Source organism: Phyllostomus discolor, chromosome 14 (assembly GCF_004126475.2).
Source record: "Phyllostomus discolor isolate MPI-MPIP mPhyDis1 chromosome 14, mPhyDis1.pri.v3, whole genome shotgun sequence".
NCBI lineage: Eukaryota > Metazoa > Chordata > Mammalia > Chiroptera > Phyllostomidae > Phyllostomus > Phyllostomus discolor.
In genome coordinates this window covers 38,455,861-38,988,378 of record NC_040916.2, presented here as the reverse complement: position 1 = coordinate 38,988,378, position 532,518 = coordinate 38,455,861, and the positions used below count along the sequence as shown (strand labels likewise).

The 532,518-nt window shown below is 45.6% G+C and overlaps 7 protein-coding genes, 1 long non-coding RNA gene, 1 other non-coding gene and 1 pseudogene across 13 annotated transcripts; 6 read left to right on the top strand and 4 right to left on the bottom strand.

Annotated features, from left to right (window-relative positions):
- Positions 1-11,521: 11,521 nt before the first annotated feature.
- Positions 11,522-20,507, bottom strand: DCLRE1B (DNA cross-link repair 1B). The gene is made up of 4 exons (XM_028502713.2): positions 19,777-20,507; positions 18,943-19,108; positions 18,444-18,626; positions 11,522-14,327 (listed from the first exon to the last, which is right to left on the bottom strand). The coding sequence occupies exons 1-4, from the start codon at positions 19,963-19,965 to the stop codon at positions 13,243-13,245; spliced, it is 1,623 nt and encodes a 540-aa protein (XP_028358514.1). The 5' UTR covers positions 19,966-20,507; the 3' UTR covers positions 11,522-13,242.
- Positions 20,508-20,688: 181 nt separating this feature from the next.
- Positions 20,689-31,221, top strand: AP4B1 (adaptor related protein complex 4 subunit beta 1). Its single transcript, XM_028503065.2, is given in 11 exon segments — positions 20,689-20,943; positions 22,311-22,535; positions 24,077-24,111; positions 24,114-24,206; positions 24,581-24,728; positions 25,270-25,766; positions 27,068-27,151; positions 27,927-28,030; positions 29,498-29,705; positions 29,924-30,205; positions 30,459-31,221. Coding segments are annotated over 11 exon segments (2,217 nt in total). The 5' UTR covers positions 20,689-20,830; the 3' UTR covers positions 30,887-31,221.
- An 883-nt stretch (positions 31,222-32,104) lies between these two features.
- On the bottom strand, positions 32,105-33,703 carry LOC114489150 (annotated as a pseudogene).
- A 2,986-nt stretch (positions 33,704-36,689) lies between these two features.
- Positions 36,690-43,419, top strand: BCL2L15 (BCL2 like 15). 2 transcript variants are annotated; one of them, XM_028503170.2, is made up of 5 exons: positions 36,690-37,475; positions 38,483-38,685; positions 39,003-39,124; positions 42,413-42,637; positions 43,273-43,419. In XM_028503170.2, exons 2-5 carry the CDS (start codon positions 38,547-38,549, stop codon positions 43,288-43,290), a joined length of 504 nt encoding a protein of 167 aa, XP_028358971.1. In that variant the 5' UTR covers positions 36,690-37,475; positions 38,483-38,546; the 3' UTR covers positions 43,291-43,419. The 2 variants fall into 2 exon arrangements, with proteins under 2 accessions (XP_028358971.1, XP_035871130.1); XM_036015237.1 differs by lacking the exon at positions 36,690-37,475 and adding an exon at positions 37,508-37,895.
- Positions 43,420-56,853: 13,434 nt separating this feature from the next.
- On the top strand, positions 56,854-106,817 carry PTPN22 (protein tyrosine phosphatase non-receptor type 22). Its single transcript, XM_036015414.1, has 21 exons — positions 56,854-57,102; positions 66,953-67,061; positions 67,338-67,414; positions 67,575-67,670; positions 68,104-68,142; positions 69,517-69,588; positions 69,702-69,761; positions 70,344-70,486; positions 70,992-71,058; positions 72,075-72,152; positions 74,874-74,960; positions 86,734-86,810; positions 86,945-87,753; positions 90,007-90,090; positions 90,243-90,373; positions 91,510-91,537; positions 95,259-95,339; positions 95,586-95,701; positions 98,381-98,411; positions 101,372-101,449; positions 106,203-106,817. Exons 1-21 carry the CDS (start codon positions 57,016-57,018, stop codon positions 106,265-106,267), a joined length of 2,415 nt encoding a protein of 804 aa, XP_035871307.1. The 5' UTR covers positions 56,854-57,015; the 3' UTR covers positions 106,268-106,817.
- Positions 106,818-108,037: 1,220 nt separating this feature from the next.
- RSBN1 (round spermatid basic protein 1) lies at positions 108,038-150,041 on the top strand. The gene is made up of 7 exons (XM_028502554.2): positions 108,038-108,988; positions 120,684-121,357; positions 139,946-140,083; positions 140,426-140,568; positions 143,302-143,469; positions 144,695-144,803; positions 145,414-150,041. The coding sequence occupies exons 1-7, from the start codon at positions 108,283-108,285 to the stop codon at positions 145,885-145,887; spliced, it is 2,412 nt and encodes an 803-aa protein (XP_028358355.1). The 5' UTR covers positions 108,038-108,282; the 3' UTR covers positions 145,888-150,041.
- Positions 150,042-151,909: 1,868 nt separating this feature from the next.
- On the top strand, positions 151,910-196,360 carry PHTF1 (putative homeodomain transcription factor 1). 4 transcript variants are annotated; one of them, XM_028502729.2, is made up of 19 exons: positions 151,917-152,498; positions 152,824-152,898; positions 153,418-153,474; positions 177,265-177,334; positions 177,782-177,940; positions 180,505-180,661; positions 181,590-181,724; positions 183,454-183,610; positions 184,448-184,627; positions 184,737-184,826; positions 186,140-186,361; positions 188,809-188,937; positions 189,965-190,237; positions 190,988-191,119; positions 191,626-191,712; positions 193,647-193,802; positions 194,772-194,867; positions 195,303-195,428; positions 195,838-196,360. In XM_028502729.2, the coding sequence occupies exons 2-19, from the start codon at positions 152,854-152,856 to the stop codon at positions 195,856-195,858; spliced, it is 2,292 nt and encodes a 763-aa protein (XP_028358530.1). In that variant the 5' UTR covers positions 151,917-152,498; positions 152,824-152,853; the 3' UTR covers positions 195,859-196,360. The 4 variants fall into 4 exon arrangements, with proteins under 4 accessions (XP_035870859.1, XP_028358530.1, XP_035870860.1 ...); XM_036014966.1 differs by lacking the exons at positions 193,647-193,802; positions 194,772-194,867 and having other exon boundaries at positions 151,910-152,498; XM_036014967.1 differs by lacking the exons at positions 151,917-152,498; positions 152,824-152,898; positions 153,418-153,474; positions 177,265-177,334 and having other exon boundaries at positions 177,780-177,897.
- A 10,339-nt stretch (positions 196,361-206,699) lies between these two features.
- MAGI3 (membrane associated guanylate kinase, WW and PDZ domain containing 3) lies at positions 206,700-383,057 on the bottom strand. Its single transcript, XM_028503132.2, is given in 22 exon segments — positions 206,700-207,758; positions 209,143-209,281; positions 211,918-212,061; positions 212,654-212,780; positions 213,434-213,536; positions 221,738-221,923; positions 227,882-228,070; positions 230,115-230,307; positions 232,159-232,250; positions 234,280-234,436; positions 236,652-236,683; positions 237,904-237,984; positions 237,987-238,513; positions 241,060-241,243; positions 243,846-243,940; positions 247,949-248,006; positions 256,351-256,430; positions 259,612-259,786; positions 262,542-262,751; positions 268,292-268,412; positions 279,202-279,329; positions 382,013-383,057. Coding segments are annotated over 22 exon segments (4,347 nt in total). The 5' UTR covers positions 382,332-383,057; the 3' UTR covers positions 206,700-206,751.
- On the bottom strand, positions 314,142-314,191 carry LOC114489293. Its single transcript, XR_003683859.1, has one exon. It is a non-coding gene; the product is annotated as a small nucleolar RNA sR17 (small nucleolar RNA).
- Positions 361,897-365,240, top strand: LOC118498120. Its single transcript, XR_004900642.1, has 2 exons — positions 361,897-362,588; positions 362,761-365,240. It is a non-coding gene; the product is annotated as an uncharacterized LOC118498120 (long non-coding RNA).
- Positions 383,058-532,518: the final 149,461 nt, after the last annotated feature.

Here is a 532,518-nt window from a genome sequence, read left to right as displayed (position 1 = left end):
CCCGCCCCCTCCGCCCCCTCCCCGCCGGCCGGCAGCGATCCCTGGGCACTTGGTGGTCGCGGGGAGGGCTCCGGCCGTGAGACGTCAGCCTGGCCTGTGTGACATCACGGCGAGCCGGTGTGCGCCGCCCCGGAGCTGAGCGGTGCGCGGAGGCTGTGCCCGCCGGGAAGCCCCTCCGCCTCCGAGGACGCCCGCGACGCAGGCCTGGAAGCTCGGCCGGCCCTGCGCTCTGACAGCGCGACCTGCGACCTGCCTGCGCGCGGGGGCGCCGGTGAGAAGGAGCAGCGGTACCCTGAACCCACCCCTCAAAACACACGTTGCGCGATGGCGACCCCAGTTTTCCTGCCTCCACGGGAGATCAGAAGGCTGGGTATCCAGGAAACAGAGTGTGGCGAGCACCCAATATTGGGGTGAGGGGAGATGGACCCTGAGTGAAAAGTAGGGTCCCCTAGCATGAGGACAGATGCCATCTCCCAGAGTCAAGAGCTTCCGTGGGGCTTCACATGGACCTCCCGCTGTACAAAATGTTCTGATTCCTACAGTGGGGAACATTTTTAGGAAGTAGAATAGTCTGTGTTTTCCATTCCACAAGTGCTACAGGCTGCGATGATCTGAGCCTTAGGAGGTAGCTGTCCAGCCGCCCCCCCCCCGCCCCCCCGGCACCTGCACATATACGAAGAGGGGACAGATGTGGCTATAAGATTTTGCTGTCAAGCTCTCTTCCTCAGAGCTCAGACATCCTTGAGCTGCTCTTGGGATCCCCATCTACCCCCACCCCCCACATGCACACACAAAGATAATTTTTGTGAGGATGTGCTAAAGTGCTTAATACTGCCTTTGGGATTCTCTCCTGACTTAACACCACTGGGAGCAGTTCTATTTTATTAGGAACAGGAAAGTTATTTCCCTAGAGAACTAGGGTTAGCAAAACAGGACAGTTCTGTTTGCTTATTCTTCCAGAAACCGAGAGAACATACAGTCCTACATTGGGCCGACCTAGGAAACATCAAAACATAGAGAGTGGGTGAGCATGCCTGTGTGGTGAGCCAGGACAAAGGCAGGACTTGAGTTCTGGGCCAGAAGAGATCCTGCTCAGAAAGCAGGCTGCACACACGGTGCTCACCACGCCTGGGTTCAGCCCAGCTCCGTGATGTGTTTCTCAGCTCCTGCTTGCCCAAGTTATGTCCCTCTCCTCTTTTCAAACACATCTCAAAATTCACTCCTAGGGATCTTTTTGGATTGATTGACAGCCCCCCCCAACACGCGCACACACTCACACTTTTTACGAATTATGCAGTTCTACTTTACCATCTGACTACTTAATTATGTATCCTTATTGATCTCTGTTTTCACTATTCTTAGGTCATTTCTTCAGTCTGTCTCACTACACGGAAACCTTCATGTCTAGTATTTTGCCCTCTAGTACCTTCCATTCACCTGTCCAACAAACTGCCAATAGGCCTGCTCTGCACCAGACACTCTTCGCAACACTGGATCAGGTGCAAGATGAGTAAGGTGTGCTCTTTTCCTTAAAGGGCTTACAGTCTAATGGGGGGGGGGGTGCATGGAGACATATATAACACTTGAATGACAGAGTCAGGGAACACTTTCAGAGAAAGTGATACTTGAGCATTGGCTATAAGAAGAAATTTCGGAGTTCAATGTAGCTGGAGTTCATGTGTCCATTCAGCAAATATCTATTGAGGATCTTCTTTGTGCAAGGCAGTATGTTAGAAAGTAAAGATACGAAGAAGAAAAGGCGTGCTCCATACCCAGAAGGAGCTTACAGTTCAGCAGAGGAGTGGCAGAATAGGGAATTACTGATAGCAAGGCAGGCTGAATCAGACTGTGAAAGGCAACAAAAAGCTATTAGAGGTTCAGTAAGACAGGCACTGTGAAGGAACCTGTGCATTAAAGAGGAGACTGGCGGTGAGGAGGGTGGCTGGCTGGAGTGGCTGAAGACTAGAGGGCGTAGCCCTGGACAGGTGGCTCAGTGGGTTGGAGCATCATCCTGTGCACCAGAAGGACTGTGGGTTCCATTACTGGTCAGGGCACATCCCTTGGTTTCGGGTTATGTCCCTGGTGGAGGCCCCTGCCTGAGGCAACTGACTCAGTGTCTCTCTTCCACAGAGATGTTTCTCTCTCCCTTGTTCCCTTACTCTCTCTCTAAAAAAAAAAAAGAAAAAAAAGTCAATGAATCTATCCTAGGGTGAGGATTGGGGAAGAGATAAAAGGAAGAAAACTATGATGAGGGTTTGGTCAAGCAGGGAACACGGAGAGAAGGGGGCAGACATGTGAACCGCTCCTCCCAGAAGTCAGGGCAGCTCAAGAGGGAGACGACTGCCAGCTGGAAGCACTGAAGTCTCCTCTAGGGCCTAGGTTCAAGGTCACAGGCGGGAAGCCTCTTGCTCAGGAGCTGCAGTGCCTAAGACAGAGTAGAAGAATCTGGTCAAAGGCTGTGTCTTGAGAGAAACTGATGCAGAAAGCTGGGAAAATTATCCGAACAGGTCACGAATCCAAGGGGCCAGGGAGAAAACAAGAATTCAGGTAGAAGCCAGCAGCTGTCCTACCAGGAAAGCCAGATAAGAGCGGTGGTCTGAAGTCGAGGAGAGGGGGCAGAATGTGGAGAAACCCTTGGAGCCAACAGAGGAGAAAGGAAGGCACGCGCCAGTGTCATCTTGTGACCATCGATGTGACAGCAAACAGAGATGAAGACAACACACAGTGGAGCTTCTGAGTGAACCTGGAATCGCCCACTTCCCGACTTCTTAAGTAAACGCATGTTCGTGTGTTTTAAGGACACTACTAGACAAGTTTTCTATTATTTGCAACCCGAATCAGTCTTAACCGATACAGCAGAGATTTTCTAGAAGATGGAGATGGTACACGGCGTCCACATGTTCTAAAAGAGAAAGGGGACCAAAGACTGGCCAGTGGGTTTGGCAGTTAGAAAGTCACTGTTGATCTCAGTAACAGCAGTTTTAGAAACACAGTGGGAACAGAAGTGCTGTGGCTTCTATGTGGGATTTTTTCATAGTGTGAGTGGTGACTCACAAACCAGGAAGGACGGTTTGGCCCAACTGCGTGGCAGACGCTATTCTGGTCAGTTCCCGTGTTCTGCTCGCAGTACCCCGGGAAGCTGCCTGGGCCTGCGCCGTCCGGGAGATCAGAACTGGTTTGCTCTGACGGCTCTGTTTCGGTTCTCAGGAAGAAGCCAGGAAAAGTTCTGTTCCCTTAACTGGTCCCATGGAGGGTGAGCCCAGCATGCACATGATGGAGGTTAGAATAGAACCCTTTTCTTCTTCCAGGATTTCTTGATTGTGTATAATAAATACCAGGCACTGAGTTAGAATTAAAAAAATGAATAAAGCATATTCCTTGCCCTCGAGGGTCTCACAATATAGTTAAGGTGAGCAGCTAGGAACAGTTACCACAAGTCTGTGATACTGGTCTTCAAAGCGGTATTTAAAATGCTGAGGACTATAGCAGTTCACTGTGTCTGGAGCTCATGGTAGAAGCTTCTAGAAGTCTTGCTGTTGGCTGAGCAGGGACTCAAAAAAGATGGCACTACTGCTGGGCCATCAGTGACGTGTTACTTGTTTTTGGTAATGATCTTAAGTGCATTTCTAATGCAAATTGTGAACAGACAAGTAAATATGCAATTATATTATCATGTACACAGGCATGACAAGTGCGGTCCTGGAAAGAAGAGGTGGTCCGTCTGCTGCCCTAGGCTGCTACAGAGCCGAGGGTTAGAAACCAAAAGCAGGGCAGAGGTGAGCGTGGTACGTACCAAGCTGAGACGTGAAGCACCCACCTGCATTAGGGACCCGCCCAGGATAGTCAGGGGAGTGAGTCCTCTCCATTTCTTCACAAAGGTGCCTTGCCTACATTGGGAGAAGGCCTTGTCTCCTCACCACCCCCACGCTCCCCACTTCCCCAGCATCGCCCACTGAAGCTGGGCTGGTTGCTGGGCTGAGCAGTGTGATGGCAGGCAGGGATGTGCCCCGTCTGCCGTCAAGTCTAAGTCCTGCTAGTCTTTGTTTTCCTTTTGCATCTGAAGAGGACATTCTGGGGACTGAGTCCCAGCAGAAAGGATGGCTTTGGTGCAATAGGAGGTCGGGTAAAAGCAAAAGTCAAATGCCAGTAATGAAAAGAAAGGGAAGGCAGAACTAGGGAGATGGGTGGTCACCGACATGTGAAGCCACTAAACGCCACCGAGTTGTACACTTTACAGTGGCCATTTGTACATTATGTGAATTTCACCCCCAGTTTAAAAAAAAAAAAGATGGAAGATTTGTAGGAATAAAAGATAGCAGGCAAGAGATTTTACCCTTAATTTCTCCTAATTTTCAAGGGTCAACCCAGAGATCGTTCTGGGGGAAGAGAACATGCCTAGATGCTCACACACCATGTTTACTCCTCCTCAGACCCCCTCCTGTGTGTCTAACTCCTTCCCCGTCTAGACATCACCTAGCTATAACCGTCTTACTCCCCAGTTCTTCACACACCAGCCCTTCATTGAGTAAAACTCAGTGATGGGGCCCTTCTCTCCCTTCCCCTGGGTTGTCATTGTTTCCCATGCCTCTGCCATTCTGTAGCTTCTCACCTTTTTGACCAACTATTATACAAGCTTTTCGCACCTGCATTTCGTGTGTCTTAACCTCTCATGAATTCTAAGCAAAACCAAAGCCCACATAAATGCTCTGGGAAGGCACACAGAGACCCACAGGGTAGAGGGTGATGAATCAGGATGGGAATTTGAAATTTCATAATTGAGTATTATTTGTGCTAAGTCACTTTGCACTTTAGAAATCCAAAGGGCCTCAATGTTGTATCCTTTACCTGACACAATTCCTGATGTGTGATTGGTACTAATAACTATTTTGCTGAGTAAACTGCAGCTCATTCACAGTGTGCAAAGCATCCTGCAATCCAAAAGGCTGCCAGTTCAATTCCCAGGCAGGGCACATGCATGGGTTGGGAGCCAGGTCCCCAGTTCGGCGTGTGCAAGAGGCAACTAATCTGTGTTTCTCTCATACATGGATGTTTCTCTTTCCCTTCCTTCTCTCTAAAAATAAAAAATTAAATAAAGTTGGTTAACTGTCATCAAGTGGTTCTCTGGGGGTGGGGTAGGAAGTGCCCTATCAAAATCCTAGAGGCAAAATTCCCTAATGTGAAATAGACTTCCGCCTGACCAACCTCCATGCTCCTCGGATGTCCTGTACAGAAGAAAAACGTGGACTTCAGAGTCTGCTGTCTGTAGGAATCCTGATGGATCTAGTTTCCTAGGGTGTGAGGAGGCATGCTCCATTTCCTCATCTTAAAAGTGGATATCATACCTTTTCCTCATCTCCCTCGTTCCATCCATCAGAAAACTTCTTGCTCTGGCTGGTGTGGTTCAGTGGATTGAGTGCCAGCCTGCGAACCAAAGGGTCGCCGGTTCGATTCCCGTTCTGGGCACATGCGTGGGTCATGGGCCAGGTCCCCAGCAGAGGACACACAAGAAACAACCACACATCAATGTTTCTCTTCCTGTCTTTCTCCCGGTCTTTCCCTCTCTCTATAAACAAATAAAATCTTTATTAAAAAAAGAAAATTTCTTTAACGTTACTCCAAAATAATTCTGAATCCATCACTATTCAACTATTCGTCTCTACTGATACTGTCTGTGCAACCAGAAAATCTTTGAGAAGTGAAATATGGAATAATAGCTATAGAATTTTCACCCCTTTTTTTAAGATTTAATTTCTTTTTTAGAGGAGAAGGGAGGGAGGAAGAGTGGGAGAAAGAAACATCAATCCGTTGCCTCTTGCATGCCACACAAACCAGAGAACCCGGCCTGCAGCCCAGGCATGTGCCCTGAAAGCAAACGGGAGACCTTTCGGTTTGTGGGATGTTGCTCAACCCAGAGCCACACCAGTCAGGGCTTCACTCCTGCCTTGATTAAGAGGGACTGCCCGTTTTAATTATGTCTAGACTGATTCGAAGCCTCAAAGAGAGAGGATGCACTCTCATCAACGAAAAGTTACCTTGTGAATTCCGTGCTCTTCTGTAGGGATCAGAACACTGCAACTTCTGAATTAAAAAGGCTCAGTTCAGACTGAGGCGACTATGCTCTGGTCTCCATTATATCTTACAGATCTCTCCTCACAGACACAACTATTCAGAGATCAGGACTAATGTTATTCTCTATGAACCTTTATGGTTAAAACATCATAATTTAAACAATTTCAAAAGTATTCTCTGATAAGCGAAATGTTTTGTTGAAGAGTCTTAGTCTCTCAGGGAATGTGACCTCTAACCCTAAGGCTTGCATTGATTCCAAAGCAAGTAAACCATGTTTTCCCCCGAAGTATATAGTTATGAAACATGTCTATTATAGGAGAGAGTATTAATTCATAAAATGTTCTAGATATTTCTGTTGTAAATAAAGTCATTCTTTTCTTCTTCATTCCCTTCAAATACGTGTATAAATATATCTGTGGCTCTACACGTGGTTATATATACACATCTCCTTTGTGAAGCTTTGGTGGAGGAAAAGGTTTATCTTTGCCCCTGTGCATGCTTATGCTAAAGAGGTAAGGCTCACACACACACTCCTAGATCTGAGCACCACGCACAGCCCCGTTCTCCCACAAATCCCAGTCCAGCTCACCACCACCTCTCACTGCTGCAAGGGCCTCCTAACTGGTGCTCATGCTTTCATTCCAGCCCCATTCTCTACTTGCTGATTTTCAAAATACGTATCAGATTGTATCACTCCCCTTCGGTGAAGCACTGTAATAGCCGCCCATTATACGAGATGAAAACCCAAACTCCTGGACTTCTGGTCAACGTGGTGGCATAGGCAGACAGGGCTCACTCCTTCACACAGCCACATCATAATTACAATGAAAATACAGAACAACCATCACTCAGGAACAAGAGAAGTTGAGTTGAATGGAAGTCTGACAACTACAAAATTAAGAAACCTCATCTATCCAAACTGGTAGGAGCGGCGCAGATGTGGAATGGGCTGGTCCCACATCCACCTGGATAAAAATTCAGGAGGAGCATCTTGGGAACGAGAAGTCCCAGACCCACACCAGGCCCCCCAGCCCAGGGTTCCAGTGCCAGGAAGATAAGTCCCCATAAATTCTGGCTGTAAAAACCAGCAGGGATTCAGTTGGTGGAAGAAACTCCTGGAGCCCCAAGCAGTTCCTCTTAAAGAACCCACACACAGACTCACCTACTCAGACTGACTCTCTCTGAGCTCCAGCACCAGGGTGGCAGCTTGAAGGGCACCTGTGGTGTACAGGGAGAGACTGAAGTGTCTGGCATTGGGCGAGCAGGGGCCATAGCCCTTTGGCTAAACCTTCACCCTGCAGAGCAGGTAGGCTGGTGCCACATCTGAGACTCCATTGAACTGGCTAACGCTGTGTGACCCACCTTGGAGATCCACAGAGGCTGTACCTCACCCAAGTTACAGGCCCACCCAAGCTGCTTTTCTGTAAGAATGGCTGGTCTTGGCTCCTAAATCCTATTAAACAAGCAACAGCTGGCTTCAGTGAACCTTAGCAGCAGCCAGATTAGATTCACAGTTTGGCCTCACCTGAGAATCTCCAAGACCAGCACAAGTAGCAGCCATCTCAGATTGCTTTACAGCTCAGGCAGAGTACCCCGGGCACAACACAGGTGGGGGCTGACCTTGGCCTGCACCCCCTGGGAAACTCCAAGGCCAGCACACCCAATGGACAGCTACAGACCACATCGGAGCACCTCCACCCTGCCCCTGCACAGCTGATCCTCCACAGAGAGCAGAGGTTGGTGGTCGGTGGTCGGTGGTCAGTGGTCACAGCCAGTCTTTGCAGGTGACTGGCCTGGGACAGATCCCTCCCATTGATCTGCCAACAGCAACTGAAACTCAACTACAAGAGGAGGGTGTACTCAGCCCACATGAAGGGCGCACCTCAAGTACACAGCTTGGGTGATAGGGGAGGCTGTGCCACTGGACCCTACAGGACACCTACTACATTGGGCCACACAGTCAAGACACGCAGGCAAAGCAGCTCTACCTCACACATAGAAACAAACACAGGGAGGCTGCCAAAATGAGGTGACAAAGAAACATGGTCCAAATGAAAGAACAGATCAAAACTCCAGTAAAAGAGCTAAAAAATAAATGGAGACAAGCGATCTATCAGAGGCAGAGTTCAAAACACTTTATAAGGATGCTCAAGGAACTTAGTGAGGACCTCAGCAGCATAAAAAAGACCCAGTCAGAAACGAAGGATACACTCATTGAAATAAAGAATGATGTGCAGGGAAACAACAGTAGAGTGGATGAAGCCAAGAACCAAACCAGTGATTTGGAACATAAGGAAGCAAAAAGCAACCATGCAGAACAACGAGAAGAAAAAAGAATAAAAAAAATGAGGATAGTAAAAACAGCCTCAAGAGGCCCAATATTTGTATATAGGGGTGCCAGAAGGAGAGGAGAAAGAGCAAGAAATTGGAAATCTATCTGAAAAAATAGTGACAGAAAACTTCCCTAATTTGGTGAAGGCAATAAACATGCAAGTCCAGGAAGCACAGAGAGTCTCGATTATGATGGATGCAAAAAGGTCTATTCCAAGACACGTCATAATTAAAAGGCCAAAGTTTAAAGATAAAGAATGACTCTTAAAAGTAGCAAGAGAAAAGAAGTTAGTACCAGAAGGTTGCCAGATAGGAGGGGGGAGGGGAGAACCAGCGAAGAGGTGAGAGGATTAAGAAGTACAAATAGGTAGTTACAGAATATCCATGGGGATGTGCAGTACAGTATCGGAAATGGACGAGCCAAAGAACTTATACACGTGACCCATGGACATGAACAATGGTGGGAGGATTGCCTGAGGGTGTAGGGGGTGCTGGGTGGAGGTGGGCAAAGGGGGAAAAATCAGGACAACTGTAATAGCATAATCAATAAAATATAATAAAACAATTTAATTAAAAAATGTAAGAACCCCCCCAATTTCTTATTTTTATTACGTCACTCCTGATCCCACCTCTCTAAGCTCCTTTTCTCCTCCTCTCTGGCCGCGTACTCTTCTTTATGTTCCTGGGGCTCAGAGTTCCTGCCCAGCACACGATCTTTGCGCTGATGCTCCGTCCAGCTCTTCCCCCGTTGGCTCCTTTTCATCACCCAGGGTGCAGCTTAGGTGTCAACCCCACGGACACCCTCCTCAACCCGTGTCTGTCTTCCCCCAACACGATCAGCCAGCTTTATTTTCTTCTTAGCACTTCTCACTTCCTGGTAGTTGTTTATACCGTCTCCTTTAGAATGTAAATTCCACGTGGGTAGGGAGGGCAGTTTCTGTCTTGTTCACAATTTTATAATTATAAAGGCAAGCAGAATCATTCTGTATTGATGTCGGTGGGGTGTCCCAGGGAACAGAGAGTGGGAAGCACTAGGAACCCAAGACAAAATAGCTTGTGGTGGTGGTGGTGGCAGCCAGGGAGGGTGAAGGGTGGGAGGCAGGTAACAGACTGCCCCCTGCTCACCAGTGGTAGCATCAACATATGGGCACATAGACCCCCGGACAGGGTTTCTCCCGCTTAAGAACCTCCTGAAGAATGCAGAGTGAACTGCCTCCCTGGGAGTGGAGTGGAGATGGAGAACCTAGGTCCACATCTCTCCTTTTTTTAATGTATTAATTTTAAGAGAGAGACAGGAGGGAGGGAGGGGGGAGAGAGAGAGAGGGAGGGAGGGAGAGGCATTGATTGGTTGTTCTACTCATTCGTACACTCATTGGTGGACTCTTGTCTGTGCCCTGACCTGGGATCAAACTCAATGTTGGCATATCAGGACCACACTCTGACCGACGAAGCTACCCAGCCAGGGCCCAAACCCCTCCACTTGAAGGAGCGCACTCACGTCTCCTGTTTCCCACCCCAACGGGGAGCCTGCCTGGGTCCGGAGGGAGAGAGAGCCCTGCAAAGCCAGCTAAGCAGATTTTCTTCTCCAAAGGGACTTAAGTCGCTGTCAGTGTCCTTGTGGAAAAGTACAAGTTTGTCCACAGGCCCTGAGACAAATAACTTAAGTCATCTCTAGGGAACTTCCGTTCTCCTAGTACCTTCGGGACTAATGCAAGACCTTCATAGGCCTACGGGGGTGCTGCTTAGATTCTACAAATAAAGTGGCTACTTAGATATACGCCATGCAGCATTTCAGTGTGAGAGAGTATTGAGAAACCAAAACCAATAAGGCAATTGCCAACCCCTATTAGAAGCCAGACAAATTTACTTTAGGGGAATAGTATGGCATTTTCCCATCACTGATACATAAACTTGCCACCAACACCCAAGTTTCTCAAAGTGCTTTGCTTCTACTCCTCCACTGGAATTCCTTCAGATCCCACTTCAAGGAAAATGGGTGACACAGCATGTCACAAGAGTGGACACGCCCCCTTGTTGCTAGGAGATAAAACCACCCCGGGGGCCCTCCTACTGAAGACTACCTTATCTCTCCCAGACACCTTTGGGTAGTGTAGAAGTGAGACAGCGAGAAGCTCCTAGAGGAAGCCCAGCTAAGCCTTGCCCACACAGCTTAGAGAATCTTCCTTCACACAGATGACGGCTTTCCGAGGGTTTACACGTACCATGCTCATAACAGCATTTGAACTTAGTGAGCCTTCAAGGTATTTGAATGCTTTCCTCCTCTGCAGAGGGATGGTAAGAAAACCCTTCTGGAGGTTAAGGGCACAACATACGTCAAGAACTTTAAACATAATCCCACTTCCAGTAATTTTTTTTTAAGATTTTATTTATTTTTAGAGAGAGAAGGGAGGGAGATAGAGAGAGGGAAAAACATCAATGTGCGGTCGCTGGGGGTTATGGCCTGCAACCCAGGCATGTACCCTGGCTGGGAATCAAACCTGCGACACTCCACTTCCAGTAATTTAATAAACAGAAGTACCATGAGCCCTGGCCGGATAGCTTCGTGGTTAGAGCATCTTCCTGCTATGCTAAGGTTGTGGGTTTGATCCCTGGTCAGGACACATACAGGAATCAATTGATGAATGCATCAATAAGTGGGACAATAACAAATCGATGTTTCTTTCTCTCCCTCCCTCTCTTTCTAAAAATCAATAAAATTAAAAAAACATTTTTTTTAAAATACCATGATGTATACACAAGGGTGGTCACTGTACTATGTATAGTTGTGGAAAAGGACAGAGAAAATTGTGAATATTATGGAAATGCTTTAAGATACACCCGTATGATAGGGCATCATACTATTAAAATATTTAATATACTATTAAAACACATTTTGAATATTTAATAATACAAGGAAATGCTTAAGATACTATGTAACCTGCAGAATATAAAACTATATATAGTATTACCCCAATCAAAAAAAAATTGTATATTTAATACACTTACATATGCAGAAAAGGGCTAAAACAATTGCCCTACCTGAAGGAATTTTAGTTTTTTATATTTCCATAGGATTCCTCAAGTTTCTCATTTTAGATATAAAATTTTTAAAGGACCAGAGGCTCAGAGACCCAGTGCTTCAAACCCATTATGTATGCGGTGGGCAGTGAGCTAGGCATTTCCCCAGTCATCTGCCCTCCGCAGCCACCAGCAGAGGGGGCATCTCCGTCTGCTCTGGGCCGGGGACAGAGGCTCTGCTGTCTCACGTGGTCTGTGGCCCCGGGCGCCCTGGACTCCAGCCCAGGACAAGGCCCGTTTCCTGCGGCTGCACAGGCCCACCGGCTGCGGCTCCCAGCGGGCCCCCGGGAGGCTTCCAGGGACGGTCACTGCCAACACACAGCTGTGGACAGGTCGCCCACGAGCAGGGCCCTGGACTGGTTCCTAAACTCTTCATATCTTCCTCCCGAAGGAGACAACTGTTTTTCCCGGGGAAGAGACAGAGGCTTCACCACGAAGGCTTGCGGAGCCTTTCTGAGCAGTGCTTATCCACGTGCCCAGCTCTGCACGCCGGCGGGCGCCCTCTGCGAGCCTGTGATATCTGCTGTCCTGCTCAGTGGCTTGGCATTTTGCCAGGCTGGGAGCAGAAGGACAGGGCAGGGCTGCTCGCCCCCACCCCCTCCACCAGCTGGCTCCTCGGTCTCTGCCCTGGATACTGAGACAAACAGACTGTGTGCTCTGGCGCCCTACTCAACCGGAGGGTGTGGGGGCGGGGGGGGGGGCAGTCAGTAAATATCCCAGCTATGTGCACAATCAGGAATATCTGGCAGCCCATTTGATCTTTTGCAACTTTATTTCAAAGTCAGGGCCTACAGGCAGCTGGGAGGCCCATCGTACTGAAGCCTGGTCCCAGGTGCTGCCTTGGTGAGGGGTGCCCACTCCCCCAGCTGGCCCTGTTCCAGGTAGGTCGCCAGTGACACCAACTGCAAACTCTCATGGAGGCAAAGATGGAATTTTTCTCCACTGTTCCAGGGCTCATCATCACTTCCTGTTCCCTCCCAGAGGCAGAGACAGGAAGTCACTTGGATGGGGTCACAGCAAGTCAGTGACATTCAGGACTGGAACGTGCTGCCTGGATCACCACTTTATCCTCCAGCACAGTTCCTAATGAAAAAAAAAAACAACAAAAAAAACACAACTACCTAGGGACCTTTGTCTAGGAAAAGGAAGGAAGGGACAAGGAGAATGGCATAATGCACACAAAATAACAATGGGAGTAACTTGGGCTTTTTTTAAAGAAAGATTTTAATTTATTTTTAGAGAGAGGAGAAGGGAAGGAGAAAGAAAGTGAGAGAAACATCAATGTGTGGTTGCCTCTTGCATGCCCCCACCAGGGACCTGACCTGCAACCTGGGCATGTGCCCTGACTGGGAATTGAACTAGCAACGCTTTGCTTCACAGTCTAACATTCAATCCACTGAGCCACACCAGGCAGAGCAACCTGGGCCTCTTTGACTCAGACTCTTTAACTCTTTCTGCAGCCACCTAAGAGGACTGAATGTTCTAAAATGTTGGAGAAATACTGTATTAAAGAAATGTAAACAGATGGTCATGCAGGCCTCCTTAGAACCTAACATGGACTTATACTGTGAAGGGGTTTTAATGAAAACAGTTTTCAAACAATCAACCATAAACTCAAGAGTCTGTAAGCGTTAGGCTTCCAGTGAACACACTTGAATTAGTGTCACTCCAGGGTGAGCCCAAAAGGATCCCGGGAAGACAGGAAAGGCCCTAGACGAACCCCCGCCAGCTGTCATCCACTATCTCTCAAACTGGAGTGCAGGATCAAACAAGGTCATACTCTCCTCTATATGGACTTAGCAAGGATTTGTGGTATTCTTCCACTTGCTGGTCGAAGCCGCTGGAAGAGAACCTCGCCTGGAAAAAGGTCACGGGAGTCAGGAGGTATTTTAGTGTCAGGCTGCTGAACTCAGAAGCCGGAAGAGGGAGAGCCTCGCTGCTGTGACACGGGGGTGAATCCTCGTGCCGCCTCACGTGCTGGGTCCTAGGGGCTGCTGAGCCGTCGCTGCCTCCCCTGGGGCCCAAGTGGGGCCCCACACTGATTTCCTCCCCGGTTTCCGGAGAGATAAATTCCTCATCTGTGGACCTTAAATGAACTGAAAAACCCAAGGGGGCAGTCAGTGCAGTCACTCTCTGCTGGGACTCAGAGAAAGGGACTGCCCCACCCCACTCTTTGCTGCAGAGGTCTGGGAACAACTGCTTCTTAATCTGCAAAGGATGGTGGGAGGGCGGCTTCTCCAGGTTCCCAGAAAGGTTCTTGTTCTTGGCCTCCTCTGAGTCCCTGTCAGCTTGAAATTGATCAGCCTTCTCCTCAAGAGATTCAAACATGACACCCTGGGTTCTTGGCCTCTTGAGCCTCCTTCCTAACAGGCACAGAACATTTGGTTTTCTAGAGGAGGAACTCATGTATTGCCGTACAGAGTCTGGGATAGGGGGCGCGGAGAGCCTGGGGCTCAGGCTGTCCCTAAAGTAGTCCCTGTAGGGCTGTCGCCTGACAATGGGCACCACCTGGCAAGGCCTCAGCGCTGCGACGAAGGCACGGAGCTCCGAGTAGGAGGAATGGTCGGAGTAAGGGATGACGTGGATATTGGGGTGGGCGCGGTGGATTTTCCGGCTCGTGGGAAGGACCGCAATAGTAGGGTGGGTCTGGTTCCAGCGCAGCATGGCGGAACGGCAGATCTCCGTGTGGTCCACGGCATGGATGCGGCCGGCCTTCTCCTCCACTGTGAACACGTCTGCCAGGCCCAACAGCTGCACCAACTCCAGGCGCCGAGGACTCAGCACCACCCAGGTCTGGAACTCCAGGGCCAGCTGCTCCAGCAGGGACTCTTTGCCCAGGTTATAGAGTCCTGAAGAGTGGCAATGGGGTTGGGGAAAGGAAGAGGAGGAAGAGAATGAAGCTTTCGGGAATGCTACTAAATCAACCAAATGTTCAACAGAAACACACAACATGAACAGAGCAATCAGAACACCTCAGGGATGGGAAGGCATGTGAGCTGAGGTGTATGGAAAATGGGGTAAACAGAGAAGTTAACACAGAATTCACTCGGTCATTCAGTTTAACAAAGGAAAGCACCTACTAAGGGACAGACACTGACAACAGAAAGTGTTAATCCTCTAGGAACGTAATCTCCGTAGGAACCCATAAACCATGTGGTACAGGGCAATGCTAGAGGCACGCACACAGGAAGTATCCCGGAAATGACAGCTGAGCTGAGTGTTAAAGGATGGGTCCAAGTAAACCTGGCGAGGGAAGGGAATGGCAGAGAACACTTTAAGAGGGGCTGGTGTTCATAAAGCACAAAGACGGAACTGGTAGGAAATGACACTAGACGTTCAATGGATGAGTAGATGAAGATGTGGTACATTTATACAATGGAACACTACTTAACCATAAAGCCAGGCGAAATACAGCCACATGCGACAACATGGATGGATCCGGAGGATAACATGCTAAGGGGAAGAAGTCAGAGGGGAAAAAAACACTCATAGATGGGATATAAAACAGAAAACAATGAATGAACAAACAAAACAAATGAACTCATAGATGCAGACAACAGAAAGGGGGCTACCAGAAAGGTGGGGTGCATGGGGGAGGATGAAGAGGGTAAAGGGTATCAAACACAGGGGTGGAAAAAAGTAGGTTTACAGTTGCAGTACAAATAAATACAATAGTAAATAAATAAGCAATGCGTACTCACAACTGTAAACCTACTTTTGCCCACCCCTGAACTGGTCAATGGAGGGAGACTAGACTTGGGTGGTGAGCACACGATGCGCCATACAGATGACGTACTACAGAATTCTACACCTGAAACTTGCATGTTATTAACTATGTCACCCCAATACATTTACTTTTAAAAAGTGACACACCCTGATCAGTGTGGCTTGGTCGGACATCATCCCGCAAAGTGAAAGGTGGCTGGTTCAGTTCACAGTCAGGGTGCAGGCCTGGGTCGCTGACTCGTCCCCTGGTCAGGGCGTGTGCGAAGGGGCAACCAGTTGATGTTTCTCTCCCTCACTTTCTCCCTCCCATCCCCTCTCTCTAGAAAACAAATAAACATTGAAATAAATACATAAATAAGAGGCGACCCTAGAGAGGGAAACGGGCCACACCAGGGCCCTGTAGGTACCACCGAGGAGCTCATGCTTCCTTGTGCAAGCGAAGGGAAGCCCCTGCGGAGTGTGAGGAGGGAAGACGGCTCATTCTAACTGCAGGAGCAATATGATCAGAGCAGGCTGGGCTTTCCTTAAAATCACCCCTCAGTGTGACTCAGTGGCCGGGAGGGGACGCTGAAAGCAGGAGTCCCGGTGAGAAGGCCCAAGCAGCATTGACACGGGAGAAACGGAGGCCCGAGTTTTAGCGGTGGCTGCGGGGACAGATGCGGGAGACGTGTGCAGTGGCTGTCCTCAGACCCTCTCTGGAGGGGGGGTTTCAGATCCACAACCAGAGTCCATGTGAGCTCCTTTAAAGAACTTACATTTTCATATCCACACTATTCCTACCTATGGTTCCAATCTTCACTATTGAGGCACAGATGTAGCTGATTTTCTTTTCTCTCTCCCTATCCTCCCAACTTTTTTAAACCTCTTCTAGGTCCTTTACTACTAGACTGTAAGCCCTAATATTATTCATCTTTCCATCCCACTGCTTATCTGGCACATAGTAGGGGCTTATTATATATTTGCAAAATGAACCCAGCCCTCCTACAGACCCCCCCAGTGAGCTGTGCTCCTCTGGGAAAACTGCAGTGAAAACTCCGAGGACAGAAGGACCGACAGTTTGTGAGCAGTCACGCAATCCTGCGAGAAAGGGCTATTCCTCCGCACATTTGGGGGTCACCCTGGCAGGTCCGCAATGTTTCCCACGCCCTTGTCTGACTCTACCCTGAAACTCCTTTCAAAGTTGGGGCACATCCTTTTATAGCATTCGTCACGGTGGCAAATTTTTTCCCTTTTGTGGATTTATTATAATTTTGGAAACAGTCAAAAAAGTCATTTAGAACTAAACCTATCACCTTATTTATTAATTTGTTTATTTTAAAATATTTTCTTTTTATTTACTTATTTTTAGAGAGAGGGGGAGGTAGAAAGAGAGGGAAGAGAAACATCAGTGTGTGGTTGCCTCTCCCATGGCCCACAATGGGGACCTGGCCTGCAACTCAGGCATGTGCCCTGACTGGGAATCGAACTAGTGACCCTTTGCTTCGCAGTCCAGCGCTCAATCCACTGAGCTACACCAGCCAGGGCAACCTATTATCTTTTTTAAAACAAAAATTGACTTTCATAAACTATCTCAAAAGGCAATTCCAAAAGAAGAGTCCCCACAATATGTTGTGCTCTTGTGGAAAACATTAGAACAAGGATACAGGTGGCTGCTCACTGTATCTAATTTTCAGCACAACACTCACTGGAACATCTGCATACTGATACATTGCATTTACTCATACAACAGATACTTATGAAATGCCTCATCAGGTATTAGGGGCATGTTGGGAACCGCCCTGCCTGGTTTCAGAAGCTGTAACCCCCACAAGGCTAAGGCTGAGGGAGCGACCTTCAGCCCATAAGCCATAAGCTATTAAAGAGGCGAAGCTTATCTCCCTGGCAGGATGCCCGCTTCTGCTCCTTTTACTTCATCCATAACTGGCCCCCAATGCTTGGACAGTTAGCCAATGATGGGTGAGATTCCCAAAAGGGGGGAACAACCTAAGACAGGCATGATCATGTTGGAGGCCCCCAAGGAAGGACTTGTGGGACTACAGCAAAAGGGGGTGATGGACCCTCGCCCCTGGCCTTTGACAAAGCCTGAGTCCTCATTCTGTCTACAGAAGTCTCCTAATCTCTTGGCTGCCTTACTTCCCCTGCCTGACTTAAGCCTGAAACAATGACAGAGGGTGGTGCAGCCCTGTGCTGGAAAGGGTGGGTTCCCTAGGGCAATCAGGCCTAAGAAAGAATATGTAAAATCCTGTGAAACCTGCTTTGTTTAGAATGTTCTCAATTAAATGATAAGGATCCAAGCAAGAAGGTAGTTTGTTCCTCACAGTTTTATAGCTCTTAGCTATCTGACCCTGACTTAGAATAGGCTCTCAGAGTTGTTATCTATTGTTTGATCTTTACTGCCTGACAATGATTAATGAGCTTTACCTGTATTCTTGTGCAAATGAACCTAATAAAAGCCCATTGCGGAAAAGGCTCTAGGCCCTTCTCCTTTGAGAGACTGGACACCTTTCCTCCCCGAGCAGGTCATGTCTTGGTAGACTTATTCTCGTCTGTGGCGGAGGGCAAGGCCCTGCGGGCAGAACCCCCCCCCCCCCACAGGGGCATATCCATAATTAAAATAAACAGCCCTGCCATTCTGGAACTTATAGTCTAGCAAGAGGAGACAGATAATAAATAGCAAGTACATATATTCTGGAACCCACTGTAAGGTGACGATTATAATATTGTTCTTCTCCTACTTGAAACAAAGTTTTTTGTCCTTAGAGCAATGGTTGCCTTTAGCATAAGGTTCAAAACATCTTTTACAAGCACTTCAGCCCCTCCTGCCTCGCCAGTCTCCTCCCCCACTGTGTGCCTGTCACACTGGCTGCTGCTTCTCGTCCCACAAACACATGAGACTTCTTCCCACTGTCATCCATGCTCTCAAGGGGTTTATGTGGGGTAGGGGCAAAGGGAGGGGAGGACAGACAATAAACAAAAAGTAAGAGCATATTAAAACACAGGTACAGTGGAAGGTAGTGAGAGCTATGAAAAAACAAAACAGTCGAATCGGTAGGAGATCAAGAGTTGGTGATGTGGGAATAGAGATGGTGGGCAGACAGTAATTTTAAATAAGACGGTCAGGGCAGGCTTCATGGAGAAGGGGAGGTCTGTTGCACGAAGACTTCAAAGCCGTGAGACACCCAAGAAGAACCTAGTTGCACTACCTATGGGTGAGAGAAAAAGTAAAGGAAACCGCTCACCGATCTTGACGTTGTGTTGTGGGTGCTTTCGAATGAGCTCCACAATCTGGCGGGTGGCTTCTTGTTGGGAAGGAAGAGCCAGCTCTGGGTTACAGTTGGTGTTGTCGAGGTACAAGGTATGGATCTGTTTCCCCACGCTCAGGGCTGGCTCCTTCAGCATGGATGGTGTATACCGAAAGTCACCTAGGGGCAAAGAGAAACAAAAGGAGGAGCCCAGTCTCCCACCTGCAACAACAAATGGGCATTTGCTTACTGGCCCATGGAAAACTGTCCTGGAGTCTGGCACTGAACTAATCGGCATAGTAGAGCTTCCTTGTGGGAACGCCTCTATCCTGCTCCAGTACAAAGCTTGGACCTTTAAAGCGTGAGAAATCAGTTAAGAAAGGGTCAGTGCTCATATGAGAAGAAGCTAGGAAGCCTCCAGACTTCTGCTATATGTTAAGGCTGCTCAAGAAAGTGTCTAGGCTGAAAGGTAGGAGGGGCCCCTGGGGAGGCCCACCTGTGTAGAGGATGGTTCCAAAGTATCCTTCAAAGAGAAACATGACAGAGCCAGGGCAGTGATTGGCATCCATCAAGGTTACAGTCATGGTCTCTCTCCCAATTTCATCTAGAGGCAGGACATGGCTCTCACCAACCTCCAGGGCTCGGATCCACTGCTTAGACACCTGAGGAAACAGTTGGTCACACCCGTGAACACAGACTCCGCTCCCTGGACCGGAAGCTATTCCTTTCACAAAGCAAGGAAAGGTGACCAAGTGCTGAGCCACCCTGAAGCAGAAGCTGTAATGTGGATCCCTAAACCATGTCCTCTTCCTTCTCCCACTCGTCACCCCATCTGCTCTGAACAATTCTAAATTAAGAGCCTGGAAAACAGTCTAGTCAGTGGTGCCCAAACTTTCCTGATCATAATCCCCTGGGGGCACCTGTTAAAAAAAACCCACCAGATTTCCAGGACCTGTCCCGGCTGTATCTACTGAATCAGATGGGGGTGGGGAAGAAGTGGTGGAGAATGTGTGTATCTACCCGGCACATTATGATGAGGCAAGTTTGGGGAGCATTAGCCTAGCTTTTGTGAAAAGGCAGGAAGTTTCCTTGGTTGGACTAAAAGGTCTCCCAAACTTAGAGCTGATACACTCTCAAGTCCGCCAGGTGGAAGCCACACTCCTGTTTCGGCTCAAGATGCATTTCTGGGTTCAAACAACTCCCGCGCTTGTAGCAACCAGTCCTCCTGGCCTCTACGCTGTGACTCCAAGGCTGCGATAGACCTTAAGTCCCACCCAGACGCCAGGACCAGCGAGACCAGCGCTCGGAGCCCGACTCCAGCTCCCAGTACCTGCAGGTGTCGGTGCAGGAGGAAAGCGGTGACTGGGGAGCAGTAGAGGGGCCGCGCCCAGGTGCTAGACAGACCCACGGTGTGGTCCGAGTGCATGTGGGACAGGAAAAAGAGCCGTGCGGAACCAGCCCGGCGCAGGCTCCAGAAGTCCACAGCGATGGGCGTGTGGGGGATCAGGGCCCCGTTCATGGTGGCGGGCTGGAGTCACCAATGGGATCCTCATGGACTCGGAGCTCCGGCGTGAGCCTCCTGCAGCGGCCTCGGAAAAAGGAACGCCGGGGCAAGGACAGGGCCAAAAAAGCCAGCCCCAAAGCGGAATGAGTTACTAGAGCGGGCAGAAAAAAGGAAGGAAATGACGGTGCTCAGGGAGTCGAGGTGGAATCGCACACCAAGGAAACCGCCCTGCAGGACGTCGCTTGCACCCGCGCGCGGAGCGTCAATTCCCACCCGCGCGCGGGAGCCCTCCACTCAAAGCGCGCGCTACTGGGCGGAGACAGGCCGAAGCAGCCGATTTCCGATTCCCCGCCGCGGCTCCGCCGGACAGAGCGGCGGGCAGCGCTCGGAGGTGAGAGGGTGGGGGAAGGGCGCCCTGAGGTCGGGGCCCGGGCGGCGCTCGGCGCTCACTAGGAGAGCGTGAGTGGCAGCTGCTCTGCGTGGGCTCTGGAGGAGGAGGCGGGACTTCCGCAGAAAGCGTGATCGGGCCTATCGGGGACCGCAACCGCGGGGAGGCGCCAGACGGGCGGCTCCTGAGAGAGAGGGTGGGGTCTGCGGACCGGGGGCCTGCGGGGCTGGACATCCCGCGGGGGGCCTGAAGGTAGAGGGAAGAGCGGTGGGCGGAGTGAACCGGCCCGCGAGTCCAGGGGAGGAACCCGAGGGCCCGCGGTGGTGGGGGTGCGGGCCGGCCGGGGGCGGAGCCGGTCGAAGCTTGAGTGTGCCAGGCCCAGGGGAGGCCACGGCCGCGGCGGGATCCCGCTTCCTGTAGTCTCACTGGCACTTGCTTTACCCAGGTGCCCACGTCGGGGCCGTGGGGACCGCCCCGGGAGCGTTCGGGAAGATGCCGTACCTCGGCTCGGAGGACGTGGTGAAGGAGCTGAAGCGGGCTCTGTGTAACCCTCACATTCAGGCCGACAGGCTGCGCTACCGGAATGTGATCCAGCGAGTGATTAGGTATCAGCCTCCGCCCTCGCTCCCCCGCCCCGGGCCCCACGGGCCGGCTGCCCCGCGAAGGGGTGACTGAACCAGGCCGTGCTGGGGTTTGGGCGTCTTGCTTCTCTGGAGTGCCTTCTCGGTCTTCTCCCGGGAGGCTTATTTTTTACCTCGTTTATTCAGCTGGCTGGTTTCATCCATATCTTGAAACTACCGATTCCCAGACCTGTATCATACCTAGTACAGGCCGTTCTTATCTTCAGACCCACATGCTCCGCCTGCGTGGCGTTTCCCCCAGGATGCTTCTTCAAAGACGTGCAAAATTGCACCTACGTCCTTTCCCCTCCCTAGACTGGCTCTTCCACATATCTGTGTGTTGAAGAATGTCTCTGCCCCGCTGCCCAAGCCAGGGAACCAATGTTGACGCTCGGTCTTCGCTTCTCAAGTCAGATGAATTCAGAGTTGTAAATAGCCATCCTTCAGAAAAAAAAAAAAAAAGTGGCATTGCTGTTCTGGTTTCGTTCCCAAAGCAATCACAGGAGCATACAAGCGGGTCCCCTTGCCCCCTCATTTCAGGCAGAATGATTTTTCCAACATATGAATTTGAACATACGCATCTTGCCTGCAGCTGGGGATCACAAACTTTAGTATGAACAAAAGTCCCTTGGGGTGCTTTAAAAAAATGTAGATTTTTTTTCCCTTCAATCCAGTCATTGTGATTTCACTGGGGTGGAATGGAACCCAGGAATCTGCATTTTAAACAAATTTTCCATCTGATTCCTGTAGGAGACCATAGATGGAGAAATGGTTTACAGAATAAAAATCAAACTCTTTTTTTTTTTTGAATCATAGCACCCAAGGAACACTGGGCTCACTCTACCTGTAGATTCCAAAGAATGTGCTGTTCTTGCTCATGTCCACCTGCCATGTGGCGTGTGTCATTATCTGTCTGCACACCTGCCTGGTGAGCCCTGCTCGTTCAGCTGTTACTTCCTCTGTGGAACCTTCTGTGTTTTCCTGGCACAAGGGGTAGACCTCTGTCTACTGTACTGCAGTTAGTTAGTGGTGTTCTTGCCAGGTTCCTCAGTAGTCTCTGAGTTGTTAAAGATATGAGACTGTACCTTCTTCAAGATTGTGTCCCCAGAGCATCTCCCTGACGTGTAAAAGCTGAATTTCACTGGAATGTACCAGGAGTTCAGTAAGTGTTGGTTGAATGAATAGAATACTTATTGCAGGCCCCTGGTGTGACATGATAGACAGGGGGATCCGGTTGCTTCCCTCACAGAGATCACAGTCTAGTTGGATAACCAGTTCAGGTATACAACACCGCCCATGGTGGGTTGGGATTATGCGTTTTTACTTCTTCCTGCTCTGTGTGTTGGTTTCAGGCACATGACTCAAGGTGTGGACATGTCTGGTGTTTTCATGGAAATGGTAAAGGCCAGTGCCACCGTCGATATTGTTCAGAAGAAGCTGGTGTATCACTACATGTGCACATACGCCCCGCTGAAGCCTGATCTGGCTCTCCTGGCCATCAACACGCTGTGCAAGGACTGTTCGGACCCCAACCCAATGGTGCGAGGGCTGGCCCTACGGAGCATGTGTAGCCTCAGGTGAGCACGCTCTTCCCTGCCTGTTTCTCAGTGGCTGATGAATTCAGGAGGTCAAAGGGCCAGGCTTTCAATGATCATTTATTGAGCTCCTTCATCCTGGGGAAAACAATGTTGTGAGCTGAAAACACAGGTTTTCAGACATCGTTTTGGCTTGCAGACCCATATCACATAGGTTCATCAGAGGGGGTTTTCCATCCTCACTCTAGGTGAAATAGTTGTGGGGGTGCTCCACCTGCAGGGCCCCCACCCAGCCACCACAGATGAGAGTAAGTCTACCAAGACATAATCTGCTCGGGGAATAAGGTGGCCAGTCTCTCAAAGGAGAAGGGCCAAGAGCCCTTTACTCCAATGGGCTTTTATTGGGTTCATTTTGCACAGAAATACAGGTAGAGTTCATAATCATTATCAGGCAGTAAGAATCAAACAATAGATAACATACAAAGAACTCTGAGGGTCTCTTTTGAGTCAGGGTCTCTTAGCTAAAGGGCCATAAAAACTTGGAGGATCAGCCCTGGCTGGTGTGGCTCAGTGGATTGAGCGCCAGACTGTGAAGCAAGGGTCACTGGTTCAAATCCAGTCAGAACACATTGCCTGGGTGGCAGGCCAGGTCCCTGGTGGGGGCATGTGAGAGGCAAACCACACATTGATGTTTTTTTTCTTCCTGTCTTTCTCCTTCCCTTCCCCTTTGTCTAAAAAATAAATAAATAAAACCTTAAAAAAAACCTTAAAATATTTGAGGAACAAACTTCTTGCTTGGACCCTTATCATTTAATTGAGAACATCTAGGACAAAGCAAGTTTCACCGGATTTTACATATCTTTCTTAGGCCTCATTGCCCTAGGGAACCGCCTTTCCAGCCCAGGGCTGCACCACCCTCTGTCTTTGTTTCAGACTTAAGTCATGCCGGGGCAGGACGTAAGGCAGCCAAGAGATTAGGAGACTCCTCTTAGACAGAATGAGGACTCAGGCTTTGTCAAAGCTGAGGGGCGAGGGTCCATCACCCCCTTTTTGCTGTAGCCCCCAAGTCCTTCCTTGGGGCCTCCCCGTGATTTTGCCTGTCTTAGATGTGTTCCCCTCTTTTGGGAATCTTACCCGTCATTGGCTAACCAATCAAGCATTGGGGACCAGGGAGGGTGAAGAAAAAGGAGCAGAAGCAGTGCCCCTGCCAGGGAGATAAGCTTTGTCTCCTTTAGTGGCTTATGGTTGGTCTGAAGGTCGCTCCCTCAGCCTTAGCTATGGTGTGGCGGGGCGGGGTGGTTACAGCTCTGAAACCCAGGCAGGCGGTTCCCAACAATAGTTCTTGTTCAGGTTAAAGATTTCTGAACAGTTGTCGCATGTGTGTGTGTATTTTTTGCTTCCTGTGCAGCATTATTCCAAATGAAAAGTCAAATAGGCCTTTTAAGTTGGCAGCAGCTTTCTCCAGTTCATGATCTGATTGGTGCACATTCAGACCCCCCTGAATCCTCTGTGAAGTTATTAGGGGCCAGCCTGTCCACACCAGGCTTCCGGGATCTGGCTGACTCCAGGGGTGTGTTGCTTAGGATGCCCGGCGTGCAGGAGTACATCCAGCAGCCTGTCTCCACGGTCTGCGGGACAAGGCTTCGTACGTCAGGCGGGTGGCGGTCCTTGGCTGTGCCAAGATGCATAATCTTCACGGGGACTCTGAAGTGGGTAAGTGTCCGTGTAACCTGTCCTACTCAGTATGTATTTGTGCCTGCGCTGTATGTATAACCCTGTGAAAGATCATGTAGCCTTGGTAGGAGGGAAGAATGTGGCCCCGTTTCTGTGCATGTCCCTTTAAGTAGGAGGCTTGATGTTTTCTGAAATTAGAGGACCCCTTCCTTTCGGGCCCAGGTGAGATCCTTTGCCTTAGCTACTTAGAATGGAGTGGAGATGGCAAGTTTTTGGCCTTGACTTTGTGTTGCCTTTGTGATTTTTAGAGCAGAGAAGCTCAGCTTTGTCCGCTTGGAGCTCCTGCTGCGGCTCTATCGCTGTGACTCTGAAGCTTTATCTTCTTTATCTGAAATCTGCGTTCTCTTTTGTAGATGGTGCCCTGGTAAATGAACTATACAGTTTGCTGCGTGACCAGGACCCAATTGTGGTGGTAAACTGCCTGAGGTCTCTAGAGGAAATTCTGAAACAGGAAGGAGGTGTTGTCATCAATAAGCCCATCGCCCACCATCTCTTAAATCGGTTCGGATGCCTCGCCGCGGTGCTCTTTTTATTACGATGAGATCTGCATCTTAGGGGGATCTTATCAGTGGGTTGAGTTAAGGAGAGATTGAAACACCTTCTTTAGGGTAGTAAAGAAAGTTACTCCCACAACTATTAACTTCCTCATATTGCCTGGAGAGAATTTCTTTCACTTGCCTTAGGTCCTTTTGGTGCTAATGGCAGAAACAACCTGTAGGGGTAGGTCCTGCCCTCCTCTGCAGTCATTACGCCCCCAAACTAAGCTGTGTGTGCTGTGTTGAAATGTAGGAGATCTGGATCTGGGGCGAAGTGATCACTATCGTGGCTTTGGCCTTAGATGAGTGTGCATTTGTACTGTAAACTCGTCTTAGAATTTAAAGTATTTTGTGTACACCTTAAAGAGCACACAAAAAGAGTAGTTTGATTATGGCACGGCCTATTTTTAGGAAGTCTCCCTTTGTTATGAAAACAGATGACAGTAGAATGGAGATGGTCCTAATTTTGTTGCTAAAATAGCACTTTTGTTTTCTTTTTTGGACAGAATGCCCAAACTGGACCAGTGGGGTCAGGCCGAAGTACTGAACTTCCTGCTGCGCTACCAACCCCGCAGTGAGGAGGAACTGTTTGACATTCTCAATCTCTTGGACGGCTTCCTCAAGAGCAGTAGCCCAAGCGTGGTGATGGGGGCCACCAAACTCTTTCTGATCCTGGCAAAGCAGTTCCCCCACGTGCAAACGGATGTGCTCGTGCGAGTCAAGGGACCGTTGCTGGCGGCCTGCTCGTCAGAGAGCCGCGAGCTCTGTTTCGTGGCCCTCTGTCACGTGCGCCAGATCCTGCACAGTTTGCCGGGCCACTTTAGCGGCCACTACAAGAAGTTTTTCTGCTCCTACTCGGAGCCGCACTACATCAAGCTGAAGAAGGTGGAGGTGCTGTGTGAGCTGGTGAACGACGAGAACGTGCAGCAGGTGCTGGAGGAGCTTCGAGGGTACTGCACTGACGTGTCTGCTGACTTCGCGCAGGCTGCCATCTCCGCCATAGGTAGGTGTCCGCTGCTGCTCCCTCCTGAGTGCCTACACCACCCAGCTAGAGCTCTGTGGAGCCAGAGGGAACAAAAGGGAAGGAATCTTACCTCAGATACAGAGCACCTTGCACCAAAGGATTGGGGCAGTGATGACAAATGAGAGGAGGAAGGTTTTCTAGTCAACCCCTGGTGTTGCCATATCGTTCAGGATAGAGAGCGCAGGAAACTCAAATTATAATACTTAAAGTTTGAATTCCCTTTTGTTGTCTACTATCCAAATTGCTTTCCTGGTCATCGTCTTACCACCGTCTTATGAGGTGGTCAGGAAAAGTGGAGAGAGTGTAATGAACCTCATTTTAAAGACGAAGAAACTCAGACATCTAAAGGTTATTGAATGGCCACAAGGTCATCAGGCTCCTGAACTGAGGCCGGACCCCAGCTTCCCGGACTCAAAGTCCTGTGTGAAGTCACCCTCGTTTATGGAGCAGCTCCTGTGGGCTACGGATAGTGCTGAGTACAGACCAACACCGAATACGTCCTAACCTTACAGACCTTTTCATACTCCTCTGTCTGGAATCGAAAAGCTAGAGTAACCCACAGAATGAAAGCAGCCGGGGAGCTAAGTGTTGGAGGGCTTCCCGTGGAGGAGGAGGAGGAGCAGGAGCGCTCCTGTGTGGAATAAGGTGTGGCTGTCTTTAGGCCCAGGCGGAGAGTGGAAATCCTGGGGCCAGGAGGCCGCAGCTGAGGCTTCCCAGCAGTAACGTTTCCGTGCAGGTGTGTCGGAGCCCACACTGCTGCCTCTCACCGGCTTGCCAGACAGACTTCTTTGCTGCTGAGAGTTTTCAGCCTTGGTCTGTGGGAAATTCTTTTTTCCATGAACGTTGGGTTTTCAACTGGTCTGTGAAAAACGAACAAAAAACGGATACATTTTTACCAAATTTTCTTTATAGCAAACTGATTCAGATTTCATCAGGCAAGGGGTGATGTTTTTAGACACTTCTGGTTGTCTTTGTCTCTGTTTATTTTTTAAGATTTGATTTACTTGTTTTTAGAGAGAGGGAAGGGGAGAGAGAGAGAAACATTAATGTGTGGTTGCCTCTCATACGTTCCCTACTGGAGACCTGGCCCACAACCCAGGCATGTGCCTTGACCGGGAATCAAACCTGTGACCCTTTGGTTCGCAGGCCAGCACTCAATCCACTGAGCCACACCAGCCAGGGCTGGTTGTCTTTATCTTTGGCTGGTGGGAAGTTCTTTTAGAATGAGGTGCCAGTATGTGACTGAATAGTTTTCTCAGCTTTCCCCTCCTCGTCCCCAGGGGGCGTCGCCAGGACCTACACGGACCAGTGTGTGCAGATCCTAACCGAGCTGCTGGGGCTTCGGCAGGAGCACCTCACCACAGGTACCAGCGACCCTTCTAGAGCTTTATCGTTGCTTGCCTGGCCTAGAGTAGGTGCTCAGAAAATACTTATTGTTGAAGAACATAGATGTTTAAAACTTTTTTTTTTTTTTTGCACCATCACCTGTTGCCCTTAGGGAAGCATGGTCTCTAGGGATCTAACAGGCCAGAGTCTTCAGGTGGCCGTGGGCCACAGGCTGTACTGTCAATGATGGAGGGTGCTTGGGACGGCCTGGCCTCTTGTGTCCCCACCCTGACTTCCCTTTTCGTGATGGCCTCACAATGAAAGCAGTGGCTCCTAGGGCTGGGGCTGGGGTGAGGCGGGCCAAGTGCCGCGGAGACACACGTTTAGAGGGGCACTTGTTCTCGGTTCGCCCGAGTGCTGACCCTGCGTGTCTTTCTAAACCACACACCCTCGGCCCCTGGCTTGGCCCCCTGTGGTCCCAGCCCTGGCCGCTCCATTTGTACTGTCTTCAGAGTGTCATTCAAGGACAACCCCCCCCCCCCCCCCCCCGCCATGTCTGCATACAGCTTCACCTTCGTACCGAGGGCTTTCACATCGGTTTGCTCCTTTTCCCCGTGGTGCTCTGATAAGAGCGACATTCACTTAAGAAAGCATGGCCCATGTCAGACATGTCCCAGATAGTCACTGACCACCCTCCAACACCCGCTTAAAGAAATTCACCTAGGGTCCGGTCTGAACAGAGGACTTGTCACAAGGCTACTCCCTGCGTGACGGCCCTAACGCTGTGCTCTTGTGCCCCTGGCTGTGCTGTAGTGGTGGTGCAGACCTTCCGAGACCTGGTGTGGCTGTGTCCTCAGTGCACGGACGCCGTGTGTCAGGCCCTGCCCGGCTGCGAGGACACCATTCAGGACAGCGAGGTAGCAATTCTCCTGGGCTTCGAGGCCGAGGGACTCTGTGTGGGATGCTGCCCTCTGCCATGAATCTATGTGTTCTCTCTACCCAGTGTCTGAAGTGGAGATTCTTAGAATTGATTGCCACCTCAGAGTCTCTTTTAGGTATAGACGGGATACGGAGTATAAAAACATTAGGCTCTCTCTGTGGTTTTTATTACAAATACTTTGAAATCATTGTTCTCTTGAATAGCTTTGAGTCAAATTTAGATCTTGGAGTTCTCGGCTAGAATGAAAGTCAAAGTCATTTGTGGAATTTTTACAAATATCCACAAATATCCAGGCTTCACTCCAGTTCCACTGACTTAAATATGCAAGAGTGAGGGACCTAGACACACACACAGACACACCTATATATTTTTAAGATTTTATTTATTTATTATTTAGAGAGGGGAAGGGAGAAAAGAGGGAGAGAACATCATGTGGTTGCCTCTTGCACGCCCCCTACTGGTGACCTGGTCTGCAACCCAGGCATGTGCCCTGACTGGGAATCAGACCGGTGGCCCTTTGGTTAACAGGCTGGCGCTCAACCACTGAGCCACACCAGCCAGGACAGACACATATATTTTTAAGAATCCTTACAGATGACTCTGATTTACACTGCAGGTTATCCACCATGACTACTTTGTAAGCACGAAGTGATTTAGGGAAATCTTTCAGTAGCTCTCACTGAAACGTTAAACCTCAGATTGGGGTGGAAGCCCTGTTGCCACATCAGCATAGACCGTAAGAGTCTTGAGTCTCCTTTGACGCAGGAGAATTTCATTTCTATTTGATGTAGAAAGTGCAGGAGGTGGGATCAACACAGTGCAAGATTTTTTAAAATATAGTTTATTGATTATGCTATTACAGTTGTCCCATTTTCCCCCTCCCCTCTACCCTGCACACCCTCTCCCACCCACCTTCCCCTGCTTTAGTTCATGTCCATGTGTCATACTTATCAGTTCTTTAGTTTCTACATTTCCCATACTATTCTTGCCCTCCCCCTGTCTGTTTTCTACCTACCATCTATGCTACTTATCCTCTGTACCTTCCCCCCCTTCCTCTCTCTCTCCCCCCTCTCTCCCTCCCACTCCCGTGTTGATAACCCTCCATGTGATCTCCATTTCTGTGATTCTGTTCCTGTTCTAGTTGTTTGCTTAGTTAGTCTTTGTTTTTGTTTTAGGTGTGGTTAATAATTGTGAGTTTGCTGTCATTTTACTGTACATGTTTTCTATCTTCTTTTTCTTACATAAGTCCCTTTAACATTTCATATAATAAGGGCTTGGTGATGATGAACTCCTTTAACTTGACCTTGTCTGAAAAGCACTTCATCTGCCCTCCCATTCTAAGTGGCAGCTTTGCTGGTTAGAGCAAAACCTGTAACCGTGTCCTATCTCCTGTGTTTTGGACAACCAAAGGTTGAGCACTCGCTCTTGTTCCTTCATTCCCCAGGGGAAGCAGGCACTCATTTGGCTACTTGGTGTCCATGGAGAAAGGATTCCCAATGCTCCTTATGTGCTGGAAGACTTTGCAGAGAACGTGAAGTCGGAGACGTTTCCCGCTGTGAAGATGGAGCTCCTCACGGCACTGCTGCGCCTGTTCCTCTCGCGCCCCGCCGAGTGCCAGGACGCGCTGGGGCGCCTGTTGTGTTACTGCATAGGTAGGTTCTCCCGACGGGACGGGCGCTTGCTGCAACCGCAGTAAAAATCCCACGGCCTTCCCTGTTCTGTGAATCACGTCTGGGACCCAAGACGAAAATGCTAATGTTTCCTAGGGCTCCCTCTATCCTCCTTCATTTTCCCTCCTATTTTGGCTGGCACAGGGGTAGGAGGAGACTGTTTTTGGTTTTCATTAACTCCGTCTGTTGTCTTGCCCCAGAGGAAGAAAAGGACATGGCAGTACGGGACCGAGGTCTCTTCTATTATCGCCTCCTCTTAGCCGGCGTCGATGAAGCTAAGCGGGTCCTGTGTAGCCCTAAATCTGACCCTTCTCTGGGACTTTTGGAGGATCAGGCAGAAAGACCTGTGAATAGCTGGGCCTCAGACTTCAACACGCTGGTGCCAGTATATGGCAAAGCCCGCTGGGCCACCATCTCCAAATGCCAGGGGACGGAGCGTCGTGGCCCAGAGCTGCCCAGCACTGCAGCCTTTGCCGCATCAGGTAACATAGTCCTTGCTTTGTATCTTGTCACAAAAAATTGTTATCTTTTGCAATGACTGGTAGGAAGCAGAATGCCCTAGCTAAATCTCAGGCTGTTGCCTGAGCTTGTAAGCAAGGAAGAAGTTCATCATAGGCCATCTGAGCCATTTATGCAAAGATAAAGGTCACATTGTGTACTTTGGGAAATCTAGATAGAAAATGTAGTTTCCGCAAATTAAGAACGTCTCTGACACCAGCGTCCTGACTCTTGCAGGACCCCTGATTCCTGAAGAGAACAAGGAGAAGGTGGAAGAACTGCCCGACTCCGGAGCCCTCGTGCTAGTCCCCAACCACCACCTCGCTGCTGAGACTTTTGAGAAAGCTTGGCTCAGCCTCGAAGTCGCCCATCGGCAGGTGCTCCCTTGGCAGGGAGCAGTCCACCCCGACACGCTCCAGATGGCCCTGCAAGTCGTGAACATCCAGACCATCGCAGTGAGCAGGGCGGGGGCCCAGCCCTGGAAAGCCTACCTCAGTGCTCAGGATGACACCGGCTGTCTGTTCTTAACGGAGCTGCTGTGGGAGCCCGAGACCTTGGCCATGCAGGTCTCCGTGAAGCAAAGCGAGGCGAGGGCCGACACCCTGGGCAGCTTCACCTCTGTGCTCGGAACTGTGCTCGGAACCGTTGGAGACATCAAATCCTAGCCGCGTCGTGCCGCCTGTCCGGAGTAAGGTGAACAGCTGGCGGAGTTTCTCAGTCTTTCTGGTTGGAGCTGCTTGTAAGTCCAGATAATACCAAACGCAAAGGAGATTGGGAAATCTGGGACTCAGGATTCTTATGTTTTTGTCCGAAAACCATTGACTTACTCCTCTCAGACCTACTGGTGAATGACTGCATCTTTCCAGGTGATGTCATGGAGGTCAATGGTGGCGAGGGGATGGGAATGGGGTCAGGAGAGGGTGTGCGCTCTTTTCTGATCAGTTCAGGGAGTTTCACTAATTAAAGGCGCTCGATGTGTGTAGATGCCGATGGAGTCATCGTTCGTGGGCGCCATGTTTTCTCCCCGGACCACCGCAGAAACCCCTGACTGTCCCCATGCGTCTGAGGCCAGAGTTCTCAGTGTGCCATGCCACGGCTCGCCAGTCCCTCCGACACCCTCTGTTCTGGCAAAAGCAAACCAGTTGTAGGTCCCTGAATACACCGGGTTCTCTCTCACCTCTGGGCCTTGACACCTGCTTTTCTTTCTGGCCTAGAACATTTTCTCGCCCTCGAATCTTTATTTAAGTAACGCCTAGTCTTATCTTTCAGTGTTCTCAGTTGTGAGCTCTTTCAGGAAGTTTCCTGTGACCCTCACTGCCTTCACTGAGGGTTCCCTGCAAACTGTGAGAGCAGTTAATATCTAGCAGTACTACAGTCACTGTTTTTTCATCACTTTTTTTTTGAGTGGTTGGAAGCTGTCAAAAATGTGCTGTCCAGTGGAGAGCCAGCACCCAGGGCCCCCTTGCCCACCTGCCTCCTCCCATCTCTCCACAGGCCCACGCCAGCCCCTTCTGTGTCTTTCTAGGCTGTAACAGAAGGGTCAAGTGGAGTCTCCGGGAGGTAAGGGGGAGTGTCAGAGTCTAGGTGGCAGCTGTGGGGTTGGCAGCCTCAAGGCCGTGGGGACGACAGGGTGTGGGAGGCAGCCTGGGGAGGACACAGGCTGGAGTGGGGGATCTGTAGAGGTGCAGGTAACCCACATCCCAGACGTCCTCAACTCCCACAGTGCCTAAGGAAATGGGGTGGCATGAGGGCTGGGCACCAGGGGCCGGTGGGAGGTGGGGCATGTGGGAAGTTTGGTACAAGGAGGGTGGAGGAAGGTAGAAGGGACTGAAGCCCCACCCAGGGCACTGTCATCAGTAGTGGGGGGTAGGTGGAGGAGGCGGGAGGTCCACAGCAGGTCAGGAGGACTGGGGAAGGGGCAGGTGCCCCTCGGCCTTCCCGGTCACTTCAGCAAGCCTGCTAACAGCCCGATAGTCCACATGCAGGGTGACTCGGTGGTGCCAGGCTGTGGGCAAGGTGCACACAAAGTGAGCCAGGAAGGGCTTCTCAAATGCGTTCTTCTCGTGGGAAGCACTGTCCGTGTTGTCTGGGAAGACCTTGCTGTCCCCGGCTCCCTGTACGGGGTCCCGTTCATGCCCTCGTCACTGTGGGCTGCTTTGTAAGGCTGCCACATACCAGATGTGGCCAGAGTCTCAGACCTCCTGCATGGGGATGCTGGTCACTGGCTTCTGGGAGCCGAAATCGATCTGCAGCCACTTGGACACAGAGTTTCTCTCAGCAGCCCAGGCGTTGAGCTTGCTCTGTGCACCGAGCCACACATAGAAAGGACACCAGCTGAAGGAACTCAGGCCCCAGGTCCTGTAGATGTGGAGGCTGTAATGTGCCTCTTGGGGACAGCACTGTCCTTCTGGCCCAGGGGTTGGGCACCTCCATTCAACTCACAGCCCACGAGCTTAAAGTGCAGGGTGCAGCCTCCGTGATGCACAATGGGCACCAGCCTTACATACTGCACCTCTAGAGGGAAGTCAAAGACGTTGGCCTTCAGGCCGTTGTCCAAATTACCCATAAATACCTTGTCTCCTGAGTCCCCTTCCTGGATGAACTGGAACTTTTCCCCAATGAGGCTGTAAGCCACCTAGAAAGTCTTCACTACTCGGCGTCACCACATCTGTCACCTGCATATTGCACGTCACTTTCTGTGGATCCAGGGGTCTTAACCATAGTTGCTTGCTGTCCAGGCATTGACAATGCCTGTGCAGTGCAGGTGGGCCGGCTCCGGGGCTCGGCGCTGCACACCCACAAAGCCCAAGTGCACGGACGAGACAGATCTGCCAGTCGACCGTGGCATTGGTCTCCATGCCCAGCAGCGTGGCGCAGGTGGCCTCACAGCAGGTGCCTGTGTAGCCTTGGGGACACTTGCAGGTATACTGGGTGAAGAGTCCCAGCGGTGTGAGTCATCGATCCCCTGGTGGGGACTCATCATTGTGGCAGGGGTTTGGGAAAGGATCTTTCTCAGTCTCATTGCAAATGAGGGCCACGAAGCCTTCAGGGCAGAGGCAGTAGAAGGGGAGGCTGTCCTGGCCCAACAAGCAGGTCCCACCGTTCGGGCCCTCACTGGAGTCACAGAAATCACCAGAGACGGCTCGGTGGAGGGGGCAGCATGCCAGGGGACATGGGGTGGGGGATGCGGCTGTGCAGACCATGGGGCTCTCACTCCTGCTCCTGCCCCGTGACCTCTGCCACGCTGCTAGTCAGGTACCTTTACTTCCTTCATTCCAAGTTTGTCTCCCCACTTCCCAGGGGTTCCTGGCATTGAGGGCAGTTGCACTAGCCCAGACTGGTTCCAGAAGCCTGCATCGGCCTTTTTACCTCGGTGGGCACAGGGTAGTGAATAACTCACGGTTATAGCACAAGGGATGGTGTGCAGGGAACAAGCCGACAGCGAGGGGTTCCGTGGTCTTGTGCTGTGGTTGTGGTTGTGCCCGGAGGGGTCACCCTCTCTGTGTCTCCTCACGTGCCTTCCTGCAGCAGCTCCACCCAGTGCCTTTCGGTGCTGGGGTCTCAGCACATCTTCCGTCCACCCAGAAGGGTCTCTGATCTCTGATCTTGCAGCTTTCTCTCACTGTTAATTCTCTTTATTCCTGACCACACTTTATGTATCAATTGAGACAACTTAAGGCAAGAACATTTATTTATTTTTTTGAGACAACTTAAGGCAAGAACAGATTTATTTTTTTAAAGATCTTTTTAGAGAGAGGGGAAGGGAGGCAGAAAGAGAGGGAGAGAAACATCAGTGCGTGGTTGCCTTTCTCACACCCCCTACTGGGGACCTGGTCAGCAACCCAGGCATGTGCCCTGACTGGGAATTGAACCAGTGACCCTTTGGTTCACACCCGCACTCAATCCACTGAGCTACAGCAGCCAGGGTACAGGAACAGATTTAATAAAATGATGGTAAGGTAGAAATAACTAGAGAATCCAGAACAGGAAAAATGAAAATACTAGTTAGGACCAGCTGGGCTGGAGATGGGGACATACACTGTGGTGAGGTCCCACACAGTTGATACAGTTGAGCTGCAGATTTAGCTCTGTAAGTGGTCGGGCTGTCAGAGTGGAGACAAATAGTTACACAGTTGTCATCAGGGAGGAAGGAACATTCCGATTCTGATTGACAGGTAGTTTCATATACTCAGAACCTTGTACTGAGTGGCATGTATAAGGTTCCCATGGGAAGTTAGTAATGGGTTTCACATGACTGCTGGACCCCATATCCTCCAAATAACTTTTCACCCATTTCTTCTCCCAGCTAGGCTCTTAATAGGCGTAGATAACAGGCAGTATCGAATTTAGGGTCAGGGCTCCGGTTTTGCAAGCTGTTCCTACTGTACAATTTCTAAGGGCAGCAATGGTCTTTGTTTCCTTTACAGTGTCTGCCACCTAGTGATCACTCAAGTATTTATTGAAGGAATGGTCTAAGAAGTCAGATTCTGATGGTGTTTTGGGATTGGTGCTTGAAGTATGTTTTGTTATATTGTATCAACTACAAAGAAAATAATGGGATTCCATCTTGACTAGGGCTTCTCAAAATTGGCACTAATGATATTTGGGGCAAAATCATTCTTTGTTGTGGGAGACTTTATTATAGGATGATTATTGGCAGCATCTCTGGCATCTACCCACTAGATGTCAATAGAACCCCCAGTTGTGACAACTGAAAGTATCTCCAGATGTTGCCAGAGGTGCTCTGGCAGGTAACATGGCCCCCAGTTGGGAACACTTGATCTCTAGACAGTGGATTCACAGGGACTGGAAATACCAGGATCAGAACCTCTGCAGAACTGCTTTTCCATATTTCGACTTGTTCTGTTCAACAAAAGTGAAGCTCAGGATGCTGCCCATTTGAAGTGCTGCAAGGGAACAGGATGTAGGTGGTAGAAATTAAGCAAACGGATTGACTTTTTTTTAAAATTAAAGACTATAATTAAAAGTTTGACCTAAAGAAAATTAGGTATGGCTCAGCAATTGAATAAATGTTACTGAAAGAATCCCAGCTTTTGGAGTTCTTAGAAGATTAAGTTGTTCTACTTGGTCCATTTTCTGTCATGTAAGGGGCATAGCACAATATGGAATTATTGCTGTTGGAAGTGTAATTTTAAGAGGATCTCAGTGAAGAACTGATTTCTCTTAACCGTAGCCTAGTTTTACTAATTTATAAGCAAAATGACTAAACTATGTATATGTGTGTGTATATTCTCACACACACATATTATAAATAGCTACATTTATATGTATATGCACATATTATATATATATGTACACACACACATAAAATATAGTTATTTAATATCTCTTGCCTCTTGGAGCTTTTTTTAGCCTCTGCAGACATGTGGTCTGATGATGTAACATGTTGATGTTGGGTATTTATTTTTTAAATCTATGAGGGTAGGTGATACTGTACTTTTGAGAAAAATGGCCTTTGAATGTCTCTTAGTTGGTAGATAGAATGTAATACATCTAATGACAGTGGAGCTTTGGAACATTGCAAAGGAGATCATTTGCATAGTTCCTGACCACAATTTTATTGTTACCTGCCCCTCTTCCCCTCCCACCTCTTTTGAATGGGAGTTGTGTTACATTTTTTTCTATCCCTTTCTCATATATTGGGTGTTTGGGGAGACAAAGAACTTATTGGATTGGCCAAAAAGTAACATTTGTTTTTTTCTGTAAGATGGCACTAGTGGCACTTAGTTTTCTTTAACTTCATTCAAAACTATTTTGTTAGAGTGCATTGTTACAGCTGTCATATCAATGTGCATTTTAAAAAATCCATCAAAATTGGCGAATTTTTGTGTAGCTATTTTAATGTGGACATGGAAGAAAATAAGCAACAGTTTTGGCATAATATGCTTTGTTGTTTCAAGAAAGGAAACAATGCAATGAAAAGGCAAGAAAAGCTTTGTGCAGTGTCTGGAGAAGGTGCCATGACTGACTGAATGTGTCAAAAATAGTTTGTGAAGTTTCATGCTGGAGTTTTCTCACTGGACAATGTTTCACGATTGGATAGACTAATTGAAGTTGATAGAGAGCAAATTAAGACATTAATGAGAACAGTCAACATTATACCATGTGGGAGACAGCCGACATACTCAAAACAGCCAAATCAATGGAGCTGTTGGTGAAAATGAAAAACATGTCTTTTAGTTTACGGAAAAAAACGCCCGGACTTTTTGGGCAACCCAGTATTTCCATAGTTTCAGGTCTCCACATTAAGAGGAAGTGTCCCTGAGAGCTCTCACCCACGTGCAGACCTGGTACACACACCGAGGTCCTGGACTTCGAGCCAATGACACAGTGAGATGAGGCTTTGGGAGAGGGATGTACATTGTGGCCCGAATGGCAAAAGAAGCAAGTGGCAGTGAAAAAAGTCTGTCCTCGTTTTTTCAGTAATAATTAGGAGCACAATATCAGAAAAGCAAGAGTAAAGGGGATTTGGGCTAGTGGGGATGGTTTGGGAGGCCCAAAGAAAAATAAACAAAGAAGGAAAATTGACTCCAGAGTGCCTGGGAGAGTGCACACTCAGGGTCTGTAGCCTTGCAATACCAGGCATACAAGATCCGAGACCACAGGTAGCTGTGTCCATAAGCACATCAGTGGTGAAATGAGGAAGGTGGTTTATTATTGTGGGAAAGGTTTACTGTTTGAAGTAGGACAGACTTGGTTTTAAATTTCTGTTCTGCCACTTACCTTGGGCAGGCTATTTTACACCAGTTGGACGGTCTCTTATAGATGTGTTTCCCTTTTGTGTATTATTTTGGGTTTATGTCAATGTATTTGTTGGAACCCTTAGATTGTCAATGATTCGCTCTAATGTGACAGGCAGTTGGCCTAGAATTATCTCTGAGGAACCTTCTGACCTTCAAGGTCTGAAGCCTACTCAGTAATAACCAAAGTTTCAACCCTAGTGACAGATAATGACAAATGAAAATGGCCCTTTGGCGACTAAGTCCTGTTCCTAGACCAAAGCAGTTTATAATCATTTATTTTTATAAAATAAAATAGAAAACAGAAGATTGGCTCTGATTATTTTGCATGATAGAAATTGCATTCTGAGCAGCTGACTTAGCATTTATGCTTGCATCTCTTACTCACTCACCAGGTTAGAATACTCCGGAAAAGCTGATATATTTGTGTGCTGCTTCTGGCACCCAAACTCGATATCCAGATGCAGCTACACTAAGAAGGAAGCCATTGTGGGTGAGTGTCCAATCCTGAGATCTTGTAAAACAGGGGTAGGTAGAGTCTAGCTCTTTTAGGAAAATCCTAATTTATCCTGTTAGAGAGTATATCCCAGATCCTCTTCATCCTGGTCATTAGGTCTTGGGCTGAAAAGAAGAAATTTAACATTTACTGTACATGGGTCAGATGCTGCTGGGTCATTCCACATTATCTTATTTAACCCCTGAGAAATACTTTGTATTATCTGCATTTCAATTGCTCAAATGCCCAAGGTTTTGTTTGTTTGTTTGTTTGTTTTTTAACTTTCTCAGCTTTTGTATATCACATTCCCTCTACTTGGAATGGCCTTCTTCCTCCTCTCTGCCTAACAAACGGCCACTTGGCCTCTGGAGCTCATCTTGGGTGTTCTACTTCAAGGAAGCCTTCCTCGCCCCCTGGGTTTGTTCCCTTTTTACACACTCGTCACACACTCTATCTCAGTAAGCACAGCAGTTGTGTATAGTTGTTTAATGTGTCATTCATGCCGAAGTACACTTTAGCGCCATGGGGGTGGGGACTGTGTCTAGGTCGTTTTTCTGTGTTATTTGTAGTGCCAGGTAGAGCTCCTTAGACATAGCTACTCAATAAATATTGACTGATTATGGCGAACATGACTGATTATTGCAATCATCCGGACCTGAATGCCTATTATTCAACTGTAAACCCTTCCTTTTTGAAGTTATACCACAATTGAACCACACAAGAAGTATTTCTCAATAAAATTACCCAAGAGGTTCTTCCTCAACTCTATTTCAGTTTTAAATTGGCAACCTATCTATAAAAGTTATTCATTAATCTTAGATGCTGGCTAGGGTGTGGTTTTGAGACGAGGAACTGAAAGTCTTCAGCCAAGTTCCCAGTTCTGTGCCAGTGTGCCCTCCGGAGCAGCCCCACGTATCTGAGCAGCTGATTTTGAAGGAAGGTGGCTGGGAGGGCTCTAGGATTTTATGACCCATCGGGAACACTGACTCTGTGCTGGTTTACAGCGTTTCTGACTTCCTGCTGAGTTCCAAATTGCTTGTTTGGCGGAAAAGCAAAACTTGGCAGCAAATGTCTAAAATGAAGACCCCCCAGACTTTTGAGGAGCAAACGGAATGCATTGTGAACTTTCTCCTCGAAGACTTCTTAGGCATACCACCACAGGCTACTGCCACCCGGAACCTGTGTGATACAAATGAAGTGGATTCAGGTAAGGCTGCTGGCCCAGGCGGCGATTGCCGGTTGACAGGAGAATCTGAGTATGGTCTCTAATTTCCATTGAAGTTTCTAAAGGGAAACCTGGGAAGCGTTCAGCAATGCCCGGAGTCTTTATGGAAGGGAAAGAGGTTCTCCATGAAGGGAGACTTTCTGACTGTTGGCTTTGACAGAACATTGAAGATGTTCTCGGCAGGGAGGGATGCCAAGAGTGTTTACGTGCCTGCAGAACTTGCTCCAATGCCCAGATCCCTGGGACTTGCCTTCCCTTCAAACTTGGTGACAATCGGGACTGTGTTCTCTCTGTTTTAGGAGAGGTTAGCTCCTTTGACGTGGCCATCATTGCCGGTCGCCTTCGGATGTTGGGGGACCAGCTCAATAAAGAACTGGAAGAATCTGCCGAAAGCGTCATCAAAGCAACCACTCAGGGACAGGTCAGGTTTCTGCTACTTTCTATTTACTGCTTTTCTTGTCTATTTCAGATACCCTTTTCTTACTACTCCTATAGGGGGGTGGCCCGAAATGTTCTGTGAAAGTTTTGGAGACTGACTTTTACTCAAGGAGACGTGGCAGGAGTTCTCTGGTGGCCACTTCCTTATGGCTTCAGCAAGCCTTAGTGGCGCTGAGGTGGGAAGCTTTTGGCATAGGCTGGACACCGTTCACGTTGCTTTGTTTGTTTTTTGTTTGTTTTTTTAAGATTTTATTTATTTATTTTTAGAGAGGGAAGGGAGGGAGATAGAGAGAGAAAAAGAGAAACATCAATGTGCAGTTGCTAGGGGCTGTGGCCTGCAACCCAGGCATTTACCCTGGCTGGGAATCGAACCTGCGACACTTTGGTTTGGTTCGCAACCTGCGCTCAATCCACTGAGCTATGCCAGCCAGGGCTTGCTTTATTTGTTTTTTGTCCAAGCTGTGCTTGGTGGCACAGAACATATTTATAGCATTTTATTCTTTTATGCACCTGTTTCAGTACCTATTCTGGATGTGGGCATCTCTCCCCACCCAAGGTTCAGCAGTGACATTGTGTACAGGAGGCATAAACAGTTGACAAGTTCGATGCAATGAGGGATGAGGTACAGGAGCCTACTAGGGCACACCTGGCCCTTCAACAGAATGCTGGTTACTAGTGATAGCACTGGGACTCTGTATTGGCTATAAAGACCACAGACAATGTTCTAGAAGACATTACTCATTAGTATCAATAATGGTAGTTAATAGGAATTTTTCACTTACCGGGGGAAGCTCCCAATGCTTTACAGTTGTTTTCTGATTTGATCCCTGCCCTACTCTGTGAGGTACTAGAGAAACTGTCACCCGCAGCACAGCCTCTCCCTGTCTATAGATAACGCTGTGAGAGCCCACGTCCAGCCGGTTTTGCTCACTGCTCTGGCCACCCAACCTGGAACAGTGCCTAATGCATAATAGACTCTTGATAAGTATTTCCTGACTTGATATACATTTAAGAGGGAAGAAAACTGAGAACTAGGGAAATGAATAATTAGGTTACGCAGTATTTTTTTTCTTTTTCCTTTTATTTATTTTTTTAATTTAGTTTTCCATTACAGTTTACACTCAGTATTATTTTGTAATAGTTTCAGGTATATAGTATAGTGGTTAGAAAATCATATATTTTCCAAAATGTTCCCCCTCTCCTCACCACCCCCCTGGAGTTTCCAGTACCCACCTGGTATTATACATAGTTATTACAATGTTATTGACCATATTTCCTTTACTGTACTTCACACCCCCACACAGTAAGTATGGCCATTAGGGCCTGGACCCAGACTGGTCCCAGAACCATTATGCTTTATTCTTCCTGCTTAATACAGCTTGGGTGGTGTGCCTCCTCAACACTCTGGCAGGACTAGCTTGGTAACACCCGACTGCTTGCACGGATGCTTTTCCTAGGTAGCTGAGAGCTGAATCTACTTTTCATTTTTTTAATTAGAAATGTTTCTTCAAACTCACAGAAAAGCTGCATATATTGTACAAAGAATTTCCCACTCGAATCATTTGATAGTAAGTGGCGAACATGATATTTCATCACCCCCATAATCCTGTTATATTTCCTTGAAGCAAGGACATTCAGTTATGTAACCACAATCTAACCATCAGCACCAGGAAATTAATTATCAAGGATACATTTTCATCCCATCCTAAGATCCCACTGACTTTTGCCAATTGTTCCAATGAAGTCATTTACAACAAAAAGATACAGGCCAGAATCAGATATTGCAGTTAAGTTATGCCCTTCGAGTCTCCTTTAATCCGTAGTAATCTCTTAGTCTTTCATTGATTTCCACGGCCACGATGCTTGAAGGTTATATGATTCAATTATTTTGTAGAATGCCCCTTAACTTGGGTGTGTTTGGCGTTTTCTCGTAAGCAGATTTGGGAGACACAGCTCTGGTAGGAGAATCACAGAAGTGTTGCTGCATCACTCTCGTGCCATCGAGCGGCGCTCGTTTCAGTTTGTCCCATTGCTTGTGGTGATGTCAGTCCCTGAAAACGGAGTCTGCGAGCGTTCTCCGCTGTAAACCTGCTCTTTCCACTTTCGTAATTACGTGTTTAGTAGGGAGGGACTTTGAAACCATGTAAATATCCCACAGCCCATCACAATTTCAGTCTGTTCATTTATTTTATACATCAACTCATGAATTCCTACCTCATTCAGTGGGTTATAATGTGTTACTATCATTATTTTTTAAAGACTTTTTTTTTTTATTTTTAGACAGGGGAAGGGAAGGAGAAAGAGAGAGAGAGAATCATCAGTGTGAGGTTGCCTCTCACACACCCCTACTGGGGACTTTGGCCTGCAACCGGGGCATGTGCCCTGACTGGGAATCGAACAGACAACCTTTGATTCTCAGGCCAGTACTCAATCCACTGAGCCACACCAGCCAGGGCTACTATCATTAGTTATTTGAATGCTCACATTGCCCCGGCTCTGGCCAGTGGGGGTTCTTTCAGTCTGAACTGTGCCTTTTCAGCACGTCCCTGTCATTCTCCGAGTACTTCCTTCATTTCTGACAGGAAACCTGTCTTTTGCAGTCCCAATCCGGAAGTCAGCCATCCTCCAGGGAGGTCTGGTTTCTTTTAATGGGAAACCATATTTGGGTGCGAAGATCTAGGTACTCTTACGTGGATGCCCTTCTCAGCTTGTTTGGGCTCTGGCAGCCTGCTCTGACTGCCGTGGGTCGCCCCTACGCTACGCTGCAATAAGATCTTGCTTGGCCCTACCTATTGGCTTTTGAACCAGATTTTTTGGGAAGGACAAAGGAAAAGCAAATCTATATATATATAGATATATAGATATATAGATAGATATAGATGTTTACTTTAGAGATTCCCAGACTTCAGTCATTCAAGCAATACCTGCACAGTTTTATCAGTTGTATTACTGTATCAGTTGTATTATCAGTTGTACTTCATAATTTTCTCTTGAATCATTTTGTTGTTTTTTTTTTTTCAATCATTTGGTGCATCTGAGGCAATGCTATCTGAAATCGTGGGTCTGCTTCTGGCTTTTCAGAAAGCTATTACAGTCAATACAAAACTAAAATGAGAAAAGTCAATCCATTTACTCCCTAAGATGACCTAGCTACAACCAGTGGTACACTGGCCACTCTCTGGGAAACACTTGTTTTCCTGGGTTCCTGTACTTGCAGCCTCCTGCACCTTCTTGTGATATTGCATTGATCCTGTCCCGTGTCTCTCCCCAGGTAGGAGCTGTTCTTCAGAACACAGTAGACACTCTCATCAATACCTGGCGTGCTCAGGATTCTACCTTAGATTATGTGAAAGCATTTTTGGCAGTGTCAGTGAACCTCCTTAAATGTGTGGCCCGTGTGGCTCCTGAAATGGCAAGACAGGTGGTGAGCCCCATAACAAATATGATCAATGGGAATGATGCTGTCCGGACGTTCGTCCAGGGCCAGGGAGGTTGGGTAAGTATGTCGGGGCCCCTGGCTTTGCTAGGCATTTGCTACTGATGCCTAGGACTGGTACCTGGGACTCCAATTTATGATTCTTCCTGTAAGTTGGAAGCCGGGCAGGAAAACATGCCTCCCTACTTTGCTAAAAATGCCAGGATGGTTTTTGCCATGAGCATGCAGAAGCTCAGCCTGTGGACATTGGACTCCGGAGTCATGCCATGTGACATACCGACCGCTAAGTGTATAAAGCAAATTTCCAAGCCCTACACATCTGTAAAGGGTATTTGTGGTTGAGCTCTAGTCTCAGCCTGGCCTCACCCTGTCCCCTGGTGAATTCCTGGGTCTTCTTTGCCTAACATCTTCGGGGGTGTGTTGAGGCGGTTCAGAATCATCTTAGTATTTGCTATCTAAGAAAAAACAACTAGTGTTGCCTGCTGGGGTGAGAACTGCAGCAGGCCCTCTAAGCCCACGTCTTAGTTATCATCGGAGCCTCTGCTCTCATAGAGCACTCCCCTTCATCGCCGCGGTCAGCAGAAGCCCTAGTGCGAGCTGCGTTCCCTGTGGGTACCTGTAGGTCATCCCTGGTTTCCTTAGGAAGTTCCCGATGACCGCCTCTTTGACTCTTGGGTACTCCTTGTCCTTCCCAGGAAAATGTGGAGAGCTGAAGAGGAGACGGAACTGTTTCCCAGCCTGAACATCTCTTTCTCTTTGACTGATCAGGTGGTGGATTTCTGGCAATTAAAACGGATGAACAACCAAATAAAAAAAACAAATAAACACTTACTGAACTTGGCTGTATAATTTATTTTTCTATTGATACAGTTGGGAGCAGCTTCCAGAGGCCCACAGAGATTTTACACTTTCCGTTTTTATGTGAGTGCTAATGAGGTTCTGTTGAAGCAAAGACCTCTAGACACAAAGCAATGACTTGTTAATAGTGGAATTCCAGGCAACCCGGGCAGGCCTTTGCTGGGGGCATTCTGGGGAAGAGAGAGCACACGGTCAACTATTCCTCCAGATTTAGCCCTGTCTTTGGTTAAGAATCCTTTCTATTAATTTTGTAGTCCAAAGGATTTCAGGGAGGTTTTTGGTGGGGAAATCTTGTTACTTTAAGTTGAAGATTTTCTTTTAAATTCATAACCTAAATTTCATGTTCATTTCCCCTGAGCAGAATTACTTTATGCTTTCTCAAGGTTGGAAGTAAGAAAAATAGCAGTTCGTTCATGTGCTTTTCCATTAGAAAGGTCAGAGAAAGATAAAACAACTGTCTTTTTACTGCCACAGAGTGCAGGAAGTGCTGGGCCACATCTAGGACAGCAGGGCCATCTCACATACCACAGCGACTTTCAAAGCGTGGCCCACATGTCACTTGTGGACCTTATAAATTGCTGATGTCCGGGCCCCATCCCTAGAGAATCTGATGCTGTAGCAGTGGGCTGGGGCCTAGGCTCCTACCTTTCCAACCAGTTCCACGGGCGATTCCGATGTATAGCTGGTGTTTGAGAACCATCGCTTTACAGCAGGGGTTGGCAAGTTGTAGCCCACAGGCCAATGCGCCAGCTCCTTATGTGTGTGTGTGTGTAAATAAAGTTTTATTAGAATGCAGCTACACCCACTTGTGTGCATGTGAGTGTTTTGGGACTGCTGTGCAGAGTCGAGTAGGTATGGCAGACACCCTATGGCCCCTTCAAGCTTAAAATACTTACTCTCTGGCCATTTAAGTTTGCACACCCCTTCTCTAAAGGTTGGAAGGGGTGTGCAAAGGGGTGTTAATGAACATTTCTCCATGAGTTAATTAAACCCTGTTGCAATTCTGATGATTCCTGGCAAACACAACTGTGGACAAGATAACACTTTTTTTCAGAATTTAGTCCAAGGGGGTTTGCACAGTCTGTGACTCCTGGCTTGTCCCCCAGGGTGTTCGTACCCCAGGCTCTACCACGAGTGATTGGAGGTAATGGGAAGGAAGGCATATGGTTTGTATGGTCTGTGTATCTCATTGTAGTTTTTGATAATCTCATAGATTAGTAAGCAGTGATCAAGTAGACACGCCATCCAAAACCCCCAAACTAGATTACTTACCTCCACTCAGGAAGGAAAACATTGTTCTATTTTAAAGAGGTGTTAGTGTCTTAGGCTAAAGTTTACAGAGCTAACCACATCCCTTCCCTTCAGCCAGCCAGCTACCTGGCTCCCCTAAATGCGTAAAAATAAAGACACGGTGCTGCTAATTATTTTGACCTTTCTTTTTTAAATTATATTTTACCGGTTATGCTACTATAGTTGTCCTGATTTTTTCCCCCTTTGCCCACCTCCACCCAGTGCCCCCTCCTCCCTCAGGCAATACCTCCATCATTGTTCCGGTCCATGGATCACGTGTATAAATTCTTTGTCTACTCCATTTCCTATACGGTACTTTACATACCACGGCTATACTGTAACAACCTATTTGTACTTCTTAATCCCCTCACCTCTTCACCCATTCTCCCCCTTCCCCTTCCATTTGGCAACCTTCTGGTACTAACTTCTCTTGCTTTTAAGAGTCTTTCTTTATCTTTAACCTTTGGCCTTTTAATTATGATGTGTCTTGGAGTGGGCCTCTTTGTATCTGTCATAATTGGTACTATCTGTGCTTCCTGGACTTGTATGTCTTTCCTTCACCAAATTAGGGAAGTTTTCTTTCACTATTTTTTTCAGATAGATTTCCAATTTCTTGCTCTTTCTCCTCTCCTTCTGGCACCCCTATATACAAATATTGGGCCTCTTGAAGTTGTCCCAGAGGCTGTTTTTACTATCCTCATTTTTTGGGGGGGGATTCTTTTTTCTTGTTGTTCTGCACGGTTGCTTTTTGCTTCCTTATGTTCCAAATCACTGGTTTGGTTCTTGGCTTCATCCATTCTACTGTTGTTTCCCTGCACATCATTCTTTATTTCAATGAGTATATCCTTCATTTCTGACTGGGTCTTTTTTATGCTGCTGAGGTCCTCACTAAGTTTCTTGAGCATCCTTATAAACAGTGTTTTGAACTCTGCCTCTGACAGATCACTTATCTCCATTTTCGTTAGCCTTTTACTGGAGTTTTGATCTGTTCTTTCATTTGGGCCATGTTTCTTCATCTCCTTGTTTTGGCAGCCTCCCTGTGTTTGCTTCTGTGTATTAGAGCTGCTTTGCCTCCATGTCTTGATTGTGTGGCCCAATGTAGTAGGTGTCCTGTAGGGTCCAGTGGCACAGCCTCCCTTACCACCCAAGCTGTGTACTTGAGGTGTGCTCTTCATGTGGGCTGAGTACACCCTCCTCTTTTAGCTGAGCTTTGGTTGCCATTGACAGGTCAAGGGGAGGGATTTACCCAGGCTACTCACCTGCAAGGACTAGCTGTGGCCACTGACCACCAACCTCTGCCCTCTGTGGAGGATCAGCTGTGCAGGGGCAGGGTGGTGGTGCTCCAGTGTGGTCTGTAGTTGTCCACTTCTTGGGGTTTCCCAAGAGAAAGTGGTCCTGGGGTTTCCCAGGTGGTGCAGGCCAAGGTCAGCCTCCACCTGTGTTTTTCCTGGAGCCCACATTGCTGAACTATAAAGTAGTCTGAGATGGCTGCTATTCGTGCTGGGCTTGGAGATTCCCAGGCGAATCCAAGCTGTGACTCTAATCTGGCTGCTGCTAGGGTTCACTAAAGCTGGCTGTTGCTTGTTTGGTAGGATTTAGGAGCCAAGACCAGCCATTCTTACAGAAAAGCAGCTTGGGTGGGCCTGTAACTTGGGTGAGGTACAGCCTCTGTGGATCTCCAAGGTGGGTCACACGGTGTTAGCCAGTTCAATGGAATCTCAGATGTGGCACCAGCCTACCTGCTCTGTGGGGGGAAGGTTTAGACAAGGGACTATGGCCCCTGCTCGCCCAATGCCAGACACTTCAGCCTTTCCCTGCACACCACAGGTGCCCTTCAAGCTGCCACCCCAGGGCGGGAGCTCAGAGGGAGTCTGAGTAGGTGAGTGTGTGTGTGGGTTCTTTAAGAAGAACTGCTTGAGGCTCCAGCAACCTCCTCCACCAACTCCATCCCCATGGTTTTCACAGCCAGAAGTTGTGGGGACTTAATCTTCCTGGCACTGGAACCCTGGGCTGGGGGACTCAGTGTGGGGCTGGGACTCCTTGCTCCGGAAATATCCCTCCCAAATTTTTTTCCACATGGCTGTGGGGCCAGCCCTCTCTGCTTCCGCACCCCTCCTACCAGTCTGGATGGGTGTGGCTTCTTCAATTCCGTAATTGTCAGACGTCCATTCACCTCCATTTCCGATGCTCCTGGGTGATGGTGGTTCTATATTTCAGTTGTAATTTTGATGTGCTTGCGCCATGTCTGCCTGCATTGCCATCTCAACTAGAAGTTTTGACTTTTTCAAGTTAGGCTCTTTCCTCTTTTACTGGATAAATTGCAATAGGTTAGCAAGCCAGAAATGAGATTTCATATTTCTCTTTAGTCGAAATTACCTTTCTTTCTACCAATTGAAGATACTTGATGTATTCCTTTGTCCCTAACATTACTATAAACTCAAAATGCTTAGTTTTGTGGTATTTGACCTCTTAGGCAATGTCACTGTTTTCACTTTGACTGACGCTTTTCTGTTCATGAAATAAAATCCTGTCTATACATTCAAGCTAGTTCTCGGCAAGTGCAGTCTCAATTGAATGATATATTGGGTTGGCCAAAAAGTCCGTTACGTTTTTTCCATAAAATGAAAGATGTATTTTTCATTTTCACCAATAACTTTATTGATTTGGGTATTTTGAGTATGTTGGTCATCTCCTGCTATAGGCTTCTGATGGGTAGAGGCCAGGGGTGCTGCTAAACTACTTCCAATGCATAAGACAGCCCCACAGCAAAGAATTATTTGGCCAAAATGTCAATAGTACCAAAAAGCTTCACAAACCACTTTTGACACGCTTCGTCAGTCACAGCACCTTCTCCATATACTGCACAAATCTTTCTTTGCATTTCTGTTGCATTTTCACCTTTCTGGAAATAATAAAGCATAATATGCCAAAAATGTTGCATATCTTCTTCTACTTTCAGTATTAAGATAGCTGCACAAAAATTCATCAATTTTGATAAGTTTTTTTAAATGCATGCTGATATGACAGCTGTCACAGTACAATCCAAAAAAAATTGTTTGGAATGAAGTTAAATACAACTAAGCACTACTAGAGCCATCTTATGGAAAAAACTCAGTGAATATTTTGGCCAACCCAATATAAGCCTATGTCTCAAAATGCAGAGTATATATGAAAAAAATGAAAAATTTTATTATAGACACAATGGCTACATATTGAATCTTATTTCCTCTATCATTTCATTAGAAAATAAAATTGTAGTGTTCCACGTAAGTGGTAATTTCATTATGAAGTATAGAAGTCACGTTGAGGAATGTGGGAACCTCAAGTTACATTTAGAAACGAAGACGACTGCCTGTGGCGCTGGGAAATCCCACAGCTGAGGGGCTCGTGTGAGGACGGCGTTGAGACTGTCCGCCTCAGCCTGTGACCCCTGTCGCTCCACGAGCCCCTGTCACAGAGGCACAGGGGAGCCGAGGGGGGCTCGCAGCCCGTGTGCCGCAACCAGATTGTGGTTTCCACATCCCCGTCCTTGCTCGTCTTCCCATTGTCCTATAATGCGGTCTGTGCACTTCCTCTTTTTCCTGTGAAAAATGGGAAATGTGTGCTTATTGATCTGCCGAGCCGTTTGAAAGGTAAAGTTTTTTGAGGTGGTTTTTCTGATGGCACACTTGTGACTTTCCATTAGAAAGTCGGTGCCAGCACCTTGTGGGAATAAAGCAGGACTCGGGCTTCTCCTAGCACTTCCCGTAGAAGCAGGCAGCACTTTTACCTGTCGCTGCAGTTCCTGACTGACCGTGACTCTTCTGTGTGTTTGGTTTCTGACAGAGTCGGAGCGAGCAGAAGGCAAAGAGGGGCTGGGGGAGACTGAGAGAGTACCGGGAGGCCAGGAGAGCGATAGTGGTGTAAACCCGGGAGGAACTACAGGGAGAGCGGAGCAGATTCGAAACCTGTAAATGCACATTTAGCCTAACTTGCAAAACTATTTGTAAGACTATGAACAGATAATCTCTTCATATACATTGTACACAGGGTCCCTGATTACCATCCAACTAGCTCAGAACCTCAGTCATTTTTCCCTTTTTCCCATTCTAGTTACCCAACTAGTCTTTGTCACATATTTTCTTCCTTTTTGTTCCGATTTCTTAAAAAAATATTTATTTTAGTTTTAGACAGGGGAAAGAGAGAGAGAGGGAAATATCCATGTGTGGTTGCCTCTTGCACGCCCCTTACCAGGGACCTGGCCGAAACCTAGGCATGTGCCCTGACTGGGAATCAAGCCAGCGACCCTGTGGTTGGCAGACCAGTGCTCAATCGACTGAACCACATCAGCCAGGGCTGCTCTGATTCTTCCTGTAACAGTTTATCACCACCTGCCTGAGCTATCAGTAAAGCCTCCTAGTGAAGCTTTCAGTTGACTCTCCTGTTCTAGGCTTGTCCAATTCCAGTCTGTCCTCTACACAGTCTGCTGCCAGATTGACCAAGGCTGTGGTTCCTTTGTCCACAGTTTTCTTCTTTTTTCCATAGGGCATAACTCATTTTGAAATTATGAGGCCTGTCCAGAAAAACGTCCAACCATTGTTAATGTAATGAGGACAGTTTGCACAACATCGGTATAACCTGGCAGCCGAGGAGAGTGGACCGGGATGCACATGCGTGAACAATGATGGCTTCACTGTACTAGTCAGTGGGTGCAGTAGACACCGATGAGTGAGCATGTGCACTGTGTGGTCATCACATTCAAGATGAGTGAATAGAGCAATGAATCTGCATCAAATTTTGCAATAAGCTTGAACAATCCTCCATGAAAAGTATTTGGGTGATTCAGAAGGCCGCAGCTATGGGCAGCTGGTGACTGGCAGCTTCATCACAACAACATGCCCACTCACGAATCACATCTGGTGCAGAGTTTTTGGTGAAACATCAAATCACCCAGGTGACTCAGCTCCAATACAGCCCAGATTTGGCACATTGAGACTTCTGTCTTTTCCCAAAACTAAAATCACCTTTGAAAGGGGAGAGATTTCAGATCACTGATGAGGTTCAGGAAAATATGACATGGCAGTTGATGGTGACTGGGAGAACTGCATGAGGTCCCAAGGTGCCTATCTTGAATGAACTGTGACATCGTTGTCCTGTGTACAATGTTTCTTGTATCTTGTATCATCTTCAATAAATGTCTCTATTTTTCATATTACCTGCTTAGATACCTTCTGGACAGACCTCATATACCATATTTTGCCATGTCTAATGCACACTTTTTTGCCCAGGTTTTTGAGGGAAAGTAAGGATGCACATATACCTGGGTAGTACTAATTCTGTATCTATATAAATGTTTTAATTCTTTTATCTATGCTTATGCATTAAAAGTGTAACTCTAGAAAGTAATAATGGTATCTGTATTCAAAATAAGACCCTAGAATATGAGAATTGGTTTTCTTTCTAAGTATAAATAAATGAAAAATTGAATTACAAAATTAAAATGAAATATTTTTTTCTTGTAAGTTTGGGCCCAAAAATGTGGGTGTGCATTATACACAGCAAAATATGGTACATGCCCTGGCTGGTGCAGCTCAGTGGATCGAGTGCCGGCCTGTGAACCAAAAGATCACTGGTTCGATTCCCAGTCAGGGCACATGCTTGGATTGCAGGCCAGGTCCCCGTTAAGGAGCGCATGAGAGACAATCACATACTGATGCTTCCCTCTCTTTCTCCCTCCCTTTCCCCTTTTCTAAAAATAAATAAATAAAACCTTTAGAAACAAAAAAGAACAATCTCCCCCCTGCCCCCGCCAAAACTATACATACCACTGAAGGAGATTATGAGGCTTTCACAACTTTATCAGAAGGGAGCATTTATTTATTTTTTATTTTTTTGAAATCAAGAAATATTTTCCCGAAGCATTGTTTTTATTGCTGTTCTCTCACAATCTTGCAGTGGAACTTCTGAAGGACATGGGGCGTGTTCATTACCTTGACTATGGCCATGGTTCCGTGGGTGCCTGCACATACCACAACTTGTTAAACCATCCACTTCAAAATGCATGGTTTAGTGTATGTCAGCAATACGTCAATGAAGCTGTAAAAAAAAAAAGTTCCATAAGTGGTTTTCCACTGCCCATCAAATAAAGCCCGGCTTTAAAAAAATATATATATTTTATTTATATATTTTTAGACAGAGGAGAAGGGAGGGAGAGAAACATCAGTGTGTGTGGTTGCCTCTCATATGCCGCTAACTGGGGACCTGGCCAGCAACCCAGGCATGTGCTGTAACTGGAATTTGAACATCTGACCCTTTAGTTCACAGGCCGGCACTCAGTCAACTGATCTACACCAGCCAGGGCTAAAGCCCGACTTTTCAGCCTGGTACTCAAGCTTCCCTTGCGGCCTGGCCCCAACGGCCCATTCTAGCCTTATCCATCAAGGCTCCTCTACATAACCAATGCTGCAGTCACATGGAGCCAGTCACTAAGCTAACCTCCTGCTGTTCTCTTTGTTTCTACGGCTTTCTGTCTCACTCTGTATCTTTAAGATCCAACTCAAATGCCACTTCCTCCAGAACGCTACCCAGATAACCTGAACGAGAATTGATCTTTGGCACCTTAAACTTTGGTTCGTATCACATTTCTTATCATGAATTGCCTTAAATTATAGTTATCTGTGCACTTATCTTCCCTGGTAGACTAGAGGATCCTCAAATGAAAATAATTTGGGCAACACTTCTGCAGCTCCCCGCCTCCCCATACTCTTGCACGTGTGTGGATGTCAGAATGAATGAATGAATGAACGGAGACTAAATGAACATTAAACAAAACATGAGGCTTCAAGTTTGATTATATTTTAAACAAGATGCCAACCGAACCTCACCAAGAGTCCTGAATGGCTAGTAAAAAAAAAAAAGTAAATTGCTTCCTTGCAAGTCATTAGTTGACCTTTGCCTCCTGAGGACTGTGTTTCTGTAAGCAAAGGCAGACTGTGATTCCCGGAATCCCTGTGTTGTGTACGGGAAGCTATGAAGTTCACAGCAGGTGAACTGGAGAGCTTGAGGCATCTCAGAATGCTATAGTGACAAGAAGCAGACTGGAAGGTGGGTAGGGGATGTCCCTGCTGTGGATGATGTGAAAACATGAGCAAAAAACTTCATGAGAGGAGCTTTATAAGTCTCTTCCATGTCTAGTTATAAAAGGAGAAAGGAAGGTCTCTTGTGGAAATAAAGGAGGTCGTATATTTTTCCTGGCCATCGCAGCCCTCCGGGGCTGGACCGTGTGTCTCATTAGCAACCCCATTCCTTTTGTAAGACTAGCCCTGCTGCTCGAGCCGCCGTGGTCAGGGAGGCCCCTTTGCCAGGTTGCCGGAAGGGAACCTGCTCCTGCAGGGAAGGCCCATCTGCTCCTGGCATAGCGCAAGCGCCTGGCCAAGCATAGACTGTGTCAGGCAAGAGACCTGGAGTAACTGAGGCAGCGAGTGGCCAAATCAGCGAGGACCCCTCACCAAACCTCTTTCTGTAGCACACCATTATCGCAGTACACTTCTTGCAGGTGTGCTCACGGCCACCTTAAGCCCTAGGCGTTATACGAGTGCATAGAAGAAAGTACCACTGCCGTCGATAAACTTAAAACTACAGGGGGCACTTTTTGTGTTTTCTTTCGAATAAACTCTTAAATACACTGGTGGGAGACAAGGAACATGTGAAGAAACAGAGAACCTCTATAGCTGAATATAAAGATTTCTACCGAAAGGATTCAGGCTCAGAGAAGAGTGTGGTGAGGTGGAGATGGGGATGGGGTCTTGGAAGAAAAGAGTAACGGGGATTTACAGCTCTATTTCCATCTTGGCGAAAATTAGGGAGAAAGGTGAGAAGCAGCAAAAGAAGGGGCAGTAGAATGAAGAAGGTCTGTGGGTGACGTGCCTGGATAGGCTGGGTGGGGACCGTTGGTAGGAATTGGCTTGTGACAACTCGGGCTTGTTCCCATAGACTGTGTACTAGTAAGTACTTTGGTCCTTCAGGGTAAAGTGGCTTTAAGAACTTTCCCCCAGCCTTGGTAACCAATAGATTCTAGAGTGGAAAATATGTAGAGAGGAAGATAACTCAGAGCTTGTTGCTGCGGGGATCCGGATGTGAAAGGGGAATGGTGGTGAACCAGGGAGTGGAAAAGGCGGGTTGAATCTAAAAGACGTCCAGGAGGGAGGACCAATAGGCCTTGCCAACTGAGAAGATGCTTGCGAAGCACTGAGTGTTTCACAGACAGCACACATGGGCCATGTCAAATCAGTGACCCTGGAATGTAGGGGAAGCAGCTTCCCCAGGGTAAAACATGCCTCCAGAAACCCAATGACGAGTGTACCTCGTCCTCATACTCTCCCCTGACGTTCTCTTTGGTTCAAGGTTTTTTGTCATCTAACTCCTGACCTCTGTGATGCTATTTCCCCCTAAACTGGCACACGCCCCTCTTGCTGGGTCGAGCAATGATGTGATGGGCCCTTTGCAGGCATCTTCCTTCTGAACAAACAGCAGAGCCCCACGAGGGAGCAGCAGGATGCTCCTTTCTCTTCAGCCGCTCTTTCACAATTTCACTTCCCACTAGAACTCACCCCTGACGGTTCCGATGGAGAGTTCATGAGGCTTTTACTGCGTGGAATTGGAGAGTTCGCTCAGGGCCTGGGCCAGACGCGTTTAAATGTTTCATTGTAAATTCTTAAACATTTTTTAGGTTCCTGATAATCTTTGCTGCAGGACTCATTTCCTCTCCCCTGTTCTTGATCTCCCCACGAGATGCGAGCGAGTCAACAGAATCTCCACCAAAAGGCATCATGTACCTGCAGAAGGAAGTGTGAAAAATTAAGAACTAGCTTAGATTGCTTAAAACAAAACACATTCTTTGTTTTCTCCTTCTGGTTTTTTTTTTTTTCCTTGCTTGAGTGGTCTGCTCAGGAAATGGCCTTTTTGCTAAGTGGGTTTTTGAGGTTTGTTAATTTCATGATGTTTCTATAGAGCCAATGAGACACTTAAGATTCAGTATTTGCTTCGGAAACGAACTGTAGTTCCGCTAAGACATTATTTTCAGATCCTTATATTTTCAGTAAAAGTCTAAGCAAGTTTTTCTTTCATATACCTGTCTCCATTTTCTCCCTCCCCAAGAAAATAAGAAAGAGATTGTTCTGAAATATGGGCCTGAGGAAAATAGATTTAAATTTCATTTTGTTAGGTATCTTCTTGTTTATTCATTAGTCAAGTTCTGTTTTTTGACGGAAGTGAAGGCATTCTTAGATTATAAAACTGTATACACCTCTTTTTTGTCCAAATACAGAAAACCATTTTTCTTTTCAGATTAAGCCTTGCTACTCTGAAAATAAGCAAGTTAGTTTGGAATATTTTAATCAGTAATTAAGTCCATTTCTTTAGTTTCTGAGATGCTTTATTAACTGGTTAATCATGTTTTTCATCATATTCTGTCTTGTTTACTGTTCTATACCCAGCCCCTTACATAGTGCTCAGCATTTAGTGGATACTGAGTAAATTTTTTGAACAAATTAATGGATTTTTGTCTTTCTTTTCTAATTTAAAAAAGATACAGTAATTTTTTAAAAGAAGAAATTTTTAAAGCATTCTTAATCCCAATAGTTACACAACTGATTCTTTTTTATATTTTTTAGTCTTCATTTAAACATGTACATGGTTTGCCCTCGCTGGTGTGGCTCAGTGGATTGAGTGCTGGCCTGCAAACTTAAGTGTTGCTGGTTCTATTCCCAGCCAGGGCACATACCTGGGTTGCAAGCCAGGCCCCCAGTAGAGGGTGTGCAAGAGGCAACCAATCTATGTTTCTCTCGCACATTGATGTCTCTCTCCCTCTTTTTCTCCCTTCCTTCCCTTGTCTCTCTGCCTTCCTTTCCCTGTAACTAAAATAAATAAAATCTTTAAGAAAAAACCAGACTGGTACAACCACTATGGAAAGCAGTATGGAACTTCCTCAGAAAACTAAAAATGGATCTGCCCTTTGACCCAGCAATTCCATTGCTGGGACTATATCCTAAGAACACTAAAATACCAATACAAAAGAACCTTTGCACCCTGATGTTCATAGCAGCACAATTTACAATAGCTAGGTGCTGGAAGCAACCTAGATGCCCATCAGTAAATGAATGGATCAAAAAACTACGGTACGTTTACACAATGGAATTCTACCCAGCAGAAAGAAAGAAGAAGCTCCTACCCTTTGCAATAGCATGGATGGAGCTGGAAAGCATTATGCTAAGTGAAACAAGCCAGGCAGTGAAAGACAAATACCATATGATCTCACCTTTAACAGGAACCTAAACAACAAAACAAAGAAACAAGCAAAATATAACCAAAGACACTGGAATAGAGGACAGGCTGACAGTGACCAGAGGGGAGAGAAGAGGGAATTTCAGGGGAGAATGGGAAGGGTTTACAGGAACAAATTTAAAGGACACATGGACAAAAACTAGAGGGGGAGGGTGGTAATGGGAGGGAAGTGGGGAGGGTTGGGTGGGTGGGCTGGAGTGGGAGTAAAAGGGAGAAAACTGTACTTGAACAATGATTAAAATAAAAAATTTAAAAAAAAAGAAAAAAAAGAAAAGCCCATGTACATAGTTTTACATGGTTTTAGCTATTGTGAACTTGAAATTTTGGTCTTTAAAAAATTGCCCCATATTTTACGTGTTAAAAGCCAAATTAAACATTGCATTAGTTAGAGCAGCAAGAAACTCTCTTTTAATGCTAAAGGGGGTAATTTGAGGAATACTATCCTATTCACAACAAATACTGTTGAAGAATTATAGTTCATTTTAATTTATTATGTGGATCGGGATCGAAATTCTTTATTGGCTTCACATTGCCACTAAGCAGCATACCTCAGCGACCTTTCCTTTCGTGTCGTGGGGCTCAGCAACGTGGATGAAGCCTGGAGTGTTCAGAACCACGACTTCCTAAAGGGAGTTAATGTTGCAAAACAGGGAGGACTGCCAATAACTAGAGGAAGTTCTCATAGCACATTTAAACATTTTCTTCAGGACCATTTCAGACTAATTTTGTGAATACAACCATTGAAATCTGCCCTCAAAGAGGCAACAGGCTGATTTTTGGTTGTCCTCACGCTGAATGAGACACTCTTAGGTAGGTTTGTGCGCACTGAGGAGACAATTTATGCAAGTTGAGATGTGGAAGCTTTTTCTAGAACAGCGTGCCTGTCAGATGGGGTCAAAATGCCACAAGCAGTGTGGCTTCCTGAAACAATGGCCTTTTTTCTAAGGCCTAAGTTAAGCTACAGAGCAGAAATAGCTTCTCTAGAAATGGTTCTTCAGGCTTTCTGCCCTGAAAGTTAAGCTGTTGCCAGCAAGGTGGTTGAGTTGCCCTTTTTCTGTTCCTTCATAGTTTCCTTCATCGCAGGCAGGGGATGGTATGCCAACTTCCTGACTGGGTTCCCCCCTGGTGGGGGGAGGGAGGGGGTAGCAAGAACCTCTGTGTTCCTGCATCCTCAGTGGACCGATGCTCTGAGTCTTCGTATCCAGAACCCAAGTGAAGCTCAGAAAGTACTGGGGGGTCGTGGGGGTCCCGAAATCCACCACACTTCCCTGAATGAGGCCAGGACTTCCCCAGCCCAGGGTCAGGCACCGGCTTTGTCAGGAGCAGCTGACTCTGCTTCATCTGAAAGAGAGTTTGAGGTCTACGCGGCAGTCTTCAAAGTTCTCAGTAAAAATGCCTTCTCTTGATGAACAGGAGTTTGCCATTGATCACAGTGACAAACCCCCCTAAAAAAAGCTTAACTCCAAATAGTGTCTGTCTCCCTTCCTGGGCCTAACAGACCTTGGCAGGGTTCATTTGGGACGTGAGGAGACAGGTGTTAACAGGGCCTCTGTGCTCACGGGGGAAACGGGCAGAGGCAGAATCCCTGCAGGAGACCTGTCATTCTACATTTTCTCTAGAAAGAAAAAAAAAGATAGAGATGTTGGAGTGGAACAGCCTCGGAGCGAGCTGACCACACTTCATGTTCTGGTTAGTGTCTTGTTTGTTAAAAACTTGAGTTGTAACCAGACTCTTTCCTTGAGGAGGAAGGCGCTAGGGCCCGGGAGGGAGACGATGGCTTTGTTGTGTGACCACAGAGGCTGGTTACATACTAATTTCCTCTCAGGCTTGTGATGAAGTCAGTAAACCACAGCCTCCAGCATGCTCGGCTCGGGCTGCAGCAGTGGCTGCTCGCCAGTGTCTCAGCCATGACACACACGGGACATGCCCTCCCGTAACCCGCTCACAGATGATCTCCGTCGCCCCGCAGCATGGACCAGAGGCAGATCCTGCAGAAGTTCCTGGATGGGGCCCAAAACAAGAAAACGAGCAGAGAGGAGTTCGCGAGTGAATTTCTGGTGAGTCCGCCGCCGTGTGACAGACGCCCTCGGGGTCGCTGCAGGGACTGTTTCGCTGACTTGGGTGGTCCAACTCTCCGAGACCAAATTGCTCTTGAGATAAAGCGAGTATCAGACTGCTCAGGGGTGGAGCGGAAGAAGGCAACCTACGAGTTTGACTTCTCTGAGCTTTGTGTGTGTTTTAGATATTCTCTGCAAAGGGCTGGTTTTTAATATTTTCTCTGCTAGCTGTTGGAGTTTGACTAGAAATCTACAGCAGACATACGTAACTCCAGGTGTGTCAGTACTAATATTAATTGAACATCTGGCATTTCCTGGTGCCTGAGGTATAACTTATGCTCCAAATGACTAATTTGAATTCCTATGAAGAGGAGAGAGACCGAGGGTAACTCTTCACGGAGCCTTATTGGTAGCCTCCCCACGGATTTCCCGTGGATGCCAAGACTCTTAGAGTGCACTGAAACCACCTGCTGCCGCCGGTCTTGATTTTTTCTAAGACGAAAAGAAGATTGAAACATGTGTTTTTACAATAACAGTGTTTCCTTGGCCTTTTCTTGGAGGGGTGGAGGGGCTAGGATGGGGAGTAGAGAAAAGCAAGGGATGTGGCGAGGACCCCCAAACCACTAGGATTCGGTGATGGAGAGGAACCCCACGTCTTCACGGCGGGGGGCTGTGATTACAGACGCAGGGAGCCAGGGGAGGCCTCGCGCACCCTACGGCCCAGCCTACCTGGCGACAGAGGGTGCCTGACAGTATCCCCGATGTATTTTGGAGTACCCCCAGCTGGCGTGTCAGCGCTATGAGAACTCCAAACCTCAGCTCTTCAGCTGTGAAAAAACAGGGAAAATGAGGGAACGGAACTACAAACCTGAAATGAAATTATTATGATTCTGTCACCAACCAAATGATCAGCTACTTGACATGTTTCCTCCTCTCTCTTTTCTAACTTCTAAAATCGGGAGAATAATTCATGTCCTGCCCATCTTCACAGGATTGCTGTGATGATTAAGTACCCAGAATAATTAAATGTGGTCATTCGCTCACTAACATTCATTGGACACCTAGTCTGTTCCAAGTTCAGTTCGAAGCACTGAAGATACAGTGGTGAGCAAAGTCCAAACCTTTGCCCTCGTGGAGTTAATACTCTGTGAGGTCTCTAGTGATCAGATATTTTGGTTGAATTATTACCTATTATAATAGAAACCCCTGTGTCAGCTCTGCTTGGATAATATTGCGGGGCATGAAAAATGTGCTCTAAGTGCCGGGCAGCCTGAGTCCCTCTGGGTAGAGTCAGCGGGGAGGGTGGCGGGAGCGTCCTGGCCTGGGTGTCTGCTTAGACAGTTGCCTGCCCCTGGAATGTGGTTCCTGAGCAAATGCCTCCAACGCAGAGAGGTAAGATGTGAGCCGAGGGGGCAGAGCCAGCCTCTGTTTTATTTTGGTTGTGTTTTTAAAAAATAGTGTAGATGACCTCTGGCCAAGAGGCTCAGTCGGTTGGTTGTGGGTTCATTTGACCCCTTGTCAGGGCAGAAAACTAGGTTGTGGGCTCCATCCCGGGTCAGTACGGGAGGCAACCAATCGGCATTCCTCACATCTCTCTCTCGAATCAATAAACATATTCTCAGATGAGGATGAAAGTAATAATAATAATAATTAATGATGATGATGATGATAATAATAATAATATAGACTATATCCCTAGTATTTCACCGTTTCTTTGCTCAGTCATCATAACCTCTCATCACATTGTATAGTCACTTCCCCTCCAGTTTTCTCTGTCTGTGGCCTTGCTCCACCTTCAATTAATTTTCCACTCAACACCCAAGTGATCTCTTAATATTAAAATCTGGTCATGTTTTCCCTGCTTACAAACCTTTTATAGTTTTTTTTTTCCCTCAAGCTGTTTAAAATTGTGAACTGCAATACACTTTAGAGAAGTACGTGAAATGTGTGAAGGTGTGAACATACAGCCACCGCCCCCCCCCCCCCCCCCCATAGAGGGACAGAACGTGGCCTTACCTCAGGGGACTCTATCTACTCCTTCCCCGGTGGGTCCTCGCCCCCACCCCCACCCTGTTCTGCCCTAAGAATAATCACTGCCCTGACTTTTATATTAATCACTTCCTTGCTTTTTTAGCTCCTGGTTCAGGACCTTATTTTTGGGTGATTAAGTGGAACCTCACTGTTCACTGACTCATGTCCTCCAGTGGAAAAACAAAGTCTTGCTCTCAGCCCCACCTAAAGGTTCAGCTGAGATAGAAGAGAGACTAGCTTTGGGGGGGTGGGGGTGAAGGGTGGTGAGGAGGCCAGTTTGCTTGCTTGGGCAAGGTAGACACTGCCATTAAATTGGGGGAGGGGGAAGGGGTGTCCCACCTGGTCGTGTCCCACATCCCACCTGAAACCCTTAGTGTGTTCCCCCAGGACTTGATGTTGCTGAGATTTGAAGACTGATTCAGGGACACAGGCCACTGTTGGCACTACTCGGTCCACAGCTGAGCCTTCAGTCCCCACGTCCCCCCAGCCGGCTGTCTCTGTGCGGAGCGCGTAGCCATGCTGTGACAGCTAATGCCACACTGTGCCATTTAGGTCCGCTTCTCTGGGCCAAGACTGAAGTCAGTAACCTTTCTGTGGTCGAAACTGCCATTAACTGCTCCTACAAGGTTTGCATGCATTCATTCAAGTATTTTATTGAGTGCTTACTGTGTGCAGAGCCTCGTGCTGGGGCCTGGCACTGCAGTGCTGTGCTCCGTGCTGTGGCGGAGCCTCTCCCCCCAGGCGCTGGAGGATGTCTTAGAGAGGCAGACATTAAACAACTGGTTACGCTATTAACTATTTAATTATAACTGTGATAGTCTTGGTGGGGTGTCAAGGAAACATCACATTCATTATCTTGTTTACTATACACTTAAAAAAATCCTATGAGGTAGTTAAGTCTCTGACTTACAGACAAGGAAACTGAGGCTCGGAGAGTTTAACTAACTGGTCTAAGCTCATTTAGCCATTCAGCAATATACGTGAAATTTAACCTGGACCTGTTATTTCAGAGCCTGTGAAATTGGTTTCTTGCTTCAGCCAGTAACACTGAGTCCCTCAAAGGGCCTAGCCTGCGGGTAAGGCCCTAGTTAGTATAGTTTCTAATAGCAGAAATGCAGTGTGCAACCACACTATGGAAAGTCTCTTCTTCTTCTTCTTTCAAAAAAATTATTGATTTTTAAAGAGAGAGAGAGAGATCAGTCTGTTGTTCCACTTATTGATACATTCATTGTTTGAATCTTGTATGTGCCCTGACCATGGGTCAAACCCGCAACCTTGGTGTATCGGAGCGATGCTCTAACAAACTGAATTTTTCTCTTTTAAAAAAATCCTATTGTTGCTATTCTTTTTAAAAAACTTCTCATCCGAGGATATGTTTATTGATTTTAGAGAGAGAGGAAGGAAGAAGAGAGAGAAAAACATCGATGTGAGAGAGAAATGTTCATTGGTTGCCCCTCTTCTACACTCTGCTGGAAGGTTGAATCTGCAGACCTTCGGTGCACGGGGCAGTGCTCCGACCAACTGAGCCGCCTGGCCAGGGCACAGCCTTATCGTTGCTGTTCTTATAACATAATATTACTGCAAGTGAAAAGAAAGCAAATTCGACATAGTACCAAAGATCCCAGCAAATACAATGTTTTTTTGGTGTAGAAACATTCTAGTTCTTGTCCATTTATATAATGACTTTTATACTATTGTAATTATAAGCACAGATGCAATTTTTATTCTTATGTTCACTTAACATCACACCAAAATTATCAGGGTGATTAAAATCTATTAACGACTTCTGATGCAGTTTGGTATGATGAGAAAATAATAATCATAATAATAGTTAATACTTCTATGCCTATTATAGAAACCATTCTAAATACTTATATAGTGACTTATTTAATCCATTGAAAAAGGCACTGTTATTATTTCCACTTTATAGAAGAAGAAGTAGAGACACAGAGGGGTTAATGACTCACTTGGGGTCACGTGGCTAGTACACGGAGGTGCAACTGAGTTTTGAGTTCAAGTCATCTTGCTTCACCGTCCGTACTTATAATAACTTTGGAGCCAAATAAATCTGGGCTTGAATCTAGGTCCTGCCTATCACCAGCTGTGTGGCCTTAGGAAAAGCAGGACACAGTGGGAACCAGTAGCCTTCACTTTGCAGAGCTGCGTTGAAGGTAATAGAATAGCTACACAAAACGCCCAACATGGAACAGGCACCCAGATAACCAAATTATATCTCTGTCGTTGGACATTTAGGTTATTTCTAATTTCCCATGATTATTGATAACCCTGCAACAAATGTGTTTGTCCATGTGGTTTTTGGATTATATCCTAAGGCAAGAGCCTCCAAAGTGGTATTGCAGAAGGTCACAGAATATTAGCATCGAATTGGTTAAGTAGTGCCAAATACTTCCAAAAGAGTTTTTTTTTTAAATTTACGATATCGTATCATCTTCTCTACCACCTTGCTAATCTTAAATTAATCACTATAAAATATAATATAGACACCTGTTTTTTGACTGCTTGCCATCTAGGAGGCAATCAAGGAGGCTGCCATACATGACCTTAACCACTACAACTCCAAGGGGAAGTGTTATCTCCCTTTCACCCAGAAAATGGCAAAGCCAGGATTTGAAAACTCTGGTTTGAGGCTCTAAAGCTTTCTAACCCTTGAGCCCATGCTCTTAGTTCCCTCCCCCCCTCCACACCCGGCTGCTTCCAGTTTCTTCATTGGTCTTAACGTTTTAAACTTTCGAAGAATGCAGAATCTAACACAGACACAGAAATGTGCTTTCCACACATGTATACAATTTAACAACTCGTAATAAAGGAGGTACCCGTGTAAGCACTGCACAGGTGCTTGAGGACAAGAAAAAGCACATTGCCCTCACCCCAGAAATCTGGGTGTCTTTCCAGATCTTAAATCCCCAAACTCCCGCCAAACTCAAGGTGAACACCACCCCGAGGTCCTTTTTGTTCTTTGTTGTCACATGGCTTGAAGACCTGGATATGTCGCTGAACAATAGACATTCGCCTTCCTGGTTTTTGAGCTTCATGCAAATGTCTTCCTTCTTTCACTCCACATTACATTACAGAATCCATCCTAGCACACAGCTGGGCCACTCAGGGCCAATTGAGTCTTGTCCCCCATTCCCGCCAGCAGTCCCCTTGTTCCCTGGATTCAGAGGCCCAAGCTCCTAATTCCATGGATTAGCATTCATGCTTTCTCAGCCCCGTGGGAGCTGTGGGAGAGGCAATAACACTGACCGGCAGTGGTAAGGCATTGAGGAGTGACCTTGAGGAGCTCTGCCGACAGCCGGACCTTGTCTCCCCTGTCCCAGCCAGCGCAGGAGGACCAAGTTTCATTGCCCCGCCTTGGAAATACGACATACACTATGCCTTCATTACAATAATGCGGTCTTCAGAGGCTAACATATTGGGGTCTCGTTCTTTCCTTTTTCTTTCTTATTCTCTTCTGGGAGTGAACTTAACTCGTTTATCAGTAATGAGTTTACTAGGCAATGAGAAGACCGTGCAAAGCACTCAGTCCTGTTTTCCAGCATGTGATGGCCAGGCCCTCACCTCTGCTTTCCTGTCTTGAAAGGAAAGGGGTAGCATAGTCCACAGATCAAATGAGCTTACTCTCGGCTCCTCCAGCACCCCCAGAATGTGGTCTCTCTCTCATCAGGCCCAGGAGGGAGGCTGGCCTCTTTTATTTTTTCCTTTACTTTTTATTTATTTTTATTTTATTTTTATGTATGTTTTTCAATTACAGTAAACATTCAGTATTTTATTAATTTCAGGTGGATAGCCCAGTGGTTGGACATTTATATACCTTATGAAGTGATCACCCCAGTGAGTCTCTCTGGTACCTGCCTGGCACCTCAGACAGTTACTACAATACTACTGACCGTATCCTCTGGACTCTTTATTGTCTCAGCAGCTCTTCCCCTGGGGTCTCTCGTTGGTGCCGCTGGCAGGGAACGCACACCCCTACTCTGAGATTTGCAGAGAAATATTCCCCGCTTTGACCTATCTTTTATCCCCAGCCCCAACTTCCCTCCTCTGCGGCCCGCTTTCTATTTTCTGCCCTTTTGCTTCCTACTCTCAGAGTTTCTCCTTTTCTGGTGTGGTTCATCACTTCTTCTGTTCTAATTCTGCTCTGTTGGGTTCTCGGTTGGGGTGCTGGAGTTTGGGGGTCGGCGGGGAGAAAAAGGGAACAACAGAAAAGGAGGCCTTCACAGTGGTCTGACCTCAAAGCAAGCTATGGGGGGGGGACGGAGGGTGGAAAGAATCTTTCCCGCTTTCCAAATGAACAGTCCTGTAGGAATTTCCTACGTGATGTTTTCGGTGAGTGTCTCACTTTGTCATCCAGCCGGATGGCTCTAGGAGGATGAGTGCAGTAGGGAAGCAAAAGACACCCTGTCCTGTTGTTGAAGGTGGTGTACAAGGCAGGTAAACGAGCACAGGCCACACACACACGTATGCACACAGGCTTTATCTGTGTCACTCAGAGACGACGGGGCACGCGGTATCTAGCTAACAGTCTGAAGCCCTCTATTTACCATACCTAATTCAAATTAGGCTAAGGGGAACACATTAAGTTCTCCTTTCTGCAGCAGGTTTCTCTGTCTGAATCTCATGGGCAAGAGAGGAGAGCAGGTCAAAGATTCTTTCTGAATCTTGTTTCTTAAGAAACACCTTAAAATTAATATCCCAAAAAAGCAGCTTCAGGGTGGTGAAACTTTGGTCCACGTGGGGAGAATCTTAAGCACTTGGCCAAGGAGTGTAGACTTTTTCCTGGTAGCAAGGGGCCTTCCCTGAAGTTGTTTGGAGCATGAGCAAGATAAAAGGCAATATTTTAGTAAGATTATTTTGGTACAATCATGCCTAGCAGATTTCAATGGGAAAAGACAGAAAAGGAGTTAAGAAATGACTGTTAACAGGCCAACTGTGAGGGGAAAGGGCCTGAATTACGGTGTGTGCAGTGGGCATAGGAAGGAAGGCTGATGCAAGACACCGCGTGGAAAGAATCAGTTGAACTTGCTGACTGAACCGGACATAGGAATTGTGGGAAGAGGGGACCCAGAAGCGACTCCGGGTTTCTGGAGTGTGGCTACCTGGGGTAAAGACAGTGCCATTGGCATTAGCAGTGGGAACAATGATGATAAGATACGCAAGTAGGACTGTCTAGGACACGAGCAGAAATTCAGGATTGAAATTTAGTGATCTGATCTCAATGTAGAAATTTGAGACACCCAGTAGGGGTTGGGAGTATAATTCAATTTTAATCAGTTAAGTACAAAATTTAAAACCATCGGTATGCCTGCTGTGCGAGTATGCAGTATTTCTACATAAATGTGTATAGTGAGAGCAGAGCGGAGAGTCGAGGACTTAACTTGGGAACTTTGGATAATTCACAGTTACAAGATGGAAATGGACAGCCAGTAAGACTGAGAAACAGGAAAGGGAAGTCAGGGAAGAAAGAGGAGAAGCAAGATAGTGTAGACTAATAAGGGCCACAGGAAGAGGAAATTTCAAGAGGGAAGTTAAGAGAATGAAAACTGAATGGACGCTGAGGGATCTGACCCATAGGAAATAATTTATCATCTTCATTGGACCAATTCCCTATTAAATAGTGGGTAAATAATAGCAATTATTTTCTGTAGTTAAATTTGACAAACATGTATTGGCTATCACAGACGTTTTCCCCTTATCTTTCTCCAGTTGAATAAGGGTTCCCAAAGGTCAGATCTATTAAATGTGCTTGGTGCCGGCCCTGCCCTCCCCTCCCCCACCTTCCTCCCCTCCCCCACCATCCTCCCCTCCCCCACCTTCCTCCCCTCCCCCACCTTCCTCCCCTACACCCTGGCATGGTCCAGGACTTCCAGGCTCTTGACTTGCACGGGAAAGAATTCAAGGACAAGTCCCAGTGAGAGCAAAAACATGGTTTATTCAAATGAAAAAGAAGCTAGGATGCTGGTTCCTGGAGACAAGATCAGGGGTTGGGCCGTCATCCTCTGCCCTCGCTGGCTGCGAGTCTCACGGGGCACTGCGGTGAAAGAAGAAAGTACAGTTCTGAGCGGACACAGGTGAACTCGAGACTCAGTTGCGCTGGTCAGTCGGTGCTTGGGATTTTATGTGTTTCCAAGGGTGGGCTGTTTCTGAACGTTGTGGTGCCAAATTCTGGCTCCACCTTTTGGTGGTGGTTTTCTTCCTAATATGGCCTGTTCTAAAAGTGTCATGGCACTTGTTTCCCTTGCCTCCCCCCTTCTACTCGGGGTGTCAGGTTTCATTATAATGACGGTAAAGCAAGCTTTGGGGTTGTTCTCGGGCCAACTTTTCTTCCATCTTGGCTTGATCTGGTTTTAGCCAGCTCTTGTTGTTGGCTTCTGTGACCATCATAGGAGTTTCCTGCCATAAATTATTGCCCTTTCATCACGCGTGGAGGTGGGTGCGCTGGCAGAGGATTTCTTCATTCCCCTCGTGGGGAACTTTCCCTAACTTCTTCCTATCCCAACTGTTTCTTTGAATGGTAAGGGTGTTCGACAAAATCTGGTACAAGACCGATTTATAAGAAGAGCCAAAGAAGAATCATCATTTCCGCTGACCTGAAATTTTGGTCTGAAGTATAACGTTGGCAAATGGGAATAAATGTAAGGAGTTACTTCACAATCTTAAGGAATCTTCTTCAACCGTATTATGCTAACCCCTGACTGGCCAAGATCTATTCCACCAGCACAGAATGGCACCATTTGAAGATCACTGGTTGTGGGGTGGGCTGGAAGTTTCCGTCACGTGAACAGTGACTGCTTTGGGGACTGAATCTTTGAAATTCTGTTAGATCTAGAGAGATTTAATGCAGCTTAAGCTCCATTTCTACTTAAGATAGCCTGTAGTAGCTGTAAAGAAGTTAAACTTTTAACATCTGATCCATTAGGTGACACTATAGCTTGCTTTCAGAAGATGCCGATTTCTTCAATATCAATTTCAGCTCTAAGTTTTAGCTATTTGTGGCTCAGCTACAGTAAGTGTGATCATTTCACTTTTCCAAATGTTACTGAACTCTCCCTCCTTGTGCTCTGGGGCTCTGTCACAAATGAACCCCACCCTAGAAGATGCTAAACGGGCTGAAATAGAGTGCTCAGGTGGTGGAGAAGGAAAGAGTAGGGGGCTAAAAAGCATTAATACCTCTTCCACCTTTTAAGTTCTTTTAGGCTGGGCTAATAGCCAATTAACAGAGACAGATTAACAGGAAAAAAATCAAAGTTTAATACATGTGCATGAGGACTTCATGTCACATAGACATGATAATTCCATGACAATTTCAACAACAGGGAGGCAGCATTGGGTATAAGATATTTTTGGACAAAAGAGAAGGTGGGGGGACAGGGTATTAGATTTCAGGAGTGAGAATGGGCAATGAACAGGTATTTGAGGAATGGCGGAACACACACACACACACACACACACACACATAGACATACATGCGTGCGTGACAGGAAATCCTTGCTAGGTGACTCAGAAGCAGTGGGACACAGGGGCCAGCCTGAAGCCCTCTTATTTATCATACTTGATTCAAATTAGGCTGAGGGGAGCCTTCTGAGGTCTCTGCTTCATGAAGCAGGTTTCTCTGTCTGAATCTCTTAGTCAGCGAAGGGGGGGGAGGATCAAAATTTCTTTCTGAGTCCTGTTTCCTTAATTAATATCCCTAAAAGGCAGCTTCAGGGTGGTGAAACTTGGGTCTCTTCAAAAGCTCTCTAGAGAGAGCTTTTTGCTTTTTTTTCTCTAGGAAGATTTAAATATTGGCATTTTATTACAGAAGCTGAAAAGACTCTCCACCAAGTACAAGACAGACAGAACCTATCCCACGACTGTGGCGGAGAGGCCCAAGAACATCAAGAAAAACCGATACAAGGATATCTTGCCCTGTAAGGTCCATTTCTCCCCATAAACTTGTACCTCCTCCCAAGCTCAGTTATCCCTGTCTCCTTTCACCCACTGCTTGCTGTTCTTAGTCCTGGAACACGGCCTTGACAAGTTAGTTTGTACTAGTTATGACTACAAAAGAACATTCCTTCCTTCATTCACTCATTCATTCGTTCACTCACTCTTCAAACCCCTATTCACAGTGGTAGTCCCTGACTCACAGCAAGCCCTCGGACTAAGCCCCCGTAATTATCCTATGTCTTTCTTTTGTGTTCTAGATGATCATAGCCGAGTAGAGCTGTCCTTACTAACCTCTGATGAGGATTCCAGTTACATCAATGCCAACTTTGTTAAGGTATAGTCCACATTCCATATTCTCTAGGTACCTGAAACATGGGAGAGGATAGTAGACTATATTTCTCCAGGCACCTAAAAAAAAAGGGAGGGAAATATATTGGACAAGAACAAAAGGGTATTGTTTGTGGTCACCCCATGTAATTTCTGTTCCCCACTAGGGAGTTTACGGACCCCGGGCTTACATTGCCACCCAGGGGCCCTTGCCTACAACGGTCCTGGACTTCTGGAGGATGATTTGGGAATACAGTGTCCTGGTAAGAGCAGCATTACTTTCGTTACTGTTCTCTCGTTTTTAGGGATAGAGGGGCCAAGGGCATCAGGACACGTGACTGAGGTTTCCTATGTATTAAATTAGTGTTTCTTTTCATTAGTCACCAGAATTTCGGTGTTCTGGTACATCTTAGTCAAAATCATGATGTCATTCTTCAAGGAAATGAAAGTTCTCATCTTGACGGGCTCATTTGTTAATAAGAATTTACCTATTTGAATAGAGAAAAAGAGAAGTGGGGAGAGAAAGAAGGAAGGGTAGGAGCAAGAGTTTGTAATTTATCAAGATTTCTTTTTTGGTTCAAAAAAGAAACCCAGAAAAGAATAATTAACACGTTCTGACCCTGGGACCCATGGACAGTATTAGCTGCTCTTTCTGACTGGAGCAATGGTTACGTCTCTGTCCCTCTCCTCCCCCAGATCATTGTCATGGCATGCATGGAGTTCGAGATGGGGAAGGTGAGTGCCTCCTAGCCTGAGTAAAGGTAAAGGAAAGAAGGAAAACAAGGGGGAAATTGGTAGCAAAACTTTTCTTAAGTGCAACTAGGTGAAATTTATGCTCATCTTGCCAGTTTTCAATTAGGGAATGCCAAATGACTCTCAAGACTTTTGTTCTGTTTTTTTTTTTTTTTTACTTCGAAGGACCCCTTTTATTTTGTCCATTTTCCCAGTAGACTCAGTGTTTTAAGAGAAAAATAAGGTATGCTTTTTACAGTAACCATTCACCTTTCCATGTTGTTGATCGGACACCTTTAACAGCCACGCAGAGCTTCTAAGCTTGTGCTGTCCAGCGTGGCACCCACTAACCACGTGTTGCTGCTGAGCTCTTGGAATATGGCTGGTGTGACTGAGGAACTCAATTATTTTATTTTAACAAATTTAATTTCAAAAACCGATATTCAGTTATTAGAAAGCTTTAAGTATGTTTGGAACAACTCAGGTATCTGAATCTTTTTCAACTATAAATTTTATGGAATCTAAATGGAAATAAAGTATTTCCAATAAAAATTTAGCATATTAGTAGAGATGTACTATGAATATTAAAAACATACTGTATTTTGGAGACAGTTTAAAATGTCATATATCTAATGACTATTTTATATTGATTACATGTTGAAAATTTCTTTGATGTATTGGCCATGTAAATTATATTAAAATTAATTTCTCTTTTTTCATTTTTGTTTAAAAAAATTTTTTTAATTTATTGATTTTAGAGAGAGAGGAGGGGATAATATCCATTTGTTGCTCTACCTACTCATGCACCCATTGGCTGATCTCTGCAAGTGCCCCAACCAGGGGACCGAACCCACAAACCTGGTGTATTGGAATGATGCTCTAACCAACTGGGCTATGTGGCCAGGGTTAAGGTTTTTTTTTTCTTTTAATGTGGCTGTTAGAAAATTTAAAATTACATATGTAGCTCACATTATATTTCTATTGAGCAGCATTCTCCTCGCCTATGGGTGCCATCCTGAATCAGTACAATTCCAGTTACAACCGAGGGGACTCGGTGGTTCAGTCCGCTTGTGCAACTTTTCGTACACGTGACCTCTGTTGATCTGTTTGAAATACTAGAAATGTCAGATCCCTATTTCCACTTTTTCAGACTTCTAGGAAGTCTGTCATTTATATAGTCTTTGTGCCGTTTGTTTGCCCATCCTTGGAGATTCCGGGCCACGCAGCTGGGGTCGAGGGCGGAGGGGGTTAGAAGCTCCTCACCTAAGGTGAAGGACGCGGAGCCGAATTGGCTTCTGAATGAGGGAGGAGGTTTTGAGACTCGGTGGAGCCTGGACTACGCGGAGGGAAATCACTGTCTTCTGCTTTGCGCCACAGAAAAAGTGCGAGCGCTACTGGGCTGAGCCGGGAGAGACGCCGCTGCAGCTCGGTCGGTTCTCCATCTCCTGCGTAAGTGTGACGCCCGTTCCACATGGCGGAGCCAGCACTAGGGGTCTACTCTACAGAGAGTCATGCTTGAATCACTGTCCTTGAAATAACGAATATTTTCATTTACTTCTTAGGAAGCTGAAAATAGAAAATCTCATTACATAATCAGGACTCTAAAAGTCAAGTTCAACAGTGTAAGTACAGAATGGGGTGGTAAATTCAAAAGCCTGCAGAGATCAGGCAGGCTAATATATAGGCACGGGACTTGGGCTGGGCATAAGACAATGGGGAGTGATGGGGGGCCTTTGTTGTTTTGGATAATCCTCATATTCAAAAGAGATCTTCGGTGGCATCTGGGCTCCCCAGTCTATTCCACACCATGACCACTTGTAAAACAGTTTGTGTAGGGTGAAGAGAGGCTGCAAACCAGCCTGAGAGCTCAGGCTGCCCAGTTCGTCTGAGGCAAAGGGACCTAATATATCAGCGTATCCATGGCCCATGTGCAGTTTCTCAGTTGGGAAGCTCCAGGTTGGACTATCTTCGTATCTGCCTCCTCTGTTGAGTGGGGCAGAGAGGGACAGGCCAATAACAAGTGACCTGAGACCACCTAACTGTTCTCTGTAGACGTATGGTCACCAGAGGTCTATACGAAAGAAAGCAGCATAAATCGCAAAAAGGATATAGATGATACTTAGCAAGTCAGAGAATTATTGTGGTAGAACAAGGTGGAGTCCTAACCGTGAACTCTCCTTTTATGCTGGCTACTCTTTTTACAGGAAACTCGAACTATCTACCAGCTCCACTACAGGAACTGGCCGGATCACGATGTGCCTTCATCTATAGATCCCATTCTTGAGCTCATCTGGGATGTGCGTTGCTTCCAGGAGGATGACAGTGCGCCCATATGCATTCACTGCAGGTAGGGCGCTCTCGTGTGAGCCTCCTACCCAGAACAACCCCGGTGTCGCAGCCTGGCCGGGCTCTTGCTTCAACGGAAGGAAGACTGACTTCTGTGGAGGTCAAGGTGGTGTGAGCACATAGGATAAGGGCTCCTAATCCTTGCCTCACTTTCTCCAGTTGATCAGAAAGAAGCTTAGAAATGTGATAGAGAGAGAAAGGTCATGGCAGAAACAAACTATAATAAATCCAAGCCAAGCATTTACGGTATTATTTTTTTTTCTGATAAGTTGCCTGTGAGCAGTGCAGCTCTAGCGACTCTTGCTGGGAGCAGTTGCCAGGACCTGTCCTGACGTTCAGTGTGACACATGGCAACCTGCTAACACGTTTGGGAGATGGTAGTGTTTAGGGAAGTTCATTGTCTTTAGGTTTCTTCTTCCTCAGATCTGCTGGTGAAGTTCTCCAGCGACTGTCAATGACCCACTGTCAGCAGCTGTGAACGCTCTTACTGTGATCTTTTATTTCAGTGCCGGCTGTGGGAGGACCGGGGTCATCTGTGCTATCGATTATACGTGGATGTTGCTAAAAGACGGGGTGAGTTTCCCTCGGCAGGCACTTCCCATTTGTTCACCCTGCTCCCTTCAGGCTTAGGGATTGTCTGGGTCTTCAAAACACCCACCTCCACAATTCACCTTTTCGAGGAGGTTGACTTGTAGACCCGCCTTGTCAGATGGTTCCGTTGGTGGCTCTCAACGTGGGGTCCCCAGACAAGCAGCGTGAGCATCAGCATCACCTGAGAACCTGTGAGAAATGCAAACCTTGGGCCCCACCTGGGATGGATTGAAGCAGAGGCTCTGGAGGTGGGGCCCAGCCAGCTCTGCAGGGGCTCTGACACGTGGTGTAGCTGGAGGGGACCGCTGCACTAAGCAACGGGGTCACCCTTCCTTTATGCAAACCGCTTCAATAGAAGCACTCAATTTTTTAGAAAGATTTTATTTATTTATTTTTAGAGAGGGATGGGAGGGAGCTAGAGAGAGAGAGAGAGAGAAACATCAATGTGCAGTTGCTGGGGGTTATGGCCTGCAACCCAGGCATGTACCCTGGCTGGGAATTGAACCTGCGACACTTTGGTTCCCAGCCCACGCTCAATCCACTGAGCTACGCCAGCCAGGGCAGAAGCACTCAATTTGCCACCATCGAGCTTTGTGTTCCAATCAATATTTGGTTTTCTAAGAGCCCAGTAAGAGAAGGGAAGTTTAGGATACGGGCTTGAGAACTGTCTGCCAACTCCTTTTATTTCCTGAAACGCATACTGGCTCATCTACTCGGCCTTCTTCATTTCACCATTCACGTCAGACGTTTATTAGATTACCCCATGGGAAATCAGTCCGAATGGTCGCTTCAGCCTTTTCTAGGGAAGATACCAGGCTGTCAGTCATGATGCAAGTGATGAGACTCTTCATTCACTTTAAAAATTGGTCTATTTTCTGGTATTATCCCACGTTGGGAGAGCAGATATCATGGCGGCCACAAGACTATGAGAAAGTGGCAATAATTTATTAACGGATATACAAACAAAGGAGTCAGATCTTTTTCCTTTTATTTGATAGATAATTCCCGAGAACTTCAGTATTTTTAATTTGATCCAGGAGATGCGAACACAGAGGCCTTCGTTCGTTCAAACTCAGGTACGGACTGGGGTGGATGGATCGTAACATGCGCCGGAGTCCTGCCCCGCCCCCTCTGTGTAACAGCAGGGCGTCCCAGAGCAGCCCCCGTTTAGCCTTAGCCGCAACACGGGTTTCCTGTTCAGTGCGTGAGTCTGTTCCCATCTCATCCAACTCTGAACACCCCAATGTTTTCCCCAGTATTCCTTGCCCTGGGTCAAATTCCTTTCATCCTTTGTATTTTGCTGTCCAGCGGATATCAAGAAACCAATATAATATTTCTTACAAAGGAGGCTGAAAAAATGCAACAAGTTGTTTGACTTCCTAGAAAGAAATAGTTGGGTCAGGTTAACTTGAAACTTTGTAACACTAATTTGTTTCTGAAACTGTAGAAAATCAAAGATATTTTGTACTTCAGGACGTGGTAACAGAATCCGGAGCATGCAGCCTATGCTCATTTTAGGAAAGAATGAAAAATGAAAGTAAGATCAACCATGATCCTATCACTTAGGTAACCTCTGTGACTATTTTTCTGTAGTCTCTCTTGGTCCTTCATCTACGCATACCTGAAAAATGTAATTACACTCACACTATATATATGATGATATACGTATTACAATATTCTAACCCATCCCGGACTGCTCACACTCATTCACTCCATTAGTAATGCTCTTCCCCTGTTTTCTCCTCCCCTTCTCAAGTTCAAGTTCTCCCTCCTAGGTGAAACAGTCCCAGCCCAAATCTCTCACTTTCACAATACTAATTTCACCCACGTTTCCTCACCAGTTATTTCACCCACATATCTAAATGGTCTCCATCTTTAGGATACAGTTTACCATTCATCCATCCAACATTTGTTGATGTTAGGTATCAGACACCTTGGCATAATTCGTTAGAACTACTTTCTCCTGCTCAAACAGCAAGACCCTCACACGTTTAAGGCAAACAGACTGCCACATAGGTTTGGAGGCAGAGCCATCGACAGTGGCAGTTTGGATATTTTCATCTAGAAGCTGTGAATCAAAGGGAAAAAGTGAAGAGCTATTATAAAATAAACCTTGTGTTTGGCCCACACAGGTTTTCCACTAATAGCTAGTGGAAAAATATTTTTTTTCTCGTGTGTTGACTGTAGGTGTTTTCTATATTCAACCTGTGAGGGGGAAAGTTTGTGTGAAATGAAAGCATTGGCTGGTTTGAGTCTGTCAGACTTAAAAGAAGGCTGACCCGCATCAATGCAGGCAACCAAGTTGTGGAGTGTTGAGTCGTAATACTGATCAGTGAATAAAAACCATGCCCGTGCCAGAAAAGGGTCCATTTCAGGCCTAATTTTAAGGGTTGGGAGGTGGCAGACACAAGGTGAAGTTAACCTTCGCATTTTGGCATCCCCAACGACCAGCTGAGCAAACTTCTCACCAGTCACAGCTGCTTCTTCTGACACCACCGTAACCAGGAAATAGCTCAGTAACCAGACGAGTGCTTCCTGTATGCTTCTCCTCTGTTCTTAAGAAATTTAAAAAGTGTACCCAGTGGCCGTGTTCGTTGACATAGACTCTGCATTGTTCTCCTGCTAAAATCATAATCTGAAAAAAAAGTTGTACTTTACTTGTGTAAGATCATGTAAAGAGTCAGGAAAAACCCTGAATGGGCTCATTCAGGTGGAAAGTAGATGCATATGGTATTTGTCTTTCTCTCACTGGCTTAAGTACCATATGATTCACTCATTTGTGGAATCTAATGAACAGACCGAACTAACAAGCAAAATAGAGACAGACTTATAGATAGAGAGCAGGTGGACAGCTAAGAGGTTTATGAAGGGAGGGATCGTGCAAAAAGGAAAAAGGACTCATGGGCGTGGACAACAGCGTGGTGATTGCTGGGGGGAGGGAGTGTAAGGGGGACAAATGGTAATGGAAAAATACAATACAATTTTTAAAAATAAATAAAAATATGTAGAGGACAAAAAGTAGATACAAAGTCAAGTGCTTGAGCTGGTACAGAGGGAAAAACACAGTGGTAATAACCCATAAACATTGTGATTATAGCAGACTCGTTTTTCTACAGTGGAATCACTTTATAACCATACATTTCCAAACTCTATTCAGCGATCTTTTCTTTGAGATCTTTGCTGGGACAGAATCTCAGCAGTCTGATCTAAGTGCGCTAAACTAAGCGTCAGAAGATTCAGGTTCTAACCCAAGTCCTGAAGTTATTTCCGAGGGACCTCGGACAAATGGTCTATGAAGAACAGGAATAACAGCCTAGCTTGTTTATAGATCAGTTAAGAGGGTCCAGTTAAATAATATGGATTCAAGCCATCTATCTACCCATCAACCGCAATGTGTCTACCTTTTCCCAGAAAAGGTAGAGGTGGCTCACCAAAAAACAATGCATCCAATAGGAAACAAAATTTGTAACATATGAGCAAGGAGAGCAGAATTAAAGGGGTGATGATGGAAGGAAAGATCGGTAAGAAAGTGGGGTCGCACATAAAAAAACATGCTGCAAGTTCCTTCCTTGTACATTAGTTAGAAATAGAACAAATAATTAGCGGTTTCTAGCTGCCTGAAAGTGCTGTGAAATCTGAAGTGGACTATACTGTCATTAAACTAATGTGAATGGCTTTTGGGGGTTTCTCATCCTGGGATTTGGTTGGTTGATTGGTGTGCATATTCCTGAAACCCGGTTCAGCCGTTCACCAAGGCGTGTGTTTGTTTTCCTCATCTGGTTGGTGGCGCTCTCCAGGAACAGTACGAGCTGGTCTACAAAGCTGTATTAGAGCTGTTTAAGAGACAGATGGATGTCATCAGAGATAGACGCTCTGGAACAGAGGTAAACTTTGAACTTGATGTTTTGTCAATTTGAAAAAAAAATGTTTGATTTGGTGAGGGAATCTTAAATCAGTTGAAGGACTTAGCTTGTTATTTCTCATCGTCACTAAACGGGAGTGTCCCGTGGGCATGGGTTGCATTGCAGGTCTCCTGCGGGGAAGGGCAAACAATGGAGGTACTTCAACTTAGAAAATGCACCTTTGGGTTAATGCCTTGCGTACAATGTTTAGCTAAATTTAGAAACAAGAGGTGTGAAAGAGCAAGCATATATTCCGTTCCCGTGTATTAGACAGCTGTGTGGTTAAGTTAGACTGAGAGTGCCAGTTACAAAGGAAACCGTAATTGAGCACTGATGTAATTTTTCAGTGACTCCAGCCTTGTTTTGATTGTGTATGTCTCATCAGATTTTGAGGACATTTTAGAATGGCCAAAGGGTTTTTAGCTTAAAGGCCTCAGGTATGAAAGCAGTTATGATTTCACCAAATTCCAGTGTAAAAATATTGAGTATTCTAGGGTATGCTGTTTTGATCTTATTACAAAAATTGGTAAATCAAATACTGTGTAATCACAAAACTACTGATTTACCGGTGCCTTCCAAGGTACATGTAACATATACGTATTACTTTAATTTTTAATATCACATTTTGGATAGATAATCTGAAAATATTCTTTGAGGGCCTACTGTTTTCACAGCATTAAGAGTACAAATATAGGCCCTGGCTGGCATAGCTCAGTGGATTGAGCGCGAGCTGTGAACCAAAGTGTCGCAGGTTCGATTCCCAGTCAGGGTACATGCCTGGGTTGCAGGCCATGACCCCCAGCAGCTGCACATTGATGTTTCTCTCTCTCTCGCCCTCCCTCCCTTCCCTCTCTAAAAATAAATAAATAAAATCTTTTTAAAAAACAGTACAAATATAGCCCTGGCTGGGTAGCTCAGTTGGTTAGATCATCATCCCGATACACCAAGGCTGTGGGTTCGATCCCTGGCCAGAGCACGTACAAGAAGCAACCAATGAGTGCATGAATAAGTGGAACAACACATCAATGTTTCTCCCTCTTTCTCTCTCTCCCTTCCTCTCTCTCTCTAAAAATCAATAAATAAGAGTTAAAAAATTAAGAATATAAAGTGTATCAGAGATGACCCTGGTCATAACTCCGTCAGTTGACGATGATGCATGGCAAGGGAAAGAAAGCCAGAGAGCCTGTTGAGGTGAGGGAGTGACCTAAGCAATCCTATAGCTGATGTCGACCCCGAGAGAGACAACATGGTGGAAGATGGTGGAAATACAAGTATAATCGCCAGAAAATGTTACTTGCATCCTATTTGTGACTAGTACTCCCTGAACAAGGCTAAATAATGGAGGTGATATGGACGCTCTAATTTTAGTGGGAAAGATTCTCATGTTTCACTACTAAGTGTGATGCTGACTTGATTAGAGATATTTGTATTTTAATTGTTTAAAGAAAGTATTTGTTGATTTCTACTTTATTAAGAAATTTTTTTCAGAGAGAATGTTAAATTCAGTCGATTGCATATTTCTGCATTCGTGGGGTGATCACATGGATTTTTCTCCTTTAACCTGCAAATAGGGTCATATCATTGGATCTGTTCATATCAAATCATATTTGTACTCTTAGAAAAAACCCTTCTTGAGCAAAAAAAATCCTTTTAATGTGTTGCTAGGGTATTGCAGGCAATGTTTTGTTCGGGTGTCAGGAAACCCATCAAGTTTAGCCCGGCAGCAGTGCTGTGCTCTAGCCGGCTGGGTTCCTTGGGGTGGGCCCTTGGTCAGTAGACTGGAACACGGGGGCATTGCTCATGCTCCCACTGAGGAAGCTGGTTAAAGACAGAAAAGAGAACTTCTGTTTCTGGGAATATCGCGTAGACATACTTTTTCCTATTCCTCCCACTAAGTGCACCCCCCCCCCACCCCCTGGGATATTACATATAAAATAAATTTAAGAAGACAGTCCAGCTGGGGACTTGGACCTAAGAAAAGACATAATGGCGAGTTCCTTGGGTTTCCCTTTGCCTTGTCTATTCCAGGCTCAGCAGTGCAGACGAAAGAAGACCCAACAACAGCCTGCTCTCTCTAGCCTAAGGACCAGGAAAGGGGAGACATAAGACTTTTGGATAATAATCACTCTACTTTAGTCAACACCAAATAAAAAAATGGCCCTTAACCCCATGCCAGCAAAGGCTGAGTGGGGAGCCTAGATTCCCACCAGCACAGGACCGGGGTAAAGTCAGGGGTGGTGTCGGAAAGGTCAAGCAGAGAGCTAGGACTTCCATCCCCACTGGCCCGCAAGATAGTTTCCCTGAAGCGCCAGTGAAGACCACGTGGGGAGTCCGAGCTTCCACCCAGCAGTAACATGGTGCCACAGTCCCTCCCCACTGAAGTTAGGGTCAGAAGAGGCCTGACGGATGGTCGGGACTTTCACCATCATCCAACAGGAAGGAGGCCCCCCGCCCCCACCGCAGTGTCAGGGACGACACGGGAGCCTCTCCCATGGTGTGCCCCTTGAGTATCAACAGAGGTCAAGTGAGGAGACTGGTGCCGGAGGCAGAATCCACCCGGTAGTGACAAGGCAGCAGCACCCCCTTCTCCTGTCAGAGCAGAGTCAAAAACAAACAAACAAACAAATAAATGAACAGCTAAAAGAGCAGGTTGAACTAAGATCCAGAGCATCATATCTCAAACCGAGTGAGTGAAAGACAACACTGAGATGACGGAGATGTTAGATCATCTGACAAAGATACGAAAGTAGCCATGATAAAAATACTTCAATGAGCACATGCAAACATGCTTAAGACAAAAAAAAAATAGAAAGGCCCAGCAAAGAAATATAAAGACTCAACAAAGAAACAGAAGATATAAAGAACTGAAAGATACAGTAATTGAAACAAAATAGCTTAGTAAATAGGCTCAACAGCACAATCAGGGTACAGAAGGAAGAATTAATGAAGTGGAAGATAGAAAAATAGAAACTGCCCAATCTGAACAACAGAAATAAAATAAACTGAAAAAGAATAAACAGAACCTTAGAGAACTAAGGGACTGCAGCAACACAAACAAACAAAAAAAAGCAAAAAGATGAACAAACAAAAAAAAACCCCCATAGCATTTATGTCATTGAAGTCCAAGGAGCAGAGGAGAAAAGACTAAAGGCTAAAAAAGTACCAAAAGACTCATCATAACTAAACCTCCGAACCTAAAGACAAAGATCACAGGAAGCAGCTGGAGAAAAATGACCTTCACTGCAGGAGGAAAACAGAGTGGCAATGGATTTGCCATCAGGAGCCAGGGAGGCCAGAAAGAATGGTGCGATGTTTTTCAGGCGCTGAGAGAGAAGAACTGCCAAGAGAACTGGGTGTGGGAATTCCACACCCAGTGAAAATATCCCTCAGGAATGAAGGGGGAAGCAAGACGTTCTCAGATGAAGAAAAACTAAGAGAATTTGTCACCAGTAGACTTACCCTAGAAAAACTAGCAAAGGAAGTTTCCTAAACAGGAAGGAAATGATGGAAGAAGAAAAAACATGGTAAGAAAAACATGGATAAACATAATAGGTTTTCCTTCTCTTAAGTTTTCTAAATTGTTTGATGATGGAAGCAAAAGTTATACCATTGTCTGATGTGGTTTTAAATGGATTAGAGCAAATATTTAAGGCAATTACACAAGCAGGGAAGAGTTAGGCATGTCAAGGGTTCTGTACCTGAGCTAGCAAAATGATAACTCCTGGAGACTGTGATAAGTTATGTGTGTATGTGAAGGGGACCTGAAAAATCGGGGATTTATTCATAAAAAAACTGTGTATTTATTCTTACATGTTTAAACTTCAGGCACCTTCAAAGTACTATCCATTTGATGCAATGCACCTATTGAGACATTTTTCCCACTGCTCAAAACAGTTTTTGAACTTGTCAATTTTGATACCTTTTAGGGCTTCTGCCATGTTTTGTTTCACTTCTACATCCACAAAACGTTTCCCTTTGAGGAATTTTTTCATCCAGGGAAACAAAAAAAACTCACTCGGGGTGAGATTGGGTGAATAGAGAGGGTGGAATATGAGGGTCATACCATTTTTTGGTCAAAAACTGCTGAACTCAGCACAGTGTGGGCAGGTATGCTTCTAAATCACCCATGATGAAATGAGCAAATGCATTGAAAGAGTCTTTAACAAAAAATTCACTGAAGCCCAACCCAGCTTCTTAAAAAAATGCCAGCTGGTGCACTGACACAGATGGGTTCCCAGAACACTCACCTTGCGGGGGAAGCCTGCGCTACAAGGGGTCTGCCCTCCACAAGATAATTTCAGGGTTTTTTGGGTCCCCCCTCATAATGTAACACCAAGAACTAGAGCTACAAAAGCTATACAAAGACACACTTGAAAAAAACTATACATAAATCAAAACAAAATTCTAAAAAAGTACAGGAAAAAGAAAAGAGGAATGTCAAATGGAGAGAACAAAGAGAAAACAAAAAATAAAATGGCAGACTCGAGCCCTAAAATCAATAATTACACTAAATATAAATGGTATAAATACACCAATAGACAGAAAATTGGCAAAGTGTATTGAAAACATGACTCAACTATATACTGTCTGTAGCAAACACACTTCAGATATATAGGTTGGTTGGAAAAAGGATATATCATATAAACATGAATAAAAGGAAAGCAGAAGTAGCTGTACAGGGTGAGGCAAAGGTTTACAGTTGCATGTGAAATACAGAGTGTATTCTTGTGTTATTTGTATTAATTATATTAATTTCCCCATAAACAACTATAAACCTACTTTTTTCCCCACCCTGTATTAACATCAGATAAAGTGGAGCAAAGAAAATGGTCACAGACAGGGAGGGACATTATATAATAATATAAGGGTTAATCCACCAGTAAGTCACAGCAATCCTAAGTGTGCATGGACCAAACAGAGCTGCGAAAACTGATGGAAATGAAAGGAGAAATAGACAAATCCACAATTATGGTTGGAGACCTCAACATCCCTTTCTCAACAATTGGTAGAAAAACTTGGCAGAAAGTCTGCGAGAATATGGCATTGAGCAAGATCATCAACCAACAGGATCACAATGATATTTATAGAACGCTCCTCCCAGTAACACATGAATACACATGCTTTTCTGGTGCTGATGGAAGGTACAGCAGGATGAATCGTATCGTGGGCCATTAAACAATCTGAGCAACTTACAAGAATTGAAATCACAGGAAGTGTATTTTCTGATGACAGTGAAAACAAACCAGAAGCCAATGACTAAAAGATAACAGGAAAAGATCCAAATACTTGGAAACTAACCACACTCCTCTAAATAATCCATTGAGTCAAAGAGGAAGTATCAAGGGACATGTTTAAAAATGCATTGAACTGAATGAAAATGAAAATGTACCTCAGATTTGTGGGGCAGAACTACAGCAGTGCTGCCAGGGATTATTAGAGTGATTTACAGCACTCCGAGTGCTTACATCAGAAAACAGGGAAAGCCTCAAATCCATAACGGGAACTCCCACTTAGAGAATCCAGAAAAAAAAAAAAAGAGGAAAAAATGCCAGAGAAAATGGAAGCAAATAATAAAGAACATAAATCAATGTGAAATTATAAACAGAAAATCAATACAGGAAAATCAGTGAGCCAGAGAGCTGGGTGTTTGAAAAGAGCAATAAAATTTACAAACTTCTAGGAAGACTAATCAAGAGAAAAGGGCAAAGACAACAATGACCAGTATCGGGGATGAAACAGACATCTCTGCCGTCTCTGCGGATATGAAAAGGGTCATAAAGGAGCATGGCATGAACAGCTCAACACATTTAACTTCACCACTTAGACAAAATGAGTTACTTCCTCCAAAAATACAAACTACCACAACTCACTCAATATGAAATAGATCATTTGAAATAGCCCCATAATGATTAAGGAAACTAAATTCGTCATTTTAAAACTCCCACAGAAGGAATCTCCAGGTCCACGTAGTTTCACTTGAGAATGCTACCAAATGTTTAATGAAAAATTAACAGCAGTTTTATGCAAACTGTACCAGAAAACAGAACAGGGGGAGACACTTCCTCATTCATATTTACCACTTTGGCCATTTTTAAGTGTACGGTGTAGTGGCATTAAGTGCCTTTACACTGTGTACGGCCATCACCGTTGAGTTCTAGAAAATATTCATAACCTAAAACAGAATCTACCCATGCCCCCTCCCCCAACCCCTAGTAACTTCTTTTTGTCTCATGCATTTGTCTATTTTAAGTACATTATAGAAGGGGAGTCATATGCTTATTCTTTTGCATCTGGCTTATTTCATGCAGTGTGATTTTTCGAGGCTTGTTCATTTTGCAACATGCATCAGAATTTTTTTTTATGGCTGTACATTATTCCACTGTGTGTACATACCACTTTTTGCTTCAGTGGACACCTTTGGGCTATTATGAGTAATGCTGCTATCACCCTTGGTGTAAAGATACTTGTTCAAGTCCCTACTTTAAATTGTTTGGGGTGTATTCCTCAGAATGAACTTGTTGGATTATATGGTAATTTTGTTTAATTTTGTAAAGGTGCTGTCTTACTGTTTTTCATTGTGGCTGTAAAATTTTACATTCTCACTAGAAATCCACAAGTGTTCCAATTTCTCCACATCCTTGCCAGTGCTTAATATTTGCTGGGGTTTTTTTGTTTTGTCTTTGTCTTTTAGATGATAGCCATCTTAATGGGTGTGAAATGGCATCTCGTGGTTTTGATTTGCATGTCCCTAATGATTAGTGATGTTAAGCATCTTTTTGTGTGATCATTGGCCATTTGTATATTTTCTTTGGACAAATGTCTATCCAAGTCCTTTTGCCCATTTATTTTTCAATTTTTTTTTATTGTGGTAAAGTATGCATACAATTCAGCACCTTAACCAATTTTATATGTATAGCTCAGTGATATAACGTGTGTTATATATCCTATTCCTGTGCAGCCGTCACCACCGTCTGTCTCCAGAGCTTTTTTCATCTTGCGAAGCTGAACCTCTCTGCCCACTAAACAACGAGTGTCCATTCCAGCCCCTCCCCCCAGCCCTGGGCAGCCACTGTTCTACTTCTGTTTCTGTGAATCTGACCTCATATCACTGGAATCATGATATTTGTCCTTTTGTGTTTGGCTTACTTCAGTTAGCATAGTGTTCTCAAGGTTCTGTGTTGTAATATTTGTCAGAATTCCCTTCCTCTTCAGGACTGAGTAATATTCCACTGCATGTGGAATATGGCACATTGTGTCTATCCATTTATCCATTGATGGGCGCTTGCTTTGCTTTCAGCTTTTGGCTATTGGGAATAATGCTGTTAAGAACAGGAGTGTGTAAATACCTCTTCATGTCCTTGCTTTCAGTTCTTTTGGGTATATGCCCAGAAGTAGAATTGCTGGATCACATGGTAATTACATTTAATTTTTTTGAGGTAATGCCATACTGTTTTTCACAGTGGCTGAACCATTTTACATTCCCACCAGCAATGCACACAAAGGTTTCAATGTCTCCGCATCCTCACCAACACTTGTTATTTTCTGTTTTTATTTTTATTTCTGTATTTTTTTTATAGTGGCCATCCTAATGGGTATGAAGTGGTAACTCATGTGGTTCTTGTTTGCATTTTCCTGATTAGTGATGTTTAGCATCTTTTCATGAGCTCACAGACCATTTGTGTTTCATTTTTGGAAAAGTGTTTATTCAAATCCTTTGCCCATTTTTGAATTGTTTCTTTTTGTTTGCTTGTTGTTGTTGAGTTTTAAGAGTTTTCTTTATACTCTGAATTTTAATCCTTTATCAGAGATGTGATTTGCAAACATTGTCTTCCATTCTACAGACTAGCCTTTTATTCTGTTGATTGTGTCCTTTAATTCATGGAAGTTTTTAATTTCTGTAAAATCCAATTTGTCTATTTTTCCTTTTATTGCTAATGCCTTTGGTGTTACATCCAGGGAATTATTGCCAAATCCAATGTCATGAAGCTTTCTATGTTTTCTTTCTCTTAAGAAAAGAGTTTTATAGTTTTAACTCTTATGTTTAGTATTTGATTCACTTTGAGTTCATGTTTGTATATGGTGTAAGGTCAGGATCCAATTTCATTCTTTTGCATGTGAATATCCAGCTTTCGCAGCACCATTTGTTGAAAATACTATCTTTTCTCCATTGAATGGCCTTGGCACCCTCATCAAAAGTCAAATGCCCACATATAGAAGTTCCTTGCCAGGCTATTTATTCCGTTGGTCCTATGCCTGTACCACCCTGTCTTATTGCTGTAGCTTTGTAGTACACTGGGAAATAAGGCCATGTGGGTCCTCCACCTCTACTCTTCTTTTTCCGGATTGTTCTGGCTCTGTCGGCAGTGTTTTATCATTTTAAACATACAAGTCTTTCTTGGTTAAATTTATTCCTAAGTACTTTTTTGTTGCTAATATTAATAAAATTGTTTTTTAAATTTTCTTTTCTGATTGTTTTTGCTAACGTACAGAAATACAACTGGTTTTCATGTGTTGATTTGTATTTTTCAAGTTTGCTGTATTTGTTTGTCAGCTCTAGCCTTTTTTTTGTATTTGGTATCTTTAGACATATAAGATCATGCCATTTGCAGATAATAACGTTACTTCCTCTTTTCCAATTTGGATGCTTTTTATTTTTTAATTTTTTTTCTTGCCTAATTGCTCTGGCTAGAACTTCTAGTACTATTTTGACTAGAAGTGGCAAAAGCCAGCATCCTTGCCTTATTCTGGATCTTAGGGGAAAAGCTTTCAGTCTTTCAACATTGTGTATGATGTTAGCTGTGGGGTTTTCCTATGTGGCTTTTATCATATTGAGGAAGTTCCCTTATGTTCCTAGTTTGCTGAGTGTTTTTTTTTTTTACTACTTCTCATCCAAGAGTATGTTTATTGATTCTTAGAAAGAGAGTAAGGGAGGCAGGGAGGGAGGGAGGGAGGGACAGAGAGAGAGAGAGGGAAACATTGATGTGAGAGAGAAACATTAGTCGGCTGCTTCCCGTACTTGCGCCCTGACCAGGGATCCCGCAACCTTTTGGTGTACAGGATAGCCAGGACTTTATGAGTGTTTTTATTATGAATTTTGTTAAATGCTTTTTTTCTGCATCAGTTGATATGATTATGTAGGTTTCTTCCCCCTTCATTCTATGAAGGTGGTATATTACAATGATTTTTTTTTGTTGACCCATTGTTGCATTCTGGGAATAAACCCCACTTTGTCATGGTGTATAATTCTCTTAATATGCTACTGAATTTAGTTTCCTTGTATTTGGTTAAGGACTTTGGCATCAATATTCATAAAGGATATTAGTCTGTAGTTTCCTTTTTGTGTAGTGTCTTTGTCTGGCTTTGGTATCAAGGTAATGCTGGCCTCAGAGATGGACTTAGGAAGTGATTCTGCCTGTTCCATTTTTTGGAAGAGTTTGTGGAGGATGGGTATTAACTCTTCCTTAAATATTTGGTAGAGTTCACCAATGAAGCTGCCTGGTCCTGGGATTTTCTTTGTTAGGCCATCTTTTGATTACTAATTCATTCTATTTGTACTAGTTGTAGGTCTGTTCTGATTTTCTGTTTCCTTCTGAGTCAGCTTTGGTTGATCACATGTTTCTAGGAATTTGTCCATTTCCTCTAGTTTATACGATTTGTTAGCATATAATTGTTCATATTATTATCTTATACTTTTTATTTCTGTAAAATTGGTAGTAATGTCCCACTTCTTTCCTATAATTTGATATTTTAAAACTTTGAGTCTTCTTTTTTCCTTAGTAAACCTAGCTAAAGGTCTGTCAATTTTATTGACCTTTTTAATGGATCCACTTTTGATTTAGTTAATTTTCCCCACTGTTTTCTTAGTCTCCATTTTATTTACCTCTGCTCTAGTCTTTAATGTTTCCCCCTTTCTGCTAGCTTTGGGTTTTGTTTTCTTTTTCTCTAGTTCCTTAACTTATAAGTTATCCATTTGAAAATTTTCTTCTTTTTCAAGGTAGGCATTTTCAGATATAAATTTCTTTCTGAGCACTGCTTTCACTGTATCCCATCCATTTTGTTATGTTGTGTTTTCATTCATTTCTAAATATTTTCTAATTTTCACTGTGATTTCTTCTTGGACCCATTAGTTGTTTTAAGAGTGTTTGTTTTACATATATTTGTGAATTTTTATGTTTTCTTTCTGTTATTGATTCCTAGTTTCTAAACATTGATTATGATTTAAAGAGATACTTTATATAACTTCAGTCTGTTAAAATTTATTAAGACTTGTTTTATGGCTTAACACAGGGTCCATCCTGAAGAATGTTCCCTATATGTTTGAGAAGAAGGTGTATATTGTTGGGTGGAGTGTTCTCTATGTGTGTTTTAGGACTAATTGGTTTATGGTGTTGCTCATATCTGCCCTCTAGTTCCTTAATGATCTTCTGCCTGTCTCAGTGTTCTATCCATTATCGAAAGTGGGGTAGTAAAGTCTCTGAATCAGTGTATTAGGCCTACGGTAACAAGCACCACAGACCGTGGAGGGCCCGCACAACAACTTTATTTTCTCAGTTCTGGAGGCAGGAGGTCCAAAATAAAGGTGTAAGCAAGACCACGCTCTCTCTCCTAGCTCTGGGGGAAAAAATCCTCCTTGCTTCTCCTAGCTTCTGGAGTTCGCCAGCAACCTTGGCGTTCATGAGCTTGCAGATGCGTTACTCCAGTTTCTGTCTCCGTCATTGCACATTACACGACCCCCCCCCCCCCCCCGCCGTGTGTCTCTGAGTGTCTGTTTCCTCTTCTTCTAAGGACACACGTCCTTGTGTTAGGGCCCACCCATCCAGTACGGCCTCATCCTAACTAAGTACATCTATCTGCAAAGACCCTACTTTTAAATAAGGTCGGTTAGAGACATCAGGGGTTAGAGTTTCACATATCTTTCTGAGAGTCACAACTAAACCCATAACAGGTGTTATCTTGCGATTGCTGATGACTTTTTAAAATATTTAAACATCTCTGAAATCAAGATGTATTTTACAATCAATGGTACCTTCGATTCCATGTGCCTCTGTTACAAATGTCATAATGGGATCATTACTATGAAGGAAATACAGGCCGAGAGTGGCTGCGCAAGTGAGTTGGAGTGTGGTTTTAGGGCGAGGGGTCAGGGAAGGTTTCCTTATGTAGCTGACATTTAAGTAACAGATAATTACTTAGAAGGAGCCAGCCATGTGAAATCTGGAGCAAGAGTATTTCAACCAGAGGGTAAAAGCCTTGAATTGGAAAGAAGTTTGGTATGCCTAAAGAATGGCAAAACAAACAAACAAAAATCAAAACAACAACAACAACAGCAAAACCCCAAACCAGTGTAGCTGGAGCATAGTAAGGAAGAAAGAGGTAGGACAAGATGAGGTACGCATGGGACCTACTAAACACCTACTAACAGGAAGGCTCGAGATGATGAAATCTCTGCAGGTAGAGTGTCCTTAAGAATACAGCCACCCCCAAGAACATGGTAAAACTCCCACATGGGAAAAGATGATGCTATAAGTAAACCCTTTCTAATTTCTGTAACACCACTGATCCTTTGTTCTGACCCTTTCGATCTCCATATGCCAACACGCTCTTGTTGGGTTCAGTATTTCGGAAACTCATCTAACAATTTTATGAATTATTTTGAATCTTTATCCTTTCTGGAAAATGACTTCTCAGCCTTATGGACATAAACTATGTCACTGTCATCGCTTCACTAAAAAACAATCTCTTATTTCTCTTGAAGATTCAAGCAACGTATTCGGTTCCTGAGCAAAATCCCAGTCTAGAAGCAGGTGTTTATTCTCTCAACTTACCAACAAGGTGAGTGTAATTTTACATGTCTAAGTGTGTCTCGGGGGCGTATCTCACGCTTACAACTCGTTGCGGTGCTGGGAAAGGTTAGGAAGAGGCCCGCTGGGGGTATGATACCGTTGTTACTTTCCTGTTTTTTTCAGCGGCACCCTAGAAGCAGAAGTGACAAACCAACATGTAAGGGGGGGAAATGCAGAAGCTTCTTCCTTTGCCCTTCGGACTTCTGAAATAAGAGAAAAGAAAGAGTTAGCTTCGCAGCCTGCTACACAGAACAGTTCTTTTGAGTTTCTGGAGCTCAACTGTGGTTGTAACAAAAATGCTGACCCCGCCATGAAGTGGGAGACGAAGGCGGTCGCCGTAGCTGGGGAGCCTCTTCAGAAGCACCAGAGTCTGGACTTGAGCTCCGTTTTGTTCGGAGCGTGTCCTAGTTCCAAGCCTGTACACGCAGCAGAAAGATACTTCAATTCAAAGGGGCCCATAACCCGGACCAAATCAACACCCTTCGAATTGATACAACAGAGAGACGCCAAGGAACTGGGCATCAAGGAAAATTTTTCTTATCTGGAACCTCAACGGAACAACTCTCGCCTTGAGGAGGCTCGCAGAACGATGCCCGTTGCTTCAGGAGAGTTGAATTATTCGCTGTGGTGCGACTCCGAGCGCCCAGAGCCTCACGCCCCTGGCGCAAACCAGCACGACTCGAGTGCTCTCACTGCGCGTTCTCACCTGTCTTTAGAGGACGACCCTTATTTCCTGTCACTGTCTCCAAGTAGTACTGGTTCCAGGATGTCTCTTGATTTTCCTGAGAAACACGATAGGACTGTGTCACCTTGCTCTCTGTTGCCAACCTCCCCTGCCACGCTATTTCGTTATTACGAGTGCCACGATTCTGCGGCACTGAATCCTCCAAACAGTTTCCCCCCCACACTGAACCAAGAGACAGCAGCAGTCGGTAAGTTATTTTTACAAGTTTGTACAGCCTTTTAGATGTTACTCTGATTCTCCCGAAGGTTTGGTTTCTTTTCATCCTCCCCCTTGCCCTTCTCTGTGTGCTTCCTCCTCCTCTAATGATGTGATACGTTGAAAATAGCAGAAGCAAACATGTAACATTCCAGGATCTGTATGATCTATGGTCCAGCATCTACGCCAGCAGGGGAGCTTGTAACAAAGACATTTCTCATTCCTGGGAATGCAGGGCAGAGGTCCACAACTGACCCTTAACCTCTAGAAGCAACTTCCAAAAGAACCCGAGAAAAGACTTGACTGACGGCACCCCACGGTCACTGAGAATTTTTGCTGCACCGCCACGCAGCTGCACAGGGCTGAGCAGCTGGCTGAGGATGGTGTGCCCTTGCCGAGGCGCTGGAGGAAGGGCATCGAACTTCCTCCTGCCTCTTCATGTACCTTAGTAGACGAGACTATGTCTTCTGTGTTCTCTGTGGGATTTTAGTCACATACACCACTTTACTGTCGTACCTAATACTTGTAGACTTTTGCCCATTACGCACATTGTTTTACTGAGTTGTTCGATATTAGAAGTAAATATCTTGTTAGAGAAAATTACACAAGTTTGATGTGGAAGAAGAGAAGGAGGGCAAAGAGTAAGTTTCACTCTCTTAGGTAGATCATCAGAAATTTATAAAAAACATTCCGCCTGAATAAGAAGTAGAAAGAGCTTTGACTTTGTAACGTTATTGTACAGTCCCTTACACAGGGGTGTCAAACTCATTTTCACCAGGGGGGCCACATCAGCCTCGGGGTTGCCTTACACGTTTGTACAGTCTTAAAATTATTTCAGCCCTTAGAAGGCAAGCGCCAGGCTGATGTGGCCCCCGGTGAAAATGAGTTCGACACCCCTGCCTTAACAGATGTGTAGATGTGTGTCTTTGTTACAAAAATATTTTATCTGGATCTAGTTCCTTCTTTGATTAGGTTATTTTATCTGCTTTGATTTTGTTTTGTAATTTAAAGGAATTTTCTTTTTCTTTTTTTCATTTTTTTTGTATGCTTTTACAGTTGTCTCATTTTTTTCTCCCTTTAATTCCCCTCCACCCCCAGCACCCCTCCCGCCAGCCTTCTCCTCCCTTAGTTCAAGTCCATGGGTCGTACATATAAGATCTTTGGCTTCTCCATTTCCTATACTATTTTTAACCTGCCCCTGTCTATTTTGTACCTCCCATTAATACTTCTTATTCCCTGTACCTTTTTCCTCATTCCCCTTCTCCCCCTCCCTGCTGTTAACCCTGCCTGTGATCTCTGTTTCTGTGAGTCTGTTCCTGTTCTCTCTGAGCACCAGTATTAAAAGATAAATCCTTATCTTCAGGGATTGGAGCAGCATACATGTGTGCCCTCTAGAGGCAGTTTATTATAATAGCATTCAATTTTTTTCTATAAAAATCCTGAGTATATCTATAGAAATATAGAAAACCCTCAAAATCAAGGGGGAGAGTGGAAGCAAACGAGGGAGGTGGGTTTGGCTGGGGGGAAAAAAGAAAACCCTGCTACAACCTTGTTTTGTAAAAAAACAAAAAAACATACATATTCTTCACTTTGTAAAATGGATTATACATACTAAATCTTTATGATTTAACCTGGCTTGTAACTGAATTCTTTGGCATCTAAAAGTGCTTTTATGATGCTATAGTGTATATTCTATGTGAAACAAAAAAAAAGAATTGTGTAATTTTTTTAAAAATTGCATTTTTATTTTTAGAGAAAGGGGAAGGGATGGAGAGAGGAGAGGGAGAGAAACATTGATGTGTGAGAGACACATCCATCTATTTCCTCTCGTTTGCCTCCAACCAGGAACCAGGCCCACAACCCAGGCCTGTGCCCTGACTGGAAGTCTAACCGCTGACCTTCCGGTTTGCAGGGTGATGCCCAATCCACTGAGCCACACCAGTCAGGGCAAGAGTTATGTGATTTAAAGTCATATAATATTTCATAGTCTGTTAACCGATAACCAGTGACTCAATCAAAATACCTTGGGGCTTTTAAAAGGAACAATACATTTTGAAGAAGCAAAAACCTCCTGGCTTTGCAACTTAAGATGAGAGAATTTATTTTGCTTTTCCCTTGCATGAACAGATGCCAGCTTAAATATTGTGATGATGCTCAATGGGATTTACATAAAGTTTAGAATGTGAGAATTTTCTTTGGGTTTTCCTGATTGAAAACTGTAATTATATTTCTGACACTTGGATAGCGACGTCCCCGAGAATCGACGATGAAGTCCCCCCTCCACTTCCGGAACGCACACCTGAGTCCTTCATTGTGGAAGAGGAAGCTGGTGAGTACAGTTCAGCACGTGTGGCCGAGCGTGGATTAACTAGGGAACTCCTCATGTCCTCCCAGTGTCCTCTGTGCTATTGCCGAGTAACTGTGGCTCTCTAGAAGATTGAGAACTCTCCGGAGAATTGGACCTTGCTCACTTTCTTCCAGGAGAAGTCCCAGCGAGTGTTCCCAAGTCCATGTCTTCAGCTGTGATGACAGACGTCAGAAGACCACCAGAGTGGGGTGGGACACCTGAACCCAACAAACCCGATGACTCTGTGAGACTTAGGCCAAGCAAGGTCAGCACCTTTTTTTTTTTTCCTGACTCTACTCATTTGGATTCAGCAGATTATAGTCCTACTCCTTGTGTTTCTAACACCTATTAATCACCAATAAATATTAGCCAGGTACTACTTACGAAACGACGTGCTAGGGTACGTGGTGGATAAAAAGGCGTGTGAAACCCAATTGTTGCCCTTAAGAAATTTGTGGTCTAGCAGTGGAGACACAGGAGGTGTACACAAGTATTTCTGTCTGTTCGTTATCACGAGGCAAATAAAACCAATGCCATGTGAAAGACAAAAGATTTGAAAGTGCGGAAGTCCCCTCAGGTGGGAAGTGGTCAAGGGACTTAGTCAAAGTGGAAACATTTGAGCTGATTCTTGAAGGGCAGTTAAAGAAAAAAGAAACGTTTCATAAGTAGATAGCTTGTTTGCAATAGTCACTTGGTTGGCTGGATTGTGTTAGCTGAGATAAAGTATTTATGGAGAGTAATTTTTTTTTGAGTGACGGATGTCTATATTATCCGAGTTAAACCTCTTGGAATAATGTTCTCTGCTCCTGGAAGAAAAATCTGCACTTTCAACTATCTGATATGCATTTGTATATATTCTGTGAACCAACTATCCTGCACTTTCAGAGATCAGAAAAGTAATTAACTAAAACATTTGAGCATGCCTACCACTGCAGTGCCGGTAGGCAAATATTCTCTACCTTTTTAATTATATTTTTCAGTTACTGGTAATTGGGATTATTACTGTTGATAATATGCCACATACAATGGTCTTTCACTTAATAATTCCCGGAGCAAAGTACAGCCCCTCCTCTTCCAATGCCGCAAAGTAACTTCAATTTCAACAACTGACCGCCCATTGACACTTCAGGGCAATGTTCCATGTAGGAAGGAAATGGGTTAAAACAGGGTCAGTTTAGGACTAACTGTCATGACATATAAAAATTATTTTAAGAGTTCGATGCTTTTTTTTATAATCCAGCACACTTATAAGTCACAAAAAAATAGGGTCAACATTTTATCGCTATCTCTTACTGGTATGCGCAATATAATTTCAAAAATACCACGTATTGCTTTGAGTTGTAAATTTGTGCATGTATTCTTGTTTCACTTTTCCTTTCTTTTTCTCTCTTTTTTTTTTAGAGTGTAAAACTCCAGCGTCCCAACTCAGGTAAAAAAATTCTCTTGGCTTTAGATGAGATTTTAGCCCTAAGTGTTTGTACTGTAGGAATGGCTTGTTAAGCTTAGAGTAATTCACCTCGGGAGATGGCAGGGTTCTCATACTAGCTTCCACTGTGTATTGATTTATTTCTGGTTTCCCCAGACTAGGAGTTTCGTCAAGGGCTGGGTGAAGACAGGATTTTAGATTCTGCCCCTCAATATATAACCTGTTACAAAAACTGTTTTAGGTAGTATCTCTTCCACCTCTGTGGCAGTTCCATTTTATAGGTTTCGTCATTGTTCACAAGGTGATTCTTTTTTTAATTTATTTTTATTTTTTTAAGATTTTATTTTTATTTTATTTTTAGAGAGGTAAGGGAGGGAGATAGAGAGAAATATCGATGTGTGGTTGCTGGGGGTTATGGCCTGCAACCCAGGCATGTACCCTGGCTGGGAATTGAACCTGCAACACTTTGGTTCGCAGCCCACGCTCAATCCACTGAGCTATGCCAGCCAGGGCTCACAAGGTGATTCTAAAAATTCTTTGTGGCCGTTTAGATCTTTAACTTGCCATTGATTCTCCAGGGCTTCTCTGTGCTTTGCTTGTCTTAGGCACTGAGAAACATCATCAGCAGCTAATATTTATTGGGCAATGATAAGTACTTTCCATACACCATAACAGGTGGTAGGTGCCCTTAACATATTTATTCATATTAACATACCATTCACTTATCGTAGTCCTATTATACATAAATAGGTAGTATAACATAGAGGTTTAAAAACTGGCCTTTTGTGTCAGAAAGACTTGAATTCAAATCCCCAAAGTACCAATAGTTATCAAAAAGCATAACCTTGGCCCTGGCTGCTGTAGCTCAGTGGATTGAGTGCTGGCCTGCAAACCAAAGGGTCACTGGTTCAATTCCCAGTCAGGGTACATTCCTGGGTTGCTGGCCAGGTCCCCAGTAGAGGGTGTATGAGAGGCAACCACACATTGATGTTTCTCTCCTTCTCTTTCTCCCTCCCTTCCCCTCTGTCTAAAATAAATAAATAAAATCTTTTAAAAAGCCCTTGGTTAAATGATATATTCTATCAAATTTTCTCATTTATAAAATGAGGATACCAGGACTTTTTTATTTAGAGGATTTCCATAAGGATTAAGTGCAATGATGTACATGAAGCTTTAGGCACAGAGATTATCAAATAATAAGTGATCATTAAGTATTACCTGTTATATTTTTTATTAGATAATTATTAAGCGAGCATTTCCTGGGCAAGCTCTGTGTGCCTTCTATCATTTTAGGAGGGTATATAAGAGAGGGCGCTGCTGGAAGGACAAACACCAGATGATTTCACTTGCGTGTGGAATCGGAAGAACAAAATAAATGAACAAAATTGAAACAGACTCATAGACGCAGAGAGCAGACCGGTGGTCACCAGAGCAGAGGGGGACTGGGGACTGGGTGCAAAAGGCGATGGAATTAAAGGTGCAAATTGTTAGTTATGGAATAGTAACTAACGGGGATGTGAGGCACAGCACAGGGAATAGAGTCAATAATGTTGTAATAAGTATGTCTGGTGCCAGGTGGGTGCTGGGCATGTCAGGGGAAGCACTTTGTAAAGTATATGCTTGTCTAACCACCACGCTGTTCACCTGAACTAATATAAAATAATACTGAATGTAAAAAAGTGATATATTGTGAAGAACATAGAGGATTTGCTTTAAAATAATTTAGCAAAAAAAAAAATAGGGTTGAAAGGGTACGTTTGAGCAAATCTGGAAAAATCTTGAAGATTGTTGAACTGAGGTTATAGAGGTTCATTGTACTAATTTCTCTACTTTGAAGTATAGTTGGAAATTTTCCTTGAGAAAAAGAGAGAGAAAAGGCACTGCTTAGTGCGTACATTGGAATTGGGTAGACGAAATCAGTACTCACCTGGAACGATGAAGCGGTCATGTGTGTGGCCGTGCTTAGAACCACCCGGCGTGGAGAAAAGAAGGAAGGCTTCACCGGGTAGAAGAGAGAAACCCAAGACGATGGCTGGGCAGAGTGATGGAGGAGGAATGCAGGGGCAGGGGGCGGGGCCCCAGTGACGCCAGGGTAGAAATAAGCATGACAAGTGGTGAGCTGGTGAATTTAACGGCACCAGAGGCTCTCCTCTGGGAAAGACGGACAATGACTGGGGCTAGGTAAAATGTGGGGAGATTCTGAAGGACTTAAGAGCGAGGCCGATGATACCCAGAACAGGCGACTCTGGAGAAAGCACACTCGTGGTGCCAGTCTGCTCTGGAGGGGATGAAGAGATCGCCGGAGAAGTGTGGACTCAGTTTCCCTTCCAGGTGATGAGAATGTTTGGAAATTAGGTAGCGACGGTGGTTGAACGACACTGTGAGTGTCCTCTATCAGTCACGGCAGGGTTTGTCATCTGTGTGTTTTCTATCACGCACCAAGTCAGGCAGAAGAATTTAGATTTAGAGCAGCGAGTAATGAGCATTGTAAGGTCCTTCATGGGGGCAGTATCCAGATGAAAATGGTATTTTAGGAAGAGATTTGTCGGTATATTGTTAACTGAAAGTTCTCAGAGTATTCCCTAATAGCAAAGTAGATGATAAGCTACCTAACATCATTATCAAATGTTTATGAAGTGCCCACTGTGTGCCAGTTACCATGTTAGGTGCTGGAAACATGTACTGTATTGCACTTCGCTTTGCTTTCACCCAGTGCACAGGGGTAAACGGGAGGACTTGCTTTACAGACAAACACTAAGACCTAAAAAACCACACGACCAAAGACAGGTGAGACTAGCCTTGCCTAGTCTGACATTGTACTCAGCACCACGTAAGACATTGACCTAGTCTGTTGTTGTACTCAGCACTGCGTAATAGGCAGCCCCTGCCAGTAGAGCAGCATTTGTATCTTTAGGATTTATATCAGGGGAAAATAGCCCCATTATTTAAAAAATAGCCCCATTATGGAAAATTTCAACACTTATTTTGAACCTACTATGATAGCATTATCACACCAGTAGAATTAACTAATTTCTTAATATTACCTAATACCCAGACATGTACAATTTTCTTAAATTGTCTTAACAATGCCATTTCACCATTGGTTTCTTTGAACCTGGATTCAAACAAAATCTATACATTATATTTGGTTTATATGTTTCTTACACCTTTTACAATTTGTAACAGGTCTCCTTCCTTTTTCTATTTCGTCATGCCATTTATTTGTTGCTGAGTGTGGGCTGTTGTAAAGAGTGCTACTCTCCTGGCTCTGGCTGCTTGCCTCCCTGTGGCGTCATGCACCTGTTCCTCTTTCCCAGCATGCTCTGTGGAATGGGCGTGAGAGCTAGGAGCTCAATTAACTTCGGGTTCAGTTTCTTTGGAAAACTACTTTTGTAAATGAGCTTACAAGTTTGTAATGGATCAGAGGCTCCGTGGTTAGAGAGCTAGAAGAACAAAATTCTTGAGGCTGCAGTCCTTTTTCAGATCATTTTTTATTTGGTTGTTGTAGGTTCATAATGAAAAGTTGGAAAGGGCGGGGAGGAGGGTGGGCGGAGGTGGACGAGGGTAAAAGGGGATAAATGGAGATGGGAAAAAATACAGTTAAATAAATAAATAAATACATAAATAAATAATCAGGAAAGTCATACAGAACCCGAAAGGGGTCTTGACCTCAGACTTTGAAGCGACGGGTGATTTTGTTTGCTGTACACTCTTCTCATCACAGATCTGCAGGAAGACCGCTCTTCTCCCCCACCTCCACTCCCAGAGCGGACCCCAGAGTCCTTCTTACTTGCTGATGAAGACTGTAAGTGGCAGCACTTTCTCTCCAGAAAGTTCTAAAAACAAGACTGTTAAAAGGTTAATGATAAAGCAGGACCTAAATGAGAAAGGTACAAGGGATGATTAAATAAGATAAGAATAATACATTTAAAAATCCTATAATGTATTGTAAAAATAATGCATAAAAACTCCAAGGAAAGATTACTGAATATATATCTATATAAAACCTGAAAGCTTAAGAAGCTATGTAACAAAACTTTTTTTTTTTTAGGTATGCAGGCTCAACCCATGGAAATTTATTCTGCTAGCTGTCCTAACGCCATGGAAAATACAACATCTTCAAAACAGACACTGAAGACCCCTGGGAAAAGTTTCACAAGGAGTAAGGTAATGATGATGGGAGTTTACAGAAACAGGCCAGAAGCCTTTCCTTACTGAAAGTGTGCCCCCTTTGTCCCCCACCCCCGCCAGCTGCCAGCATTAAGATGAAAAATTAGATTATATAGCTTCACTAGAATGGTTGGTCTTATGACTTTCAAAATTAACAGAAGGAAACAAAAAAAAAATACAGCTTAGTTTAAACCATGCCCAATAAAACCATCAACTTTTTTTTTTTCCTGGAATGAGACAAATTGATTCCAAAGTTCAAATGGGAGCATGAAAAGAGCAAGAACAGCCAGAAAAGTGGGAAAAAATGAAAAGAAACGTAAAAGCAGTGGAAGGAGGGTAGCCTTACCAGCTAGGAAAACATTGTAAAGCCCCAGTAATTAAAATGGTATGATATTGATGTATGAAAAAAACCACATACCAACAAAGCAGGACAGGAAGTCCAGAAACAGACTGGAACACGCGTAGGAACTTGGTGTGTAGTTAAAGATGGGCGTCTTAGTAAGTGCTGCGGGATGAGCTGAATACGCGCCTGAAGAAAAAGCTAGGATAGTCTAGGAGGGTAAAATGTTTAAATGTTTAAAAAAGACAAGAAACAAGCAAACAAACAAAACCAACCCAAAAAGTACTAAAAAAAGAAAACTTGCAAAGATTACTTTATGACCTGGGAGTGGGAATGACCTGTATATGACTTGGAACCCAGGAACCATAAGAAGAGAGATTTACACATTCTCCTAAATAAAATAGAAACTTTCTGCATGGTGAATCTAAAATCATCTTAAAAATCAAAAGACAGAGGACAAATGGGAGAAAAATATCTGCATCTGGCATCGTAGCTAAGGAGTTATTTCTTTAATGCATAAAGGTTCCTAGAAACTCATAGAAAATAATAACCCTAGTAGAAAAGTGGGCAAAAAAAGAGATCAGATGGTTTAAACAAAATAAATATTCACGGTCTGCCCATTAAACATTTGGTATGTCCAACCTCAGTCATAATAAGAGAAATGCAAATTAAGAGCGCTGCGACGTGCTGCTTTCCACTGGTCAGAATGGCACGTTCCACAGCGTGACTCCGTTCTCTGTGAGGCAGCCCGTGGGAACCCAAGCACAGGCCTGCGTCGTCGGTGGGAATGTCACGTTGGTGTGATTTCCATGGAGGACAGTTTAGCGCCATCTGTCCAGTGCATCTGCCCTTCGATCCACTTCTAGGACTTTGTCCTTCAAAGATGTGTGTACATATATGAAATGAACTGTGTCCGCGCTATTTACTGAAGTATTATGTGTAAAGCAGACTATTGGGAACAACATAAACATTAATCATTAGGGAAACTGATTAAATAAACATGCTACGTGCGGACAATGGGATACTATGCAGCTAAAAAAATGAGGACTTTCTCACTATATTTACATATAATTTATTAACTTTTGCTGTAAAGGAACAAAGTAGAATCTACATTGGTATTACATACTTATACATAGCTCTGGAAGGCTACAGTGGGTATCTGTATGGGAGGGTTAGAAACTGGGTAGACAGGAAACAAGAACGGTAGCTTCAAAACAATGTTTAATTGACTGTCGGGGTCACGCTGGTTCACAAAGCTGCACAAGTTTCCAGCGCACAACTTAACAAGGCATCGCCTGCATGCCACCTCGTGTGCCCCTCGCCCCCGCCTGGTCGAGTTTTTACTAAGGGAGTTTGAATTATAAATAAATTATCTATTTTTAAAAATCTAAACAAATTTCAAGAGAAAATAATTTATTAAAGATCTAGTATATAGAAGACTACATTTCTGTTAGGTGTCAGGAAAACAGAAATGTCATAAAGAATATCCACCTGTCCTTGACAAGAGTACAGTTAATCGTTGCAGCAGCATGCCTGTGTAAGAAACAACATGGAAACTGTCAGGGAGAATCGAATACCATGGGACAGATTAAACGTACATGCTGACGATATGTGGAGAAGAGAACTCTGGGTAGGTTCCTGGAAGAGATAAGCCAGACATTCCACTCTAAGGGGGACAGAGGACATGGGTTTGCTGTAAGGGAAGACAAGGGTAACGTTATGGGCGGGACCTTAGTCAACTGAGTGCAGAATATGGCTGATAAAAATCCTTGGCTAGAATGGGAATGGCTATGGATCACAGCTGTCTTCAGGAGCCTTTGTGGGTTCTCAAATCATCCTAAAAAGAAGTAGCAAACTCTGTTTTTTCCTGATAAGCTGATAGAACTATTTCTAAATTCATAGTGTGATTCTCAGATGGGTGGGAAAAACAGCAAGATAAAATCAAGTGGAGACTTTGCCCTGAATTAAAAATGGCAAAATGGAAAAATAGTTTTGTGCATTTTGATGGCTATTTTTAAAGGAAATTAATCCTGCCCTGGCTGGTGTGGCTCAGTGGGTTGAGTGCCCACCTGTGAACCAAAGGGTCGCCAGTTCAATTCCCAGCCAGGGCTCATGTCTGGGTTGCAGGCCAGGTCCCCAGTAGGGGTCGTGTGAAAGTCAACGACACATTGATGTTTCCCTCTCTTCCTTCCCTTCTCTAAAAATACATAAGTAAATGAAATTTTAAAAAATAAAGGAAATTAATCCTTTCGACTGAAGTCTGCATTTCTACTTGATTAAAGTATTTTGGACTTCAGACAGAAAAATTAACATTTTCCTTTTCTCCATTTCCGTAGAGTTTGAAAATTTTGCGGAACGTGAAAAAGAGTAAGCATCTTTACACTTATTTTTTCAGAACACATGTACTGCTTTTATAGTTATTTAATTCTTCCTTACATAACCACTCGTGAAAAAGTTAATATTCTTCCTCAACAGAGGCTTGCCAGGTGCTATGGATCAGGTCCGTTCCCAGCTGTGTGCTTTGCTGGGCTCCACAGTGATAATACCAATACCAAGCAGGGTGAGGTGGGGGGAGGGAAGGGGCGGGGGAGCTCCTGTGACAGACTACAATAATGGAAAGATGTTGGCACTCTCTACTCATCCTAAGATGCTGTTATCCAAATGCACTGTTTAAAATTCCCAGCAGTCTAACCTCAAATGTATTTTCTCTGAAAACAGTCACAGCAAAGCATATTGTGAAACAAATGTGTTGATTTAATGAAATAAAGTATTGACACATTTCTATTTTTTCCAAGTATTATTAGCAATAGTGAGTCTGTTGCTTACTATTTTGCTAAACTGTGATGAAAACAGAACCCAAGGACTACTGAAAACTGTGGGAACTTGATTATCTTAGAAAACCTTATTTACGACTACAAAGTACACAAAACATGGTGATGCCATTTTTACAGCTTTGATCCACTTGGTCCATCATCCAGGACCACACAGCTGCTTGGTGTTACTGAGAAAACTTATGTGAGGTGTTATAAGAGTGAGAAGGGTTAGAGCTGAACCTTACTCTTTTCTTCTGAGTTTTCACTCTATCTTTCTGTCCATAAACTTGTTCTAGTCTTGATCTCCAAAATGAACTGGTTTCTCAGCCGATGGCTAAAGTATGACGGAAAAGTAGGATGGCTAGAGCCAGCCAAAAGAGACTGTAAGCCTTCCAAGAGGAGGAAAGTATATTGTAAAGCATGAGAATTCAACAGTTAAAAGCAAAGAAATGAGTGGCTTGAAGAGCCAGCCAAAGACTGATTTGATCAGTTTAGCTTTGAAAACACCCAGGTTTCTTTTTCTAAAAACCAAACCAAGCCAGAACCCTTCTTTCTGCAGGTCCAATCCTGTCCTGGGGCTGTCAGATAGAGACACAGAAACTTGAGGCAGACGTGGGCTGGCACAGATGGAGACGTGGGGCTCTCTGAGGACTGAGTCTTGTGTCTAAGTAAGAGCTCCCAGGTCATAATCCAGGTGGAAGCTAATTCTACTTCTCAGCTGTCTTCATCCTCTGGTCTTTTCTTCCTTAACTGAAGAACAATATCTGGCTCCAGAACTGATCCTGAGGCGTTAGCCTTATCTGCTTGTATTTGCCTGTGTGTCCTCTTCCCCCTCCAGATGGCTCGTGACTGCTGCTCCCTGTGCTCTCCCTGTGGCCTGGCTCTCTCACTGGTTTGTAGTCGAAGCCAGTCCCGAACCAATTACTGCCAGTATATTCAATGCTCTGATTAGGGAGGACGGTGTCATACCTCATATTTGACAATTGTCATATGTGGACACTGACCAATAACGAACGAGGTCAGACTTCAACAACCGGTGTGACCACGGCAAAGTCCTGCTTGAAAATCAGTCCTAGTCACAGGTCACCTAAAGGTAGAATCAGTTCCACCAGGAGTGGGGGACTGAAAACTGGGGACAGGTGACTTCCTGAAGGAAAATGCAAGTTCTATTATCAAAGGTAGAAGGAATTAATGCTGGGCAGGTGGCATAAAAAAATCTACGACAAACCAATATGTAAAATAGTGGTTCTCTCTGATTTAGATGCAGAATCTTTGTCTCCTGTTGTAGAAAAACAATATTCTTTTCTGGAACAATTGTTTCCTTTCTGAGGGGTGTATATAACTCTCAGCTCATATGCAACAGGCATGATGATTAACAAACATCTCTTGGACTTTCTCACCCACACCTGCTTCTTATGCACGTCTCTATTGTTAGTGCCTAGCCCAGTGCGTGGCACACAGAAGGTATTCAATAAGTGTATTTTAATTGAATCTGACTGAAATTCAGTATGCACTGTAGTGATTCATACTCGGGTACCTCCAGGACTGGGGAAGTATTTCTAGAATCCTAGTACTAGGTATGTGTGCATACACGTATGCAGTCCTAATACTGCTTTCTGGAAATATTGAAGATAAAACAAAAGATGACTATTTAATAATTTCTCCCCAATTATGTGCTGTTTCTTAGAAAGTTTATATGAACCTGAAATTATCTTTTTTTTTTTCACTGCTAGACAATGCTCCCACAAAATGTGGGGCATGTTTTCAAAATTGGGTAGAGAGTGATGCATGAATTATTAAGGTGCTGGGAAGAGAAATACAGGGATGGGCAAAAGTAGGTTTAGAGTTGTAACACAAATAAATAATATGATAATAAATAATAAAAGAATAAACTGTTTTGTGTACTCACAACTGTCAACCCACTTATGCCCACCCCTGTGTATATTTTAAGGCTGACTGTAAATAGCTAAAATAGGAAAACAAAGAAACATAATGCTTTGGGGAGATTCTGGGCCTAACTAGAATCATCTATAATTGGGAAAAATCATCTATAATGGAAAGCGAAGAAAGATAATTCAGGAGCAAAGAATAGTGTAAGAAAAATCGTGGACTTTGCCGTGCATGACCTACTGTGGCGGGCAAGAGGTTGAAAGTGTGTGTGAGCGGCAGGAATGCAGTCAGGTGAGCTCGAAAGCAAGTGCCCCTCAAAGCTGTTCCACAACATAATGGACCTTATTCATCAGTCCTTTAGAGATGCTCTTTCGTGCTGGGTTTTACTATACAAACAACCTGTTTGCAAAGAAACCTTTTAAAAATATACACACACACAAAAATGAGAAGATTATAGTGTCACCCTATTTGGTAAGCATCTATATTTTGTTACATTTTGTAGTGATATGTTTGTGTGAGAGTGTTACTACTTTGAAGGAAATGTTTGATCTCAACAATCATGTGGTCTGATACAGTTATCTCAGTTTGTTGTTCTTTCCCTTACATTTTTTCTTTTGTTTCTAGATTTCTGTAATTCTTCCCCACCAAACAAGCCTGCAGAGTCTGTTCAGTCAAATAACTCCAGCTTCTTACGGAATTTTGGTACGTGTGTTCTATCCAGCAAAGTTAAAAAAAAAGTTTACCTAAATGATTCATTTACAGTGTAAGAGAAACAACTTTAAATAGGGTTGAGGTTGCATGTATAGGTCCTTATATTCATATTCTTTTCCATGCAATTTATCTTTTTATTTTTGACCTCAGTTGCTGCTTAATATCTTACATAGAACTATATATTCTTTTTTTTAAGATTTTATTTATTTATTTTTAGAGAGGGAAGGGAGGGAGAAAGAGAGAGAGAGAGAACCATCAATGTGCGGTTGCTGCAGGCCATGGCCTGTGACCCAGGCACGTGCCCTGACTGGGAATCGAACCTGCGATGCTTTGGTTCTCAGTCTAAGCTCAATCCACTGAGCTATGCCAGCCAGGGAACTATATATTCTATTACATAAAATTACCTAGCATTCACAGAAAATAAACTAGGTAACCAAATGGTTATGTTGGCATGTAGTGAATGAAGTGACTAGCCAAATGAAGGAAATTCTGAGATGCCATAATACTCCAGTTCATATCTAAGCAAAGTTATAAAAGATACAGAACTGCGATTAAAACCCCCCAGCAGTTGCAGCTACCTTGTATAACTCATCAAACAGTAGGAGCTGAAGCACGATTCTGACAGTTTTAAGGGAACTATTTGTCCAATCACCCCTAAGTATCAGCTATAAACTTAAAATAATTTTATATTTAAGGTGGCATCATGTATTTTATATATATATATATATATATATATATATATATATATATATTTGTAATAAGTGCAGCAATTAATGTAGGACATTATTACTAAAAATTATTATTAACCAGAGAACAGACTCCCTGAAGGGTCTGGGGACCCCACCTTGAGAATACCACGATGCTCTGTGGTGTTGTCCTTATTGGTATGGTCAAAACTGGGCCACTGCCACATCCAGATGGCAGATGGCAAGATGAGAGAGCAGCATGGAAGAGGGGTGGTCCTAAGGCACTGCCCTGGAAGTGGCAGCATTGCATCGGCTCACATTCCCTTGAGAATTTAGACACATGCTATGTCTGAATTGCAAGGGACACTGGGAAGCATAATATAGTTGCCCACTTCCAATTCTATTTCTGAAGAAGCAAGGGAAGATTTTGGGGGGCAGATAGTAATCTCTGCTACTCTTGGGTCCCTGTCTCACCCTATTTCTTGGGCTGTAAAATTTTATTTGGATTACATTAACTCAAAGGTGTATGATGTTATAGTTAGATGAAAAGAAGTTAGGATGAGAAAAAAAGTCATTCTCATGAAATCATTTAGTTGAAAACATTCGTTGAATGTTTTTCATCAACATAGTTGAATACTATGAACAAAGCACTGCGTTTCACCTGGAACACAGATGTTCCCTGCTTCCTGCTTTTCCCCTGAACCAGGGCTACCACGTGAGCAACTCACGGCCATTCTAACCTGACAACAGTCTGTTTGTTGTCTCACACGAGGCTAAAATATTAGAGAGCTGCCTCTGTGCTGTTTCTTCTGAAAGCTGAACATTTTGTCTACTAAGAAAAGCTGCACAACTTTCTCATTGGCTTTCTTTTATAAGGAGGTAATATAAATTGTAAGGATATTTCACTTAAAAATGTATTTGAATGAAAAAAATTGAGTCATTTATAAACATTTTAATTTTCCAGGAATAGGCCTACAATGCAAAAAAAAAAAAGTTCACTACTGTTCTAAACTACTGAGAATTGATTGGTGAATAAAACTGAATGTTCATATTCCTCAAATGTCAAACACGCAGTACTTGCATATTACGTTCTTCTTCTCTCAGTCCACTTGGGTTACAAACAAGCTATGTGGACTGCATGAATGATTTTGTGACTATTGTATGAAACTGTTTAGTCCAAAATATATTTTCTTTTTTACCACTCAAAGGAGTGAAATGTACGTGCACTAGGATGTACACCTCCTCCCCCAATTTTTTTTAGCATCACCATTAATACATTTTACTCGGTTTCTTATTTTTTATCTTCTTTTCCTCTTTTTTCTTGCCCTTTTCTTCCAGTTTTGGTATAGTTTTGTGGTGGATTAGATGTCAGCAATACTCGGGCTATGATGGGCCCGGCCTTGTACTGGATGCTTTAGTCAAGATCTCACTTGATGCTTTCTTGAAGTCTGCAAGATGATGAAATGAAGGGTTTAGGAATATCTTTGAACTTAGCATTCTCTGTTCTCCTTTTGTATTTCAAATCTTTCATTGCTCAATTTGAACCCCTAAAGTTGGGAAGTGTAAGAGTACCTTGAAAACATACTTCCATTAGAGAAAAGCAAAGTCGTATGTTGCTGGAGTGATGAAGAGCCCATGTCATTATTTGTCTCATATTTTGAAAGAACCCAGGAAAAGTCTTCATGGTGCAAATCCTCCTTCTTTGGGGTGGGTGGGGGGGGAATGTTTGAGGGAGAGGCATAAATGATTAACTACATACTTAGTTCTCCAGGATTGTTTATTGCTTTATTTTTTCTAAGCTTTTCAAACATAGTCTGTCAGTAATTGAGGGCTTTCTGGGCTGAAGCAGAAGTATAGGTGCAGTTAATGCAATAATTTTATAAAGCAATAGTGCTTATTTTTCTGAAATTGATATTTCCCAGTTTTGTTTTATTGATGAGTGGGTGGGGGATGAAAGATGTAGATAAAGGATTTTACTTTTAAAATCAGATTAAAAAGGCAAAGAACTTGAATAGACTTCTTCCCCCCCCCCCAAAACACATGTAAATGGCCAACAAACATGAAAAGACACTCAACATCACTAATCATGGGGAAACGCAAATGAAAACCATGGTGAAATACCATCTCACACCTGTTAGAATGGGGATCATCAAAGACAAGAGGCAAGTGTTGGTGAGGCTGTGGACGCAGGTGTAAATTAAATGTTGCGGCCACTATGGAAAACAGTAGACAATTTCCTCAAAAAATTAAAAACAGAGCTCCCCCCTGGCTGGCGTAGCTCAGTGGATTGAGTGCGGGCTGGGAACCAAAGTGTCCCAGGTTCGATTCCCAGCAAGGGTACATTCCTGGGTTGCAGGCCATAGCCCCCAGCAACCGCACATTGATGTTTCTCTCTCTCTCTCTCTATCTCCCTCCCTTCCCTCTCTAAAAATAAATAAATAAAAAAACAAAACAAAACAAAACAAAACAAAAACAGAGCTCCCAGATGACCCAGAAATTCCGTTTCAGGGACATAGCCAAAGGAAATGAAATCATTGTTGCAAAAGAGACACCTGGCCTGCACCCCGTGTTCACTGCGTCATTTTCAATAGCCAACACATAAAAAACCTGAGTGTCCATTGGCAGATGTGTGGGTAAAGAAAAGTTCTGTGTATGAATATTAGTTACACATTAAAAAATAGTAAATCTCGCCTTTTGTGGTAGCATGGGTGGACCTTGAAGGCATCATGCTAAGTGAAGTCAGTCAGAGAAAGACAATTCTATACATCCTCACTTACATGTGGCACCTAAACAACCTGAACTATAGAAATACAGAGTAGAATGGTGGTTGCCAGGGGCAGGGGTGGGGAGCATGGGGAGGTGCAGGTCGAAGGGCACCCACTTCCGGCTGTAAGATGAGTAAGTTCTGGGGATCTCATGTACAGCAATGGTAGCTACAATTAACAGTACTGTATTAAATATTAAAAAAAATCCTCACCCAAAGACATGCTTAGAGAGGGGAAAGGAGGGAGAGAGAAGAGAGAGAAACAGTGGTAGGAGAGAGAAACATTGATTGGTTGCCTCTCTTACGGGCCCCAGTTGGGGATCGAATCCGCAACCTAGTCATGTGCCCTGACTGGGATTCAAACCAGCAACCTTTCAGTTACAGGATGATGCTGCAACCAACACTGGCCAGCAATGCATTATATACTTAAAAGCTGTGGAGAGAGTAAACCTTAAAGTTAATCACCACAGAAAATGTATGCAAGGGGATGGAGGTATTAAGTAACCTTAATGTGGTGATCATTTCTCAATACACATGTGTATCAAGTCACCAGGCCGCACACCTTAAACTTATACACAGGGTGGGGCACAAGCAGTTCATATGGCAAATGGTTCCATACAGTTCGTATGGAAAATCACACAGTAATTAATACATAGAAGAATAAACTCTTTCATGCACTCACAACTGTAAACCTACTTTTGCTGCACCCTGTATGTTATATATCAATAATATCTCAACAAAAACTGAAACGAAAGAATATATGCTGAATTCCCAAAGGCTATTATATCAGGTTTTTTATCTAATTATTACTGTTATTAAATTTGTAAGTGTTCTACAAATTGAAAATATTAGTATACTATTGTTACCAGTTAAGCATTAATAACTACTACTAATAGTGATAATACCATTACTAAATTGATCAAAGATGCTGCCTAACCTTTTGAAAAAATATCATTGTATTTGCATATATAATAATATACTGTAAAATCTACTTATCTATTTCTATATAAAAATCTTTTTTCAATTTTATTTTAAAAATGTGTTTTTTTCAGAAACAATTGATATACAATATTATATTAGTTCCAGGTGTACAACATAGTGATTAGACATTTATATAACCTATGCAGTGATCACCCCTTAGAAGTCTAATATCCATCTGACATCACACAGTTATTATAATATGATTGACTATATTCCCTATTCTGTACTCTACATTCCCCTGTTTTTAGTACTGGCAATTTGTACATCCTAATCCCTCCCTCCTTTTCACCTTCAGCTTTATTTTTGTTCCCAGGTTTTGCAAATCGTTTTTCAAAACCCAAAGGACCAAGGAACCCACCACCGAGTTGGAACATTTAACACAACTTTGGACTACAGTCTGCAAGTGCACCTGCAAAGAAATATGACCAGAATATGGCCAGCTACAATCAGCGCTCTATGTTCATAATGTCAGCAGTGCACACAGGCTAATGTGGTAACAGCTCTGAGGAGAAAAGCAATACACGAATGAGTGCAGAGGTTTTCCATTTACTCTTATTTATATCAGGTTGGAAACAGCAGAAAGAGTTTGACACTTGAGCTTATGTAGAGAATGCTGTAGGAGAAACAGTTTGGGCATGGACTTTTCACTTTTGGAAGTTATTTTTATTTGACTTTTATATAAATATAAACTTTAAAAGATTTGTAAGAATTGGATCTCAATTATGTGTCTACATTGCCAGAATTTACTGTAAAAGTTTTTTAAAATCTCACCTTGTGGTTGCAGTACAAAATTACTGCTTGTGACAATTCCCTGGGAGTTATTTTTGCCTAAATGGAGTTTACCTTGTACATCTTCCCAAGTGTTGTGGGAAATCGGAATTGTAAGAAAAGAAGTTATATTTAAGAAAATAAAATAATGTAAATAATGGCTGTGATCACTTTGATTTGTATATATAAACTAACAAGATGTTCAGTTACATTCCTGATACATTTTAATCAAGGTTATTCAATTACCAAATCTAGAAGAATAATCAACCAAATAGCTATCTTTTGGTAGCATTTTATTCATTTCAAAAGTTCTGTGTAAACATGTACAACTTATACCCAACAACCAGAGGCACTATTGGTTTAATTTTTTATATGAATATGGATCTGACATTTTAAGAATATCTGATCTTTCAAATCTAATTTTATGTAACAAATAAGTCAGTGGGTAATTATTATAAAGATTCTCCGAAATGACGTGACTTATTTTTAATTTCAAAAAGTCTAACTTTCAGAAGCATGAAATACTTAAACAGCATTCGTTTTCCAGTATTTTTCATTGGGAAGCCAAATTAAGGCGTAAATTGGATGAAATGTTATTACCTGTTTATTGTAGCACACAACAGGTGCTCAGTAAACTTGGTTTCAAACTAACGTCACTGTCGTGTTCAATTAGGGGAATGCGTCTCCAGGCACGAGTGGTATCAAACCACAGCAATTTTATCTGTGTGCTTCATCGTAATCAATCATCTCCAAATATCTTTATCGAGGACCAATATATATTAAAAGAGTCTTAGGTAAAACCTAAAGTGACGATGAAATTGTCAATGAATTTCTGAACGGAAGCGCTCGTGAACGGTGACGATTTGGGGCGTGTTCTCTGGTAGGCACACTTCTCCAATTTATGCAACCTTATACTTACGATTCGACAAACCTTTTAAAAAAATTAGAATACGTTTTCCCATCCAGAATTTTTCCCTAACTGTAGGGATGTGTTCAAAATAATGCTGGACTCCACCTTTCCAGGCACTGGACGGCAAGGTGGGGCGGCGCTCACCAAGCTCCCAGAAGGTTCTTGCACCTGCCTCGCTATCCCCGAGCTGTAACCATGGCAACGCCCGCGAGAAGGGTCGAAACGTTTCTGAATTGCAGCCCCATTAGATTTTAAAGCAAAACGTCCCTCACTTTACATATTACTAAATCCCCCCTTTTCCTCTCCGCCTTATCACTGGTTCAACGATAAAAGGCCGGGGATTCTTTTACCTCACAAAGGTTAAAAGAGGAATACGAAATTTAAAAGTAACTATGGAGACCATTTACTCCGCGTAAAATGACGGAGGGACACAAGATGATAATGGGAACGCGCCGCCAGACTCCGAAAGCCATTAACATTGTTTGGGCCGTTAAAGCGGTTGGCGGTAACTCTCCGCCCAGCGGCGGTTGCGTCGCAGCCCGAAGCGTGACTCGGCGCACGCTCCCTTTCCGCTCCTCCGCCCCGGGAGCCGGGGAGGCGGCGGGGGTTTGGGGGAACTACCGCTCCCATGAGGCTCTGCGCGGCCCAGAGTGCTTTACAATAGAGCTCCGGTGGAGAGGCCGGCGGAGCAGCGCTGGGAACGGCCGCTTCCGGCATGTTCAGCTCCGGATCCAGAGCCGCCGAGAAGTGGAGGGCGGCGGAGAGACTTCAATGCCCAGCGGGCCGTGCGCGGGAGGCGCTTGCGCGATACGCGGACGGGGGGGCGGTCGGGCCATTTAAATGTGTGTTTGTGGGTGAAATGGCTGCGCAGGTCGGAGCGGTGCGCGTAGTACGGGCGGTGGCGGCGCAGGAGGAGCCGGACAAAGAGGGGAAGGAGAAGCCCCACGCCGGGGTCTCGCCGCGGGGAGTGAAGCGACAGCGCCGAGTGAGCAGTGGGGGGTCTCAAGAGAAGCGGGGGCGGCCGAGCCAGGACCCCCCTCTCGCTCCCCCTCACCGGCGACGTCGCAGCCGCCAACATCCCGGGCCGCTGCCGCCGACGACTGCAGCCCCAACCATCCCAGGCCCCGTTAAACCTCTGCTCCTGCCACCTCCGCCGCCACCTTCGCTGGCTCCCGCCGGGCCCGCCGTCGCTGCCCCGCTCCCAGCCCCAGGCACGTCGGCCCTCTTCACCTTCTCGCCCCTGACGGTGAGCGCGGCCGGGCCCAAGCATAAGGGCCACAAGGAGCGGCACAAACACCATCACCACCGCGGCTCCGACGGTGACCCCAGCGCCTGCGTTCCGGGCGATCTCAAGCACAAGGACAAGCAGGAAAACGGCGACAGGACTGGAGGGGTGCCTCTGATCAAGGCCCCCAAGAGAGGTGAGAGCAGGCGAACTGCCCCGAGCTTGGGCTCTGGGTTTCACTCAGTACAGATATCCCGCCCCTTTAGCACTGCAGGACGCCAAACCCCTGCCTAGCTCCTGCTGCTCGGCTCCCCTAAGCCCGCTGGGGTGGACTCTGGATTTCAAACCGCTGACACAGTCTGACCTACTTGAGGCTTCTCGCTCCCAGGCCGAGCTGTCAGTTACTAACCCCCTCACCAGGCCCCCCACCCGCTCCTCCTGGAGCCTTTACCAACGTTTGTGTTCAAATTCCGCAGGGTTTTCGCGCGGTGCGGTTCTTGGCGTGGGACTTGTAGGTGGGGTATTACAAACTGCCTTTCTAAAGTAAAGGCTTTTAGCTAAAACTGTTTCCTCTTGTTTTCCTTGATGGTCGCTTTAATATTTACTCTTCTCTGCTCCAAAATCTTCCCCGGTATGGTTTAGGGCTCTAATAAGTTTGGATTCTTAGAGAGGTTTCTCGACTCACTGATTGCCTTAGTTTCTGTAAGGTGAGACGTCAAACGCAGTTTATCTTCGTTCTTTTTTATCTGGAGGTAAAAATCATTTTTAACTTTCATATTAGGTCTTAATTCTCAGGAAAGGGATGCGGAAAGTTTTCTCTTCCCTTTGATCCTAGGAAATAGGGCCAACCGGGCCCCTGAAAAGTGGGAAGCTTGCGTTAATTAGTAGATAGTGGAGGCGAGAATTCCAGTTGCATTTTATTTTGTTGGCACAACAAATTAGAATTTATTTAATTCCAATAACCTCAGCTAAAGTCAAGACTATTTAACCCAGAAAGTGTAGGACTATCTAATTGTGGATTCTAGGGAAATTAAGGTGGCCAAAATTGGTGTCTTTCTATTTCCAGGTACCTGTAGCACTTGTTTACATTCTCTGTAGAAGGAGGGGGTGGGTGCTGGATGAACTTTTATTATACCATGCGTGTGTATTTTGTGTATGCTTTTATGTAATGTTAGTTGTATCTCTTCAAGAAGATTTTAAGATACTACTGTGTTTCTAATCCTGGCCCAGACATGTTAATGAACCAGCCTTCCAATCCAAACTTTTGTGAGTCTTGGATTCCTTCTCATATTTGGTCTTAGATTAAGTCTGAGGCTAACCATTTTATTTATTTATTTATTTATTGGGTGCTACTTCCAAATGGTGCAGGTTATTGCAAATAATTGCCCGATAGCATTTATTGAATTCGGGTGAGTCTTTCTCCCTCTGGTGGTGTCCACATCCTCGCCTCAGGAGTGGCGCTTGCGCCAGGCTGACCGGAGTGCCGGTTTCCGCCGTCAGTGTGCAGTGATCTTGCTCTCTCTTCTTTTCACCTTCGTGAGTGTGCGCGCGCGTGTGTGTGTTTTAACCATTCAGAGCTAGAGGTAATTTTAGAGATCATCCAATTCAAATCTGTGTAGTAAAAAGAAAGTAGGGCCCAAATTAATACCAAGTACAAATATTTCAAAAAATTTTAAATGGATCATTTGCCTAATGGGGCTTAGAACCCAGATCCCCTGAATCCCAGTTCCAGTTTCGCCCCCCAGCTGTGTGGTGTTGCTTTCTCTCTCTGCTCTTGGTTTTCCCCGCTCCTGTGCTTCCCCTTTACTTGGCATCGGGGTGGCAGTAGCCAGTCCCATCAGGAATTTCTGCCCTAGCCCCCGTCTATGGGGGGGAGTGGCAGTTTCATGAGTAATGATTCATAATGTGCTTTTCTGGACATTGCACAGCCTTCATGTTTTTTTTTTTTCCTTAAACAAATAAAAAACCCTTTAACCCAGTGCTGTCCACAGAACTTTCTCCAGTGATGGAAGTGTTCTGTGTCTGTGCTGTCCAGTATGGTGGCTGTTAGTCACGTGTGGCCCTTGAAACAAGTCTTGAAGACTTGAAATGTGGCTGGTATGACTGAGGAACTGAATTTTTAATTTAATTTAATTCTCATTAATTTATAATTAAATAGTTCCTTTTGGCTAATGGCTACCACGTTGGACAGCATAGCTCAAAGCATCTGTAGTTTGCCAATACTACAAGTGGGTTAAGGTCAGGTCATTTAAATTTTTTAAAAAATTGAGGTGTAATTGATATATCATTATATTAGTTTCAGGTGTACAACGTGGTGATTCAGTATTTGTATGTATTTTGAAATGATCACAATAAGTCTAGTTTAAACATTTTAATTTTTGAATTAGAGACTGCTGGATTATGCTTTCTGGGGGGAAACCGAATACCACAGCCTCCTGGGTACTTAACACACACTGGTATTTTAAAGGTTCTGAGAACCCTACAGAAAAAAACCTGTTTTAACCTTGTGTAATCCAGGCTCTTACACACACTTTTCATACCTTTTATTTTTTTTGCTGAGCATCATTATACTTACTGCCGTGGTGTGCAGGAGGCAGGCCTGTGGAGTCCACGTGAGTTTAAATCTTGGCTCTACCGCTTACTGTGTGACCACCGGCAAACTCCTTTAACTTCTCTCTGCTTCACGTTCCTGTTTGTAGAGTAAGGTTGAGGTGTTTCTTTCATCAGGTGGTTAGGTGCTTTAAATGGGGCAGTACGTGGGAAGCACTGAAAACAGAGTCTGGCTGATACAAGGCCCTGTTAAGACTGTTACGTTACTTCATCGTGCTTGGTACTTGAGACAGCTCTCAGGTCAGTAAGGAGAGTGGCTAGAGCCTTGTCATTTACGGAGCGCTGTTTTCCCTTCCCTTCAGACTTTAGAAACTACTGTAACTTTTTATTTTGAGGTAATAAAATATTCACAGGAAATTGCAAAAATAGTATAGACAGGGTTTCTTTCCCCCAAAGGTTACATCTTACATAACTGTTGTATAATATCAGCACCAGGAAATTGACGTGGGTGTGTGTGCATGTGCTTCTGTGCCATCTCATCACCTGTAGATGAATCGAACTGCAGTCAAGATTTACAACTATTGTGACTCCATGGAGATGCCCCTAATGCTGTCCATGTATATATAGTCTTAGGCACTCCCTGTGGCTCCTCACCTTCTCTGACCCCTAGCAACCACTAATCTGTTCTCCAGGAACCACTAATTTAGCTCTGTAGTTTCATGATTTTGAGAATGTTATGTAAATGGAATAATACAGTGTGTCATTTTTCTGAGATTTTTCCCCCCACTAAGCATGATGTTCTTAATCCATTCAAGTTACTGTATGTATCAGTAGTTCACTCCTTTTCATTACTGAATAGTATTCTGTGGTATGGATATATCACACTTTGACCATTTACTTATTAAAGGACTAAATAAATTTTAGTTTCTGGTTTAGCTTTTGTGAGTAAAGCTTCTGTGAACATTCCAGTTCAGGTCTTTGTGTGGATGTAGTTGCATTCCCAGAGAATGCAATTACTAGGTCATATGGTAAGAGCATGTTTAGGTGTTGATTTTTATTTTTATTTTTAAAGATTTTATTTATTTATTTTAGAGAGATGGGGAAGGGAGGGAGAAAGAGAGGGAGAGAAACAGCAATGTGTGGTTGCCTCTCACATGGCCCCCACTGGGGACGTGGCCTGCAACCCAGGCACGTGCCCTGACTGGGAATCAAACTGGTGATGCTTTGGTTCACAGGCCTGTGCTCAATCCACAGAGCTACACACCAGAGCTTGATTTTTATTTTTTAGACATCGCCAAACTGTTTTCTAGACAATCTGTACCATTTTACAGTCCTACCAGCAATGTGTGGGAGGTGCACTTCCTCCACATCTTTGCCAGCATCTGGTATTGCTGTTTCTATTTTAGCTGCTTTGGTAGATGTATAAGTGGTATCTCATCATGGACTTAAGTTGCGTTTTCCCAATGGCTACTGATATTTAACATCTTTTCATGTCATCATTTGCTGTTCATATATCCTCATCATTAAAATGTCTATGTCTTTTGCTGATTTTCTCTTCTTCCCTTTTTTTTTTTAAAGATTTTATTTATTTACTTTTAGAGATATTGGGAGGGAAGGAGAAAGAGAGGGAGACAAACATCAATGTGTGGTTGCCTCTCACATGCCCCCTACTGGGGACCTGGCCTGCAACCCAGGCATGTGCCCTGACTGGGAATCGAACCGATGACTCTTTGGTTTGAAGGCCTGTGCTCAATCCACTGAGCCACACCAGCCAGGGCTCTTCTTCCCTTTTTTATTGAATTTATTGGGGCGACACTGGTTAACAAAACTGTGCATGTTTCAGGTGCACAATACCACAACACATCATCTGGTCACCACCCCAACTCAGGTCTCCTTCCACCACCACTTATCCGTCCTGTACCCTCCTCCTCCCCCTGCTGCCCCCTTTTCTCTGGCTTTTTTGCCCATTTTCTAATTAAAGTTTTTGTGTTTTTTAACTAAGTGAAAGTTTGAGAACTCTGTATATTACAGATAAGGTCCCTTGTCAGATCCATGGTTTGCAAATATTTTCTCCCACTCTGTTGTTTGTCTTTCCACCCTTCTAACAGGTTCTTTCAGAGCAAGCTTTAGAGTTCCTCGAAGCTCAATTTATTGGTTTTTGTTCTTTTATGAATATGCTTTTGGTGTCATGCCTGTGGTCTCAAGACCTAGGTCCCAAAGATTTTCTCCTTTTATTTTTTCCTGAAAGTTTTATAATTTTAACTTTTACATTTGAATCTGTGATCCGTGGGAGTTAATTTTGTACAAGGTGTGAGTTTTAGGTCAGAGTTCCTTTTTGTTTTCTTTTGTTTGCCTATGGATAGCCAATTGCTCCAGTACATTTTGTTGAAAGGACTATTTTTCCATTGAATTTCTTTTGCACCATTGTCAAAAATCAGTTCCATTGCCTATTTTTGTATGACCTGTGATCTAAGAATTTTTTTATATTTTAAGTGGTTGAAAAGAAAAACCAACCCATGACATGTGAACATCACATGAAATTCCGATTCAGTGCCCAGAGGCAAAAAGTGTTGATGGAAGCGGCAGCACTCATTCAGGTGTGCCGTCTCCGGTGGTTTTTGTGCTGCAGCGGCGTCAGGGCAGAGCATTTGAGACAGGTCAGCGGGCCTGCCAGGCTTACTCTCTGGCTCTGGCTCTGGCTCTCCGTAGAAAAAGTTAGCTGACTCCTGAGGCCGCTCCTTTGGCCAAGAGCCATGTTCCTGCACACCAGTCCTCAATCCAGATGCACGCACAATTTAACCACAGATTGCAGATTCCAGTCATTTGGAGTTGCTCATAAGTAGTTGAAACAAAAGTTTAATCTGTAAATGATAATGTAAACTTGCTTTATCTGTAAAATGGTACATAAAATGATTTTTGAAGAGGTAAAGTAACATGCGTAAACTTCTCTGGTTACAAAATGATATAACTGCATCTAGAAGATACTATTAAGAGATATTAAAACCTTTTTTTATTTCTCCTAAGCAGCAGGCTTGAGTCTTAAACTGACAGTTACCTGTGTCTTTTGAAATCTTAATATGTTTTTCTCCCTACTGCTCATTAAAAGCATAAAACAAACAAACCTCCTCCATTCAAAACCCATCAAAGGAAGTAATGCTTCTCTTTAATTATTCTTGGTTAAATTTATGATTTTAGTAACGTTTTTTAAAAGAGGAACGGGGTGAGTCGACTCCCGCAGCTGTCCTCCCCAGTGTCATTAAATGGCAGGATTGCTTTTATGTATTCCCCATGAGTCAGCCTTCCGTGCTCTCCTTTTTCCGTCTCTGCCCAGCTGCCCAGCTGCCCTCGTAGGGGTGTCTCTGAGCCAGACTACTAATTGAAATTTTCTGTGATGTCAAAAAGCTGTTGGCAGGAATTTTAGATCCTGAAATACCTTGTTTTGGTGATTGGAGTTGGGGATTACTTTGGGATTATAGAGAGACCTGAAATAAACAGATAATCTCATCTATCAGAGCAACAATTTCATGGGCTGATACTTTTCCTTTCCCAGAGAGGCAAAAAAGCCTTCAAGGCCATGAAAATTTTTGTATAACATAATGCCACCTTTGTGATCTTGCAGAATTATCATGCAGTGGACACTCAGTAAATATGTGTTGAATAAAGTAATGCTCCCTTTATTAGAGGTTCTTCCAAGCTGCCTCAAGTCCATTAATTGTAATTAGATCATTTAGTTGATCCTCCCACGGGGTGCTGCAGAGAGGAGTGTATGGAAAAGGCAGACAGAGGGAGTGGTTTGGAAGAGTTTGCGTTTTGGAGTCAGATAAGAGAGACCTTTGAATCTTGGTTGTCACCTACTGGCTTTTTGAGACCTGATAGAAATAACATACCATGTTTCAAGCTGTTTTCTCCTCTGTAAGAAGGATTTATATATCTGTTTTACTGGCGTGAGGGTTAGAATGAGATAACATACAATTACTAGCAGACAGTTGGTAAATAATAGTTTCCTCCCTTCTTTCAGAGATTTATTTTCCCTTTTATGTGTTTCTCTTATAGTACAATACATTGAACACTAGGTTGGTAATTTCTAGCTCTAGTTTTGATATCTCAGAGTTATTGCCAGTTATTTCAAGGAATATTATCAAATATTATGAAAATGATAATAGAGATGGTGAGGACTTGTGGTTGGATACTGTTACGAGGCCTTATGTTGTTTCAGTCCTCACAGAAACTCGGAGGTAGAGATTAGTATTAATCATGTTTTGAGATGAGAAAATGGAAGTTTAGAGAGATTTATGAGCTTGCCCAAAGACGTTATTAGCAGTGGAGCTGGGACATTAACCTGGGTCTTTCTAACTATAAGGCACCTGAAAGAGCACACACTCTACTGTCTCTACAATTCAACTGCTTTAGAGTAATAATAGTGGTTATCCATGTACTGAGTATTTGTTATGTTTCAGGACTATTCTAAGTACAGTGTACTTTAATATGCTTTGTTTATTCTGCCCACTGATTTTGTGAGAAAGGACTGTTATTCCCCTCCATTTACCAATGAGAAACACAGTACAAAGAAATTAACCTGGAAAAGGTAATACGGCTAGGACAGGGGTTCAAATCCAGCCAGCCACTCTTAGACCCTGTGATAGAGGGGGGCAGAGGGGGCAGTGAGGTGATGCAGTGTTAGAAACATGCAGTGATTTACTCAAATCATGGCCTTCAACATGAACAGTTTTTACTGTTTCCTTTTTAGTCAGGTTTTAAATATGGAACTGGAAGAGCTTAATACAACCAAAAAGAATTTGTTTTCAGAAAACAACTTTAGTTTTTTTCTTTATTATGATTAATAAAATATAAAAGTTGTTATTGTTTTGTTTTTGCTTATGCACCATGATTTTTAGGAATGTAGGTATTACATTTTATTTCAGTTCTAAACTATAATTCAAGCCTAAGAATGGTGTCATGATTCTTATTTTGTAATGTGGAAAGCTTATTTATTTTTGCATTCATGGGAACTCTGAATAGTGATGTTAAATAAATTATGCTATTTGATAGTTGATAATAATGATATTACAACATATGATTTTTTCAATAGGTTTTATTTATTTTTAGAGAGAAGGGAAGGGAGGGAGAAAGAGAGGGAGAGATACATCAATGTGTGGTTGCCTCTCGCCTGCCCCCCCTGGGGACCTGGCCTGCAACCCAGGTGTGTGCCCTGACTGGGAATCGAACTGGTGACTCTTTAGTTCACAGGCCAGCACTCAAAGACAGCCAGTAATTTGCTTCTTAGATGAATGCTTGTGTCTTCCCCTGCAGAACTTCATGCTTCTCTGTATAATTCATCGCACAGTGTGATGTGTGAAAGCTTTCCGTTATCACAGACAGTGTAGCTTGACTCTTTTTCTGTAAGTGAACTCTTGTCAATAAATTTTAGCTTTTTTTAAAGTTCCATCACAGTCCCCCCCCATTGACATTTTAATTTTTAAGTTTATTTTTATTTAAGTGTAGTTGGTCTGAATACTTTCTATGTTGGAATGCTAACACCCTCTTTCAGAAGGGGGTTGTTAATTCTTTAGACAGTGACTTTTTAAAAAAATTGAATATAATTGATATTTAATAACATTGTGTAAGTTTAAGATGTACAACATACTGGTTTGAATAATTTGTATTGCAGAGACATTGACTTTTAAATAAAGTTTTTTGTTTTTTTTTTAAAGTTACCCATGAAGCTTTTTTTTTTTAAGATTTTATTTATTTATTTTTTAGGGAGGGAAGGGAGGGAGATAGAGAGAGAGACAGAGAGAGAGATAGAGAGAAACATCAATGTGCAGTTGCTGGGGGTTATGTCCTGCAACCCAGGAATGTACCCTGGCTGGGAATCGAACCTGGGACACTTTGGTTCCCAGCCCGCGCTCAATCCACTGAGCTACGCCAGCCAGGGCATTAAATAAAGTTTTTAATTCAAGGCAAGGCAACCTCAATATTCTCATTAGGCAGTGATGGCTAACTTTGTATAATAACTTTTAACAACTTTGTATATGTATGCCATTCTCAATTAGTTACCACCATAATAATTCAAAAATAATACTTGTTTATTCAAAGAAATTCATTAGCTAATGAAGACAGGTTGTCTTAGATTTCTTTGTAAACAAAAGTGAACTTTCTATATCTCAGCCCTAGATAAGAATCAAAATTTGAAGAACAGGGTTAGTGAGTAGATAGATTGAAATTTATTTCATGTTTTAAACTTTTATCATGTTGAAGTAGGAGATTACAATCAATTTAAGGTCTTTTTCATTTCCTTATATGGTGGTTTTTTTTCTTTTTTTGAGATGGACCATGTTGGATTAATTGAGTGGTTCTTAGGAGTTTTGGAATAAAACCCACAGAGACCTGGCCATGTCAGAAATGTCACCGGTGAGCTGATAGTAATAACAGAAACGTGTTTCAATCCAGGCAGCTCCCTGGTGTTAATTTCAGTGGCAGATCTAGGTTACAATTCATCTTCTGCAAATTCATCTTCTGCATACCAAATACCTCCTCTGAAGCTTAAACTAACAGAATCTATTCAGAGAGATTTTCTTTTTCTTTTCCTATGAAATTGCTAAAACATTTTAGCAGAGGGTAATTAGATGATTTTTTAAAAAAATTGGATTAACCTTTATGTTTAATGGCATTAACATTTAGTTATTTGACAGAATTGCCCAAATTATTGATTTGATATATGAGGAAAGTATTTAGATTAATTTTATTTAGTAAGAAATTGATTGTGACTAAGTGTTGTAATGAATTCTCAAAGATTTAGTTGTACATAGAAAAAAGGTTGCTTTTTCTCTCGCCAATTTAAATGATCTGATGACATGTATATTTTGGTCTGTGATCTCAGTTTAATTCCAAGTGAAGTTTGCAAGTGGTTTTCTTTTTGTTTAAAAGCAAGCATTAAACAGAATGAAAACATTTGGTATCTGTACACTTTAAAGTCTTTGATTGCGCTTTTAAATATTTCCTTTAGAAGGGCTTTATAACCTGTAATGTCTGGTGATCAGAATGGTTTTGCATAGAACACTGCAACTATCACATATTTATGTATTACATACCAAGAAAATTTTTATTGTAAAATTTATTGAACTTGTTCTTCCCAGGTGTAGTAATAGGATTAGTTGGGATTAAGACAGGATTAGTACCTGTTTTAGCCCTGAATTAATTGAATTGTGTCAGAAATACTATTGTTCGGTGGGTCAATTCTATGTAATTAATACCACATCATGCTTGAAGGTTGGTCAGGAGTATACCTGATATTTAATCCTAAAGAAATCTTGCTAGGTATATTTCCCAACTGGGAAATAAAAGATGCACTCTATTTTGGGTTTGTTAAACTATGATAACCCCTTAAAATTAAAAAATAATTTTTTAAAAGATTGTGTTTATTTATTTTGAGAGAGGGGGGAAGGGAGGGAGAAAGAGAGGGAGAGAAACAACAATGTGTGGTTGCCTCTCTCATGCCCCCTGATTGGGGACCTGGCCTGCAACCCAGGCATGTGCCCTGACTAGTAATCAAACCGGTGACCCTTTGGTTCTCAGGCCAACACTCAATCAATCCTCTGAGCCACACCAGCCAAAGCTAAAAATAAAATTTTTGATTGTAAAAGTAAAAATGTTTTTGTAGAAAATTAGAAACTACAGATAAGAAAAAAAAAAGAAAGCTAGGCATTTATAATCTTACTAGCCCAGGTTACTACCATAATACTTTGATATATATTTTCCAGATAATTGTTTGTGTTATATATATACAAAATATATATAGGTAAGTTAGACTTTTTCCTCTCTTTAGGTACTTTGCTTCTCCCTGGAATAATTTTCTCTCAAAAAGATGCTTGTTTTGTCTTATTATTTAGGACTCAGTGTAAATGTCAGCTCCCAAAGAGAGCTTCCCCAGCATCTAGTAACCTGCTGATAACTTTCTCTTTCTTGTACAACTAGACTGTAAAGTCCAAGAACTAGGGATCATGTCTGTCTTAGTTAATACGTATTCCTAGTGCCCAGAAGTGTCCTCGGTACATAGTAGGTACTAAATAAAGTTTGAATGAATGAATGTTCAATATTATAAAAATAGGGTAAGATTATATATGTGTTAGATACCCTGGAAAGAAAGGTAAGATACCTATATCTGTCTGTCTATACACACATGTATATCTGACTTTAGATTGCTTACGGTCTAGAGGAAAGGTGGAATTGTAATAAATAGTGCCTCTGAATGCAGTTAAGTGCTGTGATGGAAAGTAACAGTAATAAGGAAGCACACAGTAGGAATAGCAATCCAAATTGGGTGAAGAGTTACTAAGAGAAGGCTTTCGGCAGGAGTAACAATGTAAGCATTTTGTAATGCTGTAATTTATCAGTTCTTATCATCTGTGATATACTTTATTAGTGGTTGAGTAGTAGTTTATCATATGTAAGTACCAGAGTTTAATTACTATCCTATTATTAGACATTTAGGGAATTCCCTAAATAACTGTCATGGCTATTTTTATGTATCTTCAGGTATTTCCTTAGGTAATTTTTACTTAGTGGAATTTTGAGGTCTGACAATGACAAATATTTTCAAGTCTTTTGGTACATATTTATGTTAGAGGGTACCAAATTGCCCTTCATGAAAATTGTACCAGTTTATACTTGCAGCAACAGTACATGAGAATGCCAGGGTTTTTTTGGCCAATTTGGTAGGAAAAATGGTGTCTTACAGCTCAATTTCCCTTTGTTTGATTCACCTGTGTATATCATAATAACATGTAGACTGACAGCAAGATATGATGAGCTTCAGTGTAGATTTTACTGTGGTTACTGAACAGATGTACCGTTCTGTATGGCATATGTGAAATCAATTACTCCTGTATTGCCTTAAGTTGTTTTTTTTTTTTTTAATATTTTTTATTTATTTATTTTTAGAGAGGGAAGGGAGGGAGATAGAGAGAGAGAAACATCAGTGTGCGGTTGCTGGGGGTTATGGCCTGCAACCCAGGCATGTGCCCTGACTGGGAATCGAACCTGGGACACTTTGGTTCCCAGCCCGCACTCAATCCACTGAGCTACGCCAGCCAGGGCACCTTAAGTTTTTTGACTGCAGGTCATACTAAGTTATATCTGACCTTTGCCTTATCTATAGCATAGTCTCCAGGTCAGAATATTATTGTACTTTGAGATTTTTTTTCTCATTTACTTTATAAACATGTAATGGGAAGTGCACAGGAACTGGGAATAGGCGTTTTAGTTTGAGATCAAGTACCTTAAGAAGCTTGTATGTTGACACTGGACCTAGCAACTAACTTCTTTTTAATTATTGTGGCCAGAAACACCAGATGAAAATGGTAAAACCCAGAGAGCCGATGATTTTGTCTTGAAGAAAATAAAGAAGAAAAAGAAAAAGAAACACCGAGAAGATATGCGAGGAAGACGCCTTAAAATGTACAATAAGGAGGTACAAACTGTCTGTGCTGGCCTGACGCGCATCAGCAAGGAAACCCTCGCCCAAGGGCAAGTGAATAGCACTTCGGGAGTCAGTAAGGAGTCCTTCAGGTACCTGAGAGATGAACAGCTGTGCCGGTTAAATCTGGGCATGCAGGAATATCGGGTACCCCAGGGAGTGCAAACACCTTTTATGACTCACCAGGAGCATTCTATTCGCAGAAATTTCTTAAAAACAGGTACTAAGTTTAGCAACTTTATTCACGAGGAACACCAGTCCAATGGTGGTGCGCTCGTCCTTCACGCTTACATGGATGAACTCTCATTTTTGTCTCCAATGGAGATGGAGAGATTTTCTGAGGAGTTTCTTGCTTTGACATTCAGTGAAAATGAGAAAAATGCTGCTTACTATGCTTTAGCAATAGTGCATGGAGCGGCTGCTTATCTCCCGGACTTCTTGGACTATTTTGCTTTTAATTTCCCCAACACTCCAGTGAAAATGGAAATTCTGGGCAAGAAAGATATCGAAACAACCACCATTTCAAATTTTCACACTCAGGTAAGGCGAAGTCATTGTTAAAATTACTTAGTAAGTCCAGTTGCAGTATCTCAACAGTACTAACCTCATTCTGTCGCGTAGCACATACCAGCATACTTTCGATAACAGTTCATTCAGGTAAATGTGGTTCAAATTGTTTATTTCTCTCACTGAAAAACCTTGATTGCTGAATTGAGCTGTAGCTTATTGTTTGCTTGGTCTAAGAAATGCTCTGTACGTGTTACACATGATCGCAGGTCTTTATGGAAAACCAGCTTGAAAACGAATCCATTCTTTCACGGGCCTGGTAACGTCGGTATGGAAGGTGTGATTTAGATCTGGTACCCTCAAGGTAACTTCAGTAAATCTGACCTTTTGTGTCCTGATAAAACACAGGAGGGCAATGGCCTATTTATTTGCCAGGTTTTTGCTGTACCCCACCCCCCCAGTAACTTGTTGGCAGTCTATCCCAGAAACATACCTCCTTTGTGTGACTTGGAAGTGTCACTAGGAAGACCGCCGTAGCCGCTGCTCCTTCGCCTGCGCGCTGTCGTAGGCGAAGACGTTTTCCGAAGCCTTGCTTGGGCGGCTAGGCTTAAGTCAGCAGGGAAGCCTCTCCTTCCTAGTCTTTAAGAAAAAGAAACACTGAGAAGACCACCTAGCCAGTGGTCTTTAACCGGACATTTTTTTTTCAGGGAAGTTATTTTAGGGCATAAAATGAAGTTGATAATATGTCCTAGTTTTTTTTTCTTGCTTGTTTTTGTCATAAGGATTATGAACATGAATGGCCAGCTATAAGTTTGTGTTATCAATGTAAATTTTACACAAATTCAGTGGAAAATGTTGCACTTTTTAGAGACTTATGATTACATAACTTGTTTTTGTCAGGTTATGCAATACTTTGCTGCCATTCTTTTCCTTAAGATTTTTTTTTTAAGTCAATAGACTGTTGCGTCATAAGACTCTCAGCTGTCTGTGTTACAGTGGTTTCAAGCCACTTTGATTTGAAACCTCCTCTAACTTAAATCTTTTTAGTAATTCTTACCATTCTTACCTCCAGTGAGGGGAGTATCCAGTTTAGATTTATGAGCTTCAGAATTTCTCTAATTGAAGTTCTCTCTGCAGTAGAGAGAGCAGGAGCAGCCAATCTGGAGAGGTCGCAAGATGGGGCTGCCCAAGACGTTGGAACACGATGTGCAATAAAGGGCTTCGTCTTGGATTTTGGCCTTGTTACCACAACCAGGTACCGAAGTGCTGACTTTTGTAGTAGATTTTGTTTTTTTCTTTTTCCTTTTTTTTTTTTAAAGGAGTTTTGCCCCTTGAAGGTTAAGGAATCCTATTTTTATCAATATTGCAGAAGGAACTGAAAATAGTTCTAATGTAGTCCATAGTCCCTGTAAGTCCCTCTTTAACAAGGAAGGGTATTGCTGAGAGCAGAGTTAACGTGCTCGATCACTTTTTTGGTTCAGAAAGATGCAGCACATCTTGTCTTCCAGTTGACTGTTAGACCAGCAGGCATATCTGAGAAGTAAGCCAGAAACTTGGGGGAAAAGAGTTGGCTTTGTGAAGGTGACTTTTAACTTTAATATTAGTCTGTAGTGGATCGAGATATTTAGATATCTCTTCTTGGCCTTTCAGCTAAGATCAAGTGAAGATATTTAGAGCCAATATCTCTAAATAATTCCCTGCTGATTTTTGTCCTCCAGTTAATTTTTTAAAATGGAGCTGAAATTTCACTGACTGTACCAACAACTTACCTTGAGATTTACTTTGATACTTATAAAATAACCACTTTTTAAGATCATATCAGATTAGTTTTAAATTAGATATCATTAAACACTTCAACCAAATGAGAATGTTGAAGACCGTTGAGTAAGTCTCATGCTGTAGTGATCTTTGCACCCAATTTCATTTCTGAATTTTGAGTCATTGGGGAGAAGTGTGGGGTGGGTGTGGGAGAGGAGGTCGGTGTAGCCCATGAATCTTTGGCAGATGCTGGGATGGAAGCTAACACAGTAGTTTGCATTTTTTAGTACTTCGTGGTGTATAAAAATTCTTTCACATTCATATCTGAACATTTTAAACACAACCCATGTGGTAGGTAAACACTTTTATCTCTGTTTTCCATCAGAGAAACTGAGGCTTGGAGATGTTCATTGTTATCCAAGCTCCTGTAGCCTTGAAGTTCTGTTAAGTCAAAAATAAATGGAAGTAAATTTTTTATTACCTTAGAGACACAATTATTGGAAGTTATAATTTAATTATGTAACCATAATAATTATTCATGAGTGTATTTCAAGATCATTCAGCAAACACTTACTGAAAACCTGCCACGTGCTGCACACTCTGTTCTTGCAAGGACTAACTGATGCGCCAGGTCTCGTGGAGGAGACGAGTGGACCAGCGGTTACGTCGCAGTCTGACAAGCAGTAGCACCGAGTACGCACAGGGAGGACAGCTGTGAGTGGGGGCATGGTGTGTGGTGTCACCTAACTCAGGCTCAAGGTCATTCGAAAAGGCATTTCAAAGCATGTAATGCTTGAGTAGAGTCTGGGAAGATTAGTACTTAGCTTAATGCGGGCATTAAAAGAATAGCCTGTGCAAACACACAGACATTCAAGAATGTGGCATTTCAGGAAGCCACAGACAGCTTGATATGGCAAGGATATGTCCCCACTTAAGGGGTGGTGAGGGTTGAGACCAGACAAATAGACAAAATTAAGATTGTGAAGAGCTTTATATGCTGTGCTAAAAAAGGAAAAATTAGTACTTTTTCTTAAAGGTTATGGGGAATCGTTGGTGAATTTTAATAGGGCCGTGTTATCAAGTTATATTTGCAAAGATTACACAGTAGTGTGGAGGATGGGCCGGAGGAGGAAAATGAGATTTGAAGCAAGAAGACTGGTTAGGTTACTATGGTAACCAGACAGAAATGATTCCTGTCCAAACTGATATTGATGCTGGAGAGAAAGGAATGAAATTTGAGAAATAACTAGGAGACGGGATTATTCCCACTTGGTGGGGGAGGAGGGTAGAGGTGATTTGGACTGTAGGCTGGCTGTGGTGCTGACCACGAAGTCAGTTCAGGGGTGCGAAAGCTGGTTTTGGGGTGGAAGGTGTTGCTGAGTTGTGTTTGAGATACTTTGTGTTGGGGGTGTCTGTGAAGACGGTGGTTAGCCATGTCCGTTAGGCAGTTAAATACATGGATCTAAGATGGGCTCGGCTGGAGATGCAGAAGTTGAATCCAGTAGCACGTAGGTGATCCTGGCTAGAGCATTAGAATGGAAAAGATAGAGAAAGCAGAGCATGGAATCCTGCGATGCACCCACGTGTCAGTGTGAGGAACCAGGGAAGAGATCAAAGAGAAAGGTAGAGGGAAGTTTCGGATTCAAGTTTTCTAACTTTTATGAAAGATGGAGTGATTAAGTGTTATATCCATATGAGGGATCGAGTAAGATAAGGATGGGTAAAATGCTATGATGCTCAATTGCGAATTGAATTGGAAACATCATCAAGAGCAGTGCTTTGCAAACGTGGCCATCTTAGTATTGTCAAGTATGCTTTGTGTTTTGGAAGCTTGCTACTTAAGTGTGCTCTATGTATGAATTGGGCATCAACCCGGAGCTTGCTAGAAATGCATACTCTCAGACCCCTAATGAGATCTTCTCAATCATAGTCTGCATTTTAACAAGATCCGTGGGTAATTCATCTGCACATTGGAAACACTACTTTAGAACTCATCTCTGTTAGCTAGGGGAAGTAAGATGTAATTTGTTTTGTGCAAGAAAACTTCTAGCTTCTGTCATTTTTATATAACTGTTGTAGTTGCAAAGCTAGGATGCACATGTAGGTGGTTTTTCCCTTTGAGTACTCTGTAAAACTTAAATATTCTAACACCAAAGGAGGTAAGTTCCTGCCAAACTTGAATGGAAGCCCCAGGGTGATGACCTAACTCTCAGCAGTTGATGCAAAGATAACTTTGTAAAGTTTGAGTTTTTACTCTAAAGGACTACTGTATGTTATTTTTATAATTCTGTAAGATTATTCAGGTGTAATTAGTTTTAAATAGTCATTGGCCAAATAGCAATTTTGACCAAACCATTTAAGTGTTTGTGGACTCTTTTGGTCATTTAATAGGGGAAAATTAATGTTCACTTGGAAATGTATTTTCATTTCCAGTACATACAAATGTATGTATTCCAAAACACACAAGTATATATGTAGTTTTAGGAATAAATATAATTTGATTTTTTTTTTTTTTGCTTGGGTATTATATCGTGCAATTGTTGGTGCTAGAAAACTTTTTTTTTCAGTCCTCACGGGAGGGCATGCTTATTGACTTCAGAGAAAGAGGAAGGGAGGGAGCGAGAGAGGGAGAGAAACATCGATGTGGGAAACACATCGCTGCCATCTTGTGGCAGCCTCTTGTGTGTGTCCCAGCCTGGGGCAAACCTCCAACCTAGGTATGTGCCCTCCTGGGGAATCAAACCTACGACCCCTCAGTTCACAGGACAACGCTACAACCAACTGAGCCACACCAGCCAGGGCAAACACTTTTTTAATGGGTTTAAACTTGGAAGTGTTCTACAATAAGTGTGCAATATTTGGCTCCTCTCCTTATAAAAATCTTATGGCAGCTGATAAACTGATTAAAAATTAAAATATTCTTCTAGTCATCTTATGGACTAACAGGATTTTGGAGTGGGGGGACCATTTCCTGGCCTTTGTCTCATAGAGAAGGAAGGTCACATTTTGGCTCTGACCTTTTCCAAGATTAAAGAGTGGCAGTTCTTCAAAGAGGAATTGTTTTTTCCTGTCTTTGAATGGTGTTGAATCCTGTAGATGAGGTTTTAGCAGATTTTAACGTGCATATAAAATGCCAATTTTGACTTTGTATGTCTCTGTTGGAGCTTTATAGTTCATATTTCCAACAAGCTCCCAGATGCTGCTGGTGTTGCTGATCCACAAACCAGCAAGGCTGTAGTCTTAAATTGTGTACATGAACTGCAGACAAGCAACAGAAAACACTAAAGACACAGCGAAGTTAAATGAGGAGTGGTGTTTACTATCCCTGTCCGAGACGGCTTTCACCTCAGAGCCGCTGAGTCTGTTGAAAGGTGTGTGTGGAGAAGAGGTGTGCACACGTGTGTGCTGGGGGCGAGGGGAGGAGGTTAAAGAGCCCGTCTACTATAGTAGGGCTTTTTCTCTTCACCCGGCAAGTATGCGTATTTTAAGTTCTGCCTTTTAAAAAAAGTTTCCGTGTGTGTACACACACACACACACACACACACAACACACACACACAGTATTGAAGTCTTTTTACCAAGGATCATACCTCTTTAACTTTATCAAAAAGTTCTTACAAATGTTACTTTTATTATTATAACATGGTGATGCCTCCTGAGGCATGTTCCAGAGAAAATCCACACGTATTATTTCTTCATTTATTGTGTATGGTGGCAGGGCCTAACATGGGCTTATTTGGTGCTTACCGTGTTTGATTAATATTAACATTTTGTAGTGAATTGATAGCACTAGCAGAACTAGTAGGGTGCTTTGTAGTTTGGTGGTAACTAAGAGAAACTCTTAGGGAACTATATACATCAATGTGTTATATAAAAGAAAAAGTACTTTAAGACACTGGTTTTATAAAATAAAACACCATAAAATGGTAGCTTTGGTTCTTTTCTTTCTGTCATTCTAAGTACAGCATATAATCTCCCTTTTGACTCAAACTGCTTTTCAGCTGTACGTTTTCAACCACAAATGCCTTTCTATTATTCATAGGTCACAGGATTAGGTAAAGACTGCTGGGTAGCTTTTTCCTTTCAGTTTTTTAAACAGTCAGCTTAAATAGGTTTCTCCTTGAAATGTGAGTTCTGTGAGATAATTATCCCCCCCCCCACTGGGTTTTCTGTATAGTGTATTTGTAGCTGAGTGCTAAGTTTTGTTTTTAATAATTTTTGAAAAAATCCTCACCCAAGGATATGTGCCCTTACAGGAATCAAACCTGCGGCGTGTCGGGGTACAGGACGGTGCTCCTACCCAGGCGCCCGGCCAGGGCCGTAATTCTTTGTTTAGAGCCCTTTTAGGTTCACAACTGAGCAGAAGGCGCTGAGATTTCTCAGATACCCCTCTCCCCCCACCTGTGCTTAGCCTTCCCCCGTGTCCGCGTCCTCCTCCCCCAGTGGTGCGTTCACTGCGACACATCATGTCACCCAAGTCCAGGGTTTGCGTTAGCATTCACTCTCGGTGTGGCACGTTCTGTGGGGTTGGACTCACATGCATCTGTCATGGCAGCAGACAGTTTTCACTGCCCTGAAAATCCTCTGTGTTCTGCCTCTCCGTCCCCTTCCCTCCCCAACCCCTGCCAAACCCTGATCTTTCACTGCCTCCACAGCTACACCTTCCCCAGAATGTCACACAGCGGGGATCGCGGACAGGGTGGGCTAACGTAGGTTTACAGTTGTGAGTGTGCCACAGTTTATTCTTGTATTCTTATTTATTAATTATTGTATCATTTTCCATACAAACAATTATAAACCTACTTTTGCCCCACCCTGTAGTATGTAGCCTTTTCAGATTGGCTTCTTTCATTTCATAATACACACTTGAAGGTTCCTCCGTATCTTTTCATGGCTTAATAGCTCTTTTCTTTTTAGCACCGAATAGTACTCCAGTGTACAGATGCGGCACAGCTGGCCCATTTACTTGCTGAAGGGCATCTTTAGTTGCTTCCAGGTTTTGGCAATTATGAATAAAGCTGCCATCTTCTAAGTTTTTGACCAGCTTATTGACAGTTGTATGTTTTGGGAGTGCAGTTGATCTTACCGAACTCTCAGCAGTTGATACAAAATAACTTTTTAAAGTTGAATTTCTAGTCTAAAGGGCTGTGTACAATTATTGACAGAGAGCAATGTGTATAGTACTCAAATATAATTGTTTAAACGTCATAAGTATCATAAATACATTACATTTTTTGAACACATGCAAAGCTAGGTGGTATTTTCTTAGAGGCATTTTCCCCCGTGATGTCACAGCCCTCCTCTCCCCGTTCCTCCTCCAGATCTTACTGACGGTGGGCTCTTCCCTGGCAGGCATCCGCGTCCGCTGTCTCCGTGGCAGTGGCAGCCTTTCTGCCCTTCGGCCCCTGCTTGCCTTCCCCCAGTTCTCCCGACACTCGTTCCGTCCTTTGTGTGCCCCCAGGACACACTCCTTGCGAGGCGGCAGAGCTCAGTTCGTTCTTTGCTTTTGAGTGCTATTTCCAGGCCAGAGTTTCTCAAACTTGACAGATTCTAAGAATAATCTGGGGTGGTTAGTTTCAAACACATAATAGAATCTTAGGTTCCTCTCGTGGAAATTCTGATTCAGTAGGTCTAGAGTGAGGCCTGAGATAAATAACTCAAGTAATTCAATTCCTGAGATCAGCCATGTTTAAGAAACACCATTTAAAACTGTATACCATCTACTACTATTGTGTTTGATTCCTTTATTTGACCTGTAGATACCATTTTCTTAGAATTTCACAGAATTGTAAATCCACTGCTTTTGGAGATAATCCTGTCTAAACTGTACATAGTGCAAATGTTTTTAAACATCAGTTTTGCATTATTTTTTGGGAGCCTGTCTCTGTAAGGTTTCATAAGGCTTCCAGTGGGCCCTCCACATTGGGAAGTTTAATTCTTTTCTTCGGTCAACTTGCTTTCCCGCCCTTCATGACGACTGCTCAGACTTTGTAGACGTCTTTTCTGCATTCTCTCCTGTTACAGTAAAGAAGGCACTCACCGCCTCTTGAAAAGCTAATCCTTCTGTCTGTCTTCTGTGTTCTGGATTTCATCCCTTGCCTTGTTTAGGGTTTGTTTTTAATTGTTACAAAATACACATAACAGCATTTACTGTTTAACTGTTTTAAGTCTCTAACTCACTGGCATGCAGCACATTCAGTGTTTGCTGTACAACTGTCACCGGTGCCCATTTCTAGAACATTTCGTTTTCCCAAACAGAAACTCTGTACCCATTAGCTTAAGGTCTTCACCCTCCCCCTCCCCCTCTAATCCCTCCTTTACGTGTAAAGTGCAAATTATATTAAGTGAATTCCTTATTTTTAATAAAAGAATAAGTTTTTTCTTTCTCCCCAGAAGTAAATTCTTATTCTGACTGTGGTTTGTCATTTCAGTGTATCTTCTAATATTTTGCTGTGCATATGTGAACAGAGAAATAATCTGTGTATGTATTTTGTGTGATTTGATACTTCTATGAGTAATATGTTGCATGTATCATTTTGCAGATTGCTTTGGTTCAACATGGCTTTTGAGAATTATGTTGATACATGTAACTCTAGTTGGTTCATTCATTTTAACCACTGTATTTGGTATTTTGTTGCATGACTATGTCACCGTGTATTTATTCTCCTGTTAGACATTTAGGTGGTTTACTGTTTGTAACATCATGTTGTAGCGAGACTGTACGTAGAGGTCTCTCCTGGGTTACATGCCCTGTGCATATCCCGTATATCCTGGGATTTCTGTTTGCCTTTTCTCCTGTTCTGGGACTCCAGGACTGTTCTGTTGCCCATTTTCAGTGACTCAGATGAGACCTCATATGTCTGAAGGTCTTTCTGCAGTTACACTTGATTAGTACTTTAGGGAGGTGTGGAATCCTAGGTCGAAGATCGTTTTTCTCCAGGTACGGGGGGCGGCACTGCAGTGTCTGTCTCCAGGCTCCTCGTGCTGCTCCGGGAAGCCCAGTGTCGCCGTGAGTTCTGACGCTGTTTCTGGTGCTTCGTTTCGTTCCCTCTGGAGCTGGCAGAGTCTCTGCCGCACAGCTTTGAAACTGAGGTTGATATGCCTTGAGATGTGTCTTCTGTTGTTTTTAAGTTTGTTATAAAACATTTCATACACACAAAGTGGAATAAAGAATGATGGCAAACAGCTACCTGTGTTCTTGCTGCTTGGTCCAAGAAATAAAACATCAGTGCAGTTGAAGGCCACACGAATTCCCGTGATTCTCTTAAATCTCATTGGTGTGGGCCTTTTTATATTCATTCTGATGGGCAGTAAACCTTTTCAGTATGGGAATGCATATCCTTCTGTTACAGAACAGACCCGGGGGCGGGGGGTGAACGATGTACTATTACCAAATGGACCCACCCTTGTGCTCCGGGGGTCCCCTGCCCCGTACTAGGTTCTCCTTGCCTGACACCAGGGAAGGACGTCTCTCTATGCCAGAGATTGGTGAAAAGGAAAGGAATTATTTATTTGAAGAGTTATACAAACTTAAAGAGTAATGATTTAATGTATTCATTGAGATCCCAAAGTCCTTTGGAACACCCACAAACACACAGTCCTTCCTTACCCCTCTGCCCAGTCTGGGGTACCAAATCTCAGAAAAAGAAGTAGAAGTCCATGGTTCTCCTCTGCCCAAGCCACGTGGTCCCCAAAAGATGCTGCATGGCTGCCACACCTGGGTCTAAATCCCAGCGCCGATCTTCCTCTGCTGCACCATTTCCAACTCCTCCCACAATTGGCCACAGCTGCTAGCATTCCCGTATTTTTCCAGCTTTTCTGGGCTGCCTTAGTAAGTCTGGGCAGGCGTGGCCCCATGGTGTGGAGCCAATCATCTCCAAGCTCTGACGCAGGCTCTGTAACCAGGGGGAGTTGCCTCCCAGTTACATCATGGGTTGAAGTCGCTCCCATCCCCCTGGCTCAAAGCATAGCCATAGCTATTTAACATCCATGAAACCAGGTCACTGTTATAGATACATTAAACGACTGTTCTAGAGGTTATCTGCAAAACCGTTGCTATGCAAAACAACTCTCAATGGCCCTGCTCCATGCATCCCATCCCCCAGCTCAGACTTGTTGGGGTGAGGACAGCCTATATTTTTCTAACATTTCCTGGACACCAAGTTCTGGACCCCATTACAAATTCCTATTTGGGATCCCCCTCTTGGCTGCACACTGTTACACTTCCACTTGGGTACATTTTCTTGTATTATTTCTTACCTCACTTTTCACTGTTATTTTTTTTCTGAAGATTTGTTAGTTGGATATTAGGCCATCGTGATTGAATTTTTCCTTTTTTTTGTCTTTTTGTTGTACTTTCTGGGGAGATTTAACTGTCTTCTCCCCTTCTCCCCCCACCCCCGCCCTGCCCATTGATGTATTTCAGCTGTAATGTTTTGAATTTAAGAGCTTTTTCTTTGTGTTATTTTAAAAGTAACTTCTTGTTATTGTTTCATGGATGCAATATCTTTATATCTCTGATATCGATTGTACTTATTTTGAAATTTTCTTTTATTCCCTGAGTTGTCTGTTTCATCAGATTCCTCTTTGTTGGTTTTAACTTTCTGTCTGTGTTGGAGGTTTTCTTCAGCGGTCTGGTGATCTGTTCGTGTTTAAGCCTCACAGCTGATTAGAGACCCTGGGCTGCGGCCGGCTGACCACATCGCTGTGAGGGGAGCTCCGGATGTCGGATGTCAACATCAGAGATCTTTTCTGGGGGCATTTAATTCTGCAGTTAAGAATCCACCACATTTTTTCAATGTGGGAAATGGAGTGGGTTATACCCCTGTCTGCTAGAATTCTTGGAACTTACTTATGAAAGTAGGTAGGTGATTGTACTGTGAAGTAGATAAAATTTTACCTAATTTCCTGATCTCAATGTGATGGCTGTCTTCCGGGCTTGTGCTGGTTAGCGTTGTTCCTGTAGTCTCTTCGGTTCCTTTTGCCCGCAGAAAGTGTAGGGATGGGGAGGTGGGAGGTAAGCGGAGGGTTTATCTGACCTCTCCAGACTGTACACTCATCTCCTTGTGTTTAGTTACATGCTTTGTTCCGCACTTGGGTTATGGGATACTTGGCCTTAACGTGGTCCCATAGCACTGAATGGCTTTTGGGTGTCTGACCTCCGGGAACTCCGTGCTCAAAGTTTTTGGTCTGCTAATGCCCTGATATACTTGTTACCTTCTAAAAATGTTTTGACATTTTATAGCTGTCATTTTTACATCTCTTCTCTTTGAACTTCTGTGATTTATAGCTTCTCTATTTACTCTCCCTTGAGTGGGGTTTTGATAAGGAATAGAAATAAGTCGGGTGTGTTTCCCCCATTTAACTATCAGTCCTCGTCAACTCGTCACCTTTAGCAAATTCTTCCTATTAGCATTAAAACACAAAAGAAGACTGAAGTAGAGAGATATATACTGGGTTGTTGGATTAAGAAGAATCAACATCAAACTGATGATTTTCCTCTAAATTATAAATTGAACACAATCCTATTAAAAATACCAGTGGTGTTTTGTTTTTTTTTTCTGGGACAACCAAGATGGTTTTGGAGTTCATATGAAAAAACAAGCGGGCAAGACAGGAAAGCTTTGAAAAAGAACAGCAGTCACACACCAGTACATCCTAGAGATGCAGCCATTCAATAAGCACACACCAGTTTGTGCGTGCCGCTCAGTGAGACGGGGGAGTCCGGAGACAGAGCCCAGTAGATGTGGGCATTTGATATATAAAAATGGTAATGGCAGAGAGAACATAGTGGTTTGGACATCAGGGTAACCTGTGTAGAGTGGCACCCAGTGATACCAAGTGGGGTCAGAGATGGAAATGGAGAAAGTGGAGACATAAACGTAATGGAAGAAAAGTGGAAGAATTCTCATAACTTTGGAGTGGGTAGGGTCTTTTATAATTATGACCGAAACAAAACAAAGCAAAATAAAAATTACTGGAAACAAAATCAAAAGACAAATTATGAAAAATTATTGACTAATCATGAGTCATCTGACAGATTAAACCTTCCTAGACTGTAGAGCTCTAGAAATATGTAAGAGGTACTTGCAACCCAGCATGAAAAGAAGCATTGCACGTGGACAGGGCACAGAAAAAGAAATAGAAATGGCCTTTGAATCCCCTGCCTGAAGAGATATCCACCTTCATTCCTAAGAAAGGGAAGTTAAAACTAGTAAGATGCCAGTTTTTACTTACCAAATTAGTAAAGATCCAGAAGTTTCTATGAATGAAGCTGTAGGGCAATATATACTTTAAAAAGTTTTTTTTAATTTTTCATTTTTTTCAACTACGGTTTACATTCGGTATTATTTTGTGTTGGTTTCAGGTATAGCATATAGTGATTAGACAGTACACACTTTATGGAGTGTTCCCCGATGTTTCCAGTCCCCACCTGGCACCATTCATAGCAATTACAACATTATTGGCCATATTCCCTGTGCTGCGCTTCACGTCCCGTGACTGTCTGGTAGCTGTCAGCCGGCACTGCGCAGTCCCTTCACCTTCTTCACCCGGCCCCCCGGCTCCCCTGCTTTCTGGCAGCCGCCAGTCTGTTCTCCGTGTCTGCGCGTCTGTTTCTGTCTTGTTTGCTGAACACACCGTTTCTTATGTTGCCTGTGGGGATGCACATTATTTTACAGCCTGTTGAGGATTGCTCGGCGTTTTCATCTTAGAAATTCTCCCCGGATCCTTCATCCCCCTCTAATGACCAGCTTCCTCCTCTTGCCCAGTGAACTTCTCAAAAGGCCTGCTGCCTGCATGTGTCAGCCCGGCCCGTTTCCTCGCCTCTCCTCAGCCCACACGCTGGTCTGGTCTCTGCCCGGGCGAGTTCCGTCCCCAGGGGCCATTCTGTCTCCCGGGGGGGCTCAGCAGCACTCTGAGCAAGCTCCTCCGGAAGGATTTTCTTACTTTGCATTTGTGACGATGCTGTGTTCTCTTAGTTTTCTTCTCCACCTCTCTGACCACTGGGCAACTCCTTTACATTCTTTTTTGTCAGCTTTTCTTCCCCTTTTGTGACTTTCTAAATTGGAGTTTCCCAAGATCCCTCTTTTTTGAACTCTGTATTTTCTCCCATCAAGTCTCTTTTAAGACTGACGTTTCAGTGAACTAGGATTTATATCCTCAGTCTACACTGCTTCTGATTTCAGCCGCGGCTCCCTTCCTGACATACCCACTCGGTGTTTCAAGGGTACTCTGTGTTCCTGTTGCTGCTATAACCGGCTGCCATAAACACAGTGCCTTAAAACAGCACAGGTCTAGTCTCTGGCTGTTCTGTAAGCTCTGAAGGAGGATGGTGTGTTTTGTTTTGCCTTTTTTAGCTTCTGATGGCCAGCTCTTACTTCCTGGTTTGACTCCCATCCCCGCTTCCATCCTCACATTGCCTTCTCCTCTCTAGTCAGATCTCCTCTACCTGCTTCTTACGGGGCCTCCTGTGCTTGCATTGAGGGCCCACCTGGTGACCTAGGGTCATCTCCCATCCCCCAAAGCTTTAATGTAGTCACAGCTGCAAAGTACTTTTGCCATATGAGGTAACATGCACAGGCTCCAGAGATGAGTACCTGTGTATCTTGGGGAGCTATTACTCAGCCTACCACACCTTCAGGTTCGTCCTGTCTAAAGCTGAAGATGCCACCTCCCCCCTGACCGGTCCCCCTCCAGTGCAAAGGCTGGTTTCTCACCTGGTTGCAGAGCTGGGAGCCCGCAGACGTCCTTGACGTCCCTTTCTCTTTTCCGTCACGTCTAGTCTTTCTCTGAGTCCGGGCTGTTCTATCTCCTGGGTATTTCTTAATCTTTATTTTCCTTTATTTTTTAATTGGATCACCGCTATTAGCTTAGTCTGTTGTTTTTTATTTAGAATATTACAGAAGCCTTCTAATTGGTCTCCTCTCCTTCAGTGCACCGCTGAGAAAATCAAACAAGAACCCCAAGCTTCTCTCCCCTAAAAACTAAAGGCAAATCTGATAACTTTCCTTTCACAACTTTAGACCCTTTAGTGATTTCCCAAAATTCTTCAGTTTTAAAAAAGAATTTATTGAGACAGAGAGAGAGAGAGAGATTGATTGAGATTGAGACTGAGATTGATTTGTTGTTGTGTGTCCTGACAGGGATTGGGCTTGATTGACAGCTCTCTTGCCAACAGAGTGACTCTGTCAGGGCCCCCAAGATTCTTCGTGTGGTCCTCAAGGCTCGCCAGCTGCAGCTCATTTCTTCAGGGTCATCCCCCTCCCCTTTTCTTTCCTTTCCCTAGAAAGGGTGAAGCTGGGGATTTTTGTGTCCTTGAAACTTGCTCCACAGATGTTTGCTCAGTGTTCCTTTGAGAAACACCCTGCAGTCGCAGGTCAGGGCCCGTGTTCTCTTCCACAGCACCTTACACATTCCGTTCTGAGGACTTGTCACAGTTCATAACAAGATGTCTTAGATTAGCGTCTGCCTCTCATTACTACACTGTGAGCTTCCAGGAGCCGAGCATGTGTCTACTTTGCTGTATCTGTGTTTAGGACAGTGTCTGGCATATAATAGGCAGTACACTTTTATTAAAATAATGATAATGGCCAGTGTGGCTCAGTTTGTTGGAGCATCGTCCTGTAAACCGAAAGGTCACCAGTTGGATTCCCTGTCAGGGCACATGCTGCACGTAGGTGGTGGGTTTGGTGCTCCGTCTGGGCTCATGTGAAAGGCAGCCAGTCAGTGTCTCTCGCATCAATGTTTCTCTCCCTCTCTCTCCCTCCCTCCCTCCCTTCCCCTCTCTATAAAGTCAGTAAGCATGTCCTCAGTTGAGGATTAAAAAAAAAAAACACAAAACTTGAAACTTGCCCTGGCTGGTGTGGCTCAGTGTATTGAGTGCAGGCCTGCAAACCAAAGGGTCGCTGGTTCGATTCCCTGTCAGGGCACATGCCTGGGTTGCAGGCCAGGTCCCCAGAAGGGGGCATGAGAGAGGCAGCCACACATCGGTGTTCCTCTCCCTCTCTTCCTCCTTCCCTCCTTCCCTCTCTAAAAATAAATAAAATCTTAAAACAAAACCAAACCAAAAGCAGACCAAGTGATTAAAGCTTTCCAATAGTTTCTATTTTTTATTTAAAGGTATGTAAGTCTACTCCCCTGTGATAAATAAACCTCCAAGTATTTGAAAATTGTTGCATCCTCACTTTAGTCTTTTCAAGTTAAATACTTTTGAATTATTTTTAATTTCTTTACTCTTTCTCCAATTTGTATGGTTTTCAAGCCACCATCATCTTAATTGCTCTCTTTGGGGTGTGCTCTAGTTTGAGAATTTTTTGGCCCAGAACACGGAGATAATCCAGATGTACCTGGGTGACACAGAGCATTGCCCTTAAGGACACAGTACACAAGCTAGAGGCTAACCCACCGCAACACAGAGGTCATCTCACAGACGTGGCTAGAACAGAATAAAAGTTTCTCGAGCATGAAGGCCACAGGTCTTCTGTGAGGCCATCCAGGATTCTGCTTTCCTTCTGTCTTTAAGTTTTGTCGTTCCCTTTGGTGTTGTCATATGCACGGTTGAACCTGGCCCTGAAAAGAGGAAGTGGAGAGCAGGCCACTTACTTATTAAGACATACTCTGGAAATTGCATGTGTGACTTACGCCAACATCTCCTGCATTGGCGGGAGCCTAGCCGCAGGCCCCGTTCAGCGGCCCAGGAGCCCAGCCCAGCAGGAGCCCAGCCCTGCGGTGTGCCCAGGAAGTGCTGTCACTGAAAAGAAGGGTGGTAGGTAGATCAGACCCTGGGGGATGATCCACCGTTTGCCTGATTGGCGTTGATGTCTCATAGTGGGCGCCTGTCGAGTTTCTGGTGTCCCATGCTGTCCATCTTCCAGCTGTGATGTTAATTACTGAAATGCAGCACAAACATTAGCATTTATTTAAAAATTTTACTCATGTGATAGGCACTCTTAATCAACTTTATTACTACCACTATTTCTTTAAACTGCAGTTTAATAGTTATTAGAAAGTCTTCATTTCTAGTCTCAGTAGACATAAATTTAACAATTTCTCTTTTTCAGGTTTTCTTTCTTTCTCTTTCCAAATAGGAAAGGATACTTCAAATTTATTTTTTATTTACATCACATATTGGTTATCCTAGGTACTTGCATTTTAAGTTGTTTACAAGTTCAGTGCTGTTGAATGAAGTGGTATCTAAATTAGGAAAACTTGGAGTACTGTGATATAAAAATATTAATTCAGTCTCCCTTCGTGTGTAAAATTTAATGTGAACTCCTTCAAATTAATATTATGTTAAGAGTTGCATAACCTGAAAGCTGGCAGACCCAGTGAATTGAAAATTGCTAGATGGCAGTGTACTTCAGGATTGGTCTTGAGTTACATGAGCTTTAAATTGTGATAAGTCTTAAAAATTTTTTTCTCCCATAAGATGTGCCACCATTATGCATAATTTGAAAGCCTTTTTTTGTAAAGGAACTTCTGATAATTGGGAGTAGTTGGAGGTTTTGGGGGGAGACTTGTATTTCTTATTATACGTAAAAGCATTCAATTTCTAGAACTGGCATTGAAGGTAAAGTCTGCTTGAATCATTTTAGGGTGCTTGCCTGAGGAAAGTTAGAATAATGCCCAGAAAAGCCCCTTTCCTTCCTCTTCCTTTTGCTCTGCCCCCTGTGCACCCTCTTTCCCAGCCCTCCTCCCTGGCGTTTCACAGCATGCTGACCGCGCAGATGGAGGGAGGTAGCTAATGCAAACACGTGCAGGGTAATTGTGGCCGGGGCTGTTATGGCTGCTTAAAGGTCATCTAAGGTGACCTTGGGAGAAAGTTTTATAAGGAACTTTTAAAAATCCCTGCTGTTTGAGAATCAGATCTAAGACCCTTTTTCTGTGTGTATGTATATGGGTGGCAGTGATGTTAAATTGTCTGTGGAAAAAAACAGAGGGTTGGTTCTGAGAATGCTGCTAAAGAACTAATACAAAAGAATTGTGTAAGAAACACGAGACGGTCGTTCATGCTCTCTACTGAGGCAAAAGAGGTGGCATTTAAGAAATTGCCCTGGTTGGTGTGGCCCGCCTTCAAGCTGAAGGGTCGGTCACAGGTTCACTTCCTGGTCAGGGCTCGTGCCTGGGTTTCGGGTCAGGTCCCTGGTTGGGGGCCCATGGCAGGCAACTAACTGATTGTTGATGTATCTCTTGCACACTGATATTTCTTTCCTTCTCATTCTTCCTCCCTTTCCCTATAAATAACATCTTTAAAAAAAATAGTAGCAATTGATTTCGTCTTGAATGTTCTAGAGAGACCCACCTTATAAAAAGGTATATGTTAGGGTTTTCAATTTAATCTCCATCTTAACTAAGGTCAAAATGCTAGGTTACTGATTCAAGGTGGAAATCCTGGTTAATCAGCATTTTTAGTCTAGTCATCTGTATACACAGGATCTATCTCTACGCTTTAGACACATTCATTCTACATTGGAGGTGGGCCCTGGCTGGTGTGGCTCACTAGGTTGGAGCGTTGTCTTGTGTACCAGAAGGTCATGGGTGGGTTGGCTTCCTGGTCAGGGCACATACTGAAGGTTGCAGGTTCGATCCCCAGTTGGGGCACGTATGAGAAGGCAACCAGTTGATCTTTCTCTCTAACAGGGATGTCTCTTTTTCATTCTCTCTCACTCCCCACACCCTCCTTCTCTAAAAGCAGTGGGAAAAAATTGTCCTCAGGTGAGGAAATAACTAACTAAATAAAACAGATACGAGGTAGGAGTTTAAGAACATCCATGAAATGACTCAAAGAATAATATCAGATTGTATTGATACTGGTAGATTCCATTTGAATGCTAGAATTTTTCAAGGTTCAAATCTTGTGTGGAATATGCCCTCAGTTCACTAAGAGAGTTGTTACAGAGAAAATGTGTATGTGCTTGCAGGTAACATTAGACTGCAGAAAAGGGAAAGATCCTAGCCCTGGCTGGTGTAGCTCAGTGGATTGAGCGCGGGCTGGGAACCAAAGTGTCCCAGGTTCGATTCCCAGCCAGGGTACATTCCTGGGTTGCAAGCCATAACCCCCCCAGCAACCGCACATTTATGATATTCTCTCTCTCTTTCTCTCTCTCTCTCTCTCTCTCACTCTCTCTCTCTTCCCCCCTTCCCTCTCTAGAAATAAATAAATAAAATCTTTTAAAAAATGATTTAAAAAAAAAAGGGACAGATCCTGAAAGGTGGTCAGGAAGGCTTCCAGAAGACCAGAAGTCTCGAACTGATCTTTGAAAGATAGATAAGATACGGTTTGACAGCAAAGAAGACTCTCCAAGTAGGGCAGATTCAAGAGGCAGATGGTTGCAGGTAGAAATAACTTGGGCATAACTTGGACAGGGAAGAAGATGAGCCTGACCAGGGTGGAGGGCCTTGCGCAGAGGCGGTGGGAGCTGGGGCTGGGCGGCAGTCAGCCTGGCGTCTGGCCCGCTGGTGAGGGCTCTCTAGTTAGGGAAGGCACAGTGAGCTCCGTCTGCCCTGTCCGCTTTACTGTTTCTTTACTGACTTTTTCCTAAACAAGATCACTTTAAAGTGTTTACAGAGTTCCACAATTATTATTCTCAGAGAAGTGTAAGTCTTAATGTCTTCAGTATTTCTTTGAGGTGTCGGGACCACAGACTAACTCGCACCTTGGAGTTGCTGTTCATGGAACATGTACCGGTGTATTCGGCAGTGTGCTTGGGTGCTTTTCTGTAACCGTTGGCTTTGTCCAAGGTGCTGACCGTTGAGTTCTTAGAATGTAGAAGAAACAGCAGCGTTGGAAACAGCACCCTGCTCTCACTGTTTCATTGCACGACGGCGTCCTCAGCCCTGTCTCCCTCTCTCGTGTGTGTCCCAGGTCAGCAGGACGTACTGCTGCGGCACCTACCGGGCGGGCCCCATGCGGCAGATAAGTCTCGTTGGCGCGGTCGATGAAGAGGTCGGTGATTACTTCCCAGAGTTCCTCGATATGTTAGAAGAATCTCCATTTCTGAAAGTGAGTGTTAATTCACAGTACTAAAGTTCTGATCATTACTTGAGTGGACACTTTTCATGAAAAATGTTTAACCCAATTTTGTCTGGTTAAAATGAATTTCTTAATTTAAATTATTTTGTTGTTCAATTGGTTAAAATGAAATTTTATCCAGTGTTTTGAATAGAAATATTTAGTACAAAGTATTTAACCTCAGTTTTCTTTTGTATACGTAATTTACTGTCAGATACATTTATTTCTTCCTACACGTACCTGAAGTAAGCTTCTTAGAGATCTCCTCGGGGTGGGGAGGTTCGCTCGTAAACAGCCCGAACGAGTCGGTGACGTGCCTCCTCTGACCCACAGATGACGTTGCCCTGGGGCACCCTCTCCAGCCTGCGCCTCCAGTGTAGGTCCCAGAGCGACGACGGGCCGATCATGTGGGTGAGGCCGGGAGAGCAGATGATCCCCACGGCAGACATGCCAAAGTCCCCCTTCAAGAGACGACGGTAAACCGTTATTTCCCTCCAAGAGCACGGTTGAAAGTCGGTTGCTTACGAAAGTGATTGACACCTGAGCCCAGTTTGAACATCATTGGTGTGGGTTGTGTGGAGAGCTGTTTTACTAAATCTGCCCGTGGTCAGTTCCTTAGTCTGGTTCACACATCACGCAGTCATCAGAGTGAGGCATCCTGCTAAAAATATTTAATTTTTACTTCCTGTCTTAAAAAGTGGGTCCTAACTGCCTGCAGGACAAAATCCTGTGTGTGGTTGACACGGACCCTTCTTAATCTGGTCTGAGCAGCACCGCTGCAGAAGTGCCTGCTTCTCGTCCACCCGACCGCACAGAGTTCGGTTTCCCTCGGGGTCTGCACGGCTCTGAGCTTGCGCTCTGCCCTTTTTTCTTGGAATGGCGTCCCTTCGCCCCTCCTCCTCTCTGCCTGCCAAACTCTTGCTAGACTTTCAAACCTCAGATGTCCCTTCACTTGTGAAGCTTTTTTTCTTTGTTCCTTTACCTAATTGTTTCCCTCTCTGGGTTTACATGTTCTTCTTCTTCTTCTTCTTCTTCTTCTTTTTTTTTTTTTTTACTAAGTTTTCAAGTCTTTAAGGACAGGAACTGTGTTTTATTCTCGGTCTTTATGACATCACAGGTGACAAGGGTTTGCTGAATGAAAACAATAATGTATTCTCCATAATAATTCATTTTGGGCTAATATATATTTATGTTTCAGCCACTTAAAAAATGTAGATTAACTCATTCTAGTACTATGAAAAAGCTTGTATAATGAGACTGAAAACGAGTATTTGCTTAGGCTACAAATAGCAACTCAAAATAAGCACCCAGAAGTGAGTAAGAACGGAGTAGTCTGGCCCTCACCTTCAAGCTCGTTGGAGAAGGATACCAGCATTAAGTATGGAGGAACCTCCGGTACTTGAGAGAGCGCATGCCCACACTCTGTAAAAACTCTGTGAATGCGCAGTAGTGGGGGGGGGTAAAACCTGGCCATGCACCGAAACGACAGCGGCTCTCTCCACCATGATGATGGATGGAAATGACCAGTGTTTATTTCCGGATTCTTATAAACTTAAAAAAAAATAGCTAATAGAAAGAAAATAAAAAGAAGGCAAAAATACCCATAGTCCCACCTCTTTAGGCTTATTAACTTTTTAAGTTTTAGTCCATGTAGGCTCATAAGACTTTTTAATTCAGACTGGTTCATGAAATGTTACTCTGTATATCAGGAAGTCCAGAGAGGTGGTCTCTCAGTGCCATATGGTCAGGGTCTCGGTGATCCATCCAGGAACCAGGTGTTTTCCTTTTTTCTGCTTCTGTCTTTTTTTTTTTTTTTTTTGCCTCGGCATTATACTAACGGTGGCTTCCTCTATGGCTGCCAGATAGCTGTGGCGGTTCCGGGCGCCACGTCTGGGCCTGGATATAGGTGATAGAAGGAGGGGCTGTCTTTTGTGTTAATTCTCTTGTAAAAGCTAGAAAGCTTCCAAGAAGTCTCCTTAGCGGTTTCCTCTAACAGTCCTAGCCTGAGTCAGAGTCAGTTCACGCCTGTTCCCGGATCAGTCACTGACAAGGGGAATGAGCTTACCAGGACGCGTGAGTGTCTGACATGCCAGGACCTTCAATATTATCGTAGACTTGGATCTGATCTTTCCAGGTAGTAGTTCAATCACAGCTTGATAATAAGTATTTCAAGCTAAAGATTACTCAGCTTTTTCCCCACATCTGCTTGAGAATGAGGTCGCATATGGGAGCAGATTCCTAGTGAAAAGCAGAGTTCCAGCAGGAACGGGCTGAGGGCGGCTGCGGTGAACGTCTGCCTGCCCGCCCGCACTCCTGCCCACGTGGGTGGCGGGCAGCTGGTTCCTGTGCAGAAGTTCACTTCAGTTTCCTGTCCTCAGCCTTCATTTCTGTCCAGTCGTTACCATTGTACCTGGCGGGTGTTTTTGTTTTGTTTTGGGGTTTTTTTTTTACTTGGAAGCTTCTCCAAGGTCTGCTGGGCAGCCTGCTGCCTTTTTAGCTGCCTCCTCCTCATCGTTTACTTTAGGCCTTTGGCTTTCTCTTCTCAGTTTTATTTGTCTGAGACACTTTTAATAATTTTCTATCAGTAATTTATTTCCTTTGTTGCTTCTTACTCATTCCTTTATTATTACTTCAGATTATTATATTTAGAAATGTTTGAGCATATAAAAAGCAGAAGATAATATAAGCAGCTGCTATGTATTCAGTATCGGTAGCTATCAGCTCACAGCCAGTCGGTTTCATCTGGACCCCCTTCCATTCCCCATCCCCCCCCAGCCCCCCACCCCACTGTGTTAGTGCGAAGCCTTTGCTTTCATTTGCATGTAGATACTCAGTTTGCCATTTCGAATCAAGCCTTGTAGAATGTCGTCAGAATTACAGGTGTTCTGAGAGTCAAAAATGACTCAGTAAAGCAATATATAGCCTTGAACTTTGAATTGTGTTTTCTGTTGCTAGGCAACCAAATTTTATATATTCACACACTGCATTTGGGCCAAAGATACAGTTTCTTTACTATCATTACCTACCAAGAGAGGAAGCTAATCAACATTAAACATTACAATAGAGCGCGTTAAATGCTAATGATCAAAAATCATTGAACCCTCCTAGCCCTCCTCTTATTTGAAATTTGGTATCTTAGCCGGCTTTTTTGACTTATTACTATTCATACTTTTTTTCTTCCCTTTACTTCACAACCAAATCAACTCCAGATCAATGAATGAAATTAAAAATCTCCAGTACCTACCTCGGACCAGTGAACCCCGTGAAGTCCTCTTTGAAGATAGGACGAGAGCTCATGCTGATCATGTGGGTCAGGGGTTTGACTGGCAGAGCACGGCCGCTGTCGGGGTTCTGAAAGCTGTGCAGTTTGGCGAATGGTAAGTTAGGGACTCAGCAGCAGGTTGGTTAACGTTGTCTAAGGAAATCTATACTCCATGGGAAAGATGGGGGACCGAATTTTAGAAAAATTGTAAAAGGCACAGAACAAAATGAAAAGTTAAAGTCTGAACCATTTTTAGGTGTATAGTTCAGTAGTATTAGTATATCTACATTGTTGTGAAACAGATCTCCTTAACTTTTTCATGTTGCAAAACTGAAACTTCGCACCCACAAAGAGTAATGCCCTTTTCTCCCCTACAGCAGCTCCTGCTAATTGTCTTCCTCCTTTCTGTTTCTGTGAACTTGACTGTAATATCCCGTATCAGTGGACTCATACAGTAATTGTCTTTTGTGACTGGTTTGCTTTAGTTAGCATAATACCCTCAAAGTGTGTAGCATCCTCAGGGATCATCCGTATTGTACCATGTGTCAGTTTCCTTCCTTCTAAAGGCTGAATAGTATTCCATTGTATGTATATGCCACAGGGTGTTCATCTGTTTATCCATCAGTGGACACCTGGGTTGCTTCCACCTTCCACCTTTTGGCTGATGGAACAAATACTTGGTGTCCCTGCTTTTAATCTTTTCGGATCTATACCCAAAAGTGGAATTGCTGGATCATATGGTAATTCTATTTTTAACTTTCATAGGGCCTGCCATACTGTTTTTCCGTAATGGCTACACCCTTTACATTCATTTGGGGCACAGCTTTACAAAGCTTATTCTAAAACTTTTTATTTTGCTTTGTTTTTCATATTTATGATGTCAGGACCTTCAGTATTATTATAGAGTTGGATCTGATCTTTCTAAAAAATAGTTCAATTATAGTTTGATAATAAGTATTTCAAGGTAAAGATTATTCAGCTTTTCCTCCTTTGAAGAATGGGGGGGGTGATTATCTGTGTGGCGGACGACCTCACAGGGCGGTGCAGCGATGGGGGCCCGGCCCAGCAGTGAGAGGACTGTGAGTGCATGCTGCGGGTTCAGGAGAAAACTCTTTGTTTTTAGCCGCTGTGGTTTTAGTTTGGTGACGGCTAATTTTCTTTTTTAAAAACAGCTGTTTTAGTGTTTTAAGGCTGATTAAAGAAGCAAACGTATATTTTGCTCTTAGGAGCTATAGATCTTTTCCTGTGCTAGAGTAGCAGTTCGAAGAACAGAAACACTGAAATCTGTCATCATTTTCCATTACTTGATTGTTTCTAAAACTCAATTTGGTTAATTTTAGGAGTGACCATCCTCGCATAACCAAAGATGTGATTTGCTTTCATGCTGAGGACTTTACTGATGTTGTCCAGAGACTGCAGTTGGACCTCCACGAACCTCCGGTTTCCCAGGTGATGACCCTTTGAATGAGATACCAGAAATAAGTCTTCCCCCATTTTATTCTGCATTTTATCTTATACCTGGAAACCGGGGATAATGAATTTAATTGTACTACCATTTAAGGCTTCGTGTGGAGGGTGTCGAGCATCCCTGAAATGGTGCTTCCCAATCAGAATGCTTGCAGTCCCTCTGCTCTTCCGGCTGCCAGGTGGGCCCCGGGTGGTCCGAGGGCCCTGCTCCTCATCTGCAGCCCTGAGCAGTCTCAGCTGTGAACCCCATGGCACTGGTGCCCTCACCTGTGAAAGGCTGGCACACCGAGGAAGCAGATAGGTGTTGCCCTTGTGTGCAGCAGAGAAAGTCGATATTTAGCTGCAATGGAAAATACTCACGTGATCGTCTAGGCCGTCCTGACTTGCGCCCGTCCTCTGCTGCTGGAGAGGCAGTGAAATAGGAGGAGAAATGTTTGTCAAGCGTTACAGGAAACTTAAAAGCTGTGTATTATTTTGTATTTCTTTAGCTTTAATTTGGCCCCACTGGTTTTCTGTGCTAATGATAATATTTTATTTTGTTAAATGATGTATTTTACTTTAAAGTCTCGTGCAAACTTTTTCTTCTCTTCAGTGTGTGCAGTGGGTGGATGAAGCAAAACTGAACCAAATGCGGCGGGAAGGCATTCGTTACGCCAGAATCCAGCTCTGCGACAATGACATCTACTTCATCCCCAGGAACGTCATCCACCAGTTCAAGACGGTGTCAGCCGTGTGCAGCCTCGCCTGGCACATAAGGCTCAAACAGTACCACCCTGCTGTGGAAGCCACGCAGAGCACAGAGAGCAGTTCTGAGGCGGACCGAGACCTAACTGGAAAGCGAGAATTGGAGGTCGATCCCCAGTGCGTGAGGATAAAAACTGAACCCGAGGAAACCTGCACCGAAATGCAGCTCCTGGCGGCCGCGTCGTCGTCCTTCCCACCCCCCTCGGAGCTTCGTCTGCGGCAAGAGCCGCTGGCTCAGCCGGCCCCGGTCCCGAAGGCGGAGAGCAGACTGGACTCTGAGCAGCAACACAAGCCGCAGGAGCACGCGGGCACTCCTGTGTGACATGTATATACTCCAACACGTTTTTTAACTTTTTTAAATTTTGATGTGAAGTTATAGTTTTATAACTGGCTTAAGTTAAGTTTTATCGGAGAAATCTTGCCTATAATTCTATAAAGAGAAATGACATTCCACAAATGTCAAGCGTATCTTTTTTACACAGATGATGCAAAGTTAAGAGTTGTATCTTATCCCGTTAGTACAGTGTGTAATAGTGGGTCTGCTGCTACTTTCTGTTTTAAGGTGTGAGGTAATAATTCAATCTCTTCTTCAAATCAGAATAACTCTCTGGAATGACAGGTTCTTTTTTTTTTTTTTTGGTAAATTATTCACCTCCCTTAATTTTATCTTGTCTCTTGCCATATTTGCTGTTTTTATGATGGAAGATTAGATTTATGGCTGAGTACTCTGCCTTTATGGCACAGATTCAATGTCTACAGTAGAAACAGCACAGGTCGAAGGGAGGAGTTTCTGCACACTGCGTTCAAAGGCAAGTCAGCTGTTGAGTTCCAACCATCAAGAACAGGTAGTTTCCAAGGAAAATTCCGTGGCTCTCTGGTTTCCTAACAAAAGAGAATGCACAGCACTTTCTGATCCAAGCTATATTTTTTGTATCTGTTATTTAAAGCCCAGTGCATATTTCAATTAAAAATAGCTAAAGATAAATAGTCCTTGGTCATTCATTATCCTGGTTTGTTAATCTTTCTAGAATACAAGGTAACTGGGGGAGCTATTTTGCGTAAAAGAGATAATGTTGGCGTGATACTCTTATTTTTCTGCTTCCTGGCTTCCTCACATTCTGTGTGGATACTTTTCCTTCCCAAACTGATCACGGATATCCACCTTAGAGAATGATATCAGTCTTTCTGATGAGGTTGCCATGTTTTGTGCATGAAACAGGAAAAACTCTGTCACCTGGCACCAATGTCTTCATGACAAAGATCGACTTTTGAGACACTTCAACTCACAGTTTTAACTGGTGAATACCGGAGTTTATTTACTGTTACTCTGTGTTGTTATTTTCCAATAAAAAATATGGCACTAGACTTCATCCTAGAGTTTCGGGTAGCCCAATGCTTAGTGCCTGAGTATTTAATTTTTTTTTTTTTAACAGGCACAGTTCATATAGCTGGTGTAGTCTTTCTGTTGTTTTAGAATATTAATGTGATACACATTTTACTTTCTCTTAGTTAATAATATTGTAGGCCTTTTGTTTATTACAGGAAGAATCCTCCCCACACCTAAGGCCAGATTCTTATATCTACCTGATTATAGTGCAATTTGGAGATTTTTTCCTGGAGGGTGAGATTTGGAATATTTACATTAACATAGGCAAAAAAAGATGCTGCTTTGTAATGTGTGTCACCATGGAAACGTAGCCGCATCTTTTGAAATATCAAATATGAATTTTCTCTAAAATATTCTGAAATAGGTTAAATCTTATATAAATATTACTTTGTGCAATATTGTTGTGTAGTTAAATGCATATTAGCAAAGTATAGAGGTCACTGTGTAAACCGATAGGAAAGTAACCATCAGCAAATACTGCAGTGATTAGTTAGAATCTGTATTATTCCTTATATATATATGTATATGTATGTATTCTCTGTTAAAAAGGATAAAGACTAATAGAGAAACATTTCAATGTAAACCATTTATGAATTGGAAGTGATGTTGGTTTTAGTTATCTCTGTAAATAAGGTAATTAGAATGGTATGAAAAGTAATGTGATTATTGCAGGGGTGTTTTTAAATCTTGGGTATAAATTCTGGGGTAAATTCTAGTTTATCAAGACTAGTTTTTAAGGGACCTGCCTTTGAGGGTATTTTTTTTTAATTGTTGGGGGTGGGGGGTTTAATCATAAAGTATGTGGGTTTGGGTTCGTTTTTGTTTTTGACTTTTCTGTCCAGAAGAATTTCATAGAGCTTTACTAGGCTGTGCAAAGTAAAATTCTTCTCAGGCAACATTTGTTTTTTAAAATAATCATGAAGAACAAGGTTGCTAAAGCAAAAACTTTTTTATTTTTATTTTTCTTGTCTTCCAAGATCCGATTTCCCCATCTCCCACTTGCCATCCAGCAGATGCCATCTGCCATCTAAGCTGGTCATTGCTAACAAGCAAGGGGACTGTCTCCTGACAGCCAGCACTGTGTGTGACCACTCAGGAACCGGCGGATCTGCAAAGACCTGCAATCAAAAGCAAATCCCCACTTTCCTTTAATAAACATTCTACCCTCACCTCCAATAGAAACACATTAAAAGAGTATGAAAATGTTTAAAATCATGTACTACTTAATTCATTGTATGTTAGAAATGCAATAGGGAGAGAGAAACATTTAGCTAGTCATGTATCTGGAAACTCTGAATGTCCTACGTGAGTGAGTATTAGATTTTAATAGCATGCTTTAAAGACTGAGGAATATAAAAGCCCAAGTTTTGAGTTTCTTACCGCTTTCAAAGCTGTATCCTAGTTTAGTGATACAAGTGATCGCAACTTTTCTAAATCATTAAATTACTTGGTTTGGTGGAGTGAGGCATGGAGCAAACTGGCGTCTTCTGATTTGTAAAGTAGTGATGGCAGTGAACTTGTAACTGAGATTTAAGCTGATCTTCCTTTTTGGTATTTTATCCGTTGTGCCAACTCTTTGAGATAACTTGCAGAATGTGGCTCTAAGTTTTAGTATTTTGTGGAGCACATTATTTTTAAATGTGCTATGGAAAGGACCCAGTATGTGAATATTTCTAACTTAGTAACTAGAATGATTTATGGTATTTACTAATAAGAATAAAAGTCTTCCCCCTTCCCCAGAAGTCATTCTGTAATTATACCAAGATATGCTCGGGCTAGGATTAGGATTCAAAGATGTATTCCAAATTCATAAAGCAATAATAATAAAAATCTGTGTATGAGTGTTCCCCTCCAAAGTTTTAACTCTTTAAAAATGAATTTCTAGGCTTAATTGTATGTGTATTCATTTGCTTATTCAGCACTTAAACAATTGGTTTCACTGGCATTTCAGTATTTTTAAAGACTTTTGAAAGGTGCCCTTTCCCCATAGACACAGTCAGAATATCAGATGACTAGTATTACAAGCTCTTGTAGGGAAAAGGAGCTTATTAAATCAAATTCTTCACTAAACCTAAGGAAAAGAGGTGTTGCATTGTCTTTCATCAATCTTAATAGGCATGAAATTCATACTTCATGCTTGGGGCAACTTCTGCTTATTGCCTTCCCCTCTAAATATTGTCTAGGACGAAAGCTAATTAAGGAACAAGACTCCAAAATTCAAGAAAACCTTTAATATATTCTTGATCATTAATATGAGTCCTTAATACTTTCATTGGTATTTGCCATTAAAAATTTGTTTATACCTGCAGGATAATTGAGTTTGTGTCTTTCTAATAAATCTGTTTTGTCATTGCTAGAGGTTTTCTAAAAAGAACTTTTTGACTAGTACATGCCAGAGGTTCATATTTCTGCTAAGTTTTGTTTTTTTTTAAAAAACAGGTTGTAGTTGTATTTATTGGTCATGCAGTAAGTAGAGGAAATGTACAAGAGGTGTTTTGCTTTAGCATATAAGGGACCTGGCCCTCATGCAGAAAAGCTTGTTGCTTTAAAAGCAAGTATCTCTCCATAAATGTTATGGCCTTCCATTTTCTTCATACATTTTTTAGGATCCACTTGTGCATGTAGTTGAGACCACTGTCTCTTAATATAGCACTTTTCAATTCTCTCTGAAGAAATACTTACGTACTACTTCTTTCACATGTTGTAAATTTTCATGTAATAGTGTTTTTTATTTTTGTGACTAAACTCCATTTTGATTGGCAGCTAAGACTTTTTTTTTTCCTGTGGCTTTAATTTATCTAAGAGGTCTTTGCATATAGATGAAATGTATAATTTGCCTGGCGGACTATTTGCGTTGTGTGGCCTTAGTTTGTTTATTGACATTAACAAGTGTTTTAAAAAGGTTTTTAATGAATAGTCTTAAATCTAAATTTGTGTGAATAATCTTTTAGCACAGTGCTTTTTTTGTAGCTGTCTAAGTGTGTTAAATTGTTAAGCTATCTCTTTGTAAAATAGGACAATGGAATGCATAGAGGTTTTTTTTTCCTGTAAAGTATTTTTTTAATAAACAAAGTCTGATTTGTCCTTTACTGATGTTTTGTGATAAAGTGAATCACACATGTGAATTCTAAGCTACCTGGAACCTTTTAAAAAAGTATTTAATCCCCCTAGTCCAATCTATGTCCTCTATTATTTCCTGCTATTTTAGAAAAGGTCCTGGGTGTCTGGGAGAAATCCCATCCATATTAAGACACAACTAGTTTGGGGAAAGAAGAAAAGCCACACTTGGCATTTGTTTATACCTACTTTTGAGGACAACCTAAGGTTTTGATTCTGCTGGTGTCGGTGTTTCTGAAAGTGCACGCATGCCGTGTTGGTCAGGGTGGTGCGTGGAGGTGCCGTCGATGTATTAACTTACAACGCAGTGGATTTTTCCCCTCATTCGTTTTATCTGTGTGAACCTGTCCTAAGTACCGTTAGCCCTTGGTTCTGACTAGTAAAGGAAAAGAAAGGGAACTAGTGTTTTTTGAGTTAACTGTGGTGGGCCAGACACTTAAATATGAGGGTATCTCAATTCTCAGTCTTTAGGTAGGAAAGGAACAAGACAGTCTTTATCACACAGGTGAGAGAACAGGCCTGCTGGGCCGAGGAGCAGGGATCTGGAGGCAGTTCAGGTTCAAAGCCCACCTCCGTGGAGGGACAGCCTTAGGAAGCCCTTGAAAAGGACAAAGGAGCTTCTGAAGGAGAATTTGCTACTTACTGTTTTTCCTTCATGTGATCGACCTGATTCTGTTCTTCCGTAACGCCACAAAAGGCCTTTTTCCCGTGCTGAGCGGTGAAGTAAAATGTTTTTGCTATTAATGTAATTTAAAGCAAATATTTAGCTATACGAAACAAAAAAAGACTTTTTCATTGTCATTTAGCCCGTTTTATAAGTTGGCCATTTGTCTCGAAACCCAACAGAATTGTGATGTTTAGCTTAGAAGGGCAAAGCTGACAAGAAGCAAAAGCCAAGAAAGGGAAACCAGTGCCCATTTACCATTTAAAAATTAGCCTAGGTGAAGTCATTTTAAATTCTGTGGGAGACACATTTATCTTCTCGCTAGATTTTCCTCATTGATAAGATGGGGGGTAACTTCCACCTGAAGTCGATTTAATGGATGCTTGGAGATGCCTGTGAAACATCCAGAATCATACTTAAGAGTTTCTGAAGTGGCAGCTAGTGTAGCCATTACACCTGTGATTAGCTTTCCCTGATTCGAGTGCCACGGGCAGGCCAGCAAGGACCCTGCCGCAGTGGAGGTGGGGTGGCTGCTGGGCGGTCCGTGTTTCATTAACGACGGACAAACACCACAACTGTATAGAGGAGGAAAGCGGCTTAAAACCTTAACACCCTGAAATCGTGACGTTGGGGAGCAGCCGTTCCTTCCTCCTGACCTCCGTCAGCCTGCTTGGAGTCTTAACCTGGAAACTGCTTCCCGCCGCCACTTCCCCCTACTCTAATTTGGGAAGGTGCCCTGCTTTTGCCCAAGCCTCGCCCCCTCCTCATCCTTTGCCCCTGAGCACCCCAAAGCCTGACTCTGAGCGGGAGAGGCTGGAAATAAACAACTAAGCCGCAGCCTGTCAGGCCCTTCGTCCCAGCCCAGCGTAAATCGATAACATTCGTTCATTCAGCCAAGATTGAGAACATGTGCGCCAGGCTCGTGCCAGGCGTGGAGCCCACGAGCCCGTTGGGGAAGACAGGTATCAACAACAAAGCACAAAGAAATGAGCGGGAACTATTAGACTATCAAGAGCGACTTCTTTTAGATAGGTAGTGGGAAAAGCCACTTGTGAGGAAGCGACCTGCGTGGGGGGCGATCTGGGGCAGCGGCTCAGGGCCGCGACTGCCAGCGGCTCCCCAGCCCCTGCATCCGGGAGTCTGGCTCGAGGCTCGAGGCTCGAGGCTCGTGCCGGCAGGCCCGGGCCGGGGCGGAGCCACCTCCGCGGTAAAACCCGGAAAGCGGAAGCCGCGGCCGGCGGCACGGGGTCCGCAGAGCCGCAGTCGCTCGCTGTCGCTCGCTCTCAGCCGCTGAGTCACGGCCCGGACCGCGAGGACGCACGTCCGTTGCCCCGAGGCAGCCGCCTTCCGGGCCTGGGGGCCCCGGTCGCTGACTTTTCCGGCAAGGCACACAGCCTTTCGCTGTTGCCGTGACGACGGGTGGCCTAACAAAGTCCCCTGTCCCCCTTCGCTTTTTATCCCCCCCCCCCCTTCTTTCCCAGTTCATTCTTTGCTTATTGTACGGTCACTCCGTTGACCTCGTAGGTAGAGCTTGGGGGACGCCGGGTCTGAGGCAACAGACTGTCCTCGGGGCGTCGGGCGGACTGCTGCCTCCTCCACTGCGGCGGCCGCCGCGGTCTCCATGGTAACGGCCCCGCCAGCGTCTCCGCCTCCAGGGGAAGATGCCGCCCGCCGGGCCTGCTGCCTCGCCCCCAGCCTCACGGCCCGGCTGGGTCCACTGAAGGGGAAGGTCCCGGCCGCCGGACTGCCGGGCAGCGGGCACTAGGTGAGAGCCGGACGCCGGGGAGCGCCGGGGAGGGTGGGGGTGGGGACAGGTGGGCAGGTCAGCGACGGCGACCTCCCCTCCCCCTTCCCCGCGTCCACGGACACACTCGCGTGAAACATCGCGGAGACGCTGCTGTGGCCGCCGCTGCGCCAGAGGCTTTTGGCTCGCTTTTGTTTTTATTTTATTTTATCTTTTCCTGGCAAACAGCCGGAGAGCCAGACGGCTGCTCCCGGAGAGGCCGAGAAAAGCGGTTTTTGAGCTCTACCCAAACTAGGATGAGTGCCTTTCAGCAGCGGGACTCACTCCGGTTTTCCTTCGCTTTCAGTGAAATCCCATCCTCTGGCTGGACACACACATGGCCTCAAATGAGAGAGATGCTATATCGTGGTACCAAAAGAAGGTAATGTCAGTGTTTTTTACTGATAAAGCACACTCCCTGCCCGAGCTCCCACAAAGAGTTTCACGTTAGTTTCCCCCAGGTACTCTTCCATGGTCTCTTTCAACATACAGGGAAAAACGATGGACAAGGTTGTTCTGTCTCTTAAACCCCGTTCCAGGTCCCCGAATAAGATTTTCAAGTCACCTCCTTTCTTCAGGCTACATCCATAATGCCCCAGGAATGCTTTGAAACTCTGTTTATGGCCAAACTGCTCTTTTAGACGTGAAACTTGTATCTGTGCGCTCAGAAGGGTGCTGTCGGCAGTCGTATTGAGCTGTCTGGCCCTTACCGTTTATCGTGTCTGGTTTTCCTGAGGAAGCGGAAACATATTTTAGATATCACCCAGATAACTTACTCAAACTCTGAGCAGCACATTTTCCAGTATCATAATTGATATTTAATAGTTATGACTGTGGTGAGGTTTGACCTTCATAAAAGGATTTCCTTTGCATCATTTAAATAGCCTCCTCCCTATTTCAGATTGGAGCATATGATCAGCAGATATGGGAAAAATCCATTGAACAGACTCAGATTAAGGTAAATTGATTTCTTGGCTTCTAGCTTTGTCTTACTGCGTTAGTGGAAAGAGTGGATTGTACTTTTAAAAAAGCTGCACTTACCCACCATCGATGGCATTCTGTATTCTTTGAAGTTTATGAGGCAAACAGCACTGCAAACAGAATGGGAAATGACAGTCGCCTTTTGGCCTCAGCACCGGGAATGGAAAAGAGCGGTTGGTCTGGGGTGAACTAGAAAGCAAATGCCCCATGTTAAATGGGGCTGTGGCTTCTTAACTCTGCCCTGTGTTGCTCTATGCCCGTGTCGGCCCACTGTTGGCTGAGCTTCAGAGTTTTCAGGAGAACCTGGGAACGGGCATTTTATATGAACTATCTGGATATTTTTGGAGCTAGGCGCTGTCTTCTCTTCCCCTCTCTTTCCCACTCCCCCGCCCCGCCGCCCCACTGCTCTTCCTCTTCCCCTGCATGCCAAATAAAATCCATCTGTGACCTGAATCACCTTTTCAGTTACTGGTTTAGAGCAAACTTTTTCCTACAGTGCTATTAGAACTGAGCAAATTCTTGGGGTTATTTCATGCTCACTCAGCAGCCAAAACTGACGTATGATTCAGAGTGCCAGTTCATTCATTTATAACAGGGGAGGGGGGATTAAATATTCTAACATTCCAAAGTCAGGGCTGTGGAGTCAACAAATACGTGGAGGGAGAGGGCGATAGTCACAGAAAGGTTGCTCTGGAGCCCCGTGTTTATAGGCCCATCAACTGGAAAGGTGTTTGAGCTACGTGGTGCTTGGCTAATGTCACAATTTTGTATAGTCCTTGATTTTCTTCTTTGTATGAATGGGAGATGGAGTTAGGGTGAATAAATAAATCCCCCAACCTAATTTTGTCAGTATGAAATGCTCTCCTGTTACTCTTTTGTGAGAGGCTGAAAGTATTGATAGTACGCGTGGTGTAGTGCACAGGTGGCAAACACAAGGCCTGAGGGCTGAAACCTGCCGGCACCTTGTTTCTACCCGGCAGCGGTGCCGCGCTCTTGCTTAGCTGTTAAGGAGTGGTTACAGTTATCCAGTCCTAAAATTACATTCGGCCCTTTGAAGGCGACCTGAGGCTGATGTGGCCCCCGGTGACAATGAGTTTGACAGCCCTGGAGTAGTGGAAAGAGCACAGAACTGGGAGTTAGATCTCCTCTGAGATCTCTGGCCCCGTCTGGAACATGCGTTATACTTCATCTGGGTTTGGTTTCTTCATCCTCCAGAGGATTTTACTTACTACCATAGAATTTCCTTACATATCTCCTTTCCCTACCCAATTTAAGCATTTTATCTACTTCTACTTCCAAGTCCTTTTGGACATACCTTCCTTTTAGTGCACTTGATCAGAGTTACTTGTTAGCCTGTGCGTCTTCATTGGCCGCAAGGGCAGGGATTGTATTTGTGTCTCACTCTTAGAACAACTCGATTCATAATGTGAACTCTGTCTGTTGCTGTAAATCAGGGCTGTCAAACTCATTTTCATGGGGGGCCACATCAGCCTCGAGGTTGCCTTCAAAGGGCGGAATGTAATTTTTAGGACTGGATAAATGTAACTACTCCTTAACAAGGGGCAAGGAGCTGGGCGCTGCTGCCAGGTAGAAACAAGGGGCTGGGCCGGATAAAACAAGGTGGAGGGCTGGATTTGGCCTGTAGGCCTTGTGTTTGCCACCTGTGCTGTATTTAATCGAACCCCATCTATTATGTATATTGTTATTTATTGTTCTCTCATAAGGTAATCAATGTACCTAAGAACTTCTTGGTGTATACTTTTCAGTTCAGTAGTGGTGGAAAGAATAAAATGAAAGACAACACTAAACATACCCTTGTGTCCTGGGCGCTTAGGATGCACTCAGTAAGGTAGATGTGGATCTTGCTTTCATGAATTCTACAGTCTGACGGTGGTGGGAGAACAGCCAAGAATTCTTTTTAAACATTTAAGTCTTAGACAAAAATCGACTAAAATATAGGATACAAAGAAGTATTTAATGCATTTTAAAAATAGATCACACAAGGATAAATATTTTGAAAACAAATATAATTTGAAGACAAATATATAAACATTTTGAAAACAAGAATGAAAAAATAAAAAAATAGTATTAACATCAGGCCACAGTACAATAAAATTAGAAATTGCATAATATAATTCAAAACTGCAAAAGATGTAAATTTAAAAATCTTAAAAATCGTGACTTGGATTATGAACAGTGGCATGAACTCTTCCACAAACATTTATTGAGCTACTGTGGAGAAGAAAACATTCTGCTGGGTCCTGAGCACGAGAGAGAGAATATTTATAAACAGAAGCACAGCGCCTGTTTAAGGGAAGAGCAAGAGTCCAGTCTGACTTGAGTGGCAGGTGTGTGGATGAGCCGATAGGCCACAAGTCAGTGTGGGCTGGCTTGATTGTTTTACCAAATACTTTAGATAGATATTATTCTGTAGAAAATGGAGAAATTTTTATGGCTTTTGAGTAGAGAGGGACTATATAGTCTAGCTGTATTTTTGAAGGATAGAAATAATATAGACATTATAACAAAATCTATGGAATTTTTTCAAATACTTGATGAAATGATATCACTCAGAAAGACTATGTTGACAAAAAAAGTCTAGATGGAGAAGAAAGAGTACAGTGATTTAAGTTCATATATGAAGAATCTAGAGAAAGAAAACAGTGAGTCAAAGTAGAGAAGAGAAAGAAATGTCAAAATTAAAACAGAAACAGTCCTTATGAATTCTTCATTTAACAATATCCGTTGAGTTCCTCCCTAGTGTGTGGAAGGCAGCGAGCCTGGCACTTTGTCTAAATAAGAATGATCAGAAGCACTCAGCAGTTTTCTTTTCATGAAGTTTGCAGTGAACTGGGAGAGAGACAGTAATAAAAATAATCCCAATGAATAAAAATTACTTTGTGAATGAAAGTGTTTCAAATCTTGAATGTGTTGATGGTTGTACTATAAACTTACTAGAAACCTACCTAATGACTAAAACTGTACACCTAAAATGAGTGTTTTATACTATGCTAATTATACCTCAACATACCTACTTTCTTTAATCAGCAATAGAAAAAATAGGAGCCATCATAATGTAGCACACAGGGAATTCATACATATTCCCAATGAAAATTGTTTCCTAAAATTTCTTAATTGAGAAAATGTATTCAGTCTAAGGTCTAACATTATTTTCAGAATGAAGCTCAATTTAGTCGCCCCCTCCCCACCCTGCAAAAGAAGACAGTAAAGCAAGAATGGCTTCTCTTAGCTACTTGTTTAACATGCTGTTTGAGATGTATTTGCTAAAGCAAGCGAAACATTCTAATGCATCATTCTTTATTTTTTTTAATATTTTTTATTTTTTCTTTAACTTTTCTCTAACATTAGAATAAAAACTTAGTGTTAGAGAATCACATCATTTTTATCTAAAAAATTTTAGAAGGCTGACCCTGAGCACGGAGGCAACTTCAGCTGTGTTCGTTCGTAATGTTTTATTTCTTAAGCTGGATGGTGGGCACAAGACAGATGAGACACCTCCTTAAAGATGACGGTTCGAACGTGTGCATTAACCTCCCCCGATCTATTCTGAAACGCCTCTAAAATTACAGTAAATAAGAAAAAGGTATCAGCCCTCAAGGATTAAAAGCATGGAAGAGAAGACTGCAGTAAATGAGAGCTATTAACACAATTTGAAAAGTTGGAAAGTGAAGAAAGTAAAAATGTAAGGTGTGTGTAGTAGGGGATGACAATAAAGAACAAATGAACTCCTTGTTCAAAACCCTTGTACTTAATTTCTGAAAGGCTCAGGAGTTAGATGCAACAGGCAGGCATATCTGCGGTAATGAGGTGGAACTGAAAGTATGGAAACAGGTTTGTTTGAGCATGTGCATAAGGGGCCTAACCCCAGGTGCTCTTCCTCACTCTACACGACCTCGACCACCTAGTGACCCTTAGATTCCTCCAGCGGAAGATGGGCCTGGGGCTTGTTCTCTGGAGGTGGAACCAGAGACGTCCTGGATTCTGGAACGCCAGTCACAAAGGAGAGAGGGATGAAATGCTGTATAAACGATGGAGGTTAAGTACACATCTGGTGGCCAGCTTTGTGATCCCAAATAGAAGTGAATTCCCTTTTTCAAAAAAAAATTTAAAATACTTTATTTATTTATTTTTAGAGAGAGGGAAGGGAGGGAGAGAGAGAGAAACATCAATGTGTGGTTGCCTCTTGTACAAGGGCACCTGGCCCTCAAGGCAGGCATGTGCCCTGACTGGGAATTGAACTGGCAACCCTTAGGTTCACAGGCCAGCTGTCAGTCCACAGTCCCCTGAGCCACACCAGCCAGGGCTGGAATACTTTTTGCAGAAACGAACTAACTAAAGAGAAAAGACCCTGGGATACCGGAAGTGCAGTGGTTGGCTGCCTCTCTGAGGTGAGGCCCACTGTTCAACAAGCTCCACCCACTGCACCCCAAACTTGGATTCAGCGTGTTAGCGCCTCCCTCTTACGGGTAACTGAAGAACATCAGATATTTAAGACCTGAAGAAGAAAAGGAAGGAGATAAAACAAGTGATTTAGGAATCATAAGAACATTATTTTTAAAGATACAATTACTATATTTAAAGACCTGGGTACACTTTTGGGGGGTATCAGGGTAATGTTAACCTCATAAAATGAGTTAGGAATTATTCTCTCCTATTTGATTATTTTTTGGAAGAGTTGGAGAAAGGTTGGTGTTAAATCTTTCAGTGTTTGGTAGGATTCATCAGTGAAGCCACCTGGTCCTGACCTCCATTTTTCGGATGGTTTTTGATTACTCTTTCAATTTACTTACTGTTGATCAGTCTAGTTGGGTTTTTCAGTTCTTCATGGTTCAGTCTAGGAAGGTTACATTTTTCTAAGAATCTGTTGTTTCTTCTAGGTTATCAAATTTGGTGGTGTATAGCTTTTCATAGTATCCTTGAATAGTCCTTTGTATTTATGTGGTATCTGTTGTAACTTCTCTTCTGTTTCTGATTTTGAGTGCTTTTTCTTTTTTCCTTAGTGAGCCAGAGATTTGTCAATTTCGTCTCTTTTCGGTGGGGGGGGAAAAACCAGTTTATTGTTACATTATTTTTTCTATTGTTTGTTCTCTTTCATTTAATTCTAAGTTTTATTTTCTTTTGCTGACTTCGGGCTTCATTTGTTCTTATATTACTTCTTTAAGGTGAAATGTTAGATTTTTTATTTGAAATTTTTCTTGTTTCCTGAGGTAGGACTGTGATGCTATAAAATTCCCTGTTAGGACTGCTTTTGCTGCATCCTCCAAATTTTATGTCCCCTCGTCATTCATTTTTGTCCCTGTGTTATCTTTTATTCTTTGACCCAATAGTGTCCAGTAGCATGTGGTTTGATCTCTGCTTTATTTGTGGCTTTTCCAGCTTTTTTCTTGGGCTTAATTTCCAGTTTCATACCAGTTTGGTTGGAATATCCGCTTGGCATGATTTCAATTGTCTTAAATTTATTTGTCGAGACTAGTTTTGTGCCCTGACATATACAGTCTGTTCTTGAGAATGTTCTGTGTCCACTTGAGAAGAATGTGTATTCTGTCATTTTGGATAAAACACTCTGTAAATATCGATTTTGTCTATCTGGTCTAATATGTCATTAAAGACCATTATTTTCTTATTGGCTTTCTGCTTGGGTGATCTATCCTTTGCTGTAAACGGAGCATTTAGGTCTCCAACTACAATTGTGTTTTTGTCAGTTTCTCCCTTTATTTCTGTTAGTAATTGCTTTATATATTTTGGTGCTTCCAGATTGGGTGCATAATTATTGAAAAGTGTTATATCTTGTCATATTGTCCTCTTTATCATTATAATGTTTATTTCTCTCTCTCATTACTTTTTTTATCTTGAAACCTATTTTGTCTGAAATAAGTATGGTTACACCTGTTTTTTTCCCTCTGGATGCCATTCTTGGGTTATCATCTTCCAGCCCTTCACTTGGCGTCTTTGTTTGTCTTTGTAGCCAACATGGGTCTCCTGAAAGTCACATAGCGTTGGGTCATGTTTTGTAAGCCATCCTGCCACTCTGCACCTTTTAATGGGCGAATCAGTGCATTTACATTTAGGGCAGTCCTCACTGTGTAAGGACTTCCTGCAGCCGTGCTGTCTTTCATGTTTTGGTTGCTCTATGTCTCCCTCGTGTTTCTGTCTGCTACTGGAGTTTGGTGGTAATCTATTATTTTTGTCTTCGTTTCTACATTTTTTTTTAATGCTGTGTCTCAGGTCTAGATTTTTGTTTTGAGGTTACTATCATGTTTGTGTAGAAAGTAGTTTCCTATGTGTACTAGTAGTCCTTTCTCTCCTGATGGCCTCTCATCCCCCCCTGCTGTGCGGGTGCGGCCCATTTCCCCTTCCTGCTTTATGCTTCTGTTGTCACATTAGAAAACTTTTTAATGCAGCGTGTTCATTCCCAAATTGCGGTAGGTATTGTCTTTTTTTAAAAAAATGCTTTTAGCTTTCTTAACGTTTGTTGTATTTAAGTGATGTATACCCTGTCCTGAAACCTAATTGCAGTCTTCTGCTTCGGTATGCCTTTTGTCATCTCAGTCACAGTTTTGTACCCTTTTGCCTCCTCGTTTTAGGTGGAGGAGTCCCTTTCAGCATTTCCTGTAACGTAGGTCTTGTGGCGATAGGTTCTCTCAGTTTCCGTTTTCTGGGAAAGCCCTTATTCCTCCATCATATCTAAAGGATAACTGCTGATATATTACTTTTGGCTGGCGATTTTTCTCTCTTAACATTTTCAATGTTTGATTCTACTCTGCGCTAGCCTGTAGGATTTCTGCTGAAAAATCTGATGATACTCTAATGGGGTTTCCTTTATAGGTTATAGCTCCCCCTACCCCCGGCTGCCTTAAGAATTCTTTCTTTGGCCCTGGCTGGTGTGGCCCAGTGGATTGAGCATCGGCCTATGAATTGAAAGGTTTTGGGTTTGAGTCCCAGTCAGAACACATGCCTGGGTTGCAGTCTGGGTCCCCAGTGGGGGCAGCGTGTGAGAGGCAATCAATCAAGGTATCTCTTGTGCATCGATGTTTCTCTCCCTCTCTTCCTCCCTCCATTCCACTCTCTCTAAAAATAAATAAATAAAACCTCAAAAAAATTGTTTGCCATTAACTTTTGACAGCTTTAATGTAATATCTCGGAGAAAGTCTTTTTGCATTGAGATAATTAGGTGTTCTATTAGCTTCTTGAATGTAAGGATCCAGTTTTCTCCATACATACATTATTGTAAATCACAATAGCACAAGGACATGTGGAGGTAGAGCTGTGTTAAGCAGGGAGTACAGGGGACGATCAAAACAAACCATATGCAGAGGTAGGGAGTCAGAATTCCAGTGGGCCCTCTCTAGCAACTTGTGCTCATCTGGAAGCCAGAAGGCAGTGGAGCCTTCAAAGTGCTGAGACAAAATGACCTTCAGCATCAAACTACGCCCAGCCTCACTATTAACTGTGTGTAAATGTACCACATGAAGATATACTGAGAACTTCAAAATCTCAAAAAAAATGTATCGCCCATGACCCTGTCTCAGAAAGCACGGGAGGGCATGTCTTGTGAGTGCGTAAACCAACGAAAAGAGGAATCCCTGACATGAGGAAAGAGGACAGTCAGCACAGAGAGACGTAGAGGGAAGAGCAGGAGGTGCCCCAGATGATGGTTTATTCCAGGCCTGAAAACAGCCGGGCCCAGGGGAGCAGGGGGATGGGCGCTGGGGGACAGGCCCTTCACGGGGACGCTGGCAGCGGGTGTGTTACACTTAAAGGAGCTTTAAGGTGAGTTTGGGGGACACATGGATAAAATAAATGAGTGCAAAAAAGCAAGGCAATTACAATTCTAGGACAAACAAAATTGTTAGGAAAGGAAATAGGATTGTTTACTACTTGACTTAGCTGGGAACGATATTTATGTAATCTTAACACTCAAAACATCAAACATTGATGTAACTAAAAGTGTGGTAAAGCTGTATGGGGGGAAACTTTAGTTCAGAGGGCATGTGTGTGTGTTTGGTGCATCAATAATAATCGTTAATATTTGGCATGTAGTGTGTTGTGCAGTATTCTAAGCACTACACACACACACACTATTAATTGATCCTTACATCAGTCTATGTGGTAGATGCATTATTATTCCCATTTTATAGGTGAAGGAACCAAGGCACAGAAAGGCTAAATAAGAAAGCTATCTCTTCATCTTCATCAGTAAGAAGTGAATAGATAGCTTCTAAAATTGAAGAAAACCTGTACACATCTTAATTATATTTAAAAAAAAAAAAAAGTAGGAGTCCAAGGACAGGTGAGGTTGGAAGTTTTTTTTAATTAGCCTTGTAATATAAGTGTTATTTTAATAAAAATAAAAGTTTCCCCTCTAAAAAATGGAAAATACATTAAGTGAAATTACCTGGATCATAAGATAGCTATATGCAATCTATTCAAGACAGATATAGTTATAGAGGTATACGAATATATAGGTGCACGGGTATACCAGTATCTTTTATTTATACCAGTAGCAAAATAACAAATCTCATCAACATTTAGGCATGAGCTTTGGAGTCAGATAGACTTAAACATTTATTGGTTTTCCTAATTACTCCCCTACCCGTGAGAAGGTTGTTGTGGCTCCATGTGTTGTCACGTGACTTGCTGTGACTTCCTGTGGGAGGAGCGTTCTTCCCACAGACTCCAGGCTCGGTGAGTGGAGCGTGCACCGGATTAGAGACCCCTCTCACCCGGTCCTGTCGTTTCTCTCGTCTTTCCTAGTCCGTGAGGAGCTAGGATGGTAAAGTGGGGACTTGGAATTTTTCTGTGGCTTCATCTTCACTCTTCCACACTGGTGGTTACCAAAACTTCTGGATTCTACCTCCTAATATCTTTGTAATGTAAATATTTTTCCCAGTCCATGCTTCCAATGAGCTGGTCCGGGCCAATCTGCCGAAGCACCGCAGGCTCTGCGTTTTGTATGTCTGTTGCCTCAGTCAGCTTTACTGTGACAGCAGCCGAGTGAGGGGCTGCCACGGAGACAAGTAGCCCACAGGCCTGAAATACCGTCTGGGCGTTTGCAGATAAAACATGTCTCCTTCGATCCAGATTACCGGAGTGCTTCTTAAACTTTGTTTTCCTGGCCTCTGGTTTTCCCTTACCCCTCATCGCTGAAGCTGGCTTGTTATCTTATCTGTGTTTTAACACATATCTTTTTGCTTTACTCATATTTAACACTGCTCTCGGACTTCCTGGTGTCCTTTACTGGAAGTAAATTCACATTCTTTGCTGATGGTAATCTTCACTTCGGCTCTGCTTTTCTTAGCCTTCTTGGAATTTCTGTCATTTTTGTCGTGCTGGCTCATTTCTCAGGCTTTTCTCAATTCCTCCTTTTGCTACACCCATGTCCATCTTCGCAGATTCTTTCACAGCCTTCAGGTCTCAGGTTAGGTACGTCCCTTTGGAATCCTGTCTTTGACTTTGAAATCAGAGTGCGGTGCCCATGCCGCTGTAGTCCAGTACCCGCCTCGTGCTTGTGGCTTTGTTGCTCGTCATGTGCCCTGCATCAGTGGTGACTTCCTTTCCCGTGCCTGGCTGTGTAGTAGTTTGATTATTTCAGTGACAATAAAATGGAAAGTTCAGCACATGAAGAGGTCGAGATGCGGTCAGCATTTCACTGGCCTTTTATTTCCCGTGACGTAGAGTCCAGGAGTGCAGCAGTGCCTCCAGCGCCTTTGTCTCTTTGCCTGAGAGGAGGAGCTACATAGGTCAAGTGCTACACAGTTGTGCTGAGGGCATGAACTTAAAAATAGAAGGCCAAAGGGAGCCCTGACTGGTGTGGCTCAGAGGTTGGGTGTCTTCCAGAAAACCAAAGGGTCGCTGGTTTGTTTCCGGCCAGGGCACGTGCCTCAAGTGCTGGCCAGCTCTCCGGTCGGGGGGTGTGTGAGAGGCAACTGATTGATGTTTCTCTCCCAATTTTTCCCTCCCTTCCCCTCTCTCTAAAGATAAATAAATAAAATCTTTAAAAAAACCAAAGGGAGAGGCAACAAACATTTATTTCAGATTTTTTTTAATTTTAAAAAGGACAGCTAGTTGGGAAGCACTGATCAGGCAGGAACCCAAGTGGTGTTCTAACGAGGGGGGAAGGCAAGGGGCCTTCCCGAGAAAGGGGAGGGGAGCAGGTCCGTCAACAGAAGGAAGGCGTTTCTGTGGGTGCAGTTCAGCTAGCGTAGTGATGCTAATTCTGAAGAATGTTTTCAGTTTGCAGCCCAGTAGTCTAAACATCTGCTTTATTGTTATCCTTGCAAACAGTTCTGTGGGCCCCTGTGTTGTCTAGGCCCAGCTCCAAGGTCATTGCCAGTCCAACATCCCAAACATCTGCGGGGTCAGTTGGCCGAGGCAGTTCCTCTGGGCACGGCAGCTTCAGCCCCATTTATATTCTGTTTTAAAAAACTGGCAAACAAGAGAGGGCTGAACGAGGCCTCCAGCTGGAGCTGTGTGGGGACTTTGCCAACTGGCACTCTGGCATCTAGTGCATGTGTATACATATGCATATATGTATATATTAGTATATATTATACATACACAGACACATATGTACCACATCTTTATTCACCTATCATTGGACACCTAGGTTCCTTCTGTATCCTGGCTGTTGTAAATAATGTTGCAGTGAACATAGGGGTACACATGTCTTTTCAATTTAGTGTTTCCTTTTCTTCAGGTAAATCCCCAGAAGTGGAATTTCTGGGCTGCATGGTATATCTGCAGTTTTTTGAAGAAACTCCATACTGTTTTACACAGCGGTTGTACCAGTTTTAGTCCCACCAACAGTGTACTAGGGTTCCCGTTCTCCATCCTTGCCAACATATGTTATTTGTGACTTTTTGATGATAGCTGTTCAGACTGGGTGAAATGATATTTCACTGTGGTTCTGATTTGCCTTTCCCTGATGATTAGTGATGTCGAGCATCTTTTTATGTCTGTTGACCTCCTTCCTGTAGGTCTTCTTTGGAGAAATGCCTTTTTATGTCCTCTGCTCATTTTTTAAAATATATATTTTATTGATTATTCTATTACAGTTGTCCCATTACTCCCCCTTCATTTCCCCTCCACCCTGCACACCCCCTCCCACCCACATTCTCGCCCTTTAGTTCATGTCCATGTGTCTTATGTTCTTTGGTTTCTACATTTCCCATACTATTCTTGCCCTCCCCCTGTCTATTCTACCTACCATCTATGCTACTTATTCTCTGTACCTTTCCCCCCTCTCTCCTCCTCCCACTCTCCTGTTAACCCTCCATCTGATGGGTTAACAACATTTCATGTTTTTGTTTTGTGTTTGAAATGGAGAAATGTGATCTCCATTTCTGTGGTTCTCTGTTCCTGTTCTAGTTGTTTGCTTAGTTTTTGTTTTAGGTGTGGTGGTTAATAATTGTGAGTTTGCTGTCATTTCACTATACATGCTTTTTATCTTCTTTTTCTTACGTAAGTCCCTTTAACATTTCATATAATAAGGGCTTGGTGATGATGAACTCCTTTAACTTGACCTTATCTCAGAAACACTTTATCTGCCCTTCCATTCTAAATGAAAGCTTTGCTGGATAGAGCAATCTTGGATGTAGGTCCTTGCCTTTCACGACTTGGAATACTTCTTCCCAGCCCCTTCTTGCCTGCAAGGTCTCTTTTGAGAAATCAGTTGACAGTCTGATGGGAACTCCTTTGTAGGTTACTGTCTCCTTATCTCTTGCTGCTTCTAGAATTCTCTCCTTCATTTTAATCTTGGGTAATGTAATTATGATGTGCCTTGGCATGTTCCTCCTTGGGACCAATTTCTTTAGGACTCTCTGAGCTTCCTGGACTTCCTGGAAGTCTATTTCCTTTGACAGATTGGGGAAGTTCTCCTTTATTATTTGTTCAAATAACTTTTCCACTTGTTGCTCTTCCTCTTCCCCTTCTGGTACCCCTATAATTCGGATGTTGGAATGTTTAAAGATGTCCTGGAGGTTCTTAAGCCTCTCCTCATTTTTTTGAATTCTTGTTTCTTCATTCTTTTCTGATTGGATGTTTCTTCCTTCTGGTCCACTCCATTGATTTGAGTTCCAGTTTCCTTCCCATCACTATTGGTTCCCTGTGCATTTTCCTTCATTTCACTTAGTGTAGCCTTCATTTTTTCATCTAATTTGCGACCAAATTCAACCAATTCTGTGAGCATCCTGATCACCAGTGCTTTTGAACTGTGCATCTGATAGGTTGGCTATCTCTTGGTCACTTAATTGTATTTGCTGTGGAGCTTTGATCTGTTCTTCCGTTTGAGCCATTTTTTTTCTTGTCGCAACTGTTACGTATGAGGGGCGGAGCCTTAGGTGTTCACCGGGGCAGGTCAACCCTGTTGCTGGGTTGTGATGTTGTATGTGGGGACGGGGTCCGAGAGGGAACAATGGTGCTTGCTTCACTCTCTGTGGGATTTCAGTCCCTTCCGCCGCTTCCCCCAAGCAAACTGCCTTTCTGGAGCTAATTCCAGTGTGGGTGGGCTTGTGCACGTTCTAGGACCACGTGGATCTCTCCCCCGTGAGGCTGGGAGTCTCTTCCGGCACCTCAACCCCCACAGGTGTTTTCAGTCTGTGCCCTGAGGCTCTGTTTCCCGGCGCTGGGACCCTGGGTTACGTAGTCTCTCACTCCCCAATTTTGCCTGGTTTATCTGTGCACGAATGTGGGACCGCCCAGTCCACCAGCCGCCTTGCTCGCAGTGCCTCGCTTCACAATCGCGGCCTCGCTGAGTCTGCCCGTTGCCACCCCAGGCCCAGGGTCTGCCAGCCGCCGCCCGCTGCAGTCTTGGGCGCCTGCGCCCTGTGCCACTGCTTTTTGTGCTGCGACCCCTCTCTGCCCAGCTACCCGTCTCCGCCCCCCTACTGGGCACATGAACGTGTCTATTTTAAGTCCTTGGTTGTCGGACTTCCATACAGTTCAATTTTCTGTCAGTTCTGGTTGTTATTCTGTTTCTAAATTGTTGCTATCCTTATTTTGGTTGTGTGAGAAGGCACAGTGTGTCTACCTACGCCTCCATCTTGGCCGGAAGTCCTCCTCTGCTCATTTTTGATTGGATTATTTTTTTTCCTTGATTGAGTTGTGTGGGTTACTTAAATATTCTGGATATCAACCCCTTATCTTATATGTCATCTGTGAATGTATTCTCCCATTCAGTAGGTTGTCTTTTTGTTTGTTGATGGTTTCCTTTGCCATGCAGAAGCTTTTTAGTTTGAAGGCCCATTTGTTTTTGCTTTTATTTCTCCTGCTTGAGGGAACACGTCAAAAAGTTATTACTCAGACTGATGTCAGATAGTTCACTACCTAGGTTTTCTTTTAGCAGTTTCGTGGTTTTAGGTCTTACATTTAAATCTTTAATACATTTTGAGTTTGTATGTGTTGTAAGAAGTGGTCTAGTTTCTTTTTTTTTTTTTTTTTTTTGCATCTATCCAGTTTTCCTAACACCATTTTTTGAAGAAACTGCCTTTACTCCATTGTACAGAATATATTCTTGCCTTCTATGTCGTAGATTGACCGTGTAGGTGTGGGTTTGTTTCTGGGCCCTTTACTCTGTTCCACTGACCTGCATGTTTTATGCTGGTACCTTGCTGTTTTGATTATTGTAGCCCTCGAGCAGAGTTTGCTGTCAGGCAGTGTGGTACCTCTGCCTTTGTACTTTCTCAAGATTGCTCTGGTTATTCATGGGTTTTTGTGGGTCCATATAAATTTTAGCATTATTCTAATTCTGTGAAAAATGCCATTGGAAGTTTGATAATATTGCATTGAATTTATAGAGTTGCTTTGGGTTGTATGGACATTTTTAATGATGTCAATTCTTCTTATTAATGAGCACAGTCTATTCTCCCATTTATTTGTATCTTCATTTTCCTACTTAAGTGGAAAGTGTAGTTTTCCATTTATAGTTTCCAAGTATGTGTCTTTTACCTCCTTGGTTAAATTTACTCCTAGGCATTTTATTATTTTTGATGCATTTGGAAATGGGATTGTTTTCTTAATTCTCTTTCTGATAGTTTATTATTGTATGAAAGTGCAACCTATTTCTGAATATTTATATCCTGCTACTTTACTGAATTCATTTATTATAAGTTACAGGTTTATGGTGGAATCTGTAGGGTTCTTTTTTTTCTCAATCTTTTGCTTTTAATACAGAATTAACACAGAAAATGAATGCAAATGCTAAGTTGTTAGCTTCCATATAAGACTTAGTTTAGAACTTCTTGAAATTTACTTGAAAAAATTAAACTGAATGAACAATGTAAATAAATTAAAAATTCTATTAAAGGTCATAAAGTATTATATAGTTGCAGTTGTCAATTTGATAGAAGTCTTCTTTTTGGAGTCCAAAAAGAGTGATGATTTGAATAACCTTGTTTAACATTTATCTTTAAAAGTATAAAATAACCATAATTCTAGTTGAATTTACATATAGGATACTGAATTTTTATGTATTTTGACAACTGAAGAGGCATAAGTACATAAGTAAAATAAATGAAACTTGGAAAAGAGGTAGTTGACATACATTGGGTTGACCAAAAAGTCTATTATGTTTTTTTCTGTAAAATAAAGACACATTTTTCATTTTCACCAATAACTTTATTGATTTGGATATTTTGAGTATATCAGCTCTCTCCTGCTATTGGCTTCTGGTGGGAAGAGGCCAGGGGTGCTGCCAAACACCCTCCAATGCGTAAGAGAACCCCACAGCAGAGAGTTATTTGGCCAAAATGTCAATAGTACCGAGAAACTTCACAAACCACTTTTGACACATTTGATCAGTCACAGCACCTTCTCCATGCACTGCACAAATCTTTTCTTTTGTGTTTCAGGTACATTTTTTACCTTTCTTGAAATAATAAAGTATAATACACCCAAAATGTTGTATATTTTCTTCCATCTTGAATATGCAAATGACTACAAGAATTCACCAATTTTGATAAGTTTTTTTAAAAGCACGCTGATATGACAGCTGTCCGTAGTAAAAGTGGATCTAGTAAAAGTGTTTTGAATGAAGTTAAAGGCAACTAAGCACTTCAGGAGCCATCGTACAGAAAAAACATAATGGACTTTTTGGCCACAGTGTGTTACAGCTCTGTGTGAGGAGGCGAGCCATGTTCACCTATGCCGCCGTCCTAAAACTCTTTCATTCTCAGTCGCAACAACTTCTTCGTTTGACGTAGTCCAATTTATTGAGGTTTTCTTTTGTTTCCCTTGCCCTAGCAGGTATTATCAGAAAAAGTATTGCTAAGGGAAATGTCTGAGATTTTACTGCCTATGTTTTCTTCTAGGAGTTTTATGGGTTTGAAGGTTATATTTAAGTTTTTAATCCATCTTGAGTTTATTCTTGTATATGGTGTAAGAAAGTGACCTGGTTTCATTTTTTTTTTTGCTTGTGTCTGTCCAGTTTTACCCACATCACTTATTGACTATCTTTACCCCATTATACCATTGTATGTTCTTGCCTCCTTTATCAACTGTGAATTGACCATATAGGCATGAGTTTATTTCTAGCCTCTCCATTCTGGTTTTTGAATCTATATGTCTGTTTAATATGCCAGTACCACACTGTTTTGGTGACTATGGCCTGATAGTATAGTTTGATATCAGGTAATGTGATACCTCCAACTTTGGTTTTGTTTTTTTTTCCGTGATCGCTGTGGCTCTTTGTGATCTTTTGTAGTTCCATATAAAGTTTAGGATTATTTGTTCTAGTTCTGTGAAATACGCCTTTGGTATTTTGATAGGAATTGCATTGAATCTATAGATAGCTTTGGGTAGTAAGGACATTTTAATGATGTTAATTCTTCCTATCTATGAGCACAGTATGTGCTTCCATTTATTTGTACCTCCTTCAGTTTCTTTCTTAAATTTATTCCTAGGTATTTTATTATTTTCCATGCAGTTGTAAATTGGATTGTTTTCTTAGTTTCTCTTTTTAGTTCCTTATTGGTATATAAAAATGCAAACTATTTCTGAATATTAGTTTTGTATCCTGCTGCTTTACTGAATTTATATATCAGCTTTAATAGTTTTTTTTGGTGAAATTTTTAGGGTTCTTAATATATAGTTGCATATTATTTGCAAATAGTGAGTTTTACATCTTCCTTTCCAATTTGGATGCTTTTTATTCCTAGTCTGATTGCTGTGGCTGGGACTTCCAATACTTTGTTGAATAATAGTGGTGAAAGTAGACGTTCTTGTCTTGTCCTTGATCTTACAGAAAAAACTTGGAGCTTTTCACCTTTAAGTAGGATGTTAGCTGTGTTTTGTCATACATGGCCTTTATTATGTTGAGGTATGTTCCCTCTATCCCGACTTTGCTGAGAGTTTTTATCATCAATGGATGTTGGATTTTGACAAGTGCTTTTTCTGCATTTATTGATATGATTATGTGATCTTTATCCTTCATTTTCTTTATGTGGTATATCACATTAATTGATTTGCAAATTTTGTATCAGCCTAGCATCCCATAAATAAATTCAACTTGATCATGATGTATGACCTTTTTAATATATTGCTGTGTTTGGATGAGTACTTTTGTATCTTATGTTCATAAGGGAAATTGGGCTATAGTTTTCTTTCTGTCGTGTCTGTGTCTGGTTTTGGTGTTAGGATAATGCTGGCCTTGTAATTGAGTTTGAGAACCTTACTTCTGTTCAATTTCTTAGAATAGTTTGAAAAGAATAAGTATTAATTCTTCTTTGAATATTTGTCAAAATTTACCAATGAAGCCAGTTGGTTCAAGGCTTTTGTTTGTTGGGAGTTTTTTGACTGTTGATTCAACTTCATTAGCAGTCGTTCTGTTCACATTTTCTGTTTTGTTTTTTTTTTCTTTCCTGATTTAGCCTTTAAAGATTGTATATTTTGGGGAATATATCCATTTCAGGTTTTCCAATTTGTTGGCATATAATTGTTTACAGTATTTTGTTGTAATCCCCTGATTTCTGTGGTGGTGTTCGTCACCTCTTTCTGATTTTATTTGGCTGCCCTCTCATTTTTTTTTTCTTGATGAGTGTGGCTAACAGTTTATCATTTTTATCTTTTCAAAGAACCAGCTTTTGGTTTCATTGATTCTTTTTCATTGATTCTGTTTTATTTTAGACTCTATTTTGCTTATATTTGTGCTGATCATTTTTTTTCCTTCTCACTTTGGGCTTTGTTCTGCTTTTTCTAATTCTTTTAGGTATAAGTTTTGATATTTTATTTGAGATTGTTCTTGTTTCTTTAGGTAGGCCTGTATTTCTATAAATTTCTCCATAGAACTGCTTTGGTTCTGTCTTATAGATTTTGGGTTGTTGTGTTTCCATTTTCATTTTTCTCAAGGTATCTTTTTATTTCTTCCTTGATCTCATTGTTAACCCATTCATTATTTAGTAGCATGTTATTTAGCATCCATTTCTTTGTGTGTTTTTCAGCTTCTTCTAATTGATTTATAGTTTCATCCACTGTGATTGGAGAAGATGCTTGATAGGATTTCAATCTTCTTAAAATTTTTGAGACTTATTTTGTCACATAATATGTGGTCTATCCTGGAAAATGTCCCATATGCACTTGAAAAGAATATATATTCTGATGCTTTTGGGTGCCAAAAAAATGTCCTACAAATATTAAGTCCATCTGATGTAACGTGTCATCTAAGGCCACTGTTTTTGTTGTTGTTGATTTTCTGCCTGGATGATCTACCCAGTGATGCCGATGGTGTTTTGAAGTCCCCTACTGTAACGGTGTTATTATCAGTCTTTCCCTTTGTGCCTGTCAGCATTTGCTTCAGGTGCCCCTGTGGTGGGTGCGTAGGTTTTTATGAGAGTTATATCCTCTTGTTCGATTGACTCCATTATCATTATCAAATGCCCTTCATGGTCTCTTTTTACAGCCTTTGTTTTAAAGTCTGTTTTCCCTGATCTGAGTAGTGTTGCTCCAGCTTTTTTTTCATTTGAATGTGCTCAAAATGTCTTTTCCATCCCTGCGCCTTCAGTCTGCGTGTGTCTTTGGACCTGAAGTGGGTTGTTACAGGCACCTGTGTACAGGTCTTGTTTTTTTAAATCCATTCAGCCCTCCTATATCTTTTGATTAGAGCATTTATTCTACTCACATTTAAAGTAGTTATTTATATATTGCCATTATATTGTTTTCTGATTGTCTTTGTAGTTTTTCCTCTGATCTTTTTTTATTCTCTGTTCTCTTTTCTTGTATGTTGATGACTTTCTATAGTGCTATGCTTTGGGTCTTCCGGTATTTCTTGTATATCTCTTACAGATTTTCGGTTTGTGTTTGCACATGCTTCATGTATGCCAAGCTGTGATTATAGCAGACTGTTTTAAGTTTATGGTTGCTTAAGTTCGAACACATTCTAAAACACTACACCTTTTACTCACCTTTTGTAATCTTTTTACTTCTCTTTTGTGTGTATTTCTTAATTTCTTGTTTTAATTACCCATGGTCTTTCTACTTTTGTTTTTTAACTTTGGCTCTAGCTGTATCTGTGATCCCCTGCTTTGAACTGTTTGCCTCTCTCAGGGATCAGTTTTTTCTTTTCTGTATTTATTCACGTTTTTGCTCTTCTTAGAGAAACCCTTTAACGTTTCCTGTAGAACTAGTTTAGTGGTGACTGACTCCTGTAGCCCTTTCTCGTGTGGGGACTCGTCGTCTCTCCTCTGGCTCTGAATGACAGCCTGGCTGGGCACGGCAGTCTGGATCGTGGTCTGTGCCTCTCGTCACCCTGAACATGTCGTGCTGTTCCTCTCTGGCCCGGAAAGTTTCTTGTGAGAAATCTGCTGATAGTCTCAGGGGAGCTCCCTTGTACGTTAACTGTTTTTATAACTAACTGGTTTTCTCCTGCTGCTTTTAAGATCCTTTCTGTCTTCAACCTTTGGCATTTGAACTATGGTGTTCCTTGCCGCGGGCTGCTTCGTGTTTGTTTAGTTTGGGACTCCTCGTGCTTCCTGGGTTTGTGTGTCTCTTCTCTTTACCAGGTTGGGTGAAGTTTTCAGTTATGAAAAATTATTTGAAGTAATATTTTTCCAGTCCCTTTCTCTCTTTCTTCTGGTACCCCTCTGATGCAAATCCTCGTATTCTTAATGTTGTCCCAAAGGTCCCTTAAAATACCTTCATTTTTAAAATAATTTTTGCTGTTATGATTGGGTGTTTTCTGCTACCTTGTCTTTCAGATTGCTGACTTGATCCTTTGCTGTATCTGGTTGAGGTTGATTCCCTCTCGTGTGTTCTTCATTTCCGACTGGTTCTTTTTTATGTTTTCTCTCTCCATTTTTATGTTTCCTGTCTCTCGGTTGGGGTTCACATTGAGTTCATGTATTCTTCCCCTCAGTTCATTGAACATCCTTATAACCAGAGTTTAGAACTCTGCATCTGGTAGGTTGCTTGTCTCCATTTTGTTTCGTTTTCTTTCTGGACTTTCATCCTCTTCTTTCATTTGGGATGTGTTTCTTTGTCTCCTCATTTTGGCTGCCCCCCTGTGTTTGTTTCTATGTTTTAGGTAGAGCTGCTACATCTCTTGGTCTTGGCAGAGTGGCCATATGCAGTAGGTGTCCTGCGTGGTCAGTGGCACAGTCTCCTTTTGCACCTGGGTGCTCCTGGCATGTCCCTTGTGATGACTGTGTGTGCCCGCCTGTTGTGGTGGAGCCTTGATTGCTTGTTGGTATGTCAGTGTGTGTACTCACGCTGCCTGGAAGTGCGAGCTGACCGCGTCCACGCTGGATGAGCTGTAGTGTGGCGGCTGATAGGAGCTGCCATAGCAGGGTCTGGTGCCAGCTGAGCCTGCCCTTTGGGCGTGTCATTTGTGGCGCTTGTTGGGGGGTGCTCTGGTGTGGTCTCAAGTTGGCTGCCAGGTGTATTGGTGCTGGATCCTCTTGTGGGCGGACTCTAATGAAGGTCAAGGTCAGCCACTGCTTGTACCAGGTTTGGGGTCGTCTGGTAGGAGCTGCAAAGCGATCCCAGATGCTACTTGTGTGGGCTTGGAAGTGCTTGGGAGAGGCTCTTCTGCGAACCAAAGTCGGCTGCCACTAGTGTTGCACTTGGGATTCTTTGATGGGCACCTGTTGTGAGCTGAAGCCAGCTGCTACTTGTGCCACACGTGTGGCTGCTTATTTGAGGCTCTGTTCCGAGTCAGGACTGGCCACTGCTTATGCCAGGCTTGGGGCTACCTGATGGGAGTTACAATACAGTTGAGAGCAGTCACTGCTCGCGCCAGGCCTGGAACAGCTCAGCAAGAGGCATAGGGCATGCTGAAGCCAGCTACTGCGTGTTTGGGGTTTGTGGACCTTTGAGAGATTCTAGGAAAGTTGCAGCTCAAGCCGAGGCAGGCCGCTGCTTGTGGGGGAGCTGCCGGAATTGGTTCAGGCTCAGCACGTGAGCTGGGTCTCAGGGAATCAGCAGCGCAGGGTGAGTGCTGTTAACCAGGTTAATTCAGAGCTCAGATCCGGCACCTGCCTTGCCTGTGGGATTGGTGCAAGGAGAGCTCAACAAAGGAACACTGGCATCTGCCAGCACTGCTGTGCCTGGAGTGAGGTGCCCCAACTTTTGCCCCTTTAGCCCTTGCCCTGAAGCAAGTCAGTTTAGCTCCTCCCCCTTATATCCTTGGCTCTTTCCGAGGTGCTGCCTTTGCACCGGAGCCCCCTGGCAGTGAGTTTGTGAGTCTGCGCGTGGTCCTTTTAAAGCCCGCAGTGCCTAATCCTTCGGCAGCCTTCCCTCTCACTCAGATGCAATCCCTGCTGGCTTTCACAGCCGCATGTCATGGGGACTTCACTTCCTGGCAGTGGACTCTGGGCTGGGGACCCCGGTGTATGGCTGAGACCCCTTGCTCCTCAGGGGGACCTCCTTAGCCAAGATATCCATCCCATTTCTTAACTGCCACAGGCGGGTATGGGACCTGCTTCTTTCAGCATTCCCACCCCTCCTGCCAGTCTCTATGAGGCTCTTCTTTATATCCTTACTTAAAGGCGTTCCATGCAGTTGGCCTTCCGATGGTCCTCAAGGTTCTATAATTTAGTGGTAATTTTGATGTGGTTGTGGGGGGTGGTGAGCACAGATTGACCTACTTTACTATCTTGACCAGAAATCCCATTTTATTCTTTTTGATGTAATTGTAAATGCAATTGTTTTCTTAATTTCTCCTTCTGATGGTTCATTGCTCTATATTAATTTTGTATCTTGCTACTTTTCTGAATTATTCTCTTAATTTTGGGTGGATTCTTGAGTGTTTTCTGTGTGTAGTGTTATGTCATCTGTAGTGTTAATGGTGATGGAGGGTTATTTTGAGTGATCTCTGAAAAACTACCTCCAGGTCTTGATAATTGATGATTCCGTGAATGTGAACGGTCACAGAAAAAAAAAAATGCCTCCGGTGGTGACATTTGGTGATTCCCTTCAGCTTCCTGCATGACGACCCTGACATGACGTCTCAAATCTCTAGGCCACACTCAGAGCTTTCAATGAGCTTCCAGTTTTTTATTGAAGTAAAACATAGTAAGTATGAATATGCCCATATATACACACACACACGCATAACAGAATTATAAGAGTAGTACAGCTGGAGAAACTCTCACAAGCTGAACACGCCCACGTAGCTCAGATGAAGAGATGGAAGGTAGGTGAGTCCCACGGAGGCCCCCAGTCACACGCGCGTCTGGTCTCCGTCCCCACGGGGGTAGCCGGTTCCCTGCCACCAGCACACAGATTGATTTTGCCTTTCCTGTGTGTAAGTGAAGTTATATAACACATACGCTTTTAGTCTAATTTCTGTGTGTGTGGGGCACAGTATTTATTGCCAGGGGGCCCCTGGGTGTTCAGAGGGTCACAGTTGGTGGTGTGTCACGGCGTCTTCTGCAGTGGGGTGATGGCCGAGTCTGATATCTTTAGTTCAGTGTCAAGTTTGAGCTTCACTCACGTTGTTGCGTAATTGTAGTCTAGTCAGTGGAACACCACAGTTTTGAATCCGTTCTGCTGTTGATGGGAAGTTTCCAATAGCTGTTGATGGGTAATTTACATTCTGGGGCACTTGTCAATACTACTTCAGTGAACATTTTAGTGTATAAATGGACAGCCAGTGATTACTAGATATTTGAGAAATTCTTCAGCAGGAAAGAATAGAAATGAACCCAAAAAAATCAAAATGAAAAATTTATGGAAGAATTTGAGGTAATTTCCAGAAAATACAACAAAAAAAAAAACAACAAAAAAAGTGAATATGAGAGAAAAGTGTTGCAAGGGAAGAAATATAAACATAAATTATAAGAAAACATCCTTAAAACTGGAAGACATGAATTCTGATATAGGAGAGACTCCCACCACAATGTGCAGTAAGGGACTCACATCAAGGCATGCGGTCATCCAGTTCTTGATTCGCTGCAAGGAGCACCGTGGACACAGCGAAGACCAGAGGAGAGAGACACTCCACGGGCCAAGGACCAGGAATCAGAATGGCGCTGGCGTCTGCAGGAACAGCATTGGAAGCTAGAAAACAATGGAACAATGTCCTAATTCTCAAGGGAAAAGTATAGACAATTTAGGATTCTGTATCTACTGTAACTTTTGAGCAAAAAAAGAAAAAGGACTTGTGGACTCAGACGCACTGGTGATTGTGGGGGTGGGGGTGGGAGAGGGTATGGGGGAGATACCTGATAATGGGAAGAAAGCAATAAAAATGAGCTATTTTCCAAAAAAGGTATGAGGATAGAATGAATTCCTTTTCAGGCATGCAAGAATTCAAAAAATTACCTTTTTTGACCCCTTTCTCCTGAAGGACGTGCTCCTGGAAGACATGGGACGTAGGGATCGGGGACTGGCCACGCAGCGGCGGAGGGACTCGTCGGGGTGACAGCGGAGGGAATCCTGGGATCGATGCGGCGGTGCCGCTGGCCCGAGCGCAGCCGGTCCGAATGGAGCGGGAAGACAGAGGGTTCTGGGGAGGGGGTTTCTAGGAGATTTTTTTTTTTTTTTAGGAAAAAAAGAACTTCAAATAATTTTTTTGCATTTGAGTATTTCAAAAATGGTAAATATTTTGACTGGCCTCATAGAATATATGAATATAAAATATAGCTCACAGGGAATAATACTTCATGGTGATAATACTATAGATAACTACTGATTATTGACTTACCAAAAAATCAGTATTACTCTGTTGGGAGGATGTGTGTTTTGGGGGTAGAAGTTAGGGTGTGGGGACTAGAAGTGAAATAGTTAAATTCTCACAACCCAAGGTGGGGCAAAAGTAGGTTTACAGTTGTTCGTATGGAAAATAATACAATAAATAATATAAGAATAAACTGTTTTGCATATTCACAACAGTAAGCCTACTTTTTCCTCCTTCCCAATATTAGGATGATTTCTAAAATCATACATTAAAAAAATAGTATAGACATATTATTTAGATGTAAGGAAGTAAATATCAAGAGAGACTACTAAAATCAGATGCAAGTTATTTGTTTTTAATGAATGAAATTTGGAGAAGAGATGGGTTAGGCGATTACTGCTTTTCCCTGACTGATATTTTGACACTGTGTGAATATTTTTAAAACTGATGAAAGTGTGTGTATGCCTTGCTTGATAAAACTAAAAACTAAAACAAAATAAATATTAACAAATTCCTTTAAGGAGTGTTAGGATTAAGCATCCCCAGGAAGAGAGAGTCAGCTATAGAGAAATGGAAACATGTTTACCTTTGGTATTTAAAAGGGCTTTTTTCTTTATCTGTTTTTGTTCTGTTTTATCCAAGGGCTTCAAAAACAAACCAAAAAAGATGGGTCACATAAAGCCAGACCTGATCGACGTTGACTTAATCAGAGGTGAGTTCCAGATTTGCTGTGTTTCTCGGGCATCTTATTTTTATGGTGGTATTGAAGATTATTTTTAGATATCGCCCTTATGTGATAACGAACTTAAACTTGCAGAAGTGACCTTCCTTCCTCATCATTCAGGCTCTGGCATTTTCCCCCCTCTGCTTTGGTGCTGTGTGGCTGCGGGAGTTGCATGGTCTCCATCAGGGTCGAGAGGGAGGGATGAACTTGGAATTAAGAAAAACATGCAATATTGTATAACGTTCACCTGAGCCTGGCTGAAATTAGCTTCTATCCTCGTGATTGAGACGAGAAACAATCACATTCCAAGAGGGTTCTTTTCACCTGAACAGGCTGCGGGCTGATTTTGCTCTCAGCTGCTTTTAATAGAGTTACAAATGGGCCGTCAGTCCGTAATGTGTGTGTCTGACGTTTTGTTTTATTGTCTATTTCAAGGCTCGACATTTGCCAAAGCCAAACCTGAAATTCCGTGGACGTCTCTGACCCGGAAGGGCCTTGTTCGAGTTGTGTTTTTCCCCTTGTTCAGCAGTTGGTGGATTCAGGTGACCTCTGTAAGAATCTTTGTTTGGCTGCTACTGCTTTACCTCATGCAAGGTAATTGGAGAAGTTGGAACAGCTCATGACCACTTCTTTCTGCTGCTTTTGCTATTAGATAGCATAGACCTTACTGTTTTATTTTGTTTTGTTAATTCTCACTCAAGGATGTGCTTATTGACTTGAGAGAGAGAAACACCGAATGGTCGCCTCCCATATGCACCCCAAACGGGGCTCAAACCTGCAACCTCGTGGTGTATGGGGTGACGCTTTGACCGAGCCACCCAGCCAGGGCCAGGCCTTATTGCTCCTACATTTATCCTTTCATTAGATTGATTCACGAAGAAATGAAGGGACGCAGGCCCCTGGAGGTCACGCTCGGGGAGAGCAGGCACCGGGGAGAGCAGGCACGGCTGTCAGACTCCACTCCCTCCCTTCCTTCCTCTGGCCTCGCCCGCCAGGCTGCTCTGTCTCATCTTCCGTGGGGATCCGAGGATGCCCACCTCAGGGCTGGGTCCCAGATTTCCTTCTCTTCTCTAGGTGTCTTCGTCAGGTCCCATGGCTTTAAATGGGATTGATATCCCAGTGACCCTCAAATGTGTACCTTCAGGCCAGGTCTCTCCGCTGAACTTCAGACTTGTAAATACAGTCACGTGCTTGACATTTCCGTGGAGATTTAATAGGTAGCTTCAACTTAGTCGTACCCAAAATGGAACTCTAGATTTCTTTTTTCCACAAACTTTTTTCTTGGTACAAGCTTGCTGCTTTTTAGGACTTCCCACATTTCATTAAATTCTCTCATGAACCACCCAATTTTCAGGCGAAAAATAGTCTGTTATTCCCTGCCATTAACTCGCACATCCGCTCTGTCTGCAGGTCTGTGAGCTCGACCTCCAAAACAGGCCTCGCCTCTGTCTGTCTCCAGCCACCGTCATGGTGCACAGCCCCAGTACCCCTCCACTTTGCCCTTTGGAGTAGCATCTTCTCTGAGTCTCTTTCTTCCAGCCACCCTTTTCACAGCACATAGAGAAGTCCTTTAGGACAGAAACCACCTCGTGTCATTTTCCTGCTTACAAGCCTTCAGTGACTTCTCATTTCCTGGAAATCCAAACTCTTTAGCAGGGGCTGCAGTGCGCAGCCTGACCTGTTCCCTGCCAGACCCTCAGAGGTCATGCCCGGCCACGTTCCTCCTCTCTCACCCCAGGCACACACCCTTTTTTCTGTTCCTCACACACAGCTGTTCTGTTTGAAACGATCTGACAGCCCTTCACTCGGCTGTCTTGTTTTTCTCACCTCTAGATGCTCAGCTCTGAGAAGAGCTGTAACGTTCATCGGGAGGCTGTCCCTCTCTAGACTTTCTGCAGCGTCCTGCGTTCCTCGGGCGCTCTCGCAGGAAGCTGCTTCAGTGATCTGTTGCAGGCCCCTGCTGATGCTGTTTTTCTCTGCTCAGCACACGCAGGGCCCCGGCGTGTCCTCTGCACCACTGCACGGCCACTGCCTCCCGGGAACACTTGCTGACAGTGGGCAGTGCGCGCGTGGGTACGCCTGCGCCAGAAGACATGCGTTAGAGCGAGGAGTAGTGAGGGTCAGCTTGTGAAGGGATTTAGGCTGATTTTTGTTTTCTTTGTGTTGATTGTTTTGAATAGTAATGGAAACTGTGTCTAGGAATTTACAAATCTCTAATTTTTAAAGTCATGATGTAATCCATTGTATGGGAATATCACTTAAAACTTACATAATGTCTTTGTAAGTCTGTCATATGGATTTACCATAAACTCCTTTTTATAGTTGCTGAATATTCCATTATATAAAATTGTGCAGATCCATAATTTACATAACTGTTTCCACATTGTCAGCAGGTGGGTTTTTTCCTGATTTTTTTCTGTCAGTAATGACATCATGAACAAAACCTTTCGAATCGTATATTCTTTCTTTAGCATTTTTTCTCTGCAACAGAATTAACAGCTCAAAGAGTATCAACATTTTAAAGATTTTAGCACATACAGGATGGGGCAAAATATGTGTACAGTTGTGAGTACAAGAAGCACAGAGTTTATTCTTGTATTCTTATTGATCGATTACTATATTATTTTCCAAACAACTGTAAACCTGCTGTCGCCCACCGTGCATAGTGACACCGCAGGTGACACCATTTTCATGGAAAGTGGTAGGTGGGAGTGCCTGTTTTACCACGCTCTTACAGACATCATTGTGAATGTTACCTCATTTGATAGACAAGAAATATTTTGCTCCTTTAATACTCATTTCTTTGGTCACTTGTAAGGGGAAAGTTAAATATTTTTCCACAGGAGTATAATTGAAGAATTTCTTGCATGTTGAGGTAAACTGTATGTATTAGGTTTCCATGCACCCCGGGGTGTCGGTCTGGCCTGCCCGCCCTGCGCCGCAGTCTGCGTGCCCATCTCCAGGTTCTCCCGCTGCCCGAAAAGGCTCCAGGTTTTTACTTGGCTTATGTGCAGGCGGAGAGTATTGTAGGAAATTACGTGCTTTTATGTGTGTACTTTTAAAATGACAGATTTGTGGTAGAAATAATTCGTATGACCACTCCAATTGGTTTGAAGGCAACCCCCACTGTCTTCGACTGTGAATCCTCTTCGTTTCAGTCATGGCACTCGTGTTGTACTTGATGATGCCTATTGTGAATGTCAGCGAAGTGCTTGGACCCTTGTGCCTTATGCTGCTCATGGGGACCGTCCACTGTCAGATCGTGTCCACTCAGATAGCACGGCCGTCGGGAGGCAACGGAAGTCGGCGGAGGAGGTGAGAACAGCGCTTGCACCTGGAGCTGGGTTTGTCCAGGAGGGAGGGGCATCGTTGATGCCGAGACATCTTTGGTTAATGTAATAAAAATACTTTGATTTGTGTATATTTTTAATTATTTTTTGGCTGAAAATCAAAAATAAAGGCTTTGCTTTCCACTTTTCTCTCTGATGCTAAGAAACTTGGTCATGAGCTCTTAATCTGCATTGGGATTTTGGCATTTAGTGGCTTAAGATGACTAAAATTGTCATTTTAGTGTCACAAAGTGCCTTAAAAGGAAATTTCTGTACTATTTCTATATTCTTCATTAAAATTTATTAAATATTGATTTTGAAAAAGTATTCTTCAAAATTTAGTCTTACTCAAAATTTGATGAAAATTCACTGTAAACAAGGATCATAGTACATTGGGTTAGTGCTACTAAAAATTCTGCCTTTTTTCAATAGTATTCTGCCTTGTTTCAGGAGCATCCACTGTTGTGTGAATCTCGGTGGTACTTATAGGAAATATATTTTAACTGCGTGGGACATCAATGCTACATGATCAGTTATTTGTTCTCCTGATTAAATGTGCCAACCTGTAGGTTTCTGACATTCGTATTTAAAAGACTTGTTCTCATTACTAGAGGTACCTGAAACGACCCCTAGTCGTGGGTGTGAGAATTTCTCTCCCATGTGTGGTCATGTGTGTGAATAGCGGTTCTTGTCCTCTAGTGACGGGACGACATGGTGGCACAGGTCTCTGACCTGGAGCCCGTTGTTGCCCTTCAGTCAGAAACACCCCTGCAAAGTTACCCTCATTCTGTGAAGTTCACTGTACTTAATTTCAGGTGGTAGTCTGTTAATATAATTTTCTGGAGGGGATATTTTAGGCAGAAATGGAAAAGTTCTTAAATAATCTGAAGTTGTTGGAATATTTCTTTTAATAGAAAACTACGAAAAACTGTGAATGGTGACGGGAGCCGAGAAAATGGAAACAACTCCTCTGACAAAGTCAGAGGGGTGGAAGCTGTGGAGCCCGTCCCCTTCGTCAGCGGTCTCTGGGGCACTCTCTTCGGCAGCAGGTGGGAAGTCTGGCGCTGGGATTGTTCTTGGCTTTGTATCCACATTCGTGCTTACACAGTGTGGCGTCCGATCGGGCCGTCGGAGGACCGAGTGCAAGCGTAGCACCTGTGCAGTGTGTGTGGTTTCTTTAAAGGCTCTAGAATGAATTGCTCACTCGGCAGGTCTCCACGGTCCCGTCACCTGTAAATCCAGTAATCCACCATAACTGTTCACTCTGTTTTGATCTTTCATGACTATTTAGACCACGAGATTACAGAAATGTAAGCACTCTGAAAGGGCAAATACCTTGAGCCCTGTGAGCCGACCTCATGAGGGAAAGAGGGACTCGGAAGAGATGAGTTGTTGTTCTGCGTAAAGGCAGATACCGCCTTAGATGTGGGCTGCAGGAGGGGAGCTGGGTGGACGGCCTCTGGGACAGAGAGGGACGCCGGTCTGAGACCTCCCCTCTCCTTCAAGATTTGCAGGCTGTGACAGCACTCCTGTGACTCCAGGAAAGATTCATTTGTCATAGGGGTGTGACTCAGAAGTAAAGTTCTTTCAGAGTTACTTTTCTGAAGATGAAGTACAGTCACATTTTTTTCCAAAGATACGTTTCCACTCCTTAGTTGATATGTGTGAGTTCCTTGCCCTGAGTGTGGTGCTGGGCACTAAGTCCAACTAGGAAGGGGGGGGGCGGGGGCTGCAGTCCCGGCTACGTGACAGCACGGCGAAGACTGCGTGCGGACTGGGGGCCCACGGTCCGGCAGGCGCAGTGATCCTTCTGCAGCGAAGTCCAGGGGCCACACAGAAGCCAACAGTTGTCAGGCTTTGAGGGACGGGAGAGGGGAGGACGCTCCCCGAGGTGCCACAAACAGTCGAAGCGAGGCGGGGGCTGGCGTTGTGTGGGGCGGGGAGTGGAGGAGACTGCGCCTGCCGCCCTGCAGAACTGGAAGGCACAGGCTTCCTTCCCGTGAACTGACCTGAGTCTTCGGAGACCAGAGACAACTTTTTTCTTCCTTTTTATAGCGTCAGCAAGCAAGAAATCAAAACAGTGTGCTTTCTGAATTTTTTTGATTTTCAGAGTAGTATGAGGGGGCCTAAAAATACCCAGAATTATCTCCTGGAGCGTGGGTCCCTTGTAGTGCAGGCTTCCCCCACTAGGTGAGTGTTCTCGGAGCCCATCTGCATCATTGCACCAGCTGGTGTCATTGTGAAAGGCTGTGTTTGGCTTCAGTGAATTTTTTTTTTCTCTGAAGACTATCAATGCATTTGCCCGTTTCATGGTGGGTGATTTATAAGTGCACCTGCCCGCACTGTCCTGAGTGTTTAGCGGTTTTTGATAAAAAATGGCATGACCCTTGTGCCCCACCCTCCCTATTCACATAATCTTGCCCCGAGCGACTTTTGTTTTGTTTCCCTGGATGAAAAAAGTCCTCAAAGGGAAACGTTTTGCCGGTGCGGAAGAGGCGAAACAAAAAACAGCAGAAGCACTGAAAGACCTCAATGTTGATGCATTCAAAACCTGAACAGTGGGAAACCGTCTCCAAAGGTGTATTACGTCAGGTGGAGAGTACTTTGAAGGTGACTGAAGTTTAAACATACTAGAATAAATACATAATTTTTTAAATAAATAAATTCCTGTTTTGAGGGGGTGCCCTCTCGTACATTGTGTTCCTCAGGAAAAAATGATTTTACGGAAAATGTAAATTTCAGAATACATGTGAGTATTTTTCTCCTTTTTAAAAACAGGGGTAAAAGAGTAAAAATATGCAACAAAGGGACTGAAACCAACAGTGACACGAGTGCCCTGCGTTCCATCATTAAGAAGAGGCAGTGTCGACCGGAGATTAAAACGTGGCCAACGGCGGAGAAAGCCAAGCTTTCCGATGGAGAGAAGTGCCGTAGGGTAAGGTTTCCACGGGTACAAAGAAGTGCATTGGAATCTCTCTTTTCCCGTGTAAAACTTCCCCATTCTCAGACCCTGCTGGAGATAGGAAGTAGATGCTAATGGCTTGTCTGATTTGTCTCAACGAGGAAGGGACGTGTACACCCGCAGGACGTGACAGGGGAGCGGTCCTGTGAAGACTGAGGCCGATCCTTCGGTTTCTAGGGCTAGCCGTTTCTAGGGCTGTTGTCATGGCCCCTGCCGCTGAGCCCCCCGCAGCAGCAGGGCTGGGACAGGCCGTGGCCTGCCGTGTGGTGGTCCAGAGAGGTGGGCTTTGGGACACTGTTTTCTAGGTCCAGGGACAGGTGTTCTGCTCTGTGTCTAAAACGAACTGCGTTTCTCCTCTATCATCTTGAAATTTTTTTCTTGTTAAACTGGCATTACATGATTACAAAAATAGCTAGTATTTTTGAGTCATTAATGCACATGGACAGTATTCTAAGTCTTTACATGTAGTAACTCATTTCTTCAACATGTCTGTGACATGGGTGCTTTTGTTAGTGTCGCTTTCAGACGAGGAAACTGCCCCAGAAAGACGCTGACTGGCTCGTGATTCAGACGCAGGGTTTGACTCGCGCCTGTGCTGCTCACCACTCCGTTGCACGGCCTCGTTTCTGGGCTGTTTTGTCTCAGGTGCAGCGTTTTTCTTTACTGAGATCAAACGCTGGTATAGGTTTGTTTAGTTTGGTTTAGTTGAGTTTTACTGCTTCTGAGGTTTTACACGCTTTTTCGTTCACGTGCGTGTCTCCTGGAGTATTTGGGGCCATCCCCTGCATGGCATTGCTGTTCTCTCCGCAGGGGGCTTTCAGGCGGGTGGGCAACGGGGTGTCGGATGACCTGTCAAGCGAGGAGGACGGCGAGGCCCGGACGCAGATGATGATCCTGCGCCGGAGCGTGGAAGGGGCCTCCAGCGACAACGGCGGCGGCGGCGAGGTCAAGAACCGGAAGTCAGTGCTTCCCCGGCACCTAAACTCTCAGGTGACTTCCGGTTCGGTTTGTCGGCATCTGGGCATCAGCTTCCGGGTCGTCGCATTGTTCCACACTGTTGAACACGTCTCGCTGTTGTTCACTGGCTTGATTTTGGCAGGTCATGAAGAGCACGGCCAGGTGGTGTCACATGGTGCGGGACTCGGACAGTCTGGCGGAATCGGAGTTTGAGTCCGCAGCCTTCAGCCAGGTAATGAGGCCGTGGAGAGGTCGCTGCTCGAGGCGTGGTCGCAGGTGCGGTAGCTCCGCCCCGTCCTTTCTAACCAGCCGCCCCGCGTAGTGCCTGCACTCGCTGCCCCGCTCCTGCCTCCACTCACTGCCCACCCGTCAGACTGCATCTGCAGGATGCTCGGTCCCAGAAAGGGAATGAACTCTTTCATCTGACCTCGCCACTTTTGTTCATTATTATTATTTTAAATTTTACTTTATTTTTACAGTAAAATCACTGGGGTGACACCGGTTAATGAGATTGTGTAGGTGTCAAGTGTGCATTTTATGATGCGTGATCTGTGTGTGGCGTTGTGTGCCCACCACCCAGAGTCAGACTGTCGTCCCTCACCGTATATGTATTTGGCCCCCTCTACCTACCCCACGTTGTGACCTAATCTTAAAAGTATCATGGGTAGTGCTCAGAAAGAGGTTACTCAATCCTCAAATCATGAGAAGCTTGTTTAATATTCACTCGAAATAATGGAGTTTAAATCTGATGGGGACAGATTTGGGGGAAGGGAACCTGAGAGACGAGAGCGGAAAACCCCGTGACGAACGCTAAGGGGCGTGTTTTATATGCAGATGTTCTGATTCCGAGGGGGAGGAGTGGCTGGCCGCGGTGTTTTTGTTTTGACTGATGGGGCAGTCAGGGGCATGGGGGAGCTTCCACACTTATGTCTGTGGTGCAGGAGAGCTGCGTGGCCCCCCCTTCTCTGCCTGGTCAGCCCTGTTCGCCTGGGCCCCTGCCTGTGATGAGCCCTACCTCCCTGCTCCAGGTGTCCAGAGCAGGGGAAACTTGGGGCAGGGCGGGGGTGGTCTTCGGGGGGGGGGGGGGGGCGGGGGTGCAGCGCACTCCCTCCAGGGTGCCTGCGCTGGCAGTAACTTCCCAGAGAGAGCCCTGATCTCTGTCGATTTATCTCTGCCTGCCTGCCTATCACGTGTATACTTGCTGGCACATTCTTCCTGTGACTCTAGAAAAGCTTTTGAAAATTTCAGTTACAGTTGACCTTCAACACTGGATCAGTTCCGGTGCACAGCACTGCGGTCAGACACCTGTATAGCTTACGAAGTGGTCCCGAGGGAGTCGCTTTCAAGTCCTGCTCCTTGGAGTTGGCAGGGTTTAATATTTGAATACTGACACGTATCCCTGTTCTGTGTGGCCTTGCGAACAGACAAATACGCGGGGACCAACTTGTGAAAGCCTGCCAGCCATCGCCGTGGATAATTGATTCATTTCAGGTAGAGGACTGTTTCTAACAAAAGTGAAGGAGAAAACTCTGTTGTTTTTTAAAGGGCTCTCGATCTGGTGTGAGTGGTTGCTCTCGGACCCTCAACATGTCGAGGAGAGACTCGGAAAGCACCCGCCACGACTCGGAGACCGAGGACATGCTGTGGGACGACCTGCTGCACGGCCCCGAGTGCAGGTCGTCGGCCACCAGCGACAGCGAGGGGGCCCACGCGAGCACCCTGCACTCGGGGGCCAAACGCGACCCCAAGGAGGATGTTTTCCAGCAGGTCTGTAGAGGCGGTGGGAATAGTAGCTGTGAGCTTGCCCTGGGCCAGGCTCTGTGTCATCTCATTTAACACAGAGTTCTCATGTCTCATCCAGGTGTGATGACCCCACTAGGCAGGCGCCGTTACCGCCCCTCCTTTAGAGAGGAGGAAATCGAGCACAGCTGCTGGGATTAGACTCGGGGGGAGTACTCCAGAGTTGCCCTAACCCACATTCTTCTTCGTAATAATTTCTCTCTTATATGAGTGGGGTTGTTTGGTGCATCAGCCTTATGTTCTGTTTTAGGGACATCATGTTATTGTGTGTGGATTACTAGGAAGTGGCACTGCTTGCTTCGCTAATGTACAAACCAGTTGATGCTTTTAACTTTAGGGTTTGTATGAACATCATAAAATTGGATAGGCTGGAACTGGAGATTCCTTAGGCGGTGTTTCACCATTCTGGCTGATGTAGGAATCATTCTGCACCCATAGGATTTTTTTTTTACCCTTCATCCTGTGGTCACGATGGTCTCTGCTTCTTCAGAACGTTGTCTCATCTACTGAGACTAATATAAAATGCTTATTAGCACAATGCCTGGCAAAGGGCAAGCGCCCTGTAGACGTTAGCATCACTATTTATGTCGCCACCAGATGATCAGGGAACTCTCGGCGCCAGCACTGCTGGAGTGGGGGGGATTCCCTCTGTAGGTGGGTTCCCTGCCCAGCGGAGTGGAGGACTGAGCAGTGTTCTCATGTCGGCCTTCCCGATGTCTGACACCGGTCCTGCTTCTTAGTGTCTTGTTCTTCAGGCTAAATAGTTCCACGGTGACTTCCAGGTAGTGGGTGATGGGTATATGTTTGTTTAATTATTGAGTTTTCTAGATTCTCGAATATTTTTATTTAAAAAATCCTGCTTTATTAAATGTATACAATTTTTTAAAACTAACCAGAAATAGCATCCATTTTCTCATTACAGTTTTAAGCTTCTTTCTCCAATTTTGTTACCAAAGTTTGAATCTAAATATTCTTTACATGCATCTGAGGATTCAGCTGAATTACTTTAGTCCTCCACAGTTACGCATGGCATGGTGACCTTGACCTTCGCACCTTTGGGGTTTACAGTGTACTCTAAGGCATACGTGAGAATAATCAGAGAAGAGAAACCTGCCATCTCAAATGGAATTCCTCGTGTTCCAGCCCCACACCCGACTGTTCTTTTCGTCCCCATATTTCTGAACGCCGCCACCAGCCACCCAGCCAGAAACCAGGGGGTCCTCGTGGCCTGGCCCCTTCACCATGCTTCTCCCCGGTCATTGCTTCCTCTCGGTTCTGTGGCGTGTCACCGGAGCCTGAACTCGGGTGTCCTCGCTGCACAGTGCCCTCCGCCCCCCCCCCCCCCCACAGTGGCTTCCCTCGGCTTACCCCCTTCGTTGCCCTTTGGCCCTGCTGCCCAAGTGATGCTTCAGACCTGGTGCCGCCCCCTCACTTTTGTTTTCTTCTGGATTATTCACCCCTTTCCCTTTACTTGTCCTGAGACAGTCTCGTCTCCGACCATTCCTGCCCTGCTCCTTGGGCGTAAGCTCCTTCCTGTCCAGCACCACACCTGTCTTGTTCACCACTGAATCCATGCTACCTGTTACATAGTAGGTGCTTAATAAATGCTTTTGCCAGCTCAACAGCCAAATCAGTAAATGCTCATCAGCATTGTGCTGAGCATTGTGGTGGAAAGGGTATACATGATACTTTGTTAGAAAGTTAGAGTCCAGTTGGCGTAAGATTACTATATGGGAAATTATTGGAGGACATGAAAACACAGCATGTAATTTAGGTGTTGATGGGTCTGACATAGACCATAAGAATTTTAATTTCAGAGGAGGGCACAGTGAGGCTTGTGGCGATCAGAGAGGACCATGCTGGTGAGATGGGGCTTGAGCGACTTGCTCCCTGAAGCAGAAGACATGAAATGCAGAGGAGAGTGGGGGCTGTTTCACCGCGACTCTCTCCCCGTGAGCTTTCTGTGCTCTTCTGGCCCTGGTTAGAACGGAGGCGGGCTCACCTCCCCAGTCAGACATGTGGTAGCGAAGGCCTGTCAAGTACGTCTCATGAGTAACTTCCTCCTGCCCCCATCGAGCCATGTCCCTCTGGAAATACTCTCCCCCTTAACATAGGACGAATGCACCAGCCTTGTCCCCACCTCCACACGTGTAGAGAGGGAAGCAGCCTCGGAGATGACGGAATGCTGTCCCTGTAGGAGACATGTAGCTTCTCTCCGGGGAGGAAAATGGCTTAGTCAGGAAAACGGAACCAGAAATCAGCATCACCGAGGCGGTAATTGGCGTGATGAGCTTTGTGAGGGAGAGAACAAGGATGAGGCTGAACGTGGGCAGAGGGCCTGGGGGCTGGAGGAGGGGGGAATCTAATGGAGGAAAGACAGCAGTGGGTAGAAACAGTGTCGTTTTTCTTCCCAGAACCACATATTCTGGCTTCAGAACTCAAGCCCCGCCTCCGACCGAGTCAGTGCGATAATCTGGGAAGGGAACGAGTGCAAGAAGACGGACATGTCCGTGCTGGAGATCAGTGGTGTCATCATGAGCAGGGTGAGGCCTAGCGGTGCGGTTTCTGGCTTTTCGAAAAATCTTGTCAGGGGCCAGCAGCAGTTTCGTAGAACCTGATATACTGACTCTGCTTTTGAAACAAATTTGTGTTTTTAGTTAAACATTTTTTTAAAGATTTTATTTATCTATTAGAGAGGGAAGGGAGGGAGAAATAGAGAGAGAGAGAAACATCAATATGCGGTTGCTGGGGGCCATGGCCTGCAACCCAGGCATGTGCCGTGAGTGGGAATTGAACTTACGATGCTTTGGTTCACAGCCCGCACTCAATCCACTGAGCTACGCCAACCAGAGCAAAAATTTTTTTATTTTATCGATTTCAGAGTGAGGGGGAGGGAGGGAGAAAGTGAGGGAATGAAACATCAGTGTGAGGGAGAAACATCAATTGATTGCTTCTTCCACACGTCCCAACCAGGTACTGAACCCGCAGCCTAGGCACACACCCCGACCTGGAATTAAACCTGCAGCCTGTTGGTTTGTGGGACAACACTCTAACCAACTGAGCCACACTGGCCAGGGCTTTAGTTTTGATTTAATAGTCAGTCTTTAGGTGGTAGTATTTTGTTGTTATTACAAAGGTTTCTATGTGCATGATCAGTTCAGGTACACTCTATAAATATTCCATATCTCTTGAAAGCCTAACTTTTAATAAAATCTAAAAATCATAAATCTGTTCATCTTTTTAAAAAGATTTTATTTACTTTTAGAGAGGGGGGAGGAGGAAGAAAGGGAGAGAAACATCAATATGTGGTTGCCTCTCATGCGCCCCCTGCTGGGGATCTGGCCCGAAACCCAGGCATGTGCCCTAACTGGGAATTGAACTGGTGACCCTTTGGTTCATAGGCCAGCACTCAATCCACTGAGCCACACTAACCAGGGCTGTACCTCATTTTTATTTGTACTTTTACATTTAAAGATTTAGTTTTTAATTATCTAAGTAGAATTTGATAAAGCTGCTACATAACTCCATTCAACTGAGCAATAATGATGGACATTTCGAATTAATTCGCAGGTTAATGCATATCAGCAAGGAGTAGGGTATCAAATGCTGGGAAATGTCGTCACCATTGCGCTAGCATTTTTTCCGTTTTTGCATCGACTTTTCCGTGAGAAGAGCCTTGACCAGCTGAAGTCCATCTCAACTGAGGAGATCCTGACTCTCTTTTGTGGGGCGCCACCGGTTACCCCGGTTATTATTTTGTCTATAATTAATTTCTTTGAACGATTGTGTCTCACGTGGATGTTTTTTTTCATGATGTGTGTGGCAGAGAGAACGTATAAACAGGTCAGTAGAAACTTAAAGTTTATTACCTCTGCTTTTACATCTACTTCACTGAACTATTTTTGTGCTCGTGATCTGTGCTTTCCCTAAAAGTGACCGTGTGCCATGAAGGATGGACGGGTGGAAACTGAGTGTGTGTGAGTGTAGCGTCTGTGCTGCGGACTATTCACAGTGACTTCCTGGCATCTGAGGCTGTGCGGAGCCCGTGCTTCGAGTGCGTGGCTCGGCCGGGGAGTGAGTCGGGCTGGCCGCCTGGGGCTGCGCTCAGTGTGCCTTCGCTGCTTTCTAGTCCGGCATGTGTAGTGAGTCTCAGGGTGGAACCATCCTGTGAGAAAGGGCGAAGCGAGAATTAAAATGATTGCAATTTGGTATGATTTTGGGATTGAGGACCTCATCTATTGGGGATACATGCAAAAAAATAGGGTTTTGAATGGAAATGCAATTTGGGGATAAACCAGATTTCTGTACAAACATCTGTTCTTGAAGTCGGGGATTCACCAAGGCCTCCAAAGACTACTCTTCGAGCGTGTCAGGAGCGTGGCACGCTGTGAAGAAGTGGGTCACTGTGTCGTGCAGTGTGGGAGCCACAGGGTAGTGAGCTATCAACAAGGTTTTCACTGTCTTGGTGACACTGATTAGAATTTCATCCCTTTAACGATGTTTATGTGCTGGGAATATTTTTTACAAATATATAAACACACAGACACATATGTACATTTCACTTTGTGATTTTTTTTTTCTAACCTTCTCTAGAGATTTTTATTTGCAAAACTCTTCAGCCATATTACTTCTGCCAGGAAAGCTAGAAAATATGAAATACCTCATTTCAGACTTAAAAAAGTAGAGAACATTAAAATATGGTTATCACTGCGTTCCTTCCTAAAGGTGAGTTTTGTCTGATTAACAATAGAAAACGGGTGAGAAAGTGCAGGAAACACGCCCCCTGGCGTTCCTGGTGGCAGGGGGCGGTGGGCGGGCCGCCTCTGTGGCCGGCGGACTTGCTGTGCCCCAGGTTGGAAATGATACATCTGCAGGCTGGGGGAGGTCAAGTAATTAGAGCTTGGAAAGGGAAAAGAAAATTCAGATTCTTAGAGCAGGGCGGTAAATTGGATATTACATCGTTTCCTGACATTCTGGGGAAACATTCCAGCTGAAAATATGTCAGTGAACCAGTCATGCTCTTAACTGGGAACAGTGTGGACTGCAGTGCTTACTTAAAGTTGGTGTTAAAACCCTATGTCAGAAACTTCATGTAGCTGTGTAATACTAATGTAGAAAGACAAAAGGAAAAAAACAAGAGAAGTTGGGTGGGAGTCAGAGTGTCGGTGGTGTGAGGGCCGTGCCGCCCCTCACGCACCCTAACCCTCGCGCCCGCGCGTCTCCCTCTGCAGAGACGGGGCCCGCAGCGCTCCGTCGATGTGGTGGTGTCCTCGGTCTTCTTGCTGACCCTCTCCATCGCCTTCATCTGCTGTGCCCAGGTAACCCTTGTGTCCGTCTGGACCGCCTCCCTGCACTCGAGTTCGCATGTTTTTAATGGGTCTGCCTGTCTTGGGCTCTTTCGAATGCCTGTTGATTTTCCTGACTTTCGTAATGAGAATAAAGGCTATCTGGCAGCCCTTTGACTCCGAGGTCACTCTCATGTTAGCCGGCAATTTCTGAGCGGTGGTAAAGCCTCACACCCTCATGGTGGCAGGTTTGGGCCTGTGGGAGACCCTTCCTGTGAGCTTTTGACCGGCCCCTTTGTCATCTCTTCCCCCTCCCCGCCCGCCCCCCTCCTCTGGGCACGTCTGTGCTTTCTTTATTATAGGGAGTCACGGGCTTGTCTCGTACTTTCCCATTTACGGAGTTTAAACTGAATTCTACTGCGGTCGGAGAACGTGCTCCGAATGTTTCTGGTCCTTTGGGTATTTGTGGAGGCTGGCTTTATTGTCCAGCATGTGGTCGGTTTTATTCCGTCTCCCGTCAGCACTTCATGTTGTTAGTGTTCTTCATTCAAATTTCGTGTAGTTCTCAAATCCCTCGATGTACTTATTAATGTGCTTTAGAATCAGTTATTGTTTATATGTATCTACATATTTACTCTTCCGTTGCTTTTCATTAGTTCTTGTATTTCTGTTTTCTGAGTTATTTTCCTTTCTACTTAAGAATCTGCTGGTGGTGAATTCTTTCTGTTTTTGTTTGAAAATGTCTTTTGTCACTTTCATGTTTGAAGGCTCTTGTCACCAGGTATAGATGTCTAGGCTGCCAGTTACTCTCAGCACGTGTAGGGTTCTATTAGCTCCTGATTTCCATAGTTTATCTTGAGAAGTCAGTTGTTATTCTTATGGCAGCTCTTTTAAAAGTAATGTTCTTTTTCTCTGGCTGGTTTTAAGAGTTTTCATTTGTTTGGCTTCACAGCAGTTTGGCTGTGGTTTCTGTGCTAGTTATCTGTTGCCACACAGGAAACTGTATCCCCTGCTGAGGAGATGGGCCTCGGTTGCTGCTGGTTGTTACTTCCCTGCGCTAGTTATTACTGACTGGCAGGGGTGAACACCTGGCCCCGACTAAGCTAAACATGTTCCCTCTTTTGGAAATTAGAACTGAAAATCTGAGATATCAGTGGTGGACTTGGGAGAAGAAAGGGCAGTAGGGACCGCTGGGGCAGCAGACTGCTGGGACAGAGCAGGCCTGGGACAAGTCAGGGGCGGGGGGTGGGGCATGAACAGCAGCCCCGGAAGGAAGGGGAGTCAGCTGAGAGGAGTGGGATGGGAGCCCAAGTGGCCCCGGGGACAGGGCAGCTGCTTGGTGACTTCCTGTTTTTCAGAAGGCTTATATTTGGTCTCTGTGAGCATTCTCTGTATATTTTTCGATAAGCTCCATTTTACCTTGGACTTGCATGAGTAAATTTCTTTGCTTTTGAATCAATAGCAAAAAAATTCAAAAAAACTCTTACCAGAAAACTTGACCCATAACACTTGCTAGCTGGTAGCCACCACCGCCATGGCCACCCCGCAGACCCTGGCATGGAGTGAGAGCCTGCCCCCAGGGTTTCCCGGTGTCCTGGCGGGCTGGGCCGTGTGTTCCCGGGAGCTCTCCGGTCACGAGCAAATTCAGAGCTTTGGAAGTGGTCTCCGTGTAGTTGCGAGGGGCACACGGTGGTTAGAGAGGCTAGAAAGGCATTGGTCGTCTTTTACTTACTGGGTTGTTTTTTCCTCCTTTGTTGCTTCAGGACGCTTTCATACCAAGGAAAACTAGTAAATGTAGAGCCATAATGACTGATTAAATAGGTAATATCTTATGAGTGTAAACTCTTCTGCTTTTCAGTATTAAAATATTGCTATCTTGTCCATGTTTTTAAATAGCTGGCATAAAGGAGTAATTATAAATTTTAAGACAAGTGAAAAACTTCGCTTCTTTTTGGTCCTTTGTATAGGTTCTCCAAGGACATAAAACGTTCCTGAATGATGCTTATAATTGGGAGTTTTTGATCTGGGAAACAGCTTTACTACTTTTCTTACTACGCCTGGCCTCGCTGGGGTCTGAAACCAATAAGAAATACAGCAATGTTTCAATATTGCTTACGGAACAGGTATTGCCACAGCCTCGCCAGTTTTGCCCCATGATTACAGATGGCATAATAAGATTTGGGCAGAAGATTCGGGGTTGAGTTGCGGGTCTGTCGCTTTCTAGCTATATGACCTTACAAGTCACCTCGTCACTCTGGAATTGCCTCCTTCTTGTAAAACGAGCACAGTACATTCCCACCTACTGTCAGGATCATTAGAATTGTGATTCAATGGATTGGAAATACTATGTCTACTTATAAATGTTTTCTTATTGATGGGAATGGAACATACTGTTACTCTCATTCTACATTAAGTATTACATGACCAGTATACTTTTCACTTAAGTATATTTAACAAGCCTCTTGAATTTCTCCTGTATCAGCCGTCAGATGCATCCAGTGTTTGGAAAACACTTGCTCTTTAGTATGTGAGTGGCTGTTAAGATTGAGAAATGTTTCTTATAAATACAGAGTAGTATAACATTTAAAAAAATTTGTTTATCCATAAGTTTTAAATAAAAGCATTTGACATTACTCCTTATTTTTATTTTTTGCCTTAGAATTATAGTGGAGAATTCTTCCTAGAAGGGAAAAAATAAAGAGTTAGTACTTTTCAAAAGCAGCGATCTTCTCCTATTCCATAAATCTTCAATGAAGATATTAGATTATTTGAGGGACACCAAGATGGATAAGATACTGTTTTTGAACTCAAGGAGTTTACATGTTAATTGCTATAACTAATATTAAAACTTTCATAGTTTTGATATTTAAATTGCTGTATCATTTCTTTTCTTCACAAAATGGACTGTCTTTGCCAAATGGGACTGATTGGGGTGGGGGCTGGGCCGTGACGTGTGATCCATAGAAGTAGCTGCCGGAATTTCAGAATTCACTTTTCTGGAAAATGTGACTCTTGAAATTGGTCGGATTTAATGCAGTGTATATATATATTTTTTCTATGACATTTATCTTAATCTCTATTCCTTCCCTTAGATTAATTTATATCTTAAGATGGAAAAAAAGCCAAATAAGAAAGATCAGCTTACTCTAGTAAACAATGTATTAAAACTGTCCACCAAGTTGTTGAAAGTAAGTAATACTCTGTGACACTGTTACTGCCACTGAAACTAAGGCGATGTTTTGCTTCTTGGGAGGACCCTAGTGACAGACAGGCACTAGGCTGAGTGGGTTCCAAATGTCACCTTCATAGGTTTGGGTTCATGACTCCATAAGGATAAATTTCCCATTGGTCACTCAGCTTCGGGCAATACTTGATGCCTGTCCCATTTCTTTAATTACATGATTAAAAAAATCACAACATATTGCTTGAATGCACTTTGGAAAACTTAGCTAATGGAAAAGTAGGTGAGCTCTGTCCCCAGCCCTCCTGAAGGCAGCCAGTGAGCGTGGAGGAAGGGCACAGCCACATGCAGTCCCCCTCCCCTGAGACTTCAGGTTAACGGCCCAGAGTCGCTGGTGCTGAGAAACCACACATCTCAACTCGGTTCTTCCATGTTTTCCTAGGAGCTAGACACACCGTTCCGACTCTATGGGCTGACAATGAACCCCTTGATCTACAACATCACCCGAGTAGTTATCCTTTCTGCTGTCTCGGGCGTCATCAGTGACCTTCTAGGGTTTAATATACGAGTAAGTGTGGCCGCCGCTCTGTGGCATCAGCCTTCGTGTTGAAAACTGTGTGGAATGATTACCTTCGTTCTTCACTGTGTGTCTGGCGTGGAAATAACTCTCGAAGTAAAGAAAGGCATTTGGACTGGTGGTCCACAGGCTTTAACATGTCAGGGTGGGCTGAGTGAGGGTCTCCTCTGACCTGGGGACGTGTCCAGGGTTGGAATGAATGAAAAGCCCAAACCCGCAAACTGCGGTCTGTCACTCTGGGCCCTGAGAATCTCACGCTTTTCCTCTGCGCGTCTTACGGTGGCTGTGGCCAGAGCATCTCTTCTCGTTAAAGGGCGCTCGGTTCACGGTCCTGTAAGCGCACTTACAGACCCCACCTGTTGTGTCAGGCTAACTCATTCTGGTGATTTTCTTCTCTCAGCTGTGGAAAATCAAGTCCTAAGTGGAGCCCCGCATCTGGACCCACCCCCTTTGCTGCATCAGCGCTCAGCCACGAGGAGGGAGCCGGCTGACCGAGGACCCGGGAAACCCCTGCGACTGGCCCCTGGCTCCCCGGCAGGGGGCCGCCCGCTGCCTGAGCTCTCGGATAGGGTTTTCCTCGGGACAGGCCTTTCAGAGGGCATGCAGGCTGCTTCCCCGGGTTTCCAACAATGTGAATGGTCAGGAGACTGGAGACTGTGTTACGGTGACACAGGGATGCTGTTCTAAGTTAGGAAATTCTTTCTGGACATTTCGGTGCTGTGACAGGTACACTTACTGGAGACGGCCTTTTGGGTACGATGGCAGAAGCCCAGAAGAGCGTGAAGCAAATCTGCTTTATTGGAAATGCGCAAATTCAGTCCTCTTCTGTAAGGGTGTGTGGGACTGGCAGTGTCGTTTCTCCAGCAGAGAGATCGAACTTAAGCTATTTTAAGTTGAACTCAAATAAAAACTTTATTGGAGAACGTTAGTTTCTAGGCTTTTTCTTTATCACTGAAAAAAAAAAACCTTTTAAGCTGAGTTTCTGTTAGATTCTGGGTAAATTTTTAATTAGGTAATAAACTGGAGGTTAATTTGGGAACTGTGCAGTTGTTGGTGAAGGAGGCATGTGTGTGGATGGCCACATCACTCAGCGTGAGAAAATTAAATATCCGTGAGCTTACTGTGCCCGTCCACGGCGTGGTTTCCGTGCGGACCGGACCGTCTGAGCTGTCTGTGGTCCCAGCACGAGGGGAAGCTCAGACGCCTTATTGGCGGTGCAGCTTCGTGGACCCAGCCCTCGGTACGGTTTCTGGTCCGCCGTGTCTGTGCTGAGCCGCACTGCGCCTTTCAGTAGGACTTAGCTCCTCTCACCAGCACCTCCTGTTAGCCCGTCACACACGCAGGCGTGTACGTGTGTCAGTGAAAACTCGGGTGGTCTACATAGAATCCTTAGTCATCGAGTTACCTGTGTTGGGGCATCTATTGAGGCAAATTGAAAAACCTGAATATTTTAATAAGATTTTGTGAATTTTTAAATGTTAGAAGTAGTTATTATATATAAAAGTATATACAGGCATACCTCGTTTTATCATACTTTGCTTTATTGCGCTTCACAGATGTTGCTTTTTTAACAAATCAAAGGCAAGACCCTCGCCAGCAGGAAGATCATGGCTGGCTCCGTGGCAGCCTGGCGCCGGGCCCGCAGTGTCTCTGAGATCTGCCTGTGCTCAGGCAGAACCTGGGTCCCCCATGTCCCAATATGCAGGAGGGGCTCTGAGGTTTAAAGATGAATTTCTCAAGAGACCAGGGTGGAGGTTAGACTTCTGGGCTCACACCGTTGGTTCTGTTTACTAGCTTCATAATCTGGGGTGAGTTGCTTAGCCTTCTTGTATCTCAGTCCCCGTTTGCTAAATGGGGGTAGGAACCACCTAACAGGGTTGTCAGAGGAGGTTGTTGTGTTAGGTTCTTAGTACTTAGTAAGCCCGCAGTAAACATTTGTTATTGCTGTGTAAAACCCTTTAAACATCTTTCACTGACAGATTCCTAACCGAGAAGACGGAACCATAGGAAGCAAGACTGCTGAACTAGAAGTGGATTACCGGAAACACCCAGCCATGCTAACATGCTAACTACGGCCTGAGTCTCATATATATATACTTTTATCATTGTTCAAGTACAGTGGTCTCCATTTTCACCTCACTGTGGCCCCCCACCCCCCCATCCCTGCTTCCCACCCTCAGACCTTCCCCCTTTGGCTTTGTCCATGTGTCCTTGACACATGTTCCTTGATGGCCCTTCCTCTATTTTCCTCCATTACCTTCCTCAGCCCTCCCTTCTGGTTACTGTCAGTTTGTTCTTTATTTTAGAGTTTCTGGTTTTATTTTGCTTGCTTGCTTGTTTTGTTGATTAGGTTCTACTTACAGGTGAGATCATATGGTATTTCTTTCGTCACCTGGCTTATTTCATGTATGATTTTAAAGGTAAAACCCCATGCCAGTGACTTAGCCTTTGGAAGGCGGCTCGGAGACATCAGCCGCTTCCAGCAGGAGCAGGGGCGATGCTCTCAGACCCACGGTTGCGCTCCGTGCAGGTTTCAGACTCGGACCGGAGCCTCTGTCCTCCTGCAAAACATGCTGCTCTATTTTTAAATTGCGATTTCTGCTGAGATTGTGGCTTCTCTCGTTTAAATGCAGTATTTAAAATGGTATATACTCTTGTGTGTTTCTGTTACAATTTTGATCGTGTCTAATTGTTTTAAATTATTTTTCAGGTGGCTAAAATTATACAGGGTAAGGGAAGAGAGCTGTTCATAGGGCAAATAGTACAGCAATGAATAAACAATAATGCAGAGTACACTTTCACGTACTCACAACTGTCGGCGCACCTTCGCCCCACCCTGGGGGTGGGTGGGCGGAGTTGCCCCTGCCAGGGACTGGGAGTGACCCCCGACTCCCTGTCCTTCACCCTGACACGTACTGAGGAACCGTCTCCTGGATGTTTTCCTAAGCAGTCAGCCCTTCCGTGCCCCCACTCCCCCACCCCCGTTTGTCAGCACCCCTGGTTGTGAAAGCAGGTCTCTGTGCTGACATATCTGCGTGGAACCCTAACCCCCCAAGCCCAGTCGGTCCTCAAAAAGCTGATGTGCCTTTTCTGAACAGTCTCCTCATCTCGAATTAACGGCTGTGACTTTGACGATAAAAAATCCAAAGTCTGTTTAGCAAGGTGTGCAGGCCCTCCCCGTTGAGAGGTTTTTGATAACACTTGGAACATATTTCTGCTGAGTAGCAAGTGCTCGTTTTAAAGATGACGATGCGCTGCTTTCCGGCCCGTGTGGTTTCCGAGCGGGAGGCTGCTGTCCTCCTCGTGTCTGGGTTCGGCGTGTCCGGCTGCTCCTGAGGTTTTTATCAGTGAACCCGTGCAGTTTACAACGCGTGCTGCTGTGGTTTTGTGTGTGCGCGTGCGCTGGAGGTCTGGGGTGCTTATTGGATCCGAGTTTATCGTTTTCTCAGATTGGACCAGTTTTGTTTCTTTAAAAAAAAACTTCCCTGCGTTCACTTACCCCCTTCTGGGACTCATGTAAAGTGTCACACGGATACCGGGCCGCTCGCGGTTGTCCCGCAGCTCACCGACGCTCTACACGCTTTCCCAGCGTCTTCCTCTGTCTTTGATTTTGGATGGTTTCTATTCTGTGCCCCCGCCCCCCCCTCCCGTTCACTAACCTGTTTTCTGCACTACTTTGCCGTTAATCCTACTCAATACATTTTCCCCTACAGAAGTTCGGTTATTTTTTTATATCTTTCATGTCCTTAACATGCGATTTCTTTTCTCTGCCTTGTTTAACGCAGTACATTTGTAATGAAGATCGTAAACAGGGACATTAACACAGCCGTCACCTGCGTGCGTGTTCCGGTGAAACTGCTTTTAGAAAATGGGCGCGTGGCCCGCGGCTCGCGGATGCAGCCGCCCTTTCCTCTCTGGTGGCTGCGGGTCTTCATCCGCCTGCGCCTGCGCAGTCCTGCTCCGCCGCCCCTTTGCGACGTTGTCGTCACAGATTCTTTCCGTGTTATGACTCACTACCGAGTTGCCGCAGTCACACTGATTTTTGATGCCCTCGCCCCACGGAAGCTCCGCTGTCACCACATGGCGCCCCGGGGGTCTCGGTCAGGCTGTGCCTCTGGTTCCGGCGGAGGGGCTCCTTTCGTGGTCTCCCGCCACGCAGGCCTGTGCGCTCAGTGCCTGCCCCTCCTGGTCTGGGGAGCCTTTACTTGTCCGCCCCAACTAGAGGCCGGCTTTGCTGGACGTGTTGTCCTCGGCTTGATGGTGCCTCCCTCTCAGCGCTTTGAATATTCCCTTCCACTCTTGTACTGCGTCTACAGTTAGGAAAATCAGACGGTAAGCGAATGGGGTTTCCGTTGTAGGCGACAGTCTTGACGGTTTTGATACAATGTCTCTGGAGGATTTTTGCGTTGGGATGATTGCACGTTCTGCCGGCCGTCTCTGTTCCAAACTCCAGTGCTTTCCAGAGGGTTGGGTGGCTCTCGTCCATTATGTCTCTGAGTGGACTCTGTCCCCTGCCCCTTTTCTTCTGGTGCACCCGCCACCCTGACGCTCTATCTGATGGAGTTCTCATGGAGCTATTCCATTTTTAAACTGTTTTCTCCGTCCTTCTTCTGGGTCTGTTCTAGGTTGCCGGCCTTGCGCGTGCTAATTCCGTCTCCTGGCCGGTCCGATCTTTTCCTGTGCGCTCTGCTGCATCCCTCACGTCACTCATTGAGTTTCTCAGCTCTGCAACTCACCTAGCTCCCGTTTGGAATTCCAGTCTCTTTGGTAAAGTACGCCTTTGGTTCACCGATTCTCTTCCCGAGCTCACTGCTCTGCTCTCCTGAGCTCTCTCGTCTCTCACTGAGCTGCTTCGCGGCTGCAATCTTGAATCTCTGTCATTAAGTCACTGGCATTGAATTTGCCCCCTGGAGACCTTCCATTTTCTTTCTGTGCTGCCTGGTACCGTGGGCATTAGTGGTGTTTTATGGGTTATTTCTGTGCATTTGAGGCGGCGAGCTGCTTTCTCGTGTAGACACTGCTTTGCTCTCAGCAGGCTGGTAGGTAGGCTGCTCTCCTGGTGTTGCCGCGCAGGTCTCTCCCCTCCCTGCACACTCTGCGTCTTCGGGGTCACGGTGGACGGAGCAGCATCACTTTGGTAAAGGGGAGTGCCACGTCGTACACCCTGGGACTGTGGGTGTCCCCTCTGTGACTCACGCGCCTTGGTGATGGGGCACTGCCACCGTGGTGGGGGGGCTTGTGGCAGGTGCTGGAGAACCAGTTTTGCCAACTCCCAGTGCCGCCACCTCTTCACTGATGGTCACTGGTCCTGCTGGGGGTTTGGAGGCATTGCTACTGCCTCCAGCTGGTTCTGCCAGGGTGGGCGGGACGGGGCGGGGGGCAAGTTTTGTGGGTCTACTCCCCGCCAGCAAGGGCTGTTGGTATTGCTTTGCTGTTTGAAGCTTCCTAGCCACTTCTACTGGGGCCTCCAGGATGGGGATGGGGAAGGGGAAGGGCACTGTTTTCCCCCAGGGGACCACTGCTTTAGCCCCTCTTACAATCTGGGCGTTCCGATGTGTGTGTGGGTCTTCCAGGCACGTTTGTGCGATGAGCAGGGGCCCCTTCCTTGAGCTGTGAACCGAAGGGGAGAAACAGGTGTTCTCACTCTGCCATCATGCTGACGTCCTCAGTGTTATCATTCTTGGGGCTGGTTTTCACGACTTCCCTCCACCCCCACGTTGGGTCTTATTTTCCTCTTCCTCTGCATGCCTGGTGACTTGCTGTTGCACGTGAGTTTTACCTTGTTGGTCTTGGGTTATCTGTGTGTGTGTGTACTGTTTGTTTTGGAATGCAGTTACTTGGAAACTCTTTGATCATTTCAAGTCTTTCAAGCTTTGTCAGAGCAGCCTTTAGCCTGGGGCTGCTTGTCTCCACTGCGGAAGTGGTGTCCTCCCAAGTAAGTGTGCTGCCGGCTGCCTTGTTCATTATGAGGTTTTCCAAATCTACAGTGGGGCCATAAACCGCTCCCGCATCAAAAACAGGAACCACCTCCTTTCTGGTGGTTCTTTCCTTGTCCTTGGGTAGGCCCTCATGCTGACCAGTGCTCACTAAGACTTGAAAGACAAGCCCCTGGCACACTTTTGGATCTCGCTCTGCAGCTCCCTCTGGTGCTTGGCTCTGCAGATTGCAACTGACTTGGCCCACGAATTCCTGACCCTGGTCTCCAACCTAGCAAGACCAGGTTTGCTTTGGGTGCCTGGGAGCTGCCTCACAGCAGGAAGCTAGGGGAGGCATAGGGCCCCATTTATCCCACTTTCCTGTCCTGCCTGTTGTGCCGCATCCAAAACCCCTCTCTCAGGTGGTGGGGTTGTTTAAGGTGGAAGAATATATGTTTTTCTCGCCTCGGGAAACAGAACCAAGTTCCCCCAGTTTTTCAGGCCAAAGGCTTAGGGTTTACTCTCGGTGCCTCTCCTTCCTCCAGACCTGCCACCACCACCACCTCGTTGTTCTGCGTTCCACGGCTCCTGGGGGCGGCCTCTTTGCCCGCCCCTGGGCTGGCGTCCTGGCCCCCTGGGCCCTTCCCAGTCTTGCCTCCCCGCCGGTTCTCCACAGCCACGTGAATGCGCTTCACAACGAGGACACTCCGATGATGCTGTTCCCGCTGAGACCCTTCCTGGCTTTCCTTGTGGTGGCCGCCGAGGCCATTCGTGAGCCAGCCTGCCTCCCCTTCCAGCGTCACCCTCCCAAGACCTTCCCACCGCGCCGGCCTCCCTCGGTCCCGCTGCTGCACCGAGTTATTTCTTGAACATGGTTTTCTAGGTGCTCCCCTGGCTGGCTTTTCAGCTGTCGGCTCCTCAGCGGGGCCTTCTCTGGTGGCCAAGAGTCAGGCTGTTCACACCGTGTCCTGTTTCCGCTTACACAGGGCATGCACGCCACGGCACCCGTCCCAGCCTGTCCACCTTATTCATTGTCGGCTGTTTCTGTCCGTCCCCACCAGAAGGTCAGCCCCGTAAGGAGAGACTTTTGCTGCTGTTCACGCCGAGGTCCTCAGAATGTTGGAAGGTAAGTACCTGACCCTGTGTAGGTGCTTGATAGAAATCTAGAGTAAGTGAAAATAGACTTTTGTGCACTTTTTTTTTGTTAGGATGGAAGAGTTTAACCTATTCTCCTGTCCTCAGGGCTTCATTTGTATCTGTATGATTCTAGGAATTTGGGGTCTTGTATTGATCCCCCAAAAGGAGTGAGATATGATATACCTCGAGAGTGTTTACCTGTTACTGAGCTATTGAACCGAAATGTAAAACAGACGTAGGAGGGGCTAGTCGTACATTTAATTGGAATAGTAACTGCAGAAGGGTCAGAATAATACCTGTTCACTTCATTTTCTAACTTGTGTCGGGGAAAGTTACCCACCCTAAAATCGCCTCGCAGGTGTAACCTCAGACTTCACGAACGTGCACATTACAGCCCATGAGTAATGGGAACACTCTGAAAAGTTGAGTAACCACAGTACTTGCCTAGTTGGGGCATGGTTTTCTTGATTTTCAGATACATGGAGACAAATTCTCAATACCAGTATGTCACACGCAGTATAAGCTGATGGGTCTATGTTTTTATTTTTGGTTAACTGCATCTGGAGGTAATCGGACCCAAGCGCTGTAAAAATAACCTTTCAAATGAAAGAAATTCACTTGTGAAATTTTTCAGATCTACCTGCTCATAATGGACCAAATGGTTTCACTTTCTTACATAATGTACGATCTGGGATTATCAAGTAGTAAACTTATTACACTTAATCCTCTGTACACATACTGGCTAGTTTAGTAATTTAAAGTGATGCTTTGCCTTTGCAGTTGCTCTTGGCGCCCATCTGGAGTAATGGGGCTTGCATCCCACTGACGAGAAATTCTTCCAGACCTTCCCTGCAGCGCGTCCTGGTCCTCCCACGGCAGACCAGGTATTAAGGTAACGAGTGGCTGTTTGTTAGGGACAGAACAGGCCTCTTGATTTGTGTGTGTGTGTTAACACTTCTCCTTGATTTTGATGGCATTGTGGAATAGACACCCCCAGGACTCTCTGGATCGGGCTGAAGTGCAGCACGTGGCTGTGCTTGGTATCTCAGCATGTGCGAGAACGGTTCGGCGTTCTCCGACAGGTGGAATTCATTCCCCATAAGCCTCTGTTCCCTCCTCACACGTCCCAAGGCTTCATGCTTGTGCAGCAACATGGAAACCCGATCCAGCTCACTGCAGCAGACAGATTTCATGCAGGAATTGTGGCGTGCCGAAAACAGGCCACTGTGTTGCTGATGACCCTCCACAGCAGGACTGGCAGAGCGCCGCCTGAGTAAATGAACCCCTTCCCGTGGAGCAGCAGACAGCTCGCAGGCCTTGGAGCGCAGTAGGGACACACTGCGGGCCGCGCGGCCCCTGAAGCACGTCTTCAAGCAGTCGTTAGTCAGACTGTCACACAGCTTGAGCGCTGGCTTCTTAAGCCCCGCTCTCTTTGAATATCGGGCCTATTAAATGTGAAACTCAGGTGTCCACAGGTTTAAAAGCACCTGGCTTGTTCTGCATGAGAATATCGTACTATTGAGAAATAACCAAGATAGTCTCATGAAGAAATAGAAAGCCTAGTGCTTTTCTGCGTCCAGGACCAACAGAATAGTTGACTCTGTTCGAAGGCTGTGTGATCCACAGCATTTGATGTGACTCGGTTAGAAGGCAGTGTCACAGGAGCCCAGTCTGCTCTCCCCAGTGGGACGGCGGGACAGCGCCCCAGGCCCTCTGAGCCTCTGCGGTCAGTGCGGATAGTGTCCGGACCTCACGAAACTGTTCGCTGCCACTTTCTGCGGCCTCTGCTGTGACAGGTCTCCACTCCGAGGCTGGGGTTTTCCTCTTAGCGCTGAGTTCATGCAACGGGAGGACTTCATTTCCCACTTTCAGGGTATTAAATTAACCCTGTCTTAAAATAGGTTTCAGGCAAATTCATACCAAGAATTAAATGGAATGGAATCAAGTCAAAACACTTCATTCTAAAATTAAGTGTAAGCTGCAGTGGGTAGAATGGCTTGAACGCAACGTAGCCGAGCCCTGTGGCCTCGCGGTGCCTGGGCGTGCACCGTGCGCAATGTCTGTCTCGCATCAGAGCTGCGGTTCCTGAGACGGACCCTGTATCTCCCTGGCAGTAGAAGAGAGGGTGGGGGGAGGGCAGTGAATTCTTATGCAAAGCTACTTTCTTTACAGTGAAAGGTATACAGTCTATATTATATAACATTAAGCTGGAAATTGGTTTGAGTTAAACATCCACGGATGAGAGGATGGCTCTGCAGGTGAGGTGACCATTGTGAGAGTTGTCTTGACTGCAGGGCTGTCACTGGGAGGGACCCTCTGCACAGGGGCCCCCATCCTCAGAGGACCAGCTCCAGAAGGAGAGAGCTTAACTAGGAAAGAAATGCAGGCCATGAACTGGTTTGGTTTTTGTTTCTTTAATATCTATATAAAAAATAACGAGCAATTTACAGATCTCTCTCTAATCAGAACTCGAGTGTGTATATAAAGGTGCTGTACAATGTACAAACATTTACAACCGGGACAGCCATGTCTGCTCAGTGTTCCAAGGCCGCATTGCTCAGTCAGTATTCAGTCAAGACAGTGACAGGTGACTGGGAAAGGAAAGAGCCACAGCAGACCAACAACATATGACAGCCAAGTTGCGTCACAGTTAATAAAAATAGGATTTTTATCACTAATTGTGGTCTATAGGGAAATAGATCACTTCTGTGGTACTAAACTCCTAGCATTTATCAAGCCTTCTAACGTTGCTCTATTCAAGTAGTCACAGGTGGGGGAGCACAGGACGGGGCGGCTCGTCTCTACCTACAGGGGCTGGCCCAGGCTCCTGCCAGCGAGTTTCACGGTCAGACTCCACGAGGAAGGGCCCGGGCAGGCAGCCCAGGAGCAGGGTGCACCCAGGGCGACGGAACCAGTGTGTGTTCCAGTGCTCCCTACACTGGTTTCACTCCGAGAGTTCCTGGATTTCTAGATGCTGCCGAATGCTGCATCGGGGGACTGAAAAACCTGGGTCTGTTTTGTGGAGTGGACACCGTCTCCACCTTCCTCGCGACTTTGAGAAAGCACCGGGGGACTCTGGGCACGCCCCACCGCTGGCGCACCCACGGACCAGGAGCAGCCTGGGGACCGCTTCCTTCTCCCCGTACCTTGTCCAACACTACCCTTTATCGCTGATGTGTAGTCGCAGCCTCTTAAACTGCAGTCACATTCCAGGGGTCTCCTTTCTTGTTTTTGACAAGGAAGTTAACGTAGCTAGAAAACGAAGATCTAGCCAGTGCAGCCCGTCCCCATGCCTGGCCTCACCTGCTGAGTCTGCGTCCCCTCGGGGCCATCCCCCTGCGACCAGAGCAGCCCGGCGGTCCATCCACAGGCGGTGGGCTGTGAAACTGGTCACACAAGTAAGTCCCTCACACAATCTATAATATTTTGGCTCTTAAAACATGTATTAACAATGAATGACGTAGCAGGTACAACCAAAATAGCCAGAAATAGAAATTGGGTAGTTTCTCTTCAAATAGCAACACGCACGCACTATTTCCACATGAGCTGCTCTGAGGACATCGGGGCTGGGTCACCCGGCAGGGGGTGAACTTAATTGCTTAACAAATTATACTTCCTCCTTTTCCAACACTCAGTTGTAAATAAGCTCTTTAACAGTTATTTGAAATACCTTGCCCAGCTGAGTTAAAGTACAAGACCGTAACTGTCAATATTTGACTACCTGTTTTTCTCTGCAGTGGAGAGGTCTGGGGTGTGGCGGCTTTAAACGGGACGGCGTCTGGAGCTGCGGGAAGGGACCCCGCACCCCCCCCCCCCCCCCCCCCGCCGCCAGGGGTGAGTTCATCTCCTCCTGCGGGGGCTCGAGTAGTTCTCTCTGTAAACATGCAACATGCTACTGAGAAGGTCGACTTCCAAGCCCAGCGTCATTTTCTCGTTACCGTGGAAACAGCCGAGTGGGGGGGGGTAACGTAGACATGATACAGCAGATACCTTGGCACCGTGGCACCGCTAGAGTCGTTGTGACCGCACTGTTCACATTGAGGTCCTTCATTTGTCCTGACGCCTGGAGGACGAGCTGGGCGTGTCGGGTGAGGGCAGCCGGCCGGGGACGGGGCTGCTCTGCGAACCTGAAGGCCCTGCATGCAGCCTTGGAACTTGACGATCAAATCAAAATGTATTTCCGAATTTCTGGGGGAAAACGCCGCTTTTTCTTTTTCATAAGGAGAGATTACGACCTGTTTTCCTTCGTTTCCTACTGAGGCTCACAGCCGTTTCTCTGCCACCCCAGTCACGCCCGAGGCCCTGCCAGCGCTGGGCACCTTCCAGGGCCCCGGGGTGATGGGTGGCTTCCTGGCCGGAGAGCCCCGCTCGGGCTGTGCACCGCCACCGCGCTCCCGGCTCCTGTCGGCCGCCTCGCCTTCTCCTCCCTGGTCGGCTTCGGGGGCTGCTCTCTCTCCTAAGGGGGCTCTCTTTCCCTTTTCACTTTCGGGTGCTCCTCTGCTCACGAAGTTACTCGCCGGGGACCTCTCATCCATTCGCTTGCTCGTCTCCTCCGGGGACCGCGGCGTCTGCTTTGTGTCTTTCCTGCCGACACCCGGCCGTCCCCTCCCGTCCGCCATCTGCTGGGCGCCCTCGCGAGCCCGGCCCCCCGGGGCCCGTCGGCCCTCCACCTCGGGGGCTCCGGCTTCAGCGTTGGGCTGGTCCTGCCGCCCTTCCGCTCTCGGCTGCTTCTTTGGGCTGGAGGAGCGTCCCCGGCCCCTGCTGGCGCGACCCTGGCCGGAGCCCGCCGTGGCGCTGCCCGGGCAGCTCTTCGCCTCCCCTTTCCTGGGGCTGGGCGAGCGCTCCCGGGGTCTCCTTTTGGGGTCGTTTTTGAGAGGGCTGGGAGCCTTTTCTAAATGTTCCTCTGTAGAGCGACCGGCTGACTTTTTGGGACTAGCGGACCTGCCTCTTTGGGCAACACCGTTTTCTACTTTTAAGAGATGCTTCTTGTCACTGTGCCCATGGCTGCCGGGGGGATCCCTTTTACTCCCATCTTTCTGCAAAAGAGGCTGGTGCTTCATCTCAGACTGACTTAAAGTGCCCTTCTTTTCAGGCCCCACGTCCTTGAATTCTTCTGCCTTTTCACACACCCGCACTCTCACGGAGGCTTCCTCGGCTCCTGGCACGCGGGGCTCCTCACACACGGACGCCGAGTGAGAAGGCGGGGGAAACGGTGGCTGTTCGTCGTAAATCACATTTGAAGATGAGGGTTGAGTGATATCCCAGTGACCTAAGGAGAAGGGATTTGAGTGGAGCATTGTTAAGCTTTAGAATTGTGAGCAAGGAGCAAGAAGTTTCAAGCTTTGACAGCTATTTTAATTGTACTGATTGCTTCAACAGTATGAATATCTTATAGTTCATGTATGTTTGGGTGTCTCTGTAAAGGCGGATGCATACAGACAGCTATATTTGTACACAAAGGAGAGGTAGTTTATATACACATGAAGTAACAGTACTCATTTTTTCTAATTACTTATGTACAATTAGTAATAGATGGTGTGTAAGTTCTTCATAAGTAGTAAAGCCCAGTAAAACTTGAGACCAAATTACCTGGTCCAAGAAGCTTACTAATTTAGGTCTTATCAGGGCACGCAGCTTAAGGACATGCCAAAATCATTCACAAAGGAGACCAACCTCTGTTGATCAGAATGAGGTTCATGGGCATTTGTAAATAATTTTCTTGCTTTAAGCGGTTAAATTTAATGTCAAAAGGAAACGGAAAAGTGCAAGAGATAGAATTAGATGTATTTAATAGCATCAATTTTAATTAAAAAGGAAAAAGAGAAGGACGTGATTATAAGACATGCAGATTTACCAAGTCTTTTTAAGGAAAGACCAAGAAAAGCCCTGAAAGCCTTAGTGCTGCTCAGGTTTCACGTAGGAGCACAGACCGGAAGGAGCCAGACCTGAAGGAGGAAGAGAAAAAGCCTAGGACTATGTAAAAAAAAAAAACAAAAAACCACAGCGCAGTTAGCAAAGGCATCGCCGGGGTCAGGTGATTCACAAGCAGGTGGTGGAAGGGAATGCAGTCAGAGAATTACAGGCTGGAAGGGGACGGGACCAGTACCGAGTGGTGTGACACCTTATCTCTAGACTAGTGCACTCAGTTTAAAAATAGTGATCGTCAATCCTGTGACAGTTCAAAAACAGTGAAACCAAGCAAGGTCAAGTGCAAGGTCAGTACGGGAGTGCGGACAGGGACTGTAGCGCCGTTTTGCACGAGCACTCACAAAGGCCTGGCGTTCTTACTCGACTAGCTAAGAGAAGCATACCTTACTGTATGAAAAAAATGAGATTCCAAATGTTTCTCATGCATTTAATTCATTTGCCTCTAACGTCCTTGTTTTTTACAGGCACATTTCTCTACGAAACCACCTGGGTTTTTCTACTGAAATGAGTTCAACATACTCTATTCCAGCAAAAGTCCTGCCTATGGCGATGCATTCTGTTATTTTTAGCTAATAAAAACTATGCTATGTAACTAGTCCTTAGATAGCTCTGGTGTTCACCTATGACATAGCTGGAAAAACATCCTCCAAAGACATAGCTCTCCCCCTGCTGCTGACCCCTCCCTAACCGTCTCTTCACTTTGCAGCTACAGGTGGGCTACTCACCGTGGTCGGGTATCAAGCCAGTTCCTGGCCTCAAAAGAAGAAGAACTTTATTCCCACCGGCCTGAATGAGCTCGATTGCGCGGGTGTGTGTGATGCCTTGGGTGGGTTCTCCGTTGATTTCCACAATCTGGTCGCCCACCTAGACAGGGGACATTCACGGGAACAGCATGGGACCACGTGTCTGCCGTCAAGTTTTGCTTTTGTCAGCCTAGAGCCGCCCACTGTTGCCAAGAGCCTCTTTGATGTGTAAAATCTTAACGTGTGTGCAGTGCTGTCAGGCTAGAGTTGAGATGCGGACAGATGGCAGCCACAGGAAGGGAAACTGTCCAGCTTTGTTTACTCTCTAAACACCCTCCATGGGAGAATGTTGTGTGACTAAGCAGGATCTGAGTATCTTGAAATCAAGAGCCAAATGAAATATTCATAGATTAAATCTCTGAAAAAACTCATCCTGGAGAATATAGTAATATGAATCCTTACTAAAAATCTAATAACTACCTCATACTTCATTACTTTAGTGTAAAACGATTTTCCTAAAAAAAATATTAAGAAACCTAGTGATTAGAAGATGCCGCCTCAGTACCATTGCTATTTACTAGAAACGTGGTCTGTTATTTTAAAAGACAAAGTGTGGATGAGCCAAGTATAATGTCTGCAAAGGGGCTGATTAAAGATAATGATGGTAGTGATTTGATCCCAGATTTAAAAACATAGTTCAAGGTGACAAGCAACTGAAGGGTGTGGCTTCAAAACCAAACTGAATTAAAAATTACTGAAATTCCAAAAAGTAGCTCAGACACGTACACGAGCTCACAGACACCGTCCAGAAGCAGCAGACGAGGATGCGGTGACTGTCTAACGCAGGTGGGTGGGATGAGCCTGTGTCCCCACGAGTGCAGCGGCGGGACCCTGGGCTCCTGTGGTGTGTCGGTCCCTCCCTCCCAGGGTCACGGGGACAGTTCCATGAGATGGGACATGATGACATACCGAGCAGAAACCAGATCTATTTTTCTGGTTTCCCCCCAGATTTTTAAAGTGCATCAGTATGATTTAGAGTTAACCAATAGACTGTACAAGGTACAAACTTCAAGTGAACTAATGGTGTGTTTTGTTGCACAGTTATGAAAAAATGAGCATCTCACCTGAAGAAATAGGTATCAAACAAAATCAGTGGATTTAACAGATAAACTGGACACCTTTACAAAGATGATAATAGAATGGGGAAAAGTAATAAACATAATTTTTAAAAAAGCCCTTATACCCAGATTTCCTTTAAGTGACTGCAAAAAAATTTTCGTGAGGAACTACAGATGACAAATTAGCACTAGATATATAATCCTGCTGATAATTAGAGAAGAGGAAATTAGATAGTATTGGAAGCCTGCTTTAGGTATATCTTGTAAAACATGATCGAAATTAACTATAATTTCTATCACGTTCTTTGGCTTAAATTCAGTCTAAACCTTATACTTCCGTTTTAGCCCAGTGAAGAAATTACAATAAAACTTGTAATTGAGCAGATCTGCCACCAGGTGTCAGGTTTGTTTAACGTTAAAACTAGAGTGGGTGAAGAGACAGGGCGGCCTGGGCTGCACAAGGCTTTAAGGGAGAAAACGGCACCTCTGAGAGGCAAATGCGAACAATCTTTTCAAACTTTGTTACCTCAGAATTTTTAAGTGAGGTAAGAATAAGATGGGGAACTTATCCTTTGGTAAACAGGGCAACTTCACGTTCGGGTTTGTCTGACAAAATCTGGGGACCCAGGGAGGGAGGGAGATGAAGGGCAGAAAACCGAGAGCAGCGGAACCGCAAGGAGAAGAGACGGGAAGCTCGGGCCCCTTTGTGGCAGCGGTCTCCCAGTTTGTAACCGTCCACTCAGAATGTGCTACGGTCACACAATAGCATTTCCACCCCGTTGTTCACGCTGCCTCCCAGCCTGTGAGGTGCCAGGGGACCCCAAGGGGCCTGGGGGTTGCCAGGCCTGGGTCACACTGCGGCCGCACGGGCGAGCGAACCCAGCAGGCGCCCAGGGCTCAGGAGTGGGGACGAGGGCACCTCTCCTGGTTCTCGGTTCTCGAGAGGCTGACGCCGACGGGTGTGACAGCGAGGGGCCGGCAGAGCACGGCCTCCGGTGTTTTCTGAGCCCAGGTCTGCTCCGTGGGAACCCTGTCAGCCCGACGCTGTTCCTTCCTGTGAACTTCTCCCACTCAGCTCACCCCTCACTACCTTGGTGGAGAACCTTCCTTTCTCCACCCTGAGTCTTGAGCAGATTTAAGGATCAGCCTAAGTCTCACTAAATTAAAAACCCTCTCAATGACTCAGCACCTTTCCCATCTATATTGCAAGTTAGCATTTTTGTTTGAGTGAATTGCGTTGTTTCACATAACTCAAGTCCTACCTACTCAGTAATAAGTTCTAGAAGCGAATCTTAAATATGGAAAATAACTCTCATGAGCTAGAAGTACTCTCCATCTATTCTAGTCTTTGAACCAACCCTACGGAGCGCCTGCTGTGACCACTCCAGGCACCGCACTGGGGCCGGAGGTGCTGGAGTGGCGGGACGGACGCGGTGCAGCACGGCAGCCGGAGGGGAGAGGAGAAACGACACCTGCGGGTTAGGAAGGGCCCGGCGGGCGAGCGTCTGCCACTCACGTTTCAGCCGTGGGAGGTCTCGTTTCTCGGATCTGAGAGCTTTCCACGCTCCCTCCCACCAACTATGTCCACGAGTTCCCACCCTGCAGCCAAGGCCAGCGGAGGAGAAAGAGGCCGACTCACGTGGATCCGGCCGTCCTTGAGGGCGGGCCCGTCCTCGGCCAGGCGCAGGATGAACAGCCCCATGTTGTACTCCTTGCCCCCTCGGAGGCTGAACCCGAAGCCCCGGGGGCCCCTCTCCAGCTCCACCGGGTAGCAGCCCAGGCTCTGGAGAGAGGAGGGAGGAAAACGAGTGTTCACGGCCTGCTCGCTCTGCGGCGTGAGGGGGAACTGCTGTGACATCTGAGCACGCAGTTCGTGTCCTCGACAGACAGCTGTGCATCGTGGGGGAGGAGTGGGCCTCTGGCTGAGGGCTCGGTGACTTCTGCAGATGTGACCGACTCCGTAGATTGCACTGCCCGCCTTCTCTAACGGCCGGTCCGTGGCACCGCAGGAGAACAGACTTTGGGATGTGCCTACTTTAAGTGGATGGTGACCGATTCTCCTGGCCGGTGGTGCGGGACCCAAAGCTGAAAGAGCCCAGCCCCCCGCTGACGGACTGAGGCGGTGCTCGGAGTCCTCGGCCAGGGGCTCCCGTTCCTTCAGCTGCGGGGCAGACTTTCCTGTTACTCCGCATGCTCTCCCGGGAGCTAACAGACCACCACCGCCACACACACACACACACACACACACACACACAGAGTAGGTCTTCAGGAATGATTCATTTCAGGAACAAATTGGCCTAATTTGTAGTAAAAATTCACCAGCATCAGTGATTTACCAATTAAAAAAACAGACAGCCTGCAGGGGGTGTTCGTACCTGACTGTGCCGCCCGCCCACCACGGAGATCACCGCGGTGTCCGGCTGGGCGAGGTGCTTGTGGTCGGACCACGAGTGTCGGTAGGAAGCGGGGGCATCCTTCCCCAGCTCGCCTTCCAGGGCACTTCTGCAAGACAGAAACCAGGGCCTCCCTGAGCTGAGCACGTGACAGGCTAAAAGAAAGGGCAGATCAATCTCGTTTCCCTTAAAAGCTGGACCTGGCCATCCTCCCCTAGACAAAGGGTCGCAGAGGCGGACCAGCTCCAGACCCAGAGAGGTGAACCTGGCCGTCCCTCCAGCAGGACCTTGGGTCGGGCAGCACCCTGCGCCCCATCTCTTGTCGGGGTGCCTCCGGGCATTTCCACCGGGCAGCACTGCACTCGGCGCTCGTGCGGCGCCAGTGCCCGTGGAGAGAGGCTGTGTGGAATTCTAGAAACCTAGGTTTTGTTTTACAGCCAGTATGCTAAACGAGAGAGAGAAATAGGTGCGAACACTGCTCTGCTTTGCTCAGGTCATCGGAGATGACAGCAGTCTTTTTGGGCCGGGGCTTCCTTCCAACCCCCCACCCATCGGGCATGGTGATGGGAACACCAGGCTGCTCCCGGGTGGCCGGGGCACACAGATGGGAGGGTGCTGAGGGAGTGGAGGGGACGGGGAAGGCATCTGAAGGTGGCAAGTCCACACGAGGTCCTCATTCGGACCTCAGCAGCTGGCTTCCGCATCATGCTGGGGCGAAAGGGTGGGGTGGGGAGTGGGAGATGAGGAGAAGCACAGCCCCACCTGTCCCCAGGCATGTGGTTGGCCTGCGACTGTCCCACCGGCCTGTGCTGCAGGGCTGGGCTCTGCCTGGCTGAGTTGGTTCCCGACGGCGGGCCGTGGTGCTCTGTTGGAATGAGAGAGCAGTAGACGTGAGAATGTGCGAGTAAAAATGGGGAGGCCGAGCAGGTCTAGGAAAATGAGATGCTGCCAAATGGTGGCCGCTGCCCCGACTTCAGCGGTTGCAGCTTGTGCGCGCCTCCTGGCTGCCTGGAAGGGAAGGGAAGGGGATGTCCCCACCCACTGCCTGCGTTTTGTTTGATGCTGAGGTTGGACAAGAAGAGCAGTCCTGTGCTCACTCCACACTCTCCCTGCTCTCCCCTTTCGTCAGGCCAGCCAGACGACAGAACGGGAACACACACACTGAGGAGCAACACCAGGCACACTCCCTCTCACCGTGAACCACGAGGTGACAGGCCTCTGGAACACTGGCTCAGGGGCCGCCTGCACGTCCCACTCATGCCCTGGAACCTGGGATCTTCAATGTGGGGCAGTCACCTCGCCTGCCACGGAACCCAACCAGCAGCGTACGAAAAATCATCCTGAGTGCTGACAGATGTTTGTAAAGATTTCCCTGCTTCGGTTTTCTAAGAGCACAGATGCAGGTGAAAGAAACGTAACACGTGTTTCAGTATCTTTTGCAACAGCTCCAGTTGTGCTGTTTTTGGCGGCAGATTGGGAAGCACAGCGTCGAGGGCCAGACCGCAAGTCAGGGAGGCGGCAGTCACAGGACTCCAGGCTGCCAGGCTGTGTTTCTGACACTGACGCTTTCCGACTTGTCCTGTCCAAATACAGGCACCAGAGAGCGCAAGCGCAGCTGGGCCCCTGGGACCAGGAGCTCACTCCCCGGGGCTCCCGCCCGACGCCCTCGTTCCCTGGCTGTGCCGCCTGAGCCAGCCGCCGAACGTTCTCTACGCTTCTCGTCTCCGACTACGGGAAGGGAGTGCGGGCTCCCTCGTGGGGTCACTGTGAGCAGTCAGTGAGCTTAGAAAGCACACGATGAGAACACATCCACGATGGAAACATTTCTGTTACCACCGTCGTCACTGTTAGCATCATCATCAAAACGGTAAACCCTTATTTGGGGCCACACTTCTCTTCAAGTGTACATTCTGAATTATTTACCTTACTTGGCAAAAATGCTCGCGGTGGGTGCCACTTTTAGATGGGGACACGTGGAAACGGACATGAACTGAGCCGTGGAATACGACGGAGATCGAGACCAGCGTTAAGGACAAGGGACATGAGTGTCCAGGAAGCAGCTTCTACTGAGGAAGCCGAGACTTCAGGCCTTAGGACTTGCGCTACTACTTTATGGCTTGGATTAAGTTTCTCTTCCAAGTTCTTGGGCCTAAAAACATGGATGAAATTATATTCAACACCTTCTTGCAGCTGGGCTAGAGAGCGCTCTGCGAACACGGGGAGGAGGGGGGAAGTGGGAGCAGGAGGGGGAGGCGTGCGGCCCAGCGGCCGGGGTCGCGTCTGCCTGGGGTTCAGTGCGCAGGCGCCGGCGCACGTGGACACGCAGGCTCCATGTGCTCCAGGCGGGGAGGGCCTGAGGGTTGTCTCCCCTCTTCAGAGTCGTGTGTCCCAGGAAGAGGGGTCTGTGAACTACTTCTTCTGGGCCGGGAGGGGGCGGGGCGCGTGGCCTGCACACTTGTTCGTTGCTGTCTCATATCGCCACCACGAATGCCATTTTCCTGATCAGCTCGGCTGGTTCCCTACGTCGGCCTTCTCGCTGGTCGCCTGGCCCCGGCTCATCTCCGTTCTGCTTCCTGGACTCCAGACGTAAGTAAACTGCAACATCACCACTGCTTTGCTCAAAAATCTGTTAACTTTCTATTGCTCATCAGATACTGTTTCACCTTGTCACCTGGGCACGCCTGCCTTTCCGCTTCATCCCCTGTTTGAAACGGCCCCTCGGTGAAGCGCCACCGGGCTCCTGAGGCACACTCACTGTCTTCCCTGCGGCTAACACCTTGTGCGCGAGGTGCGCACGGCCCCCCTCCTGCGGACTGAACTCCTGGGCGGCAGGAACCACACCTCGTTCCCCTCGGTCGGTATCCCAGGGCGGCTTCCGGCTTCCGCCTTTGCTTGCTGGGTGCGTCCATTCCAGGCTCACTGCAGGGGTGAAATCTCCTCTGCCATCGGAAATTCACGGCTACCCTTCAGGGGATGGAAATCATTCCACCTACCCACAAGATGAATGGGAGATTCCTGTACCTTTGCGTAAGTTCAATGCAGATAATTTTTCGGCTTCAGTAGCCTGGCTAGAGGGAGGGGCGTGAAACTTAAGGGCAGCAAAAATATGCTGGTCAATTTCAAGTTCCCCTCCGCCTGCACCCCAGGGTGCGAGACGCCACGGCGGGGGGAGGGCACCGCCAGTTGGTGCTGCTCTCAGTTCCGTGGTCTTCACGGTCCTCTTCAAGGCTACGTCACACTTTCTGTCATCACTCTTCTTTCAGTTGTAGTCATCCAACTTATTTGTGTTAAAAGCTGTTCTACATCTCAAAGTTAAATATTTACTCCAAGATGTCAAACAGGCTTTTGTTCTCTCTGAATTTTATCTGAAATTTCTTCAACGAGTAAAGCAAAGGGTTAGGAAGCTCTAGTCCTCAATGACAGTGGAATTTTTTCTGGAGTTTCTGTAGATACTTAACAAAAAGCGTATTATCACCAGAAGATAAACGCAAACTCCCGTAGTTCAGCTCTAAGCAACACACAGTGTACTGGGCCTCACCTTTGCCAAGAATAAATACCCTGTGGGAGAACTTCTAAAACTCTGGTAAAGGACAAAGGGGGACCCCCAAACACTGAAATTTATTTTTTTAAAATTCTGTATTCTTGCATGTTTAAATTTCGGTCACCTTCAAAGTACTCTCCATTTGATGCAATATACCTAACGAGGATTTTTCCCACTGCTCAAAACAGTTTTTGAACGTGTCAATTTTGATGCCTTTTAGTGCTTCTGATGTTTTTTTGTTTCGCCTCTTCTGCATCATCAGCAAGACATTTCCATGTGAGGACTTTTTTCATCGTGGAAACAGAAGTCGCTCGGGGTGAGATTGGGAGAACAGGCAGGGTGGGGCACGGGGGTCATGCTGTTTTTGGTCAAAAACCTCTGAACACTCAGCATGGTGTGGGCAGGTGTGCTCGTAAGTCACCCAGCATCAAATGGGCAAATTTGTTGTCCTAAAAAAAAAATTCACTGAAGCTGAATGCAGCCTCTCACAACAATGCCAGCTGGTACAGTGATATAGATGGGTTCCTAGAACACTCACCTAGCTGGGGAGGCCTGTACTACATGGTGCCTGCCCTCCAGGAGATAATTCCAGTTTTTTGGGGTCCCCCTCATAAAAGAGTCCCCCTCATAAAAGATGATCTGAATAATTGGAGACATCCATGCTCTAAGGTAGAATGACAATATTTAAACGTATAAATTTCCCCAAAGTTACTGTACATTCAATATATTCCAACAAAGACTGCACTTGGACTTTTTTGGAAGAGTATAATTGCCCTAAAAGTTTATATGAAAGTTTCTGCAAACCCTCCCCCACTCCAAATAGATTGGATGTCGATGAAAGACTTGCCTGAAGAGATACTAGGATATACCACAAAGTTAAAGATTAAACACACACACACACACTTTAAAAATATTAGACGTAAGTTAGCCCAAGAACAGATACATCAACAGAGGAGAACAGAGACCACGTTTCCGGGGCAGCTGACGCGCAGAGACGGCCCCCCAGCGAGCGAGGACAAGCGCAGGCGGCTGGTGCCAGAGACAGCGGCTCACCGTGGGAACGGCTCACCGTGGGAACAACAAACACTGAACCGGACCCCCCTGAACGACACACACTCCAGGGAGGCTCAGACAGACTGAAGACCTACATGCAAAGTGCAAAGTTGCGAAGCAGATGACGACGTCAGGGAGCAGCTCTGACACTGGGCGAGGAGGGTAACTTACCTTCAACTTCCACAGCACAAGCCATAAGGCAAAAATTTTATATGGGATTATGCTTGATTACATCTAAATTAAAAATCTCTGTACAATGAAGGGTGTTACGTCAAAAGTTAACATGCAGATGAGATGACAGGGGAGGATATTTGTGCTTTCTAAATTAACTTGGACTAATGCCTATATAATTAACAAGGAACAGCTACATATCAACCAGGAAAAGACAGAAGTCCCACAAGGGAAATGAGTAAGGATATGAAGAGGAAATTCGCAAGAAGAAAAAAACCCCAAAACAAGCATCTGAGGAGATGCTCAAATCCACAGGCTGTCTTGGGGTGGGGGGTAGAGTGGAGGGTGGGCGGGTCATAGGGGGTGGGTAAATACACATCATAAAAAAAAAACTGTCCGGCAATCAATTAAGTTTGTCTAGCAACAAGGATAAATCTTAAAAAACACATGAGGCCATGATACCAAAGCACAGGTGACCAAAGATATACATACATCCGATAAGGACTTTGTATCAGAATACATAAAAAGCCCCATAATCCACCCACAGGACAAGCCGATGCAGCGAGCACAGGCTCTGAGCAGCCCCCCCCCCCCCCCCCCAGAGGACGCACACAGGGCCGACAACGCGGGGAACGCCCCTCAGCGTCATCAGTCGTCAGGGGGCCTCCAATAGGAACCACTGAGATGCCGCTGCCCACTCACTAGGATGCCCAGAACAAAATAAAACATACAAACAGAAAACCCATGCTGGTGAGGACGTGGAGAAATCGGAAGCCTCGTGCGTGCTGGTAGGCATGGAAAACGGTGCAAACAGCGGAAAGCAATTAGTCCCCCAAACTGTTACAGAGTCAGCCCGACTCGCCACTCCCAGGTGTGCGCCCAGGAAAAACGAAAACACGCATCTGCAGAAAACCCTGTGCACCAATGGTCGCGGCAGCATTACTCACGACAGTTAAAAAAAGAAGGGGGGGGGGGAGAAAAGAAGAAACAACTCGTGTTGTATGCTGGGTAATGCCACAACACAGAGACAATCACAGGTCACAGATATGTCTGAGAGTTTTATACCAGACAGGACACCTGGCCTGGGAGCTTCGTTAAACATTTCCTTTGCAAAATAGGCACCAACGGCTCAGACAGTCAACGCTATCCAGCAAAAGGAGAACAGGAGAAGGAAGGAAACAAGCCTTCCTTCTCCAGCGAACTGTCTTCATCCACTATGGGAGCGGTTGGCGGGGGGGGAGGGGGGGGGGGAGGCGGCCAACGGCGCTGCCGCAGCTGCTCGGGGCCCCGGTCTGCCTCTGTGGTCCCCCGAAAATGTGCGAGCTGTCAGCGTTTGTCTGACGTCACTGCGGTCAGTGGATTTCACACCGAGCACGACGAGAGACTGGGAAGACTTACAAACGCCATGAGTCGGATTTTATGGACAGTAGATAGTTTGTAATTTTTCTCTGAGAAAATAAGAGAGTCTGAATGCTTCCATTGATTAATAAAACTTAAAGAGTATAATAAAATAAGGTATAATCACTGAAATGTGATTGTAGTTTAAGAGGCTGAGCGCACACATAAAACATTCATTAAAGAAAAATGACTGAGCAATTTCAGACAGCCTCTCGGAGAATACACCATCGATGATGAGGGGTAATTTTGGAAAACAAACAAACAAAACACTGAGAGGAGCAGCCTTCCCGCGCCTGAACTCCATCAGTCTCAATGTGTGGCCTGTGGGTCAGGCAGCAATAGGGTGCTGAGAGTAAGCATTTTGAAAATTTTACAATTTGACAGTAATTTTATGTCTTCGTTCTTATTTTTTCATTTAACTTTTATCCTGTTTCACAAAAATGCTGTCTGACAGACTGAACAAAACCACCGGTCCTCTTCGTATGTATGGTTTCATAAACACTGATCTGCCCCCTGCTGGTTGCATCCAGGCCTTCTAGCAGCTTCCACCGTGACTGCGCGCCACGCACGGTGATCTAAGCGCCCAGATGCGCCAGTCTCCGAACATCCCTGAAGCGCCACTTCCTGTGGCACAGAGGCTGCTTTTCTCTGTGGGTCACAGAACAAATCTGAGGCTAAAAAGCCGGCTATGGAGATCATGATCATGGTAAAGAAACTGAGATAAAGAAATCTGACCTAAGTCACACTAAGTGACACTGATTCCTCACTGAAAAAATTTTTACTGAGCACTCGCCATGTGCCTAACCTTGCATTAGATCTGAGGGATGGAGCACCGAGCGTCTCAAAGTCTCTCATGTCATGAGCCTTAGGACTTCGAGTTCTGGCGGGGAGATGACAATAAACAAATGGTTACATAATCTCAGGCCAAGACCAGTGGGGTGGGGAGAGTAAAGCCGGTGAGGGATCAGGGCAGGGGGCCCAGGGCTGTTTTAGAGACTGGTTAGGGAGGCGCAGCAGTTAGGGGCGCAGGCTGGGCGGCCAGACTGTCTGGTTCACACACTGGTTCCGTCGCCAAGCTATCTAACTGCTCTGTGACTCAGTTTCCTCACCTACAGAATGGGAAGATAATGGAGCCTACCTAGAATTAGTGGGAGCATTAAGTGAACTCACAGATTTAAAGCATTGAAAGGCACTGTCGCCCACACAGTAGGTGTTTATTAAGTCCCATGATTATTTCCTTAGGCAGCGAGATGTATGCAGAGACCTGATGGAGGGAGCCGGCCGTGCGGAGACGTGGCCCCATGGTGACAGCTATCATCAGGCAAGCACTTTGGGGTGTGTGTGCAGATTGTGCACACTTTCACCTTTAACCTTCACCACGACCCGCAAACAGACGCCGTTACTCCCACTCCATGACTGAAAGGCTGAAGGGAGGCGATGCTGAGTGGCCGACGCACTAATCAGGGCCCGTGGGTGCTGCCAGGGCCTGGCCTGCGGGCCGGTGCCGCCTCTGGCAGGTGTGGGCACACAGCGGATAAGCGCCTGACTTTTACCTTGTTCGTTCATTCCTTCACTTAGAGTATTAACTGAGCACCTACTAAGTTTCTGGGGCAGTTGGTAATATTTTCTTTGTCTTCAAAAAGCAGACAGTCCCTTTTAAAAGCAGGAGTGTTGTATGTTAGCAATGCTCAACGACCTGCAGAGATACGGAGAGCCACGGGATGGAGGGGGAGGGGCTGACGTGAGGTCCAGCCCCAGAGAGGGTTTGGGGAGAACGGGGGGGGGGGGGGGGGGGGGGGGGGGGGGGGGGTGGCAAAGGCATAAAAACAACAACGACGACTCCTGTGCAGAGGGGGGGGTGCCCTGCAGCTCCCCCTGGGGAGGGTTCAGAGGAAGCAGGGCGGGCAGGGGCAGACCTGGGCGGAGAGTGCGGCAGGCTGGAGAGGGGAAGAGAGAGGCCGGGGAGTCTCGGGGTCCCAGAACCAGGGAAGGCCTCGGTGGCGGGCAGCCCAGGGTCTTGGACAGGAAGGAGGTTCACCTACAACCTTGGAACAAAACGTATGACCACGGGGCAGTAGGAAGAGAGAGGAGGAAGAATCAAGAATTAAAAGAATTAAAGGGCGGACTAGATTAGAGGCTCGTGGGGGGTGGGGGCGATGGGGCAGAAACACCCACTGCAGCACAAGAAATCTGACAGGCAGGACTGATCCTCCCTAATTCTGCGGCTCTGGGCAAGTACTCGGCTGCACAGAACCAGGACAAACCAGGACAAACGAGACGAGCGTTACGTAATGGTTACCTTGTAATTACAGACAAAGACTCGGAACGGGCGCTATTGAAAACGGCTCCCAATTAGGAATTCATTATGATCAAAAGGCAGCTTTAGAGCAAAGCAAGACACAAAGTGCGCTTCAGGCCATTTACCAGCTGCTCCAGCCGACGCCCTCCCTCCCGTCCTCCCGTCTGTCTGTCCATCCATCCGTCCGTGAGGCAGCTCTCTAGAGCAGAGCCCACGCGAGGCAGCCGGGGGCCGGCACGAAGGGCCTGCACTGACTCGCTCTGACCTTCTCTCACTGGGGCAGAGACTTCAGACACTATTTTAAAAGAAAACAGGGTCTGAAAAGTCTTAGCAACCTGTTTCGCTGCTGGGTGCTTGCTTCTCCAGCTCATAAATAAACGGCCACCACGCGCTGGCCGGATTATTCTTCTCGAACTTCTGGCAACTTTCGAATAAACTTTCACATCCATTAAATGGAAAAGGCCAGAGAACGAGGCTCCGGGCACAGCCGTGGCTCTGTCGCCGCGGCGACTGTGGCAGAGCCGGAGGAAGCGCCCCCCTCCCCACCGCCGCGGGCTCTGCGCCTGCCGGGTCGCCTGGGGAGGCAGGCCGCTGGGGCCCTTACCTTCTTCGGGAATGACCGTCAGGGTGACGGTGACGCCGGCGTCCTTGATCAGCTGCACGATGCCGTCGTGGGACAGGTCGACGATGGACTGCCCGTTCACTGCGGAGATGAGGTCTCCGACCTTGAGCTTCCCACAGCGGTCGGCGGGGCTTCCGTCTATGACTCGGCCGATTTTATGGGGAATGACTGTGAGAAAAGCATCCCCGGGTTCTTCAATTATTTAAGAAATCTGTCCGTGTTGGATTTATCATCATCATTATTTAAAAATTTCACACAGCATCGAAGAAAACCCCTTTAGCATACAGCAAAACAGCACCACACAAGCGCCTCCCGTCCCGATGCAGCTGTTTCACAGGAATGGCCTTCCGCCCCGCCCACGTGCACCCGCCCCGCCCACGTGCACCCGCCCCGCCCACGTGCACCCGCCCTGCGTGGCTGCAGCCACAGCGGAGACGCCCCTCCGCTCTCCCGTCCCCACAACCCCGGTTCCGCTTTCATACTGCCACCGTCATCCTGCTTAAGATGGCCAGCCTCACCGGCACCGAGGACAACGACCCACTCACCCCATGTTTCTCGTCTGCTGCTGGCCACCCCAGCTGCATCACAGTTTGGGCTATTTGATTTTTTACAGATTTTATTTATTTATTCTAGCCCTGGCTGGCGTAGCTCAATGGATTGAGCTCGGGCTGCAAACCAAAGCATCACAGGTTTGATTCCCAGTCAGGGCACATGCCTGGGTTGCAGGCCACAGCCCCCAGCAACCGCACATTGATGTTTCTCTCTCTGTCTCCCTCCCTTCCCTCTCTAAAAATAAGTAAAATATTTTTAAAAAGCTGTGTTAAAAAAATAAAAGATTTTTATTTATTTATTCTTAGAGACAGTGGAGGGCGGGGGAGAGAGCAGGAGAGAAACCTCAGTGTGGGAGAGAAACACCAACTGGTTGCCTCTTGCCTGCCCAACCGGGAACCTGGCCCGCAGCCCTGGGAATCGAACCTGCGACCTTTCGGTGTGTGGGATGACGCTCACCCCACTGAGCCACACCAGTCAGGGCGCATTTTGGGCTATTTCAGAAGCTGCTACAATGAGACCGTCTCTGGTCCTACCGAAGGGGCGCTGGTTCCCTTCGGCATCAATGTAGCTCAAACTCAAGCTTCGGACTCAGATGGTCTGCCAGAAACCCAGGTACAGGGTAAGGCTGACCGACCACTCAGGTGAATCCTACTTAGTTCTAAAACAAAGTTAATTCCTTTTATTTAGGCCTTTAGAGCTTTTTTAAAAAAATTTTTAAATCTTCACTCAAGGACATTTTTTCATTGCTTTTTAGAGAGAGAGAAAGAGAGAGAGAGGAAGGAGAGAGAAAAACATAGATGTGAGAGAGAAGCATCAGAAGCATCGACTGGTTGTCTCCCACATGCCCCCTGACCCGGGGGTCACACGTGCCCGGATCAAAGATCAAAACCTCAACCGAGGCATGTGCCCCGACTGGGAATGGAACCAGTGACCTTTCAGCTACGGGACGACACTCCAACCAACTGAGCCACACTGGCCAGGGCCAGCCTCTAGATCTTTCTAAAATCAGGAAAGCTGAGTAGAATTAGAACCCTAATGTCTACGTTACCATTTTTGGCTCATGATAAACCCCACCCTGAACGTGCGGAGCCGAGCCTAGGCCCTGTGCGCCTCTGTGCCACTCGGTCCCAAGCCCCCCCATCCATATTGCTGAAGGCTTCTCTGACTGTTCAGGCACTCTGCCGTTTTCGTGGCTTAAAATGAGTTCTCCGACACTGAGGAGCCTCGTCCGAGTGCCTCTCACCACCTGAAAAGGGGCACCTGTGTGTGTTCTCTGAGCCTCTGCCTACCTGGGACGGTGCACTCCCCAGGCCCTGGGGCCCCGCTGACTGTCTCGGACGGGGACAGCTAATGTTTTAAATGGCACCGTGACCGTGTTCGCTGCCCCAGTGGGATGAGCGCCTCCCTAAGGCTGCCTGGGGCCTCAGCGGGTGTGTGTGAGGGACTGGAAGTTGCTGCTGGTCACGATTCCCGTCCCGGTGGACGCCGTGTTTCCTGCTCTTCCAGGATTACACAGCGGGAGATTTTCTCTCAAAGAGGAGGAAGTTGAGGGTAGAAGCAAGTGCCTTCTGCTCTGAATCATCTCAAGCCCTCGTTATGCCATCTTCCTCACAAACAAAGCAATCAGGAGAGTGCAGGGCGGGGTCAGGGTCTGTCTGCGCCAGGTGCAGGAGCTGACTCACTGACGGCACGACAGGTGCCCGGTCAGGTGCCCAGTCAGGTGCCCGGTGACTCACACGGCGGCCCCATGGTGACTTCCCAAATCAATACCTCGGTGACTCTCCTTCTTGGAAAAGACTGGCTCGCACACAGTGTTCGTTCCAGATACCCCGAGAAGAAAATGACTCAGCCCCCGGCCCACGGGACGGGGTCCGATCAGACTGGGGAGGGCATCGGACAGAAGGAGCCTCTGGAGGCCCCGTGGCTCCGTCCTCACCGGCGAGCCACGTGGTTGGAGGGAGCCGGCGGCTCGCAGGAAAGGACCTCCTGGAGGGCCGGCCTCCTGGGGGAGGGATGGTGAAAGTCTCAGGCCGTCCCTGTCTTGGCATTTCGAACAGGACCGGCAGGACCGTCAGAAACAGCACACAGACCGGTGGAAAGGCAGCTTCCGAACATGCTCAGGATGGACTGTTTCCAAGGTAACCCCTCGGCGTGCACGGCCAAGGGAGAGTCAGGAGTTCTGCCTCGGTGTTGCTGGTCAGTGTGCCTGGCCTCCTTCACCTCGGGCCTCACCGCGTCTCACAGACTGGCCGGCCCAGAGGCCGAGACCACGGTGGTGCTTTTAAAACACTGCATCTCAGGGAAAGAAAGGACAGTCACTGAGAATGTCCCCTTCTCAAAGAGACCCTTTGCAACCAGGACGGAAAAGCATGTGATAAGAAAGAGAAACACGAAAACCTCTCAGGTGCTGACAAAGCAAAAACTAGCCAAGTCCTGCTCTTCGTCTTCAGGTCTTTCCTGAGCACCCCGTTCATGTGGCACTGATCCCAGCTGGGCCCAAGGGTACGGACCCCGACCCCCATCTCTGAAAAATGGCAGGGGGTCTCAGGGTTTCAGCACTGGTATTAGAGGTGCCCCTGTGGCCTTTTCTCGTGGCGAATGTCACGAGAAGCACATTTGATCAGAAGGAAAGATAGTCTGAACTGCACGGAACACCCTTCTCCACCAACAGCACAAGGTCCACGAGAAGGACCCACTCGGACACAGGTTCCTGCTGCTTTGGCTCAGGCTCTGAGGGACGGCTCCCGCACCCAGCCTCCCCCGGGCCCTCTCCTCCAACGGTAAGAGGCAAATGGAGCTCCAAGGAGAGTGCCGGCAGGGCTCGGTGCTTTGTGAACTGTTGACTAGCATTTCAGGGAATCACCAGTCCTGTTTTGCGCCATGACTGAAAATCTCCAGTGCTTTATCTAAAACTCATTGCCAACCTCAGCCCAATTTACCATTCAAGCTGATAATTAATGAGCTGCAAACACTCATTTCCTGCCACACATTAGCCACTGCCTCATCTTACATTTTAATTGGGCTTTCTTCTTCCCATCTCATTAATACACTTTTTAAAGTTCTTTTAAAAAAGATCAAGAGACGGCGACAAACAGTTTGATAAACAGCGACGCTGACAGCGGCGAACATGTCTTGTGGGTCCAGGCTAAGAACTCAATGCATACCTCCCGTAATCCTCAGACTCAGGAGAGACAGAAGGGGCACCCCATCCTCATCCTCATTTTACAGAGGGCACTGGTGCTCGTGCGGCGTCAGTGATGGGCCCGATACCAGACGGCTAGAACGAGACTTAAGTGGGCTCAAATCCAAGTCTGATTACAAAGCCAACGTCTAATGAGACTGTCTTGTATAGGGATCTGCGGTGCCCGGGACTATCACAATAGTAAGGAAGAGTTTAAACAAATAAGTGTAAACCATGGAAATTTTAATATAAACTACTATAATGTATGCAAATAAGAATGTATTAAATATATATTAAAATGTAACAATTTTTAAATACAATCAATATAAAGATGTTAAACATGTTTAAAGTAATGCACCTTATTTACTGAATTCCTCTAAATCGCTTAGTTAAATGGTGAAAATGGGACTAACTTTTAAATAATAAAAAAATATTTTATTTGTTTATTTTAGAGAGGAGAAGGGAGGAGAAGGGAAAGAGAGAGAGTATCAGTATGTGGTTGCCTCTCGTGCATCCCCTACTGGGGACCTAGCCTGCAACCCAGGCACGTGCCCTGACTGGGAATTGAACCGGCAACCCTTTGTTTCTCAGGCTGGTGCTCAATCCACTGAGCCACACCAGCCAGGACACTCTCCCATAATTTTTATAGTGCTAGAAAAGGAGTATCTTCAGTATAAAAAGTGCTTAGCATCTATCATACTGGGTAATAATCTCACCACCGTTTTGCTGAGTCTGAAAGCCTAGGATTCTTGTATGGCATTAGAGTGAGAATACGATGACCTGAAATGGTAGTTTTTTGGGATATCCTTATTTCCAATGATACAACGTGAAATCCACCTAAAAGCTCTTCTTTCATTTCTCTGAGACAGGCCACATAATCATCCTCACAGCATCAGCGGCAGTTCCAGCTCCCAGTGTTACCATAGCAACCGCTTATGGAAAACAGAAAGCCGCGGCCGTGAGCAGTGGCCTGATCCCAGAGAAAGCAGCTCACGCAGGTCCCAGGCTTCTTGCTCTACACACGTGCATTCACGTTGGCGAGATTTGCGCAAAATCGCTTGGGCTCACAGCACTGTCCCGGAACTGTCTGCTTTGTTCGCTAGGATTTCAGCGACCGGCCGTCTCATCTACCAGGGGCGGTCTCACTGCCCAGGAAAGGACCAAACCACGGGCAGGGCCGGGGGCATCCTCAGGGGCCATGTGCCTTAGACACATAAGTTACTGGCACACGTGAAACATAAATGTTTGTTTGCTGGTTCTCATATGCATTTGGATTTTATAATTATATTTAGAGATAATTATTTCTTGGAACCACTAAGACCGGACAAATATTTAATTTGTTGAATCCTAACAGACCTGAATATACTAAAGGTAATTCCTCTTTGGTGATGGAATTAATATGTACATATTCATCCTTTGCACATGAGAATACTCTGTTAAAAACCAGGTTCAGGATATTTAGATGAGTTTTTAACTGTTCTGACAAAATTTTGACCTTTCAGCGAGTCATAAATCAAAGGGAAGAATGCTTATTATTCAAGAAGGTCACTTTAGAGCTAGACTATGGCAATTATTAACTACTTCTTCCTGGCTGGTGTGGCTAAGTGGATTGAGCATAGGGCTGCAAACAAAGGGTCGCCAGTTCGATTCCCAGTCCATGCATATGCCTGGGTTGCAGGCCAGGTCCCAGTACGGGGTGTGCAAGAGGCAACCACACATTGATGTTTTTTTCCCCTCTTTCTCCTTCCCTTCCCCTCTCTCTAAAAATAAATAAAATCTAAAATAAGAAAATATTAAAAAAAATAAACTGCTTTTAGCATTTAGTTCATTTCTGCATACACAATTTTCCTAACAAAACAACCTGTGTCCCTATATTAAAAAATTCAGTACAGTTCTTTACTAACAACTAGATCCTGTTCCTGATATATTGTCAAAGCTAATCTTTTTAAAAAAGACTTTATTTATTTATTCTTTGAGAGAGGGGGAAGGGAAGGGAGAAAGAGAAGGAGAAGAAACATCCATGCGTGAGAAAAACATCGATAGGTGGTTGCCTCTTGCACGCCTGAATGGAAGGCTGGCCTGCAACCCCGGCCTGCGCCCTGACAGGGAATCAAACCAGCAACACTTCTGGTTTGTAGGACGACACCCAACCCACTGAGCCGCATCAGCCAAGGCCAAAGATAATCTTGATGCAAAACTCAGCCGCTAACACTTCTTTTCTGGAATCTGAGATGATACACAAACCTGAAGTCTAGGAGGTTGGGTTCAGATTACCTGATTTTGAAAACAAGAAACTTTCATCATTCTTAAAAGTGAAGTCTCTAAGGCCGTTCACCCATAATTCCTGCTCGGTTTCCTATACTCCAGTGACGACGGGACACAGCCGCCCTTACCTCCTGGAGGCGGCTTGTTTTTGGAGGTGAGGATGACGAAGCCGAACCCTTCCTTCTCCTTCCGCTGCAGGACGACATCGTAGGCCTCCTGGGGTGCAGGCCGGGGCTGCCGCTTCCGCTCGGCTCAGGCGGGAGACCCGTTCTGTGTTGGAACAAAGGCTTGGGAGCTGTCATCCTCAGGTTGTTTCTCTACAATAAACATGACCGATTTGATATTTCTGGCGCACCGTAATTTTTGATAACTAAAGTCATTTTGTGCCGAACCTCTCACGAAAACATTCAGTTTCTAGTAAGAAAACAGAAAAGCCTCGCGCCCCCACCCACGTGCGCTCCGGACGGGAGCGGATGGGGCGGCGGCCCTGTCTAGTGCCTGCAAAGCCCGAGACCAAAGCAAACGGGAAAGACGCACAAAACACGCTCTCACGCAAAGCGGGTTTTTGGAGGCATCCGCGACACCTGACAGTAAAAGATGTTCTTCGAGACACTGCTTGAATTCCAGAACAGGGTTCAACCTTGACCAGTGACTTTCACAAAAGCTGATGATGAGGAGTGACACAGTGAACTTCCTTTTAAAGTCAACTTGCACGGTAACTGAGTGCAGGGGCTGAGCTCCGCGCTGTCTGGGAAGCGGCGGGCAGCACAGAGGGGCTGCCTCTGGCCGGGGAGGGCAGCGACCTGGGTTTGCCTCACACAATGCGGTTAGAGCCCCAGACTGACACCGTGGGCCGGGTTCACCACGGGCAGCTCCCAGGCCTGGAACAAGCTGTCCGCATGGACAGACCTCCCTCGGGCAGAGGTCCCGCCTGCCGGGATCCCTGCCAGCGGCCAGTTAGCCTGCACCTTCCCCTCCAAGGATGGCACCACGATTTGAGGAACAACAGTACAAGTTAATCCTAATTGATTCTTTTAAAAGGTAAACTGTGTGCCATGAGTTGATATAAATCATCATAAACCACCACAACACGCTGCCATTGACGAGTACACGCAGGTAGCGTCTGTTCTGGCTCAACAGCTATCTGATTTCTGAGACCGTTTTTGAATCTCAACAAAAAGCCACCAACACCCAATCGTTAATGAAAAATAAAGCATTTTTTAGTGTCATGCAGATCGGAACGAATTAGCTAAAAATGTCTGCAGGGACATCAGATGAGGCTGAACGTCTCAGGACGGTCTCGGAGAGCCAGCCTCTGGCGCCGAACACCCTGTTTTTACCTCACGGTACGTCTATACCGCGGGCTGCCGCGTGCCGACTCCAGCACCACCGAAGGCAGGTGATGCCACGTTAACAAACCCGTGTGGGTCTCCAAACGCCCGACCTTTCCTAAGACAGGCCGGCTTTACTCCGGATGTTGCAAAGCAGGGCCTCATGTTCAGAGTGATGCCACCGTCGTCGAGTCACCACACGGGGACTGGTGTCCCCTTGGTGCCAGGCCGGCGTTCCGAGGGCTGGGGTCCAGCACGCGGCTGAACGGACAAACACCCGCCCTCGGGGGCTTCCTGTCCTGTGCTACAGGTGGGTGGCTTTGTACGACTTTAGGTGGCAAGAAGTCACTTCCAAAAATTTGTTTGATAGTCACAAAGCTATCGATGAGCAAAATGTAAGGGAGATTTGTATCTGAGGGTACAATCTGGACCCCGGCTCTGCGTGAAACACCTGCTTTAATCCTGGCCCTAGGACTGACCCACCAGCCACAAGTCTCCCAGCCTTTCCGTGAGTTGCTGATGCTGGGGCGCGCAGTATTCACATATCGGCGTTGTGAAGGTTCAGTCTGCCCATAAAACCACCCGTCCGCCTGGGACACAGCAAGCGCTCACTAAATGCTAGATCAAATGATACCACAGCTTCTCAGGTAGAAACATTCTGTCCTCTGAATAGTTAGGATTTCACCAGGATCCAAAAGCCTTTGATACGAAGCTATTGCGACACGCAGGACAACCGAATGACTGCATTTAAGAAAACAGACAGGACCTGGTGACTTCATCAATCTACGACCACACCCTTAACACGGAAGACCCCAATTTCTCTTTTCCGACAGTAGTGCTATTTCCGAATCCTTTCGACCGTCCAGACCTCCCACAAGGAGGCCCTGGGCCGCCCCAGACGGCTCTGCAGGAGCCACTGTCTCAGACGTGGCTAAACAGGACACAGTAAAACCACCCGCGAAGCCGCAGGGCAGGGGGGCGGAGTCTGCGCACCGTTCGCGACCGGGCAGAGCGGGGCGGGGCTGCCTACCGCCACAGAAGATCTTCCTCCGCACGGTGAGCAGCACGTGGCCGTTGCGGGCCGCGGTGGTCATCAGGTCCAGCACTTGCTTGTGGGACTTCCCCTTGACGGGAATGCCATCGATGCACATCAGCTCGTCGGCCGCACGCAGCCGGCCGTCCTTCTCGGCGGCGCCCAGGGGGACGATGGCCCCGATGTATATCTGCCGGGACGACAAAGCGCGGGTTGCTGCTCTGCGGGTCTGCCGGGACCTGCTGGGATCCTGACTCAGTCCTGCGCAAACCCACGGGTTCCCGCAGTGCAGCCACGGAAACAGTCACGCTTGGGGGAGGGGATGCCTTAGAGTGGGACCATTCTCCAAATCGGCCCTGCAAATAACCACACTCTATCATCCGTTCGGGGTCCTCTGAGGTGAGGACAGAGAAGGGGGAATGCAAAGCTGTGCGATAACTTGAAAGAGTGCCGCCGGCACTACAACTAAACAGCAACATGGAACTCAGACAACGCACTGCTGCGGGGTGAGTGTGAAAGGGAAGGAAGGTCCGTTGCCATCGAGAAAACTTCTCACTCACGGTCCACGCAGCTGGATCTTTCTCACAGTACTGCTGTCATGTCTGGCTGTCAGTACAAGTTCAGCAGATAAAACAGAAACGTTTCTGGTTCTCAAACCTCAAAGCAGTCAGGATGTTTGGGGACCAGAGTGTCCTAGGGCTCACGGGCATCTAGGTGAACATGTCTAGGTCATTCCGCTGGCCAGCAATTAAAATCCTGTAATTAGCCCTGGCCAGGTGGCTCAGTTGGTTGGAGGGTTGTCCTGCATACCCACAAGGTTGAGGGTTCGATTCCCAGTCAGGGCAAATGCCTGGGTTGTGGGTTTGATCCCCAGTCGGGGCATGTGTAGGAGGCAACCAGTCAGTGTTTCTCTCTCACATTGATGTTTCTCTTTCTCTATGATCAATAAACATATCCTTGGGTGAGGATGAAAAAAATCCTATAATAATTAGGCCATCCTGAATGTTGGAGCTGGTTTCAGAGCTTCTAAAACCTGACACTTAAGACAAAGTTCCCTCTCAAGTTGTTTGAGAAAAATCCTGAAAATGTCTAAGTGACCACTCTGAGCACCACCAAAATCGGAGGCAGTGAAACGGCACTCCGGCTCCCTTCGGAAATAATCCCGGTCCCTCGTGTCTGGCCCGCGTCGGGGAAGCCGTGCCAGCTGCACCCCACGCGGCTCGCCAGGCACACTTATGCCTGCAGAAATCAATGCTCTGTTCAGAGGCAGAAGAATACCTGCCGTTTGGACAGATGACTTACTCACCTAACTTGCCAGCAGGATAATCATGTCATCATTCTCGACGTTATATTCCCCCAAAACTTAAGTACATTCTTAAATTCTACAAACTGTATTATTTCTGTCATTCAAACAAAGGGCAAAACTTAAAATAATACCCACTACACTTGCTCTCTAACTTGATGTGAGCATCATGTATAAATAAAATTCTAGATTTTAAATGCCTTGCAAGCTAGCCTCATGCTTTCTGGACAGAAACACAATTATTTATATTCTTCTAGTCTCACAGGTGACAGATGAAACGGCATGCAAAGCGCTGAGCACAAAAATGTCAGCCCATCAACAATGCGGTGAGTAATGTGGACTAGGCGACACGCCATTCATGGCTCACGCCGAGTGGCTACGGAACATCCAGGAGCTGGAGTGACTGTGGTAAAGGGTTTGAATTACAGCTTCCTTAGAAAAGAAAAATGTCTTAAAACCTGTTTAATGAAGGCAAAAGGAAGTGAAAATTTAAAACACATTAAGCACACAGAGAAATTAATCCCCGCCCAACTGAGGGTGGACACAGCCAGTTTGCACCTCTGGCTTCAGCCTCGGGGGCCACGACACCAAGAGGAGTGCAGTTCTCCTCATAACAGTGAAACTGTCAGAGAAAACAAAATTTAAAAAAGAGAGAGAAAACAACAAAAACCATATTCTACCAACTGCCACTTCGAAGCGCAAACAGGAGCAGCCCAAGCCCGAAGCGTTTCAACTCACAGATTGGTCGGGTCCGTCTCCGCCCAGCACCCTGAAGCCAAACCCCGATTCCTGCTTCCGAAGAAAAACGTCCAGATCTTTGGTGTTTGGCGCTAGGGAAAACCAGAAAAAATTTTTTTTAAATGAATGAATACTTTGGTTTACTTTGAAAAGGATTAAAATAAAACAAAATTCAGTATTTAGTAGGATAATATTATAGAGGTCAGTAAACTACATTCTCAGAACTTTCTGAGATGCAAAAATTTACATAGGCGTGTAACACCACAAACAATTCCATTATAAATCTTTGTTCTGAGTCCCAAACAAAACTCGGTATCAAGAATGCTTTAGGAATATGTATATCCTCATGTCCATGTTCTCAGCATTATACTGCCCTTGACTCCTCATGCCCTCAAATCAGTACTACCACATTAAATTCAGAATTATCACATTTAAGCTTGATATTTGATAGGTACAAATTATCTCAATTAACACGGGCAAATCCTGGAAAAAGAGAGACCATAAAATGCCTTAAGCTACTCCCAACCTCATTCATACCTTTGTTTTGGAAAAGCATTCCACATGAGCTGCTTACTGAGCCTCATTTTGCAAAGTGATATTATTTTAAAAGAAAGTTAAATAACAGTTAACACCTGTTCTTAGCCCCGTTTTCTAGCTGGGGAACCTGAGGAGCCAGCGTCACCCAGGAGGGAAACGGCAGAGGGTTAAACTCAGCTTGACCTCCACGGTCCAGGCCCCACCCCTCACCATCCTGCCCCATGAACGGGGCATCCGTCAGATTATCAAGTCAGGATAAGCTACTTTACACCTAAGATTTTATCTCTTAGAAAGTATTAATGTTACTTATAAGTAAGAAGTGTTTTCTAGAAAGGGAAAAGAGAACTTTAGAGAGAAAAGAGCTCATGAGTCCAACTTGATTATTTTATGGGTGAGGCCCGAAGGGATTGATGAGCTTCTGCCAAGTTTCGGAAAGTATCAGGACGTGGATGGGAGTCTGGAGGAAGGGATTCTCCACAGCTGCACTAATTTAAACCACTGCCTTGCTGTACTTTTATGCCTGGTTCTCATCTTTCTTAAACATGGCCTGGGACGATCAGAGATCTACAATTGGTTAAATAACTATGAAGTCAATTATACAGAATATTTCCACCTGGGTACATCTCTTCTAAGGTAGATTTAAATCTCTTAAAAACAAATACATTAAGAAAATGAAACCTATTCCAATCTGCAACTTTCCTTCGGGAAGGATCAGCATCAGTAACCAACCAGCGTGGACCTCAGCCTCTGCCCGCGCACCCTCTCCCCTCCTTGCCCCTCAGCTGGGCTCTGCAGGAGCTGGCCTGCGCTTCAGTTTCCTCCTCACATTGCAGAGCCCTCTGGTTCATCACCCTCCATTCCCTGGTCCGGAAAGTCTTTCTGAAACCCAGCCCAGCGATATCACCCCTAGAGTTGAAGTCACTCTGTGGCTGCCCACCACTCCTCTGGCCGACACCGGGCTTCCACAACGGGCTCCTGCCCTCTGGTTTCCCTTGACAACCATGCCCGGCCACACTGACCCTCTTGCAGCACCCAGACCATGCAAGGCCGAGGTGCAGATGCTATTCCTTCTTTCTTTCCCTCCTAACTGTCCTGCAAACACTTCTTTGTCTTTGAAGATGTGGCCAAACCCCAACTTCCTGTATGAAGCCACATCTGCCACTCCTGCTACCCATCGTGGTAAAACTGACCACTCCCTCCTGCGGACTCACTCCACGTTGTCCACCCTTCTGTTACTGCACCGGGTAGGCTGATTTGTACTTATTTGAACTCTTATTTGGTTACATATTTGTTTTTTCCATTTAGGTTTAATCACTTTTTGGGTGCAGGGTCTATGCAACCCATTTATTTATCTCTTTATTCCCATTACTGACTTTGATGTTGGGTAGACGGTAGGCACTTAATGCATGTTTCTGAAAAGAATGAATGAATGCTGAATGCAGATGGAAGAGCCCAGAGTCATATTAGAATGGGAATGAAGGAATAACTTGTCAACATGGTTTTGAAAGATGGGCAGGCCCCAGTTTAAAAAAATTCAAATGTATTCTGTCACATGCACCCCTGAAATACTGCACAACTACTTACGTTTATCTTCATACAAAGTCTTAGATTTCAAGTAGACCTCAGAGGGATCCAGTTTCGGGGATCCTGACCTGATAATGCTGGGCGGGAAAGGCATCGGCTGGGGCATGGGCTCATTTATGGCCTCCAGACTTCCCGAATTGTCCTTTTTATCTGTTTTCTGAAATGGAAAAGGGCCTTACTTAGTATTTTAAGAAGCCAGATGGTCAGTTAGTCCATAAACGCTTGTCTACACCGTGCACACCACTGATGCCGGGGGCAGAGGTGGTGGTCAGAGCCGGGGTGCGGCTGCGCTGCAGGGGGACAGGCATCCATGGTCACGGGAGTTTGGCTGAAACATATTTAACTGAAACTAGAGAAGGCTCACAGTGATATCAAGAGAACGGCCTTAATCAGTCCTCTGAGCCCTCTTGCCCTGCTCTCCAAAAGCAAGACGCAAGTCGCCTTTGAGAAGATGAGTGGCGATGCAACCCAGCAGCGCTTCTAAGTAGAGCACGAGGGAGGGAGAGAGGCAGAGAGAAGATCCTCTGGGAGCCCCCACCTCCCCTGCTCACTGGGTCTGCCTCCCAGTGAGTATGTTCGGGAGAAGATTCTTTCCGAGCAAACGCAGCAGGAAGGGTTACCCTAGTTAGGTCGGGAAGACCTGCGTGGCCAAGCCCAGTGTGTCGGAGACGAGCATGACGCCAGCCAATCGGATGAGGGGAAACAGCGTATTTTTGCAGTTTTCCCGTTCAGATGGCACTTGCAAAGTAACATCCAAGCAGAGTTCTTTCAAGCGTCTTAACATTGAAATCCAACAAACAGCTTGAAAAAACAGGGTTTTGAGAACAGCTCGCTGCCCTGAGTTACGGTGGGGAGAAGGAGATGACAGACGTGTGTGATAAAACGATTCCCGCCACCGGGGTGCAGGGGGGCAGCTGGTGTCCGTGAGCGGGGAGGGGCCGGGGGGACCCTTCGCTGACCCAGACCCAGGCCGATGGCAGGGAGACCGGAGCAGCCCCCTCCCCTTTGCCCCGCACGTGCTGGGATTCTGGGAGCAGCCAGGGTCAGCGGGGACTTCCGTGCGCTTGGGAGCACTGTGGTCACGCTGCCGTACCGGCATCCACGATGAAATGGGTAAGGTGGCGCGAGAGGGAAGAACAGTCATGAGAGGAACCAGGGAAACGGAAAAACGACAGTGCAGTTTTAACCGAACTGGAAGTTCCGTCCACTGGACCCAGGTGGCCCAGTCTCTAAAGGGCAGCACTTCTTTCCTTCAGGTCCACAGGGCAGCAAATCTGCAGAGGATCCTATCTGGTGGGCCAGAAAGAATCTATCCATCTGACACGTGATGGTCTTCCCTCTCGTCGCCGTGGTTCACGGTCATGGACGACGTCCTTCAGCTGTGAGACAACAGACTGCAGCGCGAGCAAAGCAGACCTGTTCGGGATTTCCCACGTAACTGTTGGTCCACGTCCGGTGACTGTGGCTGCTGGAGAAGCTATGCGTGTGCACCCCACACAGTCTCTCGAACAGCGTCCTTCGTCTGGTGCCGCCTCCTCCTTTGGTCTTATTCTCTCTCCACGCCCTTCAGTTGGCTACACGGTTATTCAGAAGAACGCCCACGAAAACGCTGTCCCACCTCTGACGGCCTATCACTGTGACACCGGCACACTGGGCACAGAAGGTCGTCTAAACGTGGGTATACACGGTCTCCGTGCAATTCGCGAGGCAACCCCGCCTGTGCCCCCCAGGCACCAAGGCACAGCCATACGGTCCCTCCCACACAGAGAGGGCTCCCGAGCCGGCCCTGCAGCGTGACCACGGTTCACTGTTCAGAGCAGCGGTTTCTGATCTTTCGCCTCTCGCGGCACACATAAGCGCATCACTAGAATTCTGCGGCACACTGAAAACTGTATTTTTGCTAATCTGACAAAAAATAGGTGTAATTTTGATTCACTCACACCAGTCAGCTATTGTTGTGCTGGCTGTTGTCATTTTCTTTCTTTCTTTGTTTTTCTTTTTGACGATCTAAGGGAAAAGAGGTCAGTGCCCCTGACTAAACAGTCAGGTATTGCATGTTTTAAAAACTCTGGCAGGATGCCAGTTGAAAATTGCTGGTTTAGAGGACAGGCCTACTGGCAGTTCGGGCCTCTCGTATTCCTGCAATAGACGCACTTCACCAGGAGAGTGCATCTCTTCTCTGGGGGCTTTGCCTAACCCCCCCACTTCCCTCTCAGTGTCGGACACAAGCCCAGGGCAGCCTGGCTCCTACTTCTCCTGGGCGGGCCAGTCCCGGCTGCAGGGGGCGGTCCTCACACAGGAGGGCGGGGGGGGTGGGTATCCCTTCTGGTGTGTTGGGAAGAAGCATTTGAGGGCCGCTGTTGTATACTCACCATTTTGGTAGTTTTCGTTGGTGAAGGAGGACCTTAAAAAAATAAGCCAAATTTTAAAAACAGAGGAAGCATTTCCAGATTACAAATACTTTTAACATTTAAGATAAACCAGCTTCAACTTTCAGAAGGCTAGTCAATTCTCTGTCTGACACCTCCCATGTGCCAGGCATTATACATGAACTGTTTCATTTTTATGACAGTCCTCAGGCCTGAATGTTACTACCATTTTACAGATAAGGCTGAATGAGAGTAACATTATCTCCCTACACCGCAGGACACGCAGGGAGCACGGCAAGGAACTGACAGCCAACCTGAACCACACGCCGGCCCCTGTCTTATCTGCGCAAACTCCGGAGAACCCTCCGGCCCATCCCCTGAGCACATTCCACCGCATCACAGAAAGAAACAAAAATAGTTCAGAGAAATGAGAATAATAAAAAAACAAACAAAACTAATGCAATGAAGTTAAACTACTCAAATATGAAAACTAAAAGCCAGGGAGATAAGTAAACGAGTGAAGAGCCGGATTTCATCCGTTCACGCACTAGTCAGTCTCAGGCACAGCCTTCAGAAAGCCCATCAACGTGCAGACTGTGGGACCGGTCCCTGGGCCTGAACTGATCATGTCTGGGAGCAGCTTGTGCCCGCTGATGACCTTGGAAAATAAAAATTGTATTTCTCTCACACGGGCGGCACTGTGGGGTTTAATTAACATCTACAGATGGGGACTGGAGCTTAAGACGGAAGCTTCCCGAGCACAGGCTATCACGGTCGCTCTCACGGAGCAGACTGGCGTGCCGCCCAGCACGCTGCTCCTCCACGGAGGGGCTGGGCGGGCCTCTCAAACGCCTTCGGTGGGGGGAGGGGGCCCGCCGCCGTGCCAGTGACGGAGGGAGCCCATCTCTGCTGGTGTCCCCCACAGAGAAGACGGAAGGAAGAGGGTGCATTTCACGTGAAGTAACACGACGACTTCACGGTGTGACTCTCTCCGATCATTAAAGCCATAGATCGGATTTTTAAAAGAGTATAGAGGAAAAGAAATCCATCGTGTATATGTGAGTGAAACTATCAATAACTAAGGGATCTTCTGCAGGAGATACTGTTTATGGAAGCCGACAGAAGCTCCCGGAAATGCCCACTGCTGACCAGCGGGGCCTGCGGGGAGAAGACGCTCTGACCGGTGAGGGAGGACACGCAGCAGACAGCGATGCGGCGCACCCAGGCCTCCTCCTCCGGCGGTGCGCTCACTCACCTCCTCTCAGGATGAGCAAGGGCACGTCCGCCCCCGCCGGGAACTGCTTCAGCACCTCCACCACCTGCAGATGGGTCAAACCTGCACGTTCTGGTGGTAGATTTCCTTAATTATGTCCCCCTTCCGGAGGCCCGGACACCACTGGCTGTCCAGGATCATCTTCACCTTCTGCCCCGCGGGGCTGTCCGCGATGGCGAACCCGAAGCCCTTGGGGCCCTTGACCAGAGGCACAGTCACGAGGTCCGGCTGCGAGCTGCCCGACGACGCCATGGACGCCCTCTGCTCGCTCGGATCCGACGGCTCATTGAGGCGGTCGCTGGCCAGGGGGTGTCCCGACTTTCCGTTCTGGTCCAGGACCAGGGCTCCCGGCTTGAAGTCCTGAGTGCTCCCGCCAGCCTCTCCCTTGGCGGCCGACTGCCCGTTGACGACAGGGGTAGCGGCCACCATGTCCACGGCAGGGTCTTCGCTGTCGTCCGGCAGCGGATAACCACGACACAAGGTGAGGTTCACGTACTGATTGACAGGCACCAGCTGAAACATCTGGACGACATCTGCGTGGGTGTGACCAAGGACACAGTTGCCGTTGATGTCTACAATGACGTCGCCTGGTAACAGATAACCGTGGTGATGACATTAAAACCACCGGACAAGTTCATTTTTTTTGTTGTCAGGGGACACAGAAATAACTTAAATTTAGAATCTGATTTTGAATTCTGGAAACCTCTTCCTGCTCACTAACTGCTATTTTGAATACAGACATGTGGCTCTCCCTCTGTGACTCCTCTCTAGAAAGAATGCATGAATGTACAAATCTTAATTATCTCTGTAGCAAGGCTTACGACCTCAGCTCAAGGGACTCACACCAAAAATAAGTGCAAATTCGTATGATCATTGTTAGTACATCCTCTGTGTCCCACCCACGTGCCACACCAGTGAGGGGTGTTGTAGCAGCCACTCAGCACACAGGGGAGGAGCAAGTAACTCCCACCGACTCCCTGCACGAAAAGGCGATCTTCAAATACCACCTTGTTTCTTGACTTTGAAGAAGCCATTAATGTAATTAAAAATTCATAACGTAGGGCTAAGATTAGAATAGCGTTGTTATGAATATATTTTCTTTCAGCATCCTTCTTTTTCTAGAGTTTCAACTTGCTGTAATTCAGATTTCACAAGGAGAAACAAACAACACAAAATTCAACGCAAGCAAAGGATGTATGAAGACACTGAGAAGCCAGCGAACTAACTAATCTTGTAAAAAAAAGTTGGCTCCGCTGCCCCAATTTCACATTATTAGGACCACGACCACTCGACATTACCAACTGTGCTTTTCGAACATAGCCTCCACTTTTAAAATCTGTCCTCCGCTGTCTGCCCATTACTGCTTTTCTTGAATGTAGCTAATTAAAAGATTATTGCCAAATAGAGTTACTTTTTTTTTTTTTTTTTTTTTTTTTTTTTTTTTAACTTTTTAATTTGTTCTGATTGCATGTAGGCTTTAGAAAAGTCAACATGAATGTTTTTTAAAAAACATGAGTCTGCAGAAATTTGTTTCCAAACCTAAGAAGATATGGAAATTAGACTGATCAGAAACAAAGTTTTGACTTATTCTCCCCTGGTTAAAATCCCAGAATTTTCATGAAGTATTGTATTGCTATGCAAATAAGATTTTAGACAAATCTGAATATTGTAAAATCTCAACAGTATACATAATAGCTACGTGTTGTGCTCCATGGACAAAATGCTCAAAAAGTCAAAATTGAAAACTTAAAAAAAAAGTATTAATTTTAATCTCTAGAGCTTATTTTATAATGTAATAGAGGAGGGCTTAAATAATGGTCTTTACAAATATAACTTTTAACTAAGTGTGTTCTGAGTTCCCATCACCTGCATGGGAAAGCATAGTTTGAGAGACCCCATATCCTGACTGGACACAGGCCGACATGCACCGTGGAAAGTCGGATGACTTCGCAACTGCCCACCTGTAGGCTGCGCTCACAGGGCGGGTGAAATGACAGGGGATCAGGGAAGTCCAGTCAACGGCGCGAGGGGCACCTCAGTGGAATACTAAAACCCTCCTGGAACAGTGTTTAAACCGCCTTTGGTGTCTGTAATGAGCCTTGAACTTCCCTTTGCTATCAATACTGTCAGCCACATACAAACTTCTAGAAATGAAGTTAGGAAAACGATAGAAAAGACAAATTGGTTCAGCTCTGTAAAAATGGTAATATGTGCCTATCATTCTTCAAACAGTTGCTTAATTTTACTCACAATCAGTGAGACTAAGGAAAAAAAAAAAAAAAAACTTGGGAGAAAAATGGGGGACAATTTGTTTGGTGCCACTATGAACATAACAATGGATCATTTTTCAAAAAGATTAGAGGTTAATGTCAGGTAGCTCCAAAGTACCCTGCGTAACTGAAGAAATCCAAACAATCAAGTAGTTTTCTGAGATGGTTTGTAAATCCTTAGCTTAGTAGAGCCAAAGAGTTAGCCTGAAATTATACAAACTATTTGAAAATTAATAAATATAATACCTTTTTTCTGTTTCCACATATTTGTAAAGATGGCTCTCCCTTAAAACTAATATGTACCTAATTTAAAGGATAAGCTGTTTTAACACAGAAATCTTCTTCATTTGTATAACTCAGTTCTTTCTCTCTATATAAATGATAGTGTATAATATACTTACATATTGATATTTATAGAATTATATACTTAGTCATACATTTTTGCTACAGAAATTTAAAAATGCTTGAATCATTTTTAACGAAGTATTGCCCCAGATGCTAATGCGGATGGTACGTAATATCCAGAATATGTACATACATATTTATTATGTAGGCAGATGTACAGGGTCTGGCACAAATAATGCCCCCTTTTATTACAAAATCTTTTATTATAAAATCATAAGCATGTAATTCTGTAACATGACAATACTGCACTCAAGCACATCGTGACATTTTAGGTGAAATGCTCAAATTAAAACTATACACTATCACACCCATATTATTACCCCACCAACCACACTCACGCAGGCCTTACTTCTGCCGCACCCTGTGTGTGTGTGTGTGTGTGTGTGTCCTTGTACGCTTGCACGCTCAGTTTTGTTCTAGCATCACTGTTCTCCAAGCGTTCCGAGAAGCTGCCCCCACCTGGGCGATCTTCCCGTCCTGAGCGGCAGGCCCATCTTTCAGCACGTTCTTCACCTGCAGGAACTCGTCGGGCCTGTCCCCGCCGATGATGGTGAAGCCGAACCCCATCGCGCTTTTCCTCAGCGCCGCGCGGACCAGGATGCCCTTCAGCTGGGCCGGGTCTCGGGTGAAGTGGGACTTCTCCATGTCTGGGCCGAAATGAGAAACGGCTTTGAGAACGAAAACCGGGACAATGACTACGGCCCCTGAAGGCAATGTTTAAGGTAGTCTGTGTAACTTAAACATGACGAATCACAGAGAAGAAAAAATCAGAGAGAATCTAATGGAACAGTTAGAATTTAAATTCATAAACTACCAGTAAATCAGTAAAAAAAAAAATCATAGTGAGTCATTTCTCTTTTCTAGGATCCTTCCTTGTTATTTGAAAGATGAAAGCACCTACTTCTTCCTCCTCCTCGTTGCCTTGTTTGTACTTACTTTCACCCCAGAACCCCTGTCTGGACTCAAAACGGAGTGTAACGGACTATTAACTCCCGAGAGCCAGCGACGCCCATTCCGCTGTGCCCTTCCCTTGCACGGGCGCCCGCTGAGCGTGTGTGCAGACAGTGCTGGGAAGGTGGAGACGGCGCCACACACCTGTGAGAGGGGCTGTCTGCAGAGCTTCTCCTAAGGACAGCCCGGGCTTTCTGCGGCCTTGCATGGACGTCTGATGGGAGGAGAAATCCCTAAACACAGGAAGTAGCTTCCTGTTTCTTTCATTTATGTTTAGTGGATGTTTCCGAGGAAGAAAAGCACAGCTCCACTGACAAGCCTATTTTTAGCGATTTCCTCAGACGTCTCAGACCTGAAAGTGGTCCACGTTTGCAGGGAGCACCTCCCTTCCTGTCCCCAGGACCTCCCCGCCCGCCACGGCGGCTGCCATCAGGGCGCCTCTGGGAACCCTGAGAGGACCAGAGGACAGATTCGTAATTTCCAGAGCATCGCTGGAAACTTTTTAAAAGATGTTTAACATGTTCTGCCAAATATTTTTTTTAACAGTTCTACTGAGATATAACTCACATACGCCGGAATACAGCCACTTACAGTGTAGAAGTGAGTGCTGTTGGATCGTCACCGTGACCTAATTCTAGGAAAATTCCTCCTTCCTCCGACAAGAAGCCCCAGGCCCGTGAGCAGTGGGTCACTGCACTTCCCGACCTGAACACTTCCCACCTAGCCTCGGGCAGCCGCTCATCCAGCTGTCTGCGGATTTGCCCGGTCTGGACATTTCTCAAAAACTGCAGTCACACGACACGAGGTCGTCTTCTGAGTGGTCCCTCTCACTCCCCGTAACGATTCCGAGGTTCGTTTGAGTCGCAGCGTGTGTCAGCACTGCACTCCTTGGACTGCCAGAGAGCCTTCCACTGCACGGACAGACAGACCTCACTCCTTTCATCCATCTGTCAGCCGGTGGACACTGGGGTTGTTTCCTCTTTCTGGCTACGATGGATGATGTTGCTGTCAACTTTCACGTCCTCTAAAATTTCCGTCTTTCTGATGTGACTTTTTCTGACACCTCGAGACCCAGTTCAGAAGTGATGGGCCCTCTGCTTCGCAAGCCCCGCCCCCTGCCCCCCCATGACTTTCTCCACCAAAGCAGCGCTGAGTGCTACCGGCATCATGCCGCCACGCCGCTTATACGTCTCTATTAATGACAATGAAAGGCACCACTTCTTTGTCACCATTTGCAGACACACTGTAAGCACTTTACTTGTATTAGGGTAATCTGCAACTCCAAACCACCTTAGGCGATGAGAATAGTATTACCCCTATTCTTTAGACGAGGAACAGAGGCAGAGAGAGTTTAGGGACTCACCCGAAGTCACACCGCTGGGATGCAACCCCGCGCACCTGAGCACATTTAACCGCTACGCTAGGACGCTACCTGTCATCCCATGTTGTGACCATTCGTTTCCTACGAGGTTGTCATCTGTTGAGGGCTAGACCTGTCCAGTTGTTTTGGATACCATATTCCTGGCAAGGCCCTGGGCATATGGTGGGTGCTCAAAAAGATTTGTTAAACTAAAAATATTTGCTAAATCAAATGCAAAACGTGAGACAGGCGACTAGGTTTTTGAAAAGTAGCTGCAAGAAGGAACTGTTTCTCTGATGGCAACAGAGGTGGGGAGCCTACTTGGTCACTACGACATGACCGCACAGGCCGCTAATGTGGCTGCTAATGACAGTCAGGAGGAGGGGAGGTGACGGGGAGGGAAGAGCGGAAGGTAAGAAATCGCTGGGCAGCTTTTTCAACAATGGCTAGGCTCCCCCAAATCTCAGAACCCACTGAGTTTTAAAATGTTCCCTAAATGAGCCTGGTTTTATTAATACCATCCCATTTGAGAGGCAAATAATATAATGGACTTATCTAGTATTTCTTCATATCAGTTAATGAAGAATCCTGAATGGCAGCTGATAGCAGACCTAAGCAATTAACTGGGCAGACTGGGCAGTAATGAATGAGAGATCTAACACTGGCCTGACCTTAAACATTAGGATCAAACAATCTTTAAATCCTGACCCGTAACAACGCCCTTGGTATTATGCCCTTCTCCCAGCGGTTCACACAGCAGGAGGAAAACGTCAGTATTCTCAAACATCCCAGTGTGGGGCCAAGATCCGCCCCACCTTCACAGTGACAAAAACGAGGCACGCCCTGTTGGGTTTCAGAGCCCCGACAGCGAAGAGCTCCGAGTCGTCACCCTGAACTCCGTCAGCGTGTGAGTGTCACCGGCCAGAAGAAGGTCCTACCTGGTTTTGAAGACCCCACATCAGGCTGTCCTGACTGCTTTTTCCTCTTGGCTTCCTCCACTGGATTTTCAAACTGGGTTTTCTGGTTAAGGTGACTGTGAAGTGTAGAAAAACACGCAATTTCAGTTTAAGATGAAAGAGTTACATGCTATTTTAAAACTGGCTGCCAGACCGTTCCGTCACCGCGGGTGGTGTAAGGGACGGTTCGGCTTCCAGGCACGGGACAAGAGGGGCTGACACATCCCGGCGGAGGGGCTTTTGGCAACCAATGCGAAGCCCAGAGGCGAGGCCTAGAAGCCAAAGCCACTGACGCAGTCACACACAGCTTCGTGAATGCAGGGTGATGGGGAAAAAAACACTAAAAAGTAAATTAAAAAACAAATAAAAATAAAAGCCAAGTTTTAGTCCCCCAAAACTGTAGTAGTCCTCATAGCAGATGTAATCATAACTGCTGGTAACGAGCAGCTTTTCAAAAAGGCAGTGACAGGAGGAGGGTTTCAAGTTTCCCTAAAATGAAGCAGCTATGAAGATACTTTCGAAGAAACCCGGGTGCAGCAGCCTTCCACAATTCCACTGTTACTTTTTGACGGACTCGCCCACGCCAGTTCAGCAGCAAGTCAGGAAGAGGTTTGCTTATCAAATTACATTCTCACAGAACAACTTCTCTGCACTTAAATTTCTTCTTAATTACATAACATTAGATGAGTTACGTAATTGCCACAAGTTTGACGGGCATTTCTGATTTGGGGACACTCACAACTGACCCGGAAAGCACACAAGTCTGGGGGAAAGCAGAGAAGAGGGACAGAGAGGGTGAGTGACCAGCCACCAGTGCCTGTAACACCCTGTGGGCGGAGGACGTGCTGCAGGGGGGACAGGCCGGGGTTCCCCGGGCAGGTCGGCCAGGGGACCCTGGTCCGAATGCAGCGGCCGCGCAAGATGCTCAGGGCCACAAACAGGCCCGATGCGGAAGCCATGGGAATGATATGCCAGCGCTCCCAAAGCACACGTGTTTTCAGCCTAATGACACGCACTTTCCAGCAGAACCCGCTTTTTAAAAAGTGACGTTGCTGAACTCCACAAACACCAAGCCAGCAGCATCTCAGGTTGTATCGTCTTCAGACTGATGGTCTTCAGACGGGCTGAGGCCTAAAACACGTGCACAAGAACAGTCACGGGACTTGCATTCCGTTGCTGTTTGTGAACATTCATGGCGGTGGCAGCGGAGGGGGCAGCTGCCCCGTCTCTCTGTCGCTTTGGTGCCTCGACAACCCGAGGCCGGGGCGGTTACTGCTCTCAGAGCTCTGCAGCTGGCCAGCTCCGCCTGGCACTCCATGGGCTCTGACGGCACGAAAGCTCGAGTGCGCTCTTGCTTCTGACTGCGAGGGGCGCCTGATCAACTAACTGTTTAGCCTTTGGCGAAAATGAAGATCACTGGTGTTAAGCTAGGTGCTACTCTAAAGGTATTCACTCAATACGGACATTTTCATATTCTTGAAAAAAATGAAACAACTAGAAACTGGCACTTCAAAAAAATAAGAATAAACCTGTTTAGGAAGGACCCTGGCTCACTCCTCACGTCATCCAGAGCTAGAGTGACTCACTTTGCCTCCCAGATATCAGAACATAAAAAGTAGTAATTCGTATTTATCCTCTTTGCAATGTGTGGGAGAAGAGAATAGAAATATGCAAATGAGGAATCCTTTTCCTGAAAATTCTGACAGGAGAATGTAAGATGGTAGTGAAGGAACTGCATCTGTCACCTTAAACTGCCTAGATTAAAATGCTTCCCCAAAACAAAAAAAGTAAAAACAGTCTCCTTTTCCCTTAGTTACTTATATTTGCAACATGGCTAAGATGTAACAGATTTTGTTTTCCATATGACTGGCTATGTGAAGAGAGGAGATTAAAGATTATCAGAAAAATTAAATCAGGGTAGCCAACAAGCACGATTAAATACATTTGCATGATTTGGAATCTCATCTGTGCTAAGAGTTGTGTGTACACCACATGGGTTTTAAAAGTTCATCTCAGCACACAAAACCATTACTCCTCCGTGGAGAGTCTGAGGTGCTGGATCGTGTGCTTTCCCTTGGCCACCGGAGTTTAATGCAGTACAATGAGACGACGTTCCTTCTACAGGCGTTCTTCTGGAAGGCCTGCCTTTCAGTTTTTGGAACAATTTTATTTTCAAAACTACATGAGCCATGTCGGAATCTCGGACTCGGAAATCAGAACTCACACAGAAACAAATGCCGCCGCTGCAGCCGGCGTTACTGCCAGCCGGCCCCTGCCAAGAATCGCGGTGCCATCTGGTTTGACACGCCGGGAGAGCCAAGAGCGGCCCGTTCCCGCAACAGCTTTTTATCTCCATCAGCAAACTCGCTGCGGATGGCTGTGTGCTCGCGGTGCCAGAGCTAACGGTCTGGGAGCGCAGCCAATTCCACAGATCGGCCGACTCACGCTCACGTGCGTCTCCAGTACGGCCTGCTCCTTCTTAATCTCATGAATTATCTGCCTGCAAAACGAGCGCGCTCGGGGAACAATCAGACCGAACCCCGTTGCTGCCGCTGCTGATGTCCGCTAGTGCACGTGCCTCAAGGAGTGACGGCTGGGAGCGGGTGACTCCAGGGTCTGCCCCCGAGCTGCTGCGCCTATGATATGATAGCTTTGCTTAATGAGAACCAGAGCACTCAGCCCACGAGTCTGTAACAGGCAGATGACTTTCACCTCTTGACCACATGTTCGAATTCATTTGGAACGGACAATAGGAGGATGAGAGTCATTATCTCAGAAACGTTCAAAGTGCCCATGGCACATAATAGTGGACTGAAGCCCAATTTAAAGCGACTAAACTACTAGGGAGAAAAACAAATCTCACAAACCCTTTTAGTTGGCCTTCAAATATTTCTCTGGACTTCAAAAATGTTTGTTTCTTTATTGTAACTAAATCTGCGTTAGAGAAAATAACCAAGAGCTGCTATGTACTTTTCACATCACAATACCAGCAAGATATTTAATAGCACAATGGAAATAAAATTAGCATCACCTGTCAAAGGAACCAAACTATCGACATTGACGTTATAGATTTAAGGGCCACACTGACTGAGTCATTTCCTTAGGGTACAAGTTAGAGTTTTAAGCATGTCCCAAAATCTCTCTCAGCAAAATGACTCAAGGGACGAGCCGCACATCAGGATACAGACTAGAGTTACAGCAGGCGTCTGAGGTACTTTAAGGATGAACATCAGGAACTGGTACTTGTTTATGCCAACACGTGATAACAAACTAGTAAGTGATCATAAAACTAGAAGGTTCTCAGGTTTGCTACATGTTCCAGGTGACAATATCATTTTGCCTTCACTATACAGGCAATAGGCTGAGGCTTCTAGTTTCCAGGGAAACAGTAACATTTCTGATGCAATTACCGTCTGGTACGAGATGCCCCAGGTCAAAGTTGTATCTGTAGCATTTGGAAGACAAGCAACCCCGATAATCATAACAATGTAGCAATTCGATAAATGGAGAAAAGGGGAAGGAAAAATTAGGTGCTGACATTACCTTCACTTCTCTGGCTGGCAAAGCCAGGTGTCTGGAGTTCCATGCCAACACCTGTCTGTTTAAATGCCACCCTAAACAGCTGTGGGAGGAGCAGCTGTCACTCATCCCCCCAAATTACCAAGTTTTCCTGGAATAACTCCTCGAGAGAGAGAACACTTTTAATCACACACCTCAGAATTTTGGGTCATATGATACACTGCCCTTCAAGTTCTCTCCTGGTTTTCAAAACCGAGTAGCTTTTGTGTTGGAAGTGACCTTCAGCGTTCACGTTTCACGGTTCTCGGTCCACTGCCTTTCTCTTTAGAGGCTGTTGTAGTGAGGGTGACGTCTCCAGCTACCCACCACCAGCAACCACCCCCTAGCTTCCCGGAAGCCCGGAGTCTGGGAAGTAAAGGCTCAGGCCCCGCCCTCTCACCCCCTCCCTGGAAAGCCGTGACCGCTGGACGGCGGCAGCAGCAGGAAGCGAGGTGGTCCGCAGCCCCGAAAGCTGTGCAGTGGAAGCCCCACGTTAGCGAGAACAGTGACGGAGGTAACAGACTCACTCGACATAGTACGTCCCGTACTGAGGGTCCTCTATTTTCTCCCAGCCATAAGGAAGTTCTGCAAGAGAAAAGAAAGAACTGAGCAAAATGCCTGCTTCAAAACCAACAGAAAAGAATTCGCCAGGGAGTGAATTTGCATAGCCGGGAGACAGACAGAGAGCTGAGGGCTCACTTAGAAAGAGCAAACGGCTTGAGTCTGAGTGGCTCTTCAATAGCCAGGGGAGTCTCGGCAAGTGACCAGAACCTCAGAACACGAGAGGACATTACACTCAAAGGTGTTTATCTGAATTGCAAGCCATAAAAATGCTAATTATTTAAAAAACCACCTGGCAGAGACTAGTCCCTCCTTATCCTTCAGGGATCCGTTCCAAGATCGCCCCCCGTGGATGCCTGGAACTGCCGATAGCACCGAACCCTGTATATGTTATGATGTTTCCCATCCCCGCACACCTCTTCACTTAAAGCACTTCACGTTGGTGTGTCTGAACGGCCAGCATCACTACTCCTGCACTTTGGGGCCACGACAACAAGGAAAACAGGGGTGACTCGAACACAAGCACTTTTACGGTGTGACAGTCAATCTGATAGCCCCGATGGCTACGAAGCAACCGTGGGTCGGGGGGATACAGTGTGGACGCGCTGGACAAAGGGAGGATTCCCATCCTGGGCTGGACAGAGCAGGACAACTTGAGATTTCATCACGCTACTCAGAACAATGTGCAATCTACAGCTTACGAACTGTTTATTTCTGGAATTTTCCGTTTAATACTTTCGGACCTCGGTTGTCCACAGGTAACTGAAACTGCGGAAGGTGAAACCATGCTCAGGAGAGAGGCTGTTACAGTCCTTTCATTTAAAAAGCTCCGTGACCCTGACGTGAGTCACGCTCGCCCCGCAGTCCAACACGGGAAGCAGCTGCGCCCCAAGCTTTTCGGCACGATCTGTGTGACGTGCCGACCACATCTATCGTATTCTGACCCCCGTCTCCCCAGAGGGAAGTCCAGCCCTGGATCTTTTCCATTTCAAGTGGGCAAGCTAGATTTGCTTAAAATCCAACAAAATACCTACTTTCCCTCACATTAACTTGATCTGAGTAGCTGAAGGAAATTTTACTTAACCACCGCAGTGCCTTGGGTAGTAACAAAGAAACAGCTTACACAGGGTCATTATATATTATTTATTGTTAGTAACTGACTTGTAAAATAGAACCAAAAAAACTGAAGATTTTTCCAACAGAAACCCCCCACTTTTATCTTCTTCCATTTCTTTCAGAGTGCTTTTCGGCTGTGCTAAAACACACACACACACACACACACACACACACACACACAGATGGTGCGGTGCATACCAGACAGGAAATGGGCTTGGGCACATCAAAAGATTTGTTGATATTTTATCATTTGGCCAATTATGATGTTATCAATTTTATCAGTAAAAGTTCCAGTATAATAAACCTAATAAGCTTTGCAATCTCTTATGTGCTAATAAAAAATACTATTGCACATACCGAATAGGAGAACATAGATGACTAGGCTCTTGATGAAAATGTGTCCATCACCTCCATCCACCCCCTTTCTCCAGCATGTTTTCTGCCTGTGTGTGTGTATGTGTGTGTGTAGCAACTGGTGGCTTCAAACCGCGCTGAGGTTCTGTGGTTTTCCTTTGAAAGCCCTGGTTGAAATGTTTGAGGTAGAAAAGATGAGAAGAGTTGAAAAGTAACTACTGGGTGAAAACAGAAGAACTGAGATACATTTCTGTTCACTTCGATCTTCCACATCTTTGACGCAAACCACCGCCAATTAACTAGGAGCAATATTTTATGACCAAGCAACTGTTACATGGATAAGAGTATTTGTTGGATAATATCTCTAAAAGTGTTCTGTAATAATATATATATTTTAATGTATTGATTTTAGAGAAAGAGAGGAAGATGGGGAGAGAGAGAAGGAGTAAGAGGCACATCTATTTGTTGTTCAACTTATTCATCATTCATTGGTTGATCCTTGTATGCGCCCTGACCGGGGATTGAACCCACAACCCTGGTGTATCGGAGCGACACTCTAACCAACTGAGCTACCTACCCGGGCAGAACTGTTCTATAATAATATTACCAAGGTATTATCATTAAGGATCTTTCAGGAAAGAGTTTTTCCTTTTAATAGAAATTTCCTTCAGCTGGCACGGGAACTGAGTGGTGCTGTGGGGAGATGAAGTGTCCGACCACACACAACCAGACCACCTTGTCTTTCGGGAAGTCTGCAGCGATCGAAGGAACCACAGAGACAGGTGAAACACTCCCCCTGCTATCCGGAAAATTCACTAAAAAGAAATGCATTATTGCTTAACAAGGACAAAAGACCAACATAAATGTACTTCAGAGTTAACCTGGAAATTAATTCAGCATTTTAGTTAACATGTAAAGCAATGAGCAACGAACAGATCAACTTCGTTCATCCTCAGGAGAGTAAAATTGGTCGTTTACCCTGTGGGTTCCTTTAAGTAATCACTACCAACCCTTCCAGGGAGTGACACCGTTAGCCAGTTTTTTGGCGGGGCAGATTTAATACAGATGACGAAGTGATTATTTTCCCATTTCAAGGTACCGAGCAATTTTATACACTACCAGGGAGTCAATGCTTTCACTGATTTCCTTTTCCTTCCCTTTTTCCTTTTTCCCTTCTTTCTCTTCCTCCTCTTTCCTTCCTTATGCAAAACTAAAATTAGAAACAATTCTTGGCCCTGGCTTGTTAGCTTATTTGGTTAGAGTATATCATCCCAACACACCAAGGTTACAGGTTTGATCTCCATTCAGGGCACATATGAGGCGCAACCAATGCATCAATACGTGGAACAACAAATCAATGAACCCTGCCCAAATCAATAAATTCAAAAAAAAAAAAAAGGAAACACAATTCCTGATCTCAACAGTTGTCTAAACAGGAAGACAGGAGAGAGGGATGACATCATGAGGATAAACGCAGGCGGTGCAGAAGAAGGACACTGCCTGCCAGGTACGAGCAGCTACCAGGAGCGCCTTCTGAAGGCGGGTGATGTCTTAAAGGGCCGTCCGGGGTGGGGGAGGGGCGGCCATCTGGGCCCACCAAGGAGCATGCAGGTGTGAGGATGCCCGGCCTTTCCCGTGGTTACCAATGACTGGGCTGGGCTGGAGTGAAGGGTGTATGCAAGGTGCCCCCTCACAAGCGAGCACCAAACCTCGCGTCTGTGGTGCCACGGGAAGGAGCCCGATCCTAATCTTGATGGTGACGGGGCTGATTACGCTGGGCTGTGATGCGATGACATTTACCTCTGAGGAAGATGACGGGCAGCAGTCACAGAGGATGAAACGGGTGAAGCGGAGGGAAGAGAGAGGCAGACAAATAAAACCTGCCATTAAGAGCCCAGACAAGAAACTGTGAAGGCTGGAAGGGGGTGGTGGCAGAGGGGCTGGGGAGAAAGCACGGGGAACAGGGACGAGGAGGCCAGAGCAACGGGGCTCAGTGGCCGACGGGAGGATTTGAGGGGGGAGGCCGATGCGATGCCCAGGTTAACACCTTGTGGGTATGAAAATGACAAAGAAAGTTCATCAAACACTTGTTAAACATCTACTGGGAACGAGCTGTGGGCACAGGAAGGAGGCATGGATCTGGACTCGGAGGCATGTGGACGACAGAGGATGCGTAAGAAGGGCCTGGTCCAGTGCCCTGGACACCGAGGAAATGGCAGGCGCTGTATGAAAGCCAGACCAACAGAACCGGTGTGGGGGGCTGGCCGCAGTGAAGAAGGTGCGGTGAGAAGAGAGTTGAGGGTGAGGATCCGTTCTGAGCTCCAGGAACTGGGAGGAGGTGGTGCCCCCTGCCGAGGGCAGGAACCCAAGGGAGGCGGGAGGCTGAGCTCAGTCTTGGGGGGTGGGGGGGGGCGGGTTCTGCCCGGGGGCCTGCGCCACATCACGGCCAGAACACCCAATGGTCTCTTCAGGTCATGAACGTGGCCCCCGGGAGAGAAGTGTGGGGAGACAAGGATCTGCGAGACACGGGGGGGGGGGGGGGGGGGGGGGGGGCGGGGGGCGGGGGTCAAGGCATGGCAGCCGACGAGGTTGCCTAGACCAACCGTGGATGGAAAAGCAGGGGGGGCGTGGGGGCGGGGAACAGCACCGTGGGAGCCAAATGCCGTTCCGGCTGCTCTGTCTCAGGGCGGCCGCGGCGGGCTGACCGCACAGTGAGGTGCTCGCTATTCACACCCACGCTGGGTGACAGAACACGCGGGCTAGTCCCGAGCTGACCAAGACACTGGTCACCCTCGATGCAAAGAGCCTTAGGGGACACGGTCACCCTGTTTCCCACCTTCCACTGAGGGGTGAGCATGGCAGAAACACTGCCAGTTCTCTGAGCCTTTTCATTTTCTTCTCCAAGGATGGAAAAATGTCTTCTCTGACTGGTGGGATCAGAGTGAATTCAGCAGGCCTGGCCCAGGGCTGTGTGTGCTGGCTGGCCTGCAGAGCGCGTGCAACCCGCTCTGGCCTCTCGGCGCCTGCCTCGTGGGCGGGCCTGCAGGTGGACGCCTGAGTCCGCCTCCCACAGGGGAAAGGCCGTGGCGAGTGCACACAGATGCGGGGCCAGAGCCACATCACCTGTGCTCATCTCTCCAGTTCCTGTGCGTCGGTCCTCCGTGGCCTCCAAACCCGTGAGTGAGTGAAGACGGGCTCACTGTTCACGGCCTCGCCCAGAACTTCCGCAAGAAGGGGGACCAGAACAATCTGGGGACAGGGCAGCTTCCTTGCTTCCTTCCCTTCCTTCCCTCCCTCCTTCCCTCCCTGCCCCCCACCCTTCCACACACTTGCGTCTCTGCTGAAGGGATAGAGAGATGAATGAGACAAAGCGACTGCCCTTCTGGAACACAGGCATTTACTAACAGTGCAATGTAACTGGTGTTAGAATAGACACGTGCCACATGGTGCTGGTTAGCACAGAAGAGAGAATGCCTGTCTCTGGTCTGGAAAAGAATGACAGAGGAGGTGACAAGGAACCTGTACTTGGGATGTGAGTTTAGAAGGACGAGCAGCCGTGAGCCGGGCGGACACGGGGCGTGGGGCTGGGTCCTGGCAGACACACGGGCACACAGCAAAGGCAAAGACAAATGTAGTTCATATTTCTGATATGAAAGTACTTGGGAAAATATAGATGATGGTGCAGTTATTTATCCAAAGCCTTTTCTTCTTCACCAGAAGTCTAGACTTCTGCTGACAGCAGGGAGCCGTTACAGGCATCCGAGTGGGGAGGCATGAAGGTGGTAATATGTTACAAAGGTCAACAGGCAACGTGGCTGAAGCTTCTTGATCCTGTGGCCTTATCAGTAAAAAACTTGAACATGTGCCTCCAAGATATATATTTATGCATAAATATGTATGCACTGCTCTACTAATATGTACGAAATAAAGCATAAGCAAAATATGAAAACTGTCAGCTCTGCTATTTTCTTACTATTCATTTGGGCTTGTGTGTTTGTATTATCTTCAATTGGTACTATCTTTGCAGGAAAGCTTTAAAGTCACATTTTAGTTTTGTCTGGATTAAAAACTATGTAACATGGCTCTGTCTGGTGTGGCTCAGTGGATTAAGCGCCAGCCTGAGAACCAAAGGGTCACTGGTTCAATTCCCAGTCAGGGCACAAGCCTGGGTTGCAGGCCAGGCCCCCAGTTAGGGGAACATGACAGGTAACCACAAATTTCATATTTCTCTACCTCTCTTTCTCCCTCCCTCCCCCTCTCTCTAAAATAGATAAAATTCTTTAAAGAAAACCCCCAAAACTATGTAACATGGTCTCTAAATCCACTAAACTGGGCAAAATAAACTACAAAACTCCACAGTGCCTTTGACAGGCGTAATTAGTACTCTGGGTGGTTGGTGAATGTGATAATCACATACAGTCACACACAGAATTGCCAGCCTGTCTCTGAAACAGTAAGAGAAGCTTAATTTGTCTTTCTTTTCCTAAAAGAAACGTTATGAAAAATAAGTTCTAACAAGAGATAGTTTGAAAATGCCAACGTTTTGGAGACCACCGGCAGGAGGGACACATTGGAGAAGTCACTCCAGGGGGAGAAAAGTCTGAAGACAACGCGAGTGCGTGGGGAGCGCAGGAAAGGAGAGAAAGGCGGAAAGGGGAAAGCAGGGACAGAAAGCAGGGACAGATGGACAGACAGCCGTGTGGAAAAGCAAACGCCGCAAAATGTTCATCGGAGTATCTCAGTGGTGGGCGTACACTGTAAAACTCCACCACTGTGTCTGTACGCTGAACACTTTTCACACTAATACATACGGCGGCAAAGCAGGGGAAGGAAAGAGCAGCAGGCCTGGAAACTGGAGGCGCTGGAGCCAGAGGAGAGGGAGGAGTGAGAGGAGAGGGAGGGGCAAGTGCGGCTGCAGGGGTGTGGCCAGGGGGGTGTGTGAGGACCGCCCCCCTGAGGGAAAGAGGGAGGGAGGGGCAGCTTCCAGAGAAAACTGTTTGCTTTTAAATTCGTTTATTTGAAGTGCTAGTGGGACAACCAAACAGAAAGTCAATAGGAAATACGGAAATAGCATTTTGAACAGAGAACAATACTGGAGATGTAGATAAGGGACCCGACTACAGTCGATTGATACTCGGAGCTATGAAAATGAGTCCACTCTCCAAGGGAAAACAGGAAACAGCAGAGAATTGAACTCGAAACAATTAGTGGGCAGGAAAGAGGACGGAGACCAGCAAACAGACGTGCTGGGAAGACCGATGCCACATTCACGACCTCGAAAAGTCAAATTCTGCAGCGTTACATAGTTTAGGTTACAGCGGCTGACCTTGCCACAAAGAACTTACCGCTGAAAGCCCTACGCACAAGGTAAGTATGTTACAGAAATGATTGTGAAAATTGTTTCTTGTAGCAAGGGTCGGGGAGGTTGTGGAGGAAAAGGAACCCTGGTTCGCTGCTGGTGGGAGCACACACTGCACGGCCACCGTGGAAAACATACGGAGCTTCCACAGAAATTAAGGGCAGAGTCACCACAGGACCCGGCTCCTGGGTACCTGCCTGAAGAACTTATTTGCAAAGACACATGAACTGCTAGGTTCACTGCGGCAAAGACGGAAGCAGTGGCAGTGTCCTTCGCTCGACGACTGGACGAAGACGACGTGGTGCGTACACACAACGGAATACAGCCTCTGTGCTCGCACCTGTGTCTTAGAATCCGCCTGTCGACTTCTTCCAAGCAAACTTTCAGGATTTTAACTAGGACTGTATTTGATTTAGATATCAATTTAGAGAAAATGTTAACGATGTTCACCTCATCAACAATGTTGTGCCATCCAATCTATGAACGTAGTGTATATCTCTTCAATTATTTTAGGTTTTCATTCATTTCTCTCAGGGGCGTTTTAGAGTTTTCAGTGTAGAAGACCTGCACATCTTCCAGTATATTTGCTCGCCCACATTTAATTTTTTTAAAAAGTCATTGCAGATAGAAATTTTAAATAATTCCATTTTCCGACTGCTTGTTCCTAGGAAAATTCTTAACACGGCAATCATGCTGAACAATTCTGTTTAATGTTTTGTAAAGGACTGGAATTCAGTCTATAGGGGGAACTATCTGAACCTCATTCTAAGCCACTGTTTTTTTTAAACTAAGGTACTTCATTTCTGATGAGTGACACGAAATGAACACAGTTCTTTTCACCTGCACCCTGTACTCAAGAAGGCGTGGCGAGCGATTTTGGTTAGGGTAAATTCTATACTTACTTGCAAGACTCTACCACTAAACACAATCAATAACATACAACACAGACAAGCAGTATCATCCAATGATTCTTAAAGAATTTCAGTACTAAGCAGTACGAATTGTGGGGTGGTGGGTTTATTAAAGACTTTCATGGGGTTTCCAATGCTGCTCTAAACGGCTAAAAATTAGCCCTAGATACCAGCATACCTAGCCTTGTGACACTAAATTAAACATATTTTTGAAAGCTTAACAAGCACGATGAGGCTACTCTGTGGTTGAAAATGTACCTAATTTTTAAAAAATAGCTATTAAGAACTTTTGAGGTTTGTCAAGTTGGTCTATTATTAAAACAATTACCTTTAAAGTACACGTAAAGAAAGGCGACAAATGTATCTGTACTGAGATTTTTCACAAGAGACTTAATCGCATAATCCTTAAAAAAGAGAGAAAGAAAGTCTCTCACTAAGTCAGAGGCAGCGACAGGACCACTGGTTGCCGGTCGGTTGCCGGTCGGTTGCCGGTCGGGTGAGTACGATGAGGTGCTAACGCACCCCGCACACCTCGGTTTGCCTAGGACCTCGGAAAACACACCCACCGTCTGCGCGAGGAGAGTGAGGCGCGACTACGAGAGTACGGTATAAAAGGCTCTGTATCTACCTCCGTCTTCACAGTCCTCGGGGGCTTTCGCTTTCTTACAGAGACGAGGATCCAACCAGGTGGTGGTTTTGGTGTTGTGGCTGCAGAATAAAGATTCCAGTTAGAAACAGTGACACAGAGAGGGAGAAAGACACTATCAAAAGCAAAGACTGAAAGTGACTGAACGGTGTGTGACGCTAGAATGTTCATCTCCTGCAGGCTCCGCGGGTCCTCCTCCGAGTCAATAATCCCGCTGCTCTGGGTCTGTTACTGCACAACTGCCTTAAAGGGGACGCAAGGCCAGAGGCACGGCTTTGAGAACGGAGGTTCTCAGGAAGGGACACGAGGACAAGTGCAGAGGACACTCTTTAAAGCGGTCAAAATGTTTCCGAGCGTGAGCCACGGCCCTCTGCTCTGCGTTATCGCTGAGAAGCTTATCTGCTCGCTGGCTGAATTCCTTCCTCCTTCCCCACAAGAGACACCGCATTTCTCCAGCCCCTGTGATGTGGGGCCACTGTGCCAGGGGCTGGGAACACAGAGATGAACAGCCAGACACAGCCTCTGGGCTCCCGGGGCTACGTGAAACAAAACAATGTAGAGGCAAATAAAATAAAAAGTGTCGCCGTGTCTGTTTCTGCAATATGTTGAGTAAAAATGATGGGTAGAATTAAACTCAACTCTGTGAAACTAAGTTTTCATCAGTATGGGCCACATATTTAATAGGAAAAAAAAAAGGTGGAACAGAAAGATCGCCCCACACCCCGTTTTATTAGGAGGCAGGCCACAGATGCCTTCAAAGGGCAGCATCTGTTTAATTTCACTAGAGGCCACGGCGAACCTCACGCCAGGCCACCGCACAGCAGAAACCGGTGCTGAGTCAGAACCATCACACTGCGGGGCAGGCAAACAGTGTTATATTGGAGTTTGAGTATCTGAAATACGAGGGGAGTCAAGAAAGATAAAATCACAGTAGAAAATATACAGGGAAGCAACAAAATGAAAAGTTATCATCAAATAGTGTGGGAGTGGCCAGGTGAACAAGGTGTGTTTTCTTGGGGTCTTTGTCAGGAGATCAACTCGCTGATCTCTGCACCGGCCAGGCCAGTCTTCGGGATTGGAGCGAAGGCTTCAGGGCATTAATCAGCTCCTCACACACCTGTTCCAACTCCTGAGCCCCCTGCAGAGCAGCCCCTCCCACGCCCAGCCAGCACACACACTGGAGAGTGGTAGGAACTTCCTTTGTATTCTGAATGTGGGTGATCTCAGTGGGAGGGAGACATTGGGGTTGTTTCTAGAAAGTCTGTTACCCATTCTGTCGGATAATTTCTCCAGTTAAATCCATTTTAGCAAAATGAAAAGGATGAAGACTCCACAGAGGCCTAGCAGCACATGTACATTGTTAAAAAAACAAAACAAAACACGAGCATATCTTAACAAAACCAAATGAAAAACAGTTACTTTAGGAAAGCTAGCTTTGGTTTCAATGAGCCAAAACTTTCACTGCTGCGTTAGCAGACACGGGCCCTCCACTAGGATTTCACCCGCTGTTTCTGAAGGGAAAGAGATGCTCACGAGGTGACACCCAGAACACAGGAGCTGCAGACTGCCGCCCAGCGTCCCTTGCTCACAGAGGCATGCTTTGACAGCACCAGTGACACGGACCAAACGCTTCAGCTACGGCAAACGAGAGAGCTCTATCCGGCAGCGAGTAATATTCCCCTCTGGTCTGGAGACTGACCCCTTCTGAGACAATGGTTTCCAAGTATTCCCTCCTGTCCCCGAGTCTGCCTTGCACCCTGCCCACTGTCTCTCTCGGCTGCATTCCGCTCTGTAGGTGTGATGCGGCGCATTTCTCTGTTTTGGCTTTTGTTGCCTGTGCTTTTCGTGTCGTGCCCAAGAAGTCCTCGCCAAGTTCAATGTCATAACGCTTTCCCCCTGTGTTTTCTTCTAGAAGTTTAATAGTTTCAGATCTTACATTTTGATAATGTTTGCCTACAAAGACATTTCTTACACAAATTCCCCACCCCCACAATTTACTAACTTACCCCGTTTGCAGGGTGAATTAGCATCAGATTCAATGTCGCATAATCGGTTTCTGAAGATCTTCTAGCTACTTACAGTGAGTGACTCTGCCTCTTACTTGGGGGTTTAATTCTAAAGTCATCATGGAAGTCAAAAGTCTAAATCACCCTAAAAAAACTCCTTAAATTGCCCATCGAGAAGAGTATACCTGATTTTGTCTGTTGTGTATAATCCGCGTCGTTACTATTTATATAAATGTAAAGCAAAATCAGTAATTCACCACATATGGTAAAAAGAACACCATGCACACAAAATCTACATCCTTTAAGTACCAGAATCGCACTCGGGGCAGCAAGATGCTCATTCTAGGTGAAGGATGTGGGATCTGGGACCACTTGAGGAAACACATCCAGATCCGCTACCCCTGACGCGCTGCTGAGGCCGCGCTCTTCTCGGGGTACAGTGTCCAGTCCCCAGTGTTTTAATGATTACACACTGCACCTTCACTCCATTGATACTCTACCTCTGGGTAGGCTAGTTCAAAGATAGAAACTATAGCTGCATGAAAACATAAAAATACTTCATGATAAAATTGCTGATAATTATTTATGTAATATTCTCAGGTGCAAGCAATATAAACCTGTAGGCTGACTGAATACACAGGGTATTCTGTATCTCTGTAGATGCAGGCACATCCACAGTGCTTTTTCATGTCACAGTGTGTGTGTGTGTGTGTGTGTGTGTGTGTGTTTATATTTTACCAATTATTCTGAGGATCAGTGATTTTCCTCCCTCATCCTATTTGCCTGAAAATACCAAACCCAAACTCTAGGACTAAAAATACTTAGCTCAGATAAGAAATATGTCTTTCCTCATACAGTAATTCCTTTCTAGAGGTGCTCATTAACAGACTTTCTAGAAATGCTCATTAAGAGGGATAACATACCTGAAGGTTAAAAAAAAAAAAAGCAAAGCAAAACCCTCTTTATTTCTTACATTTTTCATTATTAGTGATGAATCTGTTTTTAATCCTCCTGTTTTCCTAAAACCAGAGATTGAATACACTATCCTTTTGTCTAAGTCAAATAAAAACAAAACACCCTCCAGGGAAAAAGTCAGATTAAGAACCAACTATGCTGTGGACGAAGAAGGTTTTAAAGAAGAAAAGAGGCAGTAGGGAAGCCGTGAGAGCGAGGCTGAGCTGCTCCTGACGGGTCCCGCAGCGCAGGGCGCGCGGGCGAGGGGGCAGGTGCTGCTTACTCGATGAAGTAGATCATCCCCGCGTCCGTGTAGGCCATCTCCCAGTTCTTGGGCAGCGGCTCCAGGGTCTCCTCTCTCATCGCATAGTTCCGGAAGTCCATGGCGCTGCTGGTTTGGCTGTAACTCGGGACGGTCCTCGCCCAGTCGGAAGGCTCGGAATGCCTCTCCCTGTGTTCTGTTCGGAACAGAGCAGGGGGGAAGTTGGTAAACGTGCACTCTCTTCCAGCAGCCTGCTTCGTTCCTCCCGGAATGCCACTTGCTCCCTGCAGGTGCCCCTGGCTCTGTGTCCGCACTCTGCCGCAAGCAAAACGCAGCTCCAGAGCCAATTCAGCGCACACCGAGCCCCCCTAACCCCCAGAAGGCTAACGACAACAGCCGTAGGAGCACCCACACGGACCTTTCACTGTCAGGCCCTGTTTAAGCTCTTCACAGGCATTAATTCATAACCCTCACTCGCCCCCACGAGAATGCATTACTGCTCTTCCCATTTTGTAGACGAGGAAGCTAAGGCACGGCGAGGCTGGGTTAATTCCGTCAGGTCACGCAGCGAACAAACAGCAGAGCCAGGATGCCGACCCCAGCGACCCCTAGGCTCTTCACCGCGACACCGAGCTGCCTGGCACGCGATTAACCCTGGCCTTTCAAATGGCTCTGACGTCTAAGAATCACACTCCACAGACTTCCTGTTGTTAAATATAATTCTCTGTCGGTGGCATTAGCATCCTTTTAGAGCCCCAAGGCCACAGGCAGGCACACGCTCTAAAACCCCGTGACCGCCCAGGGAGCACACACTGAATGCACCTTGAACTTGTTTCCAGAACTTACCACACAACCACAGTAACCCCGGACTGCAGCCAGTGCCTCGGAGTCAGACTCTCAGAGGAGGCCCTGGGCATCATCACGCCACGCTCCTCATCCCTCCGGTATCCGCACTCCACCCCTCCTTTGTCCAGGCCAGCTCCACAACCCTGCCACCCCAGCACTCGCCACCTCCCCTGCTCCTCACCCCCACCCACGTCCCGGCCACGTCCTCCTTGCCCTGCTTACCCAGGACGTGTAAATCGCCACACACTGGAACAAATTCACAGTCTCTAATCCCAGTCTTAAAACAGTTAACAGACTTAATTCTGTGGGTGAGCTAAGCTGCCATCAGCATCAAAAGGCTTGATGACAGGGGGTGGGGAGAGGTCGGGGGTAAGGGCAGGATAAACGGTGATGGAAAGACACACAACTTGGGGTGGTGAACACACAACCTGGGGTGGTGAACACACAACACAACCTGCAGACGGTGTGTTATAGAGCTGGACAGCTTCAGTCTACATAACTTGATTAACTGATGCAACCCCAATCAACTAAAACAAACAAAAAAGCTGATTTCCCTTGACAACCGGTAAAGAACGAGACGTGAACCCACCTAAACCTTTCCAGACCTGTTTTCGCCCAGGTATATTGGGGTAATGCATGAGCTACGTGAGATGTTAGGGCCATAAAACAGGACTCACAGTCTGCAGGGGGAGTGAATGGTCAATGTGCTGGAGCAATAAATACAGTCTAAACAGCAAACTCTGATTGCTGATAGAGGAGAACGTCAGGCAGCTTCAGGAAAGTGATATGGTGATGGGTTCTGCAAACCCGGGGACATGATCAAGCCCATTCACGTACTGGGTACCAATAACATATAGTTTTTAGTTTCCACTATGTGTCAGGCACTGTCCATGGTGCAAGGGACACAACAATGAACAGAATAAGCAGAAATTCCAACCCTCACGAAGCTTACATTGTAGTGTTTTGAAGGGAATTGCTGTAATAAATAGCACTGGAGTCAGTTCTACTGTGATTCTGGGGTTTCCGCCTCAGACTCTCAATCAGCAGTGTGAGAGTTTCCTACACAATCGCCACAGTTTTAGGGGTACTCCACAGTTTTAGGGGTACTCCGAAGAAGATTCTCCGCCAGCGAACTCCTGTTGGTTCTGCATTTACTAAAAAATATGAGTCAATTCGGACATTTTCTTTGACTGATTCTGAATGTAAAGTCAAAGTGCTGCTAACAAACCTCTCAGATAACGTTTACTAGCCTATTTCCAAACCTCCGTACTTTGTTTTGGTTCAAGGCTATACCTTAAAACATCTACATTTTCTTCATATCCCATAAAGGAGGACTTGGGCCAACAAGACCTCCATATTCCAGCATCAGAAATAAATCTCAAATCTTTGAAGCAGTAGGACAGTGATTTTCAACCTTTTTCATCTCATGGCACATATAAACTAATTACTAAATATAAAATATATTTTCTGCCCTGGCTGGTGTGGCCCAGTGGTTGAATGCCAGACAGAGAAACAAAGGGCTGCCGATTCGATTCCCAGTCAGGGCACAGGCCTGGGTTGTGGGCCAGGTCCCCAGTAGGGGGTGCTCAAGAGGCAACCACACACCGATGTTTCTCTCTCTCCCTTCCCCATCTCTAAAAAGAAATAAAATCTTTAAAAAATAATTTTTTGCTGATTCGACAAAAAAACAGGTATAATTTTGATTTATTCACACCCAAGGGCTATTGTTGGGTTGGCCATAGTCATTTCTTTATTTGACGATCTAAGGGAAAAGGCCAGTGCCCTGACTAGACAGTCAGGTATTGCATGTTTTAAAAATTCTTGCAGCACACTGGTTGAAAATCGCTGTAGTAATGTCATCTTACATTATCACTAACGAGAGCTTATGACTAATTTATCAAAATGGCCACTTGAGGCAACTCACTTCAGCTTACAAGATGACTGACAGAAATACAGTCTGTTCCACATGAAACCTTGACAAAAAAATACTAGAGTCTCGTCACTCACTCTGCGTGTGCTTTGTGAAAAATTTTACTACTTCCGACCCAGCGTCACGTTGAAGTCCACCCGGACGACCAGTGGGAGTCGGTCGTCTGCCTACGAACCTGCGGTGCCGGTGCCGTTAACAGCTTCCTTGTCCTCATCCTCCTCCTCTTCGGGAAGGGAGCTGTCCATTCTTTCCATCTTGCTGACAGATGTAGTTCGTTTTCTTTGGGATTCGGCGTCAAACTCATTGTCAAAGAGGACCTGATCCACGGGGTCGGGCTGGAAGGGGCTGGGCTCTGCTGGAGGCTTGGGAGTGCCGTAGAAGTTTCCTGAAATGAACCAAGTGACAGCAGCTGCAAATACTCACGTGGAATCAAGAGTCACGACAACATCACCGAGTGTATGTCTCTGTCCTGCTGGCTGATACTGAAGTTTCTGAATGACCACCGCCAGCCAAATGGAGGGAGGTTAAAGCACTTCTTGGAAGAGGAGGAGGCAGAAAGGGTAAAAATAACTAATTTTTCAAGTGCCCTTCACCATATATTATCTAACACTTTAACACTATTTGCACCAAAGCCAGGAAGTTGACTCAATGAGTATAGGTTATTTATTCTATGAGGGCTTGTGTTTTTTGCATGGGTTCTAACGGAGGGCCTAATCTGTGGATTTAAATGCACTGGTGTTCTTGTGTGAGACTCATTGGCGTAAAAGTAGGAGTAAAGGAGAAGAAAACTAACTCACAAAATGAACCGTTTTGGTAAAATGAGGAAATACGTGGGCAAAGGATAAGGCTAAGAATTAACCAGTCTGTAGTGAAATGTAGGCTGTTTATGCAAAAGTAATTTCTGAAAGTTTTCCTGAGAATCTAATTATATCATTTTATCTGACAATTTGTTGAACAAATAGAGACATTATTAGCATAATTCAATATTGGCATACTCTCAGGAAAGCAAGAATACTTTAATATGTTAAGTCTTGAGGATCAGTAATTTTTGCAGTGAAAATAAATGTTCCAGGATACAATGGAAACAATTGAATATCTTCTCCACTTGTCATGCGGCTCTCATCAGGCAGCCAAACATAATGGGAGAGTGCTCAGTGGATGCGGCCGCACCAGCAGTCTGCGGCTCCTGCTAGCTCTGACCTTGCCTCGATCCCTCTTCTGATGTTATAAAAAGATAAACAGGATTTGGGAGTAAAATACTGAGCTTCTTTTATTTTATTTTTAAAATCACATCTTCTAAACAAACTCCTTGGCTCCTGAGGAGGTAGTGAAGATGCTCGTCCCCATGAGGTAAATTAATGGGGTACACAATGGGGTGATTTTTCCTAGATGAAAAAGCACAGACTGTCAATCATAACGTTGTGGCACATCTACAAACAGCATAGTTTACCGTAGGTCGGGCATGTTTTGGAGGGGAAAGCATTAAGATACAGTCTTTGGAAATTTGACTTTAGGCGGTATTGTTATTAAAATCCTCAGAGCAAAACAGTGAATTCAAACCAGAAAGCTTTTCAATTACTTCTCGCCTCTCCCCCACTCCACTGCTCCCTGGCTTTCAAATCCAGGTCTGGAATGGCATTATTCTCGTCATGCAGGCGGAGGCAAAGGTTTGTATTAAAACAGACTAAGGGGGATTGCAGCAAACTTTCCGACCCGGAAGTAAAGCAAGGAACTGATGACAAAAAGCCAGTCCACACTTCTCTGGGGCAAAGGGCAGGGAAATGCTCCAAACCGAGGTCTGCGTGGGGAAGAGGATGGGCCAGCCCCTCCTGCGTGATGCCTGATAATCCCACTAGTGTGGAACTGGGAGGGGCCAGGACAAAAATTCAAGGTCCGTTTTCTCTAAGGATGGGACTTTTACTAGAAACACATTTCAGTGTGTATTCTTAGCAATTATCATCGAGCTCTAGAAAGCTTAACTTTTTTCCAGGGTGAAAATTAGAAAAATTCAGGACATTGTGATTGTTATTCATAATCATTGATCACATTGTAGGACTTCACAATAAATTCTGGCAGTTTCCTTATTTCAAAAAAGTATTGGTTTTAATAGTAAGCATTGCTTACAAGTAAATCATATCTATTTTACTTGAGTTGTTAGAAAACATCAAGGTTGCAGATTACAGCAAGGTATAAAATTACAAAGTTCGTGAGCTTTGATGATAGTTATTAACAAATTTTTTCATCCTTTTGAAGCTGCTTTGGAGCTTTCTCTTTTTCTTTTCTGAAGGTATTTTCATTTTACATGGAACTGTTAGTATTTCAGACATAACATATTTTGCCATGGATAACACGCACTTTTTTGCCCAAATCTTTGAGGGAAGATAAGGATGCGCACTGTACATGGGCATAATGACTGCGCACCACGGGCACACTAATCCCGTGTATAATGTGCACAAGAACTGTGGGTGCGCGTGGCAAAATATGTACATGAAGTTGCAGACTTCATGTATTAGAAAACCTCCTTATTTATTATTTACACAGCCTCCAGACATGAACTTTTGCCAGATTCTTTCAGGTCTCCCTTCCTCCCCCAAGGACACAGATATACATGGTCACATACACTGTACGAGCCCTAACTTCCTGTCTCTGTCCTGCCCGCTCTCTCCGAGTTACCCTGGGGTTAGCATGTGTCACGTCCCTGCACATGAATACATCAAATGCAAATGTATCTGCATACGTGACATACAAATACTATTGGTCATAAACGCTTCCGAAAGTGTTCTTAATAACATTTCATATGTTTTTTCTGAACAGTATACTGTATGTATCCTTTTGCAACTTTCTTTTTATAGAGTTTTATTTCTAAGACTTGTGTTGACATGTCGATTCTAGTTCATTTAACTGCTGTAGAATGGTCTGTTTTTTAATGAACAGATTAAAGTGGATTTTATCCATTCCCCTAACAAAAGAGAGTTGTTTCCATCCCCTCCCTGCTCCGAACAGTGCTATAGCGTCTGCTCCGGCACCGTCTGCACACGCCCGCAGACCAGGGTCTCTCTAGGGCAGGCATCTGAGAGGGAGCTGCTGGGCTAGAACTCCGTGCCCCTTCGAATTTACCGGCTATTGCCAAGGCAGCTGGTAAACGCTCCCCCAAAGGGACTGTTTCACTTTCTACTCTCGCCAGCTGTGTACGGGCGGAGTTTCCATTTCCTTCAATTAACACACTTTAAAATTGTTGGCAATGTGATGGATGTGAAATGGTTTATGACATTTCAATTTGCATTTCCTTTGAATTGAGCACAGGGTAATTAATAACACGTAATATGCTACTTTGTCAAATATGTAACATGTTTTTATACTTAGCAGAAGAAAATGTAGGAGTGTATCTTCATGACCTCAGGGCAGAAAAGGACTTCTTAGACAAAACTTCAAAAATACAAGTCATAAGGAGAACAGTGAAAAATTGGACAGACTGAAACTAAGGATTTCTGTTTGATGAAGAGACACAGGACAAGGCTATTAGGGAAAAGACTGGGAGGAAACACCTATATCGGGTAAGGAATTAATACCTAAATACATATCTAAACATCTAAGGAATGTCTGCGGACTGGAATGCAATCGAGATCCCATCTTTTAAAAATTGACAAAACAAATAAACAGACAATTTGCAGAAGCCAAAAAAACTAATAAGCAAATGAAAAGATGCTCAAGCTCTCTGACTTCCGGAAAAACTGAAGTTTAAATGAGATAACCGCTTCTGCAACCATCAGATCGGCAAAACGATAGAGCTGGACAAGGCCCAGCGTTGCCGAGGATGTGGAGTCATTACTACAGCTGCTACAGGAGCAAGCGCTCATGCAGGGCCGGTGGGAATGGCGACTGCAGAGTACATAACCCAACAAGCCTGCCCTTGGGTCTGTATTCCAGCCGTGCTCACGCGGGTCTGTAAGAAGGCATGTGTGAGGATGTTTGCTGCAACTCAGTCGGTGGTGATGGGAGCTGGAGGCGGTCTGAAGTCCAGCGGCGGGGGGGTGGGGTTAGGTAAGATGCAGGGGATGCACACTAAGGCGCTGTGCGGTGGTTAGGAAGCAGCGAGTGACATGCGAACACAGCAGAGCCACGCGGAGGACTCTAAAACCACAGCAGTAAGTGCAGACAGTTGTAATCGGATGAGATCTAGAACACAGTCCGGATGTAAGTAATAACGACACATTCTGCAAGAACACGTACAAACAAAAACATACATGGGAAACACACTGCAATGGCCGGCTCTAAGAGAGAGGTGAAGGAAGAGTAGGCTATGTGCATAAAATAAAAGACAAGTAGCTGCTGCTTCCTCTGAGAAGTCTTCACTGGCCACCTTGTCTACATAAGGCATTCCTATGACTTTCTTTAAATCCCTTGTTTTTGCTTCCTTCATAACACCTCAATTTATCGTTCCTTTGTTTGTTCTGACTGCCTTTCCCACTAAGCACAGGATTCATTCAGACAGTGCTATTTCAATACCGTTCGCCACAGCATCTCTAGTCCCTCTGATAACGCTTGGCACATAGAAGATACTTAAAAAATGGGTCCAAAAAAGGGAACAAATGAAAGAATTTGTTGGAACTAAGTCCGGAAAGGGCAGCTGGGTCAGACTCAGCAGCCCAGAGGACTCACTGAGGATTCTCAGGAGGACAGAGGGCATGAGCAGAGCTGTGCTCGAGGGGCAGCGGCAGGGCAGCAGTGGCAGGGCGGAGGGGGCACGGGGAACAGAGGGAAACAAATGACACCAACTCAGCGCCCTCGGCTCGAGCTCGCCCAGCGGGCCTCCCGCGAGGCGGCGAGGTGAGAAGACAGGCGTTGAGCAAGCTGCTGCAGCGAAGGCAGAGAGGCCCGGGTTTGGTGACAGACTAGCTGGGGACTGTGAGAAAAAGGAAGCAATGGTGTCTCTACTGCTTTGAACTCATGGAGCTGCTAAAGAGAGAAACTCGGAAATGTTCCTCTTTTGGACGGAACACACACACATATTTGGACATGTTGAAATGAAAGTGAGATTTCACTGATCATCATCTTAGGCGCTGAAGATAATATCGAGTAGGAAAGACACCATGTCTGCCTTCCCTGAGCTTGTGAAAAAGGCAATCACAGCAGCAGCATGATAAAGCGATGATATAACAGTACAGGGTACTACAGGAGTGGACAAGTGTCACTCAGGGAATGAAAGGATCTAACACAGAATCATTTAAGAACTGAGCTTGATCTTAAATCTGCACTTCTTAGAATCAAGTGGGTAGAGGAAAGAGATATAAAAAGGAAAACCAATTTTTCTGTTCTTGTTTTTTTCCAATTCTATATTCATTTTTCTCCAACCTAGCCAAGGTATAAATAGATTTTTTAAAGTGTACAGAATTCTAATTCTCAATCACAAATAGAAAGTAATCTACAAACACTTGCTGAGTTCAAATGATGAATGTGAATTACTATGAAATATGCAAAACTAGTTGATTTGAAAAATTTGGTGTATTGTTTGTAATTGATTTATTTTTTAAAGATTTATTCATTTTTAGAGAGAGGAAGGGAGAGAGAAAGAGAGGGAAACATCAATGTGTGGTTGCCTCTTGAGTGTTCCCTACTGGGGACCTGGCCTGCAACCCGGGCATGTGCCCTGATTGGGAATCCAACCAGCAACCCTCTGGTTCACAGGCCGACACTCAATCCACTGACCCACACCAGCCAGGACCTAAATGACTTAATAATATGATGAAATGCTTTTGATTATTGTTTAATCTCATTTTAACTAGTAAATCACAGATACCCCAATTAAAAGACAATTTTCCCCAAAACCGATAGAAAACTTTTTTGTTTGGTAAAATCATAATTCCAGTCCAAGATCATAATTCAGATAGTGTTCTGGGTTGCTGTTGTCAATATCTGGGGACATACCATCATACGTTCCACTTTCTAATAATGCTCCACTCTCTTCCAGGGCTTTGAACTGCTCAACAGAAATGAAATTATAGTCCACCCCTGGCACTTCCCCATCCCTGGGGGCCCTGGTGGTTGCCTAAAGGGAAAAAAAAAACACAAGAAAGAAACAGGTTGTAAAGTACTTTTAAAGTTACAAAACATTGCAAATAGTAGACAATGCAGCCTACAGGACACACACGGGAGGAACAGACCACGCTACTGACGAGGACGAGGACCCGAAAGTCGGAGGGGAGTTAACATCCCTAAGTGGAAGCAGGACAATAAACAATGCAGGACGAGTCGATCCGCTTTCGTAAAATCTGCAGAGAGCCGGGGGAATGCAAAACCACAGAGACCACAACGTTTTAGTGTCCGAGAAAGCTGCACTTCTTAAGACACAGCAGTGAATTCTTTTCAACCTCAATTATCATCATTGCTTGATATAACCCACCGATAATAGATTCATTTTTATGTAGCTATCTTATACATTTTTTCTTCCTTAGAGAAAACCAAACTAATGTTCTTCTTACTAGAGGCACAGAACAATTAAAACAGAAAAAAATTTCAGTTCTTTTAATGAACTCTATTTTTAAAACTCGGACAAATGTTAATTATGAAATTACTGTAGACAAATGAATTAAAAGGCTGAAAGCTTAAGGTAGGTTTTCACATACTGCTTCTGAGCTGTGACTGTCTTCAAGTAATTAAAAAAATTAAGCAGTAAGTAAACTGTTCAATGAAATTCAGCAACAGAACACTCAATTTCAGCCCACTAACGAATTCCTACTGAAGTACAGTTGACCCTTGAACAACATGGGGGCTGGGGCACTGACCGCCCCTCCTCACGCACAGGTTGAAAATCCAGGTATAACTGCTGACTCCCCCAAACTTAACTGCAGTCTCCCCTCGGTATCCTGGGGGACTGGTTCCCAGACACCCATGGACACCAAACTAGATGGATACTGCAGTGCCTTACATGTTAGGGTGCGAACAATGCACACAGTCGGCCCCCCGCTTCCGTGGAGTCCCAACTGCAGGCGGAAAACACTGTTTCAACGTTGGTTGGATGCCCAGTGCAAAACCTGGGGATATGGATTGCTGCCTGTATATTCATTGAAAACATCTGCATGTAAGTGGACCCATGCAATTCAAACCCGTGTTGTTCAAAGGTCAGCTGTACAACCCCTCTTTCAGACCAAGGTATACATTCAGGTTATAACGGTAGTTCTCCCTTTGAATCTTACTGAGTAAGAATTGATAACTATATGAACCAATGTTAAAGATGTCACTTCAAAGACTAGCGGATACAAAACAGAGATCAAGGCATTCAACCTGGAAATAGAGTTGGGGGTGTTGCAGCAAGTCCCGTGCCAGGAGGTCTCCCCACGCCTGCTCCCTGTTCACTGAGAGCACTCTAAGCCAGAACCCCGAGAGTCCCCTCGGGTTCCTCCCTGCACTCCGCCTCCAGGCACCCAATCTGGTTGGCTCTAGCTCCTGAATGGCTCCAGCATTTCTCCACTTGCCTTCGTTCTCACATGCACCTGATCCCTGCCATCAGCTGTGGTCTGTACTGCCTCCTTTCTTCTCCCTGGCTGCACCCTCACCCAAACCGCGGCCCTGACTTTTCTAAAGCCATAATCTCAGCAAAGACGCTAAACCATCAATGGTTTCCCATGATCCCTGGCATAAACCCAGACTCGACTTCTCCAGTGCCTTTCTTGCCCCGCCCCTCCCACATTCTAGGTGTTAGCACAGATTTTTTTCAATTCTTCTAATGCTTTTTGCCCTTGCTTGTCTGCAAGGCCTTTGACCAAGTCATTCCTTTTCCTTGAAGACTTCCTATTCCCTTCCCCCACTTACTTCAGCTAACTGCTGCTCACCCTTCAGGTTCTGGCTTAGAAGTTTCTTTAGAGAGCCTCCCCTGGGTCCATCCAGGATATGGCAACATGCGGGGACCATTGTCTACTTGGTTCAGAGTGATGGTCCCAAGTCGTGGCGGATTGTGCGATCAGCATAGGTACACAATAGGATGGTTGTCAAGTAAATTAAGTAAACATTTACTCCAATGTGATTAGCACAGTGCCTAGCAATACACTATTATAATTCATTCATGGGAAAATATCTGTTGCTCTTTATAATTGTTATTACATTCTATTATAATCTATAACATGTGAGAAAAATTCACAAAGGTGATGATAAAACATCAGTGGTAATGATATCAGAAAACGATTAAGCTAACATTCATTCTAAGCAACAAAGATTGTTGTATTCAATACATTTCCCCTCCATTTTTAATAAAAATTATCGTTTATCTACTTTACACCACAGAAGACACAAATCTGGAAAACAAATTTTTCTAACACACTTTTCACTGTCAAATTTTTGTTTCGCATATATTGACTAAAACTACATTGTTAGACTCCCCAAATCAACAGCTTTTAGCCCTATAGTAAGTAAAAATTAACGTTAGAAAATAAACTCAGTGATTAAATTCAAAATTTGTCATTATCTGTGATAAGTGGAAAATGATGGCCACTGTACTCTGACCGCGTCTTGGAAGAGATGGGCCTGTTGTCTCACCTCCTGAATCTGGGACTGGGTTGTTATGGCGTGCTTTGCACAGTTTAGTGTGGCAGGCGGGACGCTTTGTAAGTTCGGAGTCTCCACTCCCACCGCGGCCTCCTGGAATGCTCCCGCTGCCACATACGGAAGTCCAGCCTAGACGACTGAATGAGGAGAGCTCCCGGCCAACAAACAGCACCAAGGGCCCAGACACGAGTGGGGCCATCTGAGCCCCTCCAAGCCCCAGTGAGCTGCCAATGACAGCAGCCACGTGAGTGGTCCCCGTTGAGCTCAGCCAACTCGTGGAATCATGTGAAATACATGTGTGATGGTTATTTTAAGCCATTAAATCTGGGGAGGTCTGTTATGCAGAAAAGGCTAACTGAAATGTTATCCAAATAAAGTCTACTATAAAATATATGATTATATAAAACCCAATTTAAGAGCAAACCACACTGTAGATAATACTATAAAAAGAGTATGGCCCCAAAGGGCAGGAGCAACTCAGCGTTTTCATCTGGGGTTACTGCTAATGGCACAATTTTAAGCACACACTTAATTCTTCTGGGCTTCATCCCTCTTCTGCAAAGTGGTGGCAAGATGGTGTTTGTGCTTCTTTCCATTAATAAATATGAAAGGTTATGCACGATTCCAACACACATATTTCCAGTATTACAAAGTCTTACGTCCTGCCCTCAAATGTCATCCCAAACACCATAAAACCCCTCTCTTCCCCATCCTACCCCAGTTGCCTTCAGCATTCCAGAAATTCACCTGCGTATTATTGTGATGCTCAATATACATAATGTAAAGCTTCCTGCCCCCCTCCGGTCACCACTGTAGATTTCCTCGACACAAAAATGCCTCCGGCGAGTTCTGCTGACTCGCCATCCCTGACTGCTCTTCTCTCCCCTCCCTGGGGCCCTCCCGGCGGGCCCTGGTCCCAACCGCGCTGCTGCCACCGTTAGCTGTGTTCATCAGTAGCCCCCACTCTGCTTAACCCCCATGGTCAAGGCCCCTATTGCCTGACCCACCAACAACACTGGACAGAAGAACAGCTCATTCCCCTTTTTAATTTTACTCTGAAGTCTACAGAAGACATAAAGTGTGTATGTGAAGTTAAACACGTCATAAGAAAGCAAACCCATGCAGGTGAGGAGCCAGCCAGAGCATCACATGACACTGAAGCCCTACTGTGCGCCTCCAATCCAAACTCTCCCTCCGCGACCCCCAGAGGTAGCCACAATCTTCACATTGGTGATGACATCCTTCCTTTTTATTAAAATGTTTTTACTAACTAAACAATGCACTTCTAAGCAACACGGCTTAGCTGTGCCTGTTTTGTGACTTCACGTGAATGGAATCATACCTTAGACATACTTTCGTGTCCACATCAACACTTACCAGGTTTTTAAAACTTTGGTCAACATGCTAAGTACGTAAAAGCATCCTAGGTATTTATTGAGCAACTGCCTCATGAGATGACACATTCCTTTCCGTATATTTACTAGCCATAGAGATTTTTTCTGTTGTGAAGTGGCTGTTCAAGTCTTTTGCCACTTCTCTGCTGGGTTGCCTGTCATTTCTTTTCTTTTTCTTTTTTTAAGGCTTTATTTAGTTTTAGAAAGAGGAAGGGAAGGAGAAAGAGAGGGCGAGAAACATCAATGTGTGAGAGAAACATCAATTGGTTGCATCTTGCATGCCCCCAACAGGAACTGAACCTGCAACCTGTAATCGAACCGGTGACCTTCAGTTTGCAGGACGATGCCCAACCCACTTAGCCACATCCGTCAGGGCCTGGGTTGCCTGTCTTTTTAAAATATGTTGTGTAGTTCTTTACTTTCTGGATACCACAGTATTTCATCAAACTAAGAAAACACCAGCTTCTAAAAAGCACCGTTATTTATCCCCATCCCCTCACCAAAAAACCTGGCAATTGTAATTGAAAGATGTCATCTATTGAAGATGTATTCTAAGTGCAGAGAGGTTAAAATGTGAAATTGTCTTAATATTGATGAAGCACAACAGATACACATGTTGCAAACAGGGCGTTTTGGCTAAAATGTGAAATATGCTTTCTTGGAACAGTGCTTTCTGCAAAATTGTGCACCAAAAGTGTCAGAGATTATGGAGAAAAGAGGGTCAGGTTTGAACTCTCAAAACCTACGGCAACTTTCTAACACTACCAAATCAATACCAATCCTAACTAACACTATGAATACAGTGTAAAAACCATGTGACATTCCTGATTATAAATACTAGAATAAGTATAATACTTAGTCTTTAAAAGAATGAAAAGAAAGCAGCCTGACAAAAAGGGGTACAAGGGAGGATGAGGCCACTGAACAATGACGATAAGGCACAACGTGCGATAAGCAGCTTTAAGATAAAGCGCGTGCTTGAGAAAAGAGGCCAGGTTGAGAGGGGTGAGCGTCCTGTATGGCCCGTGCGTCACTCGGCTGTGTTTGTATATTCTGTGTTTACTCGCTGCTACTTGATGATGCAAAGCATGAGCTTGTTCGGGAAAACGGAACGAAACCGGTGTCACCTTGGTTACGTGACAGCGTTCTCCTTCCTTAGTTCCTAATCACCTAGAAGCCTGTGTGCAACCTAGAAACAAGTGTTGTAGGAGGACAGACAGTACCGTTCTCACTCAATATTTTCCTTTCACTTTTAATGGCCTTTTGATAACACAAGTTTTTTTTTCATTTTAATGTAGTCAACAAGTTTATCAATCCTTTCCTTTACAGCTAATGCTTTCGGTGTCTTAAATATTTTCCAAGACCATGGGGGTAGTTTATACTCTTTTTAAAAGCATTACAGCTTTCTCTTTCATTTCTAACACTTCAATACACTAAAATAGTTTTTTTTGGGGGGGAGGGGTGCTGATGAGAGGTAGTAGTCCACTCTCCTTTTTGAGCAAATTTCTATTTAACACGATTTATTTTTCTTCCTCTAGTTATTTGTTAAGATTTAATTTATTTTTAGAGACACAGGAAGGGAGGAGAAAAAGAAGGAAATACCACTTATCGGCTGCCTCTCAAACACAGCGGACCAGCAGTGACCAAACCTGCAACGCAGGCACGTGCCCTGATTGGGAATTGAACTGGTGACCCTTTGCTTTGCAGGATGATGCCCAACCAACTGAGCCACACCGGTCAGGGCTCAACATGATTTCTTGGAATGTCAATTATCTCCCCTCTGATCAGCCTCAGTGCTTCCATCACAGAAACTTATACAGAGATACCTGCATGATACTGGGTACCTGTCACTGGGCTTTCCACTGCATTCCACTCATCTTGTGACAATTCCTGCACCATTAGCACAGTGTTGTAATTATTCTGTTTTTAAAATAAATCTTGAGACATAGCAGAGCAAGTCCACCGACTTTGGTTTTCCTATTTGTAGCCTTTCGTGTAAATTCTGGTACCAGAATAGTAGGCTAAAAATCCTGGAATTTTAATGTGATTTGATTGAATCTATTAATCAATTTGAGGAGAACTGATATCTTCCCACATTGAGCCTTTAATCTATGAGCGTCAAATCCCTGCCAATATAGTTAGATCTTTAATGTCCCTTAATTTTCCTTACAGAGATCTTTATACTTCTTTAAAGATTAATTTTAAGTATCTCAAATAAGTTATGCTATTATAAATGATAGCTTTTTATAAACTTTCATATTGTTGATGGTACAAAAGAAAATGATTGTGGGCATTTATTTGTGGTCGCTGTATTCAGATATAATTTACCTATAATACAATTCACTAATTCTAACAGTACAATTCTATAAGTTCTGGGAACCAGAACCATATAGGGAAAACGAGAAAAATGTACCATAATTCTCCTGGTGAGAACTCAAGGTTAACAATTTGACACAGAGAGGTTACATATTTGAAGGAATGTACTGACATCAACTGAAGGCAAGAGCAGGAAACACTGAAAAGCAGGGTCAAATGTCAAACCTGGCACCTCCAGGGGCCGGGACAGAAGCGTATGGGGAGCGGTGGTCCCCGCCTGCTCAGGCCCCCTCGCAGCTGTTCCCACGCTTCACGTGTGGCCACGGCCTTGCCTGCCAACGGTGGGTCTTTCTTGTAAGTACAATATTATTAAGATTATATACACTTATACTCCATATAATTTCTATGAGTGGTGTTTCCAAAAAAAAAAAATTACAACTTCTGAAGGCTACATAAGTCCTTAATTGACAGTTTTGACATGCGAGGCTGTGCGGTGACTTCAGCCTCACCGCCAGTTCTGGATGTCACCTGACCACCATTCAACACCGTTCTCTGGCATTTCCCGCTGTTTGAGCATTTGCTGCGAGTCTCAGTGCTTTTTGCAAATACTTGAACAGAAGAAGCGAAAAGAGAAAGCGAAAGCTGATGTGGAAGACTCCAACCTGAATTCAGAAACTGGTCTAAGATCAGAAGTAGAAGCCACATAGATTTCAAAGGCAAAAGCAAAATCCAGGCAAGGAGAAAAGATATTTTCATCATTAAAAAAGAAAACAAGCTTATATGAATGACCAGTGGCTGATGCCTCACTTAAAGGTGCTCTTGGATAAACACTTTCAATTGATGGACATTAATGCCAATGAAGGATTTTTTTCTGCGTCTGGAATATTTGTTACCCACAAAGATGAGACCATTGGATAAAGTAACCGATACCTTGTGGGCTTCAAAATTTCATTTTAGGAGTGGAAAATTCAAAGAGTAAGTCTGTGCGATAAAAATCTTTCAAATTTTTAAATTATTTCTACTTTGTGTTAATGGTCTCTTCTTTTAAGGTTATCTATTCGCAAATGTCACCATCAGGTGATTTAAAAGTGTTCTGATAACCTTGTTACGTGAGTTCAACAATGATAACAAACCAGGTGACTTCAGACAGAAGCCGCCCCACACCATTATTGCCGTGAAAGCCACGTGCCCCAGGCATTTTGGGTCCTGAGATACTGGGTTCAGCTGGCACTGATCCCAATCAACCACAAATTACACTGTGATTAAACTGTGATGCCACTTCCTGTCATGAATTACAAACACACTACTTCCCCCTGGAAGGAAGCCGGCCCTGTACTCAAGCCCAAGAACACAACCAAAACCAATTCTAAAATCCTTCCTGCAGGGTCTCCGGGGACCACGTCTGCACCAGCCAGGGCCCAAAGAGGAGAGAGAAACCACATGGCACCTTGAACAAGGACAACTCACTATAAAGAATAATAAACTATTTCCAAGGAATTTACTAAGAGGGCGCTAAAGAGACAGTCCCAGGCAGGAATCCGACCTCGAGGGAGAAGGTATAGCGGTAGCCTGGGCGCGGAGGTGGCTCCCAGTCCCTGGGTCGGGGCTGGCAGGCCGGGAAAGTGCTGGTGAAATCCACCAGCAAGCACCCTATGGTGGTAGTGGTGGTGGAGGGGAGGTTGGGAGGTGCTCTGAACTTACTTGGAAACCAGCGGGGACACTGGCTGGACTTGCCAGAAACCCACTGGAAAACCACTTGCAGGTGAGACACTGAAATGGGGGAGCCTGCTGGGGTGCCCACAGAACGCATCAGGAAACTGTTAAACTCGAGAAGCCACCTAGGAAGGTGTCACTGAATTCACTGCAGGGGAGCCACCCACGGGGCACCACCGATTCAGCCTCCCGTGTGCTGCAGAAACTCACTGAGTGTCTTTTTGCAGGCAGGAGCAAAGAAAAAAAAAAAAGACACTGAAGACTTCCTTTCTTTTTGCTGACAGTTAAGTTACATGCACAGTCGCTTGATCCCCTGGGGCTTGTTTAACTAAGCCTCATGGAAGCGCACCTGAAGGAGCTCGGTCCAGCTCATTTTAGCCCTACTAGGTGAGCCATGAGCCGTCCCAGGCCCCTCCACTAGGCTGGTTAGACCTCCAGGTTCTCCGGCCCTGAGTGAGCTCCAGCGATTGCTAAGCTTACAGCTCCCAGCGTCCTCTGCCAGGCCACATGGAGTCCCACGTGACACGGTCTCCTTTGCATGCAGCTACCGACTCAAGGGGCACCTATGCAGACCACTCGAGCTCTCTGCTCTCCGACACCTGTCCTGGCAACTCCAGACACCTCGGACCTCTTGGCCTCAGGTTTCTGTCCCCTCACCCAAGAGTCTGCTTACCTGCCCGGCCCTGGCAGGCCATGGCCCAGGAAGTGCATCCAGGCAGGAAGTTGTGTGTGGTCCCCTCCCCTCTTCTCTCAGGGACCACAGTCACGTTCTGTCTACAGTGACATCTCACAACTGTACTGTTCATTCTCTTCTCTCTCAACTTTGTTGCTCCAGTTTTCTCAGATTTTTGTCAGTGGAAAACCTCTAGGTGGCTTTTTTAAAGTCCTTCTGATATGTCCCGTAATTTTTTAAGCATTCACATGTTTTCTGGTACAATTAGATGTTCCAAGCTCAGCTTGTACAGTATTTCCCTTGCCCCAGGCCTGGGATGAGAATCTTCTCCAGGAAGCTCTGGTATCTCCCAGGAGAGAACACTATTCAGAGACCAGGTGGGGCTGTGGACCCTTCAGTGAGTAAGCGAAGAGACCCCGTCAGGGTCTGAAAGGCTGCAGCTGCTTAGGACCGTGTGCGTCAAACCCCAGAAAGTGTAGCCCCTTCCCAGGACAAAGCCTCGCACCGCGGAGAGACTGCAAAGCCAGGCCAGGAGAAGTGAATGAGGAAGAGATCCCAGGAACAGTGGCAGGGGGCAGTGGGAAGCACACACACTTTTTATGAACTGTGTTCACAGGGATGAGCGAGCTCTGGAGCTAAGGAACTAGAGATGCTACCCCGAGACACCCCGTAGGCAAAACACCAAGTTCCTTGCAAGGGAATGAAAATCAGATTATTTCAGACTTTGTAAGAGCAATACTTTACCATGGAAGACAATTAACTAATTGACTACAAGAAGAGAAAACACGAGCCCAAGATTTCACAGCTGTCCAAACTTTAAAGTAAAAAACCACAGGCAAACGGCTAAGGTGATCTGGGAGCCCTTCCTAGAAAGTCTAGCAGCGAACAGGCATTAGACCCCCACCATTGTTGAAGAAATGATGCGGTGAGGGGTGGTCAGATTACATTACCCGCAGAACGAAGAATAAATGACAACTAGACAGGGCAGTGCAGGGGCTAACGGCCGTCTGCCAATCCAGACATGACTACGCACCGAAAGGATGGGAGAGGAGGGAGCACATGACAGCGCAGCAAGACTTCGACCAAGATGGAGGCGTAGGCAGACACGCTCCGCCTCCTCACACAACCCCAAGGAGGAGCACAACTACCTCAAAGCAAAAAAACCACCAGAACTGCCAGAAAATTGAACAGCGTGCAAATCTGACAACTAAGGATCAGCCAAAGACACAGTCCCTCAGACTGGCAGCAGTAACTCACCACGTGAGGCAACCAGGACGATGCCAGGATCAGGATTTCGAACTCGGTTTTAGCTAGCTCTTTGCCACTACATAAACACTATTTCTTTTTTAATTCTAAGCAAGAAAGGGTGAGCGGCTAAGGCAGTGCAGAGCATTATTAGCGAGTTAAGAAGCATAATTAGAAAAGCCTGGTAAGGGCCTGGACGCCGTGTAAAATTAAACAGCAAGAAGCAGCAGCCAAGCGTTTCAGAGCCGTCATAGAAGCTGGCATCGGCGGGAGTTAAATGCACTGAAAAGGAAACAAACCGGAATGTCCTCTTACGCCCTTTTCCTGTTCGCTGCTTTTCATGCTTCCCCAGACCCGCACCAACTAAAGCTAACACTTAAGCATACGTGACCTCTTGTGATGTGTTTTTCTTCTAAAAAACCAAAGCACCATTCCAACAACCACGTGGCCCTATGAAAACCATTAAGACAGGAACAGAAACACCACATCAGTGTAAAAACTCAAAATGGATTATCAAAACAAAGTCCCTCGTTTTTCTTCTTTTCTTCCTCTGGGGAACGGGCAGACTTTAAAATCAGAAATGTCCTAATAATTAATACAAAAAGGCCTCAGTGCACAAGGCATTGAGAAAGGAGTCTTTTCCCTGCAGAGGCTGTAGAAATTGAGTTATAAGAATAAATTCTAGTTAGCAACACGCACAGATAGCCTTACGTCCTTAAAGTCCTTGACTTTTTAAAAGGCCGCCATATAGAATCTTCTGGTTGTTCTACTTTGAAAAACAACCCCCGAATGTCTCCTGAAAAACCTTCTCCTTACAAATCCTTAAAAATCCTCCTTTGGTTGCATTCCAGCACCCCAACTGGTCCCCACAGTTTCATGTAAGATACTCTCCTGAATTATTCCCAGACGTTTGACTGGCTCCATAAGGACGCTTTGGCCTCGCTGCTCTGGCCCACCTCCTACTTACACGGGATGGTTCTCAGGTAGAGGTTATCTCTGATCACTTGCTGCAGTTTGTGGTCAATCGATCCTTTCTGAAACTGAAGGCTCAGGTAATGTCGCAAATCTTTATTAATGACTTTGCCTGTGAAAGAAAACAACAGAAGACAAAACACACTGCTGTCAGATCTCCAGTTAAATACAGATGCTAGTAATCAAATACAATACAAAGAAAAACGATTTTTACTGAAAATAAGAAAACATGAAATTATTAGACACTATAATTAAAATACATACGTGGAATGGGTGGGATTTTACAAGGTAGGGGAGGGAGACGGTATACATCAGAGAGAATGACAAATGTACAAGGTAATTTTGTTCAGGCTCATTGCTTTAAATGCCATTTATATACTGATAGCTTCCAAATTCTTACCGTGTCTCTGTCCCTGACCTATCGCCACCACACTTCCAAGTCATCAACTTGTTCGTACGCATTACAGATATATCTGGAGGTCAAATAAGCACCCCCAATCTCAGACAGCCACAGCTCAACTCCATCCTCCCCCAGAGTTCCCTCTCCTGGTTTTCCCTGTCTTAGATGGCAGCAACAGCGGCAGCACCAACACAGCAGAACAAACCCCAAAGCCGTAAGTCATCCTTGAGTTCTCCTTTTCACCTCTACCCTCCAAATCCAACCCATAGCAACCTGTCCATTCTCCCTCCAAATGTCTCCCATCCTGTCCACGTCTCTCCCTGTCCACCGCCACCACCCCAGTCTGGCCACCACCATTCCTCATCTGGAGTCCGCCAACAGCCTTCTCACTGGCCTCCCTATCCATTCCTGCTTCCCTCCTGCTCCCACCCTTCACTCATACAGGAGCCGGAGTGGAATGTAAAATGTAAATCAGATAACCACCACTTTGTTGAGGCCACCCTCTGGCTTCTAGTGCACTGGGAATAAAAACCAAGACTCCCAACCTGGCCACCCCTGCCCAAACTTGTTCACGTTTCCCCCCCTCCCCACCGCCAGGTATGTCTCCAGCCACACTGACCAGTTCCGGAGCTTCGAAAAGGCCAGGTGGGGCCCTAACTCAGAGTCTTCTGTCTATCACTAAAATCGAGCAGGCATTTTCTCGTCCACTTACTCGCCTCCTCGATACAGCATGAATAATAAAGAAGTAAAAGATTCTTTTCATATTTTGGGGGAAATGGGAGATGAAAGGAAGATTGGGGGGGGTCCCCAGGAAATTGAAGGAGAAGAAGAGGGGACTGAAGGAATCGGATAGCAGTGAATTTGTAGTAAGGGTTGAACTTAAAACAAATCCCAAAGCAATCCAAACATGTTCAGGAGATGAGACTTCAGATAATGGGAAAAGGCAGTGCTGAGACAGCACAGAGCATCTTACTGAACAGAAATAACTGGTTGATTAACATGCACTTTGTTTTATTTGAACAGCATAGTGTAACACGGTTAGATGAATCAAAAGGTTGCTACAGATCGATTCGTTCTTTTAACTGTTATTCCTTAATAGAACATTTCTAATCCCCTCTTTTTCTTTTCTCACATGTGCATATAAATAAACATAATCCATATGAGAGGGTCTGACCATAAGCGGGAAATCAGATTCCTTCTGAAGTCAGAGATAATATTAAGATCCTAAACTAATGCACACAAACCCAAAAGCCCTGGTTTTGCCAAAAATAGACACCGAGGAAGCTGGGAACTTTCATGATGAAAGAAGAAAACCTGAAAGATCTTTACAGGGGGAAGAACACAGGAGGTTCCCGAATCCCACAGGGTGCTTCTGCCAGGCATTTGGGGCCACGGCAACCGGAGGCCAATCTAAGTGGAATCACATTATTTCATTATTTGTCTATATTATAGCACTTGTTTGTTGCCGGGTAGAAGAAAACCCTAATCCATAACCAATACTGCACAGTCTCATTGCTTACTGAACAAAAACATACCTGATAATGGGTTTATTAAGTATTTTAAAAGTTAGGCAAGGGGTTTGACAATGCTTTGTGAAAAACGCTATACAGAAACTTCAGCAGATTGTTACGTAGGTACTTAAAAATGCTTTAGTGACGTGTGTGGACGTCTGCTTAGGGTTTCTGAATAGACGAAGAATACATCATTTTTTCCACATTTAAAAGAGTATCACCTAGGCCTCCCACATTTAAAAGTCTTCCATACAACGTATTTTCAGGAGTCGATTTAATTTGGATAAAAGGTAATACCTGCACGATGAAAGAAGACAATGTGATTCACCATTTTTTAAGACTTTCTTTTTTTCTTTTTTAATTTGACGTTTTAGTGGAAGGTGTTATATACTTCACACAGGTAACCCTAAGAAACCAGACTGAATTTTAATCTCTAAAAATAACAGTCATTAAACTAGACTTCATTAAAGTCAAAGTCATAACAAAACTCAGAGATCACAAAGCACGAGGGGGTCTTTTAGGAGGAAACGAAGCTGAAACCACCCGAGTCCTGTCCAAGGGCCGGCACGACCGTCAGACTGACAGGGGGCCTGGACGGCGGACGGGGCTGGATTTGGAGAACGCCCAGAGCTGTCAGGGCTGGAGGACTGCACTCCCGTCTTCACCCTCACCGTCTACTGGGCTCCTGGACGCAACACTGGGACAAACGGTTGCAAAGAAAAGGGCGAGGGACAAGCTCATCCATGTGACGTTTTATTCAAAGTGTGCAACTACTCAGAAAACATGATCGTGCTTCCTTGAGGTTGGAGACAAACCATTACAATATCAATGAAGAGTCAATTATAAAAGGCCAACAAATTTTGAGTTGGCATTAAGATTCATAATTAATAATAAACTGTATTAGCTACAGCAATCACCATGGACCTCCTTGTCTCAGGAAACCACCAGAATTTTCATGAGGGGACGGAATGTTGTCGATCCCTCTCTGATATGACGCTGGGAGAACTTTAAGCCCCAATACCTGGCACAGGCAGGTGACCAAAATTACTCGAGGGCCGGCAGGAATGCTAACTCACAGCCGCCACGGAGGAATCTCTACGATCAAGTTGTTCGTGAAACTGTGCCTTTTGTTTCGGGAGAGTTCCACAGAAACTTGACATTTCCAGGGTATGGAAGACGTCTGCCTATCTCCCTGGGGTTAATGTAGTTGGTGTTAAAAAAAAAAAAAGGAAAAAAATTCCTCAGAACAGCGTTCTCACCCAGCCAGCCTTCGCTTTAAGTGTTCAGATTATTCTTTGACTTCTAAGTGATTTATGAGTCAGGTGGATTTATGAAACTTAAAAAGATCTATATATCTTACAACTACAGTTCAGGTGGGGAAAGGTCCACACCTGAAATTTCAATCATATAAATAAGTTCAGGCACTCAAGGTTCCAATACATAAATCTTCAGTCAAAAACACTCACAACTGCCAACTCACACTCTGAATCTATGCTAATTAATACCTACTCCCTGTTCTCTCTGAGGAAGCCGTGTATGGAGTCACTGATTACTAATAGTTAGATGACCCCATGGCCTGCTGGCATAGGTGTGGCCATTGGAGCAACTGTGGATCAGCCTTTTTTTTGAAAGAGTAGTCTAGGAAACTTTGCTACCCACTTGTTAAAGTCAAGATATGACATGTCTTTAGTATTCTCTAATCTAGTAATTATAAAATGAAAAGGAAAAAATGAGGTCTGTTTGCCATGTCTTATTCTTATAAATTCACGTCGATTCATGGTGACCACCCCATTCTTTTCTAAACACTTACAATATTGTATTTTTAAAATAATCTCTTCAAATTTTGCCCCAGTTTAATGTTAGAGAAGTGCAGAGAAAGGCAAACATCAGATAATTTTACTTACATGTGGAATCTAAAGAACAAAACAAACAAAACTGAGGCAGGCTCATAGACACAGAGAGGGACCGGTGGCTGCCTTAAAGGGGGTTGGGGACTGGGTGACAAAGGTGAAGGGATTAAAACAAACTGGTAGTGACACAACAGTCATGAGGATGTGCAGTACAGCACAAGGAATAAAGTCAATAATTTGCAATATATTTATATATGTGGTGCCAGGTGGGCACTGAAAATACCAAGAACATCCAAGAATACCAAGAATATCATATGCTTGTAAAGCATGATTGTCTAACCACTATGTTGTACGCCTGAAACTAATACAAAATAATATTGAAAGTAAACTGTAATTGAGGAAGGAAGGAAGGAAGGAAGGGAGGAAGAGAGGAGGAAGAGGGGAAGGAAGGAGGGAAGGAAGGAAGGAAGGAAATACATTAGGGACGTGGACTTGAGTTTTCAATCTACTTTATGTCTTTTGGGAAACAGGGTCATTTGTTTCTCTTCATTCTCCTGGTACTTCCCGAATTCTCCGTGATTTCACAAAGAACATTGATAATGACCCTGAGATGGTATCTGAGAGCCCCTTTAACTCCTGTGAGGCAACTCAGTTGAGTCCTAAAAACTTATTCATTTAAAGTGAATGATACTCTTACTATCTCCTAATCTTTTTAAAATTTAATTTCTCCTGTCTGGAGTTGTTTTACCTTTTACTGTTGGAAGAGTAATTCTGCTAGTTTGAGATTATGGAAGCCAGTAAGAAGGGTCTAATCAACTGCTTACTGTAGTCGCATTGCTCACTGCTGGGTTCATTCATGCTATCTGATTTCAGCCTACCATCAGCTGACATTAACAGCGTCTCCTGACAGTAAGCCTACTACTGCCTCCTTGTTGCTCTCACGCCAGTCATGACTTGAAAGCTCTCTAAAGTACCACAGCTCCTTGTGAGCTCTGGACTACAGAAAAGAAAACCCTTAAATGTTTATTTTTTACAGTTTACTTAGCACTGTAGAAATGTGATTATGTCTCCTTCCATCTGTCAATCATATACATCTTTTACGAAACCTGAGCTGCTCAAGAGAATTCTGTTCACCCTTAAGGACTTCTTCATGTCACTTTTAAAATGTATTGATTTTAGAGAGCAAGAGAAGAAAGAAGAGTAGGAGGGGGGGGAAGGAAGAAGGGGAAAAGAGGAGAGAAGAGGAGGAGAGATCATATCTCGTTCCACTTATTTATACATTCATTGATTGATTCTTGTATGTGCCTTGACCAGGGACCAAACCAGCAACCTTGGCATATCGGAATGATGCTCTAACCAACTGAGCTACCTGGCCAGGGCCCAAGTAACCTTTCTTTTAGAAATCTCTAGTCTTGGAAACACACCTGCGGATGCTATCAACTTTTAAACATCTGTTTTCCTCAAGACAAAGTGTGGACATAACCATGCCTCTGTTCTCTCCCTCTCAAACACGGCTTAGCGACTGCCTCCAACCAACTGTTTGTCCAGCTAGCTCAACACAGCCAATGTCGCTGACCAGTCCTTCCCCGTAGACCTAGACTCAGGAGAGCAGCGTGTTTTATAGCTTCCTCCACTTGAGCACCTCCGTAGTAAGGGAAAGCTCCATGAATTGGTGAAAGTGATACACATTAAGTTTAGCTCTAAACTCTCTCCTTGGCTCAAGGCAAGGGGTCCCTAAACCAAAGTAAATCAAACTGCAGTCCATTGTAAAAGGCACCTGAACAAAATTTTTCTACATAATGGGTACCTACATGCTTCGTGGTCAAATATATTCTATGACACAAAAGGTATTAAAAATGTCTTACACCGCTGCTAAATACAAGTTTGTTATTTGAGTGCTAAGGTCACGGTTTGTTTCACAGATGAAGTCCCAGCATCCAGTACACGAAATAAGTGAACCAACTTAACTTTGTACTTTTCATTGTTCATTTGACCCTCTACAGCTTCAAACACATGAAATTTTAGAATACCCACTTAACTGATACACAGCATTCTTTAATAGCCTATGATTTCATTATCAATGATTTTTCAACTGGTGTGGGGCAAGAATTTTTAAAGCACGCAACACCTAACTATTTAGTCAGGGACACTGACCTCTTTTCCCTTAGATTGTCAAATTTAAAATGACAACAGCCAACACAACATAGCCATCTGGTGTGAATGCCTTATCTTGGACTATAAATACATAAGTCAAATAATACAGTTGCATTTTATTGGTCACGTCACATAGTAAGCTTGTATCTGGTTGGTTAATTCTTGGTATCAGAAATCCTTATACACAAATACAGGGACTTCTTTAAAAAGTCACTTTGGAGCAAAAAGGATAACTACTATTTTTTTGGTAAATCAATAAAAATTACACCTATTTTTGTCAGATCGGCAAAAAAACATTATTTTCTGGTGTGCTGCAGAAGTTTAATTAGTTCATGTGTGCCATGAGATGAAAAAGGCTGGAAATCACTGGTCTGTATACAACTCTATCTTAAAAATGATGTTTCTTAAACACAAAATTGACTTCATTTTGACTTTGTTTAAATGCTAAATTCTTCACTGAAGCAAAAAACTAAATCTTTAAAAGTAAATTTAGCCCTGGCTGGTGTAGCTCAGTGGATTGAGCGCGGGCTGGGAACCAAAGTGTCCCAGGTTCGATTCCCAGTCAGGGTACATTGCTGGGTTGCAGGCCATAACCCCCAGCAACCGCACATTGATGTTTCTCTCTCTCTCTCTCTCATCTCCTCCCTTCCCTCTCTAAAAAATAAATAAAATATATTAAAAAAAAAAAAAAGTAAATTTAAATTATAGTTTAGATGCCAATTCCTCAAATCTGTTCTTTATTTTTATTTTTATCCTCACCCGAGGACTTTTTTTTTCATTGCTTTTCAAGAGAGAGGAGGGAGAGAAACATCAACAGGAGAGACAAGCGCCCACCAGTTGTCTCCCGTACTCACCCGGACAGGGATGGGTGCCTGGACTGGGTGGGTGCCCCCACTGGGGATCAAACCAGCAGCCTTTCCATTACAGGAAGACACTCCAACAGACTGAGCCACACCAGCCAGGAATGTTCTTTATTAATACTTTCCAATGTATTCACAAGTGGTCTCTGGCTCTCCAGAAACATAAAATAAGGCTAACTTAACATCTGAATCCTTTGTCTTCCAGCTCTGCTGGGGTAACAAGTCCAGAGTAGGGAAAAACCAACAACAAAAAAACCAAACCCTTCTGCTCTTTCTGGGGGGAAGACGTGGGACTGAGCAGAGCATGGCAACCGGGAAGAGAACACCGGTGCCTGGGGCTGCTGCTTGCGAATTACCATCCCCACGTCGTACATGTCTGCTGTACGCCTTCACTCTTGGAAACCTTGGAGGGAGGTGTCCTGATTCTCATTTTATAGACAACGAGCTGAGGTAGAGAGACCTTACATAACTTGGCCAAGATTACATCACAGAAAGCAGCAGATCTGGGATCTGCCTCCAGAACCTCCACTGTGAGCACCAGACTAGACTGCCTGCCCTATCCATCCATCCATGCATCCATCCATGCACCTATCCATCCAGGCATCCATCATCATTGTTTGATGAACTTCTCTTGCATAAGCTTATAAGAGCACATGCTTTTAAGAGCTCTTTCATAAGAACCTACCCTTCCATGAAGCAGCTGCACCTATTGTGTAAGCAAATATTTACTGAGTCTTTGGTAGGAGGCACTTGGGGGTAAAGCGGTGAATGAGAGTGCCCCTAGCTGGAACTTAAAGCCTTTCAGGAAAGATGAACATTAAAGCAGAAATTTCAAACACGGGAGCATTATGAAAGAGAAGTCTAGAGCACCATGCAAATCCAGAATCCAGATCCTCATCCTGCGGAGTCTGGGAGGAAGTCACGGAGTAAGCTGCACTGGAGCTATAACCTGAAGGATAAACAGGAGCCTGGTAGGGGAAACGGGGGTCGGAGGTGGAGGGAGCAGGACCTGCCAAGGCACCTGGGGCGGGGAAGAACACAGTGTTGACAGGAAGTAGGAGAAATCCAGTTTGGCTGGTTCTCAGAAAGTGAGGAAAAGTTCACACAACTGGGACAAGATCCAAGGACCTCAGGGCTGAGTCGAACCTTGTAATAATTTAAAAGAAATTAACTCTGCCCTGGCCAGGTAGGTCAGCTAGTTAGGGCGTCGTCACGCCCTACGCCAAGATACACCAAGGTTGTGAGTTCAACCCTGCAGTCGGCACACATGTGAGAATCAACCAATGAATGCATGAATAAGTGGAACAACAAATCCGTGTTTCTCTCTAAAATCAATAAAAATTTAAAATTAAAAATTTAAAAGAACATCAACTAACTCCAGTCTGCCACCAAGGCCCTTCATAATTGCTAATAAGCTAATTAACTATGGGTATATTTTTACTGGTCACCTCTATATTCCGTATTTGTATTCAAATGCCATTCCATTATTTCAGTTGTCTGTCTGTCTGTAAGAGCATATTTGATGCTATAAACTTACAAAATCCATGGCAACAACATTCTTTAAGAATGCCACTCTCATTACAGGCAAGCAGTAACTTAATGGATTTCCCCCCCCTTGCCCCCTCCACCCACCCCACTCCCCACTCCCACGGGCAATCCCCACACCGTTGTCCACGTCCATGGGTCACACACAACGGCTCTTTGACTAATTCTTTCGCCTTCTTTCAGTCAGACCCCACCTTGCCCCGCCCCTCTTACAGCTGTCCGTCTGTTCCATGCCTCTGTGCCTCGGGTTCTATTTTGATTAGTTTATTTTGTTCATTAGATTCCACTTATAAGTGAGATCATATGGTTTTTGCCTTTCATTGACTGGCTTGTTCACTTAGTATAATAGTCTCCAGTCAGGAACTTAATGAATTTTAAAACTAATTATATAATGCTTGCTCAGTCTCAAATTGGAAAAGCATTAAACACTCTGGAAACTTGCGAGCCATTTCGGTTTTGAAAACTGGCCTTCTTTCAGTTCTCTTCTGAGTTAATCTGAAGGAACACGGACTAAAGCAATCAAGTGAGGCTGCTGCCTTCTAGAACACTGCTGCCACCTTACCGGCCAGGGGACAGGCTGCTGCTAATGGAGGTCACGTTGTTTTTTTCTTCCTCTCTAGCTTCACTGAGATACTGACATATATCAGGGCCAAAACGAAAGAACAGAGCAAAACCTCAGAAAGAGCTGAGCAAGGACTATCTGATGGAGAATTTCAAGTCCTGGTAATCAAAATGCTCACAGAATTGATTGAGCTCGGTTGAAAAATTAAAGAACAAATGAAAGATACCCAAAATGAAATAAAGCAAAATATTCAGGGAACCAATAGTGACAGGAAGGAAACCAGGACTCAAATCAACAATTTGGAGAAAGAAAAGAAAGAAAAAGAAAGAAGAAAGAAGAAAGAAGAAAGAAATAAACATTTAACTGGAACAGAATGAAGAAACAAGAATTCAGGAAAGTGAAGAGAGCCTTACAAACCTCTGGGACAACCTGAAACGTTCCAATATCTGAATTATAGGGGTGCCGGAAGGAGAACCAGCAGCAAGAAACTGCAAACTTATTTGAACAAATAATGAAGGAAAACTTCCCAATCTGGTGAAGGAAATAGACTTTCAGGAAGTCCAGGAAGCCCAGAGAGTCCCAAAGAAGGTGGACCCAAAGAGGAACACACCAAGGAACATCATCATTAAGTTATCCAAGATTAAAGACAAAGAAAGGATCTTAAAAGCAGCAAGAGGAAAAAAAGTTACCTACTAAGGAGTGCCCATTAGGCTATTAGCTGATTTCTTAAAAGAAACTTTGCAGGCAAGAAAGGGCTGGAAAGAAGTATTTGAAGTCATGAAAGGCAAGGACCTACATCCAAGAATATTCTATCTAGCAAAGCTTTCATTTAGAAAGGAAGGGCAGATAAAGTGCTTCCCAGATTAAGGTCAAGTTAAAGGAGTTCATCATCACCAAGCCCTTATTATGAAATGTTAAAGGGACTTATCTAAGAAAAGGAAGATCAAAACTATGAACAGTAAAATGGCAACAAACTCACAACTATCAACAAATGAACCTAAAAAAATAAAGAAAAACAACAAATAAAGAAAACAAAAGCTAAGCAAACAACTAGAACAGGAACAGAATCAGAGAAATGGACATCACATGGAGGGTTTTCAGTGGGGAAGGGGAAGGAGGAATACTGGGGAAAAGGTACAGGGAAGCAGCAGCATAATTGTTGGCATTACATAGATGGGGAGAGGTAAAAAACGGCACAGAAAGAGAGAACTCAAAGAACTTGTATGTACAACCCATGGACATGAACTAAGAGGGAGGATGCTGGAGGGTTAGGGGGTGCAATAGGGGGGTGGCATGATGGGTGATGGGAAAATTGGGAAAACTGTTAGCATCATAAAATATACTTAAAAAAAAAAGCTCCTGTCTCCTCTTCTCTCCTCTGTCTCTTCCTAAAAGGTGGAAAGCTTTCCAAAAATCTGAGGACAGCTGTCAACCACAGAAAATTCAGGGGAAGGGTGGTGAACTGCGCCCCCAGGGGTTTCCCAGAATAGAAGGTGCTGCTTAGGAACCCATGGTCCTGTGGGATTTCCATGGAGGTGAACTCTCCCCGGGCCCCTGGGTCTCCGCCCCCCAGTCAGCGGCAGCGTCCCCCCCCCCCCCCTGGGACTTCTCTGAGCTCCCAGTGAACTCAGGGCCACAGTGCGTATCAAGGAGGCCCCAGAGGGTGAGGTGCAAAGAAACCACTCGTGTGGCTGCCAATAAAAAAAAAGATACTGACATATATATTATATGTAAGTTTTAAGGTGTACAATGTGATGATTTTGCCTATAATACCATCATAACTATATATGTTATCTAACCACCCATGGGTTATATTGTACAACCCATGGACATGACCTAAAAGGGACTTTGCTTTATATATGGCAAAATCATTACCACAGTAGGTTGGTTTACATGCTCCATCCCCGATTGTCGTGCGATGGTGACAACTTTAAAGAGACCTGGTCCCTAACAACTGTCAAGTAAACACTGCAGTACTGTCACCACGGTCGCCATGCTGTACGTCAGCATCCCCGGAACCTACCCGTCTTACGGCTGGACATCTGCACCCTTTGACTGGCATCTGCCCCCCTTTCCCCCGCCCCAATCCCTGGCAACCACTAGTCAACTTCTATTTCCATGATTCAGTTTTTTTTAAATTCCACATTGAAACGAGAGCGTACAGTATTTGTCTTTCTCCATCAGAGGTCTCGGTCCGTCTCTATGGTAAAGTACAACCCCAGCACATGGTCGCATGGACGCGCACCTTCTTCCCTCCGCTGGTCACATCTGTCTACACCCGCCCTGGGTCCCGCGTGGCTGGCAGCTTAAGGTCAAGTCTGCAACTGCATACCTGGCTCTTGCCCTGCACACCCTGGAGAGGGTTTGTTGTTTGTTTGTTTGTTTGTTTACCTCTCCCTCCTTTTTATTCATCCCTTCCTTTTTATTATATTATTATTATCATTTTAATGTATTTCATCAAAAGAATGGGGAGTGCAGTTGAAGAAGAACTCTCTGGTTTTACCCTAAAACATCGGAAAAATCGATGAACTGTAGCGAACTAAAGACATCCATTCCTAAAACCCTATGACTGTTTATTACGTGTAGAACTCAATATAATGCAGCATTGAAATTGCCTCATTATATTCAAGTTATGAGAAAATAAAACCCATAATAATCGTGTTGTGTCCTTTGAAAAAACGTTGTCCTGGTTTTTATTTGCATAAACAAAGCAAGCATTTCTCTACACTGTATTTGCAAACAACAATCATTCTCATGAACAACTGTGATTGTGGCCAGGGGTCTGAGCTCATACGAAGAAGAAGGGCTGGCGCTCCAGAGGAAATGCCGCCGCACGTCTTCATTTCTAATCTACCACTTTCTGCTATCTGTTCTTTCGCGGCACCCCCCGCCCCGGAGCTCCCTCCTCCCTTACTCTCCTCCGCCCTGCACCTCCCACTACATCTCCCCTCCGGTTTCAGTTTCGTGTCTCCTTCTCCTCTACCTGCCCTCGCCACGGCGCTGTGCACGTGTAAATCCTGTTAGCGCTGAAGGCCCGCCTGAGGACCACCGACGGGTCGGCCTCCCTCCCCGGGTCTCCCGCCGGTGTGAGATCGGGAGCTCATCTTGTTCATCTCTGTGTCGCCCCAACCACCAAGCATAAGGCTGGATAAACACTCCTCTTAACACAAAAATGACACTTTAAATAACACACTGCTATAATGATAGGGTTTTTAACAGAATTCATCTCAGGAAAATACTTGTACTTTAATCCTCAAAGACACAAAATTCTTTTAATCAGCAGACCATTAAAAGTAATGTTTTGACTATAACAATGTGGTGAAACACTCATGACATATTTTAAATGAAAAAGGGTCACAAAACAGACCCTTTATTTAGTGTAGCCCTAAATTAAAACATATCTGAGGACACGCAGATAAAAATATGTAAGGGACGTACATAAAATGGACTCATTCTTAAATGTTTTATAACATCTCAAATATTATTGCAGGGTATAATTATTGGGTGATTTTAAAAATTTTAAAAACTTTAAAAACTTTTCATGGTTTTGTATTTTCAAGTTTCCTATATTGAAAAGTTTATTACTATGATAAGAACAAAACTTTTAAAAACAGGAAATCATATTTTGAAAAACTGTCCCTTCAAAGGTTATCACTGGGAAAGAAAGCCTGACATAATCAATCATCAGGACAAAACAACAACAACAACAACACAAACACCACCTTGCGAAAGTTCTATGTGTAAGCTAAGACTATATGTGCAGGTTTTTCTCCAATCACTTGGTTTTAATAAATATTACTTTCACCATTCCTAGGTTAAAATACAACCATTTTACTTTTTTAAAAAAAAATTCTCACCTGAGGATATGTTTATTGACTTTTAGAGAGAGGGGAAAGGTGAGACACATCAACTGGTTGCTCCCTCACTGGGGATTGAACCTGCAACCTAGGCCTGAGCCCTGACCTGGAATCGAACCCACAACCTTTTTGGTGTCTGGGTCGACGCTCCAGTCAACTGAACCGCCAGGCCAGGGCCTCAGCCATTTCACTTTGAAGTGAAACCCTCAATGATGAACAAGCTATAGAACTAGAATCAATGTTTAGAGATTAAGATGAAAATCATTCTAGAAAAACACAACAAAATCACCAGTTTCCCTTAAAAAGCCACATATCAGGAGGAACAAAGATGAACCTTCCTAGCAGAACAGAGTGGAAAAAATAAGGTCTAAATCATCAAAAGTAGGTCCTTTCCTTTTTGAAGTTTTATTTGATGGGATTATGTAGATTTACTATTTAAAGAAAAACAGTATTTTTAAAGTGCTAACTTGAGGCTAGTTATGATTTTTCCTTTGAGACACTCGGTCAGAAATCAGCAGCACACCCGTCATAATGCCAGACAGCCTGTGCCCGGGCTGGCACACCAATACCTAAATTAAAGTGTTAATGCTTTAACCTTCTGACAAGAGGGTGCAAAGCCATCTACTGGGCCCCATCACTTCCCCTGGAAACAGAGTAACTGGGTTCTGGGTCTTTGCAAATCAAGGTTAAGTGCTTCCACAGGGTGTCCGAGACTGGAGGGGGAGATGTCAATGATGGCTTACAGAGATAAGGCGGCAGCTGACAGGGAGCACAGATGTACTTGATCAGAAGTCTTGGGGGGGGGGGGGACAATTAGAGAATCCTGATTGTATTCTAAGATACCTCATTAGGTAAACAGTACTGACCTCGGGGTTCAGGCTATGCAATCAACCACTTCAAGAAGCAATTTCATAGCTTCTTTTTCTTGATAGCTTTTCGAGTTAGAATTTATACTAATTCTTACAATTTTTCTAAAATAGGTGGGAAAAGTCCTAAAAACTGTATACAAATCAAAAGGTGTGACTCCAGAGAGTCAACATTTGTTAAACACAATACGTATTTCTCATATTCCATTTCTAATCTCTTGTGTTTCATCGAGAATATATTTAAAAAGAATTTTTAACATCTTTACAAAGTATGGTTATAAAAATGTCAAAATTCTAAAGAAATATTTGGGGGCATAAACGTCACTTCTATGCATATCCTCCTACTTCAGATTCCACCACTAAAAATCCCCCCCCTCCCTTCCCCCACCATAAGGCCAAGCGAATCAGGACCTTCCAGAACCTTCCAGAACGTATCAGCATACATGAAAGTGTCAGACCTCTAGTCTACCATTTCACGTCAAGGATTTAACCAAAAACAGAAAGAAATCTGTATCCCTAAATTAAACCAACAACGAGAAGTAAATCTATCCCGAACACAATGGGAACTTCTATCAATTTCCAACGTCAATTAGTCGGAACTGAGAAAGTGCACCGTGGAACCACCCAAGGGCACGAAGGACCCTACCCAGGCTGGCGGTCCTGAACTTGGGTTCCAGAACGGGAGGAGAGGCTTCTGGGCAACACGGTAATACAGTCACTTTTTCAAAGGGCTTCCTCTCCATTATAGAACAAAAGGAGAAGAAACAATAAAAAACAGAAGGAAAAAAGTTAATCTTCGTCCGTTCAAATACCAACTCCAAAGTACACACAGCAATGTGGACCGCACCGAGAAGACGCCGGCGGAAGCTGACACCCGTGGTGCTGCGGCTCGTGGGCACAGCACGTTCCGCAGACTCCGGGCATGAAACACGCCCACGGGCCCCGCTGACAGGCCTGGCTGCCGAGGCTACGCAGCAGGGCAGGGGAGGGCTGAACTCACGGCCGGGCACTGACAATGTTCTTCTGTGCACGGTTCTTAACTAGGAGGTGTGATGTCCGTGGGCAAACCTACTTCAAAGCTGCCAGAGAAGCGACTCTCAGAGAGGAATAATGTTGATCTCCAAATGAAAGGTGTAGAGCTGCTGCTCCCAAGCCCTAGGAGCAGGACAGAAAAACCCTAAGAGATATGTGACGCAGCTCCCCAAATGCAGCTGCCTTTGGCTCTGCCCCCCTCCCTCACCCCTACACCTCCTCTGACCTCTGCATGCTCCAACAGAGGGCGTCTGCCTGTACAGTAGGCTGGAGAGTTCAGGTGCTGATGGTAAGAGCAGAGTGGTACCCAGGTAACTAGGAAGGAAACAGCACTGAGCAAAGCAGCAGCAAGATTAGACTGACACATTTGAAAGGTAACTTTGTGTCAATATGCAGGGAGGGATCAAAACCGGCGATGGGGCATGCAGTGCAAAGGTGAGGGCCACTGTCCAGGCGAGAGAGGATTTAGATCAGTCGTGCTGGTGGAGAAGAAAATTCACTGCATATCCCACATATGTGAGGAGGTTTTCCATATCAAACACTATCCTTAGAAGAGCAAGTTGTTTTACATTATTTGAACCTTGCAAAATCTCAGGTTACAGAATGCTCTATGTGCTTTTTACTTTGAAACACAGACACACAAAGTACTGTCTGGGGCAGACGCATTAGCCTGAACCAACCCCTGTTTAAAAGATAACCTGACACGACTGATAAGAAGAGGGAAGCAAATAAAGCCAGAAGATTTAGTAATTATTCCTTGGGGTTTTACTTCACAAATGCATGTGCAAGGTGTCATTTATGAAATAGGCACACACTTCTTACTTGTATATGCAAAATAGCTTTTTAGAAATCTAGAGAGTTTTTTTCCTTTTTTGTAAGTGTTTAAAATTAAAGTGCAATATAATCGTGGGGGTAAACAGTAAGAGCAGGAGAGGAGGGCCGCCCTCGCTGCTACAGCTGGCTTCCAGGGGTCAGCGCTGTAGACCAGGAACACGCTGTCGGGGGCGGAGCACCACCCTGGCTGGAGACCGAGCCACCGCCTGCAGCCTCATCACTGCAATGGGCAGCGACTGGGCATCGAACAGGTCGCGCCCAGAACTGGTTCCTGAGCCCTGACCCAGGCACTGAGTGCTATACGGTGGTTTAGGGCAAGTTATGTAAGACCACGTCTTAAGGTTTAGTAAATTCCACACAAGAAAACACAGACTGGAGAAAAACAACTAAACTGACTCGAGAAAAAATATTTCCCATGAAAAAATTTTTTTTAAAAGAAAGAACATACTAGTGTCCAGCTTCTTCTTTAAGGTAAAGAGTATCAGAAAGACTGGAGGGGTAAAGAAACCAAACGCCAAGCCCTATGCAGGCATGGAGGCTGTAAAAATCAGTGTAGTACCTGCCCTGTACTGTGGTGCCGTACACAGGGATAAACAAGTGACCACAAAAGCCAGTTCAGAAGCAGATACCAGGCGCACGAGAGGCTGTGGCCAAGGGGAAAGACTACATGTGTTTGGTGGGGAAGCCAGTTGATCCAGGCTGGGAGTGTGGGTGGGGAGGATGGGACGGGGCGCAGCGGGCATCCTGGGCAGGGGAAGAGCGTGTTGGGGGAAGGGGGAGGGAGAGTGAAAAAGCGCAGAGGCCGTGGATTAGAAGACTAGAGAGAGGCAGGAAGCTCGGACAACAGCAGGTTTCCCTTAGGACACCAAAGGGTTAGACCATTACTCTGTAGCGAAGAAGTCACTACAAGTTTTACCAGGGAAAAAGGCACAGCCAGACTTGCGTTTTACATTGATGGGTCATTCTGGCAACAATGTGGACTCCAGAGACAAGGGCAGCAGTCACGGGCGTGAAGACCAGCAGAGAACGGACTTAGGCACAAACAAATTAGCGCTGGCGAGGCGGCCACAGAAGAATCGAGGCAGCAGAAGACTGGGCTGGTGAAGTCGGCTCAAGCAGCATACACTGAGCATAGGAAATTAGTCGAGACATGAAGTAAATGCTCGCAGCTTGGCAGAGTGCTCTAAATTTAAACTTCAAATTACTGGAGTCCCCGCAGGAAAAAAGGGAATGAACTGAACAATCGATGACAGCGGGTGCTGCTGAGGAAACTGAGAGAATTGTGCAGAAATGGCGTTGGAAATAGAAAGGCTCACTACGTTTCAGGAAAAAAAAAACAGTATCACAAGGACACAAATTTAAATAATTCTTTTTTTTTTTGAGACTCTAAAATTTCCAGAAGAAAAAACAGATATTATTTAAAGAGTCAAAATTAAGAGAGATTAAGATAACCCCGCAGTGAAAGATGAGTTATCTGTACCCATTTGTTTGGCAACGAAGTCTTTCAGGTTTGTGGTGGGAGTGGCGGGTCAAAATTTTTTCAGCCTTTTCTTCAGAGAGCAAGGAGAGGAATAATCCAGAACTGTGACTGAAGCTAGAAGAAAACCTTATAATTTAGAGACGTCCTAGGCAAATCCCATTATCCTATTGTTACCGTGATAGTGAAACAAACAGGTGACCCGTGAGAAAGAAGTGGGAGACAGAGGCAAGCTGACAGGCGGGCAGACACGGGAAGTGAGCACAACACACAAACTATCTTATTCTTCGTGGTGGAAAGTCCAAAATCGCTGCATCACAGAGCAAGAGACACTGATCACAATTAGGCTGGAAAAACATCGTGGTAAGTTCAAGACCAACACCAGTTCTTCTTTGTGGCTCCTCACAAACATCCACCTTCGTTATTACATAACTACATCACCTTGTAACCAACATTATGAGGCACTTTGATAACACACCCTGTTGGAATTAATGTTTCTAAACTGGCAAAAAATATTGATTTATTTGTATCTTAACCTCAATAAACTTCACATACTTTGTTAAATTTTAAATCTAAAGTTAAAATCAAGTTCACTTTTGCTGCTCTTGAATATGATGGCATCTTACTTAGGAGGGACTAACAGGTCACAGAAAATACCACAGAAAAGAAAACCATTCTTAGTCATCAGCTTTTTAAAGAGTCAACGTGATGACTTCAGATGAGATCTTACAAAAGACGACAAATTGACAGAAAAATCAGTTGCTATTGATAAGGTTATGGGTGACTGTGCCTCGTCTCAAGTTTGTCTTAAACGTTGTGGCCATTTTTACAATTGAAAATAAAAGAAAACTAGAAAAAACCCAAACCCAAACGGCAGGTATACTTGTTTATAACTAGGACAGGCAGGGATATGTATACATTAGCAGTGACTGAGAGGGAATTTGCAGACAGGGAAATCAAGTGTAATATTCAGTTCTATTTCTGGGATGCTACGTACATTTATAATATAAAAACTTAATGAGAAACTGAGATACAAAAAGATTCACAGTTGACTCTATAAAAATGAAATATACCAATTCTCCAAGTATGAATAATCATTAAGCAGTAAGGCTGTCTGTATGTGATAACCACTTTAATTAAATTACCTAGGCAATTCAGTGAAGAAACCAATTTAACTGATTTTAGTTGTTAAATTAATGATTTCTAATTGTATGGCTCATAATTATATACCTGTCAGTGAACAATGGTGTATTATAAAATTTAAAACAACTCTTCATAGCAGTGGTTTTAAAACTTGGGTACAAACAGAATTCTATCTTCAAAGAAATTTTATGAGGTACTCCAAATGCACCAAAAGAGGTTAAGACTGGCGTCCCGTCTGAGAAGCCCTGCTTTACAGCCACGAGTTGGCCAGGCTCCCACACACGGGGCTGTTTCCGTTTCTCAGCGCGGCCACAGCACCCGTGCATCAATGCGTCGGCCGCCGCGAAGGGGAAACGGGACTTCTCTTAGTGTGGCGATGGACTAAGGCCCCCATGGCAAGGTCAATGAAGTCACAGGTGGTGCCCTGCCTTTTTTTCCCCAATACAACTTCTGTTTCAATATGGAACTCTTATTTCTAAAATAAATTTTTTAATTTATTGATGTTTAGAGGGAGGGAGGGAGCTGGGGGTGGGGGGGTAGACAGAGTATCAATTTGTTGTCCCACTTATCTATGCATTCACCCCGACCAGGGATCAGACCCACAAACCTGGCGTATGGGGATGACACTCTAAGGAACTGAGCTACTGGGCCATGCCTAGACCCTTCTTTTATAAGTGACAAAGAGACGGCGCGGAAAGCCATTAAAGGAAAAAAATGGCAAAATAAATGACTAGACAGTTCACAGGAAAGGAAATGCAATGACCTTTCACTGGATGAGAAGATACTCATTCAATCATAATCAGATAAATGCTCGTTAAGACAACACTGAGATGCCATTTCTCAGCCATCAGGTGATGGAACACCCCACAGCCGTGGTGAGGGTGTGCAGAAGGGCACTTCTGTGGTCCCTGGCATCTGCCCTGGCGTGCCCAGCCCGGACGGGGTGGTGCACACAGACAGCTGTGTGCCCATGGTAAGGACTTTGTCCACAGAGAATTTACGAGTAAAACCAGAGTTGAACTGCTTCTTGTCCTCAGGGTCAGAAATTCTTAAAAAGTTCAGCAATAAAATACTCCCTGAAAAACCTCTTTTGTTGTTATAAATTCTAAATAATTGTCACAATCATTGTTGAGTTTTAATAACATGTATGTAAGTTTCAAATTAGACATTGTTGTTACTTATTTCTTAAACATTAAATTACGTATAGCACTTAATTTGTGGGATTCCCGTGTGGCCCCCGATACACATGAACTCAGTTCTTCAGAAGTCTGCAATGTTCTGAAACGGTTCAAGCTCCTGTGGGCACAATTTGTCTCTAGCCTTCTGATCTACTACGTTTAAACAATAGATTCTAAACAAACAACAACAGCGGTATGCTATTTCTCTTTTCTAGGTTATCTTTATATTTCCTGGTAGGAAGTTTTAGATGAGTTCATCAGACACAAAAAATATTTGCAGACAGCCGGAACCAGCCTTGAACAATGAATAATGGTACCATGCAAAGTTTGAAAAACAGTTAAAAGAACAGTGCCCGGAAACTGGTCAAGGCCGTTAACTATACAACGGTAAAACAAGGAAATGGACTTTCTGGTGGAGACATTTTAGTAAACATTTTCTTTCATGACTTATTTTTATTTTTGTAACTCATGTTTAGGAGCATGATTATATATTCCAATGTTCCATAAAAGAAAATACTTAATGCTTATATTGTTTCTATCATTATTATATTTAATTTTATGGCTATTATTTAAAAGTTTTATCATACAGAAGAGGAATATATTAAAAAATCACCTGCTGTAAGTATCAAACACACTAGGCATGCCGCTGGGGAGTGAGTGTAAAATGATACAACCAGCGTGGAAGAAGACAGGGGCAGGGAGAGTTATACGTGACATGATCACCAGCAGACACACTGGGAGGCTAAACCAGAAATTAATGAAAATGTTTACCTGCAGGGGAGCTGGTGAAAGGACCGAAGGAGGGGGCAGACATATGGCCTGACTTTGAACCATACAAATGATTTCTACATTCAAGAGAATAAAACTAAATTTAAAAACCTACAAGGAAACCTTAACACACACACACACACACACACACACACACACACACAAATGGGAATAAATGAACTTAATTGTATATCAAGTTGGTAATAGAACCACACAGAGACAAAAAAAATATTTCAAGTCATTTCTGAACACATCCTTACTGGGTTATAATCCAAGGACAATAAAAAAATGCAAAGGATTCTTAAACATCACATAATTATTGCAGTGTTGGTATTTTTATCATTTTGAACCTCTTTTATTTGTACTATAGAATAAAACAAATAGGTAATTATGTACCTGTGATTAGGAATCAAGATGTTCAGTGAATGACAAAAGGTACAATATCAGAATTGTAGTGTTAAAGCTGCGTAGGTATCAACACGTAGCCATGATTTAAAAGTACATATGCATGTATAAACATAATTATGAAAGCATGTACACAGACACCCTAATTATAAGCACTAGAGCTAATGACACCCCAGGAGCAATGAACACCTTGAGGGCTCAGACCCGCTTTCTAGAGACCCTTCTCCACTAAAAGGAACCAGGCTCCGGAGAAATGGCTGGCTCCCCATCTGGGGCAGGGAGCGTGTAGGTGAGCCTTGGCCTTTACATTTTCCTAGAAAGTAAAGCAAAAACTAAAGGCTGTCAAAGGGGCACCGGAGCCAGCTTCCAGAGGTGGTCGCCAGTCATGAGAGACGTGAGCATCGCAAAGGAGAACAGTTGTAACAGAGTGCAACAACTGAATTAGCAAAAATCCATGAGCCTATGGTACTCTAAAGAGAGAGGAAAAAAGGGACTTGTCTGTAATCAAGGGTGGGGGGAGGAAACTAATAAACTCCCTGATCTCAAAACGTCTCATTGAAAGTAGACTTCAGCTAAGCATTTGTTCTGCCTTTTGGGGAAAGAACTTGTTGTTCATCTCAGCAGAAGAGGGAAGGTCCTTTCCCTGAGAATGCCCTCTCACCCAGGTGCAGGGAAGGTCACAATTAGCACCCCAGGCCGCAGCCCCAGCCCCCCATGAAATAACTGACTCAGCCAGGGCCATTCTCTGCCAGGCAACGCCGACTGCACACCTCTGCTTTCCTGCACCACCTCCACCGGCTCCCAGCTGAGCCGAGAAGAGCGCTCACATCCATCCGCGTGTTCGGTTTATACAGCCTCCAGCCTTCCTCTCGGCCTCGGCTCCTCTGTGGGTCCTCTCCATCTCCTCGCCCATCGCACTTCTGACATCCCTCACAGGGATGTTCCTCTCCTGGGCTTTGGATGTGATGATTTTTCTCTCTGGAGCACTTTCTCCAACCCCTGGCCTGCTGTGTCTCACACCCTTCATACCCCATTCACGTCTACACACGGACGTCAGCTCTTCACAGGCCCCGGATCTTCCAGTCCTAAGTTAGCTGCCTCTCTTAGCTCCTCAGGACCCCGCAATCCCCTTACCCGATATGCATGCCCAATCACACTGTCCTTCAACCACCTCCCTAGTCGTCTGCTTCTCTCCCGGGTTACAAGTCTCAGGAGAACTTGGACAACACAGCAAGAACTCGAATACTGAAGAACTAATAAGATGCAACAGAATAACTTAAAGCCTCTATAATAATATAGCCTTTGTAGTCCAATCATATTTTCTCATAAATCTAATAAATCTTATCTTCTAAAATATTCTACTCAAACATTTACTTTTAACGATGTCCCACATCACTTCCAAATTATCTCCATTATTCATCTATCTCCCTCAAACTTTGAACTGGAATAATGCAGTGAAAAAGAAAGCGAGAAAATACGGTTTGACAAAGCCTGCTATCTTTTCATCTCTGTGTGCAGTTTCAAAGGACATTTTACAAAGCATCTAGACCCTTCAGAACGTCAGTGTCGTAGGGAGGGAAAGAAACAGAAGAGCAGGAAGACCGGTCTGAACTAACGGGCTGAAGAGTCAGGACACGTAAAGCAAATGTGATTCTTGTTGGGATCTTACACTTTGAAAAAGAAAGAAAGAAAGAAAAAAACAAGAAAAAGGCAATAAAGGACATTTTTAGGAAAATTGGGGAAATCTGAACATAGCCCGCATGTTAAATATTACTGTCTCACCCTTATATTCCTTGAGTGTGACAATGGCACTGTGGTCATGGAGGACAAGGCCTTACTCTCAGGAGATACATCATGACGTGTCATCATGAGTACATAATAGCACGTGCAACTGACCTCCAAGGTGTTTGCTTTAAATACACACACACACACACACACACACGAGACACAAAGTGAATCTGGCATAGGTTAAAATCTAAACGAAGACTGTATGGATACTCATTGTCTCCTCTCTTCTCCTTTTGTCGGTTTGAACTTTAAAAAAAAAGTTGGAGAAAAATAACTAACATTTACTGAATGATTAATGCAGGCTAAACACTAGTGTTCTAGGATAGTTCTATCCTCAATCCTCACAAGAGCCCTGTGAGTCTACATATAGTATTCACGATTATTATACCCATTTTATAGATGGGTAGCCCGAGGCATTGAGAGATTAAGTAACTTACTCTGAGTCACACAACTAGTTATATCATTGCAGTAAAAAATACAGCGCTGCCTCTGAGAGGACAGAAAGTGAAGACAGGCGCTCAAGTAATTATAAAGAAATGTACAGTCAACAAGAGATGCACAGACGGCCAGCAGGATTTACAGCGGAGGGGAAGAGAAGCGAGGCAAGGCCCCGATCCGCAGCCAGGCTCCCTACTGTCCCTGCTTGTGTTCTTCTGTACAGCTGTGAACTTGACATCGGGCTAGATGACAGGCGGGGACACCCATCTCAAGGGACCACAGTCCAGAAGACAAATTACGTGAAGGTGGCAAATCAAAAAGGGAAGTGAAGACATGAAAGAAGGCAAACGTGATTTATAACTTGTTCACTCGGGACTGGAATGGCTGAAACAGGGACGATGATCATTCTTTTCACATAAAATTTTGTTTTAAAATCAAAATACGGTTACACTGGGTACCAAATATTGAGATTAGCACTAAATGTAAAGCTTTCTTAAAGCCAGTTACTAAATGTTGTGGAGGTTTGTAAGCGGGCGGAGGGTAAGTAGGTTCCAAAACAGTGTTTTATCAGAGCCAAGAAGTAAATAATCAAACACACCCTTCCTTCTCTAGCTCAAAAATCCAGAAAACCGATAGGACGCTAAAGAAATTCAAAACCATGAAAGACTTAAGATTACAGAGTGGTGTCCACAGAATAGACACACAGACACACACACAGCAACATAAGGAAATGTGTTTACAACCTCTTATGGAATACAGTCTAATAAACAAAATGGTACTGCCTGTGTTCATTTACAAGCACTTATTTGTTCATATTTCTACCACCTTTTGCTAGAATATGGGCTCCTGCAGGGCAAGGGCCACGCCTGGTTCACAGTAGGACCTCAAAGGCTTACTGAACTTACATGTGTTTATGAAACTTATTTACACAAGAATTGAGGAAAAATGAAGTCAAAAAATTCATTCATATTGTGATCATTTTGTAACATGTAATTTTTAATTTCTATATAACAAATAACAAGAGATCCAAAAGTTAATATGCTTGAAGTATTAAAAGTCTGAACTGACCTTGTTGTCTAGATTTCAAACCACAGAAAGTAGCTATCACATAATAAAAGAGGCACACATTTATCATCTCCCAAAGCTGTAATTATGATAGACAGAGCTATCACTCAAGTTACACGGCACGTGAGCAGGAAAGAATTTCACAGGGCAGACCTGAGACTCTCCTCGCGAGGCCTGCTTGCAAGACCGGCCCACGGCCGCTCTCTGGGACAGCCGGGCTCCGGAGGCTTCCTGCCAGTCTGTGATAAGAATGGCCCGTGTGCCTGAACCGTTCGTGAACACAATTCAGTTCATGCTGAATGTCTGCGTCCCCCCGGGGAGTCTGGGACACTGGGACGTGGTGCAGGCAGAGGGTGGCCACGTGACAGCCCCCATAAAACCAGGCACCAGCCCTCTAACCAGCTTCCCTGGTGGACACTACTTCACACGTGCCGTGGTAACTCAGGGCGGGAGGAACCAAGGCCTGCTGCATGACTCCCGGGGCGCGTGGGCCTGGCTTCCTCCGACTTGGTGCCTGTGCCTTCCTTCTGCAGCGATACAGCAGAGTGCGGAGCAGGGCTCCCGCCTTCGAGGGGCCCTGGAGACCACCTGGAGACACAGGCATGCCGTGCCGGAGGGTGGTCCCGTTATTAGGGGGCAACGGACATCCTCAAACATGCAGCTCATTTCCTTAAAAAAGTCATAACGAAACAAAATGTAATAAAAGTCATCAGGATTTTTACTTTGGACTATTTTTAATACCTACTCCTATCCAATAGTTAATGTAGGCTTCCCTCATGGGATAAGGAAGCAAGAAGATAATTAATTATGAGAAATTCAATCATACTTTAAGCTATGAATCACGTCTTAAACCTCCAAAGTAATGGAATCATCCTTAAGAAATCTCATTCTATCCCACCCCACCATCAAAAGGTTCCTGTCAATCCCGACGGGCACATCCCTAGAACAAGTTTCTGGGGCTGGGCAACTACATTTTGAAGAAAAAATCGCCTGTTTCTGTTCTGCAGATCAGAGTGACGGCACAAAGCAGCGGTGCCCCCCGCCCCACCACCGCTCCCCTTAAAATGATGAGTAGCTGGTAGTGATGGGGCAAACACACTGCTCCTTATTCCTCTAAAGAACCAAATTTGAGGACAGTATATATTCAAACATGGTTTAGCTTCTTCCTGCATTATGTATTTCACTTATAAATATCACCAACGAGAACTCTTCAGACATTCATTCTTGTGGAAAAAGCATATTTTTATGCAAAATATTAAATAATTACTTTTTAAATTAAAATGGTTATACTTGTGTTCTCTTGAGAGGCAATACACAATACTCATTTTTATCTGTCACCGGAAAACACATTTGACCGAACAAGCATTGCAGCAATTTCACTTTGAAATACTCTGGCTAGCTACGGAAAGATCAGTGCTTTGCCCAAACTTTAAATCACAGTATGAACAGAGGCAACTAATAAATGGAAGAGAGATAGGGGAGGACATTGCTATTCTGACTATGGGCGAAATGCTTCAATATCTAATCTACAATCCAAGTTTAAGATACAAATAATTATGTTATTATTGTATTCTATGTGGACATGTAAGGAAAAAAACAGGGTTTTTTTCTGTATGTTTCTATCTACTCTTCTTTTCCATGTAAAGCCACTGCTTATAAAATAGAAAATCTGCCTGCTAGTTACAAAGCCATACTCTAAGAAACATCAAAACCAGGAGACCAGTCGAGTTGACAAAGCAAGTAAGGATGATGATGGCTGTGAGTCTAAACACGTCATCCATCCACTCATGCCGTCGACGTGAACAAACTGTCCCTGGGGACAGAAAGACAGGCTCCTGGCACTGTGAGCGTCATGGACAGACGCCAGCAAGACTGATCTGGGGACACAGAAGAGGGGTCAACTTGAGAGGTACTGAGGACGCGGCAGTGAGGAGAGAGAGCCCTTGCAGACTGGGAGGACACTGAAGGCTTCAGACGGCGTCGGAAGGACTGGATCTCCCCTTCGGGTCCAACACCCACAGCAGAGATACTGGGAGGAGATCAGACAAACCTGGCTTCGAGTGCTGCCTGTCCTTTGTTCAGTAGCTGGGTGAGTGGTTTATTTAGGTCTGGTCCCTCGCTTGCCTTGTCTGTAAGGAAAGATAGTATCTATTCTATAGGGCTATTTTTAAATTATTTTTTATTTTTAGAGAGAGTGGAAGGGAGAAAGAGTGGAAGAGAAACATCATTGTGTGGTCGCCTCTCACACGCCCCCTACTGGGGACCTGGCCCACAACCAAGACACGTGCCCTGACTGGGAATCAAACCGGAAACTTTCTGGTCCCAAGCAGGCACTCGATCCCCAAGCCACACCAGCCAGGGCTCCAGAGGGCTATTTCAAGGGTTAAACGAGAGTGAGATAAGCAGCTAAAAGGTTTGTGGAGCACGCTGACTGGCACAGAGAATGCATTAAAAAAACTGTCAGCTCATAGATAAAAACTTCAGTTAAGTTGTGAAAGGTGATTGCTTTTTTATATAATGAAGTTCTTAATTTTAACATTTAAGAGAAAAGATAACAATGATTTCCTGTCCTCCTTTTTTATTCTTTTTCATCAAAACTGTACACATGAAGCCATACTCCCGCCGCCTTGCAGGTTTGATTCCGTCACAACAAACGTCGTGGCACACAAACGAACGGCCTCAAACATTACTCCAATCAGTCAACCGGCACAGCAAAACGACGAACCTCGGCGGCCTCTGGGAGCTTGTGGCAATGAGATCACAATGGTTTTTTCTCTGCCATTTTACTGAATAAAGGGTTTTCTCCTCTTATTTTCCTTCTACCACTGGGAAGTTCCACAGAAGAGAACCTTTTATGCAGATACCGAAATCATCATCTATCTGAAAAGCTCTACTCTACCTACATCGGATTTACTTCCCAAGAGGCATAATATATGCTTAAAAATAGCAGGCAAAGGTTAGCAACTAGGGTGCTGACCCAGAACACTAGGTGACAGAATGTACTGCAGTATGAAAATTCCTCTTGCTTGGTCTTCAGATTTTGCACTGTAGCTATTCCTGCCCTCTTTCACAACCGGGAGGTAAGGCCTATGTTTGCATCTGGGACCCACGGTTTTGAGGAAGCTACAGGAGTACGAGGCTTTGCATCGCCATTAAGCAGACCACTCTGAAGAGGGCAGAATGGAAAGAACTGGCTTTTAAAATCTTAAACATTATGACCCCACATCATCTCTTCATTCCTCTTCCTGACAAATGTAACCAACAGTTTTCTGAGACAGAGTAAAAAGAACACAGGGAACGCTGTGGATGACTTTGTAGAAAGAACTTCTCTCCTTAATTTTCACATTGAACATGCAAAAATGTTTAGATCTTGAAGTGTTTGCTCCAGTAATAGAGTTAATTATGCTCTCTTCAAGGCTGCCATTATAATTAAACCAAATAAAGAGAGATCTTAACATTTCATTTTTAAGTCTTTTCAATCTCGGAATAGAAGATTACTGTGCTTAAGCCTCTGCAAAGTATGACTTGGATTTAGAAATTCTAACACTTGACATACAGGAAAATGCTTTTTCTTTATGATGGTCCCTCAGCCCTGCAAATCCATAGGAATCATTTTTATCCTAAGAACAATTACTGTATTGATTCTAATGTGGGATTTTTTGACATTTAAGTATTTTTTCAATTAAGTTACTGTCTTTCTCCCCTAAAGTACTAAATGACCTCCAAATGTAAAGACACATAAAGAAGACTAATAAGGAAATACTTTATTTTAGTTTTTAAATTGATCTCCCAGCAACACAAAGGTCAGGAAATTTAAGCCAGGAATGCCAGCCTCCCTTCCATTTATGTGAGGGGGTTTGCAGAAAGTGTAAAGGAGATAATGATTTATAATGGTGCTACTGTAATTTTAAAAACCATGCTTTTCCCATGCGCTCAACTCCCCCAATACATTTCAAATAACTAAATCTTGCTTGCATTCTTGTAATTAATTCTAACTAACGTGTGAAAAGTAGTTTATACTTCCCAGGATCATTTCACAGCTCCAATGTGCTGCCCTCTGACAGGAATGCTCCTAACAGCTGACTTTTTCCTCAATTAATTCAACTTCCATTCGGTCAAGATCACTAAGTTAAAGTCCAAATCAGCTTCGTTAAACATCCTTTCTTACTATAGTTTTCATAAAACCTATTAATGAGGCACTTAAAACTACCCAGTAAGAAATCTTGTGGATTTCTGGTTCAATCCTTTAATTGCACTGTACAAAAAAACCTAAGGCACACAGACAAACGAGATGATGGACCTGCCTGAGGATGCCTAGAAAGTTAACACGTGACTCTTTCTACAAAATTATTTTCACTCCACTTCCGTTACTACCTGATACAACGACCAATTCTACCACTGAATTTTAGAGGCCTAAACTAAAGGAAACATTTTGAGCAAATCAACAAACAAACAAGCTAGCCTAAGTTGACTTCAAATAAGAAAACCTCCTTATATTTTAGAAAAAAACTAAAAAGGTTATCAGTGAGTGGGAAAGGTAGAACCACGTTGGCTATTAACAAAATGTAAATTCTCAGCCACCCAGTCACGAGGTAGGCCCCGTGAGAGATGCTGAAGGCCCGTTCTCACGTCCAGGGCAACGGGATGAAGCTGTCCCTTGGAGCCAGCTCACAGTATTCCTATACACCCATCAGGCTGTAGGATGGCTTCCTTTGTTCCTTCAGTACTATTTGTGACATTCAATTTAATTTGATTTTACTTAAGTAAAGATGTTTTGGTCTTTTTTCGTGGGAGTTGTGTGAGGGGTAAGTATTAAGATAAATATTTGCCTGATGAATGCAATCATTTAATGCAGTGATACGCCAATTTTTATGCAGTGATGGGCCTATTTTTGTACAGACAGTAGAACATAAAATGTAATCAAACCTGTAATTACTCAGTGGAGGCGGAAAAAGACACCTGCCATTTCATGAATCAAAATCCTCCAACTAATCACCTAGTGACATAAAAATGAGAAGTACACAGCTCCAACATTTGCATAACAAATACCCAAGTTCAGTCGTACTTGGGTTTAAATTTGAAACTCATTGTTGCTGACAAGAAAAAGGGAAACAACAAACCAGACGACAAAAAGCAAAACCGATTTTTTTTTCCCCTTGAAGCGTGGACGCACTCAATCCAGCTGCTTCCCACTGACAAGCTTCCAAGTAATCAGCATTCGGTGCTCTGAGCGTCGCTGTCCTATTCAAGCGACGGACAACACATGCAAATAGCTCGGACAAGCACAAATGCAGATATAATTGAACAGTGTGAGCACTGGCACCCAGCATCAAAACAGATGCACAGATCAATGGAACAGAATGACGAGCCCGAAATAAACCCACGCGTATGGGGTCAACTCTTTGACAAAAGAGGCAAAAACATACCATGGGGTAAAGACAGTCTATTCAATAAATGGTGTGGGAAGATTGGACAGGTATGTGCATAATAATAAAAAACTAGACCACGTTCTTGTACCACATACAAGAATAAGCTCAAAATGGGTGAAAGGCTTTTTCACCGATTTCTTAAATTGAAATCTTCGATTTAAGATTTGAAGACGTAAAACTCCTAGGAGAAAACATAGGCAGTGGAATCTTGAACATTTCTCTTCGTATTATGTTTTTCTATTCTATCTCCTTGGGCAAGGGAAACAAAAGAAAAAAAAATAAACAAATGGGACTACATCAAACCAAAAAAAATTTTTTTTTACAGCAAAGGGAAACAACCAAATGAAAAGACAACCCCACTGATACATCTGATGAGGGGTTAATATCTAAAATTTGTGAAGAACCCATATGACTCAACACACAAAAACAAGCAATCTGATTACAAAATGGGCTGAGGACTTGAAGAGACACTTCTCCAAAGAGGAATACAGGCGGCCAACAGACATATGAAAAGATGCTCAACACCACTAATCATCAGAGAGATGCAAATTAAAACCACCTCACACCTGTCAGGATGGCCATCATCAGTAAATACATAAACAACAAGTGCTATTGAGGGTGTGGAGAAAAGGGACCCTTCGTGCACTGTTGGTGGGAATGCAGGCTCGTGCAGCCACTGTGGAGAACAGTATGGAGTGTCCTCAAAAAATTAAAAATGGAGCTGCCTTATGACCAGTGAGCCCGCTCTGGGCATAAGAAAACCCAAACGCTAATTCGAAAGAATATACACACCCGCTGCGTGCACTGCAGCGTTATACACAACAGCCACGACACGGAAGCAGCCCAGCTGCCCGTCAACAGACGAGGGGACGAGAAAAGTGGTGGTGCACTTATGCAATGGAACACTACTCAGTAATAATAAAAAGATTGGAATCTTACCCTTTGGGACCATGGTTGGACCTAGAGGGTGTTATGCGCAATGAAATAGTCAAAGGCAAATACCATACAATGCCACGTTTTTGTGGAATCTAGAAAACAATATAAACGAACAAACAAAAACAGAAACAGACTCACCAATGCAGAGAACAGACTGGTGGTTGCCAGAGGGGAGGGGAGCTGGAAGCCTGGATAGAAACGGGGAAGGGACTGAGAGGTACGGTCCGGCAGTTACAAAACAGTCACGAGGAGGCTCAGTACAGCATAGGAATATAGTCCGTAATATTGTGGCAAGTATGTATGGTGCCGGGGGTACTGGAAATACTGGTGGGGAACACTGCAAGAGACATAATTGCCTAACCACTATGTTGTACACCTAAAACTATACTAATATTACATGTAATTTAAAATCTTTTTACATTTGCATGATTAGAAATGACTATCCCTCATTCTTTCCCAGCTCGTGTTTGCATGTAATCACTCCACTGTCCTATTGAGTTAACTCGGTTTAAGTATTACCAGGTCAATTTCTAGTAAGGTTTGTATAAATCACGCTTTAAGGGATACTTCCCCACACCTACAATTAATTAGCAGAATATTCTATTCCTCACACATTTTACAGTTGAAAAAATCCTTTGGTGGAAGATGTGTTTAAAACCCTTTATTCTGCCCCCAATGCAACACCCACCCCCAGGTGTATGACCCACCTACCACACGCCAGGCACCACAATGCACGGAAGGGTGAACGAATTTACAAAAACAATGGCTAGACCACATCTCTGAAGAGTCCTGAACCTAGCGGGAAAAACCAACAGTTCACCGTAACATAAGTATTAATGCTACACGAGAGATCTGGACGTGCGTTATAAGGAGGCAGAGTCCAGAGGAACCAAAGGACATCGGGGCAGCAAACTAAGGGGATGACTCTCAGGGCAGAGATGGAATCACGAAGGCAAGTTTGGAAACCACAGACACGCGGTGCAACGCGGCTTGGCCGTACGGTGGCTGGGGGAGGATCACAGGGCAGATTAATGCAGCCAGAAGCCAGGATGTTAGGCTGAGGCCAGAATGTGGGGGGACTTACACGTCATGCTAGAGCTTCGAGCTCTCCACTACACAATTCGAGATTTGGAGATACGGAAGCAGGATGCGATGTGACCGAGGTGCTGCCTGTAGGAAGACAGTCTGGCAACGGCGTGAAAGAGAAACAAAGGATGGAGAAACTTCAGGAAGTAGAGCCCCATTAAAGTTTATTTTTAGACTTAGTGAAAGATGAAGTTATCAGCAGCAAGGACAGATTCAAGAATAATACTGAAAAGCCCTCGCAGATACTTGGGGACCTGAATCACGTGCTCATTCACACACTCGAAATGTCCTGGGGGTAATGAATACCGTCCCCAGGGGACAAGAAAACCAGTCCGTCAAGACCTAGGACTGAGTTTACTTTACATCTCTGTTTATCTAGTAGCTCATTGTTCTTCTGTACCATGCTTAGAAACATCTATCAAATACTTAAGTTTCTGTTACCTAAGAAGCAGTTACAATACCAACAGTATGCAGGAGATTATGACTTACAGATACTAGGTTTAAAAGGAAGCTTAATACTTGCATTTTTTAATCTGTTGAGCAAAAATAGGGACCATGGCTGATAAACAGTGATTCAGAAAATACTATTCCTAGGCAACCTTTAAGGATCATTTTTATGGTGGCATGCTATTCTCACACCACAAAAACTAGTAACAATGACATAATTTACATGAAAAGAAAATTGCATAGTATTCATTAGCGATGACTTAATTGAACCTTGATCCTAACTTCATATAAGAAGGCAAAAAGAACCATGAAATCACTCTTTAGGTCTGACAAATAGTGGGATTGGTAAATAATAGGAGTTTTTCTTATGCCTGTGTGTATATGATTTGTTTTTGGGGTGGAAAAAATGTCTAGGTCTCAAAATATAATTTAAGCACACACACACACTCTTCCATCAAAGAGTTGTGGCAAATAAATATAAGCAAAGTCCTCACAAAGACCCCCGTGTTTAATGTCAGGGTTGCCGAAACAAGAATGGAATTGTTGACAGATAATGCCATGATTTACTCATTCTGTGTAATTTCCTCCCACATCAGTTTTAGGAGGGGAAAAAAAAATCAAGAAAAATATTTTCGCCACATTATTTATGTATCATGTTTTCCTGTTTTGAAGCACAAACTGCAACATCCAAGGCTCCTGAATGTTTTTTTTCCCTAAACATCAATCATTTTTCACAGTGGGGGGGGGCGGGGGTGATGTAGGAACACAGATCAATGACGCTTAGACGCTTCCTGTTGCTCTGAGTTCACTCTTCCACTGAGGAGCCCTCCCTGCACTGGGCAGAACGTGACACCGGTCCACTGACAGGGACAAGGGGCACGCTCAGGTGTTACCGGCGATAAAGGGGGTGGGAAGCACGCCACATCAGCGCTCACCGTCTCCCCAGTGTTCTCCAGCCACTTCTCTTTCTCACACCCCCAACTTGGTTATCAGAAACGAGCTCGGCTGACTGGCAGCTGCGATAACTGCCCCCTAAGCAGGTTCGGCTAACAAGGTGAGTTGGGAGAGCTTCAAAGCACATTTATTTCCGCAGCATGACCTTGTGCTTCTGGGAGTAGAACGGGCGGGGGGGGGGGGGGGGGGGGGGGGGGGGGGGGGGGGGGGGGGGGGGGGGGGGTGGGTGGGGGGGAATTGCACTGCAGGGTCCTAGCGACATCTGCACACGCAGCCTGCACTCCCGCCCTGACCAGACGGAGTGAGACCCCCACATGGGAAGATGGAAAGAGAGGTCTCCCCCTTAGGATTTCCATCTCTCCGTCACTTCAGTCTGTCTCCCTTTTCCCCTTAACAAAAATATCAGTATGTGTACATTTCCCATGTTTACATACCGTGTTTCTTTTTCTTGTTAATTTGAACTTTTTCATACATTTGCAGGGGTTAAGCAAGAGGACACTTGCTTAGAAATTTAAATTCTAATTAACCTTTGTGGACAATTATACTTATCATTTGGTTTGCTCAAGCTTCCTATACCTTTCCTTCCAGACCCCGCTTGCATGGTCCTCAAAAGCAAACTTGGCCTAGGCACGTCCAATCACACTATCTCACCTTTTCCTGTTGTCCCCTTACAGGGCCAGGGTTCTTCAATGAGGCTGACAGGTAAACACTGGGCCAGAGTATCTCTCTTCCCACTGTGGTGGCTACACTGGGGCAGTCAGTGGTTATGTCTTCAGGGCTCACAGCATAAACTCGTCTTTTTTGGGAGATAAAAATTATACCGCATTCCAAAGAGAAAGTGGTCTCTTCTTCAACCATCCAGTTAACATTTACTGGACACCTGCTGTGTGCTAAGTATTAACGAAGCAAGATGGGGATTTTTTTGTGCCTCAAAAATCAAAACATTATCTGTTGGAAGATTTTTATGTAACTTCTGTATGTGCGATGTCATCTGAGAAACGGGTTTAAAAAAAAAAAAAACCACCATGGTAACTTTGAAGACATATGGGTAGTTTGAGGAGAAAAAAAAAATCAACCTCATAGTCACAGTTGGAAGAATAATAGGAAAAGGGAAATTTTACAGTGGCCATAATTATAAGGCATCACCTAGCTCCTCAAAACTTAGTTTTGCAACACTATGTAAAATATAAGAATACAAAATTAGCGAGGACAGCATAAAAGACAACGTGCCATGAAGTAAAGGCTCAGGTGCCAGTTCATCTGATGCCCCTTATAACCCGCATATGCTAGATGTTCCCTCGCAGGTAAAACGGGAGCAGTAACAGCACCTACCTCACAGGGTTGCTTGGGAATGAAAGGATTTAATATATGAAAAACACTACAGGAAGAGTAAAAACTTCCCCTTCCCTCCTCCGGTTCCTTTGGCTGGAGGAACAAGCCAATCAACAGGAAGCAGACTGACAGGAGAAAGTGTAACACCGTGTGCCCGGCAACCCACACACAGACACGGGGACTGGGCGCACGGAGGGGCTGGGCGCACGGAGGGGCTGGGAGGTGCAGAGGGCTGGGGTATGGAAGACATCCCGAGCTGGGGTGAGGTGAGGTGCCTTGGGGCTTCAAAGGGTCATTACAGGATGATGAGAAGAGCACACCTGTAGTAAACAGAAGTTTGCCCTGCCCTGTGGGTAGCTCCAAAGAAGTTATCTCTGACAATAGCTTATGGGCGGGACCTCTAATTTGAATTCTTCTGGGCAGTTAAGGGTTTGGGGAGGACAGAAGTTTCTCTTGAGCCTGAGGCTAAAACTGCCTGTAGCTCAAAGCAATCTGCACACCACGGAGGCACACCCTGGGTGGCTCCCTGACACCACCCTTCCCCAATCTGCCCCCCCTCACTGAAATCAATGCCTTGCTCAAGGTAGATTATAAACGGATTTGTTACCTCAATCTCACCAGCATTCTAGCACACAATATTGAAGGCAGAAGCAAGATCTGAAAACGTACGAAAAGCAAAACACTGGAATGATCTAGAACCATTATCGAAAAAAAGACTTTGAAGTTTGACAGGCACTTGTGACTGCTCTGAGATTTACAAAAAGAAAAGTTTTCACTACTATACCTCTTTATTTGCTTTGCTTTTTAATACTCTACACTAAAGAGAGTCCTCTTACACTCTTTCAGCTGAGGGTACTAAAGTATATTCAAATTCTAAAGTATTTGTTCTATGAAATTCCAAAGTAGACTTAAAACATATTAGACCTTTGATAACTTTGAAGTTCTGTATCCTGTACCTTCAAAATATGTCTGAAATCTGACCTTTCTCACTGCCCTGTTACTGTCTTGCTCGGAGACACTGTCATCTCTTGTCACAGCAGTGCGAGTCTTCATTGCTTCTCCTCCTGTCCCAGAGTTGGTGTCCCCATGGCAACCAGAGTGAGCTTGGCTGTTGCAGACAAGCTCAGACTCCAAAGCTCACCGTCCTCCAATCACTTCCCACCACGACCAGGTTAAAATCCAATTTCTTTACGTGACTAAATATGGCCAAACTCGCCTGTTATGCCCTCCCTCTCATTCTCATTCTCGCCGCCATGGTCGGTCTCTCTGGTCTTCTGGATTCTAGAATATGCAGACCAGTTGTGGGCCCCCCGGCTTTCTTCTGATTGAAATGCTCTTCTCTGGACATCCACTTGGCTGGTAGCTTCACGCCACTGAGATCTTTTGTTAAGCACGCCTCCTCAAAGAGAGCCTTTCCTGACCATCTACCAGTCACCTACCCTCCCCTCCCCTCCCCTGCCCTGTCTCTTCCGTCCCCTCTAAATGCTTCATTTCTCCACAGTACCTGCGTGCTTTAACATCCCACATGTATATATTGTAATAGGGACCTTGTATCTTACCTGCCACTGCAGGGCCTATAGCAATTCCTGACACAAAGCAGGCGCTCAATAAACGTTTGTTGAATACATAAAAGCTCCTGCAAACATATTTTGCTTTCATATAAGCTGACTGAAGCAGAAAATACTACAAAACCCATTGCTGAGCTCTACTAAGGTGCAGGGGATACTGATAAAAACATATTGCAAAAATATCAGCCAATTCTGAGAGGTTGGCCATGACTTTTGTTGGCATCTGGTATGACCTCTATAGTGTGGACTCCCAAATTTAGATCTTGAGTCTTGACTTCCTGTATAAGTTCCGTTCTCACTCTTACCACTGGTAATGCATGGCCTCTTTCTTCTTCCTAATTCTGCTGCCTTGTCATCACTCTGCCGAAAACATGTTAGCCCTCTAGTATGCATTCTTCAAGGTTGCTACATGCTAATGCTATCATACGAATATACAAGTGTGCAGGCGAACATACTCCTACGGAACCCCACACACAGGTCTTTTGGTCATCGGTCCACAAAAGAACAGCATGAATTCGCACACACTTCTGTACATGTTTCTTTCCTCACTCAGCACCACCCAGAAGTGCCTCTCAGGTGAGCTCATGTAATGCTGTTTTTCACCGTGAGAACCATATTCTATATTGTGGTACACTATAATTTATGACCGTTCCACTACTAATAGGAATTGTTTAGTTTAATTTTTGATACTATAAACAGTAATGAAATAAGGATCCTTGTACCTACCAGTGTTTTTATTTCTTAGGGATAGATATTCCCTCAGGTGGAATTACTAGGGCATAGGATGGTGCATATTCAACTTGAATAGATATTGCCAGACTGACTTCCAAAAAAAGCAGCAACGACTCATATTTTCATCAGCAATGTATTCAAATAACTTCCCGCATCCCCACCCCAAGCAACAGATGTTTTTGGTCATTTTAATTTTTGCCAGTGGTATGGATGTAAAGTGCTAGTTTGGTGTTACTTTAATTTGCATTTCATTGACTTCAAATAAGTCTGATCATCTTTTGACATATTATGACCACCAGAATTCATTCTTCTAAAATTGCCTGTTCATCTCCCTTGCCCATTTTCCTATTTGGTTGTTTGCTTTCTTATCAAAGTGTAGGAGCTCCCTGCGTGTTACAGACACAAACATTTTCATCTTAAATCTTCATCGCAAATATTTTATTTTCCAAATTTTCTGTGGACTATTACTTTTGTTTATGTTCTAGTTTACAATATACATTTTAACTTTTATATAGGTCCCAAGTCATTTTTTCACCATGTCCAGTTTTTAGATTTCCTGTTTAAGAACATTCTTTAGAGGATTATTTCTACTTGTATGTCAAAGTTTCTTCCTCCTTCTCACATAAAGTATGAGAAATCTTCCTTAAGTTGTACTTTGTTAAGAACTAACCCACATATTTTTTACACCTGGTTCTTTTGACTCTCTAGTTACTATGCTGTAAAATATTGACATTCTAATTATTAAAGTAATAGACTTTCCACAAAAATTTGAAGATAAAAAAAGATATGATGTCACCTTCCACTTCCTATCCATCACAGGCACTCTCCTCTTCAACATACTGTCAAAGAATAATTTAACCTCTGCTCACTCATTTCCACTGATGAGCTACTTATGACTTCTCTAGACCACACCATTCCATTTTCCAGAAGTTTCTATTATTTCATTCTGAGGCATATATAGTTTTCATATTCCTGTTGAAATAAACCAAACTAAGCAAATATATAAAAGAATGGTCATCAGACTTAGTAATTTAACTGTGACGTTCTTAGTACCTAAAGATTCCATTTCCTTCCTCATATCCCTCCAATGAATATCTACTTTATACCAAGTATTAAAATACAAAGATAAGGAAAACAGAACTTCTGGCCTTAAAGCCATGGTAAAGTAGTGGGTGTATAATAAATATATGCATATATTTGAATATATAACTAATTGTATACAGACAGAAAATGACTACACAGTGAAAATACTACTCAAGAGCTATTTTAAGGAATTCCAGTGCAAAGAAATTGGGATAGAAACTGGGATAATTGCAAATTATAGAAGTTAACCATGCTGAAGATTGAAAAAGATAGTTACAGTATTGAGAAAATGAAAATTTAGCACTGTTTTCTTAATTCTGGTTCAATCAATTAAGCTCTAATCACATTGTTTTACCTAGATAATATAATATTTGGGTCAGGCAATATAATGCATTTTATAAGAGATCTATGAAGCCTCAGGCAATAGATCACATATCTTAGGGTAATCTGGCCTAGATGAAACTGAATTTTTAAAAAGTGTGTCCAGCCTGAAAATTTGCTTGCTTATTAAGGATCAGCTTTTCATTGTCAATCAGTACTATTCCAAACTGAACAAAAATGTAGAAAACTATGAACACTAAATTTAAACATTTTGAAAATATAAACAATTGAACATTGGTTCAAGGTGCTTTAAAATAAGGAAAAACTTCCCCAGTAAATTATAACAGTAAGAAAGTAACAGGTCAATAAACATAAACTAAATGCTGGCAAAATTTATAAGAAACATTATCAATGGCTTATTCAATCCAGGCAGAGGTTTGCTCATTCTGTGAAATTCTGAGACTCTGCAGCCCTTACTCCGAGTTGGGGAGTAATTTGCTTGCTGACGTATTTGCTCAGTGCTGACAGTCGCACTTAGCAAACACAAGTAAAGACTTCACGGGCAGTGAGTGCTGGCAAGCATTTAACCATCCATGCATTGCCACGCCCAACTCCTAATTGAAACCTCAAACTCCAAAACATGCAACCTTTCCGGGAACAAAGACACAGGATAATCCTATTTACGTTGATCAGAAACCTGACCTTAGCAAAGACAAATTTCAGCAAATTTTAAATTGAAGTAATAATCAATTAGAGTACATTACATATCTGAAAATGTGTATTATTCAATATTAAAGTTGCAATATTTAAAAATCTTAAAAGCATTAACAGGCAAAAAAAAAAAAAGCAGCAAACTCAGGCACAATTTCCTCGTCAGATTATGAGGCTAAAATAAGTATTAGGTAAATAAAATTAAAAGTTGACAAATAATTTTAACCACTAAAAGCCTCAAAACCACTGGTCAGGTTTATCTAGAATGTTAAAGAAAACCTAGGAATGTCATAGTATGGCACAACCATCTGCCAAGGACTCTGTGAGTCACACTGGGTCCAGTGATCTCAGCTGTTCTGACTTGTAGAGTCGTAATACAGCTCTGATTTAATAGGGCAGCCTGCTCAGCTTTCTGTTGTGTTTCTGTATTTTTCTACGATGCATTACTAAAGGTCATTTTTTAACATTTGCTTATAGCCCTGCCTCTTCTGTTAGTCTGTAAGCTCCTAGAGATCACAGACTTTATATCCCCAGCAATGAACACACACTTTAGCCCTAAGTGGTTATTCAGTTTATCTGCTTGCTACATTAATGATGTTGCATAAAATAGGATGCTCTTAATCGGGGTTAGTTCCTACTATGTCTATCTTGCCTTCAGAGACTTACAAAATTAAAAGTTCTAATATCCATAATAAGGTAGCATTAAAAGAATGGTAAATTCAAAAGCTAAGCCAAAACAAAATGTAGACTTCCCTATTCTTTGGAAGAATCTTCTTCCATATTCTTTGGAAGTCTACAGGCTAACTATGTCCTTGAATTCGAAAGCCCCATGAGGAGCTTGCTCTGTGAACTGTTCATCTTGACGAGGGCCTGGCAAAGGGTTTTAAAGAGGCTTAGGCGCCCGTGGTTTTCTGAGCCCGTGTGCTCAGTGCTGTTTGCAGTCACTTGGCAGTTACACAGCCTCCACTTGTTTTGCATCTTGAAGTAAATGGAGCATCTGCTTGCAGACAATATGGTCTAAGACGTACTTTGTAAGAATTAATGCCTAAGAAAAGCTAGAAAAGTTAAAGTACTAACAAAAAACCATGAAGAGTCTTTCCAGCATAAATGTCAGCATTGTTTTAGTGTTCTGTTGGTGTTTTTGTTTTAATGTTTGGCCTTATTAAGGCTATATTTCAAGTAGCACAGCAGATCTGGAATCTGTCATTCTTAAAAACAGCAAAAACAAGCAAACAAACAAAACCTAGTTTAAACCATTATTTTAAAAATCCACACACTTGTTTTCAGTGTATAAAAGTCCTCGCATCAGGCTCTCAGTCAAGAGCCTTGGGCCTAGCAATCAAAATTCACCAGGGACGAAAACAGGGCGTGTTCCCTGAGCTGTCCGTGACTCGGGCAACACAGGCGCACCGTACTGTGCTTCGAATCCGTCCCCTGGAAATTACTCTTGTACAAGACAATGCTTGCGTTTCTGCCGAGTTTTCCATTAGGGTCACCCTTGACTCTTCTTCTCATACCTTTCCAATCTACCTGTCAAGTTCTACTGGCTTTGCCACCAAAATACATCCTAATCTAAGCCACCACCACCTTCCCCTTAGACTACAACAGTGTCCCGCCCGGTCTTCCTGCGTCCACCTGTGCGTTCCTCTTGTCTGCCTGCCACACGGATCGTAAACATCTCACTCTGAAAAACTCCCCGAATGCTCCCGTTGATTGTGGAGAACGCCAACTCCTCCCTGTGGCCTACCAGTCTCGGTGTGCCTGGGCCCTGGCTGCTTCTCCAGCCTTCTCTGATGACTCTCCCCCCTTGGCTCACTGTTCTTGGCACACCGGCCTCCTTCCTGTCCTTGAACCGTACCAAGTTACTGTCCCCTTGTGCTGCTTTCTGCCGGGAATGCTTTTATAGCAGGTCCTTTCACGGTTTCCTCCGCATCATCCCTGGGGTCTCAAATGTCGCCTCTTCAGTGAGGGCTTCTCTGACTCTGGCTAAACAGCTCTCGCTACTACCTAGGCCTTCACCATCAATCGATACCTATTTATTTTCTCTTATTTACTGCTATTATCTCACTGATGAGTCAAATGATATTATTTATGTGCATGTTTATTATTGATCTACCACCCCCCACCCCCCGCAATCCGGCTCAAGGGAAGAAATGAACTTGTCCACTAACTGCCCCGTTCCCACCACTAAAAACAGGCCCTAACACTTGCTGGGTGGTCAACAGTTGAATAGTGGCCATTTAAAAACAAAAAAAGGGGCCATGAGAATGACCACACACTCCTTGCTGACACACTCCTCACTGACACACTCCTCGCTGAGGACGAGATGAGTACAGGTGTCAGAGCGTGACCTCCGCTCCCACTTACTCAGGACTCCTTCCTGGATAAGGAGCAGAAATGCGTGTATCAATCCATTACTGCCATGCAGTCTCCGGCTCAACGAGACCGCCCGTATTCATATGTTTAATCCTACGGGTCAGATAGGCATTTCAATGAAACTGTACTAGTGCAACGAAAATATTCAAGAGATCTCTTCTTTTGAGCCCTTGATGGAAAAGCAATGTAAAACAATAATCCTATGAAACATATTCATAAAAAGTGGTACATTAATCAAAACCTATCAATGATACCAGCATTTTACGCTTCCCCAAATTGGCATAATTTGGATATAAGTATATAGATACATATAAAACTAGTTAGCATCCTTAAAAGCAAGCACAGGTAAAACGTGTAGTATCTGTAACCCAACTATCCATACTAACTTGAAATTTAAAACCATTAAAAAACTGCCTTTTAGATAATGAAAACAAATGCTTTCAGTAAAAGCATTTTCTTTAAGCATACTTTTCTTTTTAAGATAGGGCCCAATCTAATAAGAGCTATGCCCTCTGCATCTCTTTTTTTTTTAATGCCATTTTACAATTTTAAATGCACCTATCTGCAGGACAAAACCTCTGCTATCTCTAAACTGTAGCATATCAAGTTCTACTTTCTCTCCTGACTTACATTAATAATTTGAAACCAATTTCTGGGGCACAACCCCCATTAATTCCTCAATTAGTGGACAAAAGAAAAGTATGTCCAGATTCCTACTCAGATTACACTCTGGTCATTCTTAGTCACTTGAAACTGCTTTTGCCTCCCAAAGCAGCTGCTTGGGTGCACCCCGGTCCCCTGAATTGCCACCTTCTCCTAGTATTAACCTCTTCCTTGCCAAACTGGGTTCCAGAGCTACAGTGGTTTTTGAGGAAGAGTAAGGACTGAACGGAATGAAAGCACTAAACAAAAGGAGAGTTTCTCAGCAACCCAATACCACAAGGGTTCAGGGTAAAAAGGGTCACCGACTTGAAACAAAAAGGAATTTTAGGGATCATTCATTCAGTCTGCCTACTTCCTTTACAAACAAACAAATGAACAACAACAACAAAAAAAAAACCTCCTAAAGGTATGTGTGTTGGATGCTACCAAGCAGGTTCTACTGCAGGGTGATCCTATGAGTGAGTGACGTCCACAGTGGCTTGTCCCCAGCAGCCCCGCTCAGCTCCTGCAGACTCAGGCCTTCGGCTTCTTTTATGGAGTCTGTCTATCTCCTATTCGGTCTTCCCCTTTTCCTGCCGCCTTCTACTTTCCCAGCGTTTTACTGCCTTTCCCAAAGAGCCTGCTGTGTGGTGTGGTGTGTGTGTGTGTGTGTGTGTGTTGTATGCATGCATATATATGTAAATACACACACACACACATATATATATTTATATTTGGTCTTGGGTCTTTCTCCAGATTCCTGGGTTCCTGGAACAGAGCTCATACACTTGAAGTTTCCTGGATGAGAGGATTGTCACCTGTCACTCAGAATGAGTCCCTTCCAAGCGTACCTGAATTTAGGTAAATGACTGTCCTGAGCCTCTCCACAGCTACAGAGTGGGGGCTGGCAACCCTGTGACTAGAGGCTGGGACTTTCAACTCCATCCAGTCCTCGAAGGCCTGGAGAAGGAGTTCAAAGGGCCATGATTAACTCATCGTGTTTTCGTAATGGAACTTCCACCAAACGCCAACCAACCAAACACACCCTAGTGACAGGGCTTGGAGATCTTCCAGGTTGGTGTAGACACCCATGTGCCAGGAGAGTGGTACCCCCCCAACTCCACGGGCATGGGGCTCCTGCATGGGACCCTTCCAGATCTTGCCGTACATACCTCTTCACCTGGCTGTTTGCCTTCTTCATAACTTCTTTGGGAATGAACTAATAAATAGTAAGTACAGTGTTTTCCTGAGTTCTACTGCATTGTCCAGAACTGGGCAACAACCATAAAAAAGGTTAATAGTGTTGGTTTTAGTGAGCCTTTGTTTTATTCTATTTTCACAGAAAAGTCCCTAGCATTTCATCATATAGCGTGATACTGCCTCTTGGTTTGGATAGAAATTCTTTGACTAAAGTAGTCTTCATCCCATTAAAGACTTAATAAAAACGAATATTGAGTTTTATCAAACTTTTCTGGCATCGGTTAAGATAATCGAGTTTTTTGTATTTGACTTCACATCCACTCACATTTTTTTATTGAAAGAATAAATTCTATCTGATTATATAACATATTGTTCTTCTAATATCCTGTTGAAGTTGATTTGCTTGAATTTTATATTGGCTTTCCCATGACTGAAGTACCTCGGTAATATTACTTTTTGGTATTTTGTCAAATTTGATACTGGGACAAAATGAACTGGAGATACACACACGCACACATACACACAGGTATACGCAGTCTAACACACGCCTATGTATACATACATATATGTGTATATGTATCGCTTTATACATATATAAAAGTACATGCACATATATGTACACACATAGGTATACTATAAGACAGTTTAATATAGAAAATGATTTCTTAGAAAGTTTAGAAGAACTTGTTCATAAAACCATTCGGTTTGGGTTTTCTTTGTTTGACAGAATGGGTTTGTAATTCTCATAATTAAAGAAGAAATGGAAAAAGTTATTTGACTATGCAGACATTGATTCATTCAGCAAGTGTTCACTGAGTAGCAACCCACTCGCTAGGCAGTGGTGTTCAGTGGTGTCCCAAAGGGCCATCAACGCCACCCTCAAGAGGGGACAGTCTAGGTCGGGGGAAAGAAACACAGATAATGGGAGATGACTGTTCACAGTGTTGAGCATGAAGAAAGGGTGCAGGGAACTACGAGGACATATGACACAGGGACCCAAACCTCGTCTGTGAAGACTAAGGAACAGTGTCCCCGTGGATGTGAAGTTTTGAGTTGAAACCATAAAGATAAATGGACATCACTGTTCAAAGCAAGGCCAACAGCATTGCAGCAAAACACACAGGGTGTACACAGACACTGGCGTGAAAAGGGACGGCGTTAGGTAGACGCGGGAGCAAAGGAGAAGGGTGGGAAGTTTCAGGTATGCAGGATGAACTGAGTTCTGGAGATGTAGTATCTAGCATGGAGACTGAAGTTAATACTATACTGCCAACATGAAATGTGCTAAGAGAATAAAGCTTGAATGCTTTCACCACGCACGCACAAGATGATAATCCCGTGGGGTGATGGCCATGTTAATTAGCTTGATTGTGGGAGTCCTTTCACAATGCACACATGTACCAATGCATCACACTGGGGGCCAGAAACAGATAAAATGTTTATGTCAATTATATACCTCAATAAAGCTGGAAAAAATGTTTGATGTCCATTCTCATATTTAACTTACTGACTTTGTGTCATTTTTATGTTCTTCTTTTAGCTTATTCTTTCTTTCTACTTTGACCCAGTCTTTAGCTTTTAAGAACAAGAGGAAGAGCCCAGCCCTGCGAGCGCTGCGCTGGACCACACATTGGCGCTCACTCAGGCCTTCCCCAGCTCTCCTCCCTCATCTCTGCACCTAACCGCCAACATCGCGTAACTCAGGGACATGGCTCAGGGCGCATTTCCAACATTACTTTTCTTTTTTGTCGATGATAAGGATGTCAGTAGCTATCATTTATTGAGTTTTTGCTATGTACCAGTATAGGGGTTCAGAACAGGCCCCCCCCCACTTTGGCATGTGGGTTATTTTGAAATGAAGGCACTGAGAACCTGCGGGAATCAAAGACACTTTCACCTGTCCCTTAAAGAACATAAAGGAAGGGCCTTGCTCATAATAAAAACTATCACCAGAGCTAACTTTTTATGGCCCTTCCATAGAGGGCAGGGTAGACAACGAAGCACTGAGCTTCTGCTCCTCTCAGGGCCCCGCGATGACCTCCCTCCCTCTGGAACCCCGAGGCACCTTACTCAGAATGCCACGCACGCCTCGGTTGAAGTTTCTACCCTCGACTCCTCATGTATGTGGGGTTCCCACGTGTATGGATGTAGTTAAATTCAGTTATTTTCTCCTGCTAATCCGTCTCACGTGGATTTAATCATGAGACCAGCCAGAAGAACAGAGGAGGTTCAAGTTTTCTCCTCCCCCACATCAGGCTGCCGAATCCGCACAGAAACTCCTGTGTCACAGACACTAATCCCTGTTTTATGAGGTAACTGAGACAGGAAAGGTTAGGTAACCGGCTCACAGTCACGTGGCCACCAAGTGAAACAAAGGTGCGTGGGCGGGCACACGGGTTAGTCTGACCTCTGATCCAGGTCAGGCACAGCCTAGGCGGTGTTACCAGCCCTGGGCGAAAGGGAGTCGTCCTTCCTCATCCTCAGGAACTGCGTCAGGGTCCAGACTGGCCTGAGCCGGCCCCGCAAGGAAGAAGACTGACACCTCATCTACAACAAGCCAAATATTCTTCCCAAATAATAATTAGCAGCCAAATTGGTTCTTGATGTTATTAATTCACAGTTCCATTTGGATTTTGTCTGCATAAATGGTTTGCATAATTTCTGTTCTTATTAACTCACTGCTATAGAAGACCGGTTTTGGCAATTCTTCCAGAGGTAGGTCTCTGTACGAAGGTATACTCTGTTCGTTACAGAGAGTGAGTCAAAATTATTATACTGTTTTCTATGCATCATTTCTTTCTTACCCACTTGCTGCTCAAGGACACAGGGTATAGCAGGCTAATACCTCCCATGGGGGACGCTGCAGGCATGCAGTGGTCAAGTACACAGCTCTGAAATCAGCCTGCCTGCGTGTTCGTCTCCTCTCACACTAACGTGTGTGTGTTTAGCTCCTTAACAACTTGCCTCTCCAAAGACTGCTGTCAAAGCCTTCACCAGAAGGGCCTATCAGAGCTAAGAAGAACACAGGCAGTAGCTAAATCAAACACAATAGAAACTCCCCAAGTGGGCTGGTCTTCACTGCATTCATTTCCTCTTTAAAAAAAAAAAATCCCAGTCACCCAAAGGAAGCTAGATGCTTGAATGACAGACCACTCCATTAGCAATGTGCTGTCACACTCTGTTTTCCCAAGTGAAAGCACTGCTCACATTTCTTTCAGGGCAATTCGTGATCAAGATTAAACACTGTGAAATGCGAGGTGAGAAAGGCCTGGGAAAATATCAGAATCTTTGGGGAGGTAAAGCTTTAAAAATTAGAGAAGAGAAATTGTTATTTAAAATTGTAAATATCAAGGAGGATTCCACACTCGGTTTGCTTTGCAAATGTCTCAGCTCTTGGTCTGCTTTGTGGGAACTGGCCTTGGAAACAGGAGATGAGCATTGTTGGTCTTTCGTGCAAGAAAGATGACAGCAGTCCCCAGTCAGTCACCCACACTCAACGGAAACGACTAGACGTCACATCAGAAGATGTTAAATGAATGAATGAGGCTGGGCAAAAGTAGGTTTACAGTTGTGAGTATGTAAAAGAGTTTACTTTTATTTATTATTATATTATTTATTATTAACCTACTTTCGCCCACCCCTATATGATACATGCTTTTAATTAAAAGCAAAATGTTGACAGAATATGTCAACTTCTGTAATTCTCTACCTTAACTATCACTTTCAAGTAATCGCCTGTTGGCTCCAATCATACATACCCTACCTGCAGAGGAGAGCCCCAGGTGATAATACTGAGGCAAGGCTGAGCTGGGCGGCCTTCCCGCACGCAGGGACACTGCAACTTGCACCTGCATTTAGGCTGGCACACTTGTGACCCACGACGTGAGGCCCCGACTGCTGCGCACCAGCACGTATCCGTCTGCCAACTACCCATCGGTTCCACTTTCGCTTGCTTGATAATGAATCATCGAAGTAAGAATTCCTGTCATTTTCACGATTTGTGTCCTTAAATGAAATTTCTTCACTGAATCTTTCTGATCTTGCCTTTTCTTTTGTCCTATTTTTCTCGTTTCTCCCTCATCATACTTTAACCTCCTTAATTTTTGGTCTGTGCCGCTCTGCTGAAGCGGACCACCTGAGAGGTTGTTTAATCCTACTCAAATCAGCAGAGAAAAAAAATATATAGAAGCCGACTACTGTGTGTGTGACTCTCCTTTTGTCACTGTAAAACATCATTAAAGCAGTTGCTTCTAAGAGTCGGTCCTGATTCTGAAGGCTCTGCAAAAGGCTTTTGTGTACTCTTTAAAATTAAAAAAAGGGAACACCTTTATTGTCAGTGCAAACTCAGAGGATTACATTTCCATCATAACTTTCCTTAATAGTAAATAAAAAGAGGTCAACTCATTAAAAATAAAATTTTCAGGGAACACTGAAATTTCTGTGTGTGTGCATATGCCCAGAAACTAATCCAATAGAATTAACACATCAGCACTTGGCTAACACTGGAGTCCTAATGGAATCGTTACAGAGAGATCTTTCAGAAAGGTCATCCATCTTCAGAACAGATTTCAGATTAAAATTTTGCAATGAGACGGTCTTTTGTTTCAAAACTCCCCAAATGAATGAATGCCAAATGACTTCGCTCAGTTCACAAATAGTATACCTTGGGGCTACCCACCTTGCCTCCTAAAAACTGCACTCCAGATCTCCAGGACAGGATCCTTATGGCACTTAGTGCTAACTGTGCTCCACGCACCTTCCTGACTCTCATCCCTCCCCTTCCTTACAGGGGAAGTTGGGAGACGTAAGCAAGATCCTCTCTCTGCAGCAGGAGGAGGATCTACTGCTCAAGAAGGAAAAATAGCGATCTCTCCTATCCATGAGCAAAGGTCATTTCAGTATGTCTGGAACCGGCTGTTCTTACGAAATGGAATTCTTCAGAATCCCTGTTGAGAGCTAAGGAAGTAATCACGAAAAACCATTACCCAACCATCCTCATTTTGCTTAACCCGGTGGGGCACTGGCGATGGGAGGTGGGTGGGCAGAGAGGAAAAACCAACGTGGAGACACGACCACGGTAATTAAGATCAGGCTTACTTCTGCTGCATGTCGATTTCCTTCATATAAAATGTATGAAAACAGAGAAGAAGGTGCTAGAGAATAAAAGCCATCCACAGTCCCATCATACAGAGGAAACACTGCTAATTGGGATCATTCTCTTCTGCTCACGCTGCAGTCCCCAGGGGAACATCACTGCCTGACTGCGCTGCCCACCGCCATCCCCACCTTGCGGGGAGGGGGACAAAAAATCTCCCCGGTTGCTGTCTGTTTCCTTAAGAGGGACAACATCTCAAAAACCTCAAGTACAACGCAGTTCCTGTGGCGCTCTTCACCATGACCCTTCAGAAACACTTAGTACCAGAAAGCAGGCCTTCTGAAGCATCATAAATGAAGAGGGATAGAATTGCATATGTGCAGATTTTTAAAAATCTAAATACTGCGTACACTTCTTTCATCTTCCCCCGAGGATGTGTTTATTGGTTTTGGAGAGAGAGGAATGGGGCGGGGGGCGGGGATGAGGGAGAGAGAAACAGAAACATTGCCCTGTCGCCTCCCACATGAGCCTCAGCACGGGATTTGAACCCACAGCCTAGGTGTGCGCCCTGACCAGGAACGGAATTTGCAGCCTGTGGGGCAACGCTCCAACTGACTGGGCAACCCAGCCAGGAATGTGTGCATGTCTGTCTTAAAGATTTAAAGATCTACTGTGAAAAGCCCTGGCTGGCGTAGCTCAGTGGATTGAGCTCAGGCTGGGAACCAAAGTGTCCCAGGTTCGATTCCCAGCCAGGGTACATTCCTGGGTTGCAGGCCATAACCCCCAGCAACCGCACATTGATGTTTCTCTCTCTCTCTCCCTCTCTCTCTCTCTCTCTCTCTCTCCCTCTTCCTCCCTTCCCTCCCTAAAAATAAATAAATAAAATCTTAAAAACATAAATAAATACATAAAGATCTACTGTGAGTTTACTCTTTTTAAAAAATGTAAATTACCAAGAAAAATTCTAGAACATGAAAACTACCTGAAGAGACCCAAAGCCAGACATCGGAAAAACAGTCAATTACCTGTATATGCTCAAGGTCATTTAGGGTGGGGTCGTTTTCAGAGGTGGAAGCCTGAAGTCACACATAATCTTCATAGGAAGTCTATCAGCTCATTCTACAGACGGACAACATCCTGGTAACAAATGTAATAAAAATAGCCTCCTCTACTGCAAATGCCAGGCCAATTTTACTTATGCAGATACACTTCATTTCCCTTTTCAAAACATTAGCAAACTGAATGTTATTAACGGAATCAATTAAAAAATATATACTTGCAAATAATTTATCCAGAATTTCCATGATGTTCTGAATGAAACTGTAACTCCCAAAGATTACTATGTTGAAAAATACAGCTCCAGCTACCAAGTCTTCTAAGAATTGCCTTGTTTTTTGTTCTTAACATTATGTAAACTTAAGGGTCAACGCCTATACATATCCCTCCCCCAAATATAACACAACATGAACAAAGGATCTACCAGTATTTCCTGCCCCAGCAGAAGACTGAATGAGGGACTCCGGAGGCACGACACCGGCCCCGCCACCCTGTGGCCAGTCTTGTCATCAGGTCATCGGTTCGGATGGGCCTTTCTTACCCGTTTCGTGTGGCCCAAGCATCTACGTCATCCCTGGCCTCCCACCATCCAGCATATCATACTGTTGCCACCTGATGCTGCAAAGGGCTCTTTTTGCTTTTAAGCAACTACTGTAACAATTAAAAATTCATTTAGATCCCCATACCATAGATCACTGTGTTCAAAGAAATCAGGGTCACCTCTCTGAAAAAAATGTCCCCACTGTTCGGAGCAGGCCAAGTCACAGCCACCCCAAGGTGGGCGGGGGGTTAGTTTTCAGGGAGGACATACCCCAACTAACAGGTTAGGAAAGAACAAAGCAGTACTACCCTCTGCGGGTTACCGATCAATTAAAAGAACTTCTCCTACCCGTGATGTAAGAGTGCCTGCTCTCACAGGCCCGGGGTTGCCGTGTGAGTGATGCCACAGCAGGGCAGGGTGAGATCTCCCAGCCACTGCGGCCCCCAGCAGACACTCGGGGAGAGAAAGGGTCTTTTCCAGAGTGACCGTTACCCCACGCACAAGGGAAGGCCTGTTCTAGAGTTAAACTTGATCCTTCTTCTTCCATACACCCTCAGGAAATATTTGAGAAAATTAGCTAAATATTTGAGTCCAGTCAGCTGAATGTGCCGGCAGAGAAAATCAATAAGGAACTCGGCTGACTTTCAGCACAGACTCGTTCAAGGGCCTCTCACAGCCTTGTCGGTGTGCTTCTGCCTGGAAGAAGCTTCTTGGCTGTAACTGGGTCCTACTGAAGGAAAACAGTATTTTTTTAATTTTTATTTTTTGATTAGAGAGAGAGAGAGATTTGTTGTTGCACTTGTTCACGTGTGCACTGGCTGATTCTTGTGTGCGCCCCGAATGGGGTGGGCTGCGGGGGAATCAAACCTGCAGCCTTGGCGTGTCAGGACAGTGTTCTAACCCACTGAGCTACCCAGGCCGGCAAGGAAATTATTAAAAGCATCATTTCTCATTCTGTGTAAGTATCTAGCTACTTAAAATGTAGTGACTACTACCCCAACCAGTGTAAGATATATTCCTGATAAGTTTGTTTCCATTTCTAGTCACTTCCACTTCCACTCTCCATTTATGTTCCTACTAAAATGCCAACTTTGCACATTTTTAAAAGGCAAGGCTTAAACTGCTATTTAAATTACACTGCTAAACCTATTAGAATCAATGTGAATATACTGGCTAGAGAATTGTTCTTTCATAATCAACAGGAACAACAAAAGAAAAGGCAGTGTTCTGTGAGTGTTAAGTACTTTGCCTTAAGTACATAAAAACAGTTCTCGAATTTATTTAGGTGATGGAGTACCAGAAACAATTATGAAATGTGCTTATGTGTAATTTTTTAAAAAGAACTAAATAAGTAATTTTGTGTATGTGGAGCTAGTATAAGTAATTAAGAGATTTCAATCATTTAACAGTAGTTACAGAAGAAAAATTAGAGTTTAGTTACTTTACTATAAACTAGAATAATTATGACCTTCACCTAATTTAATAACTATGTTACAAGGAAACTCATTCATCTCTGAGATCGTTTCTCAGCCACCAGAATGTCTGTCATCAAATAGGCAGATACCAAGTGCCGGAGAGCAACTGGACTCCCCCCCGCACTGCTGGGGGCGGTGCAGGCTGTTGCAGCCGCCGCGGAAACCAGTCCCGCCGCTTCTCAAATGGTTAAACACAGAGCCACCACGTTACCCGGCCACGCTGCTGCTGTGTACGTACCCGAGAGAACAGAAAACACATTCACCTAAAAACCTGGACACAAATGTTCACAACAGCACTGTTCAGCACAATCAGATAGTGGAAAACAACCCAAAAGCCCGTCGAGTGATGAGTGGAAGGACGCAGCCCGCTGTAGGCCATGCGAAGGGATATTACTCCGCTGTCAAGACGAAAGAAGAGCTGATGCCTGCTGCAACGTGGATGGACCTTGAGAACCTGCGGCGTGCAAGCAGCCCAGACACAAAAGGCCACTCACTGTATAGATCCACATGCAATGTCCAGAATGGGCCAATCCATAAAAGACTGAAATTAGTTTAGTGGTTGCTGGGGGCCGGGCGGAGGGAAGAAAGGAGGGGCCGCTAATGGGCATGGACTTCCTGTTGGGGTGATAGAAATTTCGGGAATTCGAGGCTGGTGACAGTCACAGAACCTTGTGAATATGCCAAAAGCCACTAAATGAGACACTGTGAAAGGGTAAATTTTATTGCATGTGAAGCCTACCTTACGTTTAAAAAAAGAGCAAGTGGTCACAAAGTGTGGACAGTGAAACCCGCTGAGATATGAAGTGAAACCCATTTCAAATATTCCACTGACCATGAAAATGCATCCTCACCAGTATGTGTAAGAAACTTGTTTTTATGATATAAATATTTTTATTAAAAATAATGTTTCAGTGGGTAATGCTTCACTTTTACCACGTTCTAATGTATCTGCCAAAACTTTAGATGGATACATGGAGCAGACTGACAGACCCTCAGGGTGTTGAGGCAGGGAACGGGGGGGGGGGGGGGGGGGGGGGGGGGCGAGAATAAATTAGCCAAAGAACATATGTGTACATACCCATGCCCATCGGCACAGACAACAGTGTGGCAGTGGGTGGGGGCAGCAGGGCTGGGTGGAGGGGAGCAAGTGGGGTAGAATACGGGACATCTGTAATACTGTCAACAATAAAATAATTTTTAAAAGATGACAACAGCTCACACACACACACACACAGACTTTAAAAAATTGCAGATGAAAACAAAACCAAGTATAAGATTATACCTATTACACAAATCCCTAGGGTGGTTCATGAATCATTGGGATATCTTGAACCTCATAAACGATCCTGATCACAGACTTATTTATACAAGACAAAGATGATGAAATTTGACCGAAGAGTCAAATTTCTAACAAGGAGTCAATGACCGCTAATTCTCATTCCGCACCACAGTAAATGCCCAAACCCTAGCGTGTATGCTCCTGCTGTGTCTCAATTCTACTAGTTCCTTCCCGGGGGAAAGACAATTCCACGGGAACTCAGAACATGTAACAGCTACAAAACCTTATTAACTCAAATTAGTATTACTGGAAGACTATATGAATTATTACTACATTAAAATAACAATGTGTGAATTATTAACACGCTAACATAATCTTATTACTCCTACTACACAGATTAATTCATTTTAGTTCTGGCAAAGTATACTGAATTACCAAGCCAAGAACCTGCCTAGGTCTACCTCATTCAGTCAACAACTGTTCGCTACACAGTTACGACCACAACACTGTGAAGAATTCAAAGATAGGTGTACCCCACTCAAGGAGTTTATGAAGTAATACAAGACGGGGGAGAACAGGGAATATAAACTGCGATGGATTACAAATGTTGAGGGTCTTCTACTTTAACCTGTAGAGGAAACCACCGAATGATCAGAACCACGTCACACAAAATCAGACACAGGGAGACCAGCTGGGAGGCTAACACAACCGTCTTAGCCAGGATGATGAAGAATCTAAATTACGGTCAAGGCAGGGGAAGGACAGAGGAGGAGGCAGGATGGACAGGAGCCAGGTGACTGCGGACAGAGGAAGCAGCATCACCCAGAAATTAAGGCGTGCACAGGCTCTGAAAACACCCATGGGTGCAGGGGTGATCCAACCCGTGGCCCAGGATGGCTGTGAATGCGACCCAACACAAAATTGTAAATTTACTTAAATCCTTTTTTTTTTTTTTTGCTCATCAGTTTTCATTAGTGTGTGTGTATTTAATGTGTGGCCTGAGACAATGCCTCTTCTTCCAGTGTGGCCCAGAGACGCCAAAAGGTCAGACACCCCTGGTGGGCTCTGACTCATTCCAGATGTGTATGTTGGACCATGACCTCATCTCTACAGGCTTCCGTTTCCTCTGTAAAACGGAGGTGCCGACAGTGCCCACACGGGGCAGCCGGGACTAAATTAGAAAACAATGCGTGCGAAGCACTAAGCATCGTGCCTGTCACAGGGGGTGACGAGGCAAACAGTGGTCCCGCTGACAAGGACAGGAAGTGCAGGAAGAGCTGTAAAGGTGGAGATTAGTGAACGACTTCAGTTTGGGCCCTACAGACAGAATTTGTAAGTCTAGAGAGTGATGAATAGTACAATGAGATTTGTGAACGTAAATTAAATAAACCTAACTCGAAAGGCTTCTAGCTGTGAAAGGGCTTGAATACCAAGCTCCAGGAGCTGGGGCTGAATAATGGATCTCTCCACAGTACAGTCGAGAACTCATCTGTTATTTCATGCCCTTTACTCTCTAGATGAGGAAACTGGGGCCAACAGGATGAAGAAACATCTCGAAAGTCACACTACCCACTGACATGCGCAGTATGAGCTCATTAGAGAGGTCAATGCTGGCCCTGTTCTTCATTTGCTTCACACAACTGGGTGCTTATATAAAACTTCCTCCAACCCCCCCCCCCTTAATGTAATGACAAATTTGAAATTACGGTATAAAAACTGAGAGGATTTAACATAATGTAGTAGCAACGGTTATAATAAAGGTTTTCGATAATTATGATTAAAACCCTTCCTTAAAAAATAAACTACAGAATTTTATGACAACCCAAATGCTTTCCACGTGCTGCCTTTTCACTGATAATGTGGTGCATCTTAAATATGAAAATCTACCTTTAATGACCATTTTAAAATTATGCTTTTAGTCGACTAAATGTATTTCCTGAAATATGTTCTTACAGAAATTCAATTAACATTATTTTTCTTCATTTTGAGAAGTGATTATAATTACAGGGACAAGCCCAGCTACAACAAGCTCCCTTTCTATAACCCGCTATTAAGAGCCCCCCCCTCCATTCACAGAGATACTTTATGAATTAATGGGGTATCCAGAAGGCCCTGTAGCAAGTCTGTAAATGACAAAAATGACTACTAAGTTTTCCTCTCACTCTCTCCTTTCTCTTTCTACAGCTCGCTCCTTCGATGGCAGACAGCCCTCCCTCTGTCCACTTCCTACCCAAGCTCCATAAGGCGCTGCCGCCAGATCGGTGCCTAACCCAACAAAGCTTCTGTCTGCGCACTCAATAAGGCAGGCAATAACACTGCACTCTGGGTGGGAACCGTTTCCCGCTCGGATCAAAGGCAAAGGCATACAGGCAAAAATAAGACCAGCCAGCGAGCCGAAATTTTTACAGACATCATAACCAGAACAACAGTATAGATTATGTAAAATGTCAACGCCCTCAGAATCCTAGGTTTTATAAGTTAAAAAATTAGCTATATATAAAGAAGCTTGAATACTCTAATGAAAGAACCTCTTTTCTGATCTTTAGTCCTTGAATCAAAGTAGAAGTGTCTCAGTTTATGGCAGATTATTAATACGAGAATAATGAATACCAAAGCTTATCTTTCGGGCAGCCTAATACAATCACATCCACACATTAACAAATGCTTAATTATACTTTTGTTTTCAGACCAATTATGTTAGACAAATTGATTTCTAGAAAGTTTTAAGCTTTTTCATTATACACCTATAAAACCCCATTCTGTGGTTCGCAAGCTAAGGACGAAGGAAGTAAATTGCTGAACCGAAAGAAACTAATTGTGAAGAGCTGATGTAGCACACAGAAGCAACCTATGGGTATCAAGTTTTCGATTTTGGGTCCTGCAAAAAGAAAATGAAGTGGAAGATTATTTTAAGGACTGACGAGTGAGCTTTAGCCTAAGTAGGCCATCCTCAAGATTTCCCCATCTCCTCGACCGAGGAGGGAAGGCTCCGAGGAGGATAAAGCCCCACCGCTTCCCACAGAAGACCACGGCGCTCTGGGTCAACAACAGTCCTGGGTTCTGTAGGCAAATGGTCAGGCCTCTACATTAGACAAAGGAGCATTTCAGTAGAAAACCTAAAAATAACTCATAGATTTGACCTGAAAGAATTCAAAGGACTAAACAAAACAGAAACAAAAAAAAAATCTGTTTCATAACAAACAAAAGTGCTAATATAAAATAATTCAGACTTATATACACCATGTGGGGTTTTTTTCCTCCTGAAATAACATTTGTTTCTCTAAATCCAAGTGCCAAGACATGTGATAGTAATATTTAAGAATGAAGACTCTGACGGGTTAAGCAATGTTTTTTTTTTTTTGGCGGGGGGAGTAACCTTGGTATCACCCACAACAAATTCAACTTTTCAGTAACACAGATGGTAGGCTAGACACTGCCAATGTTTTAATCTTAGAAAATGCTTTTAATTTTTTTTTTTTATTTCTTCATGCTGTGTTTACAGCTTTACATATGTCTGTGACTGCCAAAGAATTGTTAACTAATCAGCATGAGATTCATTTTGTTAGTACACAGCTGGGCACTTCAGTCTTGCAACAGCTGCTTCTCAACTCATCTTGTCTTTTCTTCCCGTACTTCAAAACAGTTTCCAAAGACGCAGTAAAGCGTATGCGCTCCCTGTAAATATTTGGAAGCTGAGCTTAGTAATCATTGCTATGTTTATTATTACAGTACTAAATTATCAGTGGCTTCTGAATAACTAAAAACCATCCAGTGAATCTAAGTTCTAGAAAATGTGGCATTAACATCGATTTGTAAAACAATGCTGTTGAGCCCAAGAAGGAAACTCTGTAAGAGTCACACAATCATCAAAGGTTATTCTTTACATATGTATCTCTAAGCTCTCTGAGTGGAGACTTAATGGAAGAATAACCGAAGCTTTCGAATATGAACACTAGAAAGAAAAACTGTATCAAGGCCCCACAGGAGAGAGCATAGTTTAGCCTGCAGACAAGACTCAGATTTTCTGTATAATTTACTTTTTATTATAGAGAGACTAACCCACTATTCTGCGAGCATCCGTGTCCTTAGCGCCTCCTGCCTTCTCCCTTTGCCCGAGAGTCCGTCCAGCCTCCCACCCAGGCACAGACAGGTGAAATACAGACACAGGCCATCCCACTCAGGATACAAGTCTATTCCAAATGTGTGTTTTCAAGTTGCTTGGAAGCCATCAGATACTTCCCTGTGATATAGAAAGATAGTTAGATCTCAGGTCGGGCCTCAGGAGCCCAAATGTAATTTAACTAGACAACTGGGAAGAGTACACACCCCCAAAATCCCTCATCTCACTCAAAACTCATCCCAGAATCCAGATGAGCTTCTGAGTAACGTATTCCTCCCAACCAGTGGCAACACAGCGAGAGCTCGGCTCGTTTCCTTTTCCTCTCTCAATTGCTCAAGATCCCCATGGCGAGCAGGTGGAGAGAGGCCTAGCAATTGTAAGACGCAACAGGAAGCTCAGTGGTAGGAGGCAGACCTACTGAAGATCCCACTGTCCTCACAGGGTCTGATGCCAGTGACAGGAGATGGCCCCAACATGAAACACTAGGAGCAAGTAGTGGCTTTAAGAACACCACCAACTTTGGTGATTGAAAGCTGAAGCTTTAGTTCTCCCTTGAAAAAAGCTGCAGCCATCAAACTACCAGAGGGATGCCAGCAATGTCGTGAGGTTTTTGCACTTGTCTATGGTGGCTGTTGTCTGGGCTTTTGATGTTGGGTGTGTGGGCCGGGGTGGGGGTCAGGGTGGGGGCGCTGCAGTCAGAACCCGTAGCGATGTTCTGTAAGCATTGGTAAGCCAATGAGATAGGAAAATGAAAAGCCAGTTTTGCAAAATGCCAGCACCTAAATAATTATAAAATCGGGACATAACTCGTCTACCCTCAGCCTTCACTTGATATGGATTAAAACAACGCACAGTGCTTACGGCTAACCGCTTAGCAGCCTTGAAGTGACAAGCAGACCATGTGCAATGGCATTCAGTGCCATGTCATCACACACAGCAGCGTCACCACGTCTACTGGGGAAGACACTTCTCTAAGTTGATACCAGGGTGCGAGGTGCTCATCCCTCGACGAAGAACAACTGCTGGTCTGGTCACAACTGCCCCAGCCTGCTCTGCCCCAGGCTCCCTCATAGCTTGGCTGGTGGCAAGACTGCAGTTAGGAGCGTGGTTGAGCTATTCCCGTAGCCCATGCCTTCTCACTCTCTCCAGCGTTTGACAGGATATCTGAAACTTCACAGATATGCTCTGACTATGAGAAAGAGAAAGAAGAAACCTAAGTCACTGAAGACCAGCTATCTCCGGAGTTTTCCTGTGTGCAGCCATTTTATTTTATTTTATTTTGTTGCTTAAGCCTTTGTTAGCCTTTCTTTGCTTGTAACTATATATAACCTTATCAACGTACAACTACTATCTATAATGTATATCGCCTGTCCAGCACTGCACAAAGCTCTCTACATGTATTATTTCATTTAATTTTCACAGCAATCTCTGAAGTAGGTAAAGTTATCAGCCACATTTTAAAAAAGGGAAAACAGATTTTAGAGATTATGAAACTTGCCAGCAGCAGTTGGTTAAATAGAAAGCTAGAATTTAAACCCAGTCTGTGTTTTTTTTCACTAGACTATATCCCATCAATCAATCATTACATTTGTATCGATGTGATTGAGGAAGCAGCATTGTGAAATAAAATAATCAGAGATGCTGGTGTCAGACCAGGCCTGGGTTCAAATCCTGGCTCTACCATTTCATAACTGTATCCCTAGGTAAGTTAACATCAGTTTTCTATAACTATAAAAATGGAGATAATGGTATTTTCTTGCGAAATTATAGTGGCCACTGAATTCATTCAACTACGTCTAAAACCACTAGGCACTTTCCCCTTGACATTCTATTTGAGAGTTCTCTGCAAAGCATGGAGAGAGAGGAGTCCCTCTGTGTCCTCACAGAGGTCACAGGCAAGTGAGGTGACAAACAGCACAGCGGAGTGACCTTAGAGGCTGGCACAGGACACGGGGGAGCACAGGAGAGCCGAAGGTGTTGTGAGCTGATGCCAGGAAACGACCTCTGGACAGGCTTACAGGACCTAGCCCAGGGCGGACAGAGGGAGGGGGCCAGAGCAGACAGCTCCACGCAGAGCGAACAGCACGTGCAAAGGCCCACAGGGAAGAGAAAACAAGAGTTATTTCTGGAACTGCATGTAACTCGGTACGGTTGGGGCTGCTGATGAAGAGGAGAGGCCAGAAGGGGCTGGAGAGCTGGGCAAGACACGGATCATAAAAGTCCTCACATCAAACAGGATGATTGCCAGTGAGGGCCCAGGGGGTATACTGGAGCAGGACCGGGGGAAAAAACAACAGTACAACATGAGAAAAATAAGGAGACAGGCCTCTAGGCTTATGAACTATTAACTACAATGCTCCAAATACAAGTAGGACAAAAATTAGTTCTATACTTCGAGTTGAAAGAGAAACTGGATATATGTAGTCTAATGTATTATTCAGTATGTATACAGGTAGTAGGGAAGTATTCCTGCCAGTGGCAAACATAGTTAAATAATAAATAAGCGAATTTTTTTTAAAAAGTAAGCCTTATTTAAGGTCTATACTGTTTCCCTTTTTAATACCTGGGGGGAAACTAAAAACACAGTACAATGGGATCGGCAAGAGACACACAAAAAGAATGGGATGGGCAAAAAGAATAGAGGAAAACAAGGGTCTAGAAAAAAGGTATTTAATTAGTTTTGAATGATGGAATTAGTCATCAGTTTAAAAGATAAAATGTGTTTGCGTTAAATCCAACTCGACTATTCTTATAAAAATTAATAGATAAGGACAAGTTTAATTCCAAGGCTGTTTACAGGGAAAGGAATAAACTAAAAAAGGAACATTAAAATTTAGACAATACTAATATTAAACAGTAGTTACATAAAGACTAGGCTAATAAGCATGCAAGTAGGAAGAAAAAAGAAATAAGACTTCTAAGATTGTTACTTTTCATTACCTCATTTTAAAACAGCCTTAAAATATCTGGGAGAAAACAGTAAGTATGGTCTGGGGAAAGCAAATACTGTGTATTAATATAAAGGCACCAGCTGAAGATGACCGAGACGCAGTATTACGCAAGACAAGCTTCATTCGCCCCCCAGACGCACGCTGAGTGACCACAGCGTACGGGGAACCGCGCTGGGCCGCAGGAACACAGAACCTGACCGGAAAGGTCCAGCCCTGCTTTCACGGAGCTTAGAGTCGGTGGCAATGAAAATGGAAGAGAAGTCTCCTTGGATAAATATGTTATAAAGCTGCTGAGAAGAACCAACGTGGAGGTGCCGGTTTAACCAGTCAGGTGTGATTGAAATCAAGAGAGATAAAGAATATAAGGAGGAGGAAGAGGGCCACGGATTTTAACAGAGGTTTACATGACTGTACGTCCAGGAAGCGGACCCTTGAAAGAGAGAGACAACCAAGCAGGAAGACAAAGAGGAATAACTGTGGCTGGAGGAGGAAGGAGTTCAGAGAGGGAGGAGTCGTCGAAAGTATAAAGTGTCAGCAAGATGACGTCGAAGAAAGAGCACGTGAATGTTTGATTCAGCACTCCATTCATTCGACAGATACTGGCTGAGCACCTACTAGGTGACGGGTACTCTGGCTTTCACTCTGAGTGAAAGGCAGGAGCATTGCGGAGTTCTGAAGAGAGGAAGTATATGATTTGACATTTTAAAAGGTCACTGGGGGTGCTGTGCTCAGAGGGTTGGGGACAGAAGCTGGGGCACCTGTCTGGAGGCTCGTGCAGTAAACTAAGCAAGTGGCAACAGTGATGGCAGTGGAGACGGTGGGGGAAGGTTCAAATCTGGATACTTGGTGCAGGTAGAGCCGATGGGGCTTCTTAATGGACCCCGTGTGAGGTTTGAGAGAAACAAGTCAGGCATGACCAAGATTTTGGGCTGGACAACAGGAATGGCCATCAAATGAAATGCGACAGTTACGAATGGAGACAGCTGGGTAAGGCAGAGGTCAGTTCCTATATGACCTATGAAGCGTGAGACATCAACTGGAGATTGGAGTGGACGTGGCTAACAATCCTCTGAACAGATGAGATCAGGGGAGAGGTGGACATTAGGAAGCCAGGGAGAGAGGAACCAGCAAAGCAGAGTGAAAAGGATCAATAAATATAAAGGGAAAAAACCACCAGAGAAGCAATATTCCCAAAACCAAGAAAAGGAAACATTACCATGGAAGAAAGAACGTCCTACTGCACCTGCGGTTCCCAACAGGGGTGATTTTGGCCCCTCAAGGGACATTTGGTAAAACCTGGGGACACTATTGACAGTCATGACCGGGGGAGGTAGGGTGCGCTACCAGCACCCTAGGAGGGAGACACCACCCACAATGCTCCGTGTCCTGTGGGACACAGGACAGCCCTCTCCCCACCATCGGCTGAAATCCAAACCACTCTGGAGAGGCTGTGGTGTAAGCCTTCTGGACAGAAGAAGTGCAATGGGTTTTGACTGGAAAGCAGGAACTACCCCCCCCAACCCTGCCCCTCTACCAACAAAATTCACTAGGAAACTGCCGGTGGGGGTGCCAGAGGGACCTGCTGCCAAAGCCACCTGTGGGAAGCTGCTAAAACCCAGGGGCTGGTAAGCGTCACCGCAGGCTTGCGCGCAGGCTGAGTGCCCAAGAGCAGGAGGAGAAAAGCCAGCAGGAACCAGGAAGACAAAGTCTGTTCCTCCTTCCTGCTGTGTTTTCTCCAGCATCTTCTACAGACAAGCCATAGCATTATGCCAGGTGGCAAAGGAGAAGTGTCTCGGGGCACAGCAGCAGTATCACAAACCACCGTGATGAAGGGTGGGCTCAGAACTGAGGGGCAGTAAACTGATAACTGGTGCATGCTCCCAGCTCCTCTCCTGCAAAGACTTAATTTAAAGTGGTCATTACTTTGAAGAAAAAAAATTATGCTCAAGGAACCCACAGACAGAAGAGGAATATACAACCACTAAAACTGGACCACAAATTTTGACTCAACTTCTATGTGGTTAAATATCTAAATAATTAGGATTTACTTTTTGGGGGGCATAATAAGAGGTTAAAGCTTTTCTTTTAAAGGGGGACGGTTCCTTTCAACCATGTGCATAAAGAGAAAAACAAAAGCCCACCCAAGGAACGTATCGCATGGGTTGAATTCCCTAAATAGTGTATCATCTACATGTTTCTGTTTCCCAAATTTTCTTACATGAGCGTTTATTACTTTGAGAATTAGAAAATGTTTAAACTTTTTTTTTTGAAGTATAACTGGCCACTAAATCACTAAATATCAATGTGTGGGATTTAAGCTGTATAGCCTCTTATGTAACAGGATTATGAATGCCTCCGAAAAGCATACATTAGGAGGAAATCATTTCTGCAAAGTAAATCCTGAAGTTTTAGGGTATTTCCTAATAGCTGTGGCCTTAGAATAAATCAAATGTTAATCCTTTCAAATGTTATGAACTGTGCCAGCAAATTCATAGTGTTCTGTTAAATGATTTGAGTACACTCCAAAATGAAGATAAATAAAAAACCTCCTAGAAAAAAAAAAAAAACAGCCAGAGAAGCTGACCTGATCACGAGTGCTTCTCTGATAAAAGACACAGACCCAGAAATAGCTGGATGCAGAGTCACAACCTACTCCCCAAAGAGCCAAATGCTCACCCTGTGTCCCACCTCCTGCAGACTCCTCATGGAGAATACACACAAACAGCCATCAATACAAAAAGTGAGTGTAGCCTGGGGAAAAATCAAGAATAGCACATCAAAACCATAAATGTGCCATTTTATGGCCACTAGGGTTAGAAGAAATTAAAACACACAGCAACACCAATCGTGGAAGAAGATGTGGTCCAACAAAACTCTCAAGCCTTATTGGTAAGGCAGGAATTCTTTCTAGTTGCAGTTACAATCCTTTCTTGTTATACAGAGGTCTGTCCGGAAAAAGTCCAGCCATTGTTAATAAAACGAGAGTGGTTTGTGCGGCACCAGTGGAACCAGGCAGCGAAGGCAAGTGGACTGGAATGCGCATGCGTGAACAATGACGCCTTCACTGTACTAGTCGGTGGGGGTGGTAGATGCTGCTGAGTGAGCATGTGCACTGTATAGCCATCACATTCAAAATGACTGAGCTAGTGGGGCAATGAATCTGCATCAAATTTTACGTTAAGTATGAACATTCCTCCACAGAAACTGTTCCAGTGCTTCAGATGGCCGCAGCTATGGACATCTAGTGATTGGCAGCTTCATCATGACAACATGTCCACTCATGCATAACATCAACATGCCTGCTCGTGCATCATGTCTCATGCAGAGTTTTTTGGCAAAACATCAAATCGCTCAGGTGACTCAGCACCCCCTACAGCCCAGATTTGGCACCCTGCGATTTCTGGCTTTTCCCAAAACTAAAATCACCTTTGAAAGGAAGAGATTTCAGGCCGTTGATGAGATTCAGAAAATATGACAGGGCAGCTGATGGTGACTGGGAGGACTAGGTGAGGTCCCAATGCACCTACTTTGAAGGGGACTGAGGCATCATTGTCCTAGGTACAATGTCTCTTGTATCTTCTTCAAGAAATGTCTTTTTTTTTTAAGATTTTATTTACTTATTTTTTTTTTAGAGAGGGAAGGGAGGGAGAAAGAGAGAAACATCAATGTGCGGTTGCTGGGGGCCGTGGCCTGCAACCCAGGCATGTGCCCTGACTGGGAATCGAACCTGTGACACTTGGTTCGCAGCCCACGCTCAATCCACTGAGCTACGCCAGCCAGGGCAAATGTCTCTATTTTTCACATGACCTGGATGGATACCTTCTGGTATAGACCTTGTATGTGCTGCAGGTATCTCCTCCTGGTTTCTCGCTTGTCTTTTTACTTACTTTATGGTATCTCCTAACAAATGTTCTTAATTTTAAGGTAGCCAAATTTATTGTTGGTCCTTTATAATAAACATAATATCCTTCCTAGAAAAAAATGCTCCCCTATACAGAGGTATTAAGGACTTGCCTCTATATTAAAAATTCAGAATTTTTGCTGCACATTTAAGTGAAAGGGGCAGGAAAGAATAATGGTTAAGAGCACAGATTTCTGGGTTCGCCTATGACTCCACTAATCTGACCCTGGACAAACTACTTGATTTCTCTGTGTTTGCCTCGGTTTCCTCTCATAAAATATAGAGATAATAATAGCACCTACCATTAAAGATAAATGCAGTGATCAAAGGAGTAAATGCATGTGAAGTGCCAGAACAAGGTCAAGTACATAATAAGTGTTGCATAAGTCCAGCTGTTTTTACTAAGTCTTTAATCTGCCCGAACCGGACTTTGTATGGGGGCTTCTACCCATCCAGCTAACCAATTATCCCAGCAATGCAGTGAACTGTTCACCTTTCCCACCGATGGGCAGTGTCCCTCTGACACGTGACAGCTTCCACAGAGGCCTGTTTCTGCGCCTCCACTCTGCCCCCTTAGTCTGTGTATCTGTCTCTGTGCCGCAACCACACGTTCTTGGCAGTAACATACCTGACAGCGCCGAGTCCCCGCCCCCAACTTATTCAAGATGTCTGAGACTCTTATGACCTGCAGCAGACGCTGGCGAGCTAAGGCCTAAGGGCCAAACCCAGCCAGTCACCTGTATTTGTAAAATTAAAAAAAAACAAACAAAAAAAAACTTTTGGCACACAGCCACAGGCACGTGGCCACACATGGTCTGTGGCTGCTTTCACAGCAGCAGACGGGACAGCCGCAAGAAAGGGACTATGACCCACCAGGCAGAAAACACTTACTATTTGGGTCTTTTCCATAGGTTCGCAAACCCCTGGCCTAAAGCAAGGTCAATTTTCCCAAATGGTCAGTATGCGCTTGAGAACAAAAGGTTCCCTTTCCAGTTTGGGGGAACAGAGTTCTACACACATTCACCACGGAAATCTGTTAATGCTGTTTTCCCTCTCCTCCACGCTGACTTACTTTTGCCTGCTGCATCTCAGGAACTACTGAGAGAGACGCTACTGCGATGAGGGTTTGTCACATTTTCTGCAGTCAACTTTTCGCTTTATCATTTGGAGCGAGGCTCTTAGGTTCCTACAAACTTAGGAGCATTAGAGCTTCCTGGTAAAATCGACACTTTATCATTATATAGTGACCCTCTCAGATGCTAATATTTTGGGTCCGACAATATGATTTCCACACAAGAAACACTTTGGTTAGTACTGGCCCATTTCCCCCTTGCTCACCGTCAGGTTTTTCCTGTTCTTTTCCTTTCGGCGTTCTCTTACAAACAGCACATGCCCAGATTTGTTTTTTCCCCGTCAGTCTGACCTGTGTCATTTAACTAAAGAGTAGAGTCCCTTAATACTTAATTTGATTACTGATATCAGGATTTCTTTCCTTTTTTTTTTTTTATAAAGATTTTCACTTTTTTTTTTTTTTAAGATTTTATTTATTTATTTTTAGAGAGGGAAGGGAAGGAGAAAGAGAGAGAGAGAGAAACATCAATGTGCGGTTGCTGGGGATCATGGCCTGCAATCCAGGCATGTATCCTGACTGGGAATTGAACCTGTGACACTTTGGCTCACAGCCTGCGCTCAATCCACTGAGCCACGCCAGCCAGGGCTGGGATTTCTTTCTACCCTTTCATTTTGTCCACTCTCTCCACATTTTTGTTTATTTTTTCTCTAGTTTGCCCTTTTGTCAAATTGACTTTTTTCCTCAGTTCTTATTTTTTCTTTCCTCAGTTAGAGGATTTCCACTGTTTTCACTCTTTAAATGTGAAGCTTTAATTTTCAGCATTCATATCTACTGAAATCCTTTTCTTTAAACTCTTCCCAAACAATGCGAGGACGTTAAGCAGGTTTTAAATCTAGCAACCTCCTTCCCACCTACATCAAACTGTAGTGCATTAGTCTAGCACTACCCTGACATTACCGAGGTTTTTTAAACTCCACAAATTAGATGTTTTTGTTTTTATATAATTAATGTATGTTTAGATTTATCCGCATGTTTATTATTTTACTTCATTAAGCTCTTTCTTACATCTCAAACTCTCCTAAGATCAGAAATAAATCATTCAAAGTTACTTGGAGGAAGGGGGGAATCTTAGGCGGACGGGTAAAAACTTTGTTTATCTGAAAATGTCTGTCTTGTGCCCTCATATTTGAAACACTGGTTGGCTGAAAATACAGCCCTAGACTGGGCCTTATTTCAGTCCAGCACTCTGACTATTCCACTGTCTTCAGGTTTTAAGATCTTTGTCTTCATCTGCTGAGCACTTCTCCACAATGAGCCGTGGGCCCAGGTGCGGATTTCTTTGTTCTTTCTAGGGCTTGTGAAGTGTGATGATTGCAGTCTTTTTCCTAGAAAAACTTCAGCCATTAATCACTTCAAAAACTTCCCCCCACCGCCCTTTTACATCGTCTGCAATGTATTCACTATGTCTTTCCGCCCCATGAACACCGCATCCCCCCCCCGCCTCTGTGCAGTCTCTGCCGGACTAGCCTCACACTCACCTGCTGGTTATGTCTCTTCGGCTCTGTCTAATAAGCCATTTGATCTTTTCATTGATTTTTTAAAAAATGTGTTTCTTATTTTGCATGTGTTTGATTCTTTTAAAAAACTGCCTGGTCAATAATAGTCCCTTGCTCCTCACTCAGGTTTCAATTTCTCCTTCGGTTCCTTTCATAATATTGAAATACTCATTCCATAAACTGGTCTATATGCCAGTGACTGAAGTCTGCTGAGCTTGGTTCTTTGCTGTGCTCTTCCTACTGACTCTCACTCCCGGTGGCTGGTTAGGACGGCAGCTTCTGATTGTATGTTCCTATTTTCTGTAACTCTGTACCAATTCTTTGCAGCTTGGCTGAAGACGTTTTCTTCCAGGTTGAATTTGAGTACAGTTCTGCCACGCCCGTGGAGCACCAAAGACCCAGGTCCGTGTTAAACTATAATTCTGGACTTGGACTTTTTTCCCCAAATGTACGCATGAAGGTGAGTGGCCCCAAATTCTCAGGGGAGACTTCTTTTCCTTGTTGCTCTCAACCTTGACTCAGAGCCAAGGCCACAGAGAGCATTTCCTTTGCCTCCTGCTGCAGGGTGAGTCCCTTCACGTGTCCTTTCCCTCAAGTCATCTCCAATCGGCTTCCCAATCTGCGGAAGCCCACTTGTCACCCGCCAGCCGCTCTGTGTTCCAAAGTTACAGGTCACCCAGGTCTGTACAAGTCCCCAGGGTATCCAGTGGCTGCAAAGCCATCTCACTTCCTGATATCCTGCTCCTTCCTTTTTGCAAACTCGCCCATTCATTTAAAATGACTTTCTGTTGTCATGGTTTGTTTTTAAGTCAATCAAAAATTTTTATAACTGAAAGATTCACCCAGTCACATGGTCAGAAAAAGAAACCCAATGAGTGCTTTTTTTGACCGCTCAGCCTGAAATCTAATATGTTTTCTTGACTTCTCAGCCTAATACCATAGCCATGCTGAGTTTTCAAATTTTTCCTAGCTTTAAAGAACTATGCAGAAATTACTTTAGGATAGTCTATTCCAATAGGAAATTCCTCTGGAATAAGAACTTAAGTCAGTTCACTGGAGTGGTGATGAAATCAGAGATTTAAAAGTTGTGTTAGAACTTTAGCCAGATAGCTGGTCTTGCGTGAATACAATTTGGAAACTACTTAAAAAACATGAGATGATTTACTTTAATAATGTTCTACTCAAGTCAGAGCAATTCACTTTCTAATCATAAATCATACATCATGAGTTATACCAAATTATATACTAATTCTGTCATAATTATGTCACCAAATACCTTTTCTCACATTTGTCACAAAACCAAATGTCACAAAATGTGGTTGTGACAAACACAACCGCAAAAATGTCACAAAACCAAAATGCCATATATTACTTTGTATATTACTCAGCCACTTTAACCAAAAAGTCTCAGTTCACAGTACTAGAGGGCCTAGCTTGTGAACTACAAGTATAGTGGCTTAACATTGATCAAAGAGTTCTGTTAACTATGTTGCCTCCATTTATTTATTCAAATATTTCCATGCCTACTGTGTGTCAGGCCCTGTAGAAAGTACTAGAAATAGCACAGAGAACTATAAAATCTCCAAAACCATCAAGTACTCCAACCTCTTCTCTGGTCCTGTATATGTTATAAAAGTAAAAGTACCATATGACCCAGCAATTCCACTTCTGGCTACTTAGCCTAAGGAAACAGAGACACTAACTTGACAAGATGTCAGCATCCCCATGTTCACTGTGGTGTTATCTGCAATAGCCAAGATATGGAAACAGCCTCAGTGGCCACCAATGAATGAATGAGTAAAGTAAATGTGGTACATACACAATGGGATATATTACTCAACCACAAAAAAGAAGGAAATCTTACCATTTCCATCAACATGGACAGATTCCAAGGGCATTATGCCAAGTGAAATAAGTCAGAGAAACACAAATGCTGTATCGTCTTACTTATATGTGGAATCTAGTGAAAATAACAAAAACACCAAACTCCAAGAACAGACAAATATACAAAGAACAGACTGGTGGTTGCTGGAGGCAAGGGGTGGAGGAGCTGAGAGAAGAGAATGAAGGGTCAAAGGTACAATCTTCACATTATTAAATAAATAGGGCACGGGGACACAATGCATGGTGACTACAGTTAATAATACTCTATTATTATTCAAATGATATTTGTAAGTTGCTCAGAGAATAGATCTAAAAAGTTCTCATAGTAAGAAAAGAAATTTATAATGTTAGGTGATGAATATTTACTGGACTTATTGTGATGATCATTTCACAAGTATACAAATATTGAATCATTATGTTGTATACCTGAAGTTAATATAAGGTGATATGTCCATTACATCAACTTTTAAAAACTTACAATGATAAAAATTAGAAGTAATAAAAGGAACCAAATGAAAACTACAGGACTGAAAAATACATGGACAGAAATAAAAAAAATACTCTCTGGAGGGGCTCAATAGTGCAGTGGAGATGACAATGCATAGAATCAGTAGACTTGAGAAAAAAATGGTAGGATTTACCAATCTGAGTGACAGAGATAACAGACTGAACACATGTGAACAAAGCCTCCAGAAACCTGTGAGATGCTAATGAGAGAACCAACATTTGTATCAGAGTCCCAGAAAAAAAAGAGAAAAGAAATTGGCCTGAAGGAGTACTCAAAAGAAATAATAGCTAGAAACTCCCTAAAATTGGAAAGACACACAAATGTACACATTCAGGAAACTAAGCAAACACCAAACAAGATAAACCCAAGGAAATCCATGGCAAGACACATAAACCTCTTCAAACTAAACACAGGAAAATCTGGAAAGCAGCCAGAGAGAAACGATGCATTATCTATACCAATTTAAATGTCAGTGATTTCTTATCCAAAACTATGGAGGCCAGCAGGAAGTAACATTTTTTTCAAGCACTGAAAGAACATAATTGTCAACCACAAATTCTATAGCCAGAAAAACTATCCTTCAGGAATGAAGGGGGAAAAAGAAATTATCAAACAAAGAAGAATTTCTAAAAGAATTTGTCATTAGCAGACATACCCTTAAAGAATGGCTAAAAGAAGTTCTTGAAAGAGAAAGAAAATGATTAAAAACAAAAAGAAATAAGGGAATCTTGGAGCATCAAGAAGAAAGAATAACAAGAACAGAAATATGGGTACATACATAAAAACTCCTTCCCATGTATTTTATAAGTCATATTTGAGGGCTGAAAGAAAAATTAAATACCATCTGGCATCTAAAAGGTACACACTTGAAAGTGTTCAAGGTAAAGGAACTTAATGTAAATAAGGTTTTCACACTTTCCTCAAAGTGTAACATGATAACATATTGTTCACACTCTTTTCAAAGTGGTAAAATGTTGGTATCAGAAGACTCTGTGCGGGTGTGTGTGTGTATTTATACATGGAGATGTGGAATGGGCAGTCCCACACCCACACGTGGTGGGTAAAACACGATGGATACCTCAGGAAAGAGGGATCCCAGTCCCACACTAGACCACCCAGCCCAGGGTTCTGGTGCCAGGAAGGTAAGTCCCAGTAACTTCTAGCTGTAAAATGCAGTGGGGGCTGGGGCTGTGGAAGAAACTGAGGGATTCTCAGGCATCTCCTCTTAAAGGGCCCACAACAGACTTAAGACTTACACAGACTCACTCCTTCTAGTGAGTATGGGGGTAAAGGAGCAGCAGCTGGAAGGGCACCAGTGGCATATGGGGAGAAAATGAAGTGTCTGGCATCAGGGCAAGTGCCAGAGGACAGCTTCCTCCTGGACAAAACTCCAGAGGCCAGGCAACGGCACTGTCCCCTTTTTGAGTCCTCCCCCACACAGAGCCACACAGCAGCAACATAGGTTGCCCGACCCTGGCGATCACCTAGGGCTCTGCCCCACACAATTTACAGGGCCACTCTTCTACAATAGGCCGTACTACTAAGATGGGGAGTCAGAGCCGCTCTACCTAATACATAGAAACAAATACAGGGAGGCTGCCAAAATGAAGAGACAAAGAAATATGGCCCAAATGGGGAAAAAAAAAAACACCAGAAAAAGAACTAAGCCAGATAGAGATAAGCAATCTATCAGATGCAGAGTTCAAAACACTAGTTATTAGGATGCTCCAGGAACTCACTGGGTACTTCAACAGCATAACAAAGACCCAGGCAGAAATGAAGGTTACACTAAGTGAAATAAAGGAAAATTTATAGGGAACCAACAGTGAAATGGAAAAAAGCCAAGACTCAAATCAATGATTTGGAACATAAGGAAGAAAAAAAGCATTCAATCAGAATAGCAAGATGAGTTAAAAAAACAAAACAAACAAACAAAAAACAAGGACAGAATAAGGAACCTCTGGGACAACTTCAAATGTAGCAACATCTGAATCATAAGGGTGCCAGAAGGAGAAGAGAAAGAGCAAGAAATTGAAAACTTATTTGAAAAAATAATTAAAGAAAATGTCCCTAATTTGGTGAAAGAAATAGACAAGTCCAGGAAGCACAGCAAGTCCCAATCAAGATGGACTCAAAAGGGACCACATCAAGACACGTCATAGTTAAAATGCCAAAGGTTAAAGATAAAGAGAATCTTTAAAGTACCAAAAGAAAAGCAGTTAGTTACCTACAGGGGATTCCATAAAACTGTCAGCGGATTTTTCTAAAGAAACTTTGTAGGCTAGAAGAAACTGGCAAGAAGTATTCAAAGTGATGAAAAGCAAGGACCCACAGCCTAGATTACTCTATATCACGCAGACTGAAGAGCAGATAAAGTGCTTCCCAGACAAGGTAAAGCTAAAGGAGTTCATCATCACCAAGCCATTATTTGAAATATTAAAGGGACTTACTTAAGAAGAAGAAGAAGATCAAAACTATAAACATTAAAATGGCAATAAATTCACAACTACCAACAATTCAATCTAAAAAAACAAGCTAAGCAAACAAGCAGAACAGAAACAGAATCACAGAAATGGAGATCATTTGGAGGGTTATCAGTTGGGTGCAGGAAGGGGGAGTATTGGGGGTAAAGGTACAGGGATTAAGAAGTACAGGTTGGTAGGTACAGAATAGAAGGGGGGGGGGTGTTAAGAATAGTATAGGAGATGGAGTAGCCAAAGAAGTTACATGCATGACCCAAGGACCTGAACTAAGGGGGAGGCGGGGGTGGAATTGCCAGAGGGAATGGGGGTACCAGGTAGACGGGGGCTAGGGGGAAAAATGGGACAACTGTAATAGCATAATCAATAAAATATACTTTTTTAAAAAAGAAGTAGGTTGAAAGTAACAGGCCAGACAGTAAAAAGGGGAAGAGAGAGTGGGGCAGGGCTGTTCTTTATCTACAGCTGTAAAGTCAGTTTAACACTTGTGGGAGGAGGAAAATTCCAAAATCAATTATCATTCTAAGGACGCACAGAATCCGGCATCCAGGTCACCAAACCCTGCATCAGACAATCAGTAAGCAAAGCCAAATGCAAACATAGATTTAAAACAAACAAACAAAAACCACCAAGGTAGTCACAGATAATAGGGTGTAACAGAGAACAAGACAGCCGACCAGAAACACACAGCAAACCAAAGGGCTGGGAGTAGTTACAGAGCCATGGCCTGATCCCTGATTTACTGCCCGCAGACGGTGTCCACTTCTGAGCCCCTCCCTGGACTAATCAGTTCACTGGGAGACTGACCTAACCACGAGGCCTGGCATCCACTCTCACACAGTGATACAGTTCCCCATCTGGTTTAAGGCTGGTTACTTCCTGCATGCTTCAGGTAGATCAAAAACTCCAGTTCATTAAGAATTCTATGTTATATTAAAAGTGAGGCCTGCCCTGACTGGTGTGGCTCAGTTGGGTGGGTGTCACCCCTCAAAGCAAAAGGTCGCCAGTTTGATTCCCAGTCAGGACACATGCCTGGGTTGCAGGTTCGGTCCCCGGTCGGGGCACATAGGAAAGGCAACGGATGGATGTTTCTCACTCACATCGATGTTTTTCTACCTCCCTTCCCCTCTCTCTAAAAATGAGATAAGTATTTTTTAAAGAAGTTTTTTTTTAAAAGAAAGTTCAATTGCCTCTTTAAAACAGAGTTAGATCAAACAACTTCTCCAAGCCCTTTCCAATGGTAAGTGATTCGCACCCTGGTCCGACCCTCTGATGGGACTGCCTGTCTTTCACTGTCAAATGTAATGGCACAAGATTTTTAACTGAACATTTGTTTTATCTAACAGGCTCCGTAAGCCTGTTTACCATCTGGGGCAGGTTTGAAATATAGGGAGGAAGCTAGAGAAACTGTGGGAATCTTGCGTGTATCCTCAGTCGAGTCCCAAGACTGTTGGTGACAAACTCTGGGGCACAGTGGCCTCAGGAAATAAAGGTCAATACCAGGAGGGCGCACTGCGCCCAGCTGGCTGGAAAGGAGGCTCAATTTAGCTCAGTTTCAGCACAAATGCCTCTCAAAACAAATGTAGTGGCCCTCTCAAAAAAACAGTTTTAATCTATAACACTCATTGCAAATGCATGAAGAAGATGGATTTGGCTCACAATACGTAATGAGATGTCTAAAAGGACCAAACTTTTTCAGGTCTCCCAATGCAATCTTCATTGGCTGCAGCATGAGAGCCCCTCCCCCAGGCACAGAACTTGGACTTAGACTTCCCGAGCTGCAGCATAGCTTTTGGGGTGCACCTGAAAGAGAGCTACTAAAAGAGACTAGGTCTTCCAATGGAGTCCTGAAATGATCAACATGTATAGATTGATGCTATTTCGCACCTGAAGTCCTCACATAGGCCCAATGAATTCCACAAAAATTTTATCCCGTTTGGAAAAATGCAGGATTAAATATTCTATCTCTAGCCGTGGCCAGGTTGCTCAGTTGGTTGGAGTGTCATCCTGTACACCAAAAGGTTGTGGGTTCAATCCCCAGTCCGGGCGTGTACGGGAGGTAACTGATCTATGTTTCTCTCTCACATCGATGTCCATCTTTCTGTGTCTGTCTGACTGTCTGCCCCTCTTTCTCTCTCCCCACCTCCCTCTCTCCCTCTCTCAAAAATCAGTAAAAACATCTGGGGTGAGAAATTTAAAAAAAATTCTTACTCCTTTCCACATAACTTTTTAGGGATGCCATCTAGTCTTTTTTTCTGATTTTGTTTTCACTTGGATGAAAGAATTGGAGTTATTAAAATAAGTGAAAACATATTTAACCCTAACCCTTTTTGCCCAGTAGAATTAGCGGCGAGTTCCTAAATCCACAGCCCTTGGGTTCAGTTTCTCTTTTTGGACCTTGTGTTTGCTGCAGTGGTGAAGGCGTTGCAATAAAGCAGTAAAGCAGCTAATGGAGTCAAAGCTGAACTCCTTAAGGCATGAGCCATGTTTCATCTCCAAATGCTAATAGCACTGGACCGAGCCAGAGAGCCACTCGACGCCAGCACTAGCCGGGCTCCAAGGCTGGTCCACGTCCAGCCAGTGCTTAGACTCCATCTGCAACAATTCCAGTGAGATGCCTTCCAGCCTCTGCTCTACACTGCCCGTGTCTGGACTGGTTGCTGTTTTCTGAGACTGCCCACTCCATCCCCACAGCTCTATTAGAGAAAGTAAGTTCTCTTACTGTGGGTACAAATCTGTCTCTCTGTCACTTCCACCCACAAGTTCTAATTCTATCCCTTGGGACCACACAGGAAAAGCCTAAGCTTTCTTCTACTTTCCATGTCTCAGTCCTTCAAATAGTGGAAGACAGTTATCAAGTATCCCATGGTCATCGTGATAGGCTGAATAATGCCCCTCCCCCAAAGATGTGTAAGTCCTCATCTCCAGAGCCTATGAGAATATTATCTACCATGGCAAATGGGACACAGGTGTGATTAAATTAACATCATCTGATGGAGAGAATAGCCTGGATTATCCTGGTTGGCCCAATGAAATCACAAGCATCCTTCTAAGAGGGAAGTAGGAGGGTCAGAGAGGAGGAGATTGCCCGTGGAAGCAAAGGCAGGAGTGATGCACTTGCAGATGGAGGAGGGGCCATACACCCAGGAATGCAGGTAGTCTCCAAAAGCTGAAAAGAGCAAGAAAACAGAGTCTTCCCTAGAGCCTCCAGAAGCAATGCAGCCTTGCACACCTATTTAGGCACTGGGCTTCCAGACATGTAAAACAATAAATGTGTTCTTTTACGCCACTGAATCTGGGGCCATTTGTTATAGCAGCAATAGGAAAGTAATACACTCATTCTCTTTCCAGACTGAAAGACTGCTTCTACCACTCTTCAAATGACCCAGTTTGAAGTCTTACCCTTGAAATATTCCCAATCTTCCTTTGTCTAAAACCCCATGTGGTTCCCTCCTCCTCCGCTGTCCCCTACCCTCCTGGTCCCAAATAACTTCACATCTTCTCTCCAGCAACGATGTCTAAAGCCCTACCCTTTGGTCCTCTTGCCCTTACCAAGAGCATTCTCAGAGTAACTGCTCAATAAATATGAGGCTGAAATGAAACAAATGTTCAGAACTCCCAACAGTCCTGATCTTCCAAAATATTAAAAGGTCTCCTCTTCTCACCTCCCAAACTGAGTGGTAATAATATAATTTAACCTTTGGAATCCTCAAGTCCTCCCCATCTACAAGGATTTAAGAGGACAGAATGTAGACTAGATAGATGACTTCTCAACTGAGACCCAGTTATATGACTCCTCGATTAATAGAATGACTGTGGCAATTGAAGACAAAAGTTCCCTATGTTATGCATATGACTAATATTGGGTGCCCTAAACTCTGTATTTCTTTTTAGTTACCATGCAAATTATAGAATTGATTACAGAAATCAATTAAACAAAAGTACAGCATTACTTAAGCCAATTTTTTCAAAATAGTTAAATAGTTACATAACAGCTTTATTTGCCAACATTAATTTCTTCCAGCCAAATGATGCAGCAAAAAAGTTAAGTACAAATGCGCTGCAATACACATTGTGCTTATGGTATAATTCACTTTGCAATCTTAAAGGTCTTCTAACACGACCTGTTCGCGGATGCTAAAATTTAGTGCGCTGGTCATTATATGTCAGAATTTTATTAGGCATTCAATGATCCACTACCATACTTTCTCACTGAGCTTCTAGGCATAAAGGGCAAACAGGTCTCCACTTATTCTAGTCAAATACATATTTACCGAAGACCACGGAGGCCAAGCCCTACATTAAAAACTGGGAAATTCAAGTACAAATAAGACATGGTCTCCAACTTCCACTTGCTTTCAATCTTGCACAAGAAGATGACATAAATAAAAGGAGGGACAAAGGAATAATACAGGCAATACAAGTGAGCAGCACAGACGGTCAAAGTTCCAAAAAGAGAATGCTCTAGAGGGGAGGGGGTGCTGGGTGAACGAGGTGAAGGGATGAAGAAAAACAAATTGTCAGTTACAAAACAGTCATGAGGATGTCAAGTTCAGCACAGGGAACGGAGTCAGTAACACTGTGGTAACCGTGGGTGGTGCCAGGCGGGCGCTGGAAGTATTGGGGGACCACTTCGTAATTATATGATTGTCTAACCACCATGCTGTACATCTGAAACTGATACAAAATAGCACTGAATATAAACTGTAATAGAAAAATAAAATTTTATAAATACCTAAATAAATAGAGAGTGCTCTACGGAATAGAGTGGGCAAAGAAGTTGGCTCGAGTAGAGCTCAGAAAGAAATGGGGAAAAAAAACATATCAAACTAGTGAAATAGCACAAGTAAAGGCAAGAAGGCAAAAGGCATGTTTAAAAAACAGTAAGCGAACAAATTAGAGATTGTGGAGAACTTTATGTACAAAATGGAAAAAAAGAGTAGGAAAGGTGGGCGGGGACAAGGTACAGAGCCTACAGATCACCCATCACAGGGCACTGCACGCAGCAGATGCTGAAACTTTTCAAGTAAGTTGTAAATAAAGGTCTTGAATGGCAGACAAGTAAGTTTGTATTTTCCTCTTGTAAACAACAGGGAACTACTGAGGTTTCTGGGTAAGAGAATGACTTATGTAAAATGGAACTAAGAGAAACCTACAGGAGAAAAGAGAAAAGGGAGGAACTGAAATCCAAGAACTCCAGATCTGAGGTAGGGAAAGCCCAGACAAGAAAGAAGATACAAAAATGAAAATGAACGGCTGGGAGCATTAAAGAGTATTATAAAGAAAGAACTGACACAACTTAGTGGTTGGTTTTTCCGTTTTTCATGAGGTGAACTAAAGATTCTGAAATGATTCTCAAGTATTGAAGTCTGGGTGACGATGAAAACTCATTTAGACTTTATTTACTGGACACCTACTCTACCAGTCACTGAGCTAGGAGGTAGAGGTAAACTAATGATCGTGACAATGAACTACTCAATGAGGCTTTAAGACTAACATGACACAAATAGGTAAATATCAGTCGTAACAGTGTGATCAACGCCATGGATGAGAAAAGTAAAGCACGTGGGGAAAGCACAGCCTCCGACTGAGATCAGGACAGGAGGTTGATTCGAGGAAGGAAATCAAGAGCAGGAAAGTGAAAGTATGCCTATGAAGTCCCTTTCTTAAATCAGTCGGTTAAATATAAGGGATTCCAATTAAGCTGTCAGAAACCAGAGAGTGTGATCCTCAATTTAAGGCCTCCAAAAATTTACTTCTATAATAATTTGATTTGTTGAAACCCACAATTTTTATTTAATGAACTATATTACAAGGTAAAACTATCTTCTCCCAAAAAAATCACCAATCTACAAAGGAGCACTAGAGAATTTCATGGGTGATGGAAATATTCTTCATTTTGATTATGATAGTGATTATATGCTAATATATTCATCAAAAACAACAGCAATGTATACCTTAAAAGGGTGAATTTTACTGTATGTAAATTACATCTTACTAAAGTTGACATTTAAAAAAATCACAAATGATTTCATTGTTCGATTCAATGGCCATTGTTCAAAGGTGATTCGGTAGTCGTGAATGTTCTACTAAAAACGACGTACAGGCCAAAACCATCTTTACTATTTACGATACTCTGCGTAGATGCTACAAATATGCACTTTCTTAATAAATGTATAATTTTGATTTGAATGAATGCATTTCATCATGAATTTGAGAAAAAGTCTTGATGCTCAGGATCTAGCCTGAGGCCCCAGTTCATAGTCTATCACCCTTTTAACAAATTTAAAATCTAAATCATATTCCTCCTTAAGCCAGTTCGTATACCCGCCTCCTCTGTATCTCAAGGTTTGTTACCTTGGATACCTGGTATCTTCCTGGAATCTCTTCCCAGGACCAGTGACCTCTCCTGGGAACTTGACTCTCCCTTCCAGGCTTCCATCCTCATCTCTACCCCCTGTCATTCCTCCCCCACACAAGTGCCAGATTAATCATATATCCTTTTATTCATTATAGAAACTCCAGCTCAAAAACATTTGGTTCTCACTGACTTTACAATAACATGCAAAGATCTGATTAGCTAGCTTCCAAATCCTCCATAACATAACCTAACCCTGTATATACAACTTTATCTAGACAGCATAAAATGAACTGATTTTAAATGACAGAGAGAGATATTGAGAAAGGGAGCAAAGAGATAACATACTGAGAGTTTTAAAACTTAAACAGAGTACAAGGCATATTCTGACAGACAAATTTCCCTGGTAGGGAGGACATACTTGGAGGTAAGGCAGAGAAAGTATGCTGGGCCCATACTTGTAAGACACGCGCTAAACTGAAGATTTTAGTGGGCCACAAGGGAAACGATGGATTTTTTTGAACAGAGGAATGGTGTAACAAAAGCGATGCTCATGGAAAATTATCCTGGGGATGGAATAAAGGACTGTCATGGTGGAGGGGTCAAACAGAAAACAGAGGCAAACGAAGATCATGACCATTGCAAAGGGTCAAAGCATCAAGTGAAAGGGTCTGAATAGTGGCAGGGAAGTTGGGAAACAAGGAGCAGCTAGTCATTCTCAGCTGTTGCTGGTATGCACAAACCTCCCAAAGTAACCAATCAGAAAGCGTTAGGTGTCTCATCAGGTACGTGTATAATGGACAGGGGTAGTTGTAAAATTCATCCACAGTATTTGACTAATTTCTGTTCATTTTAATCCATCTAGAAAGCAATGTCCTGAATAATTCAAAAACACCCCAAATCTGGAGGGGGGAAATAGAAGATAGAAGGGGGACATAGTAATAGGAGACTTGACGTGGAGTGGTAAACACACAGTACAATACACAGATGATGAGTTGCAGAAGTGTGCACCTGAAACCTATATAATTTATTAACCAATGTCACCTCAATAAAGTGAACAAAATTTTTTTTAATAAGTTAAAAAAAAAACACCCCAAATTCCTTTACAGTTAAATGGACTTTCGACAGGAAGAATACTAGAGTTGTAATTGCTTACCTTATGTTCCTAAAGACTGCTGGGTAAGAATGTAAAGAAAGCTACCGATAACAGGGCCTGGGATTACAAATTGCTCTACTCTGAAAGTGCAAAGATTTGCTCCAGATTTTCATTATTTGGTCTAGTAACACCTTTACACAAATATTGTAAAACTTGTAATAATAATAGTAATGTCACCTCAAAGAAAGTTATACCGAATTGCACATGACAATTAGAAATACGAAAGACACTCTTAAGTCTTAATTAAGCACCTAGCACTAGCACTGTCTCACACATAAGCATCGTTTACTTTAAACCTGCTTTAGTCCCATATGTTAACTTGGAATGAAATAATTCATAGAGTTCCTTTATTATTATTACTCAATAATAAATGCATTTTTATTTTTACATAGATATTAAATAGAAAATTTAAATTCGTTCTTTAAAAAAATTAATTTTTGCTCAGGATTCCAAGAGGAAACGAAGGAATAAATAAATCATTTCCCTCCAAAGAGGCCAGTTTTGTTTAATTTCCAATTCATAATTCATTTAATTCATCATTTTTTTTTTCAAGAATCACTGTGACTTAAAATCATGACTTTCAGATACTTGCTTGAGATTAGAAGAGGTTTTGTGGGAAGTAATCGGAGGCCACAACTCACAAATGTACCAGGATACACATGAAAACCAGGCTTTATTTACAAATTAGTCTTCTGACAAGAGAGACATGACATGCCTAATTATCCTATCAAAAGCAGTTAGTGAAAACATAATATTTTAACAGTTTAAAAATAAGGCATTTTGTGGAGATTGCATGGAGGCTGTGGATGTGGCAAAGCCTACAGCTTTCCATTGGATTAAGGTCAATGTATCCAAACAGCTCAGCCTTAATATTGAAACACTGCCACCCAACAACAAAGATAAGATTCAGTTCCTAAGAAAGTTATATATCAAGGTTTTATATGTGTCAAGTTCATGTCTTTAAACATTTTGGCAAATTATGGGTAACCTTTATCTCAGGTTTGGCTTCGGTTTTTGACTTGCTTACTGGCTTGAAATTCAACACACTCAATTTTTTTTAAAATGGAAATATTAACAGCTTGGTCCTATAGCCAAGATTATTTCTGCTATTTGAGAACCATCTGGCTATCCTAGAGGAGGGCAGAAACTGGGAGGGGAGGAGCTAAGTTCCAGAGATACAAATAAAGAGATGTTTGCATATAGAATAAAAGGGTCATATCTTGTGTTGATTAAAGCAGGGACCAGTAGCAAAATTCTAGGTGTAGAAGACAGAACACAACCAATCACCAGCAGGTACCAGTCATCCTTACTGGGCCGTTTAACAACCCGGTACATCACAGTTGTTTATCAACGTGGCAGGTATTGCTAAGGGGAGGGCCGGAGGTTTAGCAAACAATCCAAAATGATGGGTGACTTTTGGAATCAAAAGAGAAAAGAATCTTCTTTCGGCTAAAAGATCTGACGTTTGTGTAAAAAAAAAAAAAATAAAACTCGAAGATATTGACATAATCTATTATGATGAGAAAGTATTAGCTCCAGAGACACAGAATGTCACAGTAACCAAGATTCACCAAAATGTTCACCTTTTTTTGATCAAGTAATCTCATCTCTAGGAATCTCATAGCAAAAAATAATTTTAAATGGTAACAGAAAAAGGAAAGTAATTATGATGAGTGCTCCTGGGTGGTAAATGACTAGTAGTGATTTTTTGTCCTGATCCCCTTTCCCCTGTGGGGCTTCTGAATACAGAATTGTGGCAGGGCTGGACTCCAAATTTAGGACTGAAAACCCAAATCCAGGCTCTAGACCTCTTTGTAATTTGAGAAGAGGTTTGCCAGCCCCACAAAAGGGACTGTCACTCAGGAAAAATGAAGCTGACTTACACTGCTATCCTTACAAAGGAATCTCCAAAGACAGGGCACTCCCTCAATTAATTTATTCCAGACAACAAAACACTGCTCCAGAGAGCAATCTGGTAAGAAGACAGATGGAGAAAGGCAGCCCCCAGCCAGAGAAGTGGAAATGCCGGAGGAGCATGGAGATCAAAGAGGGGGTGAGGGGACCCAGATATCTCCCTTGCACTGTCCAGAGTCAGCTGAAGTAGGCAGAATAATTTTAAAGGGGGTGATTTCAGGAAAAGTGCTTGCAACGCTGCTTGAAATTCTGTTCTTCTGAGTCATTTAGGAGGGTAAGAGGACAATATCCTTGAGTACTTTTAGCAGTGATAATTCGTCACATCCGTTTGGTATGACTTAGTACAGAATAGGGTAATGAGATGGCTTTCCTGGCACCTGCCTATGGGATCAGCCAGGAGGTGGGGTGTGCCAGCTGGCGGGGGGGGGGGGGGGAGACAGAGCATGGACACAGGAAAACAACAGCAAGAAGCAGAAGTGAGGACGGGTGGGGGAGGGGAAAGGGAGGTTACCAAGTACAAATGCCACTTGATAACCTTACCTGTGCCTAGAACTCAGCCCGATCTCTCCCTAATGACAATGATGCTATCACCTAAGTCTTGTACCAAACCCGTACTGTCATGACCACGCCAGCCAGCCCTCCTGTGTCAAGTGTAAACATTTCAGAATATTTCACAAGGATACATCACAGATGTTAAAGCAAAAACTCACAAGTGATTTTATAAACCTATGTATGTATTTAGTGTATGGGGAACAATAGCACCTCTCTCCCTTACTGAACTTTGTTTCCAAAGCTTAAGTTAAAAAAAAAAAAAAAAAAAGACAACCTGCTTAATTCAACTGGGTAAAGTCATTTTGTTGTTTGTGTTATGTTTGTAAAAAGGGAAGGTTTAAAAAGTCAACTTTTAGTTGAAACATGCATTCCAAATAAGTTCAAATGATCATGAGTTTTGGCTTCTTCTCCCTCCATGGTTTCCTCATCCTTCCGACAAGGAAACACATTCCATTTCTCTTTTTCCTTGTCAAATCTTGGAGAGTAAACTGTGTTGCTCTTGAACCTTCCCACCAAGGTGAAGCTCTTTAGTCAAAAGTATGGACGTGCCTTCCAGTCTAGACAGTGTTTCATTGATTAATGTAAATTTGAGCATTTTTCTCAGCATTGGCAATAGAGCGATTCCATCACTGTGGCCTGCTGGGTGGAGTCTAAATGACTGGAGTAAGAGCCATAAAATTAATAAAGTATGATGACAAAGTATAGAATGATTCAAGTACTGTGGGGTTGCAAAGCACAGAAATAAAAATTGTAATAGAGTAATACTAGAAAAACCTCTGAAGGAAATAGGGTTAGACATGGATTTAAAGAAGTACGGAGACTCCTTCGGTTCGGCTATAATGGGGCATCCATGTCGGGGACTGACGAGAAATGAGTTCGTATCCTGTCGAGAGAATTGTTGGAGGATACTCAACGTTAGAGCAGAGAAAACCGCAGCCAAGGAAAGGACACAGGAGCCTATTGGCTAATCTCCTTCAAATCCTAATGATCAGAGAGAGGTCAATAAATAGTGAAAGCATATTTTACAAGAAAGCATAAAAATACATCAATATAGGACAGGTTAGTTTGACTTTTTAAAGACAAACATGTCTCATATTTTTGTACCACCTTAAATCATTAAGGGTCCAAGTCTGACACTGACTTACTATTAACCTGGCTGGTTAATTCCATCAACCAGAAACTAAAAGGACATGTTTCTCACTCCTTAGAAAATAAGGTGCTCACGCAAAGCAAATGAAAAATCCTCAGCTTAGGGCCATATGCATTTAATTTTTACCCAGATACTAAAGGGGTTTTTTCATTTTTTCCCTAGATTAAATAAGCTTGTCTACCTTTTTGAACTTCAGCTTTTAAACAAACATACAGCAGAAGACGGAGAGAGAGATTTTAGAAAACTGGAACAGAAGTCAAAGGCTAAATTCCTTGAAAGAAAGGAAATGAATCATTCCCTTTTGTGTTCGGCCTGGCACGGGCTTAGTGCGTAGTAGGCATGCAAGGAACATTGGCTAATTAATTGCAGAAGGCCTTGCCAACAAGAGGATTAATGCTTGGACGAATCCCAAGCCACATTCCTGGACCAAATATGTGAAAATGTTCTCAATTCCACACCATCGGACTGTAAGTTCCCACAAGCTCCAAATGCTGAGCTACCTTTGTGGTCCAACCGAATGCAACAGTAGTTGTACGCCCTTTGCACTCTGCCTTCAAAATGTGGGTCCGAGAGATCTTCAGCCCATAAACCAGTTGGCAGCAAATCTTGTGCAGTTTCCAAAATTCACTTGGATTCTTTTTATAAGTTAAAATAGAATCAAATTAGCATCCTAGACTGATGATAACCACCATGCTAATTGCATATCCATCAATAGTCAGCCATGGCGACCTGGAGCCTCCCACTTTTCCCCCAGCCTCAGTGTTCTCATCTGTAAGATGGGAAAACATGAACATTTGAAAGTCTTCCTTGAGGAAGTGTCTTCAATTTACTTTGAAGTGCAGGAAAAACTGGAAAGACTGATGGGTGAAGAGATGGATTAATATATACTAAAGCAAGCAACTAAAAGTTAAGAAAATAATTTAGGCAGTAGATAGACCTCCCCCACAGAAACCTGATCAATCCTCCAAACTCCCATCTTCCCTGTACCTGGAAATGGCACCACCACTCACCACGTTGCTCAAAGCAAAAATCTAGAAGTTATGCCGAATTCCTCTTCTTCCCTCACCTGCAATCCATGGGCAAGGCCCATTAGATCTCCTTGCAGAAGCTATCTCAAACCCACCCCCCTCACGGCCCCTACTCCCTACCAGCCCAAATCATCATCTTTCACAGGAGCTAGAATGTCCCCCCTTCTTCCACTCTGGCCCCCTGCCCCATCACAATGACTTTGAAATGCACACCAGACACTCACCCTCCAAGGTGACAATTCCCAGAGGCACTAAGAACAAATGAAATCCAGGCCCTGACCCTGGCTTACAGCCCCCCACTGGCCCCTGAATACTTTGATCTCACCTTGTCACTCTGAACCCCTCTTTTACTAGGTGGCAGCCACACTGGCCCTTCTGATGCTATAACACTCCTTCCCACAGGATGGCCTTTGTGCTTTGTGATTCCCTTTGGCTGGGATTTTCCTTTCTCAAAATTTTCCCGTGGCAGACTCCTCCTTTCTGCTCACTCAACTTGCCGCTGACATGCCCCTCCTGCAGGAGGCGCTCCCCAACCCCCTAATCTAAACAAGGCACTATCTCCTCATCCCGATCTGCTCTTCTCAGAGCAGGAGGGTGTGTTGCGTAGGAGCACAGCCTGCAGTCACAGTGCCTGGACTCCGGGTCCAGCTCTGTGCTTTCCTGCTGTGTGACCCTGGGTAGGTCACTCCACTCTTCTGGGCTTGGTTTTCTCACACGTACAATGGAGACAAATACTACTTCACAGGTATTTCTCAGTGTATTGAGCTTGGGCTGCGAACCAAAGTGTTGCAGGTTCGATTCCCAGTCGGGGCACATGCCCGGGTTGCAGGCCACAGCCCCCAGCAACCTCACATCTTTCTCCCTTCCTCCCCTCTCTAAAAATAAATAAATAAAATCTTAAAAAAAATACTTCACAGGGACGCTCTGTGACTGAGCATCAAGGAGAACGCTTAAGAGGGATGCCTGGCACGTAGACGGGGCCACTGAAGGCTTTGCTACCGCTACTGTTATGGCAATAATTTACATTTCCTTGTCTATTTTCTCTCTCCCAACAGGAATGTTAACTGCGTAAGAGATTCTGTTCGCCTTGTTTGCTGCTGTGTCCCCAATGGCAAGCACATTATAAGCACTTAGCAGATGCTCAATAAATATATACTGAATAAAAAAATTCCTATGCTCTTATATTTGACTGTGGTGCTATTTCATTTGCCTTCAGTAAACATCTACTTACAAGGTAGTATTTTTTTTCTTTTAAGCTCCAGGAATTATTTGGAAGAAATAAAGCCAGGAAGCAATAGTAACACTGTATCTTGAAGATTCCACCCATTCTCAATTTGTGATGAAAAAATATTCCTCTTTCTCATTTAAAAAAAACAACCAAAAATAAATTAAAAATCAAGTTGTTTAAAACAAAATCAGTCGGCTTCCTTTTTCTGCTCTAGTTTAGCTAAAGCATTCAGAAGCAGGTTGAGCTCTCCCCTGCTCATTTCATGCTAGAAGTATAACAGATATCTTTCCAAGAATATTTAAGCAACAACTGAAAGAGCATTTTTGACAAAGCTGTGGCTAAAGAATGGCAAATCCACCACCTTAAGGCATCCACCTCGTCGGTCTGAGGAAGGTCACGCAGCCCCTGCATCTGCCAGCTACACCCAAGGCGTGAGTCGAACTGGAGCACGCTGTTGGGGAGGGAGTGGGAGCAGGGAAACCCACTCTGTGTATTGCCCCCCTCAGGGGACTTATTTACACACCAATAAGCTTTGGTTGTCTAGCATATTAATCGTTGAAAGAATAAGAACTATTTGGTTACTCGTACAGCATATCAATCCACAGTTTAATGTGTTATATATTTCCAAATTGCAATAATATGGGGGTTAAGACTTCGCTATATCTTAGCAGGGTGGGGGAGGGGGGCGCCCACAATCGAACCTACAACATATACCTAGGTACACGTTATATTGTTAGCTGAAGTTACACAGTTTTCAACTTGTCAAGGTCCTGTTTCCCTTTAAGGTAGACACAGGATATTTCTGAATGGTGATACTTAATAAGAAAGGCCATATTCATTGCAGCTTCCAGTTCTCTAGGCCTGTGTTATCTCAGTGGTTACATTAACAGCTTTAGAATTATGAGAAATATGATTAGATCTGGAATCTAAAATACCAAATATGCTAGACCTGTTACAAACAAGCAATGATTTTTTTTTCTTGCCCATGCCACCTAATTGCATCTGACACTATTTGAGCAACCCTATGAAATACGGAGTTATTTTCCTCACTTTGTCGACGAGGAATCGGGGGCTTGGCGGGACTAGGAGACCTGCCCAAGCTTACACAGCTGACGAGCGGCAGAGCTGAGGCTCCACCACAGGCGGCGCTGACTCCAGACCCACATTTGATGCCATACAACTAAACGGTGCTTCGCCAGAGTTTCATGTAAAATTCCATTAAACTTTACTAGAAACCTATTTAGATTTATTTGGCCAAAAGATGGGTTGGAGGTTATCATTTCACTTCCATTATTATGTCTATTAACATAATAAAGGCAATTAGTCTTAAACTGTGATATATCAAGTAAAATTATATGTATTAAATCCTGTGTTTTTATTTACATAATTTTTAAATAAACAAACGAGGTACTCTTCTTCCCCCCAGCGAAAAGATTCCTACTACAACCACGTGAAGTAAAGCCCTGGTGAGAAAGGGGCTTGGCCACGTGGTACAAGAGGACCACCATGCAGCTCCGGGGTCACTTCAGGGGTGACGGTCCCCAGCAGGAAGCCCACCAACAGTTCAGTGAGGCTATACCCCTGCCCAAAGACAGGGGGCACCACGCAAGCACAAAAGAAACTCTGATCATCTCCCCTCATCTAGTCAGGCCCCCACATTTAGAAAATAACCACAGAAGAGCCGTGAGCTTTTAAAAACACTTCTACAGATGCTTCTTCAATCGCCACCAGTACCGGCGATGGAGAGAAATTGTATCATAGGAGGCGAAAATTCGCAATCTGTGGGTGAGAAAAAGTATACATATTTCCACTTGGTATTTTTGGCAATATTTCCACATTGTTATTTATAATAAGAGGCTCCCAAATATGTTAAAAGTGCCAAACAAATTCTCATGTGCATTGTAACACCTGGACAGTGGATTCATATGCCACAATTAGACAATTGTTTATTCTTTCATTTAGCAAGATATTATCCTAAGAGATTATCTATTGGCCTTTCAAAGCTCCATTTCCAATCACTGTTTTGGTTTACTAAATGCAATCTAGCTTGAACCTCTAAAAACAAAGCTATCAAATAAGCAGTAAAATATTATCTACCTAGAGACCAGACCTCTGGCATATTTCCAAGTCCAGAAATAGAAAAAAACTACATACACACATGTTCCAGGGGAAAGAGCCACTCCTGACGTCTAAGCAAGGACAAGCAGAACAGAAGAGAAGGCCGCCCCAGGCCCACACCTGGCCCCGAGGCTGGCCGATCCACTGGGAGCAGCCAGGCAGCACCGCCCTGGCTGGCCGAACCTCCACAAGGTCAAGGCTTTCTTTGGAAAGCAGAGACGCGTGGGAGACGCGTTGGGCATAAAGAGAAAACAAAGCTGGCGCGATGGGCAGAGAGTGAGCAGCGGATCAAAGGCAGCTGAGGAGGCAGCGGCTGGGAGCCACAGACACAGACAGGGCCCGTCTAGGGTCTGAGCCTTAGCAGGTCCTCCCGGCGCAGACAGGAGCGACAGGAGCGCAGAAGCCACCGGCAGCTACGCCCTGGGATGCTGGCCCTGAGGCCTGGGCATCTATGCGGCGGCAGGCCCCTCTGCACACCGGCAGCCACGACAGCCTGGGCAATGTTTACGGATGGAAAAGACCGCAGACGAAAATATACGGGACCTTATGGAAATACACATGCAAATGTGTATTTGTCATCCTCATCCCTAAAACAGGGATTATTCTAATGCAGAATGGCTGGGGGAGGGGTGGGGACCTGAAACTACAAGCTACAGATGTCCCCTCGGCAAATTCTCCCATCTCACACTTCTCTCTCCCTTTGCCTCCATCTCTGTCCCAGAATATCTCAACCCAAACTTCTAAAATACTGCCTCTTCTTCACGAAGAAACAAGCAAATTAAACTGCCAGAGCCTTCTATTAAGGCTGGTAATACAGAAAAACTCACAATTTCCCACAGTCCCGGGAACGAGGAATAAAATAGGGCGGGATCTCTTAGGGGCTGGGGCCGGAGGAGCACTCCGGAAAGAATCTGGGCCTCGGGCAGACGCGTCAGTGGCCCCCCGCTCCAGGGCTCTGCTACCACCACCGCTTAGCTTAGCCTCACCGCGCGCACGCGTCAGTCTTCCTGCTTACTCACAGCTGCTTCTCCCAGGGCTGCAGGCTGTGCAGCGTTCGGCACGGCTGATCCAACCTTGACTCTCGCTCCCCACCATGACAACCAGCGGTGTGTTCTGGAAATGTTAACAACTCCCAGCACGGCCTGGGGATGGCGAAGACAGAGCCGGGGAGAGAACGGCAGCAGAAAGCCCCCGCGCAGCGTGTCCACCGCACAGCGTGTCCACCGCACAGCGTGTCCACCGCACAGACCCCACACGTGCAGAGACGCGCAGGGGCACCGAGAGCGGGAGAATACAGCGACGTGAGGAAATGACGTGAAGGCAAACTGGCAGGAGCAGCAGAATGGTGACTGTCAGGGGCTGGGGTTGGGGAAGGGAGGGGCGGTTGGGAAAGGGCATGAACTTCAGTTACGAGCTGAGTAAGGCCCGGCGACCTAACGCAGAACAAGGTGACCGCAGCTGATATTAACTGGAGTCACGTGCATGCAACGATGTCTCGAGTCAACAGACACGGCGGCGGTCCACACGATAGTGAAGGAGTAAGAAATGGAAGGATCGGCGGCTCAGGAGGAATTCTTTTTCCTCTGGTGGGAGCAACAGCCGTGGTGCCAGATTTCCTCTCCCTGACAGCACCTCCATTTCCGGGGCAGCCGGCAGGGGAAACCAACAAAACTGAAAGGCAACATACTGAATGGAAAAGGATATTCGCAAGTCATCTATCATATGAAGGGTTAATATCCAAACTATATGAAGACTTCATACATCTCAACAACAACAAAAAGCAAACAACCCGATTTAAAATTGGGCAGAGGATCTGAATAGACATTTTCCCAAAAGGATGTACAGATGGCCAACAGGCACATGAAAAGATGTTCAACATCACTAATTATTTGGGGAATGCAAATAAAAACCACAAGGAGGTACCATCTCACATCTGTTACAATGTCTATTACAAAAAAAGACAAGAAGCAAGCGTTGGCAAGGATGGGTGCACTGCTGGTGGGAATGTAAATTACTGCAGCCACTATGAAAACAGTATGGCGATTCATCAAAAATTAAGAATAGAACTACCATATGATCCAGGATCCACTTCTGGTATTTATCTGGAGAACGAGAAAATAATAATTCAAAAGGACATATGCTCCCTTATGTTCACTGTAGCTTTATTTACAATACCCAGGACATGGAAACAACCTAAGTGTCCATTGATAGATGAGTGGATGAAGAAAATGTGGTACACAGCCCTGGATGGTGTGGGTCAGTGGATTGAGTGCAGGCCTGCAAGCCAAGGGATTACTGGTTCGATTCCCAGTCAGGGCATATGCCTGGGTTGCGGGCCAGGTCCCAGTAGGGGGCGAGTAAGAGGCAACCACACATTGATGTTTCTCTCCCTCTTTCTCCCTCCCTTCCCCCCTCTCTAAAAATAAATAAAATCTTTAAAAATGTTTAAAAAAAAAGATGTGGTACATATCCACAATGGAGTACTACTTAACCATAAAAAGATGAAATCCTGCCATTTGTGACATGGATGTCTGCTAAGTGAAACAGAGAAAAAGATAATCACAGCATGGTTTCACTCATGTAGAATATTAAAAAATGAACAAACTCAGAGACAGAGATAACAGGTTGGTGGTTACCAGAGGGGAAAGGGGAGCAGAGGGAGGGTAAATAGGGTAAACGGGGTCAACCATGTGGTGACAGATGGACACTAGTTTTGGTGGTGAGTGCAATGTACATTCAGATGTGGAATTATAATGTTGCACACCCAAAACATACGATGTTATAAACCAACGTTGGATGGATGGATAGACAGAAACTTTGAGTGCACGTATCAATTACATGCTATCAGTCAGCCAGTGAGCGACCTGTTTCAGCACCAAGGAGCCTGTCCCTGCAAGGGCTACACGCTCAGAGGGCGCTACGGCCCTCCCAGATCTACCCTGATGGGCTTCAGAGTGCATCACTCTGCAGTGCATTAATACATTCAGAGTGCATTACTATATCTTCTTTGCTGAGAACCTAAGACCCTGCCCATGGATACAGGTCCCAGGAGTCACCCTAACACGTGTTAAGGGCCACTGCCACTTTAGTAAAGCTTTGGGTGGTAGTGTGGAGCCAGCCTGTCCCTGGACTTCGGAAATATGTTCAGGTTGTAATGACGTGAAGCATGGGTAAGCTTTATTTCCTCCACCGATGCACTGGCAGACAGAGCCCTTTGTGCCAGACAAGGTCAGTGGAACCAAAGCCAAATTTCCAAAGTCAAAATATTGAGTCTTCCGTTCTACACCCTCTCCATGTGTGACACCCTCTTTTTTATGAACACCACAGAGTTCCTCATCCCGAGCACTATTCCAGCATACAACAGCCAAAACCACGTTGCCATGACAATTCCCTGTGCTCCTTTATCTCTCCATCGAGAGTTCTTACTCCTACTGATCCTCGGGCCACCTCTCACCCCGTCCTGACCCTCACTGTTAGGGTGACCCACGCCTTACCCAGCCAGTTTCTCCTCGGTATTCCCAACCTGCCTGTTCAGGCAGCGGCACGGACAGCTTCGGGGTTCTGGTTCTGACCCTGCTCGGAGGCACCGGGGGAGGGCTTGTGGAGAGAGCGGGCCAAGTCCGCAGGCCCGAGCACGAACGCCCAGGCCCTCACACTCACTCCCCACTCGCTCGCCGACTCACCCAGAGCAGCTCCCAGTCCTGCGGGCTCCATTCACTGTGCGTGCCCTACATAGGTGCACCACTTTTTATCTTTTATTTTTACCCTCCCTTTTCTATGTTTAGATGCACAACTGTGTTACAATCGCTGACAGTATTCAGCACAGGAGCAAGGAGTACAGGGGTGTAGCCTAGGGGCAGCGGACCGTACCATCTGGCCTAGGTGTGTAGGAGGTGCCATCTGGGTGAGTGTGAGTGCCTCTGTGATGTTCACGTGACAAAACCATCTGACGACACGTTTCTCAGATCAGATCCCTGTCTTTAAGTGACACACGACAGTATACTGTATAATTTAAATTTTCTGAGTAAAGCTTAAGTGTTTTCACCAAAAAAAAGGTGTCACGTGAGGTGATAGATGTGTTAATTAATTGTGGGAACGCTTTCACAATGTATACATATAGCCAATCATCATGTTGTACACTTCAAATACATTACGACTTTGTCTATGTCTCGATAAAGCTGAAAACAATAAGGAGAAAACAATTAATTTTGAGTATTAAGTTTTTAGTACAATGTTAATACAATTTAATTATATAGTATTAACATTTTATTGACATAATATAATTGGTTTTAATATAATCATTTATTTATAATTTTATGTAACTTAATTTGTTTAAATGTTGGCGCTGGTCGACTAACTAGCAGAATTCCTGATAATTTAACAGTCTCATGAATCAGTACAGCCAACTCCAGCACATTGCTGCAAAACCTCTCATCTCAAGCTCCGACTCCTAATTGGAAATTCGTTCCACTTTGTCTTAGGTCAAATCCCTAGGAAAGATTCTGACTGGCCCCATTCATCTTTCTGAGCTCCAGAAATCACAGGTTGCTGACCAGCCTATGAATTGCTGGCTTCAGTGGAAGGCCTGCGGCTTGCAGGGGAGGCTGAGATCAAGTGATACAGAACAGAGATGTCTCAGCAGCGGAGACAGCAGGGAGGACAGACGCAAGCTAAGCTTGCACAAAAGGTCACTATAGATGTTAATAATCCATCAGCCATGACCGTTCCGACTACAGGTCATTTCGAGAAGAAAAGCTCACAGAAATGGCAATTGTCAAGAAAGGGCTACACTGTATTTAAAACCCTGTATCTAATGAGTGTCCGAAAGGTTCAGGGGCCACTCAGCATCCGCCGCCTTATAGTAGGCCTTCCTGAAATGCAGAAGTTGGGAAACTAAACACTGTTTTTCCCGACTCCTTTACAGCTAGCATTCGGGATGCAGGTTTGCTTCCACCATTAGGATGCAGGACACAGAAGACGGAAGGCGGAAGGGAAGCACAGCTCCATCAGCCTGCAGTGTTAGCTGCTTTCAACTAGCAAAGAAGCTCATGAACACGTCATTGTCCAGACTCCAGCGCCAAGGACAGTGGTGACAGTGGTGCCAGATTCAGCACTCCAGCACCTAGTCACTAGATCATAGGCATCAAGAGGTTGTCACAGACATGGCCAGATGCTAAACTCCGAACTTCAACAGTTACAATGGCAACAGCCCCTGAACACAGCTACCGTGGGATCTTCTTGCCTGACTGCCACTTTCCTGACCATGGCAGGGGCCGCAGCCCCCGTGGCCAGTCGTTCCATGGTGCCGTGGAAGTCATTCTCATAGGCCTGGCCTACAGTCCTGCCCTCCAGCCCTCGCAAAGATTCCCTGCGCTGCCAATTCCCTACACTACAGCCCTTTCTGCTTCCAGCACCAAACCCTGATTCTGCTGGGTTGATGGCAGCAAGATTTCTCTCATGTCTACAGTCATGCTGTTCTTTTCCAGACGTACAAAGGACCCAACTGGGCAAGACCTCACCATTCCCGTTCATTTTACCCAATGAATATACAGTCTCCCCAGAACTGCCACCTCATGCTCTTTCTTCTGTTTGCCTCTCACAGATGAGTGCCTCTCCTCTGCTCGGCCAGCCCTGTGTGACCTGAGACATCCACCTGTCCTAGGCCCGGCAGGAGCACAGTCCCTCCTTTCAGTCATGCCAATTATGTCAACCACGACCACGGCCAGCCAAGCTCGGGGACCCTGAGCCGAAAGTGCCCCTGATGGTTCATCCACGACATCCGGGAGTAGGCCCCTGCCCAGAAACACCCCCTCCCCCTCTGTCATCTTCCCCTTTCACACCCCCTGGTCAGGGCTGAGGGGATCGGGCACAGCTGACTTCAGTTCAGACATGTGGCATCAGCCCCACAGAGAGGGGCTGGGACAGCGAAGGCAGCCTCCGTGCGGCACCGCCCATTCACAAGGATTTTACCGACGGCATTGTGAAGAAGAACATTTCTGAATGAGAAATTATTTGTCAAAGCTAAAACAACAAACAAGAGCACTCAGCTGTGGTGCTCGCTAACCACTTTCTGACTATTTAAATCTTAAATCTTTCTATTTAAATCGTAAGCTACAGCATTACAGAAAGCTAAACATGCCCTGAAAGCCTGTGGCATACGACGATGAAAATCCTTTTCCCAGGCTCCGACTTCTGGGTCGCCCCTGCCTCTAGTGACACGCATGCGTGGTGATGGCCTCGCCAACAAGTCAGTGCACCCTACGAAATTCCAAAAGAATGCAGGCTTCGTAAAGAGGCAGATGTGTTACACACAGATTCTTTTGTGTTTTTTTTTTTTTTTTCACTAGTTTCCTACAGAAATTCTTAGGCCCGAAACCAAAACAATAAAAGGAACCTGAGTTCCCGTCCCTGCTCTGCCAGCTTCCTGCTGGGACTCCCAGGCAGAGCCACCTGCCATGACTAAGCTCCATTTACTTGTCTGTAGGCCAAGGTACTGGATGAATAGTTGTGCCTCCTTCCAGCTGATGGACTGCGTTTAAGCCCAAACAGAAAACACAGCAGCACCAGCACTTCAAGAGTGAGAGCTGCTGGTGCTCCACAGCTGCTTTAACTGCCTCTTCAAAACCACCGCCGCGCTTTGCGGTCCTTGAAGCCTAGAACAAGAGAGATCTACTTGAACACGAGGAGCTGCTCTCCGATCCAGCTTGGCGAAATTGTATCGCAGCGAAGTTTGTTTTCAACAGGAACTGCATAAACAGAAAAATTCCTAATTCCAACACACATTCATTCCTACAGTCATCAGAACATTCTCTAGGCTACTTGTCTCGAGATGAGTGTGCTAACACACACCTGCCTGGTGAGCGAATTCCGGAGCAAGTGGGCAGGAGACATCCGAACAAGATGCCACTTCCAGCATCACGTATGCAACTTCACCAATCTGTTTGTCCTAGGAGTATCCAGGCTTTTTTGCCTATGACCACTAGAAGTATTTTTTTTACACAAGGAGCAAAATTCATGCTAACTCTGTTTGATTGGTGATAACTGGGGAATAACTAATTTATCATGCGGTTTAGCTGCATAGATTAATCGGCATCACCACAGACTTTGTTTAGAAAGAGAACCAAGCGATGAAGCTCTTATTTTAAGTACTTGCCCAGTGTTTCACCACATTTAACACCCACTCAAACAATTCAGATTTTTTGGGGGGGGGGGGGCAGTTCCTTTGAATAGAGAAAAAGGAAGGAAGAGATTTGTCAAACATAATGAACTAACATTTTATCCACAGAGTGAAGGAGGAGGACTCAGCGGTTTCAGCTTATGGTCCTCCCTGTGCGTCTGCGTGACCTTCAGTGTGGTCAGCTTTCCAAGCCAGCCTCAGTTTCCTCATGTGCAATGGAGGTGTCAATACATGACTTATGGCGACAATACGCAAATCTCTTCGTAAGTAATACATGTATGTCGACATACAGACCGTATCAACCAAATGAGATGGGGGAATAATGCTCTGATATAGGGCCGTTACTCAGGGAACGGCAGCCAGTATTGTCACGACAAGTCTCCAAGACTGTTCCTGTTAAGTCTGAGAGCAAGGCTGTCAGCGTACAGCCGCCACCAAAGGGAGCTTGATGTGTCATGTCACTCAGGAACAGCACGATGTGAGACAGCTTTAGTTAGCAAATCTAATTCTACTCAGAGGGAATTAAATTTTTCATTAGCATGCACATTCCAACTGAAATCAAACACTGAATTTAGTGAACAGTATCCTTAGCTAAAATTAATAATATTTTGACAAAATGTTTTGCCAAAAGACACAGAGGTAGGTGAAAATACAGCTCTGTGAGCAGAGGTAAGGAAGATTTTACTGTTTTAACAGGTTTCATGGCCTAATTAGTCAGTAAATGGAATTAACATTGGAGAAGTTGGATGGCAACAGGTTTCTGCAGTGATTTTCCACATACGGTCTAAAGAAATCCCAAGAGGGACACACAAACTAATCTAAACACACAAAGTCCCTTCCATGATTCTTACTGATAAATCACACCCAATTCCATGGCTGTTCATTTTTATGTACAACACATGTATTTACCAAGAACCTACCCACATTTAACACTAAAGGTCCAACTCCCAGGTACAGCTGCAAAACTCCTACTGTGTACGCCATTCATAAACTGAAGGTTGCTAGCACAACTGTTTAGAATACAAAAGTAGTATGCAATGGTATTCAGGGTACCCATTTCCCCCCCTCTACCCTCCCCACCTCCACCCCAAGTACCTCTGTTGCCCTAGTGCAGGGAAGGCAGGAAAAAAAATGAACAAGATGGTCAGATTTTATCCTACAACACTTGCCAAGTAACTTTTTTGGTGATGAAACAGATACCGCACTATACACTTCAGCAGTGTTTCAAAGAGTCAGTGAAGCACCTCCTTTATGTGTGACTGCCATGAGATCACGGTTAAAAGGTATTATTAGGGAACCCAGCCTTAGAAGTAATGCAATAATAACACAGTCTCAGGTTATGTTTTTAATAGACCATTGTTTTAAAAGCAAAACATCTTGCCCTGGTTTGGTGTGGCTTCAGCGCCGGCCTGCGAACCTAGGGGTTGCTGGTTTGACTCCTGGTCAGGCGCATGCCTGGGTTGTGGGCCAGATCCCCAGTTGGGGGCACGTGACAGGCAACCAATGGATGTTTATCTCCTCTCACACATCAATCTTTCCTCCCCTCCTTTTCTCCCTCCCTTCCTCTCTCTAAAAATAAATAAATAAAATCTTTAAAAATTTTTTGGAAAGCAGTTAGTTTAGAATTTCATTTTCAAAATGGCACGATACAGTATTACGTTTTGAAAACTGCGTTACCTAGAGTGATCATTTTCTCAATGCCAAAGATAATGAAATGATCCTCCAAAGGACTTCAAGCTACCTAAGAACAAGCAGCATTGGTTTAGAGAATCTTACTTGATATAAACAACAAAGAAAAACTACAAGCAATATTTTTAAATTGTGCACATTAAGGTATTATTAACATCCCAATTTGTTTTTAAAAAATAGCATTTAAATAAAAAGCAGCTTTTACATTTAAAAGAATCAAAAAATGATCATCTTTTAGGGAAATTGGTGTCTTGGTTTTGGTCTACAGCCAGTATCTGTTTTGGATTTTTTTTAGAAAACAATGATAGTTTTATAACAACTGTGTACTGCTGTTGGCTTCAAAGTAAACGTTTTGAAAAAGGCCATTTGCTACAGGATTGTCCCCCAGCATCCAACCTTTTGAGGTCCTGCCGCTCCCTTATCTCCTGGGGCTCTGGTACCGCTATTTATCATTGTGCCTCCCATGCCCAGCTGCAGGGGTGGACATGTGACCAGGCCTAACCAGTCGTGTCACCCACTGCCCTCTCTCCACAATGGGTCCGAGAGATGGGCACTGGGCCAGCGAAAGTCTCTGCATGAGATTTGTCACTGGATTCCAGGGAAAAGGTGAGACGTTTTAAGGGCCCTGTATGACTTGGGGATCCAAAGTCACTTTTCTTACCACGCTAAGAGCGAGCAGAGAAAGAAGCTAGCCCAGAGGAAAAGAGAATCAAACGAACTGAGAATGCAGTTAGTTGTTCCTGCCTTCGGCCTGGGCTTTCATGTACGTAAGCCAACGCATTGCTCCTTAGCCTACATTAATCTCCATAGTCCCCGTCACTTGCTCCGGTAGCCTCACAAATACATAAACTGGCTTGTGAATTAGGAATGTTGTTCCTTTCCTGCTGAGATGGAAACTATGTACATATCACAAGATACCTATTATAAAGCGGATAACCATATGCAAAGAGTAATGTATCACCTGGACTGCTCCATTAAGGTGGACTTTATTAGAGGGAAAAAGCCAATTTAGCTTAATTCAATTTGGTTAAGTTAAAAAAAGCGTTTATTAATAAAGACTTCCTTTTTTCTTCCCTTTTTGGAATATTTTCATTTTGCAAAACTGCTTCTGTTAAACGTCCTCATGTATTTCACAGTCACATGTAATTAATTCCCCATCAGAGCAACAGTGAGATACAGGATAGCCTCTCACAGGCTTCTCTAAGCAAGAAAACTAATTTTGTATTTAAAATTCTCTGCAAAAAAAAAAAAAAGCAAAGAGTCTAAGACGCCGGAAAGGTTTCATCTGTAGCTCGAGGCTCACGCTGCAAACCCAAGGAGAGAAGCGAAGCCTCTGAATAGATCAGAATGATCAACTTCTGAAACCAAATGTTTTTTATATTTCCCATTCCATAATAGTTTTAAAAACCTTAAACTCCATATAAGTTATAGCAGAAATGCTGAACCATCTATATTTCTAGCTGAGGCTCTAAAGCAATATCTCTAGCATAAGTGTTAATGAAACAAAGTATCTTATGATCTATGAGCACGGTTTGTCTTTTCTCAGGTACTTGCACATGTCACAAGTCAAAGTATGGTCTTCAAAATGCAGGCTGTGCTCCCCTGGCCACTGTGGGGTTCCTGAACGGGGTGGAGGGTGGGGGCTGCTCCTGGGAGCCACTGTAAGGCGGCTGCCTCAGGACCAAGAGGCTGGGAACAGGGGATAGAAGTAGGTGGCGCTACCCTTTCCCCTGGGAGTCAGTCAACCATGACTCTAACACAAGAGAAGGCGGGGTCTTGGTAGGCCCATTTTCAGCTCCCTTTTTACTCGACTAGCAAATTGTGTTTTCCCATAAAATTGGCTAGGCTTCCCAAGCAAACCAGGAAAGCCTATTAACCATAAAGTACAGTACTAATGTTAATATTTCATCTACCAAATCAAAACATTCATAGTATTATGAGTTGAGTAAGGTTGACGGTAGAAACAGCATTAAGCACTTCTACCTATATTATTTATAGAAGAAAAAACATTTCAAGTTCCAACTAAAAAACAACCTATAGTAGACACTTGCAATGGAACTACTTACACTACTTAAATGATTAATATGATTTCCCCTCTATTTTTCCATTATTCTATAATGTGGATTTTGTGCTTTTATACAAAGTAAGATTTCATACACACACAGAACTACTGAGATGGACCATTACAGGTTCTTAGCCAGCGTTTTTCTCCTCTTTCACTTCTTACCTACCACTGAGCTGATCTTAACTCCCTTCCACCAAAGCGTATCCATCTTTCAAGGCCAGGCTAAGTACAAAATCATTCACAATGTCCTCCCCAACCAGGCAAGCCAGAAAATAAGGGTGGGTGGCAAGGACTCTAGAAAGACATAAGAATAACTTTTATAAATGTGCTATGCACCCAGAAGAGAATCATTTCTCAGAATTAAAAGATGAGTTTAAACACACACACACACACACACACACCACACACACACACACACACACACACCACACAAACCTCTTTAACGCAAGCAAACTATTTCATCTGGTGTTCACCCAAAATATAGCAACTGGTTCCAGCATGGGTGGAAAAGTAGGACTCACCCTAAAAATGGCACAACACAACACAATCTATAAAATATACTATAAAATAAAACACAAATTATAAGATATATTATAAATAAAACGAAATATACTTTAAGGGTAATTTAAATTGAAGGGCTTTTCAAAAGATAATTTTGTTTATACTCGATTTCCCTCTTTTTGTAATGACTCGAGAACCCAAACCCTGTGATGGAATGCCACACCATCTTCAGGGCAGCATACTAGGCAACAAACTAAGTAGCCAGCTTCCACCGAAATTCATACAAAAACTTGCCTCCAGAGTTTTAACCTTCAGAAGTGGGAGAAAGTGAGGCAGACAAAACCCTTACTACAGGTATTCCACACCAATGAATCACTAAGCTCCTGCTAACTTGTGAGCCTCTTGAAGACAGAGACGATTTCTGACTCATTTTTATATTTTATATTTTAATATCACCAGTGCTGGCTCACATAGTGAGCACGCCACTAAATGGGGAGGGAATGGTGGTGTGCCAGGAATAATATAACTTTCTATGCTCTCTTTTTAAAGCAAAATAAGCACTTTTTGGGAGAGGGGAACATTCTGAATAATACTTGTTCAGGGAGAAGGAGAGCAGTGAATCTGCCCCTTTTCCTCCACCGAGTCCCTCACAACAGCAGCCTCCAAGCTCCGGAGGGTCTTGTCCTCAGGAACAGTTTTAACTGAGGATATTCGTTCTCTCTGTCGGAATGTAGTACTGCAAGGACATTGTTTCTCAAAATTTTAGAAGAGAAACAAAAATAATTAAAGGAAACACAGTTCCAAGTCTTCAATACCAAAATACTTCGCCTCTGTCAAATCACAATAAAAAACTGACAGGTGATATGGACATGGCTCACATGTGTGAAATTTTCCTGCAACACACTCTCAGAACACGAGGTACCCACCAAATTTACAAAACACCTAGGCCTTATAAAGTAAAGCCATTGTATGAAACTATTATTCATCTGAGATTGCACCCTGACTTTGTAAGTCAGAGACTTCAAAGATTGTAGATTTGTTTTACCATCAATTTATATAAATTGGAGACCAGGGTTGGGGGCGGGAAGGGGTGAGGGAAGAAATCACTTAAATCTGTCTCTTGTAACATGAGGTTTTATATAGTACATCCCAGGATCTCAGAGGAAAAACAATATATATTTCCCCAAGGAACACAGAATGTGCCAAAAAAATCAGTTTTAGCATTAAACTGAATAAAGTAAAAACGGCGTGCAAATGGAAAGGGCCAAATGCAAGTGTCTGTCCTGCCTCTACGGTAGACACTCAGCACTCGTGAAGTGCAGTGTCAGTGAGTGGAGTCCAGAACTGGAACCTTGAGTTACCAAGAGCAACTTCAGACCTCCCAAAAATGTTACCAAAAGTGGAGAAGGCAGGAGAGTTTCAAATTTAAGGTTTATGAAAGTTTGATGCTATTTTTTCCTAGCAAGGGCCGCCTCACTGGATCTGCAGTTTCTTTTCCTTAAACATGGGTGAGAAAACTTTCACATTGCAAACCTGGGAGGCTAACAATTCACTCCAGTTTCTCTCACCCTTCCCTTCCTCAGATACTACCACCATCTAAACAAAACTCACCGCAAGTCCCAAGGTACCCACTGAACAAAAACAACAATGACAAAGAGATCCAAAAGAGAAGAAAGGGGTAGAAATTGTTTTAAAAATATACTCTGAAGTAAAATCAAAGAAACTAATTCTGGTCATAGCACTATGTGATGAAACAATTTCACCACTGGTCCAAAGTTCAACTTCCTTTACTATTAGGTAAATACAAAGTTCAAGGGAAAACTTTTCTCTTTGCAGAAAAATGAACAACAGAGTTGTAATTAAGAAACAGGTCAGTAGTTGGATCAAGCATCCGTGGGACTGAAGATTCTCCTAGGAGCAGGAAAAGTACTGGTGCTAAGTCCTATGTTAACACTAAATAAGAATTCAATAGGAAATGCCCTAATTCTCTCAGGAAAAGCCTCAAACTAGGAACCATATCTTAAAGAGTTACTTTCAAATCGCCATTACAGGTTATAACAAAAGAAAGAAAAAATAAAATAAAACCCTATATCAAAGCTAAAGACAAGTCACTGCCAGAAAAAACCTTCATTAAATCATCTGAGTGTTAGTGCTGGCTTTGGCTGGGCTCCCCTTCCATCCCCTGTGAAAAGGACAAAGTGGAAGAGTCCTACCCCATAGCCCCATGCACCCCACAGCCTGGGGCACCCCACAGCCCGGGGCACCCCACAGCCTTGCATACCCCACAGTCCAGAGCATCCCATAGTCCAGAGCACCCCACAGCCCGGCACACCCCACAGCCTTCTGTACCCCACAGCCCAGAGCACCCCACAGCCCAGAGCACCCTTCCTGCATGGACTTTGCAGAAGACAATGAGATCATTCCCCACTATTAAGATTACTACAGCCCTGGCTGGCGTAGCTCAGTGGATGGAGCGCGGGCTGGGAACCAAAGTGTCCCAGGTTCGATTCCCAGCCAGGATACATGCCTGCGTTGCAGGCCATAACCCCCAGCAACCGCACATTGATGTTTCTCTCTCTCTCTGTCTCCCTCCCTTCCCTCTCTAAAAATAAATAAATAAAATCTTAAAAAAAAACTAGTAAATTGAAAAATAAAATTAAAAAAAAAGATTACTACAGCTTGTAACAAGTTAAATTTACTCTTGCATTGTTCTAGCTTCCAAATGACATGTTATGAATATAGTTTAATAAAGAGTTATTAACCAAAACAACAGAGTGTGAAGTACACTTTTCAATACCTTATCTATTGAAATATCCATTTCTCTCCCAAAGTTTAAATAAAAGGGAAAAAACCCATCAGGCAGGGCAAGTTTCTTTCTAAATACCTTTACTCTATACTTTCCTGCTTTTCAGATTGAATCCCAACAGTAAAGAATCTTTGTCTTCTCTGGGGATAAAATTTATGTGGTTTTTAATCACACTCAAAGTTCTAAGAATATCTTCTCCAAGTCCTTAATTTCTAATACTTAAGGTCATGTCCTTAACCTGAAAAAATCTTGCTATTTTATAACAAATGTTTAAGCAAAGGCATTTAAGAAAGCCATTTAACATAATGCCTAACATGAGGCTACTAAGAAATTAAGAATACTAGTTTTAAGAGATTAAAAGTTTTTAATTACAAATTGCTTAGAAACAAGATTAATCTCAGATGACACATTGTGGCCTCCTTCAGAAGTTACCAAAGCAGAGTGTATCTCTGCAAAGTAGGTATAATGCCCTGGCTGCATGGCTCAGTTGACCCGAGTGGCCTCCAGGACACTTTGCGTCTTTGATTCCTGGTCAGGGCACATACCTTAAGGTCGCAGGTTCCATCCCCAGTCGAGGCGCCCCCATATGGCCAATGGATCAATGTGTCTCTCTCACATAGATTTTTCTCTCCCTCTCTCCTCCCTCCCTAAAATCAATAAACATATCCTAGGGTGAGGATTAAAAAAAGTTTCTTTTAAGTGGATGTAGTGTTTGTTTTTTTTTACTGTTGATTATAAAATGTGCTATACTAATTAACATAAATTATTCCCTTTATTTTGGCATTTATTTTCCCATTTAAAATAAGACATCAGTGTTTTCTCAACACAATTAATATTACTAAATACACTCAAAACTGGAATTTTTTTTAAAATTTGGTATAAAAGTTACTAATATTAATTAAAGATATGTCTCCCCGCTCTATGAACTTCCTCCTTAATCATTTTTAAACTATTTTGGAAAGTAAGTTATATTCTCGTCTATGCCCCAACTAATCTAAACAAAACACAAAGCAATGATGTCCATGCTCTCATTGTTCCCACTCCTAGGATTTGAACTGAATGGCACCCAGCCCAGGGAGTGCTGGATATACGGTACTTCGCACGTCCCAGACAGAACTGACTGCTTTCTGGTCCCGAAGCCTTTCCCCCACCCTCCACACATGGCTCTGAAAGTTTGAGTTAAGGAAGAATTTTTGGATTCACAGAACTATGCAGAAAAAGACGTTTAAGTCTGCCAAAGTTTTTTAAAATTAACCACACACAAAAAAAGACAACCTCACAAAAACCAGTAAACTTAACATGAATGCCACGGAGTAGACCACAGGAAGAAAATCTCCCCTTGAGATTGCAGGGGCGTTGGAGTGAGTCTGTGCTGAGACCGCGCCCCCCCGCCCCCTCCCCCCTCCCCCCACACACAGTATCCACACGGCATCGCAAACCATCAGTTGCGATCCAGTCCAGGGACGATTAAAGAGGTATTTCCAAGGCAGCAGCTGAGCGAGGTGGGGGCGGGGAGGAAGAGACGTTAAATTTTTCTCCAGAATTTTCCAGCATTTTGTAGCGAAGGGATGGACTGATTTTCCCAGCCCAAATCACAATTAAGCAGCCAATTACATTTTGGTGCACAGTATATTCGGTAGAGCACATGCAGCACACACAGTCCGATTCCTGGTTACCTGTCTCAGAACCCAGGACCACATTCTAGCAGGGCCGGAGCCGACCCGCTCTGCTGCCAACTACCAGGACGTCAGGGCTATTACACACGATCGGATTCCATGGCTCCCGGGCTGATCCACACTTCGAAACTGACAGCAATGTCATCTACGTAACGTGTTTTGCGCAGATTTTACTAGCATCAAGGATACCAGGGCAGTGGGGGGGGGACCTTTTTACCGACCACTTCAACAAAATTCTGTAACATCAAAGATTTTCAAAACATTTTTTTTTTCTCAGCGAGGCACCTAGGTCGTCTTCCTTCGAAACCCAGACTAGTCGACAGCTCCTTGCAGCAACCACACGCCACCGGGTCGCATATCGCGTACCGTCCACAACCGGTGCCCAGACACCTGAGCCACCTGGGCAGAGCGAGGCTGTCAGCCCCGAGGTGCTGCCTGCGTGCCGGAGACACGGGGGCAGCTGAGCCCTCGCGGGTACCCTCAGCACCGAGTGCCTCGATAGCCAAGACCCTTTTCCCTGGGAGCAGACGCGTAAGACGGCTCCAAAGGCAGTGCTACGGCCGCGAGGACCTCCTCCACCAAGGAGGGCAGAAAAGGGCAGCTTCTCTCCCGAGTGGAAAACTCCGCGGTGGGAGACGGAGCTATGAAGGTGGGCAACCCGGCTCCAGGTCACCGTTCTGGGACTGCTCGCAGCAGCGGAGCAGCCCGGAGCTCAGTTTTCCCGGCGGCAAAAATGGGATCACTGCCGCCGCCCTCCTCCCGCCGCCGCGGCCGCCAGGGAGCCCGGCACACCCTAGAGGTCTAAGATTACCCCAGCCGATAAGCCCTGGGGAGGGGCCGCCGCTCGCTCCCAGGACGCCCACCCGGACCTCCCCGCAACCTCCAGCCAGAAGGGCAGAGCCCGCGTACCAGGCTTCACGGTCTTGAGGCGGATGGGCTCGCGGAAGTGGCGGATGACAGCCAGGGTGTCCCGGTTGGTGAGCCCGCTGACAGGCGTCCCGTTCACCTCCAGCAGCACATCCCCGGGGCTGGGCGCTTTGCCCGAGACGACGACGCAGCAGGTGCCCCCGCCGGGCTCCTCGCGAAGCCGCCCCAGGTAGGGGAACTCGCCGCGCTCCGCGCCGCCCCGGATCTCCACGCCCAAGTCGCCCGGGGGCCCGGCCCAGGACACCGTGCACTCCTGCACCTTGCTGAGCCAGTGCTTCTTCTTCTTCAGTGTCTTCGACATCCCGAACCCCGCTGCACCATGGAGGAGACCCCGCGCGGGCAGCGGGGGCCCGGGCGGCCCACGCAGCCCGGCGAGGGGGGGGGGGGCCTCGCCGCTCCCGCGCCCCCTCGACCACAGCCCGCCGGGGGCCGGGCCACTCCAAGCCCCAAGACGCCCCTCAGACACCCCTCGCGGCTGCGCTCCTCCTCGGGGTCGGCCGGGATCCGGGAGGGCTAGCCCAGGTTAGGCTGCAGAAAGGAGAAGGGAATGGTCCCCAGGCGGCTCCAGAGGGGTTTCAGGCGGGGTCACAGGAGACCGCCGGTCCCCCGGGCTCCGCGCCCAGCGGCGGGAAAGGCTGAGGCCGGGGGGCGGGGAGGTCAAGGGGGAAGAGCCCGGACGGGGAAAAACCCGTGGGGGGCGCGCAGAATTACGCGGAAACCCCTCGCTGGATCGATCCCGGCCGCCGCTGTGGAGCTGGAGCTCGGAGACCAACGCCTGCCCAAGCTGCCAGGAAACTGCCGCTTTCAAACCCGCCGCAACCTCCACCTCCCTCGTCCCTTCCCCCGCCCTAGCCCGCCCCTCACCCAGAGCCCCGCCCACTCCCACCGCGCGGCGCCCGGCGCGCTGCCGTCACAGGCCCGGCGCTTGGGAACGAGCCCCAGCCCTCGACACCGGCGCGGGGGTATTGGCCCCCGGCGGGCAGAGGGCGGACCCTCGCCGAGAATGAGAGCCACCGATTGGCTGGTTGGAGTGGGGGAGGCGGGCGCTAGGATGACTGAAGTTTAAAGAGGGTGAAAAAAGAAGTTTGAAGAGTGAGGGAGGGCGAGGGGAGGGGCAGGGGAGTGGAACAAACCCCAGATCGCCAGGGCCGAGAGGCCCTTCCGCAGTGGCTGGAGCCAAGAGAAAACTCAGATGGGAAGAGAGATCCAACTCTCTCCGAGGTGGAGGCGTGGCTGTCACGCCCAGCGGAGTCGGGGGGTGGAGCCTGAGGGAGGGGTACCGAGAGGAGCGGGCGTACTTTGGACCCGAGACTACTTGCGGAGTCCACGGCCAGAGGTGGCTGGGCCTCCAGGATGGCCTGTTACGGCGGATCACTTACCCTGAGTCAGTGTTTCTTGTTACTTCATCCCTTCAACAAATGCTATCGAAAGCCCATGGACAGGCAAGGACTCCGCAGTCCCTTTAAGGAAAGGTAAAATAGAGCCCGGCACCCTGCTGTGCGCCCTAGGGCAAATTTGACCACCTCTCTGAGCCGCAGCGTTTTTGGCTGAAAAGTGAAGATAATTCTACGCTTCTAAATTGTTGGGAAAATGACATGCGGTGCATATAAAATGTCAGCATAGTGCCTGGCAGGGGCGTGGATGCTTCTTACTATTTGGTAGCTGCTGCTGATAATGATTACCTTATGCCAGAAATCATGCTAGGTACAGGGGTTCAAGGAGGAAGAAAATAAACTCTGCTCTCAGGGCCTCACAGTCTAGCAGGGTGGGGTGAAGCAGAGTGGAGTCCAGATAGAAGGTGGAGTAGGAACTAGCCTGGTAGCTAGTAGACCTGGGTTAGAGTCCCAGCACGCTACTTCCTTGCTGTTTGACCTTGGCCACATCTCAGTCTCAAGGTTACACGTGTGTAAAGGAAGTGGAGGGAGAACATTGAATAAAGGCTGTCTTAGGTCCCTTTCAGCACTAATTTTTCAGAAACTCTCCTTGAGTTCTCTCTCCTCCCTGGCTTGACTCACACTCTGTTTTTCAATTCTTATCTATCCTCAGCCCAAACGCCATCTCTTCCAGGTACCCTTCTCTGATTCCTTGTCCTCAGGTGGAAAGTGTTTCTCTCAGCTATGATACTTTGGTTCCACTTTTGCACATGACATTTATGTAGTCTCCTGTCTCCCTTTAATGGTTGGGCAAAGCCTTTAGTTACGCTGTGAATAACTCCACAGAATCTCCCCTCATCTCAGACAGTTTGGGTCAAGCTCCAACAGCTGCCGTGATTTTGTTCACACCATTGTATCAGTCAGGGCCTAGCAGGAAACAAATGGTACTTCACAGAGATGTGGGTAGCATATGGGAAACCACAAGGGAATGTGGAACCCTGGGGCTACAGGCTCCTAGATCTGTAGAAACAAGGTGAAAGGAACAGTTATGAAGACTCGACGCAGAAAGGGCAGACTGACAGGCACCTGGGACCTTTTTTCCTGTGATAGAATCGCTCAAGGAGGAAGCTGGGAGATTTTTATCTCGCCTACCTCCCTCTTCCAGTCTCTTGCGGGTGCATCCTAGTGGCTAAATCCAAGGGGAGCCAGAGGGCAAGAGAGCTCTTTGATGCTGTTCACATCTGTCAGACACTCGCACAGGAGGACACTGCCTCTGGAGAGAGAGAGAAAAAAGGGTGAAATAGCACAGTTATGTGGATTGCTCCGATTTACCCAGACCTGAGACAAAGCTGGAGTATTTCTGAACGATAACCTACTCTAACAGATTCCTGGATGAAATCTTGATAACTCCCACATCATCCATGTTTGCAGCAGCTCTGAGAAAGCATGTTTTCCTGACCAGATTGTATCCATTTGGATATCTTTGGCCACAAGGAATAGAATACCTGACTAACAGTAGCTTAAAGTATGAAGCCATTTATTATTACATCATTAACATGATATTCAGATATAAAAGATAAGCATTGCTAATCACCTTTACAATTCTGGAAGTATTAAATCCATCCATCTTATAAGGGTTCAGTTGTTGTTGTTTTTTAATACTATAGAAATAAGCTGTCCACTCCAGTGAATTATTTCTGGTAGGATATTATTCCAGAAATAACCACATAATTAAAGGAATCGCATTACAAGCGTCTATCTCTGAAATGGCACCAGACCATAGAAGCAGATCGGGCCCATGCTGATCACTGCTTCCCAAACCTCACGGCTGGCTCACCAGCTGTAATTTCCATTGGAGAATAGTAATAAGCCACCCTGGCTGGCATAGCTCAGTGGATTGAGCTCAGGCTGCGAACCAAAGTGTCGCAGGTTCGATTCCCAGTCAGGGTACATGCCTAGGTTGCAGGCCATGACCCCCAGCAACCGCACATTGATGTCTCTCTCTATCTCCCTCCCTTCCCTCTCTAAAAGTAAATAAATAAAATCTTTAAAAAAAATAGTAATAAGCCAAACAACATAGAACCTGGTTGAACAAAACTAAATAAGAAAGTTACAGTTGATGACCTCCAAGGCTTCTTTGGGCTCCCTCTAGCCATCTAATCTGTAGAGATAAACAGGTGTGTTTCAACCTGCAGAGGTGTGAGTTAGGTCCCAAGATGGCCACAGGGCTGCGATAACTGAAGTATCACAGAGATTCTGAAAACTGAAAGAAAGAAAGAGAGTGTCTCCTTCCCTCGTTTCCTTCTTATAAATCAAGGAAACCTTTCCACAAGGTCCCTGGCAAGACTTCCCCTCCAGCTCATGGGCCAGTATTGCCCAGATATTCTTTCCTAAACCACAGATGCAAAGGGTAATGAAGACCCTTACCCAGTTTCACCCTCTGAGCAGAAGAGGATCCAGCATCTCATAAACCACATAGCTATGTACCATACGTGAATAAACTTTGGGGTGGGGGGAGCTTTTAGCAAATATAAAGAGGGGAGATTGGCTTTCAGGTAAGCAATCATCCACAGTGTTTTCCACAAATACACTGCATTGGCTGACTTCTATTTTGGGGGTGGGACGAAGTGGAAAGTTTGGTTTGTTTTATAATATTGTGCCAAGTGCTCCTGATGGGAGTGTAGTAAATGCTTTAATTAAGAAAACTTTGGAAAGGCAAGCGTTGATTCCCAATTTTTCGGAAATGACCCATGCCTACTTGCTCCTTCGTGCAATCAGAGTGGCCTCGGACGGTGATGCCTTTGTGCACCAGACAGGCTCCAGGGCCGTCACTTGCACAGGAGTCTCCCTGGGTCATGCTCCTATAGGAGTGCATGGCTCTGTCACAGCAAGGCAAGTGGGCCCAGCTGTGTGGCTCAGTTGGTTGGAGCATCCTCAATGCACTAAAAGGTCACAGGTTCGATTCCCACTCGAAGGGTGTACAGGAGGCAACCAATCTATGTTTCTCTTTCGGCAAGTACAGGGAGAAATGCTAGATTTCATTGACGTGTTACATTATCATGCATTTCTTTCACGGAAACCTGAATTTCCAGTAACAGTACATCAAATCGTCAATCATTATTCAGATGAAGTCATTAGCAAGAATTAAGGTGGCAGAGTGTGATGGAGAAGTGGAATGGACAGATAAATATTTGCCTCACATACTGAAAATTTCTCCTGTTTTCATTCCCATAGATTATTATAATGTCCTCTTGAATTTTAAAAATTCTGATCCACAAAGTCTTTCAGTGGCTTAGGAACTGTTCAGATTAACCTGTATGGTGGAAGTAATATATGTAATGTAGTCTAACATTAATAGCCTAACCAAATTCAGTATTAATGTTCTAGTGTATCCTTACATTTTATTAGCATTTTAATTTGCCTAGGTCTATGGGCTAATTTGTATGCTAATGCTAAAATAGGCTCAATTACAAAAGCAATAACATGGAAAATTTTACTTCAGTTCAACAAACTAATTTATTGTCTGAAATCTGTTTTACTATGTGTCATGCATATACCTGTGCTTTTGCTCGTGGGTGCCCATACCTGCAAACAATCACAGACTGCAACCCCACGTCACGGAAGAATGGAAACATGCAAAACCACCTGCAGCGCCAACAGGCTTTGATGGGGGCTTAGTTAAGCAATCAGATGTCGAGTTTGGCTAACAAAGCAGGTCACAGAGAACACTGAATGAAATAGAATATATTGGGGTGGCCGAAAGTCTGTGACGTTTTTTCTGTACAATGGCTCTCGTAGGGCTTAGTTGTCTTTAACTTCATTCGAAACAATTTTGTTAGTTTGTATTGTGATAGCTTTCATATTGGCATGCATTTTTTAAAAAACTTACCAAAAATCAGTGAATTTTTGTGCAGCCATTTTAATATTAAAGATGGAAGAAAATACACATTTTTGGCATATTATGCTTTATTATTTCAAGAAAAGGTAAAAATGCAACTGAAATGCAAGAGAAAAAAGATGTGTGCAGTGTATGGAGAAGGTGCTGTGACTGATTGAATGCATTAAAAGTGGTTTATGATGTTTCTTGGTACTGTTGCCATTTTAGCCAAATAATTCTCTGCTGTGGGGCTGTCTTATGCATTGGAAGATGTTTAGCAGCAGCCCTGGCCTCTGCCCACTAGAAGCCAATACTGGGAGCCAGCTGACATACTCAAAATATCTAAATCAATAAAACTATTTGGTGAAAATGAAAAATGTGCCTTATTTTACAGGAAAAAAAAAGTAGCAGACTTCTTGGCCAACCCAACACCCAAATAACCACCTTTCATCTTCCAGCCGACAGGCAGCCTCCTATTCAAGACCAGCCTCAACTCCCTACAGCGAGATGTCGTCTCTCCTGCCTCCAGAGCCAACGGCATACTGTCATCTGTGTGTCTTCCTTTTCAGCTGACCTGAAGATTCTGGAGAACAGGGTCCCTTTCTGATTCATTTGCATCCCCCTGACCTCCCGCATTGGGCTGGCATTGTCTTCAGTATAACTTGCACACATTCGTTCATTCATTCACTCAGCCAATAGACAGAGACCGAGTTTTGAGCAGGCATTGTTTTATAGGGGCTGGTTTACAGCAAGGAACAGACTTACAAGGTCCCACCTTTCATGGAGAAGCAGAAAGTGTAGGGGAGAAAAAAGCTTTTTCCTCAACCCTCTTAGGGTCTCTGGCTGGGTCTGAAAATTCATCCGACAAAAACAGATTAACAGGGGTAAAACATACTAATTTATTTAATGTACTTCTAATGTGACACCCGAGCCTTTATAAGGAAATGAAGACCTGAAGAAATGGTTAGACCCAAGAGTGTTTTTGTGCTCCTCATGAAGAGCTGAAGGTCGTGGAAAGATACAATAAGGCAAAGAGTATGAGCTAAGTGTAGTAGCCGGGGGAGACTGGGTGAGACCCGTTCCCCGGGCTTCCTCTTGATACTCTTTCATTCCAGAGATAAAGACACTCCTTCCCTCTGGGTATAGGGAGGGCACCTACCTCGTGAGTGGCTTATGATCTGCTTCAGATAAGAGGGCAGGGAGAAGGTCAGAGGTCAGAGAGACCTTCCCGCATCTGCCACTTGCCCAAACTCCTTCAGCTTAAAATAGTTAAACACTCCAAGGGGCCTTATTGGGGTATCATGTCCTGAACCCCGCCAACAGTAAACACGAAACAGGTAAATAATCAAGATAATTCCCAGTAGTAATAGAATCATAATTAAAATAGTAGATAGAACAGAATGAAGTGATGGAGAGTGAGGAGCAGACGTGGCCCACGGGAGACAGAGGTCACAGGGAAGGGCTTGCTGAGACCTGAAGGGGAGGCCCGAGACCTGAGGGAGGCCTGTGTCTGACCTCGGGAACGGAAGGGTGCCGGTGCAGCTGGAGTGTGGCTATGCGGGAGACAATGGTAGGGAAGAGGAGGGCTGGGCTGGAAGTGAGGTCCTGCACAGCCTTTCGGGCCAAGCAAAGGAATCGGAATATTATCTGGTGCACAATGGGAAGTTTGGAGAGAGGAGTGGCAGAATCTGATGTGCATTCTAGACTGGTGACTCTGATCACCACACTGAGAAGGAGGGGGTGACAAGGGAAGAAAAGACCTCAGACAGAAACCAGGCAGAGGGAGGGCACCTCTCTCATGAGGAGCCCATGGGCAGGTGACGGTGGTGTGGACCAGGGCAGAAACGAGGTAGATGAAAATTTGTCAAAGGCATTGTAGAAATCAGAAATTAAAGTTTTAATTTCCTACACTGACCATAGTTAAGAAAATGTGTTACATTATACTTAATAAGAAGCTTTCTGGAATGCAATTGCTTTGTTGAAATGTCCCTTCACAGTAAGATAAGTCAAAAAAAATTTTAAAAAGTGGGGAAAATTTTTAATTAAGTTTAAATTTATACAAGTTCTTTCTTTTATTGTGTTTATTGAGAAGAGCATTCAGAGAGATGAAACATTAATTTCAAGAGCTTTGTCTAACCTCTTAGAAAAGTAATATCCAACCAAAGCATACGATGACCTTAAAACCGGTGAAATAACATCGATTGTTCTTTTAGCCCACAGGATGTGTTGTTATAAGGAGTGAGATTTGTTTCTTGACTTTTAAAGGAACTCCCAAGCTTTACTTTAAAAGAGTTCTACCACCATATAAAATCTCTTAGGCCCTTTACTAGTTGGAAAACTTCAGACCCTGGAGTCGTATTTGCCCACTGCAGACTGGAAGCACATAGCCAGTGCCTTCAGCTGATTCCAATCAGGAAGCATGGTGTGAAGGTCCCTTTCTGCCTTTCTTAAGTCAGAAGGAAAATTCTGACTTCCTTGGCTAACCTTGGGTGAAGTCTTTCCAAAGGCACACTTCCAAATTTCACAGTAAAAAATGATTGGAAACACACTATGTGAGCTTAAAATCAACACACCCCATTCAAAGACCTGGTGCTGTGGCCTGGCTTATATTTCATAAAAAGTATCCAGATCGAGTCTGTATTTTTCCTTTGTTCAAAAATGTAGAGTGATCTTGGTGGATTTGGGCGCAGGGAGGGAAGGAGCTGAACTCCAGTTCCGAAACAGGGCAACCTTGTAGATAATATGGGTTCCAGTGAGGTGCTTCTGTGCTTAGAAGCGAACTTTAATCGTGGCACATTTAGTAACATGTGTTTAATGTAATAACTATCTGATTAGAGAGTAGATCTTAAAAAGTTCTCATCACAAGAAAAAAATTGTAACTGTGTATGGCAATGGGTGTCAACTAGACTTACTGTGATTATTCACAATATAGGCATCCATTGAATCATTACATGTATACCTGCAATTAGTATACTGTCATGTCAATTATATAAGTGCATAAGTGAGTAAACAAATAAAAACTGTCCATTCACACTTTGATAGGCACAAGTAGAACCACTGGTTACATCAATGGCAAACCCTCAGAACCATAAATATGAACAAGGCGTAGTTAATTTTCACTGTTACCTTTTCAGCCTTGGTGTGTGTGAGGATGTTGAGAGTGAAAATTTCAAGTTGCAAGCTGCAATGCACCGAATGCCCCCCACCACCACAATTCATGTGTTGACACCCTAACCCCTACTCTGACTGACGATGTTTGGAGATAAAACCTACAAGGAGGCCATTAAGGTTAATAAGTACAAAGGGGTGGGGCCCTGATTCAGGGGAGCAATCTCCCCTCTGCCTCCCCACGGCAAGGAGGCGGCAGCGCGCCAGAAGGAAGAGGAGAGAGCTCTCACCAGACACTGACGTGCTGGCACCCTGATGTCACACTTCCAGCCCCTAGAACCATGGAAAATACATTTCTGTTGAAGGCGTCCAGTCTGGTATTCTGTTAAGTCAAGCAGAGCTGATGAAGACATACACAGCCAGAGGACCCTTTTAAAAAATAATCGAGACTAAGTTGCTTCTAGCTCACTACTGCATTATATCCCCATTTCACTCAGAGTAAAAGTCTTGTTCCTCCGATGACCAAGAGGCACCATCCAGTTGCCTCTCTGATCTCATTCATTACCGCTCCCCCTACCCACCATCCTGACTCCATTCCAACCACCCTGGTCTCGCGATTCTTTCCACAGGGCAGGCGTGTCTCTGCCTCAGCCCCCCTCTGCCTGGTGTTCCCCCTTCACATATCTTCATGGCTCCATCCCACTTCTATCTGACATGGGCTCAGAGGCCACTTCTTGGGGTGAATTCTCCGTTACCTCCTGACCCGAAAACACAACCTCACCTCCACTCCTAGCCCTGACCCTGCTCTACATGCTGTTCTTCTGTCCAGAGCACCGATCACTGATATACTATGTAATTTACATATTGTGTCCATTATTTTTTGTCTGTTTCTACCCTAGAATGTACGTTTTATAGGGCCAGGGAATCTTAGTTCTATTTGCTGATTTATCCCTTGATGCCCAGAACAGGCAAAGTTCCTGATTACAAAAAGTTCTTATAAATTGGTAAGCACGCAAAAACAAACAAAATAGTCCAGTAGAAAGATTGACCGAGTTATATTATAGAAAAAAAATACTGACTTTAAACGTTTTATGAAAAAATGTCAGTTTAATTTTAAACAAAAATAACACTCCAGGCCTGACCGGTGTGGCTCAGCGGGTTGTGTGTTGTTGTTGTTCTGCAAACTAAAAGGTCACCAGTTCGATTCCCAGTCAGGGCACATGTCTGGGTTGCAGACGAGGTCTGCTGTTGGGGACACGTGAGAGGCAACCAATCAATGTTTCTCTCCCTCTCTTTCTCCCTCCCTTCCCCTCTCTAAAAGTAAATAAATAACATCTTTTAAAACGATAAAATAAAATTCCATTTTTCACGTAACAGATTGTCAAGAATTGAAAATGTTGACATGTTGTTGAGCTGAGACTGTAAACCAGCATGCTGTTTTTGGTGGGTAATATACTAGCATCAACATTTTAAGATTTTCACTGCAGTCCCACTACTAGAAATTTTCAAAGACGTCTGCACTAGCAAGCACACCTCCTCCGCCCTATGGGTAGTAGAAAACGTCGAGAACAGAGACTGGTCAAATGAAATGTGATCCCCACTTTCAGCAGAGCGCTGTTCAGAATGAGGCAGAGCTCCATATGCTGACATGGAGGGAGCAAGGAGCTCAAGATGGGTTTTAAAGGTACCGGTGTGTTTGCTCCCATTTGGCTTAAAAAGCGGGGCTGGGGGTGTATCTTTGCATACAGACGCCTTTGTGCCTGAGGCTTCAAGGCCCTGGGAGAAACGACAGCTGTGGTCATCTCCCAGCAGTGTGACCCAAGTGAGAGGGAGAAAGCCTTTTCACTAAATACCCTTTTGCACAGTGAATTATTATTTTTACCAAGTACGTATATTTTGTGAAAAATAAAAACACTACGTTCAAGTGAGAGGAGGAAGGGGAGTGAGGGGGTGAGGTTAGGGGAAGAAGGAAGAGGAAGTTGAGGAGAAACAAAAATAACCAAGACCTCCACTCCCGTGTGCCCCGGGTGGCCTGGCCCAGGGTCTCCTGAGCAGGCTGAGTAGATAAAGCTCCCCAATTGGCACTACCGGTTTTCAACCTCGTCCCAGTCCCAGTTCAATTATTTTGGACTCCAGTTAACCTTTTGAAACCAGGCTACTTGGGGCATGAGATGTTCAGGGCAGGGAATTTTCTGGTTCTTAAAGTAGTCAGTGCCAGTAAAAATTAAACTTTACCCAATGCTTACTATCTTTAGATGAGATGAAGGGTAAACCGACACTGGCAAGAAGCACTATCTCGCCAAGGTGACATGTTACCCAGCCGAAGCTAAAGGTAGACAAGTTCGAAGTCACTGAGGACAAGTCAACAATTCTGTCTGGTGCCGATTCTGTGCTTCTAATGATTTTAGATAGAAAATGAGTAGCTTGGGGGGAGGGGCGGTTATGGCAGAGGAGAGTACTGGGGAGGAAATGGGACAACTGTAATTGAACAATAAAAAATATTAATTAAAATAAAGAAAATGAACAGCTTTGCTTTCTGTTTAATGATAATTTAAAAGCTTGACCTTTTTTTTTAAAAAAAAAAAGAAGTTACTAGGACAAGGTCCTACTGGCAAAAATGTCAAAGACAGTTTTTGGAGAGATTTGGGGTTCAGCTTATTTCTTGGGGTGGCTTGCAGGCAGTGTTCTAGGGGCTTCATTTATACCAAAAGGTAGTTATCTCAAAAAGTTATTTAAAGGTGAATTCAAACAAAGTTTTATCAAATACTAATAAAGCAAGAGCCAAAATATAAACAGGTAGTAAAACTTGGGACATTCTTAGGAATCCAGTTTTGAATGCATTCATGCCAAATTGGCTGATTTTGAGAGATTTGGTAAAAAAATAAAATAAAATAAACAAAAGGATGTCTATCATGAGTAAGAGCCCTCCGATTATAAAAATGTCTACCCCAAATAATTGACATTCAGAACTGAAGTTTAGAAACAGCAATGAGGTCACATGATTTGTAACTAAGGTTTTAACCTTTCCTCGTTGCAGAAGCAGAGTGCCACGAAGGCAGCATGGGTGAAGGAGGGGCAAACCTCTTCAAGGGACCAGAACCCCCAATTCTGGAAGAGTGGGGTGCCTCAGCCCTTTGGGGAACCTCATGCTCCCTGTACTCATCTCAGCAAAAGAGCTTGATGTCCCTCCTTCCATCACCGCCAGGGCAGGGACGAATTTTGCAGAAGCATCATGACCTGTGGAGGCAGATGCCCCCACCTTTCTTAGTTTTCGTATCCCCTACAGGCTGATATGCATTCTCCTGATTTCTTTTTGTGAATCTCAGCAAAATACTTATGTAACAGCTTGGCCTTTTCACAACAATTAGCCTCTATGCTGGGACAAGTTGCTAGTTGTATCAAGAGTCCTAGACTTGGAAATCCCAAGATACACTATTTTAAAGGTCTTGGGTGTTCATTCAGATTATAAATTATGACATTTATACAGAAACTAATAAGGCCTGAACCGAACGCCAGCCAGTGTGGCTGGAGCGGGGAGGTCCGTGGAGACAAGGTGGCAGAAAGAATTCTGGGAAGGATGTGAGAAGGCCTTGAATGTCAAGGAGGCAGACTGTGTGTGGTGAGCACGGAAGGCCCCGGTAGATTAGCAAACAGGGTGATAACATCATCAGAGCACTGCTTCCAGGCCACGGAAGATAGGAGACATTGACAGGGAAGAGATTTGCTTTTGAAATTTTCATATACAGTGAAGAATATCAGTAGTTCATCAATGATCTCTGAGTGACAGAATTATCGATGCTTTTTTACTTTATTCCTCTGTGTTGTCTAATGTTACTGAGAATGCGTATGTGTTGCTTTGCATTCAAGACCTAAATTATGTAAATTGCCTTGTAATGAAAAATTCAAACCAATGTGAGGAAGAACTGTAAAATGAGCCTCACACACCTGCCGCCCAAATAAAACAATTATCAAGATTTCGCCATATTTGCTCTTTCCCTGTTTTCTTTCCTCCTTTTCATTCCTTTACCGGTGCCTCGCCCTGGCTAGTTCCTGCCTCTTTCCCACCTGACCCATTAGTTCCTGAAAGCTTCCTGGCTTCCCCGGCCCAGCAAGACGTCCCAGCCTGCACTTAATTTCCTGCCACAGGCCTGGAATCAGCCAGTCTCTCAAGGTGCTGTTTCCTTTCAGCAGGTTCAAAATCATTTTAAGAAACAAAGGTACAAGCTACTTGCCACTTTTCTCTCCTCTCCCGCCCCCACCGTTTGTTTTCTACAGAAGTGACTCCTGGACAACTGTGAGTTTTACCTCCATGCTGCGAGTTGTGGAGAAAATATTAAGAATAGCATTAACGAAAGGAGACTAGGTAAACATTCTAAAATGAATCTGCTTTTAAAACAAAACCGACTCGTCAGCATTAAAAACTTGCCCCAGTTGGTAACCCTTCTCCTGAGTCACCTTCTTCAAATAAGGAAACACTCAGCTTCTTTGTGATCTTTGAAGTAAAAGTTGCAAGCCAGCTCTTGCTGGATAGAATTGAGCATCTTTTACAGCCTCGTGTCATTTCCATAAACCTTCACAAAATGCTAAATAATATCTGATGCCTTCTGCCATTGTTCAGGGGAGTTTTCATCCTCCGGCACCATTGTTCCATTCATGTGATGGGAGCAAATCAATTTTTTTTAGCCTTTAAAGTAGTGGTTCCGAACTCATTCCATCACGAGTGAGGAATTTTGAACTGGACCTGTGTGTGTGCTTAAATAATAATAACTAAAGGCCCTGGCTGGTGTGGCTCAGTGGTTTGAGTGCTGGCCTGCAAACCAAAGGGTCACCGGTTCAATTCCCAGTCAGGGCAAATGCCTGGGCTGCAGGCCAGGTCCCCAGTGAGGGGTACACAGGCAACCACACATTGATGTTTCTCTCCCTTTCTTCCTCCCTTCCCCCTCTCTAAAAATAAATAAAATCTTAAAAATATATAGCTAAAGTATAAGACGTGTTTCCTGTACAGACCAACAATATCTTCGATCATCACATGCATTAGCTCTTTAACCCTGACAACCACCCTAAAAGGTAAGCACAAGTTACCTTCGTTTTTGTAAAGACGCTGAGGCATAAAGAACAGTAAGTAAGGAGCCCAGCACCACTCAACTATGAGGTGATGGAGCCAGAGTTTGAATCCAGGTGATCTGACAACAAACTCAGGGGTTTTTTTTCCCCTCCCTTCCCTAAACAAACAAAAATCTCAAATCTCAAAACCACCACTGGAAAGAAATTACTTGTTTGAATGAATACCAGAACCCTTCACTTTAAAAGCAAGAAAACGAGGTGCCCACTATCACCATTAGATTTGTTCTGGCTAAGCCAAGAGCAACATATTCAGTTGAAGAGTGCATCATTATGACTCAAGAAAGAATTCAAAATGTGTCTACTGAGCTTCACTACCATTATAGAGGCACTTTTCACATTGGAAAGTATGCAACCTCCACGTGGGCAGGGACCATATCTTCATCTGTGTATCTCAGAAATGTCGGTTCTGGCATATTGGAGGTAAATAATACATAAAATAAACAATTAAGGTTGATAAAGAGCTCTGGATTTTCCCCCCCAAAATGCACATTGCACCACACCTAGGTATGGCCATAGTTGGCCATATTTTGTCCAAATCAGGACACTTTCTAAAGTGAAAGAGGCCAGCAGCACTAATGACCCAGGGCGACAAAGCTTTATTTGAGCAATTTTGCTTACAAAGCAGCACAATGAACCAAATCAACTGAATCCCAAGGCAAGGTAATTTATGAACATGTCCGTGTACCATCTTTTAGAGGAATTAAGGCTGTGTTATGGCATAAATTTGTCAGACCTATGGCTTCTTCCTCTTTACCTGTTTTTTTTTTTCTGAAAAACCCATTAGTGAAGGCTTTCCTGCCATCATTGAAGCCTTTAATTTATGCTGCTGTTCTGTTCTAAACAAGCACCTGCAGATATCTGCCTAAACATTCAGTTTTTGTTCTTAGCTGAGGTTCTCAATTAAACTATAAATACTAAGCAATATTTTCACAACCATATTCCAGGATTGCTTATCTACCTAATTCGGACTTTTAAACTTTGGGATCACCTACGTATTTTTTTTGGGTGGGGGGAACTTTATTGGCAATTCAGAGATTTACTCTAATAAAAAAAAAGGGTATTTAATCTTCCCATCTTTGTTTCTGTGACCAGAAAAATCAGTATTTATGATTTCTATGAGCTACTTTTGTACTCTAGCGTTTGGTGGATAGTGGTGGCGAAAGTCGGGTTGTTTACATCCTTATAAATGATTTAGCCTCCTTGTTTTGCCAGCTCAGCCTTTTAAGTCTCCTATGAGCTATAGCGAGGATATAATACCATTTGCAGAGTTATTTGCAAACGTAACAGGAAAGGACTGTGCGCCTCGTAGATACCACTTAATTCCATTGTAGACAAGAAAGCAGGAAACATAAGCATAGTAGTTATAGATTTAAATGGTTTGCTCGTTGTTCCATAAAACCCTTGTTTCATTTACTCCTCCAAGTCGGTGCAATTCAGCTCGGTTACTGTGAAGCAGGAAATATTACCAATTAGAGCCGCAGTATGTTCGTCCTGAATCACAGGGCTTCAGTACCCCGGCGTGTTATGATACCCAGAGCTATCGCCTGCTTCCCGCCCCAGCACACACATCCCAGCAGGACTGGATGATCAGAGGCTAGATGTACTGAAACTCAATAGAGAGCAAAATCAAAAAGGCTAAAAGTTAAGAAACAAAAAGTTTCTTCTAGGGTAAAAAAAAAAAATCTGAAAACCCACAACAGGATTAAAAGATGGATAGATGACCACAGCCCTGGCCCCTTCTCAGTGCAGTAAGTCTAAACCTCTAAATTGGCACAGAGCCCTCATATCCAGCTCAGCATGTCGAAAACTGAACTTATTTTTCTTCTTCCCCTACCATCCAACTCCATCCAGCTCAGTCAATGGCAAGGCCACCAGCAAAAGCGAGGAACTGAAGTCATTTGAACCGCAGTTAAGTCTCTTCCATCTGCCTAGCAATCAGTCGGCCTGTACTGTGGACCACTTGTGCTTTGAAATATTTCTCAAGTCTCGTGTTCATTTCTCATTTCCATTGCTTCACTGTCATCCAGGCCTCAGTGATTCATTGGTGGTCCATGAGCACAGCATTTCAGCTGGCCCCTCTTGCAGCGTGCGATCCTCCCCTCCCAATCCACCTTCCGTACTTTGTAAGTGGCAGGTGAATCTACTTAAAACGCCACTTTCATTTTCTTCTAGAGGGCAGTTCAGCAGCTCCATCGACTTCAAGGCCAAGGACCTAGGTGATCCAGGTGCCTCCCGTCCCCTCGATCTTATCTCATTGGTTCTGAAGATGTGTGCTCTGATTGGTCAAGCCCTCCTCTGCACGGGCTCACAAATGACAGCCCGCTCAGCTGCTTCTTGGCCTCCTCCCTGGCACGTCTTTTCCCCTTGGTCCATTGAACTTCAGCGACAAGTTCAAGCCCTAGCTCCAACCCTTGCTTTCTCTGAGTTATACTGTTTGTCCAACATTTGAGTCCTTTTTTTCAACAAGCAAAACACCATGCTATCTCTGTGGGGGGTCAACTCAACTTTGGAGAGGGTGAGCTCCCAGGTCAGACACCCTCTGAAGAATGTGACCTTGGGTTCGCTACCTAACCTCTCTCAGTGTATTAATCTGTAAAATGGGGATAATAATAGGGCCTACACATCGTGGTGGTGTTGAGAGATTAAATGAGACAATTCAAGTGAGGTGCTCAGCACTATGCTGGATATGCCCAGTGTTAGATGTTATTACTCACGGTGCACTTGCTGAGTCCAGGCTCAAGGGCCCAGTCTCCAGTTCTCAGTCCCGTGCAAGAGAAAGACTCTGTGTGTGTGCACATGCGTGTGCATGCAGGGCCGGAGAGGCAGACCCAGGATGACACTGAGGGATACAGGCACCACCACCAAGGTAACTAAGGAAGCCCGGAGGTTAGTGAAGGGAAGACTCCATGGTTGGTTTGGGAAAGGTAGGTGCCAGCCAGACATACTGGCCCCAGCATATTTGCTTTCCATGCTCCCCACTCTGCCCTGGACTCCAGAGGCACTCACCTGAGGGACAACCCTCATGGCCACTTTCCCCACTCCCCCATCTCCCCCAGCCCCTTCCCCTTCCCCACTTCTGTTTGAGTTTGACCAGTGAGAACCCAGCAGGAAATAGGAAGAGAGGAGGAGAGTGAGGCCTGAGTACTTATTTCTCTGGTTTCTCTCTAACAAGGCCATCCCAGGCTTCATGATAGAAGATCATTGTTCTCTCCACAACTCTTTCCCCTTCCAGGTCTGGTCACCGCTCCTTATCCCTGTGGATCTAGGGCCGGTGGGAACCCACCACCCACTAGCCCCTTGGGGTTCCCTTATCCCCAAACCTTTGCAAACAGTCTCTTGGTACATAAACCCTACTGAAGTTATCCCATGTTGAATGTGCCGTCTGTCGCCACGTTGATCTGGCCATCGGGATTCTGGTCTGGGATTTGAAAGAGAGATGAAGGTCGGAGCTATGGGTTATAGGAGCCGGTGCGGAATGCAGGCACTGGTGACAGGGACTAGATGAGGAAAAGAGCATCAGAGGCTGGACTTTGGGTGACCTCCATCTGCTTCAGGCGGCGAGACAGAGGACATAGCCGCATCGAGTGTGAAAGTAATAACTTTCTTTTCTCATGACCCTGGTGCTCCTAACAGCAGCTTCCCGGAAAGATGTAGAAATGCAATAATCCCATGGACAGGATACTCACTGTAAAATAGCATCAGGGTGCCTGACAGCTTGGACTTGGTTTGGAAGTAGATTCTGAGTTCGTTGTGCACATCTGTTTGTAGAGGAACTTCATCTTTCAGATTGTTAAATGTATTTGTTTAATAGGCAATACATTACATGATTCAAATGGTAGCCCTGGCCGGGTGGCTCATTTGGCTGGAGTGTGGTCCTGTAAACTGAATGGCCGCAGGTTTGATTCCCAGTCAGGGCACATGCCTGGGTTGTGGGTTCAGTCCCCCATCAAGGTGCATACAAGAGGTCCCTGGTCAGGGTGGCACAAGAGGCAACAAACCAATGTTTCTCTCCCTCTCTCTCCCTTCCTTCCCCTCTCTCTCAAATCAGTGGGGCATGCACCCAGCCAGTGTGGCTCAGTTGGTCGGAACATCTTCCAGTAACCAAAAGATTACAGGTTTGATTCCTGGTCAGGGCATATATCTAGGTTGCAGGTTCAATCCCTGGTCTGGGTGCATATGGGAGGCAACCAGTCAATGTTTCTCTCTCTTTCTCTCCCCCCTCTCTTTCTGTCATCGATGTTTCCCTCCCTTCTCTCTAAAAGCAATGAAAAATGTCCTCAGGTGAGGATAAACACACATATATTTATATAGGTGTATATAAAAATTAACAGGCATGTCCTCAGGTGAGGATAAAAAAAAAATCAAAAGATAAACATCAAAAGGCGTACACTGGAAGTGTCTTTCCCACTTCTGTCCCCACTCGCTTTGTCTCTCGTCCCCCTGCTTTCTCCAGCACCACTCTTTATTAGCTGCTTGTACACAGGGCGGGGCAAATGTAGGTTTACAGTTGTGGGCACACAAAACAATTTACTCTTGGACTATTTATTAATTATTGCATTGCTTTTTATATGAACAATTGTCCCTACCCTGTATTCTTTACATTTATTTATGTAAATACAAGCTGATATAACTCTATGTTCTTACTTTCCCTCTGTCTTACCCAAAGGGTATCACACCAAATGCACTTAACAGGGCGTCTTAGACGGTGTGTCTTCCCCCTCTAGACTGCTTCCTCGTGTCGTGTATTAAATAACTGCACAGAAGCCCGTAGAGTGGACACACCGGGGTGTACTTACCCTGCTGTAGAGGCGCTTTGAGGAGTGCTGCCCACTAACCACAGGTTCCTCTCTACAGCTCTCGCACCTCCCCCTCTCCCTGCAAACACCCCTCCCCACCCGCTGGTCCTCATCCTAGGGTTTCGTCTCCTTCCCAGTAGGGAAGATTGAGGGCTTGAAGGAGCTTCCTCACAGTACTGTTATCAAAGATAAAGACCCACTGATAGCTGTGTCTTCCCTCAGGGCTGCCATCACTGCCCCTTGTAATGCAAGTCCTTTTATCTCTGGGTCTCCCACCCCCTCATTTAATGCAAATCCCTTATCTCCTGGCCGGATCCCATCTCCACACGGCTGTCTCCTCAGGACCTTCCAGTGCGGCCAACCCCTCGATTCTCCCTTGCAGATTAAACTTCTCCCTCTCCACTGGATCCTATAAAAATATAGCACTGCCCCCTCCCCCTCTCCCCTTCTTCAGAGCCAAACTTCTTAAGAGAGTCTGTCACCGTCCAAGTTCCACTTTGCCTGCTTGCTGCTCACTCCTCAGTCCATTTCAAATCAATTCCACCCCATCAGCCACGCCTAGGCTTTTCAGAGGAGGCTGCCAATGACCTTTAGGCCATTCAGCAAATGCACTTTTCCATCTCAGATGACGCCTCAGCTATGTTTGACACTCTCACCCGCTCCCTTCCGGAGATGCTCCTGTGAGGACACTCACTCCCTGGATTTCCTCTCCCACCTCTGCCGCTTCTTCCCCAGACGCTGAAAGTACTTCTCAGTCCACAGTTAGGTGCTCAGAAAGTAAGGCCCAATGGAGGGTGAGGTGAGCGAGGTTTTCGCTCTCGCTCAATTGGGTGCAAAATTGAAGGGGGAGGGTGACTGACTAACTCAGTAAACAACATAAATCATATGTTAATGTAATATTTTAAAAATTCCATTAATGCAAAAGTCCACGCTGAACAAAATACGAAAATTTTAAATGAAGACCACTGCTGTGCACATTCAGCTTGGAGCCTGAGGCAAAAGGCAAAAAACTGTGTTCCCTCTGCACATGCTTTTATGGACTTTGTGAAGCTTAATTTGTTCCCTGGACATTGAACCAGTTGGGAAGATATGGGAAAATTGAAAGGTAGATGTATTAATACATTATTTTAAGTGTCATTTGTCTTATTTCTACAACAAATGGATGGTGATTTTACTTCAAGTCAAGATCATCACATGATCAAAACAATATTTTAAATATGGCCATTCTGCTGCCTTGATTGAACACGAGGTAGACAAGAAACAGGTCTTGAGAACATTACTGATGAGCCGGCTTCCGCTCTATAAGGCCAGGCTACATTTTCTCCTTTGTCCCAGACTCCAGTACGGCACCTAATGGAACTGTCAAGAAATGTCACATTTTGTTCCATTTTTTAAACCAAAGCTCAGACTTCCCCCCGCCCCGTCCCACCAGCCTGGTGAGGAATTTAGCCTCGGTGTTTTTTTGAAGCTTCCCCCAGGGTCTGGAGGCCGCCTCAGCCCAGGCACTGGGGAGAGCCCTCTCTGCACACACTCTGTCCGCTCTCATCAGCCCTCTGATAGGCTAGCCCGGGCCCACCTGGGGCCCCGGGCCCAGCGGTCCTGCTGCCTCTAAGGTCTCCGAAAGGCCCGGGATGCTAGCTAGGCCTGGGAGCTCAAGCCCTGGGTGGGTCTTTACAATTCAAGAGCCTTCAGGGCCTCTCCCCTGCTTGCCTCTGTAGCTTTTCTTTGTCTTCTTGAATTTCACCAAAGACTGCGAGAAGCTTTCACTTTGGGATTTTTTTTTTTTTAATTTTAGGCCCTGCCAAGCTCCCTGAAGCCAAGAATAATAAAAGCGGGCTATCAGCTTAAAACGGATGAAAGGGGAGAATAAGAGAAATATTTCCACAGACTCTCCTGCCCCACCGGCCTGCGTGGCAGGTTTGCCTCCTCCCTCTGGTCGCCCAGGGTAGGAGTCCCGCAGGGCTGGGCCTCGCCCCACACTCTCCCAGGGTAAGCTGGGTCATTCCCCGGGCGGCAGCCTCTGTCCCTAGGCCTGGGACACCCTGATTTGTTTCTCTGCACTAAGCCCCTAAGGAAATGTCCAACTGCTCAGCACCTCCATTTGGACATTTCACCGGGACATCACACAATGTGCCCGGGGTCCCTCGAAGTCCTCACTCTGCACGCCAGTCCTTTCCCAGTGCAGCCCCGCGCAGAGGGACCACTGCAGACTCCTCCCACTCCCGGTTGTCCGTCCACGTCCACGGATGAACCCCCACCACTTCCTCTCCCAAGCCGTTCTCAAGTCAGACATAACTCCACTTCCCCTGCCCCCACTCTTAGCCACCAGGACTAGACTCTTGTCAAAACCTAACTGGTCTTCCCCGCTCCCCACCTGGGCCTTCTCCTATCTTGTCTCCAAGGTGCTACCAGAGCGACCTTTCTGAAATACAGATGGGAAGGTGTTAAACTCAGCACACCCAAACGTGTGACACCCCCGCTGGGTCTCGGGCCTGCTCCCACTTCCCTCACCCCTTAGCTTACCCCGTTCCCCCTTCCTCCCCTTCCCCCCCCTCTCCCAGAGCCATGCGCACAGCTGTTCTCTCCAAAGCACTCAGTTCTCACGTTCATCATTAAGCTCATTTGCATGATTATGTGATTAATGCCCTGGCTCCCTCTAGACCACGTGCTCCATGAGAACAGGGGCGGCTGTCCCCAAGGCCTCACACAGAGCCTGCAACATTGTATACAAATGTTTCTGGGGAAATTAATGAAAATGTTGCATAATTCCTTCGCGAGGTAAACACTTCTGAAGTTTTGTAGTATATTTGTGAGGACTTTTTCTCTTTCAGTAGCATCTGAGACTTAACGCTGTTTAAGAGCTTTACGTCTATTAACTCAGTTCATCCTCAGCTTTGGCCTAGGAGGTAAATGCTATTGTAATCCGCGTTTTCAAGATACTGACGCGGAGACACAGAGTCAGGCGACTGGCTCCCGGTCTCGTAGCTAAGACACGGTGGAGGTACGACTCGAGTCCAAATTCCTCTGCTTTGGACCGTGCCTTCCACCCGCAACGGCTACCGAGCGAAGTGCCGGGCGCCGTGACCAAACACGAGCCAGAGCATCTTCCGAAGAGGACGGCAGAGAAAAGAAAGGGCTTGCTGTCTGTGACAGTGACACGCTGCAGAGTGCATCCCCCGTTTTATTAAATCCTCTCCAACGGGTCAAGCCGGCTGTTCCCACGCCCACGTTATGGACCAGGAAGCCGAGGCGGAGGACGTTGGGAATCACAGAGTCAGGGTGAGGCCTACCTGCAATCCAGGACGGTGGGGCTGTCCAGCCGGCGCGCCCACCGCGCCACCGCTCTGTGAAGTCGCTGCGGGAGGGAGCTGTTGGCCACCTCGCCCTCACAAACGGATTTATCTACGGGTTCAATGACCCGCACCTGTGACTGGGCCCCGCCTTCACCTGGAAGGCTCGGGTTCAATGACCCGCACCTGTGACTGGGCCCCGCCTTCACCTGGAAGGCTCGGGTTCAATGACCCGCACCTGTGACTGGGCCCCCGGCTTCACCTGGAAGGCTCGCTGAAATCTGGCTTCCTCGGTTGCCGAGGGCGGGCCCTTGAACCTGCTGTTTTTATCAAACAATCACACCTGGTAATCCTGCTACAGGTGAGTCTGGTCTAGTGGTTCCAGAACGTTCGCACTAAACAGAATCACCTGGATGGGCTGCGGAAGGGTCGATCGTTGGGCTCCACCCGTCGACTTTCTGACTCAGAAGATCTGGGGCAGCTTGAGGATGTTCATTTGTAGCAAGTTCCTGGGTGATGTGGGGCCAGGTTCGCACACACGCTGACTGTGCTGGGACAAGACTCGGAGACACACTTCACTGGTTATTTAATTTTACTCTCCTCAATTCCAGCAGTTTTCAAGCAATTTCCAAAATATATATGCCCCTAATCTGTCATTCCCCCACAGCCTCCTGTTTGGTATTGCAGAGAAAAGCAGATTTGGGAACTTGGAGAAAATGTATCTTGGGGTGAAATCTTTCGTCAGCTTTAAATGGAGAATCTCCTACTTTCAAAATAATGTGACCTTTGAACAAAACTCCAGAATATTGGCTGTCTCTAAGTAGGACTGATCCCAGATTAAAAATAGTAAGAGCAGAACATCAATGATTTCTTAACTATCCCGTTTAAGATGTAAAAGGCAGAAAAATTCATTTCTGTTCAACTCGGTGTGTGTGTGTGTACATATATTTGTGAGTGTATTCAATAAAATATAATTTGCACTTGAAGTTGTTTTGCTTTTAGGAAGCTTGAAGGATATTCAATTTAATATGGTGGATATTTTAAATCAAAATAAATAAAAATAGGATTGAACATTTTTATCTTAATACTGTTACTCTGGGAAAATCATCTATCTTAGTTTACCTAATATTGCCCAAAATGCAGAAAGGTAAAGTGTGTGTGTGTAAGAGAGAGAGAGAGAGAGAGAATGCACCTTGCCTGATTTCATGGTCCAAACTCAGCAAAGTGCACAAAGTAAGAAAAAGCCTAATGGATGAAGATCCCATCATTCAGGGCCCATTGAATTGACGGATTTTTGAGATATGATAGGTAATCTTTTCGGCGTGTATGATTTATGAAGATGTTTTCCATAAAGGCATTTGGTGAATGAGTGCCTGATGAAATGTACATTCAGGCTGCAGTATCTTCAGAGATAAGTCAGCCCTTTCATAGTTTTGAATTGAATAAAAGATTTATGTTTCTTCGAGGCATCCTTGAGGAGCACTGTCAATATTTCACCTTGAAAAACCTTCACTAAGATCCACGCCTGTGCAAAGCCTTGTCTTCTGGGCCTCCAGTGTCCGGTTCCAGAGTGATGGCCTCATCACCTGGGTACCGCAGCGCTGTCAAAACGAAACTCAGACATCGGGTTTTCCTTGCTAATTCCCGTACACGCTTTATCGACTGGAAATCAACTCAGCTTCATTTATCTTCCTGTTCTCTTTTAACTACTTTCAGCTTAAATACAAACTCCTCTTTCCTACAGCCATCCACAGGAAGGGAATCTTTTTAAATCACCAAATCAATTGTCTCGGTATGTCAGGAATTATGTTTTCGCAGACTCTTGATGAATAAGGCTTCTGAGAATGTCAATGGGCATCGCAGAATTTTTCCTTCTATTCTATTCTATTCTTTCTTTTCTATTAAGAGATACCCCACTAGCCCTGGCTGGCGTAGCTCAGTGGATTGAGCTCGGGCTGCGAACCAAAGTGTCGCAGGTTCGATTCCCAGTCAGGATACATGCCTGGGTTGCAGGCCATGACCCCCAGCAACCCCACACTGATGTTTCTCTCTTTCTCCCTATCTCCCTCCCTTCCCTCTTTAAAAATAAATACATAAAATCTTAAAAAAATAAAATTCTAGCTCACCTTCATTTAAAAAAAAAGAGATACCCCATTTCAGGACAATCTGAAATATGCAGCAGTATCCCATTGAGTGTGAGGCTGGGCTAATGAGACCCTTCCATGCAGAGGGCAGAGCCACCAAGCATGTGGGCTCTGGAACCAGACTGTGAGGTCAAGTTCAGGTTCCTCCGGTTCCTCACCCTGTCATAATCTCATGCAAGTCACTTCTCTGTGTCTCATCTGTGAAATGGGATTCTAATGGCACCTGTTCTGCGCATTACATGTGAGAGACACTCGGCACAATGCCTTAGACACAAATACTCAATAAGTCAGTGGTGCTTGTGTTGTTATAATTATTATTGAAAGGTTTATATAAAGTTAACACAGGAAGGAGAAGCCATTTGATTCTAAAAGGATAAGTATTAACAATGGCTTGGTGACTGAAAAATGTCAATGCCTATTTCAGGGAAAGCAGACTAGCTATTAGTTTACTTGATTCCAAATTGAATGAGAGAGCTCTTTTCTGGAGAAAGCTGTTTCTTATTGCTAAGGTTAGATGTTATAAAATATAACAGTAAAAGCTCACAAACATCCCTTTCAAAGTACCCTGGATTTTAGTTATGAACAGAAGCTGTTACATTATTACCTTGAGACATTTGCTGAGAAGGAAGCACAATTATATAATCACATAATGAATGCATATTCATTTATTTATACTGCAACTTCTCCCAGAAAGGAATAGAAGCTGCTCTAATGAGTGAATCACAAGAGAAACATAAAGATAAGGGAATCTTCTAATGTAACAGGCCAGCTTTCGGTGCATATAGAATACATTGTGGGGAAAGGTATAAATAAGTAAAAATAGAAAACCTTCCTTCTCCATTTTTATTGCTGATCCCACATTTCCTGTCCTGGACAATCAGCGTTTTACTTGGATTTTTCCCATCCCTCGCTCCCCATATTCAATCAGTAGTCATGACCTATTAGTTTTGACCCGGCAGTATTTCTTGAATCTACATCTTTACTTGGTTTCTATGAGCAATACTGTAGCTCCCATGACCTCTTTCAGATGAAAAGTTTCCTATTCACCTCTTAGCCTCAGTCTCTCCCCCTCCATTCCCCTTTCCTCCCACTCCACCGCTCTAACTCACCCAGTAGAACACTACAGAGCTACTGCGTCGAAAGTACATCTCTGGTCCTCTTGTCCTGCCAACAATCCTTCTGCGGCTCCTCATTGCTTTACGTTTTATTCGTGCCTCTTCTATGTCACTCAATGTTTTCTGCCTTATGTTAGAAGTTTTGTATACATTTGAGCTTCTCTGCTAGAAAGAAAGCTCCACATCTGTTCCCCCCACAGCATCTAGCATATTGTCTTAAGATGTTAATGAATGCTGAAAACAAGTAAGGAAATAAAACCTCAGCAGAACATGTTACCATGTTGATCTGCCTTTTTAACCAGTGCAGCCCTATCTTTATGGTAACATTGATCAGGACAAAGAGCTATAAATCAGCAAATTAGGAAAATGTGACTTAATTATAGATTTGCAAAATGGTCACATAATTCCTCTGAATTGAAAAGGACGCATTTTCATCTCGTCTGCTCTGTTAGTGGTGCCAACTAAAATACTGCTCAAAGGTTACAGAAAGCCAGAAGAATGGGGGGAAATAGTAATTAAAAAGAAAAACATTTGAAAAGGTAGCATGACACAAGATCGTAATGAAAATGATCATCTCGAATGCCATGATGTGTAAGAGAGGACGCTACTTAGTAGTTGGACACCTCTGAGAAAATGTATAGATACGTGACCATTGAAAAAGAGTAATTCATTTGTGCATTTATGGTTCTGCAGGCAAACAGCATTCTTGGCGCCGTGTGCTTGAAGGTTGTGTGACCCCAGGGTACAATTATATGAAGACAGATTTCTAGCTTGTGTACAATTTGCATTGTACCATGTTCAGCCTCAGAAGAAAATTCATCCGGGGATTTCATCAGATGTTTAAAAAGAGCTTAGAAAAATAAGCAGCCATTTTCATAACAACTCAGGTGAGGTGACGATAACCACCTCCTAGTATCTGTAATCATTACAAGGATTAGGGTTTGTGTCTCTCCATACGATGGGAATACCCATCACTACTTCTAGGGATTACAATTGTTGCTACATAAATCTGCAAAATATTTCTCTTCCTGATATCCCAAAAGTGCATTGAATTTGAATTTGAATGAAAGACAGGAGCTTTATTGTACGCTCGGATTTCTGCATATAAGATGTTTTAAAAGCAAACCACCCCCTACTCCCAGTGGAGTGGGAGAACATAACATAAGTGGGCTAGACTTAATGAGTTGCTTCCAAAGAACAGAGCATGGAAACGGAGAAAACAGTCACTTTGTAGTGGAGAAACCCGCCAACACCACCTTTACCACGTGGTAAAAGTTAACATCTCCAGTGGTGTCATGCTCATCCTAATAGGCGTGACGAGAGAGACACCTCACTTCCGTGGGATTCTTTCCAAAAACCCACAACACCAGTTTAATCATAAGACAAACATCAGCCAAACAACCCAAATTGAAGGATACTCTACAAGATACCTAGCCAACCCTCCTCCAAACTGTTAGGGCTGTAAAAACAAGGAAAGGAGGAGAAACTGTCACGAGAGACTGTGGAAACATGACAACCGAGTGCAACGTGGCATTCTGGATTGGATCCTGAACTGGAAAGGGGACATTAGTGGGAAAACTAGCGAGAGCCAAATAAAGTCTGGAGTTTCGTCGCTAGCAATGTGTCCATGGCCGTTTCTTAGTTTTGACAAATAGACCGTGTAACAGTGGAGGAAACTGGGTGAAGGGCACAGAAACTCTTTGCAACTTTGCTAGAAATCAAAAATATTTGCAAAGTAAAAGTTCACTAAGATAATCTTAGTCTCGCCCTGGCTGGCGTAGCTCAGTGGATTGAGCGAGGGCTGCGAACCAGGGCATCGCAGGTTCAATTCCCAGTCAGGGCACATGCCTGGGTTGCAGGCCACGGCCCCCAGCAACTGCACATTGATGTTTCTCTCTTCTTTCTCCCTCCCTTCCCTCTCTAAAAATAAAAATTTTTTAAAAAGAAAAAAGAAAATATCATTAATAACATCATAAGGAAGAGAAAAGACATTAAAAAAAAAAAAGATAATCTCAGTCTTGCTGCCTCTGACCGACAGCAGGCACAGAGCCGAGGCGTGCTCTGCCGTCTACAGCGATACGATCCTCCTGCCAGGAGCATCGGCCAACGGTGCTGCTCGGTGACAGGGTCGTGACAATGTCCACCAGAAAGCAGTTTGAAGATAAAGCTGGAGAAAATCGAAAGCTTTGGCAACAATGTATAATTTAAACGTTTTGAAAGAATACCCTGTTATTTTACAGGCGGCCACAGAAGAGCCCGGGTACTGGAAATTCGCTTCCACTGTACTGTGACTTCACTAAAATACAACCACTGTCTGTGTTTAGGGTTTTCTCAGGAAAGGCTCTATCTGTTGTCACCGTGTGGAGTTCTAATCGGCTGTCACCCTCTGGAGAGAGCTGTGTTTTGCCGGATCTCGAGTAACAAGATTACAGCCTCTGCACACCCTTTGAGAGAATATCTGAGTGGTTCCAGGTCTTTTTCTTGTCTTAAAGTAGAGTTTGACTGCTGACCTCCTTTACTTGTGGACAAAGGGAGATGCTTTAAGAGATGGATGGAACCCTAAAACTGAAGACCAGCAAACCAGGCCACTGCGCCCTCCGCCCCATCTTTGCTTTCTTTGCGTCAGACTGTCCTCGCTGAACAGTCACGAGGACCGCAACTAGCTGTCCTTAAATATTTACAAGAATGTAATTGTTTCACCGCCTTTGGGGAGGCTACTTCAGATCCTCACTGTAAAACTTCTTCTTGATTAATCTGAATAATTTTAAAGCTTTGCTCATTAGGAGCAGTGTACTCTTTATCACTACTCTGAATAAGATGTTAATCCTTGTCAGAGATTTGCAAACACTAACGTCACTGGTTAGCTTGTGTTTTGCTGCTAAAGCGAACATTTCAAGAACTGCTGCGTTTTGTGCATATGCATCTATGCCTTTGTATCCAGTGAATTATTGAGGTATCGACTCATCCCTGCTCTCTCCTGAAATTTGGAAATTTGTGTCCTCATAGAGTTTGCCATTAGGTAAAACGGTGCGTCCCAAGCCTTGTGTTCCTGTGGACCCCAGTAACAAATGTTCCGTGGTTTTCAGCACGGATGTAGAATGGAGGAGCAAAGTCTGTTTGGGATAGAAAGAGCGACCACCACGAGAAAGGAACACAGACCGTCAGGACATCGGAATTGCATGGAGCCTGCCCCGGTGAGGGGATGGGGCAAGAGGCTGGCTGGCTGTTTTCCCCAGGCTTCCTTCCCGTCTGCGTTTCCGGAGACCTCAGCCTAACAGGGCCTTGGTGGGTAGTGGGGAGAGACCACTTCTGAAGAACAGGATGAGCTGAAAAGCTCACCATCCTTCCTTTTCCTCCCTGCCTCCCTTTCAGAGCAAGGTTGTCTCTGAGGGCTGACCTCGGAGACTTGAACTTGTTGCCCTTGATGGCTCTGCGCTTTGGGGGTGGGCTCTAGGACAGCGGCCGAGCTCACTCGGGGAATGGGAATTTCCACACTGTTATGGCCTCTAAGGAGAGGGCTTTCTGTATTCTAACGCTTGGTTATTGAGATGCCAGACAGCCGCTGCCTTCAACAAGATGTGCGTGGTTTTCCTTCCGTTAGAATACATTTGTGCCACTTGAAAAAGCAGCTTTCCACGTAGATAATTTCTTTACATTAAGAACATTTCTGCCTCTAAGTGAGCAGTTTTGAGGCAGAGCCTGGGTCTTCATGGGTTCCGTGCTTTTTAATAGTCTTCTTTCGGATGCTTTTATAGATAACTTTGCATATATATTTGTGCTGGGTTATTTTTTTTTCCTGCCCCGGTTCTGCATTTGCCAAGGAAGTCCCCCAGAATGGGAGCTACTGAGAATGGGGATGCCTTACTCCCCAATATTTATGTCTGGAGCCAACACAATGCTTGATACATAAAATGGGTTTCATTCCTGCCAATTGAAATAGATGGAAACCCATTCCTTATTGCTTTCTTGATACTGGTGTCGCTACAGTATGCGCCTGAATTCAGGGTTCACACTTGGGACAGTCCTGGGGTGTCAAGGGTCCTGCATCATTGATGGGTTCCGGGGCGTTGTGAGTAAATGTACCAAGTTTCTTTCCCGTGGGCTGGACGCCGGTTCTCACAAATGACCTGATTCTACGGCAAATATCTATTACCTCTCGGTGTCTGTTGTCTGCTGACCTATATTTCTGGGGGCCACTTCTTTTCTACCTTCTCATGTTGTTGGGGGTGTTGAGTTGCTTCTATTTCTGACCTCGTTTGCAGGAGAACTAGAGAAACCTAGAAAACCTCTAACAGTCTTCACAGAGTTGAAGATAAAACCGTAGTCTAGTGAAGGCGCTCCCCAAAGGTAGGACCCACACCAGACAACACTGAGAATCAGCCGTCAGGCCACGCCTACCACCCGCCTCCGGAGGAAGGGATTTTGTAGATTCAGATAAGCTAGTTGGAACCCTAATGTGGGTTAGTCGTGGGTTAGTCGCAAACTTCTCTATAAACTAAGTCTCGCTACATGAACAGCCCCCTTCCCCGGTCCAAGGATCGCCTCAGCTCTGCCGTTTGTGCCTCGCCAGTGCGACGCACACCGGTGCCTGTCACCGCCTCTTCCCACTACACCCCCAGCGGCAGTCCTGTGGCATCTCAGTCCACGTTCCCTCCACTCGCCCCTTCTCCCTCACCCCCAGCACCTGTGCCTGTTTCACATTTTGTTTCAGTTGCTACTGGTAATATTTTGTGAAAACTTTTACTGTCTTATATTCTAGGCCTCCCTTCCTATTCTGCCTGATCCCGGCTCCTTTTCCTAACTCCTGCTGGTTTGCTGGGCTGGGGAGGGGGCTGGTCTGCATACTCTGCCCCCCAGTGCCTTTCCTGGACCATTGTTCCTCCAGCTGGTGCCTCTGAGTTTCCATGAATGACCCCATAATGCTCAGTACTTCAGAGGCTCAAAAGCAACTCCTTTCCCGAGTCTGTCCGTGCAGGTTACCTCTACACCGTGTGTCCTCTCCCTCCACAACCGCCACGCCCAGACACCCCCTCCGCTGCCCAGACTAGTTTGTGCCTTTCCAGCTAGTCGCCCTGATGCCAGCGTCTCCTTCTCCCACTTATAATCCACGGCCTGCTCCACATGCTGCCTACGTAATCTAAAACGTCCCTTCTGATCTATTTAAAAAAGAAATCAAAGATTCCTCTGCTTATTGGAGTTCAAACTCTGGTGTTCCAACCTCCCTATAATAGGCTCCCAACATTTAACTTCAGTCTTAGCTTTCGGGGTCCTGCCCTTCAACCACTAGAGACTACGTGCTTTCCCTGTCTTGTGGGATTTTCTGCTTTTAATGACAGTGATAATTGTTGCAATTTATAGAGCACTCACTCATCCAGGCATTGCATTACGCACTTGATGTTTCAACTCAACAGCAGTGCAGGGTAGGGACCAGCGTCCCATTTTAACGGAGGACAAACTTGTTACAGGGAGTTACAGGGATTCTCAAATCACGGAGCTAGAAAGTGGCAATGCAGAACCCATGCTCTCTCCTTTGTTCGAAAGGTACTGCTTTACTTATAAAAAGTCTTCTCATCCTCCAAAAACCATCTCAAATGCATCTTCCTTTGTGAAACCATTTTTTATCCCTGTGACCATATATCATAGGGGCGCCCCTCCTCCGTATCACTGTAGCACTTGGATTAGACCTCTCTTGTGCTACAAAACATTCTGCCTTTTCATGACGTTCTACAGATACCTTGCTTAGCCTTTTCAAAGCCAAATTGACAGTAGGATATGGTGGCTGCCCAACTGCAACTTATGTGCTGCTTGTTACTTATTGCCTCCTGTTTTTCCTTTGAACGTCGTAGGCATTTATTACATGGTTATTACATGTTATTCTGTTATTATACAGTACTAAGTCCATCTCTCTCTCCCTCTCTCTGTCCATCCATTTACACACAGGGCTGCTTTATGGAGGAATCGGACAGAATACTTTCCTAGACCCTTTTCTCAGACCCCTGTAGCCACAATGGCATTCTGAAACCTCATGTTTAGCTTTGTCACTTGTGTATAAAGGTGCATGCTATACACTCCAGAAATTTTTTTGTTCAATTCAAATAAACTGTTTACCTCCCTATGTAGGATCAAAGGATTCGTGTCATCAACTGCTTTTTTGAAGTCCTACTTCTGGAATCTGATGTGAAGACAGCTTGTTTTTCACTTAGCAGCACTGGGGAAAAACCAGACAGGAGGCATGTGAGGCGAAAGTGCCAGTAAGTGGCAGAATCAGGATTTGAATCTAGGTGTGTTTGCTACAAATGCCATAGTTCTCAACCGATGAGCCCCACGGCCACAAAACGCTTTCCTGGCCATTGTGTTGCCTGCAAGGACGGCCAGGCTACTGGGACAATGCACTCCGGCCACTAGGATCAGCATCTGTTTTCCCCAAACAAGCCAGCTGCCTGTTGGTCATTTAGGATGGGACCTCTTTGTTCTTGTCCTTGTTTTGTTTTGGCATATAGGACATGTCCTGCTGTTTGTCCAAGGGGGGATCTCTTACTGGCACTTTCAATTTTACTCCTGTTCAGGATGAATACACGTTGATGTTATTATCTGTCATATTCTCCTACCACATTTCAGAAAGGAATTTCAAGTTTGTGGGGGACTTGCTATCATCACTCTTGTATCTTCTATTTGTATGAACCAAAGTTAAGAGTAACTTCGAGAATGAAGAATATTTAACTGCCTGCATGTCCCATCTTTGCCCAGCATTTGCCAAACCGGAGACAAGTTCAGTTTGCAACCAGTAGAGTGCCTAGGGGAGGGAAAAGGCAAATTGAATCTCCATGTGTAATAAGAAATCTGTTAAAACGGACCTTACGTAGGTCTTCGTAGCTTTCAAAAGAATGTGAATTTCTATACAAGGTGCCTACTGTTCTTCACAAACTGTCCTTTACCATCCCACTCTCTTTTCTCACCATTTTCTCCTCTTGCTTCTGTCCCAGATGAGCGGAACTTCTATGGGTCTTCCCCAAAGACACAGCTTTTCTCACCTCTGGAATGCTGCTGCACCTGTTGGTCTCTGCTTCCACTGCCTTATCTACCTGTTCGCAAAGTGGTCCTTCAGGACCAAACTCAGGCTGCAAGTCTGGGGCTCTCTGATCCCCACCCCCAACAGCGTCATAAGGAGTAGGCCAAGGATGCTTATCTCCCACTGGTAGCACATGCCCTGTGAGTTCGCAGTTGCCTGTGAGCTTGCCTGTCCCCAATCAGCCTGTAACCCCTATCCACCCCCACCCCCACCTCATGGGCGGGGACTGTGTCCTGTTCACTGTTGGAGTCCCATGGCCTTGGATGGTTTGGGAACATAGTAGGCTTTTGTCACTTTTTTACTAGGTGAATGAATGCATGGATGGAAGAATGAACTCTTTTCTAAGATGAGACAGGCAGCTGTGCATCTTTCAGGTGTAGCTATCATGCCCCCTGATCTGACTATTCCCTGAAGGATTTGAAAGATGAATTACAGTAGTTTAGTAGCACCCAGATTACTTAAATATTGGGGCAACTGCCAGATGTCTTTTTCTCACATGCATACTTTGCATCTGGAGCTTTTATTTGCACAGGGATAATTCTTCTGGGAAATAATATAGACATTTCTAGTGAATACACCACCAAAAGAGATGGATCAGCCTCAATTAATTTGAGACACTAAATATAACCAAGTGGAAAAGAAATAATTCTAACTGTCATTAACAGGAAAAGCACACTCCCTATTTTTTTTTCTGTAATCAATTGCAAATTTACATTTGATAACTCTGGTTGTTGTTTAATCAAAAATGATTATCTTCCTTGATTAGGAGTATGTTTTTTGAAGGAAAAGGAATCGCTAATTAGCCTGCTATCACTCTGTTGAAGGTGTTTGCAATTAAATTGAGGAGGTAAAGAAAGCTGCAAATGATTCAAATGCTGGAATGCAGTTTCCAAATATTGAAGGAGTTCCTCTTTTAAGCTCCACGAAGCTTTAAATTTCTTTTAAAAATAAGTAAGCCCTACTACCTAAAAAGCCATTCTTACCAAGAAAAAAAAATTGAAGTCACTTAACCATAACACTTAAAATGAACAAACTTTACAGTATGTAAAATATGCCTTGATAAAGCTGCTAATGAGAACAATAATTTTAAAAGCTCTCTCAGAAATGAGAAAGACCCAGTGAGCAGCTACTCTCACACTCTCATTTTATAGATGAAGACTACGAGGTCGAGATAGTTCCATGATGCGCTTCCAGCCAACAAGGCAGCTGCCATCCTAGTGGGCCCGGGGACACGGCACTCAGAGGTGAGCACAGTTGCAGCATCTCCCTCCTGGGTGTCCGTTCCCTGACCACCTGCATCAGGAGAGGCCACTCTGAAAAAGCTCTCACAGCCCTGGGAACATTTCCTCAACGGCCTTCAACACAGCTCACCATTGTCCTTCGTCTCTTACAGGACAGCCAGCTCCGTGAGAGGGACGGCCCTTTTCAATTTTTGTTTAGTACAGAGTGTAGGAGCAATGCTGACCTTCAATAAATATTTGTTGATTGAATGAATGAATGAACAAATCAATGAAGGAACTGAGGGACCCAAAGCCCAAAGCCCGTGTGAAACAACACCTGACGTGGAATCGTCCTCTAACGAGGACTGGGCGCCACCCTGCTCAGAGGTGTGCATTCCCCCCTTGCAGCAAGGCGGAGCTGAATGTTTTGTCAGAGTTCATAATAAGAGCATATCTCTTCTTTAGTTTGGAAACAGTGGCCATCACAGCAACAAAGATCGAGACCTTCCCCTAAACAAACAAAAGCCTGTAAAAAGCCACAGACCACGGACAGCGAATGTGAGGACCTCATAGACTTTGTACCTGCTCAGCTGGCTACTGTTGCTGTCTTTCTGATCATGTCTAGGCTAGGGGCAGGATCGCGTCTGGGAACGGAGGAGAGAGTCTGGGCGTGGGCAACAGTCACACACTTTTACACATGTTTTAACCACCCCAACAATTTTAAGTATCATGAGAACGACCTAAAAAATACCCGGACATAGAACTTCCTACTACAGATACCAGATGGAAGGAGCTCTGCTCCTAACTCAACAACTTTTTGGCCACTGCTCCGGCGATGTGCCGCTGCAGTGGTCATGGTTCTTGTTCCCGAGGAGCCTGTGCTGCTGCGGAAGACAGACCAGAAAACTGTTCAGAGTCACAAGTGCTGAATCCATTCAGGCCCTCGGGTGCAAGCAACACCTGCTCGTCTGCTGTGTTCAAGCATAGAAAAAGTGTTTTTGCAGAAGGATACGAGGCAGCTCTTAAGGCTTAAGAAAAAGATGAAGAACCAGGTCCTCGAAACAACAGAAATTTACTGTAAATAGCTCCAAGAGCCAGAGGACAGGAAACAACCGAGAATCTCTCCAAGGCTCCACCCTTTCCCAACATCTTGTCAATCAATCACTCACTCAGTGTAAATTCCCGAAGAGTCTGATTGGTCAAGGTAGATCACATGTCCAGTTCCTGGCCAGCAAATGCCAGGCAGCTTCACCAACGGTCTCACCAAGACTGCATGTGGCAGGGAGGGACAGCTCCCCAGGGGAAAAATGAAGTGTTATTTCCAGAATAAGGGCAGACAAGCTACAGACACGCCCCAGGAGAGCTCAGAGGACCCACCGAGCCAGAGCATTGTGAGAGCATAGCCCTAACTGGGCTGTGGAGCCTTCGGTTCAGTTTCCAGAGCAAGGAACATTAGAAACAGACTTTCTGGGAGAGATTTCTGCAAAATCCTTCCCATCACATCTAGAAACAAGTACAATTAGACCTATCAGTGTCTCAAAGCTCAACTTTTGTTCTCTTAAGTTGTTCCAAATCTCGGGGCAGAGAGAAGGAACAGAAATCCTTAAATAAATCAACATTCAGTGATAACAATAACAGCCAGCCTTACTATGTTCCGTACACTGTAATTATGTTATTTCATTTGAACCTGTCAGGAACTGGTGAGGCTGCACCGAATTCCCTGCAAGAGAGGAACTCCAGTTTCTCTTACAAAAGAGAAAGTGTAGGCTTGGAGGGGCCAGGAAACTTGTGCAAAAGGCCCACTGTAGCCAGTGCCATGGGGTTAACGCTTGGGCTGGTCTGACTCCAAAGGCCAGGTTTGTGAACAAATAGGCACTAAAACTGCCCACATTTTACTGTCCAAAGTCAATTATATATTCTTTTGTTAGTGTTAGAGTTCTTCTCAAGTTCAAAATAGTGTGTTGGCTTATTTCTATAGGAATGGTAACAGTGTCAGGGCTATAAAAATCTAAAATAAAAAATTCTGAACTTAAACATTTAGCCGAGGATCCTTACCTTACACTGCCTCCAAATATTAAATCAAACTGGATAAGGACTTGAAGTAAGAACTAAAACTATAATACTTCTAGAGGAAAATATAGGAGGGAAGCCTCATGACATTGGATTTGGTAATGATTTCTTGGATATGACACCAAAAGTGTAGGCAACAAAAGCAAAAGGCACGGAATTAAATCAAACTAAAAAACTTATGCATGTTAGAGAAACAATCAACAGAGTGAAAAGGCAACCTATGGAACGGGAGAAAGTAGTTGCACACTGTGATCTGATAAGGGATTAGTATCTAGTGTACGCAAAGAACTCCTACAAGTCAATAAGAAAGCAAGTAACCAGACTTCCCGCCAAGATGGAGGCGCAGGTAGACACTCTGTGCCTCCTCACACAACCAAAAGAAGGACAATTTAAAAGCAAAGAACAACCAGAACTGACAAAAAAACGAACTGTATGGAAGTCCGACAACCAAAGAAGAAGTTAAAAAAGACACACTCACCCAGACTGGTAGGAGGGGTGGACACAGGCAGCCGGGCGGAGAGGACTCGCAGCAAGGTGGTGGCTGGTGGACCCAGTGAGGCAGCAGCTTGTGCAGTGGGGCATGCAGGCCGCAGCTGGCTGGCAAGGCATGGAATTAAATCAAATTTAATTCCATGCCTTGAGAGGTGGACCTTGCAAGGTGGTGGGTTGTGGACCGGGCAGTCCCACATTCATGCACCGATAAACCGGGAGGAACAACCGGGGAGTGGGAGGGACTGTGCAACCCAGGGCCCCAGCTCCAGAAGTGAAGCCTCAAACCACTGATGGAAAACACCTGTGGCTGTTGTGGTGGATGGAGAAACTCCCAGCCTCACAGGGGAGTTCATTAGAGAGACCCACAGAATCCTAGAACGTACACAAACCCACCCACAGGGGAATCAGCACCAGAAGGGCCCACTTTGCTTGTGGGAAGTGGGGGAAGTGACTGAAATCTGGCAGAGAGCAGAGCAAGCACCATTGTTCCCTCTTGGACCCCACCCCCACAGTCAGCATTACAACCCAGCCACTGGGTTGCCTCGCCCTGGTGAACACCTAAGGCTCTGCCCCTCACTATGTAACAGGTGCAAACAAGACAAAAAAAATGGCCTGAATGCAAGAACAGATCAAAGCTCCAGAAAAAATACAACTAAGCGATGAAGAGATAGCCTACCTATCAGGTGCACAGTTCAAAACACTGGTGATCAGTATGCTCACAGAATTGGTTGAATTTGGTCACAGATTAGATTAAGAAATGAAGGCTACGCTAAGTGAAATAAAGGAAAATGCACAGGGAATCAATAGTGATGGGAAGCAAACTGGGACTCAAATCAATGGTGTGGACCAGAAGGAAGAAAGAAACATTCAACCAGAAAAGAATGGAGGAACAAGAATTCCAAAAAATGAGGAGAGGCTTAGGAACCTCCAGGATATCTTTAAATGTTCCAACATCTGAATTATAGGGGTACCAGAAGAAGAGGAAGAGCAACAAGTGGAAAACTTATTTGAACAAATAATAAAGGAGAACTTCCCCAATCTGGCGGAGGAAATACACTTCCAGGAAGTCCAGGAAGCTCAGAGAGTCCCAAAGAAGTTGGACCCAAGGAGGAGCACACCAAGGCACATCATGATTACATTAGCCAAGATTAAAATTAAGAAGAGAATCCTAGAAGCAGCAAGAGAAAAGGAGACAGTTACCTACAAAGGAGTTCCCACAAGACTCAGCTGATTTCTCAAAAGAGACTTTACAGGCAAGAAGGGGCTGGGAAGAAGTATTCCAAGCCATGAAAGGCAAGGATCTACATCCAAGATTGCTCTATCCAGCAAAGCTTTCTTTGAGAATGGAAGGGCAGATAAAGTGCTTCTGAGATAAGGTCAAGTTAAAGGAGCTCATCATCACCAAGCCCTTATTATATGAAATGTTAAAGGGATTTAATCTAAAAAAAAGACAAAAAATATTTATCTTTGCCTTAAAATGACAGCAAACTCACAATCATTAACAACCACACCTAAAACAAAAACAAAAGCAAACTAAACAAACAACTAGAACAGGAACAGAACCACAGAAATGGAGATCACATGGAAGGTTATCACAGGGGAGTGGGAGGAGGAGAGAGGGGGAAAAGGTACAGAGAATAAGTAGCATAAATGGTAGGTAGAAAATAGACAGGGGGAGGGTAAGAATAGTATAGGAAATGGAGAAGCCAAAGAAGTTGTATGTATGAATCATGGGCATGAACTAAAGGGGGGGAATGTGGGTGGGAGGGTGTGTGCAGGGCGGAGGGGAATGAAGGGGGTAAAATGGAACAACTATAATAGCATAATCAGTAAAATATATTTTTTAAAAAAGAAAGCAAGTAACCTGAATAAACATGGGCAAAGGACTTGAATAGACATTTCTCCAAAGACATACATATGGCCAACAAACAGGAAAAGATGCCAACATCACGAATCATCAGAGACATGCAAGGAAAAACCACAGGACACCACCTCACCTCTGCTAGGGTGGCCAGTATGAAAAAACAAACCAAAACAAAAGGAAAACCCAGAAAATCCGTGTTAACGAGGATGTGCGGAACTTGGAACCATCGTGGGCTGTTGGTGGGCATGTAAATTAGTGTAGCAACTATGGAAGACAGGATGGAGGTTCCTCAGAAAATCAAACATAGAATTACCGTATTATATGGCAATTCCACTTCTGGATATATACCCAAAAGAATAAAAACCAAAAATTTGAAGAGCTACTTACACACCCATGTTCACTGCAGAATTCTTCACAGTGGCCAAGAAGTGGAAGCGATCCAAGCGTCCGCTGGTAAATGAGTAGATAAACAAAGTTTATCAGCTTTTTTCTATGACTGCTTTTAAAAGTTCCTATGCATCCATGCAATGTCGCTTCACATTTTTATGGCTGGCTTGCCCGAAACTATTTTTTTTTTAAGTCTAGCCAATCATTAAACAATTTCTATGCTGAACTTAAATATTAAATAAAAAATAAAGATTGTGTTTGGTTTGAATTTTTATGGTTCATTAAATCCAGGTTTTCATTATAGTAATATTTAGAAGACTAATTACCTCTGAGTAATCACAGAGTATGAAGCAATTTAAATGTCATACCCAGCACAGGTTAGAAGCAAATTTACTTATTAAACTATGAATGTTTTCCTTCTTACTGGCCATTGAATAATTTAAAAAGGAACACAAGTTCAAAGATGAAAAAAACAAATGTGATGGCAGTAGCTTTGCATTAACTCAGAACAGTTCAAACTGAGATTTTTTTTTTTTTTCAAAATGGAAAACCTGGGAAGAATGGGGGAATGGTGCAGGGATTAAGAAGCGTCCTTGGTAGGAACAAAATAGACAGGGAGAGGTTAAGAAGAGCATGGACATGGAGAAGCCAGAGAACTTACACACACAACCCACTAAGCGGGGCATGAACTAAGTGCGGGAATTGCTGGAGGGAAGAGGGGGTTCTGGGTAGAAGGGTGAAAAGGGGGGAAAATTGGGACAACTCTATTAGTATAATCAATAAAATAGAATTAAATTAATGGGAAACCTTTATGTTGGATACACAGTTTCAAATGTGATTTTCAAATCATTTACTTTACTAACAATTTTCACTAAGACTCCATTTTCAAGCTTAAGTACCATTTCAGGATGGGAATTAGCAACGTTTATTCCAAAAAGGATTCAGTTGTAGTTGGGCAATGATAATATAGTATGAGGTTGAACCATGTACTAAAATTTTTGTAAGTTTTCCAAAATTATTGAAAATTGGCAATTTTACACAGTTCAGTCTAATGAACATAACCCAGCATATAATAGTTCTTTAAAAATAAAATTTATTTACTTCTTCTTCTGTTTGTTTGTTTTTTTTTTTTAAAAAAACAGAGGGAGAGAAACATCAATGTGTGGTTGCCTCTCACACACCCCCTACCAGGGACCTGGCCTGCAACTCAGACATGTGCCCTGACTGGGAATTGAACTGGTGACCCTTTAGTTCACAGGCCCACACTCAGTCCACTGAGCCACACCAGCCAGGGCAAAATAAAATTTATTTTTTAAAAATAAGAAATAGAATTTACATGAGATTTGAAAAAAGAAAAATCCATGATCTCACCACAAAAAACTAGTTTCTACAATAATTTCTGTACATTCCTGCTCATTACTTTCTCTTGTGCATATTTTTACATGCTTGTAGTCATAGCATTCAAAACTGTTTGCATCTATAAAATGTAGAACCTTATATCATTTATATTTTTAAATTCATAAGATAATCTTTATATTTATAATTGCTAATAATTGCATAATCTATTCATTGAATATACTATAATTTAACTACTCATTTCCATATTGTTAAATATTTAGGTAGCTTCAATTTTTTTTGATATTACAAATGGTGTTATGATGAGCATCTTCTAAATTGCTAAGCCAAAGCTGCCTTATATTTATATAATCCATTAAAAATTTATGTCTGCATTTTTCCACTGCTTGAATTTTTTAATCAAGTATATTATGATGAATACTCTCAGTACATCAGAAAATGGAAAGCAGTTCTATAAGTTTTTCTCCATAATTTACCATTACCACTCAAAACTGGTTTCTTTTACAGTCATTAATTCATCATGACATCATAATAATAATTTCCAGGCTTCTCCTTCAACTACTCAACTTTCCACAGAGCTTGTAATTAAATGTCAGAATTCATTTCTGTCCTTGCAAACCAGTTTTGCTTCTGACGATTGATTCAAGACTCTGTTTTATAGATCTTAATTCTCACATTCACTTCAGAAGCAACACGAATCCTCAAGGTAAGAAACAAAAAAGAGTTTAGAATTTAGAATCTGTTATTAGGCTGACATAGATAACACAGTCAGATGTTCCTGCTCTTACACTTTCTGTGCATACTTAAAAATTTGGTGCTGGCTGGTGTAGCTCAGTGGACTGACCGCAGGCCTATGAGCCAAAGGGTTGCCAGTTCGATTCCCAATCAGGGCACATGCCTGGGTTGCAGGCCAGGTCCCTGGCAAGGGGTGTGCGAGAGGCAACCACACATTGATGTTTCTCTCCCTCTCTTTCTCCTTCTATTCCCCTCTCTCTTAAACATAAATAAATAAACCCTTTAAAAAAGTAAAAATAAAAATAAAAATTTGAATTGTTGTACACCAGGGTTTTAATTTTTCTGTTGGACTGATGGTAACTTATAGTTATTAAACTTTAAAGAGTGCTCTCTTTATGTATTTTAAGGAGAGTGTGTTCTGTTCCTTCCTGAGTCAGGCTCACACAACATCCTGGTCCGGCCCACACTTTGCACTGTCATACATGAGAGCAGAAAAGACTGCCAAGTGCAGCATACAGTCGAGATGCTCGCCAGTGGAGCCCATCATCCACTTCGGGTCTGAAGGCAGCCAGCGAGTCTCGGCTGGAGTTCCGGGAGCCACGATCCCTCTGAAGGACTGCTCGCCACTGCTCCACCTCCGAAGGGCTGTGGCGAGTGTGAGGAAGTGGGCAACATAGAGGCCTCTTCGTTCTGATCATTTAAAACAGAATGGTGGAAGTAGAAATCCACGTCACGCTTCCATCATTTCCTTTAATTACTTTTTCCAATTTTTAACCTTGCTCGAGGACATTTTTTTTCATTGCTCTTTGAGAGAATGGAAGGGAGAGAGGAAGGGATAAGAGAAACATCTCTATGAGAGAAAAACATGGATTGGTTGCCTCCCAGACCGGGGATCACACACACTCAGACCAGGGATCAAACCCACAACCCAGATATGTGCCGTGACCAGGAATCGAACCTACAACCTCTTGGTTATAGGAAGGACAACCCTCCAACCCACTGAGCTACACTGGCCAGGTCCCTTTAATCCCTGTTGTTGCTAATACTCACTAGTTGGCAGCCCCTACCATAGTTAACAAGGACTCAGTATCTAGAATGAAAACGAAGATTTTTTACCAAGACTGTTCCAATGTACTTTCCGCCCACCATTAAACATTCTACTAGGAGAGACCACGAAATCTGACAGATGTTTGAGTGCCTCCTGCACGTGGGGTAAGATGTGTGTCAAGAAGAGCTATGCCTTGACTTTTTACATTTTTCCTCATCTAACGAAGCGCCACATTCTCCCAAACACCCTGTGGCTGAAAATGGTTTTGTTAGCAGTTATGCAACCTTATGAAAAGGCACGGTCCTCTCCAAATTGGATGTACTGTAAATTGAAGACATTAGTCATTGCTGGCGCTTTCTTTCTTCCATTTCAAACACACACTTTAATACTTTTCTTCGGGTCAAATTTTAAGTGGTATACTGAAATATTGAAGAAGAAATACTATATGCGAAAAAAAAGTTGAACAGATAATATTTTAAAAAGCAATCTGCATGGGAAGGAGAAGAAATGGTGTCATTTTGTTCAGTTTCCGGCTCCAGGCTTACACAGATAATATAACAAAATGCAATATGATGCGGCCCTCACTCACACACTCAGCCTGTGATTATCGAGCACTTGTCCTGGGTGTCACACTGTAATCATCTCTGCGGGGATCCGAAGCAAAGCCAGACCCATCCTTGCCCCCAAGCAGTCTGCAGCACCTTTGGGACCAGAAGGCGAGTGTGAAGAGTTTAATGGCAGTGGGAGGCCTGACTCCATGACACAGGCCCCAGGGCCTTAGGAACACAGCCTCGCATCATCGGGGGACGGCCTTGGGAGCGATAGAGAAGCAGTGAGGCCTGAGATGAATCTTCAAGGGAGATTAGGGTTTGGCTAGGGCAGGAGAGCCAGGGAGGGGACTCCAGATGGAGAACATTTCCAAAGAGGTGGGATGGTGCAGCGGTGCCCAGGGGGCGGTAAGCCACGGCCAGACTGAGCTCAAGGGCCATATCACGATTAGATGGGAACTGGATTTGGGGGTGGGGAGGGACAGGAAAGGCAGCTGACTCTCATTACCCCCCACCCTATGCCAGGCCCTTTGTTTATCTCGCAAACCTTCCAACAGCCCTATTATTTCCCAGCTTCATAGATGAGAAAACAGGCTCAACAGACTGTGATTTTTTCAAGGTCATAAGGCTGTCAGCACATCCTTGCTCTTTGCACTCTTCTAGTCCCTTTGAATGTCTTGCAGAAGACTTGAACTTGGTTCTGTATGAATGTGTGATCACGTGACTGAAGGAAAACATAGCCAGACGTGGTGACTTGTCCCGAGTGTATTGGCCTCGCTAGTGACCTGAGATCCTAAAGATAAATAAGCACAAAAATGCCTGAACTTCCTTAGATCACAAACCTCACAAATCCCAAGGTTTGTGATGGTGGCAAGGTCAGGCTGGAGTTCAAGGGTGCTTAGGTTTTGGTGTGTAATTTAAAGTAACATTTTAGTTCCGCTTTATAGAATGCAGGTCTCATCGAATCCCGTCCTGAAACGCTTGCAGGTCTGCTTTGAAATATTCCCCCCTAACCATTGTACGCCAATAAATTTTCCAGGGGAGGATGAATAATGGATTCTTTTTGCCTGATAATAATATTTACCAGTCATCCTCCGGTCTCGGCTGCTGAAGGCTGGCATTTTGAAACCACGGGGCAACATAGGCTCATTTTTTTCTAATTGAAAAAACAAAAGAGCCGACTCTTTCCAGTAAACAGAGAAAAAGACTTTCCTTTTGTCTGCAGTGCCTTGCCACCGCTCCCCACCGCCCCCCCCCCCCCGTGGAGCATGGTAACAGCGGTAACACACGGTAGTCGAAGAAGGGGGTGCTGGTTAAAAAGTCACGGCCACTTGCTTTTCAGTAGGTGTTCTTATTACTTTTAGCAAATAACAGACGATCTAATGATTCATTTAACCCAATCTACAAACTCCCAGTATCTCATTTTTATCTGTTGCCAACAGATTTCTGGTTTGGTTTTGTTTTGTTTTCCTGAAAAAGAAGGCATTCGCCCTCCAGCCTCCTGGAAAAGCCCATCACCTGAGGGTCCCAGGGGTTTTCGGATGTCAGCTCTGAGAGCCGACCGCGTGCGGTAAATGAGGACCAGGGGGATTACTCAGACGTAATCCTTCCCTCCCGAGAGCAGCATGCCCCCGAAATACACCCCGGTTTAACTGGGGAGGCGCAAGGTCAGGACAAAAGTTCCGCTCATCCTCCTCCTGTTTTACTCTTGAGAAAAGCGTGGCATTTGTCAGAGGTTCGTCCTTTAGTGAGGCGAAGGGAAAATGAAGCAGAGAAAGGGAGAAATGTGTTCTAAAGTGCCGACCTTTGGGCCTCGCAGGGCTGGCCTCTCGGGGCATGCGGCCTGTGCGGCCACCCTGGGCCCTGCCCGCAGACGGGTCTGAGGCTCTGCCATCGCCGTCTAGAGATTCTTAGTAACGTTGAACTGGGGGTTTCGCATTTTCATTTTGCCCGAGGCCCTGCAAATGACGTAGCTGGTCCTGCGGCCTGGGGAAGCTGTATGATGACAGAGACGCTTTCTCGCTCTAAGCAACAGGCTTACCTCAAGCTGGCTCAAGAAAAGACAACACGGGAGCCGAAAGAAAGAGAGGGAGGAGGAGGGAACAAAGGAAACATTCCACGTCATGGGCCTTTTAGTCGGTAGCAGTGACGCACTTGCAACTTGCTCTCAAGGGAAAAAGAGAAATGTGGTTGGGAAGAGAAATCATGTGTCTGATACCTCTCCCCGAGTGGCTACTTTTTATCCAAGTCCCCATTCCTTGCTTACCTGCCCTGTACCTGCTCGCGCCCTGCTAACAATCATTTGGACATAGTCTGTAGCTTTGTTTATGTCACTCCCAACTGCTACTGATATCAAAGGCAAAATATCTTATGTTGATACTCAAAATCCAGAGTCTTATCGTTATTTCTATGTTCTCAGGTGTGGAAACAGATGAAGGCCAACCAAATGAGAAAAGCGAAGGCTATCTGTTCCGAGCTTACTGCAGCTGGGGAGTCTCAGCCGCGGTCCCCTGCGTCTGGGCGGAGACTCCGAGGAGGCCAGGGGAGTGGGGACGCGCTGTGCTGGGAGCCGGGGAGGCTGCAGGGGACCTGACTGGGGCTGATGTCCTGGGGAGGCTGCTGGCTAGCTGACTACAGGGGGGGCCTCCCGTGTGCTTGGTTGAGGGGATGCAGGATACATATTTGGCTGTCTCTCATGGGTCCCAAATTGGAAGTGAAAACAAAAATTATGGAAGTTGCCAGGTATTAATCACATCCTGGCCATGCGGGCCTGATGGTTACAGGAGTTATTATTTACCTTCCTGGATTGTTAACAGAGATAGTGATCTGGCTTCCTGCAAGTCTGATTTATAGCTGGCTGGCTTCCCAGGTTTGTTTATTGCAGATAGGGGGAGATAATCTTCCAGAGCCGGTGGTGGGTCAGAGAGCTATTTTTATATACCTGCCGTCTGGCCACCTTTCTCTCGTCTATTCAGTCTCTCACAAGATGCCCCTTCCTAACGGCTCTTTTGGTCTGGTTACAGAGATTCGCTATTTCCTCCATTTCCAACACATGTTTTCTACCCCCTCCCCCACCTCCCAGTCCAGGTAGCAATCATTTTCATACTAAATGTACCAGATAATGTTTTGCTTATGTCATCGTACCAAAGAGGGCTTATTAGCGGGTTTGTTTTGAGAGTGTGCACGAAAACAGCTTGATGGAAGCTGAGCCTTGAATAATCCTTCAGTTTTGCGTCAGTGAAAACCACGTGGTACCCCTCAGTTGTTCCTCGGGTCCCTAAACTGTTGCCCCATCTCACCTCCTGTGCAGTGATTCCTGGCCTTCGAGAGGGAAGTTGGGAGAGGCCAGCGTGGGATTGGGATAGAATGCTTTCAGCCATCAATTCTTAACACATAGCTGGGCATTGTTTTCCTCTGCATGGGAGGAAAAAAAAAAACCTTATAGACTAAGAATAGTCTGTCTGACAGAGTTTTTGTTACACCATGATTCCACCTGACAGACATGGGTTTCTGCTTGATGGTTGTTCTAATGGTATTTGACGAGTTTTAAAGTCTCGACGGAGGATAGACACCCCGCCCTTCTCCAGTCAGGTTAGGAAACATCCATAATTAATATTAACTTCATCAGTAACACAGACTAAAAGTTTAAGGCCTGGATCATGAAATTAAGTTGACAAAGAAATAGTTGTTATTACTGAGATTTACTAAATAGCACTTACAAATATGAAGTTAAGCCCTGGCTGGTGTGGCTCAGTGGATTGAGTGCCAGCCTGTGAACCAAAGGGTCGCCAGTTTGATTCCCAGGCAGGGCACATTACTGGGTGGTGGGCCACGTCTCCAGTAGGGGGCATGTGCAAGGCAGCCACACACTGATGTTTCAATCCCTGTCTTTCTCCCTCCGTTCCCCTCTCTCTAAAATTTTTTTTTAAATGAAAATAAAAGTTTTTCATACATTTAAGAAATATATAAAGTTAAAATGCTTGGTGAAATAGATATTACCGTAAAATATGTATAATTTATTGAATATATTAAGTTAAACTAGGAGACATAGAATATGTGTAACTCTAAAGCATCTAGCAGCCACATTCACAATTTCTACTCATGCTCTCATGAGCTCACTGTGTTCTTGCTTCCCCTGCACTGCTGCCAAGGCCAGCATCCGGGGCCAAGCTCTCACTCATTCATGTCTAGGTTGTTACAACAGCCCCTCCGCTACCTTTGCCCAAATGCTTGACACAGCTGCCAGGGAAGAGTTTCCACAAACATCCTTTTCATTACATCCTTCAAGGCCTCAGCATCTCAGTAGCATAACAAACATAATGGACATATGCGGTCACGTCCCATACGCCAGGCATTGGGCTACTTCACATGCACAGCAGTGCTAGGAGCTAGGAGCTAGTGTTGCGGAGATCACGGAAACTGCTACTGAGACAGTTAAGCAACTTGTTCAAGATCTCATCACCAGGAGGTATGGACCAACGACTTGACGAGCTGAAAGCCAGAACTCTTCTCTTAACCACCGGGCTCTTCTGAGCAGGGGAAAGAACATGGGCTTCAGCATTAGATGGCCTTGGACTTGAACTCTCTCTACCATTTATAAGTTTGGTGGCCTTGGGAAACTTAACCTCCATGGGTCTTAGTTTTTTCATTTGTCGGATGTGAATGTTTTGTGGATTGGGTGGAGTAGCAGAGCTGGGATTTGAACCAGGCATGAGCTCTGCAGGCTCAACCACTCTGCAAGGCAATATGGATTAAGTGCTCAGCACTAAACCGGGAGCAGAGTGAGCGGGTACTCCATACGTGATGGTTAACTAGCTAAAACCACTCCTTAGACCAGTTCTCAAGACTCTCCCTCAGCTGGATCCTTCTTCTCCCTGCTAACTCCTCAGCCTCTCCAGCTACATCTCTCTGGTCTGAGCAAGACGCAAGGCTGAGAGAAGAAAGCAGCACATTGGGGTCAGCACACCCGGCCACCAGTCCTGGCTGTGTCCTATGAGCTGTGTGACTTCGGCCAAGTCTATGGTCTTGGACTCTTGCATTTCTTGTCCCCATTATGTCTTTCCTGCCTATTTCACAGGGCTATTATGAGGGTTAGATGTATTACTATATATGAAAGCTCTTTGAAAACATAACAAGTGGTATTGATCTGTTTACTTTTAGGAAGCAATGTTGAAACTCCAGTGGAGAGCGGGTACTGGGAGGGGCCCACACAGCCTGGAGGGCTGACATCAGAGCTGACATGTGAGGGAAGGGGGGCGTTCTCAGGGGAAGTGGGTTCCACACTGAAGCAGTGACGTGAAGCGAGTCAAGGAGGTGTGCAGCTGCGGGGTGAGCTCAGGGAATGTTTCGCCTTTCTGCGTTCTTAGAGTTGGAAGTGAGGGGGCTGTGCCAACGGCATCAGCTCAGAAGACCTGCAGGCTCACCCAGGAACATGAAATCTTACAGCTCTGGAGCCACAGAGCCATGCAGGGGCTTCGGCACCTAAATCACACTCAGGTCAGGGTTAGAAAACAGAGTTTGTCCCCCCGCACCAGCAGAGCCGAACACCAACACCGAGGACTCCAGTGGGAAAACAGTGCATTTTGTCATGAATGGCTCCGCCCAGGAGAACGGGAAGCTAATGCTCAAAAGCCGAGCTCCCTGATGGCATGTAGGTTACAGATTACATAGGACAAAGTCACAAGGCACCCCCTGGGTTGGGGGGTCCAGGTCACGCTGGGAGCTGATTGGTCGGAGGTGAGGTAAGGGTAATGGGTCATTCCTTTGGGTCTGGAGGGAAGGTCTTTTCCTGTGTGAGGTTTGTTCCTTTCCCGCTATCTGATAGCCAGGAGGTCATTTAATCTGAGGGTTTAGGAGCTGGAACACAATTTAGGTCAAGATGCTCTCTTTAGCCTGTGAGGGGCAGGGAGGGGGTGTCTGGACCTCGTGACCCTCAGTCAGGTCCCAGCTACTGTCTCCTGCTGCCTTGGGGGTTGCCGATTGTCCAGGGGAAAGGCTAGGTGGGTCTCTTTCTCTCATGTGTATATATAATACGATATCTGTATATAATATAATACATATGCGCATGCACACACAGGGTGGGCAAAATGAGGTTTACAGTTGTGAAAAATAATTAATAAGTAATAATAAGAATAAACTGTGTTCCACATAACCACAACCGTTAACTTCCCTTTGCCCACCCCTGTACAGGACAGAGAAGGAGCTAGGATTTAAAGCTCAATGCAGTCAAAGTCATAAGGATGCTGGGTCTCATCAGTGCCGTGGAGAGACCACTCTGGTGGCAGAGTGGGGGAAGAGAGGTGAGTGCCATCAGGGCCGAGGCTTCGGCAGGGTCGGTGGTGGGAAGCGGGGTGGGGAAGGCGGGCGATGTCAGCAAATGCTTAGAAGACACAATCGGCGGCACTTGGTGCTGAGTCATTAGTGTCACTGGATGATAAAAACGGATGAGTTTGATGACCGAGCCTTGGCAAAATGCTGTCGTTGATATTCAGAAATGGCGAGTGGGCACTTGATTTAGAAATTAAACTGGTAGATTAATTTAATGTCCGAACAGGTTGATTACGAACAAACCATGCCAAATGTGCCCTGTTTCTTCCTTTATAAAATAGCTGTTTTCCACTAAAAATAATAAACTCTTGTTACAGAAAAGTTAAAAAATATAGAGATCTAGAGTAGGGAAAAGTTCTGCTACCCACTAATAACATTTTGTTGTTAGTATTTTTTTAGGAGTATCTTTTAATATGATTGTAATCATTCTGTACATTGTGTCTAACAGTGGATCTATTTTTTTTCTCAGCATTATACCTTAAACATGTTTGTGCTGTAACAAAATCTGTAAATATCACTTTAATTAGATATTAACTGCTTATGGATGCACTTTAATTATTTCCCCCCGGCCTGTGTAGCTCAGTTGGTTGGAGTATTGTCCCGTACACCAAAGGTCACAGGTTCAATCCCCGCTCGGGGCACGTGACAGGTGGCAACCAATCAATGTTCCTCTCTCACATCAACGTTTCCCTCTCTCTCTCTCCTTTCCTCTCTCTCTAAAAAGCAATGAAAAAATTTCCTCGGGTGAAGATTTAAATTATTTCCAATTTGGGGACATTGAAAATAATAATTTGATTGATACCTTTATGTATAAAGCACTTTGCATAGATGGGACTGATTCCCTCAAGTTAGGTATCTAAAAAAAGTTAGTGTTAAAAGATACAGCCATGGCGAGGTGGCTCAATTGGTTGCAGTGTCATCCTGTACACCAAAAAGGTTGCAGGTTCGATCCCCAGTCAGGGCACATACAAGAGGCAACCAAATGATGTTTCTTTTTCTCTCTCCCTTCTTCCCTCTCTAAAACCAATAAACATAACCTCGGGGGAGGGGGAAATAGATATAAACATTTTAATGCTTTGTTACATATTATTAAACCTTTCCAAAGAAGTGTAACAATTTACAACACCTCCGGTAAGGTAGGGGTGTCCATTTCACATCTTTTCCTAAGTAGAGTATAATCACTAAAAAAGAACAAGCAAAACCAAAAGGCTTTAGTTTTCTTTGCTTTTAAAAATATGAATAAGTACGTGCATACAAGAAAAAGTCTAATAGGATAGAAGAGCATAAAATACAAAAGCAAAAATTTCCCGCTTCCTGCCAATCTTAAGCTTCCCTCCTTCCCCAGAGCAAACACTGTAAACAGTTTCTTGTTCATACCCTTCTGAATGTTTTTAATTAAAGTCTTTGCAAACTAATACTAGGTACTATTTACATCAGACTGCTCTGGGTCTTAAAAAGCTTTTCCTGTCAATGCACATAGCTCTTCTCTTTGACTGTATGTATAATAACAAACTAAACCAATACCCTACTGATTGACATCTAGGTTATTTTCAATATTTTGCTGTTGCAACTAATGCTGCAGTGAGCACCTTTGAATTAAGATCTTGGGGAACATGTGTAGGATAAATTCCTAGTTGTAGACCTATATTAAATTTGAGATCTAAAAGATGTTTGAGGCTGTTTACAATCTCACCAACAATGTGTAAATGTTTCTTTCCCATACTTTCACTGATAAACCTTGAGTTATCAGACTTACTCATTTTTTTTTGTCAATCTGATAGGTTAAATAAAAATGTCAACTGGGCGTGTGTTCATTCATAAATTATTCATTCAGTTCCTACTACGTGCCGGGCCCTGCTCTGGATGCTTGGGACACCCCAGTGAGCAAAGGAGAAGACCCCTTTCCCGACGGAGCTAACGTTGTAACACGGTCAGCAGCAAACACAATACACAAGTAAGTAAGTCAGAAGCCCAGTGCTGGGTGCGCTAGAATCTCTGCCTTCGCTGCCTCTGCAACGGGTTGTCCTGACCGCCCCTGTCGCAGCGTCATCAGACTGGATTCGGGGCAGTCACTGCTCCTTAGCCTCACTGGTTTCTGCTGCGAAGCTGACAACAGAGTATCTGACTGGGGAAGCCAGACCCTGCATCACACGCCTGCGGTGAGGTCGACTGGGAAAGTATATGGAAATGTCAGCTTCTGTGACAAACAGGGGGCTCTTTTTCACCAGGTGGGGGTTCCTCAGACACAAGAAGGGGCTCAGATGCTGAGCAGCCTAAAGGATGCACACATGTCCCCACACTAGCCATCTGATTCCCTTTCACAAGTCCCCGTGCAAACCTCAGGGAATGAAGGTCCCCCAAATCAAACTGGACCTGGGAAAGTGGGTCCCACAGTGGCCAGGGGCAGATTTATGTAATCCGATGGGCAAGCGCCAGCAGGAGTCAAGGTCGACTCTCAAGGAACAGGATCCATTGTTAGGCCCAAGGGAATAATGCAAAATGTCACAGCTGTGAAAGGCGTGCAGCCCCGGACACCGGGAGACTGAGGGAGAATGTGGAGCGTGCCTGTCTGTGCATATGTGGGTCACACGTATTTTTGGAAATGGCAGAGAGCGAAGCCACGTCCATCATGTATTCACCAAATATTCGGCGAGCACCGCTAGGCACCAGTCACCACCGGTCCAAGCACTGGGGGTGCAAGGGTGAGCCAGGCACATAAATTCCCACTAATGTGCAACTGACGTGCAGTGGGGGAGGGGGCAAATGCCAAAAATTACACATGTGTATATATGATAAAATGCTAGATAGTGCTGGGTGCTCTGAGATACAGTAAAACGGGTTAAAAATAAAATCAAGCATAAAGCACAATGGATGAAGCGGTGGGAGAAGGCTTCTCTGAGGCAGGGGACATTTGAGCAGAGCCCCGAATGAAGGGAGCCAGCAAGCCCTGCAGCCGGGAGCAGAAAGTCCAGGCAGAAGTCAAAACGAGTGCGAAGGCCCTGGGGTGGAAGTGCCCACGCACACTGGGAAGCATCAAGAGGCCAGTGTGGCCGCAGACCCATGAGTACGAGGAGTAAGCTTGGAGACACAGTCATGAACCAGGGACTTAGGGCCCTATGGGCCAAGGTAAGGCATCTTGACTCATTCTCAACATCACACCTAGGGTGTCGGGTCGGATCCCCAGTCGGAGTGCGTGTGGGAGGCAGCCAAGCAATGCTTCGCTCTTGCATCGATGTTTCTCTCTCTTTCTCCCCTCCCTCTCTCTCTCATCAATAAAACATACCCTTGGGTGAGGATTTAAAAAAGATATATGTATATATATACATATATATGTTATGGGTAACCATCAAAGGTCCTTCAACAGAAGAATGACATGATTTGACTTGTATTTTATAAGAATTGTTCATGTGGACACTGGGCAGAGAGCAGATAGTAGAAAGGGCAAAGGAAAAACCTGGGAGATTAGTCAGGAGATGACTGCCATGGTCCAGGCCCGGAGACGGTGGTGGTGACAGTGGTGTGCGTTTCAGAGAGACGCAGCGCAGAACTTTGGACAAGGAAAACCTGCAGGTATTAGACCACGTAGAGTGGCCTGGATGCTACAGAAGAGGTTTCTGCCTTGGGAGGAGTCTGGTCTAGAACAGGCATCACCAATATGGCCCACAGGCCCCATGGGGCCCACGGGCTCTTTTTATAAATAAAGTTTTATTGGAACACAATCATAAGCATTATTGTCCATGGCTGCTTTGGCACTAAAATATGAGTGGAATAGTTGCAACAAAGACCATGTGGCCCGTGAAACCAAAAATACTTATTGTCTAGCCTTTTACAGAAAGAGCCTGCTAACCCCCAGTCTAGAGGGCCCCTCCGGTGCTCCCTCCTTTCCGGGGTTTCTGTAACTTCATATGCAATTGTTCATGTGATACTTTCATCGTCTTTGTCCCATCTAGTTAACAAATTCCTCCTGGGTGTGAAACTTCTACTTCTCAAATACCTTCCTATTCCCTAAATATAAACACTCAGCAGTTTCCTTAAGACACGGTCTTGTTTAGGCGGTCAAGTATAGAGGCCATCCTTACTTTGTGAAGGAAAAAAAAATTGTTCCAAGGGCCCAAGGGTAAGACTAATATTTCCCTCTGGGGAAAAAGTCCACATCATTGGCAATATCCCTGAGGCAGCTTAGTAGTTGCTTAGTAAAATCATCTTGATCATTTTAATAAATGATATGTGGGGCTAAGGACGGGATGTTTGAAGTCCGAAGGGGAGGATCCCGTGCCTGGTAAGTAGACTTGGGCCGAGAGTAAGGGGAACAGGTAACCACCAGCCAGCAGAGGCTGACGCAGCAGCTCTACGGGGCCTGACGATGCACACAGGCCAGACCTTTGGGGAACGGAAGGCCTTCCCTGCTGGGAGAGCCCATGACATTTCTTTGAATGAATGAGAAGAATGTTTGTAAAAGATACAAACTAATCTTAATTACAAAAAAAAAAAAACAACCCACACAAACCAACCAACCAAACAAACAAATGCAGCAAGAGCCTCATCTCTATCACACGCGTCCTGGAATTCGAAGGGCAAACGACCCCGACTTGGGTGGCACGTGGGGAACAGGGCACTGGAAGGACAGGGCGGGGCCAGAGCAGGCATTCTGGGAAGGAGAGTTTTGAGGGAAGGGAAGGGCTTCTGACGTAACCACGGGTTCAAGGTCTTTCTTTTTTTTTTTTTAAGATTTTATTTATTTATTTTTAGAGGGGGAAGGGAGGGAGAAAGAGAGAGACACACACACACACATCAATGTGCAGTTGCTGGGGGTCATGGCCTGCAACCCAGGCATGTGCCCTGACTGAGAATCGAACCTGCGATGCTTTGGTTCGCAGCCCGCACTCAATCCACTGAGCTACGCCAGCCAGGGCGGGTTCAAGATCTTGAAAATGACGAGCGAGCACAGGTGGCAAAGACAGGGCAGTGGGTGTCACTGATTCTCGTTGATGCTCACGGTGAGGCAAAGCCACCGCTGCCAACTTTCCAGAAAATGGGTTTTCCTCTCCCCTTGGCCTCCCCTGACAAAAACACCAGGTGCACGTCTATTCTGGAAAATGCCATCGCTGGGACCAATGATGGGGAATGGATTTTTTAATTGAAATTCTTCGTCATTTTCCATTCTACATCTCTCTTACACACATACCAAAATTTACCTTAGACTCATTATTCAGACACTGCAGACAAGAGAAGAATTCAGAACCTGTTATTTTGTGTTCTCTGTGTAGTACATACATTAACGACTGTATGGAAACCCTGACACAACACTAGCTGCTCGCCTCCACGGTTGCCTGGGCCCCTCGCGTGGGCAGTCTTGAGTGCTGCGAAATTATTTGTTTCATCCGTGTTTCCAGCGGTATGTTGTAGTGACCTAATCGATTTGAAATAGTTTTGTAGAATTTTAAGAGGACTGTTGCATAAAAGCTTCTGCAGCTTAGCTGTAAAAATTCTTCGTAGAACACCCTTCTTCAAATATCTAGGCTAATAGCTACTTGGTATGTGACTGTTCGTTTGTGTACACACACCCATGCTTGGAGCTCGTGTATTGTGTAAGGCGTGCTAATCTAGCTGACCTTTACGGATGCACTGTGAGAGGGCATACCAATCCTGTTTCTTGCTTTCTCACGTGGGAAAGGCAAGCGCACTGGTGAAGGGGGTGTAAACCACACCAGGCAACCTGGACAGGCCCCTGTTTCGTCCATCGATAAAACAGAGATAGTAATATATATCTGTATGCCAAGAGATAGCTAGACTTATGAGAACAAATTATTCTAAGATCGTTGTTGTGAATGGACTAATTATGGATGAGTAGCACAGACAGGATTCTTATCGTTAGAATATACCATTCTTACATTGGATCCCGGACTTCCTTGGGATGATTCTATGTCTGGGGAAGAGTGTGATCTTTATCCAGGAATGGGCTTGGTAGGAAAACATGAGGAGTCAGTGATCAGGAATGCCGGGGTTGCGTTACACAGGCGGGAGGCCCCGCAGGAGGTGGGAGCCACCCTCTTAGCGCGGTTTGCATTCTCCAAACTCCTCTAAGGACGCCTCCTTTAAAAACCGGGGTGCCGATGGCCACATTCTCTAAACTCCAAGTCAGGACATCGAGTTTGACCTGGGATCTTTGTCCCATGACCTGGTCTTATGTGAGACATATTGTGGACATCAAATTAATGGGAATTTCTGGGACTTTCTATCATGGAAAAGAATCAGAATATTTGAAGTCTAGAAAGTCCCTGATAATTAAGGATTTATGGACATGAGACGTATGGCAAATACCCACAAATGCCCAGTTTTGGGAAGTAGAATTCAAATCTGAATGCAGAAAATTCATCTGTAACATGGTTAATACCGATTTCAATGGGGCAAATGTGCCTCCTACATAGCAAATTAAAATGAGAAAAAGAAGGTGCAGCAGCAACCACTCCCCTCATCACGAAGTGGTTCTCTCAGAACTTCCCACTGAGCAAACCTTCTGAGTCCTGCGGCCCAAAGAAGGCACCCATTCCCCTTCTGGTTCACTGATGCTCAAAAAAAAAAAAAAGAGAGAGAGAGCAAAGAGGTCTGGGGTGAAAGGTTGGGAGGAGACAGGGCAGAAATTACGAAAGAGGTAATAACTCTGTGCTGCAAACTCCACAGAAAAATACTATACAGCATTTCACATGAGTGGTTACTGTTATTCTTAGTTTATTTGTTATAAACTTTGCAAATTTTGGTTTTGAACGGCAGTCGGGTCTATCAGACTTAGTGGGAGTAAAGGTGAGGAGGAAAAAGAGAGGTGAAAATTATGTTTCAGCAAAACCATGGAAGAAAAAAGCAATACTGTTTGCATGCAAAATTTTAGCTTCCTAGTAACCAAAGCAAGGAGAAAACTATGATGAATTATGTAACTTCTTTTTTTCTAGGAGAAGCAAACAGGCCAGTTATTGAGGAGAAGCGATCCTTTCCTGACACCGAGTTCTGAAAATAATTTGCTGTGGAGGTTTTTGCACAAAGGACCTGGGACAACTCAAAGGATGGTATTTTCCAGCGAGGAGAATTTACGTACATAATGAGAGCCGAGCTGTTGGAGGGTGCTCTTTCATGCAGAACAGGGAAGAAGGAATCTTCCTCTCACACTCCCCCACGCAAACACCTACACTCTGGTCCGTGCGCACGTGCCTGAAAGGCTATGTGGCTCGGAGGAAGCATGGCTGACGGAGAAATTACAACCCAGGGCTCTTTAGCGAGGGGTTAAAGGTGTACCCACTCCCTTTAAAGCCGGCGTAACCAACCATTCCTCCTATCCCAGCAGCCTACATATTTAAAGTGGGGTTTGTAGCAGCCATGTCTTTTTGTTGCCTGTTCTACCATTCTTTCTGCTTTCAGGGAGTAAGAAAGAATAACAGGGAGGGAAAAGAGGGGGGGTCCCATCACCTCCTCACCCAGCCGGGTGTGTGGCTAGAAGGAACGAACGGTCTGAATCTCCAAGCTGGGATCCTAGGGGAGCAAGGAAGTGAACTAAAGATGATAAATGCTGGCAGACAGAAATGAAAACAGTGGGTTTGCTGGGCTCTCGGTGTTATAAAACATGACACCTTCGCAGAGAGAAAGATTAGTGTAAGAGCACAGAGGAATGTGTTTCTCAGAATGCTACTTGACTGCTTATTAAGGCCCTGGCAAAACAAACCCGAGCAGGCCACTAAACGGTGCTTTGGCGGATTAACCCTGGGCTGCGTCGCACATTCGGAGATTTCAAAGTTCCTTTGAAGCTGGCACATGAGGAAATCACTTTCCATGTCCTCACCCTGTAAGCTTTAGATCTTTCCTAATAGCTAGAGAAAGGAAGAAGAGTCGACTAATTCTTTAGGATTTAACAAGGCGGGGGTGGAGGTGGGGGGGGGATGTCATAGCAAACACGAGAATGAGAACATCCCATAACTAATGAGAAAAGGGCACAGGAGTCGTGTGGCCCTTGCCAAAGGTGGTCTTTCCTTCTAAAGATTCAGCGCCTTTCTGAAGTTCCTAACATTTGTTCCCTGAACGTGGCCCTATGTCTTAATAGCCTTAATATTAGGCTGATTTCTTTAAAATATTAAAATTCAACTCATCGTGAGAGTAGCCATTATCCCCCTGGAAGTTATTACTCTAGCAACCACCCGCCTGAAGGACACGAAGTCCCCAGTGGGAGGAACGAATGTGTGACCACCCAGGTGGACTCGAGGGCCAGGCTGTGTGAGGCCCGGAGGACACAAAGGTGAAGGGACAGTGTTCTGCCCTCACATCCCACAGGGACAGACCCCAAGTCCTGCCACCAGCGGGTAGCACTGGCTCCCCAGGCGTGAGTGGGGGACCCGGGCTGCGTTCCCAGAGAGGCCTTCTTGACAACAGCGGTGCTTCTTAGAAAAGCTAAAAACAAACCACACACACACACACAAAAACGTAAAACAACACATCGCGCACGTTGAAGAGTATGCAACAGAAAGGCACTATTTTAAGGCAGCGGTAGCAGTTGCATGTGCGTCTGATGACTTTCCGGTGATCACATCTGCGTGTATTTATAAACGTATCTCAGCACGGGAACGTGCGTCACAGTGGATCCCTTGAAAGGCGTGGGGGCTGCGCTGTGGGGGATGAACGTGAAAGGCAACGGCAGGATGACGCTTCCCGAGAGGCCCGTGGGGCGGAGGGTAGTCATCGTGGCAGCCAAGCAGCTCTCCACGGTGCGGTTTTGATGCAAGGACTAATTATTGTGATTATTTTCTTCAGCAGAGGCTCCTTTACAGCTTGGCATATTTATTTTCTCTTTTCCTCCCTAAAAAAAAGTATTTCAAGCCTTGGAGGGATTCCATATGTCTTCTACCTATACTTAGGAAGCAGGCTCTCCTACGTTCCCCGCGCTGCCCTCCCGCCTCCGACGCGCCGTTCCTCTCTCCTTCGCATCTGCTCTAGGAAGCCAACCAAGGCTTCATGAAAACAGCCCCCCGACTGGGTAATCCCCTCGCCTGACCTTTGAGGACCCCTGTCAAATAACTGTGCCCTCAGCCGGTGGGCAGTAAGCTACCATTGAATATGACGAGTGGACACGTCGTTTCAATAGAAGGAAGTAAGAAGGGCAGAAGCTGTGGGTTTTAAAGAATGTATTTTTAGTCCCTGAAAAATTATTGCCCACGGTTTTACAGTTTTGTATCAAGTGTGGCCCTTTTTCCGAGCATTTATCCAAAGAAGTTGGAGAAGAGAGTGGTTTTGGAGCTGCCACACCCACAGCGCTCAGAAGAGTAAAAGATAAACAGGATAATAATTAGATATAAATTATCATTTATAATACCATCAGCATCACAATTCCTTAAGTTCCTATAATTTCTTAGACTTTTCAAAGGGCTTTCACACACATTTGTTTTTTTAATTCTCACTCATGGATATGTTTTCTTTTTTTTTTTTTAATTAATTTTAGAGTGAGAGAAGAGGGGGGAGTGAGAGAGAAAGAAAGAAACATCAATGTGAAAGAGAAACATCAATTGGTTGCCTCCCATATATAACCTGACTAGGGATCAGACCCCCAACCCAGGAATGTGCCCTGACCAGGAATCAAACCTGCAACCTTGTGTCATATGGGACGGTGCTACAACCCCCTAAGCCAACCAACCAACCAGGGCTTTCACACTTACTCTTGTTTGCTCTTTGTGGATCAATAGGCAACACACCCATCGAATGTAAAGCCCCATGAGCCTGGCTGAAATGCATAGGACTCGACACGTGACGGGTGAAGAAGAGTCCAGCTGTCTGAGTTGTGAGCCATCTACACTGCCATAAAAGCAAACACGGAGATAGGGTCTGAACAGCAAAAGAGACTTGGGGGGCATTAGCCATATTATCATATTCTGTCTCCTTCTCGCTCTTCCCCCAAGCTTCAGTCAAGGGAATTAAAAAGTTTTCTTGGTCTGTCTATGGTGCGAGAATTCATGTTGTTCTTAGATTCATGTGGTTGTTTTAATTCATGATATAGTTGTTATTTATCTTCTCAGGCAAACGTGTGGTTAATTTAACTTTTCAGCCTTCTTTAAAAAATAAGTTTCTTTTATTTGCTTTTTTAAAATAAAGATTTTATTTATTTATTTTTAGAGAGAGGGGTAGGGAGAGAGAAAGAGAGGGAGAGAAACATCAATGTGTGGTTGCCTCTCAGGTGGCCCCCCCGGGCACCTGGCCCACAACCCAGGCATGTACCCTGACTGGGAATTGAACTGACGACCCTTGGGTTCACAGCCATGCTCAATCCACTGAGCTACGGCCCAGGGCAAACTTTTCAGCCTTTTAACAAAATCTTTGTCAATTTAAAATGCCTGGTGAGTGCCAGATACAGGGATCGCCTTCCTCTCACGGGACTGACCTCTGAGAACAGCCACGCCCAGGAACCAGACTCCAGTTCCGTTTGCTAGCACCAATTTAAGTTACTCCGAATACAGTGCGTTCATTTTGTCAACAATGCCAAAGTTCAGGGCCCCAGAATTTCCTAACCTTGGGACAGGGCGGGGAATTATTAGTTCAGATGCCTGCCTATTCAATAAAAACGTGGGAAAGTAGGTGGTGAATTAATGAGTACGGATTTCAGAAAGTCTGGTTTCGAATGGCACTGGAACACGCTAGTCTCTCAGAGAAGACAATTTATGTCAGCACATTTTATCCCGCCTTCACTCATAATGGCTCCGCTCACACTCGAATTATGCCTATTTATTACTGAACAAATTGTAGTTTTTAAATGCCTTCAATCTTATCTAGAGACATAACAAGGATTCACGATTACGAGTTTTCCTTTCAGGCATTTTGGAAGCCATCCAAAAACAGGCTCTTCATCTTTGACGGCATAGCCTGTCTTAATAGAACAGTTACAATGATAATTATTCACATTTATTGTATTTTCCTTAAAGATACCTTAAAGACATATTTCGCTTGTCATTACTCTGTGTCATAATGCGGCTTCATAAACTTCAACTGGAAACCACTTCTTGTTATAACTCGAGTACTAAATATCTCTATAAAATGGGAAATCTTCTTTAAATTGCACCTTCTAAAGAACTATTTTTCTACATCTCTCTGGGCACCGCATTTCATAACTTGATTCTTTTCCATTTCAACAGTAATTGCTTTTCATAAAAGCTTAAAGTTGGGCAGTATATTCATGGGGACTGCGTTCAGCCACCAGCGCCAGAAAACCTGACAAACAACAGATTAAACAAGTACGAGGTTTCTTGGGTCCTGACAACCTCTGTCCACCCCCTGGCACGTGGCCTTGGTCTTCAGGGTCTCAGCACGGCGGCTGACCTTCAGACCTCACGTCTGCCTTCCAGAAGGCAGAGCAGGGGGATGAGGGCAACCGGCAAAGGGCCTTTCTGGCAGGCCCAGGGAGTCTGTCGCTTTTTTCTTTTCAAGTTGAGATACAACTCACATACCGTGCGATTCACCCCTTCGAAGTGTATAATTCCGTGGTTTTTAGCATATTCACAAGGTTGTGCAATCGTCACCACTGTGTAATTCTAGAACATTTCCATCATTCCACAGAGAAACCCCTCCCGATCAGCATCCCGTCCTCAGGCCCCCTCCCTTCTCCCGGCCCCGGGCGGCCGCCGTCTACGCTCTGCCTCTGTGCCTATTCTGGACATTTAACTCGGATGGAACCACACAGCACGGGACCTTTTGTATCTGCTTTCTTTTATTTAGCATAATGTTTTCAAGGTTTGTCCGCTGAGCGGAAATATGAGTACTGCATTCTTTTTGATGACTACATAGTTCATTCTCTGGATATAATAGATGGATAGAAGGACATTTGAGTTGTTCCCGTTTTTTTGGCTGTTATGAATAATGCTGCTGCGAATATTTGTGTCTTAGTTTTATGTGAACACGTTTTCAATTCTCCTGAGTATAGATCTGGGGTGGAATTGCTCTGTAACAGTGTTATATGGTAACTCTACGCTTTAGCTTTTTGATAACTGCCAACTTATTTTCCCAAGTGGCTGAACTGTTGTGCGGTCCCACCAGCAGTGTAGGAGGGTTCCAATGAGTCTGTCTCTTCTCAAACCTTTTTCTCAAAAGACTCCCCCACCCTCCCTCTATGGAGATTTCTGCTAACATCCCATTGCCCAGAACTGGTCACGTGGCCACTCCCATCTTTCCCTACCTGGGAAAGTGGGCATTCTAGATTGTAAACCTCTACTGTAGAGAAGGAAAAGGGGGTTTGTATCTTTGGCAGACAAAGATGCAAAGATGTGATCCTGGTCATCTTGCCTGATAGGAAATCCCCTCTTCAAAATTCCTGGCACAGCGGCACCCAGCTCTGCTTGAACACCGTCAATGAGAACCTTAGCTCTTAAGGGAGTCCCCTTCCATATTTACATGGATCTTCGTGTGAGCTCTTCCTGTGTACTGAGTAACACATCTGCCAGATTAGTTTGCCTTCAGAAATAATAAAACAAAGCGGATACAGGAATGGGAATGAAATACAGTCATTAATAATGGAAATGTGATGTTCCAACTATTATTGCCTAGCTCACAGGAGGTTCGGTAATTGTTTATCCTCTTCCCACCCACCTCCCAGACCACCTCCCATCTCTCGCTTCTTTCTCCTGTAATGGGATGACAAGGAGGATGCATTTGGTTGCTGTATGAAAGTATGCATTTCCGGGGCACCGGGGATGACTTGGTCCATACCTGCTACTGCTGAAGCGAATGTACATGAGCATTAATGATCCCCTTTTCCTATAGATGAGAAGGAAGACAATGGTGACAAAAGAAACCATTCACAGACCTCACCACTGGATTATAAGCATGCTGGGTGCTTAATGAGATGCTGAATAATATAACACTTCTTTAGTTCTTTGGCTGCCTCATGATTAAGTGCTATAAATATTTATGATTTATTACCGATGCTTTGGATGGCATAGGCTTTGGAAGGCTCATGGATCACAGTGATTCCAAAGGAAAATAAAACCATATAAAGCCTGTTATTTATGATGTGGCTCAAATGGGTTATGCAATTTTTCAGAAGCTGGTGGAGATTGAAGGTATTCAGTGGCAATACTATTTAAACAGTTTCCTTTATAACTGATCATATATTTCACATAAGAATATATTTATAATAAATGAGAGTTAAAGTTATTCCTTGCCACCAAGAACTCCCTCACCATTGAAGATTTCAGTGAGGCTACAAGGTCAGGGAGGCTGACATGATATTTTCCACAAGTACTTTCTTGTTGTAAGTGCCAGCCAGGCACCCACATGTGGGGATCTTCCCCCCAAAGTCAGAACACACGTCTCGGGGAACCAAGGCGTGAAAGCACCTGCACCACCAACCCCAGCTGCACCTCATGACCGGCTCGAACAGCATTGGGCTCCCCACTTCCTTGACTCTACTGGCTTAGAGGGTTAGTGCCCAAGAACTGACCGCCTGCAGGAGGTGCATGGGGTGCTGTTGGGTAGACACTGAATTCAGATCACTGGGTTTGAGTCCTCACTCCATCGAGCCACATGGCCCTGGGCCAGCTATTGCACCTCTCTGGGCTTCAGTTTCGTCGTGGAGTTGCTGTGAGGACTGAGTGAATTACACATGTGCAGCAGGTGCCACCAGCAAGTGCTCAATTAACAGTTAGGCCCGGCCTGGACAGCAGTGTGGTGATTGCTGGGGGGAGGGGTGTGAAAGGGGCTACATGGTAATGGGAAAAAATATAATAAAGGTTATATATTAAAAAAGAAAAGGTTATATATTAAAAAGTTATATATTAAAAAAGTTAGTGGCTCAGTGGATTGGGCATCGTCCCACGAAGCAAAAGGTTGCTGGTTCCATTCCCATTCAGAGCTCGGCCTGGGTTGCAGTTTCGGTCCCTGCAGCCGCCGAGGCTGGGGTGCGTGAGAGAGGCGGCCTATCAGTGTTTCTCTCTTGCCTCGATGTTTGCCTCCCTCTTTATCTCTCTCCCTTTCCGTCTCCCTAAAAAGAAATAAATAAAACCTTTGAAAAGATAAATAAAACGTCGCTGGTTCAGGGTGTGTGCAGGAGGCAATTGACTAATGTTTCTTTCACATCAATGTCTCTCTCTCCCCTTCCTCTCCCTCTAAAGTCAACAAACAAATCCTTGGACGACGATTAAAAAAATGTTAGCTATCGTCTCCATTAAAAGGAATCGTAAGCAAATCTTTTGACTTACAATACACTTCAACAGAGTAGACACCTCCGAACATTGTGCTAGATAGCTTATCGCTCGGACACGAGGAAAGTGTAGCACACACAGAAAAAGAGAAGCCTTTACACACTTTTTTTCCTGAAACGGATTGTGTACCCTAATATATGTAGGTAGCAAGAACAAATTATTGAGCTTGGTTGTCGCACATGTCTTAGCTCATTGCATCCTTTGAGGGTGTTATTTATTTATTATACCTTGCAAGATGAAATGATTAAAATACTAAGCGGCAGAGTCGAGATTCGAACCCAGGTCCTCCGATCAATCAGTACATACACAAAGTGATGGCAGGAATATATTTGTGTTGCTTTGCTGCTGTAAGAAATGGAAAGGCAAGCTTGGGGGCGGAGGGAGGAGGGATGGAAAAGAGCACCTTCTGTCCGCTGGTCAGTGAAGGGAAGGGCTGCGTGCTCCTGGAGAAAGGGTCGGCTCAGCCTTCCCGGGGGCAGGTCACCGTCACATCATGACAGAACACATCTCCTTTCTCCTGGCTTTCCAAACCTGACTACTTTTAAATATAAAAGCTCCACCGATTTTGAGTCACAAAGGCAGGGCATGGAAACAAAATTATAGTTTCTTTTTAACTGATAGGTGTAGCCTGCCCAAAGACGAAGAAACCGTCTCATTATAGACTGGAGTGTCTTACTATTGCATTTACTCACGCCATTTAAGTGGAGAATAAAAATTGCACAATTTCTAACATGTTCATGCCAACTAGGAAAGCAGGAGCCTGCTGGAAATTTGTGACTGACCTCTCAGCGCTCTTGGTCAGCTAATAAAGTCCCTCCTGTGTGCCGAGCTGCCTCGTGCACCAAGGCTGAGGTCATACACCCGTGTCACCGAGGGAATGTCATCTGTTTCCTTACTTGAAGAAGGATCACTCCCATATGTCCCTAGTTTTTTCTCCAGACAAAAAGGAATTAGATGAGTGTATAGCATACCGAGAAGAGAGTATCTATAATGCCCATGAAAGTAAAACCCTTTCAGGAATGAATGGAAGGTCACTCCCTCCCTCTGAAACATAAAGTCCTGACTGGAGGAAACAGAAAAGCTAGCAAAACCAACCTGGCCGGTAATTATACCGTGCTAAAAGGCCCCTGGGTGAAAGCTGTAACTCTTCCGGCAGGTGAATCTATGGCGATAAATAGCACTTACGAAACATTTCTTATCTGCCAGGCAAGCTACCAAATGCCATATCTGGCTTACACCTGCACATAGCAAGCACCATGAGGTAGAAAATATTATCTTCAAAGGAGATATGTGGAAACTGGGGTTTGGAGAAGATATGGAACCAACCCCAGGTCCTGCAGACGCCAAACAGCACAGCAGGGACTCAGAGCCATGGCTCTGGGTTAACTAAGCTCTTTTTAAAAAATATATATATATATTTATTTATTTATTTATTTATTTATTTATCTATTTATTTTCAGGGAGAGGAGAAGAGAAGGAGAGAGAAAAACATCAATGTGAGAGAGAAAAATTGATCAGTTGCCTCACATGCCCACCAACCCGGGACCAAACCTGCAACCTAGCCATGTGCCCTGACCGGGAATTGAACTGCTACCCTTGGCTTTGAGGGGCGATGCCCAACCCACTGAGCCACACTGGTCAGGGCTACCTAAGCTCTTTTCCATTTTCTGCAACCTCTCCTTCTTTAGCACTGAGGAGTGTAATAACTGTCTATTGCTGCACGACAAATTACCATGAATGTAATGACTTATCACATCCCCCACACATCTGTGAGTCAGGAATCTGAGCATGACTTAGCCGGACCCACCACTTCCGAGCTTCTCACCAGACTGCAATCAAGCCGGCCAGGAGTGGAGTCTCACCCAGGGCTGGACTGGGCAGGGGTCTCCTGCCAAGTGCATGTGGCTGTTCACACGTTCAGTTCCTTACAGGTTGTTGGACTGAAGGCCTCCGCTGCTGGGGGCCTCTGCCACCCACAGGCTGCTCCCGGTTCCTTGCCACGTGGCCTCTCCACGAGGCAGACCACTCAGCGGAAGCCCTTGAGGGGGAGCCAACAGAGCCTGCGGGCGTGATGGAAGTTACAGTCTCATGGAACAGAATCGCAGCAGTGACATGCCGCCATCTTTGCCGTATCCATTGTTTCCAACACTCCGGCCCAAGTCAAGGGGAGGGGGTCACAGAAGGATGTGGGGGGGCGACTTCACATCTATCAGCCACAGGGACTAATGTCAAATGTTCCGTGTTTTCCTGATATTTCTGACAACTCCACAAACTTCTCATACAACTTTTTACCCAGGACCAGAGAAAGGCTTATAACTTTTAAAAACTATTGTAAATTCCCAGTTGAGATGTTTGTCTTATACTAGTTCTTAAAAAATATTATTTCTTCCAACGTGGGCTTTCGTTCTTAGTAGTTGCGTAACGATCGAGTCTCTGGAAAGCAGTTCATCGCTTACAGGGCCCCTGGGAAGTGTGCATTTCACGGGGTTAAGGTCATCCAATAAACACGGGGCCTCAGTTCTAAACCCCGTGTCTGTGACCTTCCAGCCCTGACCGTCCTAGGTGGTGCCAAGGTTACCTCTGTGGGCAAGGCAAACGGAAGAGTCTTCTGGAAATGTTCTTGCCCGAGGCTTCTGGAAGGCTACAGGTGCAGGCTTTCTGTAAACACAGAATAGAGCCCTCACCGCAGAAATCTGTTAGAGGGGCAGAATTTGCCGTGCTTTGAGCGTCCCGAGGCTCGCTGTAGCACTGGAATGCAGCCTGCCGGAATTGCAGCAGCAGCACCACACACGCGTGTCTCTATGTGATGTACGTATGCACGACGCCCAAAACTCAGCGCCACGAATTCTATTACTGCTGCAGAACCGTTCCCTTCCCCACCCTCTGGAGGAACGCTGCATCCAAAAGAGGCTCTGGAAGCCTTCCAGGGCCCGGTGACGCTGGAGGGGTGCGAGCCCACCCATCTCCCGTCTCCTGTCATTTCTTCAGTCACTTCAGCACAGAGTGACATCGGTGTACAAGGAGAAGCTAACAGATTTTTTTCTATAAATAACTGGTTGGCAGTGCAGCGGTGACAATTTATATAATGGAACTCATGCTTAAATAATAAGGTAACAGCTTTGGACTGTGAATTTTAAAATGTTTTATTGAAATGGAGACTGATGAACAGGCAAGAGTCTTCTCCTAATTATTTTAATTATAGGCTCTTAATGACAAGAAGCTGGAGAAATAAAAATATGTCAAAATTACATTTTAAATGAAGTGGCACCTGGGAGCCTCAGCTCCCCCAAAGCAGGTAGGGGTAACCTATTGTTACCCAGAAACAACGCATCTGCCCACAGAGGGTAAGGCAGCGTTTGTTGGAGGAAGAGGATTCTTTTTGACCCAGTTTCTCTCTGAATGCAAGTAGGAAGAAGCAGACACGTACCGTGTTTTGCCATATATAAGGCGCAGCCACGTTTGGGGCCCACACTTTTGGGGAAAAAAATCTTTCATTTGAATAATTCAATTGTTTATTTCTTTATATTTAGATACTTGGTTTTTTGTATTATAAAGGAATTTCAGCAATTTTTGAACATATTATGGTACAAGAAATTTTATGTAACAAAGAATTACAAAACACAAGAACAGATGCAAGGAATTTCAGGTACTACCCATGTGCATCCTTATTTTTCCCTCAAAAATTTGGGCGAAATGGTGCGCATCATACACGGCGGAATACGGTAGCACGGTAACAAGGCTGCCGGGCTCAGAGTTGACAGTCTGGCTTCTAGTCCTAGCTCCACTCAGCTGCCGGGCCTCAATTTTTCACATGCAAAATGTGGAAGATGAAGTTAATGACCGCTAAGCCCCCTTTTAACTTTCCAAAATTTAATTATTCTATTATAAACAGTGATAAACTATACGGAAAAAATACCTGTCACTAAATATTGATTCCTATGCACACGAGGATGCCAGCTTTTAGGACACAGACCGGGCCGTGCATAAAACTTATCAACACTAATGGACCACGGAGCCGTGCGCCCAGCGCTGTGTGAGCGCCAGGTCCGTGTGTGCGGGGAGGTGGCGACGCAGAGAAGGGAGAGTGCGATTCATCCGCCCACTCGGTCGTTCATTCCTAAGCAAATATGCGCTCGTGACAGGGCAGGTCAAACTGATAAGGCACAGGAACACTGGGAGAGAAATCCAAAGAGAGTGAGCCATACAGATTATCCTGGGGGAAAGCACTCCAGAGAGCGAGCAAACACGGGGGCTATACGGTGGGCGTGGGCTTGCTTTGTTCAAGGGTTAGCCAGGAGGCCCGTTTGGCTAACGCAGCGTGAGCCGGGGAGAAAGCGATGGTAGATGAGCTCAGGGAGGTGGTAAGGAACTAGGTCACATAAGGCATTAAAAAAATATATCCATTCGGCACCAGTTGTACACATTTGTCTGTCTTGAAGTTCAGAAAATTATCAGCCATGGTCCCTGCAAATATGCTTTCTCTGCCACCGCCTCCTCTCTTTCCGGACTTCCTGTTAGAGCCCCGCCGGAGTCATCCCATCTATTTGCCGTGTTTCTGTCTGACATTTCACAGTGTGGTCACCTCGTTCTCACTCCAGCCCGCATTCTGGGTGAGTTTCTCAGTACGATTTCCCCTTCTTTAATTAGCTGGTCCAGTATGTCCAGTCTAGAGCTGATCCTATTCGTTATGATTTTTATTTCGATGATTTTTCCCTTCTGCCTCGGGCCTTCCAATTAGTTATTTTTATATCCACCTGTTTTTGTTTCATGGATTTTGTTTCACAATTTCTTGTCCTTGTTTTTTATGTGTGCCATTCTTTCATTTATCTTTTTGAGGATCTTAAAACACAACTGTTTTAAAGGCATCTTCATATTATTGTCATTTCATCTGGAGTACATATATCTCCTAGTGATCCATCTCTTTCATCTCGGTTTCCTCCATGTGTTTCGGGATTTTGGTTTGAAGGCACATGGTAGGTAGGAGGTTTTATTGCTACTCTCTCTTTGTTCTCGCAGGCTCTGACAATGCTGAGGTTGCTTTATTCTGACCCAGCCTTTATTTTTCTTCTTCCCCTTCCTCCCCTCTTTCTTCTTCCACCCCTCCCCCTCCTCTTCCTCCTCCTCCTCCTTCTTCTTCCTCTTCTTCTTCTTCTCCTCCTCCTCCTCCTCCTTCTTTTCCTTCCTCCCTCCCTCCCTCCCTCCCTCATAGCAGTTCCATTGAAATGCAGGAGATCTAGTTATCAACCTAGTGGGCTGCTTGACCCATGTTCCTGCTTCAAGGTGAAATTCATTATTTCCCACTTTCCAAGATACTCAGCTCCGTATGCCCCACTGCTCCAGGCAGGGGTCTATTGCATCCTTTTTTCTTCCTTCTTTCATGGGTGCAGAGTCCACAAAAGTACTGGTTTCACTCAGTGAAACTGACCCTCTCCCCTGCCTCTCACAGGATGTGGTGGGTCCCTGTTACCACCCCAGGCACAACATTTCACGGCCTGCACCTGCTTTCACACCTCCCAGCCCACTGCTTCAACCTTGCTCATGGCGTTGGGTTGTTCTTTGGACTTTGGTCCATAAAAAAGATTTATTTGGTCGTTCAGCATAGCCATTTATGTTTGAGTTTCTTTAAAAATATTTTTGTCTACCATTGTTGCATGTTTAGAACCCTGGAACAGGGTGAGGACCCCAAAGTGCAAATTCCCTGGAAGTCTCTTCAGGAGGAATTTGACCTGGAAGATGGGCCAGAAAGGATTAGTGAACCCCGAGTAGGCTGGGCGACGGTGGAATCCCAGACCTGAAACCAAGAGTGTGTAGGACGCATTCAGAGAAACGGGAAGAAGCCAGTCTGGGTGGAGAGAACAATGGCAGTGGAGAACCGAGGGATCCCAAAGCCAAGGTTAGACGCCCCTTGCTTGTGCTTCTGTGACATGCGGAGCTTTCCCTCTTCCTGCGTGCGCGCTCTGTTCCTTTGCCATTGCCGGCAGGCAGAACCACAGAGAGCTACCTATGTGCCACTCTGTCCTCTCTGTCCTGCACAGGGCCCGGCATGTGGCACATACACAACAGACGTGTGTGGAAGGAAGGAATAAATCAGGGCAGACAAATCAGGGTGTGAAAAACACTGACCACCCATAACTTCAGGAAACATGAAGGACTTGTCGCTTTCTCTTCAGCTCATCAACACCCAGCTCTTATTACCCTCTCCCCACCCCTCTCTCCACCGGCGCCTCGTCATCCGGCATCCCTTCTCAACACGACAGTGAGACTGCTTCCCATAAGAGCAGCTCCCCGGGCACAAAATATAACCATCTATTTTCAATTCTTGCTCCATAAATGTCTCTGTAGTACATTCCCGACCTTGGCCATGGAGGCCCCATGCTGTCCTGTCCCTGGGGGTATTTGTGCCGGCTGCCAGGTTGGGCAGCTGAATACACAAATACCTGGTGAGAGCAGCATTCGACCAAGAGCCTAACAGGGAGGGACCTGAGAGAAGCTGTGTTTTAGAAAATCAGATCTGACCGGCCCAACGGGAAAAGGTCAAGGTGGGAGGTGGGGGAACGCCTGGGTAGCTTTGCTCTCCGAGAGGCATTTCCTGATCCACAGGGCTCCTTGGTGCTCAGCTGTGCCACTTGGGATTTTAGTCCAAGTTCCAGGACAAGAGCCTCAGCAACCGACAGCCTGCACCTCTTGCCAGACCCCTTCGCTCAGACCAGGGCTTGTCCCTGAGGCCCAGCCACTGCCTGGGGTACTGGTGCCTGGGGGTAAAGAACGGCTCCCTCCCTTGCCCTGACTGGTGTGGCTCAGCGGGTTGGGCATCGTCCCTTAAAGGGAAAGGTCGCCATTCTGATTCCTGGTCAGGGCACATGCCTGGGCTGTGGGCCAAGTTCCCAGTTGGGGGCGCATATGAAAGACAACCAATTGATGTTTCTCTCCTACATCAAAGTTACTCTCCCTCTTTCTCCTCCCACTTCTCCTGTCTTTAAAAATAAATAAAATCTTTAGAATTAAAAAAAAAAATAATGGCCACCTCTCATCTCTCTCCCTGTATTTTTCTCCCCCTGCACTCGCTGTGACTTCTGAAACAGGTCTTAGAAGCTGGTTGGGCCACCCAGCTTTCCCCTCTACGCTCATTTCCTGCTTCCTCTCCAGGCCCCTGCTCACCAGAAACGGGTGCTGCTGCTTGCTTCCACCTCCCCGTGGGCTCTGCGCCTTGCTGCTGAGGCCCGTGAACCTTTGCACTCCATGCCTTTTTGGCGTTGGGACAGAATGGGGAGATTAAGCCCCAGAAAAGGCAGAATAACAGGTCACAAAGCCCCCAGGACAGGACAAGGTCAGCAGTGTCCTGCAGAGAGGTTTACAGGGCAAGACTTGAACACCAATGGCTATACAATAGTTTGTGCCTGGGCAACTCAGGCCAAGGGTTCCCAAGGTTGAAACCTAGTAGCAACCGTGGGGCACAGGAACAATCTGATATTTTAATCAACACAGGAAGTTAGTTGTCCAAATGGGGATGCAAGACCAGAGGTGGACGTATAGCCGGATGACCTGATGGTTTGTTCAGAAGGCTGGGTCGTAGCTCCAGAAACACCTCCTGTCCCAGGTCGGCACTGGCCATGATAGTGAGAACAAGGGCTTGGCCGGTGGGGAGGAATCTCAATGGCTGACTAAGCGGGAAGCATCAGCAGAGTTAGCAGCCAGCCACCGCCTGCAGAGTGCCTCGGATGCCCAAGCACAAGTGTACACGGGGTGGGCAAAAGGCGGTTTACAGTGGTGAGTACGGGCAACACAGTTTATTTTTGTATTATTTATTGTTGTGTTATTTGTCTCGTTATTATTGTTATAGTTTCATACCCTCATGTATGATTTATCTTTTAGGTAATGATGGCTGGTAATTTAGCCTACTTTTGTCCACCCCTGTATATACTTTATATAGTAATAGAACTCATATATATAGCAATACAACTCATATGTAGTTTTAGACATCGAATGGTGTTAAGGGTACACACATCGTGACTCAGAGTCTAAAGATGACTTCTCTCGCTGTAGCCGCTTTCTTCCTCCAGAATTATTGTCCCGTAGCACTTGCGTTCTTTCTTCGGCTCCCTGAATCCCTTGAGAGCGTTTCCCTAGGGACTGACCAGGGGTGTTAGGGTCCACCTTTCAAGGCAGCAGTCAGCAAATGACTCACGTAAGATGCAGGTTTTTCTTTCAGTAGCCGAATTCTCTGCATTCAAATTTCCTCTTACTATTCCATTCCTTCCCGCCTTTTTGGTCCTGGGCTGCCTGTCTGACCTCCGGTTACCGAGTGACGACCCCTCTCCCTCTCTCTGTCACTCCCACTGTCTGTTTTCACATTTGTATTAATGTGCCCAGAGGCAGTGGGGAACCCCGCCCCCCAGCCTACCTGACCAGCTCCAGGGGAGTGTTGCTAGGGAGAGGGGTGGGCGGGACTCGATCTAACAGCAGGAGGTTTGTCAACCTGCTCTACAGAAGACACCTGACAGTGTGGTTCCGTTGCCGCTGTTTCTGGACGCCTTCATGGAGTTTGGGCATTTTATCTCACTGCAGTAATTGAGTTATCATCTGGTTCAAATCCCCGCATTTCCCGAGTTGATGATACAAGCCATTAACAAAGCAGGAAGCTGGCTCTGCTGCCAGAAACTGACAGTGAGTTCATGTTCTTTCCGATGCAACTCATTGTAAATTCTGAGTCCGAAATCACTTCCACTCTCCCTGGCTCTGGGTTGCGCCGGCCTCCTTCCCTTTCCTCTGAATCTGATTGAGTGAGGTGGTTGCGCCATACACTCATACAGGAGATTTTCTCCTTGAAATTGACCTACGTGGCCTGAAAGGGTGATGGACTTTTTCTCGTTCTTGGAGCTTATCACTTCTCCACCCACCCCCACTTTCCACTCCCGGCCCCTCCTTGTCAGGTTAGTACAGCCTTTGCAAGACACCCTGGCTATTTCTGGAAGTGCTATTTTTACAAACCAAAACAGTTTGGATGCTTTAGAAAGGGTGAAGGAGCTATAAGACGATTCACCGACTCCCTAGCTACTCCCTCCTACGAGTGTGCCAGGCACTGTGCTAGGTCCTGGAATTGGTTATAAACACTGCCCGCCCCTGGGGAAATTAATTCTTCCTTTAATCCTCACCCAAGGATATTCTTTAGTGATTTTGAGAGGGGGGGGAAGAAATCCATGTGAGAAAGAAACACCAATCCAACTGTCCTCTGCACATGTCTTGCCCAGGGACCGAACCAGCAACCCCGCTCTGTGCCCTGACTAGGGATGATACCCACCACCTCCTGGTGTATGGGACGATGCTCCAACCAATGGAGTCACCCGGCCAGGACTAATTGTCCTCTTATGGCTTGTATAACTTCGGGTGACCTTGTCCAAGCCTCCTGTGCTGGCTTTCTCCGTTTGGTAGTTGGCACCTGTTCATTGTGCCTGTACTTAATTAACGGTGGCCACAGCAGAGCCCTTTATTGGAAACCTGGTATCTGGGACGAGAGGTATGTGGCAAAAATCCCACAATGGTACCTGTGCGAACGCAGCAAGGAACAAAGACTTCATTTGCCTTTTCTACAGAGTGTATTTTTTGCAGAACTAAATTATTCCCCTGGCCCCGCTGCAGCCTCGTTTACTTCCCTGCTCGCTTCTGTTCTTTTATATAATCCACGAGAAACGTGTTTCTCCCGACCGGCAGGGCTCCTCGCACGCCCGTCTTCACCGCAGGCTCAGGTTCCTATCTCTGACGACCTGTGTGCTCCTCTATTCGTCTCCGGCATCTGCACACAAAACCCTCCAGAAGAGGCCATGTGGTGTCTTCCCGCTTCTTCCCGTTGTGTGGGTTTGGGCTTCTTGGCTTCGCTTTGCTTTCCGAGTTCTGGGGAACATGGCTGGTTGGAATCTCAGGTGGACCTGGAGTCTCAAGTGGAGCCTTCTCCTCTGCTGGGCTGCAGCCCTGGGATGCACCCTCTAAAAATTCTTTCCCCGGGCCACCCCCTCCCTTTGGAACCTAGTGGCCCCCAATAATAAAAGGGGACAATTTCAGCTCGAGTTGAGTGCCGACTCCTATGGATGCCAGCCTCTGCTCTGGGTGCTGGTGCTGGGAAGATAAATGGGGCTCAGGCCCTGACCTCAAGGGGCTCCCCCACCTGGTGTGGAGAAAACACACTCAGATTCAACAATTGTAATCCAGTGACTGCTAAGGGTTACAGCAGCTGCCCGCGTGGGGCTCTGGGAGCGGGGAAGAGCACAGATGACTCTCCAGGGGAAACATGGGAAACAGAAGTTAAGTGTCAAAAACGATGCACTCAGAAGCTTTGACGATGCGTAAGTGGGGATGGAACTGGGGGTGGGGGTGGATGGAGAGGCCTCCCAGGAATGTGCTGTTTGAGCACATTAAATATTAAGTAATGGAGGATACACTTATAGCACCCTGAACAAACAGGAATTTTCCAGATGAATGAGGAAGGAAGGTTTGTTATTGGTGGAGCGAAAACTGAATTGCAAAAGCACAGCTGAGACTTTGGGGTGATGGGGGGGCATATTGGGGAGTGAGGGCAAAGTGGGTGAAGAGGTTGATGAGGTCAGGTGAGGAGGGGCAAGTCCTGGGGGAAGGACACCCGGGAGGGCCCACCTGGTGTGGGCTGCGAGGAGCAGGCGGATCTGGGGCGGCATCAACTCCAAGTAGCCAGACGAAGACATGCTCTAAAGCAGCGTGTTTTCATACCTGTTCACTACCTCTCCCAGGGCGGAAAAATTTACATAGCAAATCAATACATACACATTGAAAATTTACTCATATTATATACAAATCACTCTGGTACTTTCTATTTTATCCTATACTATTTTTTGGTATTTCATCTAAAATTGCTAATTGTGATTCTCTAAATGTATCTCATGACCCAACAGCTCATGCATGAATCAAAGTTTGGAAACGCTGATTTAAAGGGTGCGTGTTAGTTATAGTCAAAGACGGAAGCCAGCGTCAACTCGGTTTGAGGGCAGCTGGAGCAGAGGAAGCCAGGAACTGCCCAGGAAAGAGAGAACAAGGCACAAAGCTGAGCATCTAGCTGGTGAAGCAAACAAGGGTTTGGGGAGCCAATTTTTCCTGTGATAGTTGCCCATCATGGGCATGGGCTGGTTAGTCTGCATGTATGAAGCTCCGGAAGATGATGAAAAACCTTGCATGGCATTCAGTTAAAGAGTTTGGGCTTTGCTGCAGAAGCAATTAGAGGCACTAAAGAGTTTTCGAGAGGGTGTATCAGTCAGCCAATGCTGAATAACAAAGCATAACTTTTAATTGTTTTTCCCCCCACAAGTTTACCAGTTGGCTGGGGAGTTTGCTTCTCTGGGCTGATGCTGCTATGCATTCGTGGCCAGCTGGCAGGATGATGGGTCCTGGCTCATCTGGGACGGCCTTGCCTGGGCAACTTGGCTTTTCTCCACATGTCTCCCAGGTCCCTCAGCAAGCTATTGTGGCCCCAGCAGGGGTCCAAGAAAGGAGGCAACATGCAAATGATTTTTAAATCTTTGCTTGTATCAAGTTTACTATTATCCCCTTGGCCAAAGCAAGTCACACACCCAATCCTAAATTCAGTGTGGGAAGGCACTACCCAGGGGTGTCATACGGAGAGGCATAAAGTCAATCATCACAGGAAAGAAAAAACAAGGTCAGATTTGTATTTTAGAAAGAAGACATCAGCTGTCCTGGATAGGAGGAAGGTGATGCTGGAGGCAAGGAGGCCAGCTAGGAGGATGTTTTTGTGACTCGGGTGAGAGGTGATGAGGATTGCAATGAAGAGACTGAGAGATGCTGGGGTCCCGGGGAGTCAGTAAGTCAAACCTCCTGTCTTCCTGCGTTCAGAAGCAGCTGAGAGACGGACAGTGGGTCACACAGAGAGCGCCCATCAGAGAACGTGGCTTTAAATCTGCCATCAGAAGAGCTTTCTCACACTCTCTGGACCCTGCTATCCTCCCTCTCCCAACCTAAGCCTTGGGGCAGCCCTTGCAAGAGTGAGTCAGGGTCTAAGGAGTAGGCACCATCACTCTGGTCTAGGACAGAGGAGAGAAAAGAAAGGGGCATAAAAGGAAAAGAGAAAAATGGAGTTGATACTGCCAAGAAAAAATTTTAAAAAAATGGAGCCAGAACTCTTCTAGGAAGCTGAGCTAACACACACCCCTTCATGTGCAACTTTTGAACTGGGCTAAACCACAATACCCACATCCTGATACGGTTCCTGGGACTAGCTCTGCATTGCTGAACTTTCTATTCAAAAAATTAAAATTTTCACCTAGCAACGGATATTAGCAATTAATCATGTATAACATAGCATAAGTCAGCTTGCCAGCATTAATCACAGCTCTTTCAAAGCAACTTGTATAATCCATTGGAAGCTCCTTTTTTTTTTTCTTCTGTTTTAATAAGCTCTGTCCCTGTCTTTCCCCCTTAGAATGCGGTTGGGATTTCCACCTAGATCTGTGTTTCGGAATTGCAATTCCTTAGGTACCCCAACTAAAGCACTGTTCGCCTTACAGTTCTCGGTCAAAGCTGACCGACTGACGGGGATCAAACCTCGCCACCTTTAACAGATTGGTTCACTCAGTCAAGAGATTTAGCTGCCGACCAGGAGTGAGTAAAGGGGGAAGGGAAAGGCGAGAAGGCTATCTAGGCCAGGGGCCATGAGTTTTTCCTGTAACGGGCCAGGGAGCGAATATTTCACACTTTGCAGGACATCTGGTCTCTGCGGCAGCTACTCAGTTCTGCCACAACAGTGTGAAATATGGCTGTGCTCCAGAAAAAACTTTATGGAGTCTGAAATTTGAATTTTCATGTATCACAAAATACCCTTCCTTTATTTTCAACCATTTAAAAAAAAAATCTCTGAAAACCATTCTCAGCTCTTGGGCTGAAGACAGACAGGCAGGGGGCTGGGCTGGGCTGGGCTTGCGGACACCCGCCCTGGTGGAAGTCCTCCCACAGGAAAATACAGCTAGAAAAACAGAGTTCCTCCTTATATTACTCAGGGTCTCTGCAGGTGACCTGTTCAAACTGCGTACCTGAGGAAAACCTCAAAATGAGGTTATTTACAAAGGTGCGGGCAGGGCACAGGGAAACTAGGAGGGGACCCAGGAGTGGCAGCAATATCGGGAACTGCTGCTATTTTCCCGCCGGAGGCATGGACTGGCGAGGGAGGGAGCACATAGCAGCCCCACAGAGAAGGGCCGTCCTGCAGAGGGCTGTTGGCCAAAGCCGTGGCCATTTGTTAGAGGGTCACATATAAACTATGGTAACCCCCCCTCACGCCCCTCTGCCCTTTGATCCACTTCTGATCCTTCCCATTAGCCAAACACAACTGGAACCAGAGCGGAAGGGACCCCACTCATGTCATCCATCGGGAAGCCTCCCAGGCCAGGGAGGAGAGTGCACAGGAGGAGAGTGGAGCTGCAGGGGCAAGTGGAGAGCATCAGCATCCTCCCCAGCAGACAGCAAGCAGCGGGGCGGTGAGGGGTCTGGTGGATAGGACTGCCCCTCCCTCCGGGAACCTCGGCTCCTCATCTATAAAGTGAGAGAGTAAGAGTAGATGATCTTCAAGAGCCAATTCTAACATTCTTGGGTTCTATGATAATGCTCCCCACATCCCTCACTGTGCTACTTTCAGGAAAGCGGTCTAGAAAAGGAGGGTCTTTCTTCCTGGGGCCCCAGACCTACAGACCCCCAGTTCCTTCTAGGGTCCTCACTCCAGTACAGTGTAACTGTAACCACATGAGGGGCATTCCTCAGGCCAGTGCCATTGCTATATCATAGGAAATTGCTTCTATGACAAGAAGTTCAAGTCAAGGCAAAGAGACAAGGTCGGGGGCTGGGAGATGGGAAGGGACGGGAGACATTAACATTTATTGGTGTCTCCTCTGTGCAAGACACCTGGCAGATGGTAGCAGTCTTTTCCAAAACCAGGTGAGGTCGTTTTTACGATCCCCAATTTGGTAGTGAGGAAACAATTTCAGAGAAGTAATGAACTTGACTTGCCCAAGGCTACAGCCACACCGGTGAGTAGGGGTAGAGTTGGTTTGCAAATCTATGCTTTTCCCTCCAGGGCACTGCCTGTCAGCTGAGCCTCCCCAGGGCCCAGCTCCCGCCAGGTAGGCACACATCTTTCCAGTAAAACTACTCTTCCCAGGACCAGTGTCCTAACCCAGAATGGCCAGAGAACGGCAAAGTCTTCGAAATACCAGATGGCCGCGAGTAGAACCTGAGAGCTGAGCTACTCACGCAGGTGTCACAGGCCCCCACGCGCCTCCCCCTTCCCAGCAATCGGCTCCTTTCCTCCAGAGCTGATGGGCACACACACACCCACGGGCGTGGATCCCTCCTTTCTCCTTTTGTGCTTCCTCACTGTGCATTTTTTAAAAATCGAGGTGAAAACTCACATAGTATTAAGCATTTCAGAGTGTACAATTCCGTGGCATTTAGTACATTCACAGCGTTGCGCAACCGCCATCTGGATCGAGTTCCAAACTTACAGCACATTTTGCCTCCTATCGGGGAGATGTTTATCTACCATCCTGGGCCGTTCGTGCCTTGAGGCCAAAGATAGTGTCCGTTTCATCTGCAAATACTGGGACTACCTTGCACACATTCCTTGCAAATCCTAGTGGAATGGCATTCCAGATACCCTCTTCCTGGTTTCCACTTCTGAGAAGCACTTTAAAAGCTGAATTTAATATCAGAATCAAGGCCTTCTTCCTGCCATGGACCTTCACTATGTCCTTGAGTGAAAGCAAGAAGCCTCCTGGTAAAACAGATCCTCTGTCCTGTGTTCTTTGGAGACATTCTTTACATCCTTTTCGTTTCATCTGACTCTACGTTGCCCATGTGGATATTAATTTGCATGAAGCTATGGCTCAGTTTTTAATGTGCCTCCAAATTTACATTGTTTCTTTTTTTTATTTTTATTTACTGATTTTTTTTTTCAGAGAGAGAGAGAGAGGCACTGATTTGTTGGTCCACTCATTCATGCACTCATTGGTTGATTCTTGTATGCACCTTGACCAGGGATTGAACCTGCAACCTTGCTGTGTCAGTATATTCTGTTTCTAAGCAAGTAAGCACAAATATGAATGTTGAAACTCGTTAAATAGTTGATGTTTCTAGGATGTCCCCCACTTTGAAGAACAGCAATTATTATACATACATAGATGTGAACTGAGATCTTGGAAACTGAAGCAGATGATACGTGTGATCTTCAGGGAAGAATTAGAAAAAAAAATAGTGCATTATGTCTTTTTAAATCACAATTTATTAGTCAAGAGATTTCCTTAAAAAAAAAAAACCAGTCCTGGCTGGCATAGCTCAGTGGATTGAGCACGGGCTGGGAACCAAAGTGTCCCAGGTTCGATTCCCAGCCAGGGTACATGCCTGGGTTGTAGGCCACGACCCCCAGCAACCGCACATCGATGTTTCTCTCTCTCTGTGTCTATCTCCCTCCCTTCCCTCTCTAAAAATAAATAAATAAAATCTTTAAAAAATTTATAAAAAAAAACAAAACCAAAAAGGCCTTAACCTATTTTGTGTTTTCTACAAATTATCAAGTAAACCTTCTGGTGATGCAGAACGTTTTAGTTTCTAGAAATAGATGTAAATTAGACCCATTCACCACTGGAAAGCTCAGAGTTTTTGGCGTTTCAGTTCTATACAGTTTACATGCTATGTCCATCAGCCTCCACTGAATGCCATCGAAGACATTTCTTCCTCTTCAGCATCGGCTGCTCACGGCCTCCCCATCCACTACATCCATCCCTCTGCGAAGGCAGGTGTAGGGACACCTGCCCGACACGTGCTACTGTTTCTTCGTTCCTCTTTGCCAAAAACTACATGGCTGGGCAACAGCAAAAAAAAAAATCTGCAAGGCCTCATTTTGTAAAATCCTAATTTAACATCGGGATGATTCTCAAGATGTGTTGGAGGAAAGACGGGAGAATGGGAGCCAAGTTTCCCGGAGCTGGAGGTGGGGACTGGGGAACAGAGCACAGGAGCACAAAGACTCGATTCCCTTCTGTTGCCATGACTTCTCTTTAATGTTTATGGGAGGAACTGACTTAATTCCAAGGAGCGTTTTTCATTCCTCATTACCTTCTAATCATCCTCTGTACCTTTGGTATCGCTGGAATAAGTCCATTACCAAGATGCGTTGGAGGACGGTCACTCAAACTCACTGAGCTTCAATTACGCTATTCGATGGGAGGGCACCGGCATAAAGAGAGGATTATTTATACCCTCAAGGCCAGATATGCTGGGCTCAGCAGCTATTTTGCTGAGAAACATAAGGGATATCGCCTCAGAGCCGGGGAGAGTGAGAAATAGGTTTGACTTCTCCGGAGCAGTAGCTGCGGCAATCTGCAAGTGCTCTCTGCGGGAGCAGTTTAACTGGGACCGGGTCCCAGAGCTCAATCAGGCGGCAGCCAGCCCTGGTCACCCACAGCTCCTCTCCTGTGAGGACGCTGGAAGCCCTCGCCCTCCCGCAGCGCTCCCCGGTTCCCGTTACACCTTTGAAGTCCGGGGGAAGGACACCCGTCCCAGGGGGAATGGCACGCGGAAGGATTTTACGCGTGGATTGTTGGGCCTGGCAGAGACAACATGCGTGTCCCAGACCCCCACCCGTTTGTCCTATGGGATGGAATAAACAGCACGACAGCGTGTAATAGCGGGGGCTCAACAGACAGTGTCCAAGGCCCAAGACTTCTGCTGCAGCTGTGAGAGCTGGGCGGGGCTTAGCTTCCCAAACCTCAGCTACCTCGTTTGTGAAATGGACGTAAAACCACTACCCGCCTCCGGGAGTGGCTCAAAGACCAGCCTGATTGATCTAACCCAATCAATCACCTTCCCCTAGAAGTCCGGTGGGAGGGCCGTAAATGCAGCTGTTATGTTAAATATCTAGGCCGGCCCCAGGTCACGTGTCCTGGGCCTGGGCTCGTCGGAGCAGCCAGCCTGGTTTTATAGCTGGGGCAATGCCTCAGTGCTCCTTCTGGAAGGGGTTTACATTGCTGCTCTGGGTCTATAAATCTCTGACAGATTTTCTGCCTGGTAATAGGTTTGCCCTAACACCTTCCCAGGTAAATCTCATTTTTCAGTTAAAGAAACGGTGTAGATGTTTAACTTCCATGATAGATTTTTACAGTAATGGCTTTCCCACCTCCCTGCACTCACCCCATTGGGTGGTGCCCCCCCCACAACACTGATGTTGGGCTCAGTCATATGACTTGCTTTGGCCAATGGCGCGAGAGCAAATTTGACACAATTAGATGATTGAAGCCAGCTTGCACACTAGGCATGCCTCTCTCTTGTGGCTGGGACGTCTTTACCATGTGAAGAAACCCAAGTTAGCCTGCTAGAGGTAATGACCTTGACAATGGCAGCGCCAACCCCCATGCACACGAATGAGGCCATCTCCGACTATCGGATCCCACCTGGGCTGCCGGGGGATTGCAGCCCCATAAATAGCTGCAGGCAAAACAAGCCCCGGCCCACACCAGCAGGGGCCAGCTGAGTCCAGCCCTTACCGTTGACCTGCAGAACAATGCACAGATAAAAGGCGGTTGTTTTCAGCCACTGATGTTTTCAGCCACTGAGCGCTGGGGTGGTTTGTTACAGCAACAGATAACTGACAGAACAATTAAAATTTGTAAATGCAGTGGCAGACATTTCTGCCCTCTTCTCTGGGGTTCCAGCAAAGGCAAGAGAGAATAAAGCATTTTACTACAAGCCAAAAGAATGTGATTCATTTGTGGCAAATCCAGAAACATCATTTCCTTCTTTTAGGTGATTTTGGATAAGTGAGAACAGAGGCGGGGTCTGTGTCATTTCCCAAAAGCTCAGTGACAGAAACTTCGCCTGAGCTGAGCGAGAACGTCTGGAGGGCGGGAGAGAGACTCGCCATCGGTCAGCAAGGACACGCGTGCTCCTGGGAGCGGCTGGCATCGCCCGCGTGTCTGAGACCCGGCTCCTCCCCCTGACGGCTCACACACACGGCGACTCGGGCCTCGTCAGCAGTTCGGGGAAAGAGCACGGATTTTCATCTGGCAGATGGATGTAACCAAGTGGTCCAGGAAAATCTGGGGCTGCATCATCCACGTTGACGGCCAGGAAGTGAGGGGGCAACGAAGGCCAAGAGAGTCTGAGGGACGCAGAAGAAGGATGAGGCACAGAAGGCACGGTGCGTGCAGAGCAGAGAGGTGATACTAAGGCCTCTGGCTCCCACGTGCTCCCAAAGCAAACAACTGCTAACACTTGGCAACTTGCCCAAACAAAGCGCCCAGGCAGCACGGGGCAGAGTTGTGTTCTCAGGTTAAGGCAATGCCCAGATGGTCGGGATTGTGGGTTGAGGAGAAGGAGATGTGGATGGAACGTTTCCCGTTCAGGAGGGAGGCTGAGACGGCGTTACCACCCTCACAGGCACCAGAAAGGAGTAGCTGATAAATCTGTGTTCTGAGGAAGCCCCTGCAGGGAGTGGAGTTGACGCTGGTGGTAACTGAGGAGGACGGAAGGACAGAGAACAGGCGCAAAGGGGAAACACTTGGGTTTCATTTAGCTTTCCTCAAATAACCACAAACTATAATTATTATTTGCTATGCTGGGGATTCCTCCTTGAAGTGGGGGAAGATGTTACCTTCTGGCATTCAAAGGTTGCTTTTTTATGTCAATTTCCACATGACAAATGGTAGCAAGGCTACTCATGATTCCCCCCCCCCCCAACTCACTGTCCCTTCTCACAATACTGCACCTCAGTTCTGCACAGAGGCAGCTGCCCCTCCTCTGCACACTGCCCAGGTGCCTGGAGCGAACCGCTGGCTCCCACATGGGCCCCCTGGGTCAGGCCTGTGACCCAGGTTAAGCCACCGCACCTCACGCCAGTTTGAGCCACAAGGAGGGGCACATGACCCCACCACAGCCAACGATGTGCTGGGAGACCACTGGGATTGAGGCAGGCCCTTCTGCGTGGTTGGAAGCCAAGGGGTGCTGGGGTCATTTTCTGCCACGTGCCGTGGTGGCCACGTCAGGCAGACCCTCGCTTGAGTTCTGAATCCAACCACTTCTGAAACGCTGCTTACCCTGAGGACATTTTGTTCATAGAAGCCAATAAATCCCATTTTTGCTTAAGTCAATTTTAAGTATTATATTTTCTGTCCCTTTCTGTCCCTTCTGTCCCTTCTGTCCCTTCTGTTGCAACCGAGGGAGCGCTAACTCTGCGTCCCTTATCAGATTTTCCATCCATAAAATGGGGCAGTTCTGCTAGATGACACCATCTATCTGGAGCCTATATTTCTGACTTTAGGAGAAGAGTGGGAGAGGAGAAGCCCCATAACAGTCTGAAGCAAAGCAAGCATTTCCAGCTAAACTGAATTCTGTGCTGTAATCAACTCAACATTTACTGAGCGCCAGCTATACTCTCGGCACAGGCCACTTCTTCCTTTCCACACCACTGTAGAAAGTAACTGTATACAATCACACCCAATGCCATTTACGTCATGGGTTGAAATGTGTCCTTGAGCATGATACTGTTATTGCGATTAGAATCCAGAAGTAGAAAAAGCAATTAAAGTGAGAAAGGCCTGTTATCTTTTAAACAGCGTTTGCTGGGCCTGTGTGAATGGTTTCTGTACCTTTTATAAATATTGCCAAATACTGAGTTTTCAACTAGGGTTCTGCAGGCATAAAGCATTCTTGTCTTGAAAATTTTCTATTAACTTGAACATACTGGGAATGCTTAGCCTCAGTGAAGTCCTGAAAATGCCAAGGAAATTAATGGCTTTGCGCTGGGTTACTGAAACATGTCCACTAACATTTAAAGTGCCACGCCCCCAGACTTCACTCAGAGCTGCTGACTTAGGCTGAAAGGCCTGTGTCTGCGAGGTGGATCAAGCTGCCTCTCACGTCTCTGTCCGCTGAGCTTTTGTTTCTCTCTCTTCCCCGTCTTATCCCCCCTTCCTCATCCCCTCTCTCCAACCTTTCCCCCTCCTTCATCCCCGGTTTCCTGGGATTAATTGAGAATGCTATTCATAAGAGATCGGAATAAGGTTATAGGGTTATACATCTGGAACGGGTTACAGTTTGTCAGGATACATTATTTCACATTGCTTAGGTAGGAGAAAAACCCCAAGGTACTAACCATCCATGGTGCATTGAAAATATTCACATGAAACATACATTGATTAGCCTTAAAACCCATGGATTTCGATGTCTTCCAAGGAAACCTCACAGGCCACGTGCAGTGCTCATGTGGTCATATATCAATGTCACATCCGAGAAGGACAGTCTGAGGCTCCCCATTCACGCTTTCCCTCAGCTGACATCTGTCAGAGAAGGCAGGCGTCGGTGCCGGCCAGGCCATGCTCCCACCTACTTGAGGACCCTCAGTGTGTCTCTCGTGCAGTTGCACGTTGCTAGGGGCACCAGCACATATTGCATTGTCTGTCTTCGGAAAGACAGCGTGGTCTTACGTGGGGGCTTAATCCACTCAAGTGTTGCTTCCTGCCTGCTCTGCACGGTCTTCGTTTCTTTCCTCCACATTTATTAGGTACCGGGTGCCAGGCGCTGAGATAGGCCCTGGGAATATTTACCTGCTACTCAACCTCTTGTTGATGCCCCGCAGGTGCCCTTAACAAATTTTCCTCCATTCCCTTTACCCACCACACCCAAACACCAGGCACTACCACAACGGCAGCGACAGCCGATTGTGGACCTCTCAGCTCTGAGTTCTCTCCCCTACTCTCGTCTCTCAAGGTGATACCCTCAGTCATCCATGGTCCCTCACTCGGTCCCTCACTCAGCATACCCAGGGGTCCCCCAAGTTCGTTACCATACTTCCAGTTAACTGGCCACTCTGTCCCCCTTACCCTGGCCTTGGTGCAGGCCCTCAAAACCTCTCGGCCCTCCCCATTCAGGTGTCTCCAACTGCAATTTATTCATGCACTGCCGCCAGAGTCACTTTTCTAAAATACATACCTCGGCATGTCACATTTCTTGCCCCCATGCCTCCCGTGGCCACCCACCTGTTTTGTAGGGTCCATTCCCACCTTTTGCGTGATGAGGTCCTGCCTTTCCAGCCTCCCCCTTGGGGCTCTCTCCCACGCATGCTCTCTCCCCTCGCCTGGCCTCACACGTGCAGTGGATGCCTCTGGGCCTTCGCACAGGATGTTCTCTGCTCCTCGAAAGCCCTTCTCGGCTAGGAGAGCTTCCATTTCCTACTCGTCCTCCAAGAGTCGGTTCAAGGGGCACTCGGAGGCCTCCCCGATTTCCCCAGGTAGCTGCCAAGCTCTTCTCCGAGTCCCGGACCCCTTGAGGCATTGCTTTACCCCAGCTTGTTCCCACCCCAGCCGAGGTGGGCTGTTTATATGTCGATCGACACTGTTCATCTGTGCACTCCTTAATGTGTCTGGTTCCTCTTGATATTCCCAATACGCGGCATGCGCTTGGCTGACCACAGCTATTCACTTGGCACCATGTGGGAGGCAGAGACTACAGAGCGTGTTTTCTACCCACTCCCTTCCATTAGAAAGATGCGATAGATACACACATTGGCTGTGAAAAATTAACCAGCAGTGTGTGCTAACAAGCAGGCCAGGGAGTGGGGCCCGGTCACAGATCTGGGAGGAGACACATTACTTGGGAGTGGGGAGTCAGAGAAGGGTTTGGTTTGGATCTTGGGTGGTCGTCACACAAGAGGAAGAGGAAGGACAGACAGGGAAAGAGAAAGGTCGTGAGCTCCAGGCAGAGGCAAGAAAGCCCGGGGCAGAGAGAGACACGTGCCACATGGTTTCACTTAATATGGACTCTAATGAACAAAATAAACCAACGAACAAACAGAAACAGACCCAGAGCTGTCAGAGGGGAGAGGGTGGCAGGGCTAAGTGAAAAAATGAAGGGATTAAGCAAAACGCAAACCAGAAAACTCCCAAACCACCAACACAACCACAGCCTCATAGATGACAGTAAGACCATCACCAGGGGGGATAAATGGTGACAGAAGGAGACTTGACTTGTAACACACAGCATAGTGTACAGATGATATATTATAGAATTGTATAACTGAAGCCTATATAATTCTATTAACTGATATTACCCCAATAAATTCCATTAAAAAAAAAGAGAGAAAGAAAAAAGCATGGGGCGCACTCAGGGCTGGGGTGAGTGGGCCCAGGCCTTGAATGTCAGGCTCGCCAGCAAGGACCCTCTCCTGTGGGCAACTGAAAGGTCTGACGGAGAGAGTGACCATTGAAAATGATAGTTTAGTCCTGTCTGATGTGGCTCAGTGGATTGAGTGCCGGCCTGCAAACCAAAGAGTTGCCAGTTCAATTCCCAGTCAGGGCACATGCCTGGGGTGCAGGCCAGGTCCCCAGTGGGGGTGCTCAAGAGGCAACCACACATTGATGTTTCTCTCCCTCTCTTTCTCCTTCCCTTCCCCTCTCTCTAAAAATAAATAAATAAAAGTCTTTTTTTTAAAGAAAATGATACTTTAAGGTTAATTAGAGGTGGGTGCAGGATGGACTGAAGTTAGAGAAACAAGTTAAGATGCTCTCACACAACCCAGATCTGAGGGGACGAGGCCTCGTGCACGACAGGGACAACAGGAATTGGGAGGAAAGGGTAGAGCAGGGCCTAGAGGATGGGACCGAACGGGCAGGGTGACCCCTCAGTCAGAAAGGAGGAGGCCAGGGAGAAAGAAGTGGTACCAGTGACAAACAGGAGAGTTGGTGGGAAGACTGTGATTCTGGAGAGAAGAGCGGACTTTGTCTGAGACAGGCTACGTTTGGGAGAATGCAGGGTATCTGAGAAGCAAAGCTCAGCAGCACCTGGGGCGGAAGATGATCTGCGTGGTGGTCGAGCGTGCAGGCCTGGCAGGCCCGGCTGGCCCAGCCATGAATCCCAGGTCATTTCAGTGCTCAGTGTTCTCCTCTGTAAGGTAAATGCCCCCGTAGCACTTATCTCGTGGGGCCGTCGGGGGGACTAATGAGGTGAGGTGCTGAGAAGCACTGCTCACACTCAGTGCCTAGCACGTGCTAAGAGCTCAATAAACATTAGCTATAGTTGTTAATAACAAAAACCTATAAAAATGTTTTAGAGTGCAGAGAATTATTTGCATTTTACTTTTCCAATGATTCTATAACTTAAATATTATTATTCTTATCCCATTTGTGAGTGAGGGAGCGGTAGCTCAGCAAGGTGAATTAACCACACAACTAGCTGAGCCAAAACTCCCATCGAGCTCTCTGTACCAAATTCTGTGCTATTCCACTGACCCTGCAAACTCTGGTTTTATTTAACTGGAGGAAGGGGCCAGGGGTAGAGAGAGGGGGCCACGTAACTGTCAAGTACCACCAAATTCCAGGACTGGGTTTGACGTGAGGTTCTTATTGCTACAAAGATAACCGTATTTGAACTACACCAAAGCTACCAGCCCAGTGAAGGAGGTGAATTCTCAGAGGAGGGGTCCTTCAGGGTTAGCCTCTGCCAAGTGTTTGTTCAGCTTAGGGGCTTCAGTGCCCACCTCAGCCCCCGCCAGCCTTCCAGGCTCTGCTGTGCATTTGGAGACAGGCTCTCTCCATCAATTTAGAGCACCGAATACTAATAACAGTCTGATACCTGTCAGCAAGAATCCCACCCGGCTGGAAGAGCTGTCCAGAAATCTCACATTTCAAGCGATTTCCCCAACATTACAAAGAGGGGAAATTGTGTTGAAGAGGAAATTGACAATGAGGTTCTGCCTGGCAGCTGTGAGAAGGGTTATTGCTGACCCCTTTCTGTCTCCGTTTTACTGCTGAGCTTTCAGTCTGGACATATGGAAAGAAGCAATCTTTGGGGACACTGGCGGGTAGGGCTGGCTTACCTTGGACTCCTGAACGGATGGTTTGTCTAAGAATAGACTCCAAGGGGGAGATGCCAGCGAGCTGAGTGGAACTATCAGAAGTGGGCATTTTGCTCACTTTTTCTAATAACTATGGCTTAAGAAGGGAATAAAGTTGTGGTGTGATGCCATGCAGAATGGCTAGTGCTGGAGGAATGACAGGCACGTCTGAGGAAGCTCTGTTATTAAAGGAATGTGAGCAACCAGACCCCCGAATCCTATTCCTCCGCCGAGGCATCAAGGTAGCTGGCCGGTCTGTTGGTTTTATGAAAGGTGCAGACAGGAAATTTCAAATTCCATTCCACCCTTGGAATGCTGATTCCATCACGGCCGAGGGCATTTTGAAATTTATTTCCCGGACTCTTCTCCCACATCTATAAAAAGGAGTTCATTGAGGGCATTGCTGGGGTTTAATTAGTTAGTACTGGTAGGGTGCTTGGAAGATGAAAAGAAGATTATGAAATATCCATGGGTGAGTCCTCTTTTAAGAAGGATGGGTTGACGTCAAGATTTAACAAATCATTGTCCCAAAATAGTTTGGGGTGCACAAAGGTGGTTTAGTTTTGGCAGGTGACTTTCCCTGACCTTGCTCAGATATCGCAGGGTGGGGGAGAAAAACTACGGGAGGCTCTTCTAGGGTTTTTCAGACTTTTGGGGTGGGGAGAAGAGAGAGGAAACCATTTGTCTCCATCAGCATAAGAAAATCAGGAACTCTAAAGAACAGTAAAAATGGACACAAGTGTCCATAGTGGGTCTCCACTCGCCCCCACCCGGAGGCAGGCCTTGCCAGCCAGGCGCATCAAACAGCTTTTCGAAGGTCAGAGTGTGGAGCGTGGTGTGGTCACACGGTGGAGAGGACGGGAAGGGCAGCGCCGTCATTGAGGCCTGGCCCCGGCTGACCAGCGTGCTCTAGCTGCGCGGAGCTGACCTGTGACTTTAGTTCCGGGACCCCGGGTGGCTTCCTCCGAGAAACGGGGACCAGCATCCTCTGAGTTTTTACAATTATTTTCATCCTCTTTCCCTTCCTCCCGCAGCCCAGGTTGTCCCTCCCAGGAGCTTCTGAACAGCCAGTGCGTCGGATCATCGTCTTCAGCTCAGCGCTGCGGGGTCGCTCCCCGCGCTCTCCGTGTACTCGCGGGAGGACCCTAAGTGCTCGTTTGTGCGATGAAACACCGTCAGAAAGAGACTCTGTTTTCTGCCAAGGTTATTTCAGGGGGAAACTCAAGTTAAAGGAAAAAAAAAGAGAGCCCAGATTATTTTTTAAGTCCCAGATCTCAATGCAGCTGTCTTTCCACTCCACTGTTCTGCAACTGACATCTGATATTAAATTCCTGGGAGGGAAAGCGCTCCGATGACTCCCTGTACGGGCGAGCGGCCTGGGACTGCCGCGCACGCGTGTTGCAGTCTGTCTGTTGTGCAAAAGACCGAGGCCCTCTCGGTGCTGGGCAGCTTTTGCCAGGGGGCCTTGTGTTCCTAGCAAATCCCAGCTGCCAGTCCTTACTGAGAGCCACAGGTACCTGGGATGGTCCGAGTTGGGGGAAGTGTAGAGACTGGGATCTTGTCCCCCGGCCCTCGTCACTGGTGGGGGTACCGAGCTCCGGGCTCCCAGGAAATGCGCGCACACGGTATGTCAGAATCGTTGGCCAGGCAGACAGATACCGCTGGGCCCTTCCCAGTCAGGAGCCAATCCATCCATGTGTGGCCACGGCTGTAGAAAAATGTCACAGGATGTATAGTTATAGCTCTGGGTGTCTGAAAAGTGTGAAGTGAACACCTTCAGAATTCAACAACAACAAAATTGAGCTTCGAATCAGGGACAGTGCATTGGGCAGGTCCTGGAGGTCGTAGAAGGACAGAAGGGACGAGCGTCAGGGAGGGATGGCACGTTCTAACACGTGGACTGTTGAGAGTCGCGCGAGTGAAGCGAGCATGGGATGACTGCTCTCCCGTCTCCCCTCCTGGCCCTGCACGTGCGCTATCAATGCTGTCAGCTCTGCCATCTCTGGGTACAGAGGGCAAAGAGGAAAGGACAGAGATAGAACTGTATGCGTTTTATACTTGAATACACTGTCGGTGTTTGGCCATACGGCAACTTTGCCGGTCATGAACCTGCTGCAGCTTGAAATGTGATTCTAGAGGGAAGCGGGTGTACCAGCATCCTTGGTACCTGGCTGCCTGTCTGAGTTACATAGACAGGCAGGAAGAAGAGAACAAACTAGCAAGGAGGGTTGTATGATGCCGCACAACCTCAGATGCCCTACAGTCTCCAGCAGGCTTCCCTGTGGAAGAAGAACCAAGACGGCTCAGCTCCTACGCCGTTGGCTGTCACCAAGGAAAAAGCGTGCCTGCCATTCACTCATGGTGTTGCTGAAGTTGGGCAGCTTCTTGGATTCTTGAGCCTGAGTTAAATGGTCAAGAGCAGGGGCAAGAGTGGAGAAGAAGCCCTGGGCCAGATTTCACCTGACTTTCCCATTATCCATCTTCCAGTCGGTCCCAAGCCCCTTACCGTGTAGGGAAACAGAAGGCCGGGCAGCAGAGCCTAGTGCCATGATCTTAGCGTGATCTGGTGGGGCTTCCTCAGCCTTGGTCCTCCTTGGCCAAAGTGGGGTGTGGGGCGAGTTCAAGAGCGAGTTGCTCTTTGGTTACTACCTCCCTTATAATTGTCACACCACAGACAAAAAGCACAGACTGACTACTTCCTTGATGCAGAATCATTGTGTTGCTCCAACTTCTTTAGTTTCTACATTTTCAGAAACAAGATGAGCATTCATGAGCTCACCCCCGATCTGTGCTCCAGCGACACTGAGCCAACACGCCGCTCGACAGACCCTGTGCATCTTCACGACTGTGGCTCTTCATGCACCCACAGCTCCTGCCCGGGGTCCCTCTCCCGCCTCTGCACCCAGCCAGCTTCTACTCACCCCTTCAGGCCTGACAAACGTCACTGCCCTAAGAAGCCAGAGTGCCGTGTATCTTCCCCAGCTACAGCCTCATCAAATTGGCACAGTACAAACATTTTTTTACATAGGTACGTTTCTCACTAAGCTCTGAGTTCCTTAAGGACATAAAATCTGGTATTCAATTTAAAATAAAAAAAATCCATTACTAGCACGCTCTTTGGCATACAAAATATATTCAATATGTGTTTACAGAATGAAGAAAGGAACCAAAACAATCCCACAGCCAAAATAAAAGGGAACTAACAAAAAATATTTTCAACAAATACAGAAAGAAATGATTACTATGCATAATATATAAAGATGTTTTTCAAATAACAAGAAAAATATGAACATGATAGAAATATAGGCAAAGGACAAACACTGACAAGTAATTGAAAATACGAACAGGACGAAAGAAGGTGAAGGGATGTACCGAAGACCATACACGCATGACCCATAGACACAGTGTGGTGACGGCCAGAGTGGGGGGGGACTGGGGGGACAGGGGCCAAGGGACAGGGGGGTGGGGACGGCTGCAACAGTGTCCACAACAAAAAGAATTTTTTTAAATAGCAATAAAATACAAATAGCCAATGAAATTTATGAAAGTATTTCAATCTAACATATCATCAAAGAGATACAAATTGAAACAATGAGATTTTTTTTTCCTCTGTCCACTTGGCAAAGACAAAAACATAATTTTCAGTGTTGTTGAAGGGCCTAGTAAGCCAGGCACCCTGCAGAGCATGAAATACGGCCTTCCTGAAAAGCACTTTGAAGACGTGTATGTCTGTCCTAAGAGCCTGAGAAGTGTTTTATGTGCTTTGTCCTAGTAATCTCAGTTCTAGGCACCTAGTACAAAGAAACAACTAGAAACTCCCTATATAAGGCTGACATTCAAAGCAATATTTATAATATCAAACTCTTGAAAATAACACAAGTGCCCCAAAATAAAAGAATAGTTTAAAATTATCTCCATATGTTAAAATATCATATAGTCACTAAAAACATGTTTTCAAATAACATTCTGTAGGAGACATAGAAAAAAAATTTCTCATGTAACATTATGAAAAAGATGCAAAATTATATGTCATGTGTTTCCAGGCTTGTAAAACACAGAGATCTAGACAGAGAGGTATTTATTAACGGGAACGCCCAGGAGGATAACCAATGTTAGCCCTAACTACATCTGGGTGGAGGGATTATGGGTGATTTTTATATTACCTTTTATCATTTTATAATTAAACACAATATTTCCTATTTTTTTCATAATAAGCTTTTATACTAGGACAAAAATGAGCTTTTGTGCTAAAACTAAAAATTTTAAAAGAGCTATGAGACATTACTACACAACTGTTAAAACGGCGACACCAACGACAATAAAACTACGCCTGTAACAACGAATGCTGGTGAGGAGGCGGAGAACGGGGCTGCTCACACGTCACCTCTGGGAGTGGATCGCGACACGCCCACTTGTGAAAGTGCATGGAAGCTTCTTACAGAACATGCACTTACCCAGCAACCCAGTGACTAACCACACTCATGAGCATTTGTCCAAGAGAAGTGAAAACTCCACACAGAAACCTACACAAAAGTGTTCACGGGAGTCTTGTTGGTAACTGACAAAAACTGGACATCACCCGGAGGGCCTGTGGTGTGTGAGTGGTTACGGAAACGGTGGTGTGTCTGTCCCATGGACTGCTCCTAGGCAACAGAAAGAACCAACTGTGGATACGTACAACCCCCTGATGTATCTTGAGGGACTCACGCTGAGTGGGAAAAAACCAGTCTCGAAAGGTTGCCTATTGTCTGATTCCTTATCTGGCATCCTTGAAATGACAAAGCCACAGAGGCAGGAAAATGAGTGGTTCCCAGAGACCAGGGAGAGGAGCAGGAGGGTGGTGGCCACGCCCAGGACAGGGTGGCCCCACATCTTCATTAAGGAAACCCTCCAGTACCATGTGGACTGTGCTGGTGGTCACACAAGCCCACATGGATAAAAATGCACGGGACTCAATACACATGCACATTCACACACAAAAGAGTGGAGTAAGGTTGAGGAATGACTGTGTGCATGTCGATTTCCTGGTGGTGATATTTACAACTGTGCAACATGAACACCAGGAGAAACTGTGGTTTAGGGTATAGGGACCTCTGCATTACTTTTTACAACTGCATGTGAGTCACAATTATGTCAAAAGTAAGAGTTAAAGAAAGAGAAATAGACAGGAACCTATCAATTTAAGTAAGATCAAGAGACACATCCACCAATTGCAACGTGTACATCTTAATTGGATCCCGATTCAAACTATAAAACCTGTGACTTTTGTAAGATTCTACAATTGTGACCATTGTCTGGGTAGCTGATGCCGCTAAGGAATTACAGAGAAGCTTTTGCTAGATGTAGTGGTGGTATTGTGGGGTTTTTTTTAATGAATTCTTTGGCTTAAACACAGGTAGATGTGTAAATTGGCGTACATTATAATAGTCTATTTTGTGTATTTTCCAAATTCCCCATCATAAACCTTTTTATAATCAGGAAGAAGTAAAAAGAAGTCCAACTCTCCAAGGAAAGCCTTTCAAGGTACTTCCGTGCTCATCAATAATCATGTTGCTTCTACCCGAGCACCAGGCACTGTAGGCCACAGCCAGACCTGTAAGGCCAGGAGGAGCAGAGGGGTTGCAAAGAAAACAGAAACATTTCTAGGTTGTAAGTGCTCACACAGAATGTATCGCAGCGGAGGAACTGGCCGTGCTTTGCGCCGGTAATGGGACCTGGGCTGAGTCTTCAAGGAGGAGCTGTGGCCTGCGGTTGTCACAGTGGGCGGGAGTTCTTTAAACCTGGACTCGATGCCTACGTACAGCTTGAGGCCTGTGCTTCTACACAATGCTTTTCAGTTCAGATCTATTCCAACCCAAATTGTGTTACCGGTATCTTCTTACTGTCATCTGACCCTGCTCTCTTCTCCAGGAGTAACTAAAACAAGGCTAATGATGTTTACTGATGTTCATTGCTCATAATAGGATGATTTGAGCTCAGATTCAATCTCCCTCATCACCAACCACCATATCCCAGGTCCTTGAGCCTGTCTGGGTGGCTCCATTATCTGAATATTGAATCAGAAGGAAGCTGTTAAATGAGCCTTTTGGAGGGCAGGAAATTTGGGCAGTTATATGTCTAGGGGAAAAACAGAACATAATTGCATCTAATGAGGAGAGTAATTCATTTTGCCTCGATAAAATGGAAATGCAAATGCAAATGACTGATTTCATCCATGCAAACACACACACACACATTAATGTAAAGGATGCCATGTGGTTAACAGTATTAAGGCCATAAATTACATTTCATCGAGTGCGGTCTCTCCACAAAGCCACTTGGCGAGGCACACTGTGATTAATGTCACACTAGGGAAGGTGCGACAAAGGTGAAGATGAGGAAAGGCGGGGTGGCAGCAACTGAGCCCCAGGGACAATGGTGACAGCAACTCTGCAGCACTTGGCCTGACTGGTGGACCCCTCACGACTGGTGGATAGCACTCACTTAGCTTATTCTTTTAGAGAAAACACAAAACAAAGGAAAACAAAAGCCCAATTACACAACACTTCAGAAAAGCACTGACCTCTGCCCAGAATCATGTTGCCAGCATTATTTATCAGGGCCGGACTACTACATAGAGAATCAATGGATTAAGTCATAAAGGAGCCGCAGAAATGACCACAGCCACGCCGAGGTAAATCTCCCACTGGCACTTACCACGAGGCCTGGCACGAGAGCAAGGACACGAGAGCTTCTGCCTTTACCGTTCGTCACTACTGATTCTGCCCGTGACAGAGAGGAAGACCCCGGAGGCTGTGACAAGGAAGGCGGTCTCCTCCCTCACAGTACACTCTGCAACCTTCCGTCTCATCTGAGTCCTCACCTCTGAAGTCTTTATACTGACAGGAGGAGCCGCAAGGGAATCAGATTTTGGTCTCAGAAGCCTGCCTCTAATTACTTTTTGTGTCCAGTGTTTCCAAAGCTGGAGCGTCCTGGTTTGGAGGGACACAGAGCTGGGCCTTAGGTGATAGGTTTGAACTCAGAGCACAGCCGGCTGTGCCTGGAAGCAGAGAAAGGCGGGTCCGTGACAGAAACAAGAGAAACGGCCTCATCTGAGCTTCGGGAGTGTTTCCCAGGATGGGCCCTTTATTACCCACTTCTGGTTTAACAGCCTGGTCTTCAATGAGGACAGACCGTTCTTCTGGAAACGGCTTACTTCCCCAAGTGGTCCTCCATTTGAGAAAGGAAGTCATAATCGGTGAGAGAGAAAATATTTCCCAATATAATTCAACAAACACCTGTAGAGTTCCTATCAAGCACCGCCGCAGACGCTAGGGGGTCCAAGTTTAATCACCGAAGGCTCACTGAGCACCTGTTCTCTGTCAGGCGGCAGGCTCGGTGCTGGGGACACGACGATGAGTAAGCCCGTCTTCTGTGTCTTAGTCCGTTCAGGCTGCTCGACAAAACTTCCCTAGACTGGGTGGCTTACAAACGATGGAGATGCACTTCTCGTGGATCTGGAGGCTGGAAGTCTGAGGTCCAGGTGCTGGCTGATAGATGCCCTGTGAGAGCCAGTTTTCTGGTTCCTAGATGCTCGTCTTTTCGTCCCATCCTCACCTGCTGAAGGGAGCACTCCGGGGTCTCCTCTGTAAGGACACTAATCCCATTCACAAGGGCTCCACCCTCACGACCCGCCTTTCTCTGCTTCCAGGCACAGCCTGCTGTGCTCTGTGTTCAATCCTATCACTAAGACCCAGCTCTGTGTCCCTCCAAACCAGGACGCTCCAGCTCTGGAACCACTGGACACGAAAAGTAATTAGAGGCAGGCTTCTGAGACCAAAACCTGATTCCCTTGCGGCTCCTCCTGTCAGCATAAAGACTCCAGAGGTGAGGACTCGGATGAGACGGAAGGTTGCTCAGCAAATGGAAGGCAATATGATCGCCTTGTTGCTATTTCCTGCCTTGGGTGAGTGCTTCCGTTTTTAATCTCCTTTTGAAAGATGAAAATGAGGAGTTGGCAAAAATGCAACATATTTTGGATCTGAGACATTTAAAAATTCTCCTCCTTGAGCTCAACTGTAGAAAAATATGCCACGGTGAATGGGTTTTTTATTTTTTTATTTTTTTTTAAGCACGATGGTCTTACAAAGTAAGAGAACGTACGACTGAAAGACCAAATGGGCAAGCTGATTCTGCGTGCATTTCATTCGTTCGTTCAACAGCTACTTCCTGAGCATCTACTGCCTTCCTGGCAGACACGGTTCTTGTCCTCGTGGAGCTTGCATTCCAGTGGGAGCAACAGATGAAGGACTCTTACGACTCTGGGGAGTTGTAAGTGCTATGAGAAACTAAAGTGGACTTGGGAAATGGAGAAAGCTGGGACTGAGGATGAAGAGAGCCTATCAGGTTACGGTGGTCAAGAAAGTCCCCTCAAGTGCTATAAGCAACCTAAGTGGCCATCAGTAAATGAATGGATCAAAAAAACTATGGTACATTTACACAATGGACTTCTATGCAGCAGAGAGAAAGAAGGAGCTCCTACCCTTAGCAACAGCATGGATGGAGCTGGAGAGCATTATGCCAAGTGAAATAAGCCAGGCCTCGAGGGACAAATACCATAGGATCTCACCTTTAACTGGGACATAATCAACAAAAGAAAAAAGCAAACAAAATATAACAGAGACATTGAAGTTAAGAACAATCTGACAGTAACCAGAGGGGAGGGCGGAGGGGATAATGGGGGGAAGGGTTTTCAGGAACTACTATGAAGGACACGTCGACAAAACCAAGGGAGGGATACGGAAGCAGGGGAGGGAGGGGGGTTTGGCTGGGGTGGGGGGAAGTGGTGGTGGGGGGTAAATGCAGACAACTGTAATTGAACAACAATAAAATAATTTCAAAAAGAAAAAGAAAAAAAAAAAAGAAAGTCCCCTCTGTAGGGCCAGCTTCATGCTTGTGTGACCAGAGCTGCTGCACAAGCCACCACACTCAGGAGGGGACTCCGTGCCTGGGGTTTAATCCTCTGCAGTTACCACCTTAAAATGTTCAATAACGTCTTTGAGGTGTGACTGAAGCGCAGTCTGATGGGGCAATGGGGCAGGTGCCCTGGGCTTGCAGCCTCAGCTGTCACGTGACCCCACCTCCTGCTGCCTCTGTTAGGTCCTTGGCTGCCCACTCCGCCAGGTCCCAGGAAACTACAGCCACTGTCTGCCCAGTGGGAGCCTGGGCACAGGAGCAGGCATAGGGAGTCGGGGTGGGCCCATGGCGGGGCGTCTGTGAATGCTGGCCCAGGAGTATCACTGTACCCAAAGGAGCGTGACATGAAATGGCAAATGAAACACCCCATGCCAGGTCAATGAAGGCCACAGAGGGAAGAAAAGGCTTTTCTTACTGCTTTTTGAACAAGGGGCCCTGCCCTGCATTTGCACGGTGCCCTGAGCCCCACAAACCATGCAGCTATTGTTGCCTCTCTGGGGGAGAGTGCATCTGAGCAGTGGCCCGCAAGGAGGGAAGGCACGGGTGTCGGCACACCAAGCAGAGGAGGCTCTGAGTGCCGACGCCCTGGGGCTGGCCTGGGCTGGCCCGGTGTGGCGGGAGCAGCACCAGCAGAGAAGGAGTTGAGAGACGGAGCCAGGGGCCAGATTACGTGGGGACTCACTGGTCGTGACGGGGGAGACTGGCTTCCGGGCTGGGTGGAAGCGACGGGAATGTTTTTAGGCTGGAAAATTATACAGTCTGATTTATATTTTTAAAGGCCGTTTGCATGGAGATGATGAGATTTACCTTATTTTTAGTTTATGAATGTATTAACTCATTCATACTCCTTGTTGTTGTGGAAGGGGGTTGGGTGGCCTTGACGGAAGACAGCAACAGAGGCACGAGTGCCAGGGCCGTGTGCCGGGTGGACTCCTGTCCCCTGGGACCGTGGGCGGTGCTGGGTGTGTGTGGAAGGAGGAAGGAGTGAGTGACAGGGGCAGGTCCAAGGCCGCCATCCTCCATCGTGAATAAGAAGCAACATCAGGGGCCATGAATGCGGGGTGGCTGCGGAAAGGGATCTGAGGAGAGGAGAGAAGGTTTGGAACGTGTTTTGAGAGGAACAGGAGAAAGATGCCTGGGCACAAGATTGAGGATTTTGGCAGCCCTGATGGCCTGGATCTGGTGGGCAACACTTCTCCTTTCCGAAAGTAACCTCTTTACCTAAACCTGGACCCCTTTCTTACCATTCCGGAAGGATCTCCTACACTGAACCCCTCTCTCCTACCTGCTCCCCTGAAACATGCACAGATTTCAAATTTTTAAACCACAAAATGTCTTGCGATGCAGCTGGCCCAGTCGTTTTCCTGTGTCCCTTCTCCTACCTGTATCTTTAAGCGCCAGGGTCTTTCCGCACCTGCTCAGTGCCTAATCTCTTGTCATATTATCTTATTCCATCACGTTATTCAAATTTCTCTTAAAGATCACCGACAACTTTTACACTATTCTGAGACTGTGTGTGCGTGTGCGTGTGGGTGTAACCTGTAAAATCTTCTTTTGCCTCCCTGCTCACTTAAAACTCTTGTTCTCAATTTGCTGGCCCCTGACCTCCCATGACTCTCTCCCTGCCTCTCCGATCACCATGACTTTGGTCTTCTCTGCAGCTCTCCCTCCTCTTCCCAGCCCCTCGTTGGGGGCTCCAACCGACGCTCAGCTCTGGCTCAGTGCCAAGCCTCGCCACCTCCTCAGGGTCATGGTCTTTCCTGCCGCCAACTGTGCCAGGTAACACGGCCGCCCGGCTCAGGGCGGCATAGGGCCCCCAAACACACCTTTAGCTCCAACTTCTCTCCCAGACTCCGTTGTTGTATTTCCAACCGAAAACCACATGTAAAAAGATGCTCGACATTTTTTTATAAAAATAGCTTTCCATGTTTCTCAAGAACTTAAAAATAGAATTACCATGTGATCCAGCAAATCGCACTTCTGAGTATATGCCTCCAAAGAACTGGAAGCAGTTCTGGGGTCTGGGGAGTGATGGTGGGGGACAGAGGAAGGAAAACAAAAAGAATCAAAAGCAGGGACTTGAAGAAGTATTTGTTCATAGCAGCACCATTCACCACGGCCCAAAGCTGGAAGCAACGCATGTGACTTCCCCCTGATGGGTGAATGGCTAATGAAAAAGTGGTTTATCCACAGACTGGAATATTATTCAACCTGAAAAGGAAGGAGATCCTGACACACGCTGCAACGTGGATGAACCTGGGGGACAGTATGCTAAGGGAAATAAGCCAGCCACAAGGCGACGAACACGTATGGTTTCACTTACACTAGGTACCTAGAGCAGTCCAGTTCAGAGACAGAAGGTAGAACGGTGGCAGCTCGGGGCTGGGGGAGGCGAGAGTGGGCAGCCGGTGTCCGGTGGGTGCAGAGCTCCGGCTTGTGCTTGGGAAGAGCTCCGTGCACAGACAGCGGTGACTGAAGTCTACGCTGCGTGGTGGTCAGGATGGTGAAAAGTTAACGGTTACACATATTCTACCATCATTTTTAAAGAGCTCTTTTCAGCTTCCAAGCGTCTACCAGTACTACTATGGCCGAGTCCACCATGCTCCCACTGGCACAGCCAGTGTCTACTGGACCCGACCCTACCCCTCCACGCACGATGTGTCTCATCAGCGCTGTCCTTGCAGCATGTCACAGGCGTTTCCTTCTTCATTCCGGCCGACCCATGCGCCTAAGACACCGACTTTGCAGGGACCTCAGAGGCCTAGCCTCCCCTTCCTCCTGTGACTGGTATCCTCTCTAGTGTCCCTGGCCTGGAGAGTTCAATCATTCAGTCACTCAACAGGTATTTATTGAGCCTTATTAGATATCCCGGGACTATAGTGCTGGACAAAGAAGACAGGTCGCTGCTGTCCGGCAGCGTCATTGCAGTCAGGCAGCTGGACAACAGATACGTAAACAGAGGCGGTCATGTCCGCTGGTGACGACCAGTAGGGTGGAAACTAAACACCGTGATGGCGAAGGAGGTGGGAAGGGATTCTCCTTTCAGTTGAGTGGTCGGGGAAGTCCTTCCTGAGACAGGGCATTTCAGTTCAGACCCAGAAGCACAGAAGGAGAGGGTCCTGCTGAGCTCCAGAGGGGCCAGGCAGAGGATATCTGGTGTGAAGGCCCTTGGCACTGACCCTAGTTCATTTGGGAAACCAAAAAAGGCTGGTTAGGCGGAAGCGCCGTGAGCTACAAGGGGCACCATGCAGGATGTGTCTGGAGAAGCAGCCGTGGCCAGGCCACCTGGGGCTTCCCAGGCTAGCCTGAGGAGCTGGAGCTCAACTCAAAGTTCAAGGTGAAGCCACAGGAGGGTCTTCAGTAAGGCAGTGATGTGATTTGTTTTGCTTTTTTGTTGTTGTTAATAAGATCAGTCTGGCTACTTCCTGCGTGGAGAATGGGCTGTGCGGCTCAGGAAAGAAAAAGCAAGGACGAGGCAGTAGCAGGAGTCCGGCTGACAGGTGACGGTGGCCTGGACGGGGTGAGGGCGGTGTGTAGGGGGCAGGTAGGCGATGTACGTTAAGACTATTTTGGAGGTGGAAATGACAGGACTTGTTGAGGGTGGGATACGGGGATAAAGGAAAGGGAGGAGTCAAGGGTGGTGCCAAGGCTTTGGCTCAAGCAGGGGGTGGACAGTGATGTTGTTTCCGGAGATGGGGAAGTCTGGGGTGGGACAGGCTGGCGGGTGGAGAAGATCGAACACGTATCTAACTGCTCATTCCCCCTAATAATGGGACCCTCACTGCAGGGACAGGCAGGTTCCGATGTCACACCACGGACATTAGAAAAGTCTTGTATGGAATCGAAATCTGTTTCCCTGAAAATTCACTTATTCACCCTAATTCTTCTTCAACGAAATGAATTAAGTCTTCCCTACGGTTCCTACCGTTATCTTCTCCTCTGTTGAGGAGAGCTGCTATCCCCCTCTCAGTTTTCTCTTCTCTGAGCTAAACATCCCTGAGGCACTCAATCCTCTTCTCGCTTCTGCAAATTCAGACTGGTCCCCCTTCTACGTCACTCCAGCCCGTCGTGCAAACGCCAGCTGGGCCAACCTGCCTAGTGCACCAGGTATTAATCACCACGGCCAGGCACTGCCCTGGGGCAAGATACACACACACACACACATATGTACGTGTGTGTATGTATGTATATATATACACATACATACTTATATACATAACAGGTGCTAAAATGAGAGCTTCCTGTCTCAGGTTTTCTATATCTTCAAAACACTGCCTGCAAACATTTCAGTTAGCTGCCAACAAGATCCTTCAACTCTCTGCCCACATCTTTAGTGTATGAGAATGGGGATCGAGAGATTCGTGTGAAGGACAAGGGTCCTTCCAAGGGTGGGGGAAGGGCTGCTGCCCCTTTCACCTCAGCTCAAGGCAAAGGGACTTCAGGTGATCATTTGGTGAGCTAGATCTGTGACACCAGGGTTAGGGATGTCTGACCCCTGCCTGGAAAATCTAAGAAGTAAAGGTGGGTCTGCCGGGTGTTCCGATGGCCATGGCGCACCAGGCAGCCTGCCCTGCAGGTGTGGGAGGGCAGAGCACTTGAGGGTGCTTCTCATGGAGCTCAGGTGGGCCGCCAGGGGGTGGCGAATGGCTTGGAGCCATTTCGAGTCCTAACCCAAGAGAACCACCTGGAGACCTGCAAAGAGAGGGCTTCTGGGACCCTGGGGCCGAGGAGGGTGTCATTCAGAGCAAACTGCATCGCCTGAGTCACAGGAAACGCTGTCGAACCTTCCCACAGAAGCCTCCCAATAGCCCGCAGAAAGGCCCAGGAGAGAGCCAGCTCCACCCCAGGTGCCCAAGAACACTTTTAAGTATATGACCGTCTGACCGCTATGCTGTACACCCCAAACCAACACAAAATAACACCGAATGTGAACTATAATTGAAAAAAAAATAAAAGTAAATTTTTAAAAATAAAGTAAAATAGGTCCCCAAGCAGGAAAGCCCTATTAGGATAGCACTGGTCAAGTAAGAACACTCCTGCTTCCTCGAGCTGTCGCCGCCCGCCCCCTTCGACCACACGGAGGCCCGCGGCGGTGGGGAGGGGCGTGAAAGGGCGAGTCCGCCCCGCCCTCTCCTGCTGCAGAGGCCGGGCTGGGAGACGGGAGGAGAGTCGACTTGGAAATGCTGACTATGACATGGTCCTGCACGCTCTTCATTATTGACTTAAAACTGCGGTTATGATTTTAAAAGACTCCGAGGGCGAGCAAGGGAAGAACCTGCCCCATTGTTTAAGACAAAGCGGAAGTTCGAAATCAAGTCCCTTTCTGATTACATGTGGCATCCTCCCTAGTCGACACTTCGGTTACACACAGAAGAAAGAAGCTGCCCCTTTGTCCTTGCACTTTAAGAGTTCTCTTCAAGGCCTCCTCTCACCTTTTAGATTAAATCTCAACTCCTACACATAGAGTTTGCCATCCTCTGTTACCTGATCTCATGTATATTTTTCAGTGAAACCGCCCACAATTCCACATAGAACATTTGGCTACAGTCGAGTAGTCCTCTGTGCTTTGTGATAACAGGTAGTGGGGTTTTTTTTTTTTTGGGGGGGAGCATTTATAGTGAAAAAAAAGAGGATTATAGCATTTAATCCTCACAACAACTCTGAGGTAGGTAGACGGCATTACTCTGACCACCATTTCACAGCTGAAGAACTGGACATGACAGACGAAGGGGGTTTTGTGATCGGAACCCAGGCAGTCCAACTCCAGAGCCTGCCGTCCTAACAGCTAAGCACGTTTCATCGTCTCTGCACGTGCTCTCAGCCTCTGTGAGACGTATCCACCCCGCCCATCTCCCTCTGCCCACGCCAGCCCAGGCAGCTTCCAAATCCCAGCTCAAACTCCTCCTCCGTGGAGCCTTCCTTATTCCCTCACGGAAATCCCCATCCTCTAAGTCCCCAAACAATTGTTTCTCTATTGCCGTTTTGGGCTTGTCACCTGGGGAAGCGCCTTTAAACTTCAAGGATGAAGCCTGCCTGGGCTCCATGCCGTTCTTGGGCTCACCAGGGCAGCGGCCCTCCAGCCTTGGTACAAAAAAACATCCACAGACAATCCACAGAAGAAGAAATGCAAATGACATTTAAATGTATGGAAAGATGCTGGGCCTTATTATAATAAGAGACACGCCAAGTCTCGCTGGGTTACTATTTATCATCTGTCAGACAAAAATTTTAAAGTGTGACAACATATTCCGATGACAAGGCTACAGGGAAATAAGATCTCTCTGCATTACCAGTGGGAACGCAAAATGATATAACTCCCACAGAAAGGAATTTGGCCGTGTCTGGCAGTATTACATGTGCATTCCTTCTGACCCAGTAATCCCACTTTGGGGAATCTATCCTACAGAAACACTGGCAAAAATCTGAAATGCTGTGTGTTCAAAGCTATTGTTTGCAATACGATTCTTAAAGGCAAAGGGCTGGCCGACGAGCCCAGTGTCAATCATCTGGAGGCCCGGCTGAGTAACTCCGGCACGTCCTTGTGAAAGGGCGGGAATGAGGACAGACCGCTACACCCAGCCTGCCTTGGATCACCTCCAGGGGCTCTCGGTAAGCGAACAAAGCAAAGCGAAGAAACACGTGTGCGGTGCCCTACCATTTGTGTAAGAAAGACAGGAATGTGACTATTTCCATATCAGCTTTTCTTCTCTCAAAAGGAAGCAAGAGAAGAGCAAACTGAAAACCAATAAGATTGTGATCTAGGATGGGGAGACAGCAGTGGGGAGCACGCTGGGGTGAAGACAGATTTCCCTGAACGGACCTTGCTTTATAGTTTTGTTTTTTGAAATTAAGTATCTTATATAATTCCAAAATGAAACTGAAGCAGGATAAAATGCTGGAAGCAAGCTCAACCAACTGGAGTTGAACAGTCCGGTGACGGGATGGAGCCAGGTTTCCGACTGCTGGAACGGGAGACGACGGAGGAGTGGGAGGAGGGAGCCAGGAGGATCCCCGTGGGAATGAACCGAAGTCGGCCACATCAGGACAAACTCGTGTTTCACTTAATATGAGCTCTAGTATGTTGAACAGAAGAGGCAACTGGCCACACACACAATACTTGCAGATACGTGTGCATACGCAGGTCAGCATCATTGCCTTGAGCTGTCCGCCGAGAGGGCCTAGTAGTGACGACACCCCAAAAGCAACCAGTGCACCCCATGCTGAGATCTTGGGTTCTAACGCCACCCTCCAACAGTAGGAACCAGGGCCCCTTTAAGAAACGTCTGATTTGAGGACTGGGGCAGGAAGTACGTACACAAGATAAGGCTAGGGAATCTTTGAGTGCCAGAAAGTAGGAAAGTGCCTCCAAACAAATTGTGGGGTCATATCCAAAGGACACAAAGGCCAACGGAGGAGCCCCCGATGGCCAAACGGACCAATGTGAGCAAGAAAACAAAATGGAATTGGATTACAACCCAAAGTATAACCATCTATGCGTAAAATGATTGACTTAAGCAATCCATGGAGAAAAGACAAATCACCCATGTAAGAGATTTCCAGATAATTTGTGTAGATATTCACCTCAAGGAGATGGGGCGTACCTCCCCACTCGTTCAGTGAGGGCCGCACACAGTGACCTCCTTCTGGGGAGCACAGCAGGAAAGGCGGGGGACGAAGAGTCATTTTACTGGAGAGACGCCTGACAAGGACGGCCTCAGCCAGGTGATCAAGGTCAAAGTCAACAGTGATGAGTCACATTGACAGCATGTATCCCTGACACACTGTGATGAGAGCAGCACTTTGTCTCTGTGGTCCTCCTCCCCGAAACACACAGCCCCAGTCTGACAGCATGAGAAAAATGCCAGACAGATCGAGATTGAGGGACATTCCACAAAATGTGTGGCCAGCACTTCTCAAAATTACTAAGGTTATCAGAACCAAGGGAAGTCTGGGAAACTATGGTGTCTGAATGGAAGGCGATGTCCTGAATGGGACTGGAGCAGAAAAAGGACATTAGGTAAAGAAGTTTGGATACAGTGTGGACTATAGAAACGCACCAGTGTGGGCTCATTGACTGTGTCAAATGCCCCACAGTCACATGCAACATTCACAAAAATGGAAGTCAGATGTGGGGCATGTGGGAACTCTTTGCACTATCTCTGGAATTTTCTTTTCTAAATCTAAGACTGTCCTAAAATAAAAACTTTATTGAAAACATCTAAAACAACTAAACCTAGCTGTATATGAACGTGATTCTATAAACATAAAGTGAAGCATGATTTTAAGCAACTTTAAAACAGTATCTGAGCACAGACGTACACACAAAGAAATCTCAGGTTGCCTCAGTGTTATCAGCGCTGGCTGCTGTACTGGCATTTGATACGTGCTTTCCATAGTGGCCACACCATGGGATATTCCCACAGACAGTCCTCAGGGGTCCCTTTTCTTCACGTCGTTACCAACACTTGGTATTTCTTATCTTTTTAATAATAGTCTCACATTCTAACAGGTGTGAGGTGACAGCTCATTGTGGTTCTGATTTGCCCGCCCTCGATGATTAATTACACAGAGCATCTTCTCATGCACCTGGTGGCCATTTGTATGTCTTCTTTGCAAAAACATCTATTCAAATCTTCTGCTCATTTTTCAATTAGATAGTTGGGTTTTGTTTTTGTTTTTGCTATTGAGTTGTATGGGTTCTTTACATATTTTGGACGTTAGCCCCTTATCAGATACGTGATTGGCAACTATGTGCTCCCCGTCCGTAGGTCACTTGTTCATTTTGTTGATGGCTTCCTTGCCATGCAGAGCTTCTCGGCCGGATGCAGTCCCCCGAGCAGTCTTCACAAGGATGTGGGGACAAGGGACCCTTGTACACTGTTGGTGGCACTGTTTACTGGTGCAGCCACTACGGAGAACAGCATGGAGGTTCCTCAGAAAAATAAGAGTAGAACTGCCATGTGATCCAGCAATTCCACCCAGAAGTGGAAGCAAGAATTCAAAAAGGTATCTGCACCCTGTGTTCACTGCAGCATTGTTTACAGTAGCCCAGATATGGAAACCATGTACGTGTCCACTGACGGATGAATGGGTAGAGAAATGGTGGTACATATACGCGATGGAATATTATTCAGCCATAAAAAATGTTTGCCATTGGCAACAACTTGGATGGACCTAGAGGGCATCGTGCTCAGTGAAATAATTGAGACAGAGAAAGACAAATACCATGTGATCTCACTTATATGTGGAATCTAAAAACATATATATACAAAAAAAACTTGAGCTCACAGATACAAAGAATTAATTGATGGTTGCCAGAGGTAGGCAAGGATAGGAGAAATAGGTGAACTGTTTGGGGGTTTTTATTATTTTAAATAAATTAAAATTTTAAAAAAGGAAAAAGGAAAAAATTAGTTTTATATGCTTTTCTTTCTTAAAACTATTGATTCATACAACATAGATGTTTCTTAGAGTGCCACTGCAGTGACAGAGAAATGTAGAAAGCATAATAATTTTCCTCAAAAATATCTTTTATTATTTTTACCAGTCAATAAATACATGAATCATTCTCTGGAAAAAAATGATTTAGAGAACCTGGGAATATTTATTTAGCCCAGTGAAATAAATGAACTATAAGAAAAACGTACTGTTTATTCCTTTGCATCTCCTCTACATCTTACCACATTTTCACAGAATCTACTTCTTCATCCTTCTCTCTCTTCCACGTATCCTAATTCCTTTGGTCACTGAATCCGGTCTCGTGGCCTCGGATACCACTGAGAGGTGGACACTACCACTCACCTGTCTGCAGCCCTGGCCTCTCCCAGGAACTCGAGAGGCCCGTACTCAGCTGTTCGCCTGACATCTCCCGGTGGGTACAGAGGAGATGTTTCCAACACAAGGTGGCTGAGACTCCTCCCTGTTTGACTGCCTGCCCTCCCTCCCTCCTCCTGCAACCTGCTTCTTCTTTCTTCCCGTCTCAGTGGGTGGCCAACCATTCCATCCTTCACAGCTCGGGTCAAAACTCCCAGAGTCCTGCGCGACTCCTCCGCTCACCTCTGGTCACTGGCAAAGGGGACGCGGTGGCTGGCAGACGTCTGGGAGGGAGACGGAGGACATGGACAGATCGAGTGGGAGCCAATCTGGTCTCAGCACGTCCAGAGGAAGCCTTTAGCATGTATGTTGGAGGCGACGTTTGACAGTGGAGATTCAGCCCTGGCTGTGCGTCTTAAGCAGAATCCTGCCCTGCTGTTCTCGTCGGGCCTGGGGACGAGGGACAACAAAGGCGCCGTGAAGGTGATGTTCTGAAACGGGGAACCGCTCCAGGAGAGGGTGTTCAGTCACGTTTGGAAAGTCCGCTTCTCTGAACACGCTCCGGCAACTGGGAGACCCACAGGGGCGCCTGTTTTTGGTGACGCTGAGAACAAAGCTTGTCGTGGTGGGCTTACCACAGTGCACAATGCACAGCCCAACACCTGTGGCTGCTCAGTCTTCGGTTGTGGTGGAAGTAATTGCACTTCCACATGGAACACGCTAATTGCAACATTTCTCAGAGGAAAAAAGAAACAAATTCTGCCTCTCTTGGTTCAATTTTCAGAGCAAAATTCAGCAGCTTTGCTGTTCTAAAAAAGCAAAGCAAAACAAAACAAAAAAAAACCCTCAGAGTAACTTAGGTGACAACTCAGATGAATAGAAAATGGGTATGGATCTCACTGAAGATATTTATTTTTAATTTTCCCTCTCATTTGTCTCTTGTATAGATACAGTGTATTTTAAAAGTTGATATTTAGCCCTGGCCAGGTGGCTCAGTTCATTGGAGCATTGTCCCGCACCCCAAAAAGTCGCCGGTTTGATTCCCAGTCAGGGCATGTACCTAGGTTGTGAGTTCGATCCCCAGTTGGGGGTCATGTCGGAAGCAACCAATTGATGTTTCTCCCTCACATCGATGCTTTTCTCTCTCCCTCCCCCTCTGTCTAAAATCAGTACAAAACATATCCCTGGGCAAGGATTAAAATAAATAAATATATATATTTGGAATACATATATATATATATATATATATATATATATTCCAACCCACCCCTCCAAAAGGTGGCACAGATGGGCCGCAGTGAAACAAGAACAATGGAATGCTGACAGCTATTGAAGCTGAATGATGGGTACATGGGGCCCAGTATATGGTGCTGGTTTTGAGCACCAAGAAGATTTTGACTCCAGGCTGGGAGTCTTTTGCATGGGCAGCCCAGTGGATTCTGACCCAGGCGGTCCGGGAAGAGACTTCGAGGGCCTGCCATCGGGCAGCTCTGCTGGGGCAGTGAACGAATCCTCAGTAGAGGCGGACTGGTTTAAGGTGAAGGCTACATTTCGATCAGGAATTGAAGCTGAAAATTCTTTCCCTGTGGAGGATTATGGGAATGGTCAGACGTGCTGAGAACCGGCAAAGAGAAGGATCTCGTGGGCCAGCACAGAATGCCCGACCCCCGGGGTTGCATCACATTGTCACTTCTGTCGGAGCCCATTCCACAGCAGGGTCCTCTGGGTCCTCCAGACTCACCAATGGAAAGGATCAGTCGGATTCCCAGAGACTCCCCAAGTGGGGGCCGACTCCCCAGTCCCGGTTGCTGCCGCTGCCGGGCTGTGCCTGTGCATAGGGTCTTCGGTCCGGTTTGCTGCGGCGCCCCAGCGGCTCCCTTTCCCTTCCACCCAGGGGCCAAGAAAAGCACGCTTTTCTGAGGCTGGTGCCCCTGCCATCCTCCCCATTTGCTTATGTGCATATATTAGCTCAGTTACCAACAGCAACACAGAAGGAAACCATCAGGGCCCGCGCGCCTCAGTAAGGCCGGCCAGCGCCCTTACATCTCCGGGAAAGCGCATCTGCTCAGACAAACCGGAGCGAGAACCCTCCCGGGGCACCTGAGCTGCTGAGTGTAATTGAGCTGCAGCTGGTTTACCTCCTCCCGCACTCACTCCTGGTTGCGCCGGCAGACAACAGGGATTTACCAGTTAATTGGCTGTTTTGATGACTGTCATTCACTTAGGCACTCTTCCCTAGTCTGTGTTACTGAAAAATGCCTCTTTTAACGTGATTTGCTTTCCTATGGATCCCGAAGAACAATAGGCAATGCTGAGATTGTCAGGGTTTATTGACGAGAGGCAAATCTACCCGGGGCGATGGTGTGTGTTTGTGGGATTTGGGTGTGCTGCGAACAAAGGGTGGATTGGAGCTGGTACTGCCGTCCCGGGTTATATATTATATAAAGGCCCTGGACGGGTTTCAAGTCTCAGAACCAGTTGGGCAGGTTGAGGGAGCTGCTTTTCATTTCTCCCTGCTCAGTTGAACAGAGGGAACTTTCAGCTCCAGCAGGTGACTGGTTTCCCGGGGATTGTTGGGAAAGGTTAGCGAGCTGGGGCTCACTTAGGTGTCGCACGGCTCAATCATCCTTTCGGCTAAGTGGAGACCCTCTCCAGTCCCCACACAGAAGCAAGGAAGGCATCGGAACTGGGTGAGAGGTCTGCGCCCCCACCAGCCATCAGTTCAGTCTCAGGCCCAGGCGGCCGGTGGTTTTCCAGCTCGGCTGGCCTCTGGCATCCAAACAGAACAAAACAGAAACGGGGGAGCGTTGCCAGAGGCAGTCCATCGTGTCTGCGCGTCTGCCCGCCGGGGGTTGCAACACACTGCTGGGTCTCAGTGGTCACCCCCTCTCCTGAACCCATTGTTCCGCATCAAACTGCTGCCCAGCTTTTTGTGCCAGACTGGCCCAGAGCCTCCCTCCCTGACGTTTTCAGTGGAAAGTTCCAGAGCAATTCTAAGTGTGCCTCTTTGGAGTGCTTTGTGATTTTTTTTGTCTTTATAATGGGAGTTTTGCCATCCAGGCATCCTAATTGGGTCCTAGGAGATGAGATGATTCTTTTGGCTTCCACACCCTCCACACTCCTGCAGCCCGGTCTCTGTCTACCAGACGAACACACCGGTCTAGGAGCCAAGTAGGAATCTTTCCCAGGCTCTTCCTTCTTAAAGAAGACAAGACCGGGGTTTGTTGTAAATCGAAAAGGAAGACTGGAGGTTGAATTTCAATGAGTCTCTGTTAACTTGGGAATCTACCCCAGTAATAGGTGAGGTCAAACAGATTAGAGTACCGTATTTTTCGGACTATAAGGTGCACTTTCCCCACCCCCAAATTTGGGAGGAAATGGGGGTGCGTCCTGTAGTCGGAATGTAGCATATCTGGCTCGCTGTCGGGTAGGGAGAGCGGCCTATGTTATTTATGTTATTGCTTAAATTTTTTTTTCTATTTTCCTCCTCTAAAATCTAGGTGCGTCTTATGGTCCGGTGCACCTTACAGTCCGAAAAATTCGGTAAACACCTTGCAAATACTCGATGTGATCCTTGCAATTCAGCTGCCTTTTCCTTCCTCCCACTACCTAGAGCCGGGAAGACGAGTGAAATCCCAGCGTCCAGACTGCTGCCCAGACCAATTAACGCTCTGCCTCTGGCCAAGCTTTTGCTTTTGTTCTGGGGTTTTGTTTGTTTGTTTTGCCCCCCCCCCCACCCACACACATGATTGCAGTGTGCCACAAGGTCCAGCACCACTGCTCTGGAAGAAAGACCAATGGGCTGGGAATAATAAAACGATTGACTTTCAAATCCTGCCTTTGCCATTCATGAGGTTATTGGCCTATAAAGTTATAAGGACTCTGTTTTCAGATGACTTGAGCTCTAAAATTTCACGATTCTCTGTCAAAGGGTCTCTCTCCTGGAAACGTAGCAGGACCAGCTGTTTTCTCCTAACACCTGGAACCCCACAGCGCTGCGCACCCAGTAAAAGGATCCAGGTAATTGGGTCAGGGTGTTGGAGAGTTCAGATTGCCTTACCGGGCTTCAGTAAGTGAGTAGTGTGGTTTACAAAGGAAAAATACAAGCTCCATGGTGTTTCTGATACTTATGGGCCTTTCAGATGAGCAGTGGAAATTTTCCTTCATGCATATTTAAGTCCTCTTGCCATGCTCGTTTCCAATTCCTCTGATAGTCAGTTAATCGGAAATGCACCCTTCTCAAGAATGACTGAAAATAAAAATGGATCCCCCCTGCTTCCCCCTGCTGGTGGAAACTTAAATACTTAGGAAGCTAAAGAGACCGTGCTATCCCAAATATGCATTTTTATTTGACCTGGACTTTAATTAGTTCTTACTGTAGCTACCTAAATAAGTAGAGAGAAGTTTTAACGCTTGAACTAAGGCAGTTAGCAGGGCGTGAAGTAACTCTAATGCGATACTACGACTGTAGTCCACAGTGTCAGTTACCCTCAGTCCACAAAGGCCCTCCCCAAATTAAATGGGAAATTCCAGAAATACAGAATTCACAAGTTTTAAATTGCGTGCCATTCTGAGTAGCGTGATGAAGCCTCGCACCCTCCCTCCATCCCACCCTGGACGTGAGTCATCCCCTTGTCCAGCGCACCCATGATGTACAGACGTTCCTCTCAGTTATTGTGGGGTCGGTTCCAGACCACCACTAACTGTAAGGCAAGTACCCCAACAAAGTGAGTGTCAGTCATTTGCTCGGGGGAGAGTCTGGCCTCCCATTCGGGAAAAACGAAACACTGCTGAGGTGCGATAAAACCCTGTGCCTGTGCAAACGCCCCGCCCATTTGTCACTCGGTAGCCGTCTGGGTTCTCGCATGGGCTGTCGAGATATCACGGTGCTTGTGTTCAAGGACCTTGTTACCTACAGCAAGAGCAGTGATGCTGGCAATGCAGACATGCCAAAGAGAAGCCGGAAACTGTATGCATAGGAAAAAAACATAGTATTTACAGGGTCTGGTGCTATCCACGGTTTCAGGCATCCAACCACTGGGGGTCTTGGAATGTCTCCACTGCGGATAAGGAGGGACTATTGTAATTGCTTTTAAAAAGATAAATTAAATTGAACCAGAGAAGCAGAAAATTGCCTTGGCTATTTAAGAAAGGGAGGGCTTGTCAAGCTGGAGCAACTGGCTAAGGGGGGGCCCTCACCGCCTGCTCGGCCCAGCAGGCATCCCAAAGGCAGGCGCATCCAGTGCGAGTGCCCCCGCTAGGGCCAGGCTGCCCTCCCCCCGGACTCCCATCACCTGCGGGCACACCTCAAACCCCTGCCGGTCCCCGGTTGCCATCTGACAGCAGAACTCCCGATGCTATCTGCAAATGTTATCTCAGAGGGCGTTTCATGAAGCTGTCTCCAAAAAGGCAATTTAGATTCACTCAGTTTTCTCAGTGACCCCTCAGCGCAGAGGTGAGGCCGAGCTCCCGTCTGTGAACCACTGGGCCCCTCAGCGCGCTTTGTGCACAGGATAAGCTCACACGCGTGGAGGCTGTGGTGCCTAGCGCTCCGTGAGTCAAGCTGAGACAAACCACCCGTGGTGTCACGGCTGCAGACATGCAGGGAACTGCTGACCTGGAGGCGCACCCATGATGCTCTTTAGGGGAGGAGGCATTTAAAAAAATGCCTTCTCACCCTTCCCGCCCCCAGGTAATTTCAGAGAGGGCTGAGGGCATATCTGGTTTATCCGGTGCCATGTGCAAGTAAATGGGCCTTGGTTTTTCCCTCACACAACTGCGCGCACGAAACAGTGACATTTGTAAGTATTTACTTAATACAGTCCATTGGTGACCACAGGACATTTGTCTGTCCTGGTCTTCCTCCACCTCTCACAGCGCTGGCTCCGCGGGCCAGTCCCGCCTTCACCGTCCGCCCGCCTGGGCTTCTCCTCCAACCTCATAGCTTGTGTGCTTCGTCCCAGTTTCCATTGGCCCTGAGCTTGGTCCTGGCCCTGCTCTTCTCTGTCATTGGCCAGGACTTTAAATACCAGCCCTTCTTCAGCTCAGTCTTACACCCGAGCTCCACACTCACACATCCAACTGTCTGCGCGGTGTTGCCACGTGGGTGCCTGACGGGCATCTGATTCCTCCATTCTGCCCTCCCCACACTCTCTGTTAAGTGTGACCAGCCAGCCCCTCCCACCAAGACCTAATAGTCATCCTCAATTCCACCCTGCCGCTCCTCCCCACACTTAATCCATTGGCCCCGTTCTGCTGGATTTTTTAGCTCCAAAATATATTCCGAATCCTCCCACTTATCTCCATTTCTACTTTCCCAGCATCTCTCAGCCGGATTACTGATATCGCCGCCTGGCTGACCCGCCGGCCTCGCTCTCACTCCCCTACACGGCATTCCCCGCATAGCAGGCGGCTGAACTTCTCCAAGCATAAATCAGATCATGTTAATCGCCTGTCCAGAGCCTGCAGTGTCGTCCTGGAATGCCTGGCTCTCTAGTTCCACGAAACGCCACGTTAACAGATTAAAAGACAAAAACTGCACGATCATCTCGGATGACACAGAGAAAGCATTCAATAAAGTTCCGTGTTGTTGTTTTTTTCATGGCAAAACTCTTGACAGCCTAGAAATAGGAGAGAACGTCCTTGTCTGATAAAAGGTACATCTATTGAAATACTGAAACAAACAACCCTATTTAATGGTCAGTCTTTGAAACCACTCCTCCTGGAGTCAGAAGGAAAATAAAGGTAATTTCTATCATTGTTTCCCGTAAGCATTGTCTCAGGGGTCCTAGTCAAGGTAAAAACTCAATTCAACAAATATTTACCAAGTGCTTGCTTTGTGCAGAGCAGTTCTCCGCACAAAGGGTCACCGGTGAACAAAACAGACCAGGATAACACGGAGCATTTGCTGCAGTGGAAAAAGGTGAAAAGCAACAATAAATATTTTCATGGGCTGAACCACGTTCCCTCCAAACTCATGTCAAAGCCCGCCCTCTCGGTACTTCATTTTTTATATATGCTTCCCAGTGCTTTAGAATATGACGCGGTGACAGGGGGATTAAGTGAAAACGAGACCATTAGGGTAGGTCCTAGTCCAGTCTTACTCGTGTCCTTATCGGAAGAGGCAATTGGGACACGCCAGAAACCTCAGGGGTGTGTGGGCACAGAGGGAAGACCGCGTGGGGACAGAGAGAGGCGCCATCTGCACCCCAGGGAGAGAGGCCTCCGGGGACACCAAGCCCGCCCGCACCTCGGCCTTGGCCTCCAGGCCTGCGGGAAGGTCGACGGGTGTTGTTTAAGGCACCCCTTCTGCGGGGGTTTGCACTGCCAGTCCCAGCAAACTAGTGCAGCTATCATAAATAAACTAATTCTGTACCGTGTTAGAAAGTGACAAAACTGTATTTTTAAAAAAGCAGAAGTAGCCCAGGCTGGTGTGGTTCAGTGGGTTGAGCACTGACCTGTGAATCGAAAGGTCACTGGTTTGATTCCCAGCCAGGGCGCATGCCTGGGTGGTGGGCCAGGTGCCTGGTTGGAGGTGTGAGAGAAGCAGCCAACCGATGTTTCTCTCTCACGTCGAAGTTTCTCTCCCTCTTTCCTCCTCCCTTCCCCTCTCTTCTCTCTGAAAACAAATGAATAAAATCTCTTTTAACAACAAGCAGAAGTAGAAGACGCCAGGGTTCGGGGAAGGAGGGGTGCGGACAGCAGTGCTAAGTCGGTGGTCAGATCAGGCCACACCTGAAGGACAAAGACAAGGCGTAAGAGACCAGAGCACAAAGAGAGAGGCTGCAGGGTGGGGAGCGAGTCGGCCGGGGTACGCGGAGAGCTCCAGTTGTATCTGGAACATTTTGCTTCTTGTGCTTGCTATTGGACTCAGTGCATTATTACCTGTACCTTTGGGTTTGTCTGGAGTCTTTCACGATAATTTTTTTAAAGATTGCATTGGAAGGGCTGGCTACTAGACATGGTTGGGTATTAACAGAAGAGTGTAGCGGCCGTGGCCGAGCTGTGGCCGAGTTGTAGCTGAGCTGTGGCCGAGCTGAGACTGCAGCAGGGAGGCTGGAGAGGGCAGACGACACCGGCAATACCAGCACGGGGACTCTCAGGATGCTGTCGCTGACTGAGTGTGGAGGTGAGGGGCAGGAAGGCATCAAGGACGACTTGCCGGTCACCGCGCAGGTGACTGGAGAAAGGTGGTGTCATTTATCAGGACACGGAAGAAGAGCAGGTGTGGGGGTGAGGGGCTGGCGGCGGGACCCTGAGCTCAGTCTGGGACAAGTTGTTTCTGAGGTGCTGGTTCAAGTTCAGTGGCAGAAACGAAAGAGAAAAGAGATAAAAGTGTGTGCCACATCTCCGGTTCTGTGATGCTTGGACTCAAGTCTTTTTTTTTTTAACCCCCCTTATGTTCCTTACTTGGGAACATTTTTTTTATTGCTTTGAGGGAAAGAAAGAGAGAGATTGAGAGAAGTAGCGATGGGGTGCCCTGACTGGGGATTGAACTCACAAACTTTTGGTCTACAGAACGATGCCCCAACCAGCTGAGCCACACCAACCAAGGCTCAGATGCTCAGGCTCCGTCCTTGAGGGTGGCCTCCTTTCTGGTTAGACACCAAGGGCAGGACCCCAGGATCAAGCTGAAATCATTTTGCACTGCAGTTCCTCAGAGCCCGGCCTGGAGTCCGAGCTAGGAACCTCTGCAAACCAGCCCTTCGCCCCAGCCCCAGCCCCAGGCAACTCCAGACCCATCAGGGACCGTCAGCATTGGGAAGAATCTTGGAGATCAACCAGTCAGCCCCACCCCCTTCTTTTTAATAAGTGTTCAGATTTTAGAATAGATTTAGATTTCTAGGACACTCACGAAGGTCGTACAGAGTCCCCACGCCCCCCACACCCAGCTTCCTCCATCACTAACGTCTTACATCAGCGTGTTTCTCACAATCAGTGAGCTGATGTCGGTATTACTCACTAATGCCCACACTTGATTCGGATTTCTTTAGTGTTCGCCTCTTGCCCCTTTCTTGTTCCAGGATTCTATCCCGAATTGTCCAAGACATTTTGTCACCGTGTCTCCTTAGTGTCCTCTTGGCTGCGACAATTTCTCAGACTTCCCTTATTTTGGATAACTTGACGGTTTTGAGGAGCGCTGAGCAGGTATTTTCTAGAATGTCCCTTATTTGGGATTGGCGTAATATCCTCCTCACTCCTCACCACAATTTTTTTTACAACAGTAGAAAGTGTCCCCCTTCCCCCTAAACACGCAGAGGGAACAGCTCCCAGTAAAGCCGAGTGAGGGAAGGAGAGGCCCCAGGGCAGCTTCCCCCAGCTCCCCGGACTCGGGGAGCCCGGTCACTTATAAACCAGGAAGGGGCTCCCCCAGCTCTGCTCCCCTGTCTGGGCAGGACCTCTCCCCACTCCCCCCACCCCCCCACCCCCGTTCACTTCACTTGCAGGCCTTTCCTTCCCACATGAATGGACATTTCCTGTCCCACAGGGATCGACAAACAGACAATCTCACTGTTCTGACCTCCCCGCCCCCTCCCCTCCCAATACACACACTTGAACTTATCATTACCGAGCAAATGTATTTATATTCAGGTCCTTGAGCTCAGTCAGCTGGGTCAGTGGGTCAAGGGCTGCTTTGGAAAGAAAGCCAGGAAAAACATTTAGCCCTGTTTTATCATTTCAAGAGCCCACGGACTTTCTGAAAATAAAACCCCAGTGAGGAATTCCCGAGACGCGGCAGGGTGTGGGATATACACACTCGCTATGGAATGTTTTCGTGTCCCCCAAGTTCATATGTAGAAACCCTCCCCCGCAATGTGATGCCATGGAGGGGGGGCGGGCTATTGGGGATAATGAGGTCAGGAGGGTGGGGCCCTCACGAATGGGGTTCGTGCCCTTCTGAAAGGGATCCCAGCTTGCTTTCTCCAGCCTTCTCTGCCATGTGGGGACCAAAAGAAGCTGCCAGTCTACACCCCGGAAGAAGGCCCAGGGTCCTCACCAGAACCCATTCGTGCTGCCCCCTGATTTCAGATTCCCGGCCTCCGGAGCTGTGAGAAATCAACTTGAAACCACCCAGGCTATGTTACTGTGCTATAGCAGCCCAAACGGACTAAGACGACACCCTGCACCACATCAGAGGTGACAGGGTCCCCCTGTGACCTTCAGAGGAGTGTGGAGACGCCCAGGGTGCTCTGGTTCAAGACCCGGGCTCGGCCGCCCGGCAGGCCTAGGCTAATCCCTGCTGGGCCTCCTCCTGGGGCTGGGTACTCCCTGGGCAAGCCCCTGTGCTGCAGGCCCAGCCCAGTCCGCGTCCGATCAGCCCCACCAGACGGCACTGCTGACGCTGCTGTTCCCGGGCACGAACAGTACAGCTGCTCCTCTCACCCTGGGTCGTGCCCATGCACCGGCAGACTGCAGTGAAGGGCACCCCGCTCCAACACCTCTCTGGGGTCCGAATCATGGGAGACAATAACCAAAGGAGAGTATCACCCGAGGCCCAGGAAACAGCTTTTCTGACAAGAGGGCACTCGGGGCTTCACCTGGAGGGGGTCAGAGGAGAGGGGCATTTTCAGGTCGGTCTCGGCCTGTCCTTCCACCTAGCGATGCTTTCCCACTGCAGGCTGCTGCCCATTCGTGGACGCTGAAATCAGTGTCATGGGTCATGATCAGTCTCTACCCACCCCCCAACCAAAATTTTGTTTTGAGAAATTTCTTTTGCTTGCACGTGTGTGCACGTGTGTGTGTCTACTGGGTCTCGTGTGAAATGTCCTTCTGTGGTTAGTGGTCAAAAATTAGTGTGAGTTACTACTCTCAAGGGTGTGGGAGAATGAAGTCTGGGGGTTATTTCTATTATTATTTTTTAGTCCTCACCCAAGGATATGTTTTATTGATTTGACAGAGAGAGGAAAGGGGGAGAGAGAGAGAGAGAGATTGATGTGAGAGAAACATCAGTCAGTCGCGTCCCATACACACCCTGACCAGGGATGGAACTCACAACATTTTGGTGCATGGGCTGGTGCTGCAACCAACTGAGCTTCCTGGCCAGGGCAGCCTCAAAGGTTTTTTTTTTTAAAGATTTTATTTATTTATTTTTAGAGAGGAAAGGGAGAGAGAGAGAGAGAGAGAGAGAGAGAGAGAGAGAAACATCAATGTGTGGTCGCTGGGGGCATGGCCTGCAACCCAGGCATGTACCCTGAGTGGGAATCAAACCTGTGACACTTTGGTTCGCAGCCCACACTCAATCCACTGAGCTACGCCAGCCAGGGCTGGAAGTCTCAAAGGTTGTATACAGACTTTCCCCTCCTTGAAACATCCATCTGGCCTTGCGCTTCAGGCTCATCTCAGAAGTTGCCTCCGGCCTGCAGGCGCCAGGCCTGGCCACGTCTCCGAGGCGTGGCTCCCAGGTGCGCATTTCAGTGTGCGGCTGCCCCTTCCAGGAGCTCTCAGAGCAGGAACTGGGTCTAGTTCACAGCTGCGGCCCCACGGCCTCCTGGGAATGCCAGTCATGCCCCAGGCTCAGCTGGGGTCAAATGCTGTTTGGTCTGGCAGACCCTTACATCAGGAATTTCCAGGAATCTGAGTTCTGAGGGGGTTGAGAGCTGCAGGAAGTGCAAGTCCAAGGACAGATGTGAATCAGAGAAGCAGAGAGACAACACCAAGTCGGAAGCTGGGGAGCTGCAGGTAGGTGGGTGGGGCCGGGACAGGGCTGCCGAACAGGTTGTGGCTGTCCCTCCGCCTTTACTGCCCTGGCTGTGCGTGGGCGGGGGCCCCAGCTCCTGTCCCCAGGGCACCTTAAAGGAACGCCAGGACCTCTGACTCCAGGTTCAAAGGTGGGAAAGTGCAAGGTGTGTTTGGAGCGTGGGAAAGAGCGCGGAGCAGTAACTACAGCGTCGCCTGAGAGCAGACGGGGGGAGGAGAGGGGCAGGGGGAGACCCGGAAGGCCAGCTCAGAGACAGACTTCATCCAAGGTCATGGGAGACCACCATGTCAAGTTTTCTGAAGTTGATCATTACACCGTGTTTTTGAAAGCGAATAGTCTTGATCCTAAGAAATCCCCACAAAAGTAATAATAAAAGGGTGTGATCCCCACCTTCTCAGATGCTTCAGAAAGACACAGGTGCACATGTGCGTATGTTTTTCTAGAAAGAAGGCCACAGCTGGCGTCAGATTCTCGACACTGTTGCGACAACAAGCAGCGAGCGAACTCTGTGTCGGAGGCTCTCGGCGGGTTTTGGGAGTCTGCCCCGGTAGCTGAGTGCGTGGTACGGGGGAGCTTCACTGGCCCTCGGGGCAAAAACACGTTCCCTGGCCAGACACTGTGTAAATATTTGAGATCTGACATTTGCTCGTTTAACAAGATTGCCTGCCTCTCCACATTCAAGCTAGAATTTGTATTTTCTCGTAAAAGTAGCCCCAATGCAATGCGCATGCCCCTTCTGTTCACAGGGACTGGCTGTCCAGCTGCCTCGGGCCGAGATGCTCTTCCCTTCATCCCTCCCCCACAGCTGACTTGGACTCTGCCCGGGGCTCCCAGCCTGTCCTGCTTCTCCTCTCACTCCAGGTGGGTCCAGTGCTGGGTCACTTACTCGTTTGCTCAACAAAGATTTTTTTTTTAGTGCTATTAGGTGCTAAGCATTACGCTAGGTGCTAAGTCCCGCTCCTTCACCTCAAGTAGACCTCGGTGCCGAGGGGCAGATGGATGGGAAGTTGGGTCATTGCAGCGTGCAGTGAAGGAGAGGTGTGGGGTTCCACTGGGGCAAGGAGGGGGCGCCTAGCTGGCCTGGGCCATCCGGGGCAGGGCCAAGGACAGCAGGGATGGCCGGGGAATGCCGCCCAGGCGAGGCCTCGTCTTCTCTCCACGCCAACATGCGCAGTAGCCTCCACTGAGTTTGACTTTCCCCAAATGTCCAACCGAATCTCATTCAGCCCGCCATATAATCTAAGGGCAGTCGCTGTTGGCTTCTGTATGGTTTGGGTTTTCTTTTCCTTTTCCTTCCAGGCCCTAGGAGCTGGAGGGAGGAAGGAGCTGACCTAAGGAGAAACTCCACAGGTGCTGTGATGTGGTCAAGCCCACCCTTTGGAGAATGAGGACCTGTGCCTCCCTTTACCCCAGGGACGCCCAGCTGGCAGACGCCGCTTTTCGCGCTCGCACCTCTGCTGACACCTGTGCCCCGGCGTCTGCCCCCCAGCCACAGTCCCAGGGGCCGCAGAGAGGCCGGCCGCCCTTCCGTCTTCCTCCGGGCCCCTGATGCTCCACCGCCCACGACTGCGCTTGGCGTGTCAGACTTATCTGTGTGGTTGGGGATAAAGGGGGCGGGGGCATGGGACATCAGAGGGAAGAAACTTAAACTGCCCACGTCACGTGATCCTCCTCCTGCTCCAGGAGTGAACACCAGAGACTTCCTGCGGAAGTCCCACAGAGGGTCTCGAGTCTCTCTCGGACCCTCAGGCCCCTCCTCCAGGCGCACCGCACAAACCCACCCCTCCCCTTTGATCAGTGAGTCCCTTTCTCTCCTCACAGGGCTGGTGTCACCCTAGAATGCATCTTGCTCCTCTCCTCCTATGAACGTGGCAATTCCTGGCAATGAACCTGACTCTAAGGCATGAACACCAAACCTGGGATGGGGGTGGGGCCCTGGGGCGGGGGTGTGGGTGGGGACCTCAGCAGACAGCCTGTGGGGATCTCAGAGCGCTGTCCAGTGGCTGGCTCAGAACGAGGGTTCTTCCTGCTCCTCCACTGGGTAACGGTCATTCAGACACGAGTACATGTCCTAAAGACAGGCGAATTTTCACAAATGGTGTAGTCTAGGTCCGCGCTAAGGGAGGCAGTCCGTGCTCCAGGAGCAGCCTCGCCTGCACAGAGCCCCGCCCACAGCGGATGGTCCGCGTCTGCGCAGAGCCGTATCCACTGTGCTGCTCCGCGACCCCCGAGCGGCCTTCCAGGCAGCGCCTCCGGGCCTGCGGAAATCAAAACACTCTTCCCTGCATTCTGTGATGATATTCAATTCTCCTCTAGAAGATAAGAAAAACACGTGGGCTGGGTGTAACTCCGAAGTATAGATAGAAAGCAAATAGCTCACGAGCTATGAGCAAAACTCGACAGATGTGTGAAAACGGATAGTAGTTAATAACCTGCAACCACGGGAATGAAGAGGAGTGTTCTTTGAAGATAGGAAGGGATGACGAGACCAAGCCACAAGGTGCAAAGCCTGTCACCCCCAGGCTGACAGCTAACTCACCCCCAAATCGGCTGAGTGGAAGTCTCCTCTGCTGGGCTCACCTCAACCTCGTGGGCACTCTGCCCTAGAGATGCAGATCAAGCCCATGGCGGCGCAGGGCAAGCTGGTCGGTGTATCTACTGGCCAGAGGTCCTTGCCCCCAGCCTCTGACCGAGCATGCATGTGTTGGCTGAGGCCTGCGTTCAGCCTTGAATTAGGGCTGTCCCGCAAAGCGGAACTGAGAGAGTGAATGTTGAGAAGTGGGGGGATCTTTTAAAGCCTTGGCTCGTGTAATTATGAAGGTTGGCAAGTCGGAACCATGCAGAGCGGGCCGGCAAGCTGGAGACCCCAGGGAAGGCGAGGCTCGAGCCGGAAGGCCGTCCACTGGCAGAATTCCTTCTCGCTCAAGGGAGGCCAGGCTTCCCTTAAGGCCTTCACCTGACTGGACGAGGCCCACCCACACTAGGGAGTACAGTCTGTTTTCTCAAAGTCTACTGATTTAAATGTTAATTCCTCCCAAAACGTACCTTCACAGAAACATCTATAACAGCGTTTGACCAAGTATCTGGATGCCGGGGCCTAGCCAAGTTGACAGATACAATGAACCGACACAAACCTCACTTCCGGTTCCCATGACCTCCCCATCAGGGGGCAAGGCTGATGCAGGTGAGAAGGAGCCTGAGGTATGAGCGTTGTCCAGCCCGGGAATCAGACAGCACAGGCTGTGCACCCCACTGGTACCCTACCCTAACTGTGCTCCCCTGCCTCCTTTCCTTCCCCTTGCTTCCTGTTTTAAGTTTTAACTGGATTTAATAAGCCATATTATTGGAGTATCTTATTTGATCTTGGAGCCTTTCCCTTCCATGACCTCTGGGATAGCTCACCTGGCAGTGAACCCAGAGGATACCATTGCACGAGGTAACAAACTGTACTAAATGCCCAAAGACTGGGCCCCACTTTGCAATGACTTTTTTCGGCACCACGTGACACGTTCATTCTTATTCTCTGTGGGCACAGCACTGACGGAGTTCAATAGGCTTTTGTCAGCTGATCTAGGGATGGAACTGGCATATATAACACGACTTTCCTATGGGAAATGCATTACAAATTTGAACTGATCTACTTTCAGTATCATCCAATTTGTAAATTGAGAATTGCCTGTACATATCACCAGCCCCTAAATTCAAACATGTCCGGACACTGCAGCGTGAACGGGAAAGGACTCGGCTTCCTCCTCTACCCAAGGTGCACGCCGTGAGTGCGCACCTCGCCGCTGAGACGCCGAAGTTCCCCAGGGCGGAAGCCAGTCCTTGTTTTCACACCTTCTCCGCAATGTGCAATGTGCACTCGCAGCCCCCAGGCAATTGTGAATGCAAGGAATCGCATAATCACCGCGCCAACGCTTCCGAGGGACTCATTCTCACTCACACCTTCTCCTCGGAAAGCGGGAGAGGTTGGTTGTGAAGAGGGGGTGCTGGGGAAGAGCACAGCTGTGCCCACAGCCCCCACCCACCTCACAGCGCACCCACTCATGCTCAAGTAGGACGAGCCAGGACGTTAATATCCCCTTGTTCCTTTCACTGGAATTATTCTGCCTGACTTAATCCTCTGGCGGGAGAGGAGGGCTTCCTGCCCTTCAGAATGAGCCTTGTTAACAGGGAAAAGACTCGGTTTACGCGAGTCTAAATGTCTTGAATGAACCGAACATGCTCAGCGATTGCGAACGACAGCGATTCCTACCGCATCAGCTACGCAAACCTCCTGGGAGTAGCCTGGGAAAGCGACTCTGGAAAACAACGTTGCAGCTCTGTACATTAGAATTAAATTCGTGGCTTTCAGCTGGGGACAATTCTGCGCCCCCAGAGGACATGCATCAATGTTTGGAGACATTCTGGTTTTCATGACTGGTGGGAAGGGGAAGAGGCCAGAGATGCTGCTCAGCATCCTACTGGGCACAGGACAGTCCCCCTCGATAAAGAGTTACCTGGTCCCAAACGTCAGGGGTGACGAGACTGACAAACCCTAAGTTACTGTCAACGTTATGACCACCTCCCCCCGAGGGAAACACCCGGAGAGCAGCAGTGAACCGCATATTTGTAAGGTGAAAATGCATAGAAAGGCCAAGGACTGCATTTTCTGTCACGTATTGGTTTCGGGTGTGCCACTGGGTGGCTAGACAATCATATATTGTACTTTACAGGCGTTCCCCTTGGTATTTCCGCACCCACCTGGCACCATACACAGTTATCACAATGTTATTGATTGTGCAGTGACTTTCTTCTGAATTGTATCTCTTTACCTTTGGTTGACTGTACAGGTTTCGACACCATGATTTAAGAATTTTTAAGTTTTCCTGAAAGTTTGATTTCTCAAGGTTAACTATTTTTCACAAGTAAAACGAGTTTTTATTACTCTGGGCAAATAATTATTGAGGAAACAGGGAAACTATAAACTTTGGAGATCAATGGCTCTCTCATTCACCAACCAAGTGACTGTGGCAGGTTTTACTTTCAAAAACATACATGTCTCTCATTCTACAAACTCATCTTATGTATGATGTAGGTGTCCCTCCCGTTGACCGGGGTAGGGGGGGGTCTGTGTCCCTCTAGTCGAGCCTGGAGGGTTTATGATCATGGGACAGGTTCCACCGTGTGGCGTCTTGGGCTGGCTCATACAGAGGATGCAGCTTCTTCGTGGTTCTCTTGGAACCTGGCCGCCAAGCTGTAAGGAAGCGCCAGCAGCCGCACAGAAGAGTGGTCTGGCCCATACATAGCCCCTGCTGGGGAGTTGACAGCCAGCATCAACCAGCAGACATGTGACTGAGCAAGCAAGCCATGAGATGACCTCTGCCCTTAGCCACTGAGTCACCCTTGGCCTTCGAGTCTTCTTACCTAAGGCCCCAGACTTTGTGGGACAGAGACAAGCTGTCCCCATCGTGCCTTTTCCATATCCTCACCCACAAAATCCACAAAATAAAAATAAAATAGGATTTCAAACCACAAAGTTTTTGAATAATTGTTACAGCGTAAGATACAAGTGGAACAGTAATTCTCCCTCAAATATAAGCATAAAATTTATCCTGCAATAAAACTTCCAAATGATCATATGTCCTGAACTTTCAGGAAAGCTGATGAGTGGCCAAAATGACAAATTCTAAATTTTCAATGTCAAAGAACTTCTGGCATCCAGAACGGTACGTAACTGGCACACATAGGACCACTCTCCTAGCCTGTATCTCAGGCAGACATCACTAATCAATGACAAACAGGGATCCAGCCTTAAGTCCCCCTCCACAGAACACTCAGCATAGTGCATCGACAATCGCGTGGGTGGGGCTGGCACACAGTGCGAAACCTCTTAGCCATCCCTGATGTGTTTTGTGTAAGAGCTGAGGACAGTTCCCACTGGCTTATTCCCAGGCAGAAGGATTGAAACTCTTGTTTAATCAGGCGCACACAAAAGCATGGGCGGCTTTGCAGCATCTGTTTGCAAGAATTCTTCTATATTAGCTGAGTAGGTGAAGCCGGGGGATCTTTTATGGTGATTCTTGAGAATTTGGCCATAAAACAGCAATAGCAATCTATTGCTGCCAAGAGCCACTTTTATTAAAAACAAATGAGTCCAAATCCCTCGTGCATCAGAAAAAAATATTTTACTGCTTAAAAAAAAACCTGGTAGAAGAATGCCTTTAAAAAAAAAAACTAATATGGTAAAACAGACCCATCTGTCTTGTCCGTGACTGCAGACTGGCAACTCCGTGGCATCACTCACAGGTGAAATCCTTCCTCTGGTTCAGTGAGCCAAGCGCACAGCGAAGGGGCACCGGCTCCTGTGTTATTCCGACGTCTGCTCAGTGCACATCATTATACCAGGTTCGGGGATGAGCACGAAGAGCAATGCCCTCTCTTTTTCAATTTGCTGTGGGTGCCTTTGATGTCTTCACCTTACGACTGACGGCTGAATGTCTCTTGCTCATCTATCAGGAATTCTGGGAAGGCTGAAGTTGTTTATTTTGAAAAGAAATGTAATAACAGCTATTTGAAGAAAATGACCGAGGTGATTGAATTCCTGGGCAAGCCGGCGACCCACACGCCTGAGGTACTTTTTAACCCCAGATTTTGAAGATTCTGGAGACAGCACAGCACTCAGGCTTTCGCGCTGGTTCTCTGAGCTTTGAATCAAGTCCCCCGTAAAAGGGGGTAGGCGCAGGGACGAGAAGGAAGTCACATCGATGGAAATTCTCTAACTGTCCTCTTGAGAACATCTTTAAAATCAGAATGTAACCAAGGCAATAACCCTGGGGATATTTGGAGACAATTAAAAATTATCCTCTGCACCTCCCTGCCTGCTCTTGTGTCCCTTCCCACTTTCAAACACCCCACCCTCCGTCCATCCCTTTTCCAAACAAACCAACAGAGCGTGGGTCTTCCTGTCACTTGGACACTGGAGCTGTTTCCCTCCCCCCGGCCCCTTTCAGGGCTTCCCATTTCTGCCCCGTCCCTCTAGAAAAACGATGTGAAGCCCTGGCTGGCATAGCTCAGTGGATTGAGCGCGGGCTGGGAACCAAAGTGTCCCAGGTTCGATTCCCAGCCAGGGTACATTCCTGGGTTGCAGGCCATAACCCCCAGCAACCGCACATAACCCTCTCTCTCTCTCCCTCTCTCTCTCTCTCTCTCTCTCCCCCCCTCCCTCCCTCCTTCCTCCCTTCCCTCTCTAAAAATAAATAAATAAAATCTTAAAAAAAGAAAAGAAAAACGCTGTGATTCCTTGGCTTCCGTGATAAGCTGATTCAAGCCGAGGTGTTATTTCGGTCTTTTTCTATTAAGACTCGCTGCCCTATAGAAGAAAACTGAGAACCATATACATTAGACACAAATCAGTTTCATTGTTTTATTTATTTAGAAGACTACTTAAAAATAAAAAACTCCAGCCCTGCTCAGGGGGCTCAGTGGGTACACTGAAGTGTTGTGGGCTCCATCCCTGGTCAGGGCACATGCCTAGGTTGCGGGTTCGATCCCTGGTCAGGGAGCCTACAAGAGGTAACCGATCAATGTTTCTTTCCCTCTCTCTGCCTCTCTCTCCCTTCCTCTCTAAAATCAATAAATATATTCTCAGGCGAGGATTTAAAAAATAATAGTAAAACAATAAAAAAAGAAAGCAGCACACATTTGTGACTGCGAGTGCACTGGGACCCTTAACAAATGACTTGCTTTGGATAGCTGAGGATTTACTAATTGAAACACCGATTTTCAAATGTGCGTGGAAATTTTTCTTAAGGACGTTATGTAATTGCTTGCCTTCTTCAGCTGGGTCCTGTCCATGCAATGGTGCCTTCGGCCCTTCCTTCTGTGCTCAGCATTCTCCAGCATGAACGTTAGCCACAGCTAACGATGCCCTAAGACAGCCCTGCCCGCGGGCCTGGTGAAGCGCACCAGCCCGTCCTAACCCACATTTTAAGTGATCCCCAGCTACTGTGTTCTTTGAGTTGTGTCTGCTCCTCATAGATTTTCTGCCGTGCTGTCGGCCTCTTGGTGGACTCTCGATGCTATTACCTGTCTGTACTGGCCCCTCTTTGCCCTCTTAGATTTGCTATTTATAATCTGTGGTGAATGTGAAACCAAGACATTTAGGCATATTTTGTCTGCAAAAAAAAAAAAAAGCGGGGTAAATACCTCATCGAATGGCCAGAGGGATTTCTTGTGAGTGGGGAACATGAATTTTCATGAATGGAATTATAACATCTATTTTAACTTTCTGATTCTCTGAAGCGAGAGTTGATGGGACTGCTAATGAACCGATGGGCCAGAAATATCCTTGCCTGCCCGCCACCCTCGTTAAGGGGAAAGTGCGGACTTGCCCAGCCCTGCTTCTGAGGAGGCCACGCTTTGCCCCACTTAGGCGTCCCCTCCCCAACTCATCACACACACGGCACGACACGGGATGAGTGGGGGGCCTGGCCCAGGGGCCACCAGACCACAGACTGGCCGACGGCCATGAGAAAAGGCAGCTGAGCTTAGCCCGTCCCGGCTCTGGGTGTCTGAATGGGGAAGCGCGCTGAGGCAAGTGGCCTAGGTATTTGGAACAAAGTCCGTAACGCCACAAGTGACATATCGACAGCCATCTCCAATGATAAAGCAGCAGGATATCTAAGAAAGTCAGTTGAAAGAAAGAGGAGAAGGGAGCGAATTCAGGGAGGGGGGCAGAGACATAGAGAGAGAAAGGGAGATGGAGAAGGAAAGGGAGGGGGGGAAGAGGGGGAGAGAGAGAAAGATGTTCATCCCCGTGTGCCTTTGCTCCAGACACCAGTTCTCGAGGAGACTTGAGTAGGTTTCATATCTCCCACCCCAAAGAAGCTAATTATAAAAATCAATTTTCGCCCTGGCTGGCGTGGCTCAGTGCACTGAGCTCCAGCCTGTGACCCGAAAGGTCGCCAGTTCAATTCCCTGTCAAGGCACATGCTTGGGTTGCAGGCCAGGTCCCCATGTGGGGACGTGGGAGAGGCAACCGATCAATGTTCCCCTCATTCACTGATGTTTCTCTCCCTCTCTCCCTCCCTTCCCCTCTCTGTAAAAATAAATAAAAAAAATAAAATCTTTTTTAAAAACCAATTTCTTGAGAACTGAATTGTTAATGAGAATTTCTATATTTCCTAGATCCTGTGCAAGAAGAAAAACACAAACCATGGGGCTATACAAGAGAAATAACAGCATTTGAAATGGGGACATTGAGGGTCAGAATTAACACAAAAGACATGTGTTTGAAGAAAAAGGCGATAGCTAATGATTATGCCAGAATGCAGGCCCAGCATTCAATGGACAGTCGACCCACCAACAGAGCAGCTGGGAGGAAAAGTAAAACAACCAAAAGAAAGCCCTTGAGTCCTGCTAAGGTTCTTTTCAAATTAATAAAGCAATTACAACCTGCCTGCAGCTCTTGGTTACCTCTGAGTGTGCGCACGTGTGTAAGGGGAGCATTGTATTGGGGGAAGGGAGGGTGCGGCCATTCCCACGAGGTCCTACGACAGCCTGCATGAAGAGGCACAGCGCGTCAGGCCGGCGCGGGGGCCCCATGGGGAAGACAGCAGCCTAGCGGCAGACAGTCCCAGAAATGAGCCAGACAAGCGGCCAGGGCTCCTCCCGCACCCATTCCTGTTGCCTGCAGAGAATGAGGCTCAGTCGGCCTCTGTAGCCTCCACCGAGGTTAGCAAGACCCGGCGGAGGTCGGTCCTCTGAACTCTGTCCCTGCACCATTAGGCAGTCAGCCTCAGGTCAGAAAATAGTGGACACACGTCCTTCCCGGGCAGCACACACTACTCAGACAAACCCTCTGGCCCCCGGGGATTGCTCAGCCGTTGTCCTGGCCTCATGCACAAGGCCAAAGCCGGGAGAGGCAGGTGTCTTGCTGGAACAAAGAGGTGGAGGCCAGGCTGAAAGGGAGCCAGGGTTGCCCCTGGAAACACGAGAGAATAGATCAGATCACAAGGGCTGGGGAGGACGAGAAGCAAAAATGCAAGACAGAGAGCCAGGAGAGGGGAGAATGACACACCGAAGTGCTGGGTGTCCAGGGCCCAGTCACCCAGGTCTGTGTCTGAACATGGGGAGGGGGGAGGGGGAGGCTGGGAGGCGGCCCCTAAGGGAGCCAGGGTGGGGATGGGCAAAAACCGGTGACTCCCACACACTGCTCTCTGCCCGCAGTAGATAGTTAAAGGACAGGGAGGAAGGGGGAGGAGAAGACGAGGAGAAGGGGGTGGGGTGGGGGCACAAGGATGGGCAGAGAGAGGGGGAAAGGAAGAGGGGGGGGAGACCATTTAAAAGCTAACAAATGTAGCGAGGCAGTTCACGTCGTCCCCACCGCATTTCCTATTTCTGACAACAAAACAAAATCACTACCAAAACCTGAAAAATGCCCAAGGCGCTCCTCAAATAAAATGAAACGAATAAGAGCGTTTCACGGGATCATAATTAACCAGTCAGAAATCGCTGGTCTCGGTTCTGGACACAAAATTTGCATTGCTTGTGGTGGCCTCACTAATTGCCCGTGAGGCCTGGGTCCACAGATCCACCAACACTGCGTGCACGCGCCAGACATCAGTCAGAGGGGCCCAAGAAACCTGCCCACCTGCCTCGGGCACTCGGAGTCTTACTTGCAGGGGAGCTGCTAAGTGTCTCAGGGTAAGCCAGGCGGGACACTAAGGGAACCGCGGCTGCTGGGACAGCCTGGCGTGACAGAGGACAGAGGCTGGCGGGCTCCTTCCCCAGAGACACCCGGCGTCGTCACTGGGCTCAGCCACGGACCCATCGGTGCCGTCGGCCCACCTGCGCACTCCCTCCCTCCCGAAGCATTTCCTCTCTTAGGCTCCAGGATATTACACTTCCTCTGTTTTCCTCGTCTTCTCTCATCCACGGCTACTCTTTCTCAGAGTCCTTTTTTTTTTTTTACTTTTATTATGGAAAACCTCAAATATTTATAAAAGCACAGAAAACAGTGCAGTGCAGCCCCATCACGCGTCCATGCGTCCAAGCCTCATCGCTGAGGCCCGGTCCTGGGCCCCGCCCTCTCCCCGCTCTGCAGACAATTCTGCAGCAGACCCCAGGCATCGCAGAGCGGCCACGTGCATGTCCACGGGTCCCTCGAACACTCCCGGCCTCAGTCCCTCCGTCCTGCTCCCGGCACATCAACTCTGCCATGGCCTCAAACACCTGGTCAGTGTCCACCTGTCCCTGGCTGCCAATAAGTAGTCCTTTCTCTTTTGGTCTGTTTGTCTGAATGGAGACACACACAAAGGAGGGTCACACGTTGTCACTGCTCGACATGGCTCTCACGTGTCTTTCCATTTGTAGTCTCCCACCCCATCTTTTTCTCTTGGCTTGCCATTTTCTGCTGAAGAATCTGGATTGTTTATCCTATAGAACTTCCCACAATCCGGATTTTGCTGATTACCTCCCATGGTCTCGTTCATACGTTACTCTGTCCCTTTTATTTCCTGTAAACTGATAATGAGCTGTAGAAGCTGGGGCGTCCAACCCACAGCCACACATGGCCCAGGACGGCTGTGAATAAGGGCCAACACAGAATTGCAAACTCTCTTAAAACCTTTTTTTTTTTTGCTCATCAGTTTTCGTTAGTATTTGTACATTTAATGTGTGGCCCAAGACAACTCTTCTTCCAGTGTGGCCCAGAGACGCCAAAAGGCTGGGTACCCTGATAGAGTTTTAATCAGATTCAAATCCCCCCTTTTGGCCACATTTCATAGGCAGCATCAGAAGAATGTGATACGTGGTTGAGTGCTTTCATCAACCTCATGTCAGAAACCGTCGGTGATTGCTGCCTCCTGGTCAGTTCCACTAATCCAATAGGGACTGCAAAATGGCAGCATCCTTCCCCTCTCTCACTTACTGGCTGTATGTAATTCTGCAGTAAAAGGAACCTCCCTCATCCGCTGTTTGGTGACTCTGAGGTGCAGCTCAGAAACATCGGCCTGCCTGGCTCACCCCAGCGCCCCTGCCGCTAGCTCAGCCACCCCGAGTCCTCTCATCTCTCTGAACTCCCTCCCCATCTTCCAAATGAAAGCGACCACATTATCTGCCTCACAGAGACATCGAGCTTAAAGGAAACAGTCCGTGCAACGCTCCTGACACGCAAGCACTTCGCCGATGTGAACTGCTGTCCTTCTCTTCACTGCTCGGAGGAGGACCCCCGACCAGCCCCCAGAGCAGCAGCACGAGGATGCTGAGCAGGGCCTGCTCGTCATCACGTGCCATCACCACGGTTTTCCTGCAGCCCTCGGTGGGGCTGTTCTCGAGCAGATGAGCCCTGCCCGCACCCACGCTCCTCCTGGTGCCCCTGACGGGAGCCGACCATCTGTCCTGCAAAGGAGAATGCCCTGCTCCCCCTAGGAGCCCCCTTCCACTCCAGCCGGGCAGCAAGGCAAGCCGAGTGGACGGGCCATCATCGGCCATTGGGGCCTGGGCAGTCCTGCCTCTCGCATGGAAGGGCTCTAGGAGGCAGGAAGGGTGACATGGTCCTTTCCCGGCTCTCGAGGCTACAACAGTCATCCTTCCTTTGGAAACTGCTGTTTGGACATATTTCCTCTCCCGTTGCTTGGGGAGGTCAGTAAGTTCATGTCACCCTTTGTCAGAACTGCCGGCTGCCCATTCGTAAGGACAATTGTATAAGACTTAGGGAAAACCCCGCAGGCACATTTGGGGCCTAAAGGCATCTGTCTCAGAATTGGCCCTGAGTTTGATTTCTGTACTTCTGTGCATGTTAAACCTTTATACGGCCACTTACTTCCTCTTAATGGCCTCCGCTCAGCGGAGGGTCCTGGAGTCTTTGGTGGTAAAAGCTATGAAGCTAAAAAGCTGTTTGTAAGTCACTTGGCTTCTGTTGTAAAGATAAATCTAATTTTAGTGGCTTAACTGCAGAAGTTGAGTCTCTGAGTCTTTTAGGAAGAGTCCACTCGCCTGTCGGTACTCAGGACCAGTGTGACCGCTAGGGAGGTCACGTTGCTAAGGGCGTGGCCTGGGGCTCGTCTGGTTTGGGGGCCTAGGAATAAGATGCCATCCTGCTTCCTCTGTACACGCAGAGCTTGGAGTTATCGGACTGAACTCATTAGCTGCTTAACCTCTCTGAGCTTCAGTGTCCTGGTCTGCAGGTGAGATAACACAATGTGCGGCTGTGAGGATGAAACGAGACAATTCAGGTAAAGCGCTGAGCTCGGCGTCTGGCAAATTTTAAGGACTCAGTAACTGTTAGCCATTATCACCATCTTCAACATCGTCACGGTTGTCACCAGATGCTGGCCCTGGCTGGCCATGCGTGTCACAACTTCTGTTTAAAACAGGGTCTCGTCGGAATATTCCTCAACAACGAAGAGGCACAAACTCTTGCTACACGCAGCCGGGACCTCCGGGGCATATGCTGTGGGTGAAAAAAAGCCAGTCTCGAAGGACCACACAGGTCATGTTGTTATATAACCACCTCCTAATGGTAAAATTATAAAGAAAGAACAGACTGGTGGGTGCCAGGGTGTGGTGGGGGTGAGGTAGCCACAAAGGAGGGGCCTCATGGTGGTGACGATGAAATGGCTCTGGACCTTGAGGGCAGTGGCGGCCACGTGACTCTGCACGCGTGGCGAAATGGCATGGCACTACATGGACACAGCGCGCCAATGCCGGTCTCCTGGTTGAGACTGTCTTGTAGCTGCGTGAGAGGCAGCCCCTGGAGAAAATGGGGTGAAGGGAACAGGGGGCCTCTCTGCTCCCCCTACCTTCCTTAGCAACTTCTTGAGCACCTATATTTATTTCAAAATAAACAGTTATAGAAAAGCAATACTTCGTGTTGACATTGTAAAGTCCACCATAGCTCATCGCTGAGCCACACAGCACACTATGATTGCATTTCCTTTCTTTGACATTTTCCCTCTAGATTAAAACATTGCCTATTTTATTTACTTTAAGTTGCTAGTTACCTTGGTACCAGTTCTTCCCAGACTCTGTCAGAACTGTGAAATCCCCCTCAGTACAGTCAGTGACACTGGCAAACCCATCATATCCACTTTTTCCTGGGGACATACTTCCGGGAGCTCCCCACCAGCCGCAGTCCGGCTCTAGAATGGACTTGCTGGGCTCCAGGCTAATACTGTAGCTGTTTGTACAGGAAATACCTGGTGGCCTACATATCTAAGCCTTAAACTGTGTTTTTTACAAGGTGCTGAGATTTCAGAATATGTCCATTTTTTGGTCTACCTGTATTTTCTGACTTTGCTGCAAATACCCATGTTATGCCATTAATCACAATAGCCCTTTATCCAGAGCAAGGGAGAAGAGCATACAGTCCCCAAAATAAAAAAGCAAAAGGTCTAATTCAGCTGTGTGAGCACGCACATGGGAACTATTCAGTCAGGCCCGCACCCCCTCCAACCGGCGCAGCCTCTGAACAGCAGGGATTGGGGGCCTAGTAGGAAGCTCACCTGTATCTCAACCCGGACCCCTGCTTCGTGTCTGAGGACAGAGCTCCGGTCCCAGACGCTGGGCAGGGGCCTCAAGGTCACCCCTCACACACAGCAACCCCCCAGCCTCTGACGACATGCTCTCCTTCCCACCTCTCGTCTCCCTCCTCCAAATCCCTCCATCTCCCACCCACCAGGCTCCAACCCTGGCTGTTAGCCATTCTCAGCTCTTTCTAGTCCTGCAGCTGGATGGGGAGGGGCTTGGAAAGGACCCATTTTCCACTTTTTCAGACCCTGATGCTGGAAGGAGGCGGGGTAGAGGCCCGCTGGAGGTCTGGCCTCAGCATGGAGTATTTAATAGATGCCAAGACCTATCTTGTTGCGAAACTTGACCTCATCTGATTCTCCGACGCCATATCAGACCAACTAGTTCTTTCAATCTCTTTCCCAGACGTGGGTTCTTTCATAAAAAGGGAACTCCTCTTAGGTACCACCAAAGAGGGAGAGAGGAAGTTATACCAGACTTAGGTAAAATGAAGTAAAAAATGGGTGTTTCGGGGTGGAGGGGAGGGGGCCTCTCCCATGGGCAGAGAAGGTGAGCACACCCCTCCCCCCAGACCAAGCAGGACTGAGCATGCACCAGGGGCCCAGACGAGCCATGGGGGGCTGTGCTCCCCGTCCCTGAGAAGTGTCCCAGTGAGGATGCTCGCTCCCTCCTTTACAAGCTCCTGTGAGTGTGTGTGCAGCGAGAAGCTGGTGTGCGCGCTTCAGATTCTAAAGACGAGGGCTTTAACGTTCAGTGTGTCAGGCAGAAATGAGCCTCGTCCCCTCAGATGTGCTGAGACAAAACCACGGAGAAATCCCCGTGACTGTCTAGGAGCAGATCCGCTGCCTTCTGGTAAAGCAGAAACACGTTAAACGGGCCCCCAAACGCCCTGGCTGGATTTGTTTTTCTCTGGTGAGCAAAGTCGTTAACGGTATTTCAAACCAAGTCTCCCATGCTCCACCTTCTACGCTCTCTGAAGACTCTTGAGTGTCTTAAAAGCACTTCCCAGACACACTGTAAGAAAAATGCTCTTCCAAAATACAGCTCTCCGTACAATAGGATTTTTTTTTACATCCTCCCCATAGTTCCTTTTCACAAAGTGTCATGATTCAAGTGCAGGAGCCCCTGGGAATCCCTGGGCATATCAGAGTGTTTTGAATTTGCTGATTGGACTTAAGAAACTGGCTGGGTAACCTATGCAGAAGACATATCGAACCTCCACTTACTGTGGCGTAGATTTCCTTAAGTGCATGAATGACCTTGCAAATCTTCATTCAATCACCATTGTTCACCTTGGGGAGACACCCCTGTGCAGACACCAGCAGTGACGAGTGACAGCCACCCTGAGTGTCCGCAGAAGACAGGCAGAGCCGTGACTCTACACGGAAGCAGAACAAGGGCTGGGGACAACCCCAAATCCGATGATTAAAAGTAGGGATGGAGAGCAGATCTTTTCGCCACAGATGAAAAATGTGTCGAGTCTGCATGAGGGTATTAGGACCTCTCTCTCTTCCTCCCACCCTCCCCCTCACGGCCTTGAGCCTCGCGTTAGAGACAAACTGTTAGCAGCAACAACAACAATGGTTCTGCTAAACCACTCAAGCGTTTTCACTCCAAATCCCAGAAAGTCGGGGCCTTGCGGGCAAATGCATGAATCACAGCGGCCTCACAGAGGCGAACTCTTCGTTCTTTAACCACTTTTGTGCCAAAGGCCGTTTCTTCCCCAGTGAAACAGCATGGCTGGACTAGGAGACCCAGGCCGCTCGCCCCGTCCAGCATCTCTGGACACAAGACAGAAGCCGGCTCTTCCTTCCTTCCTCCCACCCCCGTCCTTCGTGCTCCGGGGCCTCTTGGGATCCCCGGGGAAGTGCTTGTCTTCGCTCCTTCCCTGAGTTTTAACAAGACCGAAATCTCTTGGCCTTTGCCTCACCCTTTTTTGTCTTGGACTTATTTTTTTTTTTAACGTTTTGTCTTCTGTGAGGATATACAAAGCAACAATAAATAGGGGTTATCTCTGCGGAAGTAGGGGTGGGCAAGAGGGGGCTTTCACTTTTAACTTTGCTCCCTAGGAGACTATTTTGTTTTCCTAAAGATTATATTACTGAAAATTTTATAATTTTATCATTTGCAAATACTTTTTTTCTGATTACAGGTAGTGTGTGTTTATTGCAGGCAATTTGTAAATTAGTGAAAAAGGGAAAATGCAAAGCCACCTTCGGTGAGCCTCCGTCCACAGCGGGGGGGGGGCCTCTCAGTACCTCCACAGAGACACCCCTTCGGGCTTCTGCAGGAGGGCAGGGAGGAGAAGGAGAATGGAATCTTGGGGTCTGGTACCAGCCGTGGGCCTGGCCCCGGGCGGGCCTGCCTGGGGCCAGGTGTGGTGTGTGGGCTCTTAACTTCCTGTAGGAAAGGTTTCACAGCACGAGTCCAGGTGACTATGAGGATGCATTTATTAGAGCTGGGGACAGTGAAACAAGGAAGGGTTTAGCGGAGAAGCAGCAACAGGAGAGGCTGGGCTGGGCTGCCTGAGCTCACTGGGAAGTCAGAGAAAAGGGGCCGGCCATAGGGACGGGTTCAGGGGATCAGCCTGGGACACGCTGCCAGCTGCCCATGGCCAGAGTCTGGGAGACCCGTGCCTGTGAAGAAAGAAGTGGAGTTGGTGGGGGTGGTTGGGTGGGGTGGGTGGGGGGGCGGGGCGAAAGGAAAGGGAATGGCACAGGCTGCTCCTCAGCGGGAGAGCATGCACTCAGGGTCCTGGGTCCTTTATCTTGAGTCTTTCCTCTCCTGCAGGCGGGAATCTTAGGGGAGGTCTCAGAGAAGGGTTTGGTAGAATATTATTCATCAGTTCCCCCATGTGCCCTTTCAGGGTCATGGTCTCCTCTGATTGGTCAGAGGCAGGAGGGTCTTTATTCATTGTGGTTGGTTCTGGCATAGCCCACCTTGTTTTGCTACTTTTCTGGGCCTGGACCCGAAATACAGCTGAGGCCTAGATGTTGCCTCCAGGGAGGAAAGGCCAAGGAGGGGAGGTTACCCTGGGGGTGAGGTTCTTGTGATCCCAGTTTTGCCCCCTGCCAGGCCCTTGAGGCCTTTGCCCTGGTGACAGTCTGCACCTGGCTGTAAATTGCTCGGCCACAGTGTTCAGCTGCCTGCCTCAGTTTCCCTGTTCCAGGGAGTTTTCTGATCTTCTCACTATCCTGTCTCAGGTCTAGATAATTTTTATAATCTCTCAGCCAATCTGCTTTTTTCAGCTCCACTCCTACCTGCCCCCGCCTTCCTGAGACTTCCTGGGGTTCTGAGGGCGAACTGCCTCCTGTTTCCCATCATCCCCTGCCCTGGGTGTCATCTCTTGATGCATCCAGTCAGCTAACGCTCGTCTGTTTGCCTTCAAGCTTCTAACATTCTGTCGACATCTCTTACGTGCCGTCTTCTCCTCTCCTGTCCTTCAGACCGACTTTTGCCCTTTTGATCTTTCTGATGCAGTTTTGTAGGGGCTGCCAAAGGAATAGCGGTCAGTACACGCTTCCAACTTGTCATCTCTAACTAGGAGTGCCCGTGTACTGTTCAGAATATTTTATGACACTTTTTAAATCTTGCCTGAGAATATGTTTATTGATTTCAGAGAGTGAGGAAGGAGAAAAGAGAGAGAGAGAAACGTCTCCTGCATGTGCCCCCAAACCCACAACCAAAGCCTGTGCCCTGACCAGGACTTGAACCCACAACGTTTTGGTGCACAGGATGACACTCCAACCAACTGAGTCACCCAGCCAGGGCAATTCTATGACATTTGTAACACCTGCCTGCATACAGATACGCCACAACTTATTGACCCTTATCTTATAGGTACATTCTGCCTACATTATTTATTTCCTTAAGATAAAACACGGAGTGTGGATCTATTGGACCTAGGAACACGAGCAATTTAAAGACTCTTTGCAGTACAGCAGTACCGCCTCATCCACGGGGGACATGTTCCAAGACCTGGAACATGTCTTCCTACACCGAAGCACTCCACAGCTTCCCCTTGGCACGTCCACAGGGTCAGCATCACCGCTCTTGCACGTTGGGGCCATTGTTATGTGAAATAGGGTCACTTGCACACAGGCACCACCACACTGCGACAGAGGGTCTGATAGCTGAGAGGCCACTAGGTGACTGGTGGGTGGGGAGCACCTACAGCGGGCGTGGGCACCCTGGACGCAGACGGCTCACGTCCCAACCAGGCCTGAGCCGGGTTCCATCCCGCTACTCCGACTGGCGTGCAATTTAAAACATATGAACTGTTGTCTTCTGGAATTTTTTTATGCACCATTTTCAGACCGCTGTTGACCACGGGTCACTGAAACTTCACAAAGAGAAACAGCAGGTAAGGGGGGACCACAGCGCTCCCTCGCATCGAAAGGTTTTATATTCCCCCTGAGGTTTAGGAAAGGGCCCCCTCTCTGTCCCTGGGAGCCTGCCGTCGCCTGATGCGCCCCCGCCCCACACCTCCGCTTTCTGTTACTTTGCTTCTCCTTGAAGAGTGGGCCTCAGTTCTGTTTGATTTTACTTCTGCTCCGAGGCTGTTCTCTACACAGAGCACCCTGGGGCCTCAGGGAGCCCGCTTCTCGCTCTGAGCTCGCCTAACCAGGATCAGAATGTACTCCCGAAACACGCCACAGGCTCCCTTCCAATAGCATTTTGCATGTAGCCTGAATTTCCATTTTGGCCCCTCTGCGTGGGAAGCCGCGCTGGGATGCCGGCCCTTTGCTTTCCAGCCTTGTAAGTTGTTACCTCTGCAGCTTATGCTGCGACGTTCTCCCCGCTCTCCTGCTGGTTGGGGGAATGAATCTCTCTGCCTTGGTCTTACGAGTCTGGATCTCAGAATCTCGCAGGCAATGGCATGACTAAATCTGTCTATGATTTCATTGGTCTACTCTCAGCAAAAAAAGACAGATTGCTTGAAAACTACGCGAGTACTGTGTGTAGATACAGAGCCCCAAACCCTGCAGGGTGGAAGCGGCTGCATTTTTCACTGTCTGTCTGAGTGAGCACACTGCCGGGACTGTATCTGGGGGCTGGAGGAAGAAGTCCTTGGGCGTGGAATCCCGGAGAACATGCTGGCAAATCCTAAAGCCTGACTCGAAGTAATCCCGAGTCCTCCTCAGGGGCCGGGGCCCCTTGGCCCTCAATTCTGTTCATTCCTTCAGCAAAGACATTTCCATCGGGACCGCACCCGTCAATACCTCAAATCACAGGAACACGGCGCTGATTTTCATTTTTAACGATAACATCGCAAAAGCCAAACGGTGGGATCGGGCTCCATAAAACTCTCTCTGTGCCTTTTTCTCGCCCTTTCTGTGAGTGTTTCTGTCGTTTTATATTTTCCTCCTCCGGCTATTTTTGGATGTGTGTCAGCCTGCCCGTTTCTGCTGTTCTCCATCCCCATCGGATCCTGCTTCTTGGTTTTCTCTCCCGTTACTTTTTCTACCCCCTTTCCCGCATCTTTGACAGGTTATAATAGGGAATTATTTTGCCTTTTACACTTGCATTCTGGATATTGAATAGTTGTCCATTTCCAATTCTATGCTTCAATTTTCTGTTCCCAATTTGAAAGGAAGATCGCCCGAAGTCTTTTTATGTCTTTCTCTTTAAAATGTAAATTACTTTTGAATCATTTGTTTTCTGGCTGAATTTTTTTCCCCTCTCCTGGCCAGTTGCCTCTGGAGGCAAGTTCTCTTGACACAACCGAGCATGCCTTGACGGATGTTTCCAAAAGGCCGAGAAGATTCTGCTGTTTATCCCAGTCATTTCTATATGTCCATATGGCCTTCTTCTTGGTCATTATTCACATAAAAATAAGATACATTTCAGATGCAGATAATAAGAGTAACAGCTTACACTTCTCAAGTGCCAGGCACGATCTCAGGACTCAAATCACCTCCTCTGAGCTTTGCTCACTTATCACTTCCCAGTGATACATTTTCTGGCCACTCTGTCTAAACTGTCAGCCCGGCTGGTGCGGCTCAGTGGATTGAGTGCGGGCCTGTTAACCAAAGGGTCGCTGGTTCAATTCCCTGCCAGGGCGCATGCCTGGGTTTCAGGCCAGGTCCCCAATAGGGGGCACTCCAGGGGCAACCACAGATTGATGTTTCTCTCCCTCTGTTTCTCCTTCCCTTCCCCTATCTCTAAAAATAAATAAAATCTTTCAACCGTCAGCCTCCTCGACTTTACCCATCTCTCTTGCTTTAGTTTTCTCTTCAGTGTTCATCTCTAACACACTGCATTGTTCATAGTTAGCTTCCTATTTCTCTCTCTCTCTAGAACATATGCTCCCTGAAAACAGGTTTCCATGTGCTTTGATCATTGCTACGTATTCTGGCACCCAGAGTAGCCCCAGGCACAGAGTGGTCCCTCAATAAATATTTGCTGAATGGACAAATGAGCTTATTTAACCTTCACCACCACCCCGAAGTCTACCTGCCATTATTTTATGATTATAAAGATGAGAAAACTGAGGCACAGAACAGGTAGGTAACTTGCTAAGGTTGCTTAATTTGCTGTGGGAAAGCTGGCATTCTAACCTGAGAAGCCTAGTCAGTCACAGTCCTTGTTAACAACTAACGACATTCAGGTACCCACTAATCACACATATTATTTTTTAACTTAAGGGGAAAAAAGTTATAAAAACAATGGAAGCCCACTTTTTTTAATCGTTGAAAACTACATTTATTGATTTTAGAGAGAGAGAAATATCAATGTGAGAGAGAAACATTGATTGGTTGCCTCCCATACACACCCGGACCGGGAACCGAACATGCGACCTAGATGTGATGTGCCCACGACTGGGAATTGAACCCCCAACCTTCTGGTGTATGGGAAGATGCTCCAGCCAATGGAACCACTCAACCAGGGCTGAAGCCCCTCTTTTAACCCTTCCCAGTGCTGTCCCCGCCAGCCCTCTGCGGAGGCAGCCACTGTCCCGCAGGAAGTGGGTGTCCATCGTGGGTGGTTCACTGTTTGGAGCATCTCCCTGGGGGCTTCTGAGCCCCCGGGGAGACCAGTGCCTGGAGGCAGAGAGGATCTACAAAATGGAAAACTCCTCAAGCCTACCCCCCAAGTATTGACTGCCTTTGTTCTTCTCACTTTCCTATTATTTTTTCCCTTTTCTACTTAAAGACACTCATTTTTCTAGCTGAAAATAGAAAACCCTATCAGATTGGAATAACAGTCCTCCTTGATGGCATGCATTTGAGCCTCCTCAGAAAGCCATCTGCCGCGTGCACGCAGACCTATTCAGAGCCAGAAAAAGCCTCTGGAGGAGGAGGAGAGCCCGGCTCACTCGCTCTAAAACAAAGGGCCGTTGGCTGGCGTGCCCCGCGCCTCCGACAAAGGCTGACCTCTGGACCGTGCGCGGTGCGTGCGGAGGGGGAGCAGAGGGCGAGAGGAGTTCGGCATCATGCTCGGTGACCTTGCAGGACTGTGCTGCTCCTGAAGACAAGACACTCAATGAGCAGGGACGAAGGCTCTGCCTCTGACCTTCTGAGTCCACGCCACTTCTCCGTGGAAAACGGCCACTGGATCTGTGGTCTGCTGCCCATGTCACCATGGCCATCCCCTCCACGGGCTGCATTAACTCACTGTCACTCCCACTGTGTCAGACCTCGCCAGTCCTCCTTCAGGACTGCCATGCAAAGATGCTGTGAGGTCTCGAAAGGACCCTTCGTTCCATCCATGGGGCTGCCCCTGCTGCGGAGGGCACGCTCTCCTGAGCTGGAGCCTGCAGGTCTAGGCTGAGGGCCTGCCCACCCCTGGTTTCGGCTGCAACACTTCATTCTTTACCTTCCTCATGGCACCACCGCGAAAAATAAATTACAGTGTGAGGACCTGGGTCCCAAATCAAATATTCTCATATTCTCCAGAAGACTGAAATACTATTCTTTTTTTCCAAACTTAATTTTTTTATTGATTTTCAAGAGAAAGAGGAAGAGAGGGAGAGGGGGAAATGGACGTGTTGTTCCACTTACTGATGCGTTCATTGGGTGCTTCTTGCATGTGCCCTGACTGGGATCGAACCCACAGCCTTGGCGTATCAGGACGCTGTCCTAACCATCTGAGGTGCTCAGCCGGGGCTTCCAAATTCATTTTTAATGTCTTTATTTTTTATAAGTACAAAAGTCCCTGGCTGGCGTAGCTTGGTGGAATGAGCGCGGGCTGCGAATCAAAGTGTCCCAGGTTCGATTCCCAGCCAGGGTACATGCCTAGGTTGCAGGCCATGACCCCCAGCAACTGCACATTGATGTTTCTCTCTCTTTCTCTCTCTCCCCCTCCCTTCTCTCTCTAAAAATAAATAAAATCTAAAAAAAATTTTTTAAAAATTAGGTTTAAAAAAATAAGTACAAAAGTAATATAGGCTTGTTATAAAAACATTTAAATAATATACAAATATATACAGGGTCCAGCACAAATAACAACCCTTTTTTATTACAAAATTTATTATAAATCATAAGCATGTAATTCTGTAACATAACAATAGCACACTCAAGCACACCATAGGACATTTTAGGTGAAATGTTCAAATTAAAACTGCAAATTATCACACCCATATTATTACCCTACCAACCACATTCAAGCAGGCCTTCCTTCTGCCAGACCCTGTATATTATAACCCAGAAAATAGAAAGCAACTATGGAAATAAATTATTCAAGTTAGAAAGTAACTTAGAAAGTTAAAGGCCTCTGCTACCCTGCCTCATAGGTACTTGCTAACAGTTTGATGTATGTTCCTCCAGACGTTTTTACCATTTGCAGTTTTCATGTGTGTAAAACTCCACAGCACCCTGTACCTCTCCCATGCCACCTCCCGTTACTCATTCAGCACGTCTTTCCTGCCCGACCATGATCTCCGTGAGGACCCGGAGCCTGTGTGCCGGATTTGGCTGTCATACCCTGGGGTCCACCCTCGTGCCTGGCACACAACTGGCACCCAGCGTAAACCGGCGGGAGGCGTGGCTCTGAGCCTGGCCGTGCGAAGCAGGCAGAACGGGTTCCAGGAGGCCTTTTCGCCGACCAGCAGACAGGCTCAGAAATGAGTCATGTTTGTCCACGGCTGCAGCTACCAAGTAGTGGAGCTGCCTCTCAAACCCAGCTCTTGGATTCCAAATCAACAGCTCTTTCCCTGCTCTGACCGGGGGGCTCAGTTGATTGGAGCATTGTCCTGTCCACCAAAAGGTTGCAGGTTTGATGCTCCATCAGGGCACATACAGGAGACAGCTGGTCAATCTTTCTCATATTGATGTTTCTCTCTCTCTCTCTCAAATCAAAAAACATATCTGACTTCTGGCCAAGACAGAGGTGTAGGTAGACACACTGTGCCTCCTTGCATAACCAAAAAAAGGACAACAACAAATTTAAAAACAAAAAGTAACTAGAACTGCCAGAAAATCAAACTGTATAGAAGTCCAACAACCAAGAACTCAAAGAAGAAACATTCATTCAGGCTGGTAGCAGGGGTGGAGATGGGCAGTTGGGGCAGAGAGGACATGCACAAGGAGGCTGGAGGACCAGATGGTCCCACATTTGCACGCAGATAAATTGGGAGGAACAACTGGGGCGCAAGACAGACCACGCAACCCAGGGTTCCAGCATGGAGAAATAGAGCTTCAAAACCTTTGGCTATAAATATCTCTGGGGGTTGCTGTGTCGAGAGAAACTCCTAGCCTCATAGGAGAGTTCACTGGAGAGACACACACGTTCTACAAAGTACACAAAACCACCCAACTGGCACCCAATTAGCATCAGAAGGGCCTGATTGGCTTGTGGGTATCAGGGGAAGTGACTGAAAGCAGCATTGTTCCCTCTTGGACTCCTCCCCCATATACAGCACCACAGTGTAGTGACCTGGGTTGCCCTGCCCAGGCAAGTACCTAAGGCTCCGCCCATTACAACATAACAGGTGCTCGGAGACAAAGAAACATGGCCCAAATGAAAGAGCAGATCAAAACTCCAAAAATAGAACTAATCAAGGAAGAGATGGCCAGCTTATCAGATGCAGAGTTCAAAATGCTGGTAATCAGGATGCTCACAGAAATGGTTGAGTATGGTAGCAAAATAGAGGGAAAAGTGAGATAAAGAAAAATATACCAGGAATCATGACTGAAAGGAAGGAAAGTGGAACTCAAATCAATGATTTGAAGAAGGAGGAAGAAATCAACATTCATCCAGAACAGAATGAAGAAACAAGAATTCAAAAAAATGAGGAGAGGCTTAGGAACCTCTGAGAGAGCTTTAAATGTTCCAACATCTGAACATAGGTGTGTCAGAAGGAGAAGTGGAAGAGCAAGAAATTGAAAACTTATTTGGACAAATAATGAAAGAGAATGTCCCCCATCTGACAAAGGAAATAGACTTCCAGAAAGTCCAGGAAGCTCAGAGAGTCCCAAAGAAGTTGAGTCCAAGGAGGAATATGCAAAGGCATGTCATAATTACATTAGCCAAGGAGAGAATCTTAAAAACAGGAAGAGGAAAGGAGACAGTTACCTACAAAGGAGTTCCCATCAGACTACAAGCTGATTTCTCAAAAGAAATCTTGCAGGCAAGAAGGGGCTGGAAAGAAATATTCCAAATCATGAAAGGCAAGGACCTACATCCAAGATTGCTCTATCCAGCAAAGCTTTCATTTAGAATATAAGGGCAGATAAAGTGCTTCCCAGACAAGGTCAAGGTAAAAGAGTTCATTATCACCAAGGCCTTATTATATAAAAAGTTAAAGGGACTTACCTAAGAAAAAGAAGAATATCAAAAATATGAACAGTAAAATGACAACAAAGTCACAACTATCAACAACTGACCTAAAAAGCAAACCAAGCAAACAACTAGAACAGGAGCAGGGTCACAGAAATGAAGATCACATGGAGGGTTATCAGCAGGGAGAGGGAAGGGGGAGAATGGAGGAAAAGGTACAGGGAATAAGAAGCATAAATCATAGGTAGGAAATAAACAGGTGGATGTTAAGAATAATATAGGAAATGGAGAAGCAAGAAAACGTATATGTACGACCCACGGACATGAATACTGGGGGGAATTAAGTGGTGGAGTAGGGTGCAGGGCAGAGGGGAATAAAGCAAAGAAAAAATAGGACAACTGTAATAGCATAATCAATAAAATATATTTGTAAAAAAAGAAACATATCCTTGGGCGAGGATGAAATAAATAAATAGCTCTTCCCCTCAAAGTACATCTTCCCTTAACAACTGCCAGGAAACCACAGTTCAACTCCATCCGCCCTGCTCCACGATGTCTCCACTTTACACAGAGGGGAAATGCATCTAGTTTTGACATTTCTGAGTTAGAAGTAAACATGCTGGAGAGCCAAGATTATCCCTCTCGTTCGGGGAGTGACTCGTGAGGTTGCCTGCTGCAGACTCGGAATTCAGGCCGGCCTGGCTGTGCTAACAGAACTGAGGGCCTCTCTCAACTCTTGGCTGGCTCCCACACCCTGGGCTCGCGGCCGCACACAATTAGCTTCCATGAGCTCGGTCAAGCGTGGGTCTCCAGGGTGTCCGCTGGGGGTGAGGACCTAGCTGTGTGCCCTGCAGCGAGGCTCTCCGCAGCCGATTGTCTGCAGAATGGCATTTCTGTCCCAGTGCTCAAGCCTGGCCCAGGGGCGCTGGAGCTGCCTGGGTCCAGCGGTTCTCGGGTGCGGGGGCTCCGGGAAGAGACTGACCTCCCGGTGACTCCTTTTGCAGAGCAGTCCTTTTTGCCTGCACCAGCTCTACACAGATCCGAGCTCCTTGATTTTCAGAGGGAACAATTTTCTTCAGGGAGGGATTGTGCCAATTCTCCAACAATATATTGCAACGTAAAGGACATTTGTCTTCCTTCCCTTGTTTAGATTTTGCTATAAGCCAGTTTCGGTTAGCAGTTCTGATCTGGAATAGCTGAAAGCAGTTCTTGCCACACTCCTAACTGGAACCGTCGGAAAAGGCATCCTTCCTCCCCGCCTCCCTTTCTTCCTGCCTCTGGCCCTTGCTTTCTTCCCTCCGACATTAAGGCATTTAAAAAATTTTGTTTTCTAAGATGCTTTTTGTTCATAGAAGACATTGACTCCATATGTTTTTTCAACAATACTACGCACAACTGACTCGATATTTTTAAGATCTCGGTCATTAAAGCAGAGAGATGAGAGGGTCTCGATCATGGACTGACCGAGCCTGTGAAGTTCACATGTAATTCCAGGTATGTGCAGGTATGAGCTACAGTGTGAAAATCGCCTTCTCAAACCACTGAAGAGAAGATGGACTAGTCAATAAATGGTGGTGAAAAACGTTGGCCAGCTATTGGGGAAAAAGCAAGCTGGATTCAAACCTCATATTTTATATCAAAATAAAATCCAGAAATGTCATCAAAAACTCATGTCAAAAAGTGAAATCACAAAAATAGTAGAAAATGATTGAATATTTTCATCATGTGGGGATGGGGGACCTTTATAACATTAAAAAAAATTCAGAAGAGAAAGTATCAGTAGATTTTTGCAATATGAAAATTATATATCCCCAAAAAGAAATGTGTACGTAAAAGGCTGGATGAGAGAGGACAAATTATAAAACTATAGATGACCTACATAACATTAATATCCTAAATATATAAAATGTTTTCATGAATCAATAAAATTTGGTTATCAATCTTGCTATCAGAGTAGTAAGGATTCGGGACAATTTTTACTTCTTTATAATTTTCTGTACTTTTGAGTTTCTTACAGTATTTTCCAAACTCTAAATCCATTATCAGTTTGAAAAAGTACTTTTCAAAAATTGTGAGCATTTTTTTAAAAAAAATACTTAAACCTAAAGCCCAAAAATAATTTTTCTGAAATCATCCAATGGTTTTGCTTTGTAATATTAATTACTACACTTAGCCCCAACATACAAGATAAGAACTGAAAAAAATAAGATACAAGGGAAATAAAAGGAAAAAATCGTATGAAACTAACTTTAATATGAAATGGCAAACCCCACCTGAGACCATTTGTTCTTTCAAAACCTGATTTGAATCTAAATCTTTGGACTATGATTTGGCCCATTTTTCTTCTAGAAGAGCCCATCAAGCAAAAGCTCTTTCTCTCCTCAAATAGGTACTTTTAGGACTTAGGTCTTTTCTTCTTAATACAGGGTGGTTTTTCTCCCTCCCCCTCTCTCTCTCTCTCTTTTTTTTTTTTGTCTCCCAGACATCTAAGTTATACCATTAAATAAAATATATCATTTAAATTTCAATTTCACTGAAGCTGTAGGTAAAATTAAAGGAATCATGCAGATGAACGGTTTCATTGCATGTCACTTTACATAAATTTACGCAAAGCCGCAAAAATCGACATAGCCTCTAAAAATTCTTCTGAAGGAGAGAAAGGCATATTTATCGAGCACAGACAATTCTGTCCAGCCCTCTGCTGAGCCGCTCTGTGCTCGTCACCTCATTAACCCACAGAGCCAGAGCTGAAAGCGACATGATCGTCCTCATTGCAGAGATGGGAGAACAGGCTCTGAGAAATTAAATGACTTGCTGGAAATCGCACCCACCTGATGTGAATGCCATGACCGATTCTTCCCTGCACCCCTGCACTTTCTCCAGCCTGTGTGTTTCCTGTGACATGAGTCAGCTGATACAGCACGAGTCCCCCACGCGGCCCCAGAGGTCCTTTGGTGCCGTCTCCAATGGCCTGCAGACGGCAGGCGCTCCCTTCCAGCTGCCCCAGGGCCTCCGGGGGCCTTCCAAGTGCAGGCTCACTGTGGGCAGTGTCCAGTTACTGCTGCCCACACTCAGAGTTCAGGGTGGGCATCCTTTGCCTCCTCCAAGCCCATGGGGGCCAGGCTTTCCTCATTGCAAAATCTGACCGCTAGCAGCACTGGCTCCAGTGACCCTTGGGTTGTGTGTTTTGGTTCTTCCTGCCCAAGGAAGAGTCTGGCAGAGAAGCCCAGGCCCCGGCCCCGCCCTGCTGGCTCCCAGCTGTGCGCGCTGTGCAAGCGACATAACCTCTCGAAGCCTGTTTCTTGGGCTGGAGAGACGTCACTTGCATGTTGTTACCCGACAGTGCTGTGGCTTTAACGATGGATGGCGGGGAGAGCACCTCACACAGGGCCTGGTGCCCCCCAAGCAAGCGCTTTATGAACATGGGTGGTGGCGCTCACGTGCTCCAGGGGGCCGCCCCTCCGCCCAGCCTCGGAGGCCCGCAGACCCACAGACCCCAACATCACCCCTTCCTGCTGACGAGGCCACTGTGTCAGAACCAAGCCCGTGTGCTTGACTCCTGTCTTTGGGACCTATTTTCCCCCCACCCGTCCAGCCTGCCGTCCTTCCAGGCTCACTTGGACCCTAGGAGGACCCCTATTTAGGAACAAGCCTCATCTGTGATCAACTCGGGGCTTCCCTGGAGCCTTAAGTGACACAGGGCGGTGTGCTCATGGAGTCAGGGTTGGATGAAGTCCTCCCACAGTTCTGCCAGACCCGTGTTCCGGCAGAGCGACAGTGGCTGGTGACCCCATCCAGGGGAGGGCCTGCTGCCCGGGGGGCTCCTTCCACCTCTGCACATGGCTTCCTCCTGGGGCGAAAGGGGGGAGGCACCCTCTTCCCAGGGCTTTCTCCCCTCCCTCACCCCGGTCGGCTTTTCTGAATTTCCTCGGCGGTCCCTGCTAAGTGATGGAGGCTCAGGGTTTGCTCCCATTACTAGTGGCCTGACCGAGAGACGGACAGGTAATTTCCCACAAGTCCAGTCCACACCTGTTACTGGCTAGGACGCAGAGGGACAGAGAGAGGACCCAGTGACAAGGTCTCAGTGCTCGTGGCTAAGCCCGGACTCACTCGATCATGTTCTTTCCTTAACACATCTGCTTTCCTTTGTTTCTCTTCTCTTTGTTCGTGCTGTTCCCTCCGCCTCAAATGCCTTTCCCCATCTGTGTTCTCCGAAGCCCTGAACACCCGTGCCCCGCCTCCAGACGCCCACCCCCACCGGGAGCTGCTGGCCCCTCTTTCTCATCAGCAGTACAGTCCTCCCTGTGCGCCTGAGACCCTGTAGGCTCAGTCTAACTGACTTCCTTTGTCTCTTTTTACATCGTACACATTCAAAAACATATTCTGAGAGAAGCTTCGCATTTCCCAGGCCCTCGAAGGCAACAGAAAGGTTGGGTTCCTGATCTAGCCCGCGTTCAGTGATTGGGGGGTGGGGGCGGATGGAGACCATGCCTCTGTGCCCGGCCCTGCCCAGCACACAGGGGGCTCTCGGGCCTGTTGGCTGGTTTGAACTGGACCGGCGTGGGCCGCAGTCCTCGCAGCCAGCTGTGTCCGCTGCGTCCCCAGGCAGCACATATGGCTCGGGCAGGCGGCACGTCCGGTGTCAGGGCCCAGGGCCGCTCTGATGTTGCATGTGCTGCTCCGCCGCTCTGCTGGCCAGGCCCAGCGCGGCCTCCGGCTTCCTGCACAGCTGCCAGGCTGAGACCACAGCAGGCTGGGACCTTGCCGGGGGCCCAGCAGAGCTCAAGGTCACACAGAAGGTTCCCTCGGAGGCTCAGTATCCAGAGTACCAAAATACAGATTCAGCAGAATTTCCTTTTGGCTAATTTGTCTTCTTTAGTATCCAAGGAGGAAAATCAGACGCGTGGTTCTGCCCTTAATAAAAATAAAATTCAGTCTGGAGAAGCCGGAGAAACCCGGCGGTGTCTGTGCAGCTATGCCGGCCTGCTTCTCCCTAAAACTGATGGATAGCTCTGTGAGTGCGCAGAAACGAGAGAACTTTCATGTCCCTAGAAATTCCTCATTGCGCACTTTACCCCTCCTCGAGGGTCTTCTGTAGTGAGCGGCTCCTGACCAGGGATGTTCCGGGAAAACCGCGGTGATCTGACTAACAGGGAAGGGGGAGGGGACAGCCGGCCGAGGCAACTGTGTCCCAGACCCTGCTTCTCCCACCTGTCCTCGGAGCAGCCCTCTGGGCCCAGCACGATGATCCTCACCCACAAGTGGGGAGGCTACGGTTCAGAGAGGGCAGCAAACCTGCCCAAGGCCACACAGCTAGTGAGGAACAGGGCCGGCTTTGTCCCACTAGAAAACCTGGCTGCTTCCCAATGCCAGGCAGCACTGGGTGAGGGCAGCTTTGAGCGTGACCTGGATCTCGGGGGGAGCAGAAGTTTGGGTCTGACTGTCTGTGGCCTCGGTGCTGCCTGACCCCATATCCCCATCCTTGCTGAGTGGCTGAAAGGAACATCCACTACTGGGCGGACAGCAAACCGAGCAACAGAGCGCTTGCCCAGGAGCCCCCGAGGCAGCGGCAGCACCCAGCCAGCCTCCCCCAGCGTCACAGAGGACAGACCGCCGGCTTTCCTGGCACCCCTCCCCCCGCCCCAGTCCCTGGCAGTCCCTGCTCCTTGGCGCTGCTGTCCCTCCAGCCACCGGCTTTTCCACTCTCCCCTTTAAACACGTTCGCAGTGGCTGCCTCTCCTTCCTTCCTTGTAGATCTGCCCCCGCAGAGGACTGGGTGACTTCTCCCTGACTGTGGGAAGACCCGGGCTATGCCCCTCCCAGAGGTATTTCTATCTTCCAGGAGCCAGAAAGGCTCAGGCATAAGAAGTGCATTTTTAACTGTGAAGTCTTTGGAGCAACGGGTTAGGCACCCTGGGAGAACATCTTCCCTGCGGTCACATGGGGTGGGCAGGGCCGATGCGAAAATGAGCCCCCGGCATGGCTCTCTAGCTGCTTGCTGGGCCCGTCTTCCCTGGAACCTCATCCTGTGTCCTTCAACCTTCCCTGCCACTGTCACCGTCCCCCTTGGTCTGAGCTTCGCCTCTTTGCAGCAGGGCCTCTAGTTCAGCTGCCGAATGGGCTGTTATCTGCCACGGTATGGAGATACCAGGTAGAAGGGGTGTCTGCTGAGCTGGGGCAGGACCAGACCGCCGTCTCAGCCAGGGTCACCTTCAGGCAGGGGGGGCCTGCAGGATGGCGCGGAGGTCCACACTCAGGCCCGCCCTCGGAGCTTCAGCCTGCGGGGGCCTGCAGGGGCCTGCAGGGGGCTGCGGGGGCTCTGGGGGCCTGCGGGGGCCTGTGGGGACTGGAGAGCACAGTTGCACCTTCTGGGTCCCTGGAGGTGGAGAGCTGCCGCAACGAAACCTAGAACGTGAGAATGGCTTTGGAGCTGGGCCTACGCAGTGAATGAACAGCTGGATAGATGGTTGGATGGATGAAAATAGAGTTTAAAAGAGAACATAGTCTGGGAACTGAGATTAGTTTGGAATTACTAGAGCAGAGGGTCCACGTTGATGGGTGTCGCAGGCACTTTCTTCATTCAAGAGTATTTACTGGGTATTTGTCCCGACGCCCTGCTGCCAGCTGAGGCTGTACGGGGGGAGGGGGAGAGGGAGGGGGCGGGGGTGCCAGAGACACAGTCCCTGCAGCCCGACCGGGGAGCTGACGGGAGCTGGGACCCCTCTCCCTCCCGCTTCATCTTCCGAGTTCCACTGGCGTCCACTTCAGCTTGCTGACTCGACCCCCTCATTCTTGCCCTGACCCCCAAACCCGTACTTCCGGCCCGCCCCCTGCCGGAGCGTCGGCACCGGGGCTGCTGTGGGGTGATCGGGCTACCGGGTGATCGCAGTCCCGCGGAGAGAGGGCCAGAAGCCCGCCGCTGGGCGGCTTCCATTCTGCTCCCCGGGGCGTGCGGGCGGAGATGAGCCCTCTTGAACTGGGGCGTGTGGAGGTCTCGTGGGGAAAGGGAAAAAGGAGGCACGAGTGAAAAACATTTATGTTTCCACTATCTGGTGGGCAATGTCATTATTATTCTCTAACTCGCCTTGAAATCTTTGGCATTTTATCTATTAATCTATGCATAATATGTTTATCATGATGATAATATCTACTCTATTAATATGTCATTAATAATTAATGAATACAGTGTTAATAATGAGTGGATGAATGTATGAGTTGATATTAGTGAAGCACATTAATATAATATCGCGTTCTCATTCATGAGCATCAGCTGAGCCCCTCCCATGTGACCGCAGGCCTGCAGGGGTGGCTGGGGGGGGGGGGGGGGGAGGCAGAGTGCACCACGCAGGGCTACTAAGTACCGCAACAGGGTGGGTGGGGGCAACGGTCCAGGCCTTCCGTGGGGACCCCAAATCCGAGGGTACCCCACTCACTCCACACACAGGCATGGAGCGCCGCATCGGTGCTGGGGGCTCCCGTAGGTGCCGGGGCTGCAGAGTTGGACGGAGTGGGTGAAAAGCCCGGCCACCAGGAACTGGCCCCTCGTGGCGCGTCTGTCTGTGCGCTGGCCGTCTCCAGGTGCCCCTCCTCGAGTGCGGCGTGCCCAGTGTTGCGCTCACGTTCTAGCACCCACCCAGCTCGCTGCCATTGCAGTTTTCACCTCCTTTGTGACGCCCATACGCCACGTCTGAGCACAGAGCACTCTGGGCATCGCTCACGTTTCCTCCTTAACGTCCCAAGCCCACTGAGCTACCGTGACACTGTCTACCGGACAAGCAGTCACTGTTGGCTGACGTGCCTGTGTCCTGCACGGCGTCCTCTGTGTCCCAGCCCCCGGCACAGAGGAGGAGCTCAGTAAACACTGGCCCAGGGGAGGAGGGAAGGATGTGTGATGAAGTCAGCATCGATGACAAGGATTCCCCCTGACCTTGGGAAATGTGCCGTTATCCTCCTCCTCCTCCTCCCCTACCCCCGTCTGCTCCCCTCGCTTCCCTGCCCCCCCCCCCCCCCCGCCTCTCCCAAGGCACCGGCTCTGGTCAGTTACTGATAGCGTTTGCTGTCTATTCCAGCTGCCATTGGGCCACATCAAATCACATCGCTGTCCAAGCCCAAAAATGGTCTCATCCAGGCCTGTTAAAACCCACGCTGAATTCCTGCCCTGACCTGGGCTCACCCTCACCCTGGGGCGGCAGCCCCCTCTGTGACTGCTGGGCGCCCCCTCCACCAGGAGTGCAGGACGCTCTCACACTGGGACCGCCGGCTCCTCTCAACCTAGCCGTGGGGCTGCAGCCCACCCAGACACCATTCACTCGGCCGTTCGCTCAGCCGTCCATTCACTAACGCATTCATTCGTTCATTCCCCACCTGGCCTTGCTCTGGAGAGTGTTTCTATAGCTTACATGATGCAAGAAATGGCCAGCACTGACCAGGCCACAACAGTCAGTTGTACAAGGTGCTCACTGCACAAGAACACACATTGAGGGGGACGGGGAGCTGCCCAGCAAGTCCTGCAGCCCAGCGCAGGCTGCCCCGCCCTCAGGGGCTGCTTCTTCTAGCGTGCACAGGTCCTCCATGCACCAGGGCGAGAGCTGAAAGCGGAATGAAAGAAGAAAGAGAAACACGGCTGAGGACTAGGGACAGCCAGGTCACTGAGAGGTAAAAGCCCCCAGGCCAGACGTGTGTCCCCCGGGGAAAAAGAGACAGTCGGTGACTTCCAAGACAC

What these genes read in the sequence shown, in the direction of transcription:
- BCL2L15 (XM_028503170.2), top strand. Translation starts at nt 38,547, where the DNA reads ATGTCTAAAATGAAGACCCCCCAGACTTTTGAGGAGCAAACGGAATGC. An exon ending in TACAAATGAAGTGGATTCAG is followed by an intron (nt 38,686 to 39,002) that starts GTAAGGCTGCTG and finishes TCTCTGTTTTAG; the next exon opens with GAGAGGTTAGCTCCTTTGAC. An exon ending in AAGCAACCACTCAGGGACAG is followed by an intron (nt 39,125 to 42,412) that starts GTCAGGTTTCTG and finishes GTCTCTCCCCAG; the next exon opens with GTAGGAGCTGTTCTTCAGAA.
- RSBN1 (XM_028502554.2), top strand. Translation starts at nt 108,283, where the DNA reads ATGTTCAGCTCCGGATCCAGAGCCGCCGAGAAGTGGAGGGCGGCGGAG. An exon ending in TTTCAAATTTTCACACTCAG is followed by an intron (nt 121,358 to 139,945) that starts GTAAGGCGAAGT and finishes TGTGTGTCCCAG; the next exon opens with GTCAGCAGGACGTACTGCTG. An exon ending in ACGAACCTCCGGTTTCCCAG is followed by an intron (nt 144,804 to 145,413) that starts GTGATGACCCTT and finishes TCTTCTCTTCAG; the next exon opens with TGTGTGCAGTGGGTGGATGA.
- PHTF1 (XM_028502729.2), top strand. Translation starts at nt 152,854, where the DNA reads ATGGCCTCAAATGAGAGAGATGCTATATCGTGGTACCAAAAGAAG. An exon ending in AGTCCGCAGCCTTCAGCCAG is followed by an intron (nt 184,827 to 186,139) that starts GTAATGAGGCCG and finishes TGTTTTTTAAAG; the next exon opens with GGCTCTCGATCTGGTGTGAG. An exon ending in TTCTAGGGTTTAATATACGA is followed by an intron (nt 195,429 to 195,837) that starts GTAAGTGTGGCC and finishes TTCTTCTCTCAG; the next exon opens with CTGTGGAAAATCAAGTCCTA.
- PTPN22 (XM_036015414.1), top strand. Translation starts at nt 57,016, where the DNA reads ATGGACCAGAGGCAGATCCTGCAGAAGTTCCTGGATGGGGCCCAAAAC. An exon ending in TCAATGCCAACTTTGTTAAG is followed by an intron (nt 67,415 to 67,574) that starts GTATAGTCCACA and finishes GTTCCCCACTAG; the next exon opens with GGAGTTTACGGACCCCGGGC. An exon ending in TAAAAGTCAAGTTCAACAGT is followed by an intron (nt 69,762 to 70,343) that starts GTAAGTACAGAA and finishes CTCTTTTTACAG; the next exon opens with GAAACTCGAACTATCTACCA.
- DCLRE1B (XM_028502713.2), bottom strand. Translation starts at nt 19,965, where the DNA reads ATGAACGGGGCCCTGATCCCCCACACGCCCATCGCTGTGGACTTCTGG. An exon ending in TGGAACCATCCTCTACACAG is followed by an intron (nt 18,627 to 18,942) that starts GTGGGCCTCCCC and finishes CTTTGCCCCTAG; the next exon opens with GTGACTTTCGGTATACACCA. An exon ending in ACAACACAACGTCAAGATCG is followed by an intron (nt 14,328 to 18,443) that starts GTGAGCGGTTTC and finishes GCCACTCTTCAG; the next exon opens with GACTCTATAACCTGGGCAAA.